The 483129-nt window shown below is 42.0% G+C and overlaps 4 protein-coding genes and 6 long non-coding RNA genes across 24 annotated transcripts; 5 read left to right on the top strand and 5 right to left on the bottom strand.

The window, feature by feature from the left end:
* Positions 1-16238: 16238 nt before the first annotated feature.
* Positions 16239-18949, bottom strand: LOC120732031. Its single transcript, XM_040029408.1, has 4 exons — positions 17808-18949; positions 17433-17666; positions 16773-16862; positions 16239-16601 (listed from the first exon to the last, which is right to left on the bottom strand). The coding sequence occupies exons 1-4, from the start codon at positions 17935-17937 to the stop codon at positions 16342-16344; spliced, it is 714 nt and encodes a 237-aa protein (XP_039885342.1). The 5' UTR covers positions 17938-18949; the 3' UTR covers positions 16239-16341.
* Positions 18950-19041: 92 nt separating this feature from the next.
* Positions 19042-20640, top strand: LOC120731677. Its single transcript, XR_005695403.1, has 3 exons — positions 19042-19207; positions 19894-19898; positions 20479-20640. It is a non-coding gene; the product is annotated as an uncharacterized LOC120731677 (long non-coding RNA).
* Positions 20641-50314: 29674 nt separating this feature from the next.
* On the top strand, positions 50315-51119 carry LOC120732016. The gene is made up of 2 exons (XR_005695479.1): positions 50315-50521; positions 50649-51119. It is a non-coding gene; the product is annotated as an uncharacterized LOC120732016 (long non-coding RNA).
* Positions 51120-55189: 4070 nt separating this feature from the next.
* Positions 55190-55775, top strand: LOC120732010. Its single transcript, XR_005695478.1, has 2 exons — positions 55190-55242; positions 55680-55775. It is a non-coding gene; the product is annotated as an uncharacterized LOC120732010 (long non-coding RNA).
* Positions 55776-60314: 4539 nt separating this feature from the next.
* LOC120731893 (calcium-dependent secretion activator 1) lies at positions 60315-384650 on the top strand. 14 transcript variants are annotated; one of them, XM_040029232.1, is made up of 30 exons: positions 60319-61095; positions 101502-101615; positions 120581-120913; positions 135205-135285; positions 135937-136173; positions 142521-142642; positions 150798-150909; positions 150997-151136; positions 165533-165599; positions 187766-187874; positions 188645-188857; positions 189303-189314; positions 216484-216620; positions 216975-217162; positions 231228-231329; positions 231422-231485; positions 232001-232124; positions 238181-238249; positions 247122-247228; positions 247738-247746; positions 253140-253296; positions 266304-266445; positions 279529-279684; positions 281267-281435; positions 285913-285987; positions 286433-286516; positions 322786-322818; positions 338007-338114; positions 377718-377822; positions 380961-384650. In XM_040029232.1, exons 1-30 carry the CDS (start codon positions 60745-60747, stop codon positions 381132-381134), a joined length of 3894 nt encoding a protein of 1297 aa, XP_039885166.1. In that variant the 5' UTR covers positions 60319-60744; the 3' UTR covers positions 381135-384650. The 14 variants fall into 14 exon arrangements, with proteins under 14 accessions (XP_039885288.1, XP_039885166.1, XP_039885244.1 ...); XM_040029260.1 differs by having other exon boundaries at positions 60321-61095; positions 281288-281435; XM_040029354.1 differs by lacking the exon at positions 120581-120913 and having other exon boundaries at positions 60315-61095.
* LOC120731949 lies at positions 73929-74873 on the bottom strand. The gene is made up of 2 exons (XM_040029375.1): positions 74840-74873; positions 73929-74706 (listed from the first exon to the last, which is right to left on the bottom strand). The coding sequence occupies exon 2, from the start codon at positions 74670-74672 to the stop codon at positions 74037-74039; it is 636 nt and encodes a 211-aa protein (XP_039885309.1). The 5' UTR covers positions 74673-74706; positions 74840-74873; the 3' UTR covers positions 73929-74036.
* Positions 156771-161582, bottom strand: LOC120732022. The gene is made up of 3 exons (XR_005695486.1): positions 161442-161582; positions 158688-158693; positions 156771-156783 (listed from the first exon to the last, which is right to left on the bottom strand). It is a non-coding gene; the product is annotated as an uncharacterized LOC120732022 (long non-coding RNA).
* A 45396-nt stretch (positions 384651-430046) lies between the features above and the next one.
* fezf2 (FEZ family zinc finger 2) lies at positions 430047-435338 on the top strand. Of its 2 annotated transcripts, XM_040029218.1 has the most exons (5): positions 430048-431067; positions 431356-432204; positions 432460-432594; positions 432677-432809; positions 434493-435338. In XM_040029218.1, exons 2-5 carry the CDS (start codon positions 431452-431454, stop codon positions 434741-434743), a joined length of 1272 nt encoding a protein of 423 aa, XP_039885152.1. In that variant the 5' UTR covers positions 430048-431067; positions 431356-431451; the 3' UTR covers positions 434744-435338. The 2 variants fall into 2 exon arrangements, with proteins under 2 accessions (XP_039885148.1, XP_039885152.1); XM_040029214.1 differs by having other exon boundaries at positions 430047-432204.
* An 8760-nt stretch (positions 435339-444098) lies between these two features.
* On the bottom strand, positions 444099-449036 carry LOC120731874. The gene is made up of 3 exons (XR_005695433.1): positions 448955-449036; positions 447187-447296; positions 444099-446679 (listed from the first exon to the last, which is right to left on the bottom strand). It is a non-coding gene; the product is annotated as an uncharacterized LOC120731874 (long non-coding RNA).
* Positions 449037-465397: 16361 nt separating this feature from the next.
* On the bottom strand, positions 465398-469879 carry LOC120731867. The gene is made up of 3 exons (XR_005695431.1): positions 469693-469879; positions 465534-466594; positions 465398-465464 (listed from the first exon to the last, which is right to left on the bottom strand). It is a non-coding gene; the product is annotated as an uncharacterized LOC120731867 (long non-coding RNA).
* Positions 469880-483129: the final 13250 nt, after the last annotated feature.

Below are 483129 nucleotides of genomic sequence, written 5' to 3'. Positions count from 1 at the left end.
TTGTACTTAGAATCCTTTTTATTTGTTAACAGGATCCAGAGTCCATATTATTATCTACAGATACATTCACCCTGGACAAAGATGGGTGAAGAAGACCATCAGGAACAAGCTGTTCCCACTAATATGGAGGAGGCGGGGTTTATGAAGCTAGACAACAGGGGGTGATAAAGACATTTTGGCTTAATTTTTGGGGAGTTGTTAGGTCATCGGTGTTTTACATGGATGTTTTACATGGATGTTTTACATGTTCTAAAGTCATTGTTTTTTCCCAAAGCTGAATTTAACACATGGGCATTTTCTGCCTGTAGGACAAAACCATGCATGACAAGTATTGTCCCATATCAGTGGGAGATATCATCATCATCCATGGAAAATCAGATTAGATCAAGGCAACACAGAGAGAAGTTAGCCAACTATCAGAACTGCAGAAAACTGCGATGACGAAAGGAATACCTACAAAATATCCTGTCAGTGGCCGGAGAACTATAATGAAAAAACCCCCACCAAGGTTGAAGATGGAGCAATACTGGAAGAGTATATGGGAGATGGACAGAACGCATAACATGCTCAGTGGCTAGTAGATCTAACACCACGCAGACCACAGCAAAATGAACATGCTACAGTAACAGACATCTAAGAAAGAGTCGCAGAAAAAACAGACAGAAAAACTGTGTAAGATGCATTTATTTTAAAATAAATTTGTCAAAGGGGTAACCTACCCTGTAATTATTTCAAAAGGAGGTAGTTCCATTGGCTCCAACTGAAAATCTCCAGTATGGCAACTGGTGGTTGCTGCTTCAGCTGATGCAACTTCTCTATTATCCACAGTTTCCTGTTCTTTGTTCTTTTTTTCTTTTGCATCCTTTGCGATTTCAGCAGCTTCATTTTCTTCTTTTTGTCTTCTTTTCATGAGTGTTTGACATTTTTCATCCATGGCCAAAGAAATATACTGTCAAGGGAGGTAAGGACTAGTGAGCAAGAAGGAGAAGAATGATAGATGGGGGCAGGGCTGAGAAAAAGAAGAAAGGAATGCAGCCAATGAGAGAAGGAGAGAGTCAAAAGGAGCAGCCCATATAGGTGAGACAGTAGTTCACAGGATAAATCTGGCTAATATTAAGTTTTGTTTATTTGTTTGTTTGGTGTCAAGGTGAGGAAATCTAAGGGGAACAATTTCACAGAGATTACAGCAAATAACTAAAAATCTCTGAGAGATAGGTGACAACCCACATTTAATCTTGGAACAGAAATGTAAAGATATTTAAAAACAAAATAACTTTATCAGCACTTTAATCTAAAAATAGCAGGAATGGGATTAGCCTTTAAAGGCTTAATTGGGTCAAACCAGAGTAAGACGCACAGAAGCAGCTGCCCAGTCTGTGAGCTGCAGCTATTTAAAGACCTTGAGAGTGGGGGAAGCATTGCTAAATTTGTTGTCAGTGCTGTAGTGTAACTGTAAGAGGCACAGAGAGACATTCTGGATAAAAGAGAATGTCTGGTGAAAGAGGCCAAATATTCAGAAAGCAGAAGACTGTTCAGTTACAGTGTTAGTATCTTACAAGCACATGACTGGGTGTGAATAGAATTAAAAAGGGTGTCAGAACAGGGCCCACCTCTGTATGAAAAGACCACATTTGGTATTCTCTTTAGAAAGTGCTAAACTAATATATATGCAGTGTTGGGGAGTAACGGAATACATGTACCGCCGTTACGTATTTAAAATACAAAATATGAGTAACTGTATTCCGTTACAGTTACCGTTTAAAAGGGTGGTATTCAGAATACAGTTACTTTGTTGAAATAAATGGATTACACTGCGGTACTTTCCTGTTTCATATTGTCGCGGGTTAGGACTGTTTGGGTTTTGTTTGACAGCTACGTTCTGTTGTTCCAGGCGGCAGCGTTACAGTTGCCATGGTTACAGGGCGACGCTCTCTCTCTCTCTCTCTGCGACTGTGTGTTTCCTGGGTGAGAGAGCGCCTTTTCGTTGTTGTTGTTGTGCTAAGCTAACAGGCAGAATGCTACAAGCATAGCTCTAAAGAATGTAGCATCATGGGCAGTGTAGTCCGTGTTGCAGGGAGAATGGACTGCCATACACGTTATGGGTCTGTGAGCGCGAGGAGGGAGAAAAAGGGGAGTGGAAAGGTACGAGTTGTCATCGAGGAAAAACGGGAGCTGGAAGCATGTAAATATAATAATAACCACTTCAGCCAAGAAGAGTGCCTGACGAGCCCAGTTGTAAGTAAGCTATTAAGACTCGACTGTACACCGTGTTCGTGTTTTCCTCCGAAACAAGAAGCTCCGTTGGAGCCTTTCAACGCCTCTCTCTGTCTCTCGCAAGAAAAGTTGACCCACACAACAAAGTAAAGCTATTTTTCGGCTACGAGCCGACAGGGACCCCGCCGTATTAGTCAGAGGTCCCTTTACTACAGTTCGGAGTCGCGGACCTTCAGTAATAGTAATAAATCACACAGCAATAGTACATTCACATTGTTGTAAAAAGCATGATAATATATTAAGTAATCCAAAGTATTCAGAATACGTTACTGTCATTGAGTAACGTAACAGAATACGTTACAGAATACATTTTGGGGCATGTATTCTGTATTCTGTAATGGAATACATTTCAAAAGTAACCTTCCCAACACTGTATATATGTGAGTATTTCTTATAACACATTCATTTTAGTTTCACCTATATTGTAGAAGCATTTAGCATACTATTTAAAGTTATTTGTTTAAAAAGAATCACACAAATGAATTCATTCACATTCATTTATTGTTTTTATTCAGCTGCTCTTTTGACAAAAAAGTCAAATGTTTGTCATCAATTGCTTTGAGTACTCAGATCAGAATAGCGCTTTATAAGAACCAGCCCATGGCTTAGTCGGGCCGCTTCCAGGTGATGGGGGGACCCTCGGGTCTCTGGGCCCGGGGGGTGTGTCTGCTCTGGCGTAGCTGGCTGCTGGCGGAGCCTGTGGGCACATCGTCACAGCTTTCTGTGCACAGTGCCTGCCAGGTGACTTCCCCGTCTGGGGCTCTCCTCAGCTCTTTTCTAGGAGGGTGGTGTGACAACCCCTTCAGTGGTCCTCCTTGGGATCTTGTGCTCTGGAGGGCCTCTAGATTTCTGGAGCCTGGATCTCCTTCCATGGCAGCAAGGCTATGGTTCCCTACTATTAGGTAGGTATGTAGGTGAGGAGCTCTTGAGTTTGAGAAGAAATTGTAGAAAAGCAGAGCGTCGCTGGCGATCTTCCAGACTTGAAGTATTTCTCCAGGCTTGGAAAGACTCGTCTTTTTTTTTTTTTTTTTTCAATCATCGATGGCTGCAGCGAAAGCAAATTATTTCTCAAATCATGACTGATAAGCATAACTCAAAACAAATGTTAAACAATGTCGCAACTTACAGAGAGTAAGTCAACTCTCTCCTCTTCAAATTTGACAGCTCATGACTTTCTTATGTTTTTCAGAGACAGGGCTGAAACACTTAGGAATCAGATTACTCCCTCCTTGAGCGGTTCGTCAGACTACTCAGCTGCTTTGCCTGTTGGTGCTGATAAACTGTTCTCTGACTTCAAGGTTACTTCCCTGTCTGGATTAACTAAGATTGTAAATGCAGCTCGTTCTACAACCTGTTCTTTGGATCCTCTACCAACCTGGGCCATTAAGGAACTAGTGATGTGCGAATCATGAATGAATCGTTCAATACTCGAGAATCACTTTACTGACTCATGAATCATGATTCACAAGCCCAACTGACTCACTGACTCATCCCTGTTGCTGTTAGCAGCAATGTATCTAGCTTATAATTAAAATTGTGGAGAAAAACACAACATCCAGTATCTTAACAAAAAAATTTCTGCTCTGAACTGGAAGAAAAAACCCTGAGTAGAAGCTCATCAAGACAATAGCTCCTCGGTTCACAGTAGCATCACTCTGCTAACATGCTAACAGCACATTTGAGCTACTCACCCCCTCCCTCTTGTGCTGAATCGTAGGGTAAGCGAATCACTCAGGACTCACTCACCCCCTCCCTCCTGTGCTGAATCCTTGGCTGTATCCCAATTCAGGGTCTGCAGCCTTAAAGTACGCAGCCTCAACGATCCTCAAGGGACGAGTACTCAAAGACCGCTAAGGCCGGAAGTGCGAGGCTTGTGAAATGGGACAGTCTATCCTCGGTCGCGCTGCCCAGGTTGCCTAGCAACCATGATACTGGAAACGTGTCATACAGCTTTGTTTGACAGAAATGAAGGAGAAAATCTTTTGTTCATGTGTTTGTTTCTACATGAGCTTTGATCATTCCGCCCTCATCCGCAGTTTTTGTTCGGCAAAATTATCCACACCCACTGCCGTGCTATGCATTCTGGGATATGTTGGACCATGAAGTCTACATTAAAATCATTAAAATTCCTTAAAATTCAGGGAAATGAAGGACACATTTGAGGGCCACATTTCGAGCAGCCTTTGAATTGGGACAGCCTTCGTCGCGCCGCTGTGACGTAATCGGCCTTAAAATGCGGCCTTTAAGGCTGCAGACCCTGAATTGGGATACAGCCATACAGGGAGTGCAGAATTATTAGGCAAGTTGTATTTTTGAGGAATAATTTTATTATTGAACAACAACCATGTTCTCAATGAACCCAAAAAACTCATTAATATCAAAGCTGAATGTTTTTGGAAGTAGTTTTTAGTTTTAGCTTTTTTAGGGGGATATCTGTGTGTGCAGGTGACTATTACTGTGCATAATTATTAGGCAACTTAACAAAAAACAAATATATACCCATTTCAATTATTTATTTTTACCAGTGAAACCAATATAACATCTCCACATTCACAAATATACATTTCTGACATTCAAAAACAAAACAAAAACAAATCAGCGACCAATATAGCCACCTTTCTTTGCAAGGACACTCAAAAGCCTGCCATCCATGGATTCTGTCAGTGTTTTGATCTGTTCACCATCAACATTGCGTGCAGCAGCAACCACAGCCTCCCAGACACTGTTCAGAGAGGTGTACTGTTTTCCCTCCTTGTAAATCTCACATTTGATGATGGACCACAGGTTCTCAATGGGGTTCAGATCAGGTGAACAAGGAGGCCATGTCATTAGTTTTTCTTCTTTTATACCCTTTCTTGCCAGCCACGCTGTGGAGTACTTGGATGCGTGTGATGGAGCATTGTCCTGCATGAAAATCATGTTTTTGTTGAAGGATGCAGACTTCTTCCTGTACCACTGCTTGAAGAAGGTGTCTTCCAGAAACTGGCAGTAGGACTGGGAGTTGAGCTTGACTCCATCCTCAACCCGAAAAGGCCCCACAAGCTCATCTTTGATGATACCAGCCCAAACCAGTACTCCACCTCCACCTTGCTGGCGTCTGAGTCTGACTGGAGCTCTCTGCCCTTTACCAATCCAGCCACGGGCCCATCCATCTGGCCCATCAAGACTCACTCTCATTTCATCAGTCCATAAAACCTTAGAAAAACCAGTCTTGAGATATTTCTTGGCCCAGTCTTGACGTTTCAGCTTGTGTGTCTTGTTCAGTGGTGGTCGTCTTTCAGCCTTTCTTACCTTGGCCATGTCTCTGAGTATTGCACACCTTGTGCTTTTGGGCACTCCAGTGATGTTGCAGCTCTGAAATATGGCCAAACTGGTGGCAAGTGGCATCTTGGCAGCTGCACGCTTGACTTTTCTCAGTTCATGGGCAGTTATTTTGCGCCTTGGTCTTTCCACACACTTCTTGCGACCCTGTTGACTATTTTGAATGAAACGCTTGATGTTCGATGATCACGCTTCAGAAGCTTTGCAATTTTGAGACTGCTGCATCCCTCTGCAAGATATCTCACTATTTTTGACTTTTCTGAGCCTGTCAAGTCCTTCTTTTGACCCATTTTCCAAAGGAAAGGACGTTGCCTAATAATTATGCACACCTGATATAGGGTGTTGATGTCATTAGACCACACCCCTTCTCATTACAGCGATGCACATCACCTAATATGCTTAATTGGTAGTAGGCTTTCGAGCCTATACAGCTTGGAGTAAGACAACATGCATGAAGAGGATGATGTGGACAAAATACTCATTTGCCTAATAATTCTGCACTCCCTGTAGAGCGAACGAATCACTCACTCACTCACCCCCTCCTTCCTGGCTCACAGCTTCTTCTTCTTCTTGGTTGGCAACCAATGTTAAGGCGCATTACCGCCCCCTGGCTCACAGCTCAGTGGACATTTAGATGAGAAAATATATATTTGACACATTTAAGGAAAATACTAATAAAATAAAAATAAACAAAATAAATGTTTATTAAGCAATTTTGATAGGAAATTGCTTAATTTTAGAAATGTCTTTGTGCTTTTTTGCTCAATAAAATAGTTTTTTTCTTTTAGAATCACTCATCTTAGCAATAGGATTTACATGAAAAGAGAAACTGTCATGTTTCGGTTGTGTGGCAGGCAGGAGAGGACCCAGACGCAAACTCGCAGGGACAGAACTTGAACTCAAAAGCACAGCTTTAATTGCTGGAAAAATAGAACACAGGCAATACAAAACTAAACTGGGAAAGCTAATCATAAAGCATACCGGGAGACTCACACACAGCATGAGGGAGACTACGACACTGACTCAGAGAAACACAGGGTTTAAATACACTGGGAAGTAACGAGGGGAATGAGACACAGAAGGAGGGCACAGCTGGGAGAAATCAGAACTGACGAGACAAGCAAAGCAGGACGCATTCACATAAGACACGGACCATCAAAGTAAAACAGGAAGTATCACACAGAGACGCGAACTTGACACAGTGGAGACAGCAACTAAGAAACACAGAGACATAAACCATAAGGCAGAGATCTAAGAACCAAAATACACAGGGAAATACTCAGCTTGGAACACAAGAGACTAGACTAGAGGGAGTAACAAAAGACCAACAATGAGAACATAATCAAATCAAATCAAATCACTTTTATTGTCACATCACATGTGCAGGCACATTGGCACAGCACATGCGAGTGAAATTCTTGTGTGCGAGCCCCACAAGCAACAGAGATGTGCAAACACAACAACACAAACGAGCAAAATACAAGAATGGCCGACCTGAAACTAATAAATATATGTACAATATATAATAGTGTATGCATTTCTGGATGTGTATACTAAATATTTTCCTACGTGTGTGTATGTGTGTGTGTGTGTGTGTGTATACACATTTTTACAAATTAAATAGTAAAAAAAAAAAAAAAAAAAAAAAAAAAATTAATAATAATAATAATAATAATAATAATAAAATATATAAAATATACAGAGTTGAATATGTGCAAAACAAGTGGCATTTATATACAGTGTGGAGTGCATAATGTTGAAGTTCCAGTAGTGAAGCTGAGGTGTCTATGACGTGTTCAGCAGTCTGATGGCCTGATGGAAAAAGCTGTCTCTCAGTCTGCTGGTACGGGACCGGATGCTGCAGAACCTCCTTCCTGATGGAAGCAGTCTGAACAGTTTATGGCTGGGGTGACTGGAGTCCTTGATGATCCTCCCCGCTTTCCTCAGGCACCGCTTCCTGTAGATGTCTTGGAGGGAGGGAAGCTCACCTCCAATTATCCGTTCAGAGCACCGCACTACTCGCTGGAGAGCTTTGCAGTTGTAGGCGGTGCTGTTGCCATACCAGGTGGTGATGCATCCAGTGAGGATGCTCTCAATGGCACAGTGATAGAAGGTCCTGAGGATGCGGGGGCTCATGCGGAATCTTTTCAGTCTCCTGAGAAAGAAGAGGCGCTGCTGCGCCTTCTTCACTGTTTTGTTTGTGTGTACTGACCACGTAAGATCCTCAGCCAGATGTACTCCAAGGAACCGGAAGCTGCTCACTCTCTCCACAGCAGCGCCGTTGATGGTGATGGGGGTGTGTACTTCTCTGCACCTCCGGAAGTCCACTATCAACTCCTTTGTCTTTGCGACGTTGAGGGTGAGATGGTTGTCTTGACACCAGTGGGTCAGGGCGCTGACCTCCTCCCTGTAAGCCGTCTCATCACCGTTGGTGATAAGACCCACCACTGTAGTGTCGTCCGCAAACTTCACAATGATGTTGGAGCTGTTAGTGGCTGTGCAGTCGTAGGTGTAGAGTGAGTACAGGAGAGGGCTCAGTACACACCCCTGTGGAGCACCAGTGTTCAGTGTGATGGGGGATGAGGTGATGCTGCCCAGTCTGACCACCTGGCGTCTGTCAGACAGGAAGCTAAGGATCCAGCTGCAGAGGGAGCTGCTCAGTCCTAGATCCTGCAGTTTCCTGTCCAGCTTCGAGGGAACGATGGTATTGAATGCTGAGCTGTAATCTACAAACAGCATCCTCACATACGTGTCTCTCTTCTCCAGGTGTGACAGGGCAGTGTGTAGTGTCAGGGCTATGGCATCATCAGTGGACCTGTTGTGGCGGTATGCAAACTGTAGAGGGTCCAGTGAGTCGGGTAGTGCAGAGCAGATGAAGTCCCTGACCAGCTTCTCGAAGCATTTGCTTACGATGGGGGTCAGGGCTACAGGTCGCCAGTCGTTCAATGAGGAGATGGTGGAGGATTTGGGTACAGGGACGATGGTGGCCATTTTGAAGCAGGCTGGGACTACAGACAGAGAGAGGGAAAGGTTGAAGATGTGCGTGAACACTCCAGCCAGCTGAGCCGCGCATGACTTGAGGACGCGGCCGGGAATCCCGTCCGGACCAGTAGCTTTGCGTGCGTTCACCTTCCTGAAGCACTTCCGCACATCCTCCTCAGACACAGTGTGCGCCCTGACATCATCCGCGGTGCGCACACTGTCCGGTCTCATGGTGTTCGCTGCGTCGAATCTAGCATAGAATACGTTTAGATCCTCACACAGAGAGGCCGTGGTCTGCGGTGTGCTGGTTTTCCCTCTAAAGTCTGTGATCGTGTTTAGTCCCTGCCACATACTCCGAGGGTTGTCAAACTGTTGCTCCACCCTGTCCCTGTACTCACGTTTGGCTGCTTTGATCGTCTTCCGGAGTTGGTAATGTGCGTGTTTGTAGTCCGATGTGTTCGCGGAGGCAAAGGCGGTGTTCCGTGCCGCGCGAACATCTCCGTTAATCCAGGGTTTTTGATTTGGGAAGGATTTGACTGTTCTGGATGGGACGACATCTTCCACGCATTTCCTGATAAATCCACAGACTGAGTCTGTGTATTCATCAATGTCTCTGGCGGCCACGTGAAACATTTCCCAGTCCGCGTGATCAAAACAGTCCCGCAGCGCAGACTCCGATTGGTCCGTCCAACAGTGCACCGCCCTCCGGGTTGGAGCTTCCTGTTTCAGCTTCTGCCTGTAGGCGGGCAGGAGCAGGATGGAGCAGTGATCTGATTGGCCGAATGGGGCGCGGGGGAGGGCTTTGTACGCATCCCGGAAAGAGGTGTAATTAATCATCAGGTACTCCAGGTCCGGTGAGCAGAAGGATTTGACCGGGTGCACGTTCGCATAATCACACCAGCTGTTGTTGATCATGAAACACACACCACCGCCTCTGCTTTTCCCAGTAAGATCCTGTGACCTGTCCGCGCGGTGCACAGAGAACCCCGGCAGTTGTATTGCGGAGTCCGGTACTTTGTCCGAATGCACAATGCAGAGTGACAGAAAACAAGAAACTCAAACATGCAAAGACACACAATTACACAGAACAGAGGGGACACAGAGAGACATGAAGGGCAAGGGATCAAAACTAGAAGCCATAGAATAAATCACACACAAGTACAATAGTACAAAAATCACAAAGAACTAAAAACGCTGGGTCAGGGGACCCAGGACCATGACAGAAACAAATTAAGTTTGAGTGAAAATGTACATTTTTTGCACTCTCTGGTCAACTGACTCAGTGAATCAAATGAGTCAAAAACCGATTCACTTTGGTGAGTGACTCATTAAAACTCGATTCAGTAAAAAGAATCAAATTTACAGTCACTAAAAGGAACTGTGGTCAGTATTAGGACTCTACATTCTGTTTCTTTTAAATACTTCACTGACGACCGGAGTCTTCCCTGAATGTTTTAAATCAGCTGTGGTAGTACCAATCTTGAAAAAGCCCAGACTGGATGTTGACATGGCTGGAAACTATAGACCCATCTCACATCTGTCTTTTTTGTCTATGGTCTATGAACAAGTTGTTTTTTAGCAGCTCACTGAGCATTTGTCAACTAACAATCTGTATGAACCATTTCAGTAGTGATGGGTCGGTCGCGAACAAAATGGCTCTTAGAGCCGGCTCTTTGAAGTGAACGACGCGAGCCGGCTCCTTATCGCGAGCTGTTTTTTTTTTTTTGTTTTTTTTCCTCGTTCTCTCACCCGCTCTGTCGCACTTTTTTCCGCTTCACTCAGCATGCGAGCCTTGTGCTTTACGCTGGGAAGAGGGGGGAAGGGCGGTAGCACAGGAACAGAGCAGGAAGGAGAGAGAGAGTGAGAAAGAGAGCCAGGGACAACAACGTCACATTAGAAAAGTATAGTAATCATCCACAACTATTTTCTTTTTTTTTTCTTCTTTTTTTGCCTGTCCCGTTTGGCTCTTTTGCCATCAGAATTATTGTCTAAAGGCAAAGAAAGATGCCCAACGGATTTACTTTACCAAATTGACCATCTCAGCCTTGCCATAATGGTCCATTTGATTCACCTTTTATTGTTTATTTTATTTTCACTTGTTGAATACGGGACAGACTTGACTGGGGGAAAGAAGGGGAAAAAGAAAGAGGGAAAGAGAAACAGCTGAGAAGAGGGATGGGGGAGAAGGGCAAAAAACAAAAACCAACAGAATGGGCAGGAAAAAAAAATGCATATATCGATCACCTGGATCACCTGTTGAGAAAGAAAAAAGAAAACAAGCAGAAGAGAACAAGAGTAATAGAATAAACAACATCACAATGATAAATGGGAATATGACAGTAAATACTAAATATTAAACATTACTGTGCAGCACATAAGATCAACAGAACACAGTGTGCTTTGAGGTAGGAGCCAAAAAGGGTGTAGTTTGTGGGTGTGATCACCCGTGTGTACACCTGTGAGCATGGACGCGCTTGTTTTTTTAAAAGGTTCCTTCATGTAATGATCTGCTAGAGGGTGTGGGGGGGCCACAGCCCCGTCCTCCAGGGCATGAAGCAGGTATGGAGGAGATCAAAACTCCAGACATCCAGAGGCCCCCAGAACACAAGAGACCAAGGAAGACCAACAGAGGGGCAGCCGCGCCACTGTCCCAGAAAGATCTGAGGAGAGTCCCAGATGAGGGGTCACCCAGCAGCCGCAGGGGGAGTTGCAGTGACGCGCCCGTGAGCTCCGCCGGCAGCCAGCTGTGCCTGAGTGACCGAGCCACAGGCCGAGAGGCCGGGGGCACCCCACCTCCGAAGTGGCCCGAGCGAGCCCCAGGCTCCAGGCCCCGATAAGCGGCCGCCAAGGAGTGAGCCGGTGTGTACCTGGACGCCCATCCCCAGACACAAAGAACCACCAACGCACCGATGTCTGAGGGAGTCCGCCACTGGCAGGGGAAGTGGTGGTGGGGGGAGATAGGCCTCCAAACCTTGGAGGGCCTGAGATGTCCCCAGAGAGGTGGCGTCTGATACCCAACCTGACATATAGACACAGACATACAGGCACACACAGATACAAACATCCATTCCCACCCTCATGCTCTCATATGCACTTACTCCACACTCAACCAACGTGGAGACAGACATAAAGAGACGCTGTACACACGATCACACTCCCCAAGCGTACTCTAAGCCCCGGGTCTAGGTACCCTTGCCCCTGGAGGGGGGAACTGCACCCAGACCCGGGTGGTGTTACCCTTTTCCCTGCAGTGGGGAGAGGCAGACCGCCCCGACTCCGCAGCAGTAGGGAGGCCCCACACTCCAGACCGCAGTCGGACGGCCAACTCCTCCTCCTAGCCCCCCCCGCTCCAGCAGGCCGCAGAGAATGGGGGTGAGAGAAGACTCCAAACCTCCCTCTACCCGCTCATTATAGTGTTGATGCATGTGTGTTCTAAGGTGCATTTAAAACCCAGGAGGGCATGGAGCTACCTGCCAGAGAGCAGCAGGTAAGCGCATAACCCCTCCTGCTAGCCCTCAATGTCTACGTGTATTTAAAATTGAGAGGTGGGCAACGACGCCAGGGGTGAGGTGTACACCCTGATGGTCTATTGGAGTCCGTGTATCGTGCCCACCCCCAAGATCCTATATGTATGTGTAATGAGAGTGTGAGTAATGTGAATGTCTAAGTTGTGGGATAAAATTGAGGCAGAGGCAGCCAGAAGGGGACAGGGGGGGGGTAGCCTCCTCTGCAGATTTTAAGGTCCTGCTGCTCACCTACAAGGCTTTAAATGGTTTTGCACTTTCATAACTCTCTGATCTTTTGCACCCTTATGTTCTATCCCATGCTCTCCGATCCCAGGATTCTGGCCTTTTAAAGGTTCCTAGAGCCAGAAAAGAAACTATCCGGGTACACGCTTTTTCTTTTCGTGCCCCATTTTTGTGGAACAACCTCCCTCAAGATATTAGGCATGCATGCTCTGTGGAGGTTTTTAAAGCTAAGTTGAAGACCCTCTTGGTCACCATATCCAACATGTCTTAATTCTTTGCCTTTTAGGTTTTTTTTTATTTTTATCATTTTTAACTTTTATTATGTTTTTAACTTGTATTGATATGCATCACTTTTATTTATCTCTTTAATTTCAAATAGCTGTACAGCACTTTATCTGAGAGCAATTTATAAATAAAGTTATTATTATTGTTGTTATTATTATTACTATTATTATTATTATGAAATAAGTGATTTTTTTTCTAATTTTCTGGCAAGGGCTTTGCAGATTATTTTAATGTCTACATTTATGAGTGAGATTGGGTGGTAGCTGGATGGGAGTGTGGGGTCTTTACCTGGTTTAAGATGTAGGCTAATGATAGCAGAGTTCGTGTTTACAGATGTAATAAGTATAAAGCTTTGTATAAGTGTTTAAAAGATTGTTTTATTTGCTGCGGATCATGAGTAATGTTCCTAGTTGAATTGTTTATATAATAAATACTTGTAAGTTTTAACTGGTTAGCAAGGAAATTTCTAAATATGTTGCTATGTTCAAAGTTCTCCAAACGTAGCCTTTGCACTAGCTCCCCAAAGAATACATTGTGATATTCCTGGCAGGTCATTGTTTTCTAAATGAGTCCATACACCTTTTTCAAATAATTAAGGAAATCTTGTTCTGTAAGTAATGATGCATTAAATCTCCAACTCCTAATTGGTAGTGTGTCTCTTTTCTGTCTGTGAGAGATAGACACCTGTGTATTATTGCTGGCAGTGATAGGACGAATCTGATTATCTGTGATGTCTCTAAAAATGGGGCTGCTAACTAACGGTGTGTTCACACCGAACGCGATGGACGCGAATAAAACGCCCCAAATTTGACGTGTGCACATTCGCGTCTCAACGCGTGTCCAAGACAAATCCATCGCGCGTGAACCGGAAATGTGGGAGGAATGTGGGAGGAAGTTGTGCCAGACCGGTATCTTTGCAAGATGGCAGCTGTCGAGCTAGCGCTTGAAGAGAGAGTCTCCCTTCTCTATTTACTATGGAGAGCAGAGCAGCGGCGTAAAAGACGTCCTCGCCGTACCTGGGTCCATCAGGTCCTCCAGACGCGTGAGCAGTTTGGTGAGTTTCACCATTTGCTCCAGGAGCTGCGCCTGGATGACGGCAGATTCCAGCGATATCATCGTCTGTCACTCGGCCAGTTTGAGGACCTGCTTTCCCGCGTCGGTCCCAGAATCGCCCGCCTAGACACCAATTACAGGCGCTCAATCCCACCTGCAAAGCGCCTGTCCATCTGCCTGAGGTTAGTAAAAGTGTTTAATACGGTAGTCCTTTATTGATACCTGTGCTAATATATGCTAAACCATCCATTTATACACTGCTAACATGGATGTGCTATGCTAACAGTGAATGCTCTCGGCGTTTACTGATAGCATAGCACATCCATGTTAGCAGTGTATAAACTATGTTAGCAGTGTATAAACTATCATTTATACACTGCTAACATGGATGTGCTATGCTATCAGTAAACGCCGAGAGCATTCACTGTTAGCATAGCACATCCATGTTAGCAGTGTATAAACTATGTTAGCAGTGTATAAACGATAGTTTATACACTGCTAACATGGATGTGCTATGCTAACAGTGAATGCTCTTGGTGTTTACCGATAGCAAACTGGTACGAGACGACTGTTTATAATATTCCTAGTGATACTCAGACGGTCTCATCAAGTCCCGATTTAATTCGATTTATGCTGTTATCAGTGTTTGAATGATAGCATGGCTGTGGTGTCATAGGTATGCTCTCGGTGTTTTGCTGGTATTAGGACCACTGTGGGTTAATCTTTGTAGTGATACTCACTCCTTTTTTTTATTTAGACCTGGTTTAATTCTGGGATAGTTGAATATTTGTATATAATCACCGCAGACTGTTTTGGATTATATCTAATATATATCATGTAATTATCCTTATAATTACAAAATGTTTTATGTAAGATTTATGTTTTGTAATTTGTAATTTTGTAATTTCAATAATGTATTTTGTAACTGCAGTACACATAATACTCATTTTAAACAATTTTGTCCAGGTTCCTTGCCACTGGGGATTCCTTCAGGACCATCGCGTTCAGTTTTCGAGTCGGTGTGTCCACGGTGAGCCAGATCATCCCCCAGGTAGCGACGGCCATCTGGGACTGTCTAGTGGACGATTTCATGGCTGTGCCTTCAACTGAAGACTGGCGGTCCATCGCAGAGAACTGGAGCGCTGGAACTTCCCTCTCTGCTGTGGAGCTCTGGATGGGAAGCACGTCCAGACGAAGGCACCCCCCAACTCAGGATCCATGTTCCACAACTACAAGGGAACTTTTTCCATTGTTCTCCTTGCGGTTGTGGATGCAGAGCATCGCTTCCGCGTCATTGATGTGGGGGGGTACGGGAGGACCAGTGACGGTGGTATTCTGGCCAACTCCACCTTTGGTCAGGCTCTTCGGGCTGGGACTCTCCATCTGCCTCCTGACCAGCCTCTACCTGGTGTAGAACACCGTGGAGCCCAGCCCCATGTCTGATGAAGCGTTCCCGCTGCGGCGTGAGCTCATGAGACCTTTCCCTGGACGCCTCCTCCCTTTAGAGAAGAGGATCTTTAACTATCGCCTTTCCAGGGCCAGGATGATAGTGGAGGGTGCCTTCGGTATCCTCTCCTCACAGTGGAGGTTGTATCGGCGTGCCATGGAGCTCCGTCCTGAAATTGCGGAGAAGTGTGTGAAGGCAACGTGTGTTCTCCACAATTTTCTGTGCTGTGTGGACAAGAGAGGGGCACCTGCTGTGAGGGGTGTGGCACCTGCTGTGGTGGAGCCGTTGCAAGGCCTGGGTCGTATGGCAGCAAACAACTCCTCCAGAGAGGCTGTCCTGGTGAGGGAGAAGTTCATGGCTCACTTCTCGGCAGAGGGAGCTGTGTCTTGGCAACCAAAGGAGTAGCCTGTTTGAAGTCTGAGTGACTTCCCCACAACGGCTCTTTTAAGAGCCACCCACAAACCTCTAAAGAGTGTTCCTGTCTTTTTAAAATTTTCTTAATAAATGCAGCTCTACTCCAAAATAATCTAACCTCTTTTTACTCTCTTAAGTAACTTGTCTTCACTATGTTCCTATATACAGTGTGGTGCAAAAGTTTGGGCAACCTTATTAATAGTCATTATTTTCCTGTATGAATCGCTGTTACAGTAAAAAATGTCGTTTACATATATCATATAGGAGACAAACACATTGATATACACTAAATATTTATGTTATTTCTCTTTTTTTGTGTTGCCAATTTATGCACCTGCTTGATTTAGTTTAAACAGTTATTGCACACTTTCTGTAAATCCAGTGAACTTCATTTCACTTCTCAAATATCACTGTGTGTGTCTCCTATATGATGTATTTAACTGACAATTTTTATTGTGACAAACAACGATTTGTACAGGAAAATAATTACTTTTCACAATGTTGCCCAAACTTTTGCATCCCACTGTATTAGTATGTTTTGTAATTAGTGTAATATGAAATAAATTCTACTTGTGTCAAGTCGGGTGCCAATATTTGCTGTGTAGTAGAACAGAGACATTTGTCATTATAAATGTTTATTTGATGAAATATATAAATTCAGTAACAAAAACATTAAACATAAATATATGAAATTTAACTATTTACAGAGACAGGAATAAAAAGGACCCAGCTTGGAGTGGAAGAGCCTCAGGGAGAAGGAGGAGAAGAATAAGCACATTGTTTCTGCCCTGGAGAGCCTGCTGCCTCATCAGAAAACTACTGATCATTAGGGTCCAATGTTTCCAAATTTAACACAGCTGTGCTGTTTTCAAAAACTAATTTATAAATTTGAAATTTCACGAATTCTCGTGTCTGAGGCGGCATGCTCTCCAGAGCAAGAACAAGGCTGAGGAGGAAATGCTCTGTTGGAGACGGGCGTGGCCTCTTTAGGGACTCCAGGATAGCCAGCTCCACCGCCGATGGACCGTCCTGGGACCCGTCCCTCGCCAGCCTTCGAGCTGTCCTCCTCTGTGGGCCTGTAAAACACAGCACAAAACACCACAAAGTAATGAGAAGGCTGCTACTAGATTTTCATTTTCAAAATTGAAAAAAACCAGGATATGAACAGATTGGTTGCAGATATTTAGTAAAGGTGATCACAAGGGGATTCAAGCAAGTAAAAAGCTATCAGTGCTTGATGTTCATACCTGTGGGTGCAGCAGCAGGAGCTGAGGGACCAGGGACTGGGGAGCCAGGAGAAGCAACAGGGGAGGACTCTGCTGCATGATTACTTGACTCTATCAAGACAATATTAAATGTTAACAGGTTGAAGACAATAGTCATAGAGAATATTATATTATTATATACTTATTATTATATACAGTGGTCTCTCATTTATTGCAGCACATGAACAGTAGTCACAGTTCTCACAAGTTGATTCTTAAGGTGCAAACCTTTGTCGATTTTAAAACGTAAAAGTATTATGCCGCGCTTTTTCTCCGTCTGCTGCGCCACTTTTGTGCGCCTTTTTCGCTCCCGGTGCAGGTGTCTTTTTCCGAATGAGGGTCATAGTTAAGAGTGTTTTTGTGCTGTTTTTTTTCTATTGGACATGATGGTTATCAAAACCAAACATGATAAGTTTGGCAAGCGCAGGAGACATGACACGGAGGAGATTTGTCATTTGGGCTGCAGAATGCAATGCGCATTGTTGAAAGCTGTACGGTGCAATAAAAAAAAATCAGCGAAAAGGCGAGGCAGTGATGGATGAACAGCGGGACTACTGTATACTGTTTATTAATAAACAAAATATATTCCTGTATGACAACACGCATAAATTAACTGCCTACATTAATTCATTGTAAACATACCTTCTGACTGACACTCCCTTGCTGCCTCTTCGGGCTGTCCCTGGTCCTCGTGGGAGAAGTTCTCCACGGTCCGCACCATATTTCCGCTAGTCTCCCGCGGGGTGAGGAAGGGGTCCAGAAACCCCATGACCGCGAAGAACTTCCATCTCCTCCCCGGTCTTGCTGCAGACCCACTCCTCTTCTCCTTATTATACGTGTCCCTGAGGCTCTTCCACTTTCTCCTGCAGATGTCCTCTGAATAAACGCATTATCTGGTTAGTGGAAAGGTATTTGTACAACAGTGGGAAAATCGCGGGACAGTAGGCGGGCTTGCTAGCTTTTGCGCGGCTTCATCGGGTCAGTCTGAAAATTAAAAAGAAGAAGGAATGAACTTACCAGGTTGCCCGATCTCCTCACTTATGTGTCTCCAAGCTAGGTCCTTTTTATTCCTGTCTCGGTAGAAATAGTAGCTGGCATCATACAGCTCGGGGTGATTAGCCACAGCACTGATTAGCTTTTCCTCCATACTGAATGAAGAATGAAGGGCTTTGGCTGGATCTGCCCCTTTGACCTAGGTCAGAGCCACGTCACCAGGCTCCTGATTGGTTGTCGCGGCGCGATTTGACGCTGGAGTTCAGATTTTTCCAACTCGAGCGGTAGACGCGAAACGCGCGTATGCACAAAATGCAACACAAAAACTCACGCGCGTGGTTTTATTCGCGCGTCAGACGCGCTACACTGACGTGCGTTTCACGCGTTTTCGCGACGCAAATCTGCTTCCGAATTTTCGCGGGACCCGCAATCGCGGGTCATCGCGCCTTTCCTTTGACTTTACATGTAAACCTGACGCTCTATTCGCGTCCATCGCGTTCGGTGTGAACACACCGTAAAAGGTACTCCAAGCGAGAATGTGAGTGTTTTACCGGTGAAAAGTGTACTCCATGTGTGTGTTTAAACTAACTGGTGAGCTGAAGGTGGTTTGAAATGTCAGTATAATTCCTATTGTTGTACACTTAACTGCTGTCAAGGAGTAAACTGGCAGAAAAAATTGGCTCCTATTGGCTCCTACTTTGGAGCTGAGCTGGTCACTGGGCTCAGGCTGCTGTTATGTTAAACTCTTTATGGGCTTCCACCCTGACCAAGTGAACCATCATCTTACGTATCCCCATTAACTCTCCTCCTTGCTAGACAAACTCCCACCTTAAAATTTTCCATCACTCTAGGGGTAATTGGAGAGTTGTGCCACACATACCAGGTACAGGATATTGGCCACAAGGCCAATGAAAGGTCACAGAGAGACAGAGGAAGAACGGGATGGGACTCATGCTCCATGAAGCCGTTTGGTAAGAGAAAGAACAGCAAAAGATGGGCAAAAGGGGAAAGATAGGAGGAGACCGAGGAGGTGATGAATAGGGCTGGGTATCATCACTGATTTCTATAATCGATTTGATTCTGATTCACAATGTCCTGATTCGATTTGAATCGGGGAAATTTTGCCTCACACAGTAGGAAAATATATTATAATTCTGATCATTTATCAGTACTGACACTTGTGAGACTTCATTAGAAGTGTGAGCATCACAGCAGATGCCTTTGTGTCAAAGTAACTGAAAAACATGAAGGAGATTGTCCTGGCCTTACAGCAGATAACCTTAAAAATATTTTGCAGTAGATCAAAACCTGAAGAAAACCAGGAATCGACATATAAACATCACCTAATGCTGCTGAAGTGAAGCAGAGCAAAGTTAAAGAGGTTTAATTAGAGATACAGCTAAGAGTTTTGCAATTTGATATAAGTTCTAATCAAAGGAGCTTTCAAAGAAAAGTGTCTGGACTTCTTTAAGTTGCTTGAAGACGTTTCACCTCTCATCCGAGAAGCTTCTTCAGTTCTAAGGTCAAATGGTGGGGAGTCCCAGATTTAAACCTAGTGGGAGTTTCCCCCCACAGAGGGACAAAAGGACCCCCTGATGATCCTCTAATCGCCTGCGCCAAGGTGTGAAACTGGGTGTGGGTCCCAATCAGCCAGAGTTTCGGGTGAGTTCATTGTGAAACCTGGCCCCACCTTATCATGCGAATTCCTGAGGTCAGATGGCCCAGGATGTGAGTGGGTGTTCAGGCGTCTGGGGAGGGAACTCAAAACTGGATTATAGATGGCAGACAGTTGGTGTCGTAAACCCCCGCCTCTGTTCAAAGATGGTCGCTCACAGTGGACATAGATGCTTCTTTCACTCCTCTTTCAAACCATCTGTCCTCTCTGTCCAAAATGTGAACATTGGCATCCTCGAAAGAGTGTCCTTTATCCTTAAGATGCAGATGGACTGCTGAGTCTTGTCCTGTGGAGGTGGCTCTTCTGTGTTGTGCCATGCACTTGTCTGTTTGGTCTCTCCAATGTAGAGGGGTCTGGGCATTCCTTGCTGCACTGTACAGCAAACACCACACTGTTAAGTCTGTGTTTTGGAGTTTTGTCTTTCGGGTGAATCAGTTTTTGTCTGAGTGTGTTGCTGGGTCTGAAATGCACCGGGATGTCATGCTTGGAGAAAACCCTCCTGAGTTTTTCTGATACACCGGCTACATAGGAGATGACAATGTTGTTGCGTCTGTCCTTCTTATCCTCCCTTGCTGATGTCTGATCTTCTTTTCTGTGCCTCTTTGCTGACTTTAAGAACGCCCATTTAGGATAGCCGCATGTTTTGAGTACCTCAGGAATTTGCATGATAAGGTGGGGCCAGGTTTTCACAATGAGCTCACCCGAAACCCTGGCTGATTGGGACCCACACCCAGTTTCACACCTTGGCGCAGGCGATTAGAGGATCATCAGGGGGTCCTTTTGTCCCTCTGTGGGGGGGAAACTCCCACTAGGTTTAAATCTGGGACTCCCCACCATTTGACCTTAGAACTGAAGAAGCTTCTCGGATGAGAGGTGAAACGTCTTCAAGCAACTTAAAGAAGTCCAGATGCTTTTCTTTGCAAGCTCCTTTGACTACGATGACCTGGATGACTGAGAACCTTCACAGACATATAAGTTCTAATCTTAAAAAGTTTAAATTTCTTTGGTATTTAACAGCAGAAATTAGGCTTTCTTATCGGAGGTCAATTTTGAAAAAAACAAAAACAAATAAACAACAGCGGCTGACAGCACTGTACATGACTTGTGCATAATAAGCAAACAAATAATGCAGAAAACAGAGATTGGATATGGGAAACTGTTCTTGAAGTACACTGAGAGTGAGAGAGAGCTGTGCAGGAAGTGTGATTTTATTGTGGTGGAAACAAAACAGCCAAAGTTAGAGAGCATGATATTTATCAAACATGAAGCATAGCTTTGATCTTCTTTTGCTGCTGGTTCAGGGAATTTTGATTCGGAGAAAGACAAAACCTGCAGCTTTAGAAGCTGTGATATGTCTGCTTTCAGCACTGACGGCGTTAGTGATGGGATTTCCGGCTCTTTTTAGAGAACCGGCTCTTTCGGCTCGGCTTACTAAAAAGAGCCGGCTCTTTTGGCTCCCAACGGCTCTTCAGGTTGTTTTGTTGCTTTAATTAATTTATTGTTAACCAGAATATAAAATTATGCGCAAAAAGGGATTACTAATGTAAAAACAAACAAACGTGGTTTTACTTATATATGTTCCAAACTCCAAAGCATGTACCAACTCCAAAACACATTTCTAGCATTAACTGACCTTCCAAAACAGAGCTACCTAGATCACTTAAATTACACAAATGAACGCATATGTGTATTGTTTGTGTATTTATACACAAGCACTCATATATATTCAAATAATTTAAAAAAATGTTCATTTACCTGTTACTACCACACACCAAATCCGGTCATTGATACTTCCTGGCTTGTGTAGCCACTAGGTAACAAAAGCCTAGTATCCGGGAGCACTTCTGTTGTGTTTTGTACGTGTTTTGGAATTTGTACGTGCTTCTGAGTTTTTACGTGTTTTGATGTTTGTATGTGCTTCGGGGTTTGTATGTCCTTTGGAGCTTGTACGTGCGTTGGAGTTTGTACGTGCTTTGGAGTTTGTATGTTTTTTGGAGTTTTTACGAGTTTTGGAGTTTGTACGTGCTATGGAGTTTTTACGTGTTTTGGATTTTTTTATGTGCTTCGGGGTTTGTACGTGCTTCGGGGTTTGTACATGCTTCAGGGTTTGTACGTGCTTCGGAGTTTGTACGTGCTTTGTCTCTAGCGGTTTCCGTAAATATACTTTTGTTTATTCACTCCACATAAAATGTAATAAATAAATCATATAATACAAAAAACAACTATTTACATCTCAACTTTTAACTATTTAAATTTTCAGCCTTTTCCTTTTAAACAAATTTAAAGTGAAACAACACAAAACACTGCAAACCCCACAACACAATTAAATATAAATTAAAATATGAACACAAAAAGAACATGCATATTCTCTGTCATATGGACCTGCATGAATAAACTTTCTGAATCATTTATCATCTGCAACTGAAAATAGTTGTGGATGATTACTATACCTTTCTAATGTGACGTTGTTGTCCCTGGCTCTCTTTCTCTGTCTCTCCCTCCGGCTCTGTTCCTGTGCTACTGCAAGTGTAACTACCGCCCTTCCCCCCTCTTCCCAGGGTAAAGCACAAGGCTCGCATGCTGAGTGAAGCGGGAAAAAAGTGCGAGAGAGAGGGTGAGAGAAGGAAAAATAAATTTAAAAAAAAGAAACACGGCTCGCGGTAAGGAGCCGGTTCGCGTCGTTCACTTAAAATACTCTAAGAGCCATTTCGTTCGCGACTGACCCATCACTACATCTGAGTCTGAGACCTGACATTTTTTCGTCTGAGACCTGACATTTTTTCTTCTGAGTCTGAGACCTGACATTTTTTTCGTGTGAGACTGAGACCTGACATTTTTTCTTCTGAGACTGATACCTGACAACTTTTTTCCTGAGACCTGACGATGTCCTAAAATGTACACCGTACCTCAGAGCAACACAAAGACTGAAAACTAGTGATGTGCGGATCGATCCTGAAATATCGATTCCTCCGATACCAATCATTTATGTTCTAGAATCAATTCTCACATTAAAATATCGATATTTTAGTAATTTAGAGTAAATTTGTAGTTTATCATTAACAGGAACACAGTGGAAAGAAACTATAACATTCGGATTGTCTACATTCAAAGGAACTACTTCCTCTTCTGCCTTTCATAGTCATGTGCGAAATACGGCTATATAAATGTCTCGCAGCCCCTTGGCGCGCGCACTCACAACAATGGCTGAGTGTAATTTTGCGGACGTATTTTACCTCCACAAACAGCTGAGACGTGGTTTGTGATACATGTGGCAAAAAAGTGCTCCAAGAGTGAGGTGTTGTGGCCATACTAGGGAGACATTCAAAAGGTCTGTTGGGGGGGGGGGGCATGATAAATACATTTTACAGTGTTTATTTATCGGATAAAATACGTTAAATCACTGTTATTATTGGCCGGCCCGGAAACAGCGGGGGTGTCCAAGCTCAGAGGCTGCTTCCACCTGAGGACCCGGCCTTCGCGGTCTAAAGAAAGCCGGGTAGTACGTCACGAGCTCCCTCGGTGGAGGGTGAATATAACCGGGCGCTGACGTAAACTCTCGACCGCCTCACACTTCTGTTTAATCATTTTCTGTTTGACTAAATAATAACTTTAATCTCAGTCAAACCGAATTACTCACGAACAAATAAAACACTGAAAAAGCCAAACAATAACATTTTTAAGTTATCAAAGTGGCTTGTATATCATGTTTAACCCCAGTAGCGAAAGACCACGGGGGTTTGAAAACAATGTGTCAGTTGGCTCAGATATTTGAAGTTCACACAGCTACATTCTCACCTGAAAATATGTTAAAAGTTTTTTGCGACCCAGAAAGAGAAATAAGAGTAATATTAAAACTAAGTAGCTGCCGCCATTGTTGGAGACTGGAATTGGCTGGACCGCGCTATAAATTCTGTGATATGGTTTTTCAATTTTGTTGTCCGGGTGGAAAATCGGGAGAATGGTGGCTCCGGGAGATTTTCGGGAGGGGCACCGAAATTCGGTATTCTCCCGGAAAAATCGGGAGGGTTGGCATGTATGGTAACATATGGCAACACCACTAACCTTGTCAAACACCTCAGAGTAAATCATATCACAGAATATGAGGAGTGTATGTTGAGGCGAACTGAAGAGGAGGAGAGGGACAGGTGCTGCTAGGGCGAGACAGACGTCTCTCATGGAGTCCTTTAGTGCTGCAGGCAGGCAAGGTGTTCAAATAGCACAACTTCAGTTTTTTTATTTCTATATGATGAACTCTGGATTATTAAGTGATAAGAACAAGTAATCTGATGCCCTGTAATCATTATGATGCTATAATTTGAGATACAATTAATAAAATAAGTTTTTGTACAGAGTATCGGTATCGGGTCAGTATCGTCGATACCACCCTGAATATTACTTGGTATCGGATCGGAAAGGAAATCAGTGGTATCGCACATCACTACTGAAAACTCCCCATAGACAGTCAATGGAGAGCTTGTTCAAAATCACCACTGGAATTCTCTAATGAGACGCATTTTCAAATCGTCATATCTACTTAACGAAGCAAAGTTAAGACATGAGGCTTGTGCCAATATATCTTCAGGTACTCCTGATGCTCACAATTCAAAAAAATTTCCCTCACCTATTACCGTTTGGCCATGAATTACATTTGTTTGAGGGTAGGAAATTTGTCCCTCGCTCAGATTTCTTCAGATTTCAAACTCTGGAAATGAGGCACTTTTTTCTCTCGTCATATCTTTTTGATGGATTTCAACATAGCCCTGAAAATTTCCATGACTGTTCACCAATGTCTGTTGTTTCTTACGCTGAAAGAATTATTTTGATGCTCCATATAGATTTAGAGTTACAAAACGTTGTTTGAGGGCAAGTCGAGGCAGTTTTTGCTTTGCCTCTACTCAGTTACAGTGTATTACAAGTCATATATCTTTAATAATTTTTATTTTGTCTCTGAATTATGAAGACCTGCAGATTCCCCCATCTCTTCTGAAGAAAACAATGTCAGAATGACCGTTCTAGCCCATAAGGTTAGGAAATTATGGCCATTTGTTCGAGGGGAATCTGAAGAAAACTCATACCTCTCTCTGTGTCTGTGTGTGTAAGGGCTGATTACAGCAGGTGCAGCTGATTTGACTGACCTACATATACCAAGCCCAGACTCTCAACAGCTCCTGTTCACTTTACCCTCTGTGTATGTGTGTCTGCATCAACATTTCTCCTATGTTAAAGTATTGCTGCCAAATCATAGTATTTGGACTAACTCATAGTATTTGAACAAAATATAGTATTTCTGCTATATTATAGTACTTGTACTCAATTATAGTATTTGTGCCAAACCATAGTATTTCTATGAAATCATAGTATTTCTGCTATGTTAAAGTATTTAATGCTCAGTCATAATATTTCTGCTATTATAGTATTTGGTCTAAATTATAGTATATCTTCGAAAATATAGTATTTCTGCCAAATCATAGTATTTCTGTTAAGTTATTATGTTTCTTTTAGGTCAGAAAATATTTGCTAGGAATTTATGTTAATGCTCCATGTCAGCAATAAATATCAGAAAGCCCGTGTCTCTGTCTGTTAGGAAGGGGTGCAGCTGTGTTGACAGGAACAACTACACAGCCTGATGAAGCAGAAAGAAGCAGCATCTCTGACTGATGGATTCAAATTGAGCAGGTCCAGGCTGTTTGACTGTCACACACAGGCCACAGTCTTATCAGCCACTGTTCACGTGGCGCTGTAAGTGTGTCTGTGTGCGTCTGTGTGTGTCTGCATGTTTGTGTGCGAGATAGAGACCCTTTTGGGCCGCATGTCATTGGTGGATTCGAATTGAATATATTTGGACTGTTTGGCATAGATCCGTGTGTGTGTCTCTCTGTGCATTTTGTGTTTACTTATGTGCCTATACTTTTAATTTTGTCTATCTGCTGGATGTTCTTTGTAGTTTTTCTGAAGTTTGTGCCAACTTGTCTTAGTTAAACCAAAAGTAGTTTTGAGGGAAGTTTATCTTGTTCAGCTTTTTTCAGGTGGTCATTTTACTTTTCCAGTATTCCTGCTAAAATACTTAATTCCTACTAAATTGGCTGCTAGGTCCCCAGCCAGCCAATCATCTGTGAGCACTGGCACATTCAAATTTACATGTGGGGTCCAGCATGGCTTTTCAGGCAGCCAATTGTCTAAGTCATATATCTTTAATAATTCGTATTTTCATTATGAATTGTCAACACTTGAAGATTCCCCCATCTCTTCTGAAAAGAATGGTGTAAGAATGACTGTTCTTTTTAGTCACTAAAAAAAGCATGAGACAAACAAACAACAACCGAAGGGAACTTGTTCATCTCAAGGGAAGAAACACAGCTTTTGGGTTTGGGACTCCTAACAGTCATTGAATGAATTTGATTTTCCAACCAAGAATTAAAAACAATTGTTATACTGAAAATTATGCTTATTTATTTATTTGACTCTACAAGTAGAGAAGTATAAAAATCTCATTCTTAATAAGATAAAGCAATACTTTTGTTAAACACTTGGAATTAAGGCTGAAAGTCTGCACTTCAGTCACATCTTGATTATTTGATTTTAAAAATCCACAAAAAAAAAAAAAGAAAAAAAAGAATGACTGTTCTAGCCCCTACAGTTAGGACATTTTGGCCATTTGTTCGAGGGGTATTTCTGCTAAATTATAGTATTTGGGGGTGTCCAAATTCATACACCTTCAGATTTGCGTCACCAGCTGTCTCGGTGGAGTTTAATAAACTCAGCCGTCTGCTCCTTACCATCTAAAAATAACAGGACACTGGTGTAAATTCTCGATCATGTCACACTTCTGTTTAATCAGTTTTCTGTTTGTGACCAGTTATACAGGAACGTGGAGGCCACACACACTACTGAGTCTAATTTTGATGTGTTTTAAGGACATTACATCAAAGTTGGATCAGCCTGTAGTATGTCTTTCCTCTTTAACTTTGAGTGTGACACCAAATCTAGACCTCCATGGGTTGGTAAATTTGATTTCTATTGATAATTTTTGTGTGATTTTGTTGTCAGCACATTAAACTACATAAAGAACCAAATGTTTAATAAGAATATTTCATTCATTCAAATCTGAGATGTCTTATTTTTGTTCTCTTTATTTTTTTGAGCAGTGTTTATTCAGGGCTCGCAAAATCGCTAGCCAGACGTCCCGGGGCTAGCGATTTTTCCAGTCGGGCTACCAAAATCTCTCTCTGCCCTGCCCATCGGGCTGTCATAGGAAGGAAAAATATATGTCAATGCTTTTGCATTCTTTCGGAAATGTAGCTGGGTAATTATGTCATTGGCATCGGTGAGCCGCTGTCAATATGTGACATATTGAAACGCGTTTGAATTTGCGCTTGTTTTTTGCTTTCACTTTGCAATCGCGTGAACTGTGTATAGAGAGCGACAGCACTGATTGGTGAGTGATGATAATTTGTGCACCAATTCCTCTGACATCGTCTTATCAATCGTTAGCTTACTATGCAAACATGACAAGGGAAATCTCCCGCAGCTTAAACATGTGAGAGGTTGATCGCGCAGAGAATCGCTGAGCGTTATGTGAGTGCGTGTGTAAAAGCAGCAGGATATATATTTTAGTTCTGCTGAGCCAAATAAGACAGGTCAGGGTGAAGAAGTGACAGCCAAAGAAAAGCTTACCACAAAACGGAAAAGTTATGACAAATCAGACTATAAGGCAAAAAGAAAGTGCAGCTTTATGGTTTCATGGACAAAATAATTTCTGTGGCTGCAATATGACGAGCTATATAACCAGGGGTGCTGGAGGCACCTGGAGGAGGACAGACATTTGTTTAGAACTCTTAAAGATGTCGAAGAAGCTCCTTTAAGCAATTACTTTGGTGTTCCTCTACCTCCAAAGAAACGTCAGAAGAAGTCCGAACCACAAAAGAAGCACGTATTCTCGGACAAGTGGTTGCAGGAGGTGAGCTGGCTTTAAACAAATGATGAACGCACAGAGATGCGCTGCAGAATGTGCCGTGAAAATCCCACTCTAGCGGACAAAAACACTGCCTTTTATATGGAGGCAAACGCGCGTTGCAACTTCTTATCTGGTGCGCGTCTTTTATTTTGACAGCGAATGCGCACATGCGGACCACTTATGTGCACCCGTGTAAATAACATAATGTTCTGCCGGGTGTGTTGTTGGTTTTCCCTCAATTTCTGAACTGACAAGCGCTTTTGTTACTGGGACCAGTAATTTTAAGAAAGGCCCCCATTAGAACCCATGAGAAATGCAAGAAATGCATTATTGCTCAGTCTGCAATATCTTTCCCAGAACAAACACCAATTGCAAATAACATACTAAAAATAAACCTGAAAAATCAGTTTAGAACAGCGTACTATGTTGCAAAGAGTGAACTACCACTGGCAAAATCTAGCAGTCTTTGCAAACTTCAAAAAGCAAACAGCCTAGATCTTGGTTCCACTTGTCTCTTACCCGTGACTTCAGTGCAAATTTCAAATTCAGGATCTGACACAGACTGATTCATGTCCTACACAGTTCTTACAAGTTCATAGAAATTTCTGTTCAATTAGAACCAAGTATTTGAGTTGATGATTGTAATTTTTATACAATGTTGTAATTTGTGTTTCAACAATTTTTTGATTAATGTTTTGTTTCCGTTACAATATTATACTTTAATGTATAATATTGTAACGGAAACAAAACAGGAAACAAAACATCAATCAAAAAATTGCTCTCTTTTTATTCGGGCTACTTAAATTTATTTTGGGCTACCAAAAGCTGAAGAGTCCCTGCCCAAAGGGCTACCAGGGATTTTGAAATTTTGCGAGCCCTGCTTCGAGGTGTTACTGGGGTTATTGAAAATGTGTATATGTGCGTATGTGTATATACGTATGTATGGATAGGTAGAAACATATATGTATATATATTTTAAAAAAAATGAATAATAAAAAAAAAATACACATGACATATAATGTAATTGCAAGGAGGTATTTCTGTAGTCTATTGATTGCTAGATAGTGGAAAAGGGGTGGGATTAAATAAGCTTATGCTTCTTCCTGCTCCGTTTTCAACATGAAAGTTATTTGTAGTTGTGGTTACTCGTTTTCCTTTTGTTTTGCTTTGTTCATTTGTCTCTTTTAATTCTATGTTGTTGTACTTTTTCAACATGTTCAAAATAAAGATTCAATCAAATCAAATCAAATCAAATATAGTAAAAAAGGGCCAATTATACCCTGGACACCAGAGGGTTAAAGGCTAAAAGCAAAGTTGTCAATAAGTACTGTTTATATTTGTGTGTATTGCTGCAGCTTTTTTTGGCTTATTAACTTGGTGCCTTTGGGTGAATTAATGGTAATATGAGTGATCCATATGGTCACAAAGACTAGCCACTTGTTTCTGTGTGACCAAAGTTCCCCGGCTTTCATTACAAATGTGTTTATTGACAGCACCGACACATTAAACTACTTAAACATTATAAATGTCTTCAAGCTCACACTGAGGCCTGTGGGGCATAGTTTTATTGTGAAAGTCTTTGTCTTATGTTAGTGTGTGCAGCTTGGTTCCCCCCGTCTCGTTAGCCCTGATCTCTCCCAGCTGTGTCTCCCTTCTGTTGCCCATTCCCTCATTACTACCCTGTGTATTTAAGCCCTGTGTTTTCCTGTGCTCGGTTTTGTGTCGTACCCTCAGATCCTGCCTGTGTGTTCCAGTTAGTGTCTTCATGTTTGGTTTCTGTTTTGTTGGTGCCAGCAATAAAGCTGTGGTTTTCAGTTATATTTCCATCTCAGAGTCCTGCACTTGGATCCACATCTCCACCTGCCCGCACACAGAGCCCTGACATTTGCAGAAGTTAAGATCTAATCATTAACGAGTCTGGTTAAAAATATAAGAAGTAAAAATATTCTGTTTTTGAAAAAGCTACAATAAAAGTGACTCAAGTGTTTTCAGATAACTTTGAATAACTTTTGTTTGGAATAAAGTCAACCTTTTACATCTATTTACATATTTTAAAAAAACATTGGAACATTTTTATAATTTTACATCTCTCACATTTAATAGTAACTAGTTATTAGTTCTTCACGGTTTCCAGGTATAAAAACAATCCTTTATTTAAAGAAAAGCAGAAGGAACGTATGAGAAAAACATATAAAGAATCTCCCGTTTTCAGACAAAAGCAGAATGAATGTCTAAGAACAACATATAGAGACTCCTGTCTTCAGAGAAAAAAAGAAAGAACATATAAGAAGAATCTACAGAACTTCTGTTGAACTTCAGGGTATTCCAGTTGAACTGTGTGATCTCAACATTCTGGAGAGACATCTGATTGCCAAATGCATGGGAAGTGATGATTATGATGAAGCAGATCTAATGGAAATTGACAACTATGAAAAAGATGCCCATTTGTGTGAAACTGAGTCTGAAAGTGAACAAGATATTAATATGCAATCCTGTGATGAACAACCAGAAGAACAAAATCCTGAGGAACCAGAAAGTGATTTGAACAATGGAGGTTTTGCTCTAGAAAGTTGTCTGCAGCCTTTAGACATTTCAGAAGAGATTCTTTGTTTCACTGATAACACATATTGTGTGGCTCCTGCAGAAAGGAAAAATCCTATTAGTTTTTTCAAAACTCTGCATTTGGAAGCCATGGCATTTCCAGTGCCGTTTCCTACTGGTCAGAATACACTGGATGAAAAGAGACGTCTCAAGCTCACACCGAGTGCATACTTCAAGTCAAGGCTTTTCAACATTGATGCAAGATTTGCCAAAGACACAAATTATCTATTTTTCTCACAGTTTGTTACTGAAATACACTTGGCTAATTCCAGCATGACAATACAGCTAAGGAAAGGTAAAACTATGACCAAAGATGGATGCAAAATCACATCAGGAATGTTACAAAGTAAGACAGAAGTCGAGAAGCTGGTAAGAAATAAAGATGCAATCAGATTTATGCAGCCACTCAGAGGAACTCCAGCTTACTGGCAGAAAACTACCAAAGATCTTTTCAGTATGGTTCGTCAAATAGGACAACCTCAGTTCTTTATCACGTTCTCTGCTGCTGAGATGAGATGGCCTGAAGTGATTCAAGCAATAAAGAGACAGCAAGGCGAGGATGTTGATTTTGAAGCCCTCGCCTGGTCAGAAAAGTGTGAAATCCTAAGATCAAATCCAGTAACCACCATGCAAATGTTTGATAAGCGTGTTGAGGCTTTGTTCAGAGATTTGCTTTTTTCTCCTGCACAGCCCCTTGGTGAGATCATTGATTACTTTTACAGAGTTGAGTTCCAGCACAGAGGTAGTCCGCATATACATATGTTGCTGTGGATTAGAGAAAAGGTAGAAGTAGATGTGGATGATGACCAAACGGTCTGTGACTTTGTGGACAGATACATCTCAGCTCAACTCCCTGACCCAGAAAAACAACCTGAACTGCACAAAAAAGTCACTGAACTACAAAAGCACAGCAAAAACCACACAAAGACATGCTTTAAGAGTGTGAACTCTGGAAACCCAAATCTACAACTAAAACCACCAGCCACAAGAACAATGATTGTGAGACAGGATGAGGATTCAGACATTGAAGCTGCAAAAGCCAAACTCAGACCTTTGTTGAACCTGCTGAAGGAACCTGAAGCTGCTTTGCTCACCACAGAGCAGATTCTGTCACGATGCAACTTGACAATGAATGAGTAAGTAAGTAAAACTTTATTTATATAGCACCTTTCAAGATAAAAAATCACAAAGTGCTTCACAGAAGCTAAAACCTAAAAATAAAAATCAACTAAAAGCAAGTTTAAAAAGATGAGTTTTTAGCTGTTTTTTTTTTAAAAGTACCACTGAGTCCACAGATCTCAGGCTCAAAGGGAGAGAGTTCCACAATCTGAGGGCCACAGTTCCAAAAGCTTTGTCGCCTTTTGTTTTCAGCCTCGTGTGTTGGACAGCAAGTATGAACAATGCCTCCAAGACATAAACAAAAAAAATGGCACTGATTCTGAAACGTGACCCAAAGGACTGTTGGATCAATAATTACAACCCACACCTGCTTGAAGCCTGGAACTCTAATTTAGATGTCTCATTAATTTTGAATGCCTATTCATGTGTAGAATACCTCTGTAAATATATAACGAAGAAAGAATCTGGCCTTTCTGAATACCTGAAGACAGTTATTGATAACTCTGAAAACAACGCGGTCAATGAATGTGATGTAATGAGAGCTGTGATGCAGGCTTACTCAAAAAAAAAAAAAAAGAGAAATCAGTGCACAGGAGTGTGTGACTCGAGTCTGTGGCATAAAAATGAAAAAATGTTCCCGCAGTGTTGTATTTGTACCAACAGAAGATAACCCAGTAAAAATGAGTCGCCCAATGAGTTACCTGAAAACCACAACACATGACAGTTGTAATATTTGGATGACAAGTTTGAGTGATAAATACAAATGCAGACCTGAGACCCCAGAATATGAGGAAATGTCGCTGGCTGATTTTGCTGCCCTGTGCCGGTTGGTGAGTGGTCCAAATGAAGGAAAAGATGTGCTTCCTCTTCTTAACCAGCTTGGATTTGTACAAAGGCGAAAGAATGATAAACCAGCTATAATCAGGTATTACCACTGTTCTAGTGATGGGATTTCCGGCTCTTTTTAGAGATCCGGCTCTTTCGGTTCAGCTCACTAAAAAGAGCCGGCTCTTTCGGCTCCGAACCGGCTCTTCAGGTTGTTTTGTTGCTTTAATTAATTTATTATTAACAATAATATAAAATTATGCACAAAAGGAATTACTAGCGTAAAAAAAGTGGTTTTATTTATATATGTTTATATATAAATATATGCGGTGGCCCCTAGAGACAAAACACGTACAAACTCCAAAACACATTTCTAGCATGAACTGAACTTACGAAGCAGAGCTACTAGATCACTTAAATTACACAATTGAAAGCATGTGTGTATTGTGTGTGTATTGTTTGTGTATTTATACACAGGCACTTATATATTCAAGTAATTAAAAAAAAAAAAAAAAAAAAAAAGTTCATTTACCTGTTACTACCACACACCAAATCCGGTCGTTGGTACTTGCTGGCTTGTGTAGCCACTAGGTAACTTCTGAGCACTTCTGTTGTCTTTTGTACGTGTTTTGAGTTTGTACGTGCTTTGAGTTTGTACGTGCTTTGTCTCTAGGGGCCACCGTAAATATACTTTTATTCACTCCACATAAAATGTAATAAATAAATCATATAATACAAAAATCAACTATTCACATTTCAACTTTTAACTATTTAAATTTTCAGCTTTTTCCTTTTACAAATTTAAAGTGAAAACAACACAAAACACTGCAAACCACAACACAATTAAATATAAATTAAAATATGAAAACAAAAAGAAGATGCACATTCTCTGTCATATGGACCTGCATGAATAAACTTTCTGACTCCTTTATCATCTGCAACTGAAAATAGTTGTGGATGATTACTATACCTTTCTAATGTGACGTTGTTGTCCCTGGCTCTCTTTCTCTCCCTCTGGCTCTGTTCCTGTGCTACTGAGTGTGACTACCGCCCCTCCCCCCTCTGCCCAGCGTAAAGCACAAGGCTCGCGTGCTGAGTGAAGCAGAAAAAAAGTGCGAGAGAGAGAGTGACAGAAAGAAGAAAAGGAAAAAAACACCCACGTGACGGCTCGCGATAAGGAGCCGGCTCGCGTTGTTCACGTCAAAAACCCGGCTGTAAGAGCCATTTCGTTCGCGAACGACCCATCACTACACTGTTCAGAGGAAAAAGATCCTGAGCAATATTATGGAAGACTGTTGAGACTTTACCTTCCACATAGATCAGAACAGGAATTGAAACCCCAAAGGTTCGAAACCTATCAGTCCTTCTACAACTCAGGTTTTGTACGACTTCCATGTTCAGACCACAGTGAGTCTGTGAAAAGGATTGTAAAGAGAAATAAAGACAAGTATGAGAAGAACTCTGAGGATATTGAGAGTGCACTGGAAGAATTTGAACAAAATAGGGACATGTTATGTCACGGTCCTGGGTCAGTGACCCAGTGTTTTGAGTTTCTTGTGCCTCTGAGTTTTTTGTATTATGTTCTTAGTGCTCTTTGTTGTCCCAGCTTGTTCTTTAGTGTAGTGTCTTAGTTTGGTTTTCTTGTATTCTGTTTAGTTCTCTGAGTATTTAGTAGCTGCCCTCTGTGTTTCTTAGTTGCTCTGTCTCCCCTAGTCTTGTTTGCATCTGTGCTAATTCCTGTTTTACTTTGAAGGTCTGTGTCTCATGTGAGTGTATCCTACTTTGCTCCCTTGTCTCGTCAGTTCTGATTTCTCCCAGCTGTGCTCTCCTTCTGTGTCTCATTCCCCTCGTTACTTCCCATTGTATTTAAACCCTGTGTTTCTGAGTCAGTGTCGCGTCGTCCCTCATGCTGTGTGGAACGCCCTGTGTCTCGCTGTGAGTTTAGTGTATTATTCCCCAGTTTAATTAAAAAAAATAAAAAATAAAAATAAAAATAAATAAATTGCATTTTGACATGTTTCAGGTGATACAAAGCTTTTTGGACAGAAAATATTGCCTAATCATAAACAGAACATTACTTCACATTACTTGATTAAATGTAATATTTTTTTTTTATTTTTTTTTTTAAAGTCTTTATATTAAGGTCACATTCACTGCATAATTTGCACAATGTTTTGTTGGATTTTTTTGTCCTTTAAATTCATTGACTATCAGAATATTACATGAATTTCATTGTACACTAACTGATATTTTGGCATTCTTTCCCTGACTTCAGTTATAAATCCTGGCCTTCATAAAATATGCATGTGGTTCATTAATCTCAAATCATGATTTCTCCCTTGCATAACTCTTTGTTCAAACCATTAGAAAACCAGGAATGTAACACTGAAATACTACAAATGTGGTGCCTTTAAACATACAAGATCACATTTCCCATGGAACTTTGTTCAATGGAACTTACAAAATGCAATACTCAACTCATGGTCATTTCAACTTACGATATTTTCTTTTTAACAGACTTTTTTCATGCTGTCTCAAAAACCCTCAAAACAACAAGTTACAGAATTCTGATGGGAACTGTTGCCAATAGCCTGGAGTATTACTGCTCCTTTAACACATTTGTATTAATCATACTTTTCATTTTCTATTTCATTAACACACCACTGACTCATTCATTTCCAACTCTTTATTACCATTTTTCAAATATGAACACAAAATATTTGAAACCTTTACATCATGAACATTTTCAACACCACAAACAGTTAACTTCTCACACCCTAGTTTTTTTTTTTTTTTTTTTTTTTTTTCCCCAAATCTCTGACACATTTTTGCCTTTAAGTTTGATGTTAACACAGACCATGGCCTTTTCGAGCTCTTTGTCGAATGGCTGCCACATGTCCGCTTCAATGTATAGGGTCTCTCCATCTTCCAACAGCAGCTCAAGCTGATTGGCGCTGTTGGTAGTGGTGACGCCGACGACATTAACCTCTGCACGTGCCTCTTCATTTGTCTGTTGATACACAACCACCTAGTAAGCATTTTAACCTTTTAACTTCTTTCATCTAAAACAATCTGGTCAATTTGGCACATTTCTTCTCCTCCTCCAATTCCCAGTTCACATACATAATGCATGGCATTATCTAACATTTATTTATAGATCTACTTCCAGATATCTAGATATAAAATCCAGCTATAAAAATAGATCTGCACAATCATAGAATAATGCACCATCATATTTCCACCTACTGTGAGATAGTATGCATTTACATTTCAAAATCTATAATTCTAAACATTGTTTTTACATTGCTATTACAAGTTCATACAACCATGGCTTCTTCATACCTCAATTTTTGTGAATACCGTCGTGTGCAGCTCTAATCCAAAAGCCGACTGCTTCACTTTCACGTGGGACACCTTTATGTGGTCTCCCACGTGAACCTCGTGAATGGCCGCCTCCCTCCACAAACACACTCTCAGAAATAGGGGTACCAAAGTGTACCAAAAAGGGTACAAATGCTTGTCGCTGGGGGTGTTCCTTTTTGAAGGACATTTCTGTACCCTTTAGGCTTGGTACATTTTTGTACCTTATGAAGTTGTACCATCTGAAGTACAATCATGTACTTTCCTAAGACATAAATGTACCTTGAAACTATAGTACAGAAATGTTCCCTTGAAAAGGGTACAATAGGGTACCTATGAGGGTACCCCCCCAGCGACAACCTATTTCGTACCTAAAGAGACAAAAATGTACCCCCAATAGTCCAAAATATTTGGTTATTTAACCATTTATTCTCGATAATAGAATCACATCAAAGCATTTAAACAACCACAGGAATACATCCTTGATTACATTCGTATATTGCCATAGGACATGTCAAGAAAAATACATTCATTTAAAAAAGTAAACAATCATATAAAGACATTAAACACCTGAACACAATGGAAAATGTTCTTGCAATCACATCACACAGAATACCTCAAGGACACAAACAGCCTATCGTCTACTAAATACGTGTCTAGAGCTTGAAAGTCTAATTCATTTCCTGGATTGAACAGGATCCAGTCATTGTCAACTGCCACTTGGTAAGCATGGAAATGACATTCATAAGTGCAAGGAAGTAACAGTTTCCCACACAATACCCAACAAGTATCAACATTCAAAATATACTTGATTTTAAGGAATATAGGTATGGCTTCAGTGTGTACATGGCCAACTACAAAAACATCCTCAAGTTCATATTTGACACTGCTGACAGATATAGCAGACACACACTGAAGCACTTTATCCTGAAAATGCACATCTGTAAAACTTTTGTTCATTTCCAGAGCATTCTGTAAGTCACCTGGCAGAGATGAAAATGGCACACTGACACTTGTGCTGAGTGAATGTTCAAAGTCAACAAGCAACTTATCTGAAGAAAACTCCCAGCACTGTTTCATTTGATGACGATTGTTAAGAGTTGCAGTGATGTTTACAAAGTTTTTGCATTTACTCGCTAGATTTTTGAAATATTGATGCTTGCTTTCATATCCCATACACCACAAAGGGCGAAGAGGACCATACATCAAAATCAGCCTTGGGTAGTGAATAAGGTAGTGACACTTGGGTGGGGGCATATTTAATAGAGTTGGTTAAGTACCCTGGTGACACTTACTGGCAGGGGTTTGTCTCCCTGGTCTCCTATGTTGACAATGCAGTTCTGAAGAAAGACAAGTGTTTTCTTGAAGTATGCAGGGTAGGTCATGTTGAACACGAAGAAGGTGGAGAATGCTGAGATGTAGGCCTCATCCAGTGAGCGGCACGAGCAAACATCCACTCCTTCAACTGTCACAACACAGCGAAACTGTCTTAAGAGGGCAATTTTCCAACTCTTATCCTTCATTCGAATGGTTGGGTATGGACTCGTGGGAGTATTCTGCAGAAGAGGAAGAAAAACATTAGTATACAGTATGTTTAAGCAATATGTGCCAAGTGGATTTTCAACAGATTCCTCAAATTACCTTCTTTATTTGCTGCAAAACAAAACTGTCTATTCTGATAACCTGTAAACATGGCCCCTACTCCAAACAAAAAGCTTCTTGACCAATGACTGTTGTGGTAGTGTTTGATAAGCTGCTAAAGTTTGACATAATATTCAAGGGCAAAAGCAATCACCCCTGACAGTGACAGTACCTGTGAAGAAGAATTTCCCTAAGGGGACAATAAAGGTCTGTCTATCTATCTATATAAACACCAGACAAAACCCAAGAGCACAGCAGCACTGTGGATTAACAGCAGTGTTTCCTCTACATTAGCTTAGCTGTGATGCTGAACCACAGCTGAATTCAGCTCCATGCCAACAAAACACCGAGAATGAAACTTGTGGCCAAAGGCTATGCATTGCATCATGCATTTACCTCTCCAAGGATGATGAAATCTTCTATCTTCTCCTTGAAGATGGATGGCAAGAGAAGTGCCCCCTTGAAGTCAATTCCTAGGTCATACAGATGCAAATGCACTTCATTAGATTTTGATAGCATGCAAATTCCCATTAACATGCTCTTCACATGACACTATGGTACATCAATTATCTTTGGAAGAGAGAGCAAATGAATCGTCACAAAATTTACTATTTGTATGAGGTCAAATTAGCACCTGTAATGTCTTCAGCCAGTGCATTCTCTCTTGGCTCCATGTAGACCTTCTTCAGTGGCAAATCCTTGGTCATTTGAAGAACAGCAGTGAAGTTTTCGCTAAAGCGGCGACAGATGTTGTCTTGGCAGGGATGCATTAAATCAACCTCATCACACAACTGGAAATGAAAAGAGCAGAATAGACAAAAGAATGACATTTTACATTGAGGATTTAAACTTTTGACATGTTTAAAGACACAGACTGGAGATAAATGTAAAGTGCTTTAACCCTTGATCAAAAAATTCTAAAGCTAATAAACAGATTGATTAATCAGTTAGTACAGAAAATAATAATCAGATTTAGAGACAAAAAAAATCATTAGCTGTTTCCCCAATCATCTTAACAATTCTTGGGTTGCAGACAGTGTCCCTGCGCAGAGCTTACAGCTCTCATATTCGAAAATCCCAAATCCCACTAAGTAGGTGGAATGGTACAAATGTGTACCTTCCATTGTTTAAAATCCCTTTGAGCGGGAAACAAGTTAGATGCGATAAATTTTGCTTAGAAAACGTTTTTGTTAATAGCTATATTTACATACTAGCATGTTTTGAGAAATTATTGATTTTTTTTACATTGTTGTACACGGTTCGTCACTATTTATTGATAAAACACTCGAATACCGCGGGCAGACAGACGTTGACCATTCCACCAACAGTCTAAATAGTCCACATTTGTACCTTTCTTTGTTTAAAACTTAGCTAACTGCTAGCATTCACCCATGTTAAAGCTAGCTCTTCGGACTTTTGCTAACTCTACTGTAAAATTACACGTTGTAATTTTTATAAAAACACAAAATCACACCCGACTTACCTCGAAACCTTTGTGCCTCGTCGTCTGACACATCAATGCCTTCTTCCATCAACTTTTTAAGGAGCTCCTCCATCGATAACCCCCTGAGAGTCATTTTCTGCGTCAGCGCGGAGGCGGAGCACTCATCGCTGCTGGCTTTTCAGCCTTTGGGATTAATGCGCGTTGCGAACTTGATACATGGAAATACAACATTGTGGTATTAATGCGCAGTTGTTTAGAAACCGTTATGCTGTCTTGGCGAACTATATTTGTAACTTACAAAATGTAGTCACCGTAACATAAAAATCTGCTTGACATTTTAACTTCCAAAGAACCTCGGTTTAACTTTATGTTGCAAATTCCATAAAAACCTCCCAATTAATGAACAATTCTAGGATGTAGTAAAAGCGAAAAAGTAAATGGCCAAACATAACAGTAATATGATTTCACGTTTTTGAAGGCTACAACCAAGATTTAAAACATTAAAAATTATAACTGGAACTTAATAAAATGGAAATGGACCAGTTTTTTTTTTAACATCATTTGGTTGTGCCTGCATGTCATTGTGTTTTTTTTTAAATATAATTTAACATAACTTACACAAAGGTAGGTTACAGATATTCTTTGCATCATAGGATAATTTACGTACAGAGGAGAGGACCAACAGATTTGATTATAACATGTAGCTTTTATGAGCACACTCACATCTCATATGAATTTTACAATTAACCAGGCCCATCCAGATTTTCCCATGCTGACCCATTACCACATTCTGCCACTGTCACTGCAGTACAGGTCAAAATGGTACAGATTTGTACTTTATTTCAAATTGTACCTCTAAAGGGGCATTTCTGGACTTTTAAAGACCAGTATTGTACTTTTAAGGGAACATTTTTAAAAAATGTACCTATAGGTACAAAAATGTTCTTCTCTCGTACCTCTATTTCTGAGAGTGCACACTCGCATGGTACAAGCATCCTGAAATCATACAGATAATAGAACACATTTATTCATAACTAATACAAAAAGCCACTCACTATGTTGTTGGCTTGAATTTGGTAATCTAAACCTCTACCTCCAATCTCAAATATGAAACATTACTTTTCCTACTTTTAGTATCACACTTCAGTTGCACCATTACCTGTTTTAGCTGCAAATTTTTGATGGGGACTTCTTGGGTCCCGGACACCACTTTCCTGATGGCCAAACACTGAAAAGTCCATTACAATACATTATTTACAATTATTTAAACTTGAAAATACATAAAACAGTCATGGCTTCTTAAGAAAAAAAGAGAACCAAGCAATATCCTGATCACAGCACAAATACTTACCTCCACAACCTCCCCCTCTACTGTTACAAGCCCTGCATTTATGGAGCTCATCTTCAGCTGCATCAAAGGAGCCGGGGGATGCAAAAGATCCTCAGCTTTGGAAAAAAGCTCTTCAGACACACACAGGGCAGAGGACTTGAAAAATTGCGTGGAGGCACTAATATAAATGGTATAGGGGGGAGCTGTCCCTCTTAGCTCGTGCCCTTTTATTATATAGGAAAAGCCTTCTTGCACTTTTGATCCAAAAGCCTCATACAACGTCACCTTAACAACCGTCTTCCCATCAGAGAGGGCTGCCACCATATTACGCTTTTTAGTGATGGGTTTTGGCACTCCCTCCTTTACATCTCATTTTATCACCCTTGGCTGTTCACAAACTTTTAACACACGCACACGTAAGGGTGGTGGGGCGAAAATAAGGGGTCTCCGGACGAGTATTGATGAGTTGCATCAAGGCCATTCTGAAAGAAAAAAACAATATATTTACATTCACAAATTTATACATATCTGCTAGATACACTTCTGATATTACAATAAAACATTTTGCATTCATGTAGTCTGCATTTTTATATAGACAAACCTCTTCATCTCTTACAACTTCAAAAACAGATTTAGGTGTAAGACAGGGATGGGCATTCCAGGCCTTATGGGCTGGTGTCCTGCATGTTTTAGATGCGTCCTTCATCCATCACAGCTGAGTACAATTGCATTATCAACATGTCATGAAGTTCTCCAAGTAATAAACTAATAACTTGATTCAGGTGTGTTGACCCAGGGTCATATCTGAAAGCTGCAGGACACTGGCCCTAGAGGCCTGCAGTAGCCCACCCCTGTCTTTTTTAAGTTCCTACTGAAACTACAGCCCACAAATCATTACAGTACTTCTGTCAAATTACCATCATCATAAAATATAATTCTCAAAATAAACTTCACACTTATCACCCTTCTTTAAATACATACAAATAGTAACACCTGAAAGTCTGTCTAACTCCCGCTTCATAAACCACTGAAAAAAAAATCACTTTTTTTTTTTTTTTTTAAAAAACAGCTAATACTAATAATTTTGAAAATATTTTGCAATACACTTCAGAAAACAAGGAAACATTATAGAAGTTCACCAAACATTTATGTTAACACAGTTAAATACTTAACTTTGGTACTACCATCTTCTGAGATGGACACTAACAGTTTAACACTTCTGCAAGAAAAAGATTTTCACAATAAAACAGGAAACACTACTCAAAGACACGGACTCAACACAGACGGGCGGACAGAAAATAATACATGAAACTCGAACAATACATGAGACCACAATTCCTAAGACACGGATAAACAGAAACATGAAACTCTAATAATAAACAACAACATCATCATCATCATCATCATCATCATCATCATCATCATCATCATCAACACCACCAGCACAATAAGAGAACAAGAAAACAATCCATGATGCAAAATTAACCCTCATAATGTCCTCCCGATTTACATACACCTGTGGTCTTCAGGGGTCAAAAATGTCTCCACTTCATTTGAGTTTTTTTTTTTTTTTTTAAAGTATAAATTGTCAATCAATTCAGTGTTACACCTTAGTTTAACTTAAGACCAACACATTAACACATAATTTACCCAACATTTTACATTTTAGGGCCACCAGACCTTGTTTACAAAAAATACACTGTGTTTTCGAGTGGAAATAAAACAAGAAAATAAAATATTTAATTGTTTAGATAATTTTGACTATTTGTCTAACTACAGAGTGCTGTATGTTGAACTTTAGTGAGAAAGATTTTTTTTTTTCAAGAGTTAATAAATTTTTAATGGCAGCACATAATCACACCTGTGGTCCTCAGGGGTCAAAAATGTCCCCACTTCATTTGACTGTTTTTTAAAGTATAAAGTGTAAATTGTCAGTCAAATGAAATGGGGACATTTTTGACCCCTGAGGACCACAGGTGTGATTATGTGCTGCCATTTAAAATTTATAAATGGTTCAAAAAAAACCTTTCTCACCTAAAGTTCAACATACAGCACTCTGTAGTTATTCAGATAGTAAAAATTATCTAAACAATTAAATATTTAATTTTCTCAATTTGTTTTCGCTAAAAAACAGGGTGTATTTTTTGTAAACAAGGTCTGGTGGCCCTAAAATGTATAATGTTGGGTAAGTTTTGTGTTAATGTGTTGGTCTTAAGTAAAACTAAGATGTAACACTGAATTGATTGACAATTTACACTTTATACTTTAAAAAACAAAGAACGGAACGGAACAGAATTGGTGAGTTTGAATTGTTAATTGGTTGTTTGTGACGCTAGTGCTAATTGGCCATTGCCGATCCAACCAATTAAATACGATCGTTTTGTTAGTTAAGTAAACTTAAAGTAAACATCTGTGTTCAGTTTGACTGGTATATTTGTGGGATATCAAATGTTTTAAAGCTATGCAATCTTTGTATGCCAGTTGAACTGTTTAGATACATCTTTATTGATTTTATATACTGTTTAGTTATTAATGAATTTACTGTGTAGACGGGAACAAGAATAACTTAATGTTATTGAGCTAAACTGGCTGACATTCTTGTGAATTCTTATTGGCGCTGTTTCTTTAATGCTGTCCTCCTCCACAAAGTTATTATTAAATTACACTGATTTTCACAACCATGCACACATCAATTCTATGGAATGCCAGGACTGACATAATGAATTAATTAAATACACCATTAAATAATGAATTAAATGTGACAATAATTAATTAAAATGGAAAATAATTAATTAAATATATATTTTTGACACATTTAATTAATTAATTATTGACACATTAAAATAATTATATAATGGTGTATTTAATTAATTCATTTCGGCACACTTGACTCCTTCAGGTCTCACCATGAAATAATTTTATCTGTCAACCTCACCCATCAAACTCAGGGGGCGGGGTTAACGCTGATCGAGTCAAAACCATTGCTTTGGCCTGGTGGCCATTGTTTTTAGAAGGCGTTTCTGCACACCAACAAATGGCATGTAGAAACTAACAGCACTGTACTTTGAAAAACCCTGTTTGTGTGTCACCAAATACCGTTTTAATATTTTTTTTAGCTGAGAATGTAGTGGTTTAATCTTCAGATATCTGGTTGGTTTGTCAAGATAGAGCCTCTTTGCAAAAGTGCTTCGATGTAGTGATGGGATTTCCGGCTCTTTTTAGAGAACCGGCTCGCTCGGCTTACAAAAAGAGCCCGCTCTTTCGGCTCCGAATCGGCTCTTCAGGTTGTTTTGTTGCTTTAATTAATTTATTATTAACAAAATATAAGATTATGCACAAAAGGAATTACTAATGTAAAAAAAAAAAAAGTGGTTTCATTTATATATGTTTATATATAAATATGTGGTGGCCCCTAGAGACAAAGCACATACAAACTCCAAAACACATTGCTAGAGTTAACTGAACTTCCAAAACAGAGCTACCTAGATCACTTAAATTACACAATTGAAAGCATATGTGTATGGTTTGTGTATTTATACGCAGGTACTCATCCATCCATCCATTCGCTTCCGCTTCTCCTTTTCAGGGTCGCGGGGGGCGCTGGAGCCTATCCCAGCTGTCAAAGGGCGAGAGGCGGGGTACACCCTGGACAGGTCGCCAGTCTGTCGCAGGGCCAACACACAGGGACAAACAACCATTCGCACGCACATTCACACCTAGTGGCAATTTGGATTATCCAATTAACCTATCCCCACAAGCTGCATGTCTTTGGACGGTGGGAGGAAGCCGGAGTACCCGGAGTGAACCCACGCAGACACTGGGAGAACATGCAAACTCCACACAGAAAGACCCCAGCCTGATGGTGGAATTGAACTCAGGACCTTCTTGCTGTGCGGCAACAGTGCTAACCACCGTGCTGCCTGTACTCATATATATTCAAATAATTAAAAAAAAAAAAAAGTTAATTTACCTGCTACTAAGCTCAACACTGCGCCTAGCATCCTGGAGCACTTCTGTTGTGTTTTGTACGTGTTTTGGAGTTTTTACGTGTTTTGGAGTTCGTACGTCCTTTGTCTCTAGGGGCCACCGTAAATATACTTTTATTTATTCACTCCACATAAAATCTAACAAATAAATCATATAATACAAAAACCAACTAGTCACAGTTCAACTTTTAACTATTACAATTTTCAGCTTTTTCCTTTTAAACAAATTTAAAATGAAACAACACAAAACACTACAAACCACAACACAATTAAATATAAATTATAATATGAAAACAAGATGCACATTCTCTGTCATATGGACCTGCATGAATAAACTTTCTGAATCCTTTATCATCTGCAACTGAAAATAGTTGTGGATGATTACTATACTTTTCTAATGTGACGTTGTTGTCCCTGGTTCTCTTTCCCTCCCGCTCTGTTCCTGTGCTACTGTCAGTGGAACTACCACCCTTCCCCCCTCTTCACAGCGCAAAGCACAAGGCTTGCATGCGGAGTGAAGCGGGAAAAAAAGTGCGAGAGAGAGGGTGAGAGAAAGAGGGGGGGAAAAAAAACAAAAAAAACACGGCTTGCGATAAGGAGCCGGCTCGCGTCGTTCACGTCAAAGACCCGGCTCTAAGAGCCATTTCGTTCGCGACCGACACATCACTACTTTGATGATTTCAGAGATGTCTGCCCAGCCCAGTCTCACGGCAAAATGTGGGATATCCACTTGCTATGTAAGCAATCGAGCTGTTATTACCGCCGACAAAGCGCAGGCCCCGGTAGTCAGCTGTCATAACCCCCGCTGTACACTGACTTCATTTACTGAGGTTACATTTATCGGGTTTTTATTTCCTGATGTTCGTATGTGTCATAGCCTACGTGTTTCAGTCGCCAATTCTGAATTATAACTAACATTTAAAAACATGTTTAAGGAGGAGGGAGAGCAAATAAATCCGATTCACATCTGATCTTTTTTGTTTTTGTTCAGTAATCAGCATGACCTGTGTATAAACGCATAAACTTTATTAAAAGAGATAACGTTGGTGTTTCTGTCATGTAGTAACTGCTAGGTTTAACTGTACAAAGGTTGTTCGACATATGAAACACAGACTTCATGATGTTCGGCTGGTATTTTTATTGTGAATATTAATTTTGAGGGTAAACGGCCCTGTACACCACGGAGCGAGGTCAGCATACCCACGATATCTTCTGCTCTCTGAGTTAACACAGAGTTTCCAAGCTTGGTCACATGAAAGTGTCGGCAGCATCAAACTAATCTAACGGTCATCTGCGAGTAATTCACGGATCATATCAATATGATTTTACAGAAAATCATCCTTATTACTGCCAACTATTCCAGAGACATGACAATCTACAGTATAAAGAAAGGATTACTGAATTGGAGACTCGGCTTCGCACCCTTCATTCACCCATAGCTAGCCAGCCCCCTGTAGCTGGTGCAGCTGAAGATAGCGTAAGCTAGCTCTTCCTCGGCAGAAGGAGGAAGCAGTCTTAAACAGAAGCCCTGGGTACACCACCAACCTGTTCATGTGTCTAACCGTTTTTCCCCACTCGACGACACACCCGCCGGGGGTCAAACTCTGTCCAGAATGTCCAGAAAATGAGCCGTGTGTGGAGAGGAAATAAATGGCTGCACCCGTTAGAGACTCTTCTGTCGTTCTTGATGCCAAGGGCTGCTACACTCTGGTAATCTGTTGATTCTGTTCTCAGACATGTGAAGCTAGAGACACTTCCAACCATAGTCAATTGTCTTCCAGGGGCCAGAGCAGGCGACATTGAGGGAAATTTAAAACTGCTGGCTAAGGGTAAACGTAAATTCAGTAAAATCATAATTCACGTCGGCAGTAATGACACCCAGTTACGCCAATCGGAGGTCACTAAAATCAATATTTAATCTGTGTGTAACTTTGCCAAAACAATGTGGGACTCTGTAGTTTCCTGTGGTCCCCTCCCCAATCAGACCAGGAGTGACATGTTTAGCTGCATGTTCTCCTTAAATTGCTGGCTGTCTGAGTGGTGTCCCAGAAACGATGTGGACTTCATAGATAATTGGCAAACCTTCTGGAGGAAACCTGGTCTTGTTAGGAGAGACGGCATCCATCCCACTTTGGATGGAGCAGCTCTCATTTCTAGAAATATGGACAAATTTATTAAACCCCCCCCAAAATATGACTATCCAGAGTTGGGACCAGGAAGCAGAGTTGCAGTCTTACACGCCTCTCTGCAGCTTCTCTCCTCCTGCTACCCCCCCAAAAACCCATCTCCATAGAGACTGTGTCAGCTTCCAAAAAGACAAATAACAAACTAAAAACCAGCAACAAGCAACTTAAACAATTACAAAGAAAGAACAATACAGTATCCACATCTGAACCAAAGAGTAAAACAGTGAAATGTGGATTATTAAATATTAGGTCTCTCTCCTCCAAGTCTCTGTTAGTACATGACTTAATAATTGATCAACAAATTGATTTACTCTGCCTTACAGAAACCTGGTTGCAGCAGGATGAGTATGTTAGTTTAAATGAATCAACACCCCCGAGTCATTCTAACTACCAGAAATCTTGAAGGACAGGCCGAGGGGGCGGTGTGGCAGCAATTTTTCACACCAGCCTATTAATCAACGAAAGACCAAGACAGACTTTTAATTCATTTGAAAGCCTGATGCTTAGCCTCGTCCACCCCAGCTGTGAAACTCAGAAACCAGTCTTACTTGTTATCATCTATCGTCCACCTGGGCCTTACACAGAGTTTCTGTCTGATTTCTCAGACTTTATATCTAATTTAGTTCTGAGCTCAGATAAAATAATTATTGTGGGTGATTTTAACATCCATGTAGATGCTAAAAATGACAGCCTCAACATGGCATTAAATCTGTTATTAGACTCAATTGGTTTCTCTCAAAATGTAAAAGAACCCACCCACCACTTTAATCACACTCTAGATCTTGTTTTAACATACGGCATAGAAACTGAACATTTAACAGTGTTTCCTGAAAACCCTCTCCTGTCTGATCATTTCCTGATAACATTTACATTTACAATAATTGATTACACAGCAGTGGAGAGTAGACTTTATCACAGTAGATGTCTTTCTGAAAGCACTGTAACTAAGTTTAAGAATATAATCCACCCACTGTTATCATCTTCAATGCCCTGTACCAACATAGAGCAGAGCAGCTAATAATTTCACCTCCTCACTACGTACGACTCTGGATACTGTAGCTCCAGTGAAAACTAAGGCCTCAAATCAGAAGTACCTGACTCCATGGTATAATTCTCAAACACGTAACCTAAAGCAGATGACTCGTAAGCTGGAGAGGAAATGGTATGTCACAAATTTAGAAGATCATAATTTAGCCTGGAGAAATAGTTTGTTGCTTTATAAGAAAGCCCTCTGTAAAGCCAGAACATCTTACTATTCATCACTGATTGAAGAAAATAAGAACAACCCCAGGTTTCTCTTCAGCACTGTAGCCAGGCTGACAAAAAGTCAGAGCTCTGTTGAGCCAACAATCCCTTTAACGTTAACTAGTAATGACTCAAAGAAGTCCTGCCATTAATTAATGCTTCAATCTTAAATATGATCAACCTATCTCTAATAATCGGCTATGTGCCACAGGTCTTCAAGCTGGCTGTAGTTAAACTTTTACTTATAAAGCCATCTCTAGACCCAGCTGTCTTAGCTAATTATAGGCCAATCTAGTGATGGAAATTCAATTCTTTTTACTGAATCGAGTTTGAATGAGTCACTCACCAAAGTTTTTTTTTGTGGGTTTTTTGTGTCATGGTTCGGCTGTGTGCAGGCAGGAATGGACCCAAACGCAAACTCACGGGAAACAGGACTGAACTCAAAATACAGCTTTATTACTGACAGATGTTAAAGGCGACACAAAATAATAAGAAACAAAACTGTCAGATGCAAAAGGAACTGGCTCACGAGGAAACACACGGAGGGGCACACAGTCATGAGGGAGAACACGACACAGAACTGAGGGAGACGTGGAAATAAATACACAGAGGGTTAACGAGGGAAGTGGGAGCACACAGGGAACATAGCTGACACAGATAATCGTAACAAGACAGGGTAGGAGCAAACAACATGATGCATACTGACGGGAGACTGTCAAAGTAAAACAGGAAGTACACAGAGGCGCAGACAGGAGGGGAGGAGAGAACACGGGGAGAGTAGGGATGGGTATCGTTTAGGTTTTATCCGATACCGGTGCCAAAACGGTATTTTTGAAACGGTGCTGGTGCTTAAACGGTGCTCGAACCGGTGCTTAAAGAATAAAGAACACAAACTTCGTCCAAAAACCTCTTGTGTTTTTATTTTTCCCAGTAATTTTTTTTAAGCAAAATTATAACAAAGTTAGCCCTTTCTGTCAATAAAACATAACGTCTTTGGTTGGAACCAGTGCTTAAACAATTGAAAACAAACTTTGTCATGAAACCTGTGATGTTTGTACTTCAAGTGTGCAGACCCTGAATTGGGACACAGCCATAGACTGAACGAATCACTCACTCACTCACCCCCTCCCTCCTGGCTCACAGCTTCTTCTTCTTCTTGGTTGGCAACCAATGTTAAGGCACATTACCGCCCCCTGGCTCACAGCTCAGTGGACATTTAGATGAGAAAATATATATTTAACACATTTAAGGAAAATACTAATAAAATATAAAAAATTTAATTAAATTTAAAAAAAATAAAAAAATAAAAATAAAAATAAAAAAATGTTTATTAAGCAATTTTGATAGGAAATTGCTTAATTTTAGAAATGTTTTTGCTCTTTTTTTGCTCTATAAAATAATTGTTTTCTTTTAGAGTCATTCATCTTAGCAGTAGGATTTACATGAAAAGAGAAACAAATTAAGTTTGAGTGAAAATGTACATTTTTTGCACTCTCTGGTCAACTGACTCAGTGAATCAAATGAGTCAAAAAAGCCGATTCACTTTGGTGAGTGACTCATTAAAACTCGATTCAGTAAAAAGAATCAAATTTACCATCACTAGTGTGAACACACCGTAAGGCTCGCATGCAGAGTGAAGCGGAAAAAAAGTGGGTGAGAGAAGTGGGTGAGAGAAAGGGGGAAAAAAAAAAAAAAAAAAAAAAAAAAAAAAAAAAAAAACACGGCTTGCGTCGTTCACTTCAAAGAGTCGGCTCTAAAAGCCATTAGACGCTGTGAGGAACCTTGGAGTCATTTTTGACCAGGACATGTCCTTCAATGCACATATTAAACAAATATGTAAGACTGCTTTCTTCCATTTGCGCAACATCTCTAAAATTGGAAATATCCTGTCTGAGAGTGACGCTGAAAAACTAGTTCATGCATTTATTACTTCCAGGCTGGACTACTGCAATTCATTATTATCAGGGAGTCCTAAAAACTCCCTGAAAAGCTTTCAGTTAATTCAGAATGCTGCAGCAAGAGTCCTGACAGGGACTAGAAAGAGAGAGCAGATTTTTCCTGTATTGGCTTCCCTTCATTGGCTTCCTGTTAAATCCAGAATTGAATTCAAAATCCTGCTCCTCACATACAAGGTCTTAAATACTCAGGCCCCATTTTATCTTAATGACCTTGTAGTACCATATCACCCTATTAGAGCACTTCGCTCTCACACTGCACGCTTACTTGTTGTTCCTAGAAAAAACTGCAATAAAACAATAGCAACTTTATTTCCCATCAGATAAACACGTAGAACACAGACATACAACAGTTAGACTTCCCATAACTATTTTAGGAACAATTTGGTTTTTCGTTCTTACAAACACATTTCTGTTGAACTTGCCCAACGTTCTCAGTTTTTCAATGCTCAACATTTTCAGTTTTGTCCACATGATGGACAGAATGTAACTGTGTGCTTTCTGCAGATGTACTTCTTGCATTTCTCACAAAAAGTGCTTGTTTTCAAACAGGAATCTTCCTAACTAAGATTTAAAACAAAAGATTTCTACGTCTCCTCCAGTCTCACAAACAGATGACAAACCAAGCGACACACCTGAGTCACTGACTTTCTTAAATCCACTCACTCTCACTGGCTGTTTATTACTAATCACTGTGTAACTGCTGTGAATTCACAGTAACTGCCGTCTCCTTACAAATGATCATTAGATTAACCACACTTATACAGACTGTATATAACTACCAACTCTCCAGCCATGTTGATGGATTGCCTATATTGGCTGGAAATATTAATTTCCAGGGAAAAGACACAGGCAGACTCTGCTTACAGGATGTGATGTGACAACACTAATGAAATATTGATGTGTCATATTTGTCCAAGGTGTATTTCATTGTTATGGGAAAAGAGAATATTAAAATCATGATGACCAATTGGAGTGGTGATTTCTATGACTTTGTGTATATAATTTGGAATTTTGTACAAATGTAGGCCAATAAGGAATATATGATATCATTTCATTAATTTCAAAAGGTTTATTTGCATGATGCACAAACAGACACAATTGAAAGGTACAAATGTGCATGACACGAATTCAAACGTGGTGCAGATGTGTGTCACAGGCTGATCTGGCTGTAGGCTGTGGCACTTGGCCAGAGGTGGCGCTGGTTGACTCGAGTCCATGTTAGTGCACAAAGTAAACTGCTCGCTGTAGTTGTGGAGCAAAAACGCTGAAACCGGAGAAATAAACCGTGCGAGGGGAACGATAACGACGACAAGAGTCTCCCGATCATTTACTCTTGCTGTCCCGTAAACAACATTGGCGTGGTGTTAATTGTTTGCTGTTTTCGCGATCGCGTCGCGCATGAGGATGTCACCAGGTAAACTCGCCACATTTTTAAACATTTTGTTGTTCAACAGCATCAAGACTGACGGAGTGTGTTTGAGATAACCTCACAAGTGTCACAGGTGACACATTTGGCGTTTTTTTTGCTGGTTTGTCGGTAGCAGCTCCTGAAACGCAAGACTGCCACACATCTGTTCGACCAACGCCAGTTGATCTAAACGCCAGTAGATCTGGAACACCAGTGTTCTGACAAAACGTCCTACCTTGTCAAAACATCCTACCGTAGCGTAAATTTATGGTCTTGTCTATCAATCCGTGCTACCTTATCAGAATATGCTACCTTACGTAGTTAATGGCTCCGTCGTATAGGTAGGACGTTCAGATGGCCAAATCACACTATCAAAACATGCTTCCTGCACACAATCATCTAATGTTGACAAAGAATGCAAAGAGACATGGAGGGGGAAAGACAGCTGTTTTTATTAGAAGTTGTTATGTGTTTTCCTTACATTTTTTGCATTTATATTCTTGGTTGCTCTCTTTATATTTTGCACATGCAAAATGTGCCCATCTTTGGCAAGATTCACACTGCACCTGGAAAGGAAAAATAAATAGCTCATATTATGTTTGGTGAATACTATTAGTCAACATTTTAAACATGATTAGCAAGTAATGATACTAAGACTTATGTGTTTCTTTTGTTTTGTTTTGTTTTACCATTTCAATCATGCTGCGGTCAGCGTCAGCATCTAACATAGAGCAAACAATGCAGTAATCCTCAGCGTTCCCTGAAACACATTCATGGTTAGTTTTAATCAAACATTATTTATTGATTAATTAAAAAATAATAGTAAATTTGTTCCACAAATACTTCATGGCAAATTAGTCCCTTGAATTTTTTAAATTAGACTTAAAGAAAGGTCTTATCTGAAAGTGTTTGAAAAGCACTATTTAAATTGGAAGTACACACTCTAACGTGATAAGGACTTTACTGGACTTACCTCGATGTTCAAGTAGGGTGCAAGCTATCTGCATTCGCTCCAGCACAACTGCTTCTGTAGTGGTTAATACTTCACTGACCTCTCCAAAAGCAAGGTAGTGTTCTGCAAACTGAGATTTCTCATTATTATAATGTAAAGTCCTAATTGTAGCTAACAATAAATGGAATCATTTGAATAAGGGTTACCTTTAACAGCAAAACTCCGCAACTGCTGGAATCCTGTTGCTTGTTGTGTTGCATAGTCTGTAACTGCCACTCCATGGTGTCTTCATGCCCTCTCATCCTCAGAAAATTCCTAGTTGAACAAAAATGTTTGTAATGAAACAAGAAATGTTTTATCTAAGAATAATACCTCAGTATCATGCATACCTCCAGTTGCGCAGAATTTTCCTGTCATAAACACCTTTATTCCCCATGGGGTCTATGAGCAGTATTTTCTGTGCAGGAATGTTGACATTCTAAAGAAAAAGTTAATAAATTAAAAATTACTATAGTTTTTGCCACTGAAAACCTATTTAAGAATAACACTTTGAGCAAGAAACTGCTTCACAACAAATTAATAACTAAATAAACACATACCACAAGAATCCAGTGCGTACCACAGTTCACAGGGCACAACCACATGTCTTCAACTGGGAACTTCATCTGTGGGACTGGAAGTGCAGAGTAATTTCGATTTACTTAGGTACCATGCATCTCAGGGTGTTTTCAAATATAGTGTTATTTAAAGGAACTGAACTCTGTCCTCAGAAATAGAAATGAGTCAACTTTTTGGACCACTTCTTAACTTTCAACTTACCTTGGTGAGGCATCTGAACTGCCCAGAAAACAATGAGCTTGCAACTACTGAACAGAGCAGGTGTACAGCATTCTGTAGAAGTATACAAAAATGTTACAGAACAGTAAATACATTTTTTTGTATTTCAATATAAGTGGGCAAAGGACATTTCTTACTTACCTTTCGTCTCTCAATGACACGGTGCAGGTATGCATCAATGACCTGCTTTGAAAAGTCAGAGTTTATACACCAGCAGCAACAAGTTCTGAAGTAACTGCTTGAGTGCTGTACACAAAAACTTGGAAAGGAATATAATTGCTGATAAAGGTTCTTTCTGCATATCCAGATACACATCCCAGTCATTCTGTTGACTGTTGACTAATTTTCTCAGGGCTCTACATGTGGACATAAAAAAAAAAACAATAGTGACAGTGTCTTAAAAGCAAATGAAATGTTACATACAAATAAAACATAACTTTTTATGTTGTCATTTGTCTTTTCGTCTAGGCCATTTGTCTGAGGGTGATACGCTGCTGTGACACTTCTTTCTATTTTCATTAAGCTGCAAAGTCTTGAGTTGAGCTTCACAGAAAAAAGAAAATTGTTTTTTAAAAACAATCACACAAAACCTTTGGCCTGGCAGCTACTTGGCACACTGTGGCCAAGTATTTACCTAAAGAGGTATGGAAAAGTAAACTTAACACTTACCTCGTTAACAAATTCTCTTCCTTGGTCGGATAAAATTCGTTTTGGGCAGCCATGTCTATATATGAGTGAGCACAACTGATGAGCTACCTCAGCAGCACTTTTGCTTTTTAATGGAAAAGCCTCAACCCATTTTGAAAAATAGTCTGTTGCAGTCATAATGTACTGGAAGCCACTAGATGTTTTTGGAAGAGGTCCAGTTAGATCTATTCCGATTAGCTCCCAGACATGTGACACCTGTCAATGATAAAAGAATCACATTAATATGTAATGTACATTATAACATTACTATTTTCTACTAAAATGCTACTGATATTTACCTTTATACACTGCAGTGGTTGCACAGCAGCCAATGGTTTTCCCATTTTTTGACACTGGTCACAAGCCAGGACCTTAAACATATTGAACGATCTTTATATTATCCAACAATCGCAATTAATTAAACAACAAAATTGCAAATGTTCTATAAAAATACTCGATCAAGTGGCGAAACAGTGTTAATTACTGTACATCATCCTGAAATCTGGTACGTGTCTTCAGGATAACTATGCATTCTATTGGTGCACTATTAACATACTATATATAAATAACAACTTTAAAAATACATACCCAATTCCCAATGTCAACCGACATGCCATACCAGTAAAATCTGGAACAAATTGCAGTTCGAGTCTTTAGTACACCAGTGTGTCCACCGATGGGACTTGAATGACACTCTTGGAATAGTCCCATGGCTTCTTCTTTTGTTTTTATCACTCTCCTGTTTCCAAACAAGAGCACTCCGCCTATATTTTAAAAAATGTAAATTAATTATAACATGTATTTAACCAATAATTACATTTAGTTGTTTATTTACATTACAATACTGACCCTTCAGCCTGAATTTTGCGGCGTATCTCCTAAGGGTTTGCCTCTGGGACTTATCGTATTCCGATGGGTAGGACCCAGCAGACAGAAACATGAGCAGTTCTTCGTATTTGTTCTCCATAACTAAGGAGAAAATCAGAGAATTTCAACATGGCTTCGGAATCCATACAGTAAATAAAACGACTAATCGACGTTATCACGCAATTAACAAGTATGTGGTGCAGTAGTACTTTCTTCGACATAACAACGGAGCGTTGATTCAACATAACAACGGAGCGTGGTGTCCAGTAACTGCAGGAGGACTAAAATAAATTGAGAAGGTTTGCAGAAGTTGAAAAGCACAAAATAAACACTTGGAATATGACTTCGAGTGAGCAGCTTAAGGTAAACAATTATCATCTGTAATAAAGAAGTAAAACTTATAATACAAACCTTTTTTCGAAAGCAACGAGATCGGCACAAGATCGGGGTAGGATGAAATAATAGGCGTGTACTATTTACACCGGAAACATGGCCGTTTTGAATTGTGCGCATGCGCAGTAACAAGTAGGGCAGCTTGATGGGTAGGACGTTTTGTCAGAACACCGGCCCACGTAGACCGCGAAGGCCGGGTCCTCAGGAGGATGAGCCCATGAATTTGGACACGATCATTAAGTTAAATGTGTTTGTAAGCTAATCCGTAATTTAGGTCCCAGCTAAGATGAGCACTCGGCTGTCGGGGAAACTTGTTTTGTAAAGTTCGTTTAGCTAACCTGTGCAGGTGAATGAATTTACCCTGACTAAAGAAATCAAAAGAAACGCACCGGGCTGCTCAGTGACTAACCACGGTTACTGTACTTTTATTATGAGTATTATACTGTAAGAGCAACAAGCTGGACTCTGCTTCTGCTCCTGTGCAGAGCTGATTATTAAATATGTGCAAACAGCAGCATGTTTTCTGTCGCTTTCCACATGTGGAACGACACTAACGCCAACTTTTAAAAACCTGGCACCTCAGTAACCCCTCATTAGTCAATAGCTACGGATTAAATAGCAAAGCCCGTTACTTATGTACTGAAACCAACTACTTCCGCTTGTCAGCTTAACTTAAAATGTTAATTTTTTCCTCGGATTATTTTTTTTAGCATTTTCTTTTTTTTACTGAGTTTGTTACAAATATTCAGGTTAAAAAACTGTCCGAATTATTTTTGAGTTATGTTCACAAAGTCACATGTGCAGTACTCTGTACAGCTTGCATCCTTTAGGACAAATAATTTGAAGCATTAATATTTCTTGTTCAATACTGAGCTGATAACACCTCCATATGTTGTGACCAGGATGCAGCAGCAGACTGAACCTCGACTGAAACCTGCTCCATCATCTCATCTTTGCAGATGTCCATTTATAAAGCATCAACAACTCAAAGGTAAACATGATATTAAAAAATGTGTTAGTATATAAGGCAGGGGTGGGCAATTCCAGGCCCCGAGGGCCGGTGTCCCTGCAGGTTTTAGATGTGTCCTTGAACCAACACAGCTGATTTAAATGGCTAAATTAGCTCCTCAACATGTCCTGAAGTTCTCCAGAGACCTGGTAATGAACTAATCATGTGATTCAGGTGTGTTGACCCAGGGTGAGATCTAAAACCTGCAGGACACCGGCCCTCGGGGCCTGGAATTGCCCACCCCTGATATAAGGCCTTTAAAACAAATAAAAAAATAAACAGCTGTCGTCAGAACTGTAGGACTGAACAACTTCAGATCCCGAGTGTGTGAGGACAGAGAAGGATCAGCTCTATTTCAGATTTGAGAGATAAACTTTATATTTCAGTTTGTGATGATTCTGTTCTGTTTGTGATTACAGGAGCTGTCCTCAGATTCAGACCTCAGCACCACCCAGTGACAGCAGACAGATCATCCTATATCTTCAATCTTTGTAGTAACTCCAAAATTAACTGAAGAAAACAGTACAAAGGTTAAAGCACCACATGTGCTGTCAGTGAAAGCTGCAGCTGTTTTATTGATAAATTTAAAGACAAAAGGATTAATCACCCCTGTAACTGTGTCACTATACATCAGCATTAACAGGACCTCAGTTTGGTGTTTCAGAAAACTGCTGATCTCAGACCTGCACAACTTCTGTTTTAAACACTGAATGTAATCAGCTACATGAAGAGCACATGATGTTTTCTCTGACACAATTAAAATTAACCTTCCCAACACTGTCAACAGGTTAGCACCTCATACCACAGTGCATCAAAGCAGTCTCATGAGCGCTGGGAAGGACGAGCCCAGAGCCCAAAACAGACAGTGCAGGAGATGACAAGGTTAGTAATTGTATGGTGAAAATTATACTTTGTTATCTTGATTGGCAAAAGAAAAGTAAATACAAAATCTGCTTCTCACATTTAGGGCATTTCCAAGATTTTTTTTTCAAAACTTCAATTTCTTTCATTACAGCTGTCCTGTGCCAGATGTTCTGTTGACCCACAGTGAGAGGCATCATTGCAGAAACACCAGGAAGACTGAAACTCGTCGCCAGGATCAAGCAGGGCTCGTGATCTTCACCAGCAGCTCCCTCACAAGAAGGATAAACCCAGCATTTCATGAACACTGATGGAAACCTTTGCTTTGTGTAATGTTAGAAGTACTCAGATAATCCTCAGAGGGTCTGGACTTTTACATAATATCATAGCTTTAAGTCCTGTAGAAAGTTAAATATACGTTGTGCTCTCTGGTTACTCTGGTATGAATGACTCTGAACTACTTTATGATAAATAACACACTATTGTCAAAAACAGTGAAAGAATTCCAGATGACAAGTTTTTAGTTCAAATACAAGTAACAACCTTTGACTTTAATCAGGTTTTATTTAAAATGTATTCCACCAAAGATTATAGAAGTAATGTATTCTGAATACTTTACAACTACATGAATGTACTATTGCTGTGTGATTTACTGTATTACTATTACTGAAGGCTACTCTCCACGCCAACACCAACTAGATGTTAAAATCATAATATACATGAGTAACAGTAGGTGGACATTAGGTAAGGCTGCACTTTTTGCAGCGATCTCGTGTAGAAAACTATTCGGCGCGTATATAAAACAGGTCCGCGGCTCCGAACCGTAGTAAAGGGACCTCTGGCTAATACGTCCGGTTCGTGTCGGGCTCGTAGCTAAAAAATAGCTTTACTTTGTTGTCTGGGTCAACTTTGCTAGCAGAGACAGAGAGAGGCGTTGAAAGGCTGCTCCAACAGAGCTTATTGTTTCAGAGGAAAACACGAACACGGTGTACAGTCGAGTCTTAATAGCTTACTTACAGCTGGGCTCGTCAGGCTCTCTGTTTGGCTGGAGTGGTTGTTATTATATTTACATGCTTCCAGCTCCCGTTTCTGCTCCGTGACAGCTCGTACTTTTCCTTTTTCTCCCTCCCTCGCTCACAGACACATAACGGGTATGGCAGTCCATTCTCCCTGCAGCACGGACTACACTGCCCATGAGGCTACATTGTTTAGGGCGATGCCTGTAACACTCTGCTATTGCCTTCATATTAAATAATTTTTGTATAATAATTTTTAGAGGCTCTTATTGCCTGTTTTGTTTGGGTTTCCACCGGCATGGGATTACCAAAAATAGAGAGACCATAGTCTAACATATGAAACAGGAAAATACCGCCATGTAATCCATTTATTTCAACTAAGTAACTGTATTCTCAATATCACCTATTGAACGGTAACTGTAACGGATACATTTACTCGTATTTTGTATTTTAAATACGTAACGCCGGTGCATGTATTACGTTACTGCCCAACACTGCCTGTTGAGATCCTGAGATCCGCTCCTAGAACACCGGCCTCCAACTCCTGAAGAGACACGGGTGTCCTTAAATTTAGCAAATATTAGCTTCAGGCTAGCTTGCTACGATGAATAGGCTAATACCAGCATTTTACCACAACTTCACCAGATGTAGCTAAAAAAATAAACTAATGTCCAGCCCAGTGGGACAGCAAGAAAAGATGACAAAAAATGATTACTTACTTGCGGTTTGGAGGTTCAAGCTAAAATTGAAGCAGCCATTGAAAGACGGGAAGAGAGAAAGATGGCAGCTTGGTCAGCACTAGTGACCTCTATAATATATGCAAATACATGCGGGCCGGAATCCCCCCCCCCCCCCAGCGCGCCCCCGGACGCCAAAACAGTGCCAAGTCAAGTCAAGTTTATTTATAAAGCACATTTAAAAACAACCAAGGCTGACCAAAGTGCTGTACAATAAAATACAAATATAAAATACAATAAAACACAAGTACAGGTTGAAACTGAAAAATGGTTTGAAACCGAAAAAAAAGGATTGAAACTGAAAAAAAAGGTAATCGTCATGTGAAAACAAAAATGTCAACAACTGTTGCTATTGTCTACAAATTAAAGGATGTCCTGAACAAGAAATCATTATACACACTTTATGGTTCTCTGTTGCTTCCATATATGACTTATTGTCTAGAGATATGGGGTAATGCATAAAACCAATACCCGTCCTATGTTAAAGTTACAAAAAAAAAAACAGCTTTAAGAATTATAAATTAATAGAACTATATAGAACTAACTAACATTTGATGTTTATTAATTTGAATACCCTGAAATTTTATGTTTTAGTTGAATATAAAATGGCACAGATAATGTACAAAAAACAAAATAAAATGATTTGCTGCAGTGCTCAGAAGCAGTTTGAAGTCAGAGAGAGTCGATATGATTTGAGGGGAACAGATTTAAAAAAGAAAACAAGATAAAAACAAACAAAAAGCAGAGATATTAACTTGTTGAATAGTTATGACAGTAATTTAAAAAGATGTAGCTCATTTTCCTCGTTTAAAAATGTTAAAAACTGGAGCATTAGAAAAATATATAAATCAAGAATGAAGAAGAGTTAAAATGACAATACTGAAACTCTTGGTTGTTTTTCTTGGACTGTTCTTATGAAATTTAATGTATTTACTTATCTAAGATGGAAGTGTTTGTTTTTTTATTGTTTTATTTTGCTCCTTTGCTTCAAACCCTGTGTAAATGAGCTGCTTGCTAAATGATGTGGCATGTGCTTCAGCCAATACCTTTTTGATTAGACTCATGTCATACTTTCTTGCTTTGTGGTAAATGTTTCTTCTATATTAACTGAGAGATCTGAATGCTAATCACCCCCCCCCCCCCCAAAAAAAAGAAAAAAAACCTGACTATATAGTATGAGCTAATTAAAGGCCAAATTGCTGTTATAAAATAAATGTTGTTTTGATGTGATTTTGGTCTTCAAGTGGACTGTTTGCCTGCATGCGTTAGAAGTCCTCTTAAAGTCAAAGGCTACAAAATGGAAACCAGAAATCTTCTGTATATTCATACTGTATATAATCTGTTTTTAAGAGTACATGGACTCCACACTGTCTGTCTTTAAAAATATAAACACAAAAAATCAAGATGGAGTTGTAGGAAAACACCTGGATAAATGTATTACATTCAGTGAACCAAGTGATTTCTCATAAATGCTACTTAAATGTGCTGGCTGAGCCTGCCACTGGTCAACCTGTTTATTAGACTTTTGTCTAATTAACAAGTTTTGTAGGGCTCTGGCAGTGCGCATCCCGTTTCTCCTTGCACAAAGGAGCAGAAACTGGTCCTCCTCATGGTTTAAGGTCCTTCTACAGCCCCCTGTAGCTCTCCTAGAGTCATTGGCTCCTGGACTTTCCTCCATGCTCTTGAGACTGTGCTGGGAGACACAACAAACCTTCTTTATTGTGCCATCAATATGTGACTTGGACCATCTGTGCCACCACTGTAGAGTCCTGTTATAGCCAGTGTAGGGTTCAGTTATAGCCTCATGCTACCAGTAGTAATAAAGAGCCAACCAAATGCAAAACAAGTGGGAAAAGAACAGTCAGAAAAGCTAAAATGCTAACAGACTTACTCATCATATTAACACAGCTGAAATATCATGTTGTATTAAATAAAAACGTGTTATTCTTCCAAAACAGGCATTTTAAACAACCCCAAATTTGAGCAGATAAGACAGAAATAACAGGAAAAGCTAAATAAGACAAGACAAAACAAACAAACAAACCAAAACACAGAACAAGAATACTAGTAACAAGAAGAACGTAAATTACATAGTGCGTTGTGTATATATAAATAAACAGACGCATTGTTATTGGGCGCGTGGCGGAGTACACCTTGGATAGATGACGAATCTGTCACAGTGCAAATACACAGAAACGGATAAGCCTACCCTCGCATTCTCACCTGTGGTCAGTTTGGACTCGCCAGTTAACCTAACTCTATACATGACTGCCAGAGTGCCTGGATGGAACCTACGCAGACACGAGGAGGACATGCAAATTCCACAGATGCAGGCTTACGATCTTGTTGCTGGATTGTTTTAAACCAGTAATAAAGCTTTTTTTTTTTTTTTTTTTTTAAGAAAGCTGTTTTGATTCCGGTCTAGCGCTGTCCTCTTTCGGCTTTGCTGGAGGTGGCCCTTTATCTGTTGTGCTCGCAGCTTGATTAAACTGATCCCAGAGCAGCTGGTATCATGTTTCAGTACTGTGGTCAGCTCCGAGCCCTGCCTCTTTCTCCGAGCAGCAGCGCACCAACGCATCAGCGTTACCTCTCTGCGACACCTCCCCTTTAGATTTGCTCCCGTCATTAATTCCTCCTATGTGCCACTGACTGGGAGAGTTGAAAGGCTTCGAAACCACAGGGCTACTTTGTGTTTATAACACTTTATTTTTTTGCGATGAGCTTGGAACTGTGGCAGCAGTTTTTTTCTTGACAAAGAACAATCTGAGGGCTCATCGGTCAGCTTTAGTACATTCAAGGCGTCTTTCTGTTTTCTGCTCTCGCAGTTTTTCAATTGCAACAGGTAGAGTCTTCATCTAAGCTACCGCAGCATGTTGGACCCGTCTTCAAGCGAGGAGGAAGGGGAAGAGATACTGCAGGTGGAGCACAAAGAAGTGGCGGCCCCGAAGAACATCGGGGGAGCCCGATTGTCACCGGGCCGAGCCGCCGACGGCCAAGCCAACGGAGGGCTCCAGTCACGGGGTGGCGGGAGCGGCCGTGGTCGACCGTCAAGCCCGAGCCCGTCGGTTGGCAGCGACAAGGAAAAGGAGGACCTGGAAAAGATGCAGCGAGATGAGGAAGAGAGGAAAAAGAGACTCCAGCTGTATGTGTTTGTGATGCGCTGCATCGCATATCCGTTTAACGCGAAACAACCGACTGATATGGCCAGGAGGCAGCAGAAGGTAGGGGAGCAATGAACAGGATTGACCCAAACCTAGCTTCAAAGCTGTGATTGAAATTCATGTTGCACTTGTGTCATCTCCGAGATAAATGATACCATCTGTTGCTTCAATCAAGGCTGGTTACCTGAAAGCAGAAATCAGTTGCTTAGCCCGACAGTCTTAAGTGAATCCCTTCACATATTAGGCCGACATTTTCCTCACCAGTTTACCAGAAACATGGAACCAGTTCCACAAGCCCAAACCACATATCTCTTTTTGATTGAACATTAAATCGCAGCAAATCCTTTTTTTTATCTTTACACTGGTGCTGAAATGACGATTGCTAAGTTAAATTGCATTAGAAAGTAGTAAGAATTTTTTTTAAAAACAACGGAGTGTATTAAATCCAAATCGAGGAAAGATAAACAAATGTGACAGAGAGAGAGAGAGAGAGAGGAGGAAAAAGTAAGAGCATTGATTTTCTTCCTATCTGTTGTGTGAGTTGCCTCTTGGCATCAATATTCTTCTTCTTTAACAACATTGTGATAAGAACAATTTAATGCAGGAAAATCTGCTCCAATCTCTGTGACATCTCCTGTCTGCAATTTTTTTCCCAATCTGCATTTACATTTACAAGGTAATACCAAAAAGCTATGTGGGTAGTGCATAATAGAATGGCGGTAGACATACCCCTTGTGTTGCATGTTGGTAATACAGGCTTTTAGCAACATTCTGACTATGTCCACAGACACACTGGAGACAAAAGTGTTTATTCTAGATGCTGGTAGGAATGGTGAAAAGTGGATTTGCAATAAATATTTAAATAACTGCATAAAATCACACACTTCAAGACAAATTTAGTCAAAGTGCAGCTGAAAAGTGGCAACACTGCTTATTTAAAAAATGAAAAATGAAGAGCTTGAGAGTTTAAATCTTACTGACATAAGCTCAGTGGTCTGTAGTCGTAGTAAAAGGCATTTGGTGAGAACATACCTCTGAGCATGAACCTTGTTTACACCAGTAAGTTTTGATAAAACAGTCAGAAAGCAGACATAAAGACCCTTAGAACTGCAAACACAGATAGTTCCTGTTTAGTGTATAAACAAGGATATTTCCACCAGAAGTTGGTGAGCTAGACAACTGAAAAATGCTGACTGTGTTGACCTCTATCTGTTTTTGGACTGGTCCTTGGTGGCATCCTTTGGGGGACACTGCTTCAATTTTAGGGGCATTCACATCTTTTCTATTGTTCTCATGGCCTTTATTCTAAGCCAGTGGTTCTTAACCTTGTTGGAGGTACCGAACCCCACCAGCTTCATATGCGCATTCACTGAACCCCTCTTTAGTGAAAAATAAAATGTGATTTTTTTACTGGTGCACAAAATGAGCCATGCATGTCATGGCGGAGGCTCTGCCGAACCCCTGAGACCGACTCACCGAACCCCTAGGGTTCGATCGAACCCAGGTTAAGAACCACTGTTCTAAGCGATCCTTCCTGACATTTCTTACACAAATATCTACACTTTCTACTCCTCACATTTTCAAAAACAGGCTTGTTGTTTTAAGTTTCATTGCAGAGGTATTTGCCTTACATTAGTGTGCGCCTTCAAACTTCAAACCGATTTCAGCACCAATTGGAGGGAACAAGAAAATCTATGAAAGTTAATCCTATCAGTGTATCCATCATTGGTGCTTATTGCATAGGAAGAGGTGAAAGAGGCAAAAAAAATTTAATTAATGTCCCACTTCAACTCAGGGGTTAAAGTGGGCCGGAACAGTCTGGAATTGCATTTTTCATGCAGATGTCTGTATGTTGTCATTGCTTTTCCACCAGCATCACAACAACAAGGAAGTAGCATTTTTTAAGTGGCAGGTAATTTCAAATGTAACTTTTTGATTGGATAAACAAATATCTGCAAACAAACACAATCTAAGTGTAGTTTGTCAAACTACACTCAGTTTGTCTCTGCTAGCTAAAGGTATAGCTCAACCCGTTCTCACTCCCAAAGCGTAACATTTTACGCTAGGTGACAAATCGTCACCATATTACGTTTTCGGCTACCCACCACGTTCCTAAATGACGACCTCGGCAAAACGAGGAAACATGAGAACCGTCTGGACTGAATCTACACATGTTCACTCTTTTTCTTCAAATCGCTTAGAAACACGCTATTTAACATCATTATAGTCCTGGTTAAGGTCAGGAATAAGGTTATGGTCAGGGCTAGGGATACGGTTAGGTTTAGGGCTGGAATACAGGGCTGGAACGTCTATTACCGCGGGAGCGTCACTGCACTGGATTCCAGCCATAACCCGCCGTGTACCATAAGAACGCCGAAGGTCTCCTTTCGCGTTCCTCAGGAACGCCGCGGGACGTGACAAAACGTCGACATGTTACGCCTCGGGAGTGAGAACGCTCTGGCTGCTGTAGTTGAGGAAGATGACAGATTATATTTGAATTGAAGGACTACTCAGTGACATTTGTAAATATAGAAATTTAAAGCTTACTTGTAATATCCTCATTTTTTAAATCCAATATTGGATCTGTATATGACTCTTCTTAGAGAAGAGAAGGTCCTCAGGTCCACATGTATCACCGCTGCTGTACATCCTGTACAATCACCAATGTATTTGGAACAGGCCGTGCATCTATCATTTGATCTACACAAAGATTTAGCTCAACTTCAAAACAGTCTTGTTTTGAATTATTACCTTGCCAGTTATGAAATATTCTACTTAGTTTCCACATTTCACAAGTCAAATTCAGTAGGTAATGTTGCAAAGCAGAGACTCCCGACTGTCTTACTACTGCTCTTATCTGGTAATGTGCAACCTAACCTGGGCCCTGAGCTGCAATGTACTCAGACACCATCTGAATTTAAATCCTCATCTGGGCTGAAGATTGTTCATCTTAATGTGCGCAGTTTGTTACCCAAGATGGATATGGTGAAGATTTGGGTTTGATAAACAGATGGGGATATTGTTTTAATTTCTGAAACTTGGTTGTCTAAATATATATCTGATGAACATATTAGCATAGCTGGATACAGTATCTATCGTACAGATAGGCTTAAGAAAGGTGGTGGTGTTGCTGCTTATGTTAAGTTGAAATTTGATGCCACAATAGTTCTATCAGAATACATTAGCAAGCAAATGGAATTTCTGGCTCTGAATATTGCAAAGGGTCTTTATCTAACAGCTGTTTGTTGCTATAGACCTCGTTCTGCCTTTACAGAGGCTCTGCATTCTTTAAAGCTTTTCCTTTCCAGACTAAACTACAGACCCTGTCCAAGAAATTAGAATATCATGGAAAAGTTTATTTATTTCCATAATTCCTTTCAAAACATTAAACTTTCATTGATTATAGATTCAGGGCCCACAACTTAAACGATTTCAAGTACTTAGTTGTTTATTTGTATATAATGTGGGCTTCCAGCTCATAAAACCCACGAAAACAGTATTCTAATTCAAAAAATTAGAATACTGTGAAGACAACCAAAAAACCCCTGAAAAGTCTACCTTGATTGACTAGCTTCTGACAAATGTTCCTCATAAATTTTCATCCTTGGGTGTCTTTTGCCATGACTTAAGCGACCACTGTGTTGTTGCTGTTATTTGAAACACTAAGGTGCCCAAGTCACTCAGGTATTATTTTTAAAAGGACTGTTAAAAAGTTTAATGAACAAGCATTTTATCATGATTTGTCAAACTATGATTGGAAGAAAATAGGATTGATCCCTGATGTAGGACAGTTTTTATGGATGGTTTTATGCTAATTGTGAATAAACATGCCCCATTAGGGAGATTTAGGATAAAAGGTCATAAAAAGTCCCAGGTTCTCCCCAGAGCTGGCAGACATCCATCATGAACGTAACCTGGCTTGGGCCAAAGCCCAATGATTGGCTTCTTTTCAGATGACTAAGAAACAAATATACTTCCTCTATTAAGAAATCTAAATCAGAATATTATTATTGTCTGTCTGAGAACCTAAATAATCCACAGAAGTTCTGGAAAATATTAAGTCTCTTTCAGGTAGGAAAAGCTCACCAATTTTTTTAAGGATTCAGTTCCTGTTTATGATAGGAAGGAGATTATGAATTGCTTTAACAAGCACTTTATATCTTCTGACTCTTTGACTCTCTGAATCCAGTCTCTGTAAAATCCTGCACAAACCTTCCGGTGTACATTGGTCAGCCATTTAACTTTGTTCCTTTCTTTGTACAGGAAGTCTATGAAGCTCTTAAAGTATTAGATCATAGAAAACCTTCAGGACCCGATTTAATAGATTCTTACTTTTTGAAACTCCCAGCTGATTTTGTGGCAGAGCCTCTCTCAATTATTTTCACCCTCAAACTGGTTATGGATGTGAGCTCCACCCAGGCAGAGCGGCGAAGGAAAGCGAGTGAGAGCAAAACAAAAACACATGTAGCCTTGCGGGGCCGGCTGGGCAGAAACAGGGACCATGACAATGGAAGCAATTCCCTCAGTATGGAAATCAGATTTTGTTGTCCCTCTATTAAAAAGGGGATGACCCAGGAGTTTTAACTAATTATAGACCAATTGTTACGGCCCTAGCAAGGCCTCCTCCTGAAGTTGCCTGTGTGGGCGTGTCCTACCAGCTCTCCTGCCTTCGGTGCCACCTTTTTTTGTACAGCTGCTTTCCATCAGCAATTAAAGGTATTTAAGCCCAGAGAAAGGTGAGCTCTGGTGCCAGAGAGCCATGTGAGTAGTTGCAGCTAGTGAGCTGTGTGTTTGGTGTTTGCAGCTAGTGAGCTGTGTGTTTGGTGTTTGCAGCTAGTGAGCTGTGTGTTTGGTGTTTGCAGCTAGTGAGCTGTGTGTTTGGTGTTTGCAGCTAGTGAGCTGTGTGTCGTGATGGGCAGATGAAGCTTCATGAAGCACTGAAGCTTTTCATCCAGTTGGTTCACCCCAGTGCAAAGCGTCTTGAAGCTTCATTTGCTCTAGCAGGACACCTACTGGACGTAAAAATATTAGTTGGCATGAATTTGAAGAGTGTGGCATTTTGCACACAGCCTGTAAATGTCAACAACAAAAGGAGTGTGTAAAACATGTATATTGTAGTGATGGCAGTATACTGTGTATATTCATACTGGCAGTATGGAAAATGATTATTTGGAAATGCTTAAAATGGAAACGATCATTTACTGTGAGGTGAGGTGTGGTTGAGATATGGACAGTGATTAGTGTTTAGGGGACACATCATTGGTTTTTATTTAAAAACAACAGTTTCTCCACTGTGGCAGGTCGTAGGCGAATTTCTTCTTTTGGACAATATTTCCCCTGCTTTTGAAAACACTCGCTCACAGTCTCTCTCAGTATTTAAGGGGGTCCTCCAGCCTTCCAATATTTGGCTCCATCATGTACCGTTGGACCTCAATATTCGCGTCTGCTGTCACATTTTGTGTCTGTGTCTGCCTGACACTTTCATCCAGGCGACGCCACAGGTTGTTAACTAAACAATAAGGAGAGTTTTATGTGATACTAACAACTAAATTTTTAATTCAATGTTATTTATATAGCGCCAAATCACAACAACAGTTGCCTGAAGGCGCTTTATATTGTACAGTAGATCGTACAATAATAGATACAGAGGAAAACCCAACAATCAGTTTATATAAATGCAACTCAAATGCAATAACAGTAGTAACGTGGGAAACAGCCTCAACAGTTTGTGACGTTGATGGCTGTGGTGGTGGTGCGGAGGAAGAGGAGGTATTGGAGGCCTTCATTACGGAAGCACATTCTGCTTTCAGTCTTTTTTCTGCTTCGCTAGCTCTTGCAGGGCTGAGAAACTCGGGTTTTCTGAACCTTGGGTCCACCCACATTTTGAATGAAGTCTGAGGGGTTTATATCGCTGTCATAGCTTGCGGCAAAGTTCGAACTACTTCCTGAACCAGTCATGTGGTATAGCCGGGCAGCGAGGCTTCGGACGTCATCATTTTCAGCTCCACCTATAAATGAAGCAAGCCTCTTTACGCGTATCGCGCATCTCTGAAACGCCCCCTCCATTACTCGACTCAAGCTTTGAAGCCTCGATACAGAACGTCACATCACTAGTCTACAGGATGCTTTGCAGGAAGAGCATCCCATGTATGGTATCATTTGGGACAATGTGAGCTTTCACCAAGAATACGCGAGTGGTTTCACAATGAGCAGCATTTTATCAATGTTTCTTCCACCGTACACCCCCCCCCCCCCCCCCCCCACCTCTTTTTTTTTTTTTTTTTTCTTTAACCCTATTAAGGATTTTTCTTGGCATGGAGCTAGAAAGTCTACGACTGAAACCCTTACACACACAGAGGAAAATTTACTTCAAGCAATGAATGGAGCATGTAGTGAGATGGGATTGGAATCTTGCTAGGGCTGGATTCGGCATGCTAAAGGATTCTTTCCTCATTGCCTTGTGTAACAGCAGTCTGGCGAGGAAGGAGCGGCTAGCAGGTCCAGCGGGCATGTGGTGTGGAGGTTAGCCGGATAACTCGAAGCCAGTCAGTTAAATTAAACAACAGACCTTTATTCATTATCAGCAACATAAGACCATACAAGCCAGGTCTCCACGGCTCTACTCTGTCCGTACATACATGTGCGGGGATCGGTAGTCGCCGGCGCCAGGCCGTTACAACAGTAAGGTGTTTCCTCGGAGAATGGAACATGAGCAGCATGGAATGGCTGCCGCTAACAACACACACCCACTAGGAGACCCCCACAACTACTACAATAGTAGGGCAACCCCCGCTAGTGGTGCTATAACCCAAAAGGGTTGTTACACTTGCAAGGCAGACCATAGCACGTGATGTGATGAAGTCCTGGGGCCTGACCCAGGACAGAGGTGTGAAGCTGAGGCAGAATAAATTATCTGAATATGCTGTAAAAATGTATACTTTATCTATAGAATATCTTTTTTGATACAGTTCTTTTTTTTTTTGTTAAAATGTGAGTAGAAGAATAAATGAACGAATAAGTAAATATATTTTCCCACTATCCCACAGTGTTTTGTATTTATTTCTGTAGTGTGTAATCGTTGCTAAGTTGTGTTTGCACATTTGCTGGTTTTGTGTGGTTTTTGACAGTAGTGCTTGATTTTGAGTACAGTTAAAATAGTTTTGGGTGAAATGTTTAGTTTTGCAGGACAAGTTGACTGTTTTGTGAGTGTAGCTTCAGTTTTACAGTTTGTTTAGTGTTTTGAGACCAAGAGATGAAGTGTGTTTTAGCAATTCAGAAAAACTGTAATACAAAGAAGTGGCTTGTTGCTGCAACATATTTAACCTGCTTTTACCTGAATTATGGAGATATTCTATATATGAATGGTTGAAACTGTGCATCATGCTTCTTTGAAGTTCATCACTAACCATAAATTCTCAGGTAGGAGGGCCTGCTTTGGCCGGTCGGAGGACCCCTAATCTATACAGTTTTATATATAAGGCAATACTCGAATTGTTGCCTTCAGATATATATATCTTTTCTCTGCTTTCAATGAAACATGCTGGTTGTTATTGTCTTCGTCTACAAGGTTATTTGTTGCTTTCCATTCCATTTGCCTGAATTGAACTTGGCAAAAGAGCTTTTGTCCATTTAGCACATTTGGCTTGGAACGAGCTTCAGAACAACTGGAAAATGACAGAATTCATTTCATTAAGTGCTTCTCAATCAAAGCTAAGAATCCTTGAGGCTAATTCCATAACATGCAGCTGTTTCAATTAGATTGCTTGTCCTTTTAATTGAACTGAATCTAAAATTTTTAAGTTTTTTTTTTTTTTTTTTTGTGTGTTGTTGTTGCCTGTGTTTAGTTGTGTAATTTGTGTATTTGTGAGATACTTGCTACCTATTTTGGCCAGGTCTCCCTTGAAAAATAAGTTTTTAATCTCAGTGGGATCTTCCTGGTTAAATAGATTCAAGAGCTTTATTGTCAATACAGCAGTATACACAGTATACAGTGTACCGGAATGCTGTTTATAAGCATGCAAATAAGCATATTGTTCCCAGGTCCAGTTTGTAATGGATTTGTGTAAATTTTTGGTGTTTTTGAGTCTTTTGATGAGTATTGTAAGTGTTTGTAAAAGTGTATGTGTATATCAGTTCTTTGGTGGTATTGACTTGAGGGCTCTGACTGCTTGGGGGAAGAAGCTCTTGCAGTGTCTGGTTGTCACGATTTTGATGCTGCGAAACAGTCTGCCAGATGGAAGGAGGGAGAGAAGTGCATGTGAGGGGTGGAAAGTGTCTTTCACTATGCTGTTCGCACGTCAGATGATGTGTCTGTCGTAGAGTTGGGAGATGGATGGGCGAGGGCCTTCAGTGATCCTCTCTGCTGTCCTGCTGTAGCAGCAGAGGCACTCTCAATGTTCCCTGGTAAAATGATGGGAGGAGGGAGACTGGCCTTCGACTGTTTCCTAAGAAGGCATTGTTGGGCTTTCTTCATGATGATGGTGGTGTTCAGAGGTCATCTTGTATGTGCACAGCCAGGAACTTCACACTGTTCACCATCTCAACAGCAGATCCGTTTATGTGCAGTGGGGTGTGGGTCATTGAGGTAATAGAGGTTGAGGTGAGCGAGGTTAAATAAAATGGAAAAAAATTTTTTTTTTCACGTCAGTTCAATTCAATTTTACTTATACAGAGCCAAATCGCAACAAAAGTCACCTCAAGGTGCTTTATATTGTAAGGTAGACCCTACAATAAAACATTCAAAGAAAAAACCCAACAATCACCCCCTATGAGCAAGCACTTTGGTGACAGTGGGAAGGAAAAACTCCCTTTTAACAGGAAGAAACCTCCGGCAGAACCAGGCTTGGGATGAGAGCAGGAAGACAGGATAAAGACATGCTGTGGAAGAGAGCCAGAGATTAATAACAAGTATGATTCAATGCAGAGAGGTCTATTAATACATAGTGAGTAAGAAAGGTGACTGAAAAGGAAAAACTCAATGCATCATGGGAATCCCCCGGCAGCCTACGTCTATTGCAGCATAACTAAGGGAGGATTCAGGGTCACCTGGCCCAGCCCTAACTATTTGCTTTAGCAAAAAGGAAAGTTTGAAGCCTAATCTTGAAAGTAGAGATAGTGTCTGTCTCCTGAATCCAAACTGGAAGCTGGTTCCACAGAAGAGGGGCCTGAAAACTGAAGGCTCTGCCTCCCATTCTACTTTTAAATACTCTAGGAACAACAAGTAGGCCTGCAGAGCGAGAGCGAAGTGCTCTAATAGGGTGATATGGTACTACAAGGTCATTAAGATAAGATGGGGCCTGATTATTTAAGAACTTGTATGTGAGGAGCAGGATTTTGAATTCTGGATTTAACAGGAAGCCAAAACAGGAGAAATCTGCTCTCTCTTTCTAGTCCTTGTCAGTACTGCTGCTGCAGCATTTTGGATTAACTGAAGGCTTTTCAGGGAGTTTTTTGGACATCCTGATAATAATGAATTACAGTAGTCCAGCCTGGAAGTAATAAATGCATGAACTAGTTATATAGTAGAGCTGCACAAGGCTTGTATGGGCTAAAATCAGTATCACTTTCAGAATACTGATTTTGAAGATGACCTGAAATTGCGTCGCTGCCTTGGGATTTCATGTTGTGCAGTCCATTATAACTAATACAAAGCAATATCCCTGTGCGTATAGGTAAAATGGACTGATGAGGTCCATACCAGTGTTTTCAAACAGGATTTCCATTACAGTTTTTGCCCGTTGCTTGAACACTATAAACCCATGCTTAGACAGGAGACACATTTTCAAACAACCAAAAAAGCAAATAGGCCTACTCAATATTGTACATTGCAGCACTGTACATAGCAGTACCATGAATTCAGATAAAGCAAAAAAAACAAAAGAACAACATAATACAGTAATAGAAAAAACACTATACTGTAAACACAAAACATTATGACAATTGTGCATACGTGGGCTCATGGATCCCGCCGTCTGTTGGGGTCTGGCCACAGGACCTCATTGACATCGCAAGCAATGTCTTCTCCCGCTGGGCACCGGGGAAAATATCCTCTTGCATGTCGAAACCATCCATGGATTGCTGTCACCTGAATGTCGCCGCAGGCCTGTTCCATTGCCTGCAGAAGAGGCATGCGGGCATGTGGTTGGCGGTCATATACACGCCATCTCCAAGCCGAAAAAAAAATTCCTGTATAGGGTTTAAAAATGGTGAGTAAGGGGGCAAGTATAACACTTCAAGTTGGCTGTGGTTGGAGAACCAGGCCTGGACCAGAGCAGCCCGATGGAAACTGACATGATCCCATATCACCACAAACCTGGGCTGATCTGCTCTGTTCTGTACAACTATATCATGGAGAGCATCTAGAAATGTGAGTATATGTTGGCTATTGTATGGACCTAGTTTTGCATGATGATGCAGAAGCCCTCGAAGGCTTATGGCGGCACACAATGTGATATTTCCCCCGCGCTGCCCTGGGACGTGCACAATTGCCCTTTGTCCAATTACATTACGACCAGTCATCTTGTTTTGCACAGGTCGAATCCAGTTTCATCAATGAAAATGAATTCATGAAGCTGTGCAGCTCCATCCATGGCCAAGATTCTCTGTAAAACAAAGAGAACATATTACTGCACTACAGTGCTACACATACAGGACCCTCACCCATCACACAGATACCTGTGTAGCTCTCAGGATGGATCCATGTGGTACTGATATGGTACATATTCAGCTACTGCTGGATTTCACCAATACTGTATTGTCCATGTAAAGGACAGTTACACGTACCCGTACATATTCAGCTCGAAGTCCTTTGACCCTGTCACTGGTCCTCTCAAATGGGACTCTGTAGAGCTGCTTCATGGTGATGCTGAGTTTTCCCAAGATGCGTCTGATGGTGGTGATGCTCACATGGTTTATGTTGTTGAACACTTGCCTGTCTGCAAGTATTTGCTTTCGTAGCTGGTGGAGACGGATGGCATTGTCTGCCCTCACTAGGTCCACAACGGCAAGTTCCTGCTGTTGTGTGTACAGGCGTTGGCGTTGTTACGAGTTCAAATTGGGGATGGACACAAGGGAAAAACCACAATAACAACACTGGTCCGGTTGGGTTGAGTCAAACGATGATTTTAATGAACACACGCGTGGGAGATGGACACTGTATGCAGACAGCCTCAGATCTCAAAATGGTGGAGCATTGCTCAAACTTTTATAGCCTCTGGTGCCTCCACCTTATCATAAAAAGCCTAAACATTCACATGCTTTCTCTCACACAGCGCCTAAGCTACGACCTTGGCTCCCCGTTTATCTGCTCCTGCTGAGATGGGGCAGAAAACTCCAGCACACTCTGTTCTCTTCTAATCAGACAAATAAGACAATAACCTTCTGCGAACAGTATTTCTTATAACTCAGCAGTATAATGCATCATAAAACAATGTCATTCATTCACAACAAGTCAGCAGTTTAATGTAATGCAAATCAGTTTAACTAATGCAATAGTTATCAGCTTCTTCTAATTCAGGAGAATAATGCAAACTAAAACTACATAATAATTCACACTCTTTAATTCGGGGTATAACATGGCATAAAATAACACTACAATCCAACAGCGTCCTGCCCCAGAAGGTCTTCGAGACATTCTAGAGAAATACAACCACATATTGTCATCGCTTTGCTTATTTGTCTTACAGTACTTTACTGTATATACTGTATCATCCACTGTACAACACTGTACTTCAATATAAGTAATCATGGTATGTTTCACAGAAACTACCACTTTGGCTGCAAAAGAGCATTAGCACCCTGCAGTACCCTGTACACTTGATATGGTGATGTGATATACTGTAGAACAGTGCTATGAAAACCATCTGAGTAGAGTAGAAGGTAGAGAGGTGAAGACAGACCTGTTTTCTAGTCGGAATGTTCTTATTACAGATGCCACTGTGAAGCGGCTTTGATGTGGGTGGACTCTCTGCCCAGCTTCCCTCATAGTCAGGCCGTGGTTAATGACATGGTCCACCAAAGTTGCTCTTATATCATCAGAAATATGGGTCCGTGCATGGCCTCTTCGACCTCCTCCTCCTCCTCCTGCTCTCCCTCCATCCATGCTTGCAAAGTTCTTGAATTGGCTAAACTGAGGGCTTTTTGTAGTTGGCTAATTGGTGTTCAGTTTTGCAAGTAAGTGCCTTCAGGTGTGTATTTGAGTGGTTGCAATTACCCGATGTGTTTTGTATTTTGGATACATGTGTTTTCCAAATGGCACCCTGAAATTTCATTTTGTGAGCGAAGTGTCTTATATATGAAATAGAGTGTAGTATGCAGGACCATGTGTGTTGCATAAAGGAGTACGTGTGTTGCATAATTGCAACTATGGTGCAAAGTAGCGCTTTTGTTTAAGGTATGGGTACATGTGTTTGAGGTATGGTGACACAAGCGTCAAGTTGTGTTACTTTAGTCTAAGCATGGGTTTATAGTGTTCAAGCAACGGGCAAAAACTGTAATTACAGTTTTTCTCAAATGCTAAAACACATGTCACAAACGTTACCACCAGGTCCCCCAATGTCCAAACACAACACCCTTCTCTAAAGCTACATAAACACAACCACACCTTCCCACTGCAAAACTCAAACTCCCACACCAAGAGAGCAGCTCGAAGCTGTCAAAACTGTAAACACTATACACAGCATTACACACTACAGTAAAACAATTGAAAACACAATGCTCAATTTGTGAGAAGGTTCTTTGGTTCATAACTGCCAATGCATATTTTTATAAACTGTACAGTAACGGATCGTCATAGAACCCTGCAGAGGATTAGGCATTTAGATTTGAGAGTTTCACATGAAGACTATAAATCTATAAAAACATCCTGCAAGTACGTACACTACTGTAACACAACTCAATGCAAAAACAGAATCTATCGCACACAACAGTACTCTCGGAAACATGATCAGGGTGTGAAGTCTTTTTTTATTGTCTACACGGTCATTTTACAGTATTACACACAGTCACTGTGCGGCATCATGTCGCCGAGCTGCATTGGGCCACATCACCTCATCCACATCACAGGCTATATTGTCCCTTGCTAGGCACCGCGGGAAAAACGCCCTGGAATGGCGAATCCATCCCTGGAAGGCCTCCACTGGGATGTCAGCACAGGCCAGCTCCATTGCCTGTACGAGGTTCTCTCTTGTGTATGACTGTCTGTCATACACCTTCCATCTCCATGATGAGAAGAACTCCTCTATAGGGTTCAGGAAAGGGGAGTAGGGTGGCAGACAGACGTTTAAAAAGTGGTCACTGTTGGTGGTGAACCACTCTCTGATTTGGTGTGTTTTGTGGAAGCGGACGTTGTCCCAAATGATCACATACATGTGATGTGCTAGCCTAGGATGGTGTTGTTGACGGTCCAGGAGGATGTCTTTTAGCTCCTCTAGGAAGGTGAGGAGACGTTGGGTGTTGTAAGACCCAAGGACAGCATGCCGGTGGACAAGCCCCTCCGTACCCATAGCTGCACAAAGAGTGATATTACCCCCCCCGTTGGCCAGGAACCTCAGTGATGGCTCTTTGGCCAATGATGTTACGGCCTCTTCGCCTTCGTTTCTGGAGGTTGAAGCCAGCCTCATCCAGGAAGAGGTACTCATGGGGTCTGGCCATCGCGTCCAACTGCATTATCCTCTGTGAACATGGAAAAGCGTACAGGTGTTCAGAACGGTCAATCAGGTAGCACAGTATTGTCCAGAAGTAATGTAGGCCACTAAGCAACACAGTATGTCCACTAACTGTACTGTGGACATGGATGTATACGTACTTGCACATACTCGTAACGTTGTTCTATGTGTCGCACAGAGTTGCGTTTAAAGGGAACCCTGTAGACCTGTTTCATACTCATCTGTTGGCGCCGGAGAACTCGGTCTATTGTGGACACGCTGACAGCATCAATGTTCTCAAAGTTTACATTATCTGCAATGACTTTGTCTCTGATCTCTCGGAGTCTAATGCAGTTGTTCTCACGGACCATATCTGCAATGAGGGTTTCTTGTGCCGCTGTGAATATGGCAACCCTCCCACCTCTATGTGGCTTTCTTTCAACTCTAAAGAAAGAAACATGTGTTGTCAAATGACTGATTTATATGTAAAACTACATGTAAAGTAACAGACCACTTTCACAGGCCTGTAAAACTGTAGTGTGACAAAGAAAGCAATAGCGTACTATACCTGTTGTGTTGTCTAAATGCCTTGATAATGGTGGCCACGGTGAACCTACTCAGGTTTGGATGTACTCTTCGTCCCGCTTCAGCCATTGTCATGCCATGGACAATGACATGATCAATTACTGTTGCTCGCATATCATCTGTTATGATGGTGTGAGGTTGTCTTCTTCTCCCACCTGGACCTTCTCCTCTCTCTTGTTGGCCTCCTTCTCTTCCTCCACTCCGAACTCCTCTTCTTCTTAGGCCTTCACCTCTTCCTCCTCTGATCTCAACCCCTCTTCCTCTTTGGCCTGCAGCTCTTCTCCTTCCGCACGCTCGAATGCCTTCATCCATTGTGATTGTTTGGCATCTTCACCAAACTATGCTTTTATAGGTTGGGTCACATCATTAGCAACAGGTGTCTTCAATTTTGAGTCGTTGTGTGTAGTGACTGACGCCAGGTGTGTTCCCTGTGTTCAAAGATTGGTGACTGTGGCAAGCATTTTGCATCACATGGGCTTTCATTTGAGAATATGAGCAGAGTTGTTTTGCAACATGTGTTTTAGCAAGGAAAAATGTGTTTAGATTTATGTGTACAGAGGGTTGTGTTTTGTGAATTGTGTCTTCATGTGACATGTGTTTATGGTACTGGAATATGGTGGCTACATTTAGTAAATGTGTTTAGACTACTGGTCATTTGGGTTACAGGATTGGCTTTTGTGTTTTAACATTTGAGAAAAACTGTAAAGACTTCATAATACTGTACAGTATCTGTCTCTGATCCACAGCATGCCTTTTGTCCCTCACCCCAGTAGATCCAGTAGTTTTCTATGTTTTACTGTAGAGTATTTATCTTACAATATAAAACACCTGTCGTTGTGATTTGACTCTATATAAATAAAATTTATTTGAATTGAACATTCCTAACTGAAATTTATTTTCTTGGGTTACCATGGTTACATATCACTGTTACCATGATTTTACATCCTGGGACAGTGACACAAGCAGAGCACTTTGGTCTCTGATTTCATTGCATGTCTGTCAGTCATTGACCCGCATTGAACTCAGACTGCCTTAAATGTTGAGAATGGCATGATCTCCTTATTGAAGCATTGTGTTTAACGACAACTCATAGAAGTAACAGACACACCAATGGTAGTTTAAAAGTTATTTTTCTATTTCCACATGGCATCACAGTTTATACTTATTAAAGCAAATGAAGGGTGTTCAAAGCTGTAGTTGCCACATTGATGCTAATATGTTATATTTGTAAACTAATATTTCAGTTTCAGTAATGATGACTGAGCGCTGTCACATAAAAGTTCTCATTTGCCATTATCATTACCTCCACCAAGCCCTTCCCATTACATGGCCAAAACCAAGAAGACTCAGGAGCTGGAGAGGAAAAGTCAATGTGAGTAACTTTTGATTTATTCATGATGAAGAAAAAAGAAAAAACACATCAGCATGTCAGAACAGACAATATGTAGTCAGAGAATGAAGATTTGACATTGTTTATTTCAAACTCTGGAGCTCAAACACCTTCTCAGACACATTAACCAGTCAGCTGGGTAGTGGGTGGCACTGCACCATGCTTGAGATGCTGTGGGCTGAAACAAGATAAAGCTTGATAAAGCTGTTCCTCATTGAAAATTCTTATTTATTGTTCAAATCTGCCCTATGAAGTCTTTGAAGACCAGAATATGGCAATTTGCAAACATTTGCTGTAGAGGAAGCTCTATTATTGTAGGTTAATAAAATATTCTGATAGAACCAGAAGTTATATGCAGAAGTCTTTAGCCACCCCTCTTCTTTAATATTTTGCTAGTAAAATGGGAAATAGGTGCAGAGATTTATTGAAATGTGTGCTAACAGAATTATGCAAACTCTTCGCCTTATATATTGTGTTTCAGTTCATGAAAAGCTTGAAATTAAATAGTTGATATGGCTACTTCTCTGTGTTCATATAGCTTCATATATCAAATATTGTTTAAATGACACTGTCAAACATGTGGGTTGAGAGAGCTTTTGTTCACCTTGTTGCATGCATTTGTTACCTTTTGTTACGGCTGTGGCCATGTGTGGCCTGTTTTCTGTCTGTGTTTTCTGTACTGTGCTTAAGACTTTTCCAGGTCCCTCCCCTAATGAGGAGTCGTGAGCGACTGATTGGACCATGGAGCGGTTGACTACCTTCAAAAGGCCGCTCTGACAGCTCCGAGGGGGAGAGAGAGAGTGGAACGAGCGAGTAGCCGGACAGCCGTCGCGGCCCTGACCCTGGTGTTCCCAGCCCGTGCTTATCTTGTGTATTTGTGAGAGTGTGAAATTTTGAAAGCCGCTCCTAGTGAATTAGTTGAGCGCTTAGGCACTCTTGGGTTGAAGCGGAAGGGGTGAGCTGCCTTTTCTTTTGGAATCGTTTTCTCCTGTTTTCCGGGTAGGGAGCGAGGGATAGCTCTGTCATTTGTTTGTTTTGTTTTTCTTTCCTAGGGTTTAGTTAGTTTTCTCTGGTGGGACTTAGTTGGTTTTGTTTATTATTTTGGCCTGGGCTCACCCTGGAGCTATGCTTCTTTTCCTTAAATAAAAACATCTTTTTACTCACAACTGGTTTGGATGTTTGGCTTGGGAACCAGGGCGGGGATTTGTCTCTCTCTCCTCCAACCTTATGTGCGTCCCTACCCGCCTAGACTGGGGGCGTAACATAAATGGGGGCTCGTCCCTTTTCGTTCGTGTGATTGGTTCGTTTCCTTTTTGCGTTTGTGGTGGGGGGGAAACGTCGTGCGCGAGTTTTGTGGCTCTGTTGCGCGGATGTGGTTGATTGTCTGCAGAGTTGTGTTTTCCTTTTTTGTTTTGCTCGTGATGTCGTTTGACATGGATGATTTTGCGCAACATCCCTCCATTGAAAAGTTGGAGCGGTGCACCACAGCAGATTTGTTGGTAGTGGCTAACTTATTCAGGGTGGATGTTCCGTTGCATGCCAAGAAGGCGGAAATTAAACAGTGTTTGGTGGGGAGGACTGGTGGACAGGGGAGTGTTTGAGGGACAGAAAACCTCGCCGGGTGGGTCTGGGAGTTTTGAGACGGCAGTGGGGGCGGAGGCTGCTGGGGCCGTCCCGAAACCTTCCACGGGGCGGATGACGTCGGGGGCGGAAGCTCCTGTCGCCGTTCAATCTCCTGTATTTGACCCAAGAGGCCAGGTTGGGGCGGGTTTGGTGACGGAGGATCTCAGGCTTGCCCTTCGCTTGAAGGAGGTGGAGCTGGCGGCTAAGGCTAAGGAAGTCGAGCTCATGCATCTCCGTATTCGAGCTATGGAGCATGATCATTCTCGAGCGAGAGACGCTGCTCCCGTTCCTGTAAGCACACTCCCCGACCCTCCCACCATAGACCAGTTTAACGCTAGCAAACAGATTGTTTTGGTACCTCCTTTTAGGGAGGGAGAGGTTGACTCATATTTCACTGCTTTTGAGCGCATCGCAACCACTTTAAAATGGCCAAAGGATGTCTGGAGTCTGTTGCTGCAATGCAAATTAATAGGAAGAGCGCAGGAGGTCTGTGCGAGTCTTTCTATTGCTGACAGCTTGGATTATGGGGTTGTCAAATCCACTATTTTGCGGGCTTATGAACTAGTCCCGGAGGCGTATCGACAGAAGTTCCGTGCCTGTCGCAAGTTTGACAGTCAAACGTTTGTGGAATTTGCACGTGAGAAAACTGTCTTATTTGACAAGTGGTTGGCTGCCAGTCACGCGGAAGACTTTACTCAGCTAAAGGAGTTGATCCTGCTGGAAGAGTTCAAGACATGTCTCCCTGAAAACATTGTGGTGTATCTTAATGAGCAGAAGGTGGGGTTACTGTCTAAAGCCGCGGTCCTTGCCGACGAGTTTGTGTTAACTCATCGTGCTGCACTTTCGACAGAGCGCCGTGAGTACACTTCCTCCCCTCGTCCTGTCAGAAGTTATAGGGTTTCCCTAAGTGCCAGATATGTTCTGCTGCTATTCCTGTGTCAGATCGCAAATGCTTTTACTGTCATGAAATCGGGCACCTCGTTGCTGCTTGTCCATCACTACAGCGCAGGGAGCAGGCCAACACGGTGAGGAAGCCGAAAAGTGTGGGTTTCGTTCGTTCTATGTCAGCTTCCACTTCACCTAGCAATGGAGTGGGAAGTGAAGGCTTTGATGAGAGCTACCGCCCTTTTGTGTCGGAGGGGTTTGTTTCGTTGAATGAAAAAGAGGAGGATCGGGTGCCGATCATGATTCTGCGTGACTCTGGGGCCGCGCAGACTCTTATTTTGAAGGGTATTCTACCTTTTTCTGATGACTCTTTTTGTGGTTCGGATGCTCTTGTCTGGGGTGTAAAAATGGATGTACTGCGTGTGCCACTGCACAATGTGTTTCTTCAATCGCCGCTCGTTTCGGGTTCGGTACCGGTTGGCATGCGCGACCAGTTGCCAGTGCCCGGAGTTGCGATGATTCTGGGGAATGATTTGGCTAACGGGAAAGTGTTTTCTACTCCGAGAGTGGTTGAGATACCGGTGCCTGATACTTTGTTATCTAACCCTGTCGCTGAGGAGCGTTCCTCCTCTGTTTTTCCTGCTTGCGCGGTAACTCGTGCGCATAGGCGCAAGTACGGTGACGTGGATTTATCTGATTCTTTTCTCTGCGCTGGTGGTGGGCCGGAGTCTGAATCTGAAACCCGTGTTTCATTGACGGGCGACTCTGAGGCGTTGCTGCCTATTAGCCCATCAGTGACACCTCAACTGTCTTTGGAAATCAACAAAAAGGAGTTGGTTTTGGCACAGCAGAGTGACCCGACTCTTGTGAGTTGTTTTTCCGCTGCCAACTCTAGCGACCAGTACCCTCGTGTTTATAGTGTCGAGGATGACGTGTTGATGCATACTTGGTATCCGCCTACAGCTGGTGATTTGGGTTGGAATGTGTTTAAACAGGTTCTGGTGCCTCAACAGTACCGACCCAAAGTTCTTAGTCTTGCCCATGACAGTTTTTCTGGACATTTAGGTATTAGGAAAACCTATCACCGCATTCTGCGTCATTTCTTTTGGCCAGGATTGAAGAATGATGTTGCTAAGTATTGTCGTTCTTGTCACACCTGTCAGATTAGTGGTAAGCCTAACCAAGTCATTCCACCCGCTCCCTTACACCCTATTCCAGTTTTAGGGGAACCTTTTGAACACATCCTCATCGACTGCGTTGGTCCACTCCCTAAAACAAAATCGGGTCACCAGTACCTCTTGACTCTGATGTGTGTTGCTACCCGTTTTCCCGAGGCAATTCCATTGCGCACCCTTAAGGTGAAACCAGTTGTTAAGGCATTGGTGAACTTCTTCTCTATCTTTGGTTTACCAAAAGCTGTTCAAACTGACCAAGGCTCTAATTTCATGTCTAAGATTTTTGCTCAAGTTGTGCAGTCACTTGGCATTAAACATCGGAAATCTAGTGCCTATCATCCGGAGTCGCAAGGTGCGCTCGAGCGGTTTCATCAGACATTGAAATCGATGATGCGGAAATTTTGCCTTGAGTCTCAAAAGGAGTGGGATGAGGGGTTGCCGCTGCTTCTTTTAGCAGTGAGAGAAAGTGTGCAGGAGTCGTTAGGATTTAGCCCTGCTGAGCTGGTGTTCGGTCACACAGTGCGTGGCCCGTTGCGATTGCTTAAGGAGAACTTCCTGTCCGACACTGTTGCTCCTAAGGAAAATGTGTTGGACTATGTGAGCTCTTTCAGAGAGCGTTTGCATAAAGCATGCGCAATTGCACGTGATGCTCTCATTGCAACACAAGGTAGGATGAAGAGGAAGTTTGATGTGAAGGCTGTGCAGCGAAAATTTGAGGTTGGTGATAAAGTTTTAACACTTTTACCGGTCCCTGGATCTTCCCTCCAGGCCAAGTTCAGTGGTCCGTATACAGTGCAGGCGAAATTGAGTGACACGGATTATGTCATCGACACCCCAGAGCGAAGGAAAAAGTGTCGTGTGTGTCATATTAATATGATGAAGCCCTACTTTGCTGGTGGTGTGTCAACAGTTGCGACTGTGGTGCCAGTTTTTGAAACTCGGTATGACCCAGTAGGTGACGATTTGGTTTTCGGTTGTGCTGTGGGCTGCGCACGACTTAGGAATTCTGAGATCCTACGTGATTTAAGGTCACATCTAACTGGGATAGACGATGATGTCCGAAATGACGTGTGTCGGTTGATTGAAAATCATCCTAATCTTTTCTCGGACACTCCATCCTGTACCACCGTGCTGGAGCATGATATCGATGTGGGGGACCATCCTCCAATCAAACAGCATGCCTACCGGGTGAATCCCACTAAGCGTGCCTTTTTCCAGACAGAAGTCTCTTATCTGTTGGAAAATTGTCTTGCTGTCCCTAGCTCTAGTGCGTGGAGTTCCCCGTGTCTCCTAGTGCCAAAAGCGGATAAGACCCCACGGTTTTGTACAGATTTTCGGAAGGTGAACAGCGTGACCAAACCTGACTCCTATCCTCTTCCCAGAATGGAGGATTGTGTTGACAGGGTCGGTTCTGCGACATTCGTTACCAAGCTGGACTTGTTAAAGGGCTATTGGCAAGTTCCCCTAACATCACGTGCAGCCGAAATCTCTGCTTTTGTCACTCCTGACCATTTTCTCCAGTACACTGTCATGCCTTTCGGGTTGCGCAACGCTCCCGCCACATTCCAGCGGCTCATGAACATCGTGCTGGGCGGTGTCTGCAAGTGTGAAGTGTATTTGGATGACATTGTCGTCTATTCAGACACCTGGTCAGAGCATATGGAGACACTCACTGATGTGTTCCATCGCTTGGAAAGGGCATCCCTCACCCTCAATCTCGCCAAGTGTGATTTTGGTAAAGCCATGGTGACGTACTTAGGAAAGCAGGTGGGTCAGGGGCAAGTGCGCCCTATCTCGGCCAAAATCCAGGCCATACTGGACTTTCCTGCCCCTCAGACTAGGCGTGAGCTTCGCCGTTTCCTCGGCATGGTGGGCTACTACCGGGGTTTCTGTCAGAACTTCGCGGAAGTGGTCGCACCCCTCACTAGCCTCACTAGTGTGTTGAAACCTTTTGTGTGGACCTCTACGTGTCAGAGTGCGTTTCTAGCAGTTAAGACTCTCCTGTGCAGTGCGCCAGTGCTGGCCGCCCCTGATTTTGCACGCCCTTTCAAGCTGGAAGTGGACACCAGTGCAAACGGGGCAGGTGCCGTATTGCTGCAGGAAGACCATCATGGTGTGGATCACCCGATCGGCTATTTCTCAAAGAAATTTGATGTCCATCAGCGGGGGTACAGCACGATTGAGAAAGAGGCTCTCTCTCTGCTGTTCGCATTGCAACATTTTGAGGTGTATGTCGGTGGCAGTCCCTCGCCTGTGATTGTTTATACCGACCACAATCCCTTGGTGTTCCTCATGCGGATGCAGCATTCGAACCAAAGGCTAATGAGGTGGTCTGTCCTGGTGCAGGACTTCAATTTGGAAATCCGTCATAAGAAGGGCACTGAGAACGTGCTAGCAGACGCCTTATCCCGTGTTTTCCTTTAAAAGTCACTGTTCAAAACATCTATCAAGGAGATGTCTTTGATTTTGGGAAGGGGGGTGTTACGGCTGTGGCCATGTGTGGCCTGTTTTCTGTCTGTGTTTTCTGTACTGTGCTTAAGACTTTTCCAGGTCCCTCCCCTAATGAGGAGTCGTGAGCGACTGATTGGACCATGGAGCGGTTAACTACCTTCAAAAGGCCGCTCTGACAGCTCCGAGGGGGGAGAGAGAGAGTGGAACGAGCGAGTAGCCGGACAGCCGTCGCGGCCCTGACCCTGGTGTTCCCAGCCCGTGCTTATCTTGTGTATTTGTGAGAGTGTGAAATTGTGAAAGCCGCTCCTAGTGAATTAGTTGAGCGCTTAGGCACTCTTGGGTTGAAGCGGAAGGGGTGAGCTGCCTTTTCTTTTGGAATCGTTTTCTCCTGTTTTCCGGGTAGGGAGCGAGGGATAGCTCTGTCATTTGTTTGTTTTGTTTTTCTTTCCTAGGGTTTAGTTAGTTTTCTCTGGTGGGACTTAGTTGGTTTTGTTTATTATTTTGGCCTGGGCTCACCCTGGAGCTATGCTTCTTTTCCTTAAATAAAAACATCTTTTTACTCACAACTGGTTTGGATGTTTGGCTTGGGAACCAGGGCGGGGATTTGTCTCTCTCTCCTCCAACCTTATGTGCGTCCCTACCCGCCTAGACTGGGGGCGTAACACCTTTACCTTTACCTCTATATACCTTTATTAGTCCCACAAGGGGAAATTTCATAAGGCTGCCAACCTATTGCACGCAATGGCGGCGCCATCTTACCCTCCGACCATACATACATTACACAAAACATCACATGGGGAAGACAGGTCAGAGAGGTATAACAATGGAAAATGCACCACATGAGGAAAGATAAGGAACCCCCCCCCCCCCCCCAGACTGAGCTCCAACAGGGAGATCAGTTTGAGAACAGAAAAAAAAACACCTCTGCACATAACACATGAAAAAACTCTTAATACACCAAAGAAACTTTGATTGAGGGATGGGATTCCGGCCCAGCAGCTACATGTCATATGCTTTGTTTACTCCAGGGATCAGCTGATTGCCCTGATGCTGCCCAGGAGGAGGTATAGCGCTAGCCTGGAGTCAGAGGGCATATCAGCCTGATGTGTTTTACTGATTCAGTGAATCACAAGGATATTCCCAATGACAACCCGTCTGTTGAAAGCTTCCACACTATTCAGGCCAACAGGGACAGCTCTGCAAGCAGGAAGCAGAAGGGGTGGGGGAAGCTCGCATTTTCTTGTCAACAACCCTACTCATAGTCTAAGGAGCTTGGAAAGAAAGCAAATGGACTTCTGTAAGTTTACGTGTCACCTCTCAACTTAGAAGATGACACTTCAGTTCTAAGACCAAATGGTGGAGAGTCCCAGGTATTTAAACCCTAGGGGGAGTTGTTAATTAAGAGGATCGTTGACTCACTATTGATCGTGTGCTTCAGCAGAGGTTTCGGGTGAAACAATTGTGAGACCTTGCTTCACCCGATCATGTGACCTATCAGGATCAAGTGACACAAGATTTGAATCAGTATTAAGGTGCCTCGGGAGGAATCTCAAAACTAGATCGAACATTGCAGACAGTTGGTGTCGTAAACCACCCCCTCTGTTCAAAGATGGTTGTTCACAGTGGACATAGATGGCTTCTTTCACTCCTCTTTCAAACCATCTGTCATCTTTGTCCCGAATGTGAACATTGGCGTCCTTGAAAGAGTGACCTTTATCCTTTTGGTGCAGATGTATAGTTGAGTCTTGTCCTGTGGAGGTGGCTCCTCTGTGTTGTGCCATGTGTTTATAAAGTGGCTGTTTGGTTTCTCCAATGTAGAAGTCGGAGGATTCACTATGTTATTTTACTTGTGTTTGGGAGCTTTGTCCTAGGGATGAAGCCAGTTTTGTCTGAGGTCGTGGCTGGACCTGACGAACAGTGGGATGGCTTGGAGAAAATTCTCCTGAATTTCCCTGAGTTTCAAACCTGCCTATAATATAATCCTTCCAGAAAGGGAAAAGAAAAATGAAGATTAGTTTTCACAAATAATCCTAACATTATGAATTGCTTATCAAAATGTGTATCTATACACATACATATTTTAAAGGTCATTTCACACTTCTCTAATTACTTTAAATTTCTGCAAATGGTTGACCAGCCAAACTCCTACTCTTGCCAGCTCACATCCTCAAAAGAGCTGCAGCTGCATTTGAGAGTTGGGTTCCTCTTTACCGACAAGACAAATGGCTGCCACAGAGGTTTGACCCTCTGTGGTTTACAACAAATGTTTGGTGGTTTGCGCCTGCCAAATCTGCCAGTGGCCCTTGGTTAATCCAGCATCATGAAAAACTGACCAGTGCCCAATCGGTCCAGGAGCTTGTCAACCCAGGTCATAGGATAAGCGTCATACTGTGACACCCAGTGTTGGGGAGTAACGGAATACATGTACCGCCGTTACGTATTTAAAATACAAAATATGAGTAACTGTATTCCGTTACAGTTACCGTTTAAAAAGGTGGTATTCAGAATACAGTTACTTTGTTGAAATAAATGGATTACACTGCGGTACTTTCCTGTTTCATTTTGTCGCGGGTCAGGACTGTTTGGGTTTTGTTTGACAGCTACGTTCTGTTGTTCCAGGCGGCAGCGTTACGGTTGCCATGGTTACAGGGCGACGCTCTCTCTCTCTCTGCGACTGTGTGTTTCCTGGGTGAGAGAGCGCCTTTTCGTTGTTGTTGTTGTTGTTGTGCTAAGCTAACAGGCAGAATGCTACAAGCATAGCTCTAAAGAATGTAGCATCATGGGCAGTGTAGTCCGTGTTGCAGGGAGAATGGACTGCCATACACGTTATGGGTCTGTGAGCGCGAGGAGGGAGAAAAAGGGGAGTGGAAAGGTACGAGTTGTCATCGAGGAAAAACGGGAGCTGGAAGCATGTAAATATAATAATAACCACTTCAGCCAAGAAGAGTGCCTGACGAGCCCAGTTGTAAGTAAGCTATTAAGACTCGACTGTACACCGTGTTCGTGTTTTCCTCCGAAAACAATAAGTTCCGTTGGAGCAGTCTTTCAACGCCTCTCTCTGTCTCTCGCAAGAAAAGTTGACCCACACAGCAAAGTAAAGCTATTTTTACGGCTACGAGCCGACAGGGAACCCGCCATATTAGTCAGAGGTCCCTTTACTACAGTTCGGAGTCGTGGACCTTCAGTAATAGTAATAAATCACACAGCAATAGTACATTCACGTTGTTGTAAAAAGCATGATAATATATTAAGTAATCCAAAGTATTCAGAATACGTTACTGTCATTGAGTAACGTAACGGAATACGTTACAAAATACATTTTGGGGCATGTATTCTGTATTCTGTAATGGAATACATTTTAAAAGTAACCTTCCCAACACTGGTGACACCACATTCACCTTCACACAGAACTGTATAGACCAATCTTTCTTCACCACAAGAGCTATAGGGCTACACCAGGCACTTTGTGACTTTTCTATCACAACCATCACCAGGATAGCAGCCAATTTCTTCTTAACAATTTCATGCTCAGGCAATTAAAAGAGGCATGAATACCCTGTGATACACCGTGATCTCCAGGGCTGTGCATGCCCACCCTGAAGTTTTATCATATCCCATATGACCAGCCATCGGGTTATAACGAGCATGAAAAATAATTTCCCGAAAGCTGCACCAACAACTGGGTGTGCTCTTCCTATGTGTGAATATCATGCCTCTCTTGATATAATCTGTCCCTAATTATTACAAAATGTGGAAATGCCAGGGCACACCATTTGACCATCAATTTGCATCACCTGATCAAATGTTGACTGTAGAGTATCGTCACAAAACAGCACTAGTTTAAAACTCTTCAGTGGAGCCTCCTGTGAACGCACCTCTAGTCAAAACACCTCTACACACTGCCCTGTTAGCCTACTGTAAACATGGGCTAATCTCTTCACAGAATTAAGGGGTGTGTCAGGCTGGGCTGATAATGCGGAACCTTCTGCGTGATTGCAGAAGTTGAAACAGTTCGTTACTGAGATGGGACAGGTCCTTTAATATCTGAACTGCTCTGGACCAACACTTCCTGGTGTAAATGTCCTGTAGCACCATTCTGCCGCATGGATCACTCTCTGAAGAGCTTTTTGGTCCTAAACACAGCTATTCCCATACCAGGATGTGATATGTGAGGATGTTCTCCACAGCCCTGAAGAGAACGTCCCTGGAGAGACCCTGAACTTCCTCAATTGTCGGAGATGGTACAGGCTCTTCCTAGCGTTTTTGGACTAGGCAGACCATATCAGGTCTGATGAGATGTGGACACCAAGATACTTGAAAGACGGCACCCTCTCCAATGGAGGCCCGTTGATGATAAGGGGCCTGTAGTCTCACTGCCAACGCACGATCTGATATCGTCGTGTTGGTGTTGTTCCCAGATCATCATACTAAGTCAATAGCGGTTTGGTCTTCAGGGTTTCTACTCCACTGCCTACTCCACTTTCATACGGGTCCACATTTCCGATGCACGCTATTTTTTGCAAGTACTGTCTCTTTGCATCTGGACACAACCTGTCTCTACACCGTCCTTTTCATTTTGAGCTACAGTGTGTTTGTTTTGATTCGTGGCTTGTCAATATGGTGCTCCCACAATGCATTGCGGCGTTACGTCAACTCCAAAGCCCGTTGCGTGCAGGAAAATATGCGCATGCGCATTGCCATGGTGATTTTAAAAACAAAGATAAAATGAAAAGTAATTAATAAAAAGTAAATATTTAAACATTCCCACAAATGTGCAATGAATGTGCAAAAATTCTGTTTAGTAGTTGTTGCTGTTTCTTTCTTTCTTTCTTTCTTTCTTTTTTTGAAAAATAACGACGTCTCCGAGGCGCAAATTACTACGTGAAAAATGGCGCCATCTTGTGGCCCCTTTCTGTCACTATAATTCATTCAAGGCTTTGTGGGAAATGCTTCACCTGTAAAAGTTTCAGTCACCGGCGACATTTTTTCATCAGCAGAACGTTGACGTCATCAGAATGAACCAAATTCGATGACGTCACAAAAGTCAGATCAAAGCTCAACCAATCAAAATCTTGACTTTGATCTCTGAAAATCCTCAAATAGCCGTAAGTTCGCAGTGTTCCTCACAGCAATCAGTTGCGATTAGTTCACATTTGCTCCGTGTTTTTAAACAGTTTGCTAAAGAGATTTAAACTCTTTTTCAAGGACATTTTAAAAGTTTTATACCAATCAGCTAAAGTTTGACAGCTGTACCGACCAGTTTCCTCCAGTCTATTAAAGCAGACTGTTTTCAAAAAATGGATAGAGGAGACGGCTCACAAAACCATGACGATGGTGAACAAAACCATGTTGGTGTAGGACTAGCAGTCAATGAGCTGGTTTTGGCACTGCTGCAACAGGGAAATCTTAGAGCAGTTCACAGGATGTTCCCCTGGATTGAAATCGATCAGTTCCGTGGTTTAGTTGATAATCAACTGCCACAACAAGAGGAGGCAGTTGATGTTCCGGTAGGAGGCATCGAAATAAATCCTCCCTAGGAAATAGCAGGACCCTGGGAAAATTATAGAGCAGAGATGGGAGTAGGCGATCGCATTGAAAGAAATCCACCCCAACAAATAGAACGACCCTTGGTCATTAATGGAGCAGAGATGGGAGCAGGAGATTACACAGAAAGAAATCCACCTCTAGAAATAGAACGACCCTTGTGCAATAATGGAGCAGAAGAAGATCCAATTATTGACGAAATGAGGTGGTGGGAAGATGAGGGATCTGAGAGCGACACTGAAAGTGTTCCTGATAGTGACACAGATGACAGTGATGACAATGGAGACAATGGCCAGGATGCGCCTGTGCTATTGACCCCCAACCCAGTACCAGGCGGTTCGAGGAGGAGACCAAGGGAGGAGGAGGATGAAGAAGAAGAAGATGGGAGAGCTAGAAAAATGTCTAAACACTGAATTTTGAGCTGAGCTGGACAGTCAGTGTTGCACCCATCTTCCAAAGCTACATGTGTCCTACATTGCGTTTCTTTCTTCTTCTTTTTTTTAAATGACATCAGAAACAGCAGTATGCGACATTACGTGATGGCAGAGCTTCAGTTCATCCTTTGTCATTTTTTTTTTTTTTTTTTTAATAAATAGGACAGGGGGAATGAATGAGAGAAAGAGGGGGAGAGAAAGAAAGAAAACCAAAGGGGAGAAGAGACGGTGAGAAGGGGGGGGAAGAGAGAGAGAAAAAAAATAAAATAAATAATAACTCCTGGGTCACCTGTATGGAGAAAAAAACAAACAAACAAAAAACAAACAAACAGAGGAGACAGCAAACAACAAAGAGCAACATAATAATAGAGAAAACAAAGCACCATCACAATAAACTAGCTAGTCATAGATATCAATAGTTACTAAATAATAAACGATATTGTGCAGCACGCAAGATAGACAGCGCACAGTGTGCTTTGAGGCAGCAGCCAAGAAAGCTTTAGTCCGCGTCTGTGAATACCCATGTGTACACCTGTGTGCATACCTGTGTGGATCAGCATGCTTGCATTCCAAAGGTTTCTCCATGTAATGATCTGCTAGGGAGTGTGGGGAGCCACAGCCCTGTCCTCCAGGGTGTGAAGCGGGTATGGAGGAGATCAAAACTCCAGACATTGCGTTTCTTTCTGCAGAGGAGCTTGCTTCCAATAAAAGCAGCAGGAACAAACACAGGAAACAAAAGGTGAGGTATTTCAGGGGTGTCCTACTGGGAGGAGGGCCCAGTCAGACCCAGGACTCACTGTAGGTGTCCTGTAGGTGTAGTGCACAACACCCTCATTTGATACTCCCCCTGAATGCTCCTCCCCATAGAACCCTCCCTGCATAACTATAGACCAAGTGAGGAGAGAACTGAGGAGGCAACGGCCCAGGAACACAGCAGGCCCAGACGGGGTGTGTTCACAGCTGCTGAAAACAGCTGCTTATCCAACAATAATTGCGACAGACACATTTCAGTAGCATTGCACCCTTGCAGAAAATAAAAAAGTAGCACCACCTGGAGGCTCTCCTAAGGGTTAAAGGGGTTGAGCAAATTATTGTGATTACCTTTAAAGAATGTCATGCATTTGCTAACAAAGTCTCCAGATTTCATGGAAACGACTGCAATTGGATAAATTAACAATTATAAATAGAAATATTTTAACACTTATGTAATATTCCTTACCGATTTTGTATTCCTGAAGTCTTTAACTATAATCCCTAGTGATGTGCGAATCATGAACGAATCGTTCAATACTTGAAAATCACTTTACTGACTCGTGAATCATGATTCACAAGCCCTACTGACTCATTCACTGACTCAACCCTGTTGCTGTTAGAAAACTCATTTCATTAGTAGAAATGTATCTAGCTTATAATTAAAATTGTGGGGAAAAAACAACAGCCAGTTTCTTAACAAAAACATTTCTGCTCTGAACTGAAAGAAAAAAACCCTGAGTAGAAGCTCACATCAAGACAACAGCTCCTCGGTTCACACTAGCATCGCTCTGCTAACATGCTAACAGCACATTGGGGTTACTCCACGTTAACCCTCGTAGCATGAACGAATCACTCACGCACTCACTCACCCCCTCCCTACTGGCTCACTGCTTCTTCTTCTTCTTCTTGTTTGGCAACCAGTGTTAAGGAGCATTTACTAATAAAATAAAATAAAAAATAAATAAATGTTCCCTTAAGAAATCTTAATTTTTTGGCTCTTTTTTGCTCTATAAAAATAGTTGTTTTTCTTTTTCAATCACATATCTTAGCATTAGGATTTATATGAAAAGGGAAACAAATTAAGTTTGAGTGAAAAGGTACATTTTTTGCACTCTCTGGGTAACTGACTCAGTGACTCAAATAACTCAAAAAACCTTATTCATTTTGGTGAGTGACTCATTCAAACTCGATTCAGTAAAAAGAATCGAATTTACCTTCACTAATAATCCCCACCAAAGGCGTGGTATTCTCCTTTGTGATGCTTTGCCTACCTTTGCTCTCTTTCCTTTTTGTGTTTGTTTGTGGGTCTTTCACACTTTTTTTTTCAAATACAGCTTGATTAGGGTGAGATCAGGGTCCCAGGACCATAACAACCTTTAGCAATTACAAGCGCAGCCGTTGAGCTTGGATAATCAATTCGTTGCTTCAACTGGCTATCTTTTTAAAAATAGATTTTTCTGCCATTTTTCCCAAAGTCTCTATTGGTGTACAGATTCTTGATGGGAATCTGAAGTTCAGAGATTAGAATAACCAAATTTGTGGGTGCTCCACACCAACTGTGCAGAAATAAAATATAAATACCAAACAGGAGAAATGTATACAAACAAGAGGGAAATATACAAAACAAGACAAAGGCACGCATTTAAGGATAGGTTGCAAAGTGCTTGGAAGTAGTGCAAAATAATTTGTCTTAGAGTCCATGTGTGAGTGGCCTGACTGATGGGGTTACTCAGACCATGGCTCAGATTGTTTGGTGGGGTGTGGTGAGAGTGTTTGTCCAAATGATCCAGGGGAAGAAGCCATTTGCGAGTCTGGAGGCATGGGACCTGATTGCCCTGAGGCGCCAACGGGAGGGCAGTGGGTCAAAGTGATTGAAGACCTTATCCACCACTGTTTTTGCAGATTTGTTTTTTGTTGCATAAGCTTGTGCCAAACATGTACATTTGTCCATCACCAATAGGATGTAAATAGTCATGGGTTCAAGTCTCAAGATACACGAAGTCTAAGGTTAAAAAGACAGGTAGTTGTGATGATGGTCATGAGACTCTGGTGGTTTTCTCTTCAGGCATGAATTACAAAGTTCAAAGTTCCACAAAACTTTGAAGTTGAGATGAAGAGGAGCTAATCTCTGCCACTGACTTTCCTGTAAGGAAAGCACTTTTTAAAGCACTTTTAAAAACAGTCACAGGACTGATGAAAGTGCTGTACAATAACACCAAACATAAAAAGAAACACAGGCCAGAGGGTACAGAACATAAAAGAGCTGCAGAAATGAAACAATAAAAGAGTACATTAAAAGTAAGATCACAGTCATCTCCTGGTCAAAGGCCAGGTAGTAAAAGAGTGTTTTTAAACAAAATTCAAAACAGCAGGTGAAGGAGCCTACCTATCCTCAGATATGCTGTACATGAGTGTCAAATGAAGGGTCATTGTAACTGGTCAGCTAGGAAAGAATTTCTGCTCATCCTTCTCTATCTGATCCCAGATCTGGAAATCTTTCCTAAGTGTTGGATGGTGTTGGAGCCATGGGTGGCCACACAGTCTGAAGTGTAGAGGGAGTAGAGCAGTGGTGAGAGGACACATCCCTGTGGTGCTCCTGTGTTGATGGTGATACTGTTAGAGACGCATCTACCCACCCTCACCACCTGAGTTCTGCCAGTGAGGAAGTCCAACACCCATGCACACAGACGGCTGTTGAGTCCCAGATCCCTGAGCTTTGTGAACAGTCTGCAGGGCACTATTGTGTTAAACGCTGAACTGTAATCAACAAACAGCATTCGCACATAGTTACCCTGCTTCTTGTCCACGTGGCTGAGGGTGGTGTGCAGGACGTGGGCGATGGCGTCCTCAGTGGATCTGTTGGGTCGGTAGGCGAACTGCAGCGGATCTGTGGTGTCTGGGATGGAGGAGGAGATGATGTTCTTCAGCAGCCTCTCAAACACCTTCATTACTACCGAGGTCAGTGCAACTGGCCAGTAATCGTTCAGGGATGAGGGTTTGCTGTTCTTGGGCACAGGGATGATGGTGGATCTTTTGAAGCATGTGGGGACCACAGACTTCGCCAGGGACTCGTTGAAGATGTAAGTGAACACACCTGCTAGCTGGTCAGCACAGCAGCGCAGCAGACGGCCGGTGATGCCGTCTGGCCCCGCCGCTTTCCTTGTGTTCACTCTCCTCAGTGCCGCTCAGACGTCATGCTCCGCGATGCTGGTCACTGGTCTCTCGCTGATGGCGTCACTGTCCTTGGTAGTCAGGCGGTAGATAGCATTAGCCGCCTGGCTAACCTCGAAACGGGCGTAGAGCTGATTCAGCTCGTTGGTGAATGCAGAGTCGGCGTTGATCGGCGCAGTGTCCCTGGCTTTGTAGTCCGTAATGGTGCGTAGTCCGTGCCACACACTCCGTGTGCCGCCCTGGTGGAAGCGGGACTCCACACGTTCCCGGTACCGGCGTTTGGCATCTCTCACCGCGCGCCGCATGCCGTATGAGGCCGCTTTGTAGGCGCTCATATCGCCAGTGGCGAGACCCGCGTTGTAGGAGGCGGTCCTGGCGTTTACTGCAGAGCGGATCGATCTGTCCATCCACGGTTTCTGGTTTGGGAATGTGGTGACTCTCGCAGTGGGGATAATCTCCTCCGCTAGCATTTTGACGAAGCATACTGCTACTTCCATAAACTGTTGATGTTGACTGCGCATGCTCTGAACATGTCCCAGTCGACGTCGTTGAGTGCGTCCTGTAGCGTAGCTTCTGATTGGGCAGTCCACCGTTTTACCTCCCTTGTGGTTACTTCTTCCCTCTGTATGTTTTGTTTATACTGGGGAATGAGGAAGATGGCGTTGTGGTCAGACTTCCCAAAAGCCGGGTGTGAGACAGCTTTGTAGCCCTGCTTGTATGGCGTGTAGCAGTGATCCAAAATTCGATCCCCCCTCATTGGACACGAGACATGCTGGTAAAAGTTTGGCATGACTTGTCTGAGGTTCGCTTTGTTAAAGTCTCCTGCTACAATGAGGGCTGCGCCCGGGTCCTTGTTTTGGAGCGAACTCAGCACATCATGTAATTCGGACAAAGCCATACCTGTGTCCACTTGGGGTGGGATGTAGACCACCGTGGCGATGACCGAGGTGAACTCACGGGGCAGATACAAAGGGCGGCACTTAATGCTCAGGAACTCCAGATGTGGCGAGCAGCCGCTGGAGAGAGTAGAAATGCTCCTGGCATCACACCACTTTCTGTTTACCATGAAACACACTCCTCCACCTTTGGTTTTGTTTGACTCTGCCGTTCTGTCCGCGCGGAGCACAAAGAATGAATCCGACAGAGTTACAGCCTGGTCCGGCACGGTGGGGGTCAGCCATGTCTCCGTGAAGCACAGAATGTTGCAGTCCCTCATGTCACGTTGGAAGGTGACTCTTGCTCTTAGGTCATCGAGCTTGTTCCCCATGGATTGTACGTTGGCCAGTAGGATACTGGGCAGTGGTGCGCGATGCGCCTGCTGTCTCAGTCTGTTCCTAATACCAGCGTGTTTCCCCCGGTGCTTCTTTGTTCTACGCCTCGGATGAGCGACCCGTCTCCGCGCCGCGTAGAATCTCTGGCGGCCAGGATGGGTCGGGTTTAAAAGTGTCCAAGATTAGATGTGCAACCGTGTCACCGATGTTTACAAGTGATCCGCTGTCGTATACTATAAAACTAAAAGGATTTTGGAATGTAAACCAGAGCAAAAAATAAGTAAAAAAACAAGAAAAGTGGATAGTCGGAGCGGAGCGGTCAGGAAGGCGTCTGGACGTGGTCGTGCCATCTTTGTTCTTTGTGCATCTTTGCGCCATCCCTTCCTCTTACCGTGCTCCAATGCACGCTATCCACCCATCCGAGCTGAAAGACATCCAGAGTGACAAGCGAGTGTGTGGAACATTTATTCAGCCATGTCTCTGTCAGGCATGTAGCTACACTGCCAGTACTCCCACTATAGTTTAGTCAGGACCGTTTGCTTTTCCATCTGACATTTCCCATAGTAACAGATGGTTTGTACCATTTTTTTTAATGCTCCCAACGCTTTACTCCAGTTTTGCAGTCCCAAGTGGTGCAGAGAACAACAACTGAGTTATTTTAAAGTTTTAAAATGCCCAAAGAGCAAAAAATTAAATACAATTGGGCAACCATAGTCAAAAAGTTGATACTTAACAATGTACCAAGGAACTACCAATAGAAACACTTAAAAACATTAAAAAGCACAGTGGAGCTGCTATAATGTAGCTGATATTTTTTTTTTACCACTCACACGGTGCACATGGAAAAAAACAAACAAAGTACTGTAATTAGTACTATAAGCAGAAGATTTTGCCAAATTTCCAGGAAAACCCCGTCAGGTGTTGCGTTTTCAGTTTCACCCCAGATCTTTTTATTCCTCAGGCCTCCAGAGGCGACACCGGAACTCAGTAGTTATTTCACAAAACCTTTATTCATCTTCAGTTACGCATGCACCTTCTAGAAGGGGAGATGTACAGGGCTCTCTGCAGATCTCAACTTCTTTGTCTGTTACAACCAGTTTTATAGAAGCAAACCCTGCATCATAAAACCCACATGGTGTGTTGTAAACCCAAAACACTGTGTTTGTGTATGTATGTGTGAGCACGTGAGTGCCTGCGTATGCGCGTACCTGTGTGTGCGTATGTGTGCGCGTGAGTGTGTGTGTAGTAACAGTTAAAGCACTGTGTGTGTGTCTCTGTATATGTGACTTCCTGCTGGTCATGAAAGTTCATCTCCCCTCACCCAAGCTACACCAAACTCCTCTACAAAACATGGTTACCAGGTCACAAGCACTGAGACCCCCACTCTACTTCCATTTGGCAGTTTCCACTGGGCCATTGGCCTCTTGTTGTCTTACTTTTACAGCTAAGCATGTGGAGGGTCTCCTGCAAACTTGTGACAGTTGTGACAGTTATGAGCCTTTATTACATTCAGGGACAAAGGTAACAGACTTCTCCTCTCTTTCCTATCTGTTCCATACAGTCCTAGCATCCTCCAACTGTAGCTTCCTGTCTCCTTTTATGACAGGCAGACCTCCATTGTCAATAAATTCCTCTCCCTCTACACAATAACACACACTCTCAGGGCTACAGCTAAACCAAACTAAAACACAGACATTCACAAATCCTTTCCTATTCCTCTGATATACAGCTGGACCCCCTCATCTAAGCAAATTTAAGCACATTATATTCTAATAATTGTTTTCTTGTACTCACACAGAGGGCCCGGTGGCGCCAGTGTCCGGCAGCCTCGCCTCTGTCAGTGCGCCCCAGGGCAGCTGTGGCTACAACGTAGCTTGCCATCACCAGTGTGTGAATGTGTGTGTGAATGGGTGAATGACTGAGCGTAGTGTAAAGCGCTTTGGGGTCCTTAGGGACTGAGTAAAGCGCTATACAAATCCATTTACCATTTACCATTTAAAAAGACACAAAAAAAGAAGCGAATAAGGTCATGTTATGCCACAGTTTTGTATACCTCATTGCCTCAAATTGGGTGAATGTGATCAGAAAACTATCTGTGTATTGTTGGCGAGTTGAGTTCCCTGCATTAAATATACCTTCACAGGCTCTCAGAAGTCAAACATATGTACAATGTGATATGATCAGAATGTTTTTCTGTTTGTGCCAGGTGTAATAACACAAACATGTGCCATGGAACAAGTATTAGGAAGACTTTGGAATCAAGAAGCAGAAAAAACATTTGAACTTTCTCTGTATCATAAGTGGCATATATTTAAGGCGTGGGTTTAATAAATGCTAAATGAACTGGCTCTTATATAGCACTTCTTCTGCTCTACCTGAGCAGTCTATCAAAGCCCTTCATCCATTCACACTGTCACCTTTTTTAATGCTTAAGTGCTTTCTGTCTAACATTCACACTCTGGTGAAGAACAAATTGGGGTTGGTACTTGGCATACATGATTTTCTCATACATCAAAAGGGAAGTAAGATAATTAGTGCTTATTATTTTTAAGATTTGTTGGCTAAACCAAAGATTGGAGTAAGATGTGAATGCTTGTCTTTGGTGTGAGTGTCAATGATTCAGCTATCTACTCTATTCATTTTCATGCTGGATATTTCTAGCACATATATAGGGGAGTTTTTTATGCCAGAATTCAGTATTACTTCCCACATGGAGACTGTACAAGCTTGCTGATTTGGTGTCTTCCTTTCCCCAGTAATTTAGTCAGTAGGTTTGGAAGGAAAAATAGTTGCACAAAAATCATTGATGTAACACTAAATTAGTCGCTCTCTATGCAGAAAGGCAATTCTGTACAGTATGCGTTTACATGTCTGCCTGATGTCATATCTCAAAATATCTGTGTATCAGTGTAAAGCTGCTGGAACTATGAAAGACTAAACTATAGTCTGTGCACTGGCTGCTTACAACTATCTGACCTCTTATTTAACAGTATCTTATCATGCACTACTGTCTTAAGGATAAGACACAGCTGGTTTTACTGTAATTCGTATGAACTTTGACCCCTAATAAGGAAGCTGTAATCGCATACTGCTTCCTCTGCCGCAGTGACCATGGTAACTGTTACCAAGGGAGTAGACTATGGAATTTTCCAGCACAGACAGAGCCTTTTATTGGTCTTTTCATTGGAGTGGTCATATCTCAGGCAGAAACAGGAGAAATTATGACCATATTTCAAATCTGGCCATATAATGAATTGCCATTACTGATCTTTAATTGTCATCTAACTCTTCACAAGATACAGTAGAATGAGTTTTTGAGAAATATTAATAGAAATTTCAAATTTGCTGGCTTGTAGGCATACAATGTCAAGCAATTCAAGTTTAAATAAACACTTTAAACAAGGCTACTGAGAGCTATGGTACCACTGGGCATTTATAGAAGATTCTAGAAGATTTGTAGAAGTATTATTAATATTTAATGTCAACAATGCTGCCTTTCTTTTCTTGTTCTCATCATGTCTGTGTTTGTGGAGATTTAAACATAGACTTATTCAAACAACAGTACATACAAAGTACAGCCTGGGACGGTGTCCAATCAATTCTTCTTAATGACATCAGTGCTGATTTACCCATTTTTGCAGGTTTCTTAGATCCAATCTGCCAAACTGCTCATCTCACAGAAGACAAAAGGGAAGAACCCTGTATCTCTTCTTCACTGATTCTCCACCTTCTGCTACTGGATGTCACATCTTCTGAGATGACATCTAAACATCCAATCACATTATTAACATCTAATCACCTGATCACTTTATCATCGTTTCACTATCTATCTGACTTACATGATTTACCACAAAGTTAAAACTCTATAATCACTTAAGAAAAATTCTATCACATATGGATATAATTCGTTTCATGTTCCATTCAGTTTATGTAATTCTACCTCAATTAGATTTGTCTTTAGCACATTCTCACATGAACATTCATTCTAACATAATCACTTTCTAATTCAAATACAGAGGAATACATTTTTTTTACTTTTTAAAACTCTGTGTTTGTCAGTCACCATTTATTCAATGCAATTTCCTTTTATTAATCATTATATTTAAATAGTCAGACATTCAGTGGCTCCTGTGTGTCGCTTTCACCCCCACTCTGCACCACACACACCTACACACCAAGGTCAGACTCTGCACAGGCTCTCATATTGCATAGATTGTCATGATCCTGGGTCCTTTTGACCCAGCGTTTTGTGTTTTCTGTTATTGTGATTTTGGTTCTGTTCTTCCTCTGTTTAGTGTTCATTCGGTTCTGCTCATGTATTCCTGTGTTAAGTCCGTGTTTCTTAGTCCGTGTCCTTGCATGTGTAAGTTCCTGTTTTATTGTGAAGGTCTGTGTCTTATGTCAGTGTGTTCTGGTTACGTTTCCCCTGCCTCGTCAGCTGTGATGTCTTCCAGGTGTGTTCCCCTCCTGTTTCCCTTCCCCTGATTCCTGGCGTGTGTATTTATAGTGTGTGTTACCTCGTCCTCGTTGCTGGTTCGTCTGTGTTATTTGGTGTTTTCGTGTCTGTGAATCTCCTGCTGTCTTCCTGTGAGTTCTCCCCGCAAAGTACTCTCATTCGTGTTCTGGTTTTGTGGTTTAAGTGCTAGTTTTCCCAGTTTAGAGTATTTTCAGTTCTGTTCTCGCCACCTTTTCTTTTGTGTTGTACTTCATCCCTTTGATTAATAAAGCTCGCTCACTACTACGCAGTCTGCATCTTGGGTCCATTTATATTCACACACGGCCTGCCTCGGCACCCCGTGACATAGATAATATTTTCTTATCTATTATACGTGTTAAACTTACACCTATTCATTTTTAGTATACATGATTATATTCTGATTAGAATGAAGGATAATTAACTATCAGCAAAATCACATATGAATTATGGTTCTGTCTTCAACCATTAATACTCCTTCCTTCATTTAAAATCATGTTTGCTTGGATTGGCAACAGCATTATTAAATGCTTCATTATTAGCAAATAGGGGAAAGCTCTGTTTCAGCACTGTAATTATTTTCAATCACATAAGGCTGGATGTTGAGATCTTTTACCTCCTCTTAGCTGTGAGGACAAAGACAGTGGGGGACTTTAGTTTCTCTAAACCTCACATCACCTGACAAACCACGACCTCAAATCAAATCAAATCAAATCACTTTTGTCACATCACATGTGCAGGTACATTGGTACAGCACATGTGAGTGAAATTCTTGTGTGCGAGCTTCACAAGCAACAGAGTTGTGCAAAATACAATAATGTAAACAAGCAAAATACAAGAATGGCTACATCTGAAACTAATAAATATATGTACAATATATAATAGTATATGCATTTCTGGATGTGTATACTAAATATTTTTCTGTGTGTGTGTGTGTGTGTGTGTGTGTGTGTACACATATTTTACAAATTAAATAGAGTAAACAATAAATAAAATATATAAAAATATACAGAGTTGAGATATGTGCAAAACAGTGGCGTTACTGTACAGTATGGAGTGCATAATGTTAAAGTTCCAGTAGTGAAGCTGAGGTGTCTATGACGTGTTCAGCAGTCTGATGGCCTGGTGGAAGAAGCTGTCTCTCAGTCTGCTGGTACGGGACCGGATGCTGCAGAACCTCCTTCCTGATGGAAGTAGTCTGAACAGTTTATGGCTGGGGTGACTGGAGTCCTTGATGATCCTCCCCGCTTTCCTCAGGCAGCGCTTCCTGTAGATGTCTTGGAGGGAGGGAAGCTCACCTCCAATTATCCGTTCAGAGCACCGCACTACTCGCTGGAGAGCTTTGCAGTTGTAGGCGGTGCTGTTGCCATACCAGGTGGTGATGCATCCAGTGAGGATGCTCTCAATGGCACAGTGATAGAAGGTCCTGAGGATGTGGGGGCTCATGCCGAATCTTTTCAGTCTCCTGAGAAAGAAGAGGCGCTGCTGCGCCTTCTTCACTGTTTTGTTTGTGTGTACTGACCACGTAAGATCCTCAGCCAGATGTACTCCAAGGAACCGGAAGCTGCTCACTCTCTCCACAGCAGCGCCGTTGATGGTGATGGGGGTGTGTACTTCTCTGCACCTCCGGAAGTCCACTATCAACTCCTTTGTCTTTGCGACGTTGAGGGTGAGATGGTTGTCTTGACACCAGTGGGTCAGGGCGCTGACCTCCTCCCTGTAGGCCGTCTCATCACCATTGGTGATAAGACCCACCACTGTAGTGTCGTCCGCAAACTTCACAATGATGTTGGAGCTGTTAGTGGCTGTGCAGTCGTAGGTGTAGAGTGAGTATAGGAGAGGGCTCAGTACACACCCCTGTGGAGCACCAGTGTTCAGTGTGATGGGGGATGAGGTGATGCTGCCCAGTCTGACCACTTGGCGTCTGTCAGACAGGAAGCTAAGGATCCAGCTGCAGAGGGAGCTGCTCAGTCCTAGATCCTGCAGTTTCCTGTCCAGCTTCGAGGGAACGATGGTATTGAATGCTGAGCTGTAATCTACAAACAGCATTCTCACATACGTGTCTCTCTTCTCCAGGTGTGACAGGGCAGTATGTAGTGTCAGGGCTATGGCATCATCAGTGGACCTGTTGTGGCGGTATGCGAACTGTAGAGGGTCCAGTGAGTCGGGTAGTGCAGAGCAGATGAAGTCCCTGACCAGCTTCTCGAAGCATTTGCTTACGATGGGGGTCAGGGCTACAGGTCGCCAGTCGTTCAATGAGGAGATGGTGGAGGATTTGGGTACAGGGATGATGGTGGCCATTTTGAAGCAGGCTGGGACTACAGACAGAGAGAGGGAAAGGTTGAAGATGTGCGTGAACACTCCAGCCAGCTGAGCTGCGCATGACTTGAGGACGCGGCCGGGAATCCCGTCCGGACCAGTAGCTTTGCGTGCGTTCACCTTCCTGAAGCACCTCCGCACATCCTCCTCAGACACAGTGTGCGCACTGACGTCATCCGCGGTGCGCACACTGTCCGGTCTCATGGTGTTCGCTGTGTCGAATCTAGCGTAGAATACGTTTAGATCCTCACACAGAGAGGCCGTGGTAATCTTGTTGCCTGGATCTTGTTTCAGGGACTCTTATGTATTTTTGTATCTAAGCAGTGACAAACTTTTTTGATGATAGTTTGTCTGGTTTAGTGTAAAGCATGCGCCTACCTTTGTGTACCAGAAGGATGACAAGGTTGTTGCCCTTGTTCTTACTGATAATCCAAAAATGAAATTATATCATATCTTCCTTGGAACTGGAAAAACTATTTTTAGTTGTATAGAAAATTAATTTCTAGTAGACATTGTTTCTTGATTTGGAAAAAGTCTTCCATTTTACTCTATTTTGACAGTATTTTGGTAGCATGTTTAGTGTCATAGAAGCTGGAGTTTTTTCAGTATGCTGTTGACTGTAGCAACCAATTCAAGTTTAATCATAAGGTTTAGTTTATCTGCAATTGATACGTTGTAAAATTGTGTGCTTTTTCACTAACAACAACAACATCCTATTATTTCTTTTGTCTATTAATGTCTTCCACAGATCAGTAAGCAGCAGCTACAGACAGTAAAGGAGCGTTTCCAGGCGTTTCTTAATGGAGAAACTCAGATTGTAGCTGATGAGGCCTTCATCAATGCTGTACAGAGCTACTATGAGGTAAGTTGCCCTGTTTGATTTAGATTAGTTGACTTGAAAAAAATATTTAATGTAATTATGCATCAACTGAATCATTCCAATAGTGTGCTTACGAAAACTGCTGTGTCTGAGAGGCCACACTCCACCTTTTGTAGCTGACCTCTTGTCTTCTTGTTGAAGAAAAAACATTCACATATATTTCAGTTAATTAGTCAATTATGTTACATAATATTTTCTCTTCACTTTTTCCTCTTTATAACTGTGTGCCAATTACAATATACTCAATTTAACTTTTTTTTTTTTTTTTATAAATCATACATGTTAAAGTCAGTGATTCTTTTAGATTCGTGGCTACTTAGTGTCACACACACACTTTTTCAATCCCACTATTCTTGACATCTTCCCATATTTGAGAATATTATGTTATTCACCCTGGAACATGACTCTGACACCCACTACCTCATCATCACTTGTTCTGTTCCTCATGGAGCCTAAGGGTGTAGCAATTAAGGTGTAGCATCAGTGGCATCTACAGTTGATGAAATAATTATTTGATCCCGTGGTGAATTTGTAAGTTTGCTCGCTTAGACAGAAATGAGCAGTCTTTCATTTTTATGGTAGTTTCATTTTAACAGAGAGAGAGACAGAATAACAAAAACCAAGAAAAACACCCGACATTATATAAAAGTTCTGAACTGATTTGCATGCACTGAGTGATGAAAGTATTTGACCCCTTAAATTCTGGCTCCCATAGAATGATTCTGTGTCCATATGACACAGATTACAATCAGTTGATCAATTACAGATTATTCTCATGTGTATAAAACATACCTGTCCACAGAATCGATTTCTTTCATTCCAACCTCTCCATAACTATGGGAAAGATCTATGAGCTGTGAAAGAACAGCGGGGGCAAGATGGTATACCTGCACAAGGCCGGTATGGGTTACAAAACCACTGGAATCTTGGTGAGAAGGTGATAACTGTTATTCACTGCAGTTATGGAATAAATTTAATATGAACATAAATCACGCTCGCCCCTCTGTGAATAGCTATCTTATCATGTTGGAAGGGTTTGTGTGTCCCAGAGATCCCAGGGGCTATGTTGTTTTGAGGCTTTTGCCCCCTGATAGGGTCTCCCATGGCAAATTGGTCCTGGGTGAGGGACCAGGCAATGAGCGATTCAAAAGAACCCTATGAGTTTACAATTAAGGGAACAGTTCACCCTGCCCGGGATAGTGTTACCAGGGCCCTGCTCTGGAGCAAGGCCCAGGGAGGGTCCCCGAGGGCAGGCTTTTGGTGGCCAGTCCTTAGTCCATGGATCCCGGCTGGGCACAGCACGAAAAAAGGATATATGGCCATCCTCCTGTATGCCCACCACCGCAGGAGGCACTGTAGAGGTCGGGTGCAATGTGTGCCGGGCAGCAGCTAGGAGCAGAGGCCCTGGCGGAGTGATCCCCGGCTACCAAGACTAGCAACTGGGACATGGAATGTCACCTCTCGGGTGGGAAAGGAGCCTGAGTTATTGCGTGAGGTTCTTAAACACATATAACCTCTTAACTCAAAATTCACCCCCAAAATAAACAGCAATAAATTTAGACAGACCAATATTCCCTGTTTTTAACACTAATTACCCCAAGATCACCACGGACAGAACAGAAGCCCCACTGAGTGAACATTTAATTTAGCTTAATTTCCAATTCAGCACCTTTGGACATCAACAGGCGGTGCTTACCTCTCCTATTCCGGGGCCCATCACTCAGTCGACCTCCTGGCTGTCCGTCTGACACCACTAGAACCTCAGCCAAGCTCCATTAGTGTTCCTCCTCAAACCGGGTTTTCGGCACCAAAAATGTCATGGTTCGGATTTTGAGGAGGAGACAAACGACTGCATGGTCCTCAGTTGATGTCAAAATAGTGGTTTTTATTATACACATATAAATATGTGGGGAAGATGAGCATCACAAACCTTTCAGAGCTGATCTCCCCCGAACAACCATGTCACAAGGCTTTTATTGCAATGATGACGTCAAGTCACATGATAAGTATCAGTCAGTTCTCAGAACTCAAGAAGTTCTCCTTATATGGGCTCCAGATGTTTCCACTCAGTCCAGCACTCAGAGAAAACCAGTGTGTGTGGTGTGTATATCTATTCGTGTCGATTGTGAGTGTGTGTGTGTCAAACAGGGAGCATGTCCTGAGACGCCCTCACAGTTCTCCATAAGTGTGTGTGTGAACGTGCGTGTTTTACATGACTCCCTGTGCGTGTTGGTGTAAGGCTGAGTACGTGCAAAACTAAACGTACGAGGCCCAAGGTCCAACCGGACCTACATCTTCGAGAGGTGTGAACACAATGCTGTGGTGCAACAGCTTAAGCAAATAGAAAGAATAATTCAGAACAACAATAGACTGATTAAAGTGCTGATAATCTGTGTACATTAATATTTGCTCAGATTAACATAGATATAAATCAAAGATTATTCTGTCAACTGATTCAACAATGATGAATGATTGATCAATGGTAGTTCTGATTATAAACTGTCACCATACAAAATAAAATATCTCTTGTCCACAAGAGGTACTGGCTAGATATAGTCGGGCTCACCTCAATGCACGGCTTGACATCTGGAACCAGGGTGGGGTGAGTATCCTAGTATCCCCTCTGCTTGATCCCTATGCGTTGAGATTTCTCCCAGTAGATGAGAGGGTTTGTTCCATGCGCTTTCAGGTTGTTTAATGGGTATTGACTGGCGTCTATGCTTGTGCGCCGAACAATGGTTCAGAGTACCCAGCTTTCCTTGAATACCCTTGGCAGGGTACTTACATGTGCTCCACCTGGGGACTCTGTTGTCCTGCTTGGAGACTTCAACAATCATGTGGGTAACAACAGTGAGACCTGGAGGGGTTTGATTGGGAGGAACAGCGTCCCAGATCTGAACCTGAGTGGTGTTTTGTTATTGGACTTCAGTGCAAATCACAGTTTGTCCATAACAAACACTATGTTCAACCATAAGAGTGTCCATAAATGCATGTGGGAATAAGACGCCCTACATCATAGGTCGATGATCGATTCATATCACCAGACCTGCGGCCATATGTTCTGGACACTCGGTTACCACTCACCACCAGGTGAGTGGTATCAGGTGGCAGGGGAGAATGCTGAGCAAACCTAAACCTAAACGTATAGTGAGGGTGAGCTTGGAATGCCTAGCAGAGGCTCTGATCCCAGAGATCTTCAAAGCACACCTCCGACAGAGCTTGGACAGCATTCTGAGGAAGACTGGTGATAGCCAGTCAGAACGGACCATGTTCAGCACCCCCATTGCCGAAGCCACTGTACTGAGCTGTAGCCACAAGGTGGTTGACGCTTGCCGTGGTGGTATTCCCTGAACCAAATGGTGAACACCAGAAGTGAGGGGAGCTACCCGGCTGAAGAAGGAGTATTGTCAGGCTTGGTTAGCAGTGGCTGAAGTAAAAACTCAGGTGTGGGAGGAGTTCGGAGAGGCTATAGAAAAAGACTTTTGGACTGCCTCGAAGAGATTTTGGCAAACCGTCAGGCAACTGATGAGGGGAAAGCGGTGTTCTACCTGCACTGTGGGTGGAGTGCTGCTAACGTCTAATGAGAACATTGTTGAGCAGTGGAAGGAATACTTCAAGAACATGCTTAAGCTCATTAGCACGTCTTTCGTGGATTAAGCAGAGTCAGGGAATGAGGGGGACGACTTCTCTATCTCCAGGGGTAATGTCACTGAGGCATTTAAACAACTCCTTGGTGGCAGGACCCCTTGGGTGGTTGAGGTTCACCTTGAGTTCCTGAAGGCTCTGGATGTTGTAGGGCTGTCTTGGTTAAACACCCCTCTACAATGTTGCGTGGAAATCAGGGGCGGTATCTCTGGATTAGTACATCAGAGTGTTGGTTCCCATCTTTAAGAAGGGGGATGAGGATGCGTTCCAACTGTAGGGGGATCACACACCTCAGCCTCCCTGGGACAGTCTATGCTAGGTGCTGAAAAGGAGAGTCCATCCGCTAGTTGAACCTCAGATACAGGAGGAACAATGCGGTTTCTGCCCTGGTCGTGGACCACTGGATCAGCTCTTTACCAGCTCAAGTATACTTGAGGGTGCATGGGAGTTTGCCCAACCAGTCTACCTTTGTTTTGTGGAGCTGGGGAAGGCATTCAACCGTGTCCCTCGGAGTGTCCAGTGAGAGGTTCTTTGGGAGCATAGGGTATCTGGCCCATTGTTACAGGCCATTTGATCCCTATACAACCATTGCAAGAGCCTGGTCTGTATAGCTGGCAACAAGTCAGACTTGTTGGTGGTTGGTGATGGACTTCGCCGGGGCTGCCCCTTTGTCACCAATTCTGCTTGTAATTTTTATGGACAGAATGTCTAGGCATAGCCAAGTGGCAGAAGGCTTTTGCTTGGGTGGTGTCAGAATCTCATCTCTGCTTTTCGTAGATGATGTGGTTCTGTTGGCTTCTTCGAGTGAAGGCCTCTAGCTCGCACTGAAATGGTTTGTGGCCGAGTGTGAAGCGGTGGGAATGAGAATCAGCACCTTCAAATCTGAGGCCACGGTCTTGAGCCAAAAGAGTAGAGTGCTCACTCCCGGTCAGGGATGAGTTCCTGCCCTAAGTGGAGGAGTTTAAGTGTCACGGGGTCTTGTTCACGAGTGACGGGACAAGGGAACGAGAGATCGACAGATGGATTGCCACTGCGGCTTCAGTGATACAAACGCTGTACAGGTCCGTCGTGGTGAAGAGAGAGCTGAGTGTAAAAGCTAAGCTCTGAATTTACCGGTTGACCTTGAGGTTGAGGTGGTTCAGGTGTTCCCAACAAGCTGGAGGAGGTGGCCGGGGAGAAGGAGGTCTGGGCTTCTCTGCTTAGGCTGCTGCCCCCGTGACCCAGCCCTGGATAAGCTGAAGAAAATGGGTGGATGGGTCATATTCGGTCTGAAGCTCCATGCAAGATCTGGCCTCATGGGGTGAGGCTGATTATGACAAAGGTAGTGGATTAGCACAAAACTGCATGAGAGGAGCTTGCTGAATGCAGCTGGGACCACAGTCACCAATAACACTACTGGTAACACACTAGGTCATAATAAATGGACTGGTTCTTATAAAGTGCTTTTCTTTATACAACTTGCCCCATTCACCCATTCATACCCATTCACAGAAATACTTTTTTTCTATGCTCTTTGTATGTAAGTGCTTTCTATCTAACATACACACATTCATACTCCAATGGATGCATCAGAGAGCAACTTGTGGTTAGTATCTTACCCAAGGATGTTTGGCATGCAGATTGCTATTGCCCTGTGGGATACAGGCTGCCCTGTATATCTGTCAAAGCCCCATTATAGCCACTGTAATGGTTGCTTCACTCGCCGCCGCAACATTTTCCCCACAGTCACTTGAATATATACTTGCCATTAAAGCACAGGAAGTCTCTAGATCCTTGTGAGGTGGATCAGTGAATCAGGAGGTAGAGCAGGTAACCTACTGCTTGGAAGGTTGGTGGCTTGATCCTCGTCTGTCCCAGTCTGCATGCCGAGGTTCTAAGAAGGATTGCAAGAGTTGCTACTCCACCTGTGTGGTTTAAGGATTTTGGTAAGGTGTTGAGTGATCAGTGAGATACTTGGTTACAAGTTGAACAGCCACAAGGAGTAACACCCTCCATGGAGAAGGAGACTTGAGGCCAAAATCAAGGTAGCATGGAGATGCAGAAAGGTGCAATAAAACGTAAGCAAGCTGTCCACACCTGAGCCCTTGGAAAAACAAAACTCATAGCTTTGGGCAGCGCGCTTGAAGAGGCACAGCAGAGAGATAGAAGGCAGATTAAACCAGCTGTTCTCCACAAAATCAGCATCTTGTTGAATTCAGTTGTGTACATCCACAAAGAGTAGCAGGTCAGCTGATCACAGCCTGTAAATTAAAAAATCTACTGGAACTCTCAACAGAAATTATTGTGTAATTTTTCTCCATGCTGAGCTATTACAACTGATTTTAGTGTTCACCCACTGGCTGAATCCCACTTTAACCTCTGCCTCTAAACAGAAAAATGAGTAGGGACAAGTCACCCTCAGGCAACAGAAAATAGAGCTTTTTCAAAAACTTACCTGATTCATGCTGAGTAACCTTATTACAATTAAAGTTAGGAATACAAACTACTAATACTATTTTATTATTGCATTAATAGGGCACAAGGTTCAGTTCAGCTATGCATGAAGATAGATGGTCTTTAAGGAGCTACTTTTACTTTCTGCACATTTCAGAGCTGGTACTTTTTAACTTTTACTTCAGTAAAGAAGTTAATCAGTAACTTTTACTTGAGTATTTTTTAACACTAGTATCTCTACTTCTACTTAAGTACTTTTTTTTAAGTTAAGTACTTTTGCCACCTTTGCCAGTGCTGAGAGGACACATTTCCAAGAGCAAACACACTTGTTCTGTGCTGAGAGTGGTCGCGATGCAGAGTTTGGGTTCATCCTGCGATCTCGTAAGAACTACCTGCACTGCTTTAGTAACTGGAACACAAGTGAAGAGAATTGTAACATCAAATGAGACCATTGTTTAATCTGCCTCCATAATAACATCTCTCACCTTCTCAACAAAATCCAGCGTGTTGTGGATGTTGTGTTTTCAGTTGCCTACCACAAGTCAAGTAAGCAATCTACATAAAAAAGGGAAATACCATCTCTGAATCGAGGAGGTGACTTAAGGGTATATCTTTCACAATCTTACAATCCTGTGATTGCAGCCATTCCCCAACTCTCTCTGAATGGTGCTCATGGTCATTCATTAAGCATTACAAGCGTATCATTCATTAATGTAGGGGAAACCTGCATTCAGCCGAGACTGAAGAAGTCACTTGGATAAGTGACAAAGCGTTTTTCCCACTGAAAACACTATGTCCGGATGAACAGAATCACCTTTTTTAGATTAGCACTGTGAGGAAATCAACATAGACACAGAAATCTATCATTCCTCATTAGGGGAAGCATCAAAAACAAGAGTGAGTGAACATAAGCTAACATTAATGGTGTGATCTAACTAGCTACCAAGCATAAATACACTGATCAGTGTGCTACCCTGACATTGGTGTTAGCTGACATTGGTGTTAGCTGGGATATTTGACGTATATTCAGTCCACATCAACAGTGTCTCCTCACTCAGTTTGTCCCACTGTTGGCAGTAAAAGAGGACTGTTTGTTCACCTCTGAGCCCTCACTTTGAACTACACCACTGTCACTCAGGGACATCAGTACATCACTTTAAATCACACTAAACCAAAATCTAGCTCAGCACCTTCATGCTGATTTACATGCTGTGAATTAAAGGTTGCGGCTCTTAGTATATTTGTGAAGATATCAGTGTCCACATTTTGAATATTTTGTTCCTCAAATGTAAATTTCAAAAACAAGTGTATTTAAAAAAAATTTAAGTGAAAATTTGAAAATACAAGTACATTTTTTTTCTACACATCCTTACTTTTTATTCTACTAGCTCTCACATTTTGCAACATATATACCTGCATACATTTTAGCTGTCATAGTCTATGTTAGCTAACTAGGTATCTAGCCTAAATAATCTTATTATTTCTAACCTTTGTTTTTCAATTCTAACTGGGCTATTTGACTGACGTTCAAGGCAGAGTTTCCTCACCCCATCCACCTCCTCCAGCTTATCCAGGGAACACTGAGGCGTTCTAGACCAGGAGAGTGATGTAATCTCTTCATTTTTACATTCAGCTCGCTCTTTACTTTGATAGACTGGATGTGGCCCCATTTTGTCTGTGAATCTCTTGCTCCTTTCTCCCCTCACTCATGAGTAAGACCCCAACATATCTAAACTCCTCCATTTGGAGCGACTCAACTCATCTCTGGAGTTGAGTGGGCATTCCACCCTTTTCCAGCTGATGACCATGGCCTGGACACTCAAGTGCGAACAACTCAAGAGTGAACTGGAGGCCACCAACTGATGAAGCCAAGAGAACCACATTTTCTGTAAAAAGCAGAAATGAAATAGGTAGGCTGACGACTGTGTAGAGCAGGGGTGCTCACACTTTTTCCGCATGTGAGCTACTTATAAAATGACCAAGTCAAAATGATCTACCCACTACAAAAATCCAAAACATATACTTATTTATAAATATATTGAGGATTCTTTATATCTACAATGTATATACATGCATAACCGCAATATCCAATATTTCACAACACAATTAACAATGTAAATTTTTTGTCATTACCTGAGTTTACTCTGATGACTTGCACTGAATTGAATCAGCCAGGGATGCATAGTCCGGACAGTAGCTGCTGACGGCCAGCCTCAAACACACTTCCAAATGTTCATCAGTCATGGTGGAACGGTACTTGGACTTAATGATCTTCATGTGGGAAAATGATGACTCACATAAATAAGTGGAGCCGAATAATGCAGTCAAAGAGGCAGCACATTTCCTCATGTTGGGGTACTTTACTTCTGTGAGTAAGTTCCAGAACTGTCCATGATCTCTGGACTTCAGCTCAATGTCGGCTTGTAGTGTCAAAATCTCATCTTCCACTCCAGAAGAGTTCAGGTGAAATAGTTTTGCAATTTTTGATGCGAGTGAATCGACCTCAGCATCTTCCCGAAAAGGATAGCACATGAAGGTAGCGACTGGCTCGAGCAAAGAAAAGTCTTGAAAGCGTTTGTCAAACTCTGACAGACAATTGTCAATCTGCTCTGTGTAGCGTGCACTGTCAAGTTGCAAACAGGCCATCCCTTGCATCTCCAGCTCTGACGCCAGGTTTTGAAAGTTTATCAAATCATGGCGCTGCAGCTTTAAAGAGAGATGTTGCATCTTTCGTTTGAAAGCATTAACTGAGCTGATCATGTTGATCACTGTTTTGTCTTTTCCTTGCAGCTGTAGATTAAGGTCATTCAACATGTTTGTCAGATCGGTTAAAAATGCCAAGTCTAACAGCCACTGACCGTCATTAAGTTGCATGTATTCTGCTTGTCCAGCTACACGGAAAAACTCCTTAATCTCCGGACAGAGCTCTCGAAATCTTTGCAGGAATTTCCCTCGACTAAGCCACCTCACGTCAGTGTGTAGCAACAACTCAGAGTGGTCGCAGTCAGCCTTCTCCAGATGTGCACGAAATAACCGTCTTTGAAGAGATCTGACGCGAATAGAACAGGCGATCTTCATTGCAACATTCATGATCTCCTTCATGTTGAGCATTTTAGCGCATAACGCTTGTTGGTGGATTATGCAATGGTAATTTAGGAAGTCCGGGAAAGCATCGTCCTGCCTGCACTTGGCAATAAATCCATTCAAGCGGCCAACCATTGCGGGTGCTCCATCTGTGGTAATAGACACCAATTTGTACACTGGGAGCTGGGTTTTCTCGATAAAGTTTTTGAACGACTGAAATATGTCCTCTCCTCGCGTCTGTTCTTTCATGGGCAGGACTGTTAATAGCTCTTCTTTTGCAGTGATATCAGTAAACACCATACGAATGAAAATGCACACCTGGGCTGTGTCACTCACGTCCGTAGATTCGTCCAACTGCAGTGAGAAACACTGGCAATCTCCGATGTCCTTCCAAAGTTGCTGGGTTAAATCCTCCGCCATGGCTTCACAGCGCCGTGTAACTGTACTTCTTGACAGCTGGAGAGCTTTGATCGAAGATGTTATTTCTGCCTTATTTTTAAAGTCTCGGAACAATGAGTCAGCTGCTACAACGAATGCCTCTTTTACCATCTCTCCATCTTGAAAAGACTTCTTGTTTTTAACGATGATGTGACTCACCCGGAACGATGCTTCGGTGGCGGCTTTCGCTTTTGAAGTTTGTTGTGTGAAAAATGACTGCTGTCCGGACAACTGGGATTTTAGTTTATTCACCTTTTTCTTTCTTAGCTCGCTTTTCGGCGGGAATGTAGTGTCGTATTTTCCGTGAACAGTTCGAAAATGCCGCTCCACATTTCCCTTCTTTGGCATTGCGATGGTAGCCTGGCAGATGAGGCAAACGCACTTCGAAAATGACATCGTGAAAAAAAAGTCCTCCTCCCATTCCGTATGAAAGTGATACGTTTTTGTCTTCTTACTTGGTCCAGCTCCCTCACTCATTTTTAACCCTTTCTTAGGTTTAAGAGAAAAAACAGAGAGCTAAAAATTGGAGTTAACTCGCTGACTAGCTTGTCAGTTTTACTACACTTCGCGCCGCTGTTTGCGCATGCGCAGCGACCTAAGCGTCAGAAAAAATCTGATGTCATCTGACTGGCTTCCCTGTATCAATCAAGTGATGGGATGGATGATAGGCTGGCATCTATTTTTTTAATGCCATGCGATCTACCAATACTACCTTTGCGATCGACTGGTCGATCGCGATCGACGTATTGAGCACCCCTGGTGTAGAGTGTGTAGTCACCCTGTAGTTGGAGCACACCCTCTAGTTCCCCTTCTTACTGATGGGAACAACCATCCCAGTCTGCCAATACAAAGGCACCAGAGGTCCATGCAATGTTGTAGAGATATGTCATCCAAGCATACAACATCCAGAGGCAAACCTCGTCCACCACAGACCATGTCATCAAGCAGTTGCTTAACTACCTCAGTGACCTCACACCTAGTAAGTTGTCCCCCTTGTCCCCAAACTCTTCCTCTACAGAAGGCATGTCATTGGGATTAAGGAGCACCTGAAAATATTCTTTCCACCACTCAACTATATCCTCAGCTGAGGTCACCAGTACCTCACTCCTACTATCCTACTATACACCTTGTGAGTAGAGCACCACTTTCCGCTACAGAGTTGCCCGATTGGTTTGACAGATTCACTTTAAGGCAAACCAAAAGTATTGTTCCAAAAGTCATGTCTTCTATGATGTGTTTCTTATGGTGGTTATCAATAACTGCTGTAATACTATTGTCACAGCGAGTGGGATGAGCCGTTTGGGGGAAAAATAAAGGAGGATCCAAATGCAGACACCCACTGATATGTGAAGGTGGTTTATTGAAAATATAAAGCATGGGGTGAACAATGACAGAACGGAACAAAAGCTAAACTATACTGGGGAAAAAACTAAACTACAAAACTGCAAACCTAAACATGAAGGAAAGTAGATGAGGGTAGATGATGGTTGATAGCAGGGAAAACACACAGTAGATTCACAGACGGACCAGCGACTACAACATAAGAAGACACGACTTAAATACACACAGAAGAACACGGGGAGATTACACACAGGTGGGGAACACAGCTGGAAGAGATTGACAAGACGAGACAAGGGAGGCAAAACTGAATACACTCACATAAGACACGGACTTTCACAATAAAACAGGAAACAAGAAACCATTACACAAAGACGCAGACTAGACACAGAACTAAACCTACACTAAACATGAGACACAACCTAAGAACTAATCTCTTAACAAGCATAACTGAACATAGATTAATAATAATAACAAAAACCAACAAAGCTCCACAGGAGAATGACAAAAGAATCCATAATGCAAAAATCACACCAAAACCTGAGAACTTAAACTACTGGGTCAAAAATGACCCAGAACTGTGACAACTATTCAGTGAAAAACAAATGCTTTCTGTAACAATATCGCTTTTGCGATAGTGGGATGGAAAAACATCCTTTTAACAGGAAGGAACCTCTGGCAGAACCAGGTTCTGGTGCGGCAGTTATCTGCCGCAACCAGCTGGGGGGGAGGGAAATGAAGCAATGAAGCAAAGACATATATTTAAACTTGGTCTTTGTATATGAATGAAAGGCAGCAGGTAAAATGAGGAGCAGCTCTATGCAAACTGAACAGGGATAGCATATGAAGGTAACACATGAACAAGAGAGAAGGCATTTATAGAGCTCATTTTGGAAAAGCAAATGTGGTTTGGTACAACACCGTGTTCAGATCACAATTCTGAGCTGCTAGACGGGACAGGCTTTAAGAAAGGAAAAACTGAACAGGGAGTAGGTGAGCACAGGGAATGGAGCTTGGATGGTGGTTGTTGAGGAATATATATATATAATCCCTAACCCTAGGACATGCAAACGTTACCGCTGCTACTCGGTTGAGATTCACGAGTCCGGAGCGGAATTAAAAACACGACATCCATTTAAGGTAATCGCGTGTTTTGTGAGCAAATGCTTTTGCATATTCGTAGTGTTTCCTCCCTTAAATGAAATATCTACTTTGCAAGTATTGCAAGTTGCCCTGTGTTCATCCGTTCTCATAAAGTATAACCAAACTTTTGAGCGTTTAAGTCGCTTAGGCGTGTTTCCTGCCAGGTAAATGACGCTCCGCAACGTGGTGACGTCATTTGGGGTGACTGGAATCGATAAGGGAATCGTTTGCAAAAATGGCAAACAATTCCAAGAACCAGTTTTCGATACCCATCCCTAGGCAGAAGTAAAGAAGTTGTTTTGATTGAAACTGTGTGACGCGGACGTACTAAAATAACATGAGGAGCTAGGGTGCAGACGGTTTTGCAGTTATAGGGCAGACATGTAGTATTGAAATAGATCAAGGGACGGTTTAGTAGGGGAGGAGTGAGCGGATTATAACATAGGTGATATGCTTGTAATGCTTTAGATCTGCAGGGGGCTTAGCACTGTGCGTATCTCCTTTTCCGGAAATGAATAAATAAAATGATTGAAAAGTTTTGACCACACTGAGTCGTGTTTTCTCTGTCCAGTAAAAGAATAAAAAGAACAGGATTCAATACTTGGTGCCGAAAACGCGGGATTCTTTTACAGCTGAGAGGACAAACTCGGCCCAAGGTGGGATCGTGAAATGAGGCGAACAGAGGACCAGTCCCATAGAATTTACAGGTAAGCACCACCTGTTAAATCAAAGTGTGCATATTGGATGAATTCTAAATTATCTGTTCGCTGAGTTAACGATCTTCACTGTTAAATTGGCTCAGTAGTGTTGAAACATTAGAACAAGAGATTTTTGCTAAGAACTGCAGGTTGATGTTTAAGTCTGCTGCAAAGTTGTCTTCACGTGTTGCCGTGGAAGTATAATAAATTTTACAATAGGCCAGCAGGCGTTGGACGTCGGCCGCAGGTACGGTGTTAAAGTTACCAATTTGATTCTAGTACGAGAGTTGGACTCTTAAGAGCGCGAAGTGCAGCTTTGGCAAACCACCTCTCTTGGACGCAAGAGTGGACCCGATGGAACTGGGTGCCAGGTCGGTAATTCCTCGGGATTTGCACCCTGTTAGTTTCGCGCTGATTGGAAAGCAGAAGTTGGACTTCAGGGGGAGAGTTTGGACGACAGGGTTGGACCCGGGCATTGATTAGAGCTGGTTGTTTCAGTCCCCAGTGATGCTTTTAAATTTATCTGTGGTTAAAAGTTGTGAACCCCTCTTAAATTAATGACGTGGGCATAGGAGGTTGGACCCGGGCGTAGGACGCCAAGAAACCCACGAGGGACCCACGGTGCTTCTGCTTGAGTGCAATTGTGTTGATTGTGTTTGTGTAATTGGCTGTTTGTTTATTGTGCATGGTTGCAAGTCTAAAGCGGTTAGTATATACTTGTGTGAAGCTGTTCAGTTTGTGTGTGTGGCTAAGGGTGCATTCGTTTTATATTAAAAGTGAGTAGAATTACAGAGGGCACAGTATATAGTGTGTGAACATTGTAACAAGAGTTTGATTAGGGTGAAGAAACTCAGGAAATGCAGTGATGTGAAGAGTGTGTGTGTATGAAAAACGCTGTGTGTGTGTGTCTGTGACAGGAAGTGAAAATGTCTGCATGCAGTCTGAAAGGAAATTGCCTGATGTGTGTGTAACGAGTGAGAGAGAGACGTTTTAAAATGTAGATAGAAGAATTAGAGAATGAAAGTGTTAATAAGTAGTGATGAAAATGATATTAAACAAATGTCTTAGTGTGTTAATACTAATGGACTTGGCTCAACCTCCTCCATGAGTACAGCGGCAGAATGATAGATTAACATAACTGGAACGACAAACAGGCTGAAAATTTCACAGCTTCACCTCTCATCCTGTGCTTATCTTGAGAAGAAGCTTCAAGGATGGTCAAACTCTCACTGAAGACTAAAGGCAGCTCCAGAGCAACCGAGTCGACTTCAAGAATCAACAACAGAGAACAGACAGCAACAATGACCTAAAACTCTGAAGGGTCCAGAAGCATGTACAAATACCATGGTGAAGGGAGGCATGCGTTCTTAATCCCAAGCTGGGAGTTTACAGGTGACATCATTGTGTGGATGGACTTGATGGGACTGTCTTGAGTTTCACATTTGCCATGCTGGGAGTTAACCGGCAAAATAAGAGACTGAAAAAAGAAGAGAGAACGAACAGAGAAGAAGAAACAGCTCATTGGGCGTATCATTGCTGCAGATCTCAGGGAGCAGGAAGCAACTGTGAGAAGAGAAGACGAGGGCTTGGATGAGAGATGAAGGCTGGTGTTGTTAAAGTGAGAGCATATGAAAATTGGGTTGAAAATTGAGGCTGACTGGTTGAGAAAGTGTCCAGACCCTTGTAACAGAAAGGTAAATAAAATAAAGATATAAAGAAATAAACTAATAATTACATAAATGAATAGAAAACATACATACACAAATAGAAACATATGAAATTATTTTTGGAGAGAATCAGGAGCTGGGGGAGACAGTTTGCATCCACAGCTCAATGCCAATATGCATGCATTAATCTGAATACAAATCCATACATGCAATGAAGATCAGCTTACACTCATGAATGCTAATATATCACATAAATGCTAAATAGTGTAGATTTAACAGACACTTGCTATCAGATGCTGAGGTTATCCATCGCTGAGAAATAGCTCTGCAAGTTGGACGACAACAGGTTGACTTTTGTGAAAAGGAAAACAGACTGTTATGACCAACCAGTGATCAAACAATAAATTTAGTTTTAAAATAGTAAATTGTGAGAGGTCTTTTGCTGATTGAGCAACACCAGTGACTACTGTATGAAGAAATTTTAATTTTGCGGTAATATTTTTAATATGCATTTCTGTTGTTTGGCCAAGTGGGAGAGTTATGAGTGAATATGCAAATTAGTTGAGTGTTCTTAGATTAGGGAAAGATGATTTGGTTTCACATGTGAATAGAGTACAAGAGAGGGTTGAATGAGTGGAGACATAGAAAATAGTTCCTGTTTTGGGTGTATGAGTGAAGCTTGTACTGAGAGAAATATATATCTGACTGTGTGAGAAGAATTGCTTGGTAAAATACATGATAGCATGGTACAGGAAAATTAAATAAAGTTGTTCGGTCTGTGACTAAAAGGATAGTAGGCAAGTGGTAGGTGAGGGAATGACAGTTGATAGCTGGCTGATGAGCAAGCTGGTTGATAAGTATAGTGAAGAACAAATCAGGCTAGAAAGTTTGAAAGTTTGAAATCCATCCACAATTACCAACTGTAGTCATTGTGAAGCAACAACTGGGTTGTAGTCAAAAAGCCACCACATAGATGTGAGCTAATCAATGTCTAAAATGATTATATAAAGTAATACCTGTTTTTCTTGTGCTTTAGCAAGTTCAGTGAGGGTGGAAGATGAAATTTCTTGAAAGCCCCAAAAATTACTGAAATAAAGACATAAAAGACCGAGACAGGTCCTGGAAATGTGCAAATAAAGTGTGTCTGTGAAATCTGGTGTGGAAATTCTTCCTTTTAAATGCACCTGGGAAACAGAGATGCACACATAATCAACGTAGTGTTTTTTTGTTATAAAAATGGGCAAGTCAGCATGCAGGTAAACAACATTTGTCAGAGTTAAAGGTTATTACAATCCCTAAGTAAGTAGGGAAGGGTTCAGTGTCCTCCTTTACTGCCAGCACTGGGGAAAACTGAATAAGCGCTGCTTCCATGTACAGTGGGGCAAAAAAGTATTTAGTCAGCCACCGATTGTGCAAGTTCCCCCACCTAAAATGATGACAGAGGTCAGTAATTTGCACCAGAGGTACACTTCAACTGTGAGAGACAGAATGTGGAAAAAAAATCCATGAATCCACATGGTAGGATTTGTAAAGAATTTATTGGTAAATCAGGGTGGAAAATAAGTATTTGGTCAATAACAAAAATACAACTCAATACTTTGTAACATAACCTTTGTTGGCAATAACAGAGGTCAAACGTTTACTATAGGTCTTTACCAGGTTTGCACACACAGTAGCTGGTATTTTGGCCCATTCCTCCATGCAGATCTTCTCGAGAGCAGTGATGTTTTGGGGCTGTCGCCGAGCAACACGGACTTTCAACTCCCGCCACTGATTTTCTATGGGGTTGAGGTCTGGAGACTGGCTAGGCCACTCCAGGACTTTCAAATGCTTCTTACGGAGCCACTCCTTTGTTGCCCGGGTGGTGTGTTTTGGATCATTGTCATGTTGGAAGACCCAGCCTCGTTTCATCTTCAAAGTTCTCACTGATGGAAGGAGGTTTTGGCTCAAAATCTCATGATACATGGCCCCATTCATTCTGTCCTTAACACGGATCAGTCGTCCTGCCCCCTTGGCAGAAAAACAGCCCCATAGCATGATGTTTCCACCCCCATGCTTCACAGTAGGTATGGTGTTCTTGGGATGGAACTCAGTATTCTTCTTCCTCCAAACACGACGAGTTGAGTTTATACCAAAAAGTTCTACTTTGGTTTCATCTGACCACATAACATTCTCCCAATCCTCTGCTGTATCATCCATGTGCTCTCTGGCAAACTTCAGACGGGCCTGGACATGCACTGGCTTCAGCAGCGGAACACGTCTGGCACTGCGGGATTTGATTCCCTGCCGTTGTAGTGTGTTACTGATGGTGACCTTTGTTACTTTGGTCCCAGCTCTCTGCAGGTCATTCACCAGGTCCCCCCGTGTGGTTCTGGGATCTTTGCTCACCGTTCTCATGATCATTTTGACCCCACGGGATGAGATCTTGCGTGGAGCCCCAGATCGTGGGAGATTATCAGTGGTCTTGTATGTCTTCCATTTTCTGATGATTGCTCCCACAGTTGATTTTTTCACACCAAGCTGCTTGCCTATTGTAGATTCACTCTTCCCAGTCTGGTGCAGGTCTACAATACTTTTCCTGGTGTCCTTCGAAAGCTCTTTGGTCTTGGCCATGGCGGAGTTTGGAGTCTGACTGTTTGAGGCTGTGGACAGGTGTCTTTTATACAGATGATGGGTTCAAACAGGTGCCATTCATACAGGTAACGAGTGGGGGACAGAAAAGCGTCTTACAGAAGACGTTACAGGTCTGTGAGAGCCAGAGATTTTCCATGTTTGAGGTGACCAAATACTTATTTTCCACCCTAATTTACGAATAAATTCGTTACAAATCCTACCATGTGAATTCATGGATTTTTTTTTCCACATTCTGTCTCTCACAGTTGAAGTGTACCTCTGGTGCAAATTACTGACCTCTGTCATCATTTTAAGTGGGGGAACTTGCACAATCGGTGGCTGACTAAATACTTTTTTGCCCCACTGTAGATTGAATGTCTGTCAAATATCCAAGCCAAAACTACGGACACAGCAGCATGTGGAATGCTAGATATCTAGTTAGCCGAACATATGTATAGTTGGCTAATCTCATCTAATGGACCAAAATAAAGCTTTGACACAAACACATTGTGGTTTATGTGCAAGGTGGTGAGAGAGAGAAAGAGTCTGCCTCATGTTCTAATTGGTTTACTTTTTTTTTTTTTTTACATATTGTCATATTTTATTCTACAAATTTTCTCACCAAGTTCTTGCAAGCTCTTTTGTAACATATTTGTTTTCATGCAGACCTGCAAACTCTTGACTCTTGTCATGTAATTAATATATTCTTAGTGCTTATTTTCTGATTATATATTTTTATGTACTTTAGTAATGAAGGTTTGTAAAGCAAGGCCACTTTTGACTCACAAACTAAGTGCTCAGCCAGACTGAAAAACAGGAAGTTAGTGTAGAGCTATACAAGCATATTAATAAATACGGGAAGCCAGACAGAAAAGAGGAACTTGTACCATATATAAGGAGTTGTTGAAACTATGTGTGCTGTGTAAAGTACCAAAATAACACCTATATGAGACACATTTTATGATTCTAATGTTAGAGATCCTGCAACTGGTGTTGGGCTGTGCAGGGCTCTGTCTTCCGGAAGATGACTGAATAAAGAATTAAATATAAAATGTTTTGACCACTCTGAGTCGGGTTTTCTCTGTTCTATTATGGGGATCAAAGAATCAGGTTTTAATAGAGTCTTCCTCATGTTCTAATTGGTTTACTTTTTTCTTACATATTGTCATATTTTATTCTACAAATTTTCTCACCAAGTTCTTGCAAGCTCTTTTGTAACATATTTGTTTTTATACAGACCTGCAAGCTCTTGACTCTATAAGACCTTTGAAGGTCTAGAATTAAGTCAAAACTCAGTTCTTTATAGATAAATAACCTAATTCTAAAATGACATATTAAAGAGTCCACATGTTGTGCAGATTTGTACTTAAGTCACTGTTTTGTTAGGTTTAGGCAAAAAATGTCATCCTTTGCAATAAAAAAAGAAAAAAATCCTATCATATAATAATAATAATGGATTGCATTTATATAGCACTTTTCAGGGCTCTCAAAGCGCTGTACAATTCCACTATTCATTCACTCTCACATTCACACACTGGTGGAGGCAGCTACAGTTGTAGCCACAGCTGCCCTGGAGCAGACTCACAGAGGCGAGGCTGCCATATCGCGCCATCAGCCCCTCTGGCCAACACCAGTAGGCGGTAGGTGAAGTGTCTCGCCCAAGGACACAACGACCAAGACTGTCCAAGCCGGGGCTCGAAACGGCAACCTTCCGATTACAAGACAAACTGCCAACTCTTTGAGCCACGATCGCCCCCGTTCTATTATGTTAATTATTATTTAATTAACATAGAAGTCCCTGTGTTTATCAAGAGTTGATGTTAAAGTTGTGCTCTTGTAAAACCTACTTTAAAACAAACTGATCTAATGGTTTGCAAATTCATTGCAGGTGTTCCTGAAAAGTGACCGTGTGTCCCGGATGGTGCAGAGTGGCGGCTGCTCAGCTAGTGACTCTCGGGAGGTTTTTAAGAAGCACATAGAGAAACGTGTGCGCAGCTTACCTGAAATTGATGGGCTAAGCAAAGAAACAGTGCTGAGCTCCTGGATTGCTAAATTTGACACCATCTACCGAGGTGAAGAGGACCCCAGGAAACACCAGCAGCGTGTAACAACCAGTGCTGCCTCTGAACTCATCCTTAGCAAAGACCAACTATATGAGATGTTCCAGCAGATCCTGGGTATCAAGAAGTTTGAGCACCAGCTCCTTTATAATGCCTGTCAGGTCAGTAAATTAACAGATTTTGGGAGAATATAAGTTTGCTGTTGTCTATAATTTAACTTCCACCTTTTTAGACCTTACTGTTGAATGTGGAACGTTAGTTGGTGAGGGTGGCCATGCCAGAAAAAGAATTGAAAACCTTTGTTCTTGAGATTTGGAAACAGAAGTACTGATTTTGAAACAATTAGATCATATAAGGTCACGAGAACTAAGGTTGTTGAGTAGTTCAGTCAAAAGATACTTGCCTAAACAGTGCCTTGGAACTTCTGGTAACTTGTAACTTAATGCAAATAACTCCACAAAAAAGTAAGCCAGAAGAAGCTGTCTTTCTTTCTCTGTGAATTTAATATTGGCAGCTGTAATTCAATTCAATTCAATTCAATTCAATTTTATTTATATAGCGCCAAATCACAACAAAAGTCGCCTCAGGGCGCTTCATAGTAATGACAAGACAAAAGCAAGACATGATCAGTGAAGGCAGACAGGCATCATCACAGTCATCAGTTTTTTTAAGAAACATATTTTTTTCACGTTTCCTATAGCTTTAGTTTAGACAACCAAGAGAGCATGTACTAAAGTCCTGTTTCCATTAGTAGATACTCAGATCGACTAACCACAGATTGCCACAACTTGATTCGGATCAACTGGTTTTCCATTACAAAAAAGTAACAGTCATAGCATCATTGTCACTGTCATTGCTTCCATACAGAGATGATCCAATATTAAAATGATAGTTATTGCATCCCTGCCGTCACATGCATGTGAACTTGAGTGACATCTCATTCTTAATCTATAGGGTGTAATATGCCCCCTCTCTGGGGCTGGGGTTGGCTGATGATCTGGTTATAGAGTCGCTGCTGGCTGCCCCAGAGAGTGGAAGGATATGTGTCTCTTTGTGCAGTTGTGTGTGTGTGTGTGTGTGTGTGTTGTCTGCGTGGGACTAGGCCTGGGTGTGGGTCTTCCTGAGCCTTAGTCCCTCTTTGACATTGTTATTGAGGGTGAAATAATTCCCCTCCCCACTGCTCCACACTGGTTGTTGCTCCCCCTGGGACTTGGGCACTTGAGCCCCTTTATCCATTAGTACCTACTCGGATCGACTCACCGTGGATCGCCACAACTCAACTTGGATCGCCTGGTTCTCCATTACAATCCAGTACTATCTTATGTGCATGGTTGTCCTCAAAGCAACGCTGATGAGCGTCCCATGACATAATTAGTACAGTAGCTTGCAAAAGTATTCGGCCCCCTTGAACTTTCCCACATTTTGTCACATTACAGCCACAAACATGAATCAACTTGATTGGAATTCCACGTGAAAGACCAACACAAAGTGGTGCACACGTGAGAAGTGGAACAAAAATCAGACATGATTCCAAACATTTTTTACAAATAAATAACTGAAAAGTGGGGTGTGCGTAATTATTCAGCCCCCTTTGGTCTGAGTGCAGTCAGTTGCCCATAGACATTGCCTGATGAGTGCTAATGACTAAATAGTGTGCAGCTGTGTGTAATCTAATGTCAGTACAAATACAGCTGCTCTGTGACGGCCTCAGAGGTTGTCTAAGAGAATATTGGGAGCAACAACAAAATTATTGAAAAATTTAAAGCGGGCTTAGGCTACAAAAAGATTTCCCAAGCCTTGAACATCCCACGGAGCACTGCTCAAGCCATCATTCAGAAATGGAAGGAGTATGGCACAACTGTAAACCTACCAAGACAAGGCCGTCCACCTAAAGTCACAGGCCGAACAAGGAGAGCGCTGATCAGAAATGCAGCCAAGAGGCCCATGGTGACTCTGGACGAGCTGCAGAGATCTACAGCTCAGGTGGGGGAATCTGTCCATAGGACGACTATTAGTCGTGCACTGCACAAAGTTGGCCTTTATGGAAGAGTGGCAAGAAGAAAGCCATTGTTAACAGAAAACCATAAGAAGTCCCGTTTGCAGTTTGCCACAAGCCATGTGGGGGACACAGCAAACATGTGGAAGAAGCTGCTCTGGTCAGATGAGACCAAAATGCAAAACGCTATGTGTGGCGGAAAACTAACACTGCACATCACTCTGAACACACCATCCCCACTGTCAAATATGGTGGTGGCAGCATCATGCTCTGGGGGTGCTTCTCTTCAGCAGGGACAGGGAAGCTGGTCAGAGTTGATGGGAAGATGGATGGAGCCAAATACAGGGCAACCTTGGAAGAAAACCTCTTGGAGTCTGCAAAAGACTTGAGACTGGGGCGGAGGTTCACCTTCCAGCAGGACAACGACCCTAAACATAAAGCCAGGGCAACAATGGGATGGTTTAAAACAAAACATATCCATGTGTTAGAATGGCCCAGTCAAAGTCCAGATCTAAATCCAATCGAGAATCTGTGGCAAGATCTGAAAACTGCTGTTCACAAACGCTGCCCATCTAATCTGACTGAGCTGGAGCTGTTTTGCAAAGAAGAATGGGCAAAGATTTCAGTCTGTAGATGTGCAAAGCTGGTAGAGACAGACACTAAAAGACTGGCAGCTGGAACTGCAGCAAAAGGTGGTTCTGCAAAGTATTGACTCAGGGGGCTGAATAATTATGCACACCCCACTTTTCAGTTATTTACTTGTAAAAAATGTTTGGAATCATGTATGATTTTCCTTCCACTTGTCACGTGTACACCACTTTTGTATTGGTCTTTCACGTGGAATTCCTTTTGTTTTTTGGTTTTTTTTGGTTTTTTTTGTGTCCTGTCTGGCACTGTAGCAATCAGAATTATTGTCTGAAGGCCAAGAAAAATGCCCAACAGATTTACTTTCCCAAGTGGGCCTTTTGCTATACTGGTCCACTTGATTGTCATAGTTTATTTGATCTTTATTAGTTATTTTTATTCTAAGTTATTGTAATCAGGCCAGACTGGACTCGGGGACGGGAAAGAAAAACAAGAAGAAAAGTTCAGAAGAAAGTTAACAGAAGGAGAGGGAAAGAAAAAGGAGAAAAGAGATAGAGAGAAAAGACAATGAAAATCTGCTTTATTGCTTTTTTTTTTTCTTTTTTCCCCCTCTTTTCCTGGATCATCTGTTGAGAAAAAAGAAAACAAGCAGAAGAAGACTAGAGCAATAGAATAAACAACATCATGATGATCTATGGGAATATAACAGTAAATACTAAATGTTAAACATTATTGTGCAGCACGTAAGATCGACAGCGCACAGTGTGCTTTAAGGTAGGAGCCAAAAAGGGTGTAGTTTGTGTGTGTGAACACCCGTGTGTACATGGGGCGATTGTGGCTCAAGAGTTGGGAGTTCGTCCTGTAATCGGAAGGTTGCCGGTTCGAGCCCCGGCTTGGACAGTCTCGGTCGTTGTGTCCTTGGGCAAGACACTTCACCCATTGCCTACTGGTGGTGGTCAGAGGGGCCGGTGGCGCCAGTGTCCGGCAGCCTCGCCTCTGTCAGTGCGCCCCAGGGTGGCTGTGGCTACAATGTAGCTGCCGTCACCAGTGTGTGAATGGGTGGATGACTGGATATGTAAAGCGCTTTGGCGTCCTTAGGGACTAGTAAAGCACTATACAAATACCATTTACCTGTGAGCATGAACGCACTTGTTTTTAAAAGGTTCCTACATGTAATGATCTGCTAGAGGGTGTGGGGAGCCACAGCCCTGTCCATTCAAATAAAAGTTATTCATGTTTGTGGCTGTAATGTGACAAAATGTGGAAAAGTTCAAGGGGGCCGAATACTTTTGCAAGCCACTATATGTGACATGAAGGCTACAAGAAAGGTTGATGTCAAAGTGACGATATATCTGGTGCTCGATCTGTGGCTTTTCATCAGACTTGGAGACCACGGTGTTGTTGTTTTTTTGTAGCCAGTTCCTTCATTTCAAAAACGGTGGTTTTAATTTTCTTAAATGAGAGGCTCACATTACTCATCGAGTAATACCACTGACCAGCCAATCGGTGGCATGCAGTCTGACGATGTCCCATTTTATTACCTACTCAGATCGTGTGGAACTCTGGCCGAGCAGATACTACCACAGTACCTTTTACCAGGTACTAAAACCTAATGGAAAACCCCTAGAACTGTGGCAAACAATGCCGAGTCGATCTGAGTAGGTATTAATAGAGTAGACGATGGCACGGCCACATCCAGACATCCAGACACCTTCCTGACCGCTCCGGACTATGCAACTTTTTAGCTTTTTACTTGTTTATTACGTTGTTATACATTCCAGGAACTTCTAGTTTTATAGTTTATGACAGCAGATCCCTTCTCAACATCGGTAACAAGTTTGCACATGTAATTTTGGACACTTTTAAATCCCACCCATCCTGGCCGACCGAGATACTACGCAACGCGGCCAACAACAATGGACAGGACGTTCACCCGAGGCGCAGAACAAAGAAAACGCGCTGGCGTTCGGAACAGACTGAGACAGCAGGTGCACCGTGCACCACTGCCCAGTATCCTGCTGGCTAATGTACAATCGTTGGAGAACAAACTAGATGATCTGAGGGCAAGAGTCACCTTCCAACGTGACATGAGGGACTGCAACATTCTGTCCTTCACAGAGACATGGCTGACCCCCACCATGCCGGACCAGGCCAAAACTCCATCGGATTCATTCTTCATGCTCCACACGGACAGAATAGCGGAGTCGAACAAAACAAAAGGTGGAGGAGTGTGTTTCATGTTAAACAGAAAGTGATGTGACCCCAAGAGCATTTCTACTCTCTCCACCGGCTGCTCGCCACTTCTGGAATACCTGAGCATTAAGTGTTGCTCTTTCTAACTGCACAGTGAGTTCACCTCGGTAATAGCTACAATGGTCTACATCCCACCCCAAGCGGACACAGCTGGTCGGCCCAATCAGAAGCTACGCTACAGGACGCGCTCAACGACGTAGACTAAGACAGTAAGCTTTGTAAACCGTTCCCAAACCAGAAACCGTGGGTGGACAGATCGATCTGTGCTGCAGTGAACGCCAGGACCACCACCTACAACACGGGTCTCACCACTGGCGATATGAGCACCCACAAACCGCCCTCATACGGCGTGCGGCGCGCGGTGAGGGATGCCACACGCCGGTATCAGGAGCGAGTGGAGTCTCACTTCAGCTGGGGCGACACACGGAGCATGTGGCACAGACTACGCACAATCACAGATTACAAAGCCAGGGACAATGCGCCGACCAATGCCCACTCTGCATTCTCCAACGAGCTGAACCAGTTCTACGCCCGTTTTGAGGTTAGCCAGGTGGCTAATTCTAACAACTGACACATATAGCTTTGCAAAAACTGCATAAAAAGCACTTGCAGCAACAAAAACATAATATTCCAGAAACACGCTTCGCCGATCCGATCAGCTGTTTGTAACACTTCCTACATCCATCAGCGTGAACTATCGCATGTCCTCCATGTCCTGCCTGAAACCGGAAGTGACGTCATTTTGCGGATATGTAGTTTTTTATCATCAGGGCCCAGTGTTGGGTAAGTTACTTTAAAATAGTAACTTAGTTACATTACTAGTTACTTCTCTCAAAAGTAACTCAGTTACTTCAAGTTACTCGTTACTTTCAAAGTAACTAGTTACTAGGGAAAGTAACTTTGGTTTTACTCAGAATTCTCTTGTTAATGTGTTTCTTCCATAACTTTGCCAGTCTTCTAGCTTGCTTACTTGCCACAAGTGCACTGTGCCACCTACCAATAGAAAGGAAAAGATAATGTGCATATTTCCACGAGAGAAATCCCACGCCTGGACCATCATTGACTTAACTGACAGATGACAGCCTTCATTTCTCTAAAAGAAACAGCTGCCAACCACTAAAAGAAAAGTGCCTGGCAGTGTTTTTTGTTACAGAAAGAGAGTTAACTTCAACTCTGAGTCAGTTACTGGTAGTGATGGGAATTCCGGCTCTTTTTAGAGAGCTGGGGGTTTTTTTTTTGGCTCGGCTCTCTAAAAAGAGCCGGCTCTTTCTGCTCCCAAGCAGCTCTTCAGGTTTTTTTGTTGCTTTAATAAATTTATTATCAACAACAATATAAAATAGGATTCAGTGCATGAATAAACTTCCTGAATCCTCAACAGAAATTTTTTGGAAATCAAGTGCAATGATTTTGTCCAGTTCTTCATCAGTTGAGTTCTGTCTTGCTTGGATCAAAGACTTCTGCTAAAACTGTCTCATAAAGCTCTGGGTTGGTTTATGTGCTTGTGGTGGTATACTGCATGATGCTGTAGATACTGCAGCAGAAGCAGCAGCAACAGTTACAGTAGACACACTGGCACCTTCATTAATATCAGACTCAACTGACTGTGTTTTATCCTCCCATTCCCAACCGGCTCTATTTGATATCCTTTTCTTACAGACTCTACACGTTGCCTTTACATTGTCAATAAAATTGCGATGGTTCCAGATTTTGCTTCTTTTCTTGGTGTCACTCATTTTCTTTACTATACCTTTCTGATGTGTCAATGTTGTCTCTTGTTGTTGCCCCTGGATTTCTTTCTCTCTCTCTCTCCCTCCTGCTCCGTTTGTGTGCTACTGCTGCTGCGAGTGGAACTACCGCCCCTCCCCTCTCTGCTCATCACAAACACAAGGCTCACATGCAGTGTGAAGTGAAAAAAAAGTGAGAGAGAGAGGGTGAGAGAAAGAAAAAAAGAAACCCTTCAAAGAGCTGTTTCATTTGCGACCGACACATCACTAGTTACCGGGGTAACAGTCTGTGTTCTGATTACATTTAATCTTAAAATTTCTTCACAGATTGAGATTTAGTCATTAAATGCAAACAACATTTCTGTAAATGGCTTGGTTCTTATATATCATTTTTCTACTATGAGCAACGTGGTTTGTATTCCTCATTCACCCATTCATACAAGCGTTTTTTTTTCTGTCCTTAAGTGGTTTCCATCAAACACTCACATGCATTCAGTCAGCACTGGCAGGTGCTCTGCTATTTATTTATGTGTTACCATGTTGAATCATAGTACCAGAGCTCCGCTAACGATAATCCTTTCTTACTCTGTGCACACACAAACACACTTTGTTGAGTGAACAAACTCAAGATTCAAGATTCAAGTTTACTGTCATGTACACTGCAAAACAAATGGTTACACAGAGCAATGAAATGAAAACTCAGAAGTTACTGAAGTAAGTCTGTGAGTTTCCTGTTCCTGAACAGCGGATCGGTTGTTGATCTCAGATTTAATCAACTCGGAGTTTAATGTTACGTTTTTTCCACATGCTTCCTCGAATAGAGCATAGAGGTGTTTGTTGAAAAAAATCTGCCAACAGTCAGTCTGTTACTCTAGTGACTGACTCTGAGTTTCTGATCCATGAAGACGGTTAATATGAACTCTAAGTTTCTCTCATCTCAGTGTTAACAACTTCAGAGTTTTTAGCTAAATCTGTTTCCTGGAATAAGGCCCAGGTGCACTTAAGAGGAAACAACAACACAACCCCCTAAAAAGGTTTTGCAACTGATGACTGTTGTGAAAAAATAAGCATTAGAGCTTTGGAACTGATTTTCTGAGATTTTGAAAAAAATTAAAAAACATTTTTTGCAAATGGGTACGGCAAAAGCAGTCTTTACACCACCATTATATATAAACAAACAATCTTTGTCTGCACAATTGTTTTCTTGAAATAACTATTTTAGTAAGAAAATAGTAAAAGTTTTTACTATGGGTGATAATTTCCTTACGGATTATTGAAATATTCTGATTCCTATTTATCTCAGATCATCCAGTCCTTCTGCTTGACCATCTCCATTTTGCATAAAGTGTTAGTACCACTTTCTATTAATTGATTAATTGATTAAAACAAGCATCAGGAAGTCTGTAATGTACTGGAAACACATATTCAAAATTTTAATAATTATATTTAAATGTACAACACATATGAATACATTAGATTGACGTAGGCGTGTAGAGCACCATCTTTCACATCACACTTTAGACATGGATGGCAGCAAATAATATGGTAAATATATTTCAGGTAGGAAAAAAAAAGTGGTGCACTTTTTAAAAAAAGTCCAGTACACAAAAATAAGATGCTATCCATGTTCTCCTGCTTGTTCAATTCAGGGTTGTGGGGAGCGCAACACCATGACCCTGATCCACCTTCATCATTGATTGACCCCTGACCATCAAAAGATCAAGCCTCTCAGTTGAAAACTGGAATATTCAATTTTTGGGCAAATATCTGTGTCTTATTTGAAACTATAACTAACCACATCAAGTTCTCTATCCATATTTACAATAATAATGGTCAGGTCACGACAATCTTACTTTTATGCAACCTTAGTTTTTAGAAGTACTCCAAGTATTTTTAGGTAAGCTAACTTTAGCTACTAACCTACTGTTAGCTACACTGTTAGTGGTGTAAGTTGTGGTATGTGGTATAAGTTGATTCCAAATGTATTGTTATAATCCATTGGTTTATGTAAGCATGGCTCTACAAGGCAAGCCAAAATGGAGGCAAACAGTGGCTAAAGTGGAAACCTGGCACCCTACTTCTTTGTCTTTCTCCAGGGATAAAATTGAAAGTGCAGACTCCCAGTAGGCAGTGTTATGGAAATTTTAACAATAACCTGCAACATACCCAGTGAGCGTTTTGAAATGACTTAATAAACATATTGCAATATGGAGAGACCCACTCCAGCCAAACACTAGGGTGATCTCTGAATTGTGGCCACTGCCCTTACATCTTATGCACACAGATGGGTGGCTGTAGCTCAGGTGGCAGAGCAGGTCAGCCACTAATCAGAAGGTCGGTGGTTTGATCCCAGGCTGCCTCCTGGCTGCATGCCAAATATCCTTGGCAAGATACTAACCCCATGTTTGCCTACGGGTGGTGGTCAGAAGGCCCGGTGGCGCCAGTGTCCGGCAGCCTCGCCTCTGTCAGTGCGCCCCAGGGTGGCTGTGGCTACAATGTAGCTGCCATTACCTGTGTGTGAATGACTGAATGTAGTGTGAAGCGCTTTGGGACTAGAAAAGCGCTATACAAATGCAGGCCATTTACCATTTACAGACACTCTTAAACAAAGAACATTCCACAGCAGATCATATATACTTATCTCTTCATTCCAGCTCACCCTTGACCCTCTCCTAGTCTAAGAAAGATCAACTGTCACCAACTGTCACCTCCTTTACAACAGGATGTCTGGAGACCCTTAAGTCTTCAATGGGTTCACTGTGAGAAGGCAATAAACCTTGTGGCCCACCTGATAACATTTTACATGCATACAACTGGTGTCAAGAGTGATTATTCTACACTGAGTTGAGAAAGTATTACTACTATTACTAAATTGATGCGTTTAATACATAAAATAAAGAGATTTCCAGTACAGCAGCAGTCTGCCACCTACTGGCAGCCAGTTCTTTGCACGCTGTTTTTATTTATGCTTATTATACAGAACCTACTACATGTGTTACTAGATAATAATCACACACTTTTTTTAGTTTGCTTTAACAGGTTATTAATGCTATTAAATAGAAAAAGTCAGGTTTTGCATTTTGCAGCTATATTTCCTGCTTATTACACAGAAACTACCAGAGGTAATTGAGTGGTAATAACTTAGAAAGTACCACATTATTACGTTCTAGTTTCCTTTTTGTTACCCTACAATTACCACTTTATTACCAAGCTGTATGTCCACATTGTTACCCCCAGTTTTGGGGCTATTATTATCCTATTACATAAAGTTCATAAATAATATTACTCAACCGTAACCGTTGTTGCTACTATGATATTACGTGGATATTACATGGTTATTACTTTGTTAATTGAATAGTAATAACATAGAAATTACCACATCATTACCCACTTGTTTCCCCCTTGTTACTCTACTTGTTAAACAACCAAGATGGCGCTGGAGTGACGGCAGCCTTTCCAAGTAGCTCTGCAACACCGCACCTTTTTCTTAACTTTAACTTTTTTAGACTAGGCTTTTCAAACTTTATTTCACCTTCCTCTACTTATACCTCTTAGATATAGCGATACAAGATGGATAATGCACTTTTTAAAACTTCTGGAACCAGCTCCTTCATCTATTCGAGAGCGGAGCTGCTGGCACTAAGAACAAAGGGACAGACCGGCATGCGACACAACATCCCGGCTGAGATAAAGAGGAGCTACAGAGGCTGCAAAGCTGGAGCGAGGAGAGCGGATCACCGGAGGCGATTCAAACCATCAATCCCGACAGTGATAATGGGCAACGTGAACTCGTTACAGAATAAGATTGATGAACTGTGCGCTCTGAACAACCACAGACTATACCGTGAGTGCAGCTTGTTTATCTTCACGGAGACGTGGCTAACCGAGCTAACGCCGCAGGCTAACGTAGACCTATGCGGTTTCACATCCGTGAGAGCCGATAGGGACACGCAGGCCAGCGGAAAAAGCAGAGGTGGGGGACTCATTGTCTACGTTAACAACAGATACTCTAACCCTGGACACGTCTCCGTTAAAGTTTCGGTATGCCGTCCGGACCTGGAGCTGCTAGCTGTTAGCTTGCGGCCATATTATCTACCTCGGGAGTTCAGTCATGTGATCTGTGTGTGTGTTTACATCCCTCCGAGGGCCGACGCAACAGCTGCCTGTGAGAAAATACACACAGTCACAGCAAGACTTCAGACACAAAACCCCGAGGCTTTCATTATTATATCTGGAGACTTTAATCATGCCACACTGGATTCTACTCTGGCTGCTTTTCACCAGTTTGTGAATTGTCCCACAAGGAGCAACAGGACAATTGACCTACTGTAGGCTAATGTGAGAGATGCATACAGAGCCACCCCCCTCCCCCCACTAGGGAAGTCAGACCACAACCTGGTTTACCTACAGCCACAATACACACCCCTCGTCCAAAGGCAGCCTGTCACAACGCGCTTCATCCGGAGATGGACCCCAGAAAAGGAGGATGCTCTGAGGGACTGTTATGACACCACAGACTGGGATGTGCTCCTGAGCCCACATGGTGAGGACATAGAGGGGGCGACACACTGTCTTACAGACTACCTCAACTTTTGTATGGACACAGTCGCCCCTGCTAAGACGGTACGGTGTTATCCTAATAACAAACCGTGGGTAACACAGGAAGTCAAAGCTGTCCTCAACATGAAGAAGAAGGCTTTCAGGAGCAAAGTGAAGGAGGAAATGAAAGCAGCACAGCAGGAGGTGAAACGCTGCCTGAGGGAAGCAAAGGACACCTACAGGAGGAAGGTGGAGCAGAAGTTGGAGAGGAACAATATGAGGGAGGTCTGGAATGGTGTGAAAACCATCACAGGCCACAACACCAAGAAAAGCACAGTGGGGGGGGGGGGACTGTGGAGAAGGCAAACGAACTCAACTTCTTCAACAGGTTTGACCAGCCCACAACCCCCCCACCCTCACCCTCACCTTTACTACAGAGTCCTCTCCCCACTCTCCTACCTCCCTCGCTTCCCCCCCTTCCTGACACCATGACACCCCCCTCCTCCAATCCCTCTCTCAGCAGCAAGACATCTCCCCCCCTCCCCTCCTCCCAAACATCTCCCAGTGTCACAGTGGATCAGGTCAGGAGACAACTGAGGAAGCTTCGCCCCAGAAAGGCAGCAGGCCCAGACAAGGTGTGTCCTAGGATGCTAAAGGCGTGTGCTGCTGAACTTGGGGAGCTGCTACAACGAGTCTTCAATCTCAGTCTGCGACTGGGGAGAGTGCCCGCCCTCTGGAAGACATCCTGCATCGTCCCGGTCCCCAAAAGGAACCGGCCCAATGAGCTGAATGACTTCCGACCGGTGGCACTGACGTCACATCTTATGAAGACTCTAGAGCGGCTCTTCCTCACCCTCCTCCGACCACAGGTACAACATGCCCAGGACCCACTACAGTTTGCATACAAGGCGGGTGTCGGAGTGGAGGATGCCATCCTGTACCTCCTGCATAGAGCCCACTCACACCTGGGTGGGGGAAAAGGCACAGTCAGGATCCTGTTTCTTGACTTTTCCAGTGCCTTTAATACCATCCGGCCCTGTATGCTTCAGGAAAAACAGAACAGGATGGAGGTGGACCCCTGCCTGGTGGCTTGGATCTCCGACTACCTCACCGACAGACCACAGTACGTCAGGCTGAAGGACATCACGTCTGACACTGTGGTCAGCAGCACAGGAGCACCACAGGGAACTGTGCTGTCCCCTCTGCTCTTCACCCTGTACACCTCTGACTTCTGCTACAACTCTGAATTATGCCATATTCAGAAGTTTGCAGATGACACAGCCATCATGGGGTGTATCTGGGATGATCAGGAAGAGGAGTACAGAAGTCTGGTGAGGAACTTTGTCACATGGAGTCACACAAACCACCTGCAACTCAACACCTCAAAGACTAAGGAACTGGTTGTGGACTTCGGGAGGTCCAAAGAAGGTCCACTGCCGGTTCAGATAGAGGGGGAGGAGGTGGAGGTGGTCAACAAGTACAAGTACCCTCGGGCTGTGGGTGGACAATAAACTGGACTGGTCATGCAACACAGAGCACCTGTATAAAAAAGCCCAAAGCCGACTGTACTTCCTCAGGAGGCTGAGGTCTTTTAACATCTGCAGGAAGCTCCTGAGGATGTTTTACCAGTCAGTGGTTGCTGGAGTACTTTTCTATGCTGTGGTGTGCTGGGGGAGCAGCACAGCAAAGAAGGACTCATCCAGGCTGGAGAAACTGATCAGGAAGGCTGGCTCTGTGGTCGGCATGAAGCTAGACACTCTGGTGACAGTGGCAGAGAAAAGGACACTAAAGAAACTGCTGGACATTATGGACAATGCTGGACATCCTCTGCACACGGCCATTAACAACCAGAGGAGTCTGTTCAGTGACAGGTTGCTTCTCCCCAAGACAAGAACTAACAGACTTAAAAACTCCTTTGTCCCACACGCCATCAGACTGTTTAACTCCTCACTGGAAGGGAGAGGGAGGGGAGACAGGAGGACAAAGGAGGGGGGAACAACTAAGCTGTAGTGCCTCTTCACCTCACTGTGCAACACCTTTGTGCAATACTTTTGTTAATAGTCAATGGTGCAATAGACCTCAATACTTGAAATGTGCAATTCACTTGTATTTTTATTTTTATTCCTATTCATTCTATTTATCCCCTTCGTATATTTTATTTATATTTGTCTCTGTATATATATATATATATATATAACATTCTGTAACTGTAACTGTAAGTTACCTGGGGCCCTGGCTTTTATCAGAGGAAGTATGGTAGACATTTGGAGGGCTTTGAGGCAGTTAGTACTGAATAAATCCCCTCACCTATTTTCTCCATCTAAGCTTTCAGTCATTGAACTTGTTAAGGTTCAAATATTGAGGAAGGAGAGTACAAACAACCATGGTCCAGAAGATCTTGGTCAAACAATTGATTTTAATGAATACACGCGTGGGAAGACCAGTGCCTGTTCGCAGACAGGGCTGATCTCCAACTTAATCAAAGCATAAACAAATATTTATACCATCAGGGCTTGAATTAATGACGCCCCTTCATACGTCACAGACAGAATATATACATACGTCAAATCAAAACCACAATGACTTTTAACACGGTTTAAAAGAACATTGTCTTCTATCTTCATGGCAGATGTTTTCCTGTCCCTTCTGACTTCCAGTTCTCGTCTGGAAACTGTTCCTCTTTTTGCAGAGACAACAAGAAATTGTTCCTCTTTCACAGTTGCGAGCAAACATAACTAACCTCTCACCTATAAATGATTCTCTCTAACTGAGTGTGTGTGTGTGTGTGTGTATATGTCGTCCTCAAATGCTCTCTCATCTCACCCGTTGCACTTCTGACCTTTCACCAGAACAGAGGCTCATCCTCACATGTAATCCTCAAAATAACCTGCACTTAGACTACTTTCGGTTTCAGTTCTGCAAAAGGCACACTCTGCAAACCTGCAATTTCCTGTCAGCCTGTGGCTTTAGTCTTTCTGAAAGACACACACTGTTTAAACATCTGAATGCAATATCAGTGCTGCAGATTATATTATTAATGCAATAGTAATGATGATGATTATTTAACAATAGCAGTAAAAATAATTTCCCTGATCCACAAACTACAGCACTGACATTTAACTAATATTCAAGCACAGTTTTCTTTAGTCAAGATAATTTAATTAATTTGCACCGATTATTTTCTAAATTGAAAACATTCTAGCTACAGAGCACACTGCCCAATATATCTTGCGTGCCATGCCAGTTTTATTGACTTCACCTGTCAGTGGTCATGAGGTTATGTCTTATTAGTGTACTTGGGAGTTTTTTGTTTAAAAAGAGCAATATGCACAATATGTGTAATATGTTTCCCCAGCTGGACAACCCAGATGAACAGGCAGCACAGATCAGAAGAGAGCTGGATGGACGACTTCAAATGGCAGACCAGATTGCTCGGGTAAGACATTTGGATGGTTGAGGAGATTAATAATAGGGTTAGGATAATAATAATAGGTCAGGATTGACTCTTATTTTATATTTCAACATATGATATAAATACAGACATTTTTCCTCAGTTAAACTTTTACATTTATATAACATTTATTAGAAATGAGCAGCACGGTGGTTTGGTGGTTAGCACCATTATGTTGTAGCTGGAAGGTTCAATTCAATTTTATTTATACAGCTCCACATCACAACAACAGTCATCCTAGGGCGCTTTATATTATAAGGTAGAACCCACATTAATAGATGGTAATAGTAATGGTTCAAATCTGCTAGCTGGCTGGGGCCTTTCTCTGTGGAGTTTATATGTTCCAGCGTCCTCTCACAGTCTGAAGTTATGAATGTTAGACTGACTGGCAAAATTGGCAGTAGGTGTGAGCAGAAATGGCTGTCTCCATTTCCATTTTAGTCCTGTAACAGACTGGCAACCTGTCTTGTACCCTTATTCCTGCCCTGTGATAGCTGAAATAGACTTTATCAAAATTTAACAAATTTGCTTTAAAGTTTCTTTTTGGATCAGATAGATAGATACTTTATTGAACACATAAGGGAGATTGTTGGATCATGTTCATTATTTAATTGGCTGCTTTCCCATTTTTGTCAGTATGGGGGGAAGTTCCCTCGGTTTGTCTCTAGAGAAATGGAGGCCATGTACATTGAGGAGCTGCGATCCTCTGTCAACCTTCTGATGGCAAACCTGGAAAGCATGCCAGTGTCCAAAGGAGGAGAGTTCAAGCTGCAGAAGCTAAAACGAGGCCACAACACCTCCATCATGGACATGGGCCAGGAGGATGAGAATGCGCTGTCCAAGTCTGATGTAGTGCTGTCCTTCACCCTGGAGGTAGGTGGAGAGACCTATGAAACCGTTTGTAGAATGATGTCTTGCTGTGTCATTTTACTGGTGCAAATACAGCAGAGTGCACATAATCGAGAACCAGTTGTTGTAGAGAACCGGTTCCCAGTAGTCTAATTCCTTTTAATTGTTAGTCTGCCTGCCTATCTATCCTGGTTATCGGTTATCGGCAATAAAATATGCGTTAGTAAATTCATTTACGAATTTTTCAATTATTTTACTTATTTAAATATTACTATTATTTAACAATTGAATTTAAAATAAAATAACTATTTATAAATCAATTTATATATTTTTACATCAATATTTCAAAACGAATTACTTCAAATGAAAAAATACAATTAAAAAGAGAAAAGAAGTCATTTAATTAAAAACAAATCAAAGATATATTTCTGACATTTAAAATGGCGATTCCATTTCTCATTTTCAAATCCATTTCCTCACTGTATTTCCCATTCCTGGTAGCTCACGGTTTAGCTATTATATTAGCAAATGGATTAGCTTAACTCTAATTAGCTGGATTAGAGCTGCAATGCTAAGAAGTGTGTGTGTGCTTGTATAAAGGCTATTCAGCCTTTTTATTTACACTCCACTCCACTACGGTCCAACTCTATTGATGGGCAAGCGTCATGATGGTTATCAATCTGCCTAGTTAAGTGCGAGGGCCGAATATACATATACATATAAAAAAAAATTCCCCACTCGCCCCTGCGGGCAGTCTATTCTTCAAGCTCGGGTCCTCTACCAGACGCTTGGGAGTTTGAGGGTCTTAGCTGTTCCTAGGACTACACTCTTCTGGACAGAGACGTCCAGAAGATGTTGCTCTGATGTTCCTCCTGGGATCTGCTGGAGCCACTCGCCTAGTTTGGGAGTCACCACACCTAGTGCTCCGATTACCACTGGGACCACTGTTACCTTCACCCTTCACATCTTCTTTAGCTCTTCTCTGAGCCCTTGGTATTTCTCAAGTTTCACGTGTTTCTTCTTCCTGATATTGCTGTCATTCGGAACCACTCCATCTGTCACTACGGCTGTCTTCTTTCGTTTGTCTACCACCACTATGTTCGGTTGGTTAGCCACCACCATTTTGTCCGTCTGTATCTGGAAGTCCCACAGGATCTTAGCTCGCTCATTCTCTCCCACTCTTGGGGGCGTCTCCCATTTTGATCTTGGGACTTCCAGGCCATACTCAGCACAGATGTCTCTATACGTATATATGTCTATATATATATAAATATTAGGGGTGCAACGATACACAAAATTCACGGTTCGGTTCGATATTTTGGTGTCACGGTTCGATATTTTTTTGATACAAAAAAAAATGTTCATGCCTTTTTAATTTGTCATTTATTAAATTTTCACGGCACATTCTGCAGCACATCTCTGTGCGTTCATCATTTGTTTGAAGCCAGCTCACCTCCTGCAACCACTTTTCCGAGAATACGTGCTTCTTTTGTGGTTCGGACTCCTGACATTTCTTTGGAGGTGGAGGAACATCACAGTAATTGCTTAAAGGAGCTTCTTCGACATCTTTAAGAGTTCTAAACAAATGTCTGTCCTCCTCCAGAAAATCCTATGTACGCAAACACGCGTTGCAACTTCTTATCTTGTGCGCGCTTTTTATTTTGACAGCGAATGCGCACCTGCGGACCACTTATGTGCAGCCCTGGTTATTTAGCTCATCATATCGCAGCCACAGAAATTATTTTGTCCATGAAACCATAAAGCTGTACTTTCTTTTTGCCTTATAGTCTGATTTGTCATAACTTTTCCGTTTCGTGGTAAGCTTTTCTTTGGCTGTCACTTCTTCACCCTGACCTGTCTTATTTGGCTCAGCAGAACTGAAATATATATCCTGCTGCTTTTACACACGCACTCACATAACGCTCAGCGATTCTCTGCGCGATCAACCTCTCACATGTTCAAGCTTGCTGCGGGAGATTTCACTTGTCATGTTTGCATAGTAAGCTAACGATTAATAAGACGATGTCAGAGGAATTGGTGCGCAAATTATCGTCACTCACCAATCAGTGCTGTCGCTCTCTATACACAGTTCGCGCGATTGCAAAATGAAAGCAAAAAAACAAGCGCAAATTCAAACGCGATGTCAATATGTCACATATTGACAGTGGCTCACCGATGCCAATGACATAATTACCCAGCTACATTTCCGAAAGAATGCAAAAGCATTGACATATATTTTTCCTTCCTACGATAGGCCGACGGGCAGGGCAGAGATAGATTTTGGTAGCCCGACTGGAAAAATTGCTAGCCCGACATCCCGGGGCTAGCGATTGCGAGCCCTGTATCTGATTGAGGAATCACTCATCTTTGGAAAAGAGAGTTTATTACAGAGAAATGGCTCTTTCCAAAATAAAAGCTATACTATACGCTTCTTCTGGGCTATATTCTCAGCAGCATATTAAACATATCAGGTCCCCATAAGGAGAATCATGTGCTAACAGCTGTCTAAATGACTCGGGTAAAGTTTGTAGCATGCATGCTTGTTGTTTTTGTCTTTGCACTAGGATGATGTCGATGTAAATGTGCAGTCATATTTGTTGTGTTCCCACTAGTGCTGTCAGCGTTACTCTTGTTGAAATGACGTTAACGCCACAACACGGCTAATCTCCGTTAACGAGCTACCGCGGATCGCCCCGTGCGTGGGCCTGGACGGCCAACACGTTAACGAGCTAACTGCGCTAACACACTAGCTCCCACCCATGTAATTGAGCATTGCGTGGCACATCCGACATACTGTTTTACTTTAGTCCATGACTCGCTTACCTTCAGGGTCATACGTCACATGAAAACCAAAATAGTTCCAAACGCCAGATCTGAATGAGGGTGGGGGAGGTTCAATTTGCCATGTTGCAAGGAGAGCATAACTTCTGTCTCGCTAGCTTGCCCTGCGCTCTTCCTTCTGACGATGCTGTCTGTGTTGAGCGCTCAGTGGATCTGCGCTCAACACATGTGTATATATATATATATATATATATATATATATATATATATAGGGGTGCAACGATATTCGTATCGATATTGAACCGTTCGATACAGTGCTTTCGGTTCGGTACGCATATGTATCGAACAATACTACATTTGTAATTTATTTTATCAACTTTCCTTCTGACGATGCTGTCTGTGTTGAGCGCTCAGTGAATCTGCGTTCGACTACTCCGCCTAGGCTGCACTGTCGAGCGCAGATCCACTGAGCGCTCAACACAGACAGCATCGTCAGAAGGAAGAGCGCAGGGCAAGCTAGCAAGACAGAAGTTAAGCTCTCCTTGCAACATGGACCTCCCCCACCCTCATTCAGATCTGGCGTTTGGAATTATTTTGGTTTTCATGTGACGTATGACCCTGAAGGTAAGCGCGTCATGGACTAAAGTAAAACAGTATGTTGGATGTGCCATGCAATGCTCAATTACATGGGTGGGAACTAGTGTGTTAGCGCAGTTAGCTCATTAACGTGTTGGCCGTCTAGCCCCATGCACGGGGCGATCGGCGGTAGCTCGTTAACGGAGATTTGCCATGTTGTGGCGTTAAGGTCATTTCAACGAGATTAACCTGAAAGCACTAGTGGGAACACAACGAATATGACTGCACATTTACGCCGACATCATCCTAGTGCAAAGACAAAAACAACAAGCATGCTACTAACTTTAGCCAAGTCATTTAGACAGCTGTTAGCACATGATTCTCCTTATGCTGCTGAGAATATAGCCCAGAAGAAGCGGATAGTATAGCTTTTATTTTGGAAAGAGACATTTCTCTGTAATAAACTCTCTTTTCCAAAGATGAGTGATTCCTCAATCAGATACAGGGCTTGCAATATCGCTAGCCCGACGTCCTGGGGCTAGCGATTTTTTCAGTCGGGCTACCAAAATCTATCTCTTCCCTGCCCGTCGGGCTATTGTAGGAAGGAAAAATATATGTCAATGCTTTTGCATTCTTTCAGAAATGTAGCTGGGTAATTATGTCATTGGCATCGGTGAGCCACTGTCAATATGTGACATATTGAAATCGCGTTTGAATTTGCGCTTGTTTTTTTGCTTTCACTTTGCAATCGTGCGAACTGTGTATAGAGAGCGACAGTACTGATTGGTGAGTGATGATAATTTGCGCACCAATTCCTCTGACATCGTCTTATTAATTGTTAGCTTACTATGCAAACATGACAAGTGAAATCTCCCGCAGCAAGCTTAAACATGTGAGAGGTTGATCGCGCAGAGAATCGCTGAGCTTATGTGAGTGCGTGTGTAAAAGCAGCAGGATATATATTTTAGTTCTGCTGAGCCAAATAACACAGGTCAGGGTGAAGAAGTGACAGCCAAAGAAAAGCTTACCACAAAACGGAGAAGTTATGACAAATCAGACTATAAGGCAAAAAGAAAGTGCAGCTTTATGGTTTCATGGACAAAATAATTTCTGTGGCTGCAATATGATGAGCTAAATAACCAGGGCTGCACATAAGTGGTCCGCAGGTGCACATTCGCTGTCAAAATAAAAAACACGCACAAGGGTTAGGGTTAAATTTAAAAACAGTACTTTTGAGTTAAAATATATATTTATAATTTTAATAAATGACAAATTAAAAAGGCATGAACATTTTTTTTGTATCGAAAAAATATCGAACCGTGACACCAAAATATCGAACCGAACCGTGAATTTTGTGTATCGTTGCACCCCTAATTTATATATATATATAATAATATATATATATATTATATATAATATATATTATATAATATATATATAAAAAAAAAAACCCAGCACGCCCCTGCGGGCGGTTTATCCTTCAAGCTCGGGTCCTCTACCAGAGGCCTGGGAGCTTGAGGGTCCTGCGCAGTATCTTAGCTGTTCCCAGGACTGCGCTCTTCTGGACAGAGATCTCCGATGTTATTCCCGGGATCTGCTGGAGCCACTCGCCTAGCTTGGGAGTCACCGCACCTAGTGCTCCGATTACCACGGGGACCACCGTTACCTTCACCCTCCACATCCTCTCGAGCTCTTCTCTGAGCCCTTGGTATTTCTCCAGCTTCTCGTGTTCCTTCTTCCTGATATTGCTGTCATTCGGAACCGCTACATCGATCACTACGGCCGTCTTCTTCTGTTTGTCTACCACCACTATGTCCGGTTGGTTAGCCACCACCATTTTGTCTGTCTGTATCTGGAAGTCCCACAGGATCTTAGCTCGGTCATTCTCCACCACCCTTGGGGGCATCTCCCATTTTGACCTCGGGACTTCCAGGTTATACTCGGCACAGATGTTCCTGTACACTATGCCGGCCACTTGGTTGTGGCGTTCCATGTATGCCTTGCCTGCTAGCATCTTGCACCCTGCTGTTATGTGCTGGATTGTCTCTGGGGCATCTTTACACAGCCTGCACCTGGGGTCTTGCCTGGTGTGATAGACCCCAGCCTCTATGGATCTTGTACTCAGAGCTTGTTCTTGTGCTGCCATGATTAGTGCCTCTGTGCTGTCTTTCAGTCCAGCTTTGTCCAGCCACTGGTAGGATTTCTGGATATCAGCCACCTCCTCTATCTGCCGGTGGTACATACCGTGCAGGGGCCTGTCCTTCCATGATGGTTCCTCGTCTCCCTCCTCTTTCTTGGGTTTCTGCTGCCTGAGGTATTCACTGAGCACTAGGTCAGTTGGGGCCATCTTCCCAATGTATTCTTGGATGTTCCTTGTCTCATCCTGGACTGTGGTGCTGACACTCACCAGTCCCCGGCCCCCTTCCTTCCGCTTAGCGTACAGCCTCAGGGTGCTGGACTTGGGGTGAAACCCTCCATGCATGGTAAGGAGCTTTCTTGTCTTTATGTCAGTGGCTTCTATCTCCTCCTTTGGCCAGCCTATTACCCCAGCAGGGTACCTGATCACGGGCAGGGCGTACGTGTTGATGGCCCGGATCTTGTTCTTACCATTCAGCTGACTCCTCAGGACTTGCCTGACCCTCTGCAGGTACTTGGTGGTTGCAGCCTTTCTAGCGGCCTCTTCATGGTTCCCATTTGCCTGCGGGATCCCCAGTACCTGGGGATCCCGCAGGCAAACACACACACATATATATATGTATATATATATGTATATACATATATATATATACACACATATATATATATATATATGTGTATATATATATATATGTATATACATATATATATATATATATATATATATATATATAGAGAGAGAGAGAGAGAGAGAGAGAGAGAGATTTTTTACTGGATAAGTTACTGCTGAATGTATTTTAGCAGTTGCTGTCCATGCAATACCGTAAATGCTTTAAAAGGGTCTCTTTATCAATAACCTCTGCATGTTTGTGTTGTAGGTGGTGATAATGGAAGTGCAGGGTCTGAGGTCTTTGGCTCCAAACAGGATTGTTTACTGCACCATGGAGGTTGAGGGAGGACATAAACTGCAGACAGATCAGGCTGAGGCCTCAAAACCCATGTATGTAAAGAACTTGCACACACACACACGCACACACACACACACACGCGCGCACACACACACGCGCGCGCACACACACACACACACACACACACACACACACACACACACACACACACACACACACACACACACAATGTATAGACATGGAACAAAAAAAAGAAAAACAGGACCTCCATTACACTAAACACACTTTTTGGGCATTATGACTAATGTCATCATCATCATCATCATCATCAACACATCAAGACAAGCACATCACTTCAGGGTGTATTTCATTACAACTTATTATTATGCGTCTGGGGAACTCCCCAGACGCCTTAACGCCCACTCACATCCTGGGCTCACCCGAAATTCTGGCTGATTGGGACCCACACCCAGTTGGCTCAGGCGATTAGAGGATCATCAGGGGGTCCTTTTGTCCCTCTGTAGGGGGGAAACTCCCACTAGGTTTATATCTGGGACTCTCCACCATTTGACCTTAGAACTGAAGAAGCTTCTCGGATGAGAGGTGAAAGTTTCTTCAAGCAACTTAAAGAAGTCCAGATGCTTTTCTTTGCAAGCTCCTTTGACTACGATGACCTGGATGACTGAGAACCTTCACAGACAAACTCATTATTATATTCACTAGTCATAGCTAACACTTAACTAAACCATATTTTCTTAATCCTAATAATATGATTTATCTTATGGAGACTTGGACGTTTTTGTCTGTGTTTGCGTTTGTGTCTGTCTGTGGTGTATGGCTGTGTAGTGAATTGCAGCTAGAAAAACGTCTTTGTCTGGATATAAATCAACTGACTCAGGAACATTACAGTCAGAGAGGTATGTTCTGATCACAATAAAGCTGCCTGTTGACATACAGCTTATCAACCGTAATGATGGCTTTGGAGCCTCTTTGAATGAACTTTATATGGATTGGGAACAGGACCTTCGTCATTCCACGATTTCTTTGGGAAACAGGTACTTAACACTGAAGTCCATTCCCCTGAGCTCCTGGCTATGGCTCTTCACATTCCCTCAGTGAGAGTTTTGTCATGGACTGCAGTGGGAGATTGTGGAGTTGCAGAAGGGATGTAGTTCAGGTGAAACAGTTCAGGTGGCCTGCTGCGGATCCAGCGGCGACATTGCAGCTCTGGTGGCCTGCCGCGGGTCTGGTGGCGGCAACATGGCATAGAAGGTGACCTGGGATGTGGATGGGCAGGCCGTCCTGGACGTGGATGTGGCAGAAGAATCACTGGCAGTTTGGCAGATGGCTGGCACACAGGGCCAGACGAAGCAGGACCAGGTGGCGTGATGTCCTCAGGTGCAGGCAGCTCACAGACCCCTAGTGCGAGCAGCGCAGGTCCTTCTGGCATGCAGACCTCCGACTCGGGCAGAGCGGGTCCCTCCAGTGTGTAGACCTCGGACTCGGGCAGATCAGATGCAGGCGATGCAGCAACCTCCAGCTCAGACTGAGCAGGTCCAGGCGACAGCGTAGCAGCTGCAGATGGTGGAGTAGAGAGTGGTGTGGCAGCTGCAGATGGTGGAGCAGAGAGTGGAACACCAGGCTTTACAATCTCTAAGGGGTCCAGAGGTGCCAGAGGCCATAAGTTCAGCCTCTGGGGAAGCCCTGGGCAGAATCTCCATCTCCATGTGGCCTGACCGAACCAAAAAGTCACCTGGCTCTGCGTGCTGTGTGCTCTGATCTCCCTAACTCTGGAACAACAGACTCAGAGTTAACATTTTTGAAGTACACTGATGGCTGAATAAGTTCACTTGATTTCTCTGCAGAGGACAGAGGTAACAAAGTTGGGAGTTCTGGTTGCAAACTCTCTGGAGGTCCAGAGCCAGCTACGGGCCCATGTTCCATGCTCACAAATCTGCGTCATCTCTTCACAGCATTCTGGCAGGTTAGAGCCCGCTGAGTCCATTGTGGCTGGATTAGTCTGTCACGGACTGCGGTGGCAGACCATGGAGTTCCAGGAAAGAAGTAGGACCCAAACAGGACTCTGATGAAGAACAGCGATTTTATTTACAATGAAATGTAAAATAACTATTTATGAAACTCAGCACTGTGGTTCCTGTGGCGATTCTCCCTGAATCCCCACATAGTGCCTGTGTTTGTAAATCATAAAAGGTGACAACTCGAAAAACACCCAGTTCCAAACCGTGGCTCTGCTCCAGTGAAAACACCGCTCTGCTCCCGATTCCTAGTGAAGACAAACAGAACACTCTGATGACTCGACAATCTCCTGATAGCTAGGGTTTTTCAAATATCAAAGTTATCCACGGACTGCGGGTTAACTGGGGTTAACTCAATTATCGACCACCAACTGAAGCCCAGCCACACTGTTAAACAGCGCAGCTCCTGGTGAAGGCAATCAGCTACAGCTGGCGATGGCTGATCAGCTACAGGTGTGGCTAGCTTCAGTGTGGGAACTCCTCTTGGCCTAATGGTGCCTGTAAACCAGCCTTCCGGACACACACACACACACACACACACACACACACACACACACACACAATGGTCCCTCATTCAGAGAAAATATTACACGTTTCGTATTGAGCTGAGTAGGGACGCAGTTTGTCCTGTACTTTAGCTAGAATGGAAAAAGACACAAAGCTGGATTTATTCTGTGTGTTTACACTGCACAGCTGCCTCTTCTTCTCTCATTCTCTCCCCCTCCTTCTCCTGTTGCTACTTCAATCATGAAACTGGATTGAAACCAGATCCTTTTCTATGTAGCTGACAACTGGTACCGTAACTGTGCAGGGGCGGGTCTAGCAGTTTTGCCAGGGGGCCAGGTAGGGCATTAACAGGGAGAGGGGGGCACAAAGAAATACTTTTCTTTCTTATTCTCATTTAAAATATCTCGCTTTAATTAAATAATTATCTGAATCTTGCGAACAAAGTTTTTATCTGAGGTAAAATGTATAGAAATCATACATATACCAACAAGACAGTGTACATCACTGTCACAACAGCATTTGTTTTCATTCAAAGGCTTTATGGCTTTAATACCTGGTGGGCCGGTCTGTAGTCAAAATGCCCGGGCCGATTTTTTTTCTCCCAGTCCAGCCCTGCAGGTTAACCCTCTCAAGGCAGGCGTTGCCGATTTGCAACAGTTAAAAACCAACAACCTGATTACTCTACATACATATTTGATGAGTTTGTTTTACTCAGAAGTACCACTGCAGGACTTGGTTGTGCATTAGCAACAAAAAGTTTAATTTGAGCCTGAGAGGGTTAATACTGGCAGTGTCACCATGCCAGCTGACTGTATTTCATCATCAGCCAGTGTTGTTCTTTATACATCAGTATTACCAAAGTTTATCATAACGCAGCATAGAAAGTATTTACTTGCTTTCAGGATTCATTCAAATGTTAGTCTTTTCATTTGTTTCCGCACTTTTTTCCTGTTTCAAAATCAAACACCAGTTTGTGAGAAGATTATCTTCTTTTTTTAATAGGCAGATAAAGTTTTGCATTGGCTAATTTGCCAATTGTATGTTAAAAATGTTCGTATTTCAATATTCAGAAATGTTTTGCCCAAAACATATGTGCACTATATGTCAGTAAAAATACTATGCAAATATTGCTGTCCTTGAATGCTGAATAAACACTGACAAAGCACTGATTGTATCTCTTGTTCTTTATCAATGCAGTATCTAAAAACTTTGCACCGTAGTGGTTAAAATCTCATTCTAATAAGAGTTAAAAGTGCATTCGGTTATTATGTTTATAGGGTTATTGAATTATGGTTAACGGTTGGTAGAATTTTTTTTTAACATTACATCTGGAGTGATACATGTCCTGCTGTCAGGCCTGCAGGTATCAGGCTGTTGTTCTCCATCTCATAGTGGACAGAAATTATTTTTTTGGAGTGGCACAAATAATTTGTGTGGCATCAGATTTGATGCAGAACAGCTGATTGTTCTGTAAATAGTTTGAAATGTTTATTTAAAAAAAACGCCTTGGCTGCATTTTGAGGTAAACAGATGCAAAAACTTTGTTGTTTGCAAAACTTGTTGTTTGCAAAGTTACTTTTTTGAAGAAGTAACTATATAATTAATTGCCCAACATTGGTCATTATAGTATTTTGCAGGCAGAGAGTTACAGGACTCTCTCCCAGACCACAGACTCATAATACAAGTCAGAGCAAAAAAAAAAAAAAAAATAATAATAAAGTTGTGTTTTCAGAATTAGAGTTAGGGTCGGAGGCTCGAAGCGAGGAGGAGGTATAAACCGTGTCTGCCGTCTATCGTAATGGGAAATGTCGATTTTATTCGATAACGATCGCACAAAATCGACGAGCTCTCAGCACTGGTACGGAGTCAGAGGGAATACTGAGAGTGTAGCCTTTATTGTAATCTCGGGTGACTTCAACCATGTATCACTGGACAATACACTACCAACATTCAGACAATATGTGGACTGTCCGACCAGGGGAGAAAAAATTCTAGATGCTAATGTCAAGGATGCATACAGCTCCTCCTCCCTCCCCCTACTTGGTAGGTCAGATCATAACCTGATTCACCTCACCCCCCGCTATGTGCCAATTGTGAGGAGGGAACCTGTGACCACCAGGACTGTTAGGAGGTGGTCAGAGGAGGCAATAGCGGAACTACAGGGCTGTTTCGAGGTGACCAACTGGGAAACACTCTGTGAGCCTCACGCCGAGGACATCAATGGGCTTACTGAGTGTATCACAGACTACATAACTTTCTCCACCGACTCCATTGTTCCAGCTCAGACTGTTCATTGTTACCCAAATAAGAAGCCGTGGGTGACTAAGGACATCAAAGCCCTCCTCAATGACAAGAAGAGGGCTTTCAGAGGGGGCAACAAAGAGGAGGTGAGGAAGGTCCAGGTGTTACTAAAGGACAAGATCAGAGAGGCTGAGGACAATTACAGGAGGAAGCTGGAGTGGAAACTCCAGCAGAACAGCATGAGAGAGGTGTGGAGGGGCATGAAGTCCATCACTTGATTCAGGCCAACCAACAGCAGGGGAGCTGAGGGAGGTGAGAATAGAGCCAACGAGTTGAATCTGTTTTTCAATAGATTCGACACCACAGTGTCTGCTCACACCCCCACAACCTCACCTGTAGTCAGCCTGGAATCCAGAGCCACACCACTGTGCCAGCCTCTCTCTTCACATGGCGCTGTTGCCTCCTGTGAGAGTCCTGACACCCCTCCCCCACCCATCACCTTCACTCAATACCAGGTTGAGATGCAAATGAGGAGACTTCACTCAGGCAAGTCTGCTGGACCAGACGGAGTGAGTCCCCTCGTCCTCAAGACCTGTGCCCCCCAGCTGTGTGGAGTCTTTCATAAACTGTTTATGCTGAGTCTGAGTCTGCAGAGGGTCCCAGTGATGTGGAAGACATCATGCCTCGTCCCTGTACCAAAGACGCCACGTCCCAGTGGCCCCCAGGATTATAGGCCCGTGGCACTGACCTCCCACATCATGAAGACCCTGGAAAGGCTCATCCTGGACCAGCTGCGACCCATAGTAAGACCACATCTGGATCCCCTTCAGTTCGCTTATCAGCCTCGTCTCGGAACTGAGGACGCCATCATCTACCTGCTCAATCGTGTCTACACCCATCTGGACCAGCCGGCGAGCACTGTGAGGGTCATGTTTTTTGACTTTTCTAGTGCTTTCAATACCATCAGGCCGACCCTCCTGGGTGATAAGTTAGCAGCGATGCAGGTGGATGCTTCTCTGGTGTCCTGGATTGTTGATTACCTGACAGGAAGACCACAATATGTACATCTCCCACAGTGTGTGTCTGACAAGGTGATCAGCAACACAGGGGCACCACAGGGGACCGTCCTCTCCCCCTTCCTCTTCACCCTCTACACCACAGACTTCAGCCACTGCACAGAGACCTGCCATCTTCAGCAGTTTCCTGATGACTCTGCGGTGGTTGGATGCATCAGCAGGGATGATGAGACAGAATACCGGGCTGTGGTCGACTCCTTTGTCACGTGGTGTGAGCAGAATCATCTGCAGCTCAACGTGGCAAAGACCAAGGAACTGATCGTGGACTTCAGGAAGACCAGGAAACACTTGACCCCTGTTTCAATCCAGGGGGTGAGTGTTGACATTGTGGAGGACTATAAATACCTTGGAGTTCACATTGACAATAAACTGGACTGGGCTAAAAACACCACGGCATTTTACAGGAAGGGCCAGAGTTGTCTCTATTTTTTGAGGCGACTGAGGTCCTTCAACATATGCCAGAAAATGCTCAGGATTTTCTACGAGTCTGTTGTGGCCAGTGCCATCCTCTATGCTGTTGCATGCTGGGGGAGCAGGCTGAGGGTCACAGATGCCAACAGACTCAATAAACTAATCCGTAAGGCCAGCAATGTTGTGGGGATGGAGCTGGACTCCCTCAAGGTGGTGTTGGAGAGGCGGATGCTGTCCAAGATAAAGACAATGTTGGATAACACCTCCCACCCACTCCATGACATGCTGGTCAGTCACAGGAGCTCGTTCAGTGAGAGACTGAGATTACCGAAAAGCACCACTGAACGGCACAGGAAATCTTTCCTGCCTGTGGCCATCTCCCTGTACAACGCATCCACTTAACACACTGGTTACTGCTACAACTACACATGCTTCTTTTTCAGCTATTTAATAATAAGCGACTTTATGTATGCATATATATATATATATAGTACTATTCTTAGTTAGCGTATTGTCTGTCTTGTTAATGTTTGTTTATAATGGAGCACTGTAACAAAAAATAATTTCCCCCAGGGATCAATAAAGTATTCTGATTGTGCTTGTTTGTGGTGAGCAGCAGATCAAACAAGTTAAGAGTTATAATTCAATTCAATTCAATTTTATTTATACAGCACAAAATCACAACAACATCAAGACCTTAAGATGCTTTATAGTGTAAGGTAGACCCTACGATAATGCATTCAGAGAAAAAAACCCCAACAATCATATGACCCCCTATGAGCAAGCACTTTGGTGACAGTGGGAAGGAAAAACTCCCTTTTAACAGGAAGAAACCTCCGGCAGAACCAGGCTCAGGGAGGGGCGGGGCCATCTGCTGTGACTGGTTGGGGAGAGAGAAGGAAGACAGGATAAAGACATGCTGTGGAAGAGAGACAGAGATTAATAACATATATGATTCAATGGAGAGAGGTCTGTTAACACATAGTGAGTGAAAAAGGTGACTGAAAAGGAAAAACTCAATGCATCATGGGAATCCCCCAGCAGCCTATGTCTATTGCAGCATAACTAAGGGAGGATTCAGGGTCACCTGGTCCAGCCCTAACTATATGCTTTAGCAAAAAGGAAAGTTTTAAGCCTAATCTTAAAAGTAGAGATAGTGTCTGTCTCCTGAATCCAAACTGAGCTCATAGATCTGGGTGTCATCAGAATAGCAGTGAAAAAGTATGCAATGTCTTCTGATGATACTGCCAAAGGGAAGCATGTATAATGTAAACAGAATTGGTCCTAGCACTGAACCCTGTGGAACTCCATAATTAACCTCAGTGTGTGAAGAAGACTCTCCTTTTACGTGAACAAATTTGAGTCTATTAGATAGATATAGTTAATAATACAAAGAATACAAGGAAAACCCCAACAACCATATGACCCAGTATTAGCACGCGCTTTGGCAAAAGTAGGAAGGAAAAACTCCCTTTTAAGAGAAAGAAACCTCCAGCAGAACCAGGCTCAGGGAGGGGCGGGACCATCTCCTTTCACTCGGTTGAGGAGTGAAAGGAAGACGAAGACAATGAAAGCATGTGACAAAAACTTGACTGTCACATTATAGTGACAGCCAAGTGACTGACTTATAGTTATTGGAAAATCCCCTGAAAGTTACTGTTTATATATCAGTAATGAATCCACCTTTATTATTGATTGACTCTGGTCTAGGTCCAGTTTAGGTGCAGTGTTCTGGTTTAGAGCAGCCTGTTAGAGCTGTGTTTTGCACTGTTGTTACATTTTGACTACATTACGCTATGAAAGTTTCTATTGTTGTACCTCCCATAGTCCAAAAGCACCCATCTCCCTGCTTCTCACCAGCAAACATAGACTTACACAACTTTCAAGGCTTAACTGGTAGTTCAGGAGTCATAATAATGTTTAACAGTCTTTCTTTGCTTATATGTGGTTGTGTCTATATTTGTGTTGGTGTGCAGTTGGGGTACCCAGGGCGACTTCACCACCACTCAGCCACTGCCTGCTGTGAAGGTGAAGCTGTTTACTGAGAGCACAGGAGTGTTAGCTCTGGAAGATAAGGAGCTGGGGAGGGTAAGAAATCATTCTGCTTCATTTTGGTCACTTTGCCTTTGTATAACTTGTATACAACATATACATTAATGGTGGGAACACTCCCAGGTTGTTCTCCACCCGACTCCCAACAGTCCTAAGCAGTCTGAACTCCATAAGATGACAGTGTGTAAAGGCTGCTCAGACAGTGACCTCAAGATCAAACTGGCCATTCGCATGGACAAACCACAGAACATGAAGCATTGTGGGTAAGTTACTGTGAGATTAAACATTCTTGTGGCAATATAAAGCTACTTGAGTTATCATGGTTCAGTGTAAAACTGTAGCTGCATTAAAATAGTTACTGTTTTAGTTTGTACATCAGAATAATTTCAGCAGACCGGTCCTGGAAAAGCTATTAAGGAGAAATGTGATCTCTCCTTTTAGTCTCTATCAGTATTTTGGATAAAGTGTAAGTTTTTCAGGGAGATTTTAGAGCAATAAAGTACAAAAGAATGAGTATATAGAAATATAAAATACATGGGCTAAGTGGGTTCTGAGACAGGATGCTTCCAATTTTGACAATATTGCACCTATAAAGAAAGCAGTCAAGATTTGTTTAATGTACAAGTTAAAGGCAAAGTCCTTGTTAAAATGACTCTAAGTTCCTTACAATAGTACTGGAGGCAAAGGTAGAGTACAGCAAGCTTTTAGTTATTAAGAGATGTACTTGCCACTTCTGACTACAAATAACAGGAAACATTGTTTATTGGAGTATTTTTTTCAGTTAGTCATGAGTTACTTCACACAAGGTGGGATTTTTTTAGCAAATCCTATATTTCCCACCTTGAGATGCGTTGTCAGGTGTTTACCGCAGCCACCTTTAGTGTCTGCTCTTCTATTATATCTTTCTTGTTTGATTTAAGATCTACTGTGATTTCCATAGGCAAAATTACAACATTTTTTCTTAGTGTTCAAATACTGATGAAGATGAGTGTATTAAGAGCTTATTGAATGAGAGGCTTTGCTAAACATCAAATTACCCAAAGGTATTTAAATAGAAAACGTAAATAGAAGAAGTTCTAAGTTTAAAAACTTGGGAAACAGAAATGTATTGTTAATTAATTTATTGTTAATTTTATATTTTTAAAACGTGCTGGAGGTAAGCATTTGGATCCATTACGTCACATGCTGAAGTGTAACTTCCCTAATATTGATGGTTATTTCATTATTTCTAAGTCTTTACAACCCAATTTTATGATTATTTTTTAAATAACCAACATGTGAATACATAGATAACTGTATATCTGATCTTAATCAGGTGGTAAAATGTTAATTCTAAATAATCCTTGTAGAGTTAATTTAGAGTGTGATACACTTAATATTTGGGTGTGTAATTGATGAGCCACTAGGGTGCTTTGTCCAAAAGATAATCTTTTGCTTCCCTCTTGTGGTTACTGGTTATTGCTACCACTGAATGTGACTATGTGCAGATCCACACAGGACCTGAAATATCACACTCTATTATGACCCCCATTAGAAATAAAAACTTTCAGGCTGAAATTACTTGAATGTGCTATGAGCCCAAACTAGTTAGCCTTAAACCATTTAAGTTTTTGTACAACGTGAATTTGTATCAACACAGAAACCGATGAAGTAGAAAAACTAAGTTTACTTTACTCAAAATCATTAATTCACATAAATTATTTATTTTCCTGGAGTCTAATTTTTAAAAAATAGCTAAAACTTAAAGACAATTATTTCTCACTACTTAAATTTATTTATCTGTTACTACTGTTGTATCTTGTACTCTAATTATACTATTTTAGTTGCAGTTACTGTATTAAAACTGCTCATTCAAATTCTGCCTTTTAGTTTTGTTTAATCTTTCATATACTTTTAATTTAAAAAAACCCATTTCAATTTGTTATAAAAAGTGTGTTAGTAAAAAAAAAAAAAACAAAAAAACAAAAAAAAAAAAAAAAAAAAAAAAGGCAATGACAACAAGTTCACTCAAAAAAAAAAAAATGAAACGTTGACTTTAATTAAAATTATTTTGTCAACAGGTTCCACGAAATTGTATTGTGTTAGTTTAAAGCAAAAATCTTTAGGTAATTTAATTTTAAAAAACTACTTAAGATTAACAAGAGATATATAAGACTGCCTAAATCAAGTTATGTTGTATCAACATAAATTATATATTTTCAGGTTAGATAGTTTAGATTTTTTTTTTTAAACACATCTCTCTTATTTGTGGCAGTAAAATGTTTAAGTTAGATTAATTCAAATATTATATTTTCAGCCACCTTGTGCTTTACTAATTAGTTTTACATAAATCTATTTTGTCAACAGGATCCACACAAATGAATTAAGTACAACCAACTTATTTTTTTTAAATTTCCTTTATTGCCAACATATCCTGAAGGTCACCCTTCAGGACAATGTTCCCTCTAAGCTGCGCGCGTGTGCAATTGCGCACTGCTGGCACGGTCTCTGCGCACAGAAAATCTGCGTTGCACACAAAAAAAAAAAAAAAATCTAACCTGAGTTGAAATTAAAATAAATACGTTAACAATTCTGTTTTGCAGTGTTAGTCAGTAAGTAACTGGCTGCTCCTGTACGTGTTTAGAACGATGCCACCTTATCCCACAGTCCAGCCAATCACGCGATTCACATTCGTATATACGCAGCCCATCAACGTGGTTGACAGCCTATGACAGCGTCCTTATGTGCCGACACCGGTGTTTTAGCAAAGCGGCTGATGTGGAGTGAAGCCACGTTAATGACAACGTGTACAACCACTGGAGATGTGAGCAGGACAGACGGAACAACTGACGGACAAAGTGTGGACTTTATACCAGTTTTTAAATTGTGTTGATCGGCCACGTAAAACCAGAGTTATGATAAAAATATCTGCAATGTTTGGTTTTCTTCCTGAATACTGTCGTTGTTTATATTTACTGCGGGAAGAAACGGTAAAAACGGCGTTTTATGAGGAAAACGCTCAAAAGCCTGTGAGCAAAAACAGCCCCCCTCCCTCAGCCTTTCCTATTGGTGGAAAAATGTACCATGTCGACCAATCAAAAAATGATATGGCAACATGGTATTTAGTTGTTTAGGAAGGGGGAAGTTTTAGGAGTGACGGCGGTGTTTTGAGATGTGAGAGATTTGCGATGTTTAGCGTGTTTGGAGTCTAAAGTTAATGTGTTGTCTTGTGTAGTTAGTGTGTAGTGTAGTCAATAGTTGTGTTGTGTGTGTCAGAATAATGAGGCGACTGCTGCGTGTTACAGGTGTTACAGCAGTGATACATCTGTTCTGCATCAGATTTGATGCAGAACAGCTGATTGTTCTGTAAATAGTTTGAAATGTTTATTTAAAAACGCCTTGGCTGCATTAAAAAAAAAAAGCTGCAAAAAACTTTGTTGTTTGCCAAACTGAGTTACTTTTTTGAAGAAGTAACTATATAATTAATTGCCCAACATTGGTCATTATAGTATTTTGCAGACAGAGAGTTACAGGACTGTCTCCCAGACCACAGACTCATAATACAAGTCAGAGCTTTATTAAAAAAAGAAAGAAAGAAAGTTGTGTTTTTAAAATTGGAGTTCAAGTTATTTTTACTTCCATGTTAGTGTTAGTTAGTGTGTTAACATACTACACAGGTCATGAACAAGATTTTTTTACATTTTCATTGTAAGTGGGATAAAGCAGTTAATTAAAATTAGTCTAACATAAATGTAAATGCTGTAATTTGATTATTTTAATAAACCATGTAAGTTGGATGGATTAGATGCTGGTGTGACAACAGTGCACATGCCTGATGTCACTCACAGTGGTCCAAGGGACCGCTCAGGGAGTTTGTGTGTTCGCTCAGACACATGAAAAATTAGAGGGAACATTGCTTCAGGATCAATAAAGTTTTATTGTACTGAATTGACATTCAGTGAGCATTTGTGTAAACCAAGTCCAAAACAAAACACAACGGCTCATTAGTGTGTGAATGGGTGGATGACTGGATATATAAAGCACTATGGGGTCCTTAGGGACTAATAAAGTGCTATATAAATACAGGCCATTTACCATTAGGGTTAGTAACTAACACTATGTAGACAGATGCAACATCAAGACTTTCAATTAAATGTCTAATGTCTGTAGAAGAAAAAACATTGAAGACCAGATAACACATTGATAAGATGACACCTGAGTTATGCACATGTGATGCTAGTAAGGTCTGTGGAGTGCTTTTTTTTAAGTGTCTAAAATGGATAGCAACATTGCTATTTGCAATGATTGCTTAGGGTCAGTCCAGTAACACAACGCCAATGAAGTGCTTTCCTTTAACAGTGAAAAGTGAAAAGTCCACCTCAACCGCCACAATTTAAAAAAAATATGTAATAATAATAATAAAAAATAATGCACTGATATTAGCAATCAAACAAAATTATATTACCATCCCAAATAAAACTTTAATAAAACATGCCAACATTATGGTCTAACAATAAAACAGGTTGTCAGCTTTCAGTTTTTTGCAGCAGCACAACAGTAACCATTTAACACTTGCCACTGTCAACATTTCTTTTACCAGTGTATGGGCAAAAACTTGAATTGCAAACATTTTAACATGGAAACAATTGTTTGTCTTTAATAGTCCGCAAAATATACATTGCATTCGTAACTTACCCTTATTTTTAGCATGTATTGCAATTACCTTTACAATGCACACAATTAAGAGGGGACAGCAGTAAAAACTCCGGACCTGTGACATCATCAAGTACGCTGGTGTTCCAATTGTACAAATTGTAAAAAAAAAGTCTGTACGTACTCGCAGAGAACGCACGGGAGTACAGACTCGCGTACTTGAGAATTGAGAAAGGGCCTTAGTTTTTCTAATTTAAAACAACTCAAATAAATTGAGTTTATCAGCGTTTTTGCATAAAAAGTACTGGTAACTTATTTAAATCGAGTTCTAATAACAAATTGATAAAAACTGAGCTCATCCTATTTAATATTTTTAATTAAACACAATATTACATTTTACAGTGTAGAAGCAATTATCACCAGGTCTGTCGACCTCCTTTGTCTGTCCACTCATGTGCCGTGAATAATTTTATTTAAAAATTTGAGTGTGTGATTTAACAAACTCTAATTTATAACTATGTTGAAACATGCTTTATTTACAGACCATTTTTATATAATACAGATTACTGACAGCGCATAACAATGTTGTCACAGTGGCTTTCGCCCTCGACTTTTTAGATTTTAAATGTCACTTCTTGCTATCCTTGCTATCCTATTCGATAATCGAGACTCTTGGATTACAGTAGAGGAATCCCAAGAAAGCAAATGAAAAAAATAACCCCTTGAAAAAATAACCCCATGAACGCCTGTAGCTAATCCCTTAATAAAATAAACAAAAGCAATAAACAATAAAAATGTTTCTTACACATTCCAAAAAAAGCATGTTAACATATAAGCAGTTAATAGTTGTTGACAATAGCCTGAGATAAACAGGCACACTAAATCTCATCCCTTGTAATATTATGTTTCACCTTAAGCCCAGGTTTGCTCTGTGAGGGGCATACTTCATCTGTTACCAAAAATCTTGAACACAGTGTATTAGGGATGGGTACCGGTATCGGATAAAACCTAAACGATACCTATCCCTACAGTGTATAACTATACACACCAACTGTCCAGTGGTCTCACGGTTCCCGTGTTAGGATGGCAAGGTTTGGCAGGATGAAAGCAGACATATCTAACTTGTCCAGGACCCAGTAAAATTAATGTAGCACAAGCATACGCAAACTATATAACATGTCTCGTAAGACAAACGCAAAATATAACCATGCTCAACATGTAGATACTACACAACATAGTCAAAGAAAAAAGTGGTCTTACCTCTCAAAGAAACAGCAGCTTGGCGCCATGGTTGACGGTTGAATGAGGCAAGCTTGATGTGACACGAAGGACTCAAACACATATATATGTTAATGGGCTGGTTAAATTTTATTTATAACGTTTTCTTCAAAAAAAGTTGTAAATAAAACGTTCCAGGTTGCAACTAAATAGGCAGGACTGATCACAGCAATTAGTCCCAGCTGCTCTGCCAGCCTTCTGGCACTGCCCACTGAACCCACTGAACCCACTGCTCCTCTGCAGACCACACCCCCACCAAACTGTATATAGTGCTTTAGGTTCTCTGGTAGAATACATGGATTTGTCTGCTTTTCTGAGTAGTAAAGTGCTCTGTAAGAACCAGTCAGTTCATCATTTACTATATTTCTCAATAGTACAAGTAAATATAGTAAGTAAAACAACAACAAAACTTTCCTGCAGCAGACTGGTGACTGGGTTTGAATGAACAAGCTCTGCTGGGAAAGATTCAATAGAATGCCATATACAGGTCCCCAACCCTTTTTGTGCCACAGATCGGTTTAATATTAGACAATATTTTCACGGACCAGCCTTTAAGGTGTTACAGATAAATGCAACAAAATAAAATGATACGACCAAGACAAAAACTGTCGTATTTTGTAAATATAATAATAAACATGAATTCACTATGTAATTGTGTACCTTTAATAGCAGCGTGCTCCTGAAACGCGCCAACAACACTGAGAGTAACATCCTCCTCTCTGCCCCTTAATGCTCTCTGGTTGCTATGGTAATAAATAAGACGCACAACTACAACACGGGAAAGACCCAGGGAAACCGAGTTGACGATAAAACCCCTGAAAACCATAAATTTCACACCCGGGCCTTAACTCTCGCAGCCCGGTACCAAACGACTCACAGACTGGTACTGGTCCATAGCCCAGGGGTTGGGGACGGCTGATAAACAGGACAGTTGCCCACCCTTTAAAATACAGAATGTAAAGTATAAATATCTGGGGCAAGCACAGAACCAGCCAAGATCAGGCCAGTCTGTCTGGATATTTATTATCTTCTGTATTTATTTGCATCCTGATGTGGAAACGTGTCATGAATGCTTTGAGTAAAATCATGTTTATTTTGAGCATTTTGGGGGGCTGATGTGTATGCCGTTTTATGTGAGTTCTTAACTCCTTGAATCTCTGCAATGCAGGTAGTGCTAGCAACATTAGCACAACAATCAGGCACAATCACCACTTTTATGGGAAATACAGCAGGTTCAAAAGTACCAGATTTCCACTAACATCAGTTCTTACGTGATGCAAAATAAAAAGCACTTGATTAACATTTTTTATGTAATTGATGAAAATGAGGAATATTCATTAAATCTTAAAGGTTTGGAGGGTTAAAGAAGGGATAACAACAATATGGTGACTACAAATGCATGAGGTTGTCTGTTAAAAACAATCTGTGCCTCCGTGGAGAAGGTTGTCTTTCCCTTATACTGTGGAGAAATCTGCCACTAACCCTTGGTTAAAGCATTATGAACATATGAGCAGTGCCTAACCGGTCCAAGAGCTTGTCAACCCAGGCCACGGAATAAGCATCAAACCTCGTTCAGCTGGTGGTACTCCACGCAGAACCTTATAGACCCATCTTTCTTCACCACACAAGGTGATATACCTCTATGGCTCCTCACCTGTCTGATGGCACCATGTTGTGGTCAATGTCCCCCACTTGCCAAAGGGTAACTTTGAGCTAGAAGAATTGAGCGATACAAGCACTTTATCTCCCAGTGAAAATTGTCCGAGCCGAGTCTCTCTCTTGTACAGGCACTGCTGCTGTTTCTGGGCCTGCAAAGGCAGCATGGTAACAGGCACAAAGGCGCTCTTGGAATTGCTAGTTGGTTCATGGCCTGACACTCTGGGCATTACACACTATTGGCACACATCCCCCTGGATGCCCAGCTAATAGAATTGGGCCATTATTCACTCCAGAGTTTTGTCATATCCCTGCCATGGGGTTAAAGGAATCCACCTGGAAAATCATTTGCTGGTGGCTTTTTGGCACCAACAACTGGGTGCTTTCCTTTTCTGTGTGACTTTTACGACTCACTTAATAGAGTCTGTCTCTAATCAACACAAAATGCAGGTATGTCAGTGCTACATCAGGGTGTACTGTTCAGCTGTTGATTGTTGAACTATCGATCGCCTGTTCAAAGCACTGAGTGTTGTCCCAAGACTGCCCTAGAGCGAAATCTTCACTGGAGTAAATCACTGGACTTCCCGAGAAGCCCCCGATGTCTCCTCCTCCCCAGAGTCAGAGTTGGACAACCACTGAGTGCAGCACAAACACTACAAGTCTCTATTGATCGTGAACGCAATCTTATATCATTTCAAGTGGCACTATGGGATATTTGTGTATGTCCAGCAGCCAAGCCTGCCTCTCTTGGCTGCCACGTCACTCAGCTTCCAAGCGCAGGCTAAACAACCAGGTCCTCCAACACTGTTGTCTGGCGTTCGGACTGGCCCTGTACCAAGCTGAGCTGATCTTGGTACACTGCTGCCTTCTCCTGGTGCATGGCAGCTTGCTCTACCAGCATCTTTGCCAGTACCTCCACTGGCTGTACTGGTTTTTTGGCACCACTGTAACAACAAGGACCTGGGACGTACACAATATTACGATAACAGTGATAATTTATTTCAATTTCTTTTCTATTGACTGCTTGTGGAGATTTCCAGCTGCCGGGTTTCCTGCTCAGCTCTCTTCTGCAGTTCCAGTAACCTCCTATTCACCAGCTGGGCCCACGTCCTCATTTTAGGATTGACAGTGTTTTAGTAGGTAAAGGTGATGCTTGGACATGAATTGAGCTGCGGTTTGGGGAAGGCCTCAAAGGGGACTGGCGACAGCGGCCTGGCAGATCCCCGTGTACTAAATAGGAGTGAAAAAGTTAAAGAATTGAGAACAAGGAGGGAGGGAGGGTGGGGCATGTAAACATAGATAAATCTTTATTTGTTGCACCAGGTTTCCTCCGTAAAGGTTTCCAAATATTTATGAAGCCCACCCTGTTTTCTAAACACCACCTAGCCCACACAGCCTACAGCAGTCTAGCTGGCTATTGCAACAACAGGTTTGTTTGCAGTAGTTTTGTGTTGGGTTAATTAATTATCATTAACTGAGGATTTTACAATGTGAAATAAGTCGCTTTATGAATGATTATAATTTATCAAGCTTAAAATATCAGCTAGCAGTATAGTAGTGGATTGCAATTGTTGGGTCTGTCTAGCACAGGCCCACCGCTGGAACGAGACAGTTTAACTACACAGCAAAAGCATTGAACACCAAGTAGGCAAAGTTCTTCGTGTTACTCATGCATGAGGGAGACCTGCCTGCAGCCAAGTGTCGTTCCACCCACTTGACCTCCGTCAGACTCTCAGCCAGGTTCCCCATAGCACTCCTTTTATTGTGGTTACATGAATATACATAGGTTCATTAACATATAACATCTTACATAGGTATACATGTGAACAAAGAATACCTTGTCTGTGTGTGCGTAGGTCTGTGTGTGTGTGTGTGTGTGTGTGTGTGGGGGGGGGGGGGGGGTCAGAGTGTGACCCCATAAATGACTTCCGTAAACCTGCTGGTTTAGAAGTCCAGCAGTTCATTTAAACAAAAAAGCACTTAGCCTAAAACAGATATAGATACGTTTATCCTACCATAAAACAATAAGAGAAGGTACGACCTCTCCCATGCTCCCAGAATGTGGGTGTTAATGCCAGAATGCTCTGGAATGCAGTTTGTCTTTGCAGACAACTAAGGATCACACATCCTATCACTACACAATTGATTATACACCTCTAAGCATATATGGTTAAATATTTCTAAGCATAAATGACAATAAACAATACAACTCTAACAGCAATAGAAAGAACATTAAAAAGATGAAGTGATAAAATACTTTATCAGAACACCAACAGCAAGTCGCAACAGGTGTGTCACCACGAAAAGTTGTAGCTGATCAGTGTTTACCTGGAAGGATGATGTAGTGGTTAGCACTGTTCCTTCACAGCATGAAGCTTCCTGCTTTAATTATTTGCTGGAGCCTTTCTGATTTGAGTTCACATGTTAGCCCTGTGCCTCCACGTGTTCCCTCCATCATCCTTTAAATGACATACATGTTAGATTGAATGGTCTTTCTAAACTGGCAATGGATGTGAGGAAAAGGGTCCACATGGATGAGTTATAGCAAAAAAAAAAAAAAATCAAGTGAGTGAATATTAAGGTAGTCCTTTACCAGTGACACGCTGCTTTCAGTACAACCCCCCACCCCAAATAACCCCTGAAAAATGAGCTGATTGGAACTTAAAAAACAAACAAAAAATAAAGCAGCTTTGATCCACTTAGAACCAGAATCGAGATTGTCTTTATTGTCACCAAAATTGGGTATAAGCAGTAAAAGCATTACGTTTTAGAGTGAGTCTTTTGCAAATGACCAAAGATCTCTGAGGGTGTCATGGCTGGGGCAGCAGTCGTGTGTGGAAGTGAAGGAGGACCCAAGTTGCAGACAGCGGGGGTGGTGATGTGAGTGAGTTAATTTACAGTGCACAATAAATAACAAAGGCGAGGGCAGAACTGAACATGAACCTAAACAGAGGAAAACTAATAATAAACAAAACCCAAAGCCATAACACACAAAGTTACACATAGGTAGTGATGGCTCGCTTGAAGCTGATGCTCCGGTGCATGTGTCAAAAAAAATCAACACACTGCTTCAGAAGCACTGTGTCGAAGCTTGATTCGTTTAGCCACAGTCACGTGATCAGTGACGTCCGAAGCTTCATTTAGAGCCTAACTGCTTCGGTGTCTGATTCAATGGTTTATAAGGAAGTGAATCATTCGTGGGATTTGTGGTGTTTTGATGGTGACAGATAGCAAACCACTGATCATTCCACTGAGAGATTTGGAGCCAGCGAGGAATAGAGGAGGTTCTGTTGTGTGGGAGTATTTTGAGTTGATTTTTGTCAATCCAGTGGGTTTTCCAGCTTTGTGTTCTGGCCGTTTGTGTCACGGTTCTGGGTCAGTTTCGACCCAGTATTTTGAGTTTTGATTGATTAGTTTATTTTTGAATGTTTGTTGTGGTTTTGGGCACTATGAGTATTATTATTAGAATTCTATGTTTCTGTTTATTCATGTTTAAGGATTTGTTCTCGGTTGTATCTCACGTTTAGTTTAGTTCAGGTTCCATGTGTCATTCTGTCTGTCTCAGTGTCAGGTCTGCGTCTTGGTGTAGTGTTCTCGTTTCCTGTTTTATTGTGAAGGTCTGCGTCTCATGTGAGTGTGTTCAGTTTTTCCTCTCGTCTCGTTTATGACTCTCAGCTGTGTCTCCCACCTGTGTGTAATCTCCCTGTGATTCTGAGTGTATTTAAGTCGTGTCCTCTGTCATTGTAGTTGCTGGTCTGTCTGTGTTTCCCCACCCGGCGTCATCTGTGTGTTTCCCTGCTGTCAACCGCCAAGTGTTTCTGCTCGCTTTCATTCATGTTCATGTTCATGTTCAGGTTCGTGTACTGTAGTCAGTTTGTTCCCAGTCTAGTTTAGTCCTTGTTCGGTTCGCCTTTTGTCCATTTTTTATTTTGTGTTTAATAAACCACCCTCACACCTCTACAAGTGCCTGCGTTTGGATCCTCCTTTATTTTCCACACGGCTCATCTCACTCGCCGTGACAGTTTGCTTTTGTTTTGTGCGTGTTTATTTTATCTGAAAACGGGAAAAAGGTAAAATGTCAAAAATCTGCTTCCATAATATAAATATCATTAAATAACTTTAGAAAAACTTCCACTCGACTCTTTACATGTAATGTTGTAAATATATATATTTTATTGTTTAATTAATCTGAAAGTGTTAGTCTGCCAAATGTGCAACAATTGAATGTATTTATTCTCTTTAGCTGATAGTTGGTGGGGACCAGTTAGACTGTATAACTGCATCTCTACCAGTTTCTGTGCACTCCAGCCTCCTCTGTGCCATGTGAAGGGATTTTCCTTAATGCAGGAGAAATTATCTCCACGAAAAGGAACAGGTTCAGCCATCGCACACTAGAACAAATTCTCTTCTTAAATAAAAAAGGGCTACTTTAAATGCATTATGTTTTTAATTTACAAGTTAATAAGCATTTTCCCTTTCCATTTCACAATCAATTCTACCCTCAGGTCAAAAATATGTCTGGGACAATTTCCCTAATATAATATTATTTATAAATATACCCGTCTAGCGGTTAATTGCCAAGGTTATTATCGTTAATGAAAACTAACGAAAACTAGAAGTGAAAAAACATTTTCGTTAACGGAAATAAAAATAAAAACAAAAAGGAAAACTAACTAAAACTGTAACGAGTGTTCACAAAACTAACTAAAATTAACTGAATTTATAGCAAAAATGTGTTTAGTTTTCATTGATGTGTGCGTGTCCTACAATAGTCGAGGGTGAAAATGAAGTTTAGTTTCCAGATTTTTTTCTAGCTGTCTCATTATGCCAGCAGGTGGCAGTACGTTAGTCGAGTCGTCTGTGTTGCTGCTCCGTCCACGCGCAGAATCATGTCAGGAAAAAGCGCCAGAGTCCAATTTGGGATTACTTTGTATGACTGTGCTTTGCTTAAAGCAAGTGTCTTGTAGTGGAAAGAGACAAATTATGAGGGACATTTCTAAAGGGAAAAAAATCCCACAAACCTTAAAGTGCACTTGAAAAGCTCACGCAAGAAGGCTAACCTAGCTTACCTTTAGAAGGTAAGGGAGCACACTCAACCCTCATCCCCAGAAACAGACGCTAACCCCAGGCAAGGCAGCGTGATGCATCCCGAGACAACAGCAACAGGACTGGGATATCTACATAACTGTGTGAGTCAATTGCCTTCAAAAAGTTTATCAATTCACTTGAACCAAAATTACGAACACCCGGTGCTGCAAGAGTTAATAGTCTCATTGGGGCCAAGATATACATTTTATAGTTGCCTGGTATCAGTGGTTGTTCATCTGCCTTTATTTATTTAAAGAACCCATAGGTGGGAATGTGAGTTGTCTGTCTCTGCGTGTTAGCCCTGCGACAGACAGGCGACCTGTGCAGGGTGCAGGGTATGGTAGCTGGAATAGCAACTAATTAAAACTGATATAAAATTGAAAATCTGAAGTCAAAACTAAATAAAAATAAAAACTAATGAAAATTGCAAAACTATTAAAACCCTGTTAATTGCACAAGTGCATGGAGGCAGGACCTCACAGCAGAAGCATACTCCATAATGTGTTGTACATTATCATATGTGTATTATATGTAACGTGGTATTTTTCAATTATTGTATTTACCAACATCAAGAAGTCACAAGCAAAGAAAGACCACACCATGTTGCATGTTTAAACATGTTTACTGGTCAAAATTATTTACTAAACAAATAAAACACATTTTTTTAACCACCAAAAAATACACGTTCAAAGCAACACAACGGCGGCCCAATATCAGACAGAACTCCACGCTGTAGAGTGGGCAATCTTAATGAAGCGGTTGGTTTTATTTTGTGGATTCAAGCTGCTCTTAATGGTTTTGGCCACCAGATGTCACCAGAGAGGACTGTGTTGAAAAGCTTCGAGTAATGAACAGTTTTTAAATACAAGCTTCAATGCTTCAGAAAGCTTCATTTGGCCATCACTACACATAGGGGGAAACATAAGGAGATTACATGGGGAATGTGGAGCAGAGAGATGCCCAAGTAACACAGACAAACCAACCATAAGCACAGGCCTACACCCACTATATATACACACACAAGGTAATTAGGAAATGACACTGGAGGGAAGCACAGCTGATCCTAATCGCAAGATGACGGGGGAAACACAAGCTGAACACAGTTAAGTCACACACAGATCTACAAAGTAAAACAGGAAACTCACAAACTGCTTTACAAATGCAAAGTCAGGGACACGAACAGAGCACGGAGGGGAAGAACACAGGTAGGAATAATAAAAAACTGAATGCCAGTACCAAACCCTAAGAACTAACACAAAATCAGAAGAAACTAGAAAATAATAACAATAAACTCAAAACGCTGGGTCACCGAGCCAGTATAATGCATGACAGTATAAGTGGGCCAGCGAAGACCAGGTGCAGGTCTCAAGTTCTTATTTAACATGTCTCTACTCATATTTATTTATTTTCATATTAAGAGTTCAGAATGATTGTTTAATCTACAACGTGTGACGCACATATTAAAGCGAGTTTTACTTGGAAATTCATTTGTTTACTTGATTTATTCTTATTTAGCTTTCTCCAGCTAAATGAGCTAAATGAGAAAATATTGGGACCACATCATATTTGCATTTTATTTAAGATGAGATTCCCTTTTTGATTTGACAAAAATCCAAGATTTCATTCTTGCATCCTTAATCCTCAGTCAGTTTGCTGTTCTGCAGACTTTTGTATGCTGGCTCTGAGATGTTTTACAGATCCAACTAACTGGAATATTTTCATTATTTGTGCCATCAGTTATATTTGCAGTTTTTCTGTTATGACAAATACCTGTCATTTTAAGCACTGTAAGGATGCTGTGTCTGGCTGCAGTAAAAACATTTTGACAGGAGAGGTCAGTAGAGGCTCTTGAATAAAGATCCATGTGTCCTTAATACAGATTCAGGCTGGTGCATGAAATTTTGGCTGTGAATAATGGCATTGAAGAAAGAAGCAAAAAAGATGGTCACACTGAGAAATCTATGTAAGTCTTCTTTGGAATAATTAAGAGTGTTTTTACCCACAGGTACCTTTGGGCCATTGGCAAAAATGTATGGAAAAGATGGAAGAAAAGATTCTTCGTGCTAGTCCAGGTAAGTACAGCCAGTTCATTGGGTTTATTTAGCTCCGACAAGATAAGTCCAAGAAGAAATCAAATGAAAAAGAGAACAAGCACAAATAAAAACAACAAAGGTGCCAGTGACTGGGGGCTCATCAGAAATGGTAACCTTAATTCAAAGGACTCGTAGTATAATCCTGTGCAAATCGGTCAGTGCAGAATTTCAAGACTGATCTCTGATAGAGGGTTTTTTAAGATAAATGAAGTGTAGCATTGTGTAATCTGTTTGTTTGAATATTGGCTTTTAGATAGAAGTTATGCTGCTCCCCTGTCAGCTCTAATAATAATCAATTACATTAATTGAATATATTTAGCTACTGATTCCAAAGAACAATTTTTCCTGTTTGAGAATGAAAAGTTATAAAAAATTATATAATAATTATACCAGCAAGTCCATTTTGTTTAGTAGCAAACAGGAGCTAATTTCTCTGCTTGCCAAAAAAAATAAAATAAATATATATATATATATATATATAATTCTGAGCTCAACAACCTGATGGCACCCAACAGAGAAGCACGAGCAGCCTTTAACATAAGCTTTGCTTTATGACAATAATATTTTCACAGGCCACATGTTGTGTGTGCTACAAGAAAGAGAGATGCAGCCAAGCTGTCTTCCCTCGGCTGTCAGACGATTGATGGAGAGGCCAAGCAGGCTTTTGTCAGGAGGTGGGGGGTTGGTGTATGTTTGAGGGAAAGAGGAGGTAGCGGCCATTTCCTGGTTGCTCTACATTGGGAGGTGGGCAGCAGGCAGGAGGGGTGGGGGCTTTGGGCGGATGCCTGTCTCTTGTGTGTTAGAGAGGATATGTCTCAGAGGTACAAGTTGACAAGCGATTGACAAAGTCGAGTGAACACTATCTGGCCTAACACTCGCAGCTAAAAAAGCCGGAGTGCCGCCAACTTGAAGCCTCTCACTTGCTCCCAGCTAAATAGATAGCAAGTGACAAATATTGGTCAATAGAATGTGCAGTGTGTGTGTGTGTGTGTGTGTGTGTGTGTGTGTGTGTGTGTGTGTGTGTGTGTGCGCGCGCGTATGTAGGAGAGAGAGAAAAGGGGAGAGAGAGCGAGTGCACATTCAATAGAGTGTGTGTGCGTGTGTGTGTGAGTGTGTGCATATGTAGGAGAGAGAGAGAGCGAGCGAGACCTTTTTGAACAACACAGCACAGACTAGACGATGGAAATACAAAACTCTGAACTCTGCTCAGACACCGTAACTATGGTTGTTTAAATGGGCCTACTCCAATTGGAACACCTAGATGACAGATTCTAAAGGGCTGCATTCAGGTCTGGTGATGGGGCACAATATAGGCAGAGGAGTTAAGCCTCATAGAAGTTGACCCATATCACACCTATCTGTCTGCTACTCCAACACACTCACAGCGGATGAGTGTCTAGTCAGGTAAATGCTGAGCAAATGTACAGAAACTGATATCGTGGCGGCACCAGCTGGCTGGGGTCTTGACCAAAGTCTTTAACCAGTCAACCGTACCATCCTTTTTAAACTCATTGTCCTTATCTTGCTATCAAAAATGTCCACTACAAACAATTCAATTCAATTTTTGAATTCAGTTTTATTTATACAGTGCCAAATCACAACAACAGTCGCCTCCAGGCGCTTTATATTTTAAGGTAGACCCTACAATAATACATACAGAGAAAAACCCAACATACAGTGGGGCAAAAAAGTATTTAGTCAGCCACCGATTGTGCAAGTTCCCCCACTTAAAATGATGACAGAGGTCAGTAATTTGCACCAGAGGTACACTTCAACTGTGAGAGACAAAATGTGAAAAAAAAAATCCATGAATCCACATGGTAGGATTTGTAAAGAATTTATTCGTAAATCAGGGTGGAAAATAAGTATTTGGTCAATAACAAAAATACAACCCAATACTTTGTAACATAACCTTTGTTGGCAATAACAGAGGTCAAACGTTTACTATAGGTCTTTACCAGGTTTGCACACACAGTAGCTGGTATTTTGGCCCATTCCTCCATGCAGATCTTCTCGAGAGCAGTGATGTTTTGGGGCTGTCACCGAGCAACACGGACTTTCAACTCCCGCCACAGATTTTCTATGGGGTTGAGGTCTGGAGACTGGCTAGGCCACTCCAGGACTTTCAAATGCTTCTTACGGAGCCACTCCTTTGTTGCCCGGGCGGTGTGTTTTGGATCATTGTCATGTTGGAAGACCCAGCCTCGTTTCATCTTCAAAGTTCTCACTGATGGAAGGAGGTTTTGGCTCAAAATCTCACGATACATGGCCCCATTCATTCTGTCCTTAACACGGATCAGTCGTCCTGTCCCCTTGGCAGAAAAACAGCCTCATAGCATGATGTTTCCACCCCCATGCTTCACAGTAGGTATGGTGTTCTTGGGATGCAACTCAGTATTCTTCTTCCTCCAAACACGACGAGTTGAGTTTATACCAAAAAGTTCTACTTTGGTTTCATCTGACCACATGACATTCTCCCAATCCTCTGCTGTATCATCCATGTGCTCTCTGGCAAACTTCAGACGCGCCTGGACATGCACTGGCTTCAGCAGCGGAACACGTCTGGCACTGCGGGATTTGATTCCCTGCCGTTGTAGTGTGTTACTGATGGTGACCTTTGTTACTTTGGTCCCAGCTCTCTGCAGGTCATTCACCAGGTCCCCCCGTGTGGTTCTGGGATCTTTGCTCACCGTTCTCATGATCATTTTGACCCCACGGGATGAGATCTTGCGTGGAGCCCCAGATCGAGGGAGATTATCAGTGGTCTTGTATGTCTTCCATTTTCTGATGATTGCTCCCACAGTTGATTTTTTCACACCAAGCTGCTTGCCTATTGTAGATTCACTCTTCCCAGTCTGGTGCAGGTCTACAATACTTTTCCTGGTGTCCTTCGAAAGCTCTTTGGTCTTGGCCATGGCGGCGTTTGGAGTCTGACTGTTGTGTGGCTGTGGACAGGTGTCTTTTATACAGATGATGGGTTCAAACAGGTGCCATTCATACAGGTAACGAGTGGGGGACAGAAAAGCTTCTTACAGAAGACGTTACAGGTCTGTGAGAGCCAGAGGTTTTCCTTGTTTGTGGTGACCAAATACTTATTTTCCACCCTGATTTACGAATAAATTCTTTACAAATCCTACCATGTGAATTCATGGATTTTTTTTTCACATTCTGTCTCTCACAGTTGAAGTGTACCTCTGGTGCAAATTACTGACCTCTGTCATCATTTTAAGTGGGGGAACTTGCACAATCGGTGGCTGACTAAATACTTTTTTGCCCCACTGTATGACCATATGACCACCATCATATGACCCCCTATGAGGAAGCACTTTGGCAAGAGGAAGAAACCTCCAACTGAACCAGACTCTTGGGAGGCACGGCCATCTGCTGCGACCGGTTGGGGTGAGAGAAGGAAGACAGGATAAAGACTGCTGTGGAAAGTGTGATTCAACTAAGACGTCTATTAGCACATGTTGAGTGAGAAAGGTGACTGAAAAGGAAAAACTCAATGCATCATGGGAATCCCCCGGCAGCCTACGTCTATTGCAGCATAACTAAGGGAGGATTCAGGGTCACCTGGTCCAGCCCTAACTATATGCTTTAGCAAAAAGGAAAGTTTGAAGCCTAATCTTGAAAGTAGAGATAGTGTCTGTCTCCTGAATCCAAATTGGAAGCTGGTTCCACAGAAGAGGGGCCTGAAAACTGAAGGCTCTGCCTCCCATTCTACTTTTAAATACTCTAGGAACAACAAGTAGGCCTGCAGAGCGAGAGCGAAGTGCTCTAATAGGGTGATATGGTACTACAAGGTCATTAAGATAAGATGGGGCCTGATTATTTAAGAACTTGTATGTGAGGAGCAGGATTTTGAATTCTGGATTTAACAGGAAGCCAATGAAGGGAAGCCAAAACAGGAGAAATCTGCTCTCTCTTTCTAGTCCCTGTCAGGACTCTTGATGCCGCATTTTGGACCTTAGTGGTTCAAGAGGTCTCTCCATTTACACAAACTGCTCTAATAGGATATTATGGTCAACAGTATCGAATGCTGCACTGAGGTCTAGCAGGACAAGCACAGAGATGAGTCCACTGTCAGAGGCCATAAGAAGATCATTTGTAACCTCCACTAAAGCTGTTTCTGTGCTGTGATGAGCTCTGAAACCTGACTGAAACTCTTCAAATAAGCCTCTGCAGATGATCTGTTAGCTGTTTCACAACTACTCTTTCAAGAATATTTGAGATAAAAGGAAGGTTGGAGACTGAAAGCTGGGTCAAGAGATGGCTTTTAAAGTAAGGGCTTAACTACTGCCAGCTTGAAGGCCCGCGGTACATTATTAGAGATAGGTTGATCATATTCAAGATGGAAGCATTAATTAATGGCAGGACTTCTTTGAGCAGTTTTGTAGGAATGGGGTCTAAAAGACACACTGATGGCTTGGGGTAAGTAATTACTGAAGTTAATTTAGAAAGATCAATTGGAGAAAATGACTAAATATTGATGTACTGAAACCAGCTGTATATAATATTATGTCTGTGACACAGTTATGAGTATTTTTTTCATTAATGGTTCAAATTGTATCTGTGATGAAATTAGTGAAGTCGGTACTAGTCAATGGTAATGGAATGGGTGGCTCAAAAGAGCTCTGACTTTTTGTCAGCCTGGCTACAGTGCCGCACTACAGAGAAACCTAGGGTTGTTCTTGTTTTCTTCAATCAGTGATGAGTAGTTAGATGTTCTGGCTTTATGGAGGGCTTTTTTTTTATAAAGCAGCAAAATATTTCACCAGGCTAGATGATGATCTTTTAAATTTGTGATTCACCATTTCCTCTCCAGCTTTTGAGTTAATGGTCATAGTAAGCAGTAGTAGTAGTAAGACTTCAAGCTGCAGATTTGACAGGATGAGTTGCCGCAAGAAAGCCATTGCTAAAATGTCAGAATAAGACAAAGAGGGTTGTCTGGGCCATGACACACCGCCACTGGACTACTGAAGAGTGCAAGAAGGTATTATGGACTGATGAATTGAAATTTGAACTACTCAGTTCATCACGCAGGATCTTTGTACTGTGTTGAGTAGGGTGAAAGGATGGTTACACAGTGAGTGGCATCAACTGTCAAACATGGAGGAGGTAGTGTGATGGTCAGGGGCAGTTTTGGTGGAATGTACAAGTTGGAATGTACACTCTGTTCAAGTTGGTGACTTGTACAGAGTGAGAGGCACCCTGAACCAAAATGGTTACCACAGCATTCTGCAGTTCCATGCAGTACCCTCTGGTATGTGCCTAGTTGGTCAGGGGTTCATCCTACAGCAAGGTAATGACCCAAAACATAAGTCCAAGCTATACCAGGACTACCCTCAGGAAAAAAGAACAAGAAGGTAAGCTTGAAAACATGGAGTGTCCGGCACAGTCTCCAGACTTAAACCCCATCGCGCTGGTTTGGGATGAACTGGATAGAAGAGTGAAAGCAAAGCAACCTACAAGGTCCACATTTATGGGAACATCTGCAACAGATATGGGAGAATATTTTATTTCTATTGTAGAAAGAATGCCACGGGTGTGTTCAGCTGTCATATCTGCCAAATGTTGGTTACTTTGATGAGTCAAACTTTAGAATACATTTTAGTGTATAAACTGATTCAATGATTTCTTTTTTTTAACTTGAATTGCTTATTTGTACTATGCTTTTATTTCAGAGTGCAATGAGACATAGGTGGGTAAAATTAGTAACAAAATAATTGACCTCTCTTGGGGTAGCGTTCAGATAGCTGCTCTACTCTGTGTTGGTACAAGGTACTTGAAGATGATAACAGTGGGTGGATTATATTCTTAAACTTAGTTACAGCGCTTTCAAAAAGACATCTACTGTGATAAAGTCTACTCTCCACTGCTGTGTAATCAATTATTGTAAATGTAAATGTTATCAGGAAATGATCAGACAGGAGAGGGTTTTCAGGAAACACTGTTAAATGTTCAGTTTCTATGCCATATGTTAAAACAAGATCTAGAGTGCGATTAAAGTGGTGGGTGGGTTATTTTACATTTTGAGAGAAGCCAATTGAGTCTAATAACAGATTTAATGCCATGTTGAGGCTGTCATTTTTAGCATCTACATGGATGTTAAAATCACCCACAATAATGATTTTATCTGAGCTGAGCAGTAAATCAGATAAAAAGTCTGAGAAATCAGACAGAAACTCTGTGTAAGGCCCAGGTGGACGATAGATGATACCAAATAAGTCTAGTTTTTGTGTTTTCCAGCTGGGTTGGACAAGGCTAAGCATCAGGCTTTCAAATGAATTAAAAGTCTGTCTTGGTTTTTGGTTGATTACCAAGCTGGTGTGAAAAATTGCTGCCACACCGCCCCCTCGGCCTCTGATTTGTGGATGCTAATAGTTAGCGTGACTCAGGGGTGTTGATTCATTTAATCTAACATAATCATCCTGCTGTAACCAGGTTTCTGTAAGGCAGAGTAAATCAATTTGTTGATCAATTATTAAGTCATGTACTAACAGAGACTTGGAGGAGAGAGACCTAATATTTAATAATCCATATTTCACTGTTTTACTCTTTGGTTCAGATGTGGATACTGTATTGTTCTTTCTTTGTGATTTTTTTATGTTTAACTTGTTGTTTAACTTGTTTGTTGCTGGTTTTTAGTTTGTTTTTTGTCTGTTTGGGAGCTGACACAGTCTCTATGGAGATGGGTTTTGGGGAGTAACAGGAGGAGAGAAGCTGCAGAGAGGCGTGTAAGACTGCAACTCTGCTTCCTGGTCCCAACTCTGCATAGTTACTTTTGGGTGGTTTAATAAATTTGGCCAGATTTCTAGAACTGAGAGCTGCTCCATCCAAAGTGGGATGGATGCCGTCTCTCCTAACAAGACCAGGTTTCCTCCAGAAGATTTGCCAGTTATCTATGAAGCCCACTTAGTTTTTTGGACACCACTCAGACAGACAGCAATTTAAGGAAAACATGCGGTAGGGTTACATCCCTAACAAGGATATTAGTTTCTTTGTGTCTTGTCTAGGCTCCACCTCTTCTGTCCTGATTGGGTGCTGCTGCCTTAATCAAGTCAATTATTAATCAGCAAAGCCCCATATAATGTCTGTAGAGCTCTATTTCTGGGCCTTCTGGCTACTTTGATTGCCGTACTCACTGCGTTGTGCAGGCTTAAATGCCTTTGACTTATATTTCAACCTCATGTGACTTTGTTTAGACTGTGTTTGTAAGGGGAGAGCTTCCTTTTTTTGTTATTCCTCATTTTGTCCTCTTCATGTGCTAGTTAGATAGGTTATTGTTGTTGGTTGTACACTTTGTTTTCCTTGGAGTTATTATTTCCTTTTAGGGATGTTTTGTGTTTTGTGACAAGATGGCACGGCCACGTCCAGACGCCTTCCTGATCGCTCCGCTCCGACTATCCACTTTTCTTGTTTTTTACTTATTTTTTGCTCTGGTTTACATCCCAAAATCCTCTAGTCTTATAGTATACGACAGCGGATCACTTGTAAACATCGGTGCCAAGGTTGCACATCTAATCTTGGACACTTTTAAACCCAACCCTTCCTGGTCGCCAGAGATTCTACGCGGCGCGGAGAACAACAAAGGACAGGTCGCTCATCCGAGGCGCAGAACAAAGAAGCGCCGGGGGAAACGCGCTGGTATTAGGAACAGACTGAGACAGCAGGCGCATCGCGCACCACTGCCCAGTATCCTACTGGCCAATGTACAATCCATGGAGAACAAGCTCGATGACCTAAGAGCAAGGGTCACCTTCCAACGTGACATGAGGGACTGCAACATTCTGTGCTTCACGGAGACATGGCTGACCCCCACCGTGCCGGACCAGGCCGTAACTCCGTCGGATTCATTCTTTGTGCTCCGCGTGGACAGAACGGCAGAGTCGAACAAAACCAAAGGTGGAGGAGTGTGTTTCATGGTAAACAGAAAGTGGTGTGATGCCAGGAGCATTTCTACTCTCTCCAGCGGCTGCTCGCCACATCTGGAGTTCCTGAGCATTAAGTGCCGCCCTTTGTATCTGCCCCGTGAGTTCACCTCGGTCATCGCCACGGCGGTCTACATCCCACCCCAAGCGGACACAGGTATGGCTTTGTCCGAACTACATGATGTGCTGAGCTCGCTTCAAAACAAGGACCCGGGCGCAGCCCTCATTGTAGCAGGAGACTTTAACAAAGCGAACCTCAGACAAGTCATGCCAAACTTTTACCAGCATGTCTCGTGTCCAACGAGAGGGGATCGAATTTTGGATCACTGCTACACGCCATACAAGCAGGGCTACAAAGCTGTCTCACACCCGGCTTTTGGGAAGTCTGACCACAACGCCATCTTCCTCATTCCCTAGTATAAACAAAACATACGGAGGGAAGACGTGACCACGAGGGAGGTAAAACGGTGGACTGCCCAATCAGAAGCTACGCTACAGGACTCACTCAACGAAGTCGACTGGGACATGTTCAGAGCATGCGCAGTCAACATCAACGAGTTTACGGAAGTAGCAGTATGCTTCGTCAATATGCTAGCGGAGGAGATTATCCCCACTGCGAGAGTCACCACATTCCCAAACCAGAAACCGTGGATGGAGAGATCGATCCGCTCTGCAGTAAACGCCAGGACCGCCTCCTACAACGCGGGTCTCGCCAATGGCGATATGAGCGCCTACAAAGCGGCCTCATACGGCGTGCGGCGCGGGGTGAGAGATGCCAAACGCCGGTACCGGGAACGTGTGGAGTCCAGCTTCCACCAGGGCGACACACGGAGTATGTGGCACGGACTACGCACCATTACGGACTACAAAGCCAGGGACACTGCACCGATCAACGCCGACTCTGCATTCACCAACGAGCTGAATCAGCTCTACGCCCGTTTTGAGGTTAGCCAGGCGGCTAATGCTATCTACCGCCTGACTACCGAGGACAGTGACGTCATCAGCGAGAGACCGGTGACCAGCCTCGTGGAGCATGACGTCCGAGCGGCATTGAGGAGAGTGAACACAAGGAAAGCGGTGGGGCCAGACGGCATCACGGGCCGTCTGCTGCGCTGCTGTGCTGACCAGCTAGCAGGTGTGTTCACTTACGTCTTCAACGAGTCCCTGGCGAAGTCTGTGGTCCCCACATGCTTCAAAAGATCCACCATCATCCCTGTGCCCAAGAACAGCAAACCCTCATCCCTGAACGATTACCGACCAGTTGCACTGACCTCTGTGGTAATGAAGGTGTTTGAGAGGCTGCTGAAGAACATCATCTCCTCCTCCATCCCAGACACCACAGATCCGCTGCAGTTCGCCTACAGATCCAACAGATCCACAGAGGATGCCATCGCCCACGTCCTACACACCGCTCTCAGCCACGTGGACAAGAAACAGGGTAACTATGTGCGAATGCTGTTTGTTGATTACAGTTCAGCGTTTAACACAATAGTGCCCTGCAGACTGTTCACAAAGCTCAGGGATCTGGGACTTAACAGCCGTCTGTGTGCATGGGTGTTGGACTTCCTCACTGGCAGAACTCAGGTGGTGAAGGTGGGCAGGTCCTTCTCCAACAGCATCACCATCAACACAGGAGCACCTCAGGGATGTGTCCTCTCGCCACTGCTCTACTCCCTCTACACTTCAGACTGTGTGGCCACCCATGGCTCCAACACCATTGTGAAGTTTGCTGACGACACAGTGGTGTTGGGTGCCATCTCCAACAACGATGAGGCGGCCTACATGGATGAAGTGAAGAATCTGGCATCTTGGTGCCAGGACAACCACCTCCAGCTGAACGTCGGCAAGACCAAGGAGCTGGTGGTGGACTTCAGAAGGGGTCAGCACAGAGACTACAAGCCCATTATCATCAATGGAGCTCCAGTGGAGAGGGTGTATATATGTATGTATGTATGTATATGTGTATATATATATATATATATATATATATATATATATATATATATATTTATTAGGGGTGCAACGATACACAAAATTCACGGTTCGGTTCGATACTTTGGTGTCACGGTTCGATATTTTTTCGATACAAAAAAATGTTCATGCCTTTTTAATTTGTCATTTATTAAAATTATAAATATATATTTGAACTCAAAAGTACAGTTTTTAAATTTAACCCTAACCCTTGTGCGTGTTTTTTATTTTGACAGCAAATACGCACCTGCGGACCACTTATGTGCAGCCCTGGTTATTTAGCTCGTCATATTGCAGCCACAGAAATTATTTTGTCCATGGAACCATAAAGCTGCACTTTCTTTTTGCCTTATAGTCTGATTTGTCATAACTTCTCCGTTTTGTGGTAAGCTTTTCTTTGGCTGTCACTTCTTCACCCTGACCTGTCTTATTTGGCTCAGCAGAACTAAAATATATATATCCTGCTGCTTTTACACACGCACTCACATAAGCTCAGCGATTCTCTGCGCGATCAACCTCTCACATGTTTAAGCTTGCTGCGGGAGATTTCACTTGTCATGTTTGCATAGTAAGCTAACGATTAATAAGACGATGCCAGAGGAATTGGTGCACAAATTATCATCACTCACAGATCAGTGCTGTCGCTCTCTATACACAGTTCGCACGATTGCAAAGTGAAAGCAAAAAAACAAGCGCAAATTCAAACGCGATTTCAATATGTCACATATTGACAGTGGCTCACAGATGCCAATGACATAATTACCCAGCTACATTTCTGAAAGAATGCAAAAGCATTGACATATATTTTTCCTTCCTACAATAGCCCGACGGGCAGGGCAGAGATAGATTTTGGTAGCCCGACTGAAAAAAATTGCTAGCTCCAGGACGTCGGGCTAGCGATATTGCAAGCCCTGTATCTGATTGAGGAATCACTCATCTTTGGAAAAGAGAGTTTATTACAGAGAAATGTCTCTTTCCAAAATAAAAGCTATACTATCCGCTTCTTCTGGGCTATATTCTCAGCAGCATAAGGAGAATCATGTGCTAACAGCTGTCTAAATGACTCGGCTAAAGTTAGTAGCATGCTTGCTGTTTTGGTCTTTGCACTAGGATGATGTCGGCGTAAATGTGCAGTCATATTCGTTGTGTTCCCACTAGTGCTTTCAGGTTAATCTCGTTGAAATGACCTTAACGCCACAACACGGCAAATCTCCGTTAACGAGCTACCGCCGATCGCCCCGTGTGTGGGGCTAGACGGCCAACACGTTAACGAGCTAACTGCGCTAACACACTAGTTCCCACCCATGTAATTGAGCATTGCATGACACATCCAACATACTGTTTTACTTTAGTCCATGACTCGCTTACCTTCAGGGTCATACGTCACATGAAAACCAAAATAATTCCAAACGCCAGATCTGAATGAGGGGTGGGGGAGGTCCATGTGTCTTGCTAGCTTACCCTGCGCTCTTCCTTCTGACTATGCTGTCTGTGTTGAGCGCTCAGTGGATCTGCGCTCGACAGTGCAGCCTAGGCGGAGTAGTCGAACGCAGATTCACTGAGCGCTCAACACAGACAGCATCGTCGGAAGGAAAGTTGATAAAATAAATTACAAATGTTGTATTGTTCGATACATATGCGTACCGAACCGAAAGCACTGTATCGAACGGTTCAATATCGATACGAATATCGTTGCACCCCTAATGTGTGTGTGTGTGTGTGTGTGTGTGTGTGTGTGTATATATATATATGTATATATATATATATATATATATATATATATATATATATATATATATATATATATATATATATATATATATATATAAAAATGTATGTATGTATATATATATATGTGTATATGTATGGTCCAATTGGGTAGGAGAGAAAACTACAGTCTGACATTGTTTTGGCAGAACAGTTGAAATGATAATTTCCCAGTAGTATAAAAAATACAAATCCACTAAGGTTCTTTTTTTTTTTTTTTTTTTTGAAAAAAATTAACAGAAGATTGTACACTATGCACAATTATGAGTTTGTGACTGTGGTTTATTGTGGTCCTTTACTTACTTATTATTGAGTTGTTTCATTTTTATTGCTCTATTCTTTTGTGCTGTAGAAGATGCACTTCATTTCTTGTTGTGGAAATGACAATGACAATAAAGTATCTAAATCTGATATAGCATAGATTGTTTATATATAACATGTGTTTGCATTTGGAAAATTGCATTTTGCATTTGCCCATGTCGGCTGATGCGGTGTCCTGGCCCACATCCGATGAAAATGGGTTTTCTGAAGCTGCTCCTACACTGAGTAAAAATATTGTTTCCTGCTGGGTTATGCTTGAACCTCAGTACATTCACCTTTCTACAAAGAAATCACAATACTGTGTGGTCAGTGTCTGGACCTGAAGTTTTAAAAACACTGATTTTACCGGCTGAACTCACAAATAAAGGGACTTCAGTGGTTGACAATAAAGTTAAGTTAAGCGGCTGTTTCTAAGGCAGCAGATTTTCATCTGAGCATTCTGTTCCCACAACTGTGATTTACGTCATGTTATGATTTAGGGACAGAGCCTCTGATTTCAAAGGCTTAGCCTTGTTTCTTGAAAGACATTGGAGGGATTGCTGAGTTTTTATTTATAATGGTTTTTCTGTTTCTGAAACTGTTAATAAAGACACCATTTTGTGTTCACAAGCTTCTCAATGCCCACATTAAGTGTCAGATGTCTGATCCAGTTCAATAAATTATTTTTCTGTTTCTAAGCTTTCTGATGAGAGGACGGTATTCGTTGCATCTCAGACAACCTTCAAGCATGTTTGTTTTTAGCCTATGCAAAAAGACCCTCTGTTCAACTCAGTTTCTGTAACCCCTGGACCCAAGCCTCCCCAGAGACTGTTGTTCCACCTGGGGCCTCCCCCACCTGAACTGAGACCATGGATTTTTTCCCTGTCAGAGCCTGAGCAAACTGAGGGTCCACAGTACCTGTTTCCAAGGACCTGGAGGGGGTCTGCTGTTATTTATGGACTCCTGCTGGGCTGTCTGACTGCCATTGTCTGCAGCTTCCTGCCATGCCACCTGAGCTGGTTCATCTCTGGCATTGGCCACCCAGCCGGCCCCCAAAGTTTCTTCGCCTCACTAGGGGCCTCCCAGCCAGGCAGCAGAGATTCTTAGCCTTTTCCGCTGGCCACTCATCCAACTCCCTGAACTACTTAGACCCTGCTGTGGGCCAACCAACTGACCTCATGAACTGCAGCCCTGGCGTGGGCCGACTGGTCATCAGAACTGCTCGAAAGCCCTGCTTCATGACCAGCTTGACCCTGTGCACTGTTTCCTGTGTTTATTTGAATTTTCTGCTTCCTGCGTTGTTTGGCAGTATCATTAGAAACATGCATTTTCAGTTACTCGTTTTTGACCACGATATGTCCCTAAACAAATATGTAGCACTGCTTTCTTCCATTTGCCCAATATCTCTACAATTAGAAACATCCCTGTGGTGACGCGTAGTCGGCGGTGCCCACCATGTCAAACACACGGGGAAGCAGGGGTTGTTTGGTATTGTGGTGTGTTGCATGTGCGGCTGGCAGCTTGTGAGCTGCAGCCATGGTAGTAAAAAATGGCTCAAAACAACACTCTCTGGACCAGCTGTGTCTCATTCACACCACAGTGGTGGCGAAACCCAGATGCTGGCCGAAATAGCGGCCACCCAGAGGGAGCAGGCGGCAGAGGTGCGCCGCCGGTGGGAAGAGCTGCGGGACCAGGCTGAGTGCCACCTGGGCTGAATCGCGGAGCTGGCGACGTTGCTCCAGGCGTGGTCAACACCTCTGCCGCCAACTCCACCGGTGGAACCTGGCGGTGGAGGAGCCATGTGGGGCACCTCGGCAGCTGGAGGTGGTGGACGAGGCGTGTGGGGGTCCGCGCCTGCGAGAGGAGGGGGAACAGCTGGGTGAAAAAGTGTTCCTGCCGCGAGCGGTGGAGGAGCCGCTCCAGCCGGGGATGGAGGAAGTCCACGAGGGTCCGCTCCAGCAGGGAGCGGTGGAGGAGTCGCTCCAGCTGGTAGCAGTAGAGGAACTGTGTGGGGAGGTGGAGGTCCCCGTGCAAGGGGAGCCTGCTTGATCTGCGTCCCAGGGACGGATGCCGGCCCAGCCGCCTGTGAGCAGGAGCTCACGACTGTGCCTGCAGGGTCATGTCGACTTGGCCACCTGGTGAGCCGACACGACCAGCCGGCCTCCAGACCAGCGTTGCTGCCACTGCTGGAGGCGTGGCCGGCCTCTGGAAGGGACACGGCCCTATCGCTGGGTTGGAAGCCAGTTAAGGGGAGTAGGTTTGGCCGGATGGCTTCCCAGCCTCAATCAGGCAATGGGGGTATGTGGTGAGGCGTGGTCGGCGGTGCTATGCGGGCTCACCTACACGGCATGTGCAGGTGAGGTACATAAAATGGCTCAAAACAACACTCTCTGGACCATTCACACCACAATCCCATCTCAGATTGGCACTGGAAAAACTAGTTTATGTATTTATTACTTTTAGGCTGGACTGCTAGACTAAGTTATTATTATTAAAAACTCACTAAAAAGCCAGCTGACCCAAAAAGAGTACTGACATGGACTAGAAAGCGAGAGTATATATCTCCTATATTGGTTACTGTTCCCTGTTCCATATTTTAAGTAGAATGGGAGTTTTCAGGCTCCTCTTCTGTGGAACCAGCTTCCAGTTTGGATTCAGGAGACAGACACTATCTCTACTTTTAAAATTAGGCTTAAAACTTTCCTTTTTGCTAAAGCATATAGTTAGGGCTGGACCAGGTGACCCTGAACCCTCCCTTTGTTATTCTGCAATAGGTCTAGGCTTCCCATGATGCACTGAGTGTTTCTTTCACTCACCTTTTTCACTCACTAGTTCTTTATAAGCTATATTATATTTAATCATTATTTATTGTTAATCCCTGCCTCCCTTCCACAGTATGCATTTTTCTTGCTTTAATCCCCTCACCCTAACCAGGGACGGGCAGATGGCAGACTGTCCCTGACCTTGGTTCTGCTGGAGCAGTCTTCCTGTTAAAAGGGGGTTTTTCTTTCCCACTGTACCTAGCGGGGTTATATAGGTTGTAGTACGGCAAAGCAAATGATATGGACTGCAAATGCTTGCAGAGAGTGGTAAAAACTGATGAAAAGATCAAAGGGAGTCCACTACACTCTCAATAGAACATCTGCTGTCATGCACATGAGTCCACAGGATAGTTACCTCCCCAAAGACTCTACCCTCTCGCATTACTGTCAGTTCACACTTCTACCATTTCAACAAAGGTACAAAGTGTGAAATCTAGGACTTGTAGACTAAAGACATCCTTCTTCCCCACTACCGTTAGACTCATAAACACGTGACAGGAATTTATAACCTTGGAGTACCTCAATTTGCAACTGTACATTTTGTAATTTTTGCACACGTAATTGCATGTAATGTTCATATTTTGAAAAGGGAGACAGATGGTTTGCAAGAGCAGTGAAAAGAGGCTATGTCCACTATGAGTGACCATCTTGGAATGGGGGGGCTTATGACACCAAGTGTCTGCCACCTACAATGCAGTTTTGAGATCCCTTCCCCAGTCAAATCTTGCATCAGGTGATCTCAGGTGAGGCAAGATTGTGCAATGGTTTAATCCAAAACCTCTGGTGAAAATGACCCAAGCCTTTTTTCAAACCTTGATCACATGATCAGTGGTCGGTCAACAACTCTCTTAAGTGACAACCCCCAATAAGGTTTAAATTCCTGGGACTCACCACCATGGTTTTAGAAGCGTCTCAGATGAGAGGTGAAACATCTTCGAGAAACCTGAAGAAGTCCAGTTGCTTTCTTTCCAAGTAATTGCACCCTCACTGTTGTCTACTGCACATGAAGTTGATGTAGCATATTAAATTGCATAACTATATACATAGCTTATTTTAGCTGTTATATGCGGATTTTAGGAGAATAGGTCATCTGCCACACTCAACTGTCCTGCCAACCACCAAACCCAGAGTCGGCCAATGGATTGACAGAGAGAGAGCCATGATTTTCCGTTCCAGAGTACATGTGTCCACTTCTCTAGAGTTCAGTGGCAGTGTGCTTTACACCACCGCATCAAACTCTTTGCATTGCATTTGGTGATATAAGGCTTGAATGCAGTTGCTCAGCCATAGAAACGTTGTCCATGAGCTTTATGACCTTTAAACAAACTTTCATTACAAGTTTCAAGACTTTTGAACAAAATTTGTCTTTTTTTTTTTTTTGCCATAAAGAAAAATCTGGATAATTTCTGCTGTCTGAGTCAGTGATATCTTTCTCCATGGCGTCATGTTCAAGTCTGGAAAATTGTAGAGTTTAGAAGGTTCTTATAGAGCATTAAAAAGGCCTGTCTATAGAGCATAGAGACAGGGATGATGAGAATGGTAAATGGCCTGTATTTGTATAGCGCTTTTACTAGTCCCCCCTAGGGACCCCAAAGCGCTTTACATACCCAGTCATCCACCCATTCACACTCTGGTGGAGGCAAGCTACAGTTGTAGCCACAGCTGCCCTGGGGCAGACTGACAGAAGCGAGGCTGCCATATCGCGCCATCGGCCCTTCTGGCAGTAGGCGAAGTGTCTTGCCCAAGGACACAACGACCAAGACTGTCCGAGCCGGGGCTCGAACCGGCAACCTTCCAATTACAAGGTGAACTCCCAACTCTTGAGCCAAGATCGCCCTAGATCGAGAAGGCAGAGAAGGAGCTTGTCGTGGTCGGTGTGGCAGACCGTGGGGATGAGAGGAATGAGGACCCAAAATGCAGGACTTAATGATGAAGGCAGTGCGTTTATTTACAGTGGTGTCAATCCAAACAACAATAAATCCCCAGTGCGATCCCGACTTCCGTTCCGTGTCTTCTCCCTACTCCCGTGCTCCATGCTCAGTCTCCGTTCCCTATGTATCGTCCGTATGCTTCCTGATTTTCACAAATCCTCCTGGGGAAACACGCATACAAAGGCAGCCGTGAGTATTTAGCATACCGGCAAACTGGCACTAACCTTGCACATATTACTGAGACTGACGGGAAGTCACTCAACGATCCAGCATCAAGGAGCTCTCAGCCACACTGTTTGGTAGCTCCTCTGACGAGGCTTGATCAGCGCCAGGTGTGTGTGGAGATTCTTGGGTGTGACCGGTCAGCTGGCAGGGCCACACCCACCAGCCCTGAAAGTGCCTGTCACGACCGCACCCTCACACACACGCACACACCCATACACACCTGCCAGTACACAAACAAGGAACACAGGACAGCAGCAGTGCAGAAGGCACAACCCTCAAATAATAATAATAATAATAATAATAATTATAGTCCACACTGCTCATGGACCCCGAGTCCCTGGAACCGGGTCCGTGACAGAGCTAGATCTTTACTAAAAAAATACTGACATGCACAGCTTGGACAGAAGACATATGTAGAAGCTGAGTGTTCTGTGCAGTAATGCCTTCAATCTGCTTGACACTTTATACAACATCCCCATTCACCCATTCAGAGACATTCACACTGATGGATGCATCAAAGATCAGCTGGGAGTTAGTATCTTGCCCAAGGATATTTGACTTGTAAACTGGAGCAGCCATGGATCGAACCACCTACCATCTAAATGTCTTGGTGCAGTCTCAATCATCCAGGTAAGTAAATCTCAAAAGGTTGATCCTGTTCATCTGGATGTTTTCAGTGGGAGAAAGGTTTCGTCAATCAACCAAATGACTTCTTCAGTCTCAGCTGACTGCAGGTTTCCCCAACCTTATAAACAGAACATTTGCATAATGACTGAAATGCTTTGATCAGTGGTTTTTAATCAGTAGATGTTGATCAATGGTCACGACAATTTGCATATTAATGATCAAGGAACTGACCTCGTAGATTTAAGAATTTTAGCAACAATAGTGGCACTCATGTCACTGCTGTAGATGCTTGAGAGGAGCTTGGATGTAATTAAGCTGACAGAAGGTGCTGCCTTACATTACCTATACCTCTAGAAACACATCCAAAAAATGGCTTTTCAGTTCAGTATGAGATAGTCAGTGTTCTTCATGACTCATGAAGGAGTTAATCTGGCCTCCTCCAGAGACCAACATGTCTCTTCTCCAGAGACTTGATCTTGATCTTCTCCAGGGAGAATACTTCTGCATGGCACCTTCTAGGTAAAGAGATGGAAATGTGGGATGCCAAAATAGCATAGGAAATTATCTCCTGTTTTGCTCTCCATTTATGCAGCTGATTATCCTAATATACCTGACACATTTTTCATGCTCTCTTGATCTATGAAGAAATGTCACTTGGAGTCTGGTACGACTCTAGCCAACTCTGCTGCCACAATCTTGAAGTCCACAGATTAATCAGAAACATTTGTCTGTCCCTGATGAAGATTTAATAATTTTAACAACATTCATGGCATTCATGTCATAGCACACACACACAAACAGCCGAGCCCTTTCCAGAACGAAGTGCTCATCCTGTTTGCCTTTGTTCGACGGCAAAGGAGCAGATATGGGTCCTGCTGATGTAGTCTTTGGTTAAGGAACTGCTATGGCTCTTGCCAGGTCTCCCAGAGTAAATGCCCATCTCCTTGAATCTCTTGAGTCTGTGCTGGGAGACACAGCAACCCATCTGGCAATGGCAAGTTGCCATAACACCAACCCTAACCAAATACAAAACTAGCAAAATGACACTCAGAAAAGATGAGGAGGGAAAACCCCACTAGTGGCCTCCAACTGTAAAACCATTCTGTTTTGTGGTTTCATTGTGGCCCCTCTAGTACACGTGTTTTAAATTTCAATTACATCAAAAAAGCTGAAAGTGCTACTGACCAAATCAGTATCGGAGCAGTGTAATTCACTTGATTCACCGATTACAAAGTGTTCTTTTATTTTTTTTAGCAGTGTATGTATCCTATCAACCTATCACAGAGAGAGAGAGAGAGAGAGAGAGTGAGAGAACAGTTTGGGATGGAAAAGAAGGGTGGTGTCTTGTCTGTACTTTAGATTCTGATTAGTTGTTGTGGTGTCCTGGAGGCCAGGGAGCTGCTGGAGCTGCTGTTCCCTCCATTCTTTATTTGGCCTCAGGTCTCATCAGTGCTCATCAGTAGTGGGCATTTGTCATTTGTCTCTCTCACACACACACACACACACACACACACACACACACACACACACACACACACACACACGTGTGCGTGCACAGAATGAACCTTCAGATAGAGTCAGAGCTGCCACTTGCAACAGGAGGAGTGGTGACAATGGTCTGTTGGCCAGGCATGGTGATTTGTGACGACAAGTTGGTATGACTGGCAGCTACAATAACAGCAGGCCAGCTACAGCAAGCAACAGGGTGTCACTACAGTTCGTGTTTGCAGCACAGGAAACAATGACAAAACCACAGCCACTATCTTTAACCAGACTCATACCCTGATTTATGGGTTAGCACTGGCCTTTTATTGACTGCAAAGTGTAAAGCACTATTAGCATTACACTGTCTAGTCAGTGTCATATTACACTACATATTACAACACAAATGTGTTAGGTTAAACAAACAGCACATTTTTCTTTTTTAATAGTCTTACTAATGCACTATTCATTTCTTGGTGTAAATGCATACTATAACATTAGTATAACACAGTAAAAAAAAAATAATGATGCTAGTAATACTCATTTTAGCTACATGAGGTAGAAATGGCTCACATAACATTTCACCTTTAACAAGGTGAAATGACAAGGGCACGCACACACAAGGGTAGGAGTTTGTGTCTTAAATAGCTATCCGATTGTTCAGTCTGACGTCACTAGCTGCGTCTGGACCTAAACTCCGCTGCAGGTCCATATATCAAACGATCACTATGGCATTACTGAGAGTTGAAAAACTGTCTAAAGTCTTTCATCTTTAATAAAATGATCAGCATTCTGCTCTACCAGGTGTAACAATTGAGTTTAACATCCAGGCATCCATGAAAACGGAATTTATGACATTTAACGGAGTTAGAAGTTAGCAGGGAGTTAGCTCGCTAGCTTCTATCTAAATACAATATAGCATGTCCTGACTGCGGGGTTTTGGAAACAAATTAAAACGTACAGCTCTGTTATCACTTCCAACATAAATGAAGACAGAAAACTAAACAGCAGTGACGTTTGTAGGGTTACTGAAGTTTGGCTAGCTGGTATATAATGATGTGCTACGTGACCGCTAGCGACACAGCTATGTTAGCATAATATAAACAAGCTAACTTTTTTTCCACTCGATAAAAGTTAACGTGGGTGTTCTCAGTGGTCAGGAACAAATGTAATCGCATGGCAGGATGCTGTAAAAGGACCAAACTTCAGCCAGGAGAACAACTGAGATAATCCATCCACAATACGAGGTTAGTCATTCATATACTGCTGCATGGGCTGGGCTGTAGTTGCATCCTAAGGTTTTAAAAACTGAGCTTAAATAAATGATTAGCGGTAATAAAAGCCGAGGGAGGTCAACAGTGATCACTGACTGTTTTAGGAGCTTTTTGAGATCAAATAGAAGAAAATACATAACATTAAACATGTTAACAACACAAAAGCCATATTAAACGCAGACTACTTTAGGCCCGGAAGTAGGATTCATCACGTCATCACTGAACAACCGGATTGCGCTAATGCCCACATTTATGTTAATCTCTTATTAACAGCTTAGTCGTAACAATTTCTGTATTTTTAACATCATGCCAAATTTTTAGTTTTACTTAATGTACTATCACCAAAAGTAGCCTAATTCACACCCTGTAAATGAATGCGCCTTCACATTGCTCTCCCTAGTGGAGCCGCAAGACATTACCACTTTTCTACCACATTTCTAAATGCTGCTCAGGGGCACTACCACTCGTGGTCAGTGTTGGGAAGGTTACTTTTAAAATGTATTCCATTACAGAATACAGAATACATGCCCCAAAATGTATTCTGTAACGTATTCCGTTACGTTACTCAATGACAGTAACGTATTCTGAATACTTTGGATTACTTAATAGATTATCATGCTTTTTACAACAACGTGAATGTACTATTGCTGTGATTTATTACTATTGCTGAAGGTCCGCGGCTCCGAACTGTAGTAAAGGGACCTCTGACTAATACGGCGGGGTCCCTGTCGGCTCGTAGCCGAAAAATAGCTTTACTTTGTTGTGTGGGTCAACTTTTCTTGCGAGAGACAGAGAGAGGCGTTGAAAGGCTGCTCCAACGGAGCTTATTGTTTCAGAGGAAAACACGAACACGGTGTACAGTCGAGTCTTAATAGCTTACTTACAACTGGGCTCGTCAGGCACTCTTCTTGGCTGCAGTGGTTATTATTATATTTACATGCTTCCAGCTCCCGTTTTTCCTCGATGACAACTCGTACCTTTCCACTCCCCTTTTTCTCCCTCCTCGCGCTCACAGACCCATAACGTGTATGGCAGTCCATTCTCCCTGCAACACGGACTACACTGCCCATGATGCTACATTCTTTAGAGCTATGCTTGTAGCATTCTGCCTTTTAGCTTAGCACAACAACAACAACAACGAAAAGACGCTCTATCACCCAGGAAACACGCAGTCGCAGAGAGAGAGAGAGAGCGTCGCCCTGTAACCATGGCAACCGTAACGCTGCCGCCTGGAACAACAGAACGTAGCTGTCAAACAAAACCCAAACAGTCCTGACCCGCGACAAAATGAAACAGGAAAGTACCGCAGTGTAATCCATTTATTTCAACAAAGTAACTGTATTCTGAATACCACCCTTTTAAACAGTAACTGTAACGGAATACAGTTACTCATATTTTGTATTTTAAATACGTAACGGCGGTACATGTATTCCGTTACTCCCCAACACTGCTCGTGGTTGCATCATCCACGTGACAGGCAGGGGATATCATTACGGCTGCCCAACAACCGGTGGGTAATTGGTCGGGAATCCGTTAAGCATCCACCATTCACCGTCAGGGATGAGACAGCCATTTTAAGTGGCTGTATCTGTATATACAGTGGGAATAAAACCACCCAAAAGGAAAATTCCAGACCTTTATATTGGCCAGTCTCCACCACTCATTATATGTTATGTGGTCATGTGAAGAAATATTCCTTTGTTGACAGGAGTCTACTGTACATTAATTGACACTTGAGGAGGATTTGGATTTCCTGTGTTCAACTCTTAGCATGTTCTGATAACTGAATATTTCCTCTCATTGTGACTGGTGTAGGTAAGTCAGTACACCTTTGCCATGTGCAGCTACAGAGAGAAGAAGGCCGAGCCTGTAGAACTCCTTCAGCTGGAGGGCTACACAGTGGACTATACTGACCCCCAGCCAGGTAACGGTGCAAACACACACAGCGGCACAGTGGATGATAACATGCAATGTCCAAGGACTAATTTCACAGTTTGACTTCCAAATTGGCTGACATACCCATAGTCCCAAGGTCACGTTGCCTGATTAGATCCAAACTCTGCATGACTGAAAACTCCAACAGTGTTCACTTAGGTCTGTGGAGCCAAAGATAAGTCTCAGAAATATTGATGGATTTATCCGTGGATATGAAAGGAAAATCATGGTTTTATTTGCACATAAAACAAATAGAATTCACATAATTCCAAGTGTTCAGACTCAGAATCAGAAAGACTTTATTTATCCCCAAGGGGCAATTAAGATACAACAGAGCAGCATGACATTGAAGATAGTGTTGCTCCACCTAGCTTCATTCTGAACAGAGGTCAGACCAACCCAACTAATTGTTGCTTTTGGTTTATGTTGGGAAGAGAAAGGGAGAAAACAGAAGTGAAAAAAGACACTTTATCTATCCCATATCTGTGAAAAAAATAATAATAGTAATTAAAATTATGACAGTAATATCTGGGGCAGCATGATATTGAGGTGATTAACAAAAAGTCCTGGGTTTAAATCCAGGATCTGTCTGTGGCCTTTCTGTGTTTGCATGTAGTTTCTCTCCAGGTACTCCCCCTACAGTCCAAAGACATGCAGTTGGTGGGTTTAGGTTAATTGGGCTACTGGTAAATATTTGTAATCTTCTTATAATGTTAACTGGTTTCCACACCAAGTGTTCTTCCCTTGTTTATTTTTCAGGTCTCGACGGTGGCAGAACATTTTTCAATGCAGTAAAAGAGGGTGATACTGTGATCTTTGCCAGTGATGATGAGCAAGACCGTATCCTATGGGTGCAGGCAATGTACCGGGCCACTGGTCAGTCCCACAAGCCCGTCCCTCCGACCCAGGTCCAGAAACTCAATGCAAGGGGAGGCACAACACCACAGCTCGATGCACCTATATCTCAGTTCTGTAAGTTTTCAGCTCCCATATTTGTATTTGCCTTTAAGTTTTTAACAAATTCTTGGTCAAAAACAGGATTTCACGGTCCACATTTTTTTTTTTTTTTATGATTTGATTTTCTGGCACTGATACTGGCTCTGTCAAATTTCTTTTTTTAAACACTCAAATTCAAAGAGAGAGAGAGAGAGAGAGAGAGAGAGAGATGAGATGAGAAACAGATTTTATTTTGTGGGGTTTTTGGTCTTAGCTGCATCATGTCTTGTTCTGTCTTTGTCCTCACAGCATTATGCTTTCTAAACAACAAAATTATTACCTTTAGTCCATTTGGGTACTGTTTAGCTGCATGTTGCTTGGCTCTTTGTAAAAGTGTTGGTGGCTTTGCTGTGTGTCTTTATGTTTCTCTGTTCCTTTTTCCTTCTCTTCTCATCCTTTTAAACCCTGACCCTACTTTTAGCTGGATTAAGTGGTAAGTGCTTTTTCCCTTTTCTGTCTCCTTCTCATTTTTGTTGCTGATCACTCTTGCTGCTTTTAGAACGCAGTCTTCTTATCACGTTTCTGCAGGCTGAAATCAGATGATTTGCCTCTACTTTTGTGTTCACGTTTATTATCTTGAGGCAGTGGATGGATCAGGCTACAAGAATGTTGCACAACAGACCAGGTTTTGTATGTTTTTTATTGTTTGGTTTTAATGGAGATAAAAGTGTGTCTAGTTCTTAACAGGAATTGTAGTAGTAGCCTTTTCATTACAGTACAAAAAAACCCCTCATGTGGACAACATTTGGATACTATGCAAATATCCTCTGGCATAGCCATAAAAACATAGACAGATGTTGTAGTACACTGCATCATTTTGTGTTTTCCTCAGATCCTGGTTGCCTAGAAACAAGCAATAACAGAAGAAACAAAGATGTTGACTGTAAAAGATAATTGTGTTTTTTTAACGTTATGCAAATTAGTTAGTACAGCTGGGGCCATGTCAGATTGGAGGGGGCGCAAATGAAAGCATAAATTAATTCATTCATGCAGAGTCTGTGCTAAAGACATGGTAGCAGAAGCAGTGAGTACATTTTTGTATGAGTTGAGAAAACATGCGTAAACACATGCATTATCATGTGTTTATGTTTGTACTACTTACAAGTTTTCTACAGATTTTCATTTCGATACAATTTACTGAATCCAGTCAGACTCACACTGGTGACATTGACCTGTTTTAGTATTATAACATTCAGTTGTTATGTGACGAGTGGCTAACATAAAGAAATGTCTCTAGAAATCTGGTAGTTTATTCCCAGCAACTAAAATGCACTTTATGAAGATCTAAGCAGTGTGCCATTCAATCTGACTGTGAAATATTCAACAGTTATCATTATACCAAACAACCTGTCTACCTATAAACGAGTTACCTAATCAACAGGAAATAAAATGCATGTCAAAGTTTCAGAATTATACGCAGTCACAGTTGTGCCCAGAAGTTGACATACACTCATAATAAGCACAAGTGTCATGGTAATTTGGGGTTTAAAATGATTTGCTTGAACTGTTTGAATGGTTGGCTTAGTTGGAAGAGCAACCGACTCTTAATCTTAGTCTCATGGGTTCAAGTCTCCACTGTGGACAATGAAGTATTTCAAATAAGTGTACAAAAGTTACTTATGCACTATGCTAAGTTCTGGAATAAGACCCCAAACAAAACTGTTGCCCTCAGAATGAGAAAATTGGTTAGGATGTCCAGGAACCATCGAGGCTTTGCCACTGATTTGAAACTGCTTGAACACCAGCTTCACTGTCCACAGGGAAGTAAGTTTTATGTGGCTATGGACTGAGATGGTGCCACACCAAGGAAGAATCAAGCTCCAGCTGCTCAAACGGAGAAAAGCGTTATGGTCAGAAAAGATGAAGATTGACCTATTTGGGCACAATGACGAGGAGTAAAGGTGCGATTTTTGGTGCAATGTTAATAGTAATATGCTCTGAGGCAGTTTTTCTGCCAGTGTTACTGGTACATTGCACAAAGTAAATGGCAGACAGAATAACGAAGATGAAGAAGGAGGTCTCTAACCTCACCTTAGATCAGCAGCTAGAAAGTTGAACCTTGGAAACAGCTGGGTGTTCCAACAGGACAATGATCCCCCCCCAAAAAAACAAACAGGTTCTGGAATGGATAAAGCAGGCTTACATTAAGGTTCTGAACCTTATGAGTCCCGAACTCGACCATAAAAATTAGTGGACTATTCTTAAAAGCCCGATCAACCAATTTAAATGAATTCTATCAGTATTTGATATTTATTTTTTTCTTTTTCTTTTTCTTTTTTTGCCTGTCCCGTTTGGCTCTTTTGCCATCAGAATTATTGTCTAAAGGCAAAGAAAGATGCCCAACGGATTTACTTTACCAAATTGACCATCCCAGCCTTGCCGTAATGGTCTATTTGATTCACCTTTTATTGTTTGTTTTATTTTATTTTATTTTTACTTGTTAAATACGGGACAGATTTGACTGGGGAAAAGAAAGGGGAAAAAGAAAGAGGGGAAAGAAAAGAAAAACAGCGGGGAAGAGGGACGGGGATAAAGGGCAAAAAACAAAAAACAACAAAATAAGCAGACAAAAAATCCATCTATCAATCACCTGGATCACCTGTTGAGAAAGAAAAAAGAGAAAACAAGCAGAAGAAAGAAAAAAAAGAGCAATACAATAAACAACATCACGATGATCTATGGGAATGTAACAGTAAATACTAAATATTAAACATTATTGTGCAGCACATAAGAGCGACAGAACACAGTGTGCTTTGAGGTAGGAGCCAAAAAGGGTGTAGTTTGTGTGTGTGATCACCCGTGTGTACACCTGTGAGCATGGACGTGCTTGTTTTTAAAAGGTTCCTTCATGTAATGATCTACTAGAGGGTGTGGGGGGGCCACAGCCCCGCCCACCAGGGCATGAAGCAGGTATGGAGGAGATCAAAACTCCAGACATCCAGAGGCCCCCAGAACACAAGAGACCAAGGAAGACCAACAGAGGGGCAGCCGCGCCACTGTCCCAGAAAGAGCTGAGGAGAGTCCCAGATGAGGGGATTTGATATTTGACCAGCCAAGAAGTCTGGTCAGATATCCAGCCACAATTATGCCAGAAGCTGATTGATGGCTACCAAAAGCATCTGGTTGAGGCACAACTTGGTATGGGACACATAATCAAATATTAGTGGGGTGTTTGTCGATATGTTTAAGCCGTTCTATATGATTTTGACCCTCTGAACTAGAGAAACTTCAAATTGAATTCAAACTTGTTCACTTATTTCTTATTTTAAAGTAATTACATATTTTTTCCACTCAGGAAAAAGAACAGTTCAAAGAAATAATTAAATGTCAAACTTACCACGATGTTCATGCCTGTAATGATAAACTTATCACTACAACTTTCAGCCGTGCATGTCATGTCAAATAATCAAAGACACTGTAGTCTGCTAGGATGAGTGGGTATTATCCCACCACTGTATTTCACACGAGCCTTTGTGTGTTAACTTATACACAAGCTCACATATATCACAGCATGTTCATTCGGTGCTTTATTCTAAGAATTACAATCATGTTGTCCACTGAATTTAAACCCTGAAGCAGGAGAGGCAGAGGGTAGGCTGATCCCTGTCCCCTCAGCTCCATGTATACTTTACAGTTCTATATATAAAGATCCACAAACATTGATTCCTGTACTTTTATTCTTACAAATTTTCACAATCCTATTAAATTATTAAATATCAATATTATGGAAGTCATATTTTGGAAGGGTCTATCACCTCCAATAAGGTACATGCAATATAGTGGCAAGTTTCTTGTCTAACCCGTTTCACGATCACTGCAGTTCCCCTTAGTTTGACTATCATACAAATGTATGGTGTCGTTCTCATACATGGTCAAAAAAAGGGGGTCTTCTCTTCTGCATGTACACATATTAGCTGTCAGTAAGCAGAAACAGTTACGCCGCATTTAAATTTTCTAAGATACACAAATCTCAATAGTGTGATAAAGACATGAAAATACTGTTGGTAGGGCTTGTGAATTACTCATCGAATAGAAGTAATCTCAGCTGGCTGTCAGCACTGAAGCTTTCCAAATAGTAAATACCAATCTGACGTTAACGTTTCCTTTATCCTATTCTCCATCACTCCTCCTCTTCACCTTCTTTACTGCCTAATAAAAAACAAGTTATTTTTCCTTTGCGTTTTTGTTTCCAAGTTTGTTGTGGAAACATTTACAAATCTGTGAATGTGGATTTTAAAATTGTCAACATGGTTTTACAAGTGCTACAAAGAGCCGTTATTTGTGGAATTTTAACTTCATTTCAATTTCATTTTAAATGAACAATAAGAGTCTACAATTTCACTGTTACACAATCATTGTGTCAAAGGTCTACGTAGTGTTGAGAGGAATTTGAAGAGCACTCTGCATTCAAATTTTAGGTAGAAAAAAATACACTAAAGTCAAATAAAACTTTCATCAGCAACGTATTTGTGTTTGTCCTCACAGACAAAATTATAATCTGTGGTTAGTAAGAAACTTTAAACAAAAACCCTGTTATGGAACATTTAATCAGACACAAAAATAATTCTTCAGCAAGATTTCAATATAGCATAAAACAATTACCATCTTAAAAAAATTGGTTTGAGACCAATACACCTAATGAAGTGTAAGTAAATTTACCGAGCAAGTTGTTTCTGACACAACCACTGGATTCCCACTGAGTCCCAGCAGCTGGTAATTACCAAGGTATAAGTGCCAAACTATGAATAATACAGTGTGGTTACTGCACAATTAAACTGGGTAGCAATCAGTCAATGTTACCAAATAGCTATTTGCCAGTTCACACCTGGAACGGAGTAATGAATAATATAACATCTTGTCACCCCCCAGTGGAATTAGGTGGAGAAAACCAAGATCGGCTGTACTGGTGCAAAAACACAAATAAGAAAATTACATGTTAGTATTTAATCTCCGGTTTGTTAAAGATCATTTGCTGAGAAGTCCTTCCTTGCAGAATAATCTTTCATTCTCCTCACTTGCATTCACATTTTAATATGTTTCTCCATCCAGAAGACTCAAGTTATGACATAGTCACAATCACAGCACTGGTTTGTTTGGGGGGTTTTTTTGTTTTTTTTTTAGATCCAGCAACTTTTCTTGTACCTACTGTGAAACTGGAGAAAACAGCTTGTAACAAAGTTGTTCATTGGTGATATTAGCTAAGCTGTTTGAAATGTTACAGTTGAAAATGCAAATATGAATGCTTGAAAACATGACAGGCAAATGAAGGATGTATTTAAAGGGTGCAGCAGATGACAAAAAGAACTTGCTTAGTATCATTACAAAAGCCTAACCTTGACATCTCAGCATTTGTCATTAACTTCAAATCCTGGAATGCCATTTGAGATTGTTCTGGCCCACAATAAACCCATATTTCTTTTTATTGCTTATAACTAAACAATGATTTTGTTTATGTTTACATTAGCTTTAGAATTAATTATAATTTACTGTCTTTATTAGTCTTGACAAATAACACAGAAAAAGATGCGGCAATGCCTAATATCTATAAACATTCACTGCCCTTCAACAGAATATTGAAAAAACGTGTTAAGTTTAATAATTACTTCCTCTGAACTGTCAGCATGTATATTAGACCCCATTAAATGAAGAATGAAAGAAGTCTCACTATTCATAAATAATTCCGTCTCCACATCCATCACTTAAAAAGCCATCACTTGACCCAGTTGTCTGAGCTAATTATGGGCCAATGTCCAACCTTCATTTTACTTAAAAAATCTTGAAAGAGTTATTATAAAACAGCTGACAGATAATCTGCTGATTAATGGTTTATTTGAGGAGTTTCAATCAGGATTCAGTATTCATCACAGTATAGACGCAATAGTGAAGGTTATGAATAATCCTCTTATGGACTATTTGGCAATGGATTCATCTCTATTGTCGTGTAATACTGTGCTGCTGTCAGGTTTTGGACCCAATGTGCAGGAATCGGGACAAGTTGAGACATGAAATCATTTTAACTTTATTGCTGATTACTTGCAGAAGATAACAGAATACCAAAGCTGGAACCGGAGCAGAGCAAGCAAGGGAAGTGAAGGAAACGGAAAGGAAAGGAAACACAGAGGAATACAGGAATACAAACAAACAAAGGGTTTAAATACACAAACAGGAATAGGGCAAAGTGAAGACACCCGGAGAGAAACAGCTGAGCTGAATACACTTAATCACATAATGGAAACCAAAACTGAACACAATTCAGAGGACAAGAGACTATTACAATAAACAGGAAAAGCAGACAGAGACTATGACACACCAGCTTGACATAGACAAAAAGGGAAACAAACATGGAGACATGACTGACTCGGGAAAACGAGACAAACTACAGGGCACAGTGGGACAGGACAAAGAAAGGGACATAACTGGGGAAACAAAGGGAACAAGGGAAAAAGGGAGTTTTTCCTTCCCATGTTCATTAAGTGATTGCTCATAGAGGGTGGTCTGATTGCTGGGGTTTTCTATCTATTATTAAACTGAATTGAGTTGAATATGCCTGTTGTCAGAAATATTTCAGGATACAGATCCTTCACCAGTAATACATAAATGGCCTCAAAGCCACCCATCTTGTGTACTTGTGAATTGTTTTCTTTTGGCTGCTTGTTTATTTCCAAAAGGGGTTGCCACGGTGAATATTCACTTCAATTTTCAATTCAATTTTATTTATATAGCGCCAAATCACAACAACAGTCGCTTCAAGGTGCTTTATATTGTACATTAGATCGTACAATAATAGATACAGAGAAAAACCCAACAATCAAGTGTGTGATCATGTATGAGTTGTATAGTTTTAATGTTTTATTTGGGAACAGAATGGTGTGTATGTGTAAGTTTGATGATGGAGTTTTTATTATGAATGAATGATGAATTTTTATGAATTATTATGTCTATTTTTATGCTTAAGGACAACAGATGGAAATTAGCCCTTGGCTATAATCTGGTATGTTTACATTCATGTAATTTTTTTTTTACATTTATGTTCATTAACATGCACTGTCCTAAATAAATAAATAAATAAATCATAAGACCCCCTATGAGCAAGCACTTTGGCGACAAAGGAAAAACTCCCTTTTAACAGGAAGAAACCTCCGGCAGAACCAGGCTCAGGGAGGGGCGGGGCCATCTGCTGTGATTGGTTGGGGTGAGAGAAGGAAGACAGGATAAAGACATGCTGTGGAAGAGAGCCAGAGATTAACAGCAAGTATGATTCAGTGCAGAGAGGTCTATTAATACATAGTGAGTGAGAAAGGTGACTGGAAAGGAAAAACTCAGTGCATCATGGGAATCCCCCGGCAGCCTATGTCTATTGCAGCATAACTACGGGAGGATTCAGGGTCACCTGGTCCAGCCCTAACTATATGCTTTTTAAACCTAATCTTAAAAGTAGAGATAGAATAGATTGGCATCATTTGGCATGTATGCTGGATTGAGACTGTCACTGGTCAACATGTTAAAAAAAGTTACCCTACTCTTCACTTTTCATATCACTTTAGAATGAAATACGGTCACTGAGGCCTGTACTGACAAGCAGGGGTTTGGGTTATCCAGATAACTTCAGGGTTAACCCTGGATTTTCTGTACTATGAAGTTGGATCCCTTCTTACCAGGGTAAATCACCATAGTAAATTATGTTGTGAGATTAACCTGGTCAAGTAGGTCAAGTTCTAGATAAGAGATTAACAAGTATTAACTCAACACCTACTGTCCAATCAATTCTCCAGAATATAGCCAGAATATATCACCATTTCTGAAAGAACATCTGTGGGGAGAGTAGGTCATGTCTTTGTGTTCCCCTAATGAACATTAGTAATAAATAATATCGATTTACTTACTCTGTCTGCAGAGTTGTCAGACGGAGTGATTTTTTTTTTTTATAAAAAAGAACCTTTATTTAATGTGGAACGGATGCTCCAAAGAAAAGTTAAAATTAACTTTAGTGGGTGAAGGGGGCCAGGGGGCCAGAAACTCTGGCTGCAGAACAGTTCTGGGGAGTGGCCTGTTACAGAGGCTTAACAAGGCTCAAAATCTGGGGCTGCTCATGAGGGCAAATAAATGGAGGGAAGCTATCCCAGGCTATACAGGATGCCCTGTGCATGGGGCCCAGGATTCTCACATTGCACGGTATTCTCAGGCAGCACAGATTGGGCATACAGCTGACTGTGGAGGCAGGTGTTCAGGATGTGGCCAGGCTCCCCTCACCCTCAGAGCTGGGACTGTGCAGGGTACTCAGTCTCTGGGTTTGCTGTCTTGGCCTCAGTCTCTGGCTAACCTGGGTGGCAAGACTAGTGAGGAGCTTGCTTGGGTGGCTGTGCTGCTGCAAAAGTAATGAGGGCGGCTTTTGCGCAGTAGGTACAGCAGGTCACCGACTGATCGGAAGGTTGGTGGTTCGATTCCTGGCTCCTCCAGTCTGCATGTCAAATACTAACCCCAAGTTGCTCTCCGATCCATCCATCGGAGTGTGAATGTAGTTAGAAATAATGTATAGAGAAAGTGCTTGTGATTGGGTGAATGTGGCACGTTGTATACAGCACTTTGAGTATTCCGGGAGAGTAGAAAAGCGCTATATAAGAATCAGTCAAGTCACACCATAATGACTGAAATGAGTACCACTGGGCTGCGAAATCAGCTTAAATGAGAATACTTTTCAAAAGTTAAATTGCAGGAATGTCTTAAAGACCTGGATGGCCGCTAACTTTCTGCTTCTTAATTCAGATCAAACTGAGGTTATTGTACTCGGCCCCGAAAAGCTTAAAAATATGGTATCTAAGCAGATTCTTACTCTGGATGGCATTACCTTGGCCTCCAGTAACGCTGTGAGGAACCTTGGAGTCATTTTTGACCAGGACATGTCCTTCAACGCACATATTAAACAAATATGTAAGACTGCTTTCTTCCATTTGTGCAACATCTCTAAAGTTAGAAATATCCTGTCTCAGAGTGATGCTGAAAAACTAGTTCATGCATTTATTATTTCCAGGCTGGACGACTGTAATTCATTATTATCAGGAAGTCCTAAAAACTCCCTGAAAAGCCTTCAGCTAATCCAAAATGCTGCAGCAAGAGTCCTGACAGGGACTAGAAAGAGAGAGCATATTTCTCCTGTTTTGGCTTCCCTTCATTGGCTTCCTGTTAAATCCAGAATTCAAAATCCTGCTCGTCACATACAAGGTCTTAAATAATCAGGCCCCATCTTATCTTAATGACCTTGTAGTACCATATCACCCTATTAGAGCACTTTGCTCTCACACTGCAGGCCTACTTGTTGTTCCTAGAGTATTTAAAAGTAGAATGGGAGGCAGAGCCTTCAGTTTTCAGGCCCCTCTTCTGTGGAACCAGCTTCCAGTTTGGATTCAGGAGACAGACACTATCTCTACTTTTAAGATTAGGCTTAAAACTTTCCTTTTTGCTAAAGCATATAGTTAGGGCTGGACCAGGTGACCCTGAATCCTCCCTTAGTTATGCTGCAATAGACGTAGGCTGCCGGGGGATTCCCATGATGCACTGGGTGTTTCCTTTCCAGTCTCCTTTCTCACTCACTATGTATGGACTACTTGCACAATCACTTCCGCGTTCTATGTAGTCCTGCCCCAGTGCTTCCGGTGTGGTTAAACCATGGCGACGTTCTACAGTCCTGCCTACAAGAGCTCCCAAAATTGAACATCACTGATGATCATCGGATTTGCAGAGTGACGACTACCCCCGCCAGCAAATTAGATAAAGGATTTAAGTTATATGCTGCATCATATATACACAACTACGAAGGTAAGAAAACGTAAATTAACCGACAAAGAAACGCTAGCTAACGTCAAATGCAAACACTACGTTACTCCGCTATGTCCTTCATTTGATGTCAATTCTCTATATTACATGTTTTCTTAAACGGTATTTTATGTCGTCCGAAAGTATAGTTGAGGTTTTCTTAACTAATGTCACTTTTGTTGTTGAACACTGTTATAATAGCGATAGGTAGTTAGCTAACTAAGGAGGTAGTTAACTAACTAATGCTACTCTTGCTAAGTGTAAAGTATATATGTTTAAGACGTGCTGACATGAGTAATACAGAAATAATGCTAATCGTACTTGTATCTTTATTCAGTGTCCAATAAAGACAGGTTGTCAGGGGAGGTCGGTGTGAGAGCCCTGTGCTACAGGTCAATGAGGAAGAGTGAGGCACCACACAGACTAAGTGTAGGCAGGAAGCTGTGTAAAGTTGTTAATCCCCGTTCAGTGGGGTTCAGATCATTTAAGCATTAGTTAAGTTCATTCCTAAAGGCCCATCAGCTTGAATGTTTTCCTTGTCTCCCTGCTTTATCACTCCTAATTTGACTAGTCAGATAGTTAAATCATGTGTTTGGGTGATCAGAAACATTTGACACCAAGTTAATACTGCAAATATACACAATCAAAGTTATTACAGTTATCAAGGATGGTTAAGTTGTTTTAATAGGGAGAGAAGGAAACACTAAGCATTCAGGAGGGTAAGCCTGTAGGGGTCAGTAACCATAACACTGAACTATGTTCCTGTTCAGCTCTTCCATGAAGATGTTACATTTTTAAATTTTTGTTCTTTCTTCTTAGATTAAGCTTCTGGATTCATCGCTGGTGATACTGACACATAGTCAGTGCTCCTGTGTGGCAGGCGCTGTTATGTGCAATCACACAGTGGCACTGCTCTTCCAAACAGCACACTACTCACAACTCAGAGTGCCGGTTGTCCCCCCTGTGCATAGCTGCACGGAATCTGAACAGCAATGGCACAAGCCACGGACAGTGGTAATTTAAATGAGGTTAAAGTTTTTGAATTAGTCCATGTTTGCATATGAACAGCAACACCATCCATAGTAAATGTGTCTTCTGTTAGGATGTGAAGCCAGGACCCATCAACTCCATGATCTTCACTAAGCCGGTACCAAATAGGATGGCCCAGACTGGAGTACGGTAATTAGATTTGTAAAATTTGGTTTCATGTTGCTATTTGTTCATACATACATGTGTCACAATAGGTATTAATTTACATACAACATTACACTTTCTGAAGACGGCTAACTCAGTCATGTACATATATATCCCAGTCTCTAACTTATGCACCACTGTTTTACACCTTTTAGTTTTTAGTTTAGTTGTTGTTCAACTGCTCATCAGTGGGATGTAGTGGTGTGACTTTGTTGTGTGGGCACAAGAGGACTACCTAGTGCAAAGAATATACATGGATACAGATGTGCACAATGCAACCAGAGGAAAGGCAGACTATTTCTTTTTTTACATATATATGCCAAGATACCTGTGTTTGGAAAAATGAACAGTGAAAACATAGCAAAAAGAAAAACAGATCCTTCAGGCTTGCTGGAACAAAATAACTGATGTTTTATTTGCAATGTATTTCATGAATTATTTTGTTGTTACATGTTACTTTTATGTGAAATCAATAAACAAAAAATGAAATTGATGCCATTGCTTAAATAAAGCAATGGCATCAATTTCATTTTTTAAAAACACACAAAACATTGAATTTGTGTAGAACTTATTTACATGGTATTTAAAACTCATGCCTAGCATACTGAGATACATTTAGACAATAACACAACTGAATGAAGAAAATGACAAATGGTATTTTTGATGTTACAAAAGCACAATGTCACTTATGATTTTAAAACGATTTAGTGATTTACTTTATAATTTTGATAAACAATTTTGTTGAATCTGAATAGTAATATAGTAGTATAATTAAAAAGTATTAACATTCAACATTTGCAATGAATTTGAATTATCAGTAACTTAAACTCAACTATCAGCACTCAAGTACCAGTTCTGTAATTAAGTATTGTCAGCTAAGAAGTCCATGTTGCAATAATGCGGCTAACTGTGGACTGGTGTATGTTAAATCGGTGTGCCAGGTCCCTCTCCTTCAAACCAACTGACAGGAAAACCAGGAAAAGGAAAAAACTCGTCAATTGGCTGTAGCAGCTGCCTCTGGAAGGTGAAAACAAAAGGGAAAATGTTACTCCTTAAGCTATGAACTAGTAAAATTATGCTTTTCTTGGCTAAATGTTTTGTAATGGTTATGCATACCATACTGTACCATGGGGTAAACAATGAGGTGCTGTAGTACACAGATGTATGTATGTAGGATACTGAGTCTAGCATACATACACCTGTGTATGTATGCTATTGTACATTATGTAATGTTATTGTACATAAATACAATAACATTACACCTCTAGTTCTAACTACCAACAAACCCATAACCTACCGTTGATGTGCGTGCAGGTGTCAACACTTCTTCGTTCCGATTGGCAGCTGACTTGGCTCTTGAAACCCGGATCATTTTATAGCTGCAAGGCTCAATCAAAACCCAGAATGCCATCAAATGAGCATAGCTTGGAAATCTATTCACGAGAGAGACATACATCGTGTCAATCATTAATTAACATCCAACATTGGCATAAAATAATGTAAACTGTGACAAATATGCTAATGGTATGCTGTATAAAATAGTCTGATTAAGAGTATTTGGTGTTGTATTTTATCTGTAGCATTAGGATATCGTTTAAATACTAAAGCATCTACATAAAACATACAATCAGCAGAGAAAAAGTAAATTTCTATTGTGTTTCATTAAGACTGGAAACACTTGAAATTTAACTGATGGTGACCTTGGTATATTTTAAACAGTTAGCTTGAATAGAACTTAGGTGTACCTGGCATAGAATCGGATGTCAGTGTCGGAGCCAGCAAAACGCTGTAACCCAAATTCTCGCTGGACACGTAACTCCTGTATTTCCTTCCTCAGAGTCTCCACGTCTTTGAACAGGTCTTCTGCAGCTGATGCAGATATGTCCAATGCAGACGGCTCGGGGACTGAGCAGTAGTCATGATCTCTTGTAAGACGAACTAGTTCAGGGCGTCGCTCCGTTCTCTCCCAAACACTACGCTGCGGTGGTTCAACTTTATAGCCATTCCACTCAAAAAGTGTTGGTACAGCACCTTTAATAAGCCGCCTTCGACCATCGAGGGTTGTTGGCTCTATGAGTTGATCACTGGCAAAGTGTCTGCAGCAGACCCTGGTGTGAGAGGTAATCGTGAAATGATCCCGGCGTATGTTTACCAGCCATTGTCTTCTCAAGTCGCAATGGGTCGGAAAGCCATGAAAACTTAGTATGCCGTTAAATTTGGCTGAAGCCGAACAAAATAAGACACAGCAATGCTCGGAGTATTTCTTCTCCTGTTTTTGAAAATGTTCTGTTTTAAATACTTTCCTTGTTATACTCATTCTGAAGGGACATTAGCATAGCTACCGACAGATAAACAAACATACCGGAAACGCCCAAGCGGTAGTATTTGGAAACGGAAATACGTCACATGCCCTAGTGCAAGTAGTCCATTAACAGACCTCTCTGCATTGAATCATATCTGTTATTAATCTCTGTCTCTCTTCCACAGCATGTCTTTATCCTGTCTTCCTTCTCTCACCCCAACCGGTCGCAGCAGATGGCCCCGCCCCTCCCTGAGCCTGGTTCTGCCGGAGCTTTCTTCCTGTTAAAAGGCAGTTTCTCTGTTTATTTATAGTTTATAGTTAATTGGAAAAAATTAACAAAAGAGGATACAACCAAAACTGAGAATTAGATTATGAAAAACAAAGTGAGATACAAGACAAACTTAAAATGAACAAAGATGCAAAAGACATGACCCCTCTGGAGATTCTTTGATGTAACTTTATTTTTTTAACATGATTTTATAGAACATGATATATTCCTACCCAGCCAACATGTATATATAGGCCCCAACTGGTTTTTGCTCGTGCTGGATGGGTACCATGTGGGCATGGGCTCAAACTGGGCTTTTTGTATGGGGCCTACTTGGGTTTTTCACATTAAACCCATATGGGCAATCTCAAGTGGGCACTTTTAGTAGGTCCTAGCTGAGTCAAACATGGGAAACACTTAACTTGGTTCAAAATGGGAAACACACGTAGGACCCACCTGGGTTTTCCACCTGGGATAGACATGGGCAAACACAGTCATTTAAGGATAAGGTGCTGTTGTGTGCCCCAGGTGGGGCAACGTGAGGTAATCAATATATATTTTTAGTACTGATGACACAGGTGGGGACCACCTGGTCAAACTATATGGGTCGCACATGGGCAAATGCAAGTCAGACCCTGAAAACATGTCTATGTGGGCCCCATATGGGTTATGTTAAGTTAATACAGGCATATATTTTATGTGGGCTCAAGATTGTTTAGTATATATGGGACCCACTTGGGTTTCTCATATTAAAGCCATATTGGCAAAACCAAGTGGAAAATATAGTAGGTCCTTGCTAGGTCAAACATGGGAAAAACGTCACTTGGTTCAAAATGGGAAACGCACGTAGGGCCCACTTGGGTTTTCCACCTTGGTTAGACATGGGCAAACATAGTCATTTAAAGAAAAGCTGTTGTTGTGTGCCCCATATGGGGCAAAGTGAGGTAATCAATATATATTTTTAGTACTGATGACACAGGTGGGGCCTATCTGGTCAAACTATATGGATCGCACAGGGGCAAATGCAAGTCAGACCCGGAAAACATGTCTATATGGGCCCCAAATGGGTCATGTTAAGTTAACATGGGCATATATTTTACATGGGCTCAAGATTGTTTAGTATATATGGGACCCACTTGGGTTTCTAACATTAAATCCATCTGGGTGGGCATCCAATGTAGGTCCTAGTTGGGTCAGTGATGGTAAATGTGTGCATTGATTCAAAATGGTAGCACATGCTTATGTGAGGATTCTTCTTCTGTGAAGAGCCTGAGAAAGTGTTATTTGAATAAAGGAGGATTTATTCCAAACAAGCCCATCACAGATTGCACACAACCCAGGGAGTTCTGAAAGTCAAATTGTAAAAAGAAACTCAAAAGAAAGTATCAACATAACTCTCTTTTATAACCTGCAGACGGCACCCATGGGGTACCATTCTCTAACAAATCACCCTAACTTTAACATATTTGGCACAACCTCAGTCTATCACTTTTGCTATCCTTACGTACAGTCAGATGTTCTTTATCCTTCATTTCTGACCCTCTCAGTATTTAGCCTTGGCTAGCGAATGTACTCAAAGTCCACGTTGAGACCTCAAGATGTTATGTGTTATCAGACACTACAACCCAGCTGTCAAGTGAGACTATAGGAACTTTGGTGTTTTTGAACATTCAATGTTACTCAAAACACTCCGCACACTATTCCAAATAACTGGTTTAAAACTGGTTACGTTTTAATTTTAGATTTCATTTTAAGTACTTAATTTGAACTTTCAGCGCTCTGCATGGTGAGGGTGCATGGTGAGGCTCAGATAAGATAAAATAAGGACTTCATGATTCGTTTTAGGTAAATTCACTTGTCACAGCAGCCATAATAAGTGATTAAAACGGACGCAAGAGTAGAAAAAAAGAAAAGCAAAAAATACAAATAAAAAACCTAAGATAAAAGTGAATTACACAGACAAAATCCAGATTTGGCATTTGCAAATTAAGGGTAACTGGTTGTTCAAACAATTAAGACTATTTACTTGAGCAAATATACAGTTGAGGATTTTTAGTAGATCAGACACACTCTACTGCAATAGAGAAAAGACAGTTAGCTACATGGAAGTTGGAAGTTTTGGTTAATCAGATCCAGTAAAGCTCCTGAAGTATATTACCGATCTGTTAAAATGTTACTCTTCAAACTTGTGCCCTCAAAATATATAACCAGTAATAATTTATATTTTCTTTGAACTACTGGAAAGAAGAGGGAATGGGGTATTTCAAGCAGTCACACTTCAACTGTGAAACTCCCTTGTCTTTATGAAGTATTGACACTATTGAAACTTTTCAAAAGCAGTCTAATGTTAGAAGAGCTTTTAGGTAAACTGTTTCTGTTGTTATTCTTCTTCTTATCATTATTATATATTTTATTAATTACATTTTTATTATGATGTTGATTTGGGTGACAAATATTATATATGAATTTTTTTAAACATATTGACCATCTCTATACTTAATAAAAAACTTAAAAATAAAATTGTTCTTTTAAATTTGTGCATTGTTTGACTTTTAAATTGTTTGTATGAGGTGTAAAATGACTTTTTAAATAAAGTTGTTTTTAATGTGAGCAGCTCCCATCGCGTCGTTTAAAATGAGGGAGGAGCAGATTGCACCGCGTAGCAACTACTCTTTGCGGTCTTTCGTCAGTTGCAGCCTTTTTTCTCGCTGGTGTTTGAGAACATGGAGGACAAAAGGATACCAAAGAATCGAAAACTATGACAAAGGTAAATACTGAAAGTTTGATAAGTTTTTATCATAGGTTATTTTAGTTATTTTCTATAGTTCTCCTAAACAGTATAAGGGGGATAAGCATAACATCTTTAGCTAGTTTTAGTGGATTCCCGCTCAGGTAACTCGGCCATTATGCACTACCCAGTAAACAAAATGGCTGAACAGTATGTTAATTTTTGAACATGAGCTAGTCATACCATGTCACGTAAGATACATGTGCAGTGTAGCAAGCTCACCTTATAGCAGTGTAAAACATGAGGCGTATGAGGTGATTGTTTAAATTTGAAAACCACTGGGGACCACTTATTACTATGTCACCAATTGTTTACTTATAGGAAATTTAGGATTTATGTCTGTCAAGTCATTTGTTCTGGCATAAGTCACCATTTTGATATATCTTCCTGTGTGTGACTTTAAAGTCTGTCAGCTAGTTAGATACATTTTTGCACTGCTAGTGTTTGCTGCTTGAATTTGTCATGGTCCGGAGTCTGCGACTCCGTGTTTATGTTTAGTTTATTAGTATTCTGTGGTTTTGGTTACCTTGGGTGTTTGTACTCTTCTGTTTCATGGTTCATGTTCCTATGTTCTGTGTCCCCCAGTCTGTGTTAAGTTGGTGTGTTATGTCATTGCGTGTATGTGTTTCCTGTTTTATTGTGAAGGTCTGCATCTTATGTGAGTGTTTTCAGTTTGCCTCCCTAGTCTCGTCACGTTAATCACTCCCGGCTGTGTTCCCCACCTGTGTGTAATCTCCCTGTGTTCTCTGAGTGTATTTAAGTTGTGTCTTCTGTCATGGTAGTTGCTGGTTCGTCTGTGTTGTTTCCCCTCGGTCTCCCTGCAGCTCTCCATGTGTATTTCCCCGGATCTCCCTGCATCTTCGTTTCTGGTTTGTTTTGTTAGTTTTACCCAGTTTAGGTTCCAGTTTCATGTTCCCTGCGCCTTTGTTGTTTGTTTTTCCCTTCGTTAATAAATACTCACCTGCACCAGAGCTGCCACGTCCAGGTCCTAAATATTCCACACGGCTTGCCCCAGCAAACCGTGACAGAATTAGTCAGTTAACCATATAAACACATGCAGTGCCTTTCAGACCTTTAATGACACTGTTCATTTTGTGCATTAGTAAGAGAATCTTTTATATTAAATTATCCTGGGAAAAAATGAAAATGTTTGTATTTTTTTTCTCATGCACTTTCTTTCACTTCCTTATCACGTTTAAATTCTTCAAGATCACAAACACCATCTTTGACAAGTAAGTAACTTTCATATCATTTGTATTACTTATTAGCCATATTCAATAACTTGCACAGATTATTTTGAAAAGTGATGGTCCTTGGGGCATCCTTGAAAGTAGTGCATTACTTAATTTTATTTTATTTTTTACTGGTAATCAATAAATATATATATATCTCTATATCTATCTCTCTCTCTCTCTCTCTCTCTCTCTCTCTCTCTCTCTCTCTCTATATATATATATATATATATATATATATATATATATATATATATATATATATATATATATATATATATATAGGCACAGAAGGCAATGATCAATTTTAAAATTTAACATTTATTTAAATTTCTATCTTTTATGCTAACAATAATGACAACAGCGTTCTCTTCACTTGTCCCACAACTCTGACAGTTTTGGTCCTCTGCTGCCCCCGCAATTGGCTGATTTCCATCTGAGCTACTACTGTCAACTGCATTAAACTGATTTTACATCGTCTTGTTATTCTAATCTTTATCTGCGTTTTGTACTCCAAACATTCACACCTGCTGTTAGTAACCAGAGCTCACAAGAGTGTAAGGCGTGTAGTTCAATAAAGTGATCGATGTGTTCACTAGCTGATTTCAATAAACCGGTAACTTATAAAATCTATATTCTATAGGAAGTACATTACTGATTAAAGTGGTAATAAACACAGTAACCAATAAAAATTTAAATTTCCTGTTATAAATAAAAATACTGCTGTGAGCTCGGTTTTCTAACAGCAGGTGTGAACATCTACAGTCTTTCAGCCCTGGTAAAGATTTAAAAATAAAGGCATTAAATAACATAACATTAAACACTAAATGAGTTTGATGGTGCTGACTGCAGCAGCTCAATGTTAATCAGCTGATAGTGATGGAAGCAGATGAGCGTTTTTCATCATGGTTGTTGGAGTTGTGTAATATGCTGGTATTGATATGATCAAAAATGAACTGAGTTGTTTCCTATTCTATAGAAATTGTACATCTAATTAATAACAAGGCTTTCTGCTGATGTTATCAATTAAAAATTAATTGTTTTATTTTTAAGCAACAACTTTTTAGCATGCAATCACTCCATGCCATACAGGACAGATTTGTAAACTGTGCGTACAAAAATAGACTATTTTACAAAATTGCTCATTCAACAAATGTAAATCACAGTAGATTTTTTTGTTGTAGGCACTTGGCCCAGCTCCTCCGGGGGAATCCCAAGGCATTCCCAGGCCAGCTGAGAAACATAGTCCCTCTAGCATGTCCTGGGTGTTCCTCTGGGTCTCTTCCTGGTGGGACGTGCCCAAAACACCTCACCAGGGAGGCATCCTAACCAGATGCCAGTATCTAATCTGTCCTTTTTGTATGTTCCCCTCAGGTTCCCATGGTAGCAGATATAGGGGGAACAAGTGTAGACGATGCCACAAGAAGGATGATGAAATTCCTCATATCACCTGAGCTGGCTGTGGAGTACAACATGCTTGGCCGACATGGGAAAAAAAAGTTCAGGGATTTGCGTCTTTTTAATGTTGTGTATGGTAAGTTAGTTTCACTTGAGACATTTGAACTTTAGAAAAATAAACTTTTTTAATAAAGTGTTTGAAAGTGTAACTGAGATTGGTTATCATGTAATTTTTATATATTTTTTGAGGCAAGAAAGTGAAATAAACAGTGTTCTTTGTAAATCATCACCAAAGGAAGTAAGCTAAGGCTAACTTTACTTTGGCTTTCCCATTTTTCTTCTTCATTTGCAGAGGCACTGAAGAAAATATTTAACATCAAAAGTCAACTTGCAAGAAGCAGAGAAGGCTCTGTCCAAGTGGTTCACTGGAGCTAAAGACGGAGGAGGACTGAGGGCTGCAAGGGTACAAAATAGACTTACGGCTCTGTAAAAAAACAAAACAGAAACCCTGCTGATTCAAGATAAGCTTTTGAGTCTTCCATCTGACTTTTCCCCCATATTGCTTCAGTTCCAAATATCTAAGGAATTTTGATGTAGTTTGACATTTCTAGTTTTTCAAAAGTTTACGCACTTTGGACAAAATAAATGTGAAAAATGTTGTTTTGTGTATCCTCGTGATTTTTGTAATTTACAAACTAGTTTTTGTTTGCAGTCAGCTTTAATATATTTGGTGTCTTTGTGTCACAGAACCCGTATTGGCCGTCTGTTAAAGATAGGCTAAAAAGTGGGTTTTAAGTGGGATTGTCCGTGGGTTCCATAATGGCCCCATTTTATAAGCCCGTGTGGTACCCACATGGTATCCACAAAAAAACTTGAAAAATTGAAAATTAAAGAAAGCGGAATCGGCTGTTCAAAACCCCACAAGGCTGCCCGCTGGGATTGAATTGAGTGGTGAGTTCTCAAAATGGGCTCACTGAGTGCAGCACGAATAAGATCTTGGAGAAGCTTATGGCTGCTGTGAACACTCAGAATAAGACCTCTGAGTGAAAATCGGATTACATCTTGGAGAAGCACTCAGAATAAGACCACTGAGCAAAAATTGATTACATCTTGGAGAAGCTCACTGTGGCTGTGAGTTCTCAGAATCTGCTCTTTGAGCACAAGAATGACAACATCATGGAGCGTAAGTTTGATAACATCATGGAGAAGCTCACGGCTCTCCAACAGGAGATTGAGAGACCAGTGTCAGACTGTTAGAACAGCTTTGAAATTCATATGAGTTGTTCGCACTAAAGTACAAACCATCATCACTTCATGCGGCTACCACTTCGGCGCCAGCTGTGATCTCAAGGCTGGAGCTGAACAACAACACCCTGATAACAGACTGTGTTTAGACTGTTCTTCCTATCCTACGCAAGGCCACCTGGGTTGGCTGGAAGACTGTTTACTTAGCCTAGCAGGGCGAAGGACACTGTCTCAGCTGAACTCTGGACACACACACACACACTGATACATACTCATCCCCCTCCCTTTCCAAACGCCTTCGATGCTTGTCCCCTCCCGGGGATGGCGGTCGACTGGACCAGCGCAGACATGCTGCAGGACCGGATGCGCTGCCTACACTGGCTCTCTCTTACCCTTTACCCGCCCCTGTTGCTTACATTGTGTTTCTATGGTGTATTGATAGTCATGTGCTTTTTGTACTGAGGTGTTTTTTTCTGTTATCAAACTGTTCTCCCATTAGGAGCTCGGTCTGAGTGGAGTTTTTTTTTTTCTCCTCCTCTCACCTCATGTTATGTATTTTCTAGGGGTGCAACGATACACAAAATTCACGGTTCGGTTCGGTTCGATACTTTGGTGTCACGGTTCGATATTTTTTCGATACAAAAAAAATGTTCATGCCTTTTTAATTTGTCATTTATTAAAATTATAAATATATATTTTAACTCAAAAGTACAGTTTTTAAATTTAACCCTAACCCTTGTGCGTGTTTTTTATTTTGACAGCGAATGCGCACCTGCGGACCACTTATGTGCAGCCCTGGTTATTTAGCTCATCATATTGCAGCTACAGAAATTCTTTTGTCCATGAAACCATAAAGCTGCACTTTCTTTTTGCCTTATAGTCTGATTTGTCACAACTTCTCCGTTTTGTGGTAAGCTTTTCTTTGGCTGTCACTTCTTCACCCTGACCTGTCTTATTTGGCTCAGCAGAACTGAAATGCTTTTACACATGCACTCACACATGTTTAAGCTTGCTGCGGGAGATTTCACTTGTCATGTTTGCATAGTAAGCTAACGATTAATAAGACGATGTCAGAGGAATTGGTGCACAAATTATCATCACTCACAGATCAGTGCTGTCGCTCTCTACACACAGTTCGCACGATTGCAAAGTGAAAGCAAAAAAACAAGCGCAAATTCAAACGCGATTTCAATATGTCACATATTGACAGTGGCTCACCGATGCCAATGACATAATTACCCAGCTACATTTCTGAAAGAATGCAAAAGCATTGACATATATTTTTCCTACAATAGCCTGACGGGCAGGGAAGAGATAGATTTTGGTAGCCCGACTGAAAAAATCGCTAGCTCCGGGACGTCGGGCTAGCGATATTGCAAGCCCTGTATCTGATTGAGGAATCACTCATCTTTGGAAAAGAGAGTTTATTACAGAGAAATGGCTCTTTCCAAAATAAAAGCTATACTATCCGCTTCTTCTGGGCTATATTCTCAGCAGCATAAGGAGAATCATGTGCTAACAGCTGTCTAAATGACTCGGCTAAAGTTAGTAGCATGCTTGCTTTTTTTTGTCTGCTTCCACTTGTCTTTGCACTAGGATGATGTCGGCGTAAATGTGCAGTCATATTCGTTGTGTTCCCACTAGTGCTTTCAGGTTAATCTCGTTGAAATGACCTTAACGCCACAACACGGCAAATCTCCGTTAACGAGCTACCGCCGATCGCTCCGTGCATGGGGCTAGACGGCAAACACGTTAACGAGCTAACTGCGCTAACACACTAGTTCACACCAATGTAATTGAGCATTGCATGGCACATCCAACATACTGTTTTACTTTAGTCCATGACTCGCTTACCTTCAGGGTCATACGTCACATGAAAACCAAAATAATTCCAAACGCCAGATCTGAATGAGGTCCATGTTGCAAGTAGAGCTTAACTTCTGTCTCGCTAGCTTGCCCTGCGCTCTTCCTTCTGACTATGCTGTCTGTGTTGAGCGCTCAGTGGATCTGCGCTCGACAGTGCAGCCTAGGCGGAGTAGTCGAACACAGATTCACTGAGCGCTCAACACAGACAGCATCGTCAGAAGGAAAATTGATAAAATAAATTACAAATGTTGTATTGTTCGATACATATGCGTACCGAACCGAAAGCACTGTATCGAACGGTTCAATATCGATACGAATATCGTTGCACCCCTAGTATTTTCGTTTGTTTTTTCCTATCAGCCTACCTTTCTGACATGTCTTCCCAATGTGTTGTTTGTGTAAGTTTGGTCAGAAGGTTCCTTTGTAAGTGCGCATGCGACATTAGCGTGCTGCCTGCTGTAACCCCAATTTCCTTTGGGATTAATAAAGTATTCTGATTCTGATTTTGATATAAGTGGCACTGTAGAGCAGTTTAGAAACGCCCTTGTCTGAATCCAATAAAATACATAACTTTTCACTGGACCTGAGACATATGCAAAATCTATGGGTTTTTGAGCATGTTAAGGATCCCAAATTCCAATTCATTTGCCTGATAATATGAACTGAACAATTACAATACAGCTTTTGCACTGTTAGTGCTTGGGCCCTAATAAGAAGTGGAACAGATGCAATAGGGCCTTCACACTTTTAGTGCCTGCACCCTAATTAGCAGTTACTAACAGCAATTAACTAAGGCTAAGAGTGGCAACAACAACAGTGCTCACTGACAGAAAAGTTAAGAATATTTTTAACAACTCACGTCAGTGTCACTGTCATCTGTGAGAAGTGAGCTTTACTGGCTCATCAACTTGTATCAGACTCCTTTCAAAAAGTTTTATTTCTCTTCAAAACTAAATAAAGATAGATGCTTCTCACCCAGCATTGACAGCTGAGGTAAACAAACAGGAAGATGGACAACAACCTAAAAGCTCTTACTGGTCACTTTGCAATCTGAGTACATTCACTACAGATTAACCATGCCCAGAGTTTTTGAGGTTAATCTAGGATATTGTAAAAAATTTAAGTGATCATTAATTCCCCGTAGCCATTAAGTGGAAAAATCGCTAGCCCGACGTCCCGGGGCTAGCGATTTTTCCAGTCGGGCTACTGGAGCCTGCGAGCCCTGTATCTGATTGAGGAATCCCTCATCTTTGGAAAAGAGAGTTTATTACAGAGAAATGGCTCTTTCCAAAATAAAAGCTATACTATACGCTTCTTCTGGGCTATATTCTCAGCCGCATATTAAACATATCAGGTCCCCATAAGGACTCATGTGCTAACGGCTGTCTAAATGACTCGGGTAAAGTTTGTAGCATGCGTGCTTGTTGTTTTTGTCTGCTTCCACTTGTCTTTGCACTAGGATGATGTTGGAGTAAATGTGCAGTCATATTTGTTGTGTTCCCACTAGTGCTGTCAGCGTTACTCTTGTTGAAATGACGTTAACGCCACAACACGGCAAATCTCCGTTAACGAGCTACCGCGGATCGCCCCGTGCGTGGGGCTGGACGGCCAACACGTTAACGAGCTAACTGCGCTAGCTCCCACCCATGTAATTGAGCATTGCGTGGCAAATTCAACATACTGTTTTACTTTAGTCCATGACGCGCTTACCTTCAGGGTCATACGTCACATGAAAACCAAAATAGTTCCAAACGCCAGATCTGAATGAGGTTCAATTTGCCATGTTGCAAGAAGAGCATAACTTCTGTCTCGCTAGCTTGCCCTGCGCTCAGTGAATCTGAGTTCGACTACTCCGCCTAGGCTGCACTGTCGAGCACAGATCCACTGAGCGCTCAACACAGACAGCATCGTCAGAAGGAAAGTTGATCAAATAAATTTAAAATGTTGTATTGTTCAATACATATGCGTACCGAACCGAAAGCACTGTATCGAACAGTTCAATATCGATACGAGTATCGTTGCACCCCTAATGGATATACATGTCTACATATATATGTATGTATGTATATATATATATATATATATATATATATCATTTTAAGGGCACTGAGATGGTGCAATTCTTATAAATATCCGGGTGTGTGATGAAATGCTGTATACATTTTATCAGAGTGTGGTGGCCAGTGCTCTCTTTAGTGCTGATGTGTGTTGAGGGTGCATCCTGATGGACAAAAAATCAAGCTCAGTGTTTGGATGGAGACTTGACTCACTTAAGACTGTGGTGTATATGGACACATTGAACAAACTGAAAGAACAACGGCAAAAACTCTCTTCATAGCCTCCCAGCTGGGCGAAAGAGCAATGACAGAACATGTCATTGCTGATAGGATTTTCCTGAAGATCTGAGCAGTTCAGGAGGTTCCTTGTTCCCATGGCAATAAGAGTTTTAAAAACTCTCTGTGAGTCTAGAGTAGAACAAAGAATTAAATAACCTGGTGTCTCTCATGTTTGGCCATGGTTTTGGCCAAAATTACAACAGGGAAACCGCATAGTGACAAATGTGAAACAAATAGATGGGAGTGTTCAGAACGAGACAGCAGGTAAGAATAGAGAACATTTATCGATGGCACTATCAATGCAAGTTTGTATTTCAGAAAGAAATCTAAAAAAAAACAACAACTCATGGAGTCAAAAAGGTTAGGGTGGTATCACTCATCCGCCATCACCAGTAAAAGTCACATTTGTCTTAAAAAATAAATCCATTATGCAACAGTAACAGAATTAACAGACTCACTAATGATGATGAACATTGTGACTTTTGTGTTGTTTTGCTTAACTGGGGCCTGCATTAGTTCTCAGAGGTATTACCATGTCTAACTGTACAATTTCCATCTTATATTTTGAGATGCCATCTGCCAGTGGCACATTGATCAAGGTACTTATTTTAAATATATAAAGATATAAAAATAAGTGTCCGATTCTATTTAATCAGAGTTTATTTTATTTTGTTAATGGTTTTAACAGAAATGACATTCCATGTCTTCTAGTAACATTCCATGTTACTAGAATAGAATAGAATAGAATAGAATAGAGTGCCTTTTATTGTCACTATACACGTGTAAAATGAGATACAGAGCATCTCCTACTCAGTGCAGACAAGAGTCGTGGAGTACTTCCATTTATGAACTACTACGACTACAGCAAACATGTGGAGGTTTAATCATAACTCACTGATGATGATTTTAATTGAATTTATTGAGATACACAGTGGCTAGTGGAAGCTGTGACAACATTAGATGACATGTTCATAATTAGCCATGTACTGTAGTGATAAGGTTGGGTATGGAAATCAGTGCAGTATACCAGAGGACCTAAACACATTTCATGGTCAGTCCACAACCAAAGCAAGCCATGTGCTAAATAGTGCCAAATGATTTTGACCACCATGCACCAGCACTGGATCCACTGCCTCCCGGTTTCTCTCCTTTGAATCTAAAAATGAATAGCAGCCATCAGTCATTGTCAGGGCCGTCTTTCTCCAGCCCAGACGGATGGGAGTGACTAATGTCACTGCATGTTACTGTCCAGCCCTCCCGCCTCCACTCTTGCTCACTCACATCAAACAGACCTGACAGGCCACCAGCTATGGACCAAAGGGGCACCTCAATGTCACCTTTTTAGATATTTGGGGGAGGTTGTGGGGGTGGGGACTTGTTGAGGGAACACAATCAGCTCCCAGCATCCCACTCTTTGTTTTGTTTGTTGACTGACAGCTGAGGTGCTTTCAATTGGCAGTAAAGAGGATGTTGCCTGACAAATCTCTCGATTGTTGGGTAGCTCACTATAACTTCTATTCATATCCATTTTAGTGGATTTATTCAAACACATCAAATTTAATTACATCTTTGAGAATATTCTGCTATTATGTGTGGGAAAGAACTGATTGCACTGGTTGTAGCCCATTTTTAGCAAGCAAAACATGTGCTGTTTATTTGAGATGTTGGGCTAAACAATACTTGTCCCAGTTATTATATTGAGGATAACAACTTTATCTCTTAGGATTGCTTTCCTGTAACAGAACATGAAATATCCTTTGTGTCTACAAACATGTTTGGAAGCTACATTAGAGTTATGTGTCTGTCAATAATGACTCTAAGTATTCTGTGTGCTAATGATTTTTATTGCTAGGGAGCATGCCTTAAATACAGTTGTGTGTATATGAAATTTCACTAAAAATATGCAAAGTCATTGGAAGGACATTTTTTCCCTTCCTTCAGTATATACAAAGCTCAATATTCTATTTATATAAAGAAGCTATAAAATTGCTTTGAAATAACTCAAATTTCTTTAAATAAGGGATGTGCATTCTTTTTTTTAACTAATGGATTTTACTTTACTAAAATGTGTTTTTTTTTTTTTCTTAGCAGGTATTTCTTTGTTGGGCATACTCTACTGTGGCTTTTGTGTAAGCCTCCTGAGAACCATCATTTATGCCCTCTGTAATGGACATTTGGTTTTGGTCTATAAGTAATTTGACTCATTTGAAGTCCTGATGTACTAAATAGAGGACATTCTGGGCTCTCCAGTCTCATGTGTTTGGTTGGCCTCTTTTAGCTACAAAGAGAAGGGAAATCACAAAAAAGTTCAATGGGATCATTCATTTTTCCTTGGTTCTCAGGAGGATATATCATATTTATTACACAGCAACAGCCACATGTTTAGTGTAGCATTCCAATTTTTCTTTTAAATTAATGACAAAATTGGTCAAATTTTATTTTGCAAAGTTGTGTTATAATCATTGACAGTATAAACATGGGTAGGTTTGAAAAATTAAGGTTTCAAAATGGTGCATTAATCATGACATGAAACTGCATGCTCAGTGGTCAACGACTTGTCAATCACCAGTCATCAGCCAGTGAGCGTGTGGTTTCATCTGTTTTTCTGCATCCAAAATGACACTGGTGGAAAAATCTTCTACATGAGACTACACAAAGACGTCAGTGACATCATGTCCATACTGTCAATTATAACGACATTTTTATCTAAAATTTGTTCTTCTTTCAATATACCACTTTGATTTCAAAGAATCATTAATTAACCCCTCTACTTTGATGAGTAAAATAGATTATTGTGAGTCCTCATTCTTTGCTCATTCTCAGGTATTTAGTGTGACAGTTAAATGGGGCCACACTAGAGAGCTGGGGGCCACTGCCAATGTTGTGAAGAGGCATCAGAATGATGCCCTTTTTGTGTTTCTGACAAATGTAGAAAAGGCATTCACTGGGAAAATGATTATTATTACTTTCTCTTGTTGTAGTAAGTATAATCACAGCCAATATGGTGTTTAAGCTCATGTAAAGAGAGTTAATGCACAAATTTTGCCAATCATGCAAATTATGAATGACTGCATAACATGAATACGACACATGACATTTGCCTTTTTTATGTCTTTCTCTCTCTGTGTGCCGCATCGTCGAATGCATAATCTGGCATAAACAGATGCTGATCGAGCCCAGAAGCATGGCATGGACGAGTTTATTTCAGCTAACCCCTGTAACTTTGACCACGCCTCGCTGTTTGAGCTTGTCCAGCGCCTCACTCTGGACCACAGGCTTAATGACTCATATTCCTGCTTGGTAAGTAAAACAAAATCTAAAAAGAGTCTAAAACCTATAATTGATAGAAAAACTGACAACAATGGTGGCTGTTGAGAGGGAAACAAAGAGAAACGATTGAGGTGTGCCAAATTTCACATGAAAAGTACTGAAAATCAGTGGCAACAGGTCTTATGGAGTGAACACAGGAATGCATTCTGTATCTTAGCAACCGTAGTGTCTTAATAATAACAAAATCTAACTATCAGTAAAGATGTGGTTTAATATGCTCGCATGATACTATTGTTAAGTGCTATTACAGAGTGTTATAGCATATTAACATCACTTACTTCATCAGAGGAATCCGACAACAGTGTTTCTGTGTGTTACCAACAGGGCTGGTTTAGTCCTGGTCAGGTGTTTGTCTTGGATGAGTACTGTGCTCGTTATGGTGTTCGAGGCTGTCATCGCCATCTATGTTACCTGAGCGATCTGCTGGAGAGGGCAGAGAATGGAGCTATGATTGATCCCACACTGCTGCACTACAGCTTCGCCTTCTGTGCATCCCATGTCCATGGAAACAGGTAAATATCAACTCCTGTCTCCTTTATTTGCCCCAAATGCTCCAGTCCTCCTTTGTCAATGCAGAAATCACTGAAACTCTGAATAACTGAACTCTGAACTGAACAGTTAACCCTCTCAGGCTCAAATTAAACTTTTTGTTGCTAATGCACAACCAAGTCCTGCAGTGGTACTTCTGAGTAAAACAAACTCATCAAATATGTATGTGGGGTAATCAGGTTGTTAGTTTTTAACTGTTGCAAATCGGCAACGCCTGCCTTGAGAGGGTTAACTAATAATTAAAACTGGAACAGGGGCAGACCACATATATGTGGATATGTAATATGTAACTTTGGGTTTGATTTGGTTCCAGCGGCTGATTTTAGTTTGATTTTGCATGTTGTTTTCATGCTCACTCTTCCATTTTTTTTCTTTTTTTTTGTGCTTTGTATAACCTTCTTGCCTTATTCACACTGTGACTTACCCTTCCTGCACAGACCCTAAAACCTGCACAGACCAGTGTGTTTGGCACAGTATCTTGTAGCCTTTTTACCCTTTATCCCTGAGATCCTTTCCCAAACTGCTCAAAGAGAACTGAAAACCACAGAGTTCATGATAAAAAAAAAGACTTTGGCTGTATGGTAAGATTTCCACAAAACATTTTTCTAACCAAAGGTTTCGATAACTGAAGTGTTCAACTCATCACTCAGCAGATAACGTACTGAAGAATCAAACGAGAGGTATACAGTAACCTATTCCCATAATATCACTAAAGGAGTATCACAGCTTCACATCCAGCTTTGTTAGCTGTTGATAACTGACTGACCCTAGAGCCAGTGTAGGTGTGGCTAAATGTTTCTGCCATTGAAAAGAAAGATCATCAGCACAGACAAAAAAAGGCTTATCAAAGGTAAACTTTAAATCTGAATCCAGCCTGAGACTTTCTGCGTGTTTGTCTGTTGGAAGATTGCCGTCAGTTTTACTCTAAGGAACAATTATTTTGCAACTTGTAGACACATGTATTTAAACACTGGTTAAATCCTGCATTTTTGTGCTTATGAGAAACTCTGCTGTCAGCTGTTTTACACCAGACTGTACGCTTGTTTTTTTAAAGCTGGAAGTCTGGACAGCACAATAAATGGGGATAGACGAAACAGCCCTTTACTTCAGTTTTTGGCAGTTTTGTCAGGTTGTTTGGGTCCGATTCCTGCCCTATTTTTTCTACCCCTCTTTTTACTGATTGTTCCTCGAAAGGAAACATTTGGTGTCTCCCCATAATAGCATATATCTTGTCCATCACTACTGACATAACTCACTACTACCTAATATAATTAGCATTTTATCAAATTAACCCATTATCTAAAATGTTATTACAACAGTTCCAGGAACTATTCAGTATGAGTGATGTGTTTTTCTAGATGATCTGAGCCAGGTGTGCTTGTACTGAGACGTCAGCCTATGGAACAAACTTTACATTACATAATCATCCCAATTCTGCTGTGACAAATTAAAGGCAAATCCTGAATACTTGATCCCTACACAAAGTTGCAAAGTTTGGGTCCGTTTGTCTCTTCTGAGGGAATGCTCACTGAAAATCAGGGCTCTTTATTGATTATAATAGAACTGTGTTGCATGCAAATCCATATAGTGCTAACCAGCGGTCATTAGGATATTTCCTCAGTGAATGGCAAAAATCAAGCAGGAACTTAAAGGAGTAAAGAACAACTCAGCCAAATATTAAAAACTATTTAAAATGATGTTGGTGTGTAAATGGTCTGTATTTGTATAGCGCTTTACTTAGTCCCTAAGACCCCAAAGTGCTTTACACCACATTCAGTCATTCACACACTGGTGATGGCAGCTACATTGTAGCCACAGCTGCCCTGGGGCGCACTGACAGAGGCGAGGCTGCCGGACACTGGCGCCACCGGGCCCTCTGACCACCACCAGTAGGTAATGGGTGAAGTGTCTTGCCCAAGGACACAACGACTGAGACTGTCGGAGCCGGGGCTCGAACCGGCAACCTTCTGATTACATGATGAACTGCCAACTCTTGAGCCACGATCGCCCCTTATAGAAGTAGCGTCTGAAAGAAGCTTTAAGTCCTCAGTAGTTAATGTACTTTTTTCTTTAAAAGTCTTGAATTACAGTTAGTACTTAAAGCACACCTTGATTAGTTCATTCAGAATCAACAAATTACATTTTCCATATACTAATGGACGTGATGGTTTGGAGTGTGAAATCTGTGTGTGTGATGTTGACACCAGCAAATAAACAATTTTCACAGAGTGGGATATAAAACTTGTGGCTGTGCTTTTCAGTCGGATCAAACAGTGTCCTCTGTTGAAGGTTGTTTGGCTATGACTGATGAGTTCCCTGCATGTTATTCCACTAGCCTGTTATCTAAGTTGCACTATTTACCTCTTGTCTAATCTGCTGTGATGTGATCAGCCATCATATCTGTCAACATCACAGTCAGCTGTCGGCAGCTGAAGCCAAACAAAGATAGACGAGGGCCACTCCAGCATTGAGGGCAAAGGTCAGGGAGGGCTGTCTGTCAGTGCCCCCACCTCCAACCTGCATCATTTCTCCAACTAACCCTCCTGTATGTATCCATCCATCTATCAATCTTTTCATCTATCTGTGACAAATAGTGACGGAGGACTGAGGCCTTTTTTGATCACTATGGACAGATGGATAGCAGTCACTCTAACAGAAAGAGAGGGAAAGAACAGGGGGAAATATGACCAGCTAGAATTTTTGGAATTAGAAATGGTAGGCTCATACACTTTATTTAGTATCATAACAGACTTTACACATAGAAAAATGTTTGTGCAGGTGAATAAATATCTAAAAAAGTAGAATTTTTTTAAAAATCCAAAAATAATTATATCTTTATGTAGTCCCATCCACAGACACGAGGCAGAGACCTAATCTGCCAGTCCAGCCATCGTGCCTGGAGGTTGAGTCATGACATGTTGACAGGTTGTCATGTGTTATGGCTGAATGTCTCTGCAGCCATAGCTGCTGCATGTGCCCATATGCACACACCTCATCCTAGGCCAGACCAACCCTCCCCCCCCCCCCAACACATAAATACCACACCACCGCTACTGCCTTCTAATAGCCTGCCAGCCTGGAGGTGTTGGTGCATCAAGTTAGACGCAACTGCCCGGTCACCTGCTAAAGAGTCAGGATTTGACTTCTGTAGAACTAAATGTCAACTCCATTCAGATCCAGTGAAATGTCTTTAAAACAGATAAATAATATTTCAGCTGCAGTTGATTTTGTATTTGTTTTTAATTGGTACATTTGAAAGAAAACTGAACATTATTGCAGTTATTTTCACACAGCTGTTTTCACAGAAACATCTGGCATCTATTTCAATGACATCAATGTCACTTTGTACTGTCAAACCTGACAATGCAAAATAATATTTTACTTTCCTTTTTTGAGTTTAAGTTCTGTTATATAAATAATCAGCCTTTGTGTAGCACTGTATGGAAATGTTTACTAGTAAATACTAATCTAGATAGTGTGTATTCAGAGACATGCAAAGGTGTATTGAGATGTTTTGCATATTTGTTTTAGATAAAGAGATTTTTTGGTAGAAAAAAATGTACTCCATGTAACATATATAAAAAGAGAATGTAATGATTTGCAAATCTTATAAAGTCCTGTTGTCTTCACAATAGAACATAGAAAAAAGTGAAACTGAATATAGAAACTGAAATATTTTACTGTTTCATGAAACATATTAGCTACTTTTGAATTTGATGGCAGCAACACATATCAAAACATGTGGGACGGGGCAACAAAAGGCTGGAAAAGTAAGTACTACCAAAAAGATATAACTGAAGGAACATCAAGTATTTGGGTCATTAGGAGAAAAGATACAGTGGGGCAAAAAAGTATTTAGTCAGCCACCGATTGTGCAAGTTCCCCCACCTAAAATGATGACAGAGGTCAGTAATTTGCACCAGAGGTACACTTCAACTGTGAGAGACAGAATGTGAAAAAAAAATCCATGAATCCACATGGTAGGATTTGTAAAGAATTCATTCGTAAATCAGGGTGGAAAATAAGTATTTGGTCAATAACAAAAATACAACTCAATACTTTGTAACATAACCTTTGTTGGCAATAACAGAGGTCAAACGTTTACTATAGGTCTTTACCAGGTTTGCACACACAGTAGCTGGTATTTTGGCCCATTCCTCCATGCAGATCTTCTCGAGAGCAGTGATGTTTTGGGGCTGTCGCCGAGCAACACGGACTTTCAACTCCCGCCACAGATTTTCTATGGGGTTGAGGTCTGGAGACTGGCTAGGCCACTCCAGGACTTTCAAATGCTTCTTACGGAGCCACTCCTTTGTTGCCCGGGCGGTGTGTTTTGGATCATTGTCATGTTGGAAGACCCAGCCTCGTTTCATCTTCAAAGTTCTCACTGATGGAAGGAGGTTTTGGCTCAAAATCTCACGATACATGGCCCCATTCATTCTGTCCTTAACACGGATCAGTCGTCCTGTCCCCTTGGCAGAAAAACAGCCCCATAGCATGATGTTTCCACCCCCATGCTTCACAGTAGGTATGGTGTTCTTGGGATGCAACTCAGTATTCTTCTTCCTCCAAACACGACGAGTTGAGTTTATACCAAAAAGTTCTACTTTGGTTTCATCTGACCACATGACATTCTCCCAATCCTCTGCTGTATCATCCATGTGCTCTCTGGCAAACTTCAGACGGGCCTGGACATGCACTGGCTTCAGCAGCGGAACACGTCTGGCACTGCGGGATTTGATTCCCTGCCGTTGTAGTGTGTTACTGATGGTGACCTTTGTTACTTTGGTCCCAGCTCTCTGCAGGTCATTCACCAGGTCCCCCCGTGTGGTTCTGGGATCTTTGCTCACCGTTCTCATGATCATTTTGACCCCACGGGATGAGATCTTGCGTGGAGCCCCAGATCGAGGGAGATTATCAGTGGTCTTGTATGTCTTCCATTTTCTGATGATTGCTCCCACAGTTGATTTTTTCACACCAAGCTGCTTGCCTATTGTAGACTCACTCTTCCCAGTCTGGTGCAGGTCTACAATACTTTTCCTGGTGTCCTTCGAAAGCTCTTTGGTCTTGGCCATGGCGGAGTTTGGAGTCTGACTGTTTGAGGCTGTGGACAGGTGTCTTTTATACAGATGATGAGTTCAAACAGGTGCCATTCATACAGGTAACGAGTGGGGGACAGAAAAGCTTCTTACAGAAGACGTTACAGGTCTGTGAGAGCCAGAGATTTTCCTTGTTTGAGGTGACCAAATACTTATTTTCCACCCTAATTTACGAATAAATTCTTTACAAATCCTACCATGTGGATTCATGGATTTTTTTTTCACATTCTGTCTCTCACAGTTGAAGTGTACCTCTGGTGCAAATTACTGACCTCTGTCATCATTTTAAGTGGGGGAACTTGCACAATCGGTGGCTGACTAAATACTTTTTTGCCCCACTGTAACTGTGTCTACAAAATCACTAGACAATTTCAGAATAATGTTCATCAATGCAACATTAAAAAGACTTTGAATATCATATTAGCAATGCTTTATAATATTATCAAATGATTCTGAGAAATTACTGTGCACAAAGAACAAGGAAAAGCATCAATTAGTATAGATGCTCGTGATCTTTGAGCTGCACTACATTAAAATAGATATGATTCTGTGATGGAAATCACTGCATGGGCACAGGAACACTTCCAGAAATCACTGTGTGAACACAGTTTGGTGGAACAGCAGTGTTCTCTCCAAAGGTATAATTTCCACTCAGAACTCAGTTTCTTAGATTTTGTAAAAACGAGTTTGAAGGGAAAATGGCAAATTTGCTCCATGGTGGTCTGGATGTGGTGGTGACTGCACAGAAAAACAGATGTGGAACTGCTGCCAACTTTCTGTCTGTCACAGAAGGCTTATTTGCTTGTTGTCTTCATCATAGCTGTGAGATCATCAGGTTAAGCAAACATGAGGAAGCTGCCAAGGAATGATATGTGGCTGAAAGAGAGAACACATGAAAGCCCTTCAGGACCTAATTAGTGTGAAATTTCCTTCTTTTATTTTCTGTCACAGTAAAGAAGTTGAGGTGCTTCTCATCAGTGAATTTTAGCCGTGATAATTCCTCTCCTGTTTTGGTTTTAGATTTTTACACTTGCACACAGCAAAATTAAGCACCAGTCGCATAACAAAGGAAAACAGTAAGCTTAGCACTCACACGGAAATTCACCACTAGGACCAAAGCTTTCATTAGCTGGTATTTTATTTATTTCTTTATTTCAATTTCAATGACACATTTATTATGATGCTTTAATTATTTTTCTACTTGTTGTTCTTTCCAGCCCACCAAAATTGTAACTGTCTTTTTCAGACAATGCTCAGTAATATTAACTCTTGGCAGATAAACTAATGATGAGGTCAAAGCAACAAAGACACCATGCAGTCATCTCCTCATCAGTGTCATGCTTTCCACTAACAGAGCCCTACAGGTGACTGCAGCACACTGCTAGTGTCTGCTCAAATGTCCATAAAACCAAAGGGGAGTTTGGATGAGACGCGAACTGCTGAGCAACTTGATAATCCTTTAATCTAACACGGCACTCACGAAGTAGTGTAGCAAGTACCCCCCACCTCCCTCTAACACACAGTTTCTTGCTGTCTGTTGAAAGACATGTCAAATGGAAGTTTGAGAAAGAGGGAGAGCGAGGAAGAGTGTCATGTCTCCTGCTTCTCAACATGCTGTCATGGCTCCAGTCCAGCGCCTCTTCTGTCACATGCACTCTGCTCACACTCTACCCAGACCCAACCATGTCACAAACGATAAACTCTCTCTCTCTCTCACACACACACACGCACGCACGCACGCACACACACACGCGCACACGCACACACACACACACGCATGCACGCACACACACGCACGCACACACACACACACACACACACACGTAAAGCTGTTTATATCTTATATATTAATATATGAAAAATAGAGCATAATAGTCCCGTGCACAATCTTTCATTTTATTTCAATCTTTCCATTTTGCATAATTCTTAACTGAAGTAACTAAACTAAGCTTGTTTTCTCATGACGCAGTCTCATCTCATTGGCATCAGTCACCGGTGAGGTCTGGGCACTCTGCCAAGAAATGACGGGTAATTTTCTCCTGTCAACTTGGGTGCGATACATGGTGGACAACCCACAGCATCTATGGAAATAGAATTTTTTTCTAGTTTATGAAAATCTAAAATGGTGAATATATCTACTTATTTCTCCAGACTTTTACATAAGAAGTGATGTGTGAAATAAGAATGTGTTTTTATCATGATTTGCATTGTTCTAGATTTAGAGTGAAGATCAGTTTTTACCTCTGAAACAAATTTACTGACAAACAAGATGAGTGAAAATTTAACATTTACTCAAGAATTAGCAGTTTTATCAGCAACTCGAGTAAAAACAAGTACTTAAAAGTACTCAAGTAATTAAAAAAAATCTATTTGACATGTAGGTTGGTTTCACACATAAGGTTGAGTATAGTATAAGATTAAAATGCGCATTTGGGCTGTCATAACTCATAGCAGCATGCAAAGACTTTTAATATTAGTTATTAGAGGCTGTTTTAAACTGAGCCAAGTGGAAAATAAATATTTAGAGCTACTCTAAGACTAAATTAGAACCTAAATTAATCTTCCAAGGGATTAACTTTTGGTTATCAGTGTGTCTTAGGAAGCATATATTTCAGCCAACCCCAGCAGGGATGGGATCGATAGCTGAATAAATAAATAAATAAATAAATAAATAATGCATTAGTCTTCTTAAAAGTAATGCGGTACATTTTTTTAAATTATTCACTAGATAGTAATTTGTTACTTATCCACATACAGTGTTTACATATAACCTAAAAACTGACAACATACATTGTAAATACTAACACTGATGATTCTGCAGAGAAACAGAAAAATGTATTGTCCCCTTTGCAGAAGAATAAAATTAGTAGGCATTATAAATCCCCCTCTCCCTTACATTTATGCACGCACAGATCAACCCTGCATGTACTTTGTGCATTTACACGTTTTTCTGGAATATACTGAGCAAAGCTGTTCGGTGTAGTTGGAAACTTCTTTAACTCAAGTGGTTTTTGTTGGCATTGTCGAGATTCTTCTACGTCGTACACGTGCAAGTGTATTCTGACTGTTTAGCTATATCAAGGAGCCTGTTCATGTGCATTTCTGGATTAAGGAGAGTCAGGTCCTCTGCACCTCAACACATACCTGAGGTTCTGGTATGGGGCCTCAGACCTCCTTAGCATGCTCAGATACTAGGGGAAGAACTCCAGAGAACATCAGAAATTGTCTGGCTGGGTATTTCTCCTACCTTCTCCACCGGTGGAGGGAACTTAACTTAAAGCAGGGTCCTGCAGTGTAGTCAGTGATTCATTGTCAGCTTGAACTTCACAGACGCAACCCCCATCATTTGGGATTCTGTCGACAAGGGCTGAACGGTCAACTGCCACTGAACTGTCAACCAGGTAACCCAGTGTTGCAGCTAAGCACTGTCCTCCTTGTGCTTCAGCAGTTCCTGCAGTGACTCATGCCATCATGAGGACACAGAGTGCAGTCACAGTAGCCCTAAAGCGCTTGATATAACTTGTGTCATTCACCCATTCACACAAGCATTTTTTCTAAGCTTTTTGTACCTCAGTCCTTTTTTTCTAACATTTACACACATTCATTTGCTGATACATCAGAGAGCAAATTAACCGTACAATCTGAGGATAGAAGATGCACTTCCAAACAGGGAGAGAGTGCACTGATGTAGAATGGGGAAGAGTGGTGGTTGATAGCCCAGAGATGCCTAAAACAGAGCCTGTAGCAGGGGAGGTGAGAGAATTCTGGGCGTATTCAACCTAGGACAGTTGAGAGGACCAGATGGAGGGGTTTTGAGGAGTGATGCAGCCGAGGGAGATCTCAATCTCCTGGTTGAGCCTTTCAGTTTGTCCATTTGTCTGTTGGTGTTGGCCCCGAGGGCATTGCAAAATGCCTTCCAAGCTTGGGCGATGAACTGGGATTCTGTGTAACTTAAAAACATGATCAGCAAGTAGTTTGGCTATGTTTGAGGCCATGGGTAATTTCTCAAGGACTAGAAATTGAGCTGCTGTAGAGAATCTATCAATGGTAGATAAGGTTACTGTCACACCGGGCCGTTAACCCACTATAGGTCATGTGTCTCATTACATGAGCCAATGTGTAAAAAAAAGGTGTGGGTCATTATCAACAGAGGCTAAAGCAGACCTGCGACCTACTGAGTACTGCTTTTAATTCTGGCACAGATGGCACATGCCACTACATAGTCCTTGACATTCCTCCATGATGACCAAGCAGAAGTAACGTTTGAAAAGAGAAATGGGTGGCCAGTGTAAGTCCAGTGGATCACAACAGAATGATCAGTGATGGAATCATATCGGTAGTTAGGGGGACCTAAGGATCATGTTCATCCTGCACAGCTTGATGGCTCATTTTCTACAAATCCCATTTCAGTGATCCAACAGTACATGAAGCATGAAGTATGGAGAATTCATTCAGGGTCCAGCAGGCTGGTGTCATCCAAGTACTCGTTAGAGAGTGCGTCCGTTTTGACATTCCTTGACTCTGAGTGATAGAACATTAAAATTGAAATGTCAGGAAAAATGGAGACCAGTGGGCATTTAACCTTTTAGCACTTTTAAGGTAATTGAGGTTCTTGTGATTTGTTCAGATAACAAAAGTCTGCTCGGCCTCCTCCAGCCGGTGGCATCACACCTCCAGTGATGCTCTACATCATAATTGAGTACAGTGGGGATCAGCTGCCAGAAGGAGAAGGTACGGGGTTGCAGGTTACCTTGGAGGCCTGACCACTGCGAGAGAACTGCCCCCACCCTGGAGTCAGACACATCTACCTCAATGATGAACTGGAGCTTGGTATCTGGTTGCATGAGGACTGGTGCTGAGGTGAACAGTTCCTTTAATTAAGTGAAGGCTGCTGCAGCTTCTGAGTAACAAACAAAGGGCACTTTAGGTGAAGTGAGATGTGTGAGAGGTGTGGCTACCTGACTGTAGTTGCGGATGAAGCATCAATAAAATGAAAAGCAGAGGAAATGCTGTACCAGCTTCTGAGGTGGAAGGAAGAAAGGTCTCTCAACACATCATTTACCAGAGCTTGAAAGACAGCGCATGCATTTGTTAATCCAAAGGGTATGACCAGGTATAAAGTGTCCAATGTGTGTCAAAGGCTTCCACTTGTCACCCTTCCAGATGCGTATTAAGTGGTAGACGTTACGGAGATAGAGTTCAGTGAAATCAGTGAACCCCGGGAGGGGCTTAAAAGCAGAAGTGATTGGGGGCAGTGGATATTTGTTCTTGAAGGTTATTTGAGTCCACGATAGTCTATGCATTTGTCTTTCTTAATAACAAACAAATAAACAGCACCTACAAGGGAGGAAGACGGACAGATGATTCAAGCGGCCAAGGATTCCAGTTTGTATTTTTCCATCACTTCCTTCCCATGCCGCGACAGGTTGTAAAGGCAACTGAAGGGAAGATTGATGGTGCAGTCATAGGTTCTGTGCAAAGACAGAGATAGGGCTTTATCTTTAGTGAACACTTCCTGTAAATTGTGGTATTCTCTGGCACAGCTGAAAGATCGGGAGGAGTTGTGTGAGCTGAATCAAACTTCAGAAACTAGTCCGACTTACTGTCGGCAATATGAACCAAGCCCACGCTATGGTTGTATAGGGACTGAACGGCCAACAGCCAGACACTCCATACTCCCAAAGCATCCCCCACATGATACTTTGAGGGTTGAGGTTGAATGCCTTGCCCACAAAATGAAGTAAAAAGTTAAGCAAAAAAGTACACTGGTTTGGCAAACTTCCACACACCCTTGAATATCCCCAAGGTGATGGTCTAGTGTCCCACAACCAGGAGGAAAACTGCATTGTTCCACCTAAATCCAAAGTTCAGCTAATGGACAGATTGTCCTCTCCAGTACCCTAGCATAGATTTTCCCAGGGAGGCTGAGGAGTGTAATCCCCTAATAATTGGATCACTCCCTCACCCTTTTTAAACAAGGGAACCATCACCCCAGTCTGCCAATCCAGAGGCAATGCCCGAGACCTCAACCACCACAATGGTAGTGGGATGCTTTGTGAATACAGCACTGCTTCCCCCTCCTGACTCCTCTAATTGTTTGCTAGAATTGCTCTGAGGCAAACCGAAAGCCTTAATCCATGGTCTCACCAAACTCTTCCCACACAGTTTTTTGCATCAACCACTGCCTGAGCTTCACTCTCCTTGGATTAGCAGTCAGCTGCAACTGGAGACCAAGTCCGATCTTTACCATCTGGTTCTGAGATTATTCCCACACCAAGAACGAACTACCCTGCAGCCACAACTCCCTGGAGCAGGCTCAGCAATGGAGATGCAGAACATGGTTCACTCAGCATCAGTATCTGCAGAGCACCCTTAATAATCTAATCGAAGCTCTGCCAGAGGTGGGAATTGAAGATGTCGTGGAATGGTGCCTCTGCCAGCTCATTATACATTTGGATGCACCAGGTATGCCCAGCATCTTCCCCAACCACCAGATCCAACAGTTGACAGTTCAGCATCTCTCTTTAACTGCATGTCCAAGACATATAGCCGTAGATCTGATGATATGAATACAAAATCAATCATCAACCTCTGTGTCCTGGTGTGTACCAGAGTGCACTCTCCAGCACCCTACCCAGTGAATCCAACAAGGCTGACACACGGGTACAGATGACAGTCAGGACCCATTCCCCGTAAGGTGCAGGCAAGCAACCCCTCATCCACTGGTGAAAACTTCAACATACAGGCAGCAAACTGGGAGGATACAAGTATACCCACCCCTGCTTGCTCATTTAGGGCAATTCCATAATCAAACAGAATCAGTCAATGTGCTGCTAGGCAGAAGCAGGACTCGGGTGTAGACTCTCTTCAAATTAAAAAGTAAATTTATTTACTAGTGGTGCAACTACACTACCGCCCGAAGATTTTACAACAATCTTTCCAGTCATTTATTGCAATTCAAGTCATTCAAGTCCAATGAATAGCTTGAAATGATACAAAGGTAAGTGTTGAACTGCCAGAGGTTAAAAAAAAAGGTAAGGTTACCGAAAATTGAAAAATAATGAACATTTCATAATTATAAGAAAAGGGCTTATTCGGTGAACACAAAATAGGTTAATAATTTAAAGCTGTTCTGCAGGTTGATCAAGCCTTGAAAGCTGCTGTTACTAATGCTTATGGGTGTTTCAATTTTTCTGGATTACTTACAACCCCCTGTCTGCATAAATGCAGTGATGGAACACACTGTGATACCATACCTTAGTGAGCATCAGTTGAACAGTATTGCACTGCAGAAAGTAGTGTGTTGCTACAAAATGGTGAGAAAAAAGGCAATTAACAATAGAAGAGAGACAGATAATCACAACACTTAAAAATTTACCTCTTTTCTATACAGAAATTGCAAGAAAATGTCAAGGAAAGCAGAAGCAGAAAGAATACTGAAACTATAATTCATGTATAATGACGTTACTTTCTATCAATAACACACACACACACTCACACGCACACATATGCATGTACACTGACACAGACCTACACTCACCCCCCACCCCCTCCAAATGCCTTCGAAGCTTATGTCTTCTATGTAGTGACATGTGCTGATTCATGTGCTGAGGTGCTTTTTTCTGTTCTCAAACTGATCACCCGGTTGGAGCTCAGTCTGGGGGGAGTTATTTTTTCTCCTCGTGTTTCCTCATGTTGTGCATTTTCCATTGTTATACCTCTCTGACCTGTCTTTCCCATGTGATGTTGTATGTATGTATGTATGGTCGGAAGGGTAAGATGGAGCTGGCAAAGGTCAGCAGCCTTAACCCAACAAATTTCCCATGCTTGGGACTAATAAAGGTTATCTTATCTCATCTTAACCAGTAATTTGAGGTTATTGAGGAAAAACTGTTAGTTAATAACATAATAGGTGAATAATGTGGTCATGGATTCACCAAGTGCTTTGCCGACTAATAAAGTGTTACCACAAAAACAAATGTTTTGTTTATGTGAATCTGCATGTTGAATACTTTGTATGAATTTTGCATATTTAAATAATTTCATTAATCTGAAATATAATTAAACCATCTCAGCGTGCACGCCTCCACTTACAATGCCTCCTTCAGTTATAGGCACAACTACTTGATCCTGGTTTGCTGTTGGATGCTTCATAATGTCTCCTATATGTAAGACATTATGAAGGCTCTACAAAGAAATGTTGGCCCACCCCATGTGCTGTGAGAGCCTGTAACTCAGTCTCCAGGGGGCAAACTGAAACTTTTTTCAGATTATGTTTGTGTTACCAGCACGGTGGCACGGTGGTTAGCACTGTTGCCGCACAGCAAGAGTTCAATTCCACCATCAGGCCGGGGTCTTTCTATGTGGAGTTTGCATGTTTTCCCTGGGTACTCCGGCTTCCTCCCACAGTCCAAATCTAAATTGCCCATAAGTGTGAATCTGTGAGTGAATGTCAGTGCGAATGGTTGTCTGTGTCTCTGCGTGTTGGCCCTGCGACAGACTGGCGACCTGTCCAGGGTGTACCCTGCCTCTTGCCCTATGACAAGCTGGGATAGGCTCCAGCGCCCCCTGCGACCCTGGAAAGGAAAAGAGGAAGCGAATGGATGGATGTTGATTTTATATGGAGTGACCCTGATAAGAAAATTTTAATTTTAATTTACTGATTAATTCCAGTTTCAACACCACAGTTTTAATAAATAACAGAAGATATGCATTTTACATTTCAATTAATAAAAGTAAGTAATATTGCCATTTCCTTTATTAAAAAAGTTAACAGTTTTTTAAAAATATGAATTATACGTTAGATCGAAATCTGAGGTATAAGCAAATGCTAACATTATCCCTGGAAAATATGGGTATTTTGACATTTGTGCTGAAAGGTTCAACAGAAACTTTGAGTGCATTTTTTTCAAATGCCTCTGTGTTTCAGGCCCGACGGTATCGGCACAGTCACTGTTGAGGAGAAAGAGCGCTTTGAGGAGATCAAGGAGAGGCTACGGGTGCTTCTTGAAAACCAGATTACACACTTCCGGTAGGACCCATTGCACCAACTACACAATGACACATTGTCCAATTGGACTGTTGAAGTTTGAAGAAAACAAAACAAACCTCTTTTCTAAACAGGTACTGTTTTCCATTTGGAAGACCTGAAGGGGCATTGAAGGCAACTCTGTCCCTGCTCGAAAGGGTAAGACTGTTGTAGCACAGGATAAAACATAAGATTGATCCTACCTGTTTTTGGTGGCTCTTTGGGAAAGACTATATGTCCAGTCATACAATACTACGCTGCTATTTCTTTTTTATCATTGTTGATTTTGCTACTACTTGTAGGTTTGTCAGGTTTCTTTTTATTTACTGGAGGGAAAGAGTTAGTTGATTTTTATAACAAACAATGCAGAGCAAACTGAAACCTGTTTAATTCTGCTCTCTACCTTTAAACTTTAGCTCAAACTGTCATCTTTTCTTGAAACTAATGATAATATTTCCATGCCAAAACCAAACAAAACAACAATAATTAAAAGTAATAAAACTCTTAACATGAGGACAACAAAATCTAAAGATTTAATGGGACATATGGAGGCTATAGAGTAATTTTTTCATTTAAGCCTGAGGACATATTTTTACAATATTTATTTACATCTTTTATTAAAAGGTACTGCAAAAATAAATAAATAACAATAATTTTGCTGTGTTTTTATTAAGGTTTTAATGAAAGATATTGTCACCCCAGTCCCACAAGAGGAAGTCAAAGGTGTGATCCGTAAGTGTTTGGAGCAGGCAGCTCAGGTCAATTACCAGCGTCTGTCAGAGTATGCAAAACTGGAAGGTACGTTATTACTCTGCTCCTTTGTGTGAACGCAATCTTGCTATAGTACTAGTGGTAGCTGCAATAGTAGTAGTCGTAGTAATAGCTGTTATGACATTTATTGTTTTTTGGAAATTCCATTTCCATCTTATGGGAACTGTCAGATAAATATATCCAAATGAAGAACACATTACAGTTATAGACATTGCATACCTTAACAAAAACAAATGCCAATTAATATGCTATGCAGAACCAGATGGGAAAGATCTGAAGTGCAGAGGGGATTTTCTAATCTTAGTGGGGAGGTTATTTAAAATTATGGTGACAGTATATGAGAATGTTTAATAAGCTTGTAAAACACAGAAAATTGAAATGCAAAAGTAGTAAATATTTTCACCGAATTTGACCAATCAAACATTAATAAACTGAAACAGTAGTAAACCGATGAAGTCTATTTCTCTATAGATTTTGCAGACAATATTTGAAATGCTAGAACAACATTTCAAATAATGTCTAGTATCCAGATGGATAAAATCAAGCAAAACTGTATGGTAGTACTTTAAATGACAGCAACTATTTAGTTTTTCTTCATCATTTTTTTACTAGGATAATTACAGTAAAAATGCATTCAATTCAGTCTTGCTGACTTCTTCCACCGTGCTTTAGCTTCTCGTTCAGCCGAGTCTTACACTGCCTTGGTTTACCTTTGACTTGCCTGGTAACTGAGAAGATTCTCCTTGTTTCCTGTTCTGGGTTTTCCTTGTGTTCTGATGACTTCCACACTAATCCTTCTGTTTTCCTTATCTATTGGCCTTTTCTGCTTTTAACCTCTGTTTTAAAGCAGGTGGGCGAGTAAGACACAATGAGACTATCTTTTGTGCCAGGATTTTATTTTACTTTTGTTTCTTGCCTCGTCTAGGTTTTCTTTAACAGCCACAAGCATTCTGTAGGCCCCTAAAACAATGACTTATTAACTGTGTCAGAACACTAACCTCTTTTAATGTGTGATAATTCTTCAGATTTGACATGTGAATATGTAAATTTGATATCTTTTGAACTTACTATATGTGTGACCTTAAACCTTTGACATTAAGATTATTAATGTTCAATATAACAGAGCTGAGCTATTTTTTTGTCTTCTGAAATAGACTACATATACAGCACCAATATTTTCTCTGTTTTAGGAACAGATGTCATTATTCTCTGGAACTTTTTCATACATGACAATCAACTCTAACAGACTCAAACTGACATGTTTGATTACATTCATGTAATACACATAAGACAAGTAATTAACTGCTTTGAATTTAAGGGTGTTTTCACACATGCGGTGTGTAATCCATTCAAATTAACTCTGGTTTGTTTTTGCCCTTTGGTGTGACTCGTTTGGGCAGATATGAACACAGTAATTGCACTTGGACCAAAACAACCGCACTCTGGAGGAGGTGGTCTTGGCATGGTTCCAAATGAACACCACAGGAGCTGGTTTACAACGTATAACAACTAGTTGTAATCAGTTTGAACTAAAAAAAAAAAAGCTGTACATATGCTTTGTATTCTAGGATGTGGCAAGGTTTCTGTTACACCCCACTTAAAAATGAAGTGTTGTCTGGGGTGGGGGCCCCAGCCACTAGAGGTCAGCGACCGTAACAGTTTCCGTGATCCTTATCTTGTTTACTTTTTGTTTATGTCCAGTTTATGTGTCGTAGTCTTAGTCAGTGTTTATTTCATGTTTTATATTGTTAGTCTTTGTCCTAAATGCATTATTTTTAGTTTTGCTTCCCTCTGTCTCATTTCCTTGATTTAGTTCAGATGTGTTCCCTGGTGTGTTCCATCTCCCTGATTACCTCATGTGTGTGTTCAAGCCCTCAGTTTCCATAGCTCTTTGTCGCGTTGTACGGTTTATAGTGTTAGCATTTTGGGTTTGCAACTCCACGCACTCTACGACACAAAGTGTTTTAGATGTGCAAAGGTCTGTATGGGCTAGCAACTAGCTGTGAAATGAATGTAAATTCTTGTTCAAATAGAATACAAGACCTTTTTCCCGTATTTACTTTTGTTGCTTCCACTCCAGACAGCTCTGGCGAATAAGCAGACTGAATCTTCTCACGTGGTTTGTAGTGACGCATTTTGATTCACTTGGATTTTTCTCTGAGTAAAAACAAACCCAAACATGGGGAAAAGATAAAACTGACTAGAACCGCATCAGCTGATTCAGACCAGAGTAAATGAACTACAGGTGTGAAAATGCCCAATGATACAATAGAATGCTGCTCAAAAAAATTAGAAATTATTTGAAAACAAATTAGGTTTCAGTGGAGAAATTACATAATGCTGGATATGAAAATGCAAATTATCAACCTACAAAAGGCTAATTTCAAAGACACTCAAAAATCAACCAAAAAAAGTAATGCGGCACACTAGTCCATGTTTCTGAAACTTCATTGTAGCAACTCAAAGCGAGTTGTTTGAATGTACTTGCTCCTAATGAGAAGGCATACTCCTAATGACTCAACAGATTGTGCTCCTGGACAGTCTGAGATGCAGCCTGGTGGTACTGGATGGACTGAAATATAGTGTGCTAAGGGTCCTCTATTGGATTTAGGTCTGGCAAGCTTGGGGGCCAGTCTATGTTATCAGTTCCTTAATCCTCCAGGCGCTGCATGCATGCATGCTCTTGCCATATGGCACATGTGCATGTCATGCACCAGGAGCAACCTAGGACTCAGTGAAGCAGCATAGGGTCTGACAATGGTTCCAAGGATTTAAACCCAATATCTATTCAGGTGCCGTTGCCTAGCAGTGACCACTGGTACCTCTAGAGGCTTTTGGCCTCATGAAGTCTGTTTCTGTTTATGTGGTCAGAGACGTTCATATCAGTGTCCTGTTGGAGGTCATTTTGTACTGCACTGGCAGTACTTATCCTATTCGTCCTTGCACAAAGGGGCAGATACCCGTCCTGGTGATGGCTTGAAGATATTGTACAACTTCACATTCTTGAGACTGTGCTGGGAGACCCAGTAAACCTTCTGGAAATGGTATGTATTGATGTGCCGTCCTGGAGGAGTTGAGCTACCTAAATCCTACTACCTCTGTAGGGTCCAGGTATTGCCTTATGCTACCAGTAGTGAAACTGACCCTAGCCATATATAAAACTAGCAAAAAACAGTCTGAAAAGGGAAAAAGATGTTACCAACAAAAGGTAAAACCATTCCTGTTTTGCAGTTGACTCATTATTACTCCTTTCGCTCCGTCACCCTTGTTCTGTGTCTTCCTAGTATTGTCTCTGTCTCATCCCTCTGTTCCCCATATTTAGCCAGTCTGCGTCTCAGTTTGTGTTTCTTGTGTTTTATGTTGATAGTCTCTTGTCCTGTGTGCGTCATGTTCAGTTTTACTTCCCCTGTCTCGACAGTTAGATTATGTCCAGCCATGTTCCCCAGGTGTTTCCTCTCCTCCCTGATTCCCTCTTTTGTGTATATATTGTCTGTATCTCCTTCTGTCCAGTTTGGTGATATCCCATCTTGCTGTGTGTCCTGTCGGTACTGTGTTTCCCTGTATTATTCTGTTTGTTTGTTTATTTTCTCCCACTTAGCATTCCCAGTTTAGTTGTTTAACCTTAAATTAAGTAAACTGTTTCAAGTATAGTCTTGCCTGTGAGTCTACATTTTGGGTCTGCCTGCCTGCCTCACACAGTAGCATGACAAAATATCCCAGGAGTTTAACTGACTTGGTGCTATACTTTAATTAAAAGATGTTTCTTTAATCGTTTTGACCAGTATATTTAAAATACATTGAGATAAGATCAAGATCAAACATCAGTCTGCCAGATGCAAGACTGGCCTGAGCAAGTTAAGATGCAAGGACCGCATCTGCACAGCCGCTCATGGTTGGCCCGCAAGCTGATCAAGGAGACAAAGGTTACAGCTGAGGGGCATCTAGCACCTGCTCCATGAAAGAGGGGCTGGCTGCAACATTCAAGCTGGTAGCCGATGACCACAAGGCCCAAGAGGTGGCCACCCCCATGTGTCGAGTTGGCCTGCACTCCCGAGGGGAGGGGAACCTAGAGGCATAAGGCTGCCACCCAGTAGGACAACCGGGACTTTGACAGGTGCCTGCCCAGGATGGAAGGCAATGAACAGCTGGTCTGTTGTCCAAATCAGCTGGGGATACCTGACGTATAGAGCCAGCGCTGAGCCTCACTAAGCGCTTAGCGACAGAGGTGAATGGCCTTAATCGCTACCACCATTCAATGCAGGGTCACAGCGTAAGGGTGACCCTGCTCGAAAGTGATCCACTCGCCTGGGACAGGAGGTTCCTCTGGACCGGAAGCTCCCAGAGTCTTGAGTCGAGGAGAGGCTGGATCACTGAGAACCAGGGCATGTTGGGCCAGAAAGGGGCCACCAGGACAAGCCTCGTTTCTGCAGTCAGGACCCGGAGAGGACCAAGTGGAGGAGAGAGAAACGAGGGAAGGTATACAAAAGAGCCTGGTTCCAGGGATGCGCCAGGGCATCCCACCCCCAGAAAGGGCTGTCGAAGAACGGGGGGCAGTGTGTTGACTCCCTGGAGGCAAAGAGGTCCCCCTCTGCCCTTCTGAAACAGTGCTAGATTTGTTTCAACCACCTGCGGGTGGAGCCTCCACTCCACCCCCCCGACATGATGACTGCTTCTGTATTCAGTGGCCCTGGCACGTGCACAGCCCCAAGGGAGCAGAAATGGGGGAGAGCCTACTGCTTTAGCCTTGCCATGTGCCATGAGGGATATTGAGGGATACTACAGCCCCGGAGCCTCAACATGAGAGACCTGCAGGGCAACGTAGCTGCAACACTGTTCTACTGAAGAGGCACAGACCAGCCGGTCATCCAGGTAATTCAAGATTCTGAGGCCCCGCAGGCTCATAGGAGTGAAGGCCGCATCCTGCATCTCAGGAAGGTCTGGGGGGCCACAGAGATGCCAAAGGGGAAGTCTCCAAACTCGAAGACCTGCCCATTGGACCAGAATCTGAGGAAGCGCCACCGCCCCTGCCAGATTAAGACCTGAAAGTAAGCGTCCTTCAGATCGATGGTGGCAAACCAATTCCCTGCATTGATGGCCTGACATACACTGGGGACCTTCAGCATCTTGCACCTCAGGGGCCAGAGATAGCAACTGAGGTCTTTGACGTCCAGAATTGAATGGAGACCCCCATGCTCTTTGGGGAGTAGAAAGTAGTGGTAGAAAAACCCCCATGGGCAGCTTCCACCTCCCGTATGATAGCCTTTGTCATGAGGGCTGGCAGTTCTTCCTGCAGCACACAGGCCTGCTGGAGGTTGCCTACTGAGGGGAAGGTCGGGATGTTCGTTATGGGGGGTCTGTGGCAAATCTGCGGGCGGTAGCCCTGGGTCATGAAGGAGATCACTCAAGGGTCCACAGACCCAACCAAGCCACCCTGCACTGTGAAGGCCGGCTGGAGGATGACTTGGCCTTGGTGACTAAGGGCTAGCAGGAGTGTCTTACAGAAGTATCCACATGCCACGACAGGGAGTGGAAAGACAGTCTCGATATGATAGAGAACTTAGCCTATCCCAGCTGACATCTGAGGTTTGGTAAACCCTGAAAGATCCCCAGTTCACTGCAGTCATAATACAGAAAGACAAGCAGCCATGCACACCTTCAGTCCATTTAGAACTGCCAGTTAACCTAACAAGAGCTGTGGGAGGAAACTTGCAGACATGAACAGATAGTACAGTAACAATGGACATGTTCTATCCACTGCACCACCTTGCTACCCATTTATTTTTTCTCCATTTCATGTAAGCACACAAAAAATTGAAATCAATTTGACAAACAAAACTAGAGGATGTCCCTTAATCTTTTAACTCCTTAAAATCTGCTAAACATAGTTCCATGTACAAATTTCACAATGATACATATTGTACCTTTTAATACAATGTGTGGTTAAAGTTCTGATTTTCTTGCAAGAAAATGTGAGGTAGTGGTAGCAAAAAACTTTATATTAGTCAAACCCTAGTGACCATTATGTTCGTTTGCTCTGACCCTGGCCTTTCGCATGCCTCGGTATCCTGCCTCTTTCTCTATAGGGAAAAAGAGAGAGATGTATGAGCATCCTGTCTTCTGCTTGGCCTCTCAAGTGATGGATTTAACGATTCGTGAGTACCTTCCTCCCCAGCCTCAATTAATTTGTTTTCTTATTATTACAGTCAGTATGCACGTAAACCACCAGAAGCAACCTCAAATTTTTGTCATCTCTGTCATCCTTTTGGTCTGTAACATTGATTGTTATACTGTGCTCCAAGCCCTTGTTCATTACTAAAACACTTTCTATTCTTTCTGTAATCTACTTTGCTGTACTGCCTGAAACCACCATTTCTGTCTGTCTGCAATTTGAATGCATTTTTACTTTGCTTATTTGTAAATTAAGTAAAATAAGTTTTTAAGGCCATGGTACAGACAAGGAAGACCCCCAAATCTAGCTGTTGTTAAAAGCATATCTTGTCAGTTCTCAGTCCTTTAAGGGAACATGTCTGATTGTGAATATGTCTGCCTTTGAATGAAAAGCCCATGAAATGCTGATTTAGACTCCATATATTGCACTTAGACTTACCAGCCACTTCAGTAGGTATACATGTTCAATAGCTTCTTAACACATATCTAATCTGCCAATTACATGACAGCATGTCATTGCATTTATACATGTAGACATGGTCAAGACAGTCTTGTGAATTTCAAACTGAGTGTCAGGAAGAATAAGGAAGAAAGATAATGTAAGTGAGTCATCATTATGGATTTTTCAGGTTTTGACTTTTGAATCCTTCATTATCATTTAATGCTTCATTGGGTTCTGAGCTAGCTTGTGTATTCTTGATCATTCTCTTTAGTCTGAGTTATTGGTCTTATTGAATGGGTTTCAGTTAATATTATACTTTTTAATATTTTGGTTTTGTTATTTTTCTTAGTGCTGTCTTCTGTGTCAAATCTGTTTTAGTGTCCTTGACTCAGTGTTTTGATTATTTCCAGTGTTATTGTAATAGTCTTTTTCCTTTGTATGTAGTATTTCGTTTACTTTCCTTGTCTCATCATCATAGATTTGTTTCAGCTATCTCTCCTCATCCTCCTGAATCCATTTCCCTAATGTGTGTATGTAAGCCCTAAATTTGTCTTAGGGTTCTGTTGCGTCATACTGTTTTCTGTTTGCACTGTTTGCTTCCTGAGTAGTGAGTAGGCTTGATTTTGTTTTCATCTGTTTTCAGCCGTTTTGGACTGTCTGTGTTACCTAAATAATGGTTCATCTTTTGTTCATTGACACAAGACAACTCCTGCTCCTGTAGGTCGAAACCTTTCGTCATTTCAACCAACAGTGTCAGCGTGGAAATCTCTGCCAGGACTAGAAATAAAGCCATGATTGATTTTGTGTCGTTCATTCATCAATTTAATCTGTTTCTGATCAATATGTGGGTCATGGTAATGGAGGTTAATTTATGTAAAAACAAAACAAAAAGAAAAAAAACTTGGGACATGCAATGTTTATGTTAAAACTGTTGCAGCGTTTTCAAATGATGGGACAGTCCGCACTCACTTTCTCTTTTAGATAATAATTTCTGCAGCTTTTGAGATAACCGTTTCACATAGTAGTGAGCTGGCAGGGGTGCACAATTTCCCATACCAAAGGATGCTCTGAAATAGAGAAAATATCAAGTGAGTGCCAGTTAAATATAAAAATGATAAATATTATTTTAGATACCTTTCAAAACAGTCACCTTACACAGAAGTATTAAAATCCAGAAAGAAAAAAACAAAATCATCTTCCACCTGTAAATCTGTAATGAGTTTAAAGAGACTGACAGAGAGTCACTGTTAAAGATGTCGGACAATAGGGGTCTCTTGACATGCGCAGAAGTTCAGAGAGATACTGTGGAGCAGTATTATGAGCAGATTATGCATTTCCTCAACTAAAAGAGTACAAAAATCAAATAATAAAATATTCATTGGGAAAGCAGGCCAGAAGAAAAGAAACTGTGTGCTAAACAAAGACAGTCATCTTAAGATGTTTCACACCACTAATGAGAAATGAGGGAACCATTGCTTTCTGTTACTATATTTTATATTTTAAGGTCAACAAGTTAAAAAGTTTTCAGTTTTTCAAGCCTGACTTAAAACATTAATCTGTGGATGGTGGACCTCAGACCTAGGAGGGCTTAAAGTGTTTTAATGGTGTCAAATGTCTTTGTTCTCCTATTGAGCACCAGTAATAAATAATATAGATTTTTATTGCTTTTGCTTTTTTAAAAAATGTTGGCAGCAAACAATTCATTTTATTTTATAAGTGGTAATATCTGACCCTAAAACTGGACACCTACTGAGCACTTGTTGACCTCATATCACATTGATTTCACTTTAACAGGCTGGAAGTGCCATGCATTCAGAGTCTGTTACTCACAGCATGTTGTAAGTAGATTCTCTCCTGGGGAACAAGTGTTATATGTGCAGCTTGTTAAGGCGTAGCTTAGTAAAACCACTGACTGAAGTCACCCTGAAGACCACTGGGTCTCCACACACTTCACCTGCCTGCATTCATATATCCGGATCTTGCTGCTCTCATTCCTCTTCTCTCCAGAGCATACTTCTACCTTTCCAAGGACTCTTCCACCTGCTCCCTACTCTCACTACAGATCACAATCAACATCATAGTACATGGAGACTCCTGCTAACTTCATCTGTCAACCTGTCCATCACCATGACAAACATGAAGGGCCCCAGAGCTGATCCCTGACCCCCACCTTAAACCCATCTGTTCTTTCTACCGCATAGCTCATCATTATTTTGCAGTCCTCATACATGTCTTTCTCACCTATTCCTGACTTTCTCATGCAGTGTCACAGTTCCTGTCTTTGCACTGCTTTCTATAGATCCACAAAGACACAGTGAAGTCCTTCTGACTTTCCCTGTTCTTCTGTTCTGTTCTTCTCCATCAGCATTTTCAAAGCAAATATTGCATCTCTAATGCTCTTTCTCAGCATTAACCCATACGCTTCTCACTGATAATCACCTCTCTTCTTAGCCTAGCTCCAACAACTCTCCCCATAGCATCATGGTATCAATTTTATCCTTCTGTAGTTCCTACAGCTCTCCATATCACTGCTGTTCTTTGACATCGGTGTCAGTACATTTCTCCTCCATTCCTCAGGCATCTTGTCACCCTCCAAGATGTTTTAAACAATATGGTTAAGCAGTCCACTGCCCTCTCTCTAAAATATCCATATATGTCATCCGTCAGCCACTTTTCCATCCTTCATCCTCTTCACAGCCACCTTCACTTCCTTCTTGCTAATCTTCTGCACTTCCTGATTCACTAGCTGTCCTCCATCTGTTCTCTGCTCTCATTTTCTACATTCATCGGCTCCTCAAAGTGCTCCTTCCATCTTTAACACACTCTTTTTACTCATTAGTATACATCCATGTCTGTCATTAACCACCCTGACCACCTGCACATCCTTTCCACCTCAATCTCTCTGCCTAATCAATTGATGATAGCCCTTTTTCCTTAGTGTTTGGCCTCACAAACAACTCATTATAAGCCCTTTTCTTTGACGCCCCCACCTTTTCATTGCTAACGTCCTCCTTTGAATACTTTACTGTACTTCTCTTTCCAGAGGATACACCCAACACCTTTTGGCAGTTTCCCTCACCGGTTCAGCTGTACCAGTCATCTGGTAACTCTTCCCTACTACCCAGAGCCTTTTTCAACTCCTTGAACTCTGCACAACATTCTTCCTTCTTCAAATTCCACATTGTTGGTTCATCCTCACTTTCCCTTTAATACCTTGAATAGCATCCAATGTTTTTTCTCTATCCTGCAGTACGTGTTCATCAAAGCCATTTCCATCCTTTTGGCAAAATCCATTACCGTTTGTCTTTCTGCATTGAAACAGATTCTCATCACATCTGTTCCCTTCACCCAAATGTCCATTAAAATCTACTCCAATCACCAATCTTTTCCCCCTGAGAACATGCTCTACCACTTCATTCAACATACTCCAGAATTCCTCTCTCTCTTTTGACATCCAACTTGTGGGCTGACAGTATTCAACATTACCCCTTTGATTCCCAGCTTCAAACTCATGATCCTTTCTGACATTCTCTTCTCCTCCACAACACTCTCCACATACTCTTGCTTCAACATTACTCATACTCAGTTTTGGTTCCTATAATAGAACAGTTTGAATCCATCTCCAGTGCTCCTGGCATTCCACCCAACCTCCAGCACACACAATATGTCTATTGTTGTTCTCTCCAATATATCAGCCAGCTCTTCCCTTTGCCAGTCATAGTCCCTAGATGTGAAGCGCCTATTATTACCTTCAAACTCCCACCTTTCCTTTTCTCTCGCTGATTTTAAACATGCAAATATGGCTTCCCCCTTCCTTTGTTCTTAGCCAACAGTAGCACAGTTTCCACTGGCACCCTTTTATCCAACAGCATTGTCATTCTTATCCCAGACCTCGACAGACCAGTATGGACCAGTATCCTGACGCAGTCCTACCCATTTATTTGGGCTGGACTGACGTTTATGCTTTAGAAGTGAAAACTCAACACAACTCATCTGAGTGCTTGTTGTTCAGCTGTCGCACATCATTTCCATTACAGTGAAAGTATGCGACCCAGAATATGTTAATAAAACTGGTGTTCTGCAAACTCAGCCATGTTAGTCTGCTGTTATACAAATGCTATCTCTCATCAGCTTGCTGTGTTGTTCATCACTGAGCCACAACTCTACCAGCACGTGGTCTGAGTGGAGTTGGTGACATTTTCAAGTTAAAGCAGTTTCTGTGTCATGTGTATGTTCTCAGCAGAATTACAGTACTGAGTGTACCATATCTTCTATTTCTATATGCTAAACATTTATGATTCTCTTGAAAACAATTTAATTAGTTAAAATAAATGACAGTGTTTCTCAAGTATAGATACACAAAGATGCCTTTGACAAAATGTTTTAAAATGAGCAGCACTCAAACATACGGAGCCCCGCAGGGGACATGGGAGAAAAAAAAATTAAGACGGACTTATGCGAGATCTCGCAAAACTAACTCGGGATCTCGCAAAAGTTTTAGCCGCATTCTTTGGACGCCGGCTTGAAGCCGACCGGGAGGTCGAGGCACGATGTGCCGGGAAAGTGGTGTTCCTCCCGGCTGTAATAGGTCTCGACCTCCCGTTAGCTTCGAGCTAACGGGAGGTCGAAGGCCGAAGAATGCGGCTAAAACTTTTGCGAGATCCCGAGTTTGTTTTGCGAGATCTCGCAAAAGTCCGTCTTAATCTTTTTTTTCTCCCATGTCCCCTGCGGGGCTCCGTACAAACAACCCGATGACTGTTTTAAAAGAAAGTTAAGGGAATAAACATGACATTTAATTATAATGATGTTATTAACCAACTTTAGATGGAATAATGCCAACCAGTGCAGAGGAGAGAGGTCTACAGAAGAAAAGACTGGAAGCTAACACTGGTCAAGATGCTGTGGATTTCTGGTTTTGATTTAATTAAGAGATGTTACTGAGGATGTGCAGCAGCAGCAGCGGACTGAGAGGACTAAAACCACTGACGATCAAAGATTGGTTAATGGCTTAGGATGAATAATCTCAACTGGTTGGAAGCAAGGAGGTCTGCAGGAGAAGAGATAGGCAGTTAATGAAGTGAAGTTTAGGAGTGCAAGATTTAAGCACACAAGTGTGTGCTGATGTGTTTCTGAAGGCTTCCTAGTTATTTTCCAGAGTAGATGATTTTTAGGGGCATTGGATTGGCAAGCAGCAATCCAGGGAGAGACAGAGGGATTTGATGGCGAGTGGGCAGAGAGGTGGGCTACTGGGACGGCCTTGTTATTGTTGTTGTAGCAGTTCTCTGTTTGGATTTAACCCCCTTAACTCCATAATATTCTATAGATACAGGGTTGTTTTTTGTTTTTTTTGAGACTTCTATTACATCACCAGTATGATTTCTTTCCCTCCTGAAAAATCAAAATAAATTGCACAATACATTTATAAGCATTTAAAAAAAAAGACAGATATAGCAAATACGATACAAATTAAAAGTCATACATGGAGATAATTTTTTTTTAACAATAAACTCTCCATTTAAAAAAAGAAATTTCTTGCAATGATTTTGTATTTCAGGCTATAAGGGGTTAATGAGTTAAGCCAGCTGTGCTCTTCAGTCTCTTTAACAAAAAGTCAGCAAATATTTTGGGAAACAACACACAGGCATAAAGCAGGAGGCTGGGAAACAAGAACCAAATGTGCAGAAAGTAACAAAAGTATAGCTAATAAAGACCTATTTAATGTTGGTGGTAAAGAACAAGGTGGTAAACACATTGTTTCAGACTGGGTGCACAAGCTGGTCTTTTAATGCAGCTTCGTTGATGAGACACTCCACAGCAGTAAGCCTGGGTTTTATTGGTTTCTCCATGTAGGAAGATGGGTTTGGTTATACACAATTGTAGGTTTGTTTAGCTCCATGAGGATAAAGGTTATCGAGGTTGTGGTGTGTGTTATATTTGAAAGACTATTTTATATCTTGAAACAGCCGTACTTTACACAAGACTGAAAAAATAAACAGGGCTAAGAATAAAGTAAGAAGATGTAGATTAAAAACTTTGTTCTTAGAAGATAACATACAATCATGTCGAAAAATGTTTTCCATATCAGGGCATCATTTAAAAAAGATCTTAAAAAGATCTTGTCCTTAATCTAACCGCAGGTATGAAACCATTTCACTATTTAAGAAGAATAAAGCCAAAATGAAGAATCAATCTGTGAAGAAGTGCACCTAATCATTCAGCTTTTAGAACAACCTTTAGCAGCAAATTCTTCTCTGTGTTAATTTAATAGTCCCTCACATTGCCTTGGTCCGCTCATCTGTACAATATCACTTCAGTTCATTGAGGTTTTTGGGCATTTGTTAAAGCTCTCTTCAGTTCCCACCACAGCATTTCAAATAGGCTGAGGTCTGGACTTTTGACTGGGCCATCCCTTTATCTGTGTTCTTTTCTTTTTCAGCCATTCTGTTGGTGTGTTTGGGATCATTGGACTTTATTTACCAATATGTCTGTGGAACTGTTCTTACCCTGTGTAAAAACAATTGTGTATGCAAAGTTATTTCATTTATGAAGCATGTGACTATTTCTGTTTTTCACATGTTTGTAAATCATAATTATTCTGAACCAGTAGGTGTGCGCAATCTGCATGCAATCTGCGAGAAAGTCTGACTTAAGAAACGTAAACAATTTTGTACAAAGAGAAAGTCAGAAAGGAGCAGCTTTCCATAGTGTTTATATAGGAGTGACGACATAAGAACTAAGGCTTGGCTGAAACTGGCTCATGCATCAGACAATGGCTGTCCTGAACTTATAGAGCGTATGTCCAATTTATGCACAAATTTGTGCATAAATTGGACATACAAACATTACACTCAAAAATCTGATTTTTTGGTACCTGAATTTTTTCATACTGGAACAAATGACAATTTGAAACTATGAAACTTTGGCCGTGCGTGTGCTGTCTATGGAAGTATACACAAGTCTTTAAAATTATTGAATAAATAAATTGCATAACTTGCATTGCAAAAAGTAAAAATAAAAAATGAAATGCTAAATGCAAAGATTTCAAAAACAACACCAGGGAAAAAACAATTTAGTTGATGTGCTGTAATTAAATTGAATAATTTATTCACTGTAATATTCTTCAGTGCCACGTCATGGTGCCAATGCCTGCAGCTTCCTAATATTTATTCCTACAAAGCTATTATTCAACTTCGTTTTTATTGATATGGTGCCAAATCATAACAACAGTTCCCTCAAGACTCTTTATATTCTAAAGTAAAGACATTACAAAAATACAGAGAAAGCCCAACAATCTGATGACCCCATATGAGCAAGTACTTTGGTGACAGTGGGAAGGAAAAACTCCCTCTTAACAGGAAGTAGACAGGGTCATGGAGGGGTGGCCATCTACAACAACTGGATATTGTTAAGTGGAGATAGAACGAAAAAACGCTGTGGAAAAGAGCCAGAGGTTAATAACAACTATTGATTAAATGATGTGTGGTGTATAAACACATGGTAAGTGGGGAAAAAGGTGAAGTAGGAAACAATCAATTATAGTGCAAGAGGCCTAGGCTCCTGGGGGACTCCCATGATGTGATGATTCAGGGTCACCTGATCTAGCCCTTGCAATGCGCTTTGTCAAAAAGGAACGTTTTAAGCCTAATCTTAAAAGTAGTACTGCTAGCCTAAAGGCCCTTGGTAAACAGCCCATTAATATCAGAATCAGAATCAGCATACTTTATTAATCCCTAGGGAAATTATGTGAGCAATTACAGTTGCTCCAGTACAGTAACATTAACAAAAATAGACCAACCTATTTAACAATACAATATGTTAAGATATAAGGAACACAATATAGCACAATGTATACAAATCACCAAATAATAAATATCCAGGGTTGGCAGATGTAATTAGAAATAAATATCACGGAAATTGACAGCAATATTACCAAGTAAGTAAGAGTGTGTGCAGAAAGGATGTAACTATTGCAGTGTTTACAGTGTAGTAGATGGAGGAATTGTACAGGGAGATGGCCACAGGCAGGAATGATTTCTGATCATATTTAAGATTGAAGCATTAATTAAGAGTAGGACGTCTTTGAGCAGTCTTATAGGAATGGGGTAGATGATATGGTTTGGAGAAAGTAATTACTGAAGTTAAGTCAGGAAGATCAATTGGACAAAAGGGGCCCAAGTCCCCTTCCTATTGGGAACCCATTTCTCATATAAGTTTTTAATCAAACTTCTACTTTCATTTATAGCTTTGATTAAGAATAAAGCTGATTTACTATTAGTAAATATGGAAAAGCTCTGTTATAGCACTGCATAGTGTCATACACTTTGGGTTGCATGGATAGAGGTTTATGAAATTAAGAACAGATTGTGATCACACCTAGAGGGTATCCACACTGATCTTTGACCTTTGTGCTTCAGAAAATGTGGGAAGGCTTGCCACCCCTGCCAAAAAACTGGAGGACACGATCCGTTTGGCTGAGCTGGTGATTGAGGTGCTTCAGCAGAATGAGGAACATCATGCTGAGGTCAGTGTGCTGGTACATATGCATATAGCCACACCATTTCCCTACTCCATTGTAGACGTTCTACATATTTGTCTCCAATGCAATGTTAAAATAAAAAGGTCTATAGAGCTCCTCAACATTTGTTTTCAAAGATAAACTGAACACGTTTTTTTGTCTCATTGCAGACTGAAGTTAAGTAGTTGTATAACTTTACTTGAATGATAAATACAAAGCTTCTCACTGCTACCTACCTGCGTTAAACCATCATACTCCATGTTATCTGCACAATAGGCCACAAAGTACATATTCTAAAGCGCAGGTAGGTTTATAAAAGCAGGGGAAACAAAATAAAATCTGCACTTTTTTTCTTAAACTACATGGATTGAGAGAATCCTCTTTGCTCTGCTGTGTATGCTGTGCTGTTTAGCTACATTTTTGTCACTTTTCTGTAACTAAAACAAAGCTGACTTACTGCTTCTCTACTTTTTATTCCAATCACTTATTTGTTTTGCGGGGAATTGTTTGAACAGGGAAAAGAGGTATGTGATTGTCTTGGTGCCATATACCCCATTCCCTACCCTACCCTCAATATACCTGTAGAACCTGTGCATGCACTTATTGACACAGCTATTGTTGTTGAGGAATATTAATATTTCCTTTTTCAACAATGACACAAAACCCATTTCAGCTTGTTGTCACTGCCATTCAAGTACTTGGAGAGGTGCTTGTTAGATTCAAAGCTTGCAACAGTTTTGCCTTCATTATTGAAGAGCAGACACAAGTACTTAGGCAGTGTGTTTATTTGTCCAAAGCATTAAGCTAGTATGTTTGGAGAAAGCAAGGGGAAAAACTGATTTTCCTATATTCTAACGATGTACTTTGCTTTCTAAGAGCCTACCACAAATCATCCCAGAATATAACAGCATGTTTATTGTGTTTAGTCATTGACATTTACTTATCCTACTCAGTAATTCATCTATCATGGAGATGTACATGTTCTTTTCAGTAAATCCACCAAGTGAGTTTGGTGAGGGTGTTTCTCATCCTTCCTTTTTTAAACAAATTTGCTTTGGACCTTTCAGCACACATAATGGAGGATATGAGCCATCTTTCACACTATGACCATGCCCCTTGCATTTCAGCAAAATTCCTCTCTCTGCTGCTCCAGTGAAACTTTAAACCAGTGTACGCGACTCCAGCCCAAACGTGTTGAAATATTCTGTTACAGTTTATTTTCTCTTGAGTTTTTGATCCTGGTTTATCCATGTACAACCCTAATTCTTCAAAATTTAGGATACTGTGTCAAATGTAAATTTAAAATATAATGCTCTAAATTGTGAGAATGTTGAATATACAGTAACATTAAAACATTTAGAGGCTTAAGGCCAAAAATCAGTATTGGCTAACCATGACCTTCAAGTCTCAGGCATTAAGAACAGGAAGATTCTGCCATGGAAATCGCTGAGTGGACTCTACAGCACTTTCAGAAATAAAGTGATTCAGGGAGTCTCTGGGCCTGAGCTCATTTAAAGTGGACTAAAGCAAACTGGAAAACTATTCTGTGGTCAGATGCATCAAATGTGGGCACCTCAACCTCTTGGAAAAAATAGCACACGGACCAAATGGCTTATTATATGTGAGGAGTTCAAAATTCTGCATCTCTGATGGTATGGGAGTAGATTATTGCCCATGGCAACAGCCGCTTGGACATCAGTGCTGAAGGTATATCCATAGTGTATAGCGGTCACTCAAAACCTGATTCTTTACCCTCAATAAACACCAAGCAAAGTGAATTTACAGGGAGTGCTGAATTATTAGGCAAGTTGTATTTTTGAGGAATAATTTTATTATTGAACAACAACCATGTTCTCAATGAACCCAAAAAACTCATTAATATCAAAGCTGAATGTTTTTGGAAGTAGTTTTTAGTTTTAGCTATTTTAGGGGGATATCTGTGTGTGCAGGTGACTATTACTGTGCATAATTATTAGGCAACTTAACAAAAAACAAATATATACCCATTTCAATTATTTATTTTTACCAGTGAAACCAATATAACATCTCCACATTCACAAATATACATTTCTGACATTCAAAAACAAAACAAAAACAAATCAGCGACCAATATAGCCACCTTTCTTTGCAAGGACACTCAAAAGCCTGCCATCCATGGATTCTGTCAGTGTTTTGATCTGTTCACCATCAACATTGCGTGCAGCAGCAACCACAGCCTCCCAGACACTGTTCAGAGAGGTGTACTGTTTTCCCTCCTTGTAAATCTCACATTTGATGATGGACCACAGGTTCTCAATGGGGTTCAGATCAGGTGAACAAGGAGGCCATGTCATTAGTTTTTCTTCTTTTATACCCTTTCTTGCCAGCCACGCTGTGGAGTACTTGGACGCGTGTGATGGAGCATTGTCCTGCATGAACATCATGTTTTTCTTGAAGGATGCAGACTTCTTCCTGTACCACTGCTTGTCTTCCAGAAACTGGCAGTAGGACTGGGAGTTGAGCTTGACTCCATCCTCAACCCGAAAAGGCCCCACAAGCTCATCTTTGATGATACCAGCCCAAACCAGTACTCCACCTCCACCTTGCTGGCAGTCTGAGTCGGACTGGAGCTCTCTGCCCTTTACCAATCCAGCCACGGGCCCATCCATCTGGCCCATCAAGACTCACTCTCATTTCATCAGTCCATAAAACCTTAGAAAAACCAGTCTTGAGATATTTCTTGGCCTAGTCTTGACGTTTCAGCTTGCGTGTCTTGTTCAGTGGTGGTCGTCTTTCAGCCTTTCTTACCTTGGCCATGTCTCTGAGTATTGCACACCTTGTGCTTTTGGGCACTCCAGTGATGTTGCAGCTCTGAAATATGGCCAAACTGGTGGCAAGTGGCATCTTGGCAGCTGCACGCTTGACTTTTCTCAGTTCATGGGCAGTTATTTTGTGCCTTGGTTTTTCCACACGCTTCTTGCGACCCTGTTGACTATTTTGAATGAAACGCTTGATTGTTCGATGATCACGCTTCAGAAGCTTTGCCATTTTGAGACTGCTGCATCCCTCTGCAAGATATCTCACTATTTTTGACTTTTCTGAGCCTGTCAAGTCCTTCTTTTGACCCATTTTGCCAAAGGAAAGGACGTTGCCTAATAATTATGCACACCTGATATAGGGTGTTGATGTCATTAGACCACACCCCTTCTCATTACAGAGATGCACATCACCTAATATGCTTAATTGGTAGTAGGCTTTCGAGCCTATACAGCTTGGAGTAAGACAACATGCATGAAGAGGATGATGTGGACAAAATACTCATTTGCCTAATAATTCTGCACTCCCTGTATTTAAATAATGAATCATTAAGTGTACTTGGTTTAAACTGAATATATACCAGTCAAGTACATTTAATTTGGCCAGATTATAATAAATGTAACATTTCACATTGTACGTTTTACTATTATATGAAAAATGTACATATAATTAAATCAGTTAAAGTCAGGAACTTTTTGCTTGTTTGTTAGTTTATATGTTTTCTCTGCCATATGCTCCCTAGCATCTTATCAGACAAGAATGGCGTAACATTCCCCTCCCAAAAGTCCGGAAATCTGTCTCTTGAGGTCCCAGATGTTTACTGACTGTTGTTAAAAGGAGATGGGAAGCTAAAGTGATAAACACGCCTGTCTCCCAGCTTTATTGAGACATGTTGATTTAATATGTTTTCCATGTTATTTTGTGGATAAAATATAAGCTTATGACATTGGAAATTGTTGCATTCTGTTTTTACTAATATATGTTACACAGCACCCTTGCTTTGGAATTAGGGTTGGTTTTCCTCTCATGTAATCACCAGCTTTAACTTGACTTAGACTTTGCACTCTAATCCTAATAACTGGAATTAAGTTATAAAAATCATTGTAAAACTGCAACAGTTTTTTTTTTTTACTATTTTGTGAAAAAAGTTGAAATGATATGTTAAGAAAATAGTTGAAATGTGGAGATTGCAGTTGTTTCAAACAAACTGCCACAGCTGTTATATACCCTCCACAAAATGCCTTGGGTAGATGCTTACATTCTTCTTCAGAATCTGTTTTAGTTACAAGGAAATTATTTCTCTATTAGCACATAAACACGATGTAGTTATAAGTAAAAGGCCGCAGCAGATGGCCCCGCCCCTCCCTGATCCTGGTTCTGCTGGAGGTTTCTTCCTGTTAAAAGGGAGTTTTTCCTTCCCACTGTCACCAAAGTGCTTGCTCATAGGGGGTCATATGATTGTTGAGTTTTTCTCTGTATGTATTATTGTACGATCTACTGTACAATGTGTTGTTGTGATTTGGCGCTATGTAAATAAAATTGAATTGAATTGAATTGAATTGAATTGAATTGAAAGGATGGTGCACAATGCTGCATCTGGACAGAAGGAAAAAAACACGCAAATGTGAAAGAGTGGATTTGTTCAAAAAGAAATTTCTAGCAGTGGACGGATGGGAGGATATCGATGATTACAACCTTGTGTAGTGAAGAGTATCTATGTTGTATCACAAGACACAAAGGCTCATCAGTTTGTTTCACTAACTCATCTACACAAGGCATTTTGGAGCAGCCAAGGCAGTTTGTTTGAAACAAGACTGTAGACCTGCACGAGGCATCAGCAGAAGCTTGGTGAGAAAGGGACAACTTTTGGTACAATTATCTGGAAATGACAAAAATATAAAATGATCAGCTTCATGCAAGATCTTGCCTCATTAGTTGAGGATGATCATGAGAAAGGTGGGGGCCCACCAGTTTCGTTTTTAAGTTTGAGGGGCCAATGGATGGGGGCATGAAAAGTCTTGGAGGACCTCCTGTAGGACATTTGTGGAGGGATCTTAAGCTTTGAGTTCCCATGCAGCAGCCCAGAAACCTAAAGGATTTAGAGAGTTTCTTCAAAGAGGAGTGGGTCAAAATCCCCTCTTGGTGACCAACTACAGTAAATGTCCTACCACTGTGCTTGCCAACCGGAGTTTCTCCACCAATTACTAAGTTGTGTTTTGTTGGGAATCAAACACTTACTTGGCTCAATGAGATGCAAATGATTTTTTTATTTCGTAGTATTTCTGGTTGGTAATCTGTCTCTCCTCATTAAAATGAAACAAACAAAATTAGAGACTGTGCATTTCTTTATAAGTGAGTAAGCTTGCAAAATTTGCAGGGGAATGTTTTTTATTGTAATAACAAGACTGATTATTACAAAAACAATGACTGGCACTAACTGAATGTGATTCATCCGCTGCTAACTGCTCCCAGTATACCACCCTCCCACACCACTTCCAGTACTAGAGGGTACATTCAAATGACAGTGTTAAAAGCTTGGTGTGAATAGACAAACAGTTTGGATCCTCAGGGTCCCTCTTAAAAGGCCTGGCAAGAGTAAGGTTGCCTGGAGAAAACTCAGTGTATTTGATGAGAGTAGCCAGGTTGCGACCAGTCACTGCACTGCACATATTTGATGGGGAGATACAAGTGTGGCACAGTTCAACAGCTCCTTTCTTCTGATTGACTTGCTGAAGAAGCTGCGGGTGAGTGTTTAAGTAGGTCCCTGCCAAGTCTGTCAAGGAGCTGCTGCTGTTTCCTCTGTGGGACAACAGAAAAGCATGTGATTTTTTTTCCATACCCGACTCTTGGTGTTTCTGTTCCGAGTGGTGAAGAATCCCTCCCCAGAGATTGTGCAGTAAAGTCGTTGAGGCAACAACTTGATTTCATATGATGAAAAGTGTGTGAGAGCCTTTGAATCTCATTTCCTGTAGAGGCTAAGGATGAAATACATCTCCAAATTCTCAAAGATGTGTCCAGTGGGGACGCTCATACTGCATTAACTGTCTTCTTACACTCTCAGCTCCTTACTTTTCTTACCTCTGACTTTTTTCCCGCTCTCTTCCCCTCTTTCCATCTGAAGGCCTTTGCATGGTGGTCAGATCTGATGGTGGAGCATGCTGAGACCTTCATGTGTCTCTATTCGACCGAGATGGATGCAGCTCTTGAAGTTCAGCCACCTGACAGCTGGGACAGTTTCCCTCTCTTCCAGCTGCTCAATGACTTTCTGAGGATGGACTGTGAGTGTATGGCTATTCAAAAAAGTATATTCAGATGTCAGTATGGACCCTGGAGTAATGGTCTTTGACTGATGAAGTGATTTTGCTAGGGCTGGAGGTCTGAAGGATGTAATCTAGGGGAACATCCTTAATTACACACAGTAAATACACACATGGATTAGACCTTCTGAGCATTATGCTCTGTTTAAGCAATGATGAACATAAGTTTTTAATTGCTGAATATTTTTTCAGTTTGTAGTACAAATAGTCTATTTAGTAGACTGCACATACCTTATTTGTGGCAGCGTATTTAAGAGTTTTTAAAATATTTCTGTATTTATCCAGGAAAAAACTGAATGTAAATTTTGGTTGGGCAGTATTTAATGAGTTTTTTACTGCCTCTAAAGAAAAAAATTATTTTAATAAAAAATTCAACCTGAAACTTTAAAACTAATCCTGATTTTAGTTCCTCTGTGATAGTCTAAATTCTGTACTCAATTTATCCCTATTCAGAAAAAAAACACTACATTTAAGAATTAACAACAATATAGTCCAGACTAAAAATCCACCACAATCAAATTGACGACTATGTGCAGTACCATGCTCCCTCCCTCCTATGACGATTTCATTCATATTACTACCACTACTACTTTACTGTACATTTGACTTATTTTTAAGGTTGACCAACTTAAATGACTTCATATTGTTGGCATGTTTAATTGACAGTAGTGCATCGCGTTGAATATAATCATCATATGTTGAAATTTGTTCTTGCCATCCCTGGGCATTATTAAATAGGAATTACACTGCATATTTCAAATGTACTTAATAATCAGTTAAATCAAGGACAGTACCATTGTACATTGTACATGTACATTACGTGAGTAAATGCTCTTACATTCAACTGCTGCATCTTTGTAGGTAAACCTCATTTGGCACTAACATCACTGACAAATCAGTGACAAACAGCAAAAAAAGCATCTCCACACTACTGAGCCCAAACGTTTTTTAACATGTACGTATATTTACAGCAGTTTTGTGTGTGTGTGTGTGTGTGTGTGTGTGTGTGTGTTGGTGTTGCCAATGGTTGCTGCAGGCCAGTCATCTCTCTAATGAACTGCATACACTTGCCTGCAGGAACACTGTCCATGCAAAAGATACACATACACTTCATGAAGCAGACTCAATCTGCTAATTGTCCCTTGGGAATGATTCCCCTTTTCATTGTGTCAGTTGGGAGTCAAGGAGAAGATAGAATGTCGTCCACTTATTCTGACCTGAGCACAAAAAAATGATCATGCTCTTTTGTTAGTGTCATGAAATTGGCCTCCTTCTCATTTGCTACATCGTGTCATTGTGTGCGAATTCCAATTATAGTGCATAGCAATGAACATAGCTACGCTGGGAAACACTAAAAGAAAGCTTGCTTGCAATAATACACTGACTTAGAAAAAAGTTATGCATTCTCTATGTGCATTCATAGCTGGCCAAACATATTCCATCCATCCATCTTCATCCGCTTTATCCGAAGCCGGGTCGCGGGGGCAGCAGCCTAAGCAGAAAGGCCCAGACCTCCCTCTCCCCAGCCACCTCCTCCAGCTTATCCGGGGGAACACCAAGGCGTTCCCAGGCCAGCCGAGAGATATAATCTCTCCAGCGTGTCCTGGGTCTGCCCCGGGGCCTCCTCCTTATGATTATTAAAAAAACATTATAAATTTGAACCCTTTTGTAACACAAAAGGTCATAGTCCATCCAACGGGGTTTGTTTTTTGTTTTGGAAAATTTGAAGCGAGAAGGCCCCATGGCAGACCTAGGACACGCTGTAGAGATTACATCTCTTGGCTGGCCTGGGGAGGTGTTTCCCAGGTTAGGATGAGGGAGGTCTGGTTTCTCTGCTTGGGCTGTTTCCCTGCTACTCGGCCCCAGATAAGTGATAAGAAAATGGATGAATGTGAAGGTTCTCATTCATCCAGGTCATGGCAATCTACGCAGCTTAGAAAGAAATGGGTTCAGAGTGGAAGCAAGTTCTCTAAGTGATGTCTGTTTTTAGAGTTAACTAAGCATGCACTGCTTGCCCTGTTGGTCCTGATAGAACGCTACTGGTTAGAAGATATTACAGTGGGGCAAAAAAGTATTTAGTCAGCCACCGATTGTGCAAGTTCCCCCACCTAAAATGATGACAGAGGTCAGTAATTTGCACCAGAGGTACACTTCAACTGTGAGAGACAGAATGTGAAAAAAAAATCCATGAATTCACATGGTAGGATTTGTAAAGAATTTATTCGTAAATCAGGGTGGAAAATAAGTATTTGGTCAATAACAAAAATACAACTCAATACTTTGTAACATAACCTTTGTTGGCAATAACAGAGGTCAAACGTTTACTATAGGTCTTTACCAGGTTTGCACACACAGTAGCTGGTATTTTGGCCCATTCCTCCATGCAGATCTTCTCGAGAGCAGTGATGTTTTGGGGCTGTCGCCGAGCAACACGGACTTTCAACTCCCGCCACAGATTTTCTATGGGGTTGAGGTCTGGAGACTGGCTAGGCCACTGCAGGACTTTCAAATGCTTCTTACGGAGCCACTCCTTTGTTGCCCGGGCGGTGTGTTTTGGATCATTGTCATGTTGGAAGACCCAGCCTCGTTTCATCTTCAAAGTTCTCACTGATGGAAGGAGGTTTTGGCTCAAAATCTCACGATACACGGCCCCATTCATTCTGTCCTTAACACGGATCAGTCGTCCTGTCCCCTTGGCAGAAAAACAGCCCCATAGCATGATGTTTCCACCCCCATGCTTCACAGTAGGTATGGTGTTCTTGGGATGCAACTCAGTATTCTTCTTCCTCCAAACACGACGAGTTGAGTTTATACCAAAAAGTTCTACTTTGGTTTCATCTGACCACATGACATTCTCCCAATCCTCTGCTGTATCATCCATGTGCTCTCTGGCAAACTTCAGACGGGCCTGGACATGCACTGGCTTCAGCAGCGGAACACGTCTGGCACTGCGGGATTTGATTCCCTGCCGTTGTAGTGTGTTACTGATGGTGACCTTTGTTACTTTGGTCCCAGCTCTCTGCAGGTCATTCACCAGGTCCCCCCGTGTGGTTCTGGGATCTTTGCTCACCGTTCTCATGATCATTTTGACCCCACGGGATGAGATCTTGCGTGGAGCCCCAGATCGAGGGAGATTATCAGTGGTCTTGTATGTCTTCCATTTTCTGATGATTGCTCCCACAGTTGATTTTTTCACACCAAGCTGCTTGCCTATTGTAGATTCACTCTTCCCAGTCTGGTGCAGGTCTACAATACTTTTCCTGGTGTCCTTCGAAAGCTCTTTGGTCTTGGCCATGGCGGAGTTTGGAGTCTGACTGTTTGAGGCTGTGGACAGGTGTCTTTTATACAGATGATGAGTTCAAACAGGTGCCATTCATACAGGTAACGAGTGGGGGACAGAAAAGCTTCTTACAGAAGACGTTACAGGTCTGTGAGGGCCAGAGATTTTCCATGTTTGAGGTGACCAAATACTTATTTTCCACCCTGATTTACGAATAAATTCTTTACAAATCCTACCATGTGGATTCATGGATTTTTTTTCACATTCTGTCTCTCACAGTTGAAGTGTACCTCTGGTGCAAATTACTGACCTCTGTCATCATTTTAAGTGGGGGAACTTGCACAATCGGTGGCTGACTAAATACTTTTTTGCCCCACTGTATATACTAGGTTTCATTGACTAAATTGGACTTCCATAAAAAAGGTCCCCTTCTGAGTTCCTCAGAAAGATTAAACATGGTTTGATGATGGTCCAAAAAGAAAGGGTGGTTCACTGTTGTGTACAGAAGATGGTTGTTGTGGGTGTCAAGGGCAAAATGCTGTTAAGACAATGTGGCCTGATGCCTTGTAATATACCATGCCAGAAGGCCTGCTTCCCACACAGCATAACAAACGCACGTTAGAAAAGTATATGATTATAGTGACATGTTTTTGCAGAAGGTCATCTGTTCTTTTGCCCCACAGCGGTGCACTTATGGAGCAGTAAAAAACTACATTAGTCAGGTGCCAAAGTCAGGCTGCCATTCAAGAAGTTAATGAGGTCTAAAGTCGTCGTAGCTAGACCATGGCAAGCCCTGCGAACACACTCCTGGACACAACACATCCAAATGGACAGCAGCCGCTCAAGTGGCTAATTGGGAGAGGGGCAATCAGGGAACACAACAAACATTGCACCTACTGTGTATCATCGACCTTGACTCCAATGCCAATGCACACAAACACAAACACACATTCTCAGAGGGGGAGAGAAAAAAGAAAGAGAGAGAGGGAGAGAAAAAGCATGCACACTGCATGGAGCCGTGAGGCATCACATTAGCACACACTGGCCTCCATTTTATCTCCTGTGGTCTTTGTCAGTGTTGCCTTTTTACCAGTTGGGAGCCAGCAGAGTGGGGGAAATGTGGCTTGGATTCCAATGTCTTGTTTAGAAAGATTGAAAATGCTGTGTCATTCCCATTATTGAAGTGCACAAACAACAACCTCCTTTGTCACTATTCATTATCAGGGATTATGATTGCTTTCTGTGCCCTTTGCATCTATCCTGCGAACAAAGAAAAACAGTAATACAATAGTGACAATGGGAGCTTTTACAATCCCTTTGAGGAAGTCTGCAGTGATTAAACCACAGGTACACACTCATCAGCCACTTTGTAGTTACATCTGTTCAAGTGCTCATTAACACAACTATCTAATCAGCTAATCACATGAAAGCAACTCATTGCATTTAGGCATGCAGACCTGCTAGAGAGACCTGATGAAAACACCTGCTGAGTATCAGAATGGAGAAGAAAGGAGATTTAAATTTAAAGAAGGGAGATTTATGGTTTATTTCAAAGAGCTGCTAAAAGCGTTCAGAGTCTGCTGACAACAAGGAAGGTTGTTTCAAAGTTTAGGAGCCACAATCTAAAACGTAATACAAAGGTAGGGACACAGCGGTGTAAAACACACCACCACTGGATTCTAAAGCAGTGGAGATGTGTTCTCAGAAGTGACGAATCATGCCTCACCATCTGGCAACCCGAAGGATGAGTCTGGAGTTGGTAGCTGAAGCTGAGCAGAACAGTACTGTCTGACTGCAAGCTGACAAAGTTACAGTTTGGTGGAGGCTGGATTATAGTGTGGGATCGTAGGGGAGGGCTTCTTGGCCAATATCATTGTCTGATCTCACAAATGCAGTTCTGTAAGAATGGTCAAATATTCCCATAAACATACTCCAAAGCCTTCCGGAAAGCCTTCCCAGAAGAGTTTAAGCTGTTATAGCTACAGAGAGTGGGCACATTAAATCCTATGGATTAAGACTGGGCTGACAGTATCAACTTCATATGCATGTGAAGACAGATAGCGTGTAGAATAAGAAAGAAGAACTGGACCAATGACTAAGCTCTGAGGCATCTCACATATTTGAAGTTATGACAGCGACATCTAGGTAATATTACATTCTGAGGTGTCTGTCAGATATGCATGATGGGATCGGTTGCAGAAATATTAATCCAGTTCTGTAATCTTTCAAGATGAATGGCGTGATCACCAGTAACGAGAATAAATCGAGCAGAATTAAAATATTCACCTTTCTCTAAGTGTGTAAAAATATAATATTAAAATATTAATATGGAAAAATGATATAGTTTTTGCAGACCGGATTGGAACAAATATAGTGCCCTCAACCAGTCCAAGTAGCTGATAGGCAGCAGCTTTCTTGAGGATTTTAGAAATAGATGGAAGTTTCGAAATGGGTCTGTAATTGTCCAAACCAGTGGGGATTTTTTAAGCAGATGAAATGCTGGCTGTATTAATATTTATTAAAACAGTACAAGCCTAATTAGCACCATGGATCACTACTCTATAGAGATCGGGCTCTTTTAAAAGATTTGGCTCTTTTGTCTAGGCCAGTGTTTCCCAACCTTTTGGAGCCACGGCACATATTTCACATTAGAAAAATCACACGGCACACCACCAAACAAAAATGTCACATATCGATCATTTTCCCCCGCACACCAGGCATAGCGGAATTGGCTCAGTTTGTCCCTAGTTTCGCTTTCTTCTGACCACTACTCATGCTAGGGCCTTCATCTGGGTCGGGGTTTTCTCCAGGGACCAGGTCAGATGGATTAGTTTTTCTTTTCAAATACTTAATGAAGCGCTTAATAGCAATAGATGTCTCACTCACAGCATGACTATTATGTAATTTCTTCTTCGTCTTCTTCTGTTTTACTTGCAGTTGGCAACCCATTTAACTAGCGCAGGTAGTTGTACTGCCCTCTAGTGGAAGAGAATGTAATTGTTCTGCCTGTTACTCACGCCAATCGCTTAGAGTACTAATGAGGTGAAACCAGATAATCTTCCACGGCACACATGATCATTTCTCACGGCACACCTATGTGCTGCAGCACAGTAGTTGGGAAACACTGGTCTAGGCATCCTTAGAAGAGCTGGCTGTTCTGTTTTAGTCTAACCATTCAATTATGAATGGTTTGTGTGTTTAGATGATTTTTTTAATTCAGTGTTTTCATAAAGCCTTATTTTTATGCATTTACTGCTACTGGGGAGAACATACATTGGCTTTAAGGCCTGGACAACATTTTGCAAACTTGGCATTCTACAATAAATGCTCTCTGAAAAAAATTAGTAGTATTTGTCCCATTCCTCATTTTACAAATTCTGCACTTAGCTTTGAAGTCTCCAATATCACTGACATGCAGCCAGATGGAGCTCCTTTTCTGTTTTTGCATGTTCACTTTTTCCCAATGCACTGGCACCTGGCCTGTACAACTGCACTTGCTGTCTTCGGAACATCCTATGCACATAGTCCTGCTTTAGTTTGTGTCAGCCCCAAGCCCACATTTTTTTTCCTGTGAAGAAACTGACAGATGTTAAGATTCCTTATATTGTTTCTGTGGGAAACGTAGTTGGAGTAACCTATTGTGATGTAAAGTAGTTGGGTGTGCTTGGAAAAAGAGATGCTTAAACTTGATAATACTGGGACTTTAACGACACCTTAATTTTGTATAAAATTGTGCTGATTGCATCTTATAATCATCTTGTTACAGTGTTTTATACATACAGTTTTTTATTAACACTCAAAGAGACTGATAATCAGAATACTTTATTAATCCCTAAGGAAACTACGTGGGTTACAGTTTCTCAAAGACCGTAACATTAACAGACTAAACTAATTAAATAATACAATATGTTACACAGTTTACAAATTAAAGAAATAGCACTAATATATACAAATCACTCAATTATAAATATCAAGAATGATAGATAATAATGGAGAGACGTGCAGGAACTCTTTAAGATATTTGGGAAGAATAATGTCGTTGGGGCAGTAAGAACTATGCATGAGAAACTATATTCATAAACTCAGTCAACAGAACAAAAAGAAAGCCCTAACAATAACAGACATGGCTGAAACATCATGGCATCTTTTATTCAGTTTAGTTCCATTTTACTTATATATTTATTTATACAGCGCCAAATCACAAAAACAGTTTGCTTTATACTTTGCAAGGTAACGTAAATACACCAAATAATACAAAGAAACCCTCAACAATCAGGTTTAGGGAGGGGCAGCCATCCACCCACGGCCAGTTGGGGCTGAGGGGAAGAAGAAAGACATGTTGTAGAGGAGAGAGAGTAATATTAATGGTAGCACTTTCTATTACAGCTCGGTTATGAAGTGGTAATAGTAGGGTAACAAGGTAGAAACAAGAAAGTAATGTGCTTAATTAAGAAATTATTACACAGAAGGTACCACAGGTAATTAAGTGGTAATAAGTAGGAAACAGAGATGCAAAATGCAAAACTTCCCATCTCTATTTAATAACATATTAATAACCTTTTAAATACAAACTTAGAAACTGTCGCGGGTGTTTTTCAATTCAATTCAATTCAATTTTATTTATATATTTATTTATATAGCGCCAAATCACTACAAAAGTCGCCTCAAGGCGCTTCATAGATACAGAGAAAAACCCAACAATCATATGACCCCCTATGAGCAAGCACTTTGGTGACAGTGGGAAGGAAAAACTCCCTTTTAACAGGAAGAAACCTCCGGCAGAACCAGGCTCAGGGAGGGGCGGGGCCATCTGCTGCGACCGGTTGGGGAGAGAGGATGAAGACATGCTGTGGAAGAGAGACAGAGGTTAATAACAAGTATGATTCAGTGCAGAGAGGTCTATTAACACATAGTGAGTGAGAAAGGTGACTGGAAAGGAAAAACTCAATGCATCATGGGAATCCCCGGCAGCCTACGTCTATTGCAGCATAACTAAGGGAGGATTCAGGGTCACCTGGTCCAGCCCTAACTATATGCTTTAGCAAAAAGGAAAGTTTGAAGCCTAATCTTAAAAGTAGAGATAGTGTCTGTCTCCCGGTTTTGTGTTCTAAGCAGGAATTTAATACCATGGTACTGATAACTGAGTCTGGAATGAACAATAAACACAAAATGCTAATAATTAAGGTTTAAAGAATAATACTTATGAACACCTTAGATTTGCATAGGCCTTCATCACTGGTTGACCTCAAACCATCCAAAAATCCAGTCTCTCCTGCAGGAAGATATTCAAAAAATTTGAAATATATTTGTGTTAAAGCAAGCATGATATCACTGGCAGGTCACTGAGCAACAATTTCACAGATGCAAACTGTCCTATTTAAAAAATAATAATACAATAAAAAATAAAATGAACATTGCAATTTGTGCATTAATTATTATTACATTCTTGTTTCTCCCTTGTTAACCTATTATAACCACTTTATTACCAAGCTGTGGTTACACATTATTGCCACCAGTTTTTGGGCCCTTATTACACTGAAATTGATATAATTGGATAATATCACTCAACTGCAACCAGTATTGCTGGCACAATATTACTCGGATATTAAGTGTGATTACTTTGGTAAGTAGTAGTAATTTAGAAATTATTACACCTTATTCTTGTTTCTGTCTTGTTACCCTTCCTGACCTGTAATAGAAAGTGTGACCATAATAACTAATAATTAAATGCAGATCGGTGGTAAGCGTAAGTGAAAAAAATGTGAGTGAAGAAGAAACACTCAGTGCATCATGGGAAACATCTAGTGGCCTGGGCCTATTGCAGCATAACTAAGTAATGAAAATTTTAAGGTTAATCTTAAGAATAAAATTTGTAATTATTTTTAAATTTTTAAATATAAAAATAGTATGTGTCTCCCAAATCCAAACTGGGTGTCAGAAGAGAGGCTTGAAAGCTAAAGACATTGCCTTCAATTCGACTTGTAAATATTGTAGGAACCACAAGTAAAGCAGTCTGAAAGCGAAGTGCTTATTGGGGTGATACAGTACTATGAGGTCATTAAGAGGACACAGGGCCTGGTTATTCTAGACCTCATATGTGAGGAGTAGGATTTTCCTTTAGATCTGGGATATAACATGGAGCCAATAAGCCAATATAGGAGAAATCTGCTCTCTCTTTCTAGTCTACTCTTTCTAGTCCCTCTAAGTTACTGAAGCACAAATTAATGGTAGGACTTCTTTGAGCAGTCTTGTAGGAATGAGGTCTAAAAGACACGTATCTGCTTTAAATGTGCATTTGAGAGTTATACCACGTAGTAAAGTATCTCTGATCTGAAGCTAAAGGATAAAAGTGCAGGAATTATATCCTAAAATTTAACTAAAGTACTTTCACAAAGACATATACTGCAAAGAAATGTATTCCCCACTGCTTTATAATCCATTATTGTAATTTTCAATGTTATTAAGAATTATCAGACAAAAGTAGGTTTTCAGGAAACGCTGTTAAGTTTCTATGCCATATGTCAGAACAAGATCCAGAATTTGATTAAAGTGGTGGGTGGGTTCTTTTACATTTTGAGCGAAGTGTCAACATGAGTCAGCAGTAGTAGACATGGAGGTTTATTTTTACATTGTATGTCTTATAGCTTTTCTGCACTCGCTTTTTTCAGCCATGTTGTTTCTCCATCAAACTACAGGGTGGGCCATTTATATGGATACACCGTAATAAAATGGGAATGGTTGGTGATATTAAAGTCCTGTTTGTTGCACATTAGTATATGTGAGGGGCAAACTCCTCAAGATGGGCGTTGACTATGGTGGCCATTTAGAAGTCGGCCATCTTGGATACAACTTTTGTTTTTTCAATAGGAAGACGGCCATGTGACACATCAAACTTATTGGTAATGTCACAAGAAAAACAATGGTGTGCTTGGTTTCAACGTAACTTTATTCTTTAATGAGTTATTTACAAGTTTCTGACCACTTATAAAATGTGTTCAATGTGCTGCCCATTGTGTTGGATTGTCAATGCAGCCCTCTTCTCCCACTCTTCACACACTGATAGCAACACCGCAGGAGAAATGCCAGCACAGGCCGTAGTTTCAGGTGCTGCACATCTCGTATCTTCACACCATAGACAATCAGATGACCCCAAAGATAAAAGTCTAAGGGGGTCAGATCGGGAGACCTTGGGGTCCATTCAACTGGCCCACGACGACCAATCCACTTTCCAGGAAACTGTTCGTCTAGGAATGCTCGGACCTGGCACCCATAATGTGGTGGTGCACCATCTTGCTGGAAAAACTCAGGGAACGTGCCAGCTTCAGTGCATAAAGAGGGAAACACATCATCATGTAGCAATTTCAAATATCCAGTGGCCTTGAGGTTTCCATTGATGAAGAATGGACCCACTATCATTGTACCCCATATACCACACCAAACCATCACTTTTGTTGTTCCAACAGTCTTGGAGGGATCCATCCAATGTGGGTTAGTGTCAGACCAGTAGCGGTGGTTTTGTTTGTTAACTTCACCATTCACATAAAAGTTTGCCTCATCACTAAACAAAATCTTCTGTGTGAATTGAGGGTCCTGTTCCAGTTTTTGTTTTGCCCATTCTGCAAATTCTGTGGGCCGATCTGGGTCATCCTCGTTGAGATGCTGCAGTAGCTGGAGTTTGTAAGGGTGCCATTTGTGAGTAGCTAATATCCGCCGAAGCGATGTTTGACTAATGCCACTCTCTTTCGTTACTGAGAGTAACGAAATTTCTATTCTCTGTATGTCCTGTACATGTGGCAGAATTGACAAATAAAGTTGACTTTGACTTTGACTCCAGTGACATGCGGCGAGTGCTACGCTGTGGGCTCTTGCTGAATGAAGCTAGGACAGCCACTGATGTTTCTTCATTAGTGACAGTTTTCTTGCGTCCACATTTTGGCAAATCCAACACTGAACCAGTTTCACGAAACTTAGCAAGCAGTTTGCTAACTGTAGCATGGGAGATGGGTGGTCTCGTAGGGTGTCTTGCATTGAAATCTGCTGCAATGACCCGGTTACTGTGTTCACCAGATATCAACACAATTTCGATCCGCTCCTCACGTGTTAACCTCTTCGACATGTCAATGGCTGTGAACAAAGAGAAACTTGTAAATAACTCATGAAAGAATAAAGTTACGTTGAAACCAAGCACACCATTGTTTTTCTTGTGACATTACCAATAAGTTTGATGTGTCACATGGCCGTCTTCCTATTGAAAAAACAAAAGTTGTATCCAAGATGGCCGACTTCTAAATGGCCACCATGGTCACCACCCATCTTGAGGAGTTTGCCCCCTCACATATACTAATGTGCCACAAACAGGACTTTAACCCTCTGGGGTCAAAATCACATGACCAATTTAAGACGACACAGCTACAAGATGCAGCACGTCAGAGTCTCCATTTCAACTTGGGTCGAAAGTACGGACTTCAAACTATATAGCAGTTTTTGAATTGTGTCGATGGGCCATGTAAAACCAGAGTTATGATAAAAAATACACGCGATGTTTTTTTCTGAACAAAACAGTGGCGTTTACAGCAGGAAGAACGGTTAAAAACGGCGTTTTCTACAGACAGCGCTAGCAAAAACGCTCCCTTTGCGAGCGAAAAAAGAGAAAAAAAAAACACCCCTTCCCTATTGGTGTTAGAGTTTACCATGTCAGCCAATCAAAAAAATGATAAGGCAACATGTGGCACTTGGTTGTTAAGGGAGAAGGGGAAGTTTTTAGGAGTGACACCCGTGACGGAAAGCGGGCGAGCGAAAGACAGAGAGAGAGCGAGTTTTCATATGTGAGACATTAGTGACGTTTAGCATGTTTGGAGGCTGTAGTTAGTGTGTTGTGTAGTTATTGTCTTGTATTGTGTGTCAGTTAGACTGCTGAATTTCATATTTGCTCTCAAAAAGCCGTCAAAGGCAGATTCCAGTGTAAACGCCGTTCCCGCATGGAAAACTGGACTGATGCACCTCCTGCTGTCAGACCTGCAGGGTTTAGGCCTGTGGTATGCTCCTCTGTCTTATACTGAACACAAACTACATTTTTTGGACTGGCACAAATAATTTGTGTGCCTTCTTATTTGATGCAGAACACCTGATTGTTCTGTAAATAGATTTAAATGGTTATATAAAAAACGCCTGAGGCCTTGGCTGCATTTTTAGGTAAATAGTACCATATAACTTTGTTGTTTGCAAAACTTGTGCATAATTTTTAGAAATGTACAATTTCTATTTGCATTTCAAGTTATGAAAATGATTCGTTAAACATGTTTATGGGTTTTACAGTAAAGAATATAACTTTTGTTCTACTTGGATTTTGAATTTTTTGTCTGAATTTAGATCAACTGTGCTAATATAGTATACCAAAATGAGAAAATAACTCAAATTTCAGATATTTGAGGTTGTGCTGAAAATAATGATACCAAACAAGGCAAGACAAACATATTTTAAAGGTGAAATATAGAGATAAAATCAAAAGTAGTCAAAAACGGCCAATTATACCCTGGACCCCAGAGGGTTAATATCACCAACCATTCCCATTTTATTACGGTGTATCCATATAAATGGCCCACCCTGTAGAAATCCCATAAACCGGTCAGGTTCTATGCTATTTTGTCACCTCCTTGTCTATTTCTTTCCCTTTTTCTCTCTCTTTCAGATAACTTGTGCAATGGGAAGTTCCACAAACACTTGCAAGACCTATATGCCCCCCTGGTAGTCCGATATGTTGACCTGATGGAGTCTTCCATTGCTCAGTCTATTCACAGAGGCTTTGAAAGAGAATCATGGGAACCGGTTAAGTAAGAACATCTTTATTTAATTTACCTTTGCTAATTTTTTCTTTTTCTTGAGGATCAAACCATATTGATTGGCACACATCCATTAGCCTTGCTTTGTAGTCCTTGTCAGCAACTTTTGTAGCATAAGAACATGCTTATTTTTTAATACATAAAATTCATCCATCCATCCATTCGCTTCCGCTTATCCTTTTCAGGGTCGCGGGGGGCGCTGGAGCCTATCCCAGCTGTCATGGGGCGAGAGGCGGGGTACACCCTGGACAGGTCGCCAGTCTGTCGCAGGGCCAACACACAGGGACAGACAACCATTCGCACTCACATTCATTCACACATTCACACCTAGTGGCAATTTGGATTATCCAATTAACCTATCCCCACAAGTTTTAACTATGCGTCTATTGAATTTTAGTCTTGTAGACTCCACATAGCTCATTTAGGCTCAGCCCATGGATTAAGGGCTGGGGTAGGGGCTCAACATGGGCCCTACCCTGGGCCTTGCTTCAGGGTGAGGCCCCAGTATGTGTACTTCAGGCAAGGTTTCCTGATTCCTTGTTCTCATCATCAGAGGGTTTTTTTCTTTAATCACGATCTTCAGACCTTGGTAATATTAAGTGGAATATATAGATAGTACCCTTTAAATGTCACACTGGAGCAGTAGTTCCCCTTTTCAATGAAGGGGTTAGGAAGCTGTGCTGTAACATTGGGGGACCACAATTGTTAGGAAATTACATGCCTTCTCATGAATGCAATGCAAAGCTTGTTCTGTATTTCTGGCAAACGGTCAGGCATGTTCATGTCAGGTATTGCACTCAGTCTGCAAAATCTACAGATTATGATACTAAGTGTACTGAGGTATTAGTAGACAGGTGGCACGAGACCCACAGGCTCAAGCAACATAACACCTACAGCTCAGGCTCAGGTGGTGTGGTACTCACAAGCTCAGGGTCCAGCAACTGGGGCTGCATCACACGGCATGTAGTCTCCTCAGGCTGGGGCTGCTCAACAAGGGTTCCACTGGTTCTGAAGCCTTCTAAGCTCTGGGAAAACACAATGAGCAAAGCAGAAGAGAGACGCTTTATATGCCACTATCTAGGGGCAAGAAAGTACAATAATAAAGGTTAAGAGTGGGTTAAGGGTTAAGGTCTTGCTCTTCCATTCTCCAAAACCAGAATCACATTCACAGTTGAAGGTAAAGTTGACGCGCTGAGGCTAGACTAGCTCAACCAATCAGGGGAGAGACTTGCAGAAACACTTTTCGGCCAGGGCCGTAACAGAGGAATATCACATGTGGAGGCTATGGCTGCACAAGGAACAAGCCACACTGGAATGGTAAATGGATTGTGTTAAGAAATAAATATATATTCTTAATGCTTATTTACTGACTATATTGTTTTATGTATTTTAATAATAGAGGCCTTTATAAACAAGGCCCAGAGTTGACAAAGAACTAGGTCAGAGGGTGACAAGTTGCCCTGGCAACAGACTTTAGAAAGGAGAAGTAAAGAAAGGGGGAAGTTTAGTGCAGAGCTGCACAGGAAGTAAGACACAAAGAAAGAGGAACTGGTACCATACAAAGAGTTGTTTTGATCGAAACTTAGCGTGTGACGTAGCCGAACTATACATATACACATTCACCTTGTGATTTTTTCAGAGCTGTGGATGCGTGCTCGTGCTGCAGTTCTCCATTTCCGTAAATGTAAAATAAAGATCATTTTTTGAGTTTTGACCACACTGGGTCCAGTTTTTCTTTTCCGCCAAAAGAATTTAAAGAACTAAATTTAATAATTGGTGCCGTGACCCGGATTCTTTTGCGGCTGAGAGGACAGATTGGCTTAAGGTGGGATCTGATATGAGGCGAACAGGAGACCGGTCTAAAAGATTTAAAGGTAAGCACAAGCCTGTTCAAGGAAAACGCAAATTTGTGCACATTGGATGAATTCTAAATTAAATCTGTTCGCCGAATGGAAGATCCTTAAATTGGCTCAGGAGTGGTGAAATTAAAGTAAATTATAAAATCTGTTAAGTAGATTTCAGGTGAAGACCCTTATGAAGAGAACATCGAGGGAACAGTTTTACCCTGCCCGGGATAGGGTTACCGAAGCCCCGCCCTGGAGCCAGGCCCGGGGAGGGTGCCCGAGGGCGAGCGTCTGGTGGCCGGGCCTTAGTCCATGGGGCCCGGCCGGGCACAGCCCGAAGAGGAGACATGGGCCCATCCTCCCGCAGGCCCACCACCCGCAGGAGGCGCCATAGGGGTCGGGTGCATTGTGTGCCGGGTGGCGGCCAGGAGCGGAGGCCCTGGCGGACTGATCCCCGGCTGCCAAGACTGGCAATAGGGACATGGAATGTCACCTCTCTGGTGGGGAAGGAGCCTGAGTAAGTGCGTGAGGTTGAGAGGTACCGGCTAGATATAGTCGGGCTCACCTCTACGCATGGCTTGAGCTCTGGAACCAGTCTCCTGGAGAGGGGCTGGACTCTGTCTCAGTCTGGAGTTGCCCCTGGTGAGAGGCGGCGGGCTGGGGTGGGTATTCTAATATCCCCTCGACTTGCTGCCGGTACGTTGGGGTTTTTCCCGATGGATGAGAGGGTTTGTTCCCTGCGCCTTAGGGTCGGGGAACGGGTCCTGATTGTCATCTGCACTTATGCGCCGAGTGGCAGTTCAGAGTACCCAGCCTTCTTAGAGTCCCTGGGGGGGCGGGGGGTGCTGGAAGGTGCTCCACCTGGAGACTCTGTTGTCCTGCTGGGAGACTTCAATGCTCACGTGGGTAACGACAGCGAGACCTGGAGGGGCGTGATTGGGAGGTACGGCCTCCCTGATCGGAACCCGAGCAGTGTTTTGTTATTGGACTTCTGTGCAAATCACAGTTTGGCCATAACAAACACCTTGTTTGAACATAGGTCGTGTTAACCTAGGTCGATGATCGATTTTGTAATCGTATCACCAGACCTGCGACCATATGTTCTGGCCACTCGGGTAAAGAGAGGGGCTGAGCTGTCAACTGATCACCACCTGGTGGTGAGTTGGATCAGGTGGCGGGGGAGGACGCTGGACAGACCCGGTGCACCTAAACGTGTAGTGAGGGTGTGCTGGGAACGTCTAGCAGAGGCCCCCGTCCGTGAGATCTTCAACGCACACCTCCGGCAGAGCTTCAACAGCATTCCAAGGGAGACTGGGGACATTGAGTCCAAATGGACCATGTTCAGCGTCTCCATTGCCGAAGCTGCTGCATTGTGCTGCGGCCGCAAGGTGGTTGGTGCCTGCCGTGGTGGTAATCCCCGAACCAAATGGTGGACACCAGAGGTGAAGGGAGCCACCAGGCTGAAGAAGGAGTCCTATCGGGCTTGGTTAGCCTGTGGGACTCCGGAGGCAGCCGACAGGTATCGACAGGCCAAGCGGAATGCGGCTCGGGCAGTGGCTGAAGCAAAAACTCGGGTGTGGGAGGAGTTCGGGGATGCCATGGAAAAAGACTTTCAGACTGCCTCGAAGAGATTCTGGCAAACCGTCAGGCGTCTCAGGAGGGGAAAGCGGTGCTCTACCTGCACTGCGTATAGTGCTGGCGGCGCGCTGTTGACGTCGACTGAGAAAATTGTCAGGCGGTGGAAGGAATACTTCGAGGACCTCCTTAATCCCACTGACATGTCTTCCGAGGAGGAAGCAGAGTCTGGGAATAAGGGGAGTGACCCGCCAATTTCCGGGGACGAGGTCACTGAGGCAGTCAAACAACTCCTTGGTGGCAGGGCCCCTGGTGTTGATGAGGTCCGCCCCGAGTTCCTGAAGGCTCTGGACGTTGTAGGGCTGTCCTGGTTGACACGCCTCTACAATGTTGCATGGAGATCAGGGGCAGTACCCCTGGACTGGCAGGTGGTGGTCCCCATCTTTAAGAAGGGAGACCAGAGGGTGTGTTCCAACTACAGGGGGATCACACTCCTCAACCTCCCTGGGAAAGTCTATGCCGGGGTGCTGGAAAGGAGAGTTCGTCCGCTAGTCGAACCTCGGATACAGCAGGAACAATGCGGTTTTCGTCCTGGTCGCGGAACACTGGACCAGCTCTTTATCCTCTCGAGGATACTTGAGGGTGCATGGGAGTTTGCCCAACCAGTCTACATGTGTTTTGTGGACTTGGAGAAGGCATTCGACCGTGTCCCTCGGGGTGTCCTGTGGGAGGTGTTGCGGGAGTATAGGGTGTCTGGCCCATTGCTACGGGCCATTCGATCCCTATACAACCGTTGCAAGAGCTTGGTTCGCATTGCCGGTAATAAGTCGAACTCGTTCCCGGTGGGTGATGGGCTCCGCCAGGGCTGCCCTTTGTCACCGGTTCTGTTCATAATTTTTATGGACAGGATTTCTAGGCGCAGCCAAGTGGCGGAGGGCTTTCACTTTGGTGGCCTCAGAATCTCATCTCTGCTTTTTGTGGATGATGTGGTTCTGTTGGCTTCATCGGGTGGGGGCCTCCAGCTCGCACTGGAACGGTTCGCAGCCGAGTGTGAAGCAGCGGGAATGAGGATCAGCACCTCCAAATCTGAGGCCGTGGTTCTCAGCCGGAAAAGGGTGGAGTGCCCACTCCGGGTCGGGGATGAGTTCCTGCCCCAAGTGGAGGAGTTCAAGTATCTCGGGGTCTTGCTCGCGAGTGATGGGAGAAGGGAGCCGGAGATCGACAGATGGATTGGGGCTGCAGCTGCAGTAATGCGGACGCTGCACCGGTCCGTCGTGGTGAAGAGGGAGCTGAGTGTAAAAGCGAAGCTCTCAATTTACAGGTCGATCTACGTCCCTACCCTCACCTATGGCCACGAGCTGTGGGTAGTGACCGAAAGAACGAGATCGCGGATACAAGCGGTGGGGGTGGCATCATGGGTATTGGCAAAAAAAAGTTGCTCATACTCATGCTGCCCCGACATCATGCCAGCGCATTTTGGGGATGGCATAGGCACCGATCGGTGTTCTTATGGCCATTTGCTGGGAGTAAGGGCGCCCTCCGTTTGCCTGCTGCTTGTGGCACAGGAAGGAGATGGCGGGGCGGAGGGGGATTCTCTGGCTGGCTGGAGCACCATCTAATAACCAACTCGCAAAATAAAACAAAATAAAAACAAACCAACAAACACCAGACATTATGATACAGACTTATAATTTGCACCAATGTTTTTTTTTAAATTCTATACGTGAAAAGTGAGTGTGGGAGCCATCGGTGCGCCTGCTCGCTGCTGAAGTCAAAGTAAACTTTATTGTCATTTCCACTATATACAGTACAGTGTATAGAGAGATGAGACAACGAGGATCCAGTTACAGCAGTGCAAGTAAACAAACAATAAATATAAGAAGAGTAAGAAAATAAATATACACTTTAGGACTCGGGTAAAGGGACCAATAACAATTTAAAGTTTATAATTTACAGTTTGATGATTTAAAGTCTCACACACAACCTGTCGAAAGGAGAGGGGGGGCTGCTTCCAAATAGAGCACATTTCATTCATAATGTTGTAAATCCAAGGACATTATGTGTTCATGATTGGAATCCTGGATTGTGCAAAATCCCAGAAATAAACCCTAGACAAAGCAAATCTGTGAACTAACGTGTAGGTCTATTAGGTTATGTTGTGGTGATCCTCGGGTTGGGGGATGGGTTTTCATACTGGAGTGCAAAATTAAAACCAATGGAAGAAGAACGAGAAAAGTTCAAAGCCATCAGGTGCTCAGATTAGAAAAAAGAGAAAAGAAGAGGAGGAGAAACGAGCAAAAGATAAGCAGATGTGTGATTGGATAATGGCAGGTCATGTATCCTGAAACAAACACAATCAGAATGCTTGATTAATCCTTAAGGAAATTATGTGGGTTACAGTTTCTCCAAGAATGGTAAAAATAGTAACAATAACAAACTAAACTCCAAACCAGGGGTCGGCAACCTTTCTGATGATGAGTGCCATCTAAAATTTCCTCAGAGGTCAGTGTGCCATATGATTGCCTTAGCAATAAATTTAATAACGCTCTATATTAACAGTTACACACTATATAGAACAATTTTTTAGAATTATATTTGTTCGCAGATGTTGGCAGCTATCAGCGAATAGTTATCAGCTGTTTGGAAACAAAAAAGACTTTTTATCCATAACAGCAAATGAACTGAACAACAGAAAATGCAAATGCTATTTATGGTCTCCTCACAACAATGATAAGAAAAATAAACTGGGCCAATATGGCATGTTTGTTAATACAGGGATACACATGTTAATGTGATCTCTGGTCTCCCACTCAGAGACTCAGGTCTCCCAGTGTCCAGCATTCAGAGGCTACCTGAGGACTCATGTGAGAGAAAATCTGCTCTCACAGACATGTAGAGCCAAACACTGTCAATAAGGCCTCTGCAATGTTCTGAAGACAGTTAAACTTGTCAGGTAGTGATGTCCAGCAGGTGAAAATGCAGCTCCATGAACACGCACAGCTGTGGATTCCAGCTGCGTTCGTAGTTCTGCAAACTTTGACCCCACAGAGTCGAGCTTTTCAGTTCAATCAGCTGCATTTCGATGTCCTCTGTGTCCAGCCAGTTAATGTGAGACAAATCCAGCTGACAAACCTTTCTGGTTTGATCAGAAAAGAAAACATTGGTCCAAACACCTGAAAGTCCCAAAAACACATTATGAATTCTGTCTCGAGTCTACGGATGTATCCGTGGTGCTGATGCTGCGCTGAGCCGACAGCTCCTGAAGCATTTGAAGTGTTGGAATGTGGAAATTTCAACATCGCTTGAAAAGACTGCCAGCTAGCAACGTCAAAAACATTCCAGAGTAGAAAAGAGCGTGTGTAAAAAGGGTGTAACTATTGCAGTTTTTACAGTGTATTACACGGAGGAGCTGTACAGTGAGATGGCCACAGGGAGGAATGATTTCCTGTGTCGTTCAGTGGTGCTTTTTGGTAATCTCAGTTTAGCCAGTATGTCATGGAGTGGGTGTGAGGTATTATCCATGATTGTCCTCATCTTGGACAACATCTGCTTCTCAGACACCACCCTAACGGAGTCCAGCTCCATCCCCAACACATTACTGGCCACGTGGATCAGTTTATTTAGTCTGTTGGCATCTGTGACCCTCAACCTGATGCCCCAGCATGCAATAGCAGAGAGGATAGCACTGACCACAACAGAGACACAACAACATAACATTAGTTAGTAGGGATAGTGAAAATTTCTGTTTATGTTTATTAGTCACTTGGCTATGATAGTAAACAGTAGACACTGATGTAGCTTACTGAATCTTTTGGACTGTGTTCAGCACAATATTAATTAGTCATTGTCAATTGTTGATTAGGCCTGTTCTCATTGTATAACAAATTATAATGGTTGTTTGTTAGCTGTTTGCATTCCATGTGCACATGTACTCTCTCTCTCTCTCTCTCTCTCTCTATATATATATATATATATATATATATAGAGAGAGAGAGAGAGAGAGAGATACAGTGGCTTGCAAAAGTATTCGGCCCCCTTGTTTGCCCAGGGCACCATACAGGCTAGGACCGCCATTGCGTGTATGGATATTAGAAACAACACTAGATGGTCAAAGTGCCAGCTACTGGTTGAGAGAGAGAAGTATATCAAGACATTAGGAATAGCCTGAGCTGTTCTTAATGTCTCACACTGCTGAAATGCTTGGCACTGCACAAAGTTAATTTTGCATGCATAACTTTCATCGCATAACATTTCTTTCATAGAATAAAATACTATGTTGCATCAGAAAAATTGCACTTAGTAATATTGCACTTAAGGGAGACTAGACAAAGGCTACCATGGTATATTGGATATGTGTGTGTCTGTTTGCACGTGTGTCTGCAGAGACCATGTTGTAGACTCTGACAGCAGTATGAAGGAAAGACCTGCGAAATCTCTCCGTCCCACACCGTGGGTGCCGCAGCCACTGAAGGAGCTACTCAGTGCTGTCACAGTCTCCTGCATGGGGTGGGAGATATTGTCCAACAGGGATGACAGCATAGCCACCATTTTCCTGTCACTCACCACCTCCACTGGGTCCAGAGGGCAGAACAGAGCTGGCCCTTCTGATCAGCCTGTTCAGTCTCTTCCTGTCCCCAGCAGAGATGCTGCCGCCCCAGCGGCCTCAGCCATCTTTTAAGGTGTGGTCTACACCTTAAAAGATGGCTGAGGCCACCACAGAGTCATAGAAGGTCTTCAGGAGTGGGCCCTTCACGCCAAAAGACCTGAGTCTCTGCAGCAGGTACAGCCTGCTCTGCCCTTTCCAGTAGAGGGCGTCTGAGTTATGAGTCAGTCCAGTTTATTGTTCAGATGAACACCAAGGTACCTGTAGCTGTCCACAGTCTCAATGTCCATACCTTGGATGTTCAGTGGTTCAGTGGAGGATGTTTGTGCCTGTGGAAGTCTACCACCATCTCCTTGGTTGTTCAAGTGTTGATTCTTAGGTAGTTCTGCTGGCACCAGTCCACAAAGTCTTGGGTCAGTCCTCTGTACTCCTTGTCGTCCCCTATCAGTGATGAGGCCGACTATTGCAGAGTCATCAGAGAACTTCTGCAGGAAGCACTGGGTGGAGTTGTGGGAGAAGTCTGCAGTGTAGATGGTGAAGAGGAACGGAGCCAGAACTGTTCCCTGTAGGGCCCCCGTACTGCAGACGACCCTGTCCGACACACAGCCCTGAGGTCTCGCATACTGTGGTCGGTAGGTGAGGTAGTCCAGTATCCATGTTGTGAGGTGATGGTCCACTCCTGAGTTCTCCAGCTCAGGAGTACAGAATATACCAAAGTGATCCACTGTCCCCACCACTGTGGATGCATATGCATCAACCCCTTCAGCCAACCCATTGCAAGGAGATGATGGCGCTACAGATTGAGGAGCCAAGCAGTACTTAGGAGTACTGAAGAGTTTCAGTCAGGTTTCAGAGCTCATCACAGTACCGAAATGGCCTCTGACAGTGGACTCACATGCTTTGTTAAATAGAAAAGTTTTTTAAGCCTAATCTTAAAAGCAGAGAGGATGTCTGTCTTCCCAATCCAAACTGGAAGCTGTTTCCACAAAAGAGGGGCCTGGAAGCTGAAGGCTTTGCCTCCCATTTTACTTTTAAATATGCTAGGAACCAAAAGTGAGCCTGCATTCTGCGAGTGAAATGCTCTACTAGGGTGATCAGTATCACACAGAAAAAGATAATGAGTTCACTGTACTGAAATGGCCTCCACAGTCACCAGATTTCAGTCCAAATGAGCGTGTTTGGAATGTGGTAGAACAGGACATGTGCCTCATGGCTGTGCGGCGACAAATCTGTGACGTGCGACGTGATCAGTGTTGGTCAAGTTACTTGAAAAAAGTAATCAGTAACTAATTACTGATTACTTCCCCCAAAAAGTAATCCTGTTACTTTACTGATTACTTATTTTCAAAAGTAATTAATTACTTAGTTACTTTTTAAAAACACGATTTACAACCTGAATAGGTGATAAAGCGATAGATCTTTCAGCCCAATTCTACTTTTTCTACATAATCCATCATACAGAATGTAATCAAATGGAAAAGTCTCTTTTTAAAACTTGTTTTATTAGTTTTAATCTTTTAACTTTATGCATCAAGCAAAGATTTAATTATATGCACCATTCTCTGACTGGAAGAAATTTGTTTAATATTTAAACCTATTTTCTGCACATTCCAGCACATAAAATAAAATATTTTTTGTGTTTACACTCAGTCTTTCAAATAGATGCAAGTAAAACACAGCAGAAAATAAATAAAAGTCAAAGACTCAGCGGTCCTGTTGCTCTATTTTCACCTGTAAAGCAGGACTGCGGTAGGCGGAGGTTTACCCTGGTGCAGGTGTGCCGCGGTCAGTTGAAGAATCCGCGAGTTTCTCTGTGAATTTCCCATTAAGTTGTTGCGCACTCGGTGCTTGTTTAGGGGTTTTTTTTCGCTGTAAAAAGAAGTTTTCTTCCCACACACAGCGGACACTAATGTTTTTGTCACTTTTTATGGAATCAAACTCAAAGTAAGGTCAGTACTTCCACGCTTTAAACGCTGCACGCTCATACTCTCTCCTGCACTTGATATATTAAACATTGTTGATCTGCACACAGCTGTTGTCACCAACAGCGCACTCGCTTACATGAGACATTCTCGCAAAACAATCACAGTTTTAGTAATGCAGCAACACAGCGTTCCTACGGGAAAGTAACGGTAATCTAATTACTGTTTTTGCAATAGTAATCCCTTACTTTACTCGTTACTTGAAAAAAGTGATCAGATTATCGCCCATCTCTGGACATGATCATATCAATATATAACAAACTATGCTGTAAACAATTAATGTTGTTCTGAAAAGCATGAGGGGGTCAATTCTGTAGCAAGTTGTGTCTATGAAAGTGTCCAGTGCCAATATATGTAGGAATTAGCAGCAGCTTCCAAGGCTTGATCAACCTCCATTGCTACAGAACAATTTAAATTGTTAACCTATTTTGTGTTTACTGAAAAAGGCTTTTTTGTATTATTCTGAAATGTACGTTCAGTTTTGAGTAACCTTACCTTTTTTTTTTTTTTTTTACCTCTGGCACTTCACCACTTACCTTTGTACGATTTCAAGCTGTTCATTGGACTTGAACGACTTGAATTGCAATAAATAACTGGAAAAATTGGGGTGTTGTAAAACTTTTGAGCAGTTGTTTACATGTGGTAAGAGTGAAAAACAAAACATGGTGGTCAGGAAAGTAGTCATTATTCCATTTCACAGATAGTTGCAAAATGAAAGCAGTCTCTCCCTGTGCTTTCCTCATCATTACATCTGTGTGCTGCCTTGTGGGAAGCAATGTCCATCAACAAAGCACATAACTGTGTAGTGGTTTTCTTTTTGATGCTAGTATTTTCTTGTCTGCATGTAGTAATGAATGTAGTAAGCTGGCAGAATTTTTTGGCCTCAGGAGTGGTTAGGACAGCATAACTAAAGTGCAACTTTAATGTATTTTCACCACCCATTCAGGTTTTCTATTAATATGCCATGTTAGTGCTACCATTAAAAGACCTAGATGTAACAATATACTATTCACACATCATCAATAGCACTTTGAAAAATTAAGCTATAAGTTGTCTGCACTGACAACGGATTTCAAACGTGTGAAACCTACTTCATATGGCGCAGAATCCTGCAGAGTGTGACGCTGTCACTGCAGCACATCCATCTTTATTCCCACATCTGGGATCTTGTGGATACACATTCAAAAATACCAGCCCTATAAAAAAGTGCTGAGAGTTGCATCTCAATCTTCACTTCATAGTTAGCAAGTCTTTCACTCCCACTCCCACCCCACCCCCCAAAAACCCCCACATGTTTAGAATTGCATAAAAATAGTTTGTTGCTGATGCTTGGGTTTTATATAGTCCCAGAGCCATGTTCATGTAAATGTCATGGCATAGTGTGACTACCCTATCTCCCTTAGTGATCAGTCTTCAGTCAGAGTTCAGTCATTCAAGCAGAGCTGCTACTCCTCAATATCAAAAGGAGAAAGTTGAAGTGATACGGGCACATTCAATTTAATAAGCTAGGGGAGGTGGCTGTGGAGAAGAGGGTCAGGGTCTCTCTGCTTAGCTTGCTGTTCCCACCCAGCCTCAGATAAGCTGAAGAAAATGGATGGATGGATTTATACTATTTTCCCTGTTCTACATTAGGTATACCACAGATGCAAGGTCTATTCAGTGTGGAAAAATATGTTCTAAGAATAGCTGCTGTGTACACTTCAGCATTTAGGATTTACAAGATGAGGTTTTCTGCTAAAGGCTGAAACACCAGCATCTTAACATTTACTGTTACATCTGCTTGCCTGGATCTAGATCTTTGAATCTGTCTACTCTAGTTAGTTTACTATTTGGCCTGATATGAAACAGTGGATTCTCAGTCAAAAAAAAAGTCCAATAAGTGCCAGAAAAGGAATAGTCAAACAGCTAAACCGAGACTGCATGCAGTCCTCCCAAAGACTAACAGTAAATTGGCCAAATATCGGCATACATCATCTGCTGATGGTTAAGAAGTTGTTGTAGACAGAAAATGGAATGAGAGTGGTGTTCACCGCACACAACAAGACGTGCCAAAGAAAAAACCCAAATAATCATAATTTAGCACAGATTACAAAATAAATGCTGGACTACACCACATATACTTAGAATTAAATACAAATAACTTAGCTTGTGTAAGTACTGGTTATGTAATAATAATAAATTGCATTTATATGGCGCTTTTTGGGGTCCTCAAAATGCTTTACAATTCCACTATTCATTCACTCTCACATTCACACACTGGTGGAGGCAGCTACAGTTGTAGCCACAGCTGCCCTGGGGCAGACTGACAGAAGCTCTGCCATATCACACCATCGGCCCCTCTGGCTAACACCAGCAGGCGGCAGGTGAAGTGTCTTGCCCAAGAACACAACGACCGGGGCTCGAACTGGCAACCTTCCGGTTACAAGACAAACTGCCAACTCTTTGAGCCACGATCGCCCTTGGGTTTTCTCATTTGGAATAGAATAGAATAGCCCATTATTGTGCTCTACACCGACTGTGCAGGAGTAAAATGTAAATAGTAAGACAGCAGGGATAAATAACAAACATAAGAAATATATACAATCAACAGAAAGGCACATATTGGAGAATCACACTAATCATGTACAAGTGTCAAAAACTCACAAAAGCTTGTGTATCAAATATGATGTACTTGGCTTTACCAAGTTAATAATGTGGTCAGTGATAAGTGGGAGTGCTGCTCATCCTGGTCCAAGCAGTCCTTGCTTTCCCCTAAAAAAGGCCCTTTTGTCATCAGAAAATTGAGGATTTCATTAGTTCTGGAAAACCTGGTTTTAAATCACTTCAAAGTCATAATTAATGTCCTTTACTATGTTCTTGAAATTAGCCCAAAAATGCTTTGAGTTTGAACCCCAAATTTACGCAGTTATGACCACAGACATACAAGGCATGATAAGTCTTTTGTCTTATTACTATTTTATGCATTGTAAATGAATTGTAAATGAAGTCACCATAAAAGTGATTTTTGTCTTTTATTTTGTTTGCATGAACATACACATAATGTCTAAAAATGTGTTTAATTTTTCTACAGTAATGGCTCAGGGACATCAGAAGATCTCTTCTGGAAGCTTGATGCTTTGCAGACATTCATCAGAGATCTCCACTGGCCAGAAGAAGAGTTTGGAAAACACCTTGAGACCCGACTGAAGCTGATGTCTAGTGACATGATAGAATCCTGTGTCAAACGGTAAGATGAGGTGTGAGTGCTAGAAAACAGTTGTAGTGTATATATTGTAGTAGTGATATTTGAATTGAAAATGGGTTTGCAACATGACTATGGGCAGTAATCTGTGTCATCAGAAACTGAATTTGAATAAGTTAAATTCGAATTTGAATTGCTCAGATTGAATCTGAATTGTAACTTCAATAAATGCTTTTTAAAACTAAATTTGAATTAGCCTAATTTGAAATTTAATATATTGGTTTGAAAATGATCATCACTAAATTGAAATTGAATTTTATATTTTGAAAATGAATTCATTTGCTTTGAAACTGTATTTTATGCTTTAAAAATTTTAGCTCTCGAATAATTTCAGATTCACTTCTCACCATTCAGTTTCAGTTTTACAATTCAATTTCAGTTCCAAAATTCAGTTTTTTGGGACTAACATCTGGTTCCGGTTCGAGAGTAATCGAGCGCAGATTAATAGAACTACGTTTTACTAGCGGACCGAAAGTGTTACTGACGGGAATCTACAGCATCTTGAGCTGAATTAAGACTTCAGAAGTCATTCGTCATGTCGAATGACCAGCGGAAAAACTCTCAGGTTGGTAATAAATGTATTACATGTATAAGAACAAGCGTCATGTTAACAAATGAGAGCCGTACAGTAACTTTTATGCTTATTGTAGCTGCTAGCTAAGAACACTAATTTAGCCTAGTTTGCCCTGAATTCAGCTTTGACAAACAAATATGATCGACTGTTTCTAGTAGAATTCCAAAGTTGTCATCTTGTACCCTCTCAGAGTACCCCCTCTGTATGCTTGCAGAGACCCCTACAGTAGGGAAACATGCAAAACAGTGTCCAAACCTTTGTATTTTAGCTTTATTTATATCTTACACAGCATCCCAACTCTTTAGCTAACTTAATAACTTTAGCTAAAGTGAATAGTTGGTCTAATTCATTAGTGCAGCATTACTGGATCACCTCTGTTTGAATTGATATAATATGATATACAACTATCACTGTGTTTAACTACCATAATAATTCTTAGGGTACTGAGCGCATGCTTAATTCGTTTTTTATGAATGAAAAGTGAATCTGAAATTATTCGAGAGCTAAAATTTTTAAAGCATAAAATACAGTTTCAAAGCAAAGCAAATGAATTCATTTCCAAAATATAAAATTCAATTTTAATTTAGTGATGATCATTTTCAGACCAATAAATTGAATTTCAAATTAGGCTAATTCATATTCAGTTTGTAAAAGCATTTATTCAAGTTACAATTCAGATTCAATTCGATTCAAATTCAGTTTCTGATGGCACAGATTTCTGCCCATACATGACTACATACATGTTTGAAGAATTACTATTACAGTTTTAGGGAACTATACTTTGTGTCAGGGGAGAGGAAGAGAGGGAAAAATATAAAAGAAATGAGTGAGAAAAGTTTTTCTTTTTTTAATAACTGAACAAATGTACTAAAAGGTAGTCAGAAAAAGTAAAAATACTTCTGTAACTGGGCTATTTTCATGTTCATATGATTAGATTTCCGATATAATTGTTACTTTGGGTCATTATTGGGTCACACTTCTAAATGGCTATAGCCTGGAAAATTCCTTCACTAGGACAAGGACAGCCTTTGAGGCCAAGCTTCAGAGGAGCAGCCGGACCACAGACTTCCGAGTACCTCAATCCATCTGCACCATGTTCAATGTCATGGTGGACGCCAAGGTCCAGTCAGCCAAGCTGTGTGCCATGGACCTGGGGCAGGAGGTAGGAAATACTAAATATCTCCCGTAAACGCACTTGCTTTCAGAGTGGATTTCCCTCCAGTTTAAAATGATTCATATTGGACATCCATCCATCCATCTTCATCCGCTTATCCGAGGTCGGGTCGCGGGGGTAGCAGCCTAAGCAAAGAGGTCCAGACCTCCCTCTCCCCAGCCACCTCCTCCAGCTTGTCCGGGGGAATACCAAGGCGTTCCCAGGCCAGCCGAGAGATATAATCTCTCCAGCGTGTCCTGGGTCTGCCCCGGGGCCTCCTCCCGGTGGGACATGCCTGGAACACCTCGCCCAGGAGGCGCCCAGGGGGCATCCTTGCCAGATGCCCGAACCACCTCAGCTGGCTCCTTTCGATGTGGAGCAGCAGCTGCTCTACTCTGAGCCCCTCCCGGATGGCCGAACTTCTCACCCTATCTCTAAGGGAGAGGCCAGCCACCCTTCGAAGGAAGCTCATTTCCGCCGCTTGTATCCGCGATCTCGTTCTTTCGGTCACTACCCACAGCTCGTGGCCATAGGTGAGGGTAGGGACGTAGATCGACCGGTAAATTGAGAGCTTCGCTTTTACACTCAGCTCCCTCTTCACCACGACTGACCGGTGCAGCGTCCGCATTACTGCAGCCGCAGCCCCAATCCGTCTGTCGATCTCCGGCTCCCTTCTCCCATCTCTCGCGAACAAGACCCCGAGATACTTGAACTCCTCCACTTGGGGCAGGAACTCATCCCCGACCCGGAGTGGGCACTCCACCCTTTTCCGGCTGAGAACCATGGCCTCAGATTTGGAGGTGCTGATCCTCATTCCCGCTGCGTCACACTCGGCTGCGAACCGCTCCAGTGCGAGCTGGAGGCCCTCACCCGATGAAGCCAACAGAACCACATCATCCGCAAAAATCAGAGATGAGATTCTGAGGCCACCAAAGCGAAAGCCCTCCGCCACTTGGCTGCGCCTAGAAATCCTGTCCATAAAAATTATGAACAGAACCGGAGACAAAGGGCAGCCCTGGCGGAGCCCATCACCCACCGGGAACGAGTCCGACTTATTGCCGGCAATGCGAACCAAGCTCTTGCAACGGTTGTATAGGGATTGAATGGCCCGTAGCAATGGGCCAGACACCCCATACTCCCGCAACACCTCCCACAGGACACCCCGAGGGACACGGTCGAATGCCTTCTCCAGGTCCACAAAACACATGTAGACTGGTTGGGCAAACTCCCATGCACCCTCAAGTATCCTGGAGAGGATAAAGAGCTGGTCCAGTGTTCCGCGACCAGGACGAAAACCGCATTGTTCCTCCTGTATCCGAGGTTCGACTAGCGGACGAACTCTCCTCTCCAGCACCCTGGCATAGACTTTCCCAGGGAGGCTGAGGAGTGTGATCCCCCTGTAGTTGGAACACACCCTCCGGTCCCCCTTCTTAAAGATGGGGACCACCACCCCGGTCTGCCAGTCCACAGGCACTGCCCCTGATCTCCACGCAACATTGCAGAGACGTGTCAACCAAGACAGCCCTACAACGTCCAGCGCCTTCAGGAACTCGGGGCGGACCTCATCAACACCAGGGGCTCTGCCACCAAGGAGTTGTTTAACTGCCTCAGTGACCTCGCCCCCGGAAATTGGCGGGTCATTCCCCTCATCCCCAGACTCTGCTTCCTCCTCGGAAGACGTGTCAGTGGGATTAAGGAGGTCCTCGAAGTATTCCTTCCACCGCCCGACAATTTTCTCAGTCGACGGCAACAGCGCTCCGCCAGCACTATACACAGCGCAGGTAGAGCACCGCTTTCCCCTCCTGAGACGCCTGACGGTTTGCCAGAATCTCTTCGAGGCAGTCCGAAAGTCTTTTTCCATGGCCTCCCCGAACTCCTCCCCCACCCGAGTTTTTGCTTCAGCCACTGCCCGAGCCGCATTCCGCTTGGCCTGTCGATACCTGTCGGCTGCCTCCGGAGTCCCACAGGCTAACCAAGCCCGATAGGCCTCCTTCTTCAGCCTGGTGGCTCCCTTCACCTCTGGTGTCCACCATTTGGTTCGGGGATTACCACCACGGCAGGCACCAACCACCTTGCGGCCGCAGCTCAATGCAGCAGCTTCGGCAATGGAGACGCTGAACATGGTCCATTCGGACTCAATGTCCCCAGTCTCCCTCGGAATGCTGTTGAAGCTCTGCCGGAGGTGTGCGTTGAAGATCTCGCGGACTGGGGCCTCTGCTAGACGTTCCCAGCACACCCTCACTACGCGTTTAGGTGCACCAGGTCTGTCCAGCGTCCTCCCCCGCCACCTGATCCAACTCACCACCAGGTGGTGATCAGTTGACAGCTCAGCCCCTCTCTTTACCCGAGTGTCCAGAACATATGGTCGCAGGTCTGGTGATACGATTACAAAATCGATCATCGACCTACGGCCTAGAGCATCCTGGTGCCACGTGCACTTATGAACACTCTTATGTTCGAACAGGGTGTTCGTTATGGCCAAACTGTGATTAGCACAGAAGTCCAATAACAAAACACCGCTCGGGTTCAGATCAGGGAGGCCGTTCCTCCCAATCACGCCCCTCCAGGTCTCGCTGTCGTTACCCCACGTGAGCATTGAAGTCTCCCAGCAGGACAACAGAGTCTCCAGGTGGAGCACCTTCCAGCACCCCCCCCAGGGACTCTAAGAAGGCTGGGTACTCCGAACTGCCACCCGGCGCATAAGCGCAGATGACAGTCAGGACCCGTTCCCCGACCCTAAGGCGCAGGGAGCAAACCCTCTCGTCCACCGGGAAAAAACCCCAACGTACCGGCAGCAAGCCGAGGGGATATAAGAATACCCACCCCAGCCCGCCGCCTCTCACCAGGGGCAACTCCAGACTGAGACAGAGTCCAGCCCCTCTCCAGGAGACTGGTTCCAGAGCCCAGACAATGCGTAAAGGTGAGCCCAACTATATCTAGCCGGTACCTCTCAACCTCACGCACCAACTCAGGCTCCTTCCCCACCAGAGAGGTGACATTCCATGTCCCTATTGCCAGTCTTGGCAGCCGGGGGTCGGTCCGCCAGGGCCTCCGCTCCTGGCCGCCACCCAGCTCACAATGCACCCGACCCCTATGGCGCCTCCTGCGGGTGGTGGGCCTGCGGGAGGATGGGCCCATGTCTCCTCTTCGGGCTGTGCCCGGCCGGGCCCCATGGACTAAGGCCCGGCCACCAGACGCTCGCCCTCGGGCACCCTCCCCGGGTCTGGCTCCAGGGCGGGGCCCCGGTAACCCTATCCCGGGCAGGGTAAACTGTTCCCTCGATATTCTCTTCATGGGGGTCTTCTGAATCGCTCTTTGTCTGGTCCCTCACCCGGGACCAGTTTGTCATGGGAGACCCTACCAGGGGGCAAAAGCCCCCAGACAACATAGCCCCTGGGATCCCTGGGACACACAAACCCCTCCACCACGATAAGGTAGCGATTCAAGGAGGAGTCATATTGGACATCATACAATTTAAATCTTGGATACACTTGAGGTCAAAAGTTTGAATGTCATGGTAATTTGGAGCTTAAATCTTTTAATAGATAGAGCTAAATGTTCTACAGTGTATTTTAACTTGACTTGAAGGTCCAGGACTATTCACTTCTTATTAGTGATCATGACTAACTGACAACTGGTAGTTTTTCTTTGCCACCATAAGGATTTATAGTACTTGGTACAATCGTAAAGTCCAAAGACGTCAGTCTTGTAGATTTACAGGTCTCTTGAAGTTGCTTCTAAAAGACTGAAGACCACCAATTCAAACAATTGTATGTAAGTACTAGTTCTTTGGATGTATCACCACTTTGCCAAGGTTTCAAAGAAAACCCAAACTTTCACTCTGACATGAGAGAAAATCGTTAGGTTGTTCAGAAACAACCTAACACGGAATTTGAACAGAATTTGAACGACCTTACACTAGTCACCCAACAGTGTGAAGCTGGATGTCTGCATTTTGAAACTACAATATTGAGATGATAGACTCCAAAATCCTGCAAAATCTTAATTCACCTCAATGTTTTCATACATGGTTTTTTTTTTGTTGGTTTGTTTTGTTTGCAGGTCATATAAACAAGACCAGGCTGTACAAAATATACCTTGATAGGTTGGAGCTAGATTTACTCATGTGCAGCGGCTGAAAGCCTTCTTTTGACATTCAAAAGATGCTGGATTTACTGAAAGTTTTGGACAGGAGTATTTTTTTAAAATTCACTTTCATGAGAAGAATATCACACAGGTTTTAGAGATGACATGCTATGAAAAATTTATTTTCACTCCTGAACAGGCAGGCAGTCCAGTCTTAAAAATATCTGCAGCTCATGCTATATATAATAACTATGACACGGCAAATTAATAATTAAATACTATTTAGTGTAAAAACTTCCAGTGTTTCTTTTCAGTGGCTGATGTCAAACAGAGGTTACCAAGTGTAATCTACTGAGGGTGAACAGTCTAACATTTTTTTCTTCCTCTTATTCTTCTGCAGAGGCAATATCACTCCCAAATCAACAATCTAATTGAGGAGACGGTGAAGGAGATGATTACTCTGCTAGTAGCTAAGGTACAAAAGTACACTACATGTTCCTAGCATGGTTTCAGTTCTTGTTGAAAAGACAAACAAATGACAGCAATAAGACCTAAACCAGGCATTCAAAACAACTACAGAGAGACATAATATAACAAAAAGGCTCATTTTAAACTATTACAATTTCATTTAAATGTATGAATGCATGGTTAGCCATCCCGGTAAAGAAATCATCACTCATCTGGACATAGGATTTTCAATGGAAGAGATGTTTCATCACTCATCCAAGTTAGCTCTTTAGTCTGAGGCTAAAGAAGTCACTAAAAGACACGAAAAATTCAAAAGCACCATGAAGACTTAATGAGATGAGATGATAACGACAAGAATCCAATTTTATATACGACTCACAATTTGTGATAGCTTATGTTCCCAAATGTAAAGTCATTTCTCTGAGGCTTCTTTTTCCTCTCTTCTTTCCTAGTTTGTCGTCATTCTAGAGAGTGTGTTAACCAAGCTTTCCAGATATGATGAGGGAACACTCTTCTCTTCTTTCCTGTCGTTCACAGTAAGTAGTACATGTGTGTATATATATATATATATATTAGGGGTGCAACGATATTCGTATCGATATTGAACCGTTCGATACAGTGCTTTCGGTTCGGTACGCATATGTATCGAACAATACAACATTTGTAATTTATTTTATCAACTTTCCTTCTGACGATGCTGTCTGTGTTGAGCGCTCAGTGAATCTGTGTTCGACTACTCCGCCTAGGCTGCACTGTCGAGCGCAGATCCACTGAGCGCTCAACACAGACAGCATAGTCAGAAGGAAGAGCGCAAGGCAAGCTAGCGAGACAGAAGTTAAGCTCTACTTGCAACATTCAGATCTGGCGTTTGGAATTATTTTGGTTTTCATGTGACGTATGACCCTGAAGGTAAGCGAGTCATGGACTAAAGTAAAACAGTATGTTGGATGTGCCATGCAATGCTCAATTACATTGGTGTGAACTAGTGTGTTAGCGCAGTTAGCTCGTTAACGTGTTTGCCGTCTAGCCCCATGCACGGAGCGATCGGCGGTAGCTCGTTAACGGAGATTTGCCGTGTTGTGGCGTTAAGGTCATTTCAACGAGATTAACCTGAAAGCACTAGTGGGAACACAACGAATATGACTGCACATTTACGCCGACATCATCCTAGTGCAAAGACAAGTGGAAGCAGACAAAAAAAAGCAAGCATGCTACTAACTTTAGCCGAGTCATTTAGACAGCTGTTAGCACATGATTCTCCTTATGCTGCTGAGAATATAGCCCAGAAGAAGCGGATAGTATAGCTTTTATTTTGGAAAGAGACATTTCTCTGTAATAAACTCTCTTTTCCAAAGATGAGTGATTCCTCAATCAGATACAGGGCTTGCAATATCGCTAGCCCGACGTCCTGGAGCTAGCGATTTTTTCAGTCGGGCTACCAAAATCTATCTCTTCCCTGCCCGTCGGGCTATTGTAGGAAGGAAAAATATATGTCAATGCTTTTGCATTCTTTCAGAAATGTAGCTGGGTAATTATGTCATTGGCATCGGTGAGCCACTGTCAATATGTGACATATTGAAATCGCGTTTGAATTTGCGCTTGTTTTTTGCTTTCACTTTGCAATCGTGTGAACTGTGTATAGAGAGCGACAGCACTGATCTGTGAGTGATGATAATTTGTGCACCAATTCCTCTGACATCGTCTTATTAATCGTTAGCTTACTATGCAAACATGACAAGTGAAATCTCCCGCAGCAAGCTTAAACATGTGAGAGGTTGATCGCGCAGAGAATCGCTGAGCTTATGTGAGTGCGTGTGTAAAAGCAGCAGGATATATATTTTAGTTCTGCTGAGCCAAATAAGACAGGTCAGGGTGAAGAAGTGACAGCCAAAGAAAAGCTTACCACAAAACGGAGAAGTTATGACAAATCAGACTATAAGGCAAAAAGAAAGTGCAGCTTTATGGTTTCATGGACAAAAGAATTTCTGTGGCTGCAATATGACGAGCTAAATAACCAGGGCTGCACATAAGTGGTCCGCAGGTGCGCATTCGCTGTCAAAATAAAAAACACGCACAAGGGTTAGGGTTAAATTTAAAAACTGTACTTTTGAGTTAAAATATATATTTATAATTTTAATAAATGACAAATTAAAAAGGCATGAACATTTTTTTGTATCGAAAAAATATCGAACCGTGACACCAAAGTATCGAACCGAACCGTGAATTTTGTGTATCGTTGCACCCCTAATATATATATATATATATATATTAGGGGTGCAACGATATATAACAGATGTGCCCACTACCACACATTTGGACTGATTTGTGACCACTGTTTGGGAGGGATGGTTATATTGTGTATCTGGAATGAATTTTAGGTCTCTACGTCCATCCCATGGGGAATGGGAGCAGTAACAAAGGTGTTGCGTTTATATTTTTGTTGAGTGTATATATGTATAAACACCCAGCACGCCCCTGCGGGCGGTTTATCCTTCAAGCTCGGGTCCTCTACCAGAGGCCTGGGAGCTTGAGGGTCCTGCGCAGTATCTTAGCTGTTCCCAGGACTGCGCTCTTCTGGACAGAGATCTCCGATGTTGTTCCCAGGATCTGCTGGAGCCACTCGCCTAGCTTGGGAGTCACCGCACCTAGTGCTCCGATTACCACGGGGACCACCGTTACCTTCACCCTCCACATCCTCTCGAGCTCTTCTCTGAGCCCTTGGTATTTCTCCAGCTTCTCGTGTTCCTTCTTCCTGATATTGCTGTCATTCGGAACTGCTACATCGATCACTACGGCCGTCTTCTTCTGTTTGTCTACCACCACTATGTCCGGTTGGTTAGCCACCACCATTTTGTCCGTCTGTATCTGGAAGTCCCACAGGATCTTAGCTCGGTCATTCTCCACCACCCTTGGGGGCATCTCCCATTTTGACCTCGGGACTTGGGGGTCTAGCCATATATATATATATATATATATATATATATATATATATATATATATATAGTCCTGTGGGACTTCCAGATACAGACGGACAAAATGGTGGTGGCTAACCAACCGGACATAGTGGTGGTAGACAAACTGGAGGGTGAAGGTAACGGTGGTCCCCGTGGTAATCGGAGTACTAGGTGCGGTGACTCCCAAGCTAGGCGAGTGGCTCCAGCAGATCCCGGGAATAACATCGGAGATCTCTGTCCAGAAGAGCGCAGTCCTGGGAACAGCTAAGATACTGCGCAGGACCCTCAAGCTCCCAGGCCTCTGGTAGAGGACCCGAGCTTGAAGGATAAACCGCCCGCAGGGGCGTGCTGGGTGTGTGTGTGTGTGTGTGTGTGTGTGTGTGTATATATATGTATATATATATATATATATATGGCCTTCTAGTGGTTTCCTGTATGATATATTTCCACTGCACTACATCAATTACATCATATTACATTATAATGGTGTGCTCAACTTAAAACCTCAAAGAGTTTCCTTTTCAGAAAAAAACAAACTATACAGTGTTGTGAAAAAAAGTTTGTCCCTTCCTGATTTTGTATTCTTTTGCATGTTTGTCGCACTTAAATATTTCAGGTCATCAAATAAAAAAATAACTACTAGACAATTATAATACAAGTAAACTTGAAATGCAGTTTCTAAATGAAAGTGTATATGATTAGGGAGAAAAAAACCTAAACCTACCCCCACCAAATATTTTAACGATATCATTTAACCTTTAAAGAGTTAAAAGAATTCCAGCGGTTCCTGAAAGCAGTGGCTCTGTGCTTTTCAGTGACATTAGAGTCACCTGAGGTATGATGTCACAGCAGCCCTGTGAAAATGAAAGTTGTTTTAGAGAAGAGAGAGTGAACGAATGTGGTGGGGCTGTACAGACAACAGGCATTTTTTCGGATATTTGGAGTTTTATTTTTATTTATTTTTATTTTGCTGTTTGCTTTGTTGTTTTCTGTATTTGCTTAGATTCTGATGTGTCGACCTGCCTGGGATTACCATAATCACCCTAATATCACTGAAAAAGCACAGAGTTGATGCTTTCAGGCACTGTTGGAATTTTTAGATTGCGGCAATGCTCAAGAGCTAGATAATTGGACCTAAAACTTTGGATTAAATAGAAAAGGTCTGACAAAGTGGAGTACACCAAGAGATCCTCAAGAGCCAGACATCATGCCACAATCCAAGGAAATTCAGGAACAAATGAAAAACAAAGTAATTGAGATCTCTCAGTATTAAAAAGATTTAAAGCCATTTCTAGAGCTGCGGGACATCAGCGAACCACAGAGAGACCCTTTATTTATAAATGAAGAAAACATGGAACAGTGGTGAACTTTCCCAGGAGCGGCCCGGTCGACCAAAATTAACCGGAAGCAAAGTGATGACTCATTCAAGAGGTCACAAACGACCCCATAACAACATCCAAAGAACTGCAGACTTCACTTGCCTCAGTTAAGGTCAGTGTTCAGTGTTCATGACTCCACCATAAATAACCATTCTGTATAGCTGTATATCTCAAATTCTGTAAAGTTATTTATTTCATATTCTGTATAGTTTTTCATATTTATATCCTGTTCATAGCCTGTACATAGCTTGTACTCACTACAGCCTGTACATACTTATAGTTATAGAATATTCACAACATACTTCATACTGTGTACATTATAACATACCATAATAGACCCATTTCTGTAATATACTCACATATCTATATTATTGCTAATATATATTGTAATATATCTATATCACTAAAGCACTTCTGGATGGATGCAAACTGCATTTCGTTGCCCTGTACCTGTGCATGTGCAATGACAATAAAGTTGAATTCTATTCTATTCTATTCTATTCTATAATAAAGAAACTGGGCAAAAAAGGTTCCAAAGTGAAAGCCAAAAGCAATACAAAGACTCGTATCATTTTTCCAGAAAACATGTTGATGTGTCCCCATTACACCTGGTATAAAAGTAAGACAGCATTTGAGACAAGGAACAGCATACGAACAGTAAAATATGGTTGTCTTACTATGATGGACTGGTTCTGTTTTGCTGCCTCAGGACCTGGAAGACTTACTATGGTAAATGGAACCGTGAATTCTGCTGTCTACCCAAACATCCTGAAGGAGAATGTGACATCAACCTAAAGTGCACTTGCGTTCTGCAGCAGGACAATGATCCAAAACACACCAGCAAGTCCACCTCTGAAATGCTTAAGAAAAACAAAATGAAGACTTTGGAGTGGCCTAGTCAAAGTCCTGAACCCAGTCCTGAATCTGATTGAACTGGTGTTGAACTGTGATGTTTTTTTGTTTTTTTGCCTGTCCCGTTTGGATCTTTAGCCATCAAAATTGTTGTCTGAAGGCCAAGAAAGATGCCAAGCAGAATTACTTTACCAATTGGATCATCATGGCCTTGCCATATTGGTCCATTTGATTGACCTTTATTATGATTATGTATTTATTTTATTTGGTTTTCGGTTGTTACAGACGGGACAGACATGACTGGGGGATAGGACAGGGAGAAAGAATGAAAGAAAGAGAGGGAGAGAAAGAAAAATAGAGGGGAGAAGAGACGGTGAGAAGGGGGGAAGAAAGAAAAAAAAAAGGAAAAACAAACACAACACCTGGATCACCTGTATGGAGATAAGAAAAAACAGAAGAGAAAACAAACAAGAAAGAGCAACATAATAAAAACAGCACCATCACAATAAACTAGCTAACAGTAGATAACAGTAGATACTAAATATTACATGTTATTGTGCAGTACGCAAGATCGACAGCGCACAATGTGCTTTGAGGCAGCAGCCAAGAAAGGTGTAGTTTGTGTCCGTGAACACCCGTGTGTACACCTGTGTGCACACCTGTGTGGATCAGCATGCTTGTATTCAAAAGGTTTCTCCATGTAACGATCTGCTAGGGAGTGTGGGGAGTCATAGCCCCGTCCCCCAGGGCATGAAGAAGGTATGGAGGAGATCCAGGCCCAGACATCCAGAGGCCCCAGAATAGGACCCAAGGAGGACCACCAGGGGGGGCAACTATGCCACCCTCCTGCGAAGAGCTGAGGAGAGCCCCAAATAAGAGGTCACCCAGCAGCTACGGAGCAGAGGCCAGAGGGGGTTGCAGTGACGTGCCCGCGGGCTCTGCCGGCAGCCAGCTGTGCCAGAGAGGACCGGGCCTCAGGCCCAGAGGCCAGAGGTCTGAGGGCATCCCACCCCCCGGAAGGGGTCCAGCCGGGCCACAGGTGCCAGGCCCCGCCAATCGGCCACCAGGAGTGAGTCGGTACATACAGTGGGGCAAAAAAGTATTTAGTCAGCCACCGATTGTGCAAGTTCCCCCACTTAAAATGATGACAGAGGTCAGTAATTTGCACCGGAGGTACACTTCAACTGTGAGAGACAGAATGTGAAAAAAAAATCCATGAATCCACATGGTAAATTAGGGTGGAAAATAAGTATTTGGTCACCTCAAACAAGGAAAATCTCTGGCTCCCACAGACCTGTAACGTCTTCTGTAAGAAGCTTTTCTGTCCCCCACTCGTTACCTGTATGAATGGCACCTGTTTGAACTCATCATCTGTATAAAAGACACCTGTCCACAGCCTCAAACAGTCAGACTCCAAACGCCGCCATGGCCAAGACCAAAGAGCTTTCGAAGGACACCAGGAAAAGTATTGTAGACCTGCACCAGACTGGGAAGAGTGAATCTACAATAGGCAAGCAGCTTGGTGTGAAAAAATCAACTGTGGGAGCAATCATCAGAAAATGGAAGACATACAAGACCACTGATAATCTCCCTCGATCTGGGGCTCCACGCAAGATCTCATCCCGTGGGGTCAAAATGATCATGAGAACGGTGAGCAAAGATCCCAGAACCACACGGGGGGACCTGGTGAATGACCTGCAGAGAGCTGGGACCAAAGTAACAAAGGTCACCATCAGTAACACACTACAACGGCAGGGAATCAAATCCCGCAGTGCCAGACGTGTTCCGCTGCTGAAGCCAGTGCATGTCCAGGCCCGTCTGAAGTTTGCCAGAGAGCACATGGATGATACAGCAGAGGATTGGGAGAATGTCATGTGGTCAGATGAAACCAAAGTAGAACTTTTTGGTATAAACTCAACTCGTCGTGTTTGGAGGAAGAAGAATACTGAGTTGCATCCCAAGAACACCATACCTACTGTGAAGCATGGGGGTGGAAACATCATGCTATGGGGCTGTTTTTCTGCCAAGGGGACAGGACAACTGATCCATGTTAAGGACAGAATGAATGGGGCCATGTATCGTGAGATTTTGAGCCAAAACCTCTTTCCATCAGTGAGAACTTTGAAGATGAAACGAGGCTGGGTCTTCCAACATGACAATGATCCAAAACACACCACCCGGGCAACAAAGGAGTGGCTCCGTAAGAAGCATTTGAAAGTCCTGGAGTGGCCTAGCCAGTCTCCAGACCTCAACCCCATAGAAAATCTGTGGCGGGAGTTGAAAGTCCGTGTTGCTCGGCGACAGCCCCAAAACATCACTGCTCTCGAGAAGATCTGCATGGAGGAATGGGCCAAAATACCAGCTACTGTGTGTGCAAACCTGGTAAAGACCTATAGTAAACGTTTGACCTCTGTTATTGCCAACAAAGGTTATGTTACAAAGTATTGAGTTGTATTTTTGTTATTGACCAAATACTTATTTTCCACCCTGATTTACGAATAAATTCTTTACAAATCCTACCATGTGGATTCATGGATTTTTTTTTCACATTCTGTCTCTCACAGTTGAAGTGTACCTCTGGTGCAAATTACTGACCTCTGTCATCATTTTAGGTGGGGGAACTTGCACAATCGGTGGCTGACTAAATACTTTTTTGCCCCACTGTACATGAGCGCCCAGCCCCAGACACGAAGAACCACCAACACACCAATGTCTGAGGGCATCAGCCACCGGCAGGGAGTGTGGTGAGGGGAGACAGACCTCCTGTGGTGAGGGGAGATAGGCCTCCATACCTCGAAGAGCCTGAGATATTCCCAGAGAGGTGGAGTCTAAGACCCAAGTTGACATATAGACACAGACGAACAGGCGCACGCAGACACAAACGTGCATTCCCACCTCCAGACAGATATAAATAGAACACTGTACACACATTCACACTCCCCAAACATACTCTATATCCCAGGTCCGGGTACCCCTGCCCCCAGAGGGGCAAACCGTACCCAGACCCAGGAGATGTAACCCTTCTGTCTGGGGTGGAGGAAAGCAGACCGCCTCCGTATCTGCAGTAGCAGGGAGGCCCCGCATCCCAGACCCCAATCCGATGGCCAGCACCTCCTCCCAGCCCCCCAGCCCCGACGGTTAACAGAACGAGGGCATGGTGCTTCCTGCCAGAGAGCAGCACGTCTCCTCCCGAAAACCCTCAGTGTCTATATGCATTTAAAATTGAGGGTAGGGCAGTAGACACCCCCACACTCTGGAACCCACCAGGGCAAGGGGGCCCAGGCTAATGCAGACCGGGGCCCACAGCAGCACCACCCGGCCCCACAGAGTCCGGGGCAGCCCAGAAAACTCAGGAGAGATTTCTCCAAGCATGACATCCCGGTGCATTTCAGACCCAGCAACACGCTCAGACAAAAACTGGTTCACCCGAAAGACAAAACTCCAAAACACAGACTTAACAATGTGGTGTATGCTGTACAGTGCAGCGAGGAATGCCCAGACCTCTACATTGGAGAGACCAAACACCACTCAACTCTGTTTACGACACCAACTCTCTGCCATCTATAATCCAGTTTTGAGTTCCCTCCCCAGATGCCTTAACACCCACTCACATCCTGGGCCATCTGATCTCAGGAATTCGCATGATAGGGTGGGGCCAGGTTTCACAATGAGCTCACCCGAAACCCTGGCTGATTGGGACCCACACCCAGTTTCACACCTTGGCTCAGGCGATTAGAGGATCATCAGGGGGTCCTTTTGTCCCTCTGTGGGGGGAAACTCCCACTAGGTTTAAATCTGGGACTCCCCACCATTTGACCTTAGAACTGAAGAAGCTTCTCGGATGAGAGGTGAAACGTCTTCAAGCAACTTAAAGAAGTCTAGACGCTTTTCTTTGACCCCTCTACATTGTAGCCACAGCTGCCCTGGGGCGCACTGACAGAGGCGAGGCTGCCGGACACTGGCGCCACCGGGCCCTCTGACCACCACCAGTAGGTAAACACGGGGTTAGTATCTTGCCCAAGGATATTTGGCATGCAGCCAGGAGGCAGCCTGGGATCGAACCACCGACCTTCTGATTAGTGGCGGACCTGCTCTGCCACCTGAGCTACAGGTGTTTTGTTTTTCTATGAAAACATATATTCTCTGCTTCTATTTTGACTTCATTAGACATATTCATTGATTTACTTCTGTGAGTAGAAGAGCATGCATCAGCATTCAGCTCTGTGCCTCTGTCACCAAACCGCAATGGCAAAATTGCTCAGAGCTTCTAAAGAAAACATCAGAAACCAGTGGGTGGTAGTTTTAACCTCCTAAAAACCATCTTTTACTGTAGTGTTGTATATGTTTCCTTTTTCTATTGCAAAGACAATTGACACGCGAGGTTCTACTGGCCTTTGCATTAGTAGCTGGTAGCTACCTAAACTAGCTATGATCTGAGATATTAAGTTATTATAAAAGCTGATGTAACCCAGTGAGTTTACACGACTCAGTAATGCACTACAAACATGTTATTGTTAATTGGGATTTATCATTACTCTGTTAATCACTGAGTTGATCAAAAATAAATCAATAATAAAAGATAAATACTATAAATATAAGAATAAAACCCAAAGAGTATATTTAACACCCCTACTGGTTAGGAAGGAACAAGCCCCGCCTTCCCTGCTCTGTACCGTCACGTGCTCAGACACAGAGACGGAGGTGCACGAGACCATCGCTGATTTTCACCGCCAAGCTTTTCGCTGGAAAATAACTATTAACTTGATAAATTGAGCAAATATCCATACCGGAGATCTGCATGGACCTTGGAGAAACGGACCTGATTATTGTGAACATTTCGGACCTTGAAACCATCGCGATCTGCACGGGAGCGGATGAAGTGGACAGATCCTCTCTGAGAGTTGAACATTAGAAGTGTGCTGGCTAGGTTTTTTTTTATGGGATCGTGAGACCTGGATCTCTTCCTGACGAGGAAGATGGCGAGCCTTTCCCTTTGAACCGAACCACAGCCATTCCGAGTTGGCCCAGAAGGGCAGGTTGCTCTTCTCTCACGAACAATTGCAACAGTGCGGTAGGACGAAATCGCACCAATCACAACCTATTGGATTTGACTTGACTGAAGACTGACTATTAAGCCGGCAAGACTGACATATCTGAGCTCAGATAGGATTCTGATTGTTATTATTATTGCTGTCACTGTATTTTATTTTATGATTTCATTCCTGTTCATGAAATGCTGTTAAATTGTTGCTAAATAGTTTAATATAATTCATAGCAACTTTACCTGTGGCTCCAGTCATTCTTCTCCACGCAACTCACTTTATCCCTCCTACGAATCTAGCTATTGGCCCATTCTTTCCATCTTACTTTAATTTCCCCTACCCTATCCTGTACTTGGCTACACTCAGTTAACACACTCAGAGACAAGGTCATAGCTTAATAAAGGAGCATCAGAATAAGAATACTTCACTAATAATTTACTTGGTCTGTAAATGGCAGTGTGTAAATCATAGTGTGACGCTATTCTACGGTAACTGACTTTTGAATGTAATGAACAATTTTAACAGACATCTTCATTTCCTCAGTGGAAAGTGCACCTATGTAGGAAATTTGTTATTAATTCTAAAGCTACCTTTTGTTCTGGTAAATTTAAGGGGTTTAAATTTGATTTAATGAAAAAGCATCCATTTATCTCAGTATACTGATACTCTATGTATGTATGTATTTCCTGATACACAAGTGGACCATTTTCATAAACACTGCATTGCCACTGAGTGTGCGTATACAAATATTTGATAAAACTCCCCACATTGTATGCATTTGTAAATTACAATGGTGTGCAACTATATAAAGTCTCATAGCATCATATTATAATCATCTGTTTTTGATATGTGTATTTCTATGCTCACTAGTTCATTGAAATTGTTTATAGTTTTTATGTTAATCATTTATGCTAACTGTAATATCATTAGATTTTTTGGTGAGCTTCTCTCTGGCACTAGCGCCCCTAAATTTCCACAACACTACAAAAGCTAAACTGTTAAATTATGAATACAATAACAGTGAGTGGCATTTGTGCAGCTAATATCACCACAAGTCAGTGTTTCTAGTTCAGCAGGTGAGAAGATATAAGATTGCTTAGTCTCACCTGGGACAACTTTTGTTCAGCTGCTGTACTCAGTGTTTTTTTCTATCTTTGTCAAGGGTAAAAGCTGCTTCGAAGTATGTGGACGTGCCTGTACGTATTCATTTACATCGCTGTTGTAATGTATGTGTGTACAGTATGGGTCATTGTGCCTTTATCGAGTTTGATTTGCTCATCAGATATATTTTGGAGCACAAGAAGTACTAAATCTAAATTCTGAAAGTTTTGGTGACTGTTTGGCCTCAAAATGTCATCATTAATCCCAGTCCCTGTTGTGTTTGCATGACTCACATGCATGTGAGTGCTGTTAAGACTCATTTGTATTGTATCACTCAACATATAATTCCATCCCTGATTCCTGATTCCATTTCATGAAAAGAATTTGAAAATCCACTTCATATGTGAGTTACATGGATGACATGTGTAAATATTTTGATATTTAAAAAACGACATAGAAAACCTAATAGTTCATATTCGAAAAATAATATGACGTGACATTCAGAGATAATTTGTTTACTGGTCACATCTCCCCCAAAGCCTCAGCTTACACACGATGAGTCATCACCCTCTCACAAAGTTCTCACAAAGAAAATTTCTGCCTTTGACTTTAAAATGACATTTGCTTTTTATTATACAGTGAGTGTCGGGATTTCCATTTGCTGAAATTCCATCCATCTGTCTATTCATCCATCCAACCATTCCAGTTAGGGTTGCCAACTCCCTGAAATAAAAAATAAGGGACGCCTAATTGGCCAGGGCTGGGCGACCCGATTGTCTTCACCCTTCCCAGTGTGGGGAATTTCTTAGCTCTTGTTTTTGTGTGTGTAATTATTTTTTAACCATTTGAAAAGTGCATACCCTTTTCAGCTCAATACTTTTGTTTCTAAATACGGAACGATTCTGTTTTTCAAGGGACGGTTGGCAACCCTAATTCCAGTGGACCCACTGCTGATTGGAGGTGTTGAAGGGATCCAGTGTAGAGAGTGTGTGTGTGTGTGGTTCTGCAGCATACTTAAATGGTGTATTCTGTCATTCACTGGTGATTAAATCAAATCTGACTTAAATCGCTGTTATATAAATTTTTTATAATGCTATATATAGGGATGGGTACCGGTATCCGGTGCCATGATTTTCTGACATAAACGGTAGTAACCAGACCAAAAAGCAGCGCACATTTCGGTGCTTTATTTTGGTGCTTTTTTTTGGTGCTTTTTTTTTTCCTAAGATGTCATACACCTTGGATTCTAGCCAATCATTTTAACTTTGCAAGCATAGTAGGCGGGCCCAGGTACGTACGTTCTTTTAGAGCAGAGCTACAGATTAAAAATGCCCAAGGTGAAGCGGTCAAAGTCTGGCTGTACTTCACAGCAAAAGATGCAAACTCAGCAGCCTGCAACAAGTGCTTTAAGGTGATACTGTGATACTGTCAAAGGAAGTAGCACCTCGAATCTGATGAAACACCTGGCGACGTATAGCATTTTGTTAAAAGCCGAGAAATGCACCTCACACCGAGCACATCTGCTGCTGGTGTGGTGCCTGTTATCGGACCCGGAGTTAGCAACATCCCCCAAGAACCCGAAGAGTTGCGTCTTAGCCACTAGCCCTGCCAGTGTAGCAGAAATGATGAGGATGATGATGGCAGCAGCAGCCGTTCTTCTCTGCGTGAGTAGCTTAATGTTGTTCGTGTGTAATTTACGTTGAGTAGGCTAACCACGTTATTAAATTAATGCATGTGAGGTGAACTAGCAAACACCGTCGTAGTTACATGCGGCTGTCTTCTTGTTTGATGGCAGATACTCCCTTCACCCTGGCCAAAAAGGCTAAAATGACCAAAGAAAAAGTGGAAAACAGCTAAAAATGAGAGGTTTTTGGACAAAGTTTGTGTTCTTCATTCTTTAAGCACCGGTTCGAGCACCATTTAAGCACTGCAACCGTTTCAAAAGTACCCGTTTGGTACTGGTATCGGATAAAACCTAAACGATACCCATCCCTAGCTCTCTCTCTCTCTCTATGTATAAAAAACACCCAGCACGCCCCTGCGGGCGGTTTTATCCTTCAAGCTCGGGTCCTCTACCAGGACCTGGGAACTTGAGGGTCCTGCGCAGTATCTTAGCTGTTCCCAGGACTGCGCTCTTCTGGACAGAGATCTCTGATGTTATTCCCGGGATCTGCTGGAGCCACTCGCCTAGCTTGGGAGTCACCGCACCTAGTGCTCCGATTACCACGGGGACCACCGTTACCTTCACCCTCCACATCCTCTCGAGCTCTTCTCTGAGCCCTTGGTATTTCTCCAGCTTCTCGTGTTCCTTCTTCCTGATATTGCTGTCATTCGGAACCGCTACATCGATCACTACGGCCGTCTTCTTCTGTTTGTCTACCACCACTATGTCCGGTTGGTTAGCCACCACCATTTTGTCCGTCTGTATCTGGAAGTCCCACAGGATCTTAGCTCGGTCATTCTCCACCACCCTTGGGGGCATCTCCCATTTTGACCTCGGGACTTCCAGGTTATACTCGGCACAGATGTTCCTGTACACTATGCCGGCCACTTGGTTATGGCGTTCCATGTATGCCTTGCCTGCTAGCATCTTGCACCCTGCTGTTATGTGCTGGATTGTCTCTGGGGCATCTTTACACAGCCTGCACCTGGGGTCTTGCCTGGTGTGATAGACCCCAGCCTCTATGGATCTTGTACTCAGAGCTTGTTCTTGTGCTGCCATGATTAGTGCCTCTGTGCTGTCTTTCAGTCCAGCTTTGTCCAGCCACTGGTAGGATTTCTGGATATCAGCCACCTCCTCTATCTGCCGGTGGTACATACCGTGCAGGGGCCTGTCCTTCCATGATGGTTCCTCGTCTCCCTCCTCTTTCTTGGGTTTCTGCTGCCTGAGGTATTCACTGAGCACTCGGTCAGTTGTTGGGGCCATCTTCCCAATGTATTCTTGGATGTTCGTTGTCTCATCCTGGACTGTGGTGCTGACACTCACCAGTCCCCGGCCCCCTTCCTTCCGCTTAGCGTACAGCCTCAGGGTGCTGGACTTGGGGTGAAACCCTCCATGCATGGTAAGGAGCTTTCTTGTCTTTATGTCAGTGGCTTCTATCTCCTCCTTTGGCCAGCCTATTACCCCAGCAGGGTACCTGATCACAGGCAGATATATATATATATATATATATATATATATATATATATATTAGGGGTGCAACGATATTCGTATCGATATTGAACCGTTCGATACAGTGCTTTCGGTTCGGTACGATATGTATCGAACAATACAACATTTGTAATTTATTTTATCAACCTTCTATATATATATATATTAGGGGGTGCAAACGACTATATAACCGATGTTGCCCCTACCACACATTTTGGGACTGATTTGTGACCACTGTTTGGGAGGGATGGTTCTATTGTGTATCTGGATGACTTTAGGTCTCTACGTCCATCCCATGGGGACGGCGAGCAGTTAGTCAACACAGGTGTTTGCGCTTTTATATTTTTGTGCGTGTTCCTATATGTACTATAAACACCCAGCACGCCCCTGCGGGCGGTTTACTCCTCAAGCTCGGTGTCCTTCTTTTTCTTTTTACCCAACGGAGGGGGGCCTTCCCTTTTGTTTGGGGGCGCTTGCGGGTCCTGCCGCCAGTATCTTAGCCCTGTTCCCAGGACTGCGCTCTTCTGGACAGAGATCTACCGATGGTTGTGCCAGGAGCGCTGGAGCCACTCGCCCTAGCTTGGGAGTCACCGCACCTAGTGCCTTCCGATTACCCCTGGGGGACCCACGTTACCTTCACCCTCCACATTCCTTTCTTCGAGGGCTCTTCTTGAGCCCTTGGTCATTTCCCGCTTCCCGTGTTTCTTCTTCCTTGTATATTGCTGTCCTTCGGAACTGCTCACATCGTATCACTACGCCGTCTTCTTCTCGTTGTCTACCCCCACTATGTCCGGTTGGTTAGCCACACACCATTTGTCCGTCTGTATCTGGAAGTCCCCACAGGATCTTGCGTCGGTCCATTATCCCACCACCCTTGGGGGCACTCCCATTTTGACCTGGGCACTTGGGCCGGTTAGCCATATATATATATATATATATACTATATACATCTATATATATATATATAGTCCTGTGGGACTCAGTACAGGACGGACCAAATGGTGTTGGTCTCTAACCCAAGGAACTCAGTGAAAGATGCGTCGAGTAGCAAAATTGTGAGGGTGAAGGGTAACGGTGGGTCCCGTGGTAATCGTGCCATACTAGGTGCGGTGCCTCCCAAAGCTTACGGCCGATGTGGCTCCAGCCAGATCCCTGGCGAAATACAAACCATCGGGATCATCTCTGTCCGAAAGATAGGCCCAGTCCTGCGGAACCGCTAAACTACTGGCAGGACCTCAAGGCTCCCAGCCGCTGCTGTAGGAGGACCCGGCTCCTTTGTAAGGGAAAATAACCACGCCGCCGTAGGGGCGTTGTGGGTGTTTGTTCATCGATGTGTGTTGTGTGTGTGTTTGTGTTGTCTATATATGTAATCTTATCACTACTATCTATGGCCCCTTTAGTGGTTTCCTTGCTCTGATATATTTCCAATGCACTACATCAATTACATCATTATGACATTCCTACTGGTTGCTCAACTTAAAACCTCCAAAGAGTTTCTTTCAGAAAACAAACCAAACTATACCCGTGTGTGAACAAAAACGTTTGTCCCTTCCTGATTTTGTATTCTTTTGCATGTTTGTCGCACTTACATCATCTTCAGGTCATCAAATAAAAAAATTAACTACTAGACAATTCTAATACAAGTCCACTTGAAATGCCCGTTTCTACAAGAAAGCTTTATTGCTTTGGGACGGGAACAAACCTTAAACCTACCCCCACCAAATATTTTACACGAATATTTACCTTAACGAGTTACAGAATTCATGCGGTTCCTGACACGCCGTGGCTTGTGGCTTTTCAGTGAACATTAGCAGTCACCTGAGGATGATGTCACAGCCGCCCTGTGAAAATTAAAGTTGTTTAGAGGAACGAAATAACACAAAATATCAGACTTAAGATGAACCGGGAAACCGCAAAGGGGGAAAAGAAAAGAGAGGCCTTCGGCGGCCCCAGGGCGCTTCTTTGGGAATCATAAGAGAGGTCGCCCGTTGGTCTCGGGCGCGTTTCTTTTGGGTCGGCAAGGTAACAAAACCACAAAGAACAAGAAGGGAGAACCCCCCCCCCCCCCCCCCCTCCCCCCCGTCCGTGTCCTGCGCTTGGCCCGCCCCTTTGGGGGGTCTTCGGACCGAGGAGCCCCGACCCCCGGAGTTTGGAGAGTGAACGATTGTGGTGGGCGGCCTGTACAGACAACAACGGTGCATTTTTCGATATTTGGACGTTTTAATTTTATTTATTTTTATTCTTGCTGTTTGCTTTTTGTTTCTTTATTTGCTTACGATTCTCGATGTTGTCGACCTGCCTGGGCTACCCAAATCCACCCTACTATCACTGAAAAGACACACGTTGCTGCCTTTCAGGACTGTTGGAATTTTTAGATTGCCCGGCAATTGCTCAAGCAGCTAAGATAATTGCCTAAAACTTTGGATTAAAATTAGACAAAGGTCTGACAAAGTGGAGTACCCCAAGAGATTCCTCAAAGAGCCAGAACACATGCCACAACCAAGGGATATCCAGGGAACAAATGAAAAACAAAGTAATTGCGATCTCAGTATTAAACGATTTAAATCCATTTCTAGACTGCGGGCACATCCAGCGAAACCACCGAAAGCGGGAACCCGTTATTTATAAATGACAGAACAACATGGAACATGGCTGAACTTCCCAGGAGCGGCCCGCGGTCGACCAAATTAACCGGTAAGTAAAGTGATGACTATTCACACGATCAAAACGACCCCCTAACAACATCCAAGACACTGCACGACTTCACTTGCCTAGTTCATCGTCAGTGGTTCAGGTTTCATTGACTCCACCATCTAAAAACCATTCTTTTATAGCGTATATTCTCAAATTCTTGTAAAGTTATTTTATTTTATATTGTATAGTTTTTCATATTATCTCCGTTCATAGCCTGATCCATAGCTTGTACTCACTCAGCCTGTACATACTTATAGTTATAGAATATTTCACAACTACTTCATACGGGTACATTATAACATACCACATATGAATAGAGCCCCTTTCTTATATCTCACATCACACTCTACTATTATGCTCTCTAATATTGAAATATCTATTATCACTAAACGACACTCTGCGAGGATGCAAAACTGCATTTCGTTGCCCTTTAACCTGTGCGTGCAATGACACGTAAAGTTTGCATTTTTCTCTTCATTTCTATCTTATCCTATAAGAAACTGGCAAAGAAAGGTTCCAAAGTGAAAGCCAACGCAATACAAATGAACTCGTCTCCTTTTTCCAGAAAACCTTGTTGAGTGTCCCCATTCCAACTGGTTATAACACGTCAGACAGCATTTGAGACAAGATACAGCATACGAACAGAAAATCGGTTGTCTTACTATGATTGGACTGGTTGTTTTGCTGCCCTCGGACCTGGAAGATCCTTCACATTGAAATTGAACCGTGAATTCTGGTCTTACCCAAACATCCTGCAGGAGAATTGACATCCAACCTAAACGTTGCACTTGCCGTCTTGCAGCAGGACAATGTATCCCAAAACACACCAGCAATCACACGCTCTAAATGCTTAAGAAAAACTAAATGAAGACTTTGGCGTGGCCTAGTCAAAGTCTCTGACAACCCAGTCCTGAATCTGATGAACTGGGTTACTGCTGATGTTTTTTGTTTTTTTGCCTGTCCCTTTTGGATCTTTAGTCATTCAATACTTGTTTTCTGACGGCCACAGGCAAAGATGCCATAGCAGGAATTAATTTAACACATTGGATCATCCATGGCTCTGCCTATGGCACCCATTTGTTGACCTTTATTCATGATATGTATTACTTTCTTTGGTTTTCGGTTGTGACAGTAGGACAGACCTGACTGGGGGATAGACATGGGAGAACAGAACGGAACGAAAGAGAGGGACGAAGACAAATAGAGGGCGAGAAGAGACGGTGGAGAAAAGGGGGGGTGGGGGGAAGAAAAGCAAAAAAAAGGAAAAACAAAAAAAACCCTGGATCACCTGTATGGAGCATAAGCGGCATAACAACAGACGAGAAAAACAACAAGAAAGAGCAACATACTAAAAAAGTCACCATCACATAAAACTAGCTCACGTAGATAAAGTTCGATACAAATCTCATGTTATTGTTGCAGTCTCGCAAGCCTCGACAGCGCACAATGTGGCTTTGTAGGCCAGGCAGCCAAGGAAAGGTGTGTTGTGTCCGTGAACCCGTGTACACCTGTGTGCGCAACCTGTGTGCGATCCGACATGCTTGTATCAAAACGGTTTTCTCCATGTAACGTATGCTAGGCTAGTGGTGGGATCAAGCCCCCGTCCCCCAGGGCATGAAGAAGGTATGGAGGAGATCCAGGCCCAGACATCCAGAGGCCCCAGAATATCGACCCAAGGGCGGACCACCAGGTGGGGCAACTATGCCACCCTCCCTGCGAAGCAGCTGAGGAGAGCCCAAATGAGGTCAGCCGTCAGCGCCGATGCAGGCCCGGCTCCTCCCTCCCCTCCGCAGTAGTTTTAGGCTCAGTGTTTCCGTACGTCCCTTTGCCCCGCGGTGCCTCTGCCGGCAGCCAGCTGTGCCAGAGAGGCACGGGCCTCAGCACAGAGGCCACGAGGTCTGAGGGACCTCCACCCCCGGAATGGGGTCCAGCCCTGGCCCACTAGGTGCCAGGCCCCGCCAAATCGGCCACCGAGTGAGTCGGTACCTACAGTGGGGCAAAAAAGTATTCGTCAGCACCCGATTGTGCCAGTTCCCCCACTTCAAATGATGACAGCGCGTCAGTACTTGCACCGGAGTCACTTCACCTGTGAGCGACGACTGTGAAAAAAAATCCAGAATCCACACTGGGTAACTTAGGGTGGACAAATAAGTATTTGGTCTACCTAAACACGGGAAATCTCTGTGCTCCCACAGAACCGTAATCGTTCTTCTTGTAAGACGCTTTCTGTCCCCACTCGTTACCTGTATGATGGCACCTAGTTTGAACTCATCAGCTCGTATAAAGACAACCTGTCCACAGCCTAAACCGTCAGGACTCCAAACCTCGCATGCCCAAACAAAGAGCTTTCGAAAGGGCACACAGGAATGATTCTCGACTGCCACCAGATCGGGAAACGCTGTGAATCTCAATAGGCAGCAGCTTGGTGTAAAAAATCACACTGGGCCAACCATCAGAAACATGGAAGTACATACAAGACCACTGATATCTCCTCGCCCGCTGGGCTCCCGCTAAGAACTCATTCCCGTGTGGGTGGGTCCCACAAAAATGCCTCATGAGACTACTGGTGAGTCACGATCCCAGAACCACTACGCGGGGGACGCGAAGTGACCTGACTAGCAGAGCTCGGACCCATAGTACAAGTAACCACCACTCAGTACACACATACACTCGCCAGGGGAATCACAATCCCGCAGTGCCAGACGTGTTCCGTTGCTGAAGCCAGTGCCATGTCCGGGCCCGTCTGACGTTTGCCCAAGAGCACATCGTGATACGCCAGGGTGGCGAGACTGTCATGTGGGCAGATGAAAACCAAGTTAGAACTTTTTGGTATAAACTCACCGTCGTGTTTGAGGAAGAAGAATAATGGTTGCCATCCCAAGAACACCATACCTAATGTGAAGCATGGGGGTGGCAACATCATTGCTAGGGGGCTGTTTTTTGCCCAATGGGACAGGACCAACTGGATCCATGTAAGGAAGAATGAATGTGGGCATTGTATCGTGCGATTTTGAGCCAAAAACCTCTTTCCATCCAGTGACACTTTGACAGATGAAACGAGGCTGGGTCTTCTCAAACATGACAATATCCAAAACACACCACCCGGGCAACAAAGAGTGGTCCGGTAAGAAGCATTTGAAAGTCCTGTGATGGCCTAGCAGGTCTCCAGCCTCCACCCCATAGAACACTCTGTGGCGGAGTTGAAGTCCGTTGTTGCTCTGGCTGACCAGCCCCAAAACATCCCACTGCTTCTCGCGAAGATCGCAGGAGAGAATGGCCAAACATCCGCGCTCCTGGTGTGCAACCTGGTAAACGACCTAGTAAAAGTCTTGACCCTCTGTTATTGCCCCACAAAGGTTTGTTAAAACGTATTGAGTTGTATTTTTGTTATTGACCAACAACTTTTTCCACCCTGATTCCGAATAACATTCTTTACAAATCCTACCATGTGATCATGATTTTTTTTCACATCTCGTCTCTCCCAGTTGAAGTGGTAACCTCTGGTGCAAATTACCTGACTCTGTCATCCATTTAGGGGGGGAAACTTGCACAATCGGTTGGCCTGACTACAATACTTTTTTCCACCACTGTACATGAGGCCCAGGCCCCAGACACGAAGAACCACCAACACACCACTGTCTGAGGGCATCAACCACCGGCAGGGAGTGTGTTGCGCGGGAGACAGACCTCCTGTGTGAGGGGAGATAGGCCTCCATACCTCGAAGAGCCTGAGATCTTCCCAGAGAGGTGGAGTCTAAAGACCCAAGTTGACATATAGGACACAGACGACAGGCGCACGCAGACACAAACGTGCATTCCCACCTCCAGACAGATATCTAATAGACACTGTACACAATTCACACTCCCCAAACATACTCTATATCCCAGGTCGCGTACCCCTGCCCCCAGGGGGGCAAACCGTACCCAGACCCAGGGATGTAAACCCTTCTGTCTTGTGGTGGAGGAAGCATGACCGCCTCCGTATCCGCAGTAGCAGGGAGGCCCGCATCCAGACCCCAATCCGATGGCCGCACCTCCTCCCAGCCCCCCCCCAGCCCCGACGGTTAACAGAACGAGTGCATGGTGCTTCCTGCCATGCGAGCAGCAGTCTCCTCCCGAAAACCCCCAGTGTCTATATGCATTTAAAATTGAGGGTAGGGCAGTAGACACCCCCACACTCTGGAACCCACCAGGGCAAGGGGCCCCGGCTAAGCAGACCGGGGCCACCAAGCAGCACCACCCGGCCCCACAGAGTCCGGGGCAGCCCAGAAAACTCAGGATGAGATTTCTCCAAGCATGGACATCCCGGTGCATTTCAGACCCCAGAGCAACACGCTCAGACAAAAACTGTTCACCCGAAAGAACAACTCCAAACCCCGACTTTAACAATGTGGTTGTATGCTGTACAGCTGCAGCGAGGACATGCCCAGACCTCTACATTGGAGAGACCAAACACCACTCAACTCCTGTTTACGACAACAACTCTCTGCATCTAAATCCAGTTTTGAGTTCCCTCCCCAGATGCCTTAACACCCACTCACATCCTGGGCCATCTGATCTCAGGAATGCGCATGATAGGGGGGCCAGGTTTCACAATGAGCTCACCCGAACACCCTGGCTGATTTGGACCCCACACCCAGTTTCACACCTTGGCTCAGTGCGATTAGAGGATCATCAGGGGTCCTTTTGTCCCTCTGTGGGCGGAAACTCCCACTAGGTTTAAATCCGGGACCCCCAATCCCCCCATTTGACCTTAGAACTGAAGAAGCTTCTCGGCTGATGGTGCAACGTATTCAAGCAACTAAAGAAGTCTAGACGCCTTTCTTTCACCCCTCTACATTGTAGCCACAGCTGCCCTGGGGCGCACTGACAGAGGCGAGGCTGCCGGACACTGCGCCACCGGGCCCTCTGACCACCACCAGTAGGAAACACGGGTGTTATCTTGCCCAAGGTCATATTGGCATGCAGCCATGAGGCAGCCTGGGATCGAACCACCGTACCTCTGATTAGCGGCCGGACCTGCTTCTGCCACACTGAGCTACAGGTGTTTTTGTTTTTCTATGAAACCTATATTCTAGGTTCTATTTGACTTCATTAGACATATCATTGATTTACTTCCGTTGAGTAGAAGAGCATGCATCCAGCATCTTTCAGCTCTGTGCCTCTGTCACCAAACCGCAATGGCAAAATTGCTCAGAGTCTTCTAAAGAAAACATCAGAAACCAGTGTGGTGGTCGTTTTTAACCTCCTTAAAACCCTCTTTTACTGTAGTGTTTTATATGTTCCTTTTTTCTATGCAAAGACAATTGACACGCGAGTTCTACTGGCCTTTGCATTTAGTAGCTGGTTAGCTACCTAAACTAGCTATGATCTGAGTATTAAGTTATTACAAAGCTGAGTAACCCAGTGAGTTTACACGACTCAGTAATGCACTACACATTTATTGTTCAATTGGGATTTATCTTACTCTGTTAATCACTGAGTTGATCAAAAATAATCAATAATAAAAGATAAATACCTATAAATTAAGAATAAAACCCAAGAGGTATATTTAACACCCCTACTGGTTAGGAAGGAACAAGCCCCGCCTTCCCCTGCTCGTACCGTCACGTGCTCAGACCACAGAACGGAGGTGCACGCAGACCATCGCTGATTTTCACCGCCAAAGCTTTCGCTGGGAAAATAACTATTAACTTGATAAAATGAGCACAATATCCATACCGGAGCTGCATGGACCTTGGGAAACGGACCTGATTATTGTGGACATTTCGGACCTTGAAACCATCGCGAATCTGCACGGGAGCGGTATGAAGTGGAAACATCCTCTCTGAGAGTTGAACATTAGAAGTGTGCTCGGCTAGTGTTTTTTTTATGGGATCGTGAGACCTGGATCTCTTCCTGACTGAGGAAGCTGGCGAGCCTTTCCCTTTGAACCAACCACAGCCATTCCGAGTTGGCCCAGAAGGGCAGGTTGCTCTTCTCTCACGAACAATTGCAACAGTGCGGTTAGACGAAATCGCACCAATCACCCTATTGGATGATCTGTCGACTGAAGACTGACTATTAAGCCGCAAGACTGACATATCTGAGCTCAGATAGGATTCTCGATTGTATTATATTGCTCGTCACTTTATTTTATTTCTGCATTCCCTGTTCATGAAATGCTGTAAATCGTTGCTAAAATGTTTAATATCATTCCTAGCAACTTTACCCTGTGGCTCCAGTCATTCTTCTCCACGCACACTCACTTTATCCCTCCTACGAATCTGCTATTGGCCCATTCTTTCCATCTTACTTTTCATTTCCCCTACCCTATCCTGTACTTGGCTACACTCGTTAACACACTCAGAGACAAGCTCCAGCTCTTTCTAATCAAGATGCATCAGAATACAGCATACTTCACTAATAATTTACTTGGTCTGTAAATGGCAGTGTGTAAATCACTAGTGTTGACGCTATTCTACTTACACTGAACTTTTGAATGTAATGAACAATTTTACAGACATCTTCATTTCCTCAGTGAAAGTGCCTCCTATGTAGGAAATTTGTTATTAATTCTAAAGACCTTTTGTTTCTGTAAATTAAGGGCGTTTAAATTTGATAATGAAAAAGCATCCATTATTCTCAGTCCTATGATACTCTATGTATGTATGTATTTCCTGATACACAAGTGGACCATTTTCATAAAACCGCATTGCCACTGAGTGTGCGTATACAAATATTTGATAAAACTCCCACATTGTATGCATTGTAACTTACATGGTTGTGAACTATATCAAGTCTTCATAGCATCATCTTATACATCTGTTTGATATGTGTATTCTATGCTCACTAGTTCATTGAAAATTGTTTATAGTTTTTATGTTAATCATTTATTCTAAGTAATATCATTAGATTTTTTGGTGAGCTTCTCTGGCACTACGCCCCTAAACTTTCCACAACACTACAAAAGCTAAACTGTTTAAATTATGAATACCAATAACAGTGAGTGCATTGTGCAGCTAATATCACCACAAGTCAGTGTTTCTAGTTCAGCAGGTGAGAAGATCTAAGTATGCGTTAGTCTCACCTGGACCACTTTTGTTCAGCTGCTCTGTACTCAGTGTTTTTTCATCTTGTCAAGGTTAAACGTGCTTCGAAGTATGTGGACGTGCCTGTAAGTATTCATTTTACATCGCTGTGTAATGTTGTGTGTACAGTATGGGTCATGTGCCTTTATCGAGTTTTTGATTTGCTCATCAGATTATTTTGGACACTAAGACAGTACTACAATCTAAATTCTGAAAGTTTTGGTGACTGTTTGCCTCAACATGTCATCATTAATCCCAGTCCCTGTTGTTGTTTGCATGACTCACCTTGCATGTGAGTGCTGTTAAGACTCATTTGTATTGTATCACTCAACATATAATTCCATCCCTGATTCTGATTCCATTTCATGAAAAGAAGTTTGAAAATCCACTTCATATGTGAGTTACATGCATGACATGTGTAAATATTTTATATTTAAAAAACGACATAGAAACACCTAATAGTTATCATATTCGAAAAATAATATTACGTGACATTCAGAGATATTTGTTTATGGTCACATCTCCCCCAAAGCCTCAGCTTACACATCGAGTCATCACCCTCTCACAAAGTTCTCACAAAGAAAATTTCTGCCTTTGACTTTCAAATGACATTTTGCTTTTATATGATGTATACAGTGAGTGTCGGGATTCCATTTGCTGAAATTCCCTCCATCTGTGTATTCATCCATCCAACCATTCCCATATAGGGTTGCCAACTCCTTAAAATAAAAAAACATTCGCGCGCACAGATGCGCCGACACACCAGAGCGACACTCAAAATTTTTTTTTTTTTTTTTTTTTTTTTTTTTTCCCCCCCCCCCCCGCACCGCACCCGATGTGACCGCCACTGTCCACCAAAAAGTGTGCTAAGCTGTTCTCGTGAGAGAGTGTGATGTAGTGGTTTGTTCCGTCGCAACATCCCACTGATATCACTCCCACACACCCGAACCGATGTGTATCAGGTTGATTACACTTGAACACACGCGCAGACACGTTTTAGTGTAAAAACTTCCAGTGTTTCTTTTCAGTGGCTGATGTCAAACAGAGTTACCAAGTGTAATCTACTGAGGGTGAACAGTCTAACATTTTTTTCTTCCTCTTATTCTTCTGCAGAGGCAATATCACTCCCAAATCAACAATCTAATTGAGGAGACGGTGAAGGAGATGATTACTCTGCTAGTAGCTAAGGTACAAAAGTACACTACATGTTCCTAGCATGGTTTCAGTTTCTTGTTGAAAAGACAAACAAATGACAGCAATAAGAACCCTAAACCAGGCATTCAAAACAACTACAGAGAGACATAATATAACAAAACGGCTCATTTTTAAACTATATACAATTTCATTTAAATGTATGAATGCATGGTTAGCCATCCCGGTAAAGAAATCATCACTCATTCTGGACATAGGATTTTCAATGGAAGAGATGTTTCATCACTCATCCAAGTTAGCTCTTTAGTCTGAGGCTAAAGAAGTCACTAAAAGACACGAAAAATTCAAAAGCACCATGAAGACTTAATGAGATGAGATGATAACGACAAGAATCCAATTTTATATCGACTCACAATTTGTGATAGCTTATGTTCCCAAATGTAAAGTCATTTCTCTGAGGCTTCTTTTTCCTCTCTTCTTTCCTAGTTGTCGTCATTCTAGAGAGTGTGTTTAACCAAGCTTTCCAGATATGAGATAGGGAACACTCTTCTCTTCTTTCCTGTCCTTCACAGTAAGTAGTACATGTGTTTATATATATAATATATAATATTAGGGGTGCAACGATATTCGTATCGATATTGAAACCGTTCGATACAGTGCTTTCGGTTCGGTACGCATATGTATCGAACCTATACAACATTTGTAATTTATTTTATCAACTTTCCTTCTGACGATGCTGTCTGTGTTGCGCGCTCAGTGAATCTGTGTTCGACTACTCCGCCTAGGCTGCACTGTCGAGCGCAGATCCACTGAGCGCTCAACACAGACAGCATAGTCAGAAGGAAGAGCGCAAGGCAAGCTAGCGAGACAGAAGTTAAGCTCTACTTGCAACATTCAGATCTGGCGTTTGGAATTATTTTGGTTTTCATGTGACGTATGACCCTGAAGGTAAGCGAGTCATGGACTAAAGTAAAACAGTATGTTGGATGTGCCATGCAATGCTCAATTACATTGGTGTGAACTAGTGTGTTAGCGCAGTTAGCTCGTTAACGTGTTTGCCGTCTAGCCCCATGCACGGAGCGATCGGCGGTAGCTCGTTAACGGAGATTTGCCGTGTTGTGGCGTTAAGGTCATGTCAACGAGATTAACCTGAAAGCACTAGTGGGAACACAACGAATATGACTGCACATTTACGCCGACATCATCCTAGTGCAAAGACAAGTGGAAGCAGACAAAAAAAGCAAGCATGCTACTAACTTTAGCCGAGTCATTTAGACAGCTGTTAGCACATGATTCTCCTTATGCTGCTGAGAATATAGCCCAGAAGAAGCGGATAGTATAGCTTTTATTTTGGAAAGAGACATTTCTCTGTAATAAACTCTTTTCCAAAGATGAGTGATTCCTCAATCAGATACAGGGCTTGCAATATCGCTAGCCCGACGTCCTGGAGCTAGCGATTTTTTCAGTCGGGCTACCAAAATCTATCTCTTCCTGCCCGTCGGGCTATTGTAGGAAGGAAAAATATATGTCAATGCTTTTGCATTCTTTCAGAATGTAGCTGGGTAATTATGTCATTGGCATCGGTGAGCCACTGTCAATATGTGACATATTGAAATCGCGTTTGAATTTGCGCTTGTTTTTTGCTTTCACTTTGCAATCGTGTGAACTGTGTATAGAGAGCGACAGCACTGATCTGTGAGTGATGATAATTTGTGCACCAATTCCTCTGACATCGTCTTATTAATCGTTAGCTTACTATGCAAACATGACAAGTGAAATCTCCCGCAGCAAGCTTAAACATGTGAGAGGTTGATCGCGCAGAGAATCGCTGAGCTTATGTGAGTGCGTGTGTAAAAGCAGCAGGATATATTTTAGTTCTGCTGAGCCAAATAAGACAGGTCGGGTGAAGAAGTGACAGCCAAAGAAAAGCTTACCACAAAAACGGAGAAGTTATGACAAATCAGACTATAAGGCAAAAAGAAAGTGCAGCTTTATGGTTTCATGGACAAAAGAATTTCTGTGGCTGCAATATGACGAGCTAAATAACCAGGGCTGCACATAAGTGGTCCGCAGGTGCGCATTCGCTGTCCAAATAAAAACACGCACAAGGGTTAGGGTTAAATTTAAAAACTGTACTTTTGAGTTAAAATTATATTTATAATTTTAATAAATGACAAATTAAAAAGGCTGAACATTTTTTTTGTATCGAAAAATATCGAACCGTGACACCAAAGTATCGAACCGAACCGTGAATTTTGTGTATCGTTGCACCCCTAATAATATATAGGCACACCTGTGAGGTGGGATGGATTATCTCAATATAACAGATGTGCCCACTACCACACATTTGGACTGATTTGTGACCACTGTTTGGGAGGGATGGTTATATTGTGTATCTGGAATGAATTTTAGGTCTCTACGTCCATCCCATGGGGAATGGGAGCAGTAACAAAGGTGTTGCGTTTATATTTTTGTTGAGTGTATATATATATAAACACCCAGCACGCCCCTGCGGGCGGTTTATCCTTCAAGCTCGGGTCCTCTACCAGAGGCCTGGGAGCTTGAGGGTCCTGCGCAGTATCTTAGCTGTTCCCAGGACTGCGCTCTTCTGGACAGAGATCTCCGATGTTGTTCCCGGGATCTGCTGGAGCCACTCGCCTAGCTTGGGAGTCACCGCACCTAGTGCTCCGATTACCACGGGGACCACCGTTACCTTCACCCTCCACATCCTCTCGAGCTCTTCTCTGAGCCCTTGGTATTTCTCCAGCTTCTCGTGTTCCTTCTTCCTGATATTGCTGTCATTCGGAACCGCTACATCGATCACTACGGCCGTCTTCTTCTGTTTGTCTACCACCACTATGTCCGGTTGGTTAGCCACCACCATTTTGTCCGTCTGTATCTGGAAGTCCCACAGGATCTTAGCTCGGTCATTCTCCACCACCCTTGGGGGCATCTCCCATTTTGACCTTGGGACTTGGGGGTCTAGCCATATATATATATATATATATATATATATATATATATACATATATATATATATATAGTCCTGTGGGACTTCCAGATACAGACGGACAAAATGGTGTTGGCTAACCAACCGGACATAGTGGTGGTAGACAAACTGGAGGGTGAAGGTAACGGTGGTCCCCGTGGTAATCGGAGTACTAGGTGCGGTGACTCCCAAGCTAGGCGAGTGGCTCCAGCAGATCCCGGGAATAACATCGGAGATCTCTGTCCAGAAGAGCGCAGTCCTGGGAACAGCTAAGATACTGCGCAGGACCCTCAAGCTCCCAGGCCTCTGGTAGAGGACCCGAGCTTGAAGGATAAACCGCCCGCAGGGGCGTGCTGGGTGTGTGTGTGTGTGTGTGTGTGTGTGTGTGTATATATGTATATATATATATATGGCCTTCTAGTGGTTTCCTGTATGATATATTTCCACTGCACTACATCAATTACATCATATTACATTATAATGGTGTGCTCAACTTAAAACCTCAAAGAGTTTCCTTTTCAGAAAAAAACAAACTATACAGTGTTGTGAAAAAAAGTTTGTCCCTTCCTGATTTTGTATTCTTTTGCATGTTTGTCGCACTTAAATATTTCAGGTCATCAAATAAAAAAATAACTACTAGACAATTATAATACAAGTAAACTCGAAATGCAGTTTCTAAATGAAAGTGTATATGATTAGGGAGAAAAAAACCTAAACCTACCCCCACCAAATATTTTAACGATATCATTTAACCTTTAAAGAGTTAAAAGAATTCCAGCGGTTCCTGAAAGCAGTGGCTCTGTGCTTTTCAGTGACATTAGAGTCACCTGAGGTATGATGTCACAGCAGCCCTGTGAAAATGAAAGTTGTTTTAGAGAAGAGAGAGTGAACGAATGTGGTGGGGCTGTACAGACAACAGGCATTTTTTTCGGATATTTGGAGTTTTATTTTTATTTATTTTTATTTTGCTGTTTGCTTTGTTGTTTTCTGTATTTGCTTAGATTCTGATGTGTCGACCTGCCTGGGATTACCATAATCACCCTAATATCACTGAAAAAGCACAGAGTTGATGCTTTCAGGCACTGTTGGAATTTTTAGATTGCGGCAATGCTCAAGAGCTAGATAATTGGACCTAAAACTTTGGATTAAATAGAAAAGGTCTGACAAAGTGGAGTACACCAAGAGATCCTCAAGAGCCAGACATCATGCCACAATCCAAGGAAATTCAGGAACAAATGAAAAACAAAGTAATTGAGATCTCTCAGTATTAAAAAGATTTAAAGCCATTTCTAGAGCTGCGGGACATCAGCGAACCACAGAGAGACCCTTTATTTATAAATGAAGAAAACATGGAACAGTGGTGAACTTTCCCAGGAGCGGCCGGTCGACCAAAATTAACCGGAAGCAAAGTGATGACTCATTCAAGAGGTCACAAACGACCCCATAACAACATCCAAAGAACTGCAGACTTCACTTGCCTCAATTAAGGTCAGTGTTCAGTGTTCATGACTCCACCATAAATAACCATTCTGTATAGCTGTATATCTCAAATTCTGTAAAGTTATTTATTTCATATTCTGTATAGTTTTTCATATTTATATCCTGTTCATAGCCTGTACATAGCTTGTACTCACTACAGCCTGTACATACTTATAGTTATAGAATATTCACAACATACTTCATACCGTGTACATTATAACATACCATAATAGACCCATTTCTGTAATATACTCACATATCTATATTATTGCTAATATATATTGTAATATATCTATATCACTAAAGCACTTCTGGATGGATGCAAACTGCATTTCGTTGCCCTGTACCTGTGCATGTGCAATGACAATAAAGTTGAATTCTATTCTATTCTATTCTATTCTATAATAAAGAAACTGGGCAAAAAAGGTTCCAAAGTGAAAGCCAAAAGCAATGCAAAGACTCGTATCATTTTTCCAGAAAACATGTTGATGTGTCCCCATTACACCTGGTATAAAAGTAAGACAGCATTTGAGACAAGGAACAGCATACGAACAGTAAAATATGGTTGTCTTACTATGATGGACTGGTTCTGTTTTGCTGCCTCAGGACCTGGAAGACTTACTATGGTAAATGGAACCGTGAATTCTGCTGTCTACCCAAACATCCTGAAGGAGAATGTGACATCAACCTAAAGTGCACTTGCGTTCTGCAGCAGGACAATGATCCAAAACACACCAGCAAGTCCACCTCTGAAACGCTTAAGAAAAACAAAATGAAGACTTTGGAGTGGCCTAGTCAAAGTCCTGAACCCAGTCCTGAATCTGATTGAACTGGTGTTGAACTGTGATGTTTTTTTGTTTTTTTGCCTGTCCCGTTTGGATCTTTAGCCATCAAAATTGTTGTCTGAAGGCCAAGAAAGATGCCAAGCAGAATTACTTTACCAATTGGATCATCATGGCCTTGCCATATTGGTCCATTTGATTGACCTTTATTATGATTATGTATTTATTTTATTTGGTTTTCGGTTGTTACAGACGGGACAGACATGACTGGGGGATAGGACAGGGAGAAAGAATGAAAGAAAGAGAGGGAGAGAAAGAAAAATAGAGGGGAGAAGAGACGGTGAGAAGGGGGGAAGAAAGAAAAAAAAAGGAAAAACAAACACAACACCTGGATCACCTGTATGGAGATAAGAAAAACAGAAGAGAAAACAAACAAGAAAGAGCAACATAATAAAAACAGCACCATCACAATAAACTAGCTAACAGTAGATAACAGTAGATACTAAATATTACATGTTATTGTGCAGTACGCAAGATCGACAGCGCACAATGTGCTTTGAGGCAGCAGCCAAGAAAGGTGTAGTTTGTGTCCGTGAACACCCATGTGTACACCTGTGTGCACACCTGTGTGGATCAGCATGCTTGTATTCAAAAGGTTTCTCCATGTAACGATCTGCTAGGGAGTGTGGGGAGTCATAGCCCCGTCCCCCAGGGCATGAAGAAGGTATGGAGGAGATCCAGGCCCAGACATCCAGAGGACCCAGAATAGGACCCAAGGAGGACCACCAGGGGGGCAACTATGCCACCCTCCTGCGAAGAGCTGAGGAGAGCCCCAAATAAGAGATCACCCAGCAGCTACGGAGCAGAGGCCAGAGGGGGTTGCAGTGACGTGCCCGCGGGCTCTGCCGGCAGCCAGCTGTGCCAGAGAGGACCGGGCCTCAGGCCCAGAGGCCAGAGGTCTGAGGGCATCCCACCCCCCCGGAAGGGGTCCAGCCGGGCCACAGGTGCCAGGCCCCGCCAATCGGCCACCAGGAGTGAGTCGGTACATACAGTGGGGCAAAAAAGTATTTAGTCAGCCACCGATTGTGCAAGTTCCCCCACTTAAAATGATGACAGAGGTCAGTAATTTGCACCGGAGGTACACTTCAACTGTGAGAGACAGAATGTGAAAAAAAAATCCATGAATCCACATGGTAAATTAGGGTGGAAAATAAGTATTTGGTCACCTCAAACAAGGAAAATCTCTGGCTCCCACAGACCTGTAACGTCTTCTGTAAGAAGCTTTTCTGTCCCCCACTCGTTACCTGTATGAATGGCACCTGTTTGAACTCATCATCTGTATAAAAGACACCTGTCCACAGCCTCAAACAGTCAGACTCCAAACTCCGCCATGGCCAAGACCAAAGAGCTTTCGAAGGACACCAGGAAAAGTATTGTAGACCTGCACCAGACTGGGAAGAGTGAATCTACAATAGGCAAGCAGCTTGGTGTGAAAAAATCAACTGTGGGAGCAATCATCAGAAAATGGAAGACATACAAGACCACTGATAATCTCCCTCGATCTGGGGCTCCACGCAAGATCTCATCCCGTGGGGTCAAAATGATCATGAGAACGGTGAGCAAAGATCCCAGAACCACACGGGGGGACCTGGTGAATGACCTGCAGAGAGCTGGGACCAAAGTAACAAAGGTCACCATCAGTAACACACTACAACGGCAGGGAATCAAATCCCGCAGTGCCAGACGTGTTCCGCTGCTGAAGCCAGTGCATGTCCAGGCCCGTCTGAAGTTTGCCAGAGAGCACATGGATGATACAGCAGAGGATTGGGAGAATGTCATGTGGTCAGATGAAACCAAAGTAGAACGTTTTGGTATAAACTCAACTCGTCGTGTTTGGAGGAAGAAGAATACTGAGTTGCATCCCAAGAACACCATACCTACTGTGAAGCATGGGGGTGGAAACATCATGCTATGGGGCTGTTTTTCTGCCAAGGGGACAGGACAACTGATCCATGTTAAGGACAGAATGAATGGGGCCATGTATCGTGAGATTTTGAGCCAAAACCTCCTTCCATCAGTGAGAACTTTGAAGATGAAACGAGGCTGGGTCTTCCAACATGACAATGATCCAAAACACACCGCCCGGGCAACAAAGGAGTGGCTCCGTAAGAAGCATTTGAAAGTCCTGGAGTGGCCTAGCCAGTCTCCAGACCTCAACCCCATAGAAAATCTGTGGCGGGAGTTGAAAGTCCGTGTTGCTCGGCGACAGCCCCAAAACATCACTGCTCTCGAGAAGATCTGCATGGAGGAATGGGCCAAAATACCAGCTACTGTGTGTGCAAACCTGGTAAAGACCTATAGTAAACGTTTGACCTCTGTTATTGCCAACAAAGGTTATGTTACAAAGTATTGAGTTGTATTTTTGTTATTGACCAAATACTTATTTTCCACCCTGATTTACGAATAAATTCTTTACAAATCCTACCATGTGGATTCATGGATTTTTTTTTCACATTTTGTCTCTCACAGTTGAAGTGTACCTCTGGTGCAAATTACTGACCTCTGTCATCATTTTAGGTGGGGGAACTTGCACAATCGGTGGCTGACTAAATACTTTTTTGCCCCACTGTACATGAGCGCCCAGCCCCAGACACCAAGAACCACCAACACACCAATGTCTGAGGGCATCAGCCACCGGCAGGGAGTGTGGTGAGGGGAGACAGACCTCCTGTGGTGAGGGGAGATAGGCCTCCATACCTCGAAGAGCCTGAGATATTCCCAGAGAGGTGGAGTCTAAGACCCAAGTTGACATATAGACACAGACGAACAGGCGCACGCAGACACAAACGTGCATTCCCACCTCCAGACAGATATAAATAGACACTGTACACACATTCACACTCCCCAAACATACTCTATATCCCAGGTCCGGGTACCCCTGCCCCCAGAGGGGCAAACCGTACCCAGACCCAGGAGATGTAACCCTTCTGTCTGGGGTGGAGGAAAGCAGACCGCCTCCGTATCTGCAGTAGCAGGGAGGCCCCGCATCCCAGACCCCAATCCGATGGCCAGCACCTCCTCCCAGCCCCCCAGCCCCGACGGTTAACAGAACGAGGGCATGGTGCTTCCTGCCAGAGAGCAGCACGTCTCCTCCCGAAAACCCTCAGTGTCTATATGCATTTAAAATTGAGGGTAGGGCAGTAGACACCCCCACACTCTGGAACCCACCAGGGCAAGGGGGCCCAGGCTAATGCAGACCGGGGCCCACAGCAGCACCACCAGGCCCCACAGAGTCCGGGGCAGCCCAGAAAACTCAGCAGAGATTTCTCCAAGCATGACATCCCGGTGCATTTCAGACCCAGCAACACGCTCAAACAAAAACTGGTTCACCCGAAAGACAAAACTCCAAAACACAGACTTAACAATGTGGTGTATGCTGTACAGTGCAGCGAGGAATGCCCAGACCTCTACATTGGAGAGACCAAACACCACTCAACTCTGTTTACGACACCAACTCTCTGCCATCTATAATCCAGTTTTGAGTTCCCTCCCCAGATGCCTTAACACCCACTCACATCCTGGGCCATCTGATCTCAGGAATTCGCATGATAGGGTGGGGCCAGGTTTCACAATGAGCTCACCCGAAACCCTGGCTGATTGGGACCCACACCCAGTTTCACACCTTGGCTCAGGCGATTAGAGGATCATCAGGGGGTCCTTTTGTCCCTCTGTGGGGGGATACTCCCACTAGGTTTAAATCTGGGACTCCCCACCATTTGACCTTAGAACTGAAGAAGCTTCTCGGATGAGAGGTGAAACGTCTTCAAGCAACTTAAAGAAGTCCAGACGCTTTTCTTTGACCCCTCTACATTGTAGCCACAGCTGCCCTGGGGCGCACTGACAGAGGCGAGGCTGCCGGACACTGGCGCCACCGGGCCCTCTGACCACCACCAGTAGGTAAACACGGGGTTAGTATCTTGCCCAAGGATATTTGGCATGCAGCCAGGAGGCAGCCTGGGATCGAACCACCGACCTTCTGATTAGTGGCGGACCTGCTCTGCCACCTGAGCTACAGGTGTTTTGTTTTTCTATGAAAACATATATTCTCTGCTTCTATTTTGACTTCATTAGACATATTCATTGATTTACTTCTGTGAGTAGAAGAGCATGCATCAGCATTCAGCTCTGTGCCTCTGTCACCAAACCGCAATGGCAAAATTGCTCAGAGCTTCTAAAGAAAACATCAGAAACTAGTGGGTGGTAGTTTTAACCTCCTAAAAACCATCTTTTACTGTAGTGTTGTATATGTTTCCTTTTTCTATTGCAAAGACAATTGACACGCGAGGTTCTACTGGCCTTTGCATTAGTAGCTGGTAGCTACCTAAACTAGCTATGATCTGAGATATTAAGTTATTATAAAAGCTGATGTAACCCAGTGAGTTTACACGACTCAGTAATGCACTACAACATGTTATTGTTAATTGGGATTTATCATTACTCTGTTAATCACTGAGTTGATCAAAAATAAATCAATAATAAAAGATAAATACTATAAATATAAGAATAAAACCCAAAGAGTATATTTAACACCCCTACTGGTTAGGAAGGAACAAGCCCCGCCTTCCCCTGCTCTGTACCGTCACGTGCTCAGACACAGAGACGGAGGTGCACGAGACCATCGCTGATTTTCACCGCCAAGCTTTTCGCTGGAAAATAACTATTAACTTGATAAATTGAGCAAATATCCATACCGGAGATCTGCATGGACCTTGGAGAAACGGACCTGATTTATTGTGAACATTTCGGACCTTGAAACCATCGCGATCTGCACGGGAGCGGATGAAGTGGACAAGATCCTCTCTGAGAGTTGAACATTAGAAGTGTGCTGGCTAGGTTTTTTTTTATGGGATCGTGAGACCTGGATCTCTTCCTGACGAGGAAGATGGCGAGCCTTTCCCTTTGAACCGAACCACAGCCATTCCGAGTTGGCCCAGAAGGGCAGGTTGCTCTTCTCTCACGAACAATTGCAACAGTGCGGTAGGACGAAATCGCACCAATCACAACCTATTGGATTTGACTTGACTGAAGACTGACTATTAAGCCGGCAAGACTGACATATCTGAGCTCAGATAGGATTCTGATTGTTATTATTATTGCTGTCACTGTATTTTATTTTATGATTTCATTCCTGTTCATGAAATGCTGTTAAATTGTTGCTAAATAGTTTAATATAATTCATAGCAACTTTACCTGTGGCTCCAGTCATTCTTCTCCACGCAACTCACTTTATCCCTCCTACGAATCTAGCTATTGGCCCATTCTTTCCATCTTACTTTAATTTCCCCTACCCTATCCTGTACTTGGCTACACTCAGTTAACACACTCAGAGACAAGGTCATAGCTTAATAAAGATGCATCAGAATAAGAATACTTCACTAATAATTTACTTGGTCTGTAAATGGCAGTGTGTAAATCATAGTGTGACGCTATTCTACTGTAACTGAACTTTTGAATGTAATGAACAATTTTAACAGACATCTTCATTTCCTCAGTGAAAGTGCACCTATGTAGGAAATTTGTTATTAATTCTAAAGCTACCTTTTGTTCTGGTAAATTAAGGGGTTTAAATTTGATTTAATGAAAAAGCATCCATTTATCTCAGTATACTGATACTCTATGTATGTATGTATTTCCTGATACACAAGTGGACCATTTTCATAAACACTGCATTGCCACTGAGTGTGCGTATACAAATATTTGATAAAACTCCCCACATTGTATGCATTTGTAAATTACAATGGTGTGCAACTATATAAAGTCTCATAGCATCATATTATAATCATCTGTTTTGATATGTGTATTTCTATGCTCACTAGTTCATTGAAATTGTTATAGTTTTTATGTTAATCATTTATGCTAACTGTAATATCATTAGATTTTTTGGTGAGCTTCTCTGGCACTAGCGCCCCTAAATTTCCACAACACTACAAAAGCTAAACTGTTAAATTATGAATACAATAACAGTGAGTGCATTTGTGCAGCTAATATCACCACAAGTCAGTGTTTCTAGTTCAGCAGGTGAGAAGATATAAGATGCTTAGTCTCACCTGGACAACTTTTGTTCAGCTGCTGTACTCAGTGTTTTTCTATCTTTGTCAAGGTAAAAGCTGCTTCGAAGTATGTGGACGTGCCTGTAAGTATTCATTTTACATCGCTGTTGTAATGTATGTGTGTACAGTATGGGTCATTGTGCCTTTATCGAGTTTTGATTTGCTCATCAGATATATTTTGGAGCACTAAGAAGTACTAAATCTAAATTCTGAAAGTTTTGGTGACTGTTTGGCCTCAAAATGTCATCATTAATCCCAGTCCCTGTTGTGTTTGCATGACTCACATGCATGTGAGTGCTGTTAAGACTCATTTGTATTGTATCACTCAACATATAATTCCATCCCTGATTCCTGATTCCATTTCATGAAAAGAATTTGAAAATCCACTTCATATGTGAGTTACATGATGACATGTGTAAATATTTTGATATTTAAAAAACGACATAGAAAACCTAATAGTTCATATTCGAAAAATAATATGACGTGACATTCAGAGATAATTTGTTTACTGGTCACATCTCCCCCAAAGCCTCAGCTTACACACGATGAGTCATCACCCTCTCACAAAGTTCTCACAAAGAAAATTTCTGCCTTTGACTTTAAAATGACATTTGCTGTTTTATATGATGTATACAGTGAGTGTCGGGATTTCCATTTGCTGAAATTCCATCCATCTGTCTATTCATCCATCCAACCATTCCAGTTAGGGTTGCCAACTCCCTGAAATAAAAAATAAGGGACGCCTAATTGGCCAGGGCTGGGCGACCCGATTGTCTTCACCCTTCCCAGTGTGGGGAATTTCTTAGCTCTTGTTTTTGTGTGTGTAATTATTTTTTAACCATTTGACAAAGTGCATACCCTTTTCAGCTCAATACTTTTGTTTCTAAATACGGAACGATTCTGTTTTTCAAGGGACGGTTGGCAACCCTAATTCCAGTGGACCCACTGCTGATTGGAGGTGTTGAAGGGATCCAGTGTAGAGAGTGTGTGTGTGTGTGTGGTTCTGCAGCATACTTAAATGGTGTATTCTGTCATTCACTGGTGATTAAATCAAATCTGACTTAAATCGCTGTTATATAAATTTTTTATAATGCTATATATAGGGATGGGTACCGGTATCCGGTGCCATGATTTTCTGACATAAACGGTAGTAACCAGACCAAAAAGCAGCGCACATTTCGGTGCTTTATTTTGGTGCTTTTTTTTGGTGCTTTTTTTTTTCCTAAGATGTCATACACCTTGGATTCTAGCCAATCATTTTAACTTTGCAAGCATAGTAGGCGGGCCCAGGTACGTACGTTCTTTTAGAGCAGAGCTACAGATTAAAAATGCCCAAGGTGAAGCGGTCAAAGTCTGGCTGTACTTCACAGCAAAAGATGCAAACTCAGCAGCCTGCAACAAGTGCTTTCAGGTGATACTGTGATACTGTCAAAGGAAGTAGCACCTCGAATCTGATGAAACACCTGGCGACGTATAGCATTTTGTTAAAAGCCGAGAAATGCACCTCACACCGAGCACATCTACTGCTGGTGTGGTGCCTGTTATCGGACCCGGAGTTAGCAACATCCCCCAAGAACCCGAAGAGTTGCGTCTTAGCCACTAGCCCTGCCAGTGTAGCAGAAATGATGAGGATGATGATGGCAGCAGCAGCCGTTCTTCTCTGCGTGAGTAGCTTAATGTTGTTCGTGTGTAATTTACGTTGAGTAGGCTAACCACGTTATTAAATTAATGCATGTGAGGTGAACTAGCAAACACCGTCGTAGTTACATGCGGCTGTCTTCTTGTTTGATGGCAGATACTCCCTTCACCCTGGCCAAAAAGGCTAAAATGACCAAAGAAAAAGTGGAAAACAGCTAAAAATGAGAGGTTTTTGGACAAAGTTTGTGTTCTTCATTCTTTAAGCACCGGTTCGAGCACCATTTAAGCACTGCAACCGTTTCAAAAGTACCCGTTTGGTACTGGTATCGGATAAAACCTAAACGATACCCATCCCTAGCTCTCTCTCTCTCTCTCTATGTATAAAAAACACCCAGCACGCCCCTGCGGGCGGTTTTATCCTTCAAGCTCGGGTCCTCTACCAGAGGCCTGGGAGCTTGAGGGTCCTGCGCAGTATCTTAGCTGTTCCCAGGACTGCGCTCTTCTGGACAGAGATCTCTGATGTTATTCCCGGGATCTGCTGGAGCCACTCGCCTAGCTTGGGAGTCACCGCACCTAGTGCTCCGATTACCACGGGGACCACCGTTACCTTCACCCTCCACATCCTCTCGAGCTCTTCTCTGAGCCCTTGGTATTTCTCCAGCTTCTCGTGTTCCTTCTTCCTGATATTGCTGTCATTCGGAACCGCTACATCGATCACTATGGCCGTCTTCTTCTGTTTGTCTACCACCACTATGTCCGGTTGGTTAGCCACCACCATTTTGTCCGTCTGTATCTGGAAGTCCCACAGGATCTTAGCTCGGTCATTCTCCACCACCCTTGGGGGCATCTCCCATTTTGACCTCGGGACTTCCAGGTTATACTCGGCACAGATGTTCCTGTACACTATGCCGGCCACTTGGTTATGGCGTTCCATGTATGCCTTGCCTGCTAGCATCTTGCACCCTGCTGTTATGTGCTGGATTGTCTCTGGGGCATCTTTACACAGCCTGCACCTGGGGTCTTGCCTGGTGTGATAGACCCCAGCCTCTATGGATCTTGTACTCAGAGCTTGTTCTTGTGCTGCCATGATTAGTGCCTCTGTGCTGTCTTTCAGTCCAGCTTTGTCCAGCCACTGGTAGGATTTCTGGATATCAGCCACCCCCTCTATCTGCCGGTGGTACATACCGTGCAGGGGCCTGTCCTTCCATGATGGTTCCTCGTCTCCCTCCTCTTTCTTGGGTTTCTGCTGCCTGAGGTATTCACTGAGCACTCGGTCAGTTGGGGCCATCTTCCCAATGTATTCTTGGATGTTCGTTGTCTCATCCTGGACTGTGGTGCTGACACTCACCAGTCCCCGGCCCCCTTCCTTCCGCTTAGCGTACAGCCTCAGGGTGCTGGACTTGGGGTGAAACCCTCCATGCATGGTAAGGAGCTTTCTTGTCTTTATGTCAGTGGCTTCTATCTCCTCCTTTGGCCAGCCTATTACCCCAGCAGGGTACCTGATCACAGGCAGGTATATATATATATATACATATATATATATATATATATATTAGGGGTGCAACGATATTCGTATCGATATTGAACCGTTCGATACAGTGCTTTCGGTTCGGTACGCATATGTATCGAACAATACAACATTTGTAATTTATTTTATCAACTTTCCTTCTGACGATGCTGTCTGTGTTGAGCGCTCAGTGAATCTGCGTTCGACTACTCCGCCTAGGCTGCACTGTCGAGCGCAGATCCACTGAGCGCTCAACACAGACAGCATAGTCAGAAGGAAGAGCGCAGGGCAAGCTAGCAAGACAGAAGTTAAGCTCTCCTTGCAACATTCAGATCTGGCGTTTGGAATTATTTTGGTTTTCATGTGACGTATGACCCTGAAGGTAAGCGAGTCATGGACTAAAGTAAAACAGTATGTTGGATGTGCCATGCAATGCTCAATTACATGGGTGGGAACTAGTGTGTTAGCGCAGTTAGCTCGTTAACTTGTTGGCCGTCTAGCCCCATGCACGGGGCGATCGGCGGTAGCTCGTTAACGGAGATTTGCCGTGTTGTGGCGTTAAGGTCATTTCAACGAGATCAACCTGAAAGCACTAGTGGGAACACAACGAATATGACTGCACATTTACGCCGACATCATCCTAGTGCAAAGACAAAAACAACAAGCATGCTACTAACTTTAGCCGAGTCATTTAGACAGCTGTTAGCACATGATTCTGCTTATGCTGCTGAGAATATAGCCCAGAAGAAGCGGATAGTATAGCTTTTATTTTGGAAAGAGCCATTTCTCTGTAATAAACTCTCTTTTCCAAAGATGAGTGATTCCTCAATCAGATACAGGGCTTGCAATATCGCTAGCCCGACGTCCTGGAGCTAGCGATTTTTTCAGTCGGGCTACCAAAATCTATCTCTGCCCTGCCCGTCGGGCTATTGTAGGAAGGAAAAATATATGTCAATGCTGTTGCATTCTTTCAGAAATGTAGCTGGGTAATTATGTCATTGGCATCGGTGAGCCACTGTCAATATGTGACATATTGAAATCGCGTTTGAATTTGCGCTTGTTTTTTTGCTTTCACTTTGCAATGGTGCGAACTGTGTATAGAGAGCGACAGCACTGATCTGTGAGTGATGATAATTTGTGCACCAATTCCTCTGACATCGTCTTATTAATCGTTAGCTTACTATGCAAACATGACAAGTGAAATCTCCCGCAGCAAGCTTAAACATGTGAGAGGTTGATCGCGCAGAGAATCGCTGAGCTTATGTGAGTGCGTGTGTAAAAGCAGCAGGATTTATATTTTAGTTCTGCTGAGCCAAATAAGACAGGTCAGGGTGAAGAAGTGACAGCCAAAGAAAAGCTTACCACAAAACGGAGAAGTTATGACAAATCAGACTATAAGGCAAAAAGAAAGTGCAGCTTTATGGTTTCATGGACAAAATAATTTCTGTGGCTGCAATATGACGAGCTAAATAACCAGGGCTGCACATAAGTGGTCCGCAGGTGCGCATTCGCTGTCAAAATAAAAAACACGCACAAGGGTTAGGGTTAAATTTAAAAACTGTACTTTTGAGTTAAAATATATATTTATAATTTTAATAAATGACAAATTAAAAAGGCATGAACATTTTTTTTGTATCGAAAAAATATCGAACCGTGACACCAAAGTATCGAACCGAACCGAACCGTGAATTTTGTGTATCGTTGCACCCCTAATATATATATATATATATATATTAGGGGTGCAACGATATTCGTATCGATATTGAACCGTTCGATACAGTGCTTTCGGTTCGGTACGCATATGTATCGAACAATACAACATTTGTAATTTATTTTATCAATTTTCCTTCTGACGATGCTGTCTGTGTTGAGCGTTCAGTGAATCTGTGTTCGACTACTCCGCCTAGGCTGCACTGTCGAGCGCAGATCCACTGAGCGCTCAACACAGACAGCATAGTCAGAAGGAAGAGCGCAGGGCAAGCTAGCGAGACAGAAGTTAAGCTCTACTTGCAACATGGACCTCATTCAGATCTGGCGTTTGGAATTATTTTGGTTTTCATGTGACGTATGACCCTGAAGGTAAGCGAGTCATGGACTAAAGTAAAACAGTATGTTGGATGTGCCATGCAATGCTCAATTACATTGGTGTGAACTAGTGTGTTAGCGCAGTTAGCTCGTTAACGTGTTTGCCGTCTAGCCCCATGCACGGAGCGATCGGCGGTAGCTCGTTAACGGAGATTTGCCGTGTTGTGGCGTTAAGGTCATTTCAACGAGATCAACCTGAAAGCACTAGTGGGAACACAACGAATATGACTGCACATTTACGCCGACATCATCCTAGTGCAAAGACAAGTGGAAGCAGACAAAAAAAAGCAAGCATGCTACTAACTTTAGCCGAGTCATTTAGACAGCTGTTAGCACATGATTCTCCTTATGCTGCTGAGAATATAGCCCAGAAGAAGCGGATAGTATAGCTTTTATTTTGGAAAGAGCCATTTCTCTGTAATAAACTCTCTTTTCCAAAGATGAGTGATTCCTCAATCAGATACAGGGCTTGCAATATCGCTAGCCCGACGTCCTGGAGCTAGCGATTTTTTCAGTCGGGCTACCAAAATCTATCTCTTCCCTGCCCGTCGGGCTATTGTAGGAAAAATATATGTCAATGCTTTTGCATTCTTTCAGAAATGTAGCTGGGTAATTATGTCATTGGCATCGGTGAGCCACTGTCAATATGTGACATATTGAAATCGCGTTTGAATTTGCGCTTGTTTTTTTGCTTTCACTTTGCAATCGTGCCAACTGTGTATAGAGAGCGACAGCACTGATCTGTGAGTGATGATAATTTGTGCACCAATTCCTCTGACATCGTCTTATTAATCGTTAGCTTACTATGCAAACATGACAAGTGAAATCTCCCGCAGCAAGCTTAAACATGTGTGAGTGCATGTGTAAAAGCATTTCAGTTCTGCTGAGCCAAATAAGACAGGTCAGGGTGAAGAAGTGACAGCCAAAGAAAAGCTTACCACAAAACGGAGAAGTTATGACAAATCAGACTATAAGGCAAAAAGAAAGTGCAGCTTTATGGTTTCATGGACAAAAGAATTTCTGTGGCTGCAATATGATGAGCTAAATAACCAGGGCTGCACATAAGTGGTCCACAGGTGCGCATTCGCTGTCAAAATAAAAAACACGCACAAGGGTTAGGGTTAAATTTAAAAACTGTACTTTTGAGTTAAAATATATATTTATAATTTTAATAAATGACAAATTAAAAAGGCATGAACATTTTTTTTGTATCGAAAAAATATCGAACCGTGACACCAAAGTATCGAACCGAACCGAACCGTGAATTTTGTGTATCGTTGCACCCCTAATATATATATATATATATATATATATATATAATGCTTTATATTTGATATTGTCTTAACCATAGCAATATCATAACATATTGTGCGAGATCTTACTTATGAAAATAATGTCTGCTATTTTTGATGAATTTAAATGGAGCATTTTGCTTCCCTGGTGATGTGAGAATGTTTGTTTGTGTGTTCTTGTTCATCTACAAATATTTGACCATACTTTCACATCTACCATCATGATCCAGATGGTCCTGGGTGTTGTATTTCCACATTGAATGTCCCCACGTTTCCTTCCCCAAATGTCCATTCATATGTATGTGGCCAGACACTGACAGCCATCCGTGCCTCATGCATCCATCTCTGTGCCGCATACATTGTGAGTCCTTGTTGTACAACACATGCCCATTCTGCTGTCAGGTTGGCGGCGGTGGTGTTTGCATGTGTCTGTGTGCGCGCCAGTTCTAGATAAGCTGCCAACACTTTGGCCCTTGAAAAATGCCAAATATCAAATTAATGCCTTGTCAGTAAATCTGAAGAGCCACTGTGTACGCTGGCAAGGGTCACAGTTTCTGGACCAGCATGCTAATTGTGTTCTCATCGTACAACATTTGAGTTACGCTGGTTAAAAATGGCAAAAAAAAAAGACTCATTCACACATTGTAGGCATTACTGCAGATGTGTTATCCACATTTAGTGGGAGATGGCAATGAGTTGTTTGGATGACTTTTTGGAGTCCTGATGAATGAAATTCAAGCACAAAAGGTTAAAAGAGTGTTATTTTGTGAAATATGAAAATGGGAAAATATGTTGTTCTTAGAAAGACAGCTAAGGTGCCAACAACTGCAATGTCCTCCCAATATAAGTAAGTAAGTAAATTTTTATTTATATAGCACATTTCTAGATAAAAGATCACAAAGTGCTTCACAAGGTATAAAACAAAAACAGACGAAAGTTAACAAAATGCAATACTAAAAAGATGTGTTCTTAGTTGTTTTTTTGATATTTCAGATATCAGAGTGGCGGGCCTCCTAACAGGCTGTTGTCCAAGTGACAGTTCCCCGTTCACGTTGCACATGCCCAGACTGCAGAGACTAGTTTCAGTCAATCTCAACTCTGTCACAAGAGCTTGGTGTGCAACCCTGTAATGACCGAATGTTCCTCCTTCCCAAAATAACCCTCAACGATTTGTGAACCATCTCGGCTCGAATGTAGTAGAGCTGGCTTCCACTTGATTATGAGACAATTTATCATGTTAGATCTCATCATCAATAAATACGGTTTCTTATCTGATTTTAATGGTTCTGCAACTGCTGACAACCGAGACAGTAAATCAACATGTGTACTGTGATCATCACTAAGCCAATATGTTTATGGTGGCAGTGTGAAAATGCTGCTGCTAAGCAGGTACGACAACTAATATACTACTGCTAATACTACTGTGCTTAAGCACATCAGCAGACTGATCAGCAGACTGCAAAAAATCACAACCCACACAGACAGTGAGACTGGTGGGTTGAACTGAATTTCCCGGAGGAACCTAGTGGAATAGTAGTATTGCTTAATATTTACTATAATACACTGATGAAAACTTTGCTCTGCTGTGGGCACTAGAGAATATTTGGTAGCACTTTCTATCAGAGCTCATCAATAATGTGATAGTCGGATATTATGGTGAAAACAAGAAGGGAATGATAGGGAGATAAGTTATTACCACTTATTTACCAAAGTTATATCAAAGTAAGAACAATTTCTTTCATCAACAATAGTTATACCTGCATTTAGGTTAAGCTAAGTAATATTACACTTAGATTTGTGAAACAGGGTAACAGGGTCCTAAAACTCCCAGCTGCCAAATCCAGGTTCAACACTTGAAATCAATTCCAAATCTAACATCTATTTACAAAACCTTTGCAGCTGAGACAAATGTCACGCGGCTTTTGCTTGTGTTGAAAGCTATCCCAGCACCTGGATGTTGTGCATGTGAGCCCCTCACTTTAAAAATTTTGGCCCTTTCATTGTGAATAGTGTGACGTCCCATACCATAATGTAAAAAGCAAGGTAGCTCCTGGTTCTGGTATGCTAGTGTTACAGCTTGAATGTTATATATTGAAACCAATGTGATCCTCTGGCCAGCTTTATTGGCCTTTGCAATATTGCCAGTGCCAAATGCATCGATTGTGGTGACCACTTGGGAAATAAAGAGGTTAACACTTTAGTATACAATAGTAAGGTCTCAGTTAATAATTCATTCATCATTTATAAATGATGAAGTTACAATTTCTTAATAGTATTATTGCACCAAACACGTCTTTTAGAAGCAAAGGTTAATGGTTTGTGGTATAGGAAATAGGTATCAGAACAATAGTAGGCAAGTATTCAGATGAACATTGATACACATAAAGATTACAAAATGAACTACTTTTGTGTGTTCATAAAGGTTTTTATAAATGCTTATTTCGTATTGTACTTCATGTTAAATTCAGTCAGTTACTAATAGCTGACTAACTATTTTGTTTAACCACATTTAAAATGAGAGACAAGCTATACCTCACAAAGCTTCAACAAATCAAACTGAAAGGTCAGCAGGACCAAACAATCCTCAGCTATCTAACAGAAAAAGGAAACAAAGCACAACATGATATAGAACAGATTCACAACAAGATGCACACCCTTAAGGTTAACAAAATACTGAAGTGTAAGTAGGACCAGTTTGAGTTTGTAGGATGGGAGAGACACACTGAGCATCCGGAGTCACAGCGTACTTTAAGTGGAATATGAAGCACCTTCATTCAAAATAAAACATCAATATTGTTATCACAAATCATCAGTGAATATGCCACAGTGCTTAAAAATCAAGCATGAACACCACAGAGTATTCCTCATATTAATAGTATTAGTATTCCTCTCTGTTAATAAAGCAGTGCATGGTAATGTCTCTGAAATGTTTAAGAGTTTGGAAATTCTTTACTTTGTTCCTCAAGTTCAGTTTTCCTTTTGTTTGTAGTCAGCTAGCTTTAGTTAGACAAGTGTAGCACTATAGCAAACTTTTCCGTCACTGCCCATTTCAAGGCTAAAAACTCTGCCCATAAAAACTTATGGGCAGAATAACGAGATTCACTCCTAGACAACCCACCGCTTCCATAAGCTATCACCCTGGTCTGGCCATTTTGCTCTTAATAGAGTGCGGCGCCAAGCCCTGTAGTGCTGGTGTCAGTATGGAGCGTATATAGCAGTTTAAGGTCAGCAAAACCCAATACAGATGCAGTACTGAGCTTTTCAATGACGATTTTGAAAGCAAGATCACAAGAGGGAGTCCATCGCTCACCGAAAGGTGTCTTGAGGTCATGGTACTGGACAGACTTAGCTTTAGGCTTTGTGCTTTTGTGCAAAGGAGGGTAGCCTGATGTTATGTTAGTGAGGGGCTTAAAAATGCTCGAATAGTTCTTAATGAACCGCCTGTAGTACTCTGAAAAGCCTAAGAATGAGCGGAGCTGTTTAACATCACGGGGCACCGGCCAGGTGATGAGATGAGGTAGTCTTTATTTGTCAGTTGCAGGTCTTTTGCCCACAACCGAGATGACAGACCTTGCCGACCGTACATACAATACACAAACATCACATTGGGGAGACAGGTCAGGCCAAGTAGCGAGGAAAAAAAAACATTGAAATGTGTAACATAAAAGGGTAATACAGGAATGCACAGATATCAACACACCATAGCACAATAAACACAGACAGCAACATGGGAAAGAGTTCCAGTGTGTACATCTGATCTGGGACCGCTGCAATCTTTCGACTGTGCCTCCAACTGACCCGATGTCCAGATCAGAGGGGAGGTAAGCCTTGGAGGTGGCGTTGGATCCGGGGTAGGGAGGGTGATGCGTCAGTGAGTGCTTATCAGTATCAGTATATGTATGTGTGTGCGTGTCCATAGTTCAGCTGAGACAGTGTCCTTCGCCCTGCCAGGCTAAGTAAACAGTCTTCCAGCCAACCCAGGTGGCCTTGCATGGAGTGGGAAGGAACAGACTAAACACAGTTGTTGTGTATATATATACACAATGCATGTAAGGTGAACTAGCAAACTGTGTTTGTATAGACATCTGCATCTGTTTCAGTGACTGTCTGTTCATGAGACACTGCTTTTGTTTTTGTGGCGCTAAAGTGCCTCCTCATTCGTGTGCTTTTAACTTCTTGTCGGTTTTCTGCAGTACACAGCAGAAGCAATAGCTCTCCAAGAGTGGGTGGCTCCTTATGCTTTAGCTCCAACTGCAGTTCCGTTAGCAAGGTGAGGGCTTTTCACCGTGATCTTGGAGGGTGGTCATGAAGCGTACAAACAGTTCCTCACCATCTTCGATGGTGCCAAAAGCTGAATCCAGAGGTTTAAGATAGTCCACAGGGGTGGCTTCTGGCCTAAGGGGGTGAATGACATCAGAAGCAGGAGCAAGGAGACTTTCAAGGATCTTACGAGTTTTTTCCAACTCAGAGAAAGAAGCATCTTCCATCAACAAGTCAACATGAGAACGCCATGTTTCATAGTCAGCTTCACTGTAAGTTCTGGGCATCTTGCCAGATAAAGCTCTGAGTCTTAATGTAGAGTGAGCATGTGATGCCTTTTCAACACTCTTGACAACATGCTCGACTACTATTTTCTGAACCTCTGGTGGGCTGAGGTCAGTTGGACTCAATATTTGAGGTGTCAACCCATTCAGGTTGGAATGTGCCCTGAATGGGTTCAGGAGGGTGAGACAGTTCAGTTAAAACTGAAGGTGAGATTCCAAGTTGTGTGGATCCTACCACAGGGCAAGTCTGATCAGCAGTGTCATTTTCAGGGTTTATTTCAGCTGTCTCAGCAGCTTTAATGGTCTTCCCTATTGTGGACATGGCCTCCCGCAACACTTCCTCGAAATCCTTCCCAGTTAACTAGGCTAAACCTTTCAGGTTGCTAATATAAGCTTCAGTAACACTGCCCCCTACGGTCTTGGTATAGACGTCAGTTAAGGCTCGAATTTCGGTAACTGACATCTGGATTCTCAGTGGACTGTAAGAGGTAAGGCAGCTTAGGTGCTAATATTTCAACAGCTATTTCAAACTCTACAATCTGACTTTTGTGGAATGCAGAAGAGTCATCATCGACAGCGAGTACTCTACGAATAGTACCATGTTGTTATAGAAACTCAAATACCTCTTTGTCTATCTCTCTATCTGCAACACCGCTAAAAATTAATGCATTTGGTACTTTAATGGCATACTTGTTGACAAAATCCATTTTCACAGTATGTGAGTCTGATCAAAGGGCAAAAAGGATTCCAATGTTGTCACACAACACTCTAGGCTCCTGGCTGGCTCGCCACTTTTTATTCTATGTAGCACTGGTGATGCAATACTAGTGGGCATGTAAGACCTGTTAGTGCTACTTCTAGCCTTTTTTGCATGTAGTACAGGCAGCATAGTTACCTTTAAGATAGATCGGAGAGGTTCTAGATTCGTAGGAGCCAAAGGTGTCTGACAACAGAGGACTTGTACATAGTAGGTGTAAAAAACAAAAACAAAATTGCATTTATTAACAGTTATCAAAGTTTAGCAGGTTGTGCACATTTAACAAAAGTAGAGTGCGCTTCTTGGAAACAAAATTGAATAAAATAAACCCCATGTAACAGGTTGCCATTGGGGATCCACACGCAGGACTCCTGATTTGCAAGTTAACAATAAAAGTTTATTTACAGTTTCTTCACCGAGTGTATTTACAGGCTGGGGGATAGTGCTATATACAAGACGTGAGGGGGCAGGGCTCCAGGGATCCAGGGGAAAAGGGGAGTCACACACACGCTCCACTCCGACCTCTCTCTCCACTAGTAACCAGTCGCTCCTTCCACACACCGCTCAAGGAAACACAGGGATGGGTCCGGGAAATCTGGATACAAAGATAAACACGTTAATATCTAGCACGCAGGCACGAGAAACCTGACAAGAGTTTAACAACGATCCACCGCTGAACAACAGACCTCTTACCTCTTAAGAACCAGCTGGTCTTGATGAGGTCCAGGTGTTTCCAATACAAGGAGGCGTGGGCCGAGAGCGTGAACCCACCATGAGTTCCACCCCAGCAAAACAGGAGAGAGAGAGAGAAACAAAGAGAGAGAAAGAGAGACCGAGAGATAGGAGCATAATGATCAGCCCCTTGCTGATCCCCCAGGCCGTGACACCCCACAAATGGTCGACCCAAGGATATATTGTCTTTTGTGTCCTTTTTTAAAAGTCAGTTGCAGTCTCTCAATGTTCAATAGTCACTCAGTGTGTTTGTAACCAGTCGGGTTACAATCTACCAGTTCATCCGGCTCTTTGGGCTGGGCTCGCCATCCAGTACTGGAAAAGGGATCCTCGATTCTTCTCAGGTCCTCAAAACCAATCCAATCGAAGTAAGCAAAGAAAAAAAAACTGACCATGTAAAGCAACAAATGCTACACGGGGCTTCACAGTGCTCACGTTGGCTCACGGCCTTCGGAACACACTATCACTCTTATTATTTTCACCGAAGAAGGACTTTTACTATCCAGTTAGCTTCTTCACCGCACGGGTAATGGATCTTTCACCGTCTCTGTCTCTGGTGTATCTGACTGGTACACGAAAGCACACACAGGTGTCCAAGCAGCGCACACAGGTTGGGGGAAGGTCAGACCAGCCAATGATTGGTTGCTCAGTGGATCTAACAAACACACTCTAAAGGACAAAGTCCTGCCTCTACACCATTTATCCACATATTAGTTAAACTTATGTTTACATGCTTTTTATTAGTATTTATTATATTTAATAAATATAGACATGTATGGAATCCACAGAAACCTCAGAATCTCAGCTAAAATGTCATATAAACCATTTCTACAACCACCAAACACACCGAAAACAAGCCGTGATTAAACGAGCAGTTACGTAAATGCGCAGAAGTCCGCTAAACAAACAAAAACGAACCAGAAATTCTTCAGACTTCATGTAACCGGCTAAAGATAGGCTAGTTAGCTTCCAGGGCTATCACTGACTCCACACACCAAGTTTCACCACAATCAGACCAAAATTCACTGAATGAGCCGCAAAAGAAGACCACAAAAACACACAGCGGTGCAAATGCGCTAAGACAGAAATTGGCTTACCGTCCTGAGTTCCTCCATTATTTTCGCCGGTAGCCGGTAGCCACGTGATTACCAGTAGTTACCATGCCTACCTAGCCACATCAGAGCTGTTTTCCGTCAACAACCTCCATTTTAGACCCACCTACAGACACGTGACTGGACAGACGCCACATGCAGTAAATTTGGTAAAAACGTGGGTTTTGGCATTACAACGTCTGATTGGTTGAAGTGACGTGAACGTGGCATCATTACTGTGAATCTATTGGCTTAAACGATTAAAAATAGGGGTCAATCATGCAAATTGACTAAAAGAAACCAAAGTTACAGCCCCTCAGAGTTTAAAGGGCCAGAGACCAATTAAACGCTTCATGCGCACTGCAGAAAAGGGCCATTACCATGTAAATGTGTGGTTAATTCTTCAAAAATCTATTTTAAAAAAAAGCATTTTTAGGCCTGTTAATAAAATTTATTATTAATCTGCTCTTTAATACCTAAAAAAATCAACTGGCATGGTGTCCAATTGTGTTCCAAAATTGGACATTTTTGTACGTCTGGATATTCATATATTGACAGGGCTGTAATTTTTCACTGTTTCACTTTAGAAACATAAATCTTTGCACAGATGATGTTTATATGTTGGTTACTGAATTTCTGGAACCAAATGTGATCTGAGGCATATTTTTTAAAAGAGTTATATGCTAAAATTAAAAAAAAAAAGAATTGGGCGAGGATAAAATCTACTTACTTTTTCTGTGTTCCAGTCTCAGTAACTTTGACACAGTAATATCTGCTTCAATATTTACACCTCTGATGAAATTTCCCAAGTGTTAGATTTATTTTGATACCAAGATTGTAAGGACAGCGTTTGTAATTGCAGAGAAATAATCAATTAAATTTGGGCATTACATTTTCCGAGCAGGAAGCTCAGAAACCACCCTGGGGCTTAAGAGGTTAAGATAATATTGTTTCTCTTTCTGTCTTAAACACAGCTAAACACACTCACATTACGGTCCAACATCCATTTCGATATTCTGTTTTTAAGTGAGGTATTTTTGCATCATGCAATAAATGTTTGTATTTTCTGTATCACTATGAGCTTTGTCTGTTTCCTTTCTCTATTGTGAAGATAACTGAGACTTGAGATCCGGCTGACCTTTCACTTTCATTTGTGAATGCTTTGTAAGGCAAACCTTGTTGTGTGACCTCAATTAATTTGAGATCACACAAAGTACTAAAGCTAACAGCTAATAAAATAAGTACACACTCAACCAACTAGTTTCATATATGCATACATTTCCATCTAAGTTCTTCTTTCATCAGTTGCTAAATGATACCGTGAACTATGAACAGCTGTTTAATAACTTTTTTGTAGATGACATAAAATTTCATAAAAATGCTATTAGTAAACATGTACGAGCGTATTACGCCATAAAAATATCCATGTTTATAAATTACATACCAGCGAGTTAAGTATTCATTAATGCTTTACTAAAGCTTTTAAGTGTATAGTCATTATAAAGTGTCACCATGAGGAGTAAATCATGTACCTTCCAAAATACACTTTGTAATTTTTACTGTTTTTCTAAGCAAAGACGATTTTTATTTGATGTCTTTTTCTCCTTTTTCCGGGTTATTTACAGAAGCCAGGGATGGATGTAGCTGACAGTTATGTGACATTGGTCCGTCATTCCCAGGACATACTGCGGGAGAAGGTCAATGAGGAGGTGTATGTAGAGCGAATATTTGATGTAAGTAAGCTACAGCATTGCCTCTTTTCTCCAAATCAAAGAGTAACACCAAAGTTTCATTTACTTCATTTGCGCTTAATGTGCAGCTGTCAGGTAAATATTTAGTTTCTCATCATTGCAAGTGAAAAGAGAACGGTAAATGTTCGCAAATATTAAAGGTTTGCTTGGTTTTTTTAAGGTTTTTTTTTTTTAATTAATATATAGCTAGAGGTGAGTTAAACAAACCAAACACACAGCACTTTAAGCTACTGCAGTTCTTACATTCAGTGTAACAGAGATTCCAAATAACAAACATAGGCAACGAGACTGGCTGTTTGTTATTTGTTACTGCTGGACAAGAACAAATGCCAATAACTGCAAGCAGATAACTCCAGGAGGATCCAAGGCCTGCACAAAAGTGTACAAAAAAATAGTTCGCTCTTTCTGCATGTGATATATACAATGAGTGAGTTGATATATTTACAAAAAGTGCCATGTAAAGATCATGTAACAGGCACAAAGCCTGACATGACTAAGGCCTCTTCGCAAGAAGTACACAGAGTTATTACAGACGTTTGGAGGCCAAGGACAAACAGAAATGCTGCTGGAACCCAAAATGTCCAGATGTTGACAGGAAAACATACAGCAGCTGATATTTCAATATGTAAGCTCACAAACTCAGCCATGCGCAGAGGGACATTCAGAGACTGTAAGAAAGTGGAAAGGTCACAGTGTCTGCAAAACTGGCAGTTACTAATGTTTTGTAAACTCTGAAAAGTACACAGCGCTCAGGGCTTTTGTTAACAGGTGATACAAATTCCCACAGTCAACACTCTACTCCATAGCTTAGAGTGCATTGACGTATATTTCAATTACTGCCTCACAGGAGAGGAGAGAAGCCAAATGCAAGACACTGACGTTGACACCCAGGTTTGTGAATGTGATAACTCAGGGATGAGGCAATGTAGGAGTTTGAAATTGATACCTCAGTGCATCTATTAAAAATCTCGGAAGGTCTCATTGACCTCAACCGTAAGGTCAAAGGTCAATGAGATTCATGAGAGTCAAAGTTTTCTGAAAATCTTGTGAATGCGCTAATTTGAGAATGAGGGGAAGTAGGTTTTTGAATTGATGCCTTAGGTGTTTCTATGGCAAGCCGAGGGGTAGCACTGGCAGCCGACAGTACTAGTTTAAAAACCTCTGGTTAACTTTCATGCATTACAGTTATATTAAAGTGCATTAAGACAAACCTTAAAAATTTACAGTACTGTTCAAGAGTCTTGAGCCATCTAACATCTATTTGTATTTTGATAGAAAAATGAAATATAGTTACAGTGATTTACTGAAATGTTCAAACATACGTGGAAATACAGTTTATAAAACACTGTAAAGGCAGAGTTTGTACTCTGTTTGAAAGTCGATCTTTGGTATGACCAAGTTTACTCTTCAACACCATCTGAACTCTGTCCAAGTCCACTTGTAATTTCTGTAACTACTCCTCAAGAAAGGTTCTTCATGCTTCGTGAAGGACATTTCAAAGTTGCTCTTAGATGTTGGCTGCCCCCTGTTATGTTTGTCATCAAGATGATCACACACAACTACCATAAACAGGCCATAATATCACTATTAGAGAAAGAGACAACTTTTCCCACTCGTGGGTAATTTAGAATCACTGATTAACCATCTTCAGTAACTGAATGTCTTTGGACTTTGGGAGGAAGCCGGAGAAAACCCACAAAAATGGGAGAACTTGCAAACTTTACACAGAAAGAGATTCGAGATTCAAGCCCAGGCTCTTCTTGCTATGAGCCCACAGTGCTAACCACCATGCCACCACACTGCCAGCTTATAGTTAGGACTGGATTAGGTGATCATGAATCCACCCTTAGAGGCATCCCTTTTTCACTCACTGTGTGTTTATACACCACTATGCCTTTAATTATGAGTTATTAATAATCTTTGGCTCTCTTCCACAGCATGTCTTTTGTCCTGTCTCCGTCCCCTCACCCAAACTGGTCAATGAGCTTTGTAATGCCGGAGGTTTCTTCCTGTTAAAAGGCAGTTTTTCCTTCCCACTATCGCCAAAGTGCTTGTTCATAGAGAGTCATCTGATTGTTGTATTTACCTTACAATATAAAGCACCTTTATAGGGACTGTTGTTGTGATTTGGCACTATATAGATAAAATTGAATTGAATTGTTAACCCCTTCAGACTTGTTGCTGATTTCAAGTCCAGTTCTTGTGTAGTCTGGCATGCTTCAGCCTGTTCTGATGATTCTGTTCCTTTGGCTTCTGGACAGCCGTCCTTCCAATGAGACCAAATCTAATGAGAAACAGGACATGGATTAACTGATGGGTCATTTGCATCACTGTGTGATGTCTGGATTTTTTTTCTGTATTTCCCCATTGTTAATGTGCTCTAAATAGTTTTTCACAGCTGTCACTTCTTCTTTTGCTCTCAACTTGTTTAACTGCTGGGATGTTTCACTCGTGTTTGAAGCTTTCTGAAAAATGTGGCTAATCACAGTTAGATTTGAAGAGCTTTTCCCCTTAATAAACTTCTTTGTTTAGTGTCACAATTTGTTTGATGATTTGAAAACTGTGTGACAAATATCCCAAAAAGTTTCATAGCACTTTAGGTGTCATATTTGATGACTTTTCTTGGCAGAGTTTAATTTAATGGCCTGGCTTCCTGTCTTATTAAACATACACTTCCAGTCACTGTGACCAAATAGTTCAGTCTTTGTTCCATTTGACCACAATAGAAAAGATTTCCATCTGGGCAACTACAAATTTCTGCTGAGTTTAAATGTATTGATTTTGGAGCAGGTTTTTTTTTTTGTTGTTGTTGTTGCAACCCTTTCTGTCCCGTTCTGTCTTGCTTCACTATGGACAATGACACTGGTGTTCCAGTAGTTTCCAGTTCATGGCTGACCTGAGCCTTGGTAGTTCTTCCTGAACATCCTAAAACATGTTTTTAGCATTTTCTTCTGATTTTGGCAAATAATGAACTTGTTTTTTGTTTATTGGTATTCATGCCAGCAAAGGGCAGCTACCAGTTATAGTCAATCAGCATCATTAAGAATAATGTAATAGGCCTGGGTTTTGCCAAGTTAAAATACAATATAGAAAATTCAGCAATACCTATTAAATAATGTAAATGTTTTTGTGTATATTTGACCCTGTGTAGACCAGAAAAAAGTAATTCAAACTTGTGCACCCAATATTTGTTTTTAAAATCACTGAAGATTTTAGACAGCTGTAGGAGCCATTCCACCCTGGAAAAAGAACAGTTCAAAGGAATCAAAAGGGCAAAATAAGCATTACATTCACGCCCGTGGTGAGTGTGTACACATTTCTGACCACAACTATAGGTGCTTTTATTATGCATGAATGACTCATAGATTGGTATCAAATGGTTTAACAAACACACAAAATGTTCAACACAAAATGTTAAGGCACAAGGACTGGACTGCAAATGAGTGAAAAAGCAGCTAATGACCAAAAAAGCCTTTATAAGACTTTCAGAAGACCTTGGGAAACCACTGCTCAAAACCGCTTTAAAAAATTATGAACATCTGGCTCCTTGCAAACAAACTATAAAGTAACAAGGGGCTACTCAAGACTTTCACAGTACTAATACTGTGTATACTACTGTATTGACAATAAAGCTCTTGAATCTTGAATGAATCTTATTGAATGCAGAAATACCCGATTTTTCTGTCAATAGTTTTAAATGGTTATTAACCCTTTAAAGCTGGTCAGAGCAGCACGCTCCGTTTTGCTCAACTATTTTTAAATCCCTGTAGAACTGGAACCACGTAAGCTAGCGCAATAATTTTTTTTGCATATGAAACCGGAGGAGTTGTACTTACATCTTATGCCATCAGCTTGTACTAGGTCACGGTTTCCTTCCACATATGGCTTTGCAAAAACTGCATAAAAAGCACTGGCAGCAGCAAAAACATAATATTCCAGAAACAGGCTTTGCCGATCTGATCAGCTGTTCATAACACTTCCTACGTTAGAATAGACGTCAACGTGAACTATCGCATGTCCGCTATTACCTGCCCTAAACCGGAAGTGATGTCATTTTCGCGGAAATGTAGTTTTTTTACCATCAGGGCCTCATGAGCCTATACTTGTGTTTTTAAAAGTTATGTTTGACTTTATGACTTTCTGTGTCGTTTCTGCGATGCTTCGGACTCATATTGCACTGCTGGAAATAGTTTATTTTGATGCATATGCTGCTTTTTTGCAAATTTGCATTATAATATTTATTTTCGTTTTTTCTACAGTATATAAAATTGGTGTATTTTAAAAATAAAACTATGAAGACACTCAAAATAAATTTCCTGTGGTGGGAAACTATTTTGTGCAACTTTTTTGTATTTACAGTTTTGAGGGATAAGCCTCTTAAATTTCTCTAACTAGAAATATATGTTAAAAAAACAAAAACGATTTTGAATTTTTAGGGTGTGTTCCAACTACAGGGGGATCACACTCCTCAGCCTCCCTGGGAAAGTCTATGCCAGGGTGCTGGAGAGGAGAGTTCGTCCGCTAGTCGAACCTCGGATACAGGAGGAACAATGCGGTTTTCGTCCTGGTCGCGGAACACTGGACCAGCTCTTTATCCTCTCCAGGATACTTGAGGGTGCATGGGAGTTTGCCCAACCAGTCTACATGTGTTTTGTGGACCTGGAGAAGGCATTCGACCGTGTCCCTCGGGGTGTCCTGTGGGAGGTGTTGCGGGAGTATGGGGTGTCTGGCCCATTGCTACGGGCCATTCAATCCCTATACAACCGTTGCAAGAGCTTGGTTCGCATTGCCGGCAATAAGTCGGACTCGTTCCCGGTGGGTGATGGGCTCCGCCAGGGCTGCCCTTTGTCTCCGGTTCTGTTCATAATTTTTATGGACAGGATTTCTAGGCGCAGCCAAGTGGCGGAGGGCTTTCGCTTTGGTGGCCTCAGAATCTCATCTCTGATTTTTGCGGATGATGTGGTTCTGTTGGCTTCATCGGGTGAGGGCCTCCAGCTCGCACTGGAGCGGTTCGCAGCCGAGTGTGACGCAGCGGGAATGAGGATCAGCACCTCCAAATCTGAGGCCATGGTTCTCAGCCGGAAAAGGGTGGAGTGCCCACTCCGGGTCGGGGATGAGTTCCTGCCCCAAGTGGAGGAGTTCAAGTATCTCGGGGTCTTGTTCGCGAGTGATGGGAGAAGGGAGCCGGAGATCGACAGACGGATTGGGGCTGCGGCTGCAGTAATGCGGACGCTGCACCGGTCAGTCGTGGTGAAGAGGGAGCTGAGTGTAAAAGCGAAGCTCTCAATTTACCGGTCGATCTACGTCCCTACCCTCACCTATGGCCACGAGCTGTGGGTAGTGACCGAAAGAACGAGATCGCGAGATCTTCCTCCGAAGGGTGGCTGGCCTCTCCCTTAGAGATAGGGTGAGAAGTTCGGCCATCCGGGAGGGGCTCAGAGTAGAGCAGCTGCTGCTCCACATCGAAAGGAGCCAGCTGAGGTGGTTCGGGCATCTGGCAAGGATGCCCCCTGGGCGCCTCCTGGGCGAGGTGTTCCAGGCATGTCCCACCGGGAGGAGGCCCCGGGGCAGACCCAGGACACGCTGGAGAGATTATATCTCTCGGCTGGCCTGGGAACGCCTTGGTATTCCCCCGGACAAGCTGGAGGAGGTGGCTGGGGAGAGGGAGGTCTGGACCTCTTTGCTTAGGCTGCTACCCCCGCGACCCGACCTCGGATAAGCGGATGAAGATGGATGGATGGATGGATTGTAGTTTATTGCATTTTTTCGCAATTAATGTAGTTAGTATGGACTTAATGCATACATATTATTAAAATTTGGGCTATAATGGTTGTATTGATGTATATCAACTTGAAATGCTCCCAAAAATGGCTCCACAGCATGTAAAAATATAATATAAGCTCTGGCGGACTTGGTTCTATGGTAGGTCTTAAAGGGTTAAAAAAAAAAAAAAGGATAGAGTTTTTTTTAGTTTTTTTTTTAGTTTTGTTTTCTTTGTTTATTTGTCTGTCTTGTTTTGTCTAGAGAAAAAGGTGGCATAAGTTCTACTAATTTGTAACAACTGCGATATCTGCTTCTAATAAAACATATATTTACACATATTCTTAAACTCTCTAAATATAGTAGTCAGGTGTTATATATATTAGTCAATAAAGAAAAAACAGGTTTCCTCAGTGTTCATAGTTTTACTGTAAGAGATAATAACACCAGGAAAAAGGGAAAAACATTCATTTGGTGAGTAAAAGAGACATACGGCTGCTTTCCAAGTCAAAGTTTTTTATAAAACACAAAGAGAAAGAAGTAACATGTATTTACAAGAATGTATAGTGAAAAATATAATATAAAAACAAACATGCATCGCCTTCAAAAATTCGAAGATACTTCAAATAAATTGTCGTTTGAATAAAAAAAAAAGGATAAATGGTAAATGGGTGCAAATAACTTTGTTGTTTGCAAAACTGGTGCATATGATTTTAAAATTGACAATTTATATTTGCATTTAAAGTTATATATAACTTTTTCTACTCAGATTTTATGTTTTTTGTCTGATTTTAGATCAATTGCGTTAATACAGTAGTCAAAATGAAAACATAACTGTAAATTCAGACACGTGAGGTTGTGCTGAAAAGAATGATACCAAACAAGGCAAAGTAAACAGTTTTTAAAGGTAAAATGTGGAGGAAACATCAAAAGTAGTTAAAAAATGGCCAATTATACCCTGGACCCCAGAGGGTTAAACATTTTTTTAAAGTAACGCAATAGTTACTTTTCAAGTAATTAATTACTTTTAGAATCTTGTAACTCAGTTACTAACTGAGTTACTTTTTTGAAGAAGTAACTAGTAGCTATAATTAATTACTTTTTCAAAGTAACTTGCCCAACACTGGTCATAAATTGTATAGGTACACTGCACAGTCACTCATATTGCCTAACCTACTGATAGAATTTCATTTAAAAACAAACTTTTGGGTTTTGTCTATGTCACAAATATTTCAATCCAGTGGAATCCAGTGGGTGTGAGACAAAGCTGTCTCACACCCGGCTTTTGGGAAGTCTGACCACAACGCCATCTTCCTCATTCCCCAGTATAAACAAAGCATACGGAGGGAAGACGTGACCAAGAGGGAGGTAAAACGGTGGACTGCCCAATCAGAAGCTACGCTACAGGACGCACTCAACGACGTAGACTGGGACATGTTCAGAGCATGCGCAGTCGACATCAACGAGTTTACGGAAGTAGCAGTATGCTTCGTCAATATGCTAGCGGAGGAGATTATCCCCACTGCGAGAGTCACCACATTCCCAAACCAGAAACCGTGGATGGACAGATCGATCCGCACTGCAGTAAACGCCAGGACCGCCTCCTACAACGCGGGTCTCGCCACTGGCGATATGAGCGCCTACAAAGCGGCCTCATACGGCGTGCGGCGCGCAGTGAGAGATGCCAAACGCAGGTACCGGGAACGTGTGGAGTCCCGCTTCCACCAGGGCGACACACGGAGTATGTGGCACGGACTACGCACCATTATGGACTACAAAGCCAGGGACACTGCGCCGATCAACGCCGACTCTGCATTCACCAACGAGCTGAATCAGTTCTACGCCCGTTTCGAGGTTAGCCAGGCGGCTAATGCTATCTACCGCCTGACTACCGAGGACAGTGACGTCATCAGCGAGAGCCCGGTGACCAGCATCGCGGAGCATGACGTCCGAGCGGCACTGAGGAGAGTGAACACAAGGAAAGCGGCGGGGCCAGACGGCATCACCGGCCGTCTGCTGCGCTGCTGTGCTGACCAGCTAGCAGGTGTGTTCACTTACATCTTCAACGAGTCCCTGGCGAAGTCTGTGGTCCCCACATGCTTCAAAAGATCCACCATCATCCCTGTGCCCAAGAACAGCAAACCCTCATCCCTGAACGATTACCGGCCAGTTGCACTGACCTCGGTAGTAATGAAGGTGTTTGAGAGGCTGCTGAAGAACATCATCTCCTCCTCCATCCCAGACACCACAGATCCGCTGCAGTTCGCCTACAGATCCAACAGATCCACAGAGGATGCCATCGCCCACGTCCTACACACCACTCTCAGCCACGTGGACAAGAAACAGGGTAACTATGTGAGAATGCTGTTTGTTGATTACAGTTCAGCGTTTAACACAATAGTGCCCTGCAGACTGTTCACAAAGCTGAGGGATCTGGGACTTAACAGCCGTCTGTGTGAGTGGGTGTTGGACTTGGGCAGGTGGGCAGGTGCTTCTCCAACAGCATCACCATCAACACAGGAGCACCTCAGGGATGTGTCCTCTCGCCACTGCTCTACTCCCTCTACATTTCAGACTGTGTGGCCACCCATGGCTCCAACACCATTGTGAAGTTTGCTGACGACACAGTGGTGTTGGGTGCCATCTCCAACAACGATGAGGCGGCCTACATGGATGAAGTGAAGAATCTGGCATCGTGGTGCCAGGACAACCACCTCCAGCTGAACGTCAGCAAGACCAAGGAGCTGGTGGTGGACTTCAGAAGGGGTCAGCACAGAGACTACAAGCCCATCATCATCAATGGAGCTCCAGTGGAGAGGGTGCAGTCCTTCAAGTATCTTGGTGTCCACATCTCCTCAGACCTGACATGGGCTGCCCACATTCAGGTCCAGACCAAAAAGGCTAGGCAGCGCCTGTATCACCTACGACAACTGAGGAAGTTCAGGGTCTCTCCAAAGATCCTCTGGATTTTCTATACAGGCGCTGTGGAGAGCATCCTCACACAGAACATGACATCGTGGTTCGGGAACAGCTGTGTGAAGGACCAAAAAGCTCTCCAGAGAGTGATCCGTACAGCAGAACGCTGCTGCAGGATCGCTCTCCCCCCGCTTCAGGACACCTACACCAGGAGATGCCGGACTAGAGCAGCGCAGATACTGAAGGACCCGTCCCATCCTGGCAACAAACTGTTCCAACTTCTGCAATCTGGTAGAAGGTTCCGCATCTTCCGGGCAAGGACAGAGAGACTCAAGAGGAGCTTCTATCCCCAAGCCATCCGTGCCCTAAACACACACACCCGCCCTCTCACATCATCTATAATTGACTGAGACAGGACTCTTCCAGACACTCTAAACCAAGGCACAATGTACATTTCAATTCCTTTAATTTTAAATATGTTTATATTGTCTATCCTGTAAAATAGTCAGATGTCTATTCATGTTAATGTACAGAATTCACCTGCTTGCTGCTACTACTGCACATTCACCCAGTGTATATACTATATGTCTGTATATATATATATATATAATGTTCTTCCTCTACACCCCCCCCCAATTTTTGCACATGTCGAGGAGCGTGTCAGGCTACATTTCACTGTGTGTTATACTTGTATAACTATGCATGTGACAAATAAAGAACCTTGAACCTTGAACCTTGAATATAACTTTATTTATATAAGTGTCATATCACAATAATAATTGTCTCTAGGTGCTTTGTATTGTAAAGGAAAGACCGTGCATTAATAGAGAAAAATTTACATCCTGTTAGAAAAATTAAGGAGGACCGACGTAAAAAAAGTTAAGTCGAGAGAGATGCTGAGATTTTTCACTTTATCCAACTTCATCAAACAAAAAGATGTTTATACTCTTGTTTGTCAGAAGTAGAAAATGTTAAAAGGAACTATTCCTGTGAACACGATTCCTCTGTGTGAAGATGACGAAGCTACCAAAAGGCTGCCGCTGTACACTGTGCCCTGCCAAAGCACCGCCCAATTATAGTTTGGAACCACAGATAATGAAGTAACAGGATGATGTTTGATATATGTGCACAGTTAGAGACTTACACACTGTCCTTTCCATCTTTCCATCAATTGTTTGACTGTCTACATTATTACAGTTCACTTGATAATTACTAATAACTTCACTTAATGACTTGTTGCAGTCCTGCATTTGAGATATGAACATATCCTGCACCCAACCATTTGTGAAATGGCCATGGGCCAGGAGTGCAGTCTTTTGTTGTGGGGTCATGTGGATCTGTTTTATTGGTTGCTGACAGTTTAGTTAAATACTGATCCTGGTTCCTTGATATGTTTTTTGCTTACAAACCTTACATGCCTGCTTACAAACAAAGGCTAAAGCAGCAACCACCAATCAGGAGGGAGGTCGCTCGCTGGACGGACCAATCAGTGGCCGCGCTGTGGGACGCACTGGATGACGCAGACTGGGACATGTTTCGGCGCAACTCTGATGACATCAACATGTTTACGGAAGCGGTTGTGGGATTTATCGGGAAACTAGCGGACGACACAGCAGAAAGAACTATCATCCGAACGTTTCCCAACCAGAAGCCGTGGGTGGATATCAAATCAAATCAAATCACTTTTATTGTCACATCACATGTGCAGGTACATTGGTACAGTACATGTGAGTGAAATTCTTGTGTGCGAGCTTCACAAGCAACAGAGTTGTGCAAGATACAATAACGTAAACAAGCAAAATACAAGAATGGCTAAATCTGAAACTAATAAATATATGTACAATATATAATAGTATATGCATTTCTGGATGTGTATACTAAATGTTTTTCTACGTGTGTGTGTGTGTGTATACATATTTTACAAATTAAATAGAGTAAACAATAAAATAAAATGTATAAAAATATACAGAGTTGAGACATGTGCAAAACAGTGGCATTACTGCACAGTATGGAGTGCATAATGTTAAAGTTCCAGTAGTGAAGCTGAGGTGTCTATGAAGTGTTCAGCAGTCTGATGGCCTGGTGGAAGAAGCTGTCTCTCAGTCTGCTGGTACGGGACCGGATGCTGCAGAACCTCCTTCCTGATGGAAGTAGTCTGAACAGTTGATGGCTGGGGTGACTGGAGTCCTTGCTGATCCTCCCCGCTTTCCTCAGGCAGCGCTTCCTGTAGATGTCTTGGAGGGAGGGAAGCTCACCTCCAATTATCCGTTCAGAGCACCGCACTACTCGCTGGAGAGCTTTGCAGTTGTAGGCGGTGCTGTTGCCATACCAGGTGGTGATGCATCCAGTGAGGATGCTCTCAATGGCACAGTGATAGAAGGTCCTGAGGATGCGAGGGCTCATGCCGAATCTTTTCAGTCTCCTGAGAAAGAAGAGGCGCTGCTGCGCCTTCTTCACTGTTTTGTTTGTGTGTACTGACCATGTAAGATCCTCAGCCAGATGTACACCAAGGAACCGGAAGCTGCTCACTCTCTCCACAGCAGCGCCGTTGATGGTGATGGGGGTGTGTACTTCTCTGCACCTCCGGAAGTCCACTATCAACTCCTTTGTCTTTGCGACGTTGAGGGTGAGATGGTTGTCTTGACACCAGTGGGTCAGGGCGCTGACCTCCTCCCTGTAGGCCGTCTCATCACCGTTGGTGATAAGACCCATCACTGTAGTGTCGTCCGCAAACTTCACAATGATGTTGGAGTTGTTAGTGGCTGTGCAGTCGTAGGTGTAGAGTGAGTACAGGAGAGGGCTCAGTACACACCCCTGTGGAGCACCAGTGTTCAGTGTGATGGGGGATGAGGTGATGCTGCCCAGTCTGACCACTTGGCGTCTGTCAGACAGGAAGCTAAGGATCCAGCTGCAGAGGGAGCTGCTCAGTCCTAGATCCTGCAGTTTCCTGTCCAGCTTCGAGGGAACGATGGTATTGAATGCTGAGCTGTAATCTACAAACAGCATTCTCACATACGTGTCTCTCTTCTCCAGGTGTGACAGGGCAGTATGGAGTGTCAGGGCTATGGCATCATCAGTGGACCTGTTGTGGCGGTATGCGAACTGTAGAGGGTCCAGTGAGTCAGGTAGTGCAGAGCAGATGAAGTCCCTGGCCAGCTTCTCGAAGCATTTGCTTACGATGGGGGTCAGGGCTACAGGTCGCCAGTCGTTCAATGAGGAGATGGTGGAGGATTTGGGTACAGGGACGATGGTGGCCATTTTGAAGCAGGCTGGGACTACAGACAGAGAGAGGGAAAGGTTGAAGATGTGTGTGAACACTCCAGCCAGCTGATCCGCGCATGACTTGAGGACGCGGCCGGGAATCCCGTCCGGACCAGTAGCTTTGCGTGCGTTCACCTTCCTGAAGCACCTCCGCACATCCTCCTCAGACACAGTGTGCGCACTGACGTCATCCGCGGTGCGCACACTGTCCGGTCTCGTGGTGTTCGCTGTGTCGAATCTAGCGTAGAATACGTTTAGATCCTCACACAGAGAGGCCGTGGTCTGCGGTGTGCTGGTTTTCCCTCTAAAGTCTGTGTGTTTAGTCCCTGCCACATCCTCCGAGGGTTGTCAAACTGTTGCTCCACCCTGTCCCTGTACTCACGTTTGGCTGCTTTGATCGTCTTACGGAGTTGGTAATGTGCGTGTTTGTAGTCCGATGTGTTCGCGGAGGCAAAGGCGGTGTTCCGTGCCGCGCGAACATCTCCGTTAATCCAGGGTTTTTGATTTGGGAAGGATTTAACTGTTCTGGATGGGACGACATCTTCCACGCATTTCCTGACAAATCCGCAGACTGAGTCTGTGTACTCATCAATGTCCCTAGCAGCCACGTGAAACATTTCCCAGTCCACGTGATCAAAACAGTCCCGCAGCGTAGACTCCGATTGGTCCGTCCAACAGTGCACCGCCCTCCGGGTTGGAGCTTCCTGTTTCAGCTTCTGCCTGTAGGCGGGCAGGAGCAGGATGGAGTGGTGATCTGATTGGCCGAATGGGGCGCGGGGGAGGGCTTTGTACGCATCCCGGAAAGAGGTGTAGCAGTGGTCGAGTAGCCGGTCTGCACGAGTGTTGAAATCGATGTGTTGGTGGAGTTTGGGTGAGACTTTCTTCAGGTTTCCCTTATTAAAGTCTCCGGCTGTGATAAACGCCGCCTCTGGGTGTGCGGTTTCCTCACTGCTGATCGCGCTGTACAGTTCCCTGAGTGCTCGGTCAGTGTCGGCTTGTGGGGGAATGTAAACAGCCGTAATAATCACGGCTGTAAATTCCCTCGGTAGCCAGAATGGCCGGCACTTAATCATCAGGTACTCCAGGTCCGATGAGCAGAAGGATTTGACCGGGTGCACGTTCGCATAATCACACCAGCTGTTCTTGATCATGAAACACACACCACCGCCTCTGCTTTTCCCAGTAAGATCCTGTGACCTGTCCGCGCGGTGCACAGAGAACCCGGGTAGTTGTATTGCGGAGTCCGGTACCTTGTCCGATAGCCAGGTTTCTGTGAGGCAGATCACGCAGCAGTTCCGCATCTCTCGCTGGAATGAGATCCGTGCCCGAAGCTCGCACAGCTTGTTCTCCAGAGACTGCACATTAGCCAGTAATAAACTGGGTAACGGTGGTCTGTTAGTGCGCCGTCTCAGTCGAACCAGAACGCCAGATCTTCTCCCTCTGCGTCGGCGTTTGCGGCCTCCAGGGACAGAGAACAAAGGCGTCTCAGGTGAGATGAATGGGGGGGTCTGCAAACGGAGCGTCCGTGTTGCAAAACTTGAACTCCGGAAAGTTATAAGAAAGACCGTCTTTTATGTCCAGTAAGGTTTGTCGGTCGTACAGAAGGAGACATGTGCTACTCTTGAAAAAATAAAGGAAAAGTAAAATTAAACACAGAAAAAAGCTGTTGCTCGGGGGAGCTCGCGACGAGGCTGCCATACTCGGCGCCATCTTGTGAGAAGTTAAGATAAAAACATCCGCGACGCTCTGAGATCACGCACCGCTGCCTACAATGAAGGGCTCGTCTCCGGTAATATGGACCTATACAAGGCTGCATCCTACAACATGTGCAGCGTGGTCAGAAAGGCAAAGCGGAGCTACGGGGAAAAACTAGAGTCACAGCTACGACAGTGCGACTCTAGGAGCCTGTGGAAAGGACTGCGGACTATAACGGACTATAAACGACCAGCTTCTTCAATGATGAATGCCGATGCTTCACTGGCTGATGAGCTGAACACGTTTTATGCTTGCTTCGACGCCGCAGCAATTAAAACAACAAACGGCTGCGCGCGCTCGGAGTGCACCAGTGAAGAAAATGCATTCGTCATCACAGAGCGTGCCGTGAGGAACACCTTCAGGAGGGTGAACACCAGGAAGGCAGCAGGACCAGATGCAATCCCTGGCCGGGTCCTGAGAGCCTGCGCTGACCAGCTAGCACCGGTGTTCACGGAGATCTTCAACCTCTCCCTGGCCCAAGCTGTGGTTCCCACGTGCTTCAAACAGTCCATTATTGTCCCTGTCCCGAAGAAACAACAGCCCGCTTGCCACAATGACTACCGTCCAGCAGACTGACTTCAATTGTGATGGAGTGTTTTGAAAGACTGATGAGAGATCACATCACTTCTTCACTTCCTGCCACCATCGACTCACTTCAGTTTGCTTACCGGACTAATCGTTCCACAGACGATGCCATATCTCACCTGCTCCACACATCCCTGAGTCACCTGGACACTGGCAGAGGGAATTATGTTAGGATGCTGTTCGTGGACTACAGTTCAGCATTCAACACAATAATTCCCTCTAAGCTTTTCACCAAGTTGACAGATCTAGGACTCAGCTCATCACTGTGTCAGTGGATCCTCAACTTCCTCACAGACAGACCCCAATCAGTGAGGGTGGGAAAACAAGTCTCCTCCTCCATCTCACTCAGCACTGGAGTGCCTCAGGGCTGTGTTTTAAGCCCCCTGCTGTACTCACTGTACACTTATGACTGTGCAGCCACATCAGACACCACCTCCATTGTCAAGTTTGCTGACGACACTGCTGTTGTGGGCCTGATCTCCGACAACATCGAGACGGCCTACCTGGAGGAGATTAGGAACCTGGAGACCTGGTGCCAGGAGAATAACCTCCTCCTAAACATCAGCAAGACTAAGGAGCTGATCGTGGACTTCACTACAAAGCAGGCGAGGAATTATGAGCCCCTGATCATCAGTAACACACCAGTGGAGAGAGTGGACAGTTTCCGGTACCTGGGTGTCCACATCACTCAGGACCTGTCATGGTCCTGTCACATCAACACCCTGGTTAAGAAAGCCCGTCAGCGTCTCTTCTTCCTCAGAAGACTTAGAGACTTCCATCTGCCACTGAAGGTGCTCAAGAACTTCTACTCCTGCACCATCGAGAGCATCCTGACGGCAAACATCTGCACCTGGTTTGGGAACAGCACCAAGCAGGACAGACGAGATCTGCAAAGGGTGGTGCGCTCGGCCGAACGCATCATTCAATCAGAGCTCCCTGACCTGCTGTCCATCTACACCAAGCGTTTATTTATTTTTTTAACAGCGCATTGTGTTCTGCGTCCTGATTGGCTGTAGACTGTAGATTGTCAGTCAATCTCGTGCCGTGTCTCCTGTACAGTACAGGATGCGTTGAGCTTGTCAAATTTACATAAATTGCTAGCAGTGTGACTCTGAAGTGCTGTACTGTATGTTTGTACGTTTTCTTCCCAACAAACAACAATGTCGACCAATCATTTTGCACCGTCAAAGGCAACCGCGGGTGCCTTTGGTTTCATTCTATAATACTGGGCTTATTTTTCTATAAAGGTTTGAACTTTGAGAGTTTAAACAAGAGAGAAAAATGTGAAAATGTTCATATCTGTCTGACAAAACTGTATAAAGTGTGTAGTGACGGGGTTTACAGCCTTTAAACATCTATAATAAGTGTAAAAAATAAAGTTGGCTACTTCACAGATTTCACCTATCACCTTTCACACGACGGACCGCTGTATATGCTAACTAACAACAGATACAGATATCGAATACATATAGAAAATAAGAAATATATGATATTATGAGCTGACGAAATATAACTGGGACATGATGTGCAAAATGCTTTCACTGAATCCAGTGTGCAAAGTTTTTATAGCCAGAGTAAATAAGTGTGTTATTGCAACATGTTAACTGAGCAGTGATCTGAGGGGGCGTTGTTGTAGTCTGACAGCCCAGGGAAAGAAACTATTCTTATGCCGTGAGGTGTTGGTTCTGATGGACCGCAGCCAGGGGGAGGTGTCACAAACAGTTTGTGTCCAGTGTGAGGGGTCCCCAGCAATATTCCTTGCCTGCCTCAGTTTCCTGCAGTTGTACAGGTCTTGTAGGGAAGGCAGATTGTAGCCAATCACCTTCTTAGACACACTGCAGTCTGTGTACCAGATGGTAATGGAGGAGGTGAGGATTGATTACTTGATGGAGGAGTAAAACTGCACCATCATTGACTTTGACAGGTTGTATTTTTTCAGCTGGTGCAGGAAGGACATTCTCTGCTATGCCTTGTTTATGAGAGAGCTGATGTTAAGCTCCCACTTTAGGTCCTGGGAGGTGCTGATTCCATGAAGTAGAAGGCCTTCACTGTCTCCACTGGGCAGGCATACAGGAAGATGGGATCTGGGGAGGCGGGTTTCAACCTGAAGTCCACTATCATCTCTCTGTTATGGCAGCATTGAGCTCCAGATTGCTGGCACTGCATCAGGTCACAAGACTGTCAGTCTCGCTCCTATAGGCCGACTCATCTCCACCTGCACCTGTGGTGTCATCTGCAAGCTTCAGTTTGACGGACTGGTGTCTGGGGGTGCGGCTTTTAAGTGTACATGGAGAAACGCGGAGGAGAAAGTACACAGCCTTTCTGATTCCATTATCAATATCACTTATAGGTGAACTGGAAGCTAATAGAGCTGTTTAAGAACATGACTAAGGGATTGATCCACTCGAAAAGGAAAGTTTAAAACCTAATCTTAAAAGTAGAGAGTGTCTGTTTCCATAATCTAAACTGAGAGCACAAGGGCCTGAAAATTCTCCTTGCTGGGTTATCTCTAAACTGGATCACAGAACAAGGATCTTAGTCAAGCATGCCCATTTCTTTATTGTGTCCTGATATGTACAGTTGGCCCTACCTGCCTGTAGCATTGTGTTAAATCAAAGCCTTTAGGTTTATTCCTTCTTCTGTGATCTCTCTGTCTGTATGTCCTCACACAGGCTGACAGAAAGGTGTCTGGTGCTAGATGTTTGCTGTTTGTTTCTACAGCTTGATCTGTTACTTTGCCATGCATCCTGTTCTCCTCCACAAGAGCATTTCTAATGGAATTTGTCTCAGGCAGTCTCCTCTGTTGTCAGTCTGTATCAGTTCTCCCTGCAGCATTACAAGGGCCAGTGAAGGTGTCTGTAGCTGCTGCCTACAGCTCTGTTGTGCTTTTCTTGTCACTCAGTCTTTAAAAAAATCAACAACAAAACCCCCCAAAACAAAACCCTGTTTTCTCTCTGTTAGCTTTGTGCAATAATGCAGTGCATACGCCACACTTAGAAAGGTTCCTTGTGTCAAATAAATAAATAAATGGAAAATCATTGGCACGTTTTTCAAAAGGTGGTTGGTTCCAAAATTTAAGCCGCTGACATTAATTGTTGTAAAACTGTTGTACGAAATTTGCTACTATTTTGAAACATGAGCCACCATCAGCCAAAGTTACAGTCCACCACATCAAAGGGCCTGCTGTGTGTGCACGTGAGTGCTGGGGTAGGGGTTGTCATCTTAAATTAACATGGATGGATTCTCTTTAGTCTTTACTTTGTTATGCAACCCCAAGTCGGTTGAACAGATTCAAGTACAGACTGTACGTCTAAAAATAAATATTTTCTGGAGTTCCACAGAATTATATCCTTGGGCCTATATTTTCCACATATACACTGGGCCACCTACATATTAGACCAGGGGTCGGCAACCCTGGGCACGCGTGCCCCAGCTGGCACGCGAAGAGTTAACTGATGGCATGAGCATAGCTGGACGGGCCGATGATTTTTTTCAGCACCACGGAAAAACACGGATACATCCGTAGAATTTACAATGTGTTTTCGGGACTTTCAGGTGTTTGGACCAATGTTTTCTTTTCTGATCAAACCAGAAAGGTTTGTCAGCTGGATTTGTCTCGCATTAACTGGCTGGACACAGAGGACATTGAAATGCAGCTGATTGAACTGAAAAGCTCGACTCTGTGGGGTCAAAGTTTGCAGAACCATGAACGCAGCTGGAATCCACAGCTGTGCGTGTTCATGGAGCTGCATATTCACCTGCTGGACATCACTACCTGACAAGTTTAACTGTCTTCAGAACATTGCAGAGGCCTTATTGACAGTGTTTGGCTCTACATGTCTGTGTGAGCAGATTTTCTCTCACATGAGTCCTCAGGTAGCCTCTGAATGCTGGACACTCTGAGACCTGTGTCTCTGAGTGGGAGCCCAGAGATCACATTAACATGTGTATCTCTGTATTAACAAACATGCCATATTGGCCCAGTATATTTTTCTTATCATTGTTGTGAGGAGACCATAAATAGCATTTGCATTTTCTGTTGTTCAGTTCATTTGCTGTTATGGGTAAAAAGTCTTTTTTTGTTTCTAAATAGCTGATAACTATTCGCTGATAGCTGTCAACATCTGCAGACAAATGTAATCCTATAAAGTTGTTCTATATAGTGTGTAACTGTTAATATAGAGCGCTATTAAATTTATTGCTAATGCAGTCACATGACACATTGACTTCTGAGGAAATTTTAGATGCACTCGTCATCGTGCCGACCCCTGCATTAGACCTATAGACGGTACCTATTTCCCAGATTTATTACCATGTTGAAAGTTCTCCAAATGCATTTTGCTCTTTTGTTAATTATTTCATTTAATTCTGGTTTTAGTTTTCTCTGGTGCTACAATGCCTTACCACAATAACATATAATTAACATTCTAATGACCTGTTATTTATAAGTCACCTTGGGCAAAACACTGCCAACTTTGTCATTTTATGTTATGGTAATTAGACCCATAGATGTGGGCTATATCAGAAACCAAACACTTTTATGCAACAACCCATTTCACATACAGACTTTAGAGAATATGAAAAGCATTGTTGTGGTGTGTTGTGTGCCTTTACTTTGCACTAAACTTACAGCTTTTCCAAAATATGATTAATTATTTTTCCAAAGGTCTTCATGCTGCAGATACAATATATTGTAAGTATTTTGTTCAGCTTTAAGCTCTGCAGTCTCTAACTCACACTATAAAAAGGCTCCTAGAGTTGCTGGATTTTTTAAGGTATTATGAGATTGTATTTATACGTATGAGGGAGAAATTAATTTGGCTCCTTGCAACCTTTCTACCCTCCCTGGTTCTTGAAAGACTGGCTGAAGAGGCATAGATTAAAACAGATGTGCTGAAATAATACTGGAGTAGGACTTAGTTTGGCGCTGCCTGGGGATCATTGATTAAAAAAAAAAAATGTCTTTAGCTTGAGACAAATCCAGTCCTGCAATGATACCCCACAGCTTTGTGGACTATAACACTCCCTGTACCCAGTCCAGGCACGAGGGGAGCAGGAAAATAAAGATAGAGTTGTTGAGCCACCGAATCTTTAGCCAACCCCAAGGTTGGAGTTGCAGATACTGGGATTACATGGGTCAATTATACACTTAATCTGCCTTTGCTCACAGGGGATTAGGAGCACGGCTCATTGATTGATTTGAAGCATTTCCGCTGACCTTGGGTAGTTGTCAGATTCACAAGTGTGGTGAAATTGCACTCCTCTATGACCAAAGATAAAGTGCTTTTTAATCGCTGCTGCTTCTGCCGTCTCTGTTTACCAACTGCCGGAGGGCTGAAGTAAAGTGGAGTGAGGGCATGGGTCAAACTGAGCTGTAGATTGTGGGATTTAAGATTGGTGCTGTCTGCACTGCTGTACTTTGGTCACAGCGGGTGGGTTTGTGTTAGTGTTGTGTGTGCGGAGTGCAGTGTGTGTGTGTGTGGGGGGGGGGGGGTTAGCAGTGACAGAGAATACCGTCATACCAATTGGCTGTCACCACTTTGCCATCTCTGGTCATGAGCTGCCAGGCTAAGTGAACAATTTAATCAACACCATGCAATCTTAACTGCTGTCCTTATCTGACTGGCTGAAAGTTTTATTTGAAGTACTGTGGTGAAAAAACTGAAAGTGTTTATCTATTATTTATTCTGATCTCAGCAAATATAATTCAATTTTATTTATATAGCGTCAAATCACAAACACCTCAAAGCTCTTTATGTTGTAAGGAGAACACCCCACAATAATGGGCACTGCATATCAACAGAGCTAACGTTTTGCAAAGGTTTTATTTTAGAATTGCGTCTTTCAAATCCACTTTTTTACTTCTCATAGAGAAAGATCAGTTGTCCTCATCCCGTCCACAACAATATGACTGCGATGCTGCACTGATCCTCTCGTTGTTTTTTATGCTACCGAGTAATCTGTTGTTTAAATAATACTAAAAGGATTACACAAGCAAACAGGGAGTCATGGTTACAGTCATATCAGTAATATTAACCATAATCATAATAATGATATTATTATTGTTGTTATTAATATTGTTGTTATTGTTGTGGTTGTTGTTATTCTTGTTATCGTCATTATAATAATAATAATAATAATAATAATAATAATTATTATTATTATTATTGTTATTGTTATTGTTGTTGTTGTTGTTACGAAGAACGAAGGACAGCCAGGCAGGATATGTTACACTGACTGTGTTTTTTCATAACATGCTCTGAAAAGGTTTCACTTCTGTTTAATGAAGTCTGTAAGCAGCTTAGAGTTCTCAATAATTACTGGGAGAGAGAGCATTTTGTTTCCCTGCTTGGTTTCTTTTTGGCCTAAATCCTCTGTGAGCATACCCAGCTCCATGGTGTTGGGAGGAAACAGCTAAGGATGCTAAAGCCATGATCATCCCGAGAGGAGGGAAATACAAGTTTAATGGAGACTTCTCTTTTGTCGGGTCCTGCTGGTTTATTGATGATGACCAACAGGGTCAATTGATTGAGGACACGCATGTCATCTCTCAGGTCTCTATCACTCTTTCACAGCCCCTTTTCCTTCTGCTTTGTTATAAAGGGAGGTACGGTGGCATTTGTTTGATTAACTTGCCTGACAAAAGTGACAGCTGCTCATGTGTGTATGTGGATGAGTGGCCCAGCGCCGCTCCCTCTTTGTACATCTGTCAGAGCCTGAGCAGGGTGAGCAGGGTGAAAAGAGACAAATTGGACCCAAAAAGAAGGCCATTCACCTTCCCCAGACCCCCCTCCAGTGTTCCACCCCTCTATCCCATTCAGGTGCTCGGCAGGACCCTCAAGTGCTTGCTGGCTTATTCCATTTTCACTCCCCTCATAGAGTTCTCTGAGCCCACAAGTGTTTTAGCCCTCTTTTTTCTTCCCTCAATCCACCCCTAAGCGGCTCTTTGTAAGTAGAATGGCTCACTTTTCTCAGGGCCTGAAGCTGCCGGGTTTTTTTCTTTTTTATTGTCCACCACAGAGCTTTTCTGACGCTCTTTGTATGTTTACTCAATGACTGGTCGCTGACCGTAATTCCAACTGTTTAGTTCCTCACAACATGGCCCCTCAACCCATTTCACCCACCACCCCAAATATACACCAATCCCTTCTCCAAGCCACTGTGTTTTTATAATGCTGCGCCGTATTTTCTCTCTTATCTGCTGAATTGCAGGTAGAAGGAGATGCATTTAGCTGTTCTTCTTAACTTTTTAACCAGCTCTCTTCATGAAGCGCCCACTGTGCTCTTTTTATGGCTGTCCCAGCTATGACTATGGTCAATGGTCAGCTGCAATTTGTGCCATACCCAAACATGAGTTGTGCCTCACTGAGTTTATGTAAAAAGCTCATTTTTTATGCTAAAGGTGATGTTTGTATTTTTGCACCAATAGCCTAATCACAGAAAAATGGTTCACATTCTCCAAACGCCTGCTTTACATTAGCAGCAACTTTTCTAACTCTATAGAAGACCCTTGGCTCCAAAATCATTGGCCACATACAAACTGTTCCCATAATGTTTATTGCTTGTGTTACTTCATAGCAGGACATTTGGGGGAATATATCACTGTTTACGAAAAATAGGAAATTAAATCTGTGAAAATAAATTTGACTTTTTAGAATGTTTGGATACCTTTGCAGTCATAAACATTTTGATTGGGAGTTCCCCAGCTCTGGGGGGGTCCCCTGTTGTACTAATTCATAAAATAATTGATCACTGGACTGAAGACATCAGAAAGTTGTTTTTATCATCATTGCTAAATTGTGAAAGTAGCTTTCCATTAGTATCCACATCGTCATATCAGGTTTTAAATCATTGAGCAATATCTAAAGAAATAGACTCACATCAGTGATTTCTGGAATTCCATGTTGTACAAGAACATCCTTAATTCTGTGAAGTTTTACATGTTCGCTGAGAGTCAAGCTTGGCCGTGCAGGGTGGGCAGAGGGGAGGTGCTCTGACCTACTGTCTGAGTTACTATGGTAATTGAGTGTCGTCATCAATGGACCCTCACTGCTGAGCTAGTGAGCCGGACTAGAATAGACCAGCAGTGGGCTCTGGAAAGCAGAGCAGGTAGGATTAGACAAGCCCTTTGTGTAAAGTGCATAATGTCTTGCAGTCAGATTTAAAGACCTCCCACCCCCACCACCTTAGTCTTATTTGTTTCTTTGTTTGTGCGAGTATGCTTATATGAGCTATGTGTGTACACTAGTGTAAGCAAGTGTGTTGTCAAAGTGAAAAAGAAGAAAAAGTAGTCTTGCTTTACGGCACTCAGTGGCCTCCCCTCTCCTTCACAAGGAAGCCTGTCACTTGGCATTAGTGTTGCCGCACCAGCAATCATCATTCCATGCCTCCCGCTAATTGCAGGCACAGCTGGGTCTCAGCAGGACACGCTCTCTTTCTCTCTCGTGTTGAACTTTTTCTGCCTTTCTCGCTCTAAAATAGTGCAAAAATTACACACAAATTTTTCATCTGTACTACACAGACTACGGCTCAGACATACTCGTCCAGTGGTCTGCTTAATGGTCACTTAGCAAACAACAGCGATTTATATTATTATGACTTCTTTTTTGACACCAATTCAACTGTGAACAAGATTGTGTTTTCAATGTATTTCAAAATTTGAAATTAGCTTGTACTTAATGAGTGGTTGTGGATTTTAACAAAAATATAAGTTATTAATATTCCACATTTTTTTCTTTAATGTTAAAAACATTTTCACAGCAATTAAATCAAAAAAGTTGAAACATTTTCGCCTCAATTTCCGTTACAGTCTGCCGATTATGCAAACTGTGTGGAGTCTGATGTAAGTGACTCAAAATGCAGATAATAAGGTTAACAAAATGCAAGCTTTTTATTGGGCTGTTGCAAAAATGGTACGAAAGAAAAAATCAGAAATCCAAGGGAAGAAAAAAAGCTGCAACTACAAAAGCGTAGAAGAAGGAAAAAAGAAATTAACAAAGACTAAAGGGAAGAAACCACTATTAAAAACAAATTCCCCTCTCCCCTCTGTCTATCCTTCAGGCTCGGGTCCTCTACCAGAGGCCTGGGAGCTTGAGGGTCCTGCACAGTATCTTTGCTGTTTTCCAATTACCACTAGGACCACTGTTACCTTCACCCTCCACCTCTTCTCTGTGCCCTTGGTACTTCTCCTGTTCCTTCTTCCTGATTTTGATGTCATTCGGTATCATCGTCCTCTGTTTGTCCACCACTATGTCCGGTTGGTTAGCCACCACCATTTTGTCAGTTTGTATCTGGAAGTGCCACAGGATCTTAGCTCGGTCATTCTCCACCATCCTGGGGGCGTCTCCCATGTTGACCTCGGGACTTCCAGCCCATACTCGGCACAGATGTCCCTGTATACTATGCCGGCCACTTGGTTATGGCGTTCCATGTATGCCCTGCCTGCTAGCATCTTGCACCCTGGTGTTATATGCTGCATTGTCTCAGCAAACAGAACACCTGCATAATTAGCATGGCTTGATGGTTTAAGCTGTGAACACACTGCCAAATCTTTGTCCCTGTCCTGTCCCTCTTTATTCACTCCTCACTCTGAGTGTTGACTCCCACATATTCCTGCTCCACTATAACACTGGGACTTTACTGAAACACAACAGAACAGAAGTGAACTTAGTGAACTGTGAGAGGAAGAGAATCCCAACGTAAAACACATACAGAGATACATCTTGTTTCCTTTTTTAAAGTGAGACAGATAGGTTCCAGTGTTTGTGTTCATTACATTCATGTTGCTTTCTTTTACTTTCCTCAACAGGCACCATAACATATGTCTGTTTAATACAGCTTTTAATGGGATTGTATTAGTGTGTTAGAATAATATCTGAATGTTATAAGTTAAATTAATGTACACAATGTTCCCACTCTCATTGTTTCCTCTTCAGACACTTGCAATAAAATACAAAAAGACAAATAGTTTAACAGAACGTTAACAGAAAGTTTTGCCAGAATTAAATCCCCTGTCCAGACTATTTGGCAAGCTGTACAACTTAACTCAAAATACAACAACACTAAATCTTGAAAGAACAAATTAATTAAGTAAATTAAGTAAAAGCAGGCTGCTTTGATCAGGACCCTTTTTCTGCTTTCCACGCAGCACATCCCCCCTTCTGTCCCCCACTCAGCCGTAACTCTTTCAGAAGAACATCCACCATGTTTTTATGAACTTCAGCAATTTATATATAAGCCTTGGTGTTTACCAGTGGCCAGTGTTAAGGCCAGAGCGCATTCAGAATAGAAACAGTTCTATGAGTAATACAAAGACCTTTAACTGGAGGCTGTGTGACTCCCTTGTTTCAGTACGTTGCTGTGTTCAAAAGGAGAGACAGAGCATATGCAAAGGGGTTTTATAGGCACCAATATCAGGCAGTTCACACCCCCTAATTAGTCAGTGGTTATTCAGATCTGTCTCAGGGTGCTGAGGCAAGGTCTCAGGTGGAATTACCTAATAGCAAAGCTTGTTAGAGGTTTGCACGAGTAGGCATAAAGTTGGACTCCAGGAACTACTGTATTTCTTACAAAACACAGTATTCTAATATCAAAATAAAACTAAAAGTAGCAAATAAGGTAGCAGGCCGTGCAAAATGTTTTGGTCCAAACAATATATTGACAGTGATGTCTAATTTAAGTGCATTAACAAACTGACCAAATTACCACTGAAAGTATTGAAATAAATAACAAAGAAGTAAGACTATAATTTTACTTTTTAGATAATTTGAGTACTAAATAATAAAATCATTGTTTAATAAATAAATAGTGAAATGTGTACTCTTTCATGTGTTTTTGTTCAACCTAGGTTGTATTTACTGCACACACACACACACACACAAGAGGCAGAAAGAGGCAAAGTCCCCCGATTCCTTGTAATCTCTTTGTACCCACCATAGTGTGGCCCCTACTCAGCTTCAACATTCCTGTCACTCTGCAGCATAAAGGCTCATGAATAGCCCCACAAAGGAGGGCCTCTGACCTAACAAATTGGTTGGCTTTTTTGAGATTTTCTGAGTGTGTGTGTGTGAGGGTGGGTGTGGGTGTTTATAAGGGCTGATTTATGGTCTGGTTGAACAACTTCTGACTATGTTAGAGACACAGTGGAGGGCTGAGTGAAAATGCAGTTGTCATTGTTTTGGTATCGTTTAAATAAACAGGGTAATAAGGCCTTTTTGCACATCTTTTCTGAGAAGTTCTTATGTACAGTTAGCAAATCGTGACATGAAGTGGGTTTAAATATTGGATTGCATGTCTTGAAAAACAGTCACACAGAGCCCCCCATAATCTGATGTAAGCAGGGTATTTGGAGGGAGATTCTGAAGGTATTTCAAAGTCTGAATAATTATTTATTAGCTGCTTTCACTCACAGAGAAATCAGTATAACTACTGTCATCTGTAGTTATAAAGAGGTAATCAGACTTAAATATGCAAAACTAAAGAAGTCAGTTGCTTCACCAGTTTGAGGTTAATATCACACATTTAGCATCATCCCTCATCTAGCAAACCTTACTGTGAAATAAAAGGATTTTATAATGGCCAGTAACCAGAAACTTCTTAAAGTCAAAGCTGTGAAGAAAGCGAAGTGCTATGTCTAACCATATCAATAACACTGGTTTATAGTGATGCAAGCCATCAGACAGGTCACTAGGTTAGGCATTATTAGGTATATTATTTCACTTATCATATCACTTAGTGATTCTGTTGCAATACACATTTAATTGAAAATGTTTAGATGCCTCGGAGCCATCATCTAGTCAGTTCAATTCATTTTCATTTATACAGCAGCTTGATCTTTCTGAGTGAACTTTCTTAAAACATCAGCATATCTATTGGATCCCACTCCTACAAGGCTGCTTAAAGAGGTCTTAACATTAATCACTGGTCCAGACTTAAATATGATCAGTTTATTTCAACATAGTCCTTCAAGATGGCAGCAATTAAACATCACTTACAAGCTAGAGCTTTTAAGCAATGCCATGCTAGAGCATGCTATAGGTATTAAAACTACTATGCTGCAGTGGTTTGTATCATATCTATCTAATAGACTCCAGTTTGTGCATGTAAATGGAGAGCCCTCTTCACACACTGAGGTTAATTATGGAGTTCCACAGGGTTCAGTGCTAGGACCAATTCTGTTTACATTATACATGCTTCCCTTAGGCAGCATCATTAGAAGACATAGCATACATTTTCACTGCTATGCTGATGACACCCAGCTCTATTTATCCTAACATATCCTTCAATGTGCATATTAAATAAATATGTAGGATTTGCACAATCTCTCTAAAGTTAGAAAGAAACTGTCTCAAAAAACCCCCCAAAAAACTAGTTTGCGCATTTAGTACATCTTGGCTGTAATTCATCATTATCAAGATGTCCTAAAAACTCCCTGAACAGCCTTCAGGCAAAATGCTGTCGTGAGAGTACTAACATGGACTAGCCAGAGAGAGCATATTTCTCCTATACTATATCCTATATATCTGAATCGAATTTACAATCCTTCTCATTGCATACAAGGTCTTAAATAAAATGGTGGTGCGTAGAGACATATGCAACCCTTTTATGCAGCACCCAACTCCTGTGCACCTTTTTGTGTTTTTAATGCGTTTTTGTTGCATCTTCCTGCAACACATGTCTGCAATGTCAGTCGTCAATCCTTTTTCCTATTTTGTATATATTTCGCTTGTTGTGTGTGTATCCATTTGGACTGTATATATTTCTGCTGTTTGCTATATGTTCCTGCTGGGCAGTATTTATATTTTATTGAAGCACAGTTGGTGTGGAGCACCTAGAACTTGATTGTAAATGTACAATGATAATAAGGGGCTATCCTATTCTATTCTATAATCAGGCCAAATCTTATCTTAAAGACCTCCTATGAAACATATCACTTTTTCAAGATTTTTCTCATCTAGAAGCATTGTAAGGCTCATCCAAGTAATGTCTTCACTTCTGTGGATCTCAAGTCTTAAATGGTGAGTCTTCTTCACACAATTAAGCTCAATATAAAGTACCACAAGGGTACTTTTTTGCTGGGACCAATTCTCTTTCCATTATACGTGCTCCATCAGGCAGTATAATTAGAAGGTCTAAAGTGTCTAACCACATGATTACTCTGAATAGCATTATCTTGGCCTCCAATAACACTGTGAGATATCCTGAAGTCAGTCAGTCCTACATGTTTCAGAACTGTCAAAAATATCTCTGAAATTAGGATTATCCTGTCAGGGTGATGCTGAAAGACTAGTTCATGCATTAATTACTCCTAGCCTCAGCTACTGTAATTCAGTATTACCAGGTTGTCATAAAACTAACTGAAAAGTCTTCCGTTGATCCAAAATGCTGGCATAGCATTTTGGATTTGGCAATACTGAAAGGAACTAGAAAGAAAGCATATTTCTCCAATACTGGCTTCTCTTCATTGGCTCCTTGTTAAATCCTGAATCAAATTTAAAATCCTGCTCCTCACATACATGAATAGTCAAGCCCCATCTTATCTTAAAGGCCTCATAGTACCGTATTACCCCAATAAAGCACTTCTCAGACTGCTAGCTTACTAGCGTGGAGTGGAACCTTCTCCTTTCTGGCCCTCTGGAACACGCTCCCAGTTTGGATTAGGGAGGCTGACACCCTCTTTACTTTTAAGATTACAGCGGTCCCTCGTTTATCGCAGGAGTTACGTTCTAAAAATAACCCGCGATAGGTGAGATCCGCGAAGTAGCCAACTTTATTTTTTACAATCATTACAGATGTTTTAAGGCTGTAAAACCCCTCACTACACACTTTATACACTTTTCTCAGACAGGCAAAAACATTTTCACACTTTTCTCTCTTGTTTAAACTCTCAAAGTTCAAACCTTCATAGAAAAATAAGAATGAAACCAAAGATCAGACCCTGTTTTCAGGTCCAGAACATTGGGAATTAATGAATCAGTGGTATGAAAGTGGAGGAAGCAAGAAGAATGAGTTGAGTAACGTTTGACTTATCTGACTCTTTTGTTTCGCTTGATGCGCCTTATGGTCTGAAAAATACAGTAACTTCTACCTTCCTTTAGCATGTCCAGAAGTCCAAGTTTTCCATCTTCCTCTGCCTTTTGGGTGCTGTTGCAGGTGCCTGTGATGGTGCAAAACGTTTCATCAACATTGTTGTGTTTTATGGGCGGAAAACTTACAAACATACAGTACAGCACTTCAGAGTCACACTGCTAGGATCGAAGATTTATGTAAATCCGTCAAGCAGAATGCATTCTGTACTGTACAGGATACGGAGATTGATTGACAATGGTCTACAGCCTGCATCCTGACAATGGTCAGCATGCAGAATACAATGCGCTGTAAAAAGAAATTGCAAAATTGCAAAAAAATCGGAACAGCGAGGCTGCGAAAACTGAACTGCGTTATATCGGGGGACCACTGTAAACCAAAAGCTTTATAGTTTCATAGTTAGGGCTGGTGATCAGATGACCCTGAATCTCGCTTGTTTTATAGTGTAATTTCTTTACGTTGTTGCATTAATGTAAGTTATTATATTGCTGATGACAGCAATATAATAATCTTCAATGCAAAAAATTTCATTAAACAGCTGAGTAGGTAGTTAGGGAAGGTTTCGGGGGTTTAGAGGTGTACTGCAAATCCTGCTGGTGGCAGTGCCCCCCACTGCCAAGCACCATCTGAAGACTGGGGTGTGAACATGCATGAGGTTTGCGTGTAGCAGTGGCAAGAGCTGGTGTCAAATGGGGGCAGGAGGTTGCTCTATCGCCCATCTTTTGCTCAAAGAGGGATGGACCAATTTTATACATGTGTATGAGGCAGTGTGCTTGTGTGTGTGTTTAGTGTTGTACAGGGTGTGCATGTTGCCCAAGTGTAGGTAGAGCTTCATCAGAATGTTGTGAGGTGACAAAACACACACAAATGCACTAACACAGTCAAGGCTGTCGAGCAAATCGGGGCCCATGATTCAGATGGAACTCGTTAGAATGTCACAGATTTTGATCCCTGTGGGGTTATGGCATTATGTATGCAGAGCCATATTACGCTTATTTTGGCTGTCTGCAAGAGCTAGCCCCCTGCTGATCCCCATACAGCCTAAAAAAAGAGAGCTTGGGAGAATTTGTTTTTTTTTCTCATGCTTTTCTTTTGTTATCTCCAGACATAAAGCGAGAGGCCAGACATAAAGCGAGAGGGGCCAACACTGTTCATTTGACAACCTTAGTCAAAGTGATTTTCAAGTTTGTGGATGCCACAATTTGTTCACCCTATCCTGAAAAAGTCAGATCTCTTCCTGGATGGTTTGACAGTAAAGTGGCTTTGAAATATTTGTAGCTCAGATAGCTGCGTATTAGAGAAAGTGAAGAGATTTCTCCACAAATTTGAAATGGGCCCATAGAGCCCAAATTTTAAACAGAAGTTGTTGTTAATTAACAGGAAAAGTATGTTTACTTATGCATTTATGTATCTTTTCAATAATTATGGGTGGTATGGTGGTGCAGTGGATGGCACTACTGTTCCACAAGGTGCCTGCCTAGCACCTGTGCCTGTATGGGTTCCCTCCAGGTCTCCCTACGGGAGCTCAGATAGTCTCCAGCCCTTCACAGTAGCATCACAGAACTTTTTCCCACACCAGTACTTTTTTCTGCATTTTTTATTAAGTTAATGAGGACAATCTAATATAATAGAAGGATTACATTTAATACTTAAATGAAAATTATTGGCAAACAGACTATCAGACTGGAGTCTAGTATGGTTGCTGGTGTCTGCCAGCTGTACAGGCATTCATGTCCAGTGTACACTGAGTTCTCAGACACCTAGCACTTTGTGGATAAAGCTGTTTTCACCTTGTCTGAAATGTTCCTATGATCCAATTTCTTTCACACAATACACAGCATGTTTTACTTTGAATACTGTCAAGTATAGCGCTGAATTTGTTTAGATTTTATTACACTTTTGGATTTATCACACTTGTTGAAAACAAGTTTTAAAATTTGGGGGGATTTTAAAACCCACCCTCCTTTGTTCTAAATAAGCATTTTAGGTTTGACAGCGTTTTAGTAGGTAAAGGTGATGCTTGGACATGAATTGAGCTGCGGTTTGGGGAAGGCCTCGAAGGGGACTGGCGACGGCGGCCTGGCAGATCCCCGTGCACTAATTAGGAGTGAAGAAGTTAAAGAATTGAGAACAAGGAGGGAGGGAGGGTGGGGCATGTAAACGAGAATGAACAGTTTGCAGAACTGGGGAGAGATAGATGACAACCGAAAGGAGCATGTTTGGAAGCGTGGTCCCGCTCCTGAAATTCCGATACATAATCTCCAATAAATACTGAACATCTTCTTACTAACCATGTCTTATAAAAGAGCCTGACCATTTTTACAGAGTTTTATAGAAAATTTCTAAAGACAAACTAGATGCTAACTGGACTGGTACTTATGTAGCACTTTTCTTCTCCGTTTGAACAATTCACCCATTCACACATTGATATAAGCGCCTTTTTTAACCTAACATTCAAACAATCTTGGGGTTCAGTAGCCTACACAAGGATATTATAGTCCTTTTCCACTAGTACTTACTCGGATTGGCTTGGCATGGCTCTACTTGGTTTTTAGGGTTTTTCATTACATCGTAGTACCTGGTACCAGGTACTTTTTCAGTGCCAACTCGGCATATGTTAGGTGGTACTCCATTATAATGAAATCACATTCACTTGCCTCGAGCTGCATTGAGTCGAGCCGAGTAGGAGCAAAAGGCCTGTTAGATTGGTGGTGGACCTGCTGTAGCACCTGAGACACAAATGGCTTTACAACTGATGCAACATACGACTTTAACACAGTTAAATGTTTGTTTGGGTCTTTCTTTCTTTCTCTATGCAACTTATAACTACTCACTGTTGGTCTGCACTATAAAATTGGTATTAAATTCAAACTGGCATTAAAAGAGATTTTAAATCTGATGAAACTCGCAGGCATTATGTGTACACCAGATGTCCCTGACAGGCTTCCAAAATGCTAGTCATGGCAGCAAGAAGTCTTGTGACGTAACTGTCAAGTCCTTTTTTTATATAACATTAAGAAAACTAAAACAGAGCAAGCACAAAATGGCTGCTGCAAAAATGGCTGCAGATGGGACCTGTGCAAAGTCTCTTCAAAGGGAGAAGTGAAGGAGGGGCGGGTGATGGCAAGAGCAGCCAGTCAGTGGATCAGTCACTCCAGGCCTGGCCTCTCGGTGGGGGGTTGTGCTTGGGGCGAGATCACAGGCCTGCTGCCTCCCTGATGCCTTCACAGGCACACAGCAACAGATAGGAAGCTGTTGGCACCAGGTTGCCTCACTTATTCACCCCAGCACTGCTTCAGCACAATCATCTTTTCTGTAACCCATGTCCTCATTTACAGAGCTTGCCCTACATGTAGACCTGGTGTCTTCATCGTGTCAGCCAGTCTGAACACCAAAGCAGGTTATGGTCTGCTTTGTTCTGTTCAAAAATGGATACATACGGAGTAGTTTTTGTGCTACTCATCGAGGTCATCGTTGATAGATAAAATAATGTCTTAGCTTACTGTCACATCTACATTTTCTATAATTATGTGTATTGTGGCTCTGCAGGTCACGCTCAACAGTGGCACATAATAACTGGGGAAATGGGAGAAAACATGGTAATGTGGTATATCCTATGGTTCCAAATAAACTTTTACATTAAGCTTTAAGCTTTTATATGAATTTATTTCATTGGTGACTAACCCAGTCACCAATGTAAAAAAGGCATCTTAAAAAATGAAAATCGTCAAAAAGTTCTTCATTCATTCATAATTTAATAACAAAGGGCAATCTTTTGTATATTCTATAGACAACCCTTTTTGTTTTAATTTCTTCAGTACTGCTTATGGATCGTGAAAATCAGAAATCCAGTATCTCAATATGTTGATTTTAAGTAAATTAATAAGTAATGTATTTTGTAGAAAATATGTACAGCAGCATGGAGAAAGAAACGTTTGAGGCTAGTGTCAGATCAAGAGCCACTATGCCAAGATCCAAGAGTCTGGAACAAGAAATCAAGTTGTTTTAAGTCCAGTATGACGTTTCTAGAGTCTGTGATGATTTGTGGTGCTATGTCCTCTGCTGATTCTGGTGCTGGTTGGTCCACAGTGTTCTAATAAGTCAAACAGCAATGCAGCTGTCTATTTGGAGATCTTATGTCGTAGAAAAGGAAATTGTTGGTAAACTGGTGCCAGGGTACAAAAAAGGGCCTCAACGCCTGTGATGAAATCACAGGAGCTCTGCTAGAGAAGACTGTGGCAGTTAGTGAAGATATTGTAATGATGAGTCGGGGATTAATCTGATTTTGTATTATGTGTTATAGCAGGCAGAGCGTGGACAAGGGACAGAGTGGGCAGGTTGTGAATAGGTAAGGGGGAGCTCTCGCTGCAGCAGCAGCGCTGAGCAGTTTCAGAGGATAGCACTGTCAGATTGAGGGTGGCACATATAAACATTTGAGTGGGTCAAGGCTGGGGTCAGGGTTCGTGGATGCTACTTGGACCTTTTATTTACTCGGCAAGTCCAGCTATCACACAAGAGAGTAACATTATGGTGTCAGAATATGGAGTGCTGTCATCAGAGAACTGACGGGATAAGGTATAAGGCTTTACATTACAGGACTCGGAAAGGTAGGTGATAATGAGAGTGTGGGAAGTTTCCACACACAGAGTTAGCCCAGCAATTTCATCTGAAAAATTACTCATAGGGAAAAAAGTTAGGAAGAGAAGAAAAACAAAATCCCACCCAAACCTGTCCTGCTGAAACCAGCAGCACATCTCATGTGTGCTGAGTCAGTTTTATGGTAAGATAACCACAAAAGACAACGAGTGACTATTTATAAATGGTTAATACTAGAATTTGACAATACTGTAAAATGAAGCATTTAGAATCCTTTTAACAGGACACTCTTTTCCCCTAATGTGGAATGACATAAGAAAAACGCTAATTGAATTCAACTTTCATGCTAGATTAATCAAATATGGGTTGTGGTAGCACTGTCTATTACAGCTCAGTAATAAAGTGGTAATAGTAGGGTAATAAGGCAGAAACAGAACATAATAAGTTATTACCATTCAAAGATCAGGCATGCAGCACGTAGCACCAAGCCACCTGCTTACATACTGATCATTAAAGCAACCACGACGATCTATGGTAGTTCTCTGAGCAACAATTTCACAAATACAGATTGTCCTTTGTACCATTATAATTTTTGTATAAAGTAAAATAATTAGTCCAAAATAACATATACGTTGGGATATTCAATGTCTATCATTAGAAATAAACAAATACAAAATTAATTGGGGGTGCGGGGAGCTATACTCTTAGTACACCACACATCCAACCCCCTCACATAAACTGTTATAACTAGAGTGCTTATAGGTTCTAGGTTCTAGGTTCTTTATTATTTGTCACATGCATAGTTATACAAGTATAACACACAGTGAAATGTAGCCTGACACGCTCCTCGACATGTGCAAAAATTGGGGGGGGGGTGTAGAGGAAGAACATTATATATATATATATATATATATATATAGTATATACACTGGGTGAATGTGCAGTAGTAGCAGCAAGCAGGTGAATTCTGTACATTAATATGAATAGATATCTGACTATTTTACAGGATAGACAATATAAACATATTTAAAATTAAAGGAATTGAAATGTACATTGTGCCTTGGTTTAGTGTCTGGAAGAGTCCTGTCTCAGTCAATTATAGATGATGTGAGAGGGCGGGTGTGTGTGTTTAGGGCCCGGATGGCTTGGGGATAGAAGCTCCTCTTGAGTCTCTCTGTCCTTGCCCGGAAGATGCGGAACCTTCTACCAGATTGCAGAAGTTGGAACAGTTTGTTGCCAGGATGGGACGGGTCCTTCAGTATCTGCGCTGCTCTAGTCCGGCATCTCCTGGTGTAGGTGTCCTGAAGCGGGGGGAGAGCAATCCTGCAGCAGCGTTCTGCTGTACGGATCACTCTCTGAAGAGCTTTTTGGTCCTTCACACAGCTGTTCCCGAACCACGATGTCATGTTCTGTGTGAGGATGCTCTCCACAGCGCCTGTATAGAAAATCCAGAGGATCTTTGGAGAGACCCTGAACTTCCTCAGTTGTCGTAGGTGATACAGGTGCTGCCTAGCCTTTTTGGTCTGGACCTGAATGTGGGAAGCCCATGTCAGGTCTGAGGAGATGTGGACACCAAGATACTTGAAGGACTGCACCCTCTCCACTGGAGCTCCATTGATGATGATGGGCTTGTAGTCTCTGTGCTGACCCCTTCTGAAGTCCACCACCAGCTCCTTGGTCTTGCTGACGTTCAGCTGGAGGTGGTTGTCCTGGCACCACGATGCCAGATTCTTCACTTCATCCATGTAGGCCGCCTCATCGTTGTTGGAGATGGCACCCAACACCACTGTGTTGTCAGCAAACTTCACAATGGTGTTGGAGCCATGGGTGGCCACACAGTCTGAAGTGTAGAGGGAGTAGAGCAGTGGCGAGAGGACACATCCCTGAGGTGCTCCTGTGTTGATGGTGATGCTGTTGGAGAAGCACCTGCCCACCCTCACCACCTGAGTTCTGCCAGTGAGGAAGTCCAACACCCATGCACACAGACGGCTGTTGAGTCCCAGATCCCTCAGCTTTGTGAACAGTCTGCAGGGCACTATTGTGTTATATATAACAGATACAGACAGACACACTCACATTCACACCCATGGGCAATTTAGAGTTACCAATTAACCTATCCCCACTAACTGCATGTCTTTGGACTGTGGGAGGAAGCCGGAGTACCCGGAGAGAACCCACACAAACACAGAACATGCAAACTCCACTGTGCTGCCCTGCCAGAGTGAAAGCTATGGGAGATTTTAGACATGTTAGATTGTGTGAGTGGCGTGATGGTGTAGTGGTTAGTACTATTGGCTGAAATCAAGACGGTTTATGGTTTGAACCCTGGCTGGGTTTTCATAGTCATTTTAATATATCATTACATTCCAAATAGTTTCTTTATGCTTCTTTCAAATCAAGTAATTTATCATATTCAATAGACATTTCCTCCCTCTAAACATGCATATACCCCCTCCCCCTTCATTTTCATTCCCTTTTTTCTCCAGACTCCCATCCATTCTGCTGTGACCCTGACTGTGGAAAGTGAGTCGGCTTGTATTAGTATCACCCTACACTCATCACTGTCCATCAATTAGGCTGACACCAGCAAGGGCCCAAAGAGAAACATCTGCAGCTGCTGTGCTCGGAGCTCACTGTGCCTCACAGAGCTTACTGTTTGTCTAAGCCAAGGAGTCAATGCTAGTTTGAAAATGGAAATACTGGTCGATGGATGGTACCTTGATACTACATGATGTGGAATGCTATGGCTAAAGTAACAAATACTACAACCGGTGGTTTTCTTAGTCTTGATTGGGATGCATCTAGGTGTGCTATTTTTAAAATCATTACTAACGTAGTAAATGACATCACAGAACAAACCAAGACTAATTTAATTACATGAAAGCAAAGAAATGTAAATGGGAGCCAGACAGTATTCCCCCAGCAAAGTCACTGCAGGTTAGGTATTAAAGTACATTAAAATTACTTTAGAAGGCTTTATCAGAAATGACTAATAGGTGTTAGGGTCCCTGGGTCGTTGACCCAGTGTTTTGTGTTTTTGGTTCTTTGATTTTGTTATTTCATTATATTCTAGCTTTGCTTTACGGGTTTTAGGATTATTCTTAGTTAAGGTTCTCTGGGTGGGGTTTGGTTAGAGTTTTAGTGTTCTGGTTTTCTGTCTGTGTAACCCTTAGTTGCTGTCTCCCCTGTCTGCTATATCCCCGTGTCCAGTCAGTGTCTGTGTCTGCCCTGGTCCCACGTCTCTGTTCCCTCTGTTGTAGTGACTGCATGTGAGTCTGTGTCTTTTGTTCAGTCTCTGTTATCAGAATCAGAATCAGAATCAGAATACTTTATTAATCCCTGGGGGAAATTATTTTTTGTTACAGTGCTCCATTTTAAACCAACATTAAGACAAGACAGACAATACACTAACTAAGAATAGTACAATATATACATATATACACATACATACTTCACTCATAAATAAATAGTTGGAAAAGAAACATGTGTAGTTGTAGCAGCAAACAGTGTGTTAAGTTATGTTTCCTGTTTTACTTTGAAAGTCCATGTCTCATGTTAATGTGTCTGGTTTTGCTTCCTTTGTCTCGTTAGGCCTGATTTGCCCCAGCTGTGTTTCCCTCCTGTTACTCATTCCCTGATTGCTCCCTCTGTGCATTTAAGCCCTGTGTTTCTCTGTGTCCGTGTCGCGATCTACCGTTTATTTTGCTGTGTGTTTTGTCAGTCCGCCGGTGTTAGTTTATTTTGAATTTTTCCAGTTATGTTATGTTTGAGTTCAGCATTAAAGCTGTTTCGGTTTAAGTTTGTCTCTGGAGTCTGCACCTTGGGTCCTATTCCTGTCTGCACACAGCCGTCACTTAACAATAGGTGCTAATCATTATGCTAACTTATGCTTCCTGTCGGAAGTAAGGAGACATTAGCATGAAACACAGCACCATTCTCCACACCATTAGACAACCACAAAGGCACTGCTACAAGGCAGGTAGCCATGGTTTTAGACAAAAACCTAACCCTACCAAGCATCCAACAGAAACTGGTATTCATCAGAGCAGGCAATATTTTTCTACATCATTCCTGATTTACTATCCATCCATCCTTTCTTTCTCTCTCGCTCGCTCATTTCCTTTGTTTGTCAGTATTCCGTCCATCTGCTCAACACATTCTATTCATTCATTAATACACTTTCACCTCTACCCTTAATCACCCAAACCTGCTCTTCATTCTTTCCAGCCTAAGCTCTTGGTCTAGCCAGTGGTGTGCTGTAACTTTTACAGGAAGGCAAGTAGAACCAATTGCTAAGACGACTGCCAAGCCTGTTCAACTTGCCTGTTTTATGGCCATGGTTAGAGCTCCTGTCCCCTCTCCATCGTGGTTTCTTGCTGTTGTATTAAAGGAATAATTAAGAACTTTTTCAAAGACCATCCTCTCTACGTCACATTACCCACATGATTCGCGGGGGGGAACTTTTCCGTTACGATGCTAAATCACTGTAATTCATTTACCCTCTAATGCTAGCTGCATTTCTATACGAAGTGCAGGTTTAACTGATCTCAGAACAGTAACAGCTGAGCCAGTGGCAGCTTGCCTCGCATGCTGCTCTCCCATCAGTTTACAGTCACAATTCACATGTACAAACTACTAGAAACAAGCTGCTGGGCTCTCAGGAAATTGATAAACTGATTTAGTTTAAGAAATCAGTCACATTGGTCTTTGCAGTAGCCCTTTTTCACCAATCATAATGGGGGGCTCAGCAGTCCTGAGAGGTGGATTTGACTAAATGGTTTCATTAAATCCAGTTTAAGTTAACTTATATTGCATTTATACCCAAGTGGCCTCACGACCGCCTCTCTGTTTTGGTGGATAATGTAGCTCTTTTTAAGATATCAGTCTCCAGCTTGCACTGGGGCTGTTTGAAACAGAGTGTGAAGCAGTGGGAATGACAAATAGCATTTCCAAGTCTGAGGCCATGATTCTCAGCCAGAAAAGGGTGGCTGGAGCACTCCGGGAAGGGGATAAGTTGCTACCACAAGTCGAGGAAAATTGTTCCTTTGGCCTCTTCCTCATCAAACCCAGAATTATCCATCAGATTGCAAAACAGAGAAGCATGATTTGTCACTACAGAGAACACATCTTCACTGCGCTAGAATCCAGTGGTGCCATGCTTTACACCACTGCATCCAGTGCTTTGCATTGCGCTTGGTGATGTAAGGCTTAAATGCAGCTTTTTGGCAATGGAAACTCATTCCATGAAACCCTCTATGCACTGTTCTTGAGCTGATCTGAAGGCTGGAGCTCTAAAGCAATTGACTGTGCAGAAAGTTGGCAACCTGTGTGCATTATGCACCTCAGCATCTGCTCACACTGTGCTGTGGACTTAGAATTGATTGGAACACCAGAATTAAATTATTTGGATGGGCGAGTGAATACCTTTGGCTATGTAGTGATGTCCTTCAGCAAACTAGTTCATGCATTTATTACTTCCAGGCTGGACGACTGTAATTCATTATTATCAGGATGTCCAAAAAACTCACTGAAAAGCGTTCAGCTAATCCAAAATGCTGCAGCAAGAGTCCTGACAGGGACTAGAAAGAGAGAGCAGATTTCTCCTGTTTTGGCTTCCCTTCATTGGCTTCCTGTTAAATCCAGAATTCAAAATCCTGCTCCTCACATACAAGGTCTTAAATAATCAGGCCCATTGAACCAAATCACCTCATACCCATATGGAAAAGAAATAGAAAAAACGTATAAAAGACTTGCATCAGATGTGGCCTACTTCATATAGTGAATCATATAAGGCGTATATGATTTACTCATGAAAGTGGCCGCTTTCATATATTGTTTTAGTAAGTATCCAAAACATACAAGTTTCATTTATATAATTTTTCAATTGATCTTTTATCTGTTTTCACCCTTGTATGCTTTTTATACAAGTTTCACACAAGACAGATACAAACTTTATAAGATTTATATATATCTTTTCCATATGGGGAAGTCGACATTAAGTATGATGAGCTGGTTCTGATGTTTTATTAATAAGAAAAGTAAGAAACTGAGATTCTGCATCCAAGAAGAAGGCAGCAGCAGGGAGAATTTCACTGTTTCATCCAGGAGCTGAAGCTGCCGCTTTCATACATATTTCAGGAGGGCAGTTTGGACTTTAGTTAGCAGAGGTGGGACCTCATCTAAAGAGGCAAAGAAATCATTTCAGAGAGCCGACTGGTCTGGAGTAGAGTAGCTGTGTGTCTAAGTTGAAATAGGATTATTTACCACTGCACTTGTTGAAAATGCAGTGACCTGATTCGTCAGATCTGTGTATTTGGATTCCATCAATCAAAAATAAAGGGCAGGAAATTTGTTCAGTGAAATTACGCAGCTAGAGTCAACGGCTGCATTAAGAATAGGTAAGTCCAACACACAAAATATTTGAATAGATTTTACATGTCTAGTGTGTAAACGCCTTTTCAATGGTACACAGCAAGGATGAAATGATCCTTTTTTTTTTTTTCTTCAGCCAAAAGCACCATCGCAATAATCTCTACAAAGGTCAAGTTATTGTTTAGAGCTAAAATTGTGCATTTCACAGAGAATCACTTGACACTACAGTGGTGTATGTTTGTGTGTATTTTACAGCAATGGTACACGAGCACAATGACCCTTATAGGAACATGGCTGACTGACCGTGTGGACCTGCAGCTCCATGTTTATCAGTTGAAGGTTCTCATTAGAATTGTCAAGGTGAGAATTACTTGCTATTATAAACTCAGCAAAAAAAGTAAGGAAATTTGTGTTTGGCTAATTTTTCCTTCATTGTAACACTGCTTCTAGCCAATAGATCTTATTCCCTTAGCCTGTTTATTTTCCCTTAAATATTGCAACAGTTATAAGGAAAATGTATTTGTGGGTTAATAAATATATATATATATATATATATATATATATATATATGTGTGTGTGTGTGTGTGTGTGTGTGTGTGTGTGTGTGTGTGTGTGTGTGTGTGTGTGTATATATATATATGTGATTATATGTGTGTATATATATATGTGTGTGTATATATATATATATATATATATATATATATATATATATATATATATATATATATATATATATATAATTAGGGGTGCAACGATACACAAAATTCACGGTTCGGTTCGATACTTTGGTGTCACGGTTCGATATTTTTTTGATACAAAAAAAATGTTCATGCCTTTTTAATTTGTCATTTATTAAAATTATAAATATATATTTTAACTCAAAAGTACAGTTTTTAAATTTAACCCTAACCCTTGTGCGTGTTTTTTATTTTGACAGCGAATGCGCACCTGCGGACCACTTATGTGCAGCCCTGGTTATTTAGCTCGTCATATCGCAGCCACAGAAATTATTTTGTCCATGAAACCATAAAGCTGCACTTTCTTTTTGCCTTATAGTCTGATTTGTCATAACTTCTCCGTTTTGTGGTAAGCTTTTCTTTGGTTGTCACTTCTTCACTATGACCTGTCTTATTTGGCTCAGCAGAACTAAAATATATATCCTGCTGCTTTTACACACGGACTCACATAAGCTCAGCGATTCTCTGCACGATCAACCTCTCACATGTTTAAGCTTGCTGCGGGAGATTTCACTTGTCATGTTTGCATAGTAAGCTAACGATTAATAAGACGATGTCAGAGGAATTGGTGCACAAATTATCATCACTCACAGATCAGTGCTGTCGCTCTCTATACACAGTTCGCACGATTGCAAAGTGAAAGCAAAAAAACAAGCGCAAATTCAAACGCGATTTCAATATGTCACATATTGACAGTGGCTCACAGATGCCAATGACATAATTACCCAGCTACATTTCTGAAAGAATGCAAAAGCATTGACATATATTTTTCCTTCCTACAATAGCCCGACGGGCAGGGCAGAGATAGATTTTGGTAGCCCGACTGAAAAAAATCGCTAGCTCCAGGACGTCGGGCTAGCGATATTGCAAGCCCTGTATCTGATTGAGGAATCACTCATCTTTGGAAAAGAGAGTTTATTACAGAGAAATGTCTCTTTCCAAAATAAAAGCTATACTATCCGCTTCTTCTGGGCTATATTCTCAGCAGCATAAGGAGAATCATGTGCTAACAGCTGTCTAAATGACTCGGCTAAAGTTAGTAGCATGCTTGTTGTTTTGGTCTTTGCATTAGGATGATGTCAGCGTAAATGTGCAGTCATATTCATTGTGTTCCCACTAGTGCTTTCAGGTTGATCTCGTTGAAATGACCTTAACGCCACAACACGGCAAATCTCCGTTAACGAGCTACCGCCGATCGCCCCGTGTGTGGGGCTAGACGGCCAACACGTTAACGAGCTAACTGCGCTAACACACTAGTTCACACCCATGTAATTGAGCATTGCATGGCACATCCAACATACTGTTTTACTTTAGTCCATGACTCGCTTACCTTCAGGGTCATACGTCACATGAAAACCAAAATAATTCCAAACGCCAGATCTGAATGAGGGTGGGGGAGGTCCATGTGTCTTGCTAGCTTGCCCTGCGCTCTTCCTTCTGACTATGCTGTCTGTGTTGAGCGCTCAGTGGATCTGCGCTTGACAGTGCAGCCTAGGCGGAGTAGTCGAACGCAGATTCACTGAGCGCTCAACACAGACAGCATCGTCGGAAGGAAAGTTGATAAAATAAATTACAAATGTTGTATTGTTCGATACATATGCGTACCGAACCGAAAGCACTGTATCGAACGGTTCAATATCGATACGAATATCGTTGCACCCCTAATATATATATATATATATATATATATATGTATATATATATATGTATATGTGTGTGTGTGTGTGTGTGTGTGTGTGTGTGTGTATATATATATATGTATATGTGTATATATAATTAGTCAAGAAGCATTGTAACAACAAAGAAATAAAACAAGTTTCTTGACTTTTTATGCTAAATATTTTGATGAAAGTAAAATGTTAAATATTTCTATTTCGATCTATTTTATCAGTTGTGTGCAACCATTAAAAATGCAAAATGAATTATTCTAACTAATTAAGTCTAAGGGTTGCTTTTACAGTGGCTAAGGAGGTAGAGAAGGTTATCTGTTAGTTAGTATAGGAATTGGTGATTTGAGCCCTCCAGTCTGCATTTCAAAGTGGGTGAACAATCAGTGTCTTGATATCATGTTCACATTTTTGCACCAGTTGTTATTTGTGTATAGGCAAACACTGCCTCCTCGTGATTTACCTGGAATGCTGTTGACCCCACTATGCTAACAGTTTTTTCAGAAACAGAGATTCAGCCAAGTTGCTGTAAATATTTTAGCACAGTCCCTCATGCCATGTTGTGTAGTTAAGTCCAGCCTTAGATAGTCCGGTTTATTCTCCAAGGAGCGAACGTTAAAAAAATGCTAAAAAACAAGATGGACAGCGTTTTACACAGGTTAGCCTTTAGCTTAGCAGTTAGCCCCGCTCTGTGTCTCCTCCACTGTCGGATGTTACTGGTGCAAAGCTCAGTTGCTTCCTGGAAGTAGCCGGCGTAGTATACCGAGCCTATGTAGAAGATCTAGAGTGGTCGTATCTACTACATCTATTGTTTAAGCAGACTTTAACGGTGCTATCATCAGCCAGTGCAGCTGCAGCTTAACAGGGCACCACTATCATCATCATATTAATAAGATGTACTGATGTTCACCTAAACTTTTGTTTACCTAATTTGAAGACCGACTCAAGACCAGATGATTTCATTAACACCTTAAGAGGCTAAGTGGATGAGTCAGGGACTCACCAACCCAATCAGCTGACATGCTTTTTATTATATTTCCTGTGAAGCCAGGAATATCTCTGCTAATCATTTTTCATTTTTCTGTTTGAGATAGAAAAAGTACCGTGACTTCCGCCTTCAAGGGGTACTGGACTCTACGCTAAACACTAAGATGTACGAAACTGTAAGAAACCGACTAACCTTGGAAGAAGCCACGGCATCGGTGAAAGAAGGAGGGATGCAAGGCATTTCAATGAAGGACAGCGATGAAGAAGATAACGATAACTAGATCAAAAGAGTTGAAATAATAATAATAATTTCAGTGTTTTTCAAAGGGTCAGGTATATTGCCTGACAGTCCACACCAGTCCTTCTATAGAGTCAAAATAATTTGGCCTGTTCCCTCCATTGCTTGGTTTTAGTTTTTCTGTTGCCAATACTTCCACAATTCTGTTAAATTTATGACATTTATTATTATGTTTATACTATTATGTATCTTTAAACACCTTCAAGTGTGTCAATAATCATCACTTAAAATCTTCAAAGCTAAATTTCCAAATAATTAAGGCTAGTACCTAAATTATCTTTTGCCTTAATTATTTAGTCTTTGTATTCTGTTCTTGTTTATACTTTGAGAAATACACAGTGTTGTCTCTGCACTTCTGCTGGAAAAACTCTCAAGTGATTTAGGCCATTATACTGTGATTTCAAGAAAAACAGTAAAACTAATACATGTGTCTGTCTATTCCAAAGTCTTCCTGCAAATGCAGGATGAACTTTGCACTGTCAAATTCACATTGTGTCTGATGGAAGTGTCACAAGAAAATATGGATATTTATTTGTTGGTATTCACCTGGCCCAAAACAGCTAAATTAAAGCATTGAGAAGTTTTTTTTAATGTTTTCCACCAATATGGATGACAGTTTTCTTTCCATACGATATGACTTTGTTATACTGAAAAAGTAATTATCTTGTTTTGTTGCACCAGATGTGAAAGTGATTTAAATTGTCTTCCTTTGTAATGGTTCAGCATCATTTCTCAGCTAAAAAAATCGAATTAACGTTTTTTTACATTATGTGATGTTATAGGATGTGACAGTGACGGTTTGTCTTTTGCAGGCTCTAAAACATGCTTTGTAATTGCCAACAGCAAATGTGAGACAAAAGAAATTCAGCACATTATCAACAGTAAGACTGGTGGTCACATAGAATCATTTTACACCAACAAAAAATATACATTTGAATACATCTTTAGAAACCCTATCGCTAGTGTCATATGATAGGAACTGTGTCAAATTTTCAGGGTGTAACAAGTGTTAGAGGTTCAACATTACAAGTGTTTGGTTCAGTGTATGAATCAAATGATTCCTGTCTAGTAATCTAAATCTAAATGTCATGTGGTGTATGGAAGGGGAGAATGTGAATTCAGAGGACTGGGTTCAAAATTGGACCTTTATTTAAAGCTGACAGGTGAAAAACAAAGTCAAAAAATAATAGTGGTAAGTCTACAATGTCTAACACATAGAGAACAAACCCTACAAAAACACAAAAATGGGGGTTCAAATATACACAGAGGTAAATGGAGAAATAGAAAACAGCAGGGAACACAGATGGAACTAATCAGGGAAAACAAGACAAAAGAAGTAGGAAAACCCAAATAATTCAAACTAAGAAGGCCCGAGAATATAAACACAAACAGAAAACCTAACAAGATTTCAAGAACGAAGCAGTAAACGCTGAATGGAGACTGGAGGGTGTTCTCCAACTACAGGGGTGGACTCACACTCCTTACTTTCCCTGGGAGTGTGGACTGGAGAGAAGAGTTTGTCTGTTAGTCGAATGTTGGATACAAGAGGATCAGTGCGTTGTTTGTGGTTTTCATGGAACACTGAACCAGCTCTTTATTCTCTCAAGGACAATTGATGGTGGGTGGGAATTTGCCCAACTGGCCTACATGAGATTTGTGGACCTAGAGAAGTAATTTGTCCACATCCCTCAGCGTATCCTGGAGTATGTGGTGTGGTCGTAGGTGTGGTCCATTGCTATGACCTGTTTTATCCCTCTATAATCATTGCACGAGCTTTGTTTGCATTGCCGGCAATAAGTCGGACTCATTCCTGGTGCGTATTGGACTCCACCAGGGCTACCCTTTGTCACTGACTCGCTTTGTAGTTTTTATGGACAGGTTTTCTAGGCATAGCCATGTGGCAGAAAGCTTCCACTTTTGTGGCCTCAGAATCTCATCTCACCTTTTTGCAGATGATGTGGTTCTTGTTGGCTTCATCAGCCAAGTGTGAGTCATTGGGAATGAGAATCAGGACCTCCAACTCTAAGGCCATGGTCTCAGCTGGAAAAGGGTGGGGTCCCTACTCAAATTCAGGGACGAGTTACAACCTTAAATGGAGGAGTTTAAGTATCTTGGGGTCTTGTTGACACGTGACTGAAGAAGGGAGCTTGACAGATAGATTGTAGGCCGGAGCTCAGACCGTTGTGGTGAAGAGAGAGCTGACCTCTTGAGTTATCAGTCAGTCTGCGTCGCATGCTATCTACGTGCTCAGACTGGTGAACCAAAATTGAGGAGCTCATTTATGTTAATGTACTTATACTCCTAAACTAAAAGTTTAGAGTATTATGGATTTGGCTTTCCACCAATTGACAGAGCTAGCTACTTTCTGTTTTCTTTTATTGCTAAACTTGGTGCCTAAATAACAGTGAAATAAAAAAAAATGCATGTAGCAAAATATCAAGATGTCAAATTTAAGCAATATGCTATTATGATGTTATTATGTATTTGCCCTGCACAAAAATGGCTTATATGTCACAGATGCAGCAAACAGAGAGCTGGTAGAGAGCTTGTACTGTTAGAGTATAATTGTACTTTTTGGTTTTGTTTATTTATTTTTGGGGGTAAATCGATAAAATAAAAAAAAGTATGGGGTTATGGATGGTCCCTGAACATTAACAAGAAAGTACATGAAACAAAATATGGAGTGCATAATCAGTTCGACTTAAATGAGGCACACCTAAATGTTATTAATCTGTCAGTGCACCCAGATTTTTTGCATGACTTGAAATTGTGGCCACAAAATAATGTGAAGGAATAATGTGTTAAATATCTGTATGTATGTGTTTTGTGCAGTAGAACTGGAAGACAACCCTTTGTGAGTTCCAGGGTCATCACAATACACACAATCACTTTTTTTCCCTTTACAAAGTAAATGATGCACTGCCAGTAATTTAAGTATTTGGTTAAACAGCCTACAGATAAATATATGAGCAGCACAAGCTGTGTGCATTAGTTTGAACATCAACCTTGCATCTCTGGCTTTTCCTAACTTTGTTTGGTTTATGCATATAGTACAGCAATACACTTGTCGTTTGATTTTTAATTACACTTCTAGAGCAATTTTTTTTCAACATTTTTCACATTTTCAATTTTAGAGCAAATCTTTTTTTAGTCGACTATATGTTTAAATAATACCGTTTATTTGCCATTTGTTGTTTGTTCTTGATAAACCAAGTTTCCTATATGTCCCCAAGGCTCTATTGCAGGATCTATGAGGGAATTAATCGTCATTTTTATAATGGACGACAAGAAATGAAGTTTCCTACAACTTTGCTTTTCTCAGTTGTGTTCTTTACCTTGAGTTATGTGTCATACTGTATGTAAGAATTGCATGGACCTGGTATTTATTTCCCAAAGTGTTTTTGCTCCATGTGTGATGTTACTGGGGGGTTCACCTTCTGCCTTCTTGAAAAATCCACTGAGGCCAAGAAGATTTAAATAAAAGTCATTGGAAAGTGTAGAAAGAAGTTTACAGCTCATTTATTTTTGTCTTCAATGTGAATTCACATTGTGAACTGTAAGAATGTGACCCAGGAGGGGGGAAAGAAGAAACAAAGTGAAAGAAATAACAACAACAAAATACATATTTGTTAATCTGTGCCCATGACCTCCTGACTTGCTCCACAGCAGCATTTTCTTAAGACACAGAGTCTTAGATTAATTCTGTGGATTAAAGTCATCTTGAGTGTTTATAGTACCACCCTGAAGGAGATTTAGCTGCATTGACCAAAATCAAATCCAGAGCTGAAGATGAACGCTATGACTAAATTCGAGGAGATTAGATATAATATCATTCCAAATTAAAAGAGGACAGGATATCTCTTAATTAATCTATAGACGGGAAGGGCCTGGGGGGGGGGGGGGGGGGTGCTTGCGTGTTGGGGAGTGGCGGGGTGATGTGGGGGTGAACTCCTTCTTAGAATATGAGGAAAACAAGGTTTTTGGTAAGAACAAGGGCCATCTAATCCCTGGGTGATCCAAATGCTCACTGTGATGACTTCATCATCAGTTTGTTTAAAGGATTTGGACGAGTGCAGAAATAAATAACTTCATAATATCAGCACTTACGGGATCATGTGATAACTATATGGAAATTAAATGTATTTCTGCCAAAATAAATTAAAATTTATTTGGGCAATCCATTAACCTCCTAGGACCTGGTGTCCACATATGTGGACATCACATTTTGGGTTATTTAAACCAAAATAATAAATTTTGCTCTACAAGGGCCTGATATCCACTTACGAGGACATTATGCTGCTACTGTTCTATCGAAATTTTAAACGGATATCCTCATACGTGGCTCTCATTTTTCTTAGAAACAAAAATCAGGTAAAAAAACAAAAAAAAATCTGGTAATTCTTTGTTTTTACATTCATCAGGTCCCAATATGCCAAAATATCAAAGAGAAATTAAAAGTGCTGCCGTGGAAGAGTTTGGGTCTTAGGAGGTTAAATCCAATTCGTTTATTATTTTTTAAAGTAACACTTTACAACAATTGTTATCGTGTGGGGCTTTATTTTGTAAATTAAAGACCAAAGTTATTATAGTTACCTAAAACTAAACTAAAACAGGATGTAAAAAAGTACAAATGCATAAAATGTAAATAAAAGTTAGAATTTTGAAAGACTGAAATGATTTTGTGAACTTGGAAAAGAAAACAATTTAAAATAAATTAATATAGGAAATAGCTTTAGTTGTAGTTTTTGTTAGTTTGGTAAATTGCATTTCAAAAAGTTGTGTTAGTGCATTTTTAAAAAAAAATATTGTCTCATATATGATCCATACAATAATAATCAAAAGACTAAACAAAAGCTACATATTTTTAAACAACTGACACTGAAACGAAACTGAATTAAGAACAAAGAGTCAAAGCTTAATGTAACTTTGTTTACATTAGCTTGTCTCTGATTTTTGCTGTTATATGTAAAATATGTAAAAGTGCTTTGAGTGGCCAGACTACTCCCGTCCATTCCAGAAATTTCTTGGAGACAAATGTTAAATCATTTCAATATAAATATATCTTTTGCATATGAACAGACAGTGTATGAAATAAGCCGTGTGCTTAAACATCTAAAATCTGTGTGATCTGCATGTGATTGAAATGTGTTTTTTTAATATCAACTGAAACTAATTCTGACTCTGTGAAGTCTGGACTGGATTTTATGTGGAACTTTCACTATAAGAACACAAAAATATCTGTTGGGTATGTGTATGCCACCTCACATCAGAGGAACAATTAATGAATCAATGCCTACACTTTAGACTGAAGACATTTCCATTGGTGAGGGCAGATTCAATGGTGTAATGTTAAACAATGCTAGCATTTTCATACATTCCGAGTAACAAAGAGATTTTTAGTTACATTCTTCATTATAGTGTGTGTCCAAGAAAGCTTTCTATTCCTTAAAATATCAAACACTGAATATACTCCAGCGGTCGTTGTTTTGGTAAATACTATTTTAAAGGCTATCATCGCAATAAAAATGAAAAGGAGCTATTTGAGTGGAGGAAATACATGTGCTTTACCTCCACAAAGACTATTCCCTCACATCCTATATAGTAAAAGTAATCAAGAGCAAAGACACAAAGCAGCCTACCTATTTTAACATCCCATCTGCAGTGTGGGTGAGTTGCCTTAGAATCATTCATTTAATTTCCCCATGAATATCTAGACACGATTGGACAGTTCTGTGTGAGAAATGACACCAGGACAGATTAATGGGCCTGGAGATTTATGCTGGCACGATCTGAGCTGCTTTGGCTTTTAAGCTCCAATCAAGTGTGGAAATGGAAAATGATAAGTGTATCAAAATAAAAAGAACCTCCAACTGACCATCACAGTGAGAACTAGCCCCGAATCTTAGTGCTGACAGGCTGCCGCTGTGCTGTGGGGAGTTCTGCGGTAATATGGATGTGAGACCAAGGCATTGCAACACACTGAGCCCATCAAGCCATCGCTGACATGATATATGTGGATAATGACAACAGGAAAATGAAAAACGAAGACAGAAAGCAGCCCACGTGTAGACATTCAAGCTGCCAAATAAATTAGTCTGTGATTTGTTGTGAAGAGGCCTTTCATTTACAACGCTTTTCATATCGTCCTTAAAAGGTAAACAATATCCAAACAGAGTAAGCCTGCTGCCCAGGAGACAAGGTTATTTTTGTATGACTGCTTTGCGTGCCAGAAGTGTGAAAATTGCCTGCCATTTGCGAGGGCAGGTAGATGTCAGATCCTTTTAATAAAAGCAGCCCTAAAGCCTCTTATGTTTCCCTCCCCATGCACAAAACCTTCTTATCATGGCCTTAAGAGGGTACAACAGCCCACTGATTAATTTTAGATCTTTTCTGTGAAAAGAGTAGCTTACAGTTTAAAGTAATCTCACACAATGTTCAGACAAGACATCAGAGCAGATTTTGTTATTCTTTGGCAGTGAATAATACGCAGGACTGTTTGTCCTGTTTCACCATCAAATACAGTAAAGCCCATATGCAGATCAACAGTATTACATTATTACAGAGGGGAATCTGTCTATCGAACATTTTGCCGTACCCCTACCAACTTCCTCTAAAGACAGAAAATAGTTGCATTAAAAAGAAACAAGAATGAAATTTGGGTTGTTTTGTTTTTGTTTATGTCTTCTTACCTGGATTAACTGGGCTTGCCACAGCGCATCTCTGAATGCGCTGTGCCAAGAAGGACTCCTTTCCAACAAATCGCATTTTACATATGTTGTTGATAGAGACAGAAGTTGTAGGTGTTCGTGTGCAGTGGAGGGACATTTAAATTTGTGTCTGCACCCTCAGACTCAAGATATGAAGGTTTATACCTTCTTTGGTTCTCCTCACTAACGAAGCAAAAGTGCAAAAACAGGAAACGCCACTGGCATCTTAATAAAATCAAAATAAAACCTCTAGCCTCATTTCCTGAATGAGGGCTCTAACGCTCAAAAACAAGCTTAAAAAAGCTTATTTATTCATAGATTCAGGGTCACCTGGTCCAGCCCTAACTATATGCTTTAGCAAAAAGGAAAGTTTGAAGCCTAATCTTGAAAGTAGAGATAGTGTCTGTCTCCTGAATCCAAACTGGAAGCTGGTTCCACAGAAGAGGGGCCTGAAAACTGAAGGCTCGGCCTCCCATTCTACTGTTAAATACTCTAGGAACAACAAGTAGGCCTGCAGAGCGAGAGCGAAGCGCTCTAATAGGGTGATATGGTACTACAAGGTCAGGGCTGGACCAGGTGACCCTGAATCCTCCCTTAGTTATGCTGCAATAGACGTAGGCTGCCGGGGGATTCCCATGATGCATTGAGTTTTTCCTTTTCAGTCACCTTTCTCACTCACTATGTATTAACAGACCTCTCTGCATTGAATCATATCTGTTGTTAATCTCTGTCTCTCTTCCACAGCATGTCTTTATCCTGTCTTCCTTCTCTCACCCCAACCAATCACAGCAGATGGCCCCTCCCCTCCCTGAGAGGTTTCTTCCTGTTAAAAGGGAGGTTTTCCTTCCCACTGTCGCCAAAGTGTTGCTCAAAGGGGGTCATATGATTGTTGGGTTTTTCTCTGTATCTATGAAGCGCCTTGAGGCGACTTTTGTTGTGATTTGGCGCTATATAAATAAATATATAAATAAAATTGAATTGAATTGAAAACCTCCAACTGCTGGTTTTCTTCTACATCCCTCATGACTGCCCAATGAGACCTAAGTGCAAGATGCCAAATACTGTACACTAACACAAACATCCATTAGGATTGTATAATATGCAGCAAAATAAATGATGAAGAACCACTTCGATTCCTCATTGTTGCACAATAAATTAGTCACAGTCATAAACATTGAACTCAATGCCCTGTGGCAGGGAAATTATCAAATGACCAAACACTCCCTTTTTTTTTTATTCAGTGGCAATGTTTGTAAGTGTGTGTGCGAGAGAGAGGAACATTTTATAAATGTCATATTTCTACAATATCATTTTTATGACCGGTGAATTGTAAAAGTAGAGGTTCAATCACTGTTCATTTTATGCACCTGTTTTACTATATAATTGTAAGATTAAAGTGAAAAAAAGAAAGAAAGCATTTACGTATACACATGTGAATGTGTGCGTGGTGACAAAGACAAGGCAGTGTGACAGGCCACAGGGCAGCTAGGGGCTGAGGGGGTGGTGTTCAGGAGCCTCGGTAAAGATTTGACAGGCTGGAAAAAACCCTCCGCAGCACATCAGGATGGAAACTCATGCTGACAAAAAAGACTTGCGCAGGAATCAAGCCAAACAGTCAGTTCTGCTATTCCCAGCACAAACATGCCACATTGCCTTGACACACTAGGCTTTCCTCTTTGTTGGCATCTGCGCTAAAAACTTTTTTCCTTCTTTTAGAACAGAGGGAGGAAGGAAGCAAACACAGAGTACTGGACATAAAGTCAGCACACATAGCAGCAATAAGTTTAATACCCAAAAGTGTGATTTGATACCAGCTTTGTGTTTCTGAGAAGCCTGATTGAGCCATTGTTCTCATTTGATTGAATGTTAGTCTCAGTAATGCTAACAAAATCACCCCAAACCAATCCCTGTACTGGAGAGTCTATTTACAAATGATGTGTGATATTTTACTGTTACATAATTTATCATTTATCAAATTAGTCATAGTCTTACATGTCATGGCACCAGTCTGTTGCAACAATGCAAGTGGACAGCTGCGCTGTTGACACACATGAACAATTAATGGTGCTGAGTACACCGCTAATACTATTTGGAAGGAGACCTGTGATCACCGAGGAGCTACAACGACGGGTGCAGCACAGAGCTTAAAGGAGGAAATATAACCATCTGTCCTGCTGTCATCATGGGCAATACGAGTTTCTTTGGCAATAAGATGGAAAGGTTTGGTCCCAGTGGGAATACCATATCATGTGTTTCACTTGTTGAACTAATATTTCCACCACAGTGTAACAGTACCAGAAGCTGTTCAACTCAATTCAAATGTATTTATTTAGCACCAAATCACAACTGGAGTTACCTCAATGAGCTTTGATGTTGTAAGGTAAAGCCAAAAGTTGTTCCCAGTGGCAATAACAAAGTTGCAGGAATCGCACTATTTGTAAGAAAAAGTGGTGGACATGTTACTTTAAAGTAGATATTGAAGTAGAAATAGAAATAGAATTTTATTCCCGTTATTGTCACTGAAACAGCACTTCTTCAATGAAATTAGGAGTGCTGCTCCACCATCTGGTGGATACAAGAGACACAATCACACACAACATTCACACAAATGTAAACTGATATAATATATAATAAGTAACATGAAAAAATGAGCATCTCTTAAAATGGATACTGTACAGTGTACGATAGTGTTGAGATGGATAAAAGTGGCTCAAAACTCTAAGTCTGGATGAGTGACCTGCCTGATGGTGGCAACTGGAAGGGATTATGGCCGGGGTGTGATGAGTCCTTTATAATGTTTGTGTCTCTGTGAGGTGGGCAATATTATCCAATTTGAGCAGTGAGTAGCCAAATTACTTTTCAGCAGAACACATGACAATGTCAGGGAGCACTGTGTGTGAGCTGTGGACTCAGGGAACAGACCGATGGACAGGAGAGGGGGAGGGAGTGAGGGACAAGAGAGGATGAGAGACACATACACTGAGACACACCCACAAAGACGTGACTGGGAAAACAGGCAACTAAGACTGGAGGCAAGAGACTTTACAGGAGATGCTGGGGAGGACAGACAGAGGCAAGACCCAGACAACCAGGACACGAAAGGAAAAAGACTAAATGAACAAGTAGCTAAGAACTAGAAACACAGACCATGAAACAAAGAGCCACAAGAAAATTAAACTACAGCGGTCCCTCGGTATAAAGCGGTGCACCTTTCATGGCCTCGCTGTTTCGCAAATTTCTTTTGTGTGCAATTTTGCAATTTTCATTCGATAATACTGGACTTTCTACGAAGGTTTGAACTTTTAGAGTGTTTAAACCATAGAGAAAAGTGCGGAAATGTTCGAGCCTGTCGGAGAAAAGTCTATAAAGTGTGTAGTTAGAGGTTTTACAGCCATAAAACATCTATAATAGTAGTAAAAAAAAAAAAAAAAAAAGTTGGCTACTTTGCGGATTTCACCTATCGCGGGTTATTTTTAGAATGTAACTACCGCCATAAACGAGGGACCGCTGTATACCAAACCGAGACAATAAAACAGATCACCACAACAAAAGTCCATAAACCAAAACACTGGGTCACGGGTACGCTAACAGAGAAGATGTAATGTCTTTTTTTCTACCTCTGTTTATCATGCATACCACACGATCTGGGATTACATTTTGATGCTCTAGCTTTCTGAGCAGTAAAAGGCTATTAGCATCTTAGAAGGGTGTCTCTTTTTGGCAGTGAACACAGTTGCTGCTGGGCCTTTTGTGATGGCAGTGGTGTTGAGGTATTGAGTCCTGGAAAAATTTGAAAACCAATTGAAATGTGAACTCAGGAACTCCACACAAACACATAAGCTCAGGATTCAGGTTCCACCGGAAACCTTATTTTGTCTGATCATTTCCCAATAATGTTCAAATTTACAGTAATGGATTACACAGCAGTGGGGAATACATCTCACTGCAGTAGTCTTTCAGAAAGTGCTGTAACTAAACTTGTGCCAACACAGTACAGAGCAGGTACCTAAACTATATTAACGAGATGATCAAAGAGTTACATCCTCACTGCATTTGACTCTGAATACTGTGGCTCCTCTGAAAAAGAAAGAATCAAATCAGAAATACTTGATTCCCTGGCATGACATTAAGATAACCAGTAAGCTGGAGAAGAAATGGCATCTCACTAATTAAAATCTAATATTAATTTAGCCTGGAAAAATAGTTTTTTGCTCTATTAAAAAGCCCCCCATAAAGCTAGAACATCTTACTATTTATCACTAATTGAAGAAAATAAAAACAACACTCTTAGTTTCTCTTAGAGCTCTGTTTAGCCAAGCATTCCTTTAACCTTAACCAGTAATGATTTCATGATTTTCTTCACAAATAAGATTTTAACCATTAGAGAAAGAAATTATTCATAACCATCTCTTAGATACAACAATAAGTTCAGCCAGTTTGAACACCATTGAAATTTTAAGGCCTTTAAGACCATATTCCTTTAAGACTGCTCAACAAGTCCTCCCATTAATTAATGCTTCAACCTTGGATATGATCAACCTGTCTCTATTATTGGGCTACGTCAGTAGTATGGGCCATCAAGGGGCCACAATGTTCATAGAGTTGCCAAGTATTAGTGCAACATCAACATACAACAGCATATACTCATTCAAAGTGCTATTTCCTTTTTATTTCTTTGTGTACATGCAGCTTATACTTGCCTGTGAGTCCTGAACATGTTTACAGGGCAACTGGTTTCTTCTTTTCATGTCTGTGTTCTATATAATTGTTTAAAAAAATTAAATATCTCTACAAAAAAAGATATCAAATCAGACATTTCAGACATACACCTAAATGATTTCTGACCTGATGAAAGGAGGCTGGAGGTGCCCTGCTCTTGACCTGATCTCTCCCTGCTCATTTTCAACAGCTGGCAGACTTACTTTGCTGAATTCCTGCTTGAGACTGACCCTTTCTTTTTAGGTTCATGTTCTCAATACCAATAATTTAGTAAATATTAACACACAAAATGCAAATTACAAAACAAGTGCATGAATCAGCATTAAATTTATTATCAAAATGCTAAGGTTCTTTCCTAAAAACAAGTCAGGCCTTAATTAACTGTTTAACTAATGTTTGCTTTGCTTTTTAAACAAGTTAAGCACCAAGGGGCTTTCTGAGCTTCTTCAAAAATGACATAAAATGAATGGAGTATTTCTCTGAAATTACAAACTCTGTATACCAAGATTGCTTATAAATTTTGCTATCAAAATAAAGCTAACACTTTTGAGATTTCAGGTGATTTTATTTTATTTGGTTTTTTTGGATACCACTTTGAAAATATTGTAGCAGGTTAAGGGGAGGAGCCACTATCCCAAGAACTCATGGAACTTTTCATCTGACATTCACGTGTTAAGTTAGTGTTGTAACAGCTATTCCAGTTATCTTGTGTTAATCTATCATTGTTATTGTTAATGTACAGCATTATTGCAGCTGTTTGTTCTGTATCGAGTGTGGCCAGCAACAGCCACCATGACTGAGACTGCTGTACCAGTTAATGACCTCTGACCACTGTTGTGTTTAGAGGTTGTTGGGATTCAGAGATTCTTTTATTGCTACCATATAATCTGCCTTATGAAGAATGTATTAATAACATGTTTCACAGTATCATTTATCAGTAATATTTCCTACAGGGTTTATATTGCATTGAATATGTCTGTCATCACATTGACCTTTCTATTTATACACAATGCATAAATGTGCTTGGTTAAGAGTTGATGTTCCATTCTAGAAGGTTTTAAGCTTCACTGGTGAGAGTGTCCAGATGATACATGCTGAGGGGAGATGAGAACATAGCAGGTTAATTGCATGCATGCTTACAATACACATATTAATGTAGTAGCAGGTTTGAGTGAAGGCCTAAGCGTCTTCGGCTTCAGTTTGAGACTGGCTGCTAAAGTACTTTATTTAGTGATTAATGACGAGGGTCCATTATTAGCTCTCAGAGATGCTAAGACCTGAAGTTATTACCTTAAAAGGAAAGTAATGTAGAAAGGAGAAGTTATATGTCAGTTTATAGTTATTAAAAGTATATGTGATGAACCCTTGCCTGTACGATTTGAACTTTTGTCCGTCTGTCACCAAGTATTTTTGAACTGTATTGACGTAGGTGTGATATTTTATCCTATAAAACCAGAACCCAATGTATTCTTGTCAGAGCAACACATTCTGTACGCTGATGGTTGGTTGTTCTCCTGTGATAATAAAACTCATCGTTTGATTGCACTTTTCCGGAGCCTCCGTCGTTTGTTGTCTGGTCTAAAGTTGATCGATCTCGCAACAAGGTGGTGTTAATAAAAGTTTCAATATCTGTAGTTGAGCAGTGTATGGAACCCAGGAACTGCAGGTCAAAATAGAGATCTGTCTCGTTCTTTGCTTAAGCTCGCCACATTGGTGTCAGAAGTAGGATGGAGTGTCCTGCCACATCTTGAGTCACATACTGGAGAAAGAGATTCAAGAACAGGAACAAGTGATTGAATAGAATATTCGTTGTCTGGACAACTTGAGACTGGAACAAAGGAAATTAAGGGTTAGCAAGGGTTAGCTATTAACCCAGCTACGGTGGCTGCAGTCCAGGACTGGCCGACACCTTTGAACGTCAAAGAGCTTCGGAGCTTCCTAGCCTAGCATTATACTACCAGTTCATCAAAGGGTTTGCCACCATTGCCAGCCCCCTCCACTCCCTGACCAACAAGGGCCAGCCCTTCAACTGGATTGACTAAAGGAGGCTTTCACAAAAGCCCCAGTTCTGGCCTACCCTGATACTCTGGAGTGCCATTGTTGCCACGGATACCAACAATGTCGGGGTTGGGGCTGTCCTGTGTCATTCAGGGTGGAGATGGAGAACGTGTTGTGGCTTATTTCACTGGGTCAAGCTAAGAAAATCCACTGAGTTACTCAGCGCAAGCTGCTTGCTGTAGTACTAGCAGTACAGCGTTTCCACCCATATTTGCATGTCTGCCACTTCCTCCTCCGGGACCATGCGTCCCTAACCTGGCTTTTGGTTGGAAGTACACCAAGGATATAATTTTGAGATCCAGCTTCGAGGAGCATTCAGCATTGCTATGGTGCCAGCTCTCTACATGTCCCTGTGAAGCAGTTGAGTGTCGCTTATGCCGACAACAGGAGGAACGAGGCCAAGCAGCACCAAGTGTAGCTGCTGTTCAGACTATCTCCAGCGAAGAAGGGTGGTTCCCTCTTCACGCAGCAGCCTCAGCCTGAGTTTGCTGGTGGGCAAGATGTGGACTACCTCAGGAGGCTCAGCGAGTGGCTACAAGTGGTCCACGATTACACTCACCAGGCCCAGGACTATGCAGGATTACGGCAGAAAGTCATAGGCCCACCTTCTTGCGGTCACCTTATCCCCTGGCACAGAGGCCAGGTGATAAGGTGACCGCAAGAAGGGTGTGTCCCCCAAGCTTTGCAGTCACTGTCAAGAGCCTGCGGAAGTCATGACACAGTTATCTGAGGTGGTGTACTGGGTAAGCATGCTCGTGTTGCATCACGACGGACTCGCACCATATCACCTACTCGCGTCACCTGCTGTTGGAGAAGGGGGTGCCAGCTGTACTCCATGTCCTAATCAGAATGACTCTCCCCTTGCTGGCCTCAATCAACCTGCTCGCCTAAGGTGGTCTCCTGGCCATTTGAAAGACTTTCTGTGGGTGATAGGGTTGTCGGGGACTGACTAACCCCTTCAGGTGGGGTCTAGGTAGCGGGCTAAGGGGAGGAGCCACTAGCCCAAAGACTCATGGGAGTGTTCATTCATCTGACATTGTTAAGTTACAGATTATTGTCCATAATGGCTTTTTTTCCCTCCACCCACTGAACAGCTAACAATAATGCTAACGTTTCCCCTGTGTATACTGAGAGTCCATTATTGAGCCTGTTTCCTGCTTTTATCTGAAAATCTGGAACAGTGGATGCCACACCCACTTGATTGACTATCTATCTATATAGATATAGATCTATATAAAATCATAAAAATCATTAATATAATCCTGTACTGTATGAGAATTTAAAATAAACCCCTTACCTTTATTTATCCTGTGTAAAAACACATGGTCTACTTTTGCAGTGGGACTACTTGCTATTAATTTGACCTATTTGGTTTTCTATTGCTTTCCAGGTTCGTGTCCATCCAAAAGTCTTTGACTCCATTTTTTTCTTTCTGCCAACAAGGTTTAATTGTTTCCTGTGTGGGGTGAAATTGTCCCTCCCTTGCAATTTCACCCAGTATTTAATGTGAGTTGCTCTCTTCTGATATCAAGAGGGATTTCTCCCATTTTCACCTGAAGTGAATCTGTTGGGGTTGATTTTGTTACACCTGTACAGAGTCTTAAAGCTTGGTTCTGAATGCAGTCTGATTTTTTTGCACTTGTCTCTGCTACTGTATTATATACTATGCTTTCATAATCTAACAGTGATCTAATTAAACCAGTATACATAGCTCTCAGTGACAACCTATCTGCTCCCCAGTCTGTTCCTACTGAACATCTCATTATATTTTAAACCTTTTTACATTTAGTTATTATATTTATATACTGCCCAAGCATCTCTCTCATCAAACCACACACCAAGAAATCTGAAGTGCTTAACTCTTTCTAATTCTTGACCATACACCTTTAGTGTCACTTCAGCACCAGTTCTGTTGCTTGTAGCAGTCATACTTAGTCTTATCCACACAGAACTTAAATCCCCATCTATGAGACCATTCTTTAACTTTTAGTATAGCTCCCTGCAATTTTTTAACAATGAATTTTACATTCCTTCCTCTAGTCCACATTGCACATCATCTGCAAAAAGTGAGTACCCTGTTCCACCTTCTATATTTTATACACATCTTTAACCATAAGTGAAAATAATAAGGGCTCACTATACTCCCCTGTGGTGTTCCATTTTCAACCGTATAACTCTGCAGAATGTCTATTTATATGAAAATCCTTCAGCCATCTGAAAATCCAACAATGTGCGTTTTTTCAACTGAATTAATCCTTTCACGCATAGTGGTCACTACAGTGGACAGCTATTAAAAGGCTGTTTTCTTGTAATTGTGTCAGTGTTGATGGTATACTTGCACATAAGACACTGGACAGTGATGTGTCACTCCACACCCAATTCATAAGTCAAAACGTATGTTGTCAACCTAAGTGGACATGTAAAAACCTATTTGAAAATTACATGTTTAAAAAAATGAAGTTCAAAAATCTTTTTTCATGCCTAAAGATGAATAAAAATACTTAGAAAAAAATCCTGTTTGAGGTTGTCATAATTCATGCATGAAAGGGTTAATAAACCATCTCTCCACGTAAAGTCATATGCATTTTCAATATCAACAAATACTACAACTATGTTTTCTTTATTTACCTGTGGTTTTCTAATTTCATTTTCTAAACATAAAACCCGATCCATGGTACTTCTTCCTCTCCTAAACCCACTTTGATACCATGATATGCATCCTTTACTTTCTATGTAGTACATCAATCTATCATGAATCATTTTATCCGTTATTTTACATATGTTAGAAGTCAATGCTGTTGGTCTATAATTACCAATAGCATTCACATCCCCCACTCATCCTCCACAATGACAACATTTATCTTGTACATTGTCCCCACATTCCTCATACCTATGTTTATCCCCCACACCTAGGACAACGTTCCTGTCCTCTGGATACTGCAGCTTTGTGCCCATATCTCTGACATTTGTAGCATCTAAGAAGGGGAGGGATATATTTTAACTTTTTCTGGAAGAGTAGGATCTTGAAAATCCAACATCACTGACAAGCTATCAGCTCTTTCCCCATTGATTGTTCTTAATAGTTTTTAACTCGATTCACTTCCAAATCTTGAATAGTCCGTTTTAGTTTTTCAAGTTATTGTTATTACTTGTCTTGTTTTTTTATTTTCTCCCACAAACCTCCTTTCTCCCACAGCCTTTTTCAATGTGCATTACTTTGTTTTCCTTACTCCTCCGTCTTAGGGGATATCCAACAAGCAAGAATCCTAAGAGATGGGAACACGTTGATATCCGCTATCTTCTTTTTCAGTCCCCTCGATAATGTGATCAGACTTAACTGTATGTTCTCATCCTCCTTCCTAAACTTCAATATTATTTTGAATTCGTCTCTGACAATCCTCTTCCGAACTACCGAAGTCCTTTCTTCTGAACTGATTTCTTTTGTTGCCTTTTTGCATTTTGGTGTCCAACCAAACGTTCATCGTCTCCCCACTCCTCACCCTCATCCGTCAAGTCCTCTATAGCCACATCATTCTCATCCTCTACCTGAGTCGCAGTTCCAATCCAGTCACAAGCCAGCTTATGCCAATTGGCCAGAAGGTTCCACTGAAAAATCTCTTCTCTAAACAGTTGTTGGTTGAGTCAAATTTAACCTGGGGCCAGTGCCCCTGTGGCCCCACCCCTAGAACCGCCACTGGGCTACATGACACAGGAATTTAATCTAGCAGTAATTAAACTACTTCTTAAAAAGCCATCAGCTATTTTAGCTAATTATAGGCCAAACTCCAATATTCCTTTTATCTCAAAAATTGTTGAAAGAGTAGTTAAGTAGTTAAAACAGCTAACTGTTCATCTGCAGAGGAATGGCTTATTTGAAGCATTTGAGTCAAGTTTCAGAGCTCATCAAAGTACACAAACAGCATTAATGAAGGTTACAAAGGATCTCCTCTCACAGTGGACTCATCTCTGTGCTTGTTCTACAAGAACAAGTGCAGCGTTCGATACTGTCGACCATTAGATTTTATTACAGCATTTACAGCATGTTGTAGGTATTAAAGATAGCCCTGCAGTGGTTTAAATCTTATCTAGCAGACTCCAATTTGTTCATGTAAATGGAGAGGAGTCTTCACACGGTGAGGATAATTATGGAGTTCCACAGGGTTCAGTGCTAGGACCAATTCTGTTTACATTTTACATGCTTCTCCTAGGCAGTATCATCAGAAGACATAGCATACATTTACACTGCTATGCTGATGACACCCAGCTCTATCTGTCCATGAAGCCAGATAACACACACCAATGAGTTAAACTGCAGGAATGTCTTAAAGACATAAAGACCTGGATGGCCTCTAATTTTCTTCCTGTAAAAAAAAAAAAAAGCCCCAAAAATCATAGAAATATGGTATCTGAGGTATCTGGCTCTTTTCCACAGTTAAACATGATATTTAAGTCACTTTGATAACTTAAAAATGTTCTTGTTTGGCTTTTTCAGTGTTTTATTTGTTCGTGAGTAAATCAGTTTGGCTGAGATTAAAGTTATTAGATTAGATTAAATTAAATTTAACCTTATTAGTCCCTCAGGAGGGGTTCCTCCGGGGTTTTCACACAGCTGAATAAACGTTAAACAGAAAACTGATTAAACAGAAGTGTGAGACGTCCGGGAGCTTAAGTCAGCGCCCGGTTATATTTTAGATAGCAAGGAGCAGACGGCCGAATTTCACTCCACCGAGGGAGCTCGTGGAGCTCCCTAATTTTGAGGTCTCAAGGTTGACAAGTATGGCCACAACATCTCACTTTTTTGCCACATGTATCGCAAACCATGTCTCAGCTGTTTGTGGAGGTAAATTACGTCCGCACAAATAAGCTCAGCCATTGATGTGAGTGCGCACGCCAAGGGGCTGCGAGACATTTATACAGCCGTATTTCGCACATGACTATGAAAGGCGGAAGAGGAAGTAGTTCCTTTGAATGTAAACAATCTGAATGTTATAGTTTCTTTCCACTGTGTTCCTGTTAATGATAAACTACAAATTTACCCTAAATTACTAAAATATCGATATTTTAATATGAGAATCCATTCTAGAACATAAATGATTGGTATCGGAGGGATCGATATTTCAGGATCAATCCGCACATCACTACTATATAAAATAAAAATTTATTGAATTGAACCGGTCAAGACAATAGGTCACTTTTCATTTAGTTTGATGATTTTGGAGATTTATTCCTGTAAAAAAGGATAGGATGGATTTTTAATTTCACTGTGCCATATGGTCAGATGAAATTCAATTCTATATAAACAAAACTGAATTACATAGGATGCTTTTTTCCAATTGTATCTTCAAGTAATTTTATTTTAACATTGTTCCCTATTTGAAGCTAACTCAAAAGGTTAAATATTTAATTGAAATCATGTGTAACACTGAAATGAGCACCCTCTGTGGGTGAATTACATTTCTAGTCTCACATTCTCATTTTATTTCCTCAGCTTTAACGTCATTGAAAGTTGTCACCGTGGGTGAAAGTGTGAGGACAACTGTCTGTGATTTCCTGCACAGAGATGTGTGAGGCTGCAGTTGGGCAGATTATCAGTGTGTTATGTCTTCAGGAGTTGATTGCAATGGAAGCCTGTTGTACTTACCAAGGAGCATATGCACTGTATTGTGCTTAATTAAAAATATTAAGTAGGCAGAACTCAATTTTTATCAATTTGTTATTAGAACTCAATTTAAGTAATTTACCAGTACTGTTTATGCAAAAATGATGATCAACTCAATTTATTTGAGTTTTTTTTACTTAGAAAAGCTAAGTAAGCTGGAAATGTTGCTTCTCAGTGCAGAAGGATGAAAGATGTGTTTTGAAAATGCCACGTCACTACCGTCCTCCTCCCTCCTACGGATCAGTCCGCATGTTCATGGTGCATTTGTTATGGAAAATGTCGAGCAAACCTGGAAAAGCGTCAGCTCAAGATATTATTGTTGTCATTGCTGTGGATCTTTACCTGATACACTGACTTGGTGAGTAAATGTTTACTCTTATTCAAACTGATTTTGTGGCTTCTCTTAGTTTAGCACCAGGTTTATAATCTTGCTAGCTAGTTAGTGTTAGCCTAGCGTTGCTGCTGCGGCTGGGCTCATGTTACTTAAAAATTAACACCACAGCCTTAACAACCTTACATAAAACTATGTTGGTGAAATTTTCTGTTGATTGTTTGAAATAAAAAAGTGTGATAAGAGCCCAGACAAAATCTTTCGGGAGGTGCAGCCGTTAGGGGTGGGGTGGGGGTGTGGCGGGTATTTTCAATCCATAGCCATAACTAACTAACTAACTAATTATATATATCATGTTTAACCTTAGTAGCAAAAGACCGCAGGAGGGTTGAAAACGATATGCCAGGAGTTGGCTGTGCTCTGCTCTATTGAGCCTTGTCCTCCCGGTCAGCTATCGCGCTGGTGGATAACAGAGCTCTCCGAAAACGTTGAATCACTTTTGCAAATATGTGATATTTTGTTAAATTAAGTAGATATTTGAGCATTACACAGCTACATTCTTGCCTGAAAATATCTTAAAAGTTTATTTGGTGACCCAGAAAGGGTAATCTGGGGAAACGGAGGATCGCATTTGTCGGCTGCGGTTGTTGGAGCCTGTGCAGCAATGGCGGAGGAGCGCAGCTAAAAAGCCTTTAAATATTACATTTTCTGGGTCACAAAATAAACTTTTAAGATATTTTCAGGTGAGAATGTAGCTGTGTAAAGTTCAAGTATCTGTTCGATTTATCAAGACATCACATATTTGCAAAAATGCTCAGACGTTTTTGGAGACGTCTATTTTTATTTTCATGCTTTGTGGCAGCTTTCGAACACCTGTGGCATCTATTAATGTCAAATCTAGACTTTCTTTAACAACATAAGCAAACTGTTTTTGTATTTAACCACTTTTCTGTTTAATTACAATTTAAATAATAATTATAACAATAGTATTTTTTTTGTTAAAAAATTTGTTTAAAAACAAGTTTTGTTGTGAAAGCTATAATCCAGATAAGTGGCCTGTTAAATGGTTAAAGTCTAGGTTGGCTTTATACTTGAGAATAAAGTATTACAGTTTGTCCTTCTAAAGAATTAAGTTACAGTGGGGCAAAAAAGTATTTAGTCAGCCACCGATTGTGCAAGTTCCCCCACTTAAAATGATGACAGAGGTCAGTAATTTGCACCAGAGGTACACTTCAACTGTGAGAGACAGAATGTGAAAAAAAAAATCCATGAATCCACATGGTAGGATTTGTAAAGAATTTATTCGTAAATTAGGGTGGAAAATAAGTATTTGGTCACCTCAAACAAGGAAAATCTCTGGCTCTCACAGACCTGTAACATCTTCTGTAAGAAGCTTTTCTGTCCCCCACTCGTTACCTGTATGAATGGCACCTGTTTGAACTCATCATCTGTATAAAAGACACCTGTCCACAGCCTCAAACAGTCAGACTCCAAACTCCGCCATGGCCAAGACCAAAGAGCTTTCGAAGGACACCAGGAAAAGTATTGTAGACCTGCACCAGACTGGGAAGAGTGAATCTACAATAGGCAAGCAGCTTGGTGTGAAAAAATCAACTGTGGGAGCAATCATCAGAAAATGGAAGACATACAAGACCACTGATAATCTCCCTCGATCTGGGGCTCCACGCAAGATCTCATCCCGTGGGGTCAAAATGATCATGAGAACAGGTGAGCAAAGATCCCAGAACCACACGGGGGGACCTGGTGAATGACCTGCAGAGAGCTGGGACCAAAGTAACAAAGGTCACCATCAGTAACACACTACAACGGCAGGGAATCAAATCCCGCAGTGCCAGACGTGTTCCGCTGCTGAAGCCAGTGCATGTCCAGGCCCGTCTGAAGTTTGCCAGAGAGCACATGGATGATACAGCAGAGGATTGGGAGAATGTCATGTGGTCAGATGAAACCAAAGTAGAACTTTTTGGTATAAACTCAACTCGTCGTGTTTGGAGGAAGAAGAATACTGAGTTGCATCCCAAGAACACCATACCTACTGTGAAGCATGGGGGTGGAAACATCATGCTATGGGGCTGTTTTTCTGCCAAGGGGACAGGACGACTGATCCGTGTTAAGGACAGAATGAATGGGGCCATGTATCGTGAGATTTTGAGCCTAAACCTCCTTCCATCAGTGAGAACTTTGAAGATGAAACGAGGCTGGGTCTTCCAACATGACAATGATCCAAAACACACCGCCCGGGCAACAAAGGAGTGGCTCCGTAAGAAGCATTTGAAAGTCCTGGAGTGGCCTAGCCAGTCTCCAGACCTCAACCCCATAGAAAATCTGTGGCGGGAGTTGAAAGTCCGTGTTGCTCGGCGACAGCCCCAAAACATCACTGCTCTCGAGAAGATCTGCATGGAGGAATGGGCCAAAATACCAGCTACTGTGTGTGCAAACCTGGTAAAGACCTATAGTAAACGTTTGACCTCTGTTATTGCCAACAAAGGTTATGTTACAAAGTATTGGGTTGTATTTTTGTTATTGACCAAATACTTATTTTCCACCCTGATTTACGAATAAATTCTTTACAAATCCTACCATGTGGATTCATGGATTTTTTTTTTTTCACATTCTGTCTCTCACAGTTGAAGTGTACCTCTGGTGCAAATTACTGACCTCTGTCATCATTTTAGGTGGGGGAACTTGCACAATCGGTGGCTGACTAAATACTTTTTTGCCCCACTGTATATTCCACAGTTGAATCATAAGAAACATTATGTTACATATAAACACTGCCATATGTTAGATCTGGTCATTTCAAATCAAATCAAATCAAATCACTTTTATTGTCACATCACATGTGCAGGTACATTGGTACAGCACATGTGAGTGAAATTCTTGTGTGCGAGCTTCACAAGCAACAGAGTTGTGCAAAATACAATAATGTAAACAAGCAAAATACAAGAATGGCTACATCTGAAGCTAATAAATATATGTACAATATATAATAGTATATGCATTTCTGGATGTGTATACTAAATATTTTTCTACGTGTGTGTGTGTGTGTGTGTGTGTGTGTGTGTGTGTGTGTGTGTGTGTGTGTGTGTGTGTGTGTGTGTACACATATTTTACAAATTAAATAGAGTAAACAATAAATAAAATATATAAAATAAAATATACAGAGTTGAGACATGTGCAAAACAGTGGCATTACTGTACAGTATGGAGTGCATAATGTTAAGTCCCAGTAGTGAAGGTGAGGTGTCTATGACGTGTTCAGCAGTCTGATGGCCTGATGGAAAAAGCTGTCTCTCAGTCTGCTGGTACGGGACCGGATGCTGCAGAACCTCCTTCCTGATGGAAGCAGTCTGAACAGTTTATGGCTGGGGTGACTGGAGTCCTTGATGATCCTCCCCGCTTTCCTCAGGCACCGCTTCCTGTAGATGTCTTGGAGGGAGGGAAGCTCACCTCCAATTATCCGTTCAGAGCACCGCACTACTCGCTGGAGAGCTTTGCAGTCATTTTGCTTATAAGAAACTTTATATATTGGAAGTTAACTCTTAACAAGCATGTAATGATTATATTTAAATTAGATGGTCTTTTTTTAAACACATGTCTCTTTAGGCCTAAACTGACAGTGCCAATACCACACATTCAGACACAGTAGTAGGTGTTAGTCTGATTTGGTTGTATGGGGTCTACATGGACCCTCTGTGTTGTAAGTTACAATGATTGCACAGCCATTAAGGATAAAATCAGCTTCTAAAAATGTTCTGTTTCTTCTCCCTCTGAGGCTCGGGACCAGCACTCCTGTTGTTGGACAGAAAGACATCAGTAAGTATTTTGGTTTTCCAATATATTAGCAACTGTCAGTCACATTTATATTAATCAGGCTGAACTTTAATCATACTTTAGATCAGCCTGTTTTACTTATTGTTTTATTTGTGCTTTGGTTTGGGGAAGTTGTTTCTTTACTGATCTTTTCCTGTCCTCTGTTATTAGACTTGAGATATGACTGCACGATGCTGTTGCTGGTGACTCCAGTTAATTATACAAGACATGCTGTGTAAGTAAACAAACAACAACAGTTTGTCTGCATTTCTTGAAAGATCACATCCCCCAAACTTAGTTTAGAGGGTCTACACTGTATATAGTGAAGTCTGCAAGTTTTCTAACAGCAACATTTGTTTTGTGCCCAAATCATTTTGCACATCATTAGAATGAAAGTTATTGGCCATGTTTGCATAGCCCTTTTTTAAAATGATGCTTTCATGACATTATTGTGTGTTGGGTGGGGGTCAGGGCTATCCAGACTGACAGTGGGACATTAAATGTCACCTCTCTGGTGGGGAGGGGGCCTGAGATTGTGTAAATTGGAGTCTGTTTTATACCAAATGCAGAAAAAAATGTTTTAAGAAAGCAATTAAGTTCATGTTCCAAAAAATATGATTGTTTGCTTGCAGGACAACAGGAGAGATGAGTCCTTCGTCACAGATGGTGTGGTCAGTGAAGATGGTCGCCTGCAGGTTCAAGCTCATTGCATCTCCAACCCACATCCACTGCCACTGTACTGAAGGGAAGTTAAAGACCTTCTTCTGCACCTACATTTGGATCACCTCGATCCATGACAGTCATTCAGGCAGTAATGCCTGGACTGGAAACAAGCATCCTTAAAACATTACAACATTCCAGCTCATGTGTTGGGATGGAAAACAAATGTGTGGTTTAAATCAGAGACTCCACTTGTGACAGAACAATAAATATTTTATTTTGATTATATAAGTAATGTAAGTACAAAACAAACTTCTGGTAGGCCTGAACTTATTTTCAGAATAATTACATCTGAGACTTTGTTTCATTGTAAGATTATAACAGTGATGGCAATATAATTGTTTGTTGTTCAGGAGAACAGTGTCCAGTATGTTGGCTGTTATACTTTGTTGTGTTTGAAAATAAAAGTTGGGCTGATTTTAACATCATTACAAAAAGTGTTGTTAATTATTTTTAATCATATTCAGGTTACCACAAATAGTTTTTTCATTTAGTTGAACTTGAAATGTTTGTCAGTAGGTAAACAATTAGTACTGTACAGTCAGAAATATCAAGTTATTCTTAATACTGCAGACTTGCAATGAATAATTTGTCCTAACAGTCATCTTGTCACGGTTCTGGGTCAGTTTCGACCCAGTATTTTGAGTTTTGATTGATTAGTTATTTTTGAGGAGGCAGCCGACAGGTATCGACAGGCCAAGCGGAATGCGGCTCGGGCAGTGGCTGAAGCAAAAACTCGGGTGTGGGAGGAGTTCGGAGAGGCCATGGAAAAAGACTTTCGGACTGCCTCGAAGAGATTCTGGCAAACCGTCAGGCGTCTCAGGAGGGGAAAGCGGTGCTCTACCTGCACTGTGTATAGTGCTGGCGGAGCGCTGCTGACGTTGACTGAGAAAATTGTCAGGCGGTGGAAGGAATACTTCGAGGACCTCCTTAATCCCACTGACACGTCTTCCGAGGAGGAAGCAGAGTCTGGGGATGAGGGGAATGACCCGCCAATTTCCGGGGGCGAGGTCACTGAGGCAGTTAAACAACTCCTTGGTGGCAGAGCCCCTGGTGTTGATGACGTCCGCCCCGAGTTCCTGAAGGCTCTGGACGTTGTAGGGCTGTCCTGGTTGACACGCCTCTGCAATGTTGCGTGGAGATCAGGGGCAGTACCTGTGGACTGGCAGACCGGGGTGGTGGTCCCCATCTTTAAGAAGGGAGACCAGAGGGTGTGTTCCAACTACAGGGGGATCACACTCCTCAGCCTCCCTGGGAAAGTCTATGCCAGGGTGCTGGAAAGGAGAGTTCGTCCGCTAGTCGAACCTCGGATACAGGAGGAACAATGCGGTTTTCGTCCTGGTCGCGGAACACTGGACCAGCACTTTATCCTCTCGAGGATACTTGAGGGTGCATGGGAGTTTGCCCAACCAGTCTACATGTGTTTTGTGGACTTGGAGAAGGCATTCGACCGTGTCCCTCGGGGTGTCCTGTGGGAGGTGTTGCGGGAGTATGGGGTGTCTGGCCCATTGCTACGGGCCATTCGATCCCTATACAACCATTGCAAGAGCTTGGTTCGCATTGCCAGCAATAAGTCGGACTCGTTCCTGGTGGGTGATGGGCTCTGCCAGGGCTGCCCTTTGTCTCCGGTTCTGTTCATAATTTTTATGGACAGGATTTCTAGGCGCAGCCAAGTGGCGGAGGGCTTTCGCTTTGGTGGCCTCAGAATCTCATCTCTGATTTTTGTGGATGATGTGGTTCTGTTGGCTTCATCGGGTGAGGGCCTCCAGCTCGCACTGGAACGGTTCGCAGCCGAGTGTGAAGCAGCGGGAATGAGGATCAGCACCTCCAAATCTGAGGCCATGGTTCTCAGCCGGAAAAGGGTGGAGTGCCCACTCCGGGTCGGGGATGAGTTCCTGCCCCAAGTGTCTCGGGGTCTTGTTCGCGAGTGATGGGAGAAGGGAGCCGGAGATCGACAGACGGATTGGGGCTGCAGCTGCAGTAATGCAGACGCTGCACCGGTCCGTCGTGCTGAAGAGGGAGCTGAGTGTAAAAGCGAAGCTCTCAATTTACCGGTCGATCTACGTCCCTACCCTCACCTATGGCCACGAGCTGTGGGTAGTGACCGAAAGAACGAGATCGCGAGATCTTCCTCCGAAGGGTGGCTGGCCTCTCCCTTAGAGATAGGGTGAGAAGTTCGGCCATCCGGGAGGGGCTCAGAGTAGAGCAGCTGCTGCTCCACATCGAAAGGAGCCAGCTGAGGTGGTTCGGGCATCTGACAAGGATGCCCCCTGGGCGCCTCCTGGGTGAGGTGTTCCAGGCATGTCCCACCGGGAGGAGGCCCCGGGGCAGACCCAGGACACGCTGGAGAGATTATATCTCTCGGCTGGCCTGGGAACGCCTTGGTGTTCCCCCGGATAAGCTGGAGGCGGTGGCTGGGGAGAGGGAGGTCTGGGCCTCTTTGCTTAGGCTGCTGCCCCCGCGACCCGGCCTCGGATAAAGCGGATGAAGATGGATGGATGGATGGATGGATGGATAGTTATTTTTGAATGTTTGTTGTGGTTTTGGGCGCTATGAGTATTATTATTAGAATTCTATGTTTCTGTTTATTCATGTTTAAGGATTTGTTCTCGGTTGTATCTCACGTTTAGTTTAGTTCAGGTTCCATGTGTCATTCTGTCTGTCTCTCAGTGTCAGGTCTGCGTCTTGGTGTAGTGTTCTCGTTTCCTGTTTTATTGTGAAGGTCTGCGTCTCATGTGAGTGTGTTCAGTTTTTCCTCTGTCTCATCTTGTTGATTATTCCCAGCTGTGTCCACCACCTGTGTGTAATTCCCCTGTGTTTCTCTGTGTGTATTTAAGTCGTGTCCTCTGTCATTGTAGTTGCTGGTCCGTCTGTGTTTCCACCCTGCTTCATTTGTGTGTTTCCCTGCAGTCAACCATCATCTGTTTCCGCCCGCTCTCATTCATGTCCAGGTTCGTGTTCTGTAGTTAGTTTGTTCCCAGTTTAGTTTAGTCATTGCTCCGTTCGCCGTTTGTCCATTTCCTTTTTATGTTTAATAAACCACCCTCACACCTCTACAAGTGCCTGCGTTTGGATCCTCCTTTATTTTCCACACGGCTCATCTCACTCACCGTGACACATCTTAAGTAAGCTTTACTTAGTTTTTTTTTTGAGGCAACGAGTTTACATATTTTTTTTTTAGTTCTGTGAACTAATTAGATTTTACAGTGTGGAGAGATTTAATGTTTTGAGGTAATTGAGACAGTAATGTCCCTCCGTCCCTCTGACTGCTGTGCATTCTGAATGTCTCAAAATATAAGCTACATACAGACCCTGTGATGGTCAACTGAGTATTGAAGGCAAAAAAAGGGCTATCATTAGCAGATGGTTTAGGACATGAATGAAGAAAAATACAGATTTTTTTCTTTTTAAAAGGCAAAAATAAAATTGTAAAAATGAACTCAGACTGAGGCACTTTTTTTTTTTTTTTTTTTATGGACAGGAGCCTCAATTTATAGAAGTGTTTCATCTACTGTCCAAGATGATTTTTTATAAGTTAATGGTGGAAAAACAATAAGGGTACATTGATATTATCTCAAACTGCTGAAAATGAACATTTACACTTTTGACAAACGTCTATCCCCTCAAAACCACAGTTACATATTCCCAACCTTAAAAAGATTATCTTAGATGTCCAAATGAGCAGGATCTTGGTTAGGATTCCTTGGGTCCAAACCACAGAAAAGACAATAGTGGTTTGGATGATTGATGAGAAATGAAAAAATAATAATGAAATCAAAATCATTCAAACTTTAGTGTTTCATCTGAATTTCTTTAGTGAAAACAGAAAGCATCCAGACTAAAGCTCTGTCATTGCAAGGTGTTGTTTCTGAGTGGGCTGGGATTGCTCAGGGCTGATATCAAAACAATGCTTGTTTCAGTACATGTAATTTGTGATCTATAAAAATAAAATAGTTAGAGCTAGATCAGGTGACCCTGAATCATCCCTTAGTGCATCATGGGACAGCAGCAGTCTAGACCACAGCATAACTGTGTATTTCTTTTTCACCCACCTTTTTTACTCACCATCTGTTTATACGTTAACCATTAGTTATAAATCTCTGGCTCTCTTCCACAGTACGCCTTCATCTTGTCTTCCTCCCCTGACCTCCCCTGACAACTGGCCACTAGCTGAGCCTGGTTCTGCCAGAGGTTTTTTCCTTCCCACTGTTGCCAAAGAGCTCAAATGGGGTCATATGATTTTGGCGGTTTTCTCTGTTTTGATTGTGTTATTTTAGGGTTTTTACCTTACAAAATAAAACACCTTGAGGGAATTCTTGTTTTGATTTGACACTATATAAATAAAATTGAATTGAATTCATATTCAGCATTCTTTGACAATATATCCACAATCCACCTCCTCTGCACGTCCAAACCATCTCGACTTTGCTTTTGTCTTTTTCTCCAAAATGCTCAACCTGATCTGTCCCTCCGATGTAGTTATGTCTATCTTGCTAAATGGTATATGCACTGGTTCTTATACAGCGCCTTTCAGTGCCTTATTCGACCAGCCACTTTTTATAATGTCACTGCTTTCTATCAGTCTCTTAATGAAATGTTGTAAGTTCTACAATCTAATATTACTAAGCAGTCGAAAAATATTTTTTTAATTTGTACAATTTAGTCAAGTAATAAACAGACCATGCCGAAGTTTTATCATTCAACTGCTAATATTAGCAATACTGACTGATGGTACTATAAATATGTGTTCATGTGTGGATTTGCACATGCACCTTTAAGACAGCTGCTATTCTAGCTTTGAATCAGAGGGTTTGAGATGTTGGTGAAACGGCTCTGGATTATTTTGTTTGCAAAGCAAAGGAATGTCTTTCTGATTTGTATTAATACACGACAGCTCTATTGTTGCTTAGTGCATTATTCATTACTGGGTTTTTTGTTTTGTTTTGTCATTTTACAACTTTAAGTTGTAATAACTTCGCTAACATAATGATAAAGTTATAACCGTAAGCTAGCTAAGGTTTTAGTCAAAAGCAAGGCAATACTTCTCATTGCTGTTCCTGGTGAAAAATGCATATGTCAAGTTCAGACACTTTTTTTCTTCTGCTTCTTTCTCCATTTCAAGCCCTAACATTAATGATTTTCGTCAGTTTAAAAAGTTCTAAAGTGGTGGTTTGCTTTCTAAAAAAATGTTCCTGTATTTTCTTTTTTAAGCCACAGATACCTCCTTTAGGCAACAGATCATCCTGGTTAGGCTTAGAAATGATGTGTTTTGGGCTAAAATACACCTTTAAAAAATACAGTGCTTACACAGAAAGTGTGCAGAGCATACCTTTTCTCATCCCCTATTCTGGCTGTAATGCCATGGGATTTAAAAACTTGTGACGTTTTTTAGGTGACACCAAGAATTCTCTGTCACTGCTTTTACAAAATAAAGTCTTTTCATTTGTTTATTTGTCTAGCTCGGGGGTAGGGGTACACTGTAAAAGAAGTTGTAGAATTTACGGTGAATTACTGGCAGCTGTGGTTGCCAGAATTTCACCGGGAAAAATAAAATGTAAATGTAGAACACAAAACGGTATACTATTTTGGTAACCATAAATTTCACAGTAAATAATAATTATTTTATTTACAGTAAATGACTATGAATTTAAAAATAAATTGTAAAATTGTTTATGGGTAATTCATGTGAAAACAACAGACATTCTGTTAACCTAATTACAGTCTTACTTCATTAAATATAGTGAAACTGTATAAAATAATACGGTATCATAGTAAAAAGTTGAATATTACGGTAAATTACTGGCAGCTGTGATTGCCAGAATTTCACCGTGAAAATATAGTGATAATATAGAATACATAACGGTATGCTATGTTGATAAATGTAAAATTCACAATAAAGAATCAAACCTGTTCATGGTAACTCATGTAAAAACAACAGACGTTCCATTAAGCTGATTACAGTTTTACATTGTTAAATATAGTGAAACTGTATAAAATAAATATTAAAAAGTTCAATATTACGGTAAAATACTTGCATCTGTGGTTGCCAGAATTTCACCGTGAAAATATAGTGATAATGCAGAATACATAACGGTATACTTTGTTGAGAAATGTAAACACAGTGAACTTTGGTTTTTGCACAATAATTACATTGAAATAAAAAAACTAATATAATGTAAACCTGTTAAAATACAATTTTAATAAGCTTGTTTACCGTCTCCTATTGACAAAGCACAGAAGAGCTGTATAATACAAACATGTTTTTTTTTTATTCAAAAGTTCATATTTACAGTAAATCACTGGCAGCTGTTGTAGCCAGAATGTCGTCTATAAAATTAAGCTCCAACAAATGAGGCAATAAACATAAAATTTACATTCTATGACTTTTTGTTATAATTTGCTAAAAACATTAATAAAAACCACAATGATTAAATTAAACAGTTAATATTAAATAATCAAATTAATGACTAAAAAGGTGTCACGGTCCTGGGTCGGTGACCCGGTGTTATGAGTTTCTTGTGTCTGAGTTTTTGTATTATGATCTTAGTTCTCTTTGTTGCCCCAGTTTATTCTTTAGTCTAGTGTCTTAGTTTGGCTTTCTTGTATTCTCTTTAGTTTTCTGAGTATTTAGTTAGCCGCCCTCTGTGTCTCCCTGTTATTGTTCTGTGTTTCTTAGTTGCTCTGTCTCCCCTAGTCAAGTCTGCATCTATGTTACATTTCCTGTTTTACTTTGAAGGTCTGTGTCCTACGTGAATGTATTGAGTTTCGCTTCCCTTGGGTCTCGTTATGTCCGATTTCTCCCAGCTGTGCTCTTACAGTTGTGATGCATTGCAATGCCGACATAAAGCATTCTTAATCCATTCAGAAGAAACTAATCGATTATTAAATGCAGTCAGGATCAAAAGTTTAAGACCACTTGAAAAATGGCAAAAAAATCATCTTTTGCATGGTTGGATCTTAACAAGGTTCCAACAACATGCAACAAGCAGAAATGGGAGGTAGACAACATTTAACTTACATTTAACAAACTTAAACTGGGACAGGCTGTTTTACAGCTGATCCAAAGTTTAGGACCACATGCCTTTAAAAGGCCAAATCTGTGCAAATACGTGGATTCATTGTCATTTTCTGTCAGATAGTCGCACTGTCATGATGTTCTGATGGCAAAAGCAAAAAAAAACGTTCCTTTTTGAACGTGGTCGAACTGCATAAGCACAGTCTCTCACAGCGTGAGAATTTGGAATTTCTTAAATGATCCTGGGGGTTATGGAACAAAAAAGTCAAGTGGAAGACCCAAAAAAATCCTCAACCCAAATTAAGGCCATTAGTGGTGCCGACTGCAGCAAACGGCATCTGAGACTGAAGGGCTTCAAAAACAAATTCGCTGATGAGAAAAAAATATAAACTTGATGATCCTGATGGTTTCCAACATTACTGGCAGGACTAGCAGATCCCACCTTAGATGCTGTCTACGCGCCACAGTGGAGAGAGCGCCATAATGGTCTGGTGCTTTTTCTTTCAGTGGAACAATGGAGCTTCAGGATATGCAGAGGCGTCAAACGGCTGCTGGCTATGTCCAGATGATGCAGAGAGCATCCCTCATGACTGAGGGCCCTCGTCTGTGTGGTAACGACTGGGTTTTTCAACAGGACAACGCTACAGTACACAATGCTGCAGGACAAAGGACTTCTTCCAGGAGAATAACATCACTCTTTTAGACCATCCTGCGTCTTTCCCTGATCTAAATCCAACTGAGAAAGGACAACAGTTCCCGACAGTAGATGCCCTTCGTGTGGCCAGCTTCACCACTTGGAGAAATGTTCCCACTCACCTCATGGAAACGCTTGCATGAAGTGATCAACAATAACAGCGAACCTATTCATTACTGAGTTCAAGTTTGGAACTTTGATTTCTGTTTTGGGGGTTTACCCATGTTTTTTGGAGGTGTGGTCCTAAAATGTTGATCAGCTGTAAAACAGCCTGTTTCAGTTTAAGCTTTTTTTTTAATAAATTACATGCTCAAAAAAAATGTTTTGCTGCACTCCGATTTCTTCTCTTTGCCTGTTGAAGCTCTACTTGGAGCCTTGTTAAGATGATTTTTTTTTTGCCATTTTTTAAATGGTCTTAAACTTTTGATCAGGATTGTAAAACCTAAAAATAACAGCAATTTGTTTTCTTCAGCCACATATATCACAGTGGACCAACAATGCAGTCTGTGTTCAGACAGGTTTTGAGCAATAACAAAAGTAGCTTACAGGGAGTGCAGAATTATTAGGCAAGTTGTATTTTTGAGGAATAATTTTATTATTGAACAACAACCATGTTATCAATGAACCCAAAAAACTCATTAATATCAAAGCTGAATGTTTTTGGAAGTAGTTTTTAGTTTGTTTTTAGTTTTAGCTATTTTAGGGGGATATCTGTGTGTGCAGGTGACTATTACTGTGCATAATTATTAGGCGACTTAACAAAAAACAAATATATACCCATTTCAATTATTTATTTTTACCAGTGAAACCAATATAACATCTCCACATTCACAAATATACATTTCTGACATTCAAAAACAAAACAAAACAAATCAGCGACCAATATAGCCACCTTTCTTTGCAAGGACACTCAAAAGCCTGCCATCCATGGATTCTGTCAGTGTCTTGATCTGTTCACCATCAACATTGCGTGCAGCAGCAACCACAGCCTCCCAGACACTGTTCAGAGAGGTGTACTGTTTTCCCTCCTTGTAAATCTCACATTTGATGATGGACCACAGGTTCTCAATGGGGTTCAGATCAGGTGAACAAGGAGGCCATGTCATTAGCTTTTCTTCTTTTATACCCTTTCTTGCCAGCCACGCTGTGGAGTACTTGGACGCGTGTGATGGAGCATTGTCCTGCATGAAAATCATGTTTTTCTTGAAGGATGCAGACTTCTTCCTGTACCACTGCTTGAAGAAGGTGTCTTCCAGAAACTGGCAGTAGGACTGGGAGTTGAGCTCGACTCCATCCTCAACCCGAAAAGGCCCCACAAGCTCATCTTTGATGATACCAGCCCAAACCAGTACTCCACCTCCACCTTGCTGGCGTCTGAGTCGGACTGGAGCTCTCTGCCCTTTACCAATCCAGCCACGGGCCCATCCATCTGGCCCATCAAGACTCACTCTCATTTCATCAGTCCATAAAACCTTAGAAAAACCAGTCTTGAGATATTTCTTGGCCCAGTCTTGACGTTTCAGCTTGTGTGTCTTGTTCAGTGGTGGTCGTCTTTCAGCCTTTCTTACCTTGGCCATGTCTCTGAGTATTGCACACCTTGTGCTTTTGGGCACTCCAGTGATGTTGCAGCTCTGAAATATGGCCAAACTGGTGGCAAGTGGCATCTTGGCAGCTGCACGCTTGACTTTTCTCAGTTCATGGGCAGTTATTTTGCGCCTTGGTTTTTCCACACGCTTCTTGCGACCCTGTTGACTATTTTGAATGAAACGCTTGATTGTTCGATGATCACGCTTCAGAAGCTTTGCAATTTTGAGACTGCTGCATCCCTCTGCAAGATATCTCACTATTTTTGACTTTTCTGAGCCTGTCAAGTCCTTCTTTTGACCCATTTTGCCAAAGGAAAGGACGTTGCCTAATAATTATGCACACCTGATATAGGGTGTTGATTAGACCACACCCCTTCTCATTACAGAGATGCACATCACCTAATATGCTTAATTGGTAGTAGGCTTTCGAGCCTATACAGCTTGGAGTAAGACAACATGCATGAAGAGGATGATGTGGACAAAATACTCATTTGCGTAATAATTCTGCACTCCCTGTATATGTAACCTGCTTTATTTGTTGATGAAAACAAACTGAAATGAATTTAGCATGATGCATTGGGATATTGAATTGTATTGTTGACATGAAAATTGCAATTGAATTGAAATGCAAGTAGGGCTGGGTACTAAAACACAATACCCGATATATATAACACGATATAGTACTGACTGAAAACATTCACAAGGCAGTGGCGTGTCTAGAAAATTTTTGTTGGGGGGGGCAGGTAGGGGCACAGATTTGGAGAAGGGTGGCAGATGTAATGTTAAAAAAAAAAAAAAAATTCTACCAACCGTTAACCATAATTCAATAACCCTATAAACATAATAACTGAATGCACTTTTAACTCTTATTAGAATGAGATTTTAACCACTACGGTGCAAAGTTTTTAGATACTGCATTGATAAAGTACAAGAGATACAATCAGTGCTTTGTCAGTGTTTATTCAGCATTCAAGGACAGCAATATTTGCATAGTATTTTTACTGACATATAGTGCACATATGTTTTGGGCAAAAACATTTTTGAATATTGAAATACAAACATTTTTAACATACAATTGGCATATTAGCCAATGCAAAACTTTATCTGCCTGTTTAAAAAAAGAAGATAATCTTCTCACAAACTGGTGTTTGATTTTGAAACAGGAAAAAAGTGCAGAAACAAATGAAAAGACTAACATTTGAATAAAACCTGAAAGCAAGTAAATACTTTCTATGCTGCGTTATGATAAACTTTGGTAATACTGATGTATAAAGAACAACACTGGCTGATGATGAAATACAGTCAGCTGGCATGGTGACACTGCCAGTATTAACCCTCTCAGGCTCGAATTAAACTTTTTGTTGCTAATGCACAACCAAGTCCTGCAGTGGTACTTCTGAGTAAAACAAACTCATACAATATGTATGTAGAGTAATCAGGTTGTTAGTTTTTAACTGTTGCAAATCGGCAACGCCTGCCTTGAGAGGGTTAACCTGCAGGGCTGGACTGGGACAAAAATGGGCCCGGGCATTTTGACTAGAGACTGGGCCTGATTTGCCCCAGCTGTGTTTCCCTCCTGTTACCTATTCCCTGATTGCTCCCTCTGTGTATTTAAGCCCTGTGTTTCTCTGTGTCCGTGTTGTGATCTACCCTTATCTTACTGTGTGTTTTGTTTCCGTAAGTTTACCTTGGAGTCTTAGTTTTGTTACCCTTTTGAGTTCAGCCTTAAAACTGTATTTGAGTTCACGTTTCGTTTCTGTGAGTCTGCATTTTGGGTCCTTCATATCACCACTCCTTCCTGCACGCAGCCGTCACATAACAGTATCGTTTCATGCATCGGTTAAAACACTCGACTCCAGCTACATGACGCGCAGCTGGAAACACTTCCCGCAAGTCGAGCTGCCCGAGATTCACATAATTTACAGAAAATGTTACATTTTTGTGATTTTTGTATCGTTATTGGGATGATAGAATTCTTATATCGGGATATGAGATTTTGGTCATATCGCACAGCCCCATTTCATGTCTAATACTTACATTGAAATTGAAGGTTGTTGGTTCAGTGCAGGGTGCTGCTGGCACTCCCTTGCTGAGCTGAGTCAGTCTGGACGTTAGAAGTGGCGCCATCTTCTTCTTCGTTGGTTTGGCGGATAACACGCCACCAAGGAGTATTGGTGCCCTCTGCTGTTGCAGTACCTCACAGTCAGACAGCTATCTCTCTGTGACAATAATCCGATCGTTCAGTCTGACGTCACTAGCCGTGTCTGGGCCTAAACACTGCTGCAGGTCCATATATCAAACGATCACTATGGCATTACTGAGAGTTGAAACACTGTCTAAAGTCTTTCATCTTTAATAAAATGATCAGCGTTCTGCTCTACCAGGTGTAACAACTGAGTTTAACATCCAAGGCATCCATGAAAACGGAATTTATGACATTTAACGGAGTTAGAAATTAGCAGGAAGTTAGCTCGCTAGCTTCCATCTAAATACAATATAGCATGTCCTGACTGCAGGGTTTTGGAAACAAATTAAAACGTACAGCTCTGTTATCACTTCCAGCATAAATGAAGACAGAAAACTAAACAGCAGTGACGTTTGTAGGGTTACTGAAGTTAGCTAGCTGGTATATAATGATGTGCTACGTGACCGCTAGCGACACAGCTATGTTAGCATAATATAAACAAGCTAACTTTTTTTCCACTCGATAAAAGTTAACGTGAGTGTTCTTGGTGGTCAGGAACAAATGTAATCGCATGGCAGGATGCTGTAAAAGGACCAAACTTCAGCCAGGAGAACAACTGAGATAATCCATCCACAATACCAGGTTAGTCATTCATATACTGCTGCATGGGCTGGGCTGTAGTTACAGCGTAAGGTTTTAAAAACTGAGCTTAAATAAATGATTAGCGGTAATAAAAGCCGAGGGAGGTCAACGGTGATCACTAACTTTTTTTAGGAGCTTTTTGAGATTAAATAGAAGAAAATACATAACATTAAACATGTTAACAACACAAAAGCCATATTAAACGCAGACTACTTTAGGCCCGGAAGTAGGATTCGTCACGTCATCACTTAATAATTGGATAGTACCCTCCTCGGCTAAGTTTTTTTTTTTTTTTTTTTCTCTTTTAATATAGAGGTAACGGTTTAGACACGTGCAATGCAATGTCTCCAAAACGTGCATATAAATGAGACTTTTTAAAGAAACTGATTGTTACAGCTTTTATAATACATTCTTTGACTGCTCTTGACCTTGCAAGGTACACCAATTATTTTATTAACATCATTTCATTATTTTTTTTGGTATTTCATTTTTATCAATTAATTTTAATTTCAGCAGGTGGTATCACACTCAAACAGATTGAACAGTGGTACAGCCATGATTTAAATCTCCTGTTCCACCACATCCCAAAGGTGCCCTTGGTTTGGGATCTGGTGAATGTGGTGGTTGATGGAGTTCAGTGAAGTCATTGTGATGTTTGAGAACCCAGTTTAACATGATCACAGTTTCGTGATTATGGTGCATCATCCTTCTGGAAGTAGTCATCAGAAGATGGGTACACAGTGGTCATAAATGGATAGACATGAATGGTGGAAGTTCGAGGAGAGGAGTAAGCAATTAACTAATAAGAAAATTATGTTTAATGATCAAACCAAGTTAACTGATGAATCCCTGAGATTCTAAATTTGAATGTAATTTTTTTGCAATGATAAGGAAGATTAAAACACAATCACTTGTGACTCATGATGTGCATTAAAGGATTAAAAAAAAACACTGTAAAAGCACACAGACGGTGTTATTTATAGGGTAATTGGTTCTACAATAGAAAATGGCCTTTTGCCATTAATTATGCCACAAAATATTTTTTTCATTGTAAATAGCCATCTTATATACTTGGTGAGACTGTAGAACTTAAAGAAATAAACACATTTTTTTATTTTTAGTAATTACTCGTATTTACTGTTAAGATATACTGTTTTATCAAACAGTCTGAGCTCTTTAATATAAAAAAAAAATTCACCGTAATTTTCACAATAATTCTAACAATGTTTTACCCAAACCAATTAAAAGCACGGTATGTTTTGAGTAATTAACATACAGTTGTAAACTGCAAATTCAAATGAAAAAAGCAGCAAAGATTGTCATTCATACATAATTATTATGTAAATTGTAGGGTGATTAATTGTAGATAATGTTACCGATTTTTCCTGTTGTTTTCGAAGAAAATGTGCCATATTACTGTAAATTAATATATTTTCAACATATTTGCAGTGTAAAAATAAAATAAAATCACCATTTGTCAATGGTTGATCTGATATCCTCGTGTTGGTGTTGTTCCCAGATCATCATACTAAATGTTGTTCCAGGATCAACATTGCAAGTGACCAATCAGAATGTTGTGACGTCATACTTTTGTGACTTCGGGAAAAACCGGCGTAAAACAAAAAACTGTACTAAAGCTGCGTGAAACCGCCTCTGTCCGCCGATCAACGGACCCTGACCCTAACCCTAACCGTAACCCTTTAATAAACAGTAAGCAGAATTGATATTGTCCTTGCAACATTGGAATTTCATAAATGCACTGAATGGCTTGGCGCGCAAAAGAATAAGGTCACAACAATGTGATTGGTCACTTGCAATGTTGAACCTGGAACAACATTTTCATGATGGTCTGGGAACAACACCAACACGAGGATATCAGATCATCCATTTGTCAATATAGAGCAATTTAATATAGATATTACAATCATTTACTCTTTGATTTAATGGTAATTTATCGTTGCAATTTTACAGTTATTCAGGGTAATTTTTACGTACATTTCTTACAGTGTAGCTTTTACTGTCATTTTTAAGCAACACTATTTTTGAAAGTCTGCATGCAGCCGTAAAAACGTATTTGAGGCTCACAGTGACTGTGACACAGCAAAATACTAATAGAGGAAATCATTAAAATCTGCACCACAATTCTGGAGTATTTGGTATTTTAAATTTTCATTTGCATTCATTTAACTTTGTACTGCAGTGGTTATTGGTACTTTGAAACATTTGTGTAAATGAAATTAAAAGAGTCCATCCATCCATCCATTCACTTCCGCTTATCCTTTCCAGGTTCGCGGGGGGCGCTGGAGCCTATCCCAGCTGTCATAGGGCGAGAGGCGGGGTACACCCTGGACAGGTCGCCAGTCTGTCGCAGGGCCAACACACAGAGACAGACAACCATTCGCACTCACATTCACTTCTTCATTCACACCTATGGGCAATTTGGATTAATCAATTAACCTATCCCCACAAGCTGCATGTCTTTGGACGGTAGAAGGAAGCTGGAGTACACAGTAAAAAAACAGAGTGTCAATTTTACACTTAGAGAGTTGATTTTAACTCTGTTTCAGATAATACTTGGTCCCACTCAAAATTAGAGTAAAATTTACTCTATGGCCAGTGTTAACTTTTTAGTGTTAATTCTACTCAGTTTAGTGTCAAAAATAACAACAAAATGTGTAAAAATATTTAACACTGAGGGTTATTCACACTGTTTAGAGTAATATGATTTCACTTTAGAGTTATTTTTTAGTCCAAATTCACTCTAATGTGTAAAAATATTTCATTTTCATTATTTTTTCATATTTATCATATGATGCTATATTTGTAAATGGCTGTGATCTATCCTATATTATGAAAATAACTACAAACATACAGGTTACAGTAACAGCATTTATTATGCATCTCATTTCAGTGTAATTTAACGTAACAAACTCTTACAAATGACAGTAGCATACGGTACTATGATGCTCACCAGAGAAAGCAATATGGGACCACAAAGAGAGCGTTGTCATTCACTCCATATGACAATTGTATGTCAAAAGGCCTGGGATAATGTAGGTTGTCAACATGAAAGACAACTAAATCTTGCTTTGTCCTACTTTGTTGATGTTTATATCTAATGCAAAAAAGCAAACTGGCAATATTTGAGACATCTGTATCTCATCGAGCTGAAGCGAAAAATAGCAACTACTTTTAATGCACTCGATCGGTGTATTTTTAACATCATCTGCCATGGCTCCTATTCACCACAATTTAGAATAGAATAGAATCAATTCAACTTCATTGTCATTGCACATGTCACAAGTACAAGGCAACGAAATGCAGACACTGTGTTGTTGGAAGCTCAGCTTTGTCATGATGCATGTTAACTGTTTGTCTAATAGTAGATAGCTGTTTGCCGACACAATTCAGTTTTGTTTATATAGCGCCAAATCACAACAGCAGTCGCCTCAAGGCGCTTCATATTGTACAGTAGATCGTACAATAATACATACAGAGAAAAACCCAACAATCATATGATGTGGGGTTATGAAGCTTCTTGTGCTTTGACTATGGGTGTAGCACAAAACTAAATTGCTGGCATCGACTCCTTTAGTTCCTTTCATTGTCTCAGAAAAAAGTCAACTGGTTTGTCTCTCAGCACTGTGAGCTTGGTTGGAAGATACTGTCTGACATGTGATGGTTTCATACAGTGATTACTGAGAACATCAACACATTACACACTGCAACCCGGGCTCATCCTCGCTCCCCCTCCAAAAGAACCCAAAGTTGATGTAACTCATTGTTTTGCATTGTTTGCTGCTGTCAGGCGCCATAGAAGTTTCACTGCTACTGCTAAAGTTGCTGCTAGCACTTGTGCTGAGTTCGCTTTAGTTGGCTTCAGTTTCTGCTGTGCTGGTCAAAATATTCACTCTGCTTCTCATTCTGATTCTTCCCGTTTGGAGCCAGGATTGCATCGCTTTTTAACCATCATTTTCATTTCTCTGCTTGCCATCAGTCATCATCAGTTTGTCAACCCTTCTAGGTAACAGTTGGCTGGCGTGGAAAGCTTGTAGTCTATTGACTATAGCTGAGAGGTGGGGTATCATGTCAGACCCAGGATTGTCATGGTCCTGGGTTTTGTACCCAGTGTTTTTGGTTTTGGTTGATTTAACAGTCTGAGGTTGAGGTGGCCCCATGTATAGTCTTGTCTCTCTCTCCATGTTTATTCGCCTGTCCCCCAGTCATGTCTCTGTGTGTTTCTCTTGCTCCCTGTTGCCTGTATTTAGTCAGTCTGCGTCTCAGTCTGTGTTTCGCATACTTCCTGTTATACTTCTATACTTGTGTGCAGCGTGTTCAGTTTTGTTAGATTACGTTCAGCTGTGTTCCCACCTGTGGATCGTTGCTTAATTTGCCCTCGTGTGTGTTTATGTGTCATCTCCCCTCTGTTTGTTGTTGTGATCTCCCTCAGTGCTGTGTATTGCCTCCCACTTGCCTCACACTGCTGTTTGACATGGATGTGGTTGCCAGTGGAGTGTAATATAATATAATGTAAGAAAAAGTGATCCCACTCCAGAGCTGAAACATTAATCTTAGTGAAGCAAAAAGAAATGGAAGTATGTGTTTATAGTCTGGTTCTTTTTTTCAGTACATAATGAAATAAAAATATGGCTTAATATTTTAGCTCGTTGTTCTGAGGAGCATTCCCCGCCAGAACAAGACAGCAACACCTGCTCAATACTGTAGCAGCATTGGCTAGTCATGCCCAGAGCCACAGAGTTAAAAGGTATTGCACAATTACTCAAAGGCTGAGTCATTTCATGTCACAACAGGATACCCACCTGATGTACTAGATGATTTACTTAAGGAGACTGTACCTGTGTTTAGATACTGAGTTTAGATCTTGATACAGAAAGTCTTTCTCTCTAAACAGAATCATCAAACATTTCCCATAAAAGACAGGATAAATAAACTATACTGCTAGCCTTTCCGCTGTTGCTGAGATGTTGTTACAGTTGTCTCACCTACCCACACAGATGAGAGCATTGGTCACTTAAACAGTCTGATTGCTGAGCACACACATAGATTTACCAGTGTTTTTCCAGAAGGGAGGTTGATTCCAAAACACTTTTTTTTTTTTTGTTTATTTAAAGGAGCATTATCGTCTGCTCACCGAAGCATTTGGTCCACTTGTGTCTTTATGGGCAATGAGGTTTGAAGCTAAGCACCATTTCTTTAAGAAGATGGTAAGACAGACTAGCTGCTTCCATAACATTTTAAAGTCTTTGGCAAAAAACCCCCACAAGTGTATGAATGCATAGACTCTCCATGGTTTAAATTTCAAAAAACCTGCTGCTGCTGCTGCTGCTGCTGCTGCTGCTGCTGCTGCTGCTGCTGCTGCTGCTGCTATCTCTTCATTGAAGATGTCAAGAGTACCACGAGAGGTTGTAAATTAAAACGGACAAGCATTTCTATCACAGAAATTTCCTGAAGAGTAACATAGTTCAACTGACAAACAAGGCTGGATTTCAGGGCATCAGTTACAGTTTCAGCATGCTCTGGGTATATGGCTCTACTGATGGCTTGCCTGACTTTGCAGAAATACTGCAAATCATCGTTTGTTTAGACCAGGGGTCGGCAACCTGCGGCTCTTTAGTCTTTACACTGCGGCTCCGTGGTTTGAGAAAATAAATTGTAAAAGTATTTAGCTGAAGTGTATTTTATTTGTGTTAGTTCTTTTTTAACTTGTACTTCTAAATTGGAAGATTATCATGATCTTGAAATATAAAAATAAAATGATATTTTATTATTTTTCGTCACTCAAAATAAGAGCCACACTCGCGGAAGCTGGTATACCTGCCGAAACGCCGTGCATTTATTGAGACAGCAACCACAGGTAGGCCAAGTATGGAGAAATGTAAGAAAATAAAAATATCTGAAGAAAATAGAACATTTACTGATGCCTGGGCAGATTTATTTGCGTTTACTTCTGACGAGAGCGGCGTACCAGTATGCCTAATTTGTGGATTGTCGATCTTTGGATCCACATACGTATTTGAGCAGCTATTTCCCACCATGAACTATGTTAAAAACAAACACCGCTCACGCCTCACAGATGACAGCTTACAGTCCTGCATAAAGATGAAAGTGACTTCGTACAGCCCCGGTCTGCAGACGCTGTGTGCAGAGGTTCAGGAGCAGAAGTCCAATTGTAAACATATCACGGCAGACCCGACGGTGTTTGCATGAACATGGTTTTCAGCTTCTCTTTATTGACCGCTTTTCACACACGGTTGCTGTACGCATGCAGCTGGCTTTAGCTTTCCAGCACAGAGCCTGACACATAACACAACAGCAGAGAGAGCACAGACTTTAAGGTGGTGAGGCGTGATTGCAGATGACACTCAGGTGCGTCCACCTGAGGCCAATAAGGATGACGGCTCAGTTTTTGTTTGCTACATGGAGAATTTAAGTTCAGCTTTTTAATTCATTTAAAAGAGACCTTCAACTGGATGTCTTTCTTTTTTGTAATTTTTTAAGATTTCAAAATGTGTTCATTACATAAATAAAATTTCGTTTTCTTTGTAGTACTTCATGGATTTTAATAAGCAACACTTTATAGTTGTTTATACAAAGCATAAAGGTAAAAAACAATATATACCGTGTTATGTTCATTTTAGATGTCAAAAAGTATTTGCGGCTCCCAGTGTTTTCTTTTCCGTGGAAACCGGGTCTTAAAGGTTGCTGGCCCCTGGTTTAGACAGTTTATTGTTTGCCAGACGGAATCCCCAACAATGTAGAGGAACTTTTAGCAGCTGCACAGATGACCAATTCTTCACATTCATTTCAACAGATGAGGTTAAGGACGAAGGCACAATCGAACCATTTGAAACAGAACCTTTTATTACTGTCACGCTGACACCTGTGAACAAAGATATTGTTATACTGTGTCCTCTTCTCCATTGCCACTAGATCTCTTTCCAGCATGCAAAGGCTGTGTATCTCAAGCACATGCAAATTCCAGCTTTCCTTATATGGTTGTCACTCTTTGTGCTCAAAAACATGGTTCCTTAGACACATAGTCTCTTGTTTTTATTTGACCGCTAAGTGCACAAAAGATGCTTTAGTGTTGAAATAAAATTATTCTTTTCAGAGCACCAAAGCACTGAGATGAGATGTGAAACTTAACTGCAGTCTAAGAAATGTGAGGAACTACTTGAAGGTTGCCATGATTTTAATTCAATGACACTGTTTAAAATTGTATGCTTTAAAATGCAGGTTACCCAATAGAGGAATGCATTTATAGAGTAGTGATATTAATTTCCCAATAACTCAAATGATATATTGGGGGAACAAAAAAAATGGGGGGGTCAAGCTTTCTAAATAAGTAAAACAAAAAAACAACAACAAAGAATTCTCATTCTATCTTTTAAATTAAATGGAGGACAACTGCAGTGATCACTGGGTGGTTTCTGTGGTTGCTCTAGTGTAGTGCCATTTCTGTTCAATTCCACCTACTCAGTTCTCCATGCAAATGACTGATTTCCAGCAAGAATACTGGGTTCACTGAACCCTTCTCTCACACACAGCAGCTTGCCTTTAAATGAAGTCCCACTGCCCAAACAAAGAGATTCTCAGAATTTTCAGACACTAAAAACTATTTTTTACTAGTGATGTTAACATACCTGCACCCTTTCACACATCTAGACAAACTAACTTCATTTCATCTATTATTAGTTTTGGGAAGTTGTCATTCTAAAACATATTTGAGTATGTTAACTAAGGCACCTGGTCTGTAACTAAGGTTTCATTATCTTATAAAGGGCATGTTAGAACATTTTCCTCTTAAATCTGACAATATGACACTGAAAGTTCCTTTGTACAGAGTGCTGGATTTGAATGCTCCCCTGTTTTGTTTTTTGTTTTGTTTTGTTTTGTTTGTTTTTATTTTTTGGTTTTTGTTTTTTTTTTGGGGGGGGGGCAGATTGGAATGACAACAGTAATTGGTGTGGGGGGGTTGCCTGCTATAACTGTGAAATGTCAAAATAAACAGCTCTATGGCACATTGTATGCTGTGTGATTTAAGTAACATTTACATAGTTTTTATAAATTATATTGCTTTCTATAATCAAGTAGACTAAAATGGTAAAAAATATATTTAACAGTACAGAAGTCATATTTTAATGGAAACAATATTTCTGTCTATGAATAAAATAAAATGAATGTAATTTGAAACATTAATTATAATCAAAAGACAATTAAATAAAAATGTCTTTAATATTTTTTCATAATTGTTAAGTGTAGGGGTAAGTACCTGAAATTATAAAACTAAAATCTTGTTTTTATCATTATTTAACTACCAGAGATGGTGGAAAGCCTCAACTGGCATCGCTCCAAAGAGTCCACCCACCACTTTAATCTCACTCTGATCTTGTTCTTAGGTCTGGCATAGTAACTAAAAATTTAATAATATTCCCTGAAAACCTTTTGTCTGGTAATTTTTAAGCAACATTTAAATTTACAACAATGGATTATACAGCAGTGGGGAATATGTTTCCGTACAGTAAAAGTCTTTGTGAAAGTTCTGTAACTAAATTAAATGATACAAGTCCTCTACAGTTATCTTCTTCAACGCCATGTGCCAACACAGTGCAGAGCTGGCACCTAAATTCTACTATCACAGATATTAATCATGCATATGACTCTGGATGCTGTGGGTCCTCTGCAAAAGAAAGCCTCAAGTCAAAAGTACATGACTCCCTGTTATAACTTTAAATATTCTAGGAATCCCAAGCCAGGTACAAAGCGGTGCTCTACCTGTATTGTGACTTCGACTGAGAACATTGTCGGGCGGCAGAAAGGAATACTTCAAGGACCTCCTTAATCCCGCATCTTCCAAGGAGGAAGCAGAGTCTGGGGATGAGGGGGACCAATCACCTATCTGTGGGGGAGAGGTCACTGAGACAGTTATTCTGTGTGTTATGGTGGCAGAGCCCCTGGGTGGATGAGGTCCTCCCTGAGTTCTTGAAGGCTCTGAATGTTGTAGGACTGTCTTGGTTGTCACAGCTCAGGTGACAGATCGGGGGCGGTACCTTGGATTGGTGGTTCCCATCTTTAAGAAGGGGAACCGGAGGGTGTGTTCCAACTAGAGGGGATCACACTCCTCAACCTCCTTGGGAAAGTCTATGTCAGGATGCTGGAATGGAGAGTCCATCCGTTAGTCCAATCTCGGTACAGGGTGAACAATGTGGGGTTTTTTTCCTAGCTGTGGAACACTGGACCAGCTCTTTATCCTCTCAAGGATACTTGAGGGTGCATTTGGAGTTTGAACAATCAGTCTACATGTGTTTTGTGGACTTGGAAAAGTCATTCGACCGTGTCCTTTGGCGTGTCCTGTAGGAGGTTCTTCGGGAGTATGGGGTGTAAGGCCCATTGCTATGGGCCGTTTGATCCTTATACAACCGATGCAAGAGCTTGGTCCGCATAGCTGGCAATAAATGGGACTCTGATGGACTCTGCCAAGGCTGCCCTTTATCACAGATTCTCCTTTCACTTCGGTGTTCTCAGAATTTCATCTCTGCTTTTTGCAAATGATGAGGTTCTGTTGGCTTCATAAGGAGATGGCCTCCAGCTTGCAGTGGAACAGTTTGCATTGTGAAGCAGTAGGAATGAGAATCAACATCTCCAAGTCTGAGGCTGTGGTCCTCAGCCCGGACAAGTTCCTGACCCAAGTGGAGGGGTTTAAGTATCTCTGGGTCTTGTTCACAAGTGATGGGAGAAGGGAGCGGGAGATCGACAGACAGATTGGTGCTACATCTGCAGTGATGCGGACGCTGTACCAGTCCGTCGTGGTAAAGAGACAGCTAGGTGTAAAAGCGAAGTGTCTGGGTGCCTCCTGGTGTTCTGGACATGTCCTACGGGAGGAGGCTCAAGGCCGACCCAAGACATGCTGGAGAGATTCTGTCTTTCGGCTGGCCTGGGAACACCTTGATGTTCCCCCTGACAAGCTGGGGGAGACCAGGGAGAGGGAGGTCTGGACTACTTTGCTTAGGCTCCTACCCCTGTGACTCGGCCCCAGATAAGTGGAAGAAGACGGATGGATGGATGGATGGATGGATGGATGGATGGATGGACGGACATGTTCTAATCTATCCATACATCCGTCCATCCAGATTCCGTTCTGATCTCTGTAATAAAATATGAGTTGACAGTACTGAATGCTGCACTGGTATCTGGCAATGCGATAAGTGTTTACTAATATACCATCTACATATACTGTTACACTGTGTGTTGAAAACTGACCTTTATTTTGTAGTTATTTGTTTACATTAAAGTCATAATTACACAATCACAATAATTAATTCAATTCAGTTTTATTAATATAGCACAAAACACAACAACAGTTGCTTCAAGGAGGCTTTATACTGTAAGGTAGAGACCCTAGAATAGTACAGAAAAGACCCCCTTTGAGCAAGCACTTGGTGACAGTGGGTAGGAAAAACTCCCTTTTAACAGGAAGAAACCTCCAGCTGAACCAGGCTCAGGGAGGGGCGGGGCCATCTGCTGTGGCCTGTTGGGGGTGAATGATGGAAGACAGGATAAAAGACACACTGTTGAAGCAAGTCTGATGTTAATAACTAATAATTATATGTTTATTCCTGAACTTTAAGATCAATTATGACAGAATATACACTGAAAATGTCAGCACTTGTGTTACTTCAACACTGCAAGTCAGCGTACTAGTAAAGAAATTCATGTGCATATAATTGTACTGAAATCGGTCAATCATAAGAGCATCAGTCACTGAAGAATTTGTGCAGCATGATTTATGGTCCTGCAAATGTGTATGTCTGCATTTACATTGAAAAATAATGTGCATACATATAGATGGTTACAATTACCCCAGGAATTGTGGAAGGATGAAGACAAAAACAGTTAAAAATCCCAACACTGTGATGTTAAGCTTTGCCACATCCAGCCCTTGCATACCTTCCGGCAAGAAGCAAGAGTCCCTTAAATCAATGCCTGAGCTAACTGTGGTTAGAAGTGAATGGGTGAGGTTGGTTACAGCAATAGGATCAGTGTATCAGTGAACCAGAAATAATACCTCAATTTAGAGTATTCTACCTTATGAGTAGCATAGAAACAACAAGCAATAATCCTTCCATGTGAGGTGGACTTGTAAAATCAAACAGAATAATACAAATGTTCCTATCCTAACAATAGCTTCCCTGTTAACAACCTTAAAAAGCATCCCTACCATATGCCTTACAGCATTAAGTTCCTTGAGGTTGGGACTTAGCACTATATAAATAAAACTGAATTGAATTGAATGTCCTGGGGTAAATATAGCATGAAGTGTGTGGTGACTGAGGTAAATTATTATCTTCTACACCCAATTATCATTTATCATCAACCTTAATTATCATTGATTAAAAAGAAATACACAAAACACAAAACCTAAATTTAATGAGCTAAATTACAATTTTATCATTGTCTTTTATAAAACTTTCATTAAACAACTACTACAAAATGAAGCAGCCCTCCCTGAGTATTTAGTGTTCTAAAGAGCTTTACAACACAAAATAGAGACATATTTCAGATAAAAACTTAGTGCAACATTTTATCACACATATTTCAGTATAGCGACCAGATATGTTTTGCAATAAGCACATGGGTTTTTGGCATTCAGACTTTCTATAATGGGTTATAAAAAGTGGTCAACATCAGCCACTAATATCTTATGGAAGCCATTAACATAAAACAAATTCTGTTAAATGTTATTTATATCACAACAACAATTGCCTCAAGGTGCTTCATATTCTAAGGTACAGACCCGACAATAATAAAAATATGTGAGTATTGATGTTGTGACTCTGTTTGAAGGTTTAAAGGCCTCAGTGAAAACACAAAACAGCAGATTCTTTAGAAGATGGCAAATCCAAAATACATTTCAACCTAATGATACAGAATTTTTCTGTACAACATAAATGCTCTCTTAATTCAAAATTAACTGTATCGTCCAGTGTAAAAGTCTTGATTTAAGTGTCCGGATCAGTTTTTACAGTTCTTTAAATGAAGGCCTGCTCACACTTACAAACAGAGGACCAACCCTATAAGTTGTGCTTCATTTAGAGATGCAAGATTTGATGATGCTAATGAGTCGATGTCAGTTTGATCAATAAAAATAGCTTTCTGTTTTTATGAGAATGAAAGCGTCTGAAATGAAGCTAAAATGATCGAGTATCAGTTCATGCTTGAAAAAAAGTGGCACTGGTTTGTTAATAATAAGCAATGGGAATTTGCTAACATTAGTTAAGTATTACTTTAGAATTTGCACTGTTATTATAGTTACCAGAGGCTGTATGCTGCCTGAGGATTTCACCATAAAAACATGGAATTTCGATATATCACACCCATGTGTTTAACGTTCCCGAACAGCGCTTCGTGATGCGGCTTCATTACCTAAAACTACTTTTTGACTCAAATGTCAGGAGACTAGAACAAGAATACCAAGTGACAGAAAATTACATTATAGAGTAAATATATTTGTAAGTGTTGCGCAGAATAAATGCAGAATAAATTCTAGCCTAAATAGGTTTTTTGGCGCTCTCAAAGACGCACGCCAGTTACCAAAAGGTGTGTTGTAACTTTTCGAAGAAGTTATATACAAATTATACTCTACTACTTTTCTAAATACCTTGAGGGTATTAAGTGTTACCAGTGATTTCCCATTCATATGACAATCATGTCACATTTTAGGCTCGGAAATAACATTATTATCTTAAAGTTTCACTTTCTTCTTCTTGTGTAAGTTTAAAGGTTCTGCCAAGTTAAATAAATACATTATAGCATCGTCAACATGCGCACTGAGCAAACGCTGTGATAAATAAAAGACTATTCATTTCGTCCATATTGCACACTCTTTTGATCCTCCGCATGTTTTATGAACTCCCCTCTCTCCCACTCAGTTGTTGGGAGTCCCTCAGGTAAATTGGCCTGCAAACACATAAATTCAACACAGCCCTTGTAGCGGATAGATGAGACTCTGCTGCCCATTGTAACTCCCACACAACACCGTGGATTCCAGCAAACTTCTTGTACGCCTCTTTAGAGAAAAGGCCTCTCTTTTCATTTGTCCGTGTATACCCCTGACCAAGCTAAGTCTTTTCTTTTTCCTCTCTCCGTCTTTAATCCGTCCCTGTATTTCAGGAAGAAAAAAACACAAAACCAGTTCACGCAGTGCTTTAGTAGCTAAAAGTAAAAGAGCTTGTGTTCTCCCCCCCCCCCCCCCCACGCAGCGCTGAGCCCTGAATCGCTCTGGAAAATTGCTTCTTTTGAATAGGGGGAAGGAGGAACAACGTTTAATAGGATCCAAAGGGAGTCTGTGCTCTTAAACAGGTGGAAATTGGACGTCCTCGAATTTATACAAATAGTAAGTTTATAAGCCGGCGAGGAAAAAGACGGATCCCATCTCCGAGGATTAGCAGCTCTCTCCGAGAAAAAAAGAGATTACTGTGTTGTTAACCAAATGAAAGCAGGAGACTCACTCAGCTCCTCCAAAGCGCGATTAATGATGAAAACACAATTGTGCAGCAGTTTTACTGATGGAATGGTTTCATATTTACGTGCCATCCCCTCTATAGATTTGTCTCCCTGTCACCCAGTTAGGTGCTTGGGTGCCCGATTATGTCAAGAGACAGTGATCTGCACTGATGAGGGGCGGGCGCTGCCAAGGTCTGACAGAGAGCAGTCGGCTGGTTTCTCCACTCCCATCTGAACAATAAGAAGGTAAAGTACAACACAGACGTAATTTTGGCTTAACTCGGTGTCCAGGAGCTCCGGCTACAACATTTCTTGCCCTCTGTTTCCTCCTCCTCCTCCTCCTCTTCTTCTTCTCCTTAACGAGCCCTGTAATGTCTGTTAATTTTGTGTGTGCTAGTTAATGAGCATTAATCCATCACCCCTGGATGCTATTGTTGCGAGGCGGGGGCCATTTGAATGCAAATGCGTGACACTGTGACAGCAAGGTGCTTATTAAACTGATGTGTCCGCCTGTCTTTTCTGCTGGGAGCTCAGGGGAGTGAAAAGACGCGGGGCAGCTGGACTATACACGGAGTTGCTCACACCAAGTTCTGTTCGGCTGCAAAGCGAAACTACTACAGCGGCAACAAAATGGCAAGTTCAGCCTCTTTAGACACGGTGGTGTCCTGCGGGAGGACTGCGCCGTCCGCGGCTCCCAAAACGCTGGCTTTCTCCATCGACTGGATCATGTCCAAGAGCTCGGAGCCGAAAGGGAACGCGGAGGAACGTTCAGAGGGGAAAAAACTGCTAGGGCTCTGCTCCCCAATCCCCTGCATGATCCCGCTACAGCCCTTCAGCTACGACCTCCAAGCCAAGGCGCTGATGAGCTATTCGGAGCTGTGGAGAGCCAGTTTTAGGGGAACTTTGTGCGGCTCGCCAGCTGCTCCGTGCAAAGGAAACTGCGGGTTGTGCGGCAAAGCGGATCCGAGCCTGAAGCAGCAGCTGCTGACGTCAGGGAGCAGGGTGGTAAAACCTCAGGTCCTGAACCAGGCCGTGCCCAGCAGTGGCTCGCTCTACTATTTCAATTATCTGGACTCTGCGTACCAGCAGTCGGAGCTGCTGGCCGGCCACTGGCTCTCCAGCCCGCAGGCCCAGGCCTCTCTGTCGGCGCACCACAGACTTTTGTTGCTGGAGAATGCCAAACTGACCGGTGTGGGCACCGACAAGCTGCCCACACCTCAATACCCACACAAGGAACATCTGCCAGGGCAGCTGGACCAGATAGTGAAGGAGAGCCACGGCCTGACAGCTGAGAAAAGCGGCATAAAGACACACAGCAAACTCAGCGGCAGTGGCAGTGCGGACGGAAAACCCAAAAATTTCACCTGCGAAGTGTGTGGAAAGGTACGGTTTTAATGCAATTTTGTACATTGTTATTATATTCTATATTTTATATTCTATATTTTTTATTCTATATTTTATATAAAACATGAACAAATGCGCCAGCATCTACACACCTATATAAACTCAATAATGAACTTTTGAGGCCGATGTTAGTTTTTTTTCTTCCTTTTTTCTGACGCTTGTTTTAAAAATGCTGGCGCTGTCTTTTTAGAATAATGTTTACTCATATTTTGTATGCCTTTGTGTCGTCTGCAGGTTTTTAATGCGCATTACAATCTTACCAGACACATGCCGGTGCACACGGGGGCCCGGCCCTTCGTATGTAAGGTGTGCGGTAAAGGATTCCGGCAGGCCAGCACGCTGTGCAGACACAAGATCATCCACACGCAGGTGAGACACTGTTTCACCGTGACCTTTCCAGCTTTTTGACTTGACTTTGTTTGAATTATTTTCTCTCATTTTGACCTGTAAGGAAAAGCCTCACAAATGCAACCAGTGTGGAAAAGCGTTCAACAGAAGTTCGACTCTCAACACTCACGTCCGGATCCACGCAGGGTATAAACCATTTGTGTGCGAGTTCTGCGGGAAAGGCTTCCACCAGAAAGGTAAATACTGGGCGCTGGAGTCCTCTTTAATCGGCTGTATTATATTACTGACTGGAAATTGTATCCTGATGTGATGTTTCCTATTTTCAACACTGCGGTGATTCAGAGTGTTTATGTGCAAACGAACAAAAAGCTTTCTCTTCAGCTCGTGTTATTATTCCACGAATTTATTTCATGAAATCTGCTGCCGTGCATCCTAGTCATTATTTTGCCGGGTTGAGCAGTCAGCTTTTAGAAATCCACAACTCGGTGGAGAACTTCCTCACTAAGAGGAGACGTGATTGAAATAATTGCTACACTGGCTGATGGACTCTGTGCTTTAATTGTGCTGGATGCTGTTTAACATCTCGCGCACATTGTTTAGAATCGAATAAAATAATCATTTATTGTCATATACAACGAAATTGTGGGTTCTCAACTTGACTACTGACGAAAAATATAAATACGAAAAAAATGCCATTTTATTTTATTTTATTGTTTTTGTGAAGCTGGACTTGAGATTTGGAGCATAAATGCACTAATAATTTTATAGCATTATGCACGAAGATTCCGAATATTCTGCCCGCTCAATATTGCGGAAGTTCGCAGCTGAGCAGAGCTCTTTATGCAGACTCGCTGGAGTTAGTGTGGCGAAATCGGCGCTCATCCTCAACATTTGGCATCTGCGCTGCCGAAATAAATAACGTCTGCGGTAAAAGCAGAAAAAGCTTATATTTGAAGTAGTCAAAGGGGAAATAACTGTGGGCTCACCGATGAGCACGAATCGGTGGGTGGAAATGAGACTTGTCACTTTACACGGACTAATTCTACCTTCGAGACTGTCGCATTTTCGCCGGGTCATTAGTCAGACCCCGGCAAAGTTGGAAACCGGCCTCCTTTAGTTGCGGCTGCGCTTGATTTTGACAAAGTTTGACAACTTTTTGACTTCGGCACACAAAAAGCCGATTAATGAAGGCTGTGGGGTGGAGGAGGCTCCAGCTGAACTGCTGGTGGAAAAAGAAAAATCGCAGTTCCTCTCTGCTTTGCTTTTTTTTTTTAATGTGTAGATGTTTCGCAGAAAAAATTACATTCAAATTTTGTTCAAGCGGTTTTATTTTTCAGATTCTCCTGATTAAATTATTTTCTTTGGCCAGATTGGAGTGAAATGTTTAGCTGTGTAATTTCAGGGTAAAAACAATTAACTCAGACCAGGCGGGTTTTTTTTAAATTAATCCAAGTTCCCCTGAAGCTGACTCTCCTCAGCTCTGACGGGCTCATCAGCGCATCAGCTCTCTGATATTAGAAGCCGTGAAATCTACAATATTTCTGAGGTATTGAGTGCATTTTTTATCCCCTTTTTCTATTTTCTAATACTGGTTTTAGGCCGTTTTATACTAGAGGAAGGAAAGCTGGTTATGGTCAGACGACTGGTTTTCACACAGACAGATGCACTTTTTTCGTTTGACCTGGAGTTGTTTCTATTGACTCTCACACATCAGCGAGACATGAACGTTTGATTTCGTGCTGCGAAAAGGCCACGGGTTAAATAAGCAGATGTTAAAAGGGTGGCAAAAATTCTAATGTCACACCTTTCCCCCTTTGAATCCTTTTTTTAAACTTTTCTCAGAAGAATTGTGAAGACAAAGTGAAAAGACTGTGATAAAAATGACATTGTGTTTTAATTCATATACTCTTATTTCGCAGGAAACTACAAGAACCACAAGCTGACGCACAGCGGGGAGAAACAGTACAAGTGCTCCATCTGCAATAAGGCCTTCCACCAGATCTACAACCTGACCTTCCACATGCACACACACAACGACAAGAAACCCTTCACCTGCGCCACTTGTGGCAAAGGCTTCTGCCGCAACTTCGACCTGAAGAAGCACATCAGGAAGCTGCATGACAATGGCTTCTCGGCGGCTTCAGAAGCCTCCAGAGAGCTGCAGAGCTGAGCCATTGCTCGTTTCCTGCTATGACTTTTTAGCGAGCAGTTTTTAAGGTCTGACAAGGAAGTGAGGGAGTTCAAAAAACTGGACCCGAATCTTTGAAAAGAAATGAGGTAATCGGCTCCCGTCAGTGTCTCAGCAGGAATGCTGCAGCGAACAAAAAACAGACAACATCCGCCCAACACTGTCGCGATGTTTTGGGTCCACATAGAATTTCTTTCTGCATTTCCACAGACTGAAAGAGAAACCCCCTGTCTCCACGATGGAACTGTAAATAACGATAATAATAATCATAATAATAATAACGTGAATCATCTGGGGAATGCATCGCCATGTTGTTTATTTCATTGAAAAACTGTTCCTGTGAATAAATAAGTTAAATTATATTGAAACTGAATGTCTGAGCCATGTTTGCATTTTGAAGGTATTTGAAAATAAAACAATTATATGATCAAAGTTTATTCTGAAATACTTTGTAAGGTGCAAATATCACATTTAGACAACACACACGTGCCCGCAAGAAAAAGCACGTAAATGAAAACAGAGAAGGCCGCGAGACACAAACAACCAAAGTGTGTGATATTCAAAGACGAAGTAACTAAAACAAACGACATTTGGAAATATAGTGGAAAACTGCACAACCTAAAAAATAAAAACAGCGAAAAAGTCTTTTTTTTTTTTAACTCATTTGCTTCTTGTCTTTCATTAATTCTATTTGTTACATTTTCCAGCAAATGTAAACTGGGAGGCACGCGTGCACGAGCGCAGACGGTACTGGTATTTTGGAGCGCGGGTACTGTATGCTCTGCGGCCACTTTTATTCAACATTTACTGACAGACACGATCTTAATAATACTGCATTTACACTTGACTCTGGCTTAATGGCACAAATGATCAGATATAACACGAGGCTCTTGAAAGCGAATTACATTAAGCAGCTAAACAGCCTCGGGAGAAGGAGCGGTGGGGGTGGGGGCCACGCCGTCATCCGGAGCCGCTCATCAGAACAGGAGATAATGGAGCACTCGGGCCGCAGCTCCTTATCTGGGCCTCTGCGTTAATAGAGCTCAAGTTATTCTCCGCACGGCTTCTGGAACAATATTATCCCTGCACACATTCTGTCAAGAGGCCGATCCGTGCTCCCAAATGGCGCTCATTTCATTAACAGCCAATTAGCGCTCACCCGGGTCGGCCAGGCCCTCAGAAGCTTGGCAGGGCTAATATTAGCAGATGAATGCCCCGCTCACCTTTTTCATCAGTGTGCACCAGACATCTGCAGGAAAATCTAGCCAGTCCGCTCAAACAGACCGTATAAAGGGCTCTGTGCTGATGTGTGCGGCTCCGATAACACAAACACTTAAACCAGATGATCTTTTAGTTATTATAGGAATTATTAGGAAATAACTAAAATATCTCCGCAATTTTGAGGTCTTCAGTCGACGCACCACGCTGTTGCTGAATTTTCCATCAAATCGCGAATACTTATCCTGTCAGAGGAATAAAGTCGATGTTTTTGTAATCATGTGGCATTTGTGCGTCACGCGCCACCTCTCAAACAAAGGGAACACTGCTCAAACTTGTCACTTTATTTCCTGTTTCAAGAGTGGGAGAAAGGTGTTTTGTGTCCTACGTGCCGATAAACGACAAAGACTCGCAGATCCAATACTTGAAAGATGACCTCGGTGCGCGCCTTCTCAATGCGTGCACGAGCATCCAGCAAACGGAATACTGTTACATCAGGCAGAGTGTAGGATCTGTGTGAGAGGCAGGTTGTGTCTTTTACCAACGCAATGCGTGTGGTCACACACGCGCGCGCGCACTGACACACACAGGGTCTACGGGCTGTAGGACTGAACAACGTCTGCTCAGTAAATAACCTAAAGGCAGGTTGGCCTTTTCTCCGCACTTTTTCTTTTTTCTCCAGCATCTGAGCAACCGCATCAACATCCACAAACACGTTAACTGACTGGTGCGCGGGAGCTTTAATTAAGGCGCGCCCACGCGCAGCAGATTAAAGTTTTTTTTTTCCTTTCTGGGGTGGAGCGCTAATCAGTTGTCAACAACATGAGGACATCTTTCTTTTTGCTCTCTCCACCACCGGGGGATCGCTGGGGGATTCAGGCAATTTACGGACTACAAAGGAGCTCGTCTGAGACAGGAAGAGAAGAAAAGCAAGAGGCGGACTTTTTGTCTGTCCCAGTGAACTGATTGTAAATGGGAGATTAGCGGGGAAGCTTCGCCAGTCCAGCAAGTGCCCGATCGAGGAGGAAGGAGAGAAAAAGACCAATTAAGTCTACCAAATGTTAACTTACACCAGTTTCCCCCCAGTTTAGCCCACATGAAATTCCAATTAAAGCGTCCCGGTAGCAGCTTTTTTCTTTCAAAGAAGGCGGAGGGGTTAGAGTGCTTGTGTCACTCTAGCCAGGGGACAACGTTCCCACAATATCTGAGACAGGAGCTCGTTAAAGTAATACAAGGGCAATATGCGATGTTATCCCCAGTACAAGGTTGTGATTCCTTGGAGAAGCAAAACCGCTAAATACCACGACTAACACCACCACAACAACTAACGGATGATGGTGATGGAAATGAAAACACAGTCAAACAAGATTTAATCTAACAGCTGACTGTGTGTGTGTACTCTTCATTGAGCATTTGAATGAATAACGTTTTAATCAACTTGTTTTTTATCATGCCTATGTAACCTAAGTCAGCTAGATTTATAGTTTTATATATTGTGAGCATTAAACTGAATTCACAAAGGAGAGTGCAGAAAACACATTTTCACAGCCAGTCAAAACCAGCCTACAGTGCATGTTTGTTGTGCCAGATATTCAGTAAGACTAACAGTAAATGAAATAAACAAGAAAAACAAGATAACTATAAAAGGAGATTAGACATCAAAATGCTATATCAGAAGGAGTTATGCCCTTTTATGGCCATCTCTCCCTTAGCCTGCTTCTGCTGGGCTGTTCTTCCTGTTAAATGGGAGTTTTTCTTTCCCACTGTTGCCAAGTGCTTGCTCGTTGCATTTGATTTATACTATAAGCATCTTCACCTTAAAATATAAAGCACAGTGAAGCGGCTGTTGTGATTTGGTGCTATATAAACGTTGCATTTGCTTTTCCACAAGCACATTCAAAGTTTATACTAAGTTTGTGCTTAGAAAGGCTGGGACCGCTTTGTGGCGTTGTTAAGGTGCCTTGCCACCCCACCCCTCGTTAGTGAACCACTAGCCCTTTGAGACCATGAGCCTCCATTGTAAAGTACTGAGGGTTAATGAGCACTGGTTTCTCTTCAGTCTGTAGCTGTGCAATCAAAGGAAACAGAGATACTGACATGAGATGTTTAAAAACAACATTATCGTACATTTCTCATAAAGGAGCTAGTCTAACATTATGTTTTCGGAAGAAAATGCTCTGATTTGGTTAAAAAAAATACCAGAAATGCCGAACTTGCTTGTCCAAAGACCAAAAAGTCCAAGATGATGGATAGAAATGAGCCACTCAAGATGCAGTGAACAGGCACAGCATTCACTCACACTTCATTTAGATTCTTTTACAAAGTCATCCCAGAACCTTCCTCCACCAAAACCTCATCAGAATGTCTTAAGGACAGTAGTGAGGAGCCTGTCCCTTGGATATGCCTGCTCATCTGCTTTGGCCTGTCAAGGGCATGGCAGGCTGAGAGGATGTGTTTTGTGGCTGGGAGGGAAGCGTGGGCTGCTGGGAACTGAGCAGTGAGGGAGCTCTCATCACTGATTTGTTGTCAGACTCCATTCTCTGACCTCCATCCGTCTGTCCATCCATGCAGCTATCTAGTCTGCAGCTCAGAAGCTGCGGGGGGAACCTGTAGTGGACGAGGGTGGTGAAGCTTCAGGTTTCTCTTAGTCAGAGACTGAATTTAGTTATTTTTATTGTTTGACCAATTTTAGGACAAAACACACACAACATCAAGTATTCACTGCTTTAATGCCACATTTGTTTCTTCAAAGTATAAAATCAAGGCAATTGCTTCCAGGGCATAACTTTTAGATTGTGCTGTGTACTTTTGTTATGTTGTGTCTAATCAAACCACTTTCATTTTCTCAAAACATGACGAACAGTAAGAATTAGCTTGTTTTCTAATCCATTAACAATGAATTATTATGTTTTTAAACATTCAGATTTCAAAGTCTGAATGATTTGGCGCTATATAAATAAAACATATTACTAAATAGATGTGACTAAAACATTATGACAAAGCACCCTTGGCATGAACAAAAGATAACTTTTCAACTACTTTGGTAAAGATATTTCCAAATCACTGTGATTAGTTTGAGTTTAGTGTTGAATGTCCCCAGATTAATTCACTACTTCCGGCTAAAGTGAGTGAGCTGCAGAGTTGTGATGCCTTTTTTTTCACCCACACACAGCAGCTGCACGTGGGTCTTTTTCCTATTCATGAATTTGTATGTTAGGTCATGTTCAAACAGCTGGCTATGATAGCCAAAGTGAAACAACACAGTAACCTTAAATGGCCAAGTAAGGCTAGTTTCAAAAGTGAACAAGTCTCCAGCTTTACAGCAGAGCTGAACATGGAGCCCACATTTTTTGGATTTTGACTACTTTTCTTTTTCACCGTCACTGCAAAGTGGTGATTTTTTAAAATATAATTTACCAGATTAAACTGTATTAAGCCTAAGTTCTGCATTTTTAAGTGTAATTGCAGTGTTATCATGTTCTGATATCTTTTATCTTTTATCCTGTCTTCCTTCTCTCACCCCGACCGGTCGCAGCAGATGGCCCCGCCCCTCCCTGAGCCTGGTTCTGCCGGAGGTTTCTTCCTGTTAAAAGGGAGTTTTTCCTTCCCACTGTTGCCAAAGTGCTTGCTCATAGGGGGTCATATGATTGTTGGGTTTTTTTCTTATGAAGCGCCTTGAGGCGACTTATGTTGTGATTTGGCGTTATATAAATAAAATAAAATTGAATTGAATTGAATTCTCTCATTCAGACTATTTTACTACACTCGAGTACTTTCTATCTAGCATTCACACTAAATGACCTGACACGCAGAACACGGATCAAACCAGCAACCTTCTGATTACTGGGTTTCCTACACTATCACCTAAGCTACAGACACCCCACCTGTGTTCCAATCAAAAGATCACGTTTGTTTGTAGGATTTTTTGTAGAATGGGAGCTTGATTTATGATGTCATCATGGATCACAATATCTGAGGACGGTTTCCACCACCTGTTTGACTCAATGCCGTGAAGAATTAAAGTACGCAAAAGGAGCTCCTATATTGTTCTAGCAAAGCTAGATTGTCTATTAAGACAATCAGGGAGTGTATATTACAATAAAAAGTACAAACATGACAGCTTCTATTTAGCATGAAAAAAATGGCTGGGGCAGACATTGTGGTATTTGGGTGCTGTGGAGAATTCACTACAGCAGAGAGATAGATATTGGACTCTGCAACAAAGTCAAACACTGATACTATGTTACTGTAAAAAAAAAGTAAAACTAAAGATGTCTATAAAGTAGTGAAGACAAGATAACAAAAAAAACCTGCACTCTTTGTCCAGCGAATTATGAGCCAATTAATTGAATGAGTCATTTTCTCCATCATGCACTGGTGTTACTAAGCAGTGTGCCATCGTTGGGAAAGATCAGTTGATTTAGGGATGTCCGGTGTCTCAGCTAATCCTTTTGAGCTGACCTACTTGCTGACCTGCTAGAAAATGTCCAGTCCTCCTTTATTTCAGGCTACCGTGTTAATGATGAACTACTCTTCTAGCAACATTTAACGATCCCATGAAATGAATTAAACAGTTCATGTTCATACAGACGCACAAACTCACATCTAGTCTAGAGCAGTTGCAGTCTTGCTTCGTTCTTGTGGAGTGTCCTGGAAGAAAAACTATATTTCTTGTGTTTGCTTACTGTTTAGCATTTTGCTACACAAAGCCTCTCTTCTAAATTAGCAAATGCTCATTGAAGTCAATCTATTTATTAAGGATTACTGACGTTACTGGGCCACACTTCTTAATCTCTGAGTTCAGGTGTTTTTACTTCCATTGCCACAGCTGAAAAGTATAAAACCATGCAATTACTCAAACATTTGTTAAAAAAGGGACATTTTAAAGAGCTATCTGACTTTGAGAGTGGTTCCATAATGTAGAAGTGACCAGACTATGATTCAACTACACTATTTATGTATTCAATCAGTAATTTGAAAAGTAAACTATATTACTTCACTACAGCTAAAATTCAGTGAGCTCTTTTAAATGACCTATTCGTTCACAAATGCTTGTCAAGGCAGACTGCATGGATAGATGCTTGACTTTATACAACAACTCAAAAACTATGAGGTGTCACCCAACAGAAGGGTACTTGTTATTTTCATATTTCCATTCTAAAACCACACGAGTTGCACTGCGGTGACCCTTCCCTCGAAGGTAAAGTCATCCCAGCAAAACATCACCACTGAATCTATCACTGTCAATAATTCAGGGATGCAACATTATTATTTATAAAGTCCAGTTTCTCTCATGAAGATTCTTACATGGAGTTTTCCATACGTACAGGAACACACTAGTTCCTGCACTGATTGAAAGTCAAGACTGAGATGATCTGAACATGTGCAGAGGACGGTTAGTGGGTACACTGGACACAGGATGCTGAATGTAGAGCTGCCAGGCAGGAGGAAAAGAATATTCATGGATAAAGTAAAGAAGACGTGATGGGTTGCAGCACCTGGTACCACGATCACATGCCTGAAAAAACATAAAGACAAAGATGACACTGGAGATGTGGCGTGCTCTGACTGAATCCTCGCAGCTAACAGGGAGACCAGTGGGAGACAGGAAAACCACAACCCCACAGGGCCTCCTACTGGTATGAACGTGGCAACTGCAAACGCTGCATCCAGCTTTGCACAGTTGGTGTGGAGCACCCACAATTTAGTTCTACATGTAACATGACTATAAAGGACTATTCTATTTACAGGACATTTTATTCACAAAAATAAAAAAATTTGAAATGAAAAATAATCAAGATTATTCACTAAAAATATTATTATTAAACTAACACACACTAGTGGGCTTCACAGAGTACATACAGAAGGTTGCTGTGACGAGGAGGGTGCCAGGGATGGGTGAGGTGGAGGCGTCCACTAAAGGGAACAAAGAAGATATGTAAAACACAGAGTGATTACCCACATAGCCTTTCTTAAGCAAGAACTCAGTGGTGTGGGGTTTTTATTTTACGAGCATGTGCCAAAAGAATCCTTCACTTTGTTCTTTGACTTTTTTCTTAAAGTCTAAATGTGCACACACGTGTACGACACACTTATACCTTCTATTAAATGCCTTGTGTAGATGAGTTGTTCAGCTGTGTTATCTTGTGATACAACATACAGCCTCTTTTTTTCTTTTAACCAGCTGCAGCTTTCTGCACCATGTTTTCAGCGTCCGTCTATTTATCACCACACAGCACACTGTGTTTATGTGCTAAAAGAAAAATCATCCTTATCGACATTTCAGCTTTTTCTCAAAGTGGTACTTCAACTTTAATCTTGAAATTTCAACTTTAATCTAAAAAAGATCAATAATATATTTTTCCTTAATGTGGCACTAACAGTAGATTAGCCTGTAATAAAGGACTTTGTTAAGAATCAAACTTGACACATTGGTGCTGTGTGCCAAGACTGAATCAATATCAACAAGAAGTCCACGTAAACAAATGCAAAATTCATACGTGTTCTTTCGACGGTCTGTTCAATCCGTAAATCAAAATGAATAGCACTGTAGATTCTGACTTTACCCGGCGACAGAGAAAGACACCTGTGAAAAAACAATCAATACAGTGACTGAAGTGGAATTCAGCAAGCACAGCCCCCCTACTGTACTCCTCAAAGAGCAATAATGCAGCTCTAGTATATTCAAGTCTAGCAGGGGAAGAATTTTCACATTAGCTCCTGAAGGCTAGTTCTGTTCCAGTGCATAAGATTTGGAAAGTAAAAATAGCTTTTCCTTTTGGAAGGGGCTAAGAGACTAAAGACATGTTTGAAATGAGCTCTCAAAGAAGACATTCTACACTTGAGCCCACAGAGTCAATGGGGAGGAACCACAAAGGCTTTATTTAATGTAAAGCAACATAACAAAAGCCAAGGCCTTTATGAAAGACAACATGCCTGAGCTTTTAACTGTTCTGATACAAGGAGACATTCAGGACTTACAAACTCGGGCACGGTGCAGCAGCCACACTGAAATGTGAACTCTCAATTCAGAAACTGAGTGTCGAATGAAACAAAAATCAACTGTGTGACAATAAATTTTCAAATTGTCATTTGCAATTTAAATTGCATCAACAGTTGATACAAATTAGTAAACTGTGCAGGCTTGAGATCCAAACAAATGTAACCAACCAAGGTGTGAAATAACAGTCTGCAAAAAACACAACACGCCAAAATATTTTCCCTGCTCCATTCTTTTCCTCTGCCTCACTTGCCCCTGCTAAATTCCCAGCATATTGCCGAATGCAATGCACCCTGCAATTACCCATTATCCAATCAAACGGCGTCAACACTTAACCATTTCCACAGCTCTGGGTCCAGCCACTTATCTGTCAGGGTGCTCAGTAGGCTTCAATAGCTGAACAGCATTGCATAATCTTATGGCTTCAAATTCATGCTACCCCAGCAGGGACAGAGGAGAGTTGGCTTTCTGTCTGAGGGGTCGTTGTTGTCAGTCACTGGCGGGGTGATTTCAGTTCTGGTCACTAACAGCAACAGCCCAGCACGCCAAGTACCTTGTCCATTACAATACACAACGCAGGGCTAATCATCTGAAAGCCCTCCAGATAGTGCTTTTTAAGCCCCTCGTAGATAATTCCCTACACATCGTGTCTTTTGTTACGCTGTGAAGCTGTCATTTATGATTGTAGACACAACACTAAAACCTCCCCTTTTGTTCTTAAATTCTGTCCTTGGCCTCTCTCCACCCTGTCCTGCTCCTTCATTAAACTGACACAATACTACCCATCCCAACCCCAACCAACTCATACAGTAGGAGATTTTACCAGTGCAAGACTTTATTTTGCAGATCAGCACAGAAATATGCACAAATGTTTTTAAAAAAGCTAAACTTAAAAAGCTAAAATATTTAATATCTCTTTTTTAAGAAATCATAGGATTAAGATGATCAGTCAAACTGACTGACAGGCTGACTGCTGAAGGACCGCTGAGAGTTTTTCGTGCCTGTGATCTTTCACAGCTTTGATACTGGCTCCCTCTAGTGGTTTCAAGACACCACCGCAAGAAAAGAAGGCAAAATAGGATATTTTATCTCCACAACACTGGAGTCTGGCAATACTGGTGCATTTGAAGAAAAATGTTTATTCTCTTTAAAATCCTATGTCAAAACATTTGTTGAACAGCCATAAAGACAAATAGCAACAACAATAATCAAACAATGTAATGTGTAATGAACACAGACTGCGGAACATTTATACACAGAGCTCTATGCTAGTGTGCACACCTGGAGGAAGTTTAATTGGTTTCTCTCCCACCATTTCAGCGGGGTCTTTTCTTCTTTGAACATAAATGTTCACTTCAGCCTTTACTGCTTCTCTTAACTGTACCATGGGATCAAACATAACCAAGACTGATGCTGCTGTCATTGGAAGTGTGCTGCTCTCCAAAGTTTTCTTCTTGGCTTTGGTTGGAGGTGGCGTTCTTCCATATTCTTTCTCCACTCCTGCACTACTCAGTGAACAACAACAAAAGTCCTTTCACATCGGTCAGGTCAGTGTCCCTTTCTCTTCAGACAGTACAGAGGTCATCAGATGATGCAGTTCAGGCTTCATACAAACAAACAAAGTTTACTGCAGCGAGGCTTTCTTTGTTTTATATGGCTCAACAAAACCTGAAACCCCAACTGGAGAAAATGGTTTTAACGACAGTGGTTATCAACTTCCTCTGATAAACCGGGGTTTGTGCTTCAGGCTCTGTACGTACTCACATAAACATGGGTATTTTGTGGGTTATGTGCGTCCTCTTCCACATGACTGGTATGGTTGTGGACCACTCCAGTCAGACACATGGTCAGCTGATGATAAAGAAAGGTGTGCACAATAAACATTTTTGTTCTGGTGATTTTTTTCAGTGCTGCTGTTAAGGTGACTGTTGCACATTAGAGATCTCAAACTTTAAACAGGATCAGTTTAAACATTAAATGTTACTATGCCATGTGGAAATCGCTTTAGTTAGCAGAGTTAGCAAAGTAGTTAGCAAACTAAAATTAATTTTACTGATTAAAGTTTTCTAGTAGCTTAGATTCCAGCAGTTTAAAGATTATTTAGCAACAGATTAGAATCATGTACAACATTTATACATTTTCTTCATCATGAAATTAGTACATGCATATTTAAAACATGCTGAAAATAAAAGATTCAGTAAAAACCAATTTCCTTGTTTATTCCCTTATATTTACATTTTCTGTTCTCGGTTTCATTCTGGTTTGTGTTATTCCATGATTCCCTGTTTATTCCCGCCTCCTCTTTCTTTCCTTGTCTGACTTAAGGCCCCAGTGTACCTGCCGCAATGGCTGCTTTGCTTGCTGCTGCAACCTTGTTTCACAGTCACTTGTATTTTTACACAAATCACAGGAAGCTGCTGCAGTATTCTCCTGAATAATAAGTGTTGCCACAAAAACAGTACCACACTTTTGGAAATTTCAAACAGTTCCACCGTCTCCCTCTGTACATCTGCATGTCTCTGAGCTTCTATACTGAAATATCATTCAAATGGCGATTAAAAACTGGCACAATCGAACACTTGTGTTTTGAACCCAGCTTCAGCTGGCCATGGCACAACATGCCAGGTTACAAAAAGAATCAAGAGGTACACGATCTGTTGAAGCACCACAAGACTGTTGTGCGTCAAAGAACAACCTGACTGTTCTTTCTAGTATAGTGCGTTTCCCAAATGCAATTTTAGTCTGAGTACCTTTAAGGGCTTTTGCTATCACTGCTATGCAGTTGATATTTTAAGCTGCTGATCCTGAATATGAAGTTGGTTGGCTGCCAGTGTAAAGAAGATAAAACACAAGTCCTTGTCTATGCCCCTGACACATGTATGCACCTGATGTAATGAAGGCCATTGGTCCATTTTTGTCTGTCAGGAACCTTGGGGTAACTCTTGACTCTGCATTCACTTTGGAGTGCTGCTACAAGCCTTCTGAGCAGCTACTTCTTTTATTTCTCAGGTTGTAAATTGGATCAACTTTTCCTTGCTGGCCTACCTGTGGGAAAACTTTTCCACAGATACTACAGATGTTCAAAAGCAGTCACAAAGCATTAAAATAAATGCAGGGGTCTAAGAGTATATAATATCTAAGAGTCACATGTGTGTGCATGTGCTGGGTTCATTTTGCCCATGCTGCCGGAGGAGAGGCTGAGAACTTGGTGCTAGAGCAATTTGTGGCGAGGCTGCCTGGAGACACGGTGCACTGACCCTTGTCTGTAGAGGCGGCTGTGACCCTTGCAGAGGATTATCTGGCAGTCAGGGCTGATTGGACAAAGAGAGCCATCCATCCAGCCAGAGGTGCAGGCTGCCCAAGCCTGTCCCGGCGGAAGAGCGCCCAGTGCCACCGGATTACTATCAAGTTCTCTCCTCTCTGCTCTCCTAGGGATCAGAAGCGTCGGGTGCCGGTCATGATGTATGCTGTGTGGCACACATGACCTCAGTTTGTATGACAGAGAAGACCGTTACAACACATTTTGGGTATGTTAAGTGCAAGGTGTAGTAATATGGCATCAACACCAGCATTCCTTCCCAGAAATCCTCCAAGGGGAGAGTGGTCACTGCACAGCAACAATGCTGGTTGTCCCATCAAAAAGTAGCACTGGGGAGGAGAGAGGCTGCTTCTCCAGGTATAGCATAGCATCTTCACGCGGCTAGAGGAGAACAAAAAAGAGCAAATTCTTCAAGATTTTAAATTAAAGTGCTGCTGTGCATCCAAACAGCTTAAGTCACAAAAAGCGATATCAAGAGTTTACAATGCTCCAACTGATTTACATAAATGTGAAATTTTTAAAAATGTATCAATTCTGAGCATGAATTTTCTCTATTTTTCAGCCTTTTCATTTTGTCTATTTGTGCTTTTTTCTTTTTTTTTAACAACTTTTTTTTTTTTTACGTCTGTTACAGATTCTAGTTTTTGAAGGCATTTTTTAAAATCCATTTTTACTGCTTCTTTATGTATCCCAACTGCAATGTGCTTTTGTTCTGCACTGCCTCACTGGAGTCGTTTTTGAATGACAAGTAAGAAAATTAATTAAGGAGTAATTTAATCCCTGCTGAATTGAACTTTGAAGCCACTCTTATTAAGTATGAAAAAGCAAAATAATAATAATACAAGTAAATGGAGTACAGTCACTGGTATTGCTTACAGCTGTTCTCACCTTGAGGATATGAAGGAGAGCCTCACTGACACTTCCCAGCCGCTTTGGTGGTGTAGTTGGTGAAGGAAAAAGAAATGGGAGTGCAGTGAAGAGAGTGACAGTAAAATCCACTGTGGAGAGAGAATTGTCTCTTAATGAAGTAATCTGAACATATCTGATACTTGGATACTTGGACAACACCTACGCCAGAATGCTGTTTATAGACTTCAGTTCAGCATTCAATACAATCCACCCCTCACAACTCATCAGGAAACTGACAGACCTGGGCATCAGTTCCCTCATCTGCAAATGGTTACTGGACTTCCTGACCAACCGCCCCCAACATGTCCGGCTGGATAACCACTGCTCATCTACCATCACAATGAACACCGGTGTATCACAAGGCTGTGTGATGAGCCCTTTCCTCTACTCCCTCTTCACCCACGACTGCAGACCTGCTGATGGTTCCAACACCATCATTAAGTTTGCAGATGACACCACGGTGATTGGCCTCATCAGTGACAACGATGAGGCCGCCTACAGGGAGGAGGTGGATCGTCTGGCTGAGTGGTGCGACAGAAACAACCTGCTGCTTAACACCGAGAAGACCAAGGAGCTCATAGTGGACTACAGGAGGAATGCTGACCCACATCCACCCATCCACATTAAGGGGACGGCTGTGGAGCGTGTGAGCAGCTTCAAGTTCCTGGGAGTCCACATCTCCAAGGATCTCACCTGGACAACCAACTGCTCCAAGCTGGTCAAGAAGGCTCACCAGCGCCTCTTCTTCTTGAGGACTCTGAGGAAGAACCACCTGTCCTCAGACATCCTGGTGAACTTCTATCGCTGCACCATCGAGAGCATCCTGACCAACTGTATAACAGTCTGGTACGGGAACTGCTCTGCCTCGGACCGGAAGGCGTTGCAGAGGGTCGTGAAAACTGCCCAGCGCATCGCCGGAGCACCACTTCCTGCCATAAAAGACCTCTACAGGAAGCGGTGTCTGAAAAGGGCTGGGAAAATCATCAAAGACCCCAGTCACCCATCGCATGGACTCTTCACCCTCCTGCCCTCTGGGAGGCGCCTACAGGAGCCTCCGGACTAAGACCACCAGGTACCGGAACAGCTTCTTCCCCACAGCTGTCAGACTCCTGAACTCTGCCTCCTGACATCTGACCCACGTTAAACTCATGGACTGGACATACACACATCCACAATGGACAACTGTACCCTCAAACACACAATAATAACATGGACTGAACCACCACTCACAACCACTAGCACTTTATATAGCCTCTGTAGAAACTATCTACACCCTCACTTATCTTAACTGCACTACTGTATAGCTCTGTGTAATAATCATTCTGTACATACGATAATCTTTAATCCTACAACTGTTTACAACTTGCATAGTTCCCATTTCTGTATAGCTGTATATCTCAGATTCTGTAAAGTTATTTATTTCATATTCTGTATAGTTTTTCATATTTATATCCTGTTCATAGCCTGTACATAGCTTGTACTCACTACAGCCTGTACATACTTATAGTTATAGAATAGTCACAACATACTTCATACCGTGTACATTATAACATACCATAATAGACCCATTTCTGTAATATACTCACATATCTATATTATTGCTAATATATATTGTAATATATCTATATCACTAAAGCACTTCTGGATGGATGCAAACTGCATTTCGTTGCCCTGTACCTGTGCATGTGCAATGACAATAAAGTTGAATTCTATTCTATTCTATTTAATGTATGAAAAGGCCACTTACCTCCACATACATCCAAGGGGAGAGGAGGTTTCAGGACCTTCTTCCAAATGCCATGGAACTGCACCTTCGAACAAAACTCTGCAATTGTAAGACATGGTGTAACTAGACTTCACAAAATCCAGATTTTTCTAATCAGTCATTTCTAGTAAGGTTGTATGGTTGTTTTTAAATTAACGTTTTGAGTATAATATTTATGAGAATTAATGTTTAGGTTAAATATGTTTGAGTAATGAACTGACCCTATATGTCCTGGTCATTTCCCTTTGTGTCATTTTCGTATAATGATCATGGATTTATGTTAATTGTTAGTTTGAACAGAATCAAATATTAAAACGAAAGTTTAAGATGCCCGTGAATAAATCTGTGTTGAAAATAAGGTAAAGGTTGTTTACTGTGTATATCGTACACATCAGTGTGGACAGTGATTATGACCAACTTGAGTTAATGCCAAACCACTATGATTTATGGAATAAACACTTAGAACGGGGTTCATTGCTGCAGCCATATTTTGGAAAGAGCTGTAAGAGGAGCCACAGTCAAACTGAGAGGTAGATAAGGGTGATGGTGGACTTACCAACAACATCATCTGGAGGTGCAGTTGATGGACCTATATCAGCCCTGGGTGCAGAGCATGATGCTGACTTGGATAATAGTGGTAAAGCCAGGGTAGTATTGTTTGACGTAGTTGGTACAGTGGAGGGTAGCGGCAATTTGGATTCTTTCTCTGAGGAAAAACAGAAGATGAACAGAATTTAATAACAGGAAATAGCTAGAAAGTTAAGGAAAATATTCAACACTGTGTAAATCTTGTAAGACACTCTGAACAGAAAACTGAGGGCAGGTGGTCTCTTTGAAGTTTTATATGTCCAAACGTCAGTATAGCAGACCAAAGTACACACCTGCATTTGAGTTGTCCTTGCTGAGGTCAACATTGCTCTCAAGAAGTATGGTATAGTCACTTGAACCACTTGCTTCGCCACTTAGATCACCTTCAGTCCCATTGTCTGTGTTGTCTGAGCCAAAAAGAGTTTTCCTGGGCCTGCCTCGTTGCGGCATGGAGCCCTGCCTCTTCCTTGGAGACTTCATATTTTGGAGTCGTTTGTACAGTTTGGTGTAGAATCTACACTGTAGATGGTCAGCTGTGGTAAAATAATATATATTTGTACATCCTTTTATTATCTCACTCAATTTTAGATATTATAGTGGGTAAAGAATGACTTACGTATGGCATGTGTGTGTTGGCATCACGTAACATGGGGTAATAGTCGACAATCTTCTGTGACATTGCTCTCATTTCGAGTTTGGAGGGTATCTTACTTCTTTCCCCATGGGACTAGCACAAAGGATTGCAACCATGCAACCATCCTTACAAGTCTGCAAAAGAGCTCCTTCGACATCTTACAGTCCTTTTCCTTTCCACTGTGGAGCAATGCAAAGTACTGACTGCGCACCATGTCCAACTCTGAATCTGTATAGACCACATCCTCTGGTGGGTCTGGCATTTTCATTTTTTTGTCAGCAGTGTAGGAAATGGGAGTGGAAGTGTGAGGCTGACATTGTGACACATCAAAGCCTGAGGGTTTACTCCCACTTCGATGGCAAGTGTTGGCATCTTGGTCAGTACTCTTAATATATAACAGTTGTGGGATATAAACAAAAATACACAATTAGGCAAATAAATGCTAGACAATATGGACAGTAAGCATCTTCTTAGTTGTATAATGTGTATTTACCTTTTGGCTGATGAAATCCCAAAACTTCTTTCTCCGGAAGAAATGTTCATGGTCCGGAAAAAGATCCTTTAGGTGATCCCGGGTAAAGCTTCTCTAAGCTTCCTCGTCAATATTCACAGCTGTAAAAGAGAAAAACAACTTTAAATGTGATATTTATTTCTCTTTTCCTGGGTGTGGCTTATTACATATTGAGGTAGTTTTTTGCCAATAAATATATTTTAGCAATAAGTAATAATCACAGGATAAGATGTCAAACTTTTACACAGTTTATGTGTTAACTGTGAGTTTTATAAAATATTTGGAAATGCAGTAAAACAATTTTTGGCTGTCTTCAAGAATGATGTTCCAAGTTTATTTTGGCAAAAACTACAGAAGAGGATTAGGGCCACTGGGGGGAAAAAGTCAGAATTTTGACTTTTTTCTCAGAATTCTGACTTTAATCTCAGAATTCTGAATTTAATCTCATAATTCTGACTTTTTTCTCATAATTCTGACTTTTTTCTTAGAATTCTGAGGTGGGCACCTGTAGGCATCCAGCTTCAGTGACAGCGATGTGTCCAGTTGTGCAGGTGGAGAACTAACTCATGAAATATGGTGGATATAAGTGATTATTTGCGCGGCCGAGGGGTCCCCGAAGATTTAATTAATGGAAGAGCAGAAGGTGAGTAAAAAAGTATTTGTACAGGGAAACAGTTATGGTTAGCTGTTAGCATGCTTGTTAGCTTATAATGTTATATAGGAATGAACATGTTTCACGATGTTACAGTATACTAGGTGAATTGACGTTTTAACTGTTGTTGATCGCAGGATCGTCCCAGATGTGTGTATATATATCTATATCTATATATATATATGTAAATATGTATATGTATATGTATATGTATATATACATATACATATACATATAGACAGAGAGAGAGAGAACAGTAAAATAAAAAGTGTTGGCTGAGGAGCGCTGCTGCGTTGAACTTTGACCTCAGAGTGATGTGACGTTTGTTCACACAGCCAGTGGAAATGCAGAAAGTCGCAAATCAGGCATATTGCTCACATAAACACAAAAATAGATAAATAAATAATGAGATAATCCTGATGTTGTGCCAAAGAGTGATTTCCAATGTTAATTTGTGTTCTATATGTAATACCTTTGCTTAAATGACTGGATGGACTGTGTCTCTGCGTTATTGTAGAAGAGCAGAGCAGAGCAGAGCAGAGAAGAGAAGAGAAGAGAAGAGAAGAGAATAAACCTTTATTATCCCACAAATGAGAAATTTGGGTGTTACACAGCTCTTATAGCAAGAGGAATGTAAAATAAAGAAGGAAGACACAAAGTAGTCCTACATACATAAGCAACCAAAATTCGTATGTACAAATAAAAATGTACAGAGATATGTACACAAAAGTCTACTGCTGATCAAGGTGCTCTGTGCTCGTACAGTCTTATGCAGAGTGCGTGGAGGTGTGGTGAATGATGGATGTTAGCTCAGACAACATCCTCTCCTCCCCAGTCTGCTCAGTAGACTTTAGCGGACTGTTCCAGGACAGAGTTGGCCCTCTTGACCAGTTTGTTTCCCTCTGTCCCTCTCTGCCATTCCACCACTCCAGCAGACCACAGCATAAAAGACAGCAGACGCCACCTCAGTGTCGTAGAACATCCTTAGAAGACGCACTACCCACATTATAACCAATCAAGTCCTGCCTTTTTTTTAAATATAGAAGAGGATTTACTATTTACTGAAAGGCTATGCCTTACTTTGCTTCTTTCATTATTGTGTTTCACCTTGCATAAAATATATAGCTTTTCTGATAACTGCAGTCAGTACTCTCCTACTGGCATTAGCGGTGACCTAAGAGGCTTAACCTTAATATCGCTTTGCAGTGTAAATGTTGCAGAAATGACTGTCGTTTCTTTCTTCTTGTGTGCAGATTAACTTTGATGTCATAGCGCTGATGGATGACGCAACTTTGGCAAACTACATTCCCTCCTGAGACCAAATTGCCCTCTTCAATTTCTGCAAAAGCAAGCAACCACTGTCAAAAAGAAAACTAGGACTTGTGCAAAAACTTCATGAGAAAATGAAAACCAAAACGAAAAGTCCAAAGTAGAACGCTTCGCATGCAGATGCAGGAATAAGACAGACAAAGAAGCAAAAAGCAACACGAAACATTGAGATAGGATGGATACAGAATGATGGAAACATAGCCAAACAGGTGAGAGTGAAGCAGGGAGGTGGCACTAGAAAAATTCAAATGACCACTGATGCTGGATTAAAAGATATTCTTCAGGAAGGAAAGAAACTTTTTTTTCCTGGTGGCATATCTCCTAAGGGATGTGAAACAGATTTTGAGTTTGAGGTTTGGGAGTTCAAACAGAACCACCTTACTGATGACACCCACCAGTCTATAGGCAATATGTATGAGGCAGCGAGGCTGACAATGTTACGCTTCTACGTTGCAACAAAACCAAAAGATCCTGAAGAAGATGCCAGTGAGACATCTGATGTGGTGTTTGTCTAGGAAAGCAGTGGCAGTGATATTAATCCATTGCAAGTGGGGGAAGTCAGGGGTAATTTTGATGAAGTCATTCCTGGTTCAGAAATTTCAGATGATCCAGAAATTACCTTTCGTCCAATTTTTGATGCTGAAGAAGATACAGAAGACACATCAGTCTATGAGGTTTTTCTAGTACCCCTCAGTCCACCTAATTCAGAGAACATAATAACAATCACCATACGTCATACTGACACTTTACATGACATGATTACTGCTTTCTCTGATGCAGAGATTTTGAGAAAAACACTGAATGTGAAGCGTATACTTCCAGACAACACTGAAGAACCAGACACTGGATGAGGAATACTAAGAGATGTACTCACATGCTTCTGGCATGCATTTTATGAGTGATGCACCCTTGGTACAACAGTTAAAGTGCCATTCATTTGCCATGATTTTCCTGCTGAAAAATGGAAGGCAGTTGGCCGAATACTCTTGAAAGGTTTCCAAGAATGTCAGTATTTTCTAAATAAACTTGCAATCCCTTTCCTGGAACATGTGCTTTTCAGTGGTGTTTACAGTGATCTTAAAGCACACTTTCTACAGTTTCTCAGCAGCCAAGAATGTGATGTTTTGATGGAAGCAGTAAATAATTTCTCTGAAGTTGACTTGGATGATCTTGTGGAAGTTCTTGACAGCTATGGCTGTAGAAAAAGAATCACTGCTGAGACTTTTCCTACAGTCCGTGATGAAATAGCGCACAAAGAGCTTGTCCAAAAAAACAATGTTTGTTATTGAGTGCTGGAGGGAGATCATTTATCCCCATATCTCCCTCAGTCCAGAGGCACTGACAAAGTTATTCTCTGAACTGCAACCAACTTCAAAAAAAGTGTGCCGGCTGCTGAAATTTGCTGTGGATTTGACACCACAACAAAAGGAAGAGAAAAATCATGTCAAAAGATTCATCAGAGAGCTGGATAACATTAAACTTTAAATTAAAAAGAAATTTATGCATTTCTGCACCGGATCTGATCTTATAGGAACAAACGGTATTTATGTGGAATTTCAAGATATGACAGAGTTTACAAGAAGACCAGTCGGACACACATGTGGGAATGTTCTTCAGCTAGCTAACAGCTATGAAAACTTTCCAGATTTTCGTTCTGAATTTAATGCAGTTCTTGACAGTAATGTCTGGGTGATGGACATTGTTTAGACTCTCAACAGCACTGCGCTACATTTGAACTGTTCATGCACACTAGAGCAGAACTGTAAAGCGATGTTAGGAATATGTATTTTTATGTATTTTGAACTTATACAAAATACTTCTATTTTACTTGGAGAGGTTTCTCATCTCTGTTAGAAGTCTAGTTTTGGCTGCAAATATTTAAGTTTCTTTTATCATTTTGACTTTACTCGATACAGTCACAAAACAAAACTAACGGGTACACTGTTTACTAGAGATGGACCGATCCGATATTACGTATCGGTATCGGTCCGATACTGACCTAAATTACTGGATCGGATATTGGAGAGAAATAAAAAATGTAGTTCGATCCGAAGTATCACAAAATCACCTCACAAAACGCCCTACTTGGCGTAACCCAGCTCGGTGCATCGAAGCATTATGTGTCACGTGATAGAGCGGCTGTTGGCGGTCTGTTGGAGCATTTGGAGCCTCACTACATGCTTCCTAACTGCGGCATTTCATCTCGGCGAAAACTATCCCAGATAAGTAAAGCAAGTGTGTAAGTTCATCCCTGAATGTTTGCATAGTATTTCCTTGTTGGTGGTCACCTGATTAAATGTATAAAAATCCATTATTGTATATAGTAATTAATAAGTCTAATATACACCCTAGTGAGCTATAGTTCTTTTTCCTTTGGGAAGGTACCATCTGTTCAGTCTGCAATTCTGTTGAAGAAAGATGTTGAATCTATTTAAATATTGTAGAAAAATAATTGATTTCTGTGCATTTGTTTTACATTGCATTAAATTAAAGTTGATTACATCAATTAAGGGCAGGGGGTGGTTCCCTAATTTTTGCTGGGAGTTGGCAACCCTATTAGTTAGGTTGCTTAATATTTCCACTAAGTACTCTTTAAAATACCAGATTAGGGAGGATGGTGTAGGTTTGAATTTATTAAATTAATCAGTGTTGCTGAACTATAAAATGTTTTGGGTGGAGTGTATTTTTTGCATACAGGTATAGCAGAATAGCTTCAGTGTCTTGTTTTTTTAAACTTGAGTATGAACTTATACAAAATACAGCAAGATATTTATAAAAAACAGTTTTATTGATTACAAAATACGCTGTATCGGATTCATATCGGTATCGGCAGATATCCAAATTTATGATATCGGAATCGGTATCGGACATTAAAAAGTGGTATCGTGCCATCTCTACTGTTTACTACCATACCCAGAGCTGTCTTCACCAAATCCAAGTTTTCCAGCTGTAAGACAGAAACCTTTAGCAAAAGCTTGAAGAAAGAATACTAAAGATCTATAAAATATAATTAAACTGCTCTTTTAAACTTTCTTTAATGCACCATGTGTGGTGTGAGAGTTCAGCACAGTCAAAAGTACTTTTGACTGTGCTGAAGTAATTAATAGTAAGACTAATTCGTTCAGATGTTATTTTGTTATTAGGGTCAGGGCTAAAACTGAACATTGTTATAACGTAAAAGGAATGCTGTTGTTCAACACCGTATTGTAAAAGGAATACATACAATTTTATACTTTAGCAATTGTCATGTCTAAAAATATTTTGCTTTACACTATATACAATTTTTAGTTAAGGTAGGTTAAGGTATCAAAGTTTGGTATTTGCTGTTGATTACAAAGGTTCTATTACGGGTGGGCGGTTTAAACAGTATACGGTAGAAACGATATAAATTTGGCCAACGGTAGAGATTTTGACTATACCGCTCTACCGCAATAGCGCATGTTGATGGTGTCATCAAGCTGTGCCTGTTTTGGTCGTAAGCATTGCAGCGGCTGCAAACAACATCATCTGCAAATTATGCCGGGCGACAGTAATAACAAAGAGGTGAAGCACTTTTGGAATATGGGGTTTGGTCCCACCTTCGCTGTTGTGATTGGTGTGGGGGTAGGGACAGGCTTGGGGCATCGGGGGATTCCCCAGGAGCGTCTTCCTTGGAGGGCTCAACCCGGGGTTGCGGTCATGGCCTGTTAAGGGCTCTGTTGGCTCCTAGGTAATGGTTTCCTCGTGGCTGCGTGCAGCGGGGCTAGGGGATGGTCTGTGCTGACGGACGTGGGTTACTGACCTGGTAGCCTGGCTGCCCCTGGGTGGGTCCGGGACGGGCGTGGGGTTCGGGGGGTGCTCTGTCTCTGGGTTGGGGCCCTGGCTGGGCCTTGGGGCCTTGGGTCCTGGTTGGTGTGTCGCCAGGGTTGTGGGCGGGTGGGTGTGTGGGGGCTCAGCCCTTGGGCAGGGTGCCGCCAGTGCATCGAGCCACCTGGGGGGCTCTTCAGCTGGTGGGGGAGGCTGTTACATCTTGCAGGAGGTCTCCTCTCTTCAGGAACTCACTCTGCAGGTGGGGGAGATATAGGAGAGGTAGAGAATGAACTCAACCTGGGTGTCTATTGTCTTGTGTAGTTTGGGAGATGATTGGATGATGGGGTGGGTGCAGTTTTCTCTGGGGTGGAGTCGGGTGGGCTGCCCCGGACTCTGTGGGGCTGGGTGGTGCTGCTGCTGCGGGCCCCGGTCTGGATGGGCCTGGGCCCCCTTGCCCTGGTGGGTTCCAGAGTGTGGGGGTGCCTACTGGGGTCAGCGGGGGAGCTGGCCCCAGGGAGGGGCCACTTACCCCTCCCTTTCTTCCCTCCCCATCCTCAGCTGCCTCCCTATTCCCGCTCTACCACACCCACCCACACACGCAGGGCTTGGGGTGCAGGTATGTCACCAGGGTGCAGGGGAGGCACTCCCCCTCTGTCCCCTTCTGGCCGCCTGTGCCTCAATTTTATTCTGCAACCTAGACATCCACATTACTCACACTCTCACATAACACATACATATAGGGCCTTGGGGGTGGGCACGTTTTACAGCATCCAGAGGATGGTCGGTGTATTCCAACCCCCCTCTGGTGCTGGTGCCCTACCCTCAATTTTAAATGCATGTAGACACTGAGGGTTTTCGGGAGGAGCCGTGCTGCTCTCTGAGAGGAAGCAGGAACCATGCTCTCCTGAGTTTTAAATGCACTTTAGAACAGCACACAGCAACACTACATATGAGCGGGCGTGGGGGGGTTTGGGGTCTTCACTCACCCCGGTTCTGTTAGCCGTCAGGGCTGGGGGGCTGGGAGGAGGTGCTGGCCGTCAGACTGGTGTCTGGGATGCGGGGCCTCCCTGCTACTGCAGATAAGGAGGTGGTCTGCTTGCCTCCACCCCAGAGAGAAGGGTTACATCTCCTGGGTCTAGGTGAGGCTTGCCCCTCTGAGGGCGGGGGTACTTGGACCTGGGATATAGAGTATGTTTGGGGAGTGTGACTGTCTGTGCAGTGTCTATTTGTGTCTGTCTACACGTTGGGTGAGTGCCGAGTATTTGGTTGTGCATATGGGGTGGGAATGCACGTTTGTGTCCGCGTGTGCCTGTTCGTCTATGTCTATATGTCAGGTTGGGTCTTAGACTCCACCTCTCTGGGTACATCTCAGGCCCTCCAAAGTACGGAGGCCTATCTCCCCTCACCACACTCCCTGCCGGTGGCTGATGCCCTCAGACGTTGGTGTGTTGGTGGTTCTTGTCGTCTGGGGCTGGGCGCTCATGTATGTACCGGCTCACTCCTGGTGGCAGATTGGCGGGGCCGGGCGCCTGTGGCCCGACTGGGCCCCTTCCGGGGGATGGGATGCCCTCAGGCCTCTGGCCTCTGGGCCTGAAGCTCGGTCCTCTCTGGCACAGCTGGCTGCCGGCAGAGCCCGCGGGCACGCCACTGCAACCCCCTCTGACCTCTGCACCGTAGCTGCTGGGTGACCTCTCGTTTGGGGTTCTACTCAGCTCTTCCCAGGAGGGTGGCACGGTTCCCCCCCTTTGGTGGTCCTCCTCGGGTCCTCGTACTCTGGGGCCTCTGGATGTCTGGGGCCTGCTTCATACCCTGGTGGACGGGGCTATGGCTCCCCACACTAGCAGATCGTTACATGGAGAAACCTTTGGAATACAAGCATGCTGATCCACACAGGTGTGCACACAGGTGTACACACGGGTGTACACAGACGCGGACTACACCTTTCTTGGCTGCTGCCTCAAAGCACATTGTGCGCTGTCTATCTTGCGTGCTGCACAATATCGTTTAATATTTAGTATCTACTGATATCTACTTCTAGCTAGTTTATTGTGATGGTGCTGTTTTTTTTATTTATTATGTTGCTTTTTTTTTTGTTTGCTTTCTCTTCTGTTCTTTTTTTCTCCATACAGGTGATCCAGGTGTTTTGTTTGTTTTTCTGTCTTTCTTCCCCCCTTTCTCACCGTCTCTTCTCCCCTTGGGTTTTCTTTCTCTCTCTCTCTTTCTTTCATTCTTTCTCCCTGTCCTATCCCCCAGTCATGTCTGTCCCGTTTGTAGCAACCGGAAATAAAATAAATTCATAATTATAATAAAGGTCAGTCAAATGGACCAATATGGCAAGGCCATGATGATCCACTTGGTAAAATAAATCCGCTTGGCATCTGTCTTGGCCTTAAGACAACAATTCTGATGGCTAAAGATCCAAACGGGACACAAAAAAAAGAAAAAAAAAAAGAAAAAATGCATCTCAGCTGTTCTGATACTCCTGACACATATGGGATCACTACAGGTTTTCGCTTGGGCAGCAGTTGTCCTTCTCTCCTGGATCTGCTGGAGCTTTCTTTAGGTGCCTTTCCAGCTTTGACAAAAGTCCAGCTGGGATAACCACATTTGTTCAGGGCCTTTTTGATGTGCCGTTCTTCTGCCTCCCTGGCCGCTGTGTCAGTGGGGATGGTGTTCGCTCTGTGTTGTAGCGTCCTAATGACACCCAGTTTGTGCTCCAGTGGATGATGAGAGTCAAACCTTAAATACTGATCCGTATGTGTAGGTTTACAGTACACGTCAGCTTTGAGATGTCCCCCATTACTGATGGAAATCTCACAGTCTAAGAAGGCTAACCTGCCACTTTTCATATCCTCCCTGGTGAAGTTGATGTGTCGGTCCACTGCGTTAATTGTGGTACGTCCTGAGATTTGATTTTCACCCAGGTGTCATCCACATATCTGAACCATATCTGGTGTTCCAGGGTAGGAGAGCAAAGCCCTCTTTTCCACTTCTTCCATGTACAAATTGGCCACGATGGGTGAAACTGGGGAGCCCATGGCACACCCATGTTTCTGCCTGTAGAACTGACCCTTGTATGTGAAGTAGGTGGAATGAATACACAGTTCCAAAAGCAAACATACTTGGTCGATGCTGAGAGTGGTCCTGCTGCTGAGGTTGGTGTCATCCTGTAATCTTATGGACTACCTCCAACGCTTCCGTGACTGGGATGCAAGTGAAGAGAGATGTAACGTCGTATGAGACCATGGTTTCATCTGCCTCCTGTTACAATCTCCCAATTCTTTTAATCTTTGGGCTGAAGGAAGGACAATACTCGGTGTATAAATGCTCAATCAACAATCATTTATTTCCATACAATTCAACACTTAAGAGCATAAGAACGTCCGGACGGGAGAGATGCTGACAGAGGGTTAGCCGCATTTCTCAACATGGTGGAGGGTTACTCAAGCTTTTATAGCCTCTAGTGGCCCCCACCTAGTCGTAAAAGCCTAAACATTCACATTCTTTCTCTGTTACGGCGCCTAAGTTATGACCTCGGCTCCCTGTCTTTCTGCTCTCTGTAAAGGTGGGGGTATGGAATGTGGTCTGTCTCCTCTATTATCGGCACAAGGTCCTCTGCACACAACATTCTCTTCATGATTCAGCAGTATGAAATGTCAAGAAACAGTGTGAGACATTCACAGCAGATCAAGGATACAGAGTGATGCACACTTTATCTAATGAACTACAAAATTAATATGTTCTTTTAACCCAAAAGTATAATCAGAACTAAACTACATACACAGCACACCATCTAAACTAAAGGAAATTATATGAGCTACAGCAGTTAACATAATTCAACTACTTTAACTACAGATATAAGATAACATATGATAACAGAATAATCTCACAATTCCCCCTTTTGATCTCTTAAAAAGAGATCACTTTCAACATACACTCCAGCATTGCAAGGTCCAGTTCTTCTTAGTCCTGAGGCCCTCTGTCCCCCTTTAACGGGTGGACCATATGTGAGATGACCTCTGTGTTTACGCAGTTCAGATGCAAGATAAGTTAGATTTACAACAATAACAGCAGTTACAGATGACACTCCCATCACTCCCCAATTCTCCCACAGCTTTATTTTGGTGCTCCAGTTTTCCACCCCCTATTTTGATGCCACCTTATACCTTTCAAATATACTCAGACTAGAACCTCTGTCTAAGGACCTTTTAACTTTTGTTTTATTGCTGCAGCTACCAGTGTCTTCCAGTCGGGTGATTCTTCTTTCTTCGACCTCAGGGGTTAGACCACCCTTTAGTCGTTGCACAGATCTGGGGATTATTCTGCCCCGATTTCAAACAAAGATCTGTGTGTTTTGGGGTCACCGCCGTGTCCCCCTTTTTACCAAGAGCCTCTCGAACCTCGTTGGTCTGGTGTTCCTAGATTTTCGTCAACCCCTACATGGTTGTTGCTGTGTTTATGGGATCCATCTTCTCGAGGAGCCCAAACGCCATGACGCTTGACCCCAGTTGCTGTCTCAGCAGTCCCTACGTCTGTCTCTGCTGTGAAGGGTCCTCATATCTCCGTCAAGAAACAGTGTGAGACATTCACAGCAGATCAAGGATACAGAGTGATGCACACTTTATCTAATGAACTACAAAATGAATATGTTCTTTTAACCCAAAAGTATAATGAGAACTAAACTACATACACAGCACACCATCTAAACTAAAGGAAATTATATGAGCTACAGCAGTTAACATAATTCAACTACTTTAACTACAGATATAAGATAACATATGATAACAGAATAATCTCACACTCCATAATGACATCTCACACCTTCTCAACAAAAACCAGGGTGTTCTGGATGTGGTGTTCAGAGCTGCCTATCAGCGGGTTGAGGATCGAAGCCAGAAACTTGGAGATGTTATAGGTGACCAAGTTGATCATGCAGACAATCGGTCTTAAAGGTGCACCCTGTTTATGTATTTTTGGTAAACCATACAGGCTTGGTGTAGACTCCCCTGGGTACAGCCTGTGGTATGAGGTTCGGTCAATAGCCTTGTCTTGTTCTAACTGCTTCAGACAGTCTTTCACCCTCTTCCTGTAGCCACTTCCTGGGTCTCGTTTCAGGGGCTCATGAGTATTTTCATCACTGAGTAGTGACAAAATTTTCTTATGATAGTCCTTCTGGTTTAGCAAAACTGTGCACCTACCCTCCTCTGCCGCAAGGATGATAATGTTGTCATCACTAAGTGATGTGAGTGCCTTCCTCTCCTCCATGGTGATGTTGGATGCCGGGGGCTTTGCATTGCTGAAACAGGCCGAAACTTTCATCCGTAGTTGCTCTGCTTCCACTTCTGCAATATTGTTTTTTACGAATTGCTGTTTCTGTGGCTGTGATCAGCTCCACTAGTGGGATTTGTCTCGGTGTGACAGCAAAATTCAGCCCTTTAGCGAGGATGTTTTTCTCTGTTTGGGTGAGCTGTCTGTCAGACAAATTCTTCACCCACTTGTCCACATCCTCGGTGTTGTATCCTTATCTCTTCTGGTCACTGAGGACACTCTTCGTATTTTGCGGTGGTTTCCGGCGTACAACAAGTAAGTCTAACTTCCTTTGTTGCACTGTAAGAAGTCATCTATAGAATTTACCCAATAAATCTGAGGTAACAATTTGCATTGACTTTTTTGGGGTAGATTTAGTTCAATATATTGTGTATAAAATAACTTCAATAAAAAGCTATGAAATACTTAATTAAATTGGGTAAAATTTACCCCATATTTATGTATACATTCAACAGCTACTTACTCATTGAAATTAGGTAAAATTATCTCTTGTTTGCTAGTCGGTAATACCTGATAATTAGTAATAAAATTTAATTATTATCAGTTGATAAACATTACCTATTCATATAAGGTAAAATGTACCCCCCCCCCCCCCCCCCAAAAAAAAAGATCTTCAAATGGTTCCTCATCTCAATGTTTTTATTCCATAAAAATACAGAATAAAGTGCAACACAACGGCTAATGCAGACAACACTTTCAAAGGCCACTCAGTCCATTTTAAAAGCCAAAAGCACAGAAACTCTACAAGGTTGTTTCTGTGCTTGTACAGTGGGGCAAAAAAGTATTTAGTCAGCCACCGATTGTGCAAGTTCCCCCACTTAAAATGATGACAGAGGTCAGTAATTTGCACCAGAGGTACACTTCAACTGTGAGAGACAGAATGTGAAAAAAAAATCCATGAATCCACATGGTAGGATTTGTAAAGAATTTATTCGTAAATCAGGGTGGAAAATAAGTATTTGGTCAATAACAAAAATACAACTCAATACTTTGTAACATAACCTTTGTTGGCAATAACAGAGGTCAAACGTTTACTATAGGTCTTTACCAGGTTTGCACACACAGTAGCTGGTATTTTGGCCCATTCCTCCATGCAGATCTTCTCGAGAGCAGTGATGTTTTGGGGCTGTCGCCGAGCAACACGGACTTTCAACTCCCGCCACAGATTTTCTATGGGGTTGAGGTCTGGAGACTGGCTAGGCCACTCCAGGACTTTCAAATGCTTCTTACGGACCCACTCCTTTGTTGCCCGGGCGGTGTGTTTTGGATCATTGTCATGTTGGAAGACCCAGCCTCGTTTCATCTTCAAAGTTCTCACTGATGGAAGGAGGTTTTGGCTCAAAATCTCACGATACATGGCCCCATTCATTCTGTCCTCAACACGGATCAGTCGTCCTGTCCCCTTGGCAGAAAAACAGCCCCATAGCATGATGTTTCCACCCCCATGCTTCACAGTAGGTATGGTGTTCTTGGGATGCAACTCAGTATTCTTCTTCCTCCAAACACGATGAGTTGAGTTTATACCAAAAAGTTCTACTTTGGTTTCATCTGACCACATGACATTCTCCCAATCCTCTGCTGTATCATCCATGTGCTCTCTGGCAAACTTCAGACGGGCCTGGACATGCACTGGCTTCAGCAGCGGAACACGTCTGGCACTGCGGGATTTGATTCCCTGCCGTTGTAGTGTGTTACTGATGGTGACCTTTGTTACTTTGGTCCCAGCTCTCTGCAGGTCATTCACCAGGTCCCCCCGTGTGGTTCTGGGATCTTTGCTCACCGTTCTCATGATCATTTTGACCCCACGGGATGAGATCTTGCGTGGAGCCCCAGATCGAGGGAGATTATCAGTGGTCTTGTATGTCTTCCATTTTCTGATGATTGCTCCCACAGTTGATTTTTTCACACCAAGCTGCTTGCCTATTGTAGATTCACTCTTCCCAGTCTGGTGCAGGTCTACAATACTTTTCCTGGTGTCCTTCGAAAGCTCTTTGGTCTTGGCCATGGCGGAGTTTGGAGTCTGACTGTTTGAGGCTGTGGACAGGTGTCTTTTATACAGATGATGAGTTCAAACAGGTGCCATTCATACAGGTAACGAGTGGGGGACAGAAAAGCTTCTTACAGAAGACGTTACAGGTCTGTGGGAGCCAGAGATTTTCCTTGTTTGAGGTGACCAAATACTTATTTTCCACCCTAATTTACGAATAAATTCTTTACAAATCCTACCATGTGGATTCATGGATTTTTTTTTTCACATTCTGTCTCTCACAGTTGAAGTGTACCTCTGGTGCAAATTACTGACCTCTGTCATCATTTTAAGTGGGGGAACTTGCACAATCGGTGGCTGACTAAATACTTTTTTGCCCCACTGTATGTTATCAAACATATGGATAGATAGAACAGAACACTAACACCAACATGCAATAGTTTCTGTGCTTGCTGTCAGAAGAAAAATTACAGCTCCATCAAGCTATGTCCTCTGGGAACAAGAGGGGAAATGTGTGTGCATTGCACAAGCTTATTTTTGAGGCCGTGGACCTTGTTCAGTAGTTTCGCCCCGTCAAGTTCCAAAAACAGTTTTTGAAAAGTGTCAGATGTGTTCTTCAGCTCCTTCGGATATTCGAGGTTGAGGGCATATATCAGTCCCATCAGCAGTACACATGCCTTTGTTCGGCTTCCACATCCCTCCATCACTTGGTTTCCCTCAATCACAATGGACACATCTGATGGATCCTCCTCAGCCATGATGTTGTGGATCACGATCACCTTCATCATATTGTCTGTGTAATCCTCACATTCCTACGTGTTAAAAAGAAAGAAACAAAAAGCATGCACACGTTTTGTTTTATTTAAGATGCTTTTCAATATATTTCAGTTTATCTAAAGAGGGGAGTGGACAGAAGATGAATGGAGAAGGGGAGAACAGGGGATAGGAGAGGACAGGAGAGAAGAACATTAGGATCCCTTGAGTTAATAAGTGAACTGTTATCAATATGACAAACCTGGCAGTCATGAAAAAGATCTTCTTGTCTTTCCCCGAGGTAGTTAATGAGGCAGCAGATAACAACATCCCTTTTCTTCTCAATGCTCTGTGTCTGTAGGGAGATACAATTTAGTGAAACGACTAAGTCGAGTGATTTACTTACATTAAGACTGAATTACTTAAAAACAAAAACATGGCTGATGCCTCTCTCCAGCTTTCAACAGGTGAGAGGCTGGGTACACCCTGGACAGTCAATCACAAGGAAACATAGAGACAGACAGGATAAACAACCATGCACGCACACACTCAAACCTAAGGACAATTTGGAGAGACCAATAAACCTAACAGCCATGCTCTCTGACTGTGGGAGGAAGCTGGAGTACCCGGGGGGAACCCACACATGCACAGGGAGAACATGCAAACTCCATGCATAAAGACGCTGGGCCGGGATTTGAACCCAGGACCTTCTTGCTACCCACTGCAGCCCTCCATAATTACATATTTGTGAAAAAAGTCAAATAACATACGTCATTCAAAGTGTCCAGCAGAGGTCTCATCTTGGAACCAGCAGCTCCTCCTTTGGCACGCACAAGCTGCAAAAGACCTGGTGTGTACTCATTTCAGCATGAATGTCTCCACCAAAGAAACTGTGGTGATGCGTCTGAACTCTTCGATGAGCTAAGAAGTAAGGGGACAAAAAAAACATTTGTTTTTTGGTGGATAGGAATAGTTATCACACATACTCACCTGAGCCTCAGTGAATAATGCTGGCCACCTTTCTTTTAACTCACCCACAGAGGGGCAGAGGCTGACCACTCCAAGTCTTCGGCTAGAGAACGTTTTATTCATTTTTTCTGCAATTATCTTTGCGTTGTTTTTCTTTGTTATTTCATAAATTAATTCCAGCCTCTCTTTCTCCAGTGTCTCTTGGGTTTCTTCAGTAGGATGCGGAGGGAGATAATTAACCTCTGCTTTTTTTTTTTGGCTTTTTTACATTCTTTGATGGCACTGCATCAGCTGGATGCTACCTTTTTAAGGCATTAATTTCAATTTCCGGGTAAGAAAATTTTCAAGATCTTAGCTTGGCACGGTAATTGTGCATCTTGTTTTTTATGCGCTGCTGCCAGCCATATAAGCCGGCAAATGATCCTGGCTCCTTAAGACACGCAAACTTTGAAACCAAGGCTTCAGCCACTGAGGGGATCTGCTGATTGGTTGGGTAAGCAGTGTACGAAAAAATTACTTTTGCAAGGTCTTGCATTGTTGCTGATTTGACACTGGCATCCATGAAAGGTCTTCCAGTGTTGCGATATGAGTTGTTTGCCTCAGCAAGGATTAGTTGTATGTCTCGGGAAAACTCCGGTACTTGAAATGGCACTGGCCACGCAGCAGGGCGACATGAATCAGGGAGAATGATGGTGTCACTGGAACTTGACGATGCGCAGTCGGACACCTGTGAGGGTGCATCATGATTGGCAGGGCAGATGTCTGTTTCAGTAGTACTTGCAGGATGGGTGCTCACTGAAGTCGAAGAGTTCAATGCAGACGATGATCCTGATTCACATACTGGTTGTAAGTCAAGGGTGATTACTGGCTCTTTAAGGATCACTTTAACAGTGGCCTTGTCATACAAGTCAGCAGTCGAGATGACACTGAAAAACTGATTGTCAAAGTCTTTGTCTTGGTATAGCAGTCCAAATTCCCCATGTATCCCCATCCACTGTATTAGGAATTCCTGTTGAATGCTGTGTTCTTCTAAAACGACTCTTAACTGGACTGCCATTGTTGTTTGGTTTGTGTTTCCTCAGCTGTAGAGACAGAGAAAGAAAATAAATTGAGACAGGTTATTAATAGTTGATAAGCTTACATGCATATATTTTCTTCATTATCTTCTGCCAGAGAAATAAAAGCAGAGATTTAGTTCAGTAGAATTTTGAATAAATAATTTTTGATTGTCATTTTAAGAAGAGAGAGATAAGGGCAATAGAATAGAGGAGGGTTAAGTATGCATCACATGTTTCCATTTTCTTTTTCAATGTTATATGTATTGTTCCTGTTAAATAAACATTACAATAAACAAATAAGACAGGACGCCTGCCCATATAGTTGTTGGTAAAATAATATATTTTTTCAATAATTTCAATAAGTGCACAAACATTTGATATAACAGAAATAATCAACCCATTACACTTACTCTGATGTGCAAATGAAGTGTTTAAGGGACACCATACGGCCATCTGCTGTATTGTATGCAGCCATGTTTCTTTCAGTTCAGAATGTTTAAGGATTTCTGTCTCTCCTGTGGGCTCTACTTTGAAACTCCTCAGGTGTTCACAGTACCAGCCTCTAAGCAACTTCAGAACAAACACAGGGGTTCTGTGCACAATGACTATTTGATGGATTTCTGCAAAGTCAGGTAGGCCTCCTGTTGAGCCAAACGGCAGCATCATGCCAATATTATAGTCTGTGCCTAAAATGGTTGCTTTATTTGTCATGTTCACAAAGTCTTCCCTGGGGAACGTCCTTGCAAGGGACTCCTTAATGCTGTCTTTTAGAACATCGACTGCCACTGGAGTCTTCTGGGACACTGACAGTGCTGGCCTTTGGTGGTTGTAATCGTGGGTATGATACGCAATCATCGATTGGTGTTTTCTCGCCATTGTCATGAGGATGTTTCTACACCCAGTCTGCCTCACGATCCTTTTAAAGAATCGATGTTTGGCTTCAAATCGCATAGTCCAGAAATGTACAAGTGGCCCGTAAACAGTTGTAAGCAAAGGATAGTGCTCGAGAAAGTGATGTTTTGGTCTCAGTTTCTCCTCTGGGAACACTTCTAAATATCTGTAACGGTGTTCTGAGATCTTACTTTGCATGTATCCTATTGTATGATCTGTGTGGAGAGGAGCCATGACAAGCTCAACAACATCTTTCAGGGTCATCAAAACCTCCCAAGCAGGCTCATCTTCTGGTACTTTGTCACCAATCATGAGTGATATCATTCTCAACAAACACCAGTTTTCGTGTGCATTACCTCCTACACTTTTTCGCGCTGTGAAATTTGGGGCAATGGGTTGTGGACAGTTTGTTTTGTCACTCCATTTGTAAGGAAAGCAACGGATGGAATGGTTGAGCTGCTCACGAGATATGTATTTCTTCCTGATTAACACGTCAAGACAGAGTGAAATTTCAACAGGTACAATCCCTTCAAGCAAATCATGCAAAGCATCTGGGGGATAACCTGATGTAGCATGAAAGTGACTGAGTCTGTCTGAGATTGGACACTGTCTTTTAACTCCACAGTGGTGAGCTTCTGCAGGATCAGTCAGTGCTGCTTTGATATGGATGGCATAGTTGGACTTAGTCCGTAGAGGAAACAGTCCTTCTCCTACTTCATGCTCCTGGATCTGTGACCTTTCGCCAATGCAAAAGCGACAGAAATGTGAAGCTGAAAAGCTTTCAACAAACCCGCCTATTGAGTGACCGCCAAGATTGTCAGCGACTACAGCAAGTACAGTGCCCTTGACCACTTTGCCCAGACTTGAAACAAAAATACCATTATCTTCAAAGGACTTCAAATCTTTGAGCAGTGGGTCCAAAACTTTTGCATAGCCAAACTGGTTGACATCATTTGCCTTGGATAAAATGGTTAAGTAAATGGAAGTCAGTGTAGATCTCAATGTGGCAGGTATGTCTGCAAACACCCAATACACAGCTGTGACTTTATGCTTCTTGCGGGATGTTCCCAGAGGGTTGCATATCTCAAAGTCATCTATATAAAGGATGAGTGGAAGTTTAAGTTCGTCTTCACATAAAAAGCTGTTTTCTCTTAGTAAAGATCCATCATTAAATGATTTGTATTCCGAAGAGACATCAGATGGCCTTTTGTAATATTGTGTTTTGAATGTCTCTGTTGTCCACAAGTTGAGATAATAATGGGAGGATTGGTATATACTGAAATGTTTTATTATCTGTACTATCAAGTATGTACTCAACAGGTTCCGTCAATGAGAGACGCTCCTTTCTAAATTGCTCTCTCCTGAACTGACTGCTTAAAGGCCCTTCCACTCCTAAAGCAGCACAGACAGGGCTTAGCCGGCAAAGGCCTTTGACCAGTTCTGAAATCACTGAGTCTTCCAATGTACAGCCACGTTTTCTCAAAGTGCTCAGAATTATTTCTTTAATGACGGGACCAGATGCAGATGCTGTAAGGAAATGAAGTTCCTCTACTAGTTCGTCAATGCATGAATTGGAGACATTGAAAATGCTCTCCATTTTCAGGAGGAGTAGCCCCACTTTCTTAGTAATAATTTTGTTTAAGTCCTCATCCTCCTCAAGGACTGAGCCACATTCATTGTCATCGTCAACAATGTCACATTCTTCGTCCGGGTTCTTTTGGTATTGATGAAGAACATTAGTCTTGAAATCTTCCAAGGAATGTGGGTTGTGTTTTCTACTCTTGTGGCTGTGGAATGTTGTGTATTTGTTAACCTTATAATCACAATCCTCAAAAACACATGGCACAGTTTCAAACTTTTTTAGATGGCCACCAAGATGTTCAAAAAACTGCCTCTCACTGTCAAAAGAGCATGAATTACAGACAATGCACGTGAATGAAAGGATGTTGCCTGGCTGGGATGACTGTGAATGATGCCTTGACAAATGTGTCCTTAATGCACCCCATGTCTTGACAGTGCAAGGGCAATCTGCATGAAGGCAGGGTATGGAGTGGACTCGACTAAAATGCCCATGTATTAGCCTGACGTGTTTCAGCAGGTCTAATCTTTTTGTGGTTGTGAAGTTGCACAACTTGCATTTCCAGTTCATTTTCCCATAACTGAGGACTTTGGTTAAGATTAACCACATTTTTAAGGTCAATGTGATTTATTTCATTTAGAAACTTGCATACCTATAAAGGATACACCGGGGGTGGGGACGTGGGTGGGTGCGTCAGCCCTAGAACTGGTAACAGAGTCGTCTATCAGTGAGTCTCTGCTTGTAAAGGACACACGTGAGGACCTGAAAAAGAGGGCAAATAGTGAGTGTCCACATACACAGATTCTTCATGCAACAAAAATAAGAAAATACATTACACAAAAGAAATTTTCAGATACATACCTGGTTACAAGTTATTTATCTAACCTCAAAATTTCTCTGAGTCTCTTTAATGAAGGTAGAAATTAAACACAAGGTGAATATTGTTCTTCAGTTTTTCTTTGCTCCTCTTATCTGAGAAGTCTGTCTGTCTGTTATACTTAACATGTCTGACACCCATACAGTAAGACAAATGGTGGGGGTGTAGTAGGGAAGTTGGGGGAAGCAGACAACTCCACAGGAAGAGTCTTTTGTGTCTTCAAGGACTCTGGGAGGTAGCAAGGGAGTGTGAAGCTTAAGGTGTGAAACAGCTGTGTACTGCCTTTTGTTCCTGGAGAAGGTATTTAACTGAGAGCCATGCTGGGCTCAGGGAGACTCTGCTGACCGTCTGTCCCGCGGTCATGCAGGGACTTCATCAAGCTTGGTTGTCTGTACTTTGTGTGTTTGATTAAAGAATGTTAGCTACCGCTCACCGCTCGTCTGCAGGCTTTATTTAATGGAAAACTTCCACAACAGCCAAAAAAAAGCTTTATGCTAAAAAAAAAAGATTCAGAGCAGAAGTTTTTTGCACTGCATTTTAAAATGAGAACATATTGCATTTATTTACAATTAAAGACACAGAGCAGGAGGTGTGTTACTGTTTTACATCCACAGACACACAAGAAAAGAAGCAGGCAACATGAGGTCAAGTTATGGCAATTTTATTTGTGTGTTTCAGTACATGTATTTAGATTAGAGTTTTTAAAAAACAAACAAATGTCCCAAGAAGAAGGATGGGGTGAAAGAAAGGTGGAGAGAGGAGGAAGAAACTATTGATGTCCTCAAACTTGATGCTGCTGGGTCAGTTCTTTCTCAGCAGTCTGCTCCAGAATCCCCTCCTGTCCTCGGCTTGCTTTTCTTTTGCCTTCAGTTCGTTTAAGGTTTTGTTGAGCTGCTCCTCGGCATCTTTAAATGTTTCTTTCAGCTGCTGTTTGGCCAGTTTCCCTTTGTGTTTGAGGAGCTCTTTAGCTTCCTTTTTGTGCTTTCGTATTTCTTTAAGTGCGTCTTTGCAGTCTTTCTTGGTCACCGCAGAGCCGCTCATTTCTTTCTTGAATGCCTTCACCTCAAGTTTCTCTTCTGCAAGTTCTTCTTGCACTTTCATCAGTTCCTTCTTCATGTTTTCAGTGTGACTCTTTGTATCTTCCATTTCTTTCTTTGCTTCCTGTATTTTCATTTTCTCTTCCTCCAACACTTTTTGAGCTTCCAACAATTCTTTCTTCATATTTTCAATCTCATTTTCTGCCTCATGTTTACGTTTTTTCTCCTCTTCAAGTTGTTGCTTCACATGCAGTAATTCCTTCCTTAGTGTTTCAGCTTCAGCCGTTACATTTGCAGCTTCTTGTGTTGCCAACTGCATTTTCCTTTTTCCCTCTCCAAAAGCTTCCTGCACCTCCTGTAATTCCTGAATCACATTTCCTGCCTCCTTCTTTGCAGTTTGATATTTCTTTTTGGCTTCTTGTGCTGTGCTTTTCTCTTCCTCCAATGCTTTTTGAGCTTCCAACAGTTCTTTCTTCATGTTTTCATTCTGGTTTTCTGCCTGTTGTTTTCCCATTTTCTCTCCTTTAAGTTTGAGACCCACATGCAGTAATTCCTGCAATACTACTTCAGTTTCAAACTGTGAATTTTTAGCTTCTCCTCTTGATTTTTCTGCCTCTTCTTTTAATTTGACATTTTCAGCCTGTATCATTTGAAGTTCTTCTTGCAGGTTAATCAGCTGTACTGAATTGTGAGGTGAAGCACTCGCCGATCCTCTTCTCGTTCTCCCTCGATTCATTTTGGCCTTTTAAACAAAGGAACCAACGTTTTGTAGAGGAGTGAAGTGAAGTTTTCGATGTTTCTTCGTCAGCTGTCGTTTGTCCTGCACAGAGATGCTGCTGTAGATGTGTCTCTAGCTGTGTCTGGATACAATGAAACATGCTGGAACTAAGTGCTTGTGTTGCACAGTTCTACTAAACATTCCATTCCATGCATGCTCCGCCCACATGGTCAGGAATGTCAGGTGCTGCATCGCCAAATGCTGCTCCCGTTGCCTAGCAATAACAGCTGTTTACTTTTTGGGGTCTGGTTCATTGTTTAATAAAGAAAACATGTCCAAGTACTGGGTGCTGAGGCTCAGCGCATATTCTAGCCTGCTGTGTGGGTGGGCAGCTAGAAATCACTGGTGGGCAACATGAGTGGGGAGAAAACTGGAGCAGCCAAGCAGGGAGCTGCAGGTTGCTGGTTTGAGTCTCTGTTCAGATGCTGGTGTCTCCTCTCTCTGAGATGTCTGCAAACTGTCCCAGATAAAACAATAAGGATAATAAACACGTGACTAAAATAACAATTATGACTCTGATGTGTTTCATGTGTAGCAGGATGGCCTCTATACAGCAGTTGCTGCAAGCATCCACATCGCCACACTTACTTTTCTTTAAGCAGGCGTGCTGGGCTCCTCCTAAGGAAAGTTTGAAACTTCATTTCCTTCATGCTGGTGAACTTTTTACCAAATATTTTCATCAAAGCTTCTCCATCACTGACAGGGATTGTTTGGATCTTCACACTCATCTCCACCAACCCTAAAAAATGAGTCTCACTTTGCTCATATAATGCCAGGAGTGTCTCTATATTCCACAAAAGTCTATGCAAACATGTAACAGTATCCCATATTCATAGAAATATTATTGATATTATAACAAAAGCTGTCACCAACACAATTGTCCCAAGTGCTTTTTTTTATTAGTTATTGCAAATGCTCGATCGCAGTTCTTGCTAGATGACAAAACCACTTACTAGGTTTAGAAGGAAATGACTTTTTCTACATGAGGTAAAGTTGGAGAGCTGTTTCCCCAAACTAAATGAAATCATCATTTAAAAAACTACAATCTGTATTTACTCTGAACATCCGTGTTAACATTTGGAAACATGTAAGTGTAACAAACATGTTAAAACATAAGAAATCAGGAAGGGGCAGGTATAGGAATTTCTTTTACTTATGTATTAATCACATTTTTTTATTGTATGATGCCTTGGTGCCACTGGATTTTAACAAGGGTCTGTTATGCAAAAATAACAGATTGTGTACTTACCTCACTAAAATAAAGGCATTTGCAATTGCATAGATTAATATTCATGCTTCATGGAATTAGCTTCATAGATCATGTTCATAGATGTAATATGCTTCACAGAACATGCCGTATTTCTCCAAATTATCGCCCAGACATATAATATGCAAAATTAATTTGGACCCCAGGTGTTTAAAAGAACCAGGTTGCTATATGTGGCCCGCTGAATAATTGGGGACGTATGATTATGAAAACAATGATTAAGCACTGATGTTCTAACACTACCCAATACAATATTAAATCAATTCAAAAATATTTTACTTGATCCCACAAAACAAAACGCAGGTGCAGCAACAGTGGGTATTTTCACACATACTAGTGGGATACAGTAGTACTTTGTTTTGTTTTTTAACATCTGTCATTTCAATATTTTAGAAAAAGCTAGCATTGACTAATTTTTAAACTTAAAACAAGCAGTCAGACAGTCATGCACAGGCTTGGACTGGGACAACATTTCAGGCTGAGAGCTTTACCCCCCTGCTTTTATTTTGGTGTGACACCCTGGGGAACTTCAGCTACTTTCTGTCAGAGACCGTTGGCAACACTGATGGTCTCATGAGACGCCCTCCCTCTCTCAGACACACTTGTCCCGCCCCGTGAGCGAGTATCTTAATCATCAGTAAGTAGGAGAGACTTTCTATCCAATCAGAGGTGAGGAAGGCGGGACCTGCCCCTACTTACTGATGAGTAAGATACTCTTTAACCACACATCAATAAATACAGTTAATAATTCAAACTCTCAGAGCAGTCTTTGTTTTTTACTGATCGTTTCGCGTTGGCTTTATTTGTTTTGCTGCTGAAAAATCTCCCTACAGCTGGAGTTCATGATGCCGCTGTGTCCCAGTGTTTCCCCGCAGTGCGAATAGCTGAGCAGATTATGAAGCAGATACGGGAGCAAAGCGGTATCTGCATGACAGAACAAGCGACTACTGCCGCGCACATTTTTAAATACAAGCAAACATGCTTCAGAGCTTTTTCAGAAAGTTCTGGTGCTGCTAAAACAAAGGCGCCAGTTACAGCTGGGAGAAAGCTTTCAGTGAGCTCTCCGGGATGATGAGCTACAGTGAAGATCAATGGGGAGAGCAGACGGATGCAACAGCTGCTTTTTAAGAGTTTTGAAACACGACTGTTGGGAATAATCTGCCCAACAGTCGTGTTTGATGGCAATGAGGCATGTTGTATAGAGCGCTTTGAGTACTCCGGGAGAGTAGAAAAGCGCTACATAACAATCAGTCCATTTACCAGTGTTCATAGAATCTCAAAGACATACCGGATTTAAGTTTGTTTACCTGCTTTATGTGTTGACCCAGGAGCAGAGCCACCACAACTTAAGGATTGCCGCTCTCATTTCTCAAAAAAAATAATAATTAAAAATCGTCTGATGTCCTTTTTCTTTTCCATCAAGGCAGGAAAGTAGTTTGCAAAGACCGCGATTGTAATTATTGGGGGTGTCCAAATTCATGGGCTGCATCCTCCCGGGGACGCATTTGTAGACCGATTACGTCACAGCGACGCGCCGAAGGCTGACCAATGCGTCCTCCTTTTCCCCGAATTTGAAGGATGGGTCGGGTGTGTTCTTCGTGGCCCACCATATCCCAGAATTCATAGCGCGGCCCAGCCAAACTCCAGTTTCCAACAATGGCGGCCGCTACTAAGTTTTAAAATTACTCTTATTATTCTTTCTGGGTCACATAATAAACTTTTAACATATTTTCAGGCGAGAATGTGGGTGTGTAAACATCAAATATCTGCTCGGTTTATCAAGATATCGCATATTTGCAAAAGTGCTTCGACGTTTTCGGAGACGTCTGTTACCCGCCAGCTCGATAGCTAGCCGGGAGCTCGAGGGTCACTGAAGCCGCTGAGAACGGCACAACTCCCGGCACATCATTTTCAGATCACCGCGGACTTTCGCTACTCAGGTTAAACGTGATATATAAGTCACTTAGACAACCTAAAAATGTTATTGTTGGGCTTTTTTCAGTGTTTTATTTGTTCGTGAGTAAATCGGTTTGGCTGAGATTAAAGTTATTAGGTTAGGGGAAGGGAGAGGTACAATGGGGCAAAAAAGTATTTAGTCAGCCACTGATTGTGCAAGTTCCCCCACTTAAAATGATGACAGAGGTCAGTAATTTGCACCAGAGGTACACTTCAACTGTGAGAGACAGAATGTGAAAAAAAATCCATGAATTCACATGGTAGGATTTGTAAAGAATTTATTCGTAAATTAGGGTGAAGAAATGTAGAAATGCCCAACAGATTTATTTTCCCGAGTGGATCAATATGGCTTTTACCATACTGGTCCACAGGATTGTGTTTGTTTGGCTGTCATTATTTATTTATTTATTACTTTTAAGTTATTACAATCAGAATGGACAGGATTGGGGGATGGGAAAGAGAAAGAAAAAAGAACTTGGAAAAAACTTAACAGAAGGAGAAGGAAAAGAAAAATGGAGGAGAGAGAGAGAGAAAGAAAGGATACTAAAAATCAGTTTCATCATCTGCAGAAAAAAAAACAAGCAAAAACAGAACAACACAGTAGGGAAACCACAGCAACAACCTAAGTAACAGTAAATAATAAATATTGAATGTTACTGAGCAGCATGCAATATTTATGATAATGCATGATATGTCTGAAAGGCAGCAGCCAACCAAGATAGTGTGTTTGTGAGGACGTAAGCCAGTACAAGCCTGAGCACCCAGCTCCGGACACCGAGAACCACCAACGCACTTGTGGGTGGGGGCATCAGCCACTGGCAGGGAGTGTGGTGGGGCCACACTCTCTGCCTGAGATGTTCCGAGAGAGGTGGAGTCTAAGAGCTCCACATTATGTACAAAATTGGTTCCAGGGCATAAAAAATGTTGTGCATGACTCATTGGTTGATCCACACAATATTAATGAAAAACTTTGTTAAAGCAATGAATAAGAGAGGTGAAGACTTCCTGTACATGTAACAAATGTTTTCAGTCAGTAATAAGAAAATAAAGGAAGGTATTTATGTTGGTCCGCAGATCTGATGGAGACAGAGAAAAGTCATTTAGACAGCATTCTACATGTACAGCATGTACTGCTTTCAAGAATAATGTCAAATAATATTCTATGGAATTACAAGGGACCAAATTATGCTGGGCAAGTTGAAAGCATACGAACATACAAGTTGATGAACTGGAACATATCACTAAAGATGACTTTTCTTCACTCTCACTAATTGTCCCCAGCCAATCTGGGCAACAACAGTGACAACCCTGGAGAAACCAAGCTAGAGAAACACAACTAGAGGAAGTGGAGCCTGTCAGTGTTAGGAGACTTTGTTGGACAACTACTGCATATTTTACAATCGATTTTTAAAAACATTATTTCCACTTTTCTCAGAAACTAGGCCTGATAGAACATGACACTTTCTCCAACACAATTAATACATTTACACAATTTGTGTAGTTTGTGTCTGTGTACACCTGTGTGCAAACCTGTGTGGATCAGCACGCTTGTATTCAAAAGGTTTCTCCATGTAAGGATCTGCTAGAGGGTGTGGGGAATTATAACCCCGTCCCCCAGGGCATGAAGCAGGCAAGGAGGAGATCCAGGCCCCAGACATCCAGAGGCCTCCACAGTGCGAGAGCCCAAGGAGGACCATTGGAGGGGCAACCATGCCACCCTCCTGGGAAAAGCTGAGGAGAGCTCCAGACAAGGGGTCACCCAGCAGCCACGGAGCAGAAGCCAGAGGGGGCTGCAGTGATGTGCCCACGGGCTCTGCCGGCAGCCAGGTGCACCGGAGTGGACTGACAGGCCCTGTCGAGAAGCCACCGGCAGTGAGCCGGTATATACCTGAACGTCCAGCCCCGGACAACAAGAACCACCAATACGTCTGAGAGCATCAGCCACCGGCAGGGAGTGTGGTGAAGGGAGATAAGGATCCATAACTTGGGGAGCCTGAGATGTTCATGCATTCCCACCCTCATGCACACATATACAAATACTCAACCAACGTGGAGACAGACACAAATAGAAACTGTACATACAATCACACTCCCCAAACAAATTCTATACCCCAGGTCCAGGTACCCTCGTCCCCAGAGGGGGAAACCAAACCTAGGCCCAGGAGGTGTTAACCTTTTCCCTGTGGTGGAAACAAGCAGATCGCCCCGGCTCAGCAGCAGCAGGGAGGCACAAAACACTAGTGTGCACGCAGAGCGTTTTTAGACGAAAACGCCGTTTTCAAATTTATCCGGATTAGTGTAGAAGTAGCCTATGTGGTAGTGGCAAGTAAAGTGACAAAAGGAGTGGTCTTAGTTACAAGTGTGAAAACTCAAGCTCCTTTTCCAGAGGGCATTTCTGTAAAGGTCGGAGGTATGAGCCAGTCCATCACCACGCCTTTTACTTCATAAAGTGAGTGTTGTCAAACTGTATAACACTGCATAACTAAAGGAATACATGCGTCCTCTACAGTGAAGGTCCTAGTTGAGTTTTCCTTCCCACTTTTCTATAGTAACAGAAAAACGCCATCAATATTAAAAGGTTGCGCCCATTATTGAATTTTCAGGAAAGAAAGTTTAAAAAAATCTTTTTGTCTTTTTTCTGGTGACCATGCTTTTTTAAAAAAGCCAACAACCCAGAAACATAAGGCGCGGGGGGGGGTTGTTTTTTTAGTAGATGATGTTTAGCATTGTTGTTGAGCTTCTGTTTTTTATATCTTTTGAAGCGTCTCTTCATCTGAAATACTGCAGTACACAGCAGTGATGTAAAGCAAAGTCATATTAGGAAGGGTCAGCAAGAGAACGGAACACGGGTTTCTGCATGGAAGGAGACGTTGTTAAAACAAAAGTACGTGTGTTCCTCTTATTGTTTCATCATTCAACATATCATCTGTTTTGTGCAGTTTGAAAAAACAGTTTCACATATTCATTCAGAACGCAAAACCACAAGAGTTTATTTGTAGTACAGGTACAGGATATCATCGAAAAACATCCTCATGTCAAAGAAAAGAATAAGTGTGTGTGTGTGTGTGTGTGAGTGAGAGAGAGAGAGAGAGAGAGAGAGAGAGAGAGAGAGAGAGAGAGAGAGAGAGAGAGGGAACATTGTAACCAGAGCAGGAAAACTGAGCCTGCTCTTTGCTTGTAGGCCACAGAATCACCATAAAGCTAGTTCTAGAAGGAAACAACTAAAAGAACTTCTGTCTGCAAGCACAGATCTTTAACAGGGATCCAGGATTCAGTCAAATATGTCAAATGTCAAAGAGTGTGCCTAAATCAGATGAAGTTTGAGCCCTACATTATTACTTGGTCTTAACGAATCATGCATGACAATATCCAACTTTTTTTGCTTATAAATTTACCAGGTTAAAGTTAATTTTATTTTGTTTGTGGAATATTACCCCTGCTCTGTTTTATTGTTGTTTATTTTTAATAACAGTCTTAACGGGTCTTTACCTTACGAGATTAAGTACCTTGAGGCGATTGTTGTCATGATGTAGAGCTATATAAATTGAATTGAATTGAACCACTTTCAGTATATGAATCACAGCTGCCTTGTGTAGTTATATTGGGACTGAGCATGTGCAGCTCCCAACATGAGGACAGGACACCAATACTACTTTTATAGCATGAACTTTTCACTCTCTAGGGGTCATAGTACACTTACTGCATCTAACAATGCAAGCACCTCTTAGGAGTTTTCTTACACTTGATGATGGAGATACCCGATGGCACTCTAAGATCTTTTAAATACTCTTTATATTGTACATTGTGTATATAGTTTTATTATTTTTGACACATTGTGTTTAATAGAGGAGCAGGTGCAAGTATCTGCATCTATCTTCACTGTTAGACACTACTTGGGATTTTATTTTCCTGTTTTTTTGTGTGTGGTTTGTGGTGCCTTTGTTTAGGCATTTAGTCCCATTCTTTTGAGACAACATGCAAGATTTAAAATCTTTTCATTTATCAGTTGTTTGTCCTAGATATGATCTCATTCTTGATTGGGTGTTGTGGGTCATGTGACTGTTCACAGGCAATTTAAGATGGCGCTGCTTAGTGTTTCACTGTCTGATGAAGAGCAGGTGTGCTTTGAACATCAATTCGTTTTCCTTCCAGTGTTTCAGCTCTGCACCGCCCCATAGGATGAGGATGTGTGGGGATTTGTTTTTGTTCTCTATTAAATTGAATATTGTAATTTTGTACTGAAAGCCAGAGAGGTTAGAAAACCTGAATCAACATGTCAACAAGAAAACAGAAGAAAGTCAAAGTTGGAGGTTAAGTTTACAATTCATTTTTACACTGGTGTTTGTTTTTTTAATCTTGACTAAATTTGCTAAAAACAAAGAGTGTTTACTTTGAACACATTTAAGCTGCTGCTAAAAGCAAATGAACATGAATGATAAGGCCCTGCATTGCCCTTCTTCTGACACAGCTACAATGTTTAATTGTTGCTGTGTGTGTCCACCCTCCACAAACTCGTTTATGTGACAACACACACACACACACACACACACACACACACACACACACACACACACACACACACACACACATTTAGTTGTACAAATCGTGGTCCATGGTTGTCAACACTTGGTCAGGTCATCTGTTATTGTTCTGTGTACATGAGTGCTTGACAGGTTAAACCTAACTATTGTAGCTCAGCCATTAGCCATAACTAGTGTTGTGCGGATCGATCCTGAAATATCGATTCCTCCGATACCAATCATTTATGTTCTAGAATCGATTCTCACATTAAAATATCGATATTTTAGTAGTTTAGGGTAAATTTGTAGTTTATCATTAACAGGAACACAGTGGAAAGAAACTATAACATTCAGATTGTTTACATTCAAAGGAACTACTTCCTCTTCCGCCTTTCATAGTCATGTGCGAAATACGGCTGTATAAATGTGTCGCAGCCCCTTGGCGTGCGCACTCACAACAATGGCTGAGCGTAATTGTGCGGACGTAATTTACCTCCACACACAGCTGAGACATGGTTTGCGATACTAATGGCAAAAAAAGTGAGATGTTGTGGCCATACTTGCCAACCTTGAGACCTCAGAATTGGGGAGCTCCATGAGCTCCCTCGGTGGAGTGAAACTGCCGTCTGCTCCTTGCTATCTAAAATATAACCGGGCGCTGACTTAAGCTCTCGGCCGTCTCACACTTCTGTTTAATTAGTTTTCTGTTTGATGTTTATTCAGCTGTGTGAAAACCCCGGAGGAACCCTCCCGAGGGACTAATAAAGTTAAATTTAATTTAATCTAATCTAATAACTTTAATCTCAGCCAAACTGATTTACTCACGAACAAATAAAACACTGAAAAAGCCAAACAAGAACATTTTTAAGTTATCAAAGTGACTTTAATATCATGTTTAACCCGAGTAGTGAAAGACCGCGGGGGTTTGAAGACCATGTGTCGGTCGGCTTGTAACAACCCTTATTGTTTTATAGCACCACTAGTGGGGGAGTCTCCTAGGGGGTGTGTGAGTATAGCGTGGCAGCCATTACATGCTGCTCGTGTTCTGTTCTCAGGATAGACCTCACCATTGTAACGGCCTGGCACCGGCAACTACCGATCCCTGCATATGTACGTATGTACGGACAGTGTAGATCCGTGGAGACCTGGCTTGTATGGTCTTATGTTGCTGACAAGGACTAAAGGTCTGTTGTTTAATTTACCTGACTGGCTTCGAGTTATCCGGCTAACCTCCACACCACATGCCCGCGGGATCTGCTAGCCGCTCCTTCCTCGCCAGACTGCTGTTACAGGCTCAGATATTTGAAGTTTACACAGCTACATTCTCACCTGAAAATATGTTAAAAGGTTTTTTGGGACCCAGAAAGAGAAATAAGAGTAATATTAAAACTAAGTAGCTGCCGCCATTGTTGGAAACTGGAATTGGCTGGGCCGCGCTAGCCAATTCCAGTTTCAATGAATTCTGCTATATGGTTTTTCAATTTTGTTGTCCGGGTGGAAAATCGGGAGAATGGTGGCTCCGGGAGATTTTCGGGAGGGGCACTGAAATTCGGGATTCTCCCGGAAAAATCGGGAGGGTTGCCATGTATGGTTGTGGCAACATCACTAACCTTGTCAAACACCTCAGAGTAAATCATATCACAGAATATGACGAGCGTATGTTGAGACGAACTGAAGAGGAGGAGAGGGACAGGTGCTGCTAATCATTATGACGCTATAATTTGAGATACAATAAATAAAATAAGCTTTTGTACAAAGTATCGGTATCGGATCAGTATCATTGGTACCACCCTGAATATTACTTGGTATCGGATTGGAAAGGAAATCAGTAGTATCGCACATCACTAGCCATAACTGTTCATAACTGTTCCAATGAATGAGTACTGTCACAGAGAATAAAGGTAGGAACACAAGATCAAAACTGCATTGTAGTTAGGAAAGTGTAAATGAATGTTAGAATGTGAAATGTTTGCTAGCACAAGCACTGCTTTCAGGTTTCCGAAAAACAAATGCAGATATGGTGACTATATGAGGATGTTTTGTTTTAAATATGTAGTATAGTATTAAATATGTTAAGCACCTAAATACTTAAAGCAGCAGTTCTTTTTTTCATAAAGGAAGTAACGTATAATAAAGAAGAACGTTGAGTATTAAAGCCTGTGTAGACTTTACGTACTGTTGAAAACCCTGTTTTGGATCAGTGAACTTATTGCATAGATCTGTTATTGAGCCCACTGCAGAGAGAACCAAAACGTTCTCATCCCAAAACATAAGATACAATAAATTGGTGGCAACAGAACATCGATTAGAGCAAAAATAACTGACAAATATTTTCTGGAATACAAGAGAACTGGTAAGATCAGCTTATACCGTGAAACATGGCTGCACATAGCGCCAAGTGATGGGACCCATCCCGTGGTCCCGCCCCGACCAGCGAGATAGGAACCACTGCTCACGCTCCACCCGTGAAGATGGAGCAGAGAAGGAGGTCTAACACGGTGACAGAAAATAATGTTTCCCAAAGAACCCATTCGGCCAGAAAAACGAGGAAGGCACACACCTCCATGCAAACCAACACAAACCCCGAGCTTTCGACATCATGAGGAAAAAAATCCAGACACTGAATTAATTCGTTTAGTTTTTTACCACAGCGCCAAAGCACAACAACCGTCGCCACAGGCGGCTTTATAAATTGCACAGTAGCTCCTACAATAATACATACAAGAAAACAATGGTGTGCTTGGTTTCAACGTAACTTTATTCTTTCATGAGTTATTTACAAGTTTGTGACCACTTATAAAATGTGTTCAATGTGCTGCCCATTGTGTTGGATTGTCAATGCAACCCTCTTCTCCCACTCTTCACACACTGACTGCAACACCGCAGGAGAAATGCCAGCACAGGCCGTAGTTTCAGGTGCTGCACAATACGTTTGATGTGTCACATGGCCCTCTTTCTATTGGAAAAACAAAAGTTGTATCCAAGATGGCCGACTTCTAAATGGCCACCGTGGTCACCACCCATCTTGAGGAGTTTGCCCCCTCACATATACTAATGTGCCACAAACAGGACTTTAATATCACCAACCATTCCCATGTTTATTACAGTTTATCCATATTAATGGCCCACCCTGTAGTTTGAACCAGACTGATCTGCAGTTCATTAAGCCCGTTCTCATTCCCAACGGGTAGCATACCAATGATTTGTCACGTCCCAAGGTGTTTCATAGTAACGCGAGAAGTAACCATCCACGTCACTATGATGCGCGCCTGATTGTGGATGGAATTCAACAGAATGACACTCCTGGCGGTAACAGACATTTCAGCCGTGTATTCCAGCCCTAACCCTAACCTTAATCGTATTAGATAGTGTTTTCCAAAGCAATTCATGATGAGAAAGTAAAATAAATGTACATGTCGCCTCTGTCAGTGCGCCCCAGGGTGGCTGTGGCTACAATGTAGCTTGCCATCACCAGTGTGTGAATGTGTGTGTGAATGGGTGGATGACTGGTTGTGTAAAGCACTTTGGGGTCCTTAGGGACTAGAAAAGCGCTATACAAATACAGGCCATTTTACAGGCCATGTCTAGATTCATTCCAAACGGTTCCCATGTTTCCGAAAGGACAACATACTGATGATTTGTCACATAGCAGCG

This window comes from Simochromis diagramma, unplaced genomic scaffold (genome assembly GCF_900408965.1).
Source record: "Simochromis diagramma unplaced genomic scaffold, fSimDia1.1 OVJJ01000352.1, whole genome shotgun sequence".
Taxonomy (NCBI): Eukaryota; Metazoa; Chordata; class Actinopteri; order Cichliformes; family Cichlidae; genus Simochromis; species Simochromis diagramma.
Note: the sequence above shows the minus strand (reverse complement) of the source record. Positions and strands in the feature narration are given on the sequence as shown.

Bases quoted from the DNA above. Each gene is read 5' to 3' on its own strand.
- LOC120732031 (XM_040029408.1), bottom strand. From the start codon at position 17,937: ATGGAGGAAAAGCTAATCAGTGCTGTGGCTAATCACCCCGAGCTGTAT. The intron at 17,667-17,807 runs GTAAGTTCATTC...GCGTTTATTCAG, and splicing joins TGAGGAGATCGGGCAACCTG to AGGACATCTGCAGGAGAAAG. The intron at 16,863-17,432 runs GTATGTTTACAA...TTGTCTTGATAG, and splicing joins AAGGGAGTGTCAGTCAGAAG to AGTCAAGTAATCATGCAGCA.
- LOC120731893 (XM_040029232.1), top strand. From the start codon at position 60,745: ATGTTGGACCCGTCTTCAAGCGAGGAGGAAGGGGAAGAGATACTGCAG. The intron at 217,163-231,227 runs GTAAATATCAAC...TCTGTGTTTCAG, and splicing joins TCCCATGTCCATGGAAACAG to GCCCGACGGTATCGGCACAG. The intron at 238,250-247,121 runs GTGAGTACCTTC...TTTGTGCTTCAG, and splicing joins AGTGATGGATTTAACGATTC to AAAATGTGGGAAGGCTTGCC.
- LOC120731949 (XM_040029375.1), bottom strand. From the start codon at position 74,672: ATGAGTACCTCTTCCTGGATGAGGCTGGCTTCAACCTCCAGAAACGAA.
- fezf2 (XM_040029214.1), top strand. From the start codon at position 431,452: ATGGCAAGTTCAGCCTCTTTAGACACGGTGGTGTCCTGCGGGAGGACT. The intron at 432,205-432,459 runs GTACGGTTTTAA...TGTCGTCTGCAG, and splicing joins CCTGCGAAGTGTGTGGAAAG to GTTTTTAATGCGCATTACAA. The intron at 432,810-434,492 runs GTAAATACTGGG...CTTATTTCGCAG, and splicing joins GAAAGGCTTCCACCAGAAAG to GAAACTACAAGAACCACAAG.